Source organism: Nyctibius grandis, chromosome 1 (assembly GCF_013368605.1).
Source record: "Nyctibius grandis isolate bNycGra1 chromosome 1, bNycGra1.pri, whole genome shotgun sequence".
Classification (NCBI taxonomy): domain Eukaryota; kingdom Metazoa; phylum Chordata; class Aves; order Nyctibiiformes; family Nyctibiidae; genus Nyctibius; species Nyctibius grandis.
This window is the reverse complement of record NC_090658.1, coordinates 43,472,120-44,017,035: the sequence shown is the minus strand read 5'-3', so window position 1 is coordinate 44,017,035 and position 544,916 is coordinate 43,472,120. Positions and strand designations below refer to the sequence as shown.

The 544,916-nt window shown below is 37.6% G+C and overlaps 1 protein-coding gene across 1 annotated transcript; it reads left to right on the top strand.

Moving 5' to 3' along the window:
* The first annotated feature begins 163,249 nt into the window (after positions 1-163,249).
* On the top strand, positions 163,250-495,492 carry RYR2 (ryanodine receptor 2). Its single transcript, XM_068395937.1, has 107 exons — positions 163,250-163,258; positions 163,333-163,452; positions 186,491-186,595; positions 209,250-209,270; positions 216,270-216,284; positions 226,516-226,590; positions 227,347-227,425; positions 228,590-228,702; positions 241,214-241,313; positions 243,072-243,168; positions 255,349-255,423; positions 258,691-258,847; positions 264,659-264,823; positions 266,419-266,540; positions 269,552-269,735; positions 270,455-270,590; positions 276,586-276,681; positions 287,384-287,502; positions 287,916-288,049; positions 292,646-292,887; positions 296,594-296,786; positions 298,519-298,735; positions 299,972-300,076; positions 304,246-304,349; positions 307,815-307,898; positions 313,017-313,176; positions 323,959-324,106; positions 331,081-331,289; positions 333,237-333,411; positions 338,812-339,020; positions 339,908-340,260; positions 341,302-341,416; positions 342,264-342,424; positions 343,837-343,996; positions 344,258-344,344; positions 345,159-345,385; positions 346,333-347,134; positions 348,099-348,299; positions 348,422-348,527; positions 352,821-352,964; positions 355,694-355,967; positions 358,819-358,933; positions 359,518-359,650; positions 360,858-360,961; positions 365,834-365,969; positions 366,641-366,827; positions 367,312-367,417; positions 368,668-368,788; positions 370,079-370,248; positions 371,260-371,480; positions 372,650-372,740; positions 380,737-380,877; positions 381,696-381,859; positions 384,799-384,877; positions 385,524-385,613; positions 386,751-386,888; positions 389,003-389,080; positions 393,436-393,511; positions 395,366-395,492; positions 398,871-398,986; positions 400,544-400,608; positions 402,526-402,647; positions 405,953-406,002; positions 411,097-411,157; positions 412,522-412,760; positions 416,093-416,174; positions 418,154-418,284; positions 420,052-420,372; positions 421,770-422,010; positions 422,423-422,510; positions 424,043-424,135; positions 424,409-424,579; positions 425,535-425,594; positions 429,805-429,939; positions 432,655-432,711; positions 434,202-434,314; positions 435,943-436,039; positions 439,309-439,412; positions 440,021-440,072; positions 440,223-440,276; positions 441,921-441,944; positions 446,719-446,818; positions 447,768-447,847; positions 449,767-449,843; positions 451,155-451,228; positions 452,820-452,837; positions 458,279-458,359; positions 459,357-459,445; positions 461,021-461,149; positions 462,552-462,656; positions 465,482-465,563; positions 466,159-467,462; positions 467,827-467,891; positions 470,682-470,829; positions 473,077-473,163; positions 473,993-474,211; positions 476,416-476,546; positions 477,181-477,223; positions 479,856-479,989; positions 483,232-483,292; positions 484,609-484,755; positions 486,630-486,764; positions 489,075-489,231; positions 491,086-491,150; positions 492,402-492,502; positions 494,055-494,106; positions 495,397-495,492. Exons 1-107 carry the CDS (start codon positions 163,250-163,252, stop codon positions 495,490-495,492), a joined length of 14,931 nt encoding a protein of 4,976 aa, XP_068252038.1.
* Positions 495,493-544,916: the final 49,424 nt, after the last annotated feature.

Sequence of the window (544,916 nt, the reverse complement as noted above, 5' to 3'; positions counted from 1 at the left end):
AAAGTATAAAGGCTGCTATGGGGTTTTTAAAGTAGTTGAGTAAGTGTGTTCTTAACTGAGTGTTTTAGAATGTCTCATCCTTTAATGACTTACAAAAATAATTTCTAAATGGATCTCTCTCCCCTCCCCCCATATGAAGGGACTTGAGACACGTCCTTGTTGATCAGCCGATTCTTGTTGCTGGAACCATTCCTCAGTAGAACGCTCTTTTAGATTGCCAAAAACCCAGTAAAAAATTCTTAACATAAGGGAAGATTTGTTCCTGAAATATGAAGCCTGTAAAAATTGGAATCGTCTTTGCTTTCTTTTTGTTACTTGCACTTTTGCAAAACAATGTAATGCTTGGGCTGTCTCCTCTCCACCACTCTTCCATGTTCATATATTTGGAAGCTGAGTGCCTTATTGCTCTGAAATTTTGATCGTGTGAATGAGGTCAAAGTTAGACTTGTATAGCTTGGTTTATTTATTTGTTTATTTTCCTGAAGTCAGTAGCACGTAGTTCAGCGAGTAAAGCTTTGGCAGAACGAGACTGACAGAGCGCAGGAGGTGCACTGCTATGTAATAGTGGTGGTGGTACCTTGTGTACAAACAAAGGGTTTCAAATGCTCTGCAATTACTTTACCCCTTTCCACATGGCATCCTACGCTGATAAAGAGAGTCATCTTTCCCTGCAAAACTTGTCATTGTGAGAACCTGTTGGGAAGAACTACTCATTGTTATTCTGCAAATGTTTTTACCAAGGACAATTTCTTTAGAAGTTTGTTACTTTAAGTTGTCAGTTGACACTTTGAATAAGACTTTGAGTAAGCTTCATTCTTCTCTCCGAACAAAAATAAATTGTGAAGGAAAAGGGTCTCAGTTCTACCAGGTAAGACTATTTCACTTCCATGAAACTATATTGAGAAGCCATGGTAAGAATATATCTCTTTGAAGTAATGAAATGGAGTGGATACTGTCCAGGAAAGACCAACAATTTTAGAATGTATAAAAGACATTTTGTGGTGCTTTTCTCAGTGCTACTAACAGAGTACAAGATGTAAGAGATGATGAAAAATTAAGAATGCTTTGTAAACAATTCTGTTTTAATTCTTGTGAATAATTTACTTTGGGTAGTGGTTTGTTTTTTGTTAGGTTGTTTGTTTTTTTTTTTTTCCCTGTAAGTCAGGCCAGGAGCCCAGAGATCAAGTTTTGAGGCACATATCTTTAATTTATAGGTGTCAGGAGGGAATACTATCCCTAAACCTGCCCCTTCACTCTGAGGTCTGTTTCAGTGCTGCTGCTACTCCTGGGAAGATTGTAGTGCAGTTTGTTTTAGGGTGGGGGTGCTACCATAGGTCAGGCCATTCCTCAAAAAAACCCCAAAACTCACATTTATTTTTTATGTGAATATTTGAGCATTTTCCACAGCTTTCTGATGAAACTTGAGGATCTTCTGCTTCCTTGTTTAACAACATGAACCTCAGTACACCCTTTCAGTTAATTTCTGCTCCTTGAAACACAAGTGATGTCCAGAAACTGAGGGGAATAGTGAGAGGCCTTTGAGGGTAGAATACTAACTTTTAAAAGTCTTGCTATTTAGAAAGGGGCTCGGTTACTAGTAACTGTGACTTGGTGTCATGAAATGCTCTTTGAAGTCTTTAGCTGATTTACCTGAGCATGCAATGAAAAAGTTGATTCCGTGTCTTAAAAGAGTTTGAAGAGCACGAAAAGAAATAACTTAATTAGTTCAGGAGGATGGTTCCATACAGAAACTGCAGCATGTGTTCTCAGTCACTGAAGAAATAATTTGTGTGCCCTCGATTACAGCCTTGTCATGGCAAAGCCTGTTCAGCCCCTTTCCAATGTCATTTCGTTTGATGGGCAGACGTCTGTAGGTGCCAGTTTTCAAATGAAGATACACTGTGAACAGAATAGAAACATGTTTATCCTGCTTTCACACATCATGTGTATACTGTCCAGCTAAAGGCAGAACCGAAGAACCAATGCAGTGAGCCTCCATGCTTTTTTGTTCTATTAATACCACCATGGCTGAGTATCCTGTGATTTTTTTCACCATGATATAAATAGCTGTGCAAGTAGAACTCAGCTGAGATTACCAAACTTGGCATTTTGGATTTGTGATTCAACGTGAACCAGGATGTTAAAAGCGAGCTGGTGATGATCCTTGCTGGCCTGAAGCTGCCGTGATGACAGAAATGAAAGGCGCTGTTTTCTGCATTGCTGCCGTAGCGTCGGTGTGGCCTGTGCCTAAAGCTCCTGGTCAGGCTAACAGGGAGTGTTCTCACGCCAGGGTGGTCTCTGCTCTTCCTTCCTACAGAAAGAGCATGAAATAAGTGGAGGGAGTGTGGAAAGTCAGGCTTACCCCGCCTTAGTTCTTGGCTCATGGTCTCTTCTACCCCATGTCCCTGTCAAATCGCTGCCTCTTCCTCCTTTTCCCTCCAGTAGTCCCCCTTGGCTGCATGTCAGGGTCCTCTGTATATTCTGCCAAAATGGAATTGTTGAAGGTTTTAAGTAAGTCTGTCTTAAAATCTGAACCAGTTAGCTGCTCCAGGAAGAGGAATTTTTGCCTGGCAAGTGTTGGACAGCATTAATAAGAAATGGTGCTAATAGCTCTGCCTGTAGGAGCCTTATGCTGTGTATGTTAGTCGTTCGTAACAGCTATCTTAAGATGCTTAACTAATGTAATTTTCAACTGAAATATTTTAATGGTATGAATTATTAAATGAAGTAGAGAATTTACCTGTGCCTTGCTGTTATAAACAAATGCTTTTAAAATTCTTTAGGTAGTTAATTATTTTATGATGAAAAATTTATCTTGAGTGCAAACTCAGGTTACAAAACACTAATCGTTTTATTCAAAAGGCTTTACCATTGCTGTCTAGAAATAGCTGATAAAATGATTTAGTTAGGAGACTGGAAAGTTTGCTGCACTACTTGAAGAAATTCCTATGTATGTAGGATTACCTATATGTAACAAAAGAAGGCAGAGTGGTGTGGGATTCACAAAGGGTAACAATTTCAGAAGAACAGGCAGCTCTTTAGAGAGGAGCTGGAAGATGAAGTCAGAGTTATGGCAAACATGTCTCTTAAAAACAGGTATTCTCAATATTAGTCTTGCAGTAAATGAAAAAAAAAAAAGGCTATAGCCTCTACCTTATGTATACCATCAGAGTATAAGAAATGCGATTTGAGAGCAATTTTTAAGGAGCTTTCATTAATCTAACACGTGCTTGGGATTAAGGAGTTTTATTTGCATGTTTATGAGTGAGAGGAGGAGGAAGAAATAATTAGGTTGTTAACTTATTCCTAGGGTTAAGTAACCAGCTGTTGAAAAAAGGAAAAAAAATACTCTCCTTCTTGGGAATTGTTGGGATCATTACTTAGATGGAAGTTTTTGACAGAATTTTCAGTTGACAGGGTGGTCCCCAACTCTGGCAGAACATTGTGATACATGAAAATAAAACATCCTTCTTCTTCCAGGACTTCTAAAGATGTTAAAACTCTGCATCAGCTCTGTGTCTGCACGTAGACATTATGCAATTTTAACCTGAGAATTACTTCAGTCCGGTAGATAAAATAGCACTGGGTGTGTAGATACCACGCATTTTTTTTTTCCTTACTCAAGGTGTTTAAAAGATCAAGTTTTTCTGTATGTGGGAGTGCAACTTCCATTGAATGTTTTGTTCTTACTTTACTTCTTTCATACACTTGATCTGTATTCTTTTCCCCTCTTCCCGCTCCACAGTATGGGTGTGGAGATGTAGCTCAGAGCTCTCTAATGGTCTGTGAGCGCTGCATCTTGTTTGTTTGTTTGTTTTTAATAAAAAAATACATATTATTTTGGGTTTTGTTGCATTTTGGCAAGATTCTTGGCAAATGTCCTCTTCCCAGGAAGTGGACAACTTTTATTCCTTTTAGTCTGGCCATCAATTGGAAATCTAGGTTGAGCTTCAGAAGTGGAGTGCAAATATGAGGTCTAAAAAGGTGTCAGTTCTCTGTGGTTGGTGGACTCCTTCCATGCTTCTGTTTCTGTTACGACCTTGTGAGAACAAATATGTACGTGTCTTTCTGTCAATTAGGGCAGCAGTGGTACAGGAAGTAAGAGAGAGAGATAGCTGCTCTGTATGGCCAGAAGACTTATTTAGCAAACTTCTTTAGAGATGCATTGGCACAACGTGTACTCGCGCTATTGTCGTTGATCAGGGTGCGTTTTCAACTGCTGTCTCAGTCTTGTCTGTACTCTGCTGCTTTTATTTTGGGAAATGGCAATTCGTGAGATCTCATGCTTTGCTAAATACTACATGAGGTCCTCTTCGCTTAACCAGGCATTTGTAATGAATGACTTTGCAGTAACTACCTGCCATTACATTTTTGGCTTTCATAAACCTTTCTGTAACCAAATAGAATCATAGAATCATAGAATGTTAGGGGTTGGAAAGGGCCTCTGGAGATCATCGAGTCCAACCCCCCTGCCAGAGCAGGACCAATCTAGGGCAGGTTACACAGGAACACATCCAGACGGGTCTTGAAAGTCTCCAGAGAAGGAGACTCCACAGCCTCTCTGGGGAGCTTGTTCCAGTGCTCTGTAACCCTTACAGTAAAGAAGTTCTTCCTCACGTTGAGATTGAACTTCCTGTGCTCTAGCTTGCATCCATTGCCCCTTGTCCTACCGCAGGGCACAAGTGAAAAGAGGTTGCCCCCTTGCTCCTGAGACCCAGCCCTCATATATTTATACACATTAATCAGATCCCCTCTCAGTCCTCTCTTCTCCAGACTAAAAAGCCCCAGGTCTCCCAACCTTCCCTCATCAGGCAGGTGTTCCAGTCCCTTAATCATCCTCATAGCCCTCCGTTGGACTCTCTCCAGTAGATCTCTGTCCCTCTTGAACTGGGGAGCCCAGGACTGAATGCAATACTCCAGGTGAGGTCTCACCAGGGTAGAGTAGAGGGGGAGGAGGACCTCCCTCGATCTGCTGGACACATTCTTCTTAAGGCACCCCAGGATCCCATTGGCCTTCTTGGCCACAAGGGCACATTGCTGTCCCATGGATAACTTGTTGTCCACCAGGACTCCAAGGTCCTTCTCCACAGAGCTGCTCTCTAGCAGATCACCTCCTAACCTGTACTGGTGCATTTTATTACTCCTTCCCAGGTGCAGGACTCTGCACTTATTCTTGTTGAACCTCATTAGGTTCCTCTTTGCCCAGCTCTCCAGTCTGTCCAAATCACACTGAACGGCCACACAGCCTTCAGGTGTATCAGCCAAACCTCCCAGCTTCGTATCATCAGCAAACTTGGTGAGAAGACACTGTCCCTTCATCAATAGATGGCTTTCTTCAGAATTCCACTATATAGCAAATAAATACATTGCTTCTCTAAGGCTCGTAAGATCAGATTTTATTATCAATACCTGATATAACAAGTTTACTCATGTGGTCAAGGGTTTGCAGACCAATCTCAGTAGTCAAGAAGTCTGCTACTTAGAAAAACATGGTCATGTTTTTGTGCTTTACTTAAGAAATAAATGTAAGCACTTAGTTTTCTTTCCTTTACTTTCTTCCAGATATTGTTCCTCACATGTCTGGGCAGCTAAAGGAATAAAAGTTTTGATTCAATTATTGTAATACCATCTATACACATATGGTGAGAAGCACTTAATCAATAGATTCAAAACTTTATATGATGTAAAAGTGTGCAAGGTACTTACTGAATATCATCTTGTCTCTTCAGATAAACATTAGGTGAAGATGCTGTGACACCGGAGTCAGCAGTCAGCTAAGGCTAACTGTAGATGTTGGTCTTTCAGATGTTGGATCAGCAGCATTTCATGTCATTTTAGACATTATACTGCATGCTTTGTCTCCTCCTTTTGTGTCAGTTTCTCCCACAACAGAATCCTGCTGCTGCATCAAAATCCCTGGTTACTCCACAAGAAGTGTTTGAGTTGGATTTTGTTGAAGATTTTGATGTTCATTTCCAGGATTATTTTTCCAAAAGAGTTTAAAGCACCACACTGTAGATGAGCATTTCAGATTCTTGAATTGTAAAATACTTGTTTTTCCTCAAGAAGTCTTCAAGTACTGATGCATTTTTTACCATTCAGTGAACTGACTCAAATAGCCTGCATTTCCTCACAGCTCCAAGTATGCTGGAGGAGGAGGTAAGAGTGAAAGGAGTTTTTACAGCGCTCTCTTATTCTCAGTTCTTGATTAGCAGGTCTGTCTGCTGTCATGTTCATTGTTCGGGAGCTCAAGTGAGCTAGAACACCTCTTAGCAGGTGTTCGAGTGTCTGATCCAGCTGCTATTAAAGTCTATGGAAAAATTACTACATACCTGAAACACAGCTTTGATCAGTCCTAATGCAATAATCTGGAAAGAAAATTCAGTGTTAAAGTCTTGTCAAAAACACTTGAGGGCTAACGGGATGTACTGTTAAACCTCCTTCGGTGGCTCAGCTGCATTGAAATAAATGGCTGGGACTATGAAGGTAACTTTTACTCTTATTCTGAAACCCTTACCTGACAGAAAGCGTCAGGTAAGGTCAAGCCAGGAAGAGACGAACTGTCCAGCTGTGGGTCCAGTGTGATCAATTGTACCCATCCGTCCCGGGGACGTTTGAGGGAGAGTGCTGAACAGAACCAGCAGCGTGGGTTTGCAGTCTGAGTGAGGGAACGTGTAAAGGCGCCTTGATTCAGCAGGTGAGGACTGGCAAAGGCTCCAAAAAGATTTTCATGTTTTCAAGCCTCTTGTGGTTTTAACACAAATACTGTTTAATGAGATTTTGAGCTTTACAGTCCTTGGCAGTCATGTGAATATACATTATGCTAAGTTTCTCTATACTGTTGGAGTTTCATTTGGACATTTTTAAAGAAGAGCTACCTTTTAGTTAAATGTCCTCCTTAAATATATGTTTTATGTTATGTAATTCTGCAAATACCAGCAAAATTGCAGTACCGTCATATCTTTCCTCCTGTTTGTGCTCACAAAGTGCTGAAAAATGACAAGGCAGCTGCTGCAGTATGGCTATTGCTAATCAATCTGAATAAATTTGAGAAGCGTGTTAGGGTTTCTCTCCAGAATATCAGCATGAAGTATACAAAAATCTCTTGCTTTTGTAGCTCAAATGAGGTCTGTAACAATGTGAAAGTCTTGATGTTATGTAAAACATCTTATCATGTGATCTCTTGATCTGTCAGTAAGATATGCTTTGGTTATAAGTAAACTGATAGTTTTTTCATTTTTTCATGGTACTTTTAATGGCTGTATACTTACTGCTTTGGAACTGGCAGGTTCATTCATCATTTTTTGCTGCTGTTGCTTCCATTCTTGCCACTGGAGTTTTTACTTAGCTTCTAGACTGTTACAGTTCTCTTCCACTCATGCTCGTTTGCCAAGCAGCTTGGAAGTCAGACTTACTATTTTGGTATCTTCTGTTGGAAATGCCACCAGCTGTGAAGAGGACTTGCTTTGCACTCAGCTTTATTGTTGGTGGGAATCTTCCTAAGTCATCTACCCATGGTATGTCTTGGCCTTTATTGGCAGCTGCATTTCTTCATGCAGTGCGAAGGTAAAGGATGGCAAAATGAATTGCTGTCTCTGGGCTACAGGTTGGTTTCACAGTTCAAATTTGTAGATTTGGGAATCTACAAATAATAAGAAACAACAATGCATTCCCCCCCGCCCCCGCCAGCAGTTGTAAGGCAGACTTCACCTCTGTAGCCTTTGGTATGGTGGCATGGAAAGCAGCAGTGCCCATGGAGCTTCTGCTGGAGTGGCTGGAAAAGTGACCTCTTGCACAGAGCTGGTATCCTCCCCTCCCCTGGCTGAGGAGTTGAGGGTGCTGGAAAATGAAAGAGACCAAGTAAGTGTGTGAAGGATGTCAATGTTTGTCTCTATTTGCCTGTGTGACAGGGCTCTTTTTCCAAAAGGAGCCTTAATATTCCAAAGCTTGTAACAGGGCAGTTGCTGATTGCTAAAAATGCATGGACCGTTTTTCTGTCCCTTTCCCAGGTAAGAATGGCTTTATTTACTACAAAGCTGATAACGATTACAGGATTGGAGGAAATTGAACATGAGACTGCAGAGCTAAATTTAAATGTAGCTCTTCACGTTAGTAAGTCTGAAAAGCCACAACAGTTAGTTTAAGAAGAAACACATGTGGTTTTAGTTTTGTCTCTGAAATAAGTTTTCCATAGGAATGTTTGTGGGTGCAGCAGCATGGCTATTTCCTCTGCAGCAGAAACTGAAGCACTTCGTATGTCTATGTCACAACCACCACAAGCTTTTTAGTGTTTGTGATGGAGGATTTTTTTTTCCTTGCTGTAAAGTGTACGCCTATTGCATTGATGGGTATTAGGCAAAAGCCATCATTAACACCTGCGGTTTGGGAAGAGGTGTGCGGCTTTCCAGAGTTCTTTCTGAGCTGTGACTGAAGGATAGTGGGTACCTGCCCGTGGGTTGCTGTTCAAAGCCTGGAAATCCCATGTTATCAAAAGTGAGATTTGTCCAAAACTGGTATTGAACTTTTAGGCACTTCGTTCAAGTATGCTCATTTTGGTCAGCTGCTAAGTTCTCCCCAGTACAGCTGACTGGTCCTCCAGTCATAATCTGCTTTCTCAGTCCCTGGAAGCAGCCACGTAAGTAGGGAAATGTTTCAGATTAAGAACAGTAATCTGCCACTGAATTCATGACTGGCAGATATGTTTCCATCTTTCAAAGCCTGAATTCTGATAGCCACAATGGCCACTTTCCAGTCATTAGGGCCTCTGCTTCTACATAGTTAAATGGTTATGAGTCTTGGATTTAAAAAAAAACAAAAAAAACCCCAAAAAACCAAAACGCACCAAAAAAACAACAGCAACCAACCATAACTTTAAATGCTAGTTTCCAGGCTAGTCTGAGATAGTTGAGTCCAGTTAGTATTTCCATGAACTGTTACACTCTTCACCTGCAGCTGTGTAATACACACGAAACTGCAACAGTTGTCTTTGCATGGGAATATTTTAAAGAAATTATTCCTAGTCTGCTAGTGGTAACGATGAGCCAGTATTTATCCATATAAAATACCTATCACCATATTGATAAACATTCTTTGGAACCACTCTAATGGCAGAGGTAAGAACAGGAGTCAGCCTGTAAGTACCTCAGCGCTTCCATTTCCAAACAATTTAGGGGAAAAAAAAAAAAAAAAAGCCTCCAGACTGCTGCCAGCCTGCCTGGCTGGCGTTTAATACTGCTACCCCATTAGGGTTGGAGGGAGACCTATTGTGAACGGCAACAGGTTGCACCATGACTTCTCCCAGCTGGGCTGCAGAACAGTGCAGACGTCGCAGAAGGGCAGTGGGACATGAAGGCTCAGACCTGTTACCAGTCATGGTGACGGTGTTTAAAGCACACCCGCACCCCAGCTGCAGAACTTGGCTGTTTCAATAGTGTATTGTTTGGTGTGGGTCAAGAGGTAGGTAAAAGCCTATGGTACCTGCTGAGCCAGGGCCATGTTGCTGGCTGCATCATGCGTGATGCCCACAGGGTCATGCTGCAGAGCCAGCTGAAGCCCAGCTGTCGTGGCTGAATCGGTCAGTGTTTGCCACGCAGCACTGCTGCAACGGGAAATGGGCTGAATGTTGACTGCAGAATGCACAGAGCTTCTGGTCCACTCAGCTTCAGCATGGCTTTATGCCCAGGCATGGGGAGGAGAGCCGAGGCTGCGCTTGGAGTACGATGCAGACTTACTTACCCTGTTTGATGGCTAGAGATCAGTGAAATCCAGTTCCATATGACCCCTTTTTTGATTTACTGTGAAGATACCATGCAAAATTGTCAGCACAAAAAGCAGATTGCTTTCTTCTAATAGCTTGCGTGAATTTTTTTCTTGATTCTTGGGATTCTGGACCAGCTGCTGCCACAGAGTAGCTGCAACAATCATGAAAGTTTTGCCTGCAGAAGCAACTAGTGTAGCACAGTGTGGAGAGACACCACTACTCAAAGGACTGGGGAATCGGCAGCTGGTAACCATGCAACAGAGCACTTGACATATGTCTTACCAGCCTGCAATTTGTGTTCCAATTTGAGCCCCAAAAAGGGCCTTTTAAAACCAATGAATAGGACTCATTAATGAAATACTCATGGCAAATGTAGTCTCTGTAATCTTTTGATCCTTTAATCGAAACTCGAACATTGGCTGAACTCCAATTTGTAATATAAACCTGATCCATCTTAGAGTGCAATTGGCCTGGCTTTAAAACACACTCTGTTGGTAGAGTAACCACACTGCGTTTTCACAGTAAAATGAAACCTTGCTTAACACAGGTACCCAGTTACTCTGCAGAAGCCAGATATCCTGTGCTGTAGGTTGTTTTATTAGCCAGAGAAATTCCTACTGATCCCTAAATTTGAAATCAGCTACATACTTTTTTTTAATTCTAGAATGCACGAACAGTGGATGTTAGATTACTAGACACAAAGCATAGCCGAGCGTGTTGTATTTCCAAAGGCATGGTAACTTTAAGAAGTAGCTTCTTGATGGAAAAAAATGATGTATAAGCATAAAATATTTCCTGCTTTCATCAAGATAACTGGACAGTATTTATGTGAGCAGATGAGGTAAGTACTATGTATGCACAGATTGGATTTTATGCCATGAATATGTATTCAGCAGGTGTGCCTTTCTACAAGCACAGCCTCATGCTCCATAAAGGAGGGCTAGACAAGCCAGTGTAAGTTAATCAGCAATGCTTGTGTGGATCAGCATGAATATTCTTTAGAAAGAGTGAGAATTCTATATTCAGCTTGAGAGTTTACAGATTTTATATACTATGCCTTTAGAGTATAGCTAAGCACAGTTTGTAAGTCTTCACATGCTTTGTGGGGGATTGTATTCTTTGTTGCTCATGAAATAGAGAATACCAGCCTCTCCTGCAACAGAAATGTTAATTAGGATGATTTATTTTTCTACTGGAGTGTGAACTTAGTCTCACCATATTTGATTACGTAAAGGATCCAAGTGCCATATAAGGAATAAATAATTAACAAGAGATGTCATTCATATGGGAAGAACAACCCAACCTTGTCGACACTTTATTATCAAGGTCCTTACTGAGGAATTCTTATCATCCATCAACCAAAAAGATTTGGTTTCTGCTGACAGAAACTCTGTTTTGTTTCCTTCATCAACCTTGATGTTGCAATAAGTACTGCAAATTTATAGGATGCACTACGTTGTCAGGTACACGTTTGAGAAACTGTTTAGCATCAGAGGGTAAGCAGACAAATAAATGCATATACCATGCATGTGGAAGTTGGATAAATAGTTTGAATCTTTTTCTAGCTCTCTAGAAATAAAGGTTTTGAGATATCCATAGACAAACTGTGAAGAGAGGCATCTTTTTAACACTCTTCCACAGATATCCTCTGAACGGTGTTATCCGCATCTCCTCACCTTTAGATTATTTTAGTAGTTATTTAAGAAAAATGCAATTTGAGTTCCTTTGTTTCCAAACATTCTTTTTGAGGTTGCATATTTTAATTTCCATGTGTGTCATTATCATAATAGTTTAGTAGGTCCTTTGCATAGTTTAAAATCACTTATATTTTCTGTGTTTCTTAAAATTGGGCATATAAATGTCTACTGCAACACCATGGCTTATAATGGAATTATGTGAAAGATTGCCCTGCGGTCTTATTGTTCAGTAATGAAGACAAACTCCTAGGAGTTTCAAGATGAACTGATTTACTTCTAATACCTAACATGGTACTGAGTTGGCTCAGATCATGTTCAGATTTGTATTCTTTTTTAATTACTTCTAATCCCACTTTTCTGATTTTCTGATTTTCACCGCATTGCAGCAATCCTGTTGAAAGCACTGGAATGTTGTTGGTAAGCTCTGTCCACTGGAAGCATAACTCTTGAGGCTACTCTGCACCGTTGCCTGCAGAATTTTGCCCTTCTTATTGTTTCCTACTTGAAATGAGATGTGTTTAGTACAGAATTAATGATGACATTAAAGAGGGAGATGCTCTTGTACGAGGTGATGCGGGGCTTGCCAAATGCCTGTTCAGGCTGCACTAATGGACAGCGGATTGTGCGAAGTGGAAGCCAGCCAGTGACCTGCTGGTGGTGTTTGTGCCTGGAAGCTGGTACTGTCGTTGCCTGGCCCTGTCCCCAGCCTCAGCGCTCATCCCTGCTGGCACTAGTGCTTGTGGCTGCAGGGAGGTGCCTCAGCAAACTAATGTGACCGCAGGACTAACCCTTTCCCCACCCTGCCTGGGAAGCCAACACAGCTAAAAAGTAACTCCGTCTTGTTTGACTATCCAGCTGCTTACTGTGGATTAAGAATGCCCAAGAGACATGCAGAGAGAAGGGTGGGCAAGATGTGAGGGCGATTTTTATTTGGTAGGAGTGAGTGTCAGCTTAAATACACGTTAAAGCGTAGCTCAAGTAGTTTGCTAAATGACAGTCGTGACTCCACAGTAGTTAAGGTTATGAACGTGGGAGATGACAGGGCAAAAGAAGCAGTCGTCTCTTAAACTGGAAGGTATAATGCTAGTGATAGGACACTCAACTCACCCTGCAAATGTTCGTATTCCTGTTTTGCTGGTAATGTTTAAACTATTCAGAAACACTTGCTTGAAAGGTGTGGTAATGACAGCTGGCAGAAAATGTACTGAGATGTACGTTTTTCTTTGACTAAAAGGGTAATTGACTTAAACTGATTCTTACTGCTTGAGTTTGTTTATTCAGTATTGGACCACTGACATTTAAGGACTCTGTTTCAAGTTATGGCATTGCAGTGAATTAAAAAGCATAGTAAAAATACCTGTGGGAGACATGAAGTATAACAGCAAGAAGTACTGTGTAAACAAATATTTTAGGCTCTCAAAGCTTCGTCGCATTCCACTTACTTATTCTAAGCACAGAAAAATTAAAGAATCGCTGAATTATTTGAAGTAGTAAACACAGAAAGAATATTCTTGAAAGTTTTGCAAAATCTTTTCTCGTGGGAGGAAGGACTTCTTGATAAGATCTAGAATGAAGTCCTGCCCAAATGTGGTCATAGAAGAGTGCATAAGCATAGTGATTTTCACAAAAGCAGAAATGTTAACAGCAACCATATTTCAGTGAGGACAGCTACACCCTTCCTGAATTCAGCACGCTAGTCCATAGCCCTTGTCAATCTTTTCATGTGCAAGAATCACATAGTGAAATCTCTATTGTGCTACAGGGAAGTCAGATAATATGGTCAAAATCTGAAACTTGTAACTGGGATGGTACATTGTGGTGACTCTGTCAACGCTTTGCCTAATGTTAGGCAAGAACTTGTTCCCTTTTTTGCTTATTTTATCTTAATAGTACTTATCTTTGGCCACGCTAAAGGACTACTACCCCAAAATATATCTCTGCTCACATGCCATAAGTGAACCAAAAGCTCCCTACCATGGAGACAAATCTCATGAGTTTATGCTGCAGAATAACTTGCTAGAAACAATGAGAATGAGCCCTAAATAGGGTACTTCAGAGCATAGTACATGCCAGGCATTTCATACAGCGTTACCCCACCCTCTCCTCCAGCAGCAGGAAAGGGAGATATGCTTAAGTGTTACTCTATTAGGGTCACAGAATCATAGAAACATTGTGGTCGGAAAAGACCTCTAAGATCATCAAGTCCAACTGTTAACCTAGCACTGCCAAGTCCACCAGGCATGTTTCTTCTGGAGCTGTGTGCGCTGGCATAAACGGGTAAGTGCAGACACATTCCTTTGACGCTCCTCGACCCTACTGCAGCACCTGGGCACTGTATTAGCATGAGAGAGAGCATGACTCTTTTTGCCCCCCAGCTGGCCGTGTAAGGCAACAGCCATACAGCACTTTCTGGCAGATCCATGTTTGTTCATGCAGGATTCAACTGAATGCAAAACACTGCCACTGCGTGAAATAAGCCTGCCTGGGAGAGTGTGCTCTGCTGTTTGCTTCAAATGGCAAAAAGGCTGCCTTGGTTATGGGTGTAAGTGTGTGCTATTCTACACGCAAGAGTAGTCACGTTGCATAAGTTCGAGCGCCTCATGAATGTAGCTGTGCTAGGTTCCCTGTATGGGATGGGGAAAGAAAAATCCTTCCTTGGAGAGAGATTCAGGGCAGCAGCTGAACTACTCTTCCATTCAGCGTAATAAAAATGACACACTAAAAGCTCTAAGCAAATAATTGTTATAAAAGGTCTACACAACATTAACTGGTCTGGTAAATACCTACATTTGCTCTCATATACACACAGCTGTAAAGTCTTGTGTTCCTTTACGGCTTCTTCAGTCTGTTTTGAATCTTCTAGTGGACTGCGGCATATAGAATGGAAAATTAAAACTTTTGATTTATGTGTTGCTGCTCTGCCACTTTTGGCCACAGTAGAATACTTATGAATGTGAGATGACAACAAATATTTAGTCGTACAAGTAACTGAGATGATTATATCTGGGAGCAGAGGGAATGGATCATTCTAATAGTTTCTATGTGCTGGAAGAGACATTGTGGTTTTGTAGCAGAGAAGTAAATAGAGAAGCACTCCTAGTCCCCCGAGCTGCAAAGACCAGATAAAAACTGAGCTGCTGCAAAACAAGTTTACATGAGCATTGCCAGTGTGATGGACACACTGGGATTAGCAAAATAGCAAGTGCAGTAAAAACAAACTTGTGTGCATGAAAAATCTTGGTAATACACACATCCCTTTCCCTCAACTTTGTGTGGGGCCAGTTTTTCAGCGTTTTCTTTTTTCTAAAGTTTGATCAAATGTTCTAAGTTTTGAAAATCTGTGCAGTATCTATATTAGCTTAGGACTTGTCAAAAGACACTGCAGTCTTAATGATCAACTTTGGGAGAAAATCAGAGCAAGGCTTTCATGGTTTTTAAGCTCAGAAGAGACTATGAAAATCATCACCTACTCTAATCTCTTCTACAGGCTGTAGAACCTTATCAGTTAATTCTGCATAATACTTTTACCTCCTATTTAAATTACAACATCTTTCTTCGAAAGCCATGTAGGCTGTAGGATTAAAATCTCTGTCTTCAGTTGGTGCTTGATTTTGTTTCAGAAATACAGAGTATAGATAATATGATTCCCCTTATGTGCTTGCAGACAATGATACAGCTGAAAAGCTCCAGCTAAACTTTTCCCCTCCCTCAATCTTGCAATTCAGCTCTGCAATTTATTCTTCGTGAGTTGTGCTCTGATAATAAGGCAGGACCAGGGGAAAACACTAGGGGCATTTCTTGCTAGCTTTCTCAGTCATCAGAATTTGTTCAGCGTCACTTTGAGACCTCTGAATAATATTTATAAAGATACAAGAGGAGAAAAAGCACTTATAAAGAGACTTCACTTAAATAAGTTTGCTGGGAGGGAAAACTTAATATGCTTAAGTTAACTTTTGAGAACTAAAGTAATCAGATTTTCCTTTAAGAATTTAGATTTGCAAGGGCTTTCCACTACGCAATTATTCATCAGTAGTTGGAAAGGCAAAGATATGGTATAAAATCTGAGCAAATCTAAAGTTCCGTCTTGGTGAGTGCATTGCCATAATTGTATTGTCTTTAGCACATTTTGAAGGCTAGGCATTGTTAGTGTTCAAGCCTATTTCTATAGTACTATGTATTTAAACTGGCTAACAGTAAATCAAACACAGAGCCCTCACCTTGACCAGTTATTCATGAAAAAATAATCTTGTAAAAATCACTAGTTTGTTTCTACCTGTACTGTCAGAACAGATAAAGTTGCAATATTCTGTCTGCAGAATTTATTATCTTAAAAACATATTATTCATCTGTTTTATTTACTTATCTATAATACAGTAGGTCTTCTGGCTTCCTATGATGTTTCTGATTTTAGTGTTTGGTTGGTTTTTTTTAATGCAGAAAATGAGAGGCTAAAAGTGCTGAATATTCTGCCTGGGAACCTTGGCATCCCTCTTCTCATATACCCCTTCAGAAAACTTGTGGAGTATGATTTTGCAATTGATCAAGCTTCACTTTCTGTGGTATTCAAGTGGTTTGGGAAAATTACTCTGAAGTTTCCCTAGAGTGGATATAATATCAAAGCTGGATGTATAGCCAGCCACCTTCTCAATTTTAGAGAAACACGGTTGTTGATTCAGTATGTGACAAGTTCCTATTTCTAATCAAAATGATATCTAGTGTGATTTTGAAACCAGTCACCAAAAATACCTGTTCAACTAGAAGCGATTCTTACTATAAGCAAAGTATAATAATGCGTTTTTCAGCATGTAGTAATATATATGTGTACAGCTGACCATTCAGAAACAAAATTAAAGATGGTAAAAACTAAAAATCAATAGGCTTTGCAGGTAGAATTTAAACTGGGATAATGAATAAGTATTTATATTGAGTGGGAGAACAAAACAGGCAATCTGAAAGAGTAATTGGTATAAAAATACTAAAGATATATAAGCAAAAATTTTATGCAAGTATATGAAATTTCAGTGTCACATCCCTAGAAGGTACGTTTTGAAAGTGGAAAGGTACACTTGGAAAGTCCTATTACCTAGACAGAATCACTGAGATATTATGGGGCTATTAAAAAGTCCAAGAAGGAAAGAAACAGGACAGTCAAACAGCTTAATCACAACAGTCCTTTAAACAGGCTCAGACTTTAATTCCCTTTAGGCTGTTAATTGCATATCCACCTGATATCCAGTTCTGAAATTAGGCCTTTGTGTTCTTGATAAACTGGTTATTTAAATACTGAATAATATTACTGAAGGAACTAGGGCTGCTTTGCATCCAAAGGTTTCTTTTAACTGGATTAAATTTTCTGCCATTAAAGTGAAATAAAAGAGTACATCCCCAATAAATGAAAATTTTCTCTTTGTCAGTATTCATCCTTTCTCAGGCTAGAAACAAAAGACCAAAAGATGTTGTCATTCACCTGATTCTGAGGAGCTCTTACACAGAAAGGATCTTTTTATCTGCTGCAGGTTGTTCTCAGGGTGCTGCTCTGCCCTGGGTGGCTGCAGAGCTCCCTCCGAGCCCTGCACTGGTAGGGCAGCATGCACAGCCAGCGCTGTGAGGGGAGATGTAGAATTAAAGTTGGTTTTCTACATGGCTTAATTTTTATCACAAATTCAAGTGTTTGTGTAGGCCATCACTGTTACACAGGATGTAGCTATCTGCGTTCCAGCATCTTCATAAAGGTTGCCAAAATCTAAATAGCATTAGTGTATTTATTGTGATTCTTTTAAATGCGTCTTTCCATTGTTACAGGGTCAATGTGAAATAATGTATTTTCTTATAACAAAAGTTAGCAAATTGCATGTGAACATGAGAAAAAGAAGAATGCTACTTGAGACAAACACAGAGCAGTCATGGACAAGGACATAATTTAGTGTATCTGTTTCCAAGTCTGTATTTCTTAAAAACGTTGAAGAAACCTGTCATCTGTCATCTCTACAGTGGATTCTGTTCTCCGATAATTACCCAGGGACAGTATTTGTATACTCGAAGATATTTACTGAATTTCTTTCCTCTTGAAAGTTTTAGTTTGAAAACACAGATACAGCAGGAAAGATCGATAGTTTCCGTATCTATATTGTTTAGAAAAACAGAGTCAAGTTACACTTGTTCATATCACTGTCTGTCCTTAGCTTAACACTGTTTCAAGATAGTGTTGAAATTTTTGGACTAAAAATATCCACTAGAGCTGACAGCTAAATGGAATCAAACCTGTAAGATTTTTTTATGTGACACTGAAAGGGAAAGAAAAGCCAACAGACCCAGACCAAGAAGGAAACTTTCCATCGGTTAGCATAGCAGATTTTTAGATTTCAGCTCTTGAGTTTTATGTTTACTGCTGTCCCTAAATACATGCATGAGTGTCTGGACAATATTACCAGTCAGGAGGCACAGAAATATACAAGCCTTCTGGTCACCTAAATGAAATTTTATAGCTCTTTACCTAGCCAGAGCTCTCTCCGGGGGAGGGCGAGAGCACAGCTCAGAGCTACATTTCAGCTGCAGTTTTTGGATCTGTGACTGGGCTATGTAAGCTCAAACGTCTTAAAATTCATATTAAAGAAAAGTGGGATATTCATGGGGGTAGGAAGGAAACAGAACGTATTTGTTGAGCAGAAGGCAGCATGTACAGTGTAATGGTCTTTATTTTGAGACAAAAATGTAGTAACCATCTGTACAATGAAACTCATTCTGCAAGCAAAATGTGCATTCAGATCTAAGCTTCTGTGATTTCCTTGTTCATTGATATTATCTAACCTTTTTTAATGCACATTTATTTCTCCTACCATTTTGGTGTCTCTCTAGCCCTGCTGTTTCTCACTGTTTTGGTATGTGGTGTAGGACTCGATGGTCAAACAGGACATGGTATCATGATTTCCCATTGTCAAACACCTTTTGCTTCAAGGACTACTTAGGCATCAAGCCCTACTGTTGCTTCTTATGATGCAAACTCTAAAAGCATAAGAGTTTTTCGGGTCAAGGAACTTCCTCCTGGCTTGGCTGTTCAGCATTATTACATAGTTTCATCACTTACATGAACTGTTTTTTCAAATTTGAAAATCTTATCTAACTCATACAAATGTTTTGTTCTTTGCGGTGGTTTTCCCTAGGATATCACCTTAAAAGATTAGTGTTATTGTCAAATGCTCTGATATTCTCGGCTCACATCTGATCCTCTGAAATTAATTTTCCAGGAGGCAGGGGCTGAAATAAAAGGAACAATTTCTCACTCCAAGTGCATGGCACACTCACTCCCTTAAATCAATGCTTCTATTTAAAAAGTGTTAAACCCATTCAGAGCAATTGCATGTGCTATTCATCCTACAGAGAGAGGAGAGTTAATTCTCTCAAATGAACTGAATATGACAAATATTAGTCAGGAGCTTATTGCTTTATCTCGGAGATGCTTGGATACTACAGTGTTAAGGGGAAATACTATGTAAAATAGGAGAGGTTACTCAGAACTTGCAAGGCAGCACTGAAGTATCTGAATTAGCTCTTCCAGAGAACAGTGTTTTCCTAGAATTAGGCCTTGGTGCATTAGATTCTATAACACACAAAGCTAAGGCATTTATTCCTGTGCCTATTGTTATTAAATATGACCACATGACAGTATTGATATTTTGCATTCAGTTGGCACTTATGTGTAAGAACATAAGCACAAGGCACAAACATGAAGCGATTTCTTACAACGTTCTTTTATATGCGTTTTTTTACAATGATTTTCTTGTTACAAGACAGTTTTTCCTCTCTGACAAATCAAGCAATGAGAGAACATGATGGCTGACACCAAGAGGACTTACTGTTTATATTCCAGCCCATGGATACACTCTAGAAACTGTAAGTTGAACAGCAAATCATAACTCACAATGAAAACCATGGTTCAAACCCATGGAACACAAACCTCTTTTTTTTTGTGTGGTTTTCTTAAAATCATTTTTTGTCTTTCTGCAAAACAGTATAATAGAAAGTGTGATATTTTTTCTGTGCTCTAAGGAAAATCAAGGATAGAATAAACAGCAAATGGGAGTAAGATGACAGTTCATTGACCGAGATGAGCCGTTCCCTCCAGATGAAATAATAATCATAGTAGAAGGTGTTGCTATCTTCTTATAGGGAGCACATATCTCACTAGGGCATCTCAGGAGACATTTATTGTATTGGAATTATGCCATAATGGTATAACAGGGTTGTACCTGATCTTGCTTGGAGCTATTGCTCCCCACTGGAAGTGCATGTGGTGCTGTACAAACCTAGGGATTGGTACTTTCCTGATACATGTTCCTGGATGTTGCACTGACGTCTCTTCCTATAATGAGGAAAACATTTCCCTCTCACTCCCCTACTTTAATTCTATCATTTCCTTCCTATAAAGCATTAAATGAGATATATATCTATAATGAGATATATATCTATATCTATATATATATATATATCTCTATATCTATATATCTATCTATAATGAGATATATATGAGATAAATGAGAGATGTGTAGCTGGCCAAGGTTGAATTGCTACCCATGGTGATATCAAGAAACATCACATGTTTGGAGAGTGAGTTTTCTACGGCTGTTTAGGATCAAACTGAAAAAACACCACAGCCTGGATCAGAAAGGAAATCTGCACCTTCTCTCACCTTACCAGGGCCTGATTGGCAAGGAGATGGGGCTTTTTTTTTTTTTTTTTTTTGCAGTTCTTGAAAGTCCAAGGTGTATCTCACTTTCTTCAGTCCCGTGAGCATTTTCATTAATAAACTCCCTGCTTTTTTAAGGGAGTAATGCATTGCTGATATCCTCCTGGGTCTCTTGGTCTTCCCCCCATCACAGTGCAATGTCTGAAATACTCAACTTGTACTGAAAGTCTTGTTTGTTATAATGGGCTTAGATACGGTTATGTAACAGTGTTCTCATGGATGCTCCTGTACTAACTGTTCCCCTTGTGGCATTGGCTATCTTCAGTGACAGTGGTTCTGTTACAGTCCTGTGTATCTATATACTTCCAACTTACACTCAATGCGTAATTAAATTACCTGAAACGTAATTTTGCAGTCTGAGCACTGTATATTTGGGATGGTATGCAAAAACAAATCCCAGCCATACTGGGTATCCAGGGCCAGTATCACTTTCCTTGTCACTGTACATTTCTCTGTGAAAAAGACCTCTGTGAAAGCACTGTTGCAGGAACTTCTTGCTGCCATGCTGCGCACCCCAGGAGATACAGACCTGGCAGACACGGTGCTCCTGGCCAGTATGGTTCCCAAGTGGCTCAGAGCAGGCCCCATTGCTTCATTTCCCCACAGAGCACATCGCTTCACCCCATAGATGTGACCTGCTGCACCACACCTGTGGGTAGCTGTTGCGTTGCCTTTTTGCTAGCAGCCTTGCTTTTCTTTTCCGGGTCATACACTAAGTTTTGTTTCATTTTAGAAAATGGGCAGCAAGCATATGAATAGGTATTTTTTTACTGCTAACGTCACCACAGATGGGAGCACAGTCTCCCTGAGAAATCTACTTTGGATGTATCCCACTAAATGTAGTGACAGAGGACTTTTTTCAGGAGTATGTAGTTTGTGTGATTCATACTCCGATCAAAAAGGTGGGGCTCATGTATTGATATAGTTTTTTCAAAGGAGAATGACTTGTCTATTCTAGGCACATACTCAGTGAGGCCAGCCAGTTGCTGAGCCGTGGTCTGTGCATGTGAATCAATCCTTGTATATTTTGCCAGTTGCATAAGAGTCAAAAACTGGTCCACAAATCTTTTGATTTGTCATGTTACAAAGGTCCCACTTTTGCAGTGTTATCATAACAAAGCCACCCAGAAGAATAAGAGTTGTAGGAGCAGGCCCTTTGTATGAAAACAAAATTCTGATATGTATTCTGCAAAATCTTTAGTAATAATATCCTGAATAATGCATGGTTAAAAGGAATTTTTTTTAGCATGCTAAGAACTAATAGCAAGAAATTGATAAAGCAAAATCATTTCAGCTTGATAATCGGTTTTAAAAATTTTCAAGACACACAGTTTCTGTGCATCAAGTAATATCCCAAAGGAAGCTGATAGATACAAATAAATCTCAGTAAAATAGTAAGGAGGCTGCAACTGGTAATAATACTGGGGTGACTGAAAATCTTTATTATCTCTAGATCTAATCTTTATTACATCAAGATTCTGTGGGATCAAGAACAAATCAAGGGTAAATCCAAATGGACTTTAAACTAGTGGCTTTTGTGTGCTACAAGGTAAACTGATAATCTAAGAAAGCTGAGAAAAATAGGCTTTTTGTACTTTGAAAAATGCAGTTACTGACTGTTGCAAGGTTGAAGGAAATGACATGGTTATCTCTGCTTGTGCTGAAATCTTTAGTGAAATTCCAATGATCTTTTTGCTTTTGCTGTGTCTGAATAAGACTGATTTTTTTCTTCTTTTTAATAATGAAGCAGCAGAATATGTAAAATATTCCATTGTGTAAAAACAAATCAAAATACATTACTGACTGTTTGATCTTTCTAAAACCACTAAATGTGGTGAGTAAATCCACTGTCTTTCCCCCTGTTGTTGATTCTTTGGGCCTACAAATGTTGAAATGAAGGGAAGGCACAGATGAGCCTGATGGGCAGTTATCATCTGACATCTTGACAGATGTCCTGTCCAAGCTCCACTGAGGAGAGACCAAAGGGTGTTATCATTCCCCTGAGCTAAGCTAAATCCATGATGCCAAATGGAATATATATAATGTACAACAGTTGGGTTTCACCATCACCTCCTATCTCATGTGTCCCTTTTCTTTTCTACCCTCCTCTCAGGTCTTTTTCTGACCTTTGTGTGTGTGTGTTTTTCTAGGAGGTGTGACTTAGCTGATTAAGGCTGTGGCATATCTTGTTCACTGCTATGAACCCATGACTAAAAGGGCAGTTAAAAGCAGCATTGTAATCATCAGATGCTGCTAGGAGTTTGCCAGGTTTTGGAGTGGTTGATAAGACCGTGTGCTGGATCTGTCTTTTTCCAGGTGCATGCAAGTCAGTTGAAAGTAAGAGACACACCAGAATAGAAGCTGTTTTTCTTTCTAATTCCTGTTCTTTTTTCCCCTTCGCTGTGTGGGCTTGGTTTGCTTTAAAGAAGTAGTACTGATTTCAACGAACTATAGCTTTTTGTCCCAAAGGGACACTTATTGCCCTCTTTAACACAAAGTAGAAGGGGCTTTCCCTTATGAAAACTTTCTCTAAAGACTGTAGGTAAAGGCAATGGAAAACAAAAATTGTTTACTCTTCTGCTTAACGTGTTTTATTTTTTCCCCCTTTTTCCTAGTTATTTAAGAAAAAAGTTAAAGCATTTTAATTTTCACTGTGAAACGAAGTGGACATTTTGAAACTCTTAATCCAGGTGTTATACACTGCCATACTCAAATAAACACTTTTGACTCACTTTTTCTACCAAAATTAATATACTTCCCTGGTCATTTGACAGAAAAAATTATCTTGAGTGTTTGGGGAATGACCCAGCTACCTGGACCTCTGCCTGATTGGTGTCCCACCTTGGATTCTTCATAAAACTTAGTATGAAAATCAGCTGTTAACATTGTACCTCTGACTAGCAAGAACAATTTTCTTGAATCCCAGCAAATGTTACATAATCATCTCAGACAGAAGTCAAATGTGCTTATAACAACTTTCTCCCATCCCTAATCACAGACCAAAATGTTCTCCATCTGCAGGAAGCTCCTCTAATACACGTTTTTTAAATGGAGCAGACATAAAGCATGATCGAAGACTTTGCTCTCCACTATTTGGAGCATGGTCATAAGCATGCTACATAAATTTGAGGGATTCTGCTTTTACTTTGGCAAAAATTAGCTGTGCATCATGCCTTATGTGACGAAACAAATAAACTCAGCTCTATGGATAAAGCTAGTTTTCTGTGCCACTTCAAGTGGACTAAATAGTACTTTTCAGCTGTACTTGCACTTAAAATGGGCAGAGCTCAGAGGGGGTGGTTATGCAAGCATTACAAGGGAAAACAAATGCATGGAAATATCACTACAAATAGCTACCTCCTTGAACTTCATTATGTACTTAGTTCCTGGTTATTTCTTTCTTTCACCACTAATGAAGGATAATGAGCTTCATGGACTGTGGGAACCTGCAATTGAAGCAGAACTGAGGTATCTTACAGAAACATTAAACAGACAGTGGAGGATCACACTTGAGGGGAGAGGAAGTGTAGAACTACCGATGTGACTACCTGAATGACAAAGCTTTATGTCAAGACTTATTAAGTGCCTTCCTTTGTGCTGCTTTTCCTTGGCTACGACTAATGTGTCATTTGAATGTTTTATCTTGCCTGTAAAAATTATATTTATGAATTCTGAAGGCAGATCCAAAGTGCAGGGGCTGCTGCATGCAAAAGTCACAGTTGTTTCCCCTGTAGTTGAATGACATTGAAATACAGCTGAAGATCCCAACAACCAACTGTTGCTCATACAAACTGGGGCTGGGCGGGAGGATAAGCAATAGCAATATCACTGCAGAGAATAGTTATCCTAGAGCTAGTATTACCTGATGTGGGCAAAAATTGTTGAACAGTTCACTCCCTTAGGGTCTTGCTTGGCTTTAACTAAAAATAAACTCAGCTGTCAGTAGAAAATATCTGCTATGTGGCCTAAATGGGAGCTTTTCTTCATGACCAGTAATAAAAGCACATTTCTGGAACAGGAGAAAAGCAGCCTTACTTCTGTCATTCTTGAAGTCTAATTCAGAATGGATATTGCAGTTGGTGCTGCCATATTTGCAATGACAGTTCCATCCTCACTTAATGCTAGCGTGTATACGTATAGTGTCATGTATTTATCTATAATCTCTTTATACCTGTCCTGTGAGGTAAGACAGGTGAGGAATGTTAACATTATGCTCTAGGATCACTAGGTAGGGACTGAAACGGATTAGCAAATTATGTATTCTTGTTAGCAGGATAAGCAGTGAATCACAAACAAATTGTTGCCTTCTGCTAAATCAGCACAAACCTGAATGTCCCATTGCTAATTGTTTATGAGCTTGTTTTAATAGTTTCCTATAGCAGTCAGCCAAAATCTACTAATATTGTTCCAAAACATAAAATCCTTATCCTCTGCTGCTTTGTAGTGATATACATCTGGATAATGTGGGTGTAAAGTGTAATCATTCTGTTGTGGGAGAGCTTTACACCCACATGTTGCTGGTGTCAATGACTACACATGCTAAGAAGCAAGCATAGAATTAAGCCTTTAAAATAAAGTTCAATAAGCAGATTAGGCAGAGTTGTCAGAGAAATCTGAGATGCAGACCTGCTGTTAGTGCCAGAAATCATGATGTATTGTTAAAAAAGCAAATGTTAATTGGACAATTAAAATCCCCATCTACAATATGCAGAAAAGCCTAGGGGTTCTGCTTTAATGTAAAGCTGAGTATTTCAACTGAAACCATACCTGCCTTGAAACGAAATGTAGAAATTTTAAAAACCTCTGATTTCTAAGTGGGTGACGCTGCAGTGCAGTTTCCCTTCCTTGCGTAGGAATATGCTGGCCTGTTAGAAATGTTGAAGCTGGATGGTGCTTCAGTCTTCCCGTGGTTTGAGAACAAATGCCTTACCCAGGCTGAAACATCCTGCCCTGAGCTGGCCTTTCCACGCTGTTATTACTAGGAGGTTAGCCCTACTGAATTAGAGTAATAAAATCTCCAAAGCTGTTGAAATGACCTTGGAAATGAAAGGAGCGAAAAGAAAGATACTGCAATATTGTGATTGATTTTAAAAATCGAATAAAGAAAAGCAAAAATAAAGATGGGAAATACTTGATATATTAACTGATATTCACTTACTGTTTCAGTGACTATGAAATTAGTCTCTGCTGTCAAATGAGTCTGGAAAGCAGGAGCACCTTAGTTGAGGTCTTGGATGATGCAAAGAGAAAACAGTTCAGCTTATCTGCACTGATCACTTGTTGAAATGCCCCTGCATGTGAGCAGAATGGATCAGAATGTTAGAACTTTTTTAAAATCCCATATTCTGGGAAATGTAAAGGAACTTTGCCTATGGAATCAGTCTGAGCCACATGAACTAGAGCAGAATCCATGAACTGGGAAGGGGAAATGAACAGGAAGAATAAGGTCTGGAGGGACCTAGTACTCCTGAAAATTATGTGAACAGTTCTACAAAATACTGAATAGACACAACTAAGTTCTTAGTGATGGTACAAAACAATCCAGTTAAGAGGTGGAAAATATTTCTGAAACAATGACTGATTAGTATATTGTTGAGCCTAACAAGAGTAACTGGGTTTTAAGCAAGATTAAAATAGAATTTTGTACATAATAGGAATACCCATTGTTATTACAAACCAAATATAACAAAGATTTTGAAACAGATATTCAACCACAATCTGACTGGAAAGAAGAGAAGAACTAGAGAGTTCCTGTTTGCATCAGTTCTTTGCTTGCCACAGAAGGTGACCAGAAACTGGACTTCACAGACTTCAGGTCCAGTTTACGTAGCAAACTGTATGTGTCTCTAAAATAACAACAGATACCCCCAAATCCTTCCTTTTCAGAATTCAGAGTGTTATGCTCTACAGATTTTGATTCAGATGCATTGCAGCATTTCCCCTTATTTTGTTCAGTGAGCAGTCACAAAAAGATGCAGTTTCCAGTTTCTAGAGGTGAGGTGTTTTATTAGTGCTATGGGTTGAGACAGTAAGTACCTAAACAAAATATTTATCTAATATAGTTTCCTCACAGAGCTTCAGAAAGCAGTTTTCTTTTTCATTACAGAAGTAACTGAACCATAGTAAATATAAATCTTGTGCTCAAGCAAGAATGTCTTAAGTACTGCTAATGTCTGTCTTTATTCTTAGTGTGTGACACAAGACTGAAATTAAGGAATTCTGCTACTGCTTTATATTAACTATTGTTTTTCTATAAATGAATCTATTTGTTTCTGTTTTACAATTGTGTTAATGAATATTTTCTTAAAATCATATTAGTGAAATGGACAACTGAATGTTGGTTATTTACTATACATATCATTGTCCAGATACTGTATCTACAACAGTTAAGTGCTTGCTGTGACTGAAATGTAATCTCAGTGGTTTTGGTTCTGTTACCTCCATGGAGCTTTCACTTCTTAATGGCTACAGAGACTAATGTTGAGTTAAGAGCCAAACATTTTTTCCTCTGCATTACTGCAGTGGTGTTTAGATTTGTGGCTTTTAATGTCAAAAGGAAATTATAGCTCATGCATGCCTTTCCAGGCAGAGTAGCTCATGTAGAGGACATTAGAGTGGCTTAGAGGAAGTCTGGAATCAACTCATCATAATTACAAAGAAAAACAAATCCTTTACCGTGCGTAATTATCCTATATTTAAGAAATTAATAATTAACTGTGAAATCTGAGGGCCTGTGTTTTTACTGATCTGTGAAATAATGGTGGGGAAAAGTAGCCTCATTACAGATTTTTCCTACGAGTCTGTAGGGAATGTCTATTTTTTTCCCCAGTTATCTGCACTGACATGTGCACAAGGTTATTTGTGCTTACATACAGTATGTAATGCTCATCCTTCTGACATTGTCACCCAGTGAGGGAGCAGAAACTATACTCTGACACTTACATGACACCACAGACATCACAAAAGCTAGTAAGAAGTATCTAAGGCAAAAGCCAAATGCGTAACACTCAAAACTATGGCCTGAAATTTTTTTAACAATTATGGATAACAAATATATTAGTAAACCACTTTGTACACAATTTTTGACTCAAAAAAGCTGAATTACTCATTTGTTCACAGTGAACAGTTTGCCTACTAATAGTTGTAATCCTGTACTTGTGTTGTCACAGTCACAATTAAATTGAGATGTTTGCATTATGCCTAGCTATGGATCCAAGTTTTAAGTTTCAGTTCCTGACGGTGTTTTGTGTCTTGTGTGAATATTCAAGTCTTGGACTTTATGTTATGATACACTTGAAAAAGTGTACTAGAAATGGCAGATGAAAGGTAAAAATTAGAATATTAATCTAATGACATTGTGGTTCACAGGTTTAATATCTACAATTGAAAGACCTTAAAAGTTTCCTCCTTCCCTTCCTCCACTTCCTCCTTTTTCTTTCCTTTTATTCTGGCAGCTGCTTCAGGCTATTACATCATCACCTCACATAATACCTACGAGAAAAATACATTTCATCTGCTGGCATAAAGGATATTAAATTGGAGAATGGTCAATCCAGCTGAGTTTTGCATTGATTGCCAATTTCTTTTATCACTAATTTATAACCATTTTAAGTAATGTAAATATTTCCCCATGGAAGTAGTATTCTCTGACAACACAAGAATTATTGGTTACTTCTCCAGAACTTGCCAACAACTTTCACCTTTGCTAGCTAGTATCTTATTAATACTTGTAATGCAGAGAGTTCATTTTCTCCTAGCAGAAATTTCATGCTGTTCTCAGTGTTTGTGCCATCTACCCTTGTCCTTCTTCCTTCTGCTTACAATTGGTTGTCTCAGCAGCCATGAAAAAAACTGTTCTTTATCTCCTCAGAACAAAATGCAAGTCTGCTGTATCACTGACATTTCATTTTTTTGAAAATGAAAGTGTGAAAAAACTACCTTCTCAAACAAGTTTATTATGAGATAGTCAAATATCTTTAACAGTCATTTGCATTCTTCAAGTTACAGAGTAGCACTATGGCTACTAAAACTCCTTCCAGAAAACTGCCTGTTTCTTTAGAAACATGAACTGGAGTTGTTAAATATCGCACAACTGGACTTTGTAGCAAAGATTGTCATCTTAGGGACAGGGGATGAAGTTTTCCTGGTTTTATATAGGTCTTTACTGGAAAGCTATACAGCAGATTGCTGGGTATCAATAATACTTTCTTTGTTCCAGGGAGTTATTTAGGTACTCAGATATTAACTCGTTCAGAATAAATCAGGAACGCTGAATATCTAGATGCTTACTTGAAAAGATTTTGAAACACCATGAAAATCTGATTATCTCCAACTATTTGCAACTGCATTTATTTTTGAGATTGACATGTGATTAACATAAATTATTAATAAAATTAGAATTACCTTCCTATTGCTTCCTTATTATTGGCTAAACACAGATGGAATTTCAGTTTCAATGATGCAAGCTGAAGAAAGCACCAACACATCTCCATTTGTCAATAAAAGTGACAGAGTTGGATATATCCTTATATACATCATAACCATGTAGTACTAATACATAGTTACATAATGACATAACCTGTTACAAGACCTAGGAAACCAGGAAATTGTTTTGAGGATGGTATTCCATGTGTCCTTTTAATGTATACCAACAATATTTAGAAACATAACATATTAATGCCCCTAAACAGACCAAAGCAAAAAACAAAAAAAAAAAAGAAAAGAAATACTTTCAAAAAACTATTTCTTCTGGGTTTGTGCCTCCCAACAGCTTTCAGTGAATTTATCAGAAAGTACACTAGAAAAAGATTAAAAGAGCAATAAAAACTCCAAGGAGACAGCAACATAAAAACCCAAGCAAACTATTATTCCCCCAAATCTAAAACACAAGATCCATAGCTCCTCATTAATGTTAATAGTCCCACACACAATAATGAAAAGAGAAATTAAAAGCTTTGAGTTTTGCCAGGAAGGATGCTTCAGATAGTGACAGTTACTTGGTCTAGGGCAAGAAGTGTAGGTTTCCAGACTCTGCCACAGCCACGTTCCAGAGTACACCTAGGCACGAGCTCACTAGCTGCAGCTGACAACAGAAAGTGAAGTAACAGAAAAGGTCTTAGAAAATGACTGTATATGTCCAAATGCGAAATGCAATTTTTTGGAAGACTTTTCCTGTATTTAAGCAAGATGTAATGGGCTTGCCTTTGCTTTTGCTTAAAACCAGAGTTCTCATAAAAGAGGAAAAGCTTCGCTGCCTGAATTTTATTGTAACACTGTATTCCTATGTAAAGTCTTACATACATGCTATATAGAGAGTACAGAACATATACTTAATGACAGACATGCAATTAACATTTATACTGTAGATTATGTGTTCAGGATAAGCACTAACTAAAGAAAATGCAGTATATTATTGAATTCTGGGGTGATCATGATAAGCATGTAACTACATGGTCTTAGGTATAATTATGCTTCCTTAAACTCTGCTAATCTTCAGTAAAATCTCATTTTAAATTCAATGTGGAATTGGGTCTACTAATTTTATTCTTTTTTCCAAGTCACAGTTGGGACCTAAACTGGCATAGATTTTACACTGCTTCCATTTCATTGACCACAGTGGTTCTGATTTATGACATGTCATAGGAGATGATGCAATCTCTTTAGTTTTACACCATTTGGAATAACATGTTTTCAAGATTGATATCTGGCTGAAAAGTCTGGCATGCTGTAAGAAAGAACAGTGTGAGGAAGAAAGGATAGTCTCTGCCCCATTTCATTCCTATGGGCATTATCTCATTCTGTGCTTCTAAGAAAAAAACAGTGTGGTAGTATATTCTGCTAGATGAAAACAAAGAAACACCCAGGAGTTCCCTTCATGTTATTGAATACTGAATGTTCACAATACTTGTTATTATAGACAGCAGACATTGTTTGTTCTACAGAGGTTATTACTTTGAGTGTGTACATACGAACATACCTATGCATCTTCTAACATCATAATAAGTTTCCTAATTTAGGTGATTAAAGTTTATGAAATTAAAGTGCTAAAATTCTTATAATAGTGTCAATTTATGTTCAGTTCAGAATCCTGCTGGGGTACCTCAGAAGCACTGTTGCACTGGTGCCACTGTACTGCTTCTGCATCACACCAAGAAACCTGTTTTTGGTGAAAACTGGTAGGGGTATACTACAGATCCTCACAGTGCTGCTGCCTTGATGAACTAGGGTCGCAGGAGGAAGAAGCCCTTGCTGTACAAAGGCAAAATGCACTAAGTAAAGAATCTGTCATAATGACAATTACAAATGTGCATGGAGAGGGGCAGATTTCAAATGGGATTTTGAGAAGAACATAGCAAGAAGCCTTCTTCTTCAAAAGGAAAAGGACACAGCAGCATGTCACATAATGTAGGAGAAATCCTGGACTGAACATTTGAGAGACTGCTTCTAAGTCAGATGAAAAAGAAGCAGACATACTACATTCATGTCATAAGACAACTAGTTAGCTAACAAAACATAAATTAGAGCTGCAAGGGAATGACAATTTTCTTACTAAAACTTTGTGTTAAACTTCAGAGGCTGTGTTAAAAACTCTAACTTCCCAAATTGGTATGGGATTATTTTGGCAGAAATAGAATTTTTTTTTCCCTACATTTTTTTTCTGTGGAAAGTACAGTTGTCAGTTGGTGATAAAAATGTGGAAAACAGTGGGCGTAATCAGATGTAATGTAGGTTGACAATGCGCAAATAAGAGGGGGGAACAGAAAGTTAACTGCTATGGGGTTGACTGGCATCTTGAACTTTCAGACTGGCAGTCCTGTAGCAAAGTGCCCTATTCTTCCACATCCACACAAAAAAATGCAATTCCACTGAATTCCACCTGCAAATAGCAGCCATGGAGGACATTTATTCTTTTAGTTTTCCCACTAGTTCATCTAAGCAACAATTCTGCGAACTTTACATTACTTCCTGTTATGATAGAAACTATTATGTTATCTCCACTTAAAAACAACCAGTTGTTTTTAATTATTCAATGCAATTAGCATAACTACTGATTAAAACCTCACATCAGCCAAAGTGCATTCCGTTTAAAACACAAAACCAGTCCAGTGTCCTGAACGCTTTGAAAACATTCCTGATCTTTTCATGCAGGTAGAGTAAGCCTGATTGTTCTGAGTGGAAAGGGGAGAGACACATGCACTGTAGCTGATTGGTGTGAGCAGGTAAAGCAGAGGAAGTCAAAGCTATGTCCATCAGGAATTTACTTAGCTTGTTCAGGTGTTTTGTGCATGTGCTGACTTTATATCAGCACAGCTGTATATTTTACAACTATATTTAATATGCATTTTGCACATATGTACATATAATATTCTATGTGTATGGTGTATGCACATATGAATATGATCTAGTGCAATTACAGAGACTTGGTGGGACACCTCGCATGACTGAAATGTGGTCATGGATGGCTATGTCCTGTTCAGGAAAGACAGGCCGCTAAGGAGACGTGGTGGAGTTGTTCTTTATGTGAGTGAGCAGCTAGAATGTATTGAGTTCTGTCCAGGGGCGGATCAGGAGCGAGTTGAGAGTTTGTGGGTGCAAATTAAGGGGCAGGCTGGCAGGGGTGATACTGTTGTGGGTGTCTATTACAGGCCACCAGATCAGGATGAGGAGGGTGATGAGGCCTTCTACAGGCAGCTGAGAGCAGTCTCTCAATTACAGGGCCTGGTTGTCATGGGGGATTTCAACTACCCTGATATTTGCTGGGAGGCCTACTCAGCCAGCCATCCTCAGATCAGCCATCCTCAAGATCAGAGCATCCCAGCAGGTAGGAAGTCAAGGAAGGGTACCAGGAGACCTGCATGGTTAAACAGGGAACTGCTGGGCAAACTCAAGTGGAAGAAGAGGGTGTACAGATCATGGAAGGAGGGGCTGGCCACTTGGGAGGAATATAAGTCTGTTGTCAGAGGATGTAGGGAGGCAACTAGGAAAGCTAAGGCCTCCTTGGAATTAAACCTTGCAAGAGAGGTCAAGGACAACAGAAAGGGCTTCTTCAAATACATTGCAGGTAAAGCCAACACTAGAGGCAATGTAGGCCCACTGATGAATGAGGTGGGGGTCCTGGAGACAGAGGATAAAAAGAAGGCGGAGTTACTGAATGCCTTCTTTGCCTCTGTCTATACTGCTGGAGGCTGTCCTGAGGAGCCCCGGACCCCTGAGGCCCCAGAAGAAGTCAGGATAGAGGAGGAATCTGTCTTGGTTGATGAGGGCTGGGTCAGGGACCAGTTAAGCAATCTGGACGTCCATAAATCCATGGGCCCTGATGGGATGCACCCGCGGGTGCTGAGGGAGCTGGCGGAAGTCATTGCTAGGCCACTCTCCATCATCTTTGCTAAGTCGTGGGCAACGGGAGAGGTGCCTGAGGACTGGAGGAAAGCGAATGTCACTCCAGTCTTCAAAAAGGGCAAGAAGGAGTACCCGGGTAACTATAGACCGGTCAGCCTCACCTCCATCCCTGGAAAGGTGATGGAACAACTTGTCCTTGGTGCTGTCTCTAGACACATCAAGGATAGGGGGATCATTAGGGGCACTCAGCATGGCTTCACCAAGGGGAAGTCATGCTTAACCAACTTGATAGCCTTTTATGAGGACATAACCCGGTGGATAGATGATGGTAAAGCTGTGGATGTGGTCTATCTCGATTTCAGTAAAGCGTTTGACACGGTCTCCCACAGCATCCTCGCAGCTAAACTGAGGAAGTGTGGTCTGGATGATCGGGTAGTGAGGTGGATTGTGAACTGGCTGAAGGAAAGAAGCCAGAGAGTGGTGGTCAATGGGACAGAGTCCAGTTGGAGGTCTGTGTCTAGCGGAGTCCCTCAAGGGTCGGTACGGGGACCAGTTCTGTTCAATATATTCCTTAATGACTTGGATGAGGGAATAGAGTGCACTGTCAGCAAGTTCGCTGATGACACAAAACTGGGAGGAGTGGCCGACGCGCCGGAAGGCTGCGCAGCCATTCAGAGGGACCTGGACAGGCTGGAGAGTTGGGCGGGGAGAAACTTAATGAAATATAACAAGGGCAAGTGTAGAGTCCTGCATCTGGGCAAGAACAACCCCAGGTATGAGTACAAGTTGGGGACAGACCTGTTGGAGAGCAGCGTAGGGGAAAGGGACCTGGGGGTCCTAGTGGACAGCAGGATGACCATGAGCCAGCAATGTGCCCTTGTGGCCAAGAAGGCCAATGGCATCCTGGGGTGTATTAGAAGGGGTGTGGTTAGCAGGTCGAGAGAGGTTCTCCTCCCCCTCTACTCTGCCCTGGTGAGGCCACATCTGGAATATTGTGTCCAGTTCTGGGCCCCTCAGTTCAAGAAGGACAGGGAACTGCTAGAGAGAGTCCAGCGCAGAGCCACGAAGATGATTAAGGGAGTGGAACATCTCCCTTATGAGGAGAGGCTGAGGGAGCTGGGTCTCTTTAGCTTAGAGAAGAGGAGACTGAGGGGTCACCTCATTAATGTTTATAAATATGTAAAGGGCAAGTGTCATGAGGATGGAGCCAGGCTCTTCTCAGTGACATCCCTTGACAGGACAAGGGGCAATGGGTGCAAGCTGGAGCACAGGAGGTTCCACATAAATATGAGGAAAAACTTCTTTACGGTGAGGGTGACCGAACACTGGGACAGGCTGCCCAGAGAGGTTGTGGAGTCTCCTTCTCTGGAGACATTCAAAACCCGCCTGGACGCGTTCCTGTGTGATATGGTCTAGGTAATCCTGCTCCGGCAGGGGGATTGGACTAGATGATCTTTCGAGGTCCCTTCCAATCCCTAACATTCTGTGATTCTGTGATTCTGTGATTTGTCCTTGATGAGTAATTTAACAAGAAGCTGTGCTTCCAACTACATTTGATCTTTATCACCCTGCTCAGAAAGTTTCCAGAAGAATCCTTTATCTTACTACTTTTAACTTTGTTTCCTAAGCAAATTAAACTACATAGCCAGGTGTGGTGTCTGTCCCTCTGTTACTGCATAATATCTTCTGAACTAGCTAATAGTATCATACATGCTCCTAGCCATTTCATGAGAATGGATGCATGGGTAAAGAAGACACCAAAGAGTATTATCTGTTGTCTGGAAAACTGCGGCATACATTTCACTAAGTCATCAACAAATCTGCGTGTTAGAGAAATATTACTGCCCTAGCACGGAGAAGCTTCAGCTGGAGTTTGCATCTTGCTAAACATCAAGGAGTGTAATTATGAGCTCCAAATCTGTAAAAAAACAGGTATCAGCAGTTCCACAGTTCTTGGAACGACTTTAATTATGTCATCATGTTGTACTGAAAACTGTACAAAATGTTTCAGCCACTGATGTTATAGTGGACTATTTATAGTTTTTTTCCTTTCTTTTCTTTATAATGTCCTTGCCTTACATGCAGCAAATAAAGCAGGCATCTAATCTACTACTCACCTTCAAACCATGATGGAAAATATCCTGGATGTTCTATGATCTAACCAAGACCTTGGTCCTGTAAATCCATGTGAACTGAGCTTTATACCCATATGAACTGCATTCGCATACTGTTGTGTTGGAACTGACCTGTCCTGTAAGTGGGATAAAGTGCAAATATATTTGTTCAGTGCACCTTCATGAAACCTAATTTTTAAAATTTATCCAGACTCAGGACTTTTCCTCATAATAGGGGTCTGTTTCAAGAACTATCTCCCAATTTAAATAATTTGGAGGAAAGGATATTTAAGATGTCTGAATATTGCAACAATATGAAAAAGTATCTTTCACTATTTTATCATAGGTAGGAAAAAAATAATTTTCAGTCAGAAGTAAGTTGGAGAGGTAAAAATCTCTTGAAGTCAGCAGCAACTGAAAAAAAAAAGGAAATTATAAAGGAAATGCGTAAGCTGTCACAACTCCGGACTTCATCTGTAGAACCTCTGTATTAAATACTCATACATTACTTGCACTAGAGACCTTATGGGTCTTGGCTGCCTTTGCAACTTCCAATCTGTCAGAAGAACAGGTTTTCTGCCGCTGGAAGTAATGATAAAAATCTCAGAAGTGTTTAATATTACTTTTTCATAACGTCCTTGAACAGTGTAAAGTTACAGACTAGGGTTATGGCTTCTCAAAAAACACTTACCATGTCTTGTGTTACGCTAGCCACACAGTCTGTTTTCCAAAATTATTGTGATTTCATTCTGTTTACTGGTTTTGGTCCTTCAAAAGCCTTCTGCAGTCACACCTCTCTCACACAGTTTACTCTGTCAATGATCCAATGTTAATTTTACTATTTTTTAAGATACTCTACTGTCCTCACCTCATGACCATTGCATGACATCAGCAGAGCCTTCTCTGTTTTATATTTATTCCAGAGCGCTGTTGATGTTAGAAGTCCTGCAGCTCTTGTGGGTTGCCAAACTTCTTTCTGCTGGAGGCCTGGCTTCCTCGCTGCTAGATCTAATGTGTCCTTTGTAAGGTGCAGACTGCACGAATGCTCTTGAAAGATGAGCTATTCCATGGCAACCCTCTGCTTTGCCCCATGGTAAACGGATGGGTGCTACCCTTCACGGAAATTATATTTTAAAGCCTTTAATTCACCCTGGATTAAGCTCGCTCACACGATGGTTAGAGCCCAATACCCGGTGAAGCCGTGTTGTACCTTCCACCTCTTCTCCCCGAGAGCGCTGCTGGCTGGCACAAAACTCGTGCAAAGCCGTGTAAATCCTCCCTCTCCTGAGGCACCTCTCAGTGCAGCGCATCACGCCTGACTCCGTAGGAACAGACTGCCCCAGGCAGACACGGCGCCGGCCCACCCGCTGGCTCCCGCAGGGGCTGAGGCAGACCCAGGCCCCATCGCCCCGCCTCGGGCCGGCGGGTCGGGCAACAGCCTGAGGCGAGCCCCCCGCGGCGGGCGGGCCGTGCGAGCCGCCAGCCGCCTTTCCGCGGAGCAGCCGGTAAGGGGCGCTGGGCGGCGGGTTTGGTGTGCGGAGGGAGCGGGTTGCGGATCACCTGCAGCACTGGGGGGGTCGGGGAGCTCCGCCTCCCCCTCCTCCCCCTGTTAATCGCATCCCCCTCGCCCGTAGCAGGCACTGGCAGCGAGGCGGCCGGGTAAAGCTGTCAGCCCGCTGCAGGCGCACGGGCACCGGCACTCCGCTCGCAGCAAGGGCCGGGCTGGGGCTGCCGGCTTCGCCGCCCTCGCACTTGCCCCAGCCCGGTGCGGCGCGGCTGTGAGCCGCGTGTCGCCGCCGCCTCCCCGCGGGGAGCCACCGCCCGCCCGGGCACCGGGAGCAGCGCCCGGGAGAAGGAGAGAGAGGGGGAGCCATGGCCGAGGGGGGCGAGGGCGAGGACGAGATCCAGTTCCTGCGAACTGTAAGCGCCGGGCTTGCCTCCCCCACCTCCGCGCTGGCGTGGGGCAGCGGGCCGGGGCCGTGCGGGCAAAGGGCTGCGGGGGCGACGACCGGACCTTGCCCTGAGGAGAGCGGTGGGGCGGGGGGCACCGAGACTCCGTGTGCAGGGGAGGGGGCGGGGGGCTCCTGCTCGTGCGGGGGCGGGAGCCGGGAGGGGGCAGCGGGAGGCGGGTGCGCTTTGCCCCCGCCGGCCCGGGGGAGTCCTGTCAGGGAGGGCTCCGGAGCCCCAGCCCCTTCCCTCTGCACCCGGCAGCGCGTGCCCCCCGCACGGCCGGGCGGAGGGGCGATCACTGACCGCTCGCTCTGCTGGCGATGCCGAGGGGCGGGGGGCAGGAGGCGGCGGTGCCTGCCCCGGGCGGGGGGACCCCGGGGCAGGGTGAGGTGCGGGCAGCGGGCGAGAGGCGCGGGCAGGGCGGCCCCGCCGCCGCCCCACAAGTGCCTCTCCGCGCTGCCTTCCCGCCCGCCGATGTGTTCGCGTACTGCAGATACTAACCGAGCAGCCCTCCCCAGCTTAAAAGCCGCAATCGCACTCCTGCAAAAATAGCATTGAAAAAAAAAAATCCCCTCTCCCACCTTCCCCCCCGCTCCCCTCCGAGGTTCCCGCTAACTTGTAGGCGTTCTCCTCGCTGAGCACGGACTAATACGGTGTTTTTTATTTTGATGTGAACATCCTTTCTTTACTTCTCTTTTATTCGGTCCAAAGCACGTTAAGGCGCTAGAGCATTTCTACCCCCAGTTTGACAAATGCATCAGGGCTGCTGCGTTTTGTGCTTATCTGGTTTATTTTTCTTCAAGCAATGCTTTTATTTAGTTTCTGGGCTGTCTCCCAAGTGCTGTTTATATGCACAATCCTAGCAAGTTTTGCAGATGGGCATATTTGAATGGTGGTGTACACAAGCCCTGTCACAGTTTGAGGAAAAATTGCTGAAACGTTTGATAAGTAGAGCTAAAACCACGGAGACTGTAGGGTAAAGCTTATCTTCCTTTTTATTTAGTACAGTCCGATTTAGAAAATGTTCATGATCAATGTCTTGTAAGAAAATACATTAAAAAAAGAGGGGAAAGCAAGCACCATAATGTATGTGAAGCATATTCATATGCTGTTTGCAGCATTATGAATCCTGGATATCAGTCATCTTAGATTTACTTCAATCAGAAACCGTAAAATAACAGATACACATCCTACTATTCTTTTTGTTTGTTTGTTTGTTTGAGAATTCTTAGAAAATGTGGTTTTACAGGGAATACAGCTGTTACGCAACACTGGCATGAAGACTGTCAACTTTTTTTCTTCTCAGCGTTATGTGACTTCTGTTGTGGTGTTGTCTAACACCTAATACAAAACAGAATAATACTTCTTTGAAAGGTAATTTGTCATCTCAATTTATGAGAGTTTTATTATTAGTACTTCTCACTGGTAAACATGTTTGGAAGACTCGTGCAGTGGCAGTCTTACTGCAGGTTTGAATGTTAAGCTTAGCTCATGGAAGGGCTGTTATCTGAATGCTTAATAGGGAAAGAGAAGCAGAGAACTTGCTAATACTGCTCTGCACATACACAGTAATGTTAAACTACAGCACCTGACAGCAGCAGTGTGTTATGTAAATCAGCACTCCTGATAATGTGTGTCAGGCTTAATACAGATTTGGCAAACCCAGCCTTAGACAATACTTTAAAAATTTTTAGAATGTTGTACTGGTGGTAAAATGACCTTGAATATGGTAAATTGAGGCACGGGGGAGGCTTTTTGTGTAGTGAAATAGAAAAGGCCTGAGAAGTATCATTTTCATGTGAAGTTTTGAATATCTAATGTGTAGTTATAGGTAAGTAGTGATTTTTTTTTTAATTCCTCTTTTCCTTCCACTTCGTCAAAGTTATGAACATTATTTGGAAAAGCAGTTGTTTCAAGACATATTCTCAATGTAGTCTTCCTTCTATCTATTCTTAGAAAGTTTGGATTAGTATTCTCTAAAGCTGTTGGATGTGCATAACTTTCTGAATGGCATTGACAGAAAGCCCTGGAAATTGGATATTGCCTGGTAATTGTTGCAGTTTCTATTTTTAGTTGTTTATTTTTAAAACGGTAATTAGGGACAGGCGGATTCATAAATGGTTTGGTAGATAAAATAGAACTTTTTGAAGAACACCTTATGCAAGCAAAAAAGCTTTCTGTGCTTTGAATACCTTAATGATGACATCTGTAGGCCTACTACATGTAAACAGTGCTTTTCATATTTTTTCCTTTGATAGGACCTTGATAAACTTTCTAAAATTGATACATCTCTTTCTGATGTATCAAAATTACTGTAGCATCTTTAGAGTTTACCCTGGAATGTAAACACAATATATTATTTCTAATGTTTAAAGAGAAATATGAGGTTTTATTCAATTAAAAATTCCTTTATTTGCATTAAGCTACTAAACTGAGTTGTATTTGCCATCTACATGTTGATTTGTAATTTCTTTTTCCTCTCCTCTTTGCACACTCCTATTTGCCTAATGATTCCTTTTCTTTGTTCACTGCTTTTATTTTATTCTTATTTTTTGATAAAGTGGCATCATGCGTTTCCTCCTACAAATTTGCTGCTAGGGTGAATTTCTGTTTCTTTTGGGAGCAATTTGAATTTGATACGTCACTTCTGAGAAGTGAATGTAACCTGTTAATGCCCTGGATTTCTGGAAGCATCAGTCCTTATGTTGTTTGAGGTAACTTCGGACCCCGACTGGAATTTGGCTCTGTGCTGTTCAGTTCTCCTCAACGAAATCTTCTATAGTCCTGTGAATTACATGCTTTTCCACAGACAGGGATGTCTCTCATTACTTTGCTGAATACTCCAGGTGGAGATGACCTTGTATTATGTGTAGCCTTTTTTAGACTTGGACGTACATTCTCCTGACTTCTCCCACTGAATGCACGCATGCTGTGCAAGAGGAGTGAAGAGGAGCAAGTATCCTGCTCTTGCTTTTATTAGTTGTGTGTCTGGAGAGGACTTCTTCCCTGTAGAAGAATTTTTTTTTTGTTAAATATTAGGAAGGAGAAAGATGTGTACAAAATAAACTTGTGGTGTTTAGTCTTTACATTCAAGAATCTAAAAGTTTATAGTTAATAGGAAATGACCTGGGTTTTGTGTGGTTTTTTTTGTTTGTTTGTTTTTTTGTTTGTTTGTTTGGTTTGTTTTGTTTTTTTTTTTTTGCATGTGTAGTTTGACCAGAGTGGAAATAATTCAGAGTTCCAGGAGAGAAAAGAAAATGTTTTTGCCTAAATGCATAGGCTCCTTCCGTAATCCACACATGCAAGGACTGTTGTTTTGTGGTGCAGAACCCATGTAAGGGAAGGCCTTTGTGTGCAGTGGGGTGGTAAGCTGATGATAGGACAATAACAATTGCAGTATTTCAACAAAATACTGCCTATGAGTATCCCTTGTATTGGTTAAAGGAGCAGTGTCTACCTAGGAGTGATGAGAAATGTGTAATTTAGCTATTTGATCTTGGGCTGTTCCTGATGCCAGCGTATGGTTTTCTGGAGTTGTGGAGTTTCGTAAATTAGAGGCAGGTTTTCTTTTAGATGGTTAGGGTGGAAGAAACCACCAGGACACACTAAAGTAAGGCTGACAGGGTTATGGTCTTTCTCACTGTCCTCTGAGACAGTGAAGACCACCATGCCTGTCAGAAATCAGAAGCATAATCAGTGTGAGCAGCACATTTTCCCCAGGTCCATTGGAGCCTTTGTCTCCTTTTCGTCTCTTTGTTTTTTTTTTTTTTTTTAAAAAACTGGAATGCTGATGTTCCACTGTGTGCTCTCTTGTAATCCTTTCCTCATTTGGTTAATTAGCAACTTGCAGTAAAATAGGATCTTCAGCTTGTGTGAACGTACTCTCTGCTGCCTTATTTTCTACATGGACTTGATTTTTCTGAGTGTGACTGTCAGAGAAAAGTATAAGGGTACTTTCTAACACTGGAAAAGTGCTTTTAAATGAAGTTAATTTAGGATTCATGTTTAACATGCAAAAAATTTTATTCACTCAGTTCTGGGATTTAATGCTTTAGATAATAAAAGAATGGAGTTGATGGCAGAGAATTTTTCTTCATTCTGAAATGAAGAATGTAATATGGTCACGTTTCAAGGACAGGAATTCTGTGATTCCAGAGTCACTTCTGTTCCAGCTGTTCTCATTATGACAGCGTTTGAACAATGAATGTCACTTTAAATCTGATGAAAAACCATGTGTTTAGATGCCATCCTGAATGAAGATTCTGTGGAATTAGAAGAATTGTCATGTGAATCTCTCAGTGATATAGGATAGAAAACAAAGTTTTCTTTTTCATATGCTGTTTATCTTTAAAGGGGTTTATCCAAATATTTTAGATTCTGGTAGCTGCAATCGTCAAAACATACAAACACAGCTGCCAGAATGCACTAAAGAAAATGCTTAAAAGCCATCTTGGATATTAGGAGCAATTTTAGAAGGAAAGAACACTGAAAAACACTTTGGCTATCCTTTGTTTATTTTAAAAAGTATATCTTGTACCTGTCAGTATGTGACTTCTGAAGATTCACCAGGGACTGGCACAAGAGACCACTGTTTAACAGCTCATGTGAGGGCTGGCGTGGCTGAGATTGCAGCATTTGTACCTTCCTCTCTAAGGCAAGGCACTGCACTGCACTGCAGTACAGATACTGAATATGATCTCAAATTCTATTTTGGAATTGAGCTGGACAGGCTGTTTGTTGTGAAAGGGTTTTAGCTAGGACACGTAGTCCATTTCTTATTTGGGAATTACGTGTGAACATTTTATATATAAATTTTTTGATTCCAAAATTGTTTGACAAACATTTTATACCACCGTTAAAATGATATTACTGGATAAAATCAGTTGTCTAGTTTGTGTACTATCTTGTCCAGTGTTCTGCATCTGGAAGTTGTCTTTATTGGATGTGTGAGAAGGAGGCTGAGGAAGCTCTGTAGCAAATAGTTGGTCTACCAGGGAAGTTTCTTGCTATTCCTGTGGGTTGGTTGACTAATGTTGTGAGAGACAGAGAGCTGCTCTTCCTTTCAGTGTCTGAAGATGTTTTGATGCATGATGCTGTTGGGCATTGTGAAAGCCTGAGGAAAATCTGTTGCAGGAACTTAAGCTGTGGACAGACTGGAAAGAGAGAATTCCAGTTATTTCTTACCTAAGACGTAGCATGGTCTCAAGGGCTATGTCTGCCTTTGACTTCTCTATTTGAATGCTACATTATTGCAGGCATATTGTAAAGGTGGTTTTCTTCTCATATAGCTGTGTGGAAAGTGGACAGGATGATGCTAGTTCAGGAACGTTCTTTCTTGCACAGGGATAAGGATGTGTTGAAGTATTTGAATCATAGAATGGTTTGGGTTGGAAGGGACCTTAAAGATCATCTAGTTCCAACCCCCCTGCTATGGGCAGGGACACCTTTCCACTAGACCAGGTTGCTCAAAGCCCCATCCAACCTGGCCTTGAACACTGCCAGGGAGGGGGCAGCCACAGCTTCTTTGGGCAACCTGTTCCAGTGTCTCACTACCCTCACAGTGAAGAGTTTCTTCCTAAAATCTAATCTAAATCTATCTTCTTTCAGTTTAAAACCATTACCCCTCGTCCTGTCACTACATGCCCTTGTAAAAAACCCCTCTCCTTCTTTCCTTACGCCCCCTTCAGGTACTGGAAGGCTGCTATAAGGTCTCCCTGGAGCCTTCCCTTCTCCAGGCTGAACAGCCCCAACTCTCTCAGCCTGTCTTCAGGCTTCATATTCTCTGAATCAAAGTAAAAGACTGGAAACTGACTGGGGAAATACTGACAGTGGGCCGCATCCAGGAAGTACATGAATTAAACTGAAAATACAGAGATCTTTTTCTTCTGACTTTTATACTTATGAGTGCTTCATGTTAAAATTCTGAGTTTTGGCTTTGTTTTTTAAATTACACCTAGACTGTTTTTTAAAATTTCCTGAATTGACTGAAAAAGTAGACTTGGCTTTTCGTGGATGACAAAAGAAAAGTCAGAAACTGCATATGTATTCCTATACTTCATAAAAAATTTAAGTGACATAAATTTATTTTGTTTGGTATCACGGTACTAGTACATAAATAACCTTTGATGAAGTGTGAAATAAACACATTTTATGAGGGTGAATGAAAGAATTTTAACTTTCTGTAGTGGTTGTGATATTAATTGTGATTGATGGAAGAGGTCAGGAATGTATTTTCCATGTTGTGGCTATCTAAATATTTTTTCTTAAATTGCGCACAAAAAGAGTAATATCTCTTCACTTATTAGCAAATACTTACTTGCAAATGCTATACAGAAGTGTCATAGAATGGAGCTCTGCTTAATGGTCATAAATATGTACTACACATTTACTGCTATATATTGTTTGTATGAATAGCCAAAATAAATATGCTAGTGAAATGAACAAAATATTTTTTTATAGCACCACTTTAAAAAATATTTATTTTTGGCATATGTCACTTTTAATGGGTCTCATGGTCAGTACTGTGAAGTGCCGTTCAAGGTCGTTAAGAGCGAAACTCTGATCCCTATGAAGGCAGAACTATTGATTTCAGTGTAACCAGGATTTCATATCCAGACCTTGTTTGCAGGCAGAATGGCTAGAAATGTGCACATAATAGTTGGTCCTGTGTAAATGCAGGTTCGTTTCTGAAAACTACTACAAAACTCTATGGGAAGATTCAGTCTCCTGGTTGGAATTGCTCCTAGCTATGACGCTGTTAGGAGATTTTCTTTACGGCTTATGTGATGATTTCCTTAGTGCATCATTTCTGGGAAATTAAGTTCTATGAATTTCTGGAGATGGCTGTCCCATTGGTACTAATGTACAAATAAAATCACAGCAATTTTCTGTTGATATTTTATATTGGTGAGGGGCTTGCTCTTTTATCCCTTGTCAAGAATTTGCTATTGATTGCAAGTGCAGTGCCTCAAAAGAATAAATTCTCAAGACAAGTAATTTCTAAGGCTGAATGGGTGATGTTTTCCTGTTAATACCATTCTAGACTTCATCTCTGAACAAAAGGAGTTTCCTCTTTTGTAAAGAAAGTTTTATACCTCTTATGTGGGAACTTCTTATTGACATATAAAACTACCAGAAGCTGAGTTCTGTCTTGGTTGAGCTACTTGATTTGAATTTTCTGCAGAGCATTGAGCACAGGGGAATAGAGGCAGTAGCTAATGAAGTACAGAATCTGACCACCCTAATTTTCCTATATTTTGTCCAAATTAATGCATATGCACTATATAATATATGCATATACATATATTCATGGTTGAAGCGGTAAAGGTTGAGGGCAGCCTTGGTTGTAGTGACCATGAGATGGTAGAGTTCAGGATCTCATGTGGCAGGAACAGAATAGCTAACAGAATTACAACCCTGGACTTCAGTAGGGCCAACTTTGGCCTTTTCAAGCAATTGCTAGGGGAAATCCCATGGGACAGGATTCTAGAAGGTAAGGGGGCTCAAGATAGTTGGTTAGCATTCAAGGACTGCTTCTTCCGAGCTCAAGATCAGAGCATCCCAGCAGGTAGGAAGTCAAGGAAGGGTACCAGGAGACCTGCATGGTTAAACAGGGAACTGCTGGGCAAACTCAAGTGGAAGAAGAGGGTGTACAGATCATGGAAGGAGGGGCTGGCCACTTGGGAGGAATATAAGTCTGTTGTCAGAGGATGTAGGGAGGCAACTAGGAAAGCTAAGGCCTCCTTGGAATTAAACCTTGCAAGAGAGGTCAAGGACAACAGAAAGGGCTTCTTCAAATACATTGCAGGTAAAGCCAACACTAGAGGCAATGTAGGCCCACTGATGAATGAGGTGGGGGTCCTGGAGACAGAGGATAAAAAGAAGGCGGAGTTACTGAATGCCTTCTTTGCCTCTGTCTATACTGCTGGAGGCTGTCCTGAGGAGCCCCGGACCCCTGAGGCCCCAGAAGAAGTCAGGATAGAGGAGGAATCTGTCTTGGTTGATGAGGGCTGGGTCAGGGACCAGTTAAGCAATCTGGACGTCCATAAATCCATGGGCCCTGATGGGATGCACCCGCGGGTGCTGAGGGAGCTGGCGGAAGTCATTGCTAGGCCACTCTCCATCATCTTTGCTAAAGCGTGGGCAACGGGAGAGGTGCCTGAGGACTGGAGGAAAGCGAATGTCACTCCAGTCTTCAAAAAGGGCAAGAAGGAGTACCCGGGTAACTATAGACCGGTCAGCCTCACCTCCATCCCTGGAAAGGTGATGGAACAACTTGTCCTTGGTGCTGTCTCTAGACACATCAAGGATAGGGGGATCATTAGGGGCACTCAGCATGGCTTCACCAAGGGGAAGTCATGCTTAACCAACTTGATAGCCTTTTATGAGGACGTAACCCGGTGGATAGATGATGGTAAAGCTGTGGATGTGGTCTATCTCGATTTCAGTAAAGGGTTTGACACGGTCTCCCACAGCATCCTCGCAGCTAAACTGAGGAAGTGTGGTCTGGATGATCGGGTAGTGAGGTGGATTGTGAACTGGCTGAAGGAAAGAAGCCAGAGAGTGGTGGTCAATGGGACAGAGTCCAGTTGGAGGCCTGTGTCTAGCGGAGTCCCTCAAGGGTCGGTACGGGGACCAGTTCTATTCAATATATTCCTTAATGACTTGGATGAGGGAATAGAGTGCACTGTCAGCAAGTTCGCTGATGACACAAAACTGGGAGGAGTGGCTGACGCGCCGGAAGGCTGCGCAGCCATTCAGAGGGACCTGGACAGGCTGGAGAGTTGGGTGGGGAGAAATTTAATGAAATGTAACAAGGGCAAGTGTAGAGTCCTGCATCTGGGCAAGAACAACCCCAGGTATGAGTACAAGTTGGGGACAGACCTGTTGGAGAGCAGCGTAGGGGAAAGGGACCTGGGGGTCCTAGTGGACAGCAGGATGACCATGAGCCAGCAATGTGCCCTTGTGGCCAAGAAGGCCAATGGCATCCTGGGGTGTCTTAGAAGGGGTGTGGTTAGCAGGTCACGAGATGTTCTCCTCCCCCTCTACTCTGCCCTGGTGAGGCTGCATCTGGAATATTGTGTCCAGTTCTGGGCCCCTCAGTTCAAGAAGGACAGGGAACTGCTAGAGAGAGTCCAGCGCAGAGCCACCAAGATGATTAAGGGAGTGGAACATCTCCCTTATGAGGAGAGGCTGAGGGAGCTGGGTCTCTTTAGCTTAGAGAAGAGGAGACTGAGGGGTCACCTCATTAATGTTTATAAATATGTAAAGGGCGAGTGTCATGAGGATGGAGCCAGGCTCTTCTCAGTGACATCCCTTGACAGGACAAGGGGCAATGGGTGCAAGCTGGAGCACAGGAGGTTCCACTTAAATGTGAGGAAAAACTTCTTTACGGGGAGGGTGACCGAACACTGGAACAGGCTGCCCAGAGAGGTTGTGGAGTCTCCTTCTCTGGAGACATTCAAAACCCGCCTGGACGCGTTCCTGTGTGATATGGTCTAGGTAATCCTGCTCTGGCAGGGGGATTGGACTAGATGATCTTTCGAGGTCCCTTCCAATCCCTAACGTTCTGTGATTCTGTGATACAGATAGCTATTTCATTTGGTCTAACTTTTCTCTTGTTGGTATGTACTTGCATTCATAACATGAATTCTTGAAGTAGTATTACTGTTATTCTGAAGTAGGAGGAAGATGGTATGATTTTCCTGAAGAACAAGAAGTAAAAAAAAAAAAAAATAAAAAAACCAAAACACAAACTAGTAAAATGACTAGAAAAGTAAAAGCCAATGCAGACTTTTAGTCCTAGAATCTTGTCAATGCTTTTTCTTATTTAGATTAAAAAGCTTTAATAGACATTTCCATAAAATGTGGCAAATAAAATGATAAAAACTAATGCATTTTCTTTTAATAAAAGCTAAAATGTTAATCCTGTTACTTTATCCTTCATACAGCTTGAAAACACCCATTTTAAACCTTAAGTGTGGTCATGTGGAAGTGAGAACAGGGCACTTCAGCTATTGGCACAGTTACATCCTGGAATTTCTCCCAATAGCAAAGTAAGAATAGCCTGGCATAATTTTCTGTCTCTAATCTGTATTAAGACCTGTACCATGTTTTGCCAGTGTATGGCATTTAAGCCATGTCTGGCTGTGTTGCCTATACCACTCTGGGAATGGAAGGGCTCTTGAAGAGGCTGCCTGTTGTCTGTTGCATCTCAGTAAATGAGAAAAGGCATGAAGGAACTAGTTTAGATAAGTTTCAGCCCTTTAAAGGCAACCACACCAACGCAGAGCGTACTGCAACATTCTGTGCCCATCAGGGGCACAGCAGTGGTATTTCTTTCTGTAACAAATAGAGCAACTTAAGGGCAGCCACTGCCTGCACATCATCACTGAAAAGGTCACCCCAGTTTCCTAAGGAGGACTAGCGGGAGCTCCCACGTGCGTTTAGTGCAGTGTAGTTTTATGCTGTGCTCCCTTGTTAATAAGCATGAGATTCGTTAACTAATTGTGTATTCACTCATGAAAGAACTCCTTCTTTTCTTTGTAATTTTTTACATAATAACATTGGTGTAACTTGTCAGGTGAAGGGTTTAAACTATTCAAATACGTTGCTACTTCTAGAGCCCAATGATATATTACTAATCTATAGATTTGAACAGAGGTATGTTTGAGGCATGTACTGTAATTTAGTAGAAGCTTTGCTTAGCTTCTCAGAATTGCTTAATAAAAACAAACTTGTATCTATGTGCCTACAGTTTGGAAAGTGAAAGATATGACAGGTAAGGTGTCATAACATGAGCTGTATTAACTTATTTGACCGTTGCAATTTCTGTTTAAATGTAATGATATAAGGGTCAGTTTTACAGTAATATTAATGTATTTATAGGAGCACTCACACTAGCAGCTATATTAAATTTTAAATAAGAAGGTGGGTTCACTCTTTCAGTCTTGTGGCATACTTTAATGTTTGTCATAGTCAGGAATTACTTCCTTATAATTACCATGTGCTTGAAGAATATTGGAAATATAGTAAGTTAGCTAGTAGTGCAGTAGACTTCCCAGGGAGTCTTTGGCAAAAGTTGACAAGGTATCATTCTGTAAGATGTATGGATCAGTTAATTTTTAACATGCAAGACATTTTAGTGCAGGACAACATTTTTGTTTGATTTTGTTCATATTCTGAACACTGTAGGACCACAGAGAAGGAGTAACAAGATCATTACATTTTGTGAGCCAGCTTCCCAGAGGATTTCAGAGTATTAATGCTGAGTAACAACATACTTTTATCATCTGATTGTTTTTTACTTGACTGTAAGAAATAATATCTGATGGTTATTAGCTGGCAGAACCAAATGCCGAACACTGGCATGTCCTGTCTCTCTACCTCTGTGAAAACTTCTTTGTAATCCTGCTGTGAAAACTGAGTGCACTGGATTTGAAGAATGTCCCTGCTTAAATCCTTCCTTCAAAGGAATGACGGAAGGAAGCAACACAAAATTTGCATTGGCTGTCTGTGAGTTGTCCTGGGGTTTGCCAGAAAGTGGAATTATATTCGTGGAGTCAAGCCAGAAATGGCTGTCTCTTACAGCTACATTTCTTCCTTCCGAACCAGGCAAAGCTGGAAAAAACGACTGCCTGGGCTTTGTGTGGGATGCATTCTTTGGTTTCGTAAGAGGAAAAAGGGGAAAGAGGAAAGTATCTTCCTTTGCTGACTATGCCAGATAATTTCCCTTGGTGTATGAGCATCTTCCCTTGCTGTGATGGCCAAGTAGAATTCCTTATATAGGAATTTAAGGGGAGGAATGAAAAGAATTTGAAGAGTGTCCAAAGTAAGCCTAGGTAATTGGATAGATCTGCTTAAGACTCAGTAAACTACTGGATAGAGGGATTCGTTCACTGATAACTGATCCTCATTGTACATCAGGAATGTAGCCATGCTGATAAACACTTGAAAATCACTTATGATGTGTTTATTTTCTAGTTGCAAAGTGGAATAATTTAATTAGAATTAGCAGAGGCATGCTAAGCACAAGCTAGATGATTAAACCTCTCTGTATGGACACATGACCTTCATCCCAAAGCAGTCTTTGATAACGCATTTGGTTCCAATGGTGATAGCAGCCACCTAAATACCGATACAGATGGATAAGAAACCTTTAGCCCTACAACAGTCATGAGAATGCTGTGTTGTTCTAACACTGAGGGTTAGACTGGAAATAAGCACCCATCATGTGACTTCATTTTTTTGACTATTTTCTGCACGTTTATGAAGTAGATTTGGCAATGCTAATGCCTAGACTGTTATGTGCATTTACATAGCCTTGTTGCGAGTACCAGGAAGATGGAATGCACATCCCCTTTTCCAGAAGAGTAAAAAAAATTCACAATATATGGTGCAGGGAAATGCTCAGTGAGAATGAAACGGGAATGGAGAGAACCTTTCTTCTGGTATTACAGGTAATTTAATAGTCCTTCATTGCTAAAGAGTTGGATTAATCTTCTTTTAAAAGCTTGTATTAAATAAATGTGGGTTTTGGGTTGTTTTTTTTTCCTGCCCCAGCTGACATTTATGGAAAGCGAAGGCTTGCCTCATGATTTGACATGTACTAGCCAATCCAGCAGACAGCTGAAGGAACTGCAGTATTGCGTTCATGCAGACACGAAACAGTTTATTCCTGAGAACTGTCATAGCAAGTGTGGCTGAAGAGATCTAACTCTTCTAATGAAGGAACTGATAGAGATCAAAGTCTGTGCAGATAACACTGTATGAATTTTCAGGGCCAAAAATGTTAGGTAATATTGCTGAAGAGTGGCTGTTGAGGCAAAGAATCTGTGAAGCAGTACCATTGCAGATCTAAATGTGATGCTGGAATAGTAAGGATAACATGGATAAGAGTTGTATTTATTGGTGTGTATGTAAGAAGTCTGCCTAATTCCTTGTAGTCTTAGAATTATGTAGCAAGTCCTTTAGAAAAGCTTGTGAGCAAAAAAGCACTAGACTAGTATTCAGTAATTGCAGGAGGGTGATAGCTACACAGAGAAATCCAGAAAACTTCTCAAATGCCATAGGTGTTCCATCACTGTTGACTGAATTTCTGTAGGGTAAGCTTGTGAGTTAATGATTCGCATACTGAGATGTTTTTGAATAGGTCTTAGCATAATAGTCTGACTGCTTGGTCAGGGATGTCAGCTATTATTTATTCTTTAATCACTTTTAATATATCTAATGTAGTGAATATGCACTTTAAAAGTTACTACCTTTGATGCTGGTATTTTGGTGGAAGATGAATCTAAAGCTCACAAAAAGAAAGGATTGCAAAACAAGTCGTCGTTAAAGGCCTCATCTCCATTTTGAGCTGACGAGAGTTCTTGTAGAAACGTCATGTAAATTTTGTTTTGATATGAGAAGGTTCTTGAAATCCTGTAGAAGAAACGCTGTTGCCTGTTGGGTAGTTCAGAATATCACTTGCAATGTTATGCCTCCAAGTCCATTTCTGAAATCTGTTAGCCATATTTCATACAAGAAGGGTACTGTATTTGTTCTGAATGCGATCTGCTGGTTCACTGGAAGTTGCTTTTCTTGGGTCTTTCAGCCTCTGAGTCCAAAACTTTTTGTTTAATCTCTCTCACTCTTCCTTTTTATTGTCACAGCCATTGAGATCCCTGTCTTTTGGTATTGGGTTTGATTGCTCTTCCTGATTTAAAGTTTTGACATAGCTTCAACCTAAGCCTGTGGCAGAACTTGCTGTTGTATTTAGTTATGAAGTTAAGCATTCATTCAAATTGGATATTTTCCTGAAGTGGAGGGTCTTAAATTTGGAATTTCTTTCTTTCTTTTTTCTTTTTAATTGCTCTCTTGATCTGACAAAGGGCAAGGTCAAGGTCTTTTTCTTTTTTCCTCTCTCAGAACAAGAAAATAAGTGTATTTAAAATGTCACATCAAGTTTACTGAGTAGGAGAGAGGTTATCATGAGAACTTCAGTAATATATGTTTCTTCACATTGTTTGTATTGATGTATGATTTGTCTGCATTTTCTTTTTCCTTTTCCTTTGCATGCTTGACCTCTGTAAAGTTTCAGCTCATTGAGCTGAAGGACTCAAAAATCCTTAATTTCACAGAATCACAGAATGTTAGGGATTGGAAGGGACCTCGAAAGATCATCTAGTCCAATCCCCCTGCTGGAGCAGGATTGCCTAGACCATATCACACAGGAACGCATCCAGGCGGGTTTTGAATGTCTCCAGAGAAGGAGACTCCACAACCTCTCTGGGCAGCCTGTTCCAGTGTTCGGTCACCCTCACCGTAAAGAAGTTTTTCCTCATATTTATGCGGAACCTCCTGTGTTCCAGCTTGCACCCATTGCCCCTTGTCCTGTCAAGGGATGTCACTGAGAAGAGCCTGGCTCCATCCTCATGACACTCGTCCTTTACATATTTATAAACATTAATGAGGTGACCCCTCAGTCTCCTCTAAGCTAAAGAGACCCAGCTCCCTCAGCCTCTCCTCATAAGGGAGATGTTCCACTCCCTTAATCATCTTGGTGGCTCTGCGCTGGACTCTCTCTAGCAGTTCCCTGTCCTTCTTGAACTGAGGGGCCCAGAACTGGACACAATATTCCAGATGCAGCCTCACCAGGGCAGAGTAGAGGGGGAGGAGAACCTCCCTCGACCTGCTAACCACATCCCTTCTAATACAGCCCAGGATGCCATTGGCCTTCTTGGCCACAAGGGCACATTGCTGGCTCATGGTCATCCTGTTGTCCACTAGGACCCCCAGGTCCCTTGTGGACCTGGGGGTCCAATTTCAAATGAACAGAATTTTTCTAGAAAGGGAGAGGGATGGAATGTAAGAGGGAGCGATGTCAAATCTCATAGGTGAGCTTTGTCATCCTCTTGAGAGGCATAGCTTGTTGCTTGGCTTGTCTCCAAAATAAAATAGACACTTTTGCATAGAAAGTGTAATATAACTCTGAGTTTAGACACAGAAAGAAACACTTTCATATTCCGTGGAGTGGGAGGAGAAAAATGAGTAACTAGGTAGTGAGAATTAGATTTTCATGTTCCTAAGGGTGAATGGAGGTATCTCTTTCTAGGTGAAATATGTGGCTCGATTCAATAGAAACTGTATACCTGCATTTTTAAATACTGAAATATTGATACATATTTATTGACTACAGCCAACTGAGAATGTAGGTATTATTTTTTTTTTCAGATTTAGGAATTTTCGTACCTGTTTTAATCTACTGAAAATTAAATGAATGTGGCTTAAAGATATATCAAGCTGCAATGTTGATATTTTTTATTGATAATGTTACAGGCATCACTTTATTACGATTATGTCAGGAGTAATGTAGTGCTCTTTTTTTATTTTGAGATTTCTAGTTGAATTCTAGTTTATAATTTGTATGTCAGCTGCAATTGCAGCTGAAGCCTCTGAATTTCTTCTTTCCTTATACTATAAATCTGTTAGTGAAGCAGAATTATGCACTTTCTGTTTTATCCCCATTTTTTATTCTGCTTTCTGTTCTACAGTTTATTTTTTACTTGGCAGCTGCAAAGTTAAAAGAGCATCAGGGACAATATTCTTCCCTTCCAAACCAATTTGTTTTGGGGGTTGCCCCTCAGGCTCGGTAAATCACCTCTCTGCAGAAGTCCTGTGCCTGGCTTAAGGAGTTGTTTACTCTGGTCCTCTGCACAGAGGTACCTTGTACTGACTCTGAGAAAAACTCTGGGTGAGAGTTAATATATCAGTTTTCTGGAGCTGTAATCCTGTAAAGTAATCCAGTTAATATAGTGTGTGAGAAATCCTCAGCCTTCAGAACTTGATGGGGAGATTTGTTTCCATGCATGGCATTTGCACTCCTGTTTACATAGGAAGGCCTTGCTGCACTTTTTTGGTTTACTAACAGAATAAACTAACATGGGTCAGAACACACACTCAATGAAGGAACGAATGTAATTGGGTAGTGAACTGTGTGGGAGCGCGAATGCTAACAAAATTACTCCTTCTTTATGTACCTATGTGACTTCCTATTGGTGAGTGAGGTTTTTTATGATGATTTATGTCTGTTACAGAATTACAGTTTGACAATTGGAACCACATCTAGAGCTTGGGAAGCGCACTTTGTTGTAGTAAGTTCTTATTCAAAAGTTACAGTTTGCTGTTAGTAGTTGTGCCCTAGTAATTCTTTTTATTGGGAGAGGCGGAGAAATGAGGTGTTCTGTGAGTTAAATGGGTTTGTAGCCTTGTTCTATACCTTTAAACAGAGTAATCAGCTGAAGAAAATCCTTATATTCCTTTCAAAATTTCTAGCTGGATCTCATTTTCCCTGCCTGAGGAATAAATTGTTTAAATGAAAGAAATACATAAAACAGGCAGGGCAGTATAACAGATTGTTAAGGGTTATTTTATTAGCAAACGGCTAGAAGAAAATGTTTATGGTACAAATATATTTTCTTTTTTGGTCAGAAGCCTAAAAACAGATCCTGTATTACAAAGGCGGCTTCAAGTAAAAAACCTGGCTCTCTTACCTCTTGCTTAAATTATATTGCAATCTGCATGTAAATGAATTGATTTTAGTATAATATCTAGCAGAATAATCTACTCTGCATCCGTTAAACATTTTATGAATCAATTTGCTTGTCCATGACTGCAAGGGTCTCTATATGGCTATGTATGTTTTTTATAAGTCTAGTTCTGTTCTCACTGACATTAATGTCAAACCCCCTCTAGATTTTAACCAGAGCTGAATCCTGCACTAATAGCATTGTGGGCTGTTGTATATAATGGCCTAAATGTGTTGAATGCATATCCTTTTCTGTGCTCTTTGTCTGCCATTTTAAGCACAATTAATATTTATCTTGCTTATGCACCAAAAGTTTGTGACCTGGCTTTTACACAATTAGTATAATAATATCTGCGCATTTCTAACTGTCCTTCAAAATATTTACGTCTAATTATTGGTAAACTGTTCCAACTTTGCTGCACAGACATACCATCTTGTCCAATTCGGCAAAGGTAATAATCTGTCGTAATATTCCTCTTTTCTGAGAAGAAAGCTAGATTTTCCTTTTTCTACAAATCTCCTTGAAGTCTTTGTTAAGAAGCTGGATGTCGTTCTTGCAGAGTGGCATTTGTAATTTGTGTTAACAGTGTGCTTTTGCTGTGTCCAGCATAAATTTTATTATGTCAACCATGGAACCCAAGTCAGCTCTAATTTGGATTTGGGATTACGTACACTGTTTAATTTATTCAGGAGGTCATATATGCTGTGGGAGAGTACTGCTTTTTAGGTGCTTGATACATACAAACCACTTATTTTTCCTATTTATTTCTTTTACTCTTTTAGTGTCATATTTTTCTTTATATCTTTTTTTTTTTTTTAAAAAAAAGTCTTTTTCTTGTCTGTATTATAAGATTGCAGTTCTTTCTTGTCTTGAAGCTTTTACTTTTAGGTGAGTATAATTGGTTTGGTTTAGTTATTGAAGAAAGTTTCAATTATATTTCAAGGTAAGATATTATCTTGTCACCAAGTTTCTGAAACATCTTAAGCTCTCCTGTGATTTTATTTGGTGTCTGCAAGCCTAAGTAAAGCTTATTTTAGGAATATCAGAACTTCATGGAACTGAGCTCTCACCATGCTCTTTCAGACTCCTTTGTTAACTATGGCAATGGTGAAATAGTGAAAATCATGCACACTTTCAGGTTCATTGCAGAGAGCAGGCAAATAGTAAAATACATCTGCTAGTTTTCTGAGTTTATCAGAATAATTTACCTTGCACTTGGAATGCAGTAGAATATATAATGAGAAAATATATAGGCATAGGACTATTCAGGTCTTTACCTTCTACTCACATTTTTCTACTCTGCCTAGTCTAGCACTTCAACTCCTGGCTTACAGTAAAACTGAAAGACTTAAATGGAAAGATCTTTAACCAGTTTTTGGTTACATATGATTTGCATGGCAGTATCTGGTACCAGTCCTTTTCCAGCTTATTTCCTGCTGAAATAGTCTGTAAGTTTCTCTCTATACTTACTGAATTTTTCCATACATGGAACCAAACCTTCTGTGCACCCTTGCATATGTTTTATTCTACAGTAGTCATTGTTTTCCAGTTGTCTTGTCCAGAGACTTCTCTATTATCAGAAATGAACTATTTCAAACGATGGTGTGGTCTCATGACTGTGTTTACCTAAAATGTTGTGTAGCACTTACTTGTTTTACTTAAACACAGGAGTTAATTTGGATCAGAGAGAAGAAAGAAAGCCACAGATACTGATACTTGCTTGAAAATATACATTATTTGCTTTTCTCTCTGTTTTTCCTGTTGCTGATTCGTGGTTGTTCTTGACCTTGTAGGGATTTATGTATGGGGTTTTTTTTTTTTGTGTCTAAACTAACCCATATTTGGAATTGCAACAAATTTTGAAACTTTAAATTCTTTCAAGAACACATCTATCTATCTTTATGAAGAGCTGGAGGGGTGAGCCCTAAATGGTAGTCTTTTGTCTTGAAGAAGATGATGTTGAGAAAAATGGAAGAATATATAAACCACCTCTTGCCCTCTTTTAAAACTGACCTACTGGTAAACATTGTTTTGTTCCCTTGGTCCAACTTTTGCTGAAGCAAAGGTTTAATATATTTCTTGATTCGGATTTAGTATTCTTTTAAAATAGAATATATTTTCATGTAAAAGATTTTATACCCTAAAGAGATAAGAACGTTGTAAAAGTCTTAAACTCATTGTAGTTTTATGATTTAAAAAAATATAGTTTATCACACTTTTTTTGTTTGGCTACAGATAAAGCATTATTTTGAAATATTTTAACATTGTAATATTTATTATAGGGGAGATGGAAACTGTTTTTATGTATTGCTTAATAGTTTCTGTTTTCTAAGATTCTTGTGACTTTTTGGTTTGTTTTTTTTTGCAGTCAACCTTTGCTTTTTTTTTTTGTTCAGGCAAGCAGGAGCCATACCTTTTCTTTGCCCTGTGAAATTCTGTTTGGTTTTCTTTTTTTTCCTCAAGGTGGAAAGCAAGCTCTAGTCTGTAATTTGTGTTCCTCAGTAAGGAGGTACAGTATAGTAAAATCATAAATAAATACTTTTTTAAAGACTGGACCTGTGTTGCTGAAAGCTGTAGTAATGTTTGGGTCAGAGAACAGAAAGCAATTTGGATAGTTCTGATCTGGAAGGTACCCCAAAATGTCTATTTCTTTCACTCCTTATGAGGTGAGGGAAACCATGTTGCAGAAGAGATTTCCATCACTCCACTCAGTCTTGCAAGATAGAAAACAGATCAGAATTGGGCTACTCAGGTTTGGTGTTGACTTCCAGGAGAAATTCATTCCCCATTGGCTTTTCATTGTACTAGCTTCAAATTTCTCAGCATCAAGAGAAAGCTGGTCTGGAATGGATTGTGTTTCTTCCATCTCAAACCCTCTGATCTTTGGAAAGCAGTTCTCTCATTGCACCTGACAATTTTTTAGCAGGTTCAGCTGGAAATGTGAACCTTTTACTTCAGGGCTACCAGAAGATTCTGAGTTCAGACCTCTTGGTGGCCAGGGACTATCTTGTTCACTGGTTGTGCAAGAGAATTCAAATGAGAAAGCGCGGTCAGTCAGCAACATTAGAATTCGCTAGGTTTTTCAGTCTACAACTACCTGAAGGGAGGTTGTAGTGAAGTGGGAGTCGGCCTCTTCTCCCAGGCAACTAGCGATAGGACAAGAGGACACAGCCTCAAGCTTTGCCAGGGGAGGTTCAGGTTGGACACTAGGAAGAATTTCTTTTCAGAAAGGGTTATTAGACATTGGAATGGGCTGCCCAGGGAGGTGGTGGAGTCACCATCTGTGGATGTGTTTAAGAAAAGACTGGACATGGCACTTAGTGCCACGGTCTAGTTGACATGGTGGTGTCAGGGCAATGGTTGGACTCGATGATCCCAGAGGTCTCTTCCAACCTGGTTGATTCTGTGATTCTGTGATTCTGTTTTGGTTGTGTAACTTATGGATTTTAAATAGTGTTCTTTTAATATCCTAACTAGAGATGATAGCTATCTCTCTTAGCTGTTGTTTTCATGTTATATTTTCAGATTCAGTCATTTGTGCCAAGGATTGGATTTTTACATGGTGTATGTTCAGAAAGTATTTAACAAGTAATAGAGGCGAAACGAATACAAAAACTAGTGCATCATGATGAGCCCAGTGCTGCAGAACATTAATAACTGCAGAGAGGAAGCCTTTGGAACTGAAATGTGCACAAAGTCCATTGTGATCTTTTGACATTCAGGGGTGTGCCAATTGAAAGTATCATTGTAATTGATACATCACAATGTGATGCTCATGAACTGACTCTGGAGGTTGAGAGAAGCTGCTGTTATGAGATCTGGAGATGATCCAGGGGACAAATGGAGTATTATTAAGTATTAGCTGATAGAAGTATAATTCCTTCCTGATTAGTCAGCATGACATCTATGAAAGTGTGGTACAGCTTGCCGTGTGGAACCCTCCTCTCCAGTATTGTTTTAAATTGAAGACTTGGAGAAGGATTATTTTTAGATTGGGGGGGGGTTGGTTTTGGTTTTTTTGGTTTTTTCTCTTTTTTTTTTTTCTTTCCTTTTTTCCATTCTTCAGACTTTGGGCATTAGGAATTCTGTTGCATTGTTCTGGTACCTTTCAGTGCATTAGCTGCACAGCTCAGCTCCCATGGCTTTGTTGGCAAACCAAACTAAACGGAGGAGATGAATCATGCAATTTTTTAGTCTTGGAGATTGCAAGATCAAGAATGAAAAGCAATTTTTTTTTTTTCCTGGAAGAGAATTGTAAAACAGGAGAAATGTAATGATTTATGACTGCTCCTAACTATTTCACTTGAATATGGATTTATTTTTAAACAACAAATATTCTGGTATTCATTTTTCTCTCTGGTTTAGCTTTTTCTTTGAATCAGGTGGAGGGAAATCTGATGGGGAGGGCTTGCAACATAGCGGAGTCCCTGCAACTGTGAAAAATTAAGTGCCACTTTGTTTAGCTACAGAGAGGTTGTAAAGATTAACCACGGAACAAGTATTAAGGATTCAGGCTTGTATTGGGTTTGTGTGGCAAGGTTTTGGTAGCAGGGGTCTACAGGGGTGGCTTCTGTGAGAGGCTGCTAGAAGCTTCCGAGCTCCAAGATGGACCCCGTGGAAGGGACCCATGCTGGAGCAGTTTGTGAAGAACTGCAGCCTGTGGGAAGGACTCACGTTGGAGAAGTTCATGGAGGACTGTCTCCTGTGGGAGGGACCCATGCTGGAGCAGGGTAAGAGTGTGAGGAGTCCTTCCTCTGAGGAGGAAGGAGCGGCAGAGACAACGTGTGATGAACTCCCTGCAACCCCCCTTCCCCATCGCCTTGTGCCACTTACGGAGAGGAGGTAGAGAATTCAGGAGCAAAGCTGAGCCTGGGAAGAAGAGAGGGGTGGGAGGGAAGGTGTTTTTAAGATTTGGTTTTATTTCTCATTATCCTACTCTGATTTGATTGGTAATAAATTAAACTAATTTCCTCAAGTTGAATCTGTTTTGCCCGTGATGGTAGTTGGTGAGTGATCCCTCCCTGTCCTTATCTCCACCCATGAACCTCTTGTATTTTGTATCCCCTACCCGGTTGAGGAGGGGGAGTGACAGAGCAGCTTTGGTGGGCACCTGGCATCCATCCAGGGTCTACCTACCACAAGGCTACTTGTTGCTTAAGGAATTTGAGATATTTGAAATATTTAATCAGTTTAATCTTTGGTTAACTCTTGCCGCTCTATCCTGATCTTCAGTTAAGAATCTCTGTAGAAAGCATCTCCTTAAGTATTGATGATTATGGGTGAAGATAATGAGAGTCCTATGCTAGAATATGTTTTTATTACTAGAGAAAGTGTGTGGTCTAGTTGACAGCATGTTGGCTAAGGAGATGTGGCTTCTGTTTTCTGGAAGTTCACCCTCTGAAGAGGAAGCTTAAGTACAATGTTGTTGGAAAATAAAACAACCCTCAGATCCCTCTTTAGGTATAAAAAATGTCAGCTAAACTGAAGACACATAATCACTGTATCTTCTAGTTCTGCTGCTAAAACTGGGTTTGTTAAAATGTGAATCAGTGTGTATTCATACCCAGATTTCCATCTATAATTTGAAGGTGAAGTTGCATTCTTCTCACCATAAATTGCCTGGAGACTGATTGATCGAAAATGTAAATTCCAAATAAATTATAACCATAATTGTTTTCATGCTGATTTTGGCTGCTTCTGGGTCCTGAGCAGGTGTTTTAATTGAACCAGGGTTTTCTTGATGATTAATGCAGTCTGAATAGTTAAAATTATTATTAATGCAACACTTAGCACTTTTTTTGATTTCTCACAGAATCATTGAGGTTGGAAGGGACCTCTTGAGATCATCTAATCCATCTAGCTTTTGAACATCTCCACAGATGCAGAGTCTACAGTGTCTCAGGGCAACTTATTCCAGTGTTTGTCCACCTAGAGAGAAAAAAGTGATTTCTTGAGTTCAGCCTGTCTCACCTCTGGGCTTGTCAATAGTTTTAGCACTTATATTGGTCCAGGCAAGATGGCATGAACTGTCTATGACAGCATGAACTGAACTGTGTACCATGACTGCAGGATTTTGCCATAACAAATAAAACTACCCTTTAGAAGAACTTAATAAAGAAAAGTTGTTCACATTCAGATTCAAAATAGTCAGTGATTAGAGTACTCTTGCAGGATCTGAATTAAAATTCAGTCAAAGTCTCCCTTATTCCAACTCTGGACATTGGGCAGTGAATTACAAGACCTTTTGACACATGCTTTTTTTTATTTTCCAGAAACAACAGAAAGCTTAGGAAGCTGCCTTCAGACCTCTTTGGGAACTCTAATGTTAAAAGGATACTTTTTTCACTAATGTTTCTCTCTTTTTTTTTTTTTTTTTTTTTTTTTTTTTTTGGTGGTTTGGTTTTGTTGGGTTTTTGTTTGTTTGTTTTTGTGTCTCTTCTAGTCTGGTTGTGCTCATTACTCGTAGGGAATGTAAAGCTGTGTTATGCTCTTTGAAATTTAAAGAAAATAACTTTTTAAGAACAGTATCTGACTGCTATATAAATCACTTCAGAGGAGAGTTCAATGTGAGAGGAAAAATATATGAAAGATCCTTTAGATTGTATTACATGTAAAATCTTTTATCACTATCAGAGTGATTAAAAAGCACAATTAATTTGATGGCCACAATTAAAAAGAAGAATTTCTGCAGATCTCTGTAAATAAGAAGACATAAAACTCAGAATGTTAAAGTCAGCTTTGATTTGAGAGAAATAAATTTTGAAGAGCTTTTTGCAAAGAAATATTTGGAGTTTTTAGATAGTTGCACAGAAATATTGCATCACTTTGCATTTGCAAAGCTGAATTTTCCTCTGCTATGTGAATGGTGTAAGTCCAGCTCATGAGCTGTCACAATCTGATTTTTGACCTGCAGATAGGAAAGTTTTACAGTTTGTTCTCTAAACCAAAGCCAACATCCACTCAATTCTTCCGTCAGTTTCCTGATTAAGGATGGGGTCCCTAAACTGTCAGTTATAACAAATCTGGCCATATTTGGCACTGTTTCAGTGCTAGACATGATAGTAAGACATTAACATATTGATAAGATGTTTTAATGTTTCTTATGTGGTGCTCCCTCCGTGACAGCAACCAAGTGGTAGTGATGTGATGTGACAGTGTAGATAACCTGCCTGTGGTTTAACCCACATTTTACTTAGTTTTGCTCCAAGTGTAGTGTCTGTACTCACTTAAAATGGCACAAGTTGCCTGTGATTTCTCCACCTTCACATCTCAGCTCTGTGAGAAGCATCCATAATGGCAGATCTTAAAAAGTCATGTTAGGGATGGTTACATGGTGGAGACCTGTGTTTTCCATCTAGCAACAGGTGCTGCAGTATTTAAGTGACTGACACAAAGAAACTGCTGATGACTGATGCTGGCAGAAAATGCTAGTTTTGATTTGAGGTCTATCTCGCCAAAAGAGCTCTGGCTTTGTTGGACTCTTGACTGCTTGTGTGGGTGTTTGTGTATGAGTATGGATGAAAGTACATGAATGTTTTTTCATAGCATTTTCCTATGTTTAATGTCAATAGGAATCTACTGAAATAATTTAAACTGTTGTCAGAGGTCCCAATCTGTAGTGAAGGATCTGCCCTGTGTACAGAGTGGTACCTCTTGTCACACTTTAGTTTGATAAGAGATAATATTTACATATGGAAAACACAATTTTCCATGTAACATTTGTATTTTAATTCTGAAACATTTTTGTATTTACCCCTTACTTCCTTAACCTATGGGTTTGAAATAGCGTAAGATGCCTTAGATTAGTAGTGAAAGTATACCTGAAGGAAATGAATTTCAGGACAGAATTTGAAGAAAGAGAACAAATAACTATGTCTTTCTTGAAGAACTGGGTAACATATTCTAGGTAGGTCTGAGGAGAGGGGAAGAATGGATGTCTTTCTTTGCTATTGAGACAAAACCTGAGGAGCTACAATATGTATTCAGCTATCAGAGGAAAGATCACTGCTGCTGGATACAAGAGGAAACAAGGGACAAAATTAATTATTACTATTGATTGTATTACATAGTGCCCAGAGGGCTCAGCTGAGGCAAGGATGCCACTGTGCTTCTGTAAAAAAGCACAATGAGTCACAGTTCGTGCCTGAAAGAGCATAGATTCTATGTAGGCGAGATGGAGAAATACTGAGATGAGATGAAGGGACAAGGAAATGTCCTGAAGTGACAGAAGATATGCACAGGGACACAGAGGAGGTCTTGGGGTCCGTTCTGGGCTCCTCTGGACTCACGATGACTTAAGATATAGAGACTTGGAGAACTGTGCCATTGAAGATCAGGACATACAATATGGACATTATGTGGGAGGATACTGGAAGTCAGTGGATAGATTCAAGGCCTAATGGACAGAAGACTGGACAAAAAAAGGTGACTTTATTTGCAACTTATTCGAGGGTCGTTATCAGAAATATGTGAAAAAGTCTCTGTACAAAATGTATAAAACATAATAATAGCACAGTTGGAAAAAAAACATTGCAGTTATTGAACTGGAAGTTCTAAATTGTGGTTGCCTGGTTGGTTTGAAATAGTGCCTGGTCTGTACTGGTAATATTTAATTTAAAGTTATGGTTACGTTACGGTTGGTTCCTGTGTTCCTGGCATATCAGAATAAAAAGACTGGAAGGAAGTTATTTTTGAGAAGGCATTCTTAAAGGAGAAAATGGCAGGGGGGAACGCAACAATTATTCTGAGTAACTGTATAGCCAAGTAAGAGCTATAAAACATACATCCTGGAGACTTGAAAGCGTTGAGTCTTCTTTTACTGAGTGGTATGGGAGCATACACATCCTCACGGAAAATAATATTTGAGTAGAATGTTTTGTTAAAAGTGAGCAGAGAAAGCACTAATTTGTCCATTGAACTGTCCCAAGTTCCAAGTGTTAATGGATAAACTGTAAGTCTGTTCCGGCCATGTATTGTAAAATCTGAAGGGAAGTTTGGCATCTGTATAATCTTTATGGATGTACGTGCTACATTATTTGTTTTGCTTCCAAATGGTTCTCAATGTCAATTAGAAGAAAGAAGCTAGGCTAATAAGGTGTGTGGGTGGTTCTTTCGGGTTTTTTTTGTTTGTTTGTTTTTTGTTTTTATTCTGGTAAAGCACTGAATTTCACAGAATCACAGAATGGTTAGGATTGGAAGGGACCTCTAGAGATCATCTAGTCCAACCCCCTGCCAAAGCAGGTTCCCTGAGAGCACGTTGCACAGGATCGTGTCCAGGTGGGTTTTGAATATCTCCAGAGAAGGAGACTCCACAACCTCCCTGGGCAGCCTGTTCCAGTGCTCTGTCACCCTCAAATTAAAGAAGTGTTTCCTCATACTCAGATGGAAATTCCCATGTTTCAGTTTGTGCCCATTGCCCCTTGTCCTGTCACTGGGCACTGCTGAGAATAGTCTGGCCCCATCCTCTTGACACCCGCCCTTAGGGTGTTAGTAAGTGTTGATAAGATCCCCCCTCAGTCCTCTCTTCTCCAGACTAAACAGACCCAGCTCTCTTAGCCTCTCCTCATAAGGGAGATGCTCCAGTCCTCTAATCATCTTTGTAGCCCTCCACTGGACTCTCTCCAGTAGTTCCTTATCTTTCTTGAACTGGGGGGCCCAGAATTGCACACAGTACTCCAGGTGTGGCCTCACTAGGACTAGATGGGGAGGATAACCTCCCTTGACCTGCTGGCCACACTCTTCCTAATGCACTCCAGGATACCATTGGCCTTCTTGGCCACAAGGGCACATTGTTTGCTCATGGTGAACTTGTTGTCCACCAGAACTCCCAGGTCTTTCTCCACAGAGCTGCTTTCCAGCAGGTCAACCCCCAGCCTGTACTGATGCATGGGGTTATTCCTCCCTAGGTGCAGGACTCTACACTTGCCTTTGTTGAACTTCATGAGGCTTCTCTCCGCCCAGCCCTCTAGCCTGTCCAGGTCATGCTGAATTGCAGCACAGGCTTCTGGTGTATCAGCCACACCTCCCAGTTTTGTGTCATCAGCAAACTTGCTGAGTGTACACTCTGTCCCTTCATCCAGATCATTGATGAATAAGTTAAACAGGACTGGACCCAGTACTGACCCCTGGGGAACACCACTAGCTACAGGCCTCCAACTAGATTCAGCACCACTGACCACAACCCTCTGAGCTCTGCCATTCGGCCAGTTCTCAATCCACCTCACTGTCTACTCATCTAACCCACACTTCCTGAGCTTCCCTATGAGGATGTTGTGGGATACAATGTCAAAAGACTTGCTGAAGTCAAGGTAGACAACATCCACTGCTCTCCCCTCATCTACCCAGCCAGTCATGTCCTCATAGAAGGCCATCAGATTAGTCAAGCATGATTTCCCCTTGGTGAATCCATGTTGACTACTCCTGATAACTTTCTTTTCCTCCACATGCTTAGAGATGGCATCCAGGATGAGCTTTTCCATCACCTTTCCAGGGATGGAGGTGAGGCTGACTGGCCTGTAGTTGCCTGGGTCCTCCTTCTTGCCCTTTTTGAACACTGGAGTGCATTGGTGCATTGGCTTTCCTCCAATTTGTAGTTGGAAACTTCAGTAAGAAAAACATTTGATGGTTTGGAATATTTTATTTGTGGAAGGTACGTTTAGTAAGCTTTGCATAGGTCAAGATTTTCCATTTTTGTTTCAGTACAGTGAAAGAAGGCTATTCTAGCTATATCTTCTGTCTTTTCCTAGTCAAGTTAGTACACAGGTGTCTTGTCAGGTATTACTAGGTTGGAAGAAGAATGAAAGATTATTTTATGGTTGTTGATAAATCCCAGTGAGAACCAAGACTGGCGTTTTCCCTGGATTTAATGACTCACCTGGAATTTGAATGCAGATCAGTACTGGTGAATAAAAAAGGCAAACAGAAGCACAGATATGCAACCTGTAACACACTGCTTCTAAAATGAGCAGAAATACCATGCGAAGATGGAATCTGAAGATTTAAGCAAAACAGGGGTGTCGCTCAGCATGAAGTACCAACTGTTTTCAGCTTATTCTGTATGCAAAAGCATACTTACAGATGACTCACAGTTAAAATGCCTTACATAAGGTTGCCCAAGTATTTAGTTCACTTCAGGTGATGGAAAGACTCTGTAAAAATAGTAATAAAAACTGTATCCAGTTGCTGTTACTAGTTTATAGGTTTTGGTGTTTTTTTTTTTTTTGGGTCAGGCCCTGTATTACATTCATGGATATATGCCCCCCCCACCCTGTGGTCTTAAAATATGCAAATAATGCCTTAAAAGGAATAGTAAAAAGAAATTATGTGAGGCTACACTTTTAATTTATGATTTAGTGTCAGAGGTTTACCTTACTCAGGAAATACAAATTCCAGGCTAAAGCAGTGCTTGCTGTCTCAAAAGAAAGTCTATTCTAAGACTTCAGCTCTTGCTAACGTAATGTGTTTTAAAAATCTGTATATCTTCTGCTGTATTCTGCATCAGTGCTCCCAGTGAAGTAAGCTAGACTACTTTATCCTTAATTGCAGTGCTTTTATGTGTTGTATTTGTTCATTTACTGTAGATTGCATAAGAACATAAAAATAACTGAAGAAATAACTGACGACCAAGGGGTCCATTCAGCTCAGTATTGCGTCTCCAGTAGCAGTCAATAACAACAAGGGAGGAGGACAAGAATATACTTTCTCTGTCTCTGCTGTGTGCTGTCAGCCTGTAGTGATTTGTGACTTGGGGGAATTAGACTCAGGCCTGGTTACACTGAATTTGGTAGCAAATTGAGTTCTGCAGCTGAAGTGGATGCTGCATGGGGAAGTGTTGCCTTTTGCTGCTGTGTGCGACTTTTAATTGATGATCCCTAGTTCTGATATTGGAAAGGGCAGTGAATAATAACTGAAAATATTACTGCAAGTATTTGCAACTATTATAATATTTTTTATTTGTAGGCTTATACAAAAGGTTCAGTATTAAAAGAAGGAAGTGTTTTTGATTAAAATTTTTTTCTTTTTTTCTTTTTCTTTTTTAAAATGTGTTACCCAGCTTTACAACAGAGGCAACTTCTGGAAAAAAAAGGTTTCTGAGAAGTAACTGGAGTTCTTTGTGTATCTTTTCTACAATTTCACATTCCTCATCCACTTTTCCCTTTTTGTAGTTCTTAATTTGCAATTTTGTGGAAGGATTTGCAATTGAGGATTTCCTGACTTATAATCACGGGTCCAAACAGTTGCACCTGCATGCAGCCTGCTTTCTGGAGCCTTCCTGACCCTGTATAGCAGCAGCAGCCTGTTTGTCTCTAGTTGTGGCTATTGGGGAAGGCATTTGGGCATTAGAAATATTGTCAAATGTGCTTATGATTTTCACCTGAAAAGGAACCATTGCTCATTGCTTATTGTGTTTTCATCACTATATGGCATCTTTTTCCTCATTAGAAGTGGAAAATATTTTTTTTTTATTCCAGTAGTTGCAATTTTTTTTTTAAAAAAGCAGTATGGGTATTTTAAATTTGATTTTTATTGTGAAGAATTAGTTGAACTGTAAAGTGGATTGAGTATGAAAGGCTACTGAGTTGATTAATATTAAAAGTGGGCTGCTGTCTTGAATTTGACAATAATAAGAAATAAGAATTCCATTAAAAGTAAAAATTAATAGTTGTTGCTGCTCCATATGCTTAAAATTAATTATGATAATAAGCTAACTGCCTCCCAGTCAATATTCAAATGCAGACTCCTCTTGAAACTCCCAGTCTGAGGTTAGAAAGACAATGAGATGAAGGGAATTTCTTTAGGCAGCAAAGAACCACCACTGCACCTGCTACTGCTCACTTCCCAGCCAGGCCACAGACAAGGTTTGTTACACCCCGGTAAAGATTTAGGGAAGAGAGAAAACAACAGCTGCTTTTGTTGGTAGCTCTGCACTGCAAATGACAGTGTCTGTAAGTATGAGGATGCACTGCGTGGTAGCCAAGCAGTGAGCATCTCTGGGCTTCTGATGTTCTGAAATGGAGGTCGCTAATTCCCACCTTTCAGCGGTGGCACTTAATGGTTGGAGATCCTGAGGGAGAGAATTGAAAAATGCAAAGTTGGCTAAAAATACTTTTAATTTCAAGAGGAAAAATGCTAAGCTTTTAGGTTTTCTTTTAATTGTGGCTTTAAGAAAGGCATGCTTTTAAAATTTGGTAATAGATCCTTTTTCTTATATAAGATTTAAGATTAAAATTATTCAGAGCACTTCCATTTTCAAAAGCAGTATATACTGAAAAGAACATAATATTTCATTGAAATTTAGGGGCAAGGAAAAGCATACGTTATTTTTAATTTTTAAGATATAAGTATGTGGGCAGAAAAATCTTCGCCTTGAGGGTGATATTGTCATTTTGAACTTTGGGGTTTAAAAAAAAAATAATTAAAAAATAATTAAATGCTGCTTCCTGGCCTGACAACAAAATGGAGAATTATCATTATCTTTGTCATTATTATATGTGGAAGTTCACACTACATATAGGTCTAATAATAACATTTACACACACATATCTGAGAGTCCCCCACTTTTGATCATGGTTTTTTGTTTTTTTTTTTTTTTTTTTGAGCCATTCGGCTGTGTATTTATTTTAAATGGGAAGCACGTGTCCTTGAGGTGTCATGAGTACTTCCCTCCACCCCGCCCCTAGATGCACTTCTCACATCCTTAGGCTGATATGGAGAATGATGCATTTACATTACTGCTCCATTTAAACAATAACTGTTGATAAGAAATAGATACTTGGTTCCCAAATGGTGTCTGCAGTTTTTAAAGGTTTGGCAAGTTTTCAAGAGGATAGGCATGAATTCAACACTAAATTGCTGCTGCTTCTGTGGAAAATAATGAGCTGTGTCATTTGATCAGGGACAAAGTGATTATCGAGCAGGGGTGATTTCGAGGAAGTAGCTTTTAATAATAAAGAAAAAATACCATTCCTCATGTGAAACCGTCCCCATGGCTTGTTTGTAAAGTAAATCATGTAGTTCACATAGCAGGCTGAACCTATAGAAATGTGGGTTGTAACAAACTCAGTCAGTTTTCCCTAGAAATCCTCATGAGTTGTTTTTTTGCGCTGCTGCTGCTATCCTTGCCCACCAGTTCGTCTTGTGGAAACACCTCCCTGTATTCCCTTGCGGCAGTGCCCCTTGCATAAGAAGCAGAGAAACAACCTTCCTGATGAGTTCACTGGCTTTTTTCTTTTTTTTTTTTTTCCCCCTCCCCCTTTTTCCTCCTCAAAGAAACCACAAAGTATTGATTGCATTGTCCGTATTGGACTGATGGGAAGATTGTCGCATGAATGAATGAAGGTCAGTTGCTACTTAGTACAAAATCACAATCTTTAATGATCTGTTATTTTGATTTAATCAAGCTTGTACTATTCGGTACAGTTCAATTTTGCGTTATACTAGCACAATATAATAGCTCGGGCAGATTTTGACATACTACTCTGAACCGAGCTAAGTATCTCCAGGTTGCTCAGCCAGAAGCCTGTGAGACTTGCATTTTGTACCTTTGAGAGAAACAGTTTTGCACTGAGAAGGCTTTTGCTGTGGTATCTGCTCCAAGATGAAGATATTCTCGGAACTGCTTGATGGTTAGGGCTGTCACTGATTTTTACTGGCAGCTGTACCTACCGTTTTTTAAAGTAAAATCCTGAATATGTGAGAGCTGTCTAAAAGTGGTGATGGTAGACCCAGTTTGCCATTTCTGCACTCCCTAAACTATACAAGTTTTCTCTTGACACGAGTGTTTCCTGTCTTGTTTTTCACTCTCTCTGGAAGTGCCATAGCACCTGTCTTTGAACTGAGACTCGTCACAGATTTAGCTGTGGTTACTGGGGCTCAAAGGGCCCACTGCTGCTCTTTGGCCTCACTTCTCATGCTATCTAACCTGCTACAAGCCCAGATTTTGCCCAGTGATTCCACTATTCCGTGAGACATTCTTGCATGTCTAAGGTCGAATATTTGGTGACTTTGGAGGATATTTGTTGTGAATGTAAATCGAGTACACCAAGTCCACTAACATACAGTTAAGCTAAGTCATGTCTCTTTGAAAGCAAAGCCAAAACCCCTAAGCAGCTAATATTCCGTTATGAATTGGTAATTTCCTTTGACAATATATTCTTGTAGCTATTTACTCTCGCAATTAAAACCCATGGTTTCTTTTCCTGTGACTTTTTTCCCTAATTTGTCCTCTAGTGATATCTAATTACCAAAAGGTAAATTTAGAATGCATTCATAACCTACAACAGTATAAATGCTCACAGTCCTTCTGTGAGATAGGACAGCAGTCGTCTAGTTTGTACCTTTATCAGGTTTAATTTTGTCTGTGTGCAGGTGATTTTTCCTATGCAGTGGCTTCACCATAGATTACCTTCAAATAGACACAGTCATTTCCCATATCCTTTATTGTATGTTTATCTCAGCTGCTTTCAGTAAATATTTTCTACCTCAGGCTTTTTTTGTAGAAGTAGTTTCTCCTTTATAACTGTCTCTGGTTTTGATCTAGTTATAAATCATATTTTGGGTTTGGAGTATGGGTTTTTTCTGTAATTTCTTCTTTTATTGTGTCAAGTAACTTTTCAGTTTCCTCAGATAATTCAGTAATGATTTATTTCTGATTTTATTGCATTTTAATTTTTTTTTTCTCAAATAAGGATCACTGATGTATTCTTTTAATTTGTTTTAGATCTTTAATTACTGACAAGTGATTAAATAACAAATCTATTTCAACTTGTAGTCAATGGGAATACTGTTGTGTTTCTTTTTTCTGGTTTACATCTCAGGTTGTTTACATTTTCTGTTTACCTGGGATGAGTAAGTTATTATTTACGATTTCAGAAAAATCCAGTATGAGCTTTTTATCTTAACAAAGTCATGTGATCTTTCCAGTGTAGGGTGTGTGGGTGTTTTTGCAGGTGTCTGAATGTTTAAACACAGCAGCTTGGGTTATGTAGCATAATAAAAAAATAAACTGTAGATTTTAAAAAAAATATTGTTTTTTTTTAGTTGCGTGACTAAATGAATTTTATTTCATTCACATGACTTTGCAGTGTACTGGAACAAACAAGTCAAAAGATTTTTGGCCTACAAATCAATGGAACAATAGATATCTACCATAAAAGCCTCTGGTATTGATCTTGATTTGTGATATCACAAACAAGCCTGAACGCAGTCTGGTTGTTACACGACGTGCAGAATGTCCCTCAGCAGTGCAAGATAATGGCGGAAAGCACAGAGGAAGAGTGGAAACTGGCTCAGTTTTCAATTTTTAGGGGAGCAAATAGAAAGTGAGTGTGCTTATCAGAGTCTGTCTTGCACTGTATATTTGGGCTGTTAAGACTTTTTTACGTGAATGACTCCATAAATTCATTTACAGTGGATTTGTGTTCTGCTGTTGCTTACGTGATGATGACCTCACATAGTTCATCTCAATGTGAAGATACCTGGAGTGCATGAGTAATTCTTGCTTGCATCAGTTGGGAAGAAAAATATATTGTGTATATTGGAGTGGGGTGTTTATGCAATCTTTTTTTATGGACCAACTTAAAATAAGGTGCCTGCACATAGAATCATAGAATGGTTTGGGTTGGAAGGGACCTTAAAGACCATCTAGTTCCAACCCCCCTGCCACAGGCAGGGACACCTTTCCTCTAGACCAGGTTGCTCAAAGCCTCATCCAGCCTGGCTTTAAACACTGCCAGGGAGGGAGCAGCCACAACCTCTCTGGGCAACCTGTTATGCAAAATTGTTGTGGTTTAAAAATATGCCCTTCAATACAGTCTTTGGGTTTTCATTGATCAATTAAGCTAAGTTAGGGCTCAAGAAGTGGGTTGAAATTACAATAATGTAAAGGCATCTCTTTTCAGAAATTAGACCCTTTGGTGTGGTCATCTTTGTAGGTGTACTGTGCTTGGTTTATCCTTAATTTTTCAGTTTCTTTCATTTTCCTGTGCAATCAGAACACACAGTGGGGCTTGAGAGCATAGTGCCAACAGTACTCCATAGTCATAGGTAGTATCAATAATGCAGTAATTTATGCTTTGTAAAATCCTACAAAAGAGAGATTGAAGTAGAGAATTCTGAGCCTGTTAGTTAAGTTTTAAAACCAACAATACATTCATAAACAAGTTCAAATTTGAAAAAGTGTCAGTGTTAACACAGCACCCCTTTGCTATTTCTCAAGATCCTAAGTCTTCACCATGCTTGAAGTGATTTGTATCTCTTTGCTGCCTGTGTTGTCAACAACTGTTGTACTGAGGCTTCTAGGTTAAACTTAAATGTGCGATGGTAAGTGCTGCTTCTGTCTGAGGAAACAAAGATCTGTCTCTTCATTGGAAAGAGCCTTTGTTTGCCTAAGTGACAAGCCAGTGCTGTCTAGCACTGTTTGCAGAGGGTTTCAGCGAAGGATAAGCTTGGTGTGGCTTCTTCCTACCCAGGCTGGATAAAAATCTAGACCTATTTTCCTTCTGAATTCAGGTCTTTGTTTGCAGTGCAGTTAGCTTTATTATGGTTTGCTGGGTCAGGTACTGACATAAATGAGGTTCGTGTTTTTTCTCCCTCTGTCAATAAATACTAAACCAGGAACACTGAGATTACTTTCCAAGCATATGTGTGTGCACCTTGGGCTGCCTTTGCTTTGGTTCCAGGCATTATTGTTGCATATGATGTTGAACTATACCCTGTTCTGAGACTGGGTTTTCCACTGTTGAGTCCCGTAATGACAAGAATGGAGGAGGCAGATATACCACAGCAAAGGCTGATATTGCTCAGATTTGATTCCAAAGTTTTACTCATTCTTAGATCTACCAAATTTCTCAGAAAACCACTTGAAAATATCAAATTGTCAATGTCATTATGGCCCCAAACTGCTAAAATATTCTCTGAAATACTCTGTATAAATTAACATGGGTGCCACTGATAACTTCACTGGCATTTTGAGAGATTTATTCTTCTCTTCATAATGAAAACCATTATCTGTTTAAATGGATGTTAGGTGTTTATTATGATTTGTCTTATTAATACCTGGCTGTAAGAAATGAAGAATAATAAAATGAGGAAATTTTTATTAATTCCTGACCCACCATGATTAAAGGCCCTCAGTTGAGCACTTTTCTTTTAATTATCTGTCTTCAGTATTGACTTCAAGTCTGACTGATTAATTGAAAAGGAAGATTTTCAAATATTTAATTTCAGGACCCTGAATCTGTTTGGAAAGTTTATTGATGTTCTCAGTTGTGACCGCTGTGGGTGCAATTTCAACGTGTAGGCTATGTTGTCTGGACTTGGTCTCTATAGTATTTGAGCATGCTGTGTTTGCTAAGACACCACAGAATTCAAAAGCAGCAATATTGATTTGAGTTCTCTCTGCCTTTAAACCCGCAACTTCCAAAGTTGTAAATTTCTATTTATCAGCCCTCAGCTGTCCAAAATCCACAGTGCAAACAAGAAAAATTCGGTGTTTCCATTATGTGCAAAATTGATGCATGGTGATTTTTGTTCAGTTTTAAAACCGCCAGTGAATGCGTGAACAAGGACAGTGATAAACTTGGCTTTCTCTCTGCATGTCTATGAAGCTTTCCTGGGAGCTCTTATAATTTTTCTTTTAAATTCTTCTGTCAGTGTTAGAATAGATTGATCCATAATTCAGATTATTTTAAAAATCAAGTAAGCGTGTGTAAAAATTTTTAAGGAATTTTTTTCTTTTTTTTTTTTCCCATATAGCCAAAATGAAAATGCATAGCAGATATGTAACTTAAATTTCACATCCCTGGTAGCAGAAGCTACATTTACATATGCTCAAAAAATAAAATTACTTACCTAAGCAAAATCAAATCGTTTGCTTTGACATGAGACCAACTCATAGCTTGCTTGGTAAAATAAATTTATTGCTAGCCTTTTTTTTTTCAAAAACAAAACTTTGGACTCAGTCTTTTCAACTTGGAATTTTAGGTTTTATTCTTTGCTTTAAAAAATCAGATTGTACCAGATTGTGTCTTAAACTGCTGTTTCTAGGATGTCCAAGAGCTTGACTGATTGCTCTGATTGAAGGGCTGGTCTGGATAGTGGGATTTTCAAAACCATGCACCCTTAGGGCTTGGTGTCTGTAGCTGCTGCTCTTCCACTACTTTGGTGTAACACTGAGGAACTTTGGACCAGCTTTTCATAGATGGTCCTGTTTTCTTGACTATCTGATGTGAAATACCTGGACCTGATCTGGGCAAGTGCCAAGTGCTCGCAGGTGCATCAGAAACCACTATTGGGTGTGTTTAGAACATGTAAATTGTTATTTAATTGTAAGTGTTCCAAAAGCACTGCTCCCAGGCAATGTGTGTTGGGCACTCAAAATTAGTTGGTCCTTTTTACCTTCAGTTGGTCCTGAGTACTTTTCCCCGTTTGTAAATTAAGGTGATGACGTTTTACCTCGGAAGGCTTCTGCATGGGATCCTTCAGTGCCTGAGAAGCTGTGAGGTGCTGGAGTGCTGTGTCCTATAGAGAGAGCACCTCGCAGGGTATGAAATCTGCTGGTGGATGGAATGAAATGGTGTGCCATAAAGATGACAAGACATTGGGGCATGTACTGAACAAAAGACGTAAAACAAACTATTGAACATCTTTCATTCTGTGCACTGTTACAAGGCTTCATTCTGTGGGGGGAAAAAAGATATTTGCTCATAAAATTATTAACAGCTACTTTGTAATCCATGTCTATATGAGACAAAGGATGCAATGATATTAATCAGGGAAAATCCAGAGGGAGTTATCTAACGCTATGGTAATTGTACGCATATAGAGCGGTCCATTGGAGCAATTAGAGCTATTATGCACAGCTTGGCCCTCTGAGAAGTCTGTTTCCTGAACAAGATCAGAAGCTATTTGCCCTTTCTCTTTTCCTTCAGTTAATTCAGTGCTAATGCATTGATCTGGTGCTTTCCTTCTTGCTGTCTTATCTGCAGTCTTTTTCTTCACACCTTTTTAAGTTGTGTGTTCAATTGCAGGTAGGTTCCATATCTTGTTTACAATGGCTAAAATATAAAGTGTACAGTAGCTCAAATTAACTTTGAAGAATAAAGAAACTTACTGGAATTGCAGCTCCACGTACATTTGGCAATGTAAGTGTGATTTTTATTTCTGCCACCCCCTTTCACATTGCTGCAGGCATTAGCACATACAAGAAGTAAGTACAGAATAAGTGTAATGTAGAGTTTCTGCTTATTTTTCACAAGTGTAAATTACATAATACAGGCTGCAAGAAAACAGAGATTCAAGATTTGTATCTCTTTTTATACAAGTAGCTACACTTTCTTACATCTGATCAGGAAAGTGTGCCTTATATTTCACATTCCCTGTACTAGAAAATCGTGGAGTAACTTGTCCAATGTTTTCTAATATTATCGGGTATGCATCCAGCATTTACGTTTATAGCCCTCACAGAAAACAAAAAGTTCCAATATGTTATACCTGTGCTATGTCAGAGAAGATAAACTTTTTTTTCATTTTAAAATTGTGGTCGGTTTTGTACTAACTAAAGCAAATTATACATTTGCTGCAAATAAATATGCAAACCCTCTGCCATTTTCAGAAGCAGACTTTGTTCTAATGTTTTCTAAGAAGTGGTATAATGGATGAATAAAATGAACATTTCAAAACTTTTTGTTGGTATCTGGCATTACTAACATCCATAAAGAAAATGATCAATTTTATTTCTAACACAGACTGAGATTAAAAACTCCATAAAGGATATAGAAGAGTATAATACATTTGCTGGTTTATAGAGCAACAGATCTCCAGAGATGGGTGCAAATCTGTAATATGTGCTAAGTGAGATTTTGGGTGTGGAAAAATGGAAACATTAGGTGAACTCTTCAAGCCTTTGGGTGGGGCTCCTCTGCACTGTGTTATAATAATGCTTACTGTCTTTATCTTCAGGAACACGTGGCTCAGGTTTGTGTAAGGGGAGGCTAGGTAAGCGAGATGGAATTGAAGGCTTTACTTCTTGGATCCATGATGTACTTTTTTGTCTTCTAGGTGACCGCCTAAGAAATAATAGTTTTTTTTAAGAATAGTTTCTCTGTTTTCTATTCACAACATTCTAGTGCAGGCAAGTATCTTTTTATATTGTAGCAACATTTATGCTGAATGACAGATTGATAGGTTAAACAGTAAGTCTTAAAGGTATTCTTTCTATACAGTTATCTTAGGTCTTCCTCCTAGGTGTGTAAAATAAAACTCTCAAATTTAAAAACTGTTGTTCTGTTTACCCTGTAACAGTACCGGGGGTGGGGGGGAGGGGCAGAAAAAAAGCAAGGGCAATGTAGGAGAAGGTATAGGTTCATTGAATTTTTTTCCCCGCAGAGTCCTGGCTACTTTGACTGTCTCTTGGAAGGGGTCTTTAGAAATTCTATGCCTCCAGAGAGCTTGCTTTCATAGCAGCTATAATGCTTCCAAATTGACTCATGGCAAAAAGTTAGTCTTAAAATCTTCTGTCCCATCTGCCAACTTCTCAACGTTTTACAGGAAACTTTTCCCAAGAGTGTCATTACATTCACCCTAGTGTGCTGGTTATAAAAGGACTCTGGCTGTCATTGGGACACTTGCCATCTGGAATGTGGAGACAATTGTTGTCTCTTAATACGGTAACTGCTGGGAACTTCAGTGGAAGATGTGGGCCCCCTTTGTGCTAGGTGATTCATTTAAAAGAAAAAAAAAAGCCTATTTTTTGGTCTTTAAAGCATGCAATTCACATTTTAGAATAAAATGGATTAAAGATATTAAGGGTAAGGATGAGATAATAATAATAATAATAATAATAAAAAAAGCAGAACTAAGGAGAAGTTACAGTTTACCACAGAGTAAGCTGGAGTTAAGAGCAGTGAAATGACTTGTGAGATTGACAGCTGAGGTAGGTTACTTTGTTCAAGAAATAATGGGGCAAACCCCCTCCAAATCAAGTAGCTTTTGAATTAATGTTATTTTACTTATTCAGATGGTGTTTTTACACTGTAAAAAAAACCTCCTAGTTTCTGGTGGGTTTGAGTTGACCCTGGAGGAATTGTAAAAGCAAAACTCCCTTCCTGTGATCTGTGCTAGTGTTTTATGGAGAGAATGAGATTCTATACTTTCCATCTGTTCTTTAGCATTGTCAACTGCTAGACACCAACTCATACTTCTGTTAAGAGTAGCAAACCCCTTTATGTACTGCCCATTTCTGTCTGGGGTTTGAGTCCAGCTGGCTACCCAGGCTGCAAGAGAAGACTGAAGGAGAAAAGCTGCTGCTGCTGCTAGCAGCAGAAAGATCTACAGGATGTCCTGTGAGAATGGGTACTTAAACAAGCTGGTGTTATTTTTCTCGTCAGAATTTTCAGATAGCTTCTGCTTCACCTGACTTCTGTGCTGCCAAAGTTGTAAAAAAATTAGGTAATTGCATGATCTATCTCGTTAAACTAGAACTTGAATTCTATCCTATATGTAGGATGGTTAGGATTAATATTAATACAGATACCATCCCTATCAGAATTTTTTTTCAGAATATGTAGGAAATTGTTATTCTACTATGTTTTTCCTGGACAACATTATATTTCCAGGTTTAGAATGATCGAGCAGGTGAACAGACTACCGGGACAGTAAGATGGTCTTCTTGTTACTGAACTTTTGTGTTGCCTGGATACTGATTTCAGCTAAAGCATTTGGTTTGTACTTATGATTTTTAAAGAGATTTAATCAGAAACAAAGACACTTGTATAATATTCCGTAGCATTGCATCGAAAAACGGTCACCAACTTTAAACGATAAACTGGATGTTGAATTTTTACTGCTTGTTAAAAATCGTTCTGAGATTCTCACAGTAGAAATAGTTACTTTTTTACTTAGGAATAAATATTTTGACAAAATGTAACAAACTTTGTTTGAAAATTGTTTCAGAGTGAGAAAGCTGACTTAACTGGTATCTGTGGTTCTCTGAAATTATTTTACTTATTATTTTGTTTTTGATGTAGAAACATGAGTAAATTTTCTTCCAGACACCTGGTGACTTCTTGAAGTATTTACACCATAAATTAGGAAATACAGCTGAGTTTGTGTTTTGATTGCATGACTGGATTGAGGCAAATCTTACCATATATCCATGGTATCTCTCATACATGGGTTTGTCAGGAGTCTGTTCACTGATCCAGCTGTTCAGTGGAGAGGGTTATCATATGATGCCTTTTCCGTAGTTAATATTCTAGGCATTGTGGTGAACTAATGTAATTCATTATTGGTGAAAATTCTGAAAGATAATATTCCTTACAAAACCAGTGTAACCTCTTCATTTGCTTGTATTGATTTCCTGTCTTTTAAAAAGGACAGAAAGGAAGAGAAACGCTGCTGCTTCCAGTACTATGGAGGAAATATATAACATAGATAATAAATGTGTATTGACAGCAGAAGCACAGATGTATATTGTAGTGGGTGCTGAGAGGGAAATTGAAGCAACTCTTATATTCTGGGAGTCAGATAGTATGTTATTTGCCTGCATTTCACTTCACCTGGAGGACATAAATTTTTATCCCAACTCCTTCCATGTCTTTTCCAAATCTGTGCAGAAAGATTGAATAAAATCATTATCCAGAAAAAAGACTTTATATGAAAATAAGTACAGAGTGAAAAGAAGCAAAAACTCCTTTGTGTTTAAAATCATTTGGAAGGTAGAGATGAGAATAGGCACAGATTTAAAATCTGCAAAATGTCAAAATATCAGATTTTCTTAGATGATACTGTTATTATGGGGGTGGGTTAAAGTATTTATTTGCATAGTGATGCGAAAGTCAATCCTGTATATAGTCATCTACTTTTTAAAAAATTGTATCTCGCCCATTGCATCACATTATTTTTGAAGTATGTTAGTCTAAAATTGCATACCACTTGAGAGTAAATAGCAGGAACATGAACAGGTTTGCAAAACTGGGAACGGAAGCCTACAATTAATATCGATCATTTTAATGTCTGCCATGTCTCCAAAATGAATTGAACAAAAACATACTTTTGCCCCTCACATTCCTTGCTGATGGGACGGTGATTTTAGTTTTGTACAATGTTGCCATTTTTTCCATGCTACGTTTGTTTGTCTGATGTAACAGATCAGGCTTATCATTAATTACTTTCTCCCTGGTATGTTCCCAAAGAAATTTAACATCACAGGCTCATCAGTAAGTTATATCTGGGATGTACAGTATTTTGAATTGGTGCTTATAACAAGTAACAATTTATTGGAGAATAGTATTAGCAAAAAAAATTAGTTCCTTAATGTTTGTTTAGTAATGGGAAGTGAATTATGAAGATGTGAGGGACAAATGGAATGCCATAAGTTATTTAATTCAGCTGTAATAAATTTTAGTGTGTCTTTTTACATGGAAAGTAAACCATGCCTTCTAATTTACTAACCCTCTTTATTTAGTAACTTGGATTATGTTGTGCAAAGTAGTGTTCTTGTGAAATGTTTATTTCATGAAAAAAATGTAATTAATGAAGTGACACAGTGCATTTATGTAACTTCTGTAGACTTCAGTAATGGACATGAAGACTATACATCATCTGTTCTTAGGGGCCTTGTGAAAAAGTTTTCCCCATTTCTAAGAGTACATTTCCAGTAATGTCAGTAACATTCTGAAAGTGACCTGCAATATAGCATTACAGACAGTATACACAAACTAATGTAAGACTGTCTTTAGATTGATGAAGCCACCCAGGATGAATAAACATGCAATGTATGCATGTGCTCACGTGAGAGTTTCATCAGAGGGTTGTGTCAAGATGACTGTGGATCAACTAATATTACTTATTAATCACCTGGAAGAATTAATTCCACTACTCAAGGTATTAAGAAAGGCTGCTCTAGCATTTTCTTATGCCATAAATACAGCCTCTTGCTTAAATAATGTTTAAATTCTGATAATTAACTATTTTTTTAAATAAGCGTATGTTAAGTGAAGAAAATCAAGTGAATGTTACATTGTAATTGTGTTAATGAATAGAAATCTAACACATTATTTATTAAGAGATAAGGAGGTGTATTTTATGTGTCTAACTCTTCTTCCTCTGAGAACTTTTTCTTCATCATTCCTTTGTTAAAGCTTCACTTGGCACGTAAGTTCCAGTGGTGCTTTAACAAAACTGCGGTACAGAAGTTAGTATGCTTTAGAAAAATTGCACTGTTTTTCTGTCAGTTCGCAGGGGTTGAGGACGAAAGATCATTATATTCTCATTAAATTACTTAATTTCTAAGTTCCAGATTTAACTTATTGTTAGATGTCTAAAAAGCAAATTACTGGTCAGTGTGTTACACTGTTAGCATTAAATGAAATGAGACAATGTGATCACATATATATGATATAAGAAAATACAGCAAAAAAATGAATAAAAAAAGCTCTGTTGGAGCTTTGATGAAAGCGTATAAAACCAGATAGTCATGAGGAAAAAAACAGGAGAGTTTCAGGTAAGACCTTTATTTGGCTTTGGAAGCTTTGCTTTACTGAATATTTGGTGGTACAGACTGCAGATCTCTGCAGTACAAGTCTAGTCAAATCCCTGTTGGCAGTTAAGAGTTAGTTGTCCTTTCTGGGATTTGCAGTGGTTGAATCGCCCCGACATCCCTGTCTAATAGAGAGAAGAGATGGGGAAGCAGAGACAGTGGCGAACATAATGAACAATTAACTTCAACAGCGCTGTTTGGACTTGGGGTGCTTTCAGAATGCTGATGCCTCACCAGCAAAGTAACCCAAGACAAAGTTCTGCTAGTGAAACAAGATATTTTAATCAACATTCACTAAGGAGGAGTAGCACGGTGTATAACAATATGACTCAAACTTTGAATGCAATAAAACTCCCTTTTAAACAACTATTGGAACATAAGGGAGTAAGGTCTAAAGTATAACATCATTACATCTGTGCCCTTGCTGTTTGGAATAACTTAATGCTGAAAAGGATTTGACAACATTAGCCTCCTTGCACTTCTTACAAGGGATGCAGTTAACCTGTGGATGAGATTTAACTACCACTGTTATCTGCAGAGAAGAAAATACAAGCATGTATGGCCTAGACTTTGGGAAGAATAGAAAACACTAAGAACTTAAAGGCCACTTGAAAATCTTGAATGTTTTCATATTGCATGTAACAGCCAACTGAGATAGGGGGCAAAAAGAGTGGAAGAAGAATCCACAGTTCCATTTACACACCAAGGATTTTGTACAGGGCTGATGGGTGCCGGATTGGAAAAAATTGAAAGGATGAAAAAATAATGACCAAGAAAGCAGATGGGTGCTGGGGCAGGAAAGGGAATGAGAAACAACTTAGAGAAGAATAACAGAGTTAAGAGATAGGAGAGGGCAAAAGGAATGAAGAGAGAACTACTGTGTGAAAGGAGCAGGGAAGAGCTAAGGCAGCTTTTGGAAAGAAAAATGAATAAAGAAGACATGGAGGACAAAGATGTAAGCAGACACAGGAAAAATAAAAAGGGAGGGAGAGGGAGGAACAAAAAGAATGAATATAAGGAGGAAGGTTGGATAAAATCAGTCTTGCCAAAAACAGTGCGCTCCCCCTCTCTCTGTCTTTTTAAAATGCATATCAAAGCTATTCTAGATGTATGCTGTGTACCACAGAATCACAGAATGGCTGGGGTTAGAAGGGACCTCTGGAGATCAACTAGTCCAACCCCCTGCCAAAGCAGGTTCACCTGGAGCACATCGCACAGGGTCACGTCCAGGCGGGTTTTGTCTATTGATCTGAGGAAAGGATGATTGGGCTGTCAAACAATAGTGCATGCAAACTTACATACTTAAAAAAATGGAGAAATATCACCCTAATGATAATAGAAAAAGACTCAAATTATGCTCTTAATTTTAGTGTGAAGATTTCAAGTACTATAGCATATCTCTTGGTAAAATCACAGAATCACAGGATGTTAGGGATTGGAAGGGACCTCAAAAGATATCTAGTCCAATCCCCCTGCCGGAGCAGGATTACCTAAATCATGTTACATAGGAACACGTCCAGGCGGGTTTTGAATGTCTCCAAAGAACAAGACTCCACAACCTCTCTGGGCAGCCTGTTCCAGTGTTCAGTGACCCTCACTGTAAAGAAGTTTTTTCCTCATATTTATGTGGAACCTTCTGTGTTCCAGCTTGCACCCATTGCCCCTTGTCCTGTCAAGGGATGTCACTGAGAAGAGCCTGGCTCCATCCTCATGACACTTGCCCTTTACATATTTATAAACATGAATGAGGTCACCCCTCAGTCTCCTTTTCTCCAAGCTAAAGAGACCCAGCTCCCTCAGCCTCTCCTCATAAGGGAGATGTTCCACTCCCTTAATCATCTTGGTGGCTCTGCGCTGGACTCTCTCTAGCAGTTCCCTGTCCTTCTTGAACTGAGGGGCCCAGAACTGGACACAATATTCCAGATGCGGCCTCACCAGGGCAGAGTAGAGGGGGAGGAAAACCTCTCTTGACCTGCTAACCACACCCCTTCAAATACAGCCCAGGATGCCACTGGCCTTCTTGGCCACAAGGGCACACTGCTGGCTCATGGTCATCCTGCTGTCCACTAGGACCCCCAGGTCCCTTTCCCCTACGCTGCTCTCCAACAGGTCTGTCCCCAACTTGTACTCATACCTGGGGTTGTTCTTGCCCAGGTGCAGGACTCTACACTTGCCCTTGTTATATTTCATTAAATTTCTCCCCGCCCAACTCTCCAGCCTGTCTAGGTCTCTCTGAATGGCAGCACAGCCTTCTGTTGTGTCAGCCACTCCTCCCAGTTTTGTGTCATCAGCGAACTTGCTGACAGTGCACTCTATTCATGAAAGGCAGGTCCTGCTTGACCAGCCTGGTCTCCTTCTATGACAAAGTGACCCGCTTAGTAGATGAGGGCAGGGCGGTGGATGTAGTCTGTCTAGACTTCAGTAAGGCATTCGACACTGTTTCCCACAGTAACCCCCTAGACAGACTGGCTGCCCGGGGCTTGGATGGGTGGACTCTTCAATGCGTTAGAAACTGGCTGGATGGCCGAGCCCAGAGAGTGGTGGTGAATGGGGCAAAGTCAAACTGGTGGCCGGTCACTAGTGGTGTTCCTCAGGACTCAGTTCTGGGGCTGGTGCTGTTCAATATCTTTATAGATGATCTAGACGTAGGGATTGAGTGCACCCTCAGTAAATTTGCAGATGGCACCAAGCTGCGTGGCAGTGTCAATCTGCTGGAGGGTAGGAAGGCCCTACAGAGGGATCTGGACAGGTTAGATAGATGGACCGAGACCAACGGCATGAGGTTCAACAAGAACAAGTGTCCGGTCTTACACTTCGGCCACAACAACCCCGTGCAGCGCTACAGGCTGGGGGAAGAGTGGTTAGAAAGCGGCCCGGCGGAAAGAGACCTGGGAGTGCTGATCGACAGCCGGCTAAACATGAGCCAGCAGTGTGCCCAGGTGGCCAAGAAGGCCAATGGCATCCTGGCCTCTATTAGGAATAGTGTAGCCAGCCGGTCTAGGAAAGTGATCATCCCTCTCTACTCGGCACTGGTGAGGCCGCACCGTGAGTACCGTGTCCCGTTCTGGGCCCTGCACTTCAAGAAAGATTTTGAGGTGTTGGAGCGAGACCAGAGGAGGGCGACCAAGCTGGTGAAGGGTCTGGAGGGTCTGACCTACGAGGAATGGCTGAGGGAGCTGGGGTTGTTTAGCCTGGAGAAGGGGAGGCTCAGAGGTGACCTTATTGCAGTCTACAACTACCTGAAGGGAGGTTGTAGTGGAGTGGGAGTTGGCCTCTTCTCCCGGGCAACTAGCGATAGGAGAAGAGGACACAGCCTCAAGCTTCACCAGGGGAGGTTCAGGTTGGACATTAGGAAGAATTTCTTTTCAGAAAGGGTTATTAGACATTGGAATGGGCTGCCCAGGGAGGTGGTGGAGTCATCATCTGTGGATGTGTTTAAGAAAAGACTGGACATGGCACTTAGTGCCATGGTCTAGTTGACATGGTGGTGTCAGGGCAATGGTTGGACTCGATGATCCCTGAGGTCTCTTCCAACCTGGTTGATTCTGTGATTCTGTGATTCTGTGATTCCCTCATCCGAGTCGTTAATGAATATATTGAATAGTACTGGTCCCAGTACCGACCCTTGAGGGACTCCACTAGATACAGGCCTCCAACTGGACTCTGTCCCATTGACCACCACTCTCTGGCTTCTTCCCTTCAGCCAGTTCACAATCCACCTCACTACCCGATCATGCAGACCACACTTCCTCAGTTTAACTGCGAGGATGCTGTGGGAGACTGTGTCAAACGCTTTACTGAAATCGAGATAGACCACATCCACAGCTTTACCATCATCTGTCCACCGGGTTATGTCCCTATAAAAGGCTATCAAGTTGGTTAAGCATGACTTCCCCTTGGTGAAGCCATGTTGACTGCCCCTAATGATCCTCCTATCCTCAGCGTGCCTAGAGACAGCACCAAGGACAAGTTGTTCCATTATGAGCGTATTATTTTGATGACATTATGAATTGCATTTATAATGGTCATAGCTAACGTGAGATTTTGCTAATATTCTGTCTCTGGTGGTTTTAGAATATACACTTTGTATAAGTGCATGAAGAGACCACATGCATGTATTGTAATTATATGTGGTAGAGATGCAAAGATTTCTCTGTTTTGAGAAGTGATTATAGAAACTGGGAAATTCTGTAGCCCATCTTTACTTGAGAACGAGAGGCTGAATAAAACATATATTTTATATAAAATATAAACTTGCAAGAACTTTACAGGGTTACCTTTAAGTTTGTAGGAATATAGCTATATACAAGTTGCCATATTTCTCCTAAGTAAGTGTTTTATTTCAAGCTGCAAATAGTCTTTTAAAACATATATTTGTGCATAAACTTGTACAAAGTATTAATGTCAGAGTTATGAGGCTAATAATAATGATGGGGATATAAACATGATTTAGTTTGCCTTTTCTGCTCTGTATGTTTCCCCTCTTCTGGAAAAATTGATACTAAATAGATCCGCATTTCTGCATGTGGAACTGTCCAACAAAAAAGAAACTACTGGAGGGTTTCTTAATTTTTAATCAAGCATATGTGTTTTAGCCTTCCAAAGTACTATGGCAAGAAGAAACATTTGCACTTACATTTTTTTTTTTTTTTATTTGTGTGTGTGAATACTCTGGGTATTAAACAGAAAGTTAAGCTTAAATATGAAAACTTCCTTCATCCTTTACAGAAGTGGCAGTAGGGGCTGGAAAAAACTCACAGGGTCGTCCAATATAAATACCCTGAGCAAGAACAAGACCATAGCAAACAGCTGTTACTTCTGAGCATTCTAGCACATACATAAAATATTTCAGATCATGTATATTTCTGAGATGAGGAAAATACCTGTGGTGTTACATGGTAACAGAGTTATCTCCTCTTTCTCTGCTGTTTTGAAAATTTAAGAAAACTAGGTGGCCTTCCATTGATATAATACAATTTAGGTGGTCTTTCAGATATAAAGGTTAATTATGTTTTTTTTTGTCATTTAAAAAAAGTTGTTCTTGCAGCTGGTCAAATTGGAAGGAAAATATGAAAAGCATTATGCAACAGAGCTAGTTCATTTATTTAGATACATAGTCGCAGGACATGAGCTTGATTTTTATAATAATTGATATGTTGCTATCTAGTACACTGAGAATGATATCAAACAATTATTGAAAAGGTCTTCAAATTAATGTGTAATTGTGATACCTAAAAAAAAAAATCTGATATAATTTATTGTGCAAGAGTATTTTTGGAATCGAAAGCACTCTGGTCTGTTCACTATCGATATTGATGCAGCTTATTATTAAGATTGTGAACCAAAATTTTCCAAAATGGGATATAGAGAGAAAATTCCTAGCTTCATATTTGGTGTCTGATTTTCAAAAGAACTTGAGTAGGCCAATGGTTCTCTGAAGGATTTACAGCAGGTGTTGTGCTTTTTCTGTCATCTAAATCCGTTTTTTTTTTTAAACTGATGCTTTCTTTATGAGCCTTGGTTCTTGATTCAGACAAGCACTTAGAATCTTACTCCAGGACCAGTAGGTTCAAGGTACATGCTTGAAGCCAGGATGTGCTTCAGTGCTTTCTTGAATCGAGGTATCCAGAAAGTAGTGTTTTCCCCTTAAAAAATCTCATTGTGACTGCGAAAGAACATCTTTGCAGAGACTAAAAGACAGCTCTGTTCTAAGAGAAAGCTGCTTGCTGATTCGCAAAAGGCAAATGTTAATGGATTTAAACCCTTAATAACATGTACAATAGGGATAACAAATGAGAAGAGAAATGCTGAAGTGATTCCAGTGTGATTACATCCAAATTATATTGCTCGTTTCTTTCAGAACAGAAAAAAATGGCAGGCTAATGAGAGCTCTACTTTTTCTTAACACAATAAAGCTATTAACCAACTGGATCTGCAAACTTTTGTTTTTGCAGTTTGCATCTGTTCAAATGGCATTATAGAGATAAACCAGTTCATTTCTATTAGCTCCTGAAGTCACATAAAAGCCTAGAAAACTACTGTGGATGCAGTTATATTTTCAGTGATGCATTATTTCATCCAGCCTTGGATCTAAAATAATAGTGTAAAGTCACTCTCTGGCCATTATCTCCTTTCAGCAATATGCTGCTTTTTCAAATCCCATCATAAAATTATTTATGGATGATTTGCAGAATTCATTCCCTTCTTTATATCAGGTTTCAATAAAGATAATAGCAGTCAGGGACAAGACAACACTAAATGTCTTCATGCAACACTGCTTTTGTGCAGTGAAATAATCTTATCCCTTCTGGGAATGACACTGAGCAGGTTAAATTATGGGTAGGCAAGCTTGAAGCAGAATGCAGGGTTTGACATGTGTAAGATTAGTGGTGATTAAAATATTTAAGTCAGCCAGGGCTGTAATCTGAGACGGGTGTTTCCTGATTAATATTTGCTGGAGTTGGGAGCGGCGGGTAGGGACAGGGACCAAGAGGTATCTTTTTTCCCAAGCTGGAAAATGTCAGCATCTCATTTTGAAATGTTTAATTTTTGTGTGTCTTTTGTTACAATAAACTATTTCAAAGGCCTCCAAAATTAGAAGATAACTTTTGATAGAAGCAAAGACTGCATCTTCAGGTGTTTTCCTTTCAATTCAGCTCTGACTGTACGTAGTGCTGTCCTGCAAATCCCAGTGAAACCCAAATTCAGTACCTCATTGCTACCTTCCTGCTCTGGTTATCATAAGTGTGGGGGACAGTAATGAAAATCTTCTGTCAATCTTTACATATTCATACTGTCCACTTCTAGTGTGGGTGTGTGTCTTGTGCTGATGAGAGATTTAGGAAGCAGATGCAATGCAGTGCTTGTGACACTGTTGTGGTGTAGCCAGATCAGTCAGTAAAATTGTTGCATGTTGGATGAGACTTGCATGCAGATGCGAGTGAGTTGGATCAAAGCTGAGGAACTCAGAGAAGACATTAGTTGGCAGAGGGAATCGACCAAGATCTGTTAGTATCAGATGCTGTGGCCAAGTACTGAGTGCTCTCTCTCTCGACTGTGTTCTGAATCTGGGCATATGGTGACTCCTACCTGCTGCTGGATTGCAGCAATAGCAGCCACCACTGTTTGTTTGGCCAGCTGGCCTGTGTTACTGTACTTTGTGAGATCTGCATCTTTCCAACATGGTACAAGGTCTTGCAGTTCTTTTTTTTTTTTTTTTTATGTGGTTTGCTTCTACATGAATTAATTAGCTTTAATCTACAATGTAATTACTCTTCTTCAAATGGACAGGATCTACAACCTGAGTACTGATACTATGGGGCTAAAAGAATATGATTTACTCATTGTTATCTAAATACCTATGAAGAAGCTATAGTCAAGAACTAATGCTGGTAGAGTTTGAGTCTCTTCAGGAGTTCAGTGTTCAAGTTCTTATTAGTTTTTCTTCTAAGTATAACACTGTGTTGGATTTGTTCAGTCATTCTCCCTAGCCTCTTGCCAACAGCTATATATAACCTATGCACTATATTCCACGACCGCGTTGTCACAAAGGAACAATTCATGTGTGTTCTTGACAGTCAGAATGTGTTGGATACCGCCTTTCATTAGGGAGAAAATTACAGCATGCCAGTACTTTCCATCTAAAGAATGTGTTTAAAAATAGAAAGTGGTTCTAGAGAATTTCCAGGCTCACAAATAGCAGACATGCTACAGTTTATCTCCATTTCCTAAAGGAACACCAACTGAGTGATGAACTGAACTTTGGTCAAGATAGGAGGGTGTTAGGATTCAGAACAAATAATGACGAGCCAGAAACACCAGGAAAGGTTATGGTTATTTTGTGTTAAGGATCCTCCCAAATGTGGTGGTGGGATTTGTTTTGTTTGTTTTTAAAGACCATCATTGCCATTACAGTAAGTCCAAAAGCAGTATTCAGGTATTCCTGAATTTATTCTAAGCCATAAAATATCTTGGTGATACAAACATTGCAAAATAAGAGTGGTTTGTTTTCCAGACCTAGTCAGTAATTCAGACCTTGATTATAGTTCTTCTAGTTTTTGTGTAAGAAAATGGGAAGAGGTATGGAGATTAAGAATAGTTCTTTCATTTTTATAGATTAATTTTAAACTGTTAGGTAATATTTTGACTGCAAATTTCACTGATTTCTTCCATTTTTATGGATTATGCAGGTTGAAAATATAAGGTCCTCACAATAAATATACTGAGTCAATACATGTATTTACTGTGTGTGTGCTATGTCAGAACTTTATTACTTTAGTGATATAAAGGCACTGCATATTTTTTTTTGAATTGCATCCATTGCAACCATGGTGATGGCAGATTGATATATTGTTAGCTGTTTGATGGTGGGAAGCACAATATAGTAGAAAAGTGGAAGAAAGTGTCTCTTAGAAATGTGTCTATCTGTTGAATAGTTCAGACTCTTTTGTGCCTTGTACTTCCACTGTCTTTTGCAGTCTGATGTAAGCATTTCTCTTACAAGAGTTTTTTCTCTGGCAGCAACTAAGACCTCATGCATTTGGTGAGATGAGAACAGGTATATATGATCAGGAGGTCACATGGTCTGAAGCGCTGGGCTACATTATTAGGCTAGGAAATATATGTTACATTCCTTGGCTTCTGTAAATGCAAGTCCTCTATCAGGTAGCATACTCTTAGCTGCAGCACAGCAGCCATTTCACTGCTTTCTAATCCTCGTGATAGATCTGTATTCCACTTTAATTAGATAAACATAAATTGAACTTAATCGTAAGATTTATCTGATGTTTGTGTCAGCATACTCCCATGGCAGTTTCATGTTTTCTGGCCAGACAGGCAGTAGAAATGGAAAGAGGGGCCTGTGTGAAACCAGTGGAAGAATAACTGTGGCTAGTGGTGACAGAGAGGGAGGTATGTGGCCTTGGTGCAGCTCTGGGACGTGCTCAGCCATTGGGATGTTTTGTGAAAATTTTGTCATGAAGCTCCTCAGCCCTAGTAGGTATGTCAAAAGGGAAAAGCTGCTGTGACAGTAACCACACTCTCTCCTCCCTCTCTGGGTCTATGAAGGCTTAAATTATTTCTTCTTTTATCCGTTTCTGTGAATTCAGCAATTGTACTAGAGGTTTATTCTATGCAATTTCTGTTCATATGAATTATTCTACTATTATTCAAAGTTTCCTGAAAGTTTTTTTTTCTGTCACTTTTGTGTAAAAACTTTGTATTGCATGAAAACCTTGCTAGTAGAAATGCACAATTACGTATATTAATAATTCCATCTGTTAGCTAGGTTGTGTATAGTCTTAATTAAGGCAATTTCATCTGGCAGAGGGCCTTGTCCTTCTTTATTATTCTCAGACAGATTGAATTTGCATTCAGCTGACTACAATCAAAGATTTCTTACGAAAATGAAAGTCCCACAACAGAATCTTCTCTGTCCTTTTACTTAAACATGAAACTAGCTGTTTCTGCTCCCTCCATGTAGACTTAAGATATATAGGCAAGAACATTGTAACTTTAAGCCTCACAAGCAACATTTTACTCTGACATTCAGTGTACACTGGGTCTCTGAAGCTGAAGAATGTCCAAGAAGCAAAGTGTTGCTTTTGAAAAAGGCAACGTCTCTTGGGAGTTATGTATATGGTACTTCTGGGATGAGAAATCTTGACTGAAATGCTTATACTTAGTAGTCAAAGTGTTTGTTCAGTTAAACAGTTTCATATTCTGCATAGTGTATGGTAGGTTCACATATATCTGCCACGTAAATATGGCATATATTTACATATTAAATTTCTTAGGCTTAGCTGGTTTAAGTATCTTAATGAGGTGGAGGAACGATTGTCTTGCCTCTTTCCTTTTTGCCACTTCCTGTGATTAAAACTTGCCTTCTGGCATGAGTTTTACTACTTGGTGCTATTGTACCACAGGCACAGTTCTGTCCAGCAGGGAGAGCCACTCCATGACCTGAAGAGTCTAAACCTGAAAAGAGAATCAAGCTCAGAGCTTGTTCAGCTCCTGTTCACTGGACCAGTCTGATTCTTTTTCTTTCCAACCTACCTGTTTTTCTATTGCAGACAAGAAGACTGTTGACTTAGACGATCACATACCTTCCTTGTGCCCCTCTTTTAAATTGTCACATAGGACTAAATTCATTGCTGTCTCTTCTTGCATTTATATTGACAACTACTGTCAGTGTCTTCCACCTTGCTGCACGCCTCCTGGGAGAGGCAAGGCTCCTTGTGAGTGTTAAGACAGCCTAGTTCGAGATTGTCTCCCTTAAAAGTCTTCCCAGTCACTCTCTGTCCTCATAAGGGACCCCTGCTTCTCTTTTATTTGTAATATTCAGGAGCTCCACTGAAATCAGAGAGATATGCCAATGCACAGATGAATGTATACCATATGCTTTGTGAAGTTATTAGCATGGAGGGCCTTTGCTCAGCTTTAGCCACACTCGACACTCTAAAATCAATACAGCTAGATGGAAAAGGACATTTGCATCTTCCTTTTTCTTGTTAAAAATTTTGCATTAGTATATTCCACTTTCTCAAAAGGTATTAAACAATGGCAAGCGAAAGACATCAGAGAAAAGAGATGAATCTCCTGAAATGATATATTGCGATGCCGTTTAAAAATGCTGAAGCTATAGCATGTGCTTTATCTAACAAGTACAGGAAATTGAGATAAGTCTCATTTCTACAGAGCCTACCTGTCACGGTTTAAAGCTGGGCCAGTTATTAAACCTGTGGCAGATGCCCTCTGTTATCCCCCCCCCCCTCCCCCCAAAGGGAAAGGGAAAGGGAAAAGGGAGAGAGGCTTCCGGGTTGGAAAGTTAAAACAGTTTTAATAAACTATAATAATGAAAAAAAAAAAAAAAAAAAAAAAAAAATAATAATAGAAATAATCAAATATATACAAATATATATACAAAACCAAGATTGAGCTCCCCTGAAGTCAGCCACGTCACCACCGGCACTGCAGGGCAGGCTCCGGGAAGGCCCAGGCTGGGCCTAGCAACGGTCGAGAGCTGTATTCAGGGATGCACGGATCGGGATCGGGGGCAGCAGGAAAACAGACGGAGTCCTCCTTGGACACCGGCCATAGCAGAAAAAGGGCGCGACCCTCGTGATCCCCCCCCTTTATACTGAGAATGACGTGTGTGGAATGGAATACCCTCGTTGGTCAATTTTGGGTCACCTGCCCTGTCTGCTCCCCACTGCAGCTGCAACCCCCCTTCGGCTCTTCACTTGTAAGCAGTGAGGAATTCATCAGTGACCTTGGTTTCTCTAAGAATAAGTACAGCAAGAGCCTTACTGCACAACATCCCTACCGGTGCCTCAGCGATAACTACAAACTTCGGGCGTTATCAGTCTTGGAGGCAGACACTGTCTGCAAACATGCAGTTACTTAGAGGAGACTTAGCTGAAAGCAAAAATCACTGAAAGGAAAAATCGGCCTGGTTTAGGCCAAACCAGGACATTCCACCCCTTATTCCATACCATTCACGTCATACTCAGATCACCACTAACTTTTCATTTTAAAATATATACAGATAACATTAGTTTATGATTCATCTCTATACAGAAGAAAAAAGTTCATCAAGTTCATTTAGTTCAGGATTGTGGGTTTCCATCTGGCTAGGAGTCTCCCAGGGTAGGAAAGATGGTATGAGCTTTGTCACAGTTCGTGCCCACGGGTTGCAGGTTAAAGATGTCAGTCTCGAGGAGGTTACTGGACGCCACTTGCAGCTAGCTCCGGTCTCATCACCACTGCTTCAACCTGAAAGACACTTATGAACACTGTTAGTATTATGCAGCAATTAACATCATGCAGTTCAGAATTAAGTATTCTCACCCAAGATCAGATCACCTTCAGGGACACATGGGACTCCACCATCCTGCAGCATCACCCACCAAGTACATCCAGGTCCTTGAGCAAAAGCAATCCCATGAATGGGTTTACCTTTGCCCATAGCAGGAAGAACCCAGACAGTTTTTCCCAACAGATTCCTTTCATGCACCACAGGGACTTTATCCCCTTCTACTGTATGTAAAAGGTCTGACTGAGCAGGGCCAGCTCGGTTGATAGATCCTCTGGTGTTGACTAGCCAGGTAGCTTGTGCCAAATGCTTATCCCAGTTTTTAAAGGTTCCACCCCCCATTGCTTTCAGGGTAGTTTTTAACAGCCCATTATATCGTTCAACTTTCCCAGATGCTGGTGCATGATAGGGGATGTGATATACCCATTCGATGCCATGCTCTTTGGCCCAGTTATCTATGAGACTGTTTTTGAAATGAGTACCATTGTCCGACTCAATTCTCTCTGGTGTGCCATGTCGCCACAAAATTTGCTTTTCAAGGCCCAGAATAGTGTTCCGGGCAGTGGCATGGGGCACAGAGTATGTTTCCAGCCATCCGGTGGTCGCCTCCACCATGGTAAGCACATAACGTTTACCCTGGCGGGTTTGAGGGAGTGTGATGTAGTCAATTTGCCAGGCCTCCCCATATTTATATTTCAACCACCGTCCCCCATACCACAAAGGTTTTAACCGTTTGGCTTGCTTAATTGCAGCGCATGTTTCACAGTCATGGATAACCTGTGCAATAGAGTCCATAGTTAAGTCCACCCCTCGGTCACGAGCCCATCTGTATGTTGCGTCTCTCCCTTGATGACCTGAAGTGTCATGAGCCCACCGAGCTAAAAATAGTTCACCTTTATGTTCCCAGTCCAAATTTATTTGGAACACTTTAGCAGCCTGATCTGCTTGTTGGTTGTTTTGATGTTCCTCAGTTGCCCGACTTTTAGGTACGTGAGCATCTACATGACGTACCTTCACGACTAGTTTCTCTAGCCGAGCAGCAATATCTTGCCACAGTTCAACAGCCCAAATAGGTTTACCTTTACGCTGCCAGTTGCTTTGCTTCCACTGTTTTAACCACCCCCACAAGGCATTTGCCACCATCCATGAGTCAGTATAAAGATACAGCCTTGGCCACTTTTCTCGTTCAGCAATGTCTAAAGCCAGCTGGATGGCTTTTACCTCTGCGAATTGACTTGATTCACCTTGTCCTTCTGTGGCTTCTGTGATTCGTCGTATGGGACTCCATACAGCAGCTTTCCACTTCCGATGCTTTCCTACAAGACGGCAGGATCCATCGGTGAACAGGACATACTGCTTCTCATCCTCTGGTAGTTCATTATATGGTGGGGCTTCTTCAGCACGTGTCACCTCCTTTCCTGGTGGCCTTCCGAAGTCTTTGCCTTCTGGCCAGTCCATAATCACTTCTAAGATTCCTGGGCGATTAGGGTTTCCTATTCGAGCCCTCTGTGTAATTAATGCAATCCATTTACTCCATGTAGCATCAGTTGCATGATGAGTAGTAGGAACCTTACCCTTGAACATCCAGCCTAGTACTGGTAATCGGGGTGCCAGGAGAAGCTGTGCTTCAGTACCAATTACCTCTGAGGCAGCTCTAACTCCTTCATATGCTGCCAGTATCTCTTTTTCAGTTGGGGTGTAATTGGCCTCAGAGCCCTTGTATCCTCGACTCCAAAATCCTAGGGGTCGACCTCGAGTCTCCCCTGGCACTTTCTGCCAGAGGCTCCAGGTAGGACCATTGTCCCCAGCTGCGGTGTAGAGCACATTTTTAACATCTTGTCCCATACGGACTGGCCCAAGGGCTACTGCATGCACAATCTCTTGTTTAATCTGTTCAAAAGCCTGTTGTTGTTCAGGACCCCACTGAAAATCATTTTTATTTCTGGTCACCTGATAAAGAGGGCGTACAATCTGGCTGTAATCTGGAATATGCATTCTCCAGAAACCCACAACGCCTAAGAAGGCTTGTGTTTCCTTTTTGTTAGTTGGTGGGGACATAGCTGTTATTTTGTTGATCACCTCTATCGGGATCTGGCGACGCCCATCTTGCCATTTAATCCCTAAAAACTGGATCTCCCGGGCAGGCCCCTTGACCTTGCCTCTTTTTATGGCAAAACCAGCTTGCAGGAGAATTTGGATGATTTTCTCCCCTTTGTCAAAAACTTCTGCTGCTGTATCACCCCACACAATGATGTCATCAATATATTGCAAATGTTCTGGAGCTCCACCCTTTTCTAGTGCAGTCTGGATCAGTCCATGGCAAATAGTAGGACTGTGTTTCCACCCCTGGGGCAGTCGATTCCAGGTGTACTGGATACCTCTCCAGGTAAAAGCAAACTGTGGCCTGCACTTTGGTGCCAAGGGAATAGAGAAAAATGCATTAGCAATGTCTATAGTGGCGTACCACTTGGCTGCCTTTGACTCCAGTTCGTATTGAAGTTCTAGCATGTCTGGCACAGCAGCACTCAGAGGTGGTGTAACTTCATTTAGGCCACGATAGTCCACAGTTAATCTCCATTCTCCATTAGACTTTTGCACTGGCCATATAGGACTATTAAAGGGTGAGCGAGTCTTGCTAATCACTCCTTGATTTTCTAATTGTCTAATCAGTTTATGAATGGGGATCAGGGAGTCTCGATTGGTGCGATATTGTTGTCGGTGCACCGTGGCAGTAGCAATTGGCACCTGTTGTTCTTCAACCTTCAGCAACCCCACAACAGAAGGATCCTCTGAGAGGCCAGGCAAGGTAGACAGCTGTTTAATGTCCTCAGTCTCTACAGCTGCTACACCAAAGGCCCATCTATATCCTTTTGGGTCCTTAAAATACCCTTTCTTAAGGTAGTCTATGCCAAGGATGCACGGAGCATCTGGACCAGTCACAATGGGGTGCTTTTTCCATTCATTTTCAGTTAAGCTCACTTCGGCCTCCAATACAGGTAACTCTTGAGATCCCCCTGTTATTCCCGAGATACTGACAGATTCTGTCCCTTTATGATTCGATGGCATGAGGGTGCACTGTGCACCAGTGTCTACCAGGGCTCGATACTTTTGTGGTTCTAATGTGCCAGGCCATCGAATCCACACAGTCCAATAAACTCGGTTGTCCCTCTCCTCCTCCTGGCTGGAGGCAGGGCCCCTCTAATTAAAGACTGGATTCGTGCAGCTCACGGGGACTGGACCTTCATTTCCCCTATTCACTCTTGGAAAAAAAGGATTTGAGGCCCATCTACCCTGACTGTGGTCCTGCTCATTGGTAACTGGAGCAGCCATCCTCCTAGGAAAATTCTCACTGGTATTTCTGTTAGCTTGCAACTCACGTACTCGTGCCTGTAGGGTACTGGTAGGTTGTCCATGCCATCTGTTCATGTCCTCCCCATAATCACGCAGGGTAAACCACAGGATACCTCGTGACGTGTCCCGTTTCCTTTGAGCTGGTCCAGTAGGAGGGCGTTTCCTCCTAAAGGCTGCAACACGGGCCTGTGTAGGTAGAGAGTCAAGTTTATTCTCGATCCTGGACAGTTTGTCTGACAGTTGTTTAAATGAGTCCTTGTTTTCCTTAGTCAGTTTTTCCACAGCCGAGACACGGGCCTGCAGTGGGGAAGAAATACTATCTTCATACTGTCGCATATAGTTAGCCATTTCGCCCACGTTAGGTCGTGCCATAGGATCTTCTCCCCAGACTAATATTGACAATGTATGGGTATGTGTTGGTGGAGCACTCTTCACAACCTTCCGGAACATGGATCGGTTGCATTCCACTTCATCAGGATTTACAGGATCTACAATGTCCTGAGGGTGTTTATAAATGATCTCTTGCACAGCCAGTTCTCTAAGGTAGTTAATACCTTTTTCTATAGTGGTCCATTTGCTTAGGTGGCTCATAACATCATCTTTATAGGGATACCTGCTCTTTACAGCTGACAAGAGTCGCCTCCAGAGGCTGATAGTGTTCGACCTTCTTGGAAGCATCTTATCAATACCACCATCTCTGGACAGGGATCCCAACTGTCTGGCTTCTCTACCATCCAATTCTATGCTATCTGCCCCATTATCCCAGCATCGGAGCAACCAGGTAATAATTGGCTCACCGTCATAACGACTAAAATCTTTTCTTATATTTCGCAGTTCTTTCAGGGATAAGGAGTGGTAGGTTATTTCTACTTCCGAGTCCGAGTCCTCCTGTGATTGTTCTGCTTTAGAAGGACCTTTCTTGTCCTTCTTGTGTAATGGGTCTGCTTTAAAAAGACGATCAAGGAAACCCCCCTCTGTGTCAGGCCCTGACTCTGCCTGAGAAGGGCCCTCACCTGGGTCCTGTGCTGGCTCTGCCTTAGAAGGCTCTGAGTCATCATCCTTCACTTTACTAGCTGATTTCTTTCTGTGTTTTCTCCTGGTTACAGGGGCAGCGTGATACCTACCGCTGTTGCTGCACTGACATCTAATCACATACCACACCAGAAACACATTCAGGACAAACGAAAATAAAACCATGCCACCTAGACAGCACCATCCTAATTTCGCAAAATCTAGTGGAATCACCTTGGCAGAAAAGGAGAAGGTACTATTTCCCAAAGTAAAATTGGAAGTATAATCATTAACAGAATCAGCTAAAGGACTCCCAGAGTGCGCAGATAAAATCTCTGCTACCGAGGTCAGAGCAGTAACAACCCAGTTTATCACGACATAAATCCGTACGAAACGCCATAACAAAACAATGCATGTTGACCAGTACCCAGCAATGATAAACTGCACATAAACACTAACAAACAACGGCAAGTAAGGTATTATTACACTTAACTCTGTAAAAGGCTTAATAAAGAGACGAGATAGCACAGCGATCAAAAATGACATTACCATCTTCGCTATCTGTTTTAATTTCCAACCCCTCGTAAATCTCAAAGGAAGAGCTCCGATACTCTCTCAGCTGAGCTCTCCGGGTCTCCTCCCACTGGAGCTGGGATTCGACTTATCAGAGCAACCTGTCGGAGCTTCTTTCGTGCCCCACGTTGGGCGCCAATAAATCTGTCACGGTTTAAAGCTGGGCCAGTTATTAAACCTGTGGCAGATGCCCTCTGTTATCCCCCCCCCCCTCCCCCCAAAGGGAAAGGGAAAGGGAAAAGGGAGAGAGGCTTCCGGGTTGGAAAGTTAAAACAGTTTTAATAAACTATAATAATGAAAAAAAAAAAAAAAAAAAAAAAAATAATAGAAATAATCAAATATATACAAATATATATACAAAACCAAGATTGAGCTCCCCTGAAGTCAGCCACGTCACCACCGGCACTGCAGGGCAGGCTCCGGGAAGGCCCAGGCTGGGCCTAGCAACGGTCGAGAGCTGTATTCAGGGATGCACGGATCGGGATCGGGGGCAGCAGGAAAACAGACGGAGTCCTCCTTGGACACCGGCCATAGCAGAAAAAGGGCGCGACCCTCGTGATCCCCCCCCTTTATACTGAGAATGACGTGTGTGGAATGGAATACCCTCGTTGGTCAATTTTGGGTCACCTGCCCTGTCTGCTCCCCACTGCAGCTGCAACCCCCCTTCTGCTCTTCACTTGTAAGCAGTGAGGAATTCATCAGTGACCTTGGTTTCTCTAAGAATAAGTACAGCAAGAGCCTTACTGCACAACATCCCTACCGGTGCCTCAGCGATAACTACAAACTTCGGGCGTTATCAGTCTTGGAGGCAGACACTGTCTGCAAACATGCAGTTACTTAGAGGAGACTTAGCTGAAAGCAAAAATCACTGAAAGGAAAAATCGGCCTGGTTTAGACCAAACCAGGACACTACCTCTCTAGGCTCAGTGGGTTGTGTCCAAGATCCTTCAAAGAAGGGTCTCATTTTGTATTAAAAAAATCTCTGTAAAATAATCTAATTGGAATATATTACGTTTTTACTTTCTTTGCTCTAAAGAATGGGCAGTGAGGGATTTGGTATTCATAGCTTCTATAGCTTTGGAAAACTATGTAGCATTCTACATAACGTGGCTTTTGTAAATGTGTTACAAAACTTCAACAGAAAGATACTTGCACAGCATATAGACTTACATTTGGCAAATTAGGATCTTGTAGTTTGTCGCCATTAATTAGAGGGATGTATATATTAACAAATTATAAGAATAAGCTTAACCTTTGATCATTGAGCACTTGACTCACAAGGAATTTTTTTTCTCCGCAGACCAGAATGATGCAACTATTTTAAAGATCTTCCTGAGAGTGATTTCTTACCCTAAATTACCATCAGAATTGCTGTATCTTCCAGACAAAAGTTGCTTAACTTCACTGTGGGACATTAGGAGAGGTTTGGCTCAGTGTAATGTCACATGGCGCTTGAAAAAGTGTCAGGTGAAGCTGTAAAGCTATCAGGTCATTTGAAGATTATGAAATTACTACTTGAATAAGAGAGAGCCTTGGATTAGTCCCTTTAAAATATAAAGGGAGAAGTGAGCATCCCCTTGGCCACATTTGAATTCAGTAATAAAATGCAGCTTGAATTAAAGCCCCACAGCATACATATACACAACTACTGTGAACGCAGTAGCAAACAGGTCATGCATGTGACAGTGCTTATGCAGCTGCTTTTATGATACATAGTGAGGTGTGTCCTAAATTCTTGAAGGCAGCAAAAACTTTGGAAGAAAGGAAAGAAGCAGCCAATCACTTGGTCTGATGTTCTTTTCCTTACTGAAATCTTGCCATCCTTCAGAGACTGTTCCCCCCCCTGCCCCACTCACTCCCCTGATGGATGTGTGTAATAGTATAGTGTGGAGATCTAGAGAATGGCATAATGTAAGTCTACCCTTAGTGAAATTTATAGTGTTTGAGAACTAAATGGTTACTTGCCTAGCATGAGAGAACTTGCTGAGTATCCCAGGAAAATGAGACGACTTGTGACAAAGATGCAGGTAACTATACAGTGGCCTCTACTTAGTAGCTGCAATGGGTAGAAGATCACTGGGTTATGTATGGAGGCATAACATAGTAAAAATAGCGTAGTGGTGATACAAAGGAACTTACTTTGTTGAGATGTGTGTTTTTGGCATTTGCTTGATTTGTGGTAAGTTCTTTTTTTAAAATCTAAATCCTTGTTTAGTTGCAAGTTTTATTGGGGGAGAGGGGGGAGAATTGATCCCTTTGTTTCTAAAATACGTTTGTCTTTCCTGTCCTTTAAAATCAACAAAATACAAACCACAAAACCGTGCAGATTAATTCACTTGAAAAAAAACATTAGAAAATTTAGTGATTCAATCCATTTAGGATCGAAGCTGAGGAACTTGCTTTTCATTCTACTTCTGTCTGACTCTCCCTGCAGACTGGGAATAAAAGAGCTAGAAGAGCACATCATGGGGACTCAGACATTCAGACTTCTTGTGTCTTTATGCTCCCTGAATTTTGGGCACCATTGGAATGCATGATATCATCAATGGATAGTAAAATAAAAGGGAAAAGAGTCAAAAATAAGATGGTAAAGATCATTGGTGAGACAGAGATGAGAAGCAGGGTCAAGGCTGAGAAGAGCAGGAGAATGTTGAGGAGACTGGAGAAAAGGAAAATTCTTTGGATGAGGTGCAGGTGAAAAAAGGAAGCAATAGGAAGATAAAGAAAGTGAAATAAACGTGAAAATAAAAGTTGGAAGAAACCATTCCAGGACAAGAAGTGAGGAAGGCTTCTGAGGATGAAGAGTTAGAGCATAATAGAAAGAAGACAAGGTGTCAGGGCTTTCTATCCTGTGAAGAAATGGATGAAAAGGATAAAGAAACTCCACCCTAACATAGAGTGAACTATTGTTCAGTGATTCCACAGCCAGTGTTGTGTAGGGGCTACGTGAATGGGAAAGAGACATCACTAAATTGGAGGGGAATCAGCACTGCAAAAGTAAGAAGAGAGCCTTACAAAGAAGAGAAGATTGGGAAGAGTTTATGTTCATGAAAAAACCCCACCACAAATCCATTCTTTCATCCCTTTCCACACTGTAAGGACCCTGAGGGCACTCGTAGACATTACTGTCCCTGCACAACCCCTCCCAGGGCTCCTCCCAACATGACCATGGCCCAGGACCCCATTTCAGCCCCCTGGGGCCATCAGCCCCTGCCCCAGCAACACTGCAGCAGGTCTGATCTCCAGCTCCCCACAGCCCTGCCCTGCCTAGCCATGGGCCTTGCTGAGCTGTGCCCACTTGTGGACCCACATTGCAGCCTGGCTTTGGCCCATCCCCACGGAGGTGCCCAGTGCCTGGGGCTGGGGCAGCTCCTGGCTGGGAGTGGGATGGGCCTTGGCTGCCAGGCCCTGCCCCAACAGCCCCCATGGGGAGCTCCCGCTGCTCCTGGTGCCTGGCCCCCATGGAGCTGTGCCTTGGCACACACATGGCTGGCCCTTGATTACCTGACAACTTTTTCTCCTACTTTAAAACACTGGGAGGTCAAGCAATACCGATGTCAGCATTCAGGAATTATTGGGAAAATACTGATTGAGTTGTGTGGAGCATGCAAGTTAAAGGAGCATAGTTTGTAGAGCATTGGTACTGTGCTTTTATTAGACTAACTAAAAATCCCAAATGTCTGGATATACAGTAGCTTTCCTGGGTCTGAGCTTGTCTCTCAATGATCTTAAGACTGTTCTTGTGATCCCAAAGCTACTGTATATTCTAAAGGAGAATACAGTCTACTAAAGAGCTGAAGGTTTTTTTCCTGGAGGGAGGTAACTGGAATCAGTGTTGCTTATACCTTTGCTGGTGAGTTGGAGTGAGAAAGTGGAAGGTTTGCTGATCATGCTGAGTTGCTTTAGTTTGTAGACTAGAAGTCTGAAATTTAAGTGCATGACTGAAATGAGTGGAAAATTGTATAAGAAATATATTTTGGATGAATGTGATGTTATCTAAACCTTATATAAGCTTAATATTCTTTTCTCAGATTGCAGGCTTTGAAACAACGAGAGAGGAATATTTGTCCTATTAGGGAAAAGCAGTTAGGCTAGTGAAGATGCTTGACTAGGGCATAGTAGAATAAAAAGAATGTAAAGCCTATTTGTTTAATAGTAGTCCTCAAGTGACTGTGTACTCTTTGTTGCCTTGTCTTCAGAAATGTAAATCAAAACTTGAAACTGGCTAGAGAAGAACAGTAAAACTAAGGAAAAGTAGGAATGGCAATACAACACTAACAAATATAGATTTTCTTTTTATAGATATTTTCTTTTTATAGACTTGAAGGAGTCAAAATTCTAAAGATTACAGTGAAAAATGGTTATCTTCTAGTTTGTACAATAATGTGAGAAAAAAGGAATGCTCTTGGAACTGAACTTTTGGAAGTGCACCAAAAAGGCAGTAACGCTTCAGTGAAGTTCCCAGTTTCATTAATACCAATTTCAAGGAGCTGGGTTTGAAATCACTGCACGGATCATACAAGAGAATTCTCAAGAGTGGACTCTTCCCCAGGCTCCCATTTGCCTCGCTGAGCATTCTAGTCGAGGTAATGATAAAAACAATAATTAAAAAGTCATTTGTTCCGTACGATTGGGAGAATTGAGCTGATCCCTTGTGGGGTCAGGAGGATTGTTTTGCCTCAATATGTTATGCTGCACAATTGATTTAAGCCCATAGTTTTTATTACTTTTTCGTTACGTTTCATTCTAAAGCTGTTAATCAGTGTGGTTGCTCTAATACAATAAAAATTGACTTACATGATAGATGTTAGCTTTCATTTAATTGCTGTTTTTCCTTTTTTTCCTTTATACTTTTTTTCTCTCCAAATAGTTAATTTGTTTGAAACTTTTAGTCTTGAAGTTGTTTCTTGCTAATTGATCTGGCAATTTCTTAACTGTACTTCCAGTAATATTCAATTTATCAGTGTATTCAAGATGCTAATTTCAATTATTATCCTTTTGCACCAGATCAGAGTGTAAATGGTGTTGCACAGTTGAAAGTTTAATAGTTGAAGAAAATGGAAGTACTTATTTGAAGTGGGGAAAAATACTTTGCTGCATATACAGAAAAAATTACATCTCTTTTTTTAATAATGACAAAAGTAAGAAGAATAAATCTTGAACTACTTTTACATACTTGCACATGCAGTGTAGATACAGAAGAAATATTTCAAATTGGATGATTTATTTTTTGCAAAACCAGCACAAGGCATCAAAATCACCTATTTAGTGGGTCTCAGTATGAACCAGTAATGGGATATAGCTATGAAGAAGGGAAATGAAAGCGTAGGACATGTCAGGCAATGTATTTCCAGTAGACATAAAATTATTAATACCATTGTATTAAATCACTGATGAGAATTATTCTGTAATTTTGCCTGTAGTTCTTGCCCCTGTTGTTCAAGAAGCGTGAATTTAAACTGGCATAAGTAAAAGTAGAGGCTGTGGGCTGATTATAGCAAAGGAGAGACTGTTTTATGAGAGATTTGGAAGAGCTTGGCTTGTTTAGCCTAGGACAATAAAAACTTAGATTATGGCCTTTAAAAAATATTGAGGGAAGGATGAGAATTAGTTAAGCTTAAAGACAATGCTGGCACTAAAACAAAAGAGTATAAACTGTCCCTGAATAAGCTTAGCCTGGAAATTAGGAGAGGATTTCTAATTCTCAGGGGAGCAGGACTTCAGGCTTCTACTAGGTACAAAGATGAGGGACAAAAAAGAACTATGGTAAAAGTGGACCTTAGTAGGTTGGTGGATAGTCTGAGATGACATCTGTGATGATGGAACCAAGGGTGGAAGCAAAGGCCCAGGAGCTTTACTGCAGCTTTGTTTTTCTTCCTGTGCACGTATTCAGATTGTTATTTAACTGGAGAGAACCAAAAGTGTTATCTGGAGTACTTTGGTTATCATCCTGGAGACAGTTTTCATATAAGATCCCTATTTGTTGTATTTCTGTTCCAAGCCATTGAGGAAATAACGAGTTGATAGTTCCTTTTCTTAAATTACTGTGATCAGTATTTTTTCAGTTGGTGAGTTATGCCTCATTGGTGTGCCAACATATAAAGTGAACTTTAGCAAGCTGAAATACTCAAGCTAGTGCAAGCTCTTCCAGACAGATGAGTTGTGACTCTGCTCTGGCATTGCCACCAACAGCGGTGACAGTAAAGAAGTATGGGAAGATGCAAGAAGCAGTAGCAGCCTAGGAGGAGAGGCAAGGGTGCAGCACTAAGTGATGATAAGCAGCTGAGGAGGCATCCCTAGCCATCCTGGGCAAGGACAGACGAGATGTGCAGTATCAGCAGGCAAAGATGCAGCGTTATGTGTCCAGGAGGGGCAACAGGGAAGGTCAAGAGTGGGAGGTGAGAAAAAAGGGAAGAGAAAAGCTGAGAAACCAGGGCTGGTAAGACATCCCTGTGAGAGGTATAAAGAAGTACACAGGAAGAAGAGAAAGTAGTAGCAGTGAGTCACATCCCAAAAAGCAAAGTGAATGGTAAAATGCATTTGCTTCCTAGTGTGCTTGAAGTTAACTCTTCAGTTGGCTGAGGATGATATTGCAGATAACAGAAAAGTTGTTCTGTGCTGGTGTAGATTTGTTCCATCTCTGCTGAAAAGGTGAGAAGTAGGTGTGGATTTCTGGCTGTTAAACTGTCTTTCTTGAATGCTTTCTTTGGATCATTTTTCCTAAACTCTTTTTCTTACTGGGTTCTACCTCATGTCTTGGTTGGGCTCCCTCATTTAGTAGGGGAATAATTGACTTGCTTATCATATAAGCCTTATAATGAGAAACTCTTTGCTATCAACTCTGTAGTAGAGGAAGGAAGTTCTCTCTGTGATCTTGTGTTCTTTAGAAAATCTCTTTTTAATATTTTTTCTTCTTTTTTGTTCTTTTTAAGTTCTGTCTCTGTGCCATGGACACAGTGCTCATGCATTCATAGTTGTTTGAAATGTCTGTGCTGGGAGCAGTAAAAACTTCACATGAGTATGTGCATGCCCAAAATCACACAAGTTGCCTCTGGGCAGTCTAGGAAGCCCATTTCCAGTTGCCACAGGCTCCCAAACCTCTATAAAAACTACCAGATATGGCTGGTTCTGACAGCTGTAATATATTGATTACTTTCAACAAGTAATTATATCAGGGGAAAAAGAAATCCCAGACTGACTGGTATATGTAGTCCAAAACAAATTCACAGTTTTAAGTATTATAGTCACATCTTTCCCTTTTTTCTGTTCTTGAATGCCTTGCTTGATTTGCCTTAGCATCTCTAGGAAAAAAACAACTTTTGTGTAAGATAAGCCACTGAGCAAACAAGAACCATTTAAGCCTTTCCTTTTCTTTGGGTTCCACAGCTGTCTTCTTCCCGTCTCACCCCAGTGTGGAGAGTTTGAGAAACCAAAATATAATGCAGAATTCATAGCAATTCTATTTGTTGGCAGGAAATAGTGCCAGAAAAACAGTGCATTGTGTCATGGCTCCTAATGGATGCTGTAAAGTCCTTGAAGAAACCCCATAGAATATAAGGATGTGTATGTACATGTATCTATGTATATGGAAAACTTCTGAAAGGGACCTACTGAAAAAGAATGTTGATTTTTCAATCCACCCTTCACATTTAGGTGTAAGGTTCTGTGCTCCTTTGATAGAATTTGCTGAATTAATTTTTGAAGCTTCCTGTGTATTAGTTGTTCTGCCTCTCACTAACGAGTAACGATCTTCTGTTTAATAATAATGAAAAAGTGACAATAGTTGGCAAAGGATTTGGTACGTTTATGAAAGTACTACACTAGTCTTTCAGACACTGATACATAAATTAGGATGTACCTTGGTAATTTATTAGTGATGAAATGCCAGAAAGATTCAACTGCTTTTAAATACACAAAAGTGAAGAGGAAAGGAGAAAGAGAAATACAGTGGTAGTCTGTACAAATTTCTTTTGAATGTATGAGGTTAAATCAGGAGTAAATATTAAGATTATGTTCTGTATTCTTTTGCAGATCAGCTGAGCAATGTGGTGCCTTATCTGTGGATCTCCACAGATTTTATTGTCAGCCTTATGTGTGTGAGCTTTTTATATGGATGGGGTTATCTAGGATTATTACCTTATTTAAACAAGTAAACTGTCAAGTTTGAAGATAAGAGTATTTTTTAAATTTTATTTTTAATTCTGTGACACTTTCACATCACTTTGATTACTTAAGCTTGTATAAGAATGTAAATGAATTATATAATATCATGATTTTCCAGCTTTACAGTGCAGAGGTTATTACTCTTCCTACCAGAAGAGTAGAGTATTCCTCTGCCATATTGCTCTTCAGGAGTTACATTAAAGCAAGGCTTTAGGACAGACCCTGGGAAATAACAGAACAATAATTGACTCTCAGTGTGTTGGAAGCAATTGGCAGCTGAATGCAACTCTTCTCAGCCTATTAACAAGGATGCCATTTAGTAGTCCTTGAAAGGTGATGGAATTTTGTTTGCTGCTGCCTTTGTATCTATAACTATTAGCTGTGGCTAGAGGTTTGTCTAGCCATATGAGTGCAAAAAATTGCTGTATAAATATCTATTGAACAGTGTACAGTTATGTAACTTGGCACTTAAGGGTTGTGATAGAAGAGAGTGGTGATAACCTAAGGAATTTGTGAAGGGAGAGTTTAGTGTTATCCAAATGTTAATTAAGAGTGACACCACTTCTCTGATGAAGGGTAGCATATGATGCCTATCAAGAGTTGACGGAACTCTTTTTTTTTTTTTTTTTTTTTTTTTAATGTTTCGTTAAAAAATGACACTGCTAAGAGCTCAGAAAGTTTATTCTGGGGCATTATGTCTGTTTTGATTTGGGAGAAGAGTGCCATCTGCAGAATCCTTAATCTTGCCTGTTACAACAACTCCCCTATCTCCCTCATGCCAGCAGTGCTCAGACATTGGTGGGCAGGCTTTACTCTTAGCCTGTGAGATCTGATGTACTCAGCCTTTTCTAAGGAAATTGCCTAAAACCTGCTTCAGAGCAGACTGCTTTTCCATTGTGGTGCTAAGAAAACTTCATCTATAAGCTCCTTTCCCCAATATTGTCCAGAAAAGATTAAGATGCACAACCTTGTCTTTATGTTGCTTTTATAATCTTCTCTAGATTAACTATAAGGGAGTGGGGAAAAAGAGAAATAAAAAGGATGTAGCATGGAGATGAGTATTAGGTCAAAGCGTTGTAGGGGGGATCAAAAGAGCAACTGCTGCAAAGCAAAAAAACCACGTGATCCCACCCAAACAACCAACAACCAAAAATACCCCACCAAAAAACCCCACCATAAAAAAAGGCAGGAGGCTTTTATTTCTTTATGGTTCGCCCCCCCCCCCTGCCCCGGAGATTGAACTCAGTTACTCTACACTATGTACTGACTGTGGCTCTCATCACTGTTTCTTACGGTAGGAGGGGGGCGTTCTTTTTGCTTCCATGAATAATGGATATCGAAAGTCTCCTTTTGAAGATGTGTCATTTAGCATTCTTTCTTCCATGTGGGACAATCATCTAGATGTGTGGGCAGGTTCTAACAAATTTCTGTAGGCTTGTATTTAATGTCTAATCTTCAACTGATGAGCTGTGTTTTCAGAATGCAATTAGAAAAGTTAAATGAAAGAATGAAAGAGATGTTAAATGAAATAGAATTAGACAACTTTGAACTGGTAAAGCAAAACAGGAAAACTGTTTTCCACTAGAAAAACAGACAAAATCAAGATACAGAGAAGGAGAAGGATCAGGGGTGCCAGGAAACAAGGCTATTTCTGACCACAGTGGCCAGTGATGTTACACAAGATAGCTCTTCACCTAGCATAAGGTCACGTTGGCAAGATGCAGAGACCCTGTGCATCTTGCCAGTGCTCACATGGTGCTCACAAGCACACTGCAGACTAGGAGACAGCAGTGACTATCAGTGGCAGATGCCTGGAACCTGAGAATTAGAGCACTGTTTCTGTTTTTATATAAATGCTGCTCCTCCAGTGTTTCTGAAGCATGTAAGAAAGGAAAGGTGTCTGAACATTGTCTTTACATTTCAGCAAGAGAGGCAGAGCCATGTAGGAACTGGGATTTTCCTTCATAAGGAAAAGAGATATTGCTGAAATTTTGTAGCTTTCATTGTGACTTGAAATTTGAATTCTAGTTGGATTCAGAGGAACCAAAGACAGAATCCCAGAGAGTCTGCGCACGTTGCTGTAAAGCCAGGCAGTTGGCAGAACAAGTCCACGTGGCACTATGCTTGGTTGGTGGTCTGGCAAATCTGGCAGCCCAGTAGACAGAAAAAGGCAGAGAATGCCAGGAAGCAGGAAGGCTGCCAGCCCGGCATCTTAGCCTGCAAAGTGGGGAACAAGGGATTTGGCAAGTCTGGGAGTCCATCAGGTCTGGTGAAGGGGTGGGGCAATTCAGCTGGTGTCCAGTTGGGAACAACCCCCCTGGGTGTCTCTAGGCAGAGAGGGTGGGAAGTATCTTCAGCTTTCCTAAGGGAAATGGAGAGTTTCTCAAGTAAAATAAAAGTTTTCATGTGCTGTGATTATTTATTATTATTGTTGTTAAGGCAAGAAGGAAGGATTTTTTTACGATGAAGCTGGTGAAACACTGGAAGGGGTTGCCCAGAGAGGTGGTAGATACCCCATCCCTGGAAACATGCAAGGTCGGATTGGACGGGGCTCTGAGCAACCTGATCTAGTTGAAGATGCCCCTGCTTATTGCAGGGACATTATTGTTGTTATTATTATTATTATTATAGGACCCTATTTCCCCCCCCCCAAAAAAAGTAAAATTGGATTTTAGTGGAAAAATCCTGACCTGGTAGTTGCATGTTTTGACAGTTTGAAAGAGAGTTGTGCGTGTTTATCCTTGAGCTTTGGGAGGGGGTGGATATGCAATGAAAGTGTTTTTCTTTTATGCATCCCTTTGATCTGTTCATCTTTCTGGCCCACCTCACCTCCATCTGTATGTTTGTTCCATCTGATATGCAGATTTGAGCCTTCTGGGATTGAGTTGCTTCTCTGCTGTGCCTTAGTGCAGTGAGATTTTGAGCCAGAATCCCTAATTATTGAACAATATAATCTTTGACAGTATTTCAGGTAACTTCTGAAAAGTAAATATGTGAGAGGCTTTTTAGTTTTTTAGGAAACATCTGAGAACTTGATCACAGGATGCAATGTATTGAGGCTTTTCTTTTTTCATCATAGGAAATCTTGTCAAGGATTTCAGGAGATTTCAGTGGTCACGAAAAAGCCCCCAAAAGGCAGTTTTCCAAGCTGACCTTTGCTGCTTTATCAGAAATAGTTTCAGTAGTTCCAGTGATGTATTGATGAGAACATGGGGGAGGCAGAAGAGTAATGATGAGACAGGACTTTTTCAGAATATTACTAGAACTAGATATGAATTCTGGAGCAAAATCATTTAGGAAGTCAGAGGTTAAGTAAAATCTGTATGCGTAAAGAGATTCTTATTAAAGCACAGAAGATCTGGTTTGTATGCTCAGGTATGCATTTGACTTGTGTCAATTTTGTGCCTTTTAAATTCACAATTAAAATAAGGAATACCTTAGGAGTGGCATGATTCTCCAACAAATAGCTGCCACATCTTGAGCCTGGAGATTTTTACTGCCTGAGCTCACTTGGATGAGAAGTCTGTATCCTTTAGATACTTTGTGTGCTACACATTGTCCATTAAGTGATTTTCTTTATACTTCTATTTTTTTTTTAAGTTGGATGTACAACACAGTGAATGCGTGTGTGTGAAAATTAGGGCATGTATAAATAAGAAAGCGTCTGGTCTAACTGGCAAGACTCTGCCTAATGACTTTCAATAGTGCAAGAGACATTTCCAAATGGTCAAATTAACCTATAAAAATTTTTGAAATAAGGATTGATGGATTCCTGGAAAGAACTCAGTTGCTAGATTATTTTTAACAGCTTTTCTTACAGTTGTGCAGTTTAATTTAGCTAGTAGAAGAAGATTTTTCAGTTATTTCTTCCTAAGTGTAATTTTATTTTCTGTGAAAGTATAATTGGAAATGGATGATTTTTGCAAAGCTGTTGACAAAGTAACTGATGTTTTAGCAAAGTATGCAGATGTTCCTGTTCTCACTATAAAATGTAAAAGACCTAGCTACACTGCAGTAAACAAAATGAACATTAACTAAACTACAGCTGTAGACAAAAACTATTGTGTAATGTAAAAAAAATTATATGCAGCTTGCGAATATTTTATATAGCATGTAAGTTCATCAAGGTAGAGAGGAGATATGAAGTCTTATATTAGTCCTACTAAAGTAAATGGGAGGGGGGGGAAGATGAGATTTTATGTATACGAGGCTTTTTTGTTTGCCTGTTTTCTTTCATCCTATATGTGCACCTTACCTTATGTTCTTAGCCATTCATAGCTACATCACTGTACAGTTGTGTAACATGTATGTATGTTGGTTGTTTTTTTCAGGGTGTTCAACTGCCAGCAAATGCTCTTTCGGGTGTATTTAAAAAAATATTTCCTAAAATACTTCAACTATATTGGTTAATCATTTTGCAGAGGAGTTTTTTGTTTGTTTGTTTGGGTTTTTTTTTTAATTCTTCTCTTACTTTATGCTTGTGTAGGAGCTAAGCTATTCTGGAGATCTGTTAAAATGACAAGTTTGAAGTCTTCTTGAAGACTCCGTCCCATTTCAGTTTGAAAGGTCAGACACTGTGCCTGTCCTAAAAAAGTTGGCCTTCAGAAAAATTAACAAGGTTAAGTTATAAATGGCGTGAATAATAGAAATCATTTTTACATGTCTTCTTTCACAATCTATGTAATAACTCAGAAATAAAGCTTAAATGCTCTTAAAATCCTCTAAGAGAGTTTCCCTCAGCATTATTTTGGCTCTTTAATTGGAAAAATTGGTATAGGATTTTTAGTCTGTAATTTTAGTGGTACCTTTTCAAAAAACTGCATTTATTTTCATTTTGGTAGTTGGCATTTGGCAAAAGCTTTTCAGCTCTCATCACTTAAAAAAAAAACAAACCCAAATAATTGAAGCAGTTAGCAGGAAACAAAAGTTCAAAGAGTTGTACATCTTGTTTCGTACTTTATGGGTTCTAAAGCTTTGTATGAATGCGCTGATTTGGAGGGAAGTTTGCCTGTGACCTTTACTTGGATTTCAGATGGTAACACGTGGACTGAAGTAAACTTTATTTTCCAAAGGGGTGAGAATTTTACCTTTTTTAGTTCTTGTTTCTCTTTCTATAGACTTCTTACAGTTATCAGCATCAACACTCTCAAATGCTTACCTCAGCGTGCAGTGGATATGAAGTTAGCTGTACATCTGCCTTCTTGTTGTTAAAGCATCTTATCAATGGCAGTGCGCACGCAAGAGCAGCTGGGAGTCGAGCCTAGGATATTGATCTGGCAGACGTCTGGAACTCCTTGGCTCTTGTGTCGTATTATGTGGCTCTTGTCCAACTCAAATGCCACGTATTTATGATGATGACAACTTTTATGGTATGGTTTTCCTGAATGTATGACCACAGTAAGACTGTACAATTTTTTTTGTATTTTGACAAATTACAGTGTAGTCCAGTAAAGTTTGTACTATTCAAGGACAATCTTTGACTTATTTTAGAAGTCCTTTTAAAAATGATTGTACTACTGTTATAAAACTTTATAATTTAATTAGTAAAGATGTTGATATAAATCTGTGAAAGCACATAAATCCATGTAGGGTTCACACTGAAAATCTAGGGAGTTTTGCGTGGCAATTGTTTTCTGCTCCTCTATCAGTAGCAGATGTTAAGTCTGGGTGGAGCAGGCCATTTTTAGCCTTAGCTCTTAATTTGTGGTAGAGATTTTTAGAATGATACTCTAAAATCAGTATCTATTTTTAATATGACTGGTCATGAAACTTCGTCTTGTAGCATTATTTCATAAGACAAATGATATTTCTAAACCAAAATAATTCAATAGGAATTTCAATTAATTCTTTATATGTATAACCAACTAAGTCAAAACTTTAATACAGCCTTTGTCTCTTCCAATATTTTATTACATTCCATATTTTTAAGACTAATCACCTTGAGAAAGAAACAGTCTTTTTCATTGGAAGTTAAAGAGCCATTAAATATATGCTCCTTTAGCTTCCTGTGTTGTATGTGTGCTTTTCTGGGTATACAATTATGCTGATGGTAAGGTGCTTATTGCAGTATAATTTTTTCCTAAAGTACCAGAGATAAATGACATTTTTATAATTTTATATAATTTTCTTACTGTAGATAATTACATTGAAGTAATTACATTACCTTAGTGACATGAGTAGAGTTGTACTATTTCATGTGAAACCCACAACCCTTATGGCAGCGGTGTAAGTTATGTATAGTTATGTATGGTTAATCAGGATAAAAGGAGTGAGTTCGTCATACAAAATAAACAGTCATTCTAATCTCCAGTCCTTTAATTTTGTTCTTCTTGATCCTCTGGTTACTTCATTCCTACATCCTTGCCTTGGGACCATCTTGAGCCTGCAGAGATTTAAGGGTGCTTAACTTTATGCACGAGGGACTTCTGTCGTGCTGCTCCAACTTCATACATGTACGTGCCTTTTTAAACCTTTGCAGGAACCTTTATTGGAGGTTGCTGCAGTACTCCTTTATCTTCTTTCAGCATTCCTGATTAAAGCTATACAGTTCCACTCACCGCAAGATATGAGTCATTAGAAGTTAATAATTAAAATAGCTTTTTATTGAGCCATCTAAGTTATGCAGGCCTAATAGGAGTAACCATGCGATTGTCAGTCTTGTTCTTGTCCTGCGGCATGGTCTGTAGTCTCCTTACTGTTTTGTATATGATTGTGGAATGGCACCTAAGTTAGACAACCAGCCTGTCTAAGAGGGTATCTTGTTCTGTTTCACTGTCAGAAGGAAATAATGTGTTGCTCAGCACTGTGCATATTGCTGCTTTACTGAAGGTCATTATTTAGGTGGAAAAAGTGTTCCTAAATTAAAGATATGTTTGTAGTATATGTTTGGGATGCCCTGGGTATAGCATTATCTGATAGTGACTTCTTCCAGTATGTGAATCTGATTCTGTGACATAAAATTATATTAGTATTACATAATTCTCTTATTTCCCCCTCTCTTTCCTTTCCTTTTCTTTTTCCTTTAAATAGACTTCTAACTTCAAATTCCTGCTTTAAATTTTGTTGCAGTTCATGAGGAAATCTTTCAGCTGACTTCTAAGCAAAAAGGTTTTTGGCAAGTAGTGTTTGATAGGATCAGATATCTGTAGTATTTAGTAATATTCGCTGAAAGACTTTTTAATTGTTCAGAGGAAAAATAACACCACACAACAGTAACCTGAATGCAAATACAGTGAAAACCTAGTTAAATTCTTTACATACACTGAGTTATTAATTGCATTGTTACTTTTAATTGCTGCTTGTGTCCAGTTTAGTTCCTAGAAACTACTTTCCTTGTCCAAATCTGCAGATGAGCAGCAGAGCTAGTGAGGGTAATGCTGAAATGTTTTTCTTAACTATATCTAATTGCAATAAGGCTGCACCTACATAATTCTTCTGTTCATCAATATTCAGTTATAACATTTTGCAATAAGTATATGAATGTTTGTCACTGGAAGCTGTCTACCTTTCCTTTATTCTTAAGGTGAACATCTAAGGAAAGCCTGTGTTTTGTCTTGTTTTCTTCCCATTGTGCCTTGTAGAGGGCCTATGACTGTATCCAAACCCTGCAGTGAGTGCTCAGCATCTGAATGTATTTGTGTCAAGCGGCTGCAGTCATAATAGGCTGCGGATGATGCAGTCTGCATTAAGTCTTCAGGGAGCCTTGCTCTGATAAACCAAGCTTCATTCCACTGCCGCATTTCAAAGACTAAAGGCAACAGAAATGAGCAATGTTATAAGTCCCAGATTAAGTTAGACAGATACACAAGGTATGAAAGAGCTTTTTGGTCCGTGACTAAACACACAATTTCTCATGCATGTTGACTGTGTAAGAAAATAAATGTTAATATTTTTGAAAGTCTCTTTACCTCCCCCAACTCCTTGCAACTTTAATCTGGGTTCAGTGGCAAGGCTGTCAACAAAACTTCTTGCATTTTCACAGTGCTTCCCACCTTTACAAAATATTTGTTGCCATAAAATAATTAACATTTTTACATGATTGCAGTGATCTGGAAAGATGTACAAGGAAGAAATCCAATTAAGTAGATTCTTACATGATGTTTCTCAGCAATGTTTTAATAGCCCAATTACTATTACAAGGCTTGACAAATAGTTTTAACAGTAATTATTTAGGTAAACTAAAAGATAGTCTTCAATCTTTGAAATATTTAAGTGATCTCATACAATTTTAACTTGTTCAATGTGATACTTAACTCTTTCCTTACTGCAGTGAAATCAACAATTTTCTGGTGTGAGTGTCAGGGCTGAGGGCATTAAAGATGTAGTGTTGCCACAGTACCGCTTTATTTGTTAGTGAAACTGAAAGAAGTGAAGCCATTATCCTGCTTTCCTTTTCTTCTTGTGTTTTGAATGTGCTATGACTTCCCATTGCTTTGCGTCATTTCCTACCAAGGAGCTGATACAACTTGTATAATAAAGAAACAGAAGGCAAATGTCTCTATCTCTAAATAACTAGCTGCTAGAATATGGATGGCATTGGATCTGCAGTTAATTTGTTTGTTTGTTCCTTTGCTTCTCTGCTGAGTAATTGCCTATAATTGCTGCCAGCAAAGCTTTGCCTTAGCTTCTGGGTGTAGCTGTGTAGGATATGTGGTTTGCTAGAGTACGAGTACAGTCGGTATGTTAAGCACTAAGAGATTTTGACCTTTTCTGGATGTTCCCTATTTGAATAAAGTTTGATGGCGTGCAGGCAGAGAGATATTTTCTTTCTGTAGTCTTATTTATAAAAACTGTCTCGGTATCTGAATGAGGGATGGTAACACAAAGCACTAATTGGCACTGCTACAAACTTTGCCTCAGCACTTCTATCCTGTTCCAAAGAAGCATCTCTTCTTTCCTCTTCTAGCTCTCCCAAAAGATGCAGACAAGTTTAGAGGCCAAAACTGCCTGCTTGCAATTTAGTGTAATATATAGCTTGTCATCAGGAGCTGGGTGGGGGTAGCTTAGGTGCCTTTAACAAATGCTATCTTGTTTCAGCCTGAACTCCTTGACTGTGTGGTTTGCCAGGCGTATGAAGACATCAGTGTTGCTTTTATGTAGTTCTTGGCAGCATGAAGAAGCTTAGAGCTGCTTAAGAACCTCTGTAGACTTAGCCCTTTGTTAGCAGGGTGTTTTGTTGCTTCAGCAGAAAATATGAATTTAAAAGACTTAATTTCCGAACAGGTGTTAAGAAAATACAATTTTTTGAAACCTTGGTCCTTGTGCTTTTGTTGGAAGAAGAAGAGAAATGAAACAGCAATTTTTTTTTTTTTTCCTTCTTTATCTCATGGTGTTGTAAACAATTTTATTTTCCTAGCAGAATCAGATCAAGCAAACTGTACGTGTGGTAAAAGCTGTAGCAACCGTAGACTTTCAGAGCTGTATTTCAGTTTCAGGAAATAAACCTTGAAACAGTAGCTATAAAACTCCTTGCTGAATATTTGGGTTTTTCATGGTTGCCCTTGAACATTGTTCAATTGCTGTTTTATTCTAAGTCTGATTTTATTTTGCTTGTGTTTTTCTTTATATGGAGACTATGAAAATTATGAATAGAATTTATATAAATTAAAAAAGTATTGTTTTTCGTGTGTATAATATCTAGAAATTGATTTTGTTTGATACAATTACGTTCACCAGCCTTTTACCGTAATTGTTACACAACTGGTGTATCAACTTAGCAAACTAGCAAACTTGGCAAAGTCTACTGTTAGGTTGGTTTAGTAAAAATGTTACACAAACACTGGTTGCTATTAAACTGATTGGGGTGCAGAGTTCCATTAAATACTTAATAAGATTCTGTTGTATGGTCAAAAAATGTAGCACAGATAATGAACAGAGGACTATTTTGGTAGACTTTATACTCTTTAAAAATCTCTCCATAACTTTAATATCTATGAGATGAAACTTTGTTGCAATCTTCACTCTGTCATCTCCTAAAGGTAATTCCAAGTGTCAACATGACCAACTATATGCTTACAGCACATCCCTTGCATAAGAAACAAGGGAGTTCTGTTCTTGTACTGGTTTTGTGAAATTGCCAAGGTAATACAATGGAGATGGATAAGAGCAGTGGAATCCAAACACATTTGTATATGTATGTATTGGGGAAAAAGGAGTATGTGGGCTGTTAGTCATGCAGAGTCTCTGAATACACATTCACAATGATCAACACAATGCAGTGAGTTAGGTGGTAGTTCTCATTGCTAACAGATCAAATCTGTTACATTTAGGTCTATGTTTCTTGAAGAATTAAAAAATATAGCCAGTAAATGGAAGAAGATTGTGCTAGTTACCTCTGATTTGGACCATGGTTTTCTACATGGTGTTCTGCTTACCTTGTTTTGTTCAGTGTGCCAGGGGGTGGAGTATGGAAAGTCTACAGGGTTGCATTCATCTAGGTGAAACTTCGAAAAATTGATAATGAGAACTTGATAGCTTTTTTAAAAAAAAAAAAAAAAGAAACATAATGAGATGCAGATGCCCTGGGTATATCCCTTTTTGCAATACTTATCTTCAAAAAGAATACTATTCCTTTCTGAAGAAATAGTAATACAAATTCTTATAAGGGTATTTGATCAAAAGTGCAATATATGAAAAAAAGCAGAGATCAGTAATCATCAAATTATGCAGTAAATAAAACTCAGATTTTTTGTGTCATAGTTTTTAAAGAATGTTAGCGATGTAACAGATATTTGGTTGCCACTTCAGGGGTTGTATTTTTAGTTATTAGCTGACACTCTCTGTTCAGTTGCTCTTTCTGTGCTTTTTGGCTTCTGATATTTGTTGCTCGATCAACATATTGTTGATATGATGAACAATAACAGAGCAAAAGGTAGTATAACGTATTTTGGGGTGTCATAGACTATATGGCCAGGAACAACTATTGTAATTTTGTTGTCTAACCTTCAGGTTAGCACAGAACATAAAACATTACTGACTAAACTCCATCCCATATTGCCTCTAATCTTTGAAGCGAACAGCAAGAAAATCTCTGATCTGAGTATTTTGCCCTAATTCTGATAGCTGAGCCTATATAAGGTTATATATACATATCAAACATGGATAAACATTTAGAGTGAAATTGTTCTTAATGGTATTTAATATATGTGCTCTTTACTTCAGAAGCTCTGAACAATGAAGCCTTATGGAAGTCATTTGCACGTTAATGAACTCTATTTTTCCTTTCTTTGTATTTAATCTGAACAGCTTTTGTGATTGTTTAGCGCTTTTAGTGTTTTTTTGTTTGTGTTTGTTGTTTTTTTTTTTTAAGGCATGGTATGCTATTTTGAGAGTCATCTGATTGCGTAGCATAGGAGATTAGAAACTCTCAGTGGGGATTTTGGACTGTTCTGATACGTTTATTTTTTTAATGATAAGGAAACTGGAAGGATGACATTTTTTTTGATTCTTGAAGGCAGCTGTAACCTTTTCTCACCTTTCCTTGTAAGCAACATCTCTGTTGTGGAGAAAGTGAAATTCAGAGTAGAAGAAGTGGTGGCAATGTGGATTTGAGTGAATCAAGCTTTGAAGGATGGGAGACACTAAGGATCAGTGCAGAGGGGGAGGAGCTGACATCTGAATTCTCTTTGGATTGTTAGGTCCTGCATGTTATATAGCATGTTTTTCCTGCTTCTTAGTGCTGCCAAATGCTTTTTGCCTTCTCTTTCTAATCCAGAATTCTCTGAAGTAAAGCTCAGGCTTTTTCAATGGTATGGATTCTGCACATCACTTATCCAAACTGTAAAGGTACCACTGATATGTTCCCAGATTAAACAATAGATAAAGTGCAAGAATAAGTCTAGGATTTTGAATTAGATATGTAGACACTGTATTAAACATAAAATATTTAATTTATATTTCATATCTAAATCTTACACATCAAGTCACTTAGAAATTCAGAAGTGAAGAAGAGAGAATTGTTCAAGTACTCAGTATGGTGCTTTTCAAATTGGAAGTGGTAGAATCCATATTAGAAACATTTCATTAATAAGCTTTAAAGGCACGCTAATAATTGATTCTGTGCCAAGTCATGCGAGAAAGAGTCGTTTAAAATTGATTGCAGTGGATTCAGTGTTTACTCATGATTTGATGAAGGTTAATCCACATAAAGGTTCTATCTTCTGCAACAAAATCTAATCTTTATTAAAAATAAATTAGCCGTCATATGACTAACACTGTGAGATGAAGGATAAATGCAAACTGGATACAGCATTTCCTTTGCTATCTGTTGTGAATCCTCTGTGAAAAGTATATGAAGTTCAAGTACAAAGATTGTCTTATTATGGCCATCTTGATTTTAATTTTTTTTTTCTTCCCCTTGGAATGAGGTAAATGCATAACCTCCATGGGAAGACAAACTGAATAAGATGCTGTGTATCATTTATGAACGCCTACATATTTCAGATTTTAGTTTAATTTAGATGAATCAAAACAGAGCTTGTGTGGGTCTCCAGAAGGGTTAAACCAGCCTGAGGGACTTAGTAGTGTGATGGCAGATGAAAGTTAACACAGACACAAGTGAGAGACTGTTTGTGATTCAGAGCATGTACTTTTATGTGTAAGGACTCCTAATTGGGAAGGTTTTGTCAGGAAACAGTCTTTAGATTTTCCTAGTTAGCTTAGTAAAGAAGACTAGTACACAGAAACCAATAAAAGAACAAATAAGAAATATTAGAAAAGGAGTGGAAAACTATACAGAAAAAGTTATTGTAGTAAGACTGTTTTGCTGTTATTACCACTTCAGTATGGTGTTAATGAAAGAAGTTCATGTAAGGATATGAAACAACCGTTGTATTGACAGAACTTCAAATGGAGACAAAATGCCTGATATATAAAAGACAATTTGACAAGGTTTTAAGGACCATTCTCCCTTGATAACTATATTATTGAAGTTAAAATGCTTTGCATGAACATCCCTTAGCATGATTGCATTCTAGAAAAGGGCTTGGATGAATTATGCAAAATAATTAAACATATGGTGAAGGCTGGTCAGATACTACCCTTGATATGTTGCTTAATGTAAGGTGAAGATGCTTGGACTGTTACTGCATTGTAAATTTAAAAATAGTAATCCTTGCTGCAGATGCAATAGAACTGGAGGTGTCTAGAATGTAAGGAAAAATTAGAGAGTTTCATGAACCCAAAATCTCACTGTGGTGGCTTGGTTGCTGGCCAGCACCAACCCAGTCGCTTGCTCACTCCCCGCCCTGAATGCGATGGTGGAGAGAATTGGAAAAGAAAATCCAAGAAAAAACTTGTGAGTTGAAATAAAAGGGGTTTAACTAAAGTGAAGGAAAGAGGTGGGACACTCCCAGCTAAGTGATGCACAGGCAATCAAACCACCTCCCAGAAGCAGACTGATGCCCAGCGAGTCTCCAGGCAATGGCTGCTTTGGAAAGATTGTCCCTCAGTTTTTATGGCTGAGCCTGACGTTACATGGTATGGAATGTTCCTTTGGTCAATTCAGTTCAGCCGTCCTGGCTGTGTCCCCTCCCAACCGCTTGGCCATCCCTAGCCTGTTCGCTGGGATGTCAGAGTGAGAAATGGAGATACCTTGACACTGTGCAAGCACTGTTCAGCAATAGCTAAAACACTGGGGTATTACCCGCACTGTTTTAGTCACAAATCCAGAACAGAGCGCCTAATGAGCTACTAGGAAGAGAATTAACTCTATGCCAGCAAGACCCACTCTCCTCACTGATCCGTCTTAGACAGTTCTGAAGCACACTCTGTAGTACATAAATGCTGATAGTAGTGTGTATAGACTTGTTAACTAAGGTCTCAGTTCTTTATCTGTGGTCATGAAGAGTAGCACATTCATCTTGTGCAGATTCTGCATAGGTTGGGACTGCTTATAGGAAAAGTGTTAGAATCAGCTTTACACTATAAAATCAGTGATAATCAATATCTCTTGTTTCCTTTTCTGCTGCGTTACTGTCTACAAGATGGTGTAACTGGACAGATGTCACTGTTACATAACCTTCAAAGCACTGATTTTACTAAGTATTTTGAAATTGAATTCATTCTTGGATGGAAAAAAGTTTTACAATTTGAGAAACTGTGAACCTCAAGCAAACTGTCTGAAGTTTTATTTCATATCTGCTCAAGTTCTGTCATATGTTTTTAAAAGCTACAAGAGGCTGAATTATCTGGGGAAGTAAAATTTTATAGTGAAACCATTACAGTCAAACCTATTGCAAATCTCTGTTAGGGGTTAATTGTCCATTGTTTCCAATTCCAGTTCTCAAATATTTTGATCTTATTCAGAAAAGACATCGTAGAGTAATACCTTGTCTCTTAATACTATTTCCCATTTTTTTTTACCCTCTTAGGATGGCATTTTTTGCTATTGAGTTCTCACCTTCTGAAACTTTAAATAGATATATGTGAAATGAACCTGATATTCCCATGCATCAAACTAGTTCCAAACGAACATACCTACAACTGGAGTAACATGATGGTAAATCAAGGTGGATGTTTGCAGTGTTCAGATTAATAAAAGAATTTGGAATCCTTCTACTAAACCTGAACTTGCCTTTTGATTTGCTGCATATTTCTGCTCCAATTTTAGTGATATTTGATCAACCTAATTAAGTTCCGTTTTGTGCTGAAAGAGGATAAAAAGAGAATTTTTTAAAAGGTTACCATTCCTTGTCACACTTGAATTTTACTTTTGACGTGCTTAAGGTTAACTTATACCTAGACATGAAATTTCCAATGCTAAGACCTTCAGAAGTTAAAAATTGGTTTGGGTTCAATGTCTTGATGGAGCAAAGCTTCAGACAGTAACAGGATTTTGCTCCAGGTGTCGTGGGCCTGAGTGAGCCTTTGATTCCAGTGCTGTAACAAGGATGCCAGGTGAATAAACACACTGTGGGGCACCATAAGTGTGTGAATTTCCCCCTGAGACTGAGAAAGATCCTCTAGCATGATCCTCATATCTAGATCTAGATAGCATGTCCTGCTAAAGACTTTTTTGGCTTTTTAGCAGATATGGCTGGTTAGAGTTAGTTGCTGGCTGTGGAAGGGACATGACATTTCACAGTGAGCAGTTACACAGGCCCAACTACTTGGAGTAAAATTTAGCTTCCTCTTCTTGGACTGTGATTTATCCAGAAATTAGTAGGGAAAAGCAGCTTTTTTTTTTTATTTTAAACTGTTTATGTTACAGTAAATACAGTATAGTAAGATGATATGTGGCAGTTGTAAAGTCAGGGAAAATCCCCTTTAGTTAATGGTATTATCTCCGGAATTTGCAGGAAGTACAGTCAGGAACAAACTTTAAACCTTATTTTTCTTCTTTTTTTTTTTTTTTTAAAAAAAAAAAAAGTCATGTTATTAGAATTTCTTGAACTTCCCTTTCTCATTTTTGTTTGTGATTTCCAAGCCTGGCTTGGAACCAACATTTTATGCTAGGTTACCCTGGCATGATGCTCTGTATTCTTAATATCTTTTCTTCATTACCTATTTCTCAAATGACTACGAGACAAAGTAATCTTTGCAGAAAGATACACTGCTTTGTATTTGCAAAGCTGTTATGAGTAGCTGCTGACATAAATGTTGACATTGACAATGTTTAGAAGAAAAAAATTGCTTCCCATATCCTGAATTCTGACTGCTACCCACATGTCTCTTGTCAGGGGACATGGTGTCTGATTAAAACAAAGGAGGTTTTCTCTTCTCTTTGGAGATTTACTAAGAGCCACAGCTGAAATATCCGAAAGAATTTTCCAGGGATAAATTGCTTATTCATGTTTTAAACTTAGTTGTTGTGTAAGACTTCTATAATAGAACATAATTATTAAATAAGTATGGTTTAGAAATACTAAGAATACTTAGATAAACTTAGAATATCCGTTAGATATATCCTAAAGGTCATCAGAAAGGATTCAATTTATGAGAATGAAATGAGTATGTGGGAGAAATGCTGTTTTTTTTTAATGAGTCAGCATATCAGTTTCTAGGCTTGTTCTTAATTGTAATAGCTTCCACTTGGAGACTATGGTTTGTGGAATTATACGAATGTGCTGAACATGACCCTCTTGAAAGTCACATTCTTTGTCAAATGATGAGAAATAAAGCAACTGATTTATTTCATACATGAATTTTGCGAAGTTTTCACTGAAACAGATTCTTGATTACTCCATTTTCATTCCAGAGCTGAAGAGCTAGGAGGCTCTCCCATAACAGCTGAGGATATAGTGTGCATTTGACATGCATGTATATGACTTTTGTGCAGCTACCTATATAGAAAATATATAATCTTTTGGGGGGAGGAGGAGCAGTAGGAAGCAAGGGATTTTTCCAAAATGATTGGTGGATTTAGGAGCACAAAATCAAGTCATTTAGGTGCTTATGAAAATCCTACTCTTCAGTGCCAATGCCAGACTTCGATTGAGATTTAGAAAAAGCTGGGAGGGTGGGGAGTGGGTAATGCTTTCAACCTTCTGTTCTTGGAAATAACAATCTATTGCAGTAATCATAGGGGAAGGAGAGGAAAGAAACTGTAAATCCCTTACAACTGCTATTCCTGTCATTGTTAAATTTATATTAAATGCCTGTAGAATCTTAAGACTGAGTTTTACCATGTGCCATTTGGAAGACCAAATGTTAATTCCAATCAGTCTTTTTTTTAGGGAGAGGCATATGTATTAATGTTAAGGCATATGACATTAAATGCATAGCCACTTCTGTTTAGTCAAAATGCTTTGGCAGAGTCAGTCTGAAATTCCTAATTCTTTGTGCTAGCAAAGAAAAATTGCTTTTGTTGTCTCTTGTATAGATAGATTCTTGTGCCTCTTTGCGCTTGAGAAAGGAGGCCAAAAGAAAGGGATGGTGAAGATCAATTGTCTACACAAATTCTCATTTTAGAGAGAAGAGCGAGCCTTAACAAAATGCCTTTGTTACTCTTATTCTAATATTTAGACCAAATAGTACCAAATAGTACCCTAATTCAGCTTTAATTAGTGTTGATGAATTTCTTCAGTCCTGAGCATGTGGAATGTTAGAAAAATTGTTTGCCTGAAGCACCTTTGTTAAATAAGCAGAGATGTATATATTGACCTTAATCTTGACCTTAACTGAAGGTAATAGCATTTTGCCCTGTTTTGGGGCCAGTTTGTGGTAGCATTGGAGGTTGCAGGCTACAAAGGAATTAAAGATTTTATTTTCCAGATATTATTCACTTTAATGAGGAATCAAAATTATTCTTAGCCTGCTAACTACTTTTTGGCTATTTTTATTAAGATTTTCCCTTTGCATGTGTCAATAGTACCTTTAAGTCCTCTCGGTCCCAAAGAGCTTTACAGATTTATATTTCTGATATGTGTTACAAATGAAAAACGGATTGTTTTACGTATTAACAAGTGCACACTCTTCTTTAGGGAGAGTTTATATGCTAAAATGAAATTTTGTAGTCTACCTACTAAGTGTTGCTATAATTTCCCTAAAAAGTTGCCAGTCGCACTGTGTGGAATTAATCTTATCTTGATGTGATAAGAAAATAGAAAACAGATTGAAATAGAAAATAGATTTGATAAATTGCACTTTACAAGGGTCTGTTTTCCTTGTTCTGATCTGAAGATGAGCTGCATGTAACTAACTCAGACGTCAGTATCTACATCGCAGTTGTCTGCAAGATGAATTTCATCCATTTTGATTAAATTGGGGTAGGGGAGATATCTTTCACAGTTCTTATCCCAGTGCTCATTGTTTTTTTATTTAAAACCCTCAATCTTCTTTTTAGAGGGGACCATTTATAGAAAGTTTTACTTCGAGACATGTGTGTGCACTTGTCCTGCTACTTCTTGTATTAAGCCTTTTTTTTCTAGTGGCTCTTGTTATGAGCGAGGACTATAATGCTTCAGGAGTAATACATACAGAGAACATGAAGATAGTTCCTTCACCAAAGAGACCTAAGTTTAAAAATGGGAAAAGAAACAATGGAACAGTAAAGAAGGAGATGTTCTTGTTGAATAATGTTAGCATCTTAATGATCTTATTGCACCAACAGCCTAATATTGTTAAATTTTGTTACAGACTTTTACGTTTTGTGTCGGAAAGAGATTTTGCTGAAAGTTGGGCTGCGTGCCTAATTGTAACATAGCCGTTATTACCAGACGATAAAAAAAAATTAATTAAGGTCAAAAAACTGTAGCTTGTTTTGGAGTGGAAAGCCTGGAGTTTTGGAGTGGAAGCCTGGTGGTTGTGTGAGTAGTGGTGGTGTTGAGTCTTGTCTCAAATGTCCAGTTTTGGGTGATCCGATGGGGTGCCTTGTTGAATACTTGCCTGAATACTGTCTTGTTGCAAGTCAAGCCAAAGGATGTACTGTTTGACACTTTTTTTAGTGATTGTCATGAAGGGGCACGGATAGCAAAGCAAGTGTGTTACAGATTAGATGACTTTGTAAGGTCTTGACATGCTTTCAGGGATAGTTCAGGGATGTGCCAGAAGCTAGAAAAAGTCTAATGCAGCAGAGAGTTTTGTTAGAAAAGAAGATAGTTATAGCTTTTTAGCATGCTATTTCTTTTTCTTCTTGAGCTTTCATGAGGATTCCTTTATTTCAAGCTGTCATTGCATGAGGAAGCGAATAAGAGTGTGTTTTATGGAAGCCTCTGTGTTTAGGTTTCAGAGCGAGCTGCCTGCCTACAACTTCCACTGACATTAGCTGCACGTACAGGTGCCCAGTACTTCTGAAAACCAGACCTTATGTCTTTTTTTCCCTGAGTTTTTCTTTATCAAACTTAAAAATTAACCGTGTGCCATGACTGACTTCTACTTTACTGAAAGCAGACAAGACAGAAAAATACAAAGTTGCCTTTAGACTGGGGGGGGAAGAGTTGGTGGACAGTGTTTTTATGCTGATTTTGTATCTCTGTGGTAGCAGACACTAGAAACTCTGCCTGAAGTGTGGAGATTTGGAAATATGTATGTGGATATCTTGAGGTTCAGTGGACTAGCATAAAAAAAAAAACAACAGAGGAAAAAACCCCACCTACCTGTAGTAGTGTCCCCTGAATACACACTTCACTGATGTTAGAGGGCATTAATAGACTCTTGTCATTCTGGTGTAGGGCAGAAAAAATGTCCACTTTATGTCAGTGCTCCCTACCTGAACAGAGCACAGCTGAGAAGCCAGCGCAGGCCCTGAAGGTGACAGTCCTGCTCTCCCTGCTGCCGTAACTGCTGTCTCCTGCCCTCCTTCCAGGTGCTGCTGTGAGGATTCAAACACCCACGTTGTGAAGCAGATGAAAGTAACTACTGTCCCTTAAAACTTGCAGCTGTTTTCCTTTTGTCACTGGGTTGTTTCTGCCCTGTTTGGAGGGGCAGCATGGGTGGGGGTGAGGAGGGATGGCTGGGGAGATGGAGGAGGGGTGCCAAGGGATGGGATGACAAGGAGGGAGAGCCCACACAGAGGAATGGGGCTGCTGGAGGAATTGATGCCCCTGTGTCTTTTAATGGCACCAATTTAATGTGAAATCATGTCTTTTCATGCCTATTCTAACAGACAGGTCTGCTTCTGATATGACCTCTTAATCCTCAATCATACCACCAATTCTTGAAGAATCATGTGAAAGATATTCTGATATTATGTTACTTTCCAGTAAACTGTTTATTTTGCCGTTATAACTAAGGGGCGAAAGTCAGAGCATGGCTATGACCCTGCGCTGCCAGCGGGGTTGGTTACCCTCTGGTCCTGGCATGCTGTGTAGATTTACTCCCACAGGTATAGAAGCACTCAGGTAATTGAATGTTGCAGCATTCACTTCCTGCCTGTGATTAACTAGATCGCAATCTGATTATTTCATTATTTGTTAATATGATCTATGCTATTCCATTGCATGGTAGCTAGTTTTCATATTAAAAATAGCAAAGTCAGCCATGAAATCTTAGAACAGCTGTGTGGTTGATATTTTAGCTAGACAAAGGCCATTTCTTTAACATTTGCAAATTAAAGTTATCTCATATGTAGCCCTACTGAAGTCAATGCAGGATATATATCATATAAATTTATCTCAGTTTTGCAACACCCCTATCCCAGGTAGTTTGCAAAAGTATAATAAGAAAATATTACCACAGCTCAACCTATTTGTATGTAAACGTGAGGGCTCCAATTTCAAGCTTTTTAATTTATTTTTGAGTTTTCATCAATAATTAAACAAATAGAAATGGAATTCTTGGAATTCAGTAAAACTGTTGGTCCCTTAGTTTTTGTATCAGCTACCTCACTTTTATTTTTCTGCTGAGTGTGGGCATATATTTGCAAAGTAATTTACATTTTGCTGTGTCATCTTGTTTTGAAGAGCAAGACTGGCAATGTAAAAAGAGTAGATTTTCTGTCTGCCTTAGTCTTGAAGAGGAAAGAATCCTGATTCTCTTCCTGTGCTAGTGTGATAAGCTCAAAGAACTGAAGTGTATACTTGCTAGCATAAGGTGAGTTTAAAATGCACAGCACTGCACACTAGTATCAGAATTTTATAACATTTTCAGAGGCTGTTCAGTCATGGCCTTTTATGAAAGATATTTAGGTTTTTTAATTGCATAGCTTACATTTCAGCAGTTTATGTTGTGGGACCACTTCCCTTCCCTTTCAGTTGCAAACAAGACTTCTGGCAATTCTAGCAATTATGTACACGAGAAATTTATATGCAATATATGTATTCTTTAATAAGCTTTTACCTTCTTTGGAAGGAGTCATTTCAGAGACTTAAAGCGATTCTCAGGGGTACTAGCTGAGGTTCTCCAGTGGTCCCTTTATGGTTCCTAGGAACATCTGGTTAAGGCTGTTAGAGAGTAAGCAGGGACTAAGAGTGAGAAATAATTTTGTTGGTGGGGTTTTTTTGTTGTTGTATCTTGTTATTTGTTTTGGAGGGGGTGTGGGTGTTTGTTTTGTTGTGTTTTTTATTTTTTTCCTGTTTTTTTTTCTTTTCCTGTTTGTTTTTTGTCTGCTTGAGACATTGGCATCTCAGCTAAGGTTGCTATCAGGAGTACTAATTGAATTTAATGATAGTTATTTTTAAGTTGTCCTCAGCAATGAGAAGGAATAAAGGCAAGATTTCATCAGAGTCCTTCCTTGGATTTGTTCGCTGAATCCAGGTTTCAAATGAAATGTTTTAGCCTTAATGAACCCACTTCTGAAGAAACTGATGTCATCAGGAAATGTAAACCTTATGAGGTCCTTGAGTTGCTTAGACCTTCTAACAGTCAAATAGCAACTCAAAACAGAATAAATGTGTCAATATTATGTTGATATTTTAGGTAGATATTTGAAATGTTTTACAGTCCTGAAGTCTGCCTTGCAGAGCTAAAATACCCTCTGAGGGAAGGATGCTGAGGGCATCGTGCCCAGAGGCAGGATGGCAGCCTCCAGAAGCAAGCAGAGGGAGGCAGCAGAGCTGTCCTCTGACTGAAGAGGGTCTGCTGTCCGTCGTCTGTCTGGATGTTGTGTGACTGTTCCATGAAAGTCTACCTTGGGATAACCAAATGTCGCTGTCGCACATAGAGGTGCTTTTCCTTTGCCTTTAGTGGCATATGTTTAATCTAGTGCTGTAAGTACTATATAAACTGATTTAGTCAGTCAGTAACCCAGTGAGGCCTATGTAAGATGCCCTGAAGGTAAAAGCTATAGAGACATTTGTATATTTGGGATTACATTCTCAAAAATCTGCATTCTTATAGCTCCTGTGCATTTGGGTAGCTGAGTTTGCTCTTGTCGGTGGAAGGAGCCCTAAAGGTTTCCTAGAGAACGAGATAGATCAATGCTTTTCAGCTCAGATCAGAGGTCTAAGTTCCTGTTTTGCTACTAAGCAGAGTATTTTAAAATTGTACTCTCAAATTTTGTGTGCTCGATTGTACTTTGCACTGATCTTCAATAGTAGTGAATGTATGCACTACCAGTGGCTGTCATTTTGTACCTGGTATTGTGGAAAGCCACGATGTCTGAAGTTGTGCGCTTCTACCTTCCCACATGGACTAATACATCCATAACTGTACTGGAGTTAGAAGTTTGAAAGTATTTTAAAAAATACTACCCTTCATTTCTGACTGATATTCATCACATGAACACAGCTGTAATACATCACTGTAGAAATAGAACAACTTCATACATTATTATTTGCGTGTAACTTCATGCAAAAACATAGTTACTTTTTAAAATATCAGCTGTTTAAAGTTATTTTATTAACGACTATTTTCTAGGTATCTATTGGAATCTTAGTTATCCCTGTTGTTGTGTTTGTCTTTTTACAAAAAGGAACTTTGATAAATGTGGCCCAGTATATAAAAATGCTCCTTCATTTTAAAAACAAAAGAACCCTGCCCCCTCCCAGCCCCAACCTCTGAAACTTATTGCAGCATATTTTTATGTGCTGTTGTATGCTACTATTTACTGTTGTTATCTATGGAGTTAAATATTTACTTTAAATCTTCTTGGAAGACACTGTGAGTTCCTTGCAGTCAACACACGTCTCTACCAAATATAAGATCGCATTTTGATTTGCTAAGTAGAGCCTGCACAGTGTTAGTTTTCCTTGTAATGTCTAGTGAAAGGAAAACTTTGCACTCTCTCTCAAAGTTCGGCACTGAAATGAAATAAATAATTTACGAACTGACAAACAAGCTTATAATATCTAATAGAATTTTACTTCTTATTTGTTTGCCTTACAGAGGACAGAGACTGTACTATTTGTTGGCATTTTATATAGATGCTGCTTTTCCATGAGACTAATAATAATTTTGTACTTCAGCGTTCTGGTATCATCTTTGAAATCTTTTCTACATATTAATGAAGTAAAGATTCCTGTGAAGAATCATAATATTGAGAAAGAAATGGGATATTTTGAATCCAGCTTTTACCCTGCCTTTTTTTTTTTTTTTTTTCAGTGAATTGGTTTTGTTTCTATGGAGCCATAGCGTATGTCATACTTGCTGATATTATCTGTTCCCACCACTGTTTGTTTGAAAAAATGACTGTGGGGAGCTTTAAGCAAATGCTGTTCTGCAGTCACTGCTCTAATTAGATTCAATGTGCAGGATTTATGCATTATGCTCTCAAGGTTTATTTGCATATACTGTATGGGTGTCTTTTCCCTAGCCTTGGAAAACATGTAATATTATACCAAGGTAGGGAGCCAAAAAAAATGAACGATAAGGATTCATGGAGCCTTTCATGCCAGACAGAAGAGATTCAGAATTTTGTCCCTAGATAAGCTGAAAAAATATTCCTGTAATATAGTCAAGTCTGGTTTCCTCCAGAAGCTCGTACATCAGTATCATGTTATATGAGATAACCTTTAGTATAAACTGAGATGATGTCAGAAGACCATTTATTGAAAAATGTACTGCTCAGCATTGTAACTGGTGCTAGAAACTATGTGTTAAGGAGATAATTTTTTTCCCAGAAATATTGCGAAGGAGGAATTGAAGAAATGAAGCATCCTGCGAGCTAAGCTTCTGGATTTTTTTTTTATATGTGGTGAAGAAATAGACAAAAATAAAATGTTCAAGCTAGCAATCAGGCAGTTTGAAGACTCTAAGAAAAAGTTTGACATGATGAAAAGTGTTATTTTTAGGGATATTGATAAAAAAAAATTCTCATGTTATTGATATGCAAGTAGTGCTGAAAGAAGTTTTTCTGATTGCAGTTTGTAGCAGAGGAAAAGCAGCACTTGCAGTTATTCAGTAAACAAATTCAGGGATTTGAGAAGAGAAGGAAAAAAGCTATGCTAAATACTTCTACCTCAAAACAGTGGGTGTATCGTTTTGTTACTAATCTTGCCACCAAAGTCGATCTCTTACCCCAGGTTTGCAAAACCTGATTACAGACTCAGCCAAGTATCCCAAAGCAAAGAAGCGTTAATAGTGACATGAAAGTTATTCATGCAGCTTTTTAACTGTAGAGTAATATGCAATATTAAGATACGGATTTAATCTCTTCAATAAATTAAAAGATAGAAATCTCAAAGATCATTTGCAATTAAAACTGATTTATTTTGTAGTTTTAAAGTTGTAAATCATGTGTTGTATATGTTCCATTCAGACTATTAATCTACCAATAGAGGAATATTAATGCTGTTGTGCAAATTGGTAGCAAGACTCAATCTGTTCAGGGAAACTGAAACCAAAATGAAGGAGAGGCAGAGGAAAGTATGATAGAGAACTTATTTTATGAGGTAAATGGGAAGATAGTGTCTTTTTAGTGTAGGAAAGTTTAAGACCAAAAGGAAAGTTAATTGCTCTGAGAGGAATAATATGTCAGGGAGGAAAAAGTAGAATTAGAGAGGCTCGGGAACTTTTTATTATGTGAACATATATATTGGATAAAAAGAAAATGTAGGGTGGAAATCAAAATAAATTTCCTAACCATTTTAATGATTACTCTCCCTGTTCAGATATGTGTAAGAGAAAACAAGTACATTTAAGATGGAGGGAATTGAAGGGAATAATATGACGTGATATCTTCAAGAGCAGGGGATTTATTCATTGACCCAGGAAATCCCTTGTAGTGTCTTTTCCTATATCATAAACTTCTCCATTCTAGGACCTACTTTTTTTTTTTTAATGTTGCATGGTAGATAGTATGCTTTAGGGTCTAGATATGATTTCTGAAAAACTTCTGTTAGATTATTGGCTTTGTCATAGATTTTCAAGGCTTCATGCAGGTCTTTTGATTCCCCATGCTGAATGCTACTACTACTACTAGTTTTGCTTCACAGCTGTGTTTTAAAGGTGGTATTTCAACAGTAGTTGTGAGGCATTCGGGTAATTAATCATTTAGGAACTTACTGTCACACAAGATTTTGCTACCAGCTGTCTCTTTGAGGCAATGACTTTTACTCTGACGAAAAGTGGATGAGTGACTTCTGAGTGGTGCTGACCATTGCTTCTCTGCAAGTTCACAAGGAGAAGGGTTTAGGACTCTCTTTATAAAACCCAAGAGGCAGGTCGTGGTGCTTCTGCTGTCAGGTAGGCAATCCACGTGGGGACTTTTACAAATCTAGGGCAGCTCTACTCTGCACTAGATTGTCACTGAAAGCTGCCAGAACAGCCGAAAAGCCTCTGATAAAAGCATAAAATAACACCAATAAAAGCAATGGAACCTCTTAAGAGATGGCTCACTGGGTCTGAGCCAAGCAGGGTGCTATGGATAGTCTTAGTTCCTGGAATTTGCAAATAGACCCAGCATTGAATGGTGACCGAAACCTGACAGATTTATGTGCTTCTAAACAGACTTAGTAATAGATCTGCATTCAAGTGTCATTATTTTAATGTAATTCCCTGTACAGAATGATTGAGAGCCTTTATTAGCTTTGTATCACAAAGTCCCAAAGCTAAAGATTGTCAGAATGAAGGAAAAGAATGAGTTTAATTACACCATATCCTTTGTATACCTCATTGTGCTTTCTTCTATCACTTTCTTTTCCAAGTTGAGAGATACGAAATATAATCCTGACTTTTGAGGTTTTGTTAAGTTATGGATAGCCTTGTTGGCCCTGTTGTGGCCTTGTTTACAGTAGTGTCAGCTTTTCAAAATGTTTTATGAATTTACACAGACAGCAGTGTTAGTGTGTGGAAATACCATATTCTTATCCCCATGTTAGGAATAAGGAACTGAGACAGAGTATTTACTGTCATCAGAAAGGAGAAAATATTTTGTCCGTTGCCTTAGCCAGAAAGCCATCGCTGCTTTGTATGTGCATTTTCTGTTTCAGCTAATTATAATATTTGAAGAGTTGATGGGCATTTTCCTGTGATACAGCATGTGTAAAATAGAACAAATTCAATTTTTCCTGTTACTTTGTCTCAGTAGCGAATGAAAACAGTACGAAGCTGATTAAGGATAGCTGTTGCTTCCGTATGGATGGCAGCTGTGCTTCTTGTCTGCTGGAGAAGTTGTTTGTTGCTTGGTCAGGACTGAAAGGCAGCATTTCTTAGCTTCTCCTGGGGAAGTGACAAGTTTTTTTTTTTCTCCCTTCTGGCTATAGGACAAGTTTATACTGTGAGCTTATACTTCATGCTTAATTTTGAGGGGTAGAGTGAGTGGAATTACTATTCTGATTTTCCATGGATTTGCTCACAGAGGGAAGAAAAGTTAGGGTGGCAAAATAGGAAAAGTTAGACTGAATATCTCTACTTGTTTTTGGGTGAATAAAGGCTGTGATAATTTAGTCCTAAAAAAAGCCCCCCCCTTTTTTTTTTCCCCTCCCCAGTACCATGAAACATTTCAATTACTATTAGTGTTATAAAAGCTCTTAGTGTATGTGCATGTGTATTTGTATACAGTGTGTTTATAGAGTGGTAGCCCTTAGAGACATTTATCATACCTCACGCTGCACAGATGCATAACAAAAATCCAGCTCTTGCTATGTGTTTATATCCCAAGCATAAGGCAAGATGGATTCTAGAGGCAGATGAGATGTAGACTAGCACACAGCAAAGGGAGACGCACACACACTTGCAAAACTATCTTTGTGATCCCCTCACTGATTGCTGTGGCTGTCCAAAGAAGGAGCAAACGCTACAGTGGGAGATTAATTTTTTTGTCATGAGTGTCTGTCACCTTTCAAGAGCAGAATGATCAAAGCTAATTTTGAAGCAATGCAGCATTTACAGGAGTCTGTTTTCATTGAACTGGGCCATCTGATTTTGCATTTGTTACATAAGGGTAATGTTAACTTTATGAGAATAGTTCTAATGCTTGTCGCTGAAATAGTTACTTGCTCTCTGGGAGAAATCCTTTATGTCCAGGAACACAACTGCCCTTCTAAGAGAAACTGTCAATTTGAAAATCATATATAATACAAGCAAACAAATATCATTAGTTTTATTAGTAATGATGACTTAGCCTTCAAATATGTTCCTAGTGTCAGATCAGTCTTTATTTAGAAGTTGCCTTGGGGACTACTATTCTTTCCTCAAACACAATTGCATAGCAAACCTCTAGAAACAATTGCTTACTCACAGAAAAATTAATGTTACATAATGCATATATTCATTTCTAGTTGTATATGATATTTTTGTAAATATAATTTATATTGCTTTTATTTTTCATGATATCATTTCCCTGTTCAGTTTATTCTGTTCTTTAAATGAAATTTGAGCTGACAATGATCTCCCACAGTTTGTCTGCCACCTTAGAGTAGAAAAGTACATGCAGCTGATTTTTCTCTTCATTCAGTCATCTAACCCCCCCAAAAATGCTAGAGTTGAGAAGGAATGTTTTTGGAGCCATTTTGAAAAGCTAGGTGATACAGTCCCTTTGTACCAGAGGCTGGCTTCTGGTTAACATCATACTCTGCTTAACATTATACCCTGAACAGAGTAACTATGTCCTCTTAGCTTTCACTCTTCTGTTTTTAAAATTTGCTTAGATTTTTTTGTTTTACTTTATTATATTCTTATGAACACATAAAAATTAAGAAATGCCCTACCGGGTCAGACCACTGGTCCCTCCAGCTCTGTATTCTGACAGTGGCAGTAGAAGGTGCTATTTCAGCAGTACGTGAGCCTGGGCCTCTTTCTACATTCTGTTCGCCTCGTGTCTCCAGCATCTATAGTTGTTGCATTGAGGCTGTTAGAGGGGACATCAGTGCATGTTCTCTTTAGTGTCTGTCCATGGAGAAATTATTGACCACCAGTTTTTGTAATCCTCTTTTGTTCCTGCTGATACTATCTACCTATACATCACCCTGTGAGAAATTCCAGAAGTTAACTATAGACTCTGTGTTTAAAAACAAACAACCCCGCCAAAATACTAATGAAAAAAACCCACAAACCAAGCAAAACCCCCAAACAGGTAAGGGTGGGAGAATTTCGTTCTGTTGTAAACTTTGCAAGGATTTCTCCAAATTCTTCCCCCTCCTTCCTTTATTTCCAGTACATTTGATCTGTCATGGTCTATGTGCTTTCCTCTCCCTATTTGGGCAGGTTTCCATTTTTTTTTTTAACAGTTGACCTTCTGTCTGAGATTATCTCCTTTACTTTTCTGTTGAGCTAAGAAATTTTCTATCTGTTCGTTTGGTTTTCTTTTAGAATTGTGGTAGACAGTTTTATCTGGTCATCTAGTACAGTGGTTTTTGAACAGCCTGTGGGCTGTTTGCAATCTTACTTTTTGGACCACTCCTTTTGGGTTTTACTCATTTATTTTGACTGTTTGTACCATTTCTACATCGTATCCTTTCTTGAAATTGAGTATCATTATGCTAGATTTACTGGCATCCTCCATCATTTTTTTCAGTGTTAATTCTAGTTGTGTTGTGATTACTCTTAAAAGTCAGTTCTTCCACTTGATCCAAGTCCTCAGCTCTTCCAAAAGCCTGAAGACCATCTCTTCTTGAGGGTTCTAAGATTAGTTTTTTAGGAACCAGTCACTGCATCCAAAAATTGTATTTCTGCATCTTGTCCTGATGTGACATTAGTCCAGATTGCATATGGGTAGTTGAAATTTGCTACTTCTGCATGTCTTGAGTTTGTTGTGTCTCAAATAACATCTCCTGATCAAAATTATTTTTCTTATCAGGGAGTTTGTGTTACTGTCCCAGTACTGCATTTTCATTACTTGAATAAGGAATCTACAAGGTTTCTCACTCCTCCAACTGCAGATACAGTTCTGTCATCCCTGATAGGCTGGTTGATTGTCAATCTCATATCTCACTGGTGATATGACTTTCACCATGTTTCTTTGACACCTGCTGTGTTGGGGTTGTCATCTAATGCCTGGCATTCCAGTTCTCTTATCTAACATTTTTAGGCTTCTAATACCATTGTAGAAGCATTTCTAAGTTCTGCTCATGCTTCGTTGTTCACTATTGCATGCGCTAGTCAGCTGGCATTGCAGGTGGTCTTGACTTGCCTTTCCCGTTTATTCCTTATTTCCCCAGTTCCTAACATAACTCCTCTCGTAACCATTGTCTTGTGGTTGCATTGAGACTCATCCCGTTTCTCGTGCCTCACACATGGATTTAGAAGTGTTTCAGTTTCCTACCTAATAAACTGAACATAACCATCAGAACATCCCTCCTACACTCCCCTTCTTCCTAGAGTACCAACAGGGATAGTGACCATGAACACTTCTCTTTCATGCCCAATTATAACTCATCTAACTTTCTGGCAAGTTCTGCAGTCTTTGGATTTGGTGGATGAGTTATGGGCCAGTCCCCTTGGACTTTGCAAACCCTCTCACTGAATCTCCCATTGACACCACTGGTTTTTGCCTATTATGGCAGATTCCCACAGCTGCAGGAGCCTCCACAGTACAAGAGAATGCTTCAATACTGGCTCTCAGTCCAGCATGAGCACCACTACTGCTGCAGCATTCTGCTACGTCTCATATATGGACTTCTTTATGAAGGGTGCTGAAGGGTGCTAAAGGGTGCTAAAGTAAAATATGCAAGAGACAGGATGGGTATCACTTATTAGTTCAAAATGTGATCAACGCTTCTTTCAGAGAACCTATACGAACAGAATTTTTTTGTTGTTTCACAATAAACTAAATTGGAACAATGACAAATGAAAGTGATCATGGTGTAAAAGATGCCTGTGCTCTGAGGATGTTTCTCACATCATTCTTTTGCATTAACTATTCTTACAAAATAAGGTGAAGTAGCTCTGTGATTGTGCTGAAAGATAGGTTTGGCCTAATATTAACAGTTTGTAATAAATCTGAACTTTTGAATATTTAAAACTTATTATTTTTTAATAATTCTTGAAACTTTGATGAATTCAAGTAGTGTCTTTTAACCTATGCCAACATCCCTTGTTCTGATTCAATATATTTGCATTTTTTTAAAAAACCCTATAATTGCTTCTGTTTGCTATAGCTGCCATATGCTAATATCTTCTGATACTGCAGTAGTGATTGTTTCTTTTCCATATCACTAATTCCAGCATTTTAGTTAATGCTTTGTGTTATTAGTGGAAATAGCAAAGGAATATAATTTTTTATTTGTTTGTTCTAAGTTATATAATGAAAGTCTTGTATATTTCTATTAAGTGAAATCATTATTGTTCTTAAGCAGAAAAATCATCCAGAAGACAAAGGAAGTATCCCTCAGAAAGTGTTATTCATTCTGAGCATACATTAGGGTTAAATCTAAAAAACAGAAATATGAATGTGTAGGAATATAAGTGTTAAAATATTTATCCTTTTCAGATTAGCTAAGGGGTGAGGGAGTTATATATCTTCTGTATAGTTTTTATTTTAACTCGTAATGGTTATGAGTTGGTTATGGTTTCTTGAGGAGACTAGAGGGGAAAAAAAAATGTGGGTTGTTATAGTAAAAATAGATTGCTTTTTTTTTCCTTCATATACCTAGGAAAAAAAATCTGACACAGTTCAGAATATTCAAAACTATCAGAGATTTTTTTGTCTATAGTAAATATTACAAATAATTGATTAAGCACTGTCCTGTTTTACAAGTGAGCTCTAACTATTTCAATATATCTATGCTTCACAGTATTTAAGATACAGCATTAAATTTTAGTTCAGTGTGTTTATTACTTGGAAATTATACTTAATATAGAGGACTTACAACTGGGCTATCTTGAAGAGTGAAAATTTTATTTCCAGTAATAATGCCTTGGAAATTACATTATGAATCAGAGCATTTTATTAAGATGGCTTTGCCAGCTTAAGTAAGAGATTTGGTTTTGCTATGCTGTGTCTGAAATCACATACAGAAACCACTTAAGGCCTAGATTAACTCTGTTCATAGAACAGCACTCTCATAATAAATGTTTCTTATTTATTCTTTGATCTCAAATTGCTTCACGGAAGAGAGGAAGAACCCCTGTAATGTGAATGGGAAAACAGAGATGCGGCGAAGTGGCATGATCTTGTGAGGATGTAGGACTGAGTGTGTATTTTAATAGAGTTAAAGTTTATGTATTGACTCGTCTGTCCATTGTCTCCCATCAGACCGGTTCTGTTTCCATCTGTGGCTAGACACAGCTCAGGCTCAGCAAAACTTTTCGTCTAACTTCCCATTTATTTGAAGTAAAGTAAACACTGAAGAGCTAAATGCTTTTTTGAATCCGGGCCTCTGGAGGTAGCTTCTTTTCTTTATTTCAGAGTCCTTCGAAAGAACTCTGTATGTTACAAGCAGATTATTCTCTGGAATGATCTGTTGAGTCGCTGAAGACAAATTAGCTGTCTGGGCTGTGGGCTGGGCTGTTTGGTTGGCATATTGAACTCCTGCAGATTTGTTACACATGTATTAGAAGAGAGAAATTATTTTTGTGTTGTTATTATTGCTCAGTTTGTTGCTTAACTAACACAGACTTTTGTCTAAACAATTATTTTTAATAGATTTTAACTGTGTTCAATTATCTAAGCGTAGTCTACATAACTCCACAGGCAGTGCACTGTCTTGTAAGGAGCAGGGACCATGTAAAAGAGGTTTTAGTCTCCTAACAACTTTTAAATTAATGAATCTGCTAATCAAGAGAAGAGAGATGCCCACATTTTAATGTTGAAGTCCAGGACCCAACCATCAGCCATCCTCCATCCAGGTGACATAACTTTCTTGTAAGTCGGTCTGCTGGATGTCAGGGCTTTTCCCCTTGGATCTGTAGATGAGGAACCACTGTTGTACTGTCTTCTGAAGAACCAGAATTATTTCCTCTCCAAGTCTGCCTCAGTTCTTTTATCTGTACTGTTTTAAAAATCGTGTTTATAATATGCTTCATTTTTTCAGATACTCGCAGTTTTAAGCCATATTTGGCCTCTGTGTTTATATGTTCTTATTTCTCTTTGCCAGTTTTTTGGCTTATGAATACTATTTTGATTTCTAAGAGTTGTCTGTTGTTTGGCAGTTAAGTATTAACAGTTTAATGTTAAATTTGCATAATAGCACAAGTGACTTAAGCACTTTCATTTCAAGAAGGAGGAGATCTGATCTCTTCTGTGAGTGGAAGGATGGAAAAGGAAATGGTCCACCATGTTTATATTGGTTCAGCCTCATTTTTTTTCCATTAGTAAGAGTTTACCTATAACTGTGCATTTTCTAGAACAGAAAAGACAGTTTTCCGTTAAAATATAACCATGCTTAAAAGTCTGGAGGCATTACTCTAATCTCCTTTTTGCTGCAAGAGAGCAATGATCAAAAAAAAAAACCAAACCCTTTCAAAATTAAAATTTCATCTTTTTAGCTTGAGGTTTTTTTACCCTAACAAATCAATAAGCCTTTTCGTGAGTTTCAGCAACTCTCGAGTGCTAAATTTATTAAAAGACTGTTCTGATAATTTCCTCCTTTTGTGCTTTCTGCAAAGAAGGTATAAATTATTTCTCCATAATCTTTTATTATGCTGAGCCTTTGGAGTTGTTACTAAGGATGCTTGAAAGTCTTCTATAAGTTGCTTAATTCGGTGTATCCCCTATTTTGTGATCAGATTGGACAAGACTAGACAGCAAACAAAAAAATATTCTTTCTTCCTGTGTTTTCTTGTTCTGCTGCCCTCACTTCAGGTATTCATAGTATTTCAGTGTTTTCTTCCTTCTGTGCTTTGTAAAAGTGTCTTGATAGTGTTGTCTTGGAGGATCCTTGATTGTAGGTGGGTCTACAGCATCCTTCCGTTCAATAGCTTCCAGCTATTGTGGGTTTTTTTGTGCCATTGGATATACTATCCTTCTGTTTCTTTCTGCCGTATTCTTTGTCTCATAGTCCTCTAGTCTGAAGAATATTTTTCTCCTTCATATCCTCTTCAATCAGTAAGTAGTTTGTTAATCTTCCACCTGTTTCCCATGTTAGTGAGTCAACAAGGGATGTTTTATGGATTTTTCTTTATACATGTTTTCCTCATGGACTACTTTATTTTGGTTAAAATATAAAAGGGGTTCTTTGAACTAGGGCAGTCTGAAATATAACACACTCTAAGGAAAGTACCGTGATTCTGATGAATTGCTGTCATTTTTGTGACCGTTTTGGCTTCCATCTAAATAAATGGTTGTAGAATCAGATTTGTAAAGGGGCAAGTTTGGAACTTGCAGATACTGTTTGAGCTTTAAATAGCAAGTGCTGTAGGAAAGGAGTTGGAAGGAGGTTGGAACAGTGCTCTCTGTATGTCTGGATGTTAGTTCCTTTAATGTTAAAAGTCCATCCATTATTCTAGCAGTATACAACAAAAAAAGGAGAATCAGAAAATTAATATGGAGGAATTGTTCTTTATGTATGTGGATTATTTGTTACAGTAATATAGCTGATGTTCATATTAGAACTAATGTATAAAATGCTAGGGAGAGGCAATTGACTCACAGAACCAGGACTGGAAAAACTGGAGATGTTTGTGCCAGCTTTGCCATGGCATTCCTGCCCACACACAGCCTCACCCCTGACTGACAATGCCTGTTTTGCAAGTATCAAAGGAATTGAGTGTCAGTGTGAATTTGGTCACTGGACTCCCTGTAGGGACTGTAGAGCGTTTCCAATAATGTAGACAGCTGTAGTGCCATTGTTTTAAGATGTGAGCATTATCTCTGTGGAGAGCAGTTCCCTTGACTTTGTTTTTGTGTGTGTGTGTGGCCCATAAGACAGCTATCAGAAGACAGGTATCAATTACTGTCCCCAGTGTCTGGTTTAGATAGGACTGAACATCTACGGTTTTGTTTTTCCCAAAGCACTCTGTATTCTTAATGCCTTCTCTTTTGGTCAGGAAGAAAGGAGACCTGTCATTAATGGGTTGTTACCATGAAGCTGGCTTCAGGAATGATTGTCACCAGGCTGGTCTCTGATGCACTGTGGCAGAGGCATGTGTATCTTAATGAAATGGAAATGTGGATTTGGCTTTGTGCTCTTTGTAAAGAGTGTCTTTGGGATGACCTAAGGATTTTGTTATAAGCATTTTGTTAGAGAGAGGAAGGTACATCAATAGATTAAGTGACCCTTTGGGACTTGTATCTTGCCACTTGTCATTCAGTGTGGAAGGATCTTCGTGCCTCTTAATTTCTCAGTCGGTCCATGTCTCTTCAAGCAGTTACAAAAAAAAAGGCTCATCTGTACTTGCCTTTCGATGTTTACAGCAGTTTATAACACAACATGAAGGAGAACATTTGCAAAGCTGGATTTTGAAGTCCAGTGGTATTCATAAGATTTGGGTTTTTGAAATAAACACGGTAAGAGGCAGGCAACTGTAAGCTGGGGTGTTTGGAGGCGAATAGTACAAGCATGTCGGGGTACTTGCCCAGAAGATTCAGCTGCCAGCAGTTTGCAGCCTGTGGAATCAGAGGTGATGTCCTTCTGTTTAACACAGCGTGTGTAATAACATAAGTCGTGCAGCTGCCTGCTGGAAGTAGTGTCAGTGTGTGGAAGGACAAGCCCATTAGCATTTTGCAGTAGATGGAGCTGCTGACAGAGTTGAATCACAGAATCACAGAATGTTAGGGATTGGAAGGGACCTCAAATTGAAGTCCAATGTCTGTTCACAGAATTGACTTGCCACTCACTTGTATAGTACACACAGCAACAGTGAGACTCAATGTCTTCCCCTTCTGAAAATGCTGCATTTCCACTTTGGAAGTGGTCATGTGAAGATGATGGTCCTCCTTTAACTTACTAATGGACTACTGCTGTGAAAGGTAGTCTGTTATTTTTGCTGATATCAGCTCAAGTCTTTTTCTTGGGCTTTTCTTCTATGTGGTTTCATTGCATCCCTGCATAGTTACAGCACATTGCCAACCCAGATGTAGGATTCTTGGACAGGGTTTCCTAACAGCTAGTAAAGTCATTTCTAGTAATTACCTGATCTCTTTTTAGAAAGATTTGAAAAGACACAAGCTATATAACTGCTGATTTATATTATTACCTCCACTTATGTACTAGCTTAAAGTATAGACAATTTGCTTCAAACTCGTGGACAGACTCAACAGAACACTAAGGATCTTGTTACTGTGCAATGATTTAAGTGATTTAATTATAGTTTGCCACATTCTTTATTACTGATGGAAGCAAATTTCTCAGGGGCCGAACTTTGAGAGCTGCATGATTATGGATCAATAATATTTTTATTTTCTTGAGAGTCTGTGCAACTTTCTTTTCACCCCATTAATTTCTTTATTCCAGTAATTTTACTAATTGTTTATGTACTGCTTCAGATTTCAGCTGTCGTATTAAAGCATTACTTTCATTAGTATGATAAAGTGCTTTCTTTCATATCATAGCTCACCACTGATGCAGCTTTTCTCTATATTCCCATTTTTAATGACTTTGAATAAAAGCAAATAAGCTTACCCTAGTTTAGTAACGTAAGAAATCTGAGATCTCAGCAGATCCTCAGTGCCAATAAGGAAAGACTTTACCCTAAGTTTTACACTTAAATCATTTTGTGCCATGGAAGTTTGTAGTTTTTTTAGTTAGAGAATCACATGTAAATGGAAGTAGCTATTTGATGTATAAGATCGTAACATTTAGGCCATATTGCCATTAGTGCCTAGTATGTAGCTTAATTAAGTTAATTTTTTTTGATACACAGCTAAGTGACAAGGTGATTGGCTTGAGTTCACCTGCCTGTAGCTCTGAGCAGAGATGCCCAGTGCAGCTGCTTGAATTCAGTGTGGTTGTTTCTCCGAGATCTGTCAGGTGTGTTTAACTGTGTGCTTGCCAGCAGTGCTGGTCTCAACTGAAGCGTCCGCACTGTGCTGGAGAAAGGCCTATGTTTGAATAACTGCTGGCAGAGCTGTCTGTTGCGTGCATGGGTATTCATGTGCTCAATCCAGGAAGGTTGCAAAACTGAGGCATTGAATATACTTGTGTTCACACTTAACCTGGCATGAACTCAAACTCACACTGAAGTGTTTTCTTTACAGATTTAACTGTGAATAAGGGGAAACCTGGTACTCTTTCCAATTATTATTTGATAATGCTAAGATGTGTGATAATAGGGTATAGTCCACTAAGGCTGTTTGAGAGGGCTGCCTGATCCTCAGCAAGGAAAAGGTTCCCCCATCCTGGTTCACAGTATGAACAGTGCGGGATTTGGATCTTGAATTTGAACCTGACCTTAGGTGGCAATGTGATGGATTCAGTGTCCCCATATGAGTAGAAACACGGAGAAGGGAGGTAGAACTACAGCAGCTTGTCTGTCTTCTCTCGTACGTGATGGCTATTCACCCTGTCAAGGATTGCAATAGTTAACAGAGCTCCTGGAAATGTTTTCTTAAAAAAAAAAAAAGAAGCAAGCAACATCTAAAAGGTGTATTTGCGGGACAGTCAGCCAATGGACCACAGCAATGGTAAAAATGATGTTCTGGTGTTGTTTGTAGCTGTGAATTAAATGCTCCAATTAATTATATACACTTTTACTAAATGTCTCTATTCTACAAGTTAAAAAACTGAAGCAGGTAAAAATTTGGCAAAACCCAAATGTCTAAATGCAATCGGACTCATTTTCTGTAGCTGGAGATCAGAGAAATTTGCTAAATTTGGCATGTGTATAGGAAAATATGCCAAAAGATAGCAGCAGTGGTGAGGCAAAAATGAGTCATCTCCAGTTCTTGAGAACCAGATGGAAAGTTTTCTTTTTTTTCCTTTTAAATGGAGGTCAATTTTATAGCTATAATAATTTCAGAGCTCATTGAAAATATCTGTGAAGACTTTTTTTACCCAAAATGATTTCTGATAAAAGGATTTTTTTTTTTTTGTGTCAAATGTTTCTATTTCCATTAAAAATTACAACTTTTATGCAAGTCAGAAAATGATGTATAGGTTTTTGAAAGGCAAGTATTTTTTAATAGATGCAGACTGCAAAAGCAAGGAATGTCAGGCTGGATTTTAATATCTGTTTTTCTTTAATGACCTTCAGGAAATGTTACACCCAGTTAATTTGCTTCCATGGAATTTTGTAAATTTGTTTTAGGGAACTCTAGGATTAAAAATAAGCAAAACAAGCTCAACAATGCCATTACTGAAAAGAACAGAAGGAGAACACTCTCCTTGCCCTTCAAGGAAGAAATTTGTGGTTTTACGATTATTTTTATGTACTCTTATAGAGAAGATTTTGTGGTAATTACACTTTTGAGAGCTTCTGGCTGTGGGATTCAGCAGTAGATAAGACAGAGCTGTCTTGTTTTCAGAATAAACAGTAAGTCCCGTTTTTGTGTGTCATTTAAAAGAAATATTTATAGATGACTAAAGGAATTTTGCATAACAATAGGTGAATCATCTACGTTTTATCCTGGGAATGTCAGCTTGTTAAAAATGGGAAAATATGATCCTAAGTAAATTGTATGAAACCAGAGACAGCATTTATCCAATTATCCTAAAACCAAACAAAACCAATCAAACAAAAAGCCATATACAACAAAACAAACATCCATTCCCCACCAATCCTGTCTTAAGGCAGGGAAAGTAACAAACACTGGTTAAATTCAAATTAAATTACTCTTTATCTTTGTCAGTTTATTTGTCTCCCATTCCAGGAATACCTGGCCAAAGTGGTTACTGTGTTTTTGACTGAGAAACCTTTTACAATCATAAATTGTGACAGGATTTCAATATCACACTATATTCATTACATGGGAAAAATAGATGTAGTTTGTTAGCCCGTCTTCCAGATGACTTCCTCTCACCTGTGGTGTGGAAGCAACAAGGATCTTCCTAAGCTCTGTTGCTGACGCTTTGCGGTGCAGCACATCTTCCTCTCTCCTTGTGTACTTGCATGTGCTCGCTGCCTTAAAGAGGTGAGAGAAACAATCTGAGATGAAAGCAGGATTTGGAGCAAGACATGTCTCTGGAGCCAAAAGCTGCAGGCGTAGCACTTGTGTAGCTTCCTTGTGTGTCCTTTAGAAACATCTGAGGGCTTGCCTAGGTTTAAATGTTAGTAGCGTGTACTCGTCTGTTGGCCCAAGTTCTTTAATGACTTCAGGAATCATCTTCTGCTTCTGAATGCACGCTGCTAATTTGTGTGCAAAAAGGTGATGAATATGTTCGTGTGGAAAGGACTACCAAAATACCCCAGCAAATTAGAGTTTTAGATTTTTTTCTCCATTTTTGGATCTGTTTCTCCATGTTTGATTAGAGATTTAATAGGAATTTCACATAAGCACAAACCACCCTCTTTTTATGTAAATATTTACTTTCACATTCAAATATCTATTTAAAACTTGCATGATTCTTAAGGATGTTAATTCCCCCAAAAGGCATGTCACTTGTGCGTAGTTTTTCTTGGAGAAGTAGCTTGTTTTCTGGCTTTGCTGGGGAGATTGCTTAAACACTCTTAGAAAATTAATATAAATGTTCTAAACTGTAAAAGAAGCTTCTTAGGCAGCAACCAGCAATAACATCACATAAAATGCTTGTGCTATATTTGCACATAAACTCTTCTTTTTACATAGGAATTAGGCATTTATATTTGCTTTTTAATACAAAATGTTTCCAATAAATGTTAAGGATGTGAGTAACAGATAAAGCTTTGCTACAAGGGATTTTTGTATGGAGTTTTCCTAAAAATTACATGAAGGCAGTAAAGTATGAAATTACATAAACTTTCCTTGAATGTAAAAGTGATTTTCCTGTCATTTGCTGTTCAGCCGTTAAAGCCTCCCGCAGCCCTCCAATAATTTTCCTTTTTAACCAAGTACTACATTTCTTGACCATTTCTAATTAATAATAGAATTAGGATATACATACAAATGGGCATAATGTGGAATCTTCCTCTGGTCTCTCTGTTCGTAAGTATGTTACTGTTGCTAGATAAGGAACTGTTAGTTGTTGCATATCTTACACAACTGAGCAGCTGTGTGACAAATTTAGGTGAGGATTTGACACATCTGGTGAAGCTGCATGGCAGGGTTGCCTGTTGACTGTGGCTGGCCACTTTGGGTCACTTGCTTATGTATGGAGCAAACAGCTAGGCAGTCTCTCTCTCTGTCTCTGCTCCATGAGCTGTGTCCAAAGGGAAGGGGGAGTAAGAGACATTTGCAATGTCTGGGGAAGTACAAGGAAAAGCAAGAAGGCAATGAGGAAGGTGAACAATAGGTTCAAAGCAAAAGTTTAGGGAAATTGTTCTTATATTTGCATTTCAACAAGATAGGAGTTGGAGGAGAAGGTATTAGTTAAGGCAAGAGAAGTGAGTGGTTTGGTAATTAATATGCAAAGGAACAAGAGCTTGGAGAAACTGGTGCAGAAAAAGATGCAGTGGCAGAGAGATGTTACTGAGAGAGTCAGGACTGAGCGTCAGCTGGGATAGTTGGGGAGCAGGTGAGAGATCCGAGCCTGACACACAAGTTAAAAGCCAAAGAGAATCATGGCATTGCCTGCTCTGACTGTGCTGGAGACATGAAGATTTTGGCATTTTCTTGCATGGATTGACATCTGCTCATTCTTACTTGTTTTCGAGAGAGGAACACACCTGATGCAGTGAGTTCTATCTGTTTTGAAATGGCAATTGAATTGATGCTTATATACAGTTTCTTAACAATTACAGAAGCGTATCAATCAAGTTAACAGAGGACAAAACAAAAGGAAGGTACCTTTTGCATCATTAAGCTTTGCAGCAGGTGCTGTACAGTGCCAGTCCTTTTCAGGGAAGAATGTTCAGCACTAATTCATTGTGTTATTTCTTAGCATATGCTTTATAGAAACCTTTATTCTTATTGCCCTTGTGCTTCCACGTGGGTTTGTAAGATCTATTTGTTTTTAGATCAGCATGCTACAATTAAACGTAGCTTTAATTAAGAATTGCAGATACTTAGCTCTGTTTCTGGGAAATGTTGCTGATCTGATTATAATTCTCCTCACCAACCTCAGCTTAACTGGAACACGTCAAAACCAACGAAGTCAAATGAAAACTCCATCTTCTTTGAAGTAATTGAAAAAGCTGTGTTGTTTGTGCATGATTTTATTTCGTTTCGACAGAACCAACTTTTAGTCACAAATAATGAACAGTTCTACATGCACAAAATCCCCGCTGATTTCTGGTGCAATTTGATACCTCCAATGTATGTCGGCATTTCCTTCACAAACGATTGAATGATATTTGGCAAAATAAAGTCTAACGCTGAAAAGCAAGCTAAGATAGTTTGGCTGTGTACAGGCCATGAGTCATGGAGACACCCCTGAAACTCTTCAAATTTTGCTTTTATCGTTGACTTTGCTCCTTTTTTTTCAAGCTGCTAAATGGAACTGAACAGATGTGTAGGCCCATCTGGGTAAATGGAACAGATGCAGTCACCAGGAGAGATCTTCTAGGTTGCTAAAATAAACATATTACTGTAATATATATTTTTTTTTTTGAGTAAAATGTGTCTTGTTAAGACACACCTTGATTACTTTCAATTTAGTGTTACCTATTTTAGTAATGACTTAAGTCTGGTTTTGCTAGGTTCTGTCTACCATTAGCAATATGATATAGTGTGTTTCTGCCCAAAGCAACACCTTCCAGAAAGCTCTCAGCATGTCATAAATATAATCAGTCTTAACAATGATATATTATTAATGTAAGAATTTCCCGGCAAACCCAAAAATGAGAGCCGGAACATCTGTGCACTTTTTATTTTTGCAGTTTGTGATTCTGCCTCTGTGTTCATATCACTGCATCTGTATAGGCTTTAATTTCCTAGTTAAGTGCGTGTGAAAGATTTCAGGCTTTCAGGTCTTAAAAAGTCATCTTAAAAACATCCTTACAAGTTTGTGTTTGAGTAAAGACTGACCCTGAGCATTTCAGCTCAAAAATGACTCATTTCGGAACAATTTAAATGCAAATACTGCAGGTTTGCATCCTCGACTGCAATAATCGATGTGAAAAGCGACACAAACTTTTAATTCAGTTTATGATTATGGAAATGGTGAAGTGACCAACCAGGAATCTGTAATGATATCAGAGAGGCAAGTACAGAAGAATTTACTCTTTCAAAGCTGGGGAAGCTGAAGTAGAGGGGACAACAGCATAGCAAGTATTCAAGTGTTGTAGATCCCTTTTTGTTTAATTTGGCAGTTATGATTTAAAGACCCCCTCAGGATTGTTTAAAAGACTTTATTCTTAGCAGGTAATCTAGTCCTCCACTATATGCTTAAATGAGTAAGTGGGAAGTCTCTGCTGTGCTGAACTCTCTACTAACATTTTTACTACCAGACATTCCTACTGATGACAATTGCTAAACTTCTTTCGACTTCTATGCTGGTGCCCTGGACATAAATCCTTCTGGTTTTCTTTATGTATTTTAGCAGAGATTTTTAGAAGAGATAAATGTTTATTTTGGAAGAAAAAAAAAAGTTATTAGGTGATGTGAAATTTTCCTTCCATACTTCGTGGCTTTGTGTTAACCATAGCAGGAAAGTATCTTGTCACTTGCAATTTCTCACACAACTGTTGCAGCATTTCCTTTCTGAAGCACTAAGGCCAGTGGTGTCTATACGGTTGTCTATACTATGCTAGCGACCTTCAGCTTTCAAGTGGTTTAACTCCTGTGTGCTGTAGTGTTTTCAAGTGGTAAGGCACAAAGAGGTCTCTATCATTTCATTCTGTAGGCTTCACTCTCCTTTAATTTTCTCCATCTTTCTAGTTTAGTAGTAAATATGAGCTTTAGGATGAACATAAAATGACGTCAGTATTGAAGTAGAGAATATGCTATATTTATGTAAGCAAAGTTCGTGGTTAAAGTTATCTGCCTTTATCTATATATCTTGCTTTTCACAGAGATTTTTTTCATTTTGTTTTACATCTGCAATATTGAGATCAATGGCCTGCTCAACAAGGGTCATGAAAATCTCTACTTAGCCATAAATATTCTTAAAATTTATGACAGCATGTGGGGAAAAGACAAAATTTTTATGTCTAATTGCTAATTAAGATGAATTATTGGGGGCTGGAGACCAAGTAAAACCAGCAACCTTGAATTTTAACTTTTAACTACCAGTAATACTGATTTGATGCACACACGTATAAGTATCTCTGTGTGTGTGTGTGTGTATGTATGTATGCATAAATCTTGTTCAATGGTCTGTGTGCTGTAATCCTAACAGTATGCTCTATCATGCCTCAGGTTTACCAGCTTCTTCTTTTATTAAATATCCCTTTCTGCTGTGGTAGTTACTGTAACAATTAGTGATTTCTGATCTGTACTTTGGTTCTGTTATCTCAGGTCTATTGTCTTATGCCTGCCCACAAAATTTGGACATGAAAACAACTGATAATGCTCACCTAAAATGAGAAGTATAGCAGGATTTATGCCAGCTCCTCAGTTTGTTATTTTTTGGTTCTTGATATTAGTCTGTTGCTTAGGACATGATTCATCTGATCTAGAAGTCTATGTCTGAGGTACTCATCTAGTTTCCCTTTTTAGTCAAGAGAGTACCTGAAAACACCCTTTTCCCTTTTTTTTTTGACTGTTAAAGAGACCCTAATGGCACTAGGTTGGACATAGATGCCTAAAGCTTGACTGCAGCAATCCCACTCCTCTTCCTGGGACAGCCAGCCATGTGGAAGCTGGCCTGCCAAAGCCTCACCAATTTATACTTTCAAGAATTTTCATTAGCTTTTCCTGCTCCATCTAAAAATTTCAGAGCAGCTGGCAGAGCAGTGGAGAGATGGCTGTCTCACAACTCATGCTAGCCGAGGTCTCTATAAATCCTGGATTGCCTCAAGATTTGTTCGTGTTGTCATCATAGTGACTGTCTGCTACCCCTCAGCTGTTTGGGGCTGAAGGTGCTGCATGCAGACACTTGTAAATTAATACCGGAAGTGGGGAGCAACTTGATCTTGTCACTGAGGACTCAGGGGTTGTGAGTAGAGCTGGAACGACTGGTTGACAGTTTGTTTTGAATACGTGATTCAGGTTGAAATTAGTATGCTGAGGTTTCCTCAGTTTTTATCTAGTTTGGCTAAGGCAATGAACAGTGAAAGAATGTGAAGCCCCAGTCCACAGTGTGCTATTTGTTGTTATTTAGGACATAGCTGTAATTTCAATAGTCATGCAAAGCTTGCCTAAACTTCTTTAAATTTGATGTCTTGGACTATTGTGAGTCAGTTTTCATACTGCCGCTTCACTGAAAACATGAGACCGTTCTGTAGAGAATGAATGTTTCTCTGTTGCATCTTTACCATTGTACAAGGTGCTGTGAGCGTGCTGAGGCCGGGGTTCATCTCGCCTAAACTAGGACACCTAAGCGTTGGTCACCCCAGTCTAAGCCGATTATTGCAGAGTCCAAGGACAGGAGGAGATACCTGCAGAGGGCAGTTCCTCACGGCCGTCTTAAATTCCAGCTTCGCAAGAAGGTGCCTCTCTTTCTGGAAAACCAATCCCCTGCCGTTCGCTGTAAAGGGAGCTGAGGCTGAGTAGATGTAAATAGCTAAATGACTTAGATGGTAGCTAAATAGACTTAGGTGAGTGAATTTTAGGTGCCTTATGTTAGGTGTGATGCGCTCTAGTCTAAATGGTTTGCAGGAGCTCAATGAGCCGAAGGGACTCAGTAGAGCCAAAAGAAACATGTAAAAGCTCATGGTTCTCAGCCTCTTTTATATACAAGTGGTTATCAGCCTAGCTTTGCTGCTGTACTTAAAAGTTGTTTCAATAAACACTAAAATTAGTGAATTTAGAGGGCAAGCACTGAAATATAATCGTGACCCAAAATGAAGTTATGTGCGTGTACTGTGTTTGAGGCAATGTGAAAACTTCCATGGGGCTGTGAATTACACCTGTGTTTTAACAGTAGATGTTAACCATCAGCTGACATGTACAAAGGAATGAAAAATGGTAATGCAAAGTGATATTCTTTGTAATAAGTAGACAAGTTAATATATTATGTTCTGTGATTTAGACATACCTTACATTAAGTATTAAATCTAAAAGGTATTCTTAAAATACAGCTCTTTAGTCATGTAACATAGGCAGAAAACCAGCAAACCCTGCCCCAACATTAAAAATTCCAGCCTTGATTTTCTTTGGCTCAGATGAAACCATTATTCTGAATCCACTTTCCTGGTTAAAATGTTCTGTTCTTTTTCTCAGACTTCTCCGATTTACAGTTAATGTAATAGTGCAATTTTTAGTGAGGGTGGCACTTGATAAATAGCAGCCTGTGAAAAACAGGCTATACATACAGCTTCATACTGGAAATAAAAATGCTAATTTTGCTCTCTTTTTCAGTAGAAATTCCGACAGATTTCTGGGAGGCCTTCTAGTATCAGATGCAGCTCATATGATAATATGATACTTTTTACTGTCTCAGTACTCTCAAAGTACAGTGCAATGACATAATTTCTTACTGTAAATAAGAGTGGGAAAAATGGAGTTCAGCATATGATCATGAAATCAGTATTAGAGAATTTGTATTTTCAGCTGTGATGAACCTACTTTTGACATCTGTTTGTTTGAGAAAATGTACTTTTAAAATATAATACAGAACCATTAATTCCACTGTATAAACAAACATGGCAGGATTTTGATGATTTTTTTTTTTTTTGCCCGTTTTCGTAGTTGGGAGTAGAGTGAAGTATACCTTTTATGCCATGTCATGTTAAATATATATACAGAAGAACAAAAAATGAGTATACAAATATAAATTTGTGGTTTATAATGTTTAAGTTTGCGCTTGTGCGTAATTTTGAGTGTTGAAACATTTACTGATGGAAGTTAGAGTAGAAGTAGTTGAAACATACTCCTGCTGTTTCAATATTCTTGGTGATAATTTTCCATTTCACTGGCTCATTTGTGATAGCTGGTGAGTTTGTTTGGGGGAAGAAAGAGAAAATAAAAATCAGACTGTCTCTGAACATTACATTGCAACATGTACATAAGCTTGAAAGATATTTTTGCACCTGCTTAGTAACATATTTTTGGGACTTACAGTTCACTGCAGCCTTCTGTTGTTGCACCCGATGGAAATCTGTGAAGAATTACCTGCTGGCATGAGAACCTGCTGATAGAAAGCCATTCTCCTGTGTATCTGAAGATTCCTTAATTTTTCTTAGCTAACAGTTGTTGCAATATACAGTGTGCTAGTTGAACCTCACAGCTTTTCCATGAACTGTTCATCTCCGCAGTGAGGCTATGAAGGACTTGAGAGAAATGATTAAAAATTGAGTGCCCTGTGAGCTGTGGTAAAGAAAAATTCTTTTAGGAACCCATGAATTTTTATTATTTCAAAAGACAGGCTTAGCACAGAATGCATTGGGATCTACTTACTGTTCTGTTAATACCTGCACAGAGTCTTTAATAACCAAATCTTCTACTGCAGTGTGCTTTGATTTCTTATGCAGTATTTGTCAATCCAGCATATACTGCTATTGTGCTGAATATTTCATTTTTTTATACTAATATTATTTTTCAGTCTATGAAAAAGAATGCAAACGGAATGACAGTTGCTACAAAATTTATAGTATATTTTTCCCTGGGGGAGGCATTCTTCGCTATTGTCAAGTACTGATTGAGTAGTAGCAAGCTGCAGCACTTGGTATAGTACAGAGGAATATCCCATGCTCACTAAAGCCCGTGGATATGTGGCTGCTTGATGATCTGGACCTAAATTCTGCAGCAGAAATCTGACCGATGGCAGACCCTGCATGGCAGCTTCGGTGTAAAATACAAAATTCAGTGTTCCATATGTTCTGTTTCAGGAGGAAATAATGCAGTCAGGATGAGAACTGTTCAGGTGTTTTGATATTCAGTGCACTGATGCTTGTTTTGTGATGTGTCTCTATTTCAGGATGCCACAGATCCACCCCCCCGCCCCATCCCCCATTCAACAGCATTTTAGGATTTGCCAAGCAGTAACCTACTGATTTCAGAAGCAGCGAGCACAGGGGCCAGCTAGAACACTTGAGTCCTCGCAAAATATTTTGGGATTATTGTAACACCTTGTCTAGATGCATCTACTACATTTAGGAAAGACTCCTGTAGCTTTACACTCTCTGTACGTGTTCTTTTTTAAATTATATGAAGTAAATGACACGTCCTGGTTTCATGGGGATAAAATTGATATAATCAAGACTCTATTACATTTTGTTTCACTTTGTGGCCAGCTGTGGTGTGGTGATCAAGGCCATTAGCAGTTAAATGCAGGGCAGCTGACCCAGGCTGGCCCACAGGTGTATTCTATATCATTAAGCAATCTGGACGTCCATAAATCCATGGGCCCTGATGGGATGCATCCGCGGGTGCTGAGGGAGCTGGCAGAAGTCATTGCTAGGCCACTCTCCATCATCTTTGCTAAGTCGTGGGCAACGGGAGAGGTGCCTGAGGACTGGAGGAAAGCAAATGTCACTCCAGTCTTCAAAAAGGGCAAGAAGGAGGACCCGGGTAACTATAGACCAGTCAGCCTCACCTCCATCCCAGGAAAGGTGATGGAACAACTTGTCCTTGGTGCTGTCCCTAGGCATATTAAGGATAAGAGGATCATTAGGGGCAGTCAACATGGCTTCACCAAGGGGAAGTCATGCTTAACCAACTTGATAGCCTTTTATGAGGACGTAACCCGGTGGATAGATGATGGTAAAGCTGTGGATGTGGTCTATCTCGATTTCAGTAAAGCGTTTGACACGGTCTCCCACAGCATCCTCGCAGCTAAACTGAGAAGTGTGGTCTGGATGATCGGGTAGTGAGGTGGATTGTGAACTGGCTGAAGGAAAGAAGCCAGAGAGTGGTGGTCAATGGGACAGAGTCCAGTTGGAGGCCTGTGTCTAGTGGAGTCCTCAAGGGTCGGTACTGGGACCAGTTCTATTCAATATATTCCTTAATGACTTGGATGAGGGAATAGAGTGCACTGTCAGCAAGTTCGCTGATGACACAAAACTGGGAGGAGTGGCTGACACACCAGAAGGCTGCGCAGCCATTCAGAGGGACCTGGACAGGCTGGAGAGTTGGGCGGGGAGAAATTTAATGAAATATAACAAGGGCAAGTGTAGTGTCCTGCATCTGGGCAGGAACAACCCCATGTACCAGTACAAGTTGGGGACAGATCTGTTGGAGAGCAGCGTAGGAGAAAGGGACCTGGGGGTCCTAGTGGACAGCAGGATGACCATGAGCCAGCAATGTGCCCTTGTGGCCAAGAAGGCCAATGGCATCCTGGGGTGTATTAGAAGGGGTGTGATTAGTAGGTCAAGAGAGGTTCTCCTCCCCCTCTACTCTGCCCTGGTGAGGCCGCATCTGGAATATTGTGTCCAGTTCTGGGCCCCTCAGTTCAAGAAGGACAGGGAACTGCTAGAGAGAGTCCAGCGCAGAGCCACGAAGATGATTAAGGGAGTGGAACATCTCCCTTATGAGGAGAGGCTGAGGGAGCTGGGTCTCTTTAGCTTGGAGAAAAGGAGACTGAGGGGTGACCTCATTAATGTTTATAAATATGTAAAGGGCAAGTGTCATGAGGATGGAGCCAGGCTCTTCTCAGTGACATCCCTTGACAGGACAAGGGGCAATGGGTGCAAGCTGGAACACAGGAGGTTCCACATAAATATGAGGAAAAACTTCTTTACAGTGAGGGTCACTGAACACTGGAACAGGCTGCCCAGAGAGGTTGTGGAGTCTCCTTCTCTGGAGACATTCAAAACCCGCCTGGACGCGTTCCTGTGTGACATGATCTAGGTAATCCTGCTCCGGCAGGGGGATTGGACTAGATGATCTTTCGAGGTCCCTTCCAATCCCTAACATTCTGTGATTCACATCAAGTTCACTACAAAAGGGAGGGCTTGGTGGGGAGGGTGCTCTTTTTGCTCTGCTCTCTTATCTGCTGTCTCTTTCTCCTTCTTCTCAATGATTGCTATCTCTGGTGCAACTTGCCACCACTCTGTGGGCTAAGTATAATTTTGTGTCTTTTGTATTAGCATTGATATTGGTTTCCTTATTTTATTAAATGTTTAAATTTTACCCCACGAGTCTCCCTCCTTTTCCCCATTCCCTTTTTTGGTCCGGGAAGGGACACTGGGTGATAGAACAACTGCTTATTGTTTAGCCATGGGTGCGGGCTAAACAAAGACAACACCTTGTTAGTTTAGGGAGTGCTTCTGGGGGGCAGCTGTTGCCAAGTAAGTCCTGTGATCATGGTATGTCTTGTGATGTGTCAGATGAAATGAAGATTTGTTAGTTAATGGCATTATACTTTTCCTAGGACATATCAGGGCAGTTTTATGGATTACATAACAGTGGTTTGAAACCTAATTTTAAAAACAGAATAATATTTTTCAAGTTTTCTTTTATCATAAAAGTGAGGTAAAAGTAGAGCTGACAAGTTAAATAAAATGCACAGTTGCTATTCTCTAGAACATCTTTCTCATGAAGCAGGATTCAGTAAAAAAAGGACTCTAATAGTGTGGTTTGTCATACCATGACTTGATGAAAGGTGTAGAATAAATATGGCTTAACTACTACAATTCTAAATTTGGGTAAAGTTAACAAGAATTGTCAATGCAATCTGTGGTTCCTTGCTTGAGGAATGTTTTCCTCATAACACTTTTCTTGTAAAGCTGAGTACCATTACTAGGACTGAACCTGTCTGGCAACAAAAAAATTATCCTCTCAACCTCCCCAGGATTAGCTGAGTCTTAACATCCTTGGCTACCCCAGTGCTGCTGCCTTGAGTGGCAGCTGGTAGTATGGGTAGAATACCCTCCCTAAAAATAGAAATTATTTTATTTTTGTCACACCAGATGTGTATGAACTGCAGCGTGTTAGGTATAATGATTTATTCTTAAATGCGATCAAGATCAGGCCGCTTCTCATCTTCTGTTTGGCGTTTTGACTTTCTTGTGGTGTTGGTACACTAAAGTCTGGCGCTTAATGGGAAAGGACTTGGTCGTTCTTTTTCTTTGCTTTCTTTTTCTTTCTTGAATGTGGTGGGGGTTTTTTTTTGAACATACCCTTGTAAAAATCTTCAAATGTCTGTTTCCCTGACATCCCTGGGTATGTGGAAAGAGCTACCAAGCGTCCCTTACTTTCTTCCTACTGCTCAGTGTGGCCAAGTATTTGCATCCTGAGAACTGAAGTAGAGGAGAGGTCAGAGAGGCTGATGTTACATGTTACAGTATGTATGTAATCTTGCACTTATTAGTGGTATGATTTATCCCGAAACTGCAGTTGGAATAGTCGTGCCTGGGAGAATTTAGAGTCTAAATGAATACAGCCAAAGAGGTGTGGAAAAGGGCTTGAGCACTTGACTAATAAATTATGAAAGTTTGGTGGGAGATCTGGGAACAAAATCCATCTGCCACATCTCTCAATTTAGTGTTCTTCCTCTCAACTGCACTGTCCTTATAGAATGAATTATTTCCTGATACCTAGGTACTGTAGTTGTTTAGATAGAAACTTTGCAGTTTAGTGTTTTAAGACTGCTGCAGTCTTTATTTTGTACATTGATATTTTCAGAAATAGGTATGTTGGGGCAGGTTAAGAAGAAATAAATTTAGAACTGCAGCACTGTTTGGAGACAGTGTGGTAGATTGGATATTGGTCCCTTTTTTGAAGGGACAACCAGTCTCTTTAATGGGAGGCTGAAAATCTACTTTACACTTGCTTATGTAGTGAAGGTGTCTAGGAACTGGGTTTTCAGTGTTATGATTGCTTGAGGTTTCATAATATGATACAGCTCCAGCTGTGTGATGGCCCTTTTGTGGCATTTTAAGCTGAGTAGAAATTGAGTGTTCGTTATAGCCCTTTTGAGGTTATTCATGGGAAGGTACCACATCTAAACTTAATAATTTCATATTAAGGAAGGAATAGATCATAAATCAAAGATGCTCAGAAGAGAAGTTGTGAACAGCAGTCAGAGAGTTTGTTGAAATGGAATTAGTCTAAGAAGGAAGAATTTAGAAAGGTGGTAGACTTCTCATGGTGACAAGAAAGCATTGCATGGGAAGTGTGTTAAGTGAAAGGGTGAATCTTGTAAATTAGAGCAGCTTCAGAATGAAAGCAGGGAGAAATATATTGACAGAGCATTACATGGCTGAAACGGACAAAGATTAGAATGAATCTTTAACCTTGCTCCAAAAATAAAAAACCCCACAGTGCCAGGTGAGCCTTTGGGAATTAGAGAGGAAAGGTTGCATGATTGATCGGGCAGCCGTGAAATATCAGTCTGGTGGAGCGCTGAAGTGAAATGATTCAAGAAATACTGCTGAAAAAAGATTAAGGGAAGAGAAAGTGATCTAGGATTGAATATGCAAACTCAGGCACATGGTCATATTACTGACTTAGCCTGCTGAGTCTGCTCGCAAGATACGGGACTGAGGGCTGGTGAGTTTTCTCATGTATTCTTGCGTGAAACAGATGATGCAGAGGGGAGGTTTTCACAGTCTGAGTTGGAGTGAGAGGGCCTTGTTCATGAGAGAGGCGTGTTGTCAGAGCCTTCTTGCTCTGTGGAACCTGTTAGTGGGGTAGGAGAAATACACAAAGAGGAATGTGTTCAGTTTGAGTCTAAGTATTGTGTGACCTTGAACAAATTATTTATTTCAATGTGTGCCCTGTTCTGCAGCTGAGATTAATGAACTCTTTCTCAGAAAAGGGTTGTAAAACTAAAACCCTTCACTGATTATTTTCAGATACAGCATTTTCAGGTACTACTGAGCGTCTGGATTTATTAGCTTGAACTGAGCACCATGGAGTTATAAGATACTTGGCATTTGTTTAGAGGCGGCTTGTTAACTGCCCGACTCAGAGTATAGATATAATCTTGTGTTTGCCTGCAGAATCTTGTGGACAACTTTTCTAGCGTGCTTTCTCCTCTGCCTTTACTGGTACTGTTATTCATACCAGCAAGATCAAATACAGCATAGATATGTCCTATGCTATAATCACACCTTTGATTGCAGAAGAGACGTAGCATGGAACTAGTAAGTGAGTACGTAATGCAATAGAATTCTTATCAAATTCCTAAAATAAGTGGCATTACATCAGAGATAAATTTGGCATACTGGGGCTGTTAAGAAGCTGAAATCAGCCCACTAGCTGTTTTCTCTTTAATTTGGTATTCATACTTTATTGCAGATGTTTTTCACCACTCCTCTGTCAATTGTGTCAGATGCAGAGTTAGCCATTGCTAACTATGGTTACAGACAGATAGATTTATTATTAGACACTGACAGCTGACGTTGGCATTTTTGAGGATTGTAGGACCACAGGAGCTAAGTGGTGAGAAATAATAAAGTGAGTCATCTCAATTGGAAATATGTTCATTGCAGACATATTTTTAGTAGAACTCAATCAAGAGCATACTAGCACATGCGTACACAAGGCCATTGAGTGCTGAAACCAAATTTGACATTGTTTCATGCTGACTCAGTGGAATAGAGAGCCAGAAGAGGAAGCTTTGAGATTATATGTAGGCAGTACATCTGTTTTCAGTGTTGTGTGCATGTTTGATATCACTAGTGAATAGTATATTTGAGGAGGTGGTTAGCACATGCAATTGAAGGGTACAGACACCTATGGCACCACTGCAGTGCCCAGTCAGATCAAACTCAGTCGTACCTTTGTTTCTTCATGAAGCACTTCACAGAGCACAGAAGGTGCTCTTTTTACGTGGATATGCTGGAGCCACTCATTCAGGTTTGTTTGTTTCCTTCTGATCGTGTGCTTCGTTTCCCTCTGGTGGCTGTGGAACCCGTAGACTGGGATACGCGCTGTGCTGAGACACTGTGCTGTGTTGATGCACAAGTCCTAGATAAGCTCTGCTCTGCCATATAGCATCACTCTATTCAAGTGGTGCGTAACAAGTTTTTTGCCTTGTACATAGTGATTGCTTTCTGACAGGCTCTTTGTATCATTGTTCTTTAGTGAAGACTTTTTCTGACAAGTGCTGAATATAAATCTACATGACTCAAGATGTTTGTTTTTTTTTTTTTTTTTAATACTACCATGTGTCTTTAGTACTGCAGATCACTGTGACTTTGCTGTAGTCATGCAAAGTTGTTTTGATGACCAAGTTAGAGCTTTTTGGGGAAGGAGGAGGAGATAACGAGGCTATTGTACTAGCAGCCTGCTTCATAGTACTGTATCGAGAACTACCAGCTATCCTGGCCTTGGGGAATTCGATCTGTTCTGCATGAGGTTTTCTGTCTTGAAGGATAGTTCCATTGGAATAATGTTGAGTTCTTATGAAATTACTCCTCCTACAGGGTAAAACTAAAACATGTACAGTAAAATGTGTCCAGACTATTTAGAATCATGTGACCAGAAAAGTCATCTCTCTTCCTTCTCATCCAAAGGCAAGTTCAGCTATGCATAAATCCTCCTGAATAAGGTTTTCTTGAGAAGTTTTTACAGTCTTGTAATGATGAAGTTTCTAAACTGGTCTGTGAACATGCTCTGCTGTCCTCAGAAAAGTTCTTTCCAACTGTCTAATACTAAGTTGCTCAATGCAATGAGGAACAGTATTGTCCTCTATGCCATGTTTTACTGACAACCCTTTACGTACTTGACATTGTTGCCATGTTTCCCCACAATCTAAGCAGACTACCTCCCAACAGTTTTTCTGGATCTTTCCTATATTTTTTTTTCTAGTATCATGATCTTGTTGCTTTCTGTCCATTCTCTTTTTGAAACGAAGGGTCAAAATGGCCATTTAACTTCAGCTGAAGCCTTACCAGCGTTGAGTGTGAAGTCACAGAATCATTGCTCATGTAGTCACGTGCACTTCCTTCCTATTTAGCCTAGCGTTTTGGCTTCTGTACAGCTGCCTGGTGGTGCTGCCTCACGATCAGCATTTGATTTGCCATAACCAGCAGATCCTTCTCTAGAGCACCATTCTCTCTTCATTGCTTTTTATCCTGTGTCCCTACCTAAAGGGAAGTGCACTGTGCTAAGTTTGTTTTCAGTTACTAAGGTTTGCTCTCCCTTAAGAGAGCCTAAGCACTAATTCCTCCCAGCCAAGGCAATGACTATTATTATTTTTACTATTACGATGCTTGGTCATCTGTTACCGAGATGATTACCAAGGAGTTGTGGCTCAAGCTCAGATACCGTAATCAGAAACTTGGGCCCTTTTCTTACCTCTGTCACAGGCTTCCTTTGTGTTCAGACGTCAGAAGCTCTAGAGTCTCCACCCATAATAGGGTGGTATTTAAAAATAGAGCTTGGTAGTTTGTTGAAAACACTGGTTGATCAGACAAGAATAGAATTTGTGATTAAAGTAAGTAATGCTACACTCTGAGCATTTGTTTTGTTGGTATGTTCCATAGGATTGTTGAAAATCTATTTAATCGCTGCTGATCATAGTTCTTGTGTGTTATATACATGGTGTTTAACGAAGTCTGTGTGCCAAGGTTTCTGTTTGTTGTCAGCAGGGATTTGGAGAAGGAAAACCACCATCTTAACTTGTTACTTGACTTGTGTATTGTTGCTTTTTACTTTCTTCCAAAGCACAGAGAGAAAGAGAGCGTCTTGGGCAATTAGTAATAGCGCTTCCATCGACACTGAAAGTTGTCTTGGGTGCCTGGTTGGTGTGTGTTATTCAGATGCCTAGCATTTAAAAAAAAAAAGTCACATTTACTATCTTTACTTTTTCTTTTTTGTTTTTTTTTCTTTTTCTTTTTTTCTTCCTGCAGGATAGATCACTAGGGTCACTTTAGGGGATTGATTTGTGGATCCTATTAGTATATGGTTGCCAGTAATTGTGGAAGTCTTGTACTTGATGGCCCATAGGACTTAAAAATTTTTATTCTACACTTTAATCTAGTGTTTATTACAGCAAGGCAAAGAGAAGTTGAAGTAAAGTTTGTAAGTCAAGAAGTATTCTACAGTTTCCTTAGGTAGAAAGCAGTGTGTGCAGGCTAAATTTGTATTTGTAAATCTGCTTTTAAAGTATGTGCGGCACCTGTACTCATTGCACAGTTCAATTGCACAGCTGAACAGTAAATGGGATGCAGTGGAGCAGAACTGTGCATATGTGGAGTTTGAGGAAGCTATTAAAGATGGAGCTATTAAAGTCTGTGCTGAGATCCTGATTTATAGCGTATGGCAGTTGATGGAAACATTCCACTACCTGCAGTATTTGCCTTTTAAAACAGCAGTAGAAGTGAGTTTGAATGTACAGGCATAACTTACCAGTTTTAACCTTTGAATGCTTAATTTTGCAAATGTGACATTCTCTGTTCCGTACGCAGTTTCAGAATCGGTATACTGTCAGCATTAGACCTTTAAGGGAGGTAATTATGTATAATGGGTCAGATTAGGAAGAGTACAACAAATCATACAAATTAGTAATAGTTCATGTTTTATTTGCTGCATTCTCTGCAAAGGAGTAAAATATAAAGTATAAAATATAAAATCAAGGAAAATACCTGAAAAGTGTTGCCTATTTTTGTACTGAGATTGAAGCAACATGCAAATGTCAAGGACATGACATAATGAGTTGAAGCACCTTGGACTGAAGCGCATACAGTGTTTATAAGTAAATGTATTACTTGGAGTGTGTTGCTACTTTATTTATTATCAACTTTTCCTGCAGAGATTTTTAGCAATACTAGAAGCTCCAGTATTGCGCTTTTCTTGCATGGTTAAAATAAAATACTTGGAGGTAGTAATGGCATAGAGTGTAAAACAGGGGTAGACATACAGTAGAAAATTATATTTTGCATTCTCAAATAGTGCAGATAAAGAAATTATTCAATCTTGTTCTATCCTTTGACTCCCTACTAAACTAGTACCAGATATGAATTCAGGAGTTTTAAAAGTATATGTAATTATTAACAGTTTAAGGTACTACAATGTGCAGAATATTCACGAAGAATATTAAAAACACCCAAACAAACTAGCAGATTTCCAGAAAAATGCCACAATGCAAATATTCCGCCCTCAAAATCAGCTATGTCCACATTGAAGAGGTGCTAACAGCTATAGCACTGTAGATGATGCCTACCTGCGGCAATTCAGCCAGCCAGTTTTAGTCCTTTAATAGAATTGACATATTGAGAAGGTTTAGGATTAGTCCAAACTGACTTCACACAGGAGGTGTCAGTTTTCAGGGTTTAATAGGACAGAGTAACACTGTCTGTTACAAGGAAATATATATGTATGTGTGTGTGTGTGTTCACGTATGTGTGCGTATATATACATATATATGTTCAGTCATAACTTGAAATTGCTGATCTTGGGAAAATATGCCTAGTCAAACCATTCATGTTGGAACATAACATGCCCACGTCTTTACATGAGAAGCTAACCTTTTTCTTGACTGGGTAGTATGTATTTCATGTAATCTTAGGAGATTTGAGTGGATATCACAGAAAAGTCAAATAATCAATGAAGATGAAAGTAAGTGCTATTAAGGAGCTTTGAGAATGTGCTATTTTAATATTGTACCTTGACAGTAAACCCATGCTCTTTCCTCATTAATCTGGTCTTCTGGAATGCAGTTCTGAGCATGCAGTTTGCCAGTTTATGCCTATTGCTGGCAGCATTGTGGTTTTAGGCATAATTTTTAGCAGCAGAAGCTGTTATGGTCCTGTTAAACGTCTTTCTTTTTTCCCTTCCCTAGTTACTGAGTCCTCTGATAAATCATTTAGTTATTTGTTTAGTTTCTGTTAGTATAAAGATTTCATAAAAATAATCAAGTAGTCCATAATGAATAGATATAATTAAGAATCTGCTGTGTGCTGCTCTTTGTTCAGTAACTGTCCTTGCTTTTCAAAATTGGGTGTTTAAAAAATAAATAGGCATAGATAACAACTACCTGTTTTTTTTTTTCAGAATGCTTCTTGAAGAATCAGAATGATAAATGCAGTAGTGTGCCTATTAAAAGCTCATGCTGTTTGAGTCAGTGCAGGTATCTGACATAACACAAAGCAGAATGTCTTTTTGCTGGGAGATAACAGTATCTTTAAAACTATGAACTCGTGTACTGGCTGACACATAAGGATTTATCTGGATTAATGGATTTCTCCAGGATGGTACTAGGTCTTAATCTTAAAGCACTGAATACGGCTGGTTACATTAGCCTTAGCTGCATATTGCCTTCAGCAAGTTCATTTGCAAACTTGGGAAGGAGAATAGCTTTCTGACTCAGGTTATTGGTTTAGCAATCTGAGTACCATTTCTGCTATCCCGTAGGCATACTCTGTCATTGTAGATAGGCGATATCATCTTTGCTCCTTACCTCCCCATTTGTGGGATGGAAATAACCATACTTTCAAATTCCCAAGAGTGTTATGAAGCAGATCAGACTGTGAATTGAAGGATGAATGAGAACGGATGGAAGAACCATCCATTAAAGTATCTAAACTAAATGGACAGCTTCTGAAGTTGGATTCACTCTTACTTGCAGTAAGTGCAGATACATCTGTGCCCGTGCTCCGTTGTTATGCCATTTGCCTTGTGCATTTGATAATAAGCTGCAGCACCACTCTGTGCACAGAATTTGTGTGGTTATTGGCACCTACTTTCCCTTACTCTTGATACCTTTTTTCTGTATCCAAAAACTGGAATAGAAGACAAGGCAGCATCTTTGAGCTTAGTAATGAAGGCTGCTATAGTGATAACGAATTGGGATGGAAATACTAAAATTTTCCAATTTCCACAAAGGAAACTGGCAGATGTGTATCAAAGCAATGAATATTCAGCAAAACAAGAATAACAGAAATATCTGGCAGTGGAAATGTCTGCAGGGATTTTTAGGTCTTTTTATTGCCCTTTCTTCCAAACTGTGCTGGAGTTTTTTCAAGACTGTACTGTATTCTGTGTAATCTATGTCTGTTGTGGTTGTTTTGAATATGAAGTTTAAATCAAATACTTTTGTTAGTTACAGCAGAATACAGATACTGTCTTTTTTTATCAGATTTTAATTAGATCAAGTATATGCTAAACTTGTTTCATTGAATATGACAGACCCACACTATAGTTTATTAATACATGTGTTACCTTGATCAGTTACAAAGACCTATAACTGTGTTGTGGAAGACTAGGTTTTTGTCTTTTGGCTATGCACTTAATACTGTCAATGCATAGATGAGTATTTCCACATGTCTTAAAACACAGTTTGTCCACGAGTTTAGATTCCAAGTGGATCAAAAGTTCCTACAAGTGATTACATTTTAGCATTAAACATCTGTGCTTGAAGTTGACTTTTTTGGAATCTTTAATTTTTGTCTCTGTTTATTTTACTGTGAGACTAAGTAACTCACCTTTTGACAGATATGTTTAAAAGACTGATATTCTTGTCAGCACCTTTGTGTTGCCTCTAACTCTGAATTTTCAGTCTCATCTGAGGAGAGTTAGGAAAGAGGTGGATAGGAGTGTATCTGGATACATAATGATGTATTTGCTGAGATGCTTACCAACTTACCAGTCTTCTCTAAAGGAATGGAATATCTTAATATAATTCTGCAACACAATCAAATTGCATATCTATAGGAATCTTCTGAACACGTAGTCAGTAAATGTTGGATGACTGAATCCAGAGTAGAGTTTATGTTAGATTCTTCTCTAATGATGTGCACAGAAATGCAAACTAACTTAGAGCTTGGTGTATATAACACATCGTTATCTGTAATCACCTTTCACTTGATCTAACAATGACATTGCGCCTTTCTTACCAGTTCTGTGCCAATTTCATCAATCCTACCTTGACTAGCACAAGAAGTTTCACAACACTATGACTTAGTGTCCTGAATCGAAAGAAGATTTATTACATCCATCTACACCCAAATGAAAGACAATGTAGCAAATCAGAGTTATTTGCTTTGTTGTTTCAGTGAGCATGCCCTGACAACCCAGGAATTCACTTTTGAGAAGGGAATGGGAGGGTGATTGGTTGTTTTTCATTAATAAGTAAGCATTTTTTTAAATAAATCAGTCTTTATTTGTGAGCTGTGTATTTAACAAAATAAGCTGTGTACGCTGTACAGCAAAAGAAGAGAAAATGTTTGCAAAATGAATTGAGAAAGTTTGTATGTCACGAAATTTAGCGGTTGCTATATTCCCGTTCTTAATCCTCCATCAATCAGCACCTACATTATATGTGTATGCTTGGTAGTTGTGTACAACTGGTTTGCGGGGAAGGATGTGATGCATTACATCATTAACTAAAATTAAGTATGTCAGGGATTTGTCCAAACCCAACTTATATTTTTGCTGCTGTCAGCATAGAGTGATTTTTGTAGATGGGCTATGTAGAATACTTTTCAGACTTTCTCTAAAAGCCCAGCGTGCAATGGTAGGGGAAGACGTAGGACAAAAATAAATCGGTGATTCATTTCAGTAGAAAGTAGCCTTACTATGTTGTCTGCCACTGGCTATGGGGGTATGATATTGGCATCTTCTCTAGTGACCCTTTTTGGAGACAACTCTAGCACAATGTATGATGGCAACAGAGTTACTGGAGTTTCCGATCTGCTGGTGTGGTTATTTAAGAAGGGATAGGAAGAAAAGGAGGAAGGAGAATGTGTTCATATAGCTGCAATCTAACATCACTATTTTCAACCTGAAAATAAACTTTTCTTTGAATCAAGTATAATAAAGATTAGAAAATACTAATTTTGCACTTTAAAAAACAAACACCCCCTTCTCCCCCCACCCCCAAATCACTCTGGGTTTTAATAGATGCTACTTTTACAAAGAGTACACAACAAAGCTCTTAGCTCTTCATATTTGGTCTTCTAGATCCTTGATTTGGGGATTTTCCTTTATTAATCACAATTGTACATTGTGAACTGCACATATAACATATGCAAATATTACATTTTCTGGATCTAATGTCTGCCTGGAAGCAGTTACTACTTTTTGCCTCTACAATTGACCGTGGATCATAAGCGCCATGCAGCTTGGGTGCTCTTGCTGGTATACAAGGAAAATTGGTTTACTTACACTTAGGGCTAGGGTTTGGTACATGGGGACAATTAAAAAAAGGTAACATGAATCAATTTTTAAAGTGTCTGATTAAACTCTATCTCTTTTCACTAAATACAAATTAATTTAGTTTAATTACTAGAGTGAAGTAAATTAAACCGAATAAAAGGCCAGCTTAATTCAGGATAGGTGTTTACAAGTGGCTTCAAATGACTCGGTTCAATTTAAATTCAGACATTTATTTAATTTGAACTTTTCTGAATGTCCCTATGTAAAAAGCTGCCTCTAAGAACAACTTTTTTTGGTGAACACGCCTGCCTTAATGCGTGCATTTTTGTAGCCTCATTCTGTTCTGCTTCCAGTTGCATGCTTCATTCTGTAGTTTTATTGTTGTATTACATTTTATTTACTGTGTTAAATATGAACTCTTCATAATCATTCATGTAAAATTTACTATTGGAAACTAATTTTGCTTCATAAATGAATGTGCAGAATGCACAAGATGATACTATTTTTTCTATTCTTAAACAGAAAACCTTTACTAGAAAATAGACTCGTTACAACAAAGTTTTCTTTCTTTTTAACTTAAATGATATTTCTGCAAAGGGATTCCCCAGTTCATAGTTATGTTATTTGAAGAACTGGGATTTAAATAAGGGTCTGCTTCTGTTCTTTCACGTTTGTTGACAAGATCTCCTTAGACTATATTAATACAAAGATTTAGTCCCATAACATTTGTATTTCATACATACCGGCTTTTGTTACAAGGATAGGCAAACAGGAGAAGCACATATGTAGTTATTATAATTATTTTAATTGATTTGCTCTCATTCAGAACTCTGAGAATAAAAATTATGCTAAAATTCGATTCTGCCTGTGTTCAAGGATAACTGTTTCTGAGTTTAGCAATGATATTTGTAAATGCTTCTTCAGATCTTGTTGGGTCAGAAGCATAACCACTCTTCTGTTTTTGTTTGTTTTTTTTTGGTAGGATGATGAAGTGGTTCTGCAGTGCACTGCAACTGTTCACAAGGAGCAACAGAAATTGTGTCTTGCTGCAGAAGGATTTGGCAACAGGCTTTGCTTTTTGGAATCCACGTCGAATTCGAAGGTACTGCTGAGTGTTTTAAGTGTCATGTATGAAGCAAGGATATAGTTATAATGTTGCTTGCTTTGGTGCCCCTTCGAAGTTTAATTGTTCCTTTGTGAAGGCCCTTTGGCTGGACTCTAATGCTGTGCTGTCTGTTTTGGGCTCACTTTAAAACTAGCTGGCTGCAGAAGTTCATCTCAGTAATCTGCTTGTTATTTCGGTTGTCTGAACTCAGTGGTAGTAAGCCGCAGTGCTATTTTTGTGTACTGCAATTCAGAGACACATTGGATTACTCTGATTTTAAGTCCACAGGAAAGAGAGCAATTATTCTGTTTGTGATAAGTTTTTATTCTGTGACATTCACGTTGAGCTGATTATTACTTTAAGTCCTCCTAATTCCCTAACCAAGCAGAGTAATAGTGCAAGTATCAAAATTATCTTGTCTAATCAGTTATGTAAGCCTACTATAACTCTGCTATGTATGCAGTAGATACAGTAGTTTGAAAAATTAACTTTGCTATTTGTTGCAAAGGAGAGGTTTTGTTTCACGATCACATGCTCAAATAAGTGTTTTGAAGACAAAAATGTGCCTTCTGAGGGCAGAACTGGTTTTGTGGCTAAAGTAATGGGTATATTTGGACATTTTATTTATACGAAAGGAAGAATGTTGCTTAACATACTTGTTTTTTCTTCAGCTAAAATATAAATGTTTGATGAGAAAATAAAATAAAGGTGAAGCATCTGGAAAGACATCTAGAAAGATTTAGAACAAAAATGGTGGTTTTTATCTTGCCAACTTCCATAACATCACTGTGATTCTCTCTAATACATTGTAAAGTAATGCTTCATTTTCTGTCTCATCATTTTGAATGTATTATTCATAATAATAAATTTTTCACTAGGATATTAATGATTCATTATAATAGCAGTGATCTTGATGAATTCATTCATGCCGCTCTGTTTTAAGTGAATCTTCTTAATAAAAATATGCTGGGATGGAAGTGGTTGCAGTGCTAGTTGCCTGTAAGGCCAGAAAAATCTCTTTAATGAATTTATTATCATTCAGTAAGTTTGGATATTAAATCTACAGTTTCTCTCTCGCTATATAAAAACTTCTGAACTTTCTTGTCTTTAAGGAATACAGCGTGAATTTCGTGTCAGTTTCCTATGCTTGCTTGTTGATGCTGCTTTTCCTCCATGTTTTGTGAACCAATATTTATTCTGCTCATTCTCCATGAGCTTGGGGAAAAAAAAAACAAACAAAAGAAAACCCATGCAGCTCATCCTTGTTTTAATTTTTAAGGGCTGATAGTTTCTAGAATAAGCTCATTTGAAGTCATTTGGAGGTATAAATACTGAGGGAGCCATAAAATTACCAAATCCTTAAAGCAAAGTTGACTGTAAATAAGAGTAAATAAAAATGTTTTTCTTCATAATATCTGTGTCCATACAATGTTACTATTGCATTATATAAGGAAGAGCATAGAAAATATTATAAGAGGCTTATGATAATTTGAAATCAGAGTTCTTGAGCCAGTTAAAAAATTTCCCTGCATGTCTTTAAGACTTCTTTCCGGTTGTAATGGGATTGTGATGCACGTTTATGCTAACAGTAGTATGGCATCTGAATTACAGCCAGGTATCAAGGACAAGGTACCAAACCAAGCACCAGTAATAGGCCAAACACAAGTAACAGACCTCAGCTATTGTCCTGGACTTGCATTCTTGAAAATGCCTGATACAACCCCTTGCTTTTCTGCAATGTCCTTCAAGATGTGGCTCCTGGTGGTATAGCTGCTGTTTTATTATGACAGCTTATGTGCATGCACTTTCTTGCTCTGGGATCATTGAATAATTCACACTACAAAAATGATGGTCAAATTGAAGATATATATTGATAGAATACTGTGGCAACTACTGACTGTTAATACTTATTCCATTACAACAATAACACTGGCAGACCCATTATGAAAATTGTTTAATGAATTTTATTCTCTTCTGTTCAAGTTTGTAACACAAGTGTTTCTTTGGAGGGTTGTGTAGGTTCCTGCAGTATCAGTGGAGAACAGCAGATTTTGAAAACATCACACTAACAAAAGATGGATGATGATAGTTGGGCTAAATTAGCAAACACTTTAATAAGCATTATCAGTTCACATGTGTTCACATTTCAAAACTGTTTCCAAATTCCACTTTCTTAACTTCTTTTTGGAAGAAATCCGTGCTTGTCCAATCACTTTACTGAGCAAAAATATCCTCTTTACTTCTTAGGTCTGCAAGTCTATTTTTTTTCTGTATATCTTGTAAGGTGTTTGAATTTTAAATATGGAATTCATTCATATTTGGAGCTACATTACAGCTTGTTTTTGGGCTTGAGGTTGGTTTCTTTGTAGGAAATGGAGGGACATCTTTTGCTATTGAATTTGATATGGGACTCTTCCTGAGAAGAAATGCATCTCATCACAAAATGGCATTTTATGGAATCAAATTTCAAAGTACAGTTATATTTCTAAGTCTGTGAATGTTTTTGTGCATTGGTTTGATCGTTCTTACAGGAAGACAGCTGAGAGTTGGAGTTGTTTAGCCTAGAGAAGGGAAGGCTCCACAGAGACCTTATAGCAGCCTTCCAGTACTTAAAGAGGGCCTACAGGAAAGCTAGAGAGGGACTTATTGCAAGGGCACGTAGTGACAGGACGAAGGGGAATGGTTTTAAACTGAAAGAGGGTAGATTTAGATTAGATATTAGGAAGAAATTCTTTACTGTGAGGGTGGTGAGACACTGGAACAGGTTGCCCAGAGAAGCTGTGGATGCCCCCTCTCTGGCAGTGTTCAAGGCCAGGTTGGATGAGGCTTTGAGCAACCTGGTCTAGTAGAAGGTGTCCCTGCCCATGGCAGGGGGGTTGGAACTAGATGATCTTTAAGGTCCCTTCCAACCCAAACCATTATATGATTCTGTATAGTCTAGCAAGTGCTGAGTAAAGGGGAAAAGCACAGGAGGCTATTGTACAGCACGGGAGGCTATTGCCCTTCTTTGCTGCCAGAGTACACTGCGGGCTTATGCCCACCTTACTGCCCCCAGGCCCTTTTCTGCAAAGCTGCCTCCTAGGCAGTCAGACCCCAGACTGGGTCAGAGGGTACTCAGTCTTTGTACAGCAAATGTGTTCTTGATTTGAAATGAGTTATTAGAGCCAGTGGACGGGATTACAGTCATGAAGGACACACAGAGGGACTAGATTTTGTATTAGTGATAGCCTTGGAGAAATCAGGGATGTGTCTTTGTAACAGTTCTGTGAGTTCTACCAGGGACTGTTCTCTAGCTTTGACTGATAATGGGATAAAAGCTATTTTGTACTTTATGCTATCTTTATTTCATTTATTATCTTAACTTGGGAAGGCAAGTAAGATTAGTTGCTACACTTACTCTGTAAACACAGTTTATCTGCTACTTTCAGGAGTATAGCAGCTTCCTGATTGTTGCTCAGAGCACGTCACCGAATTCCTTGAAATGATCCCATATCTTCAATAGAAAAATAATAGATAAACAACATGTCAGGTCTAAATTACGTGTAATTTTATTAATAGGAGACAGTTTTGAGTATAAAACAATCAGGTTGGTACAAGATAAACACGACTACCTCATCTATAGAGGTGCAGTAGCTCAAGTGAAAAGTAATTATGTTTCAATCACTACTAATTTCAAAGCAGATCTATCTCAAAATAGATGTTGTTCCAGGAATAGGTTACACATTCCAAATGTATAAGAATATAAAATATATAAACCATCACAAATTTTTAACATTCAAAAAGTTGCAACAGCAAGAACAAAACCCACAGAAGACATGCTGAAGACAAAATTTAAAATGATTAGTTTCCTTATTTGATCCCATTATTTCTCCAGCAGATCTTGCTGAATCTAGAGCACAAATTTTAATTTCTTAAGTAAAAAGAAGAAATAAGGGATGGGTGTCAGAAAAAAAGCAAAAAAGAACATAAACTTTTTTGACAATAATCTAGAGGTAATTTTGTTTCATCAATGTTTGTAGTACTTTTAAATCTATTTCTTGTGTGGAAGACCATCCCTTTTATTAAAACAAGAATTATGGATAGTTAACTTATCTCAATGACTAGTGAGATCTATTTACATCTGAAAATTAGATTGTTAATTTTTATATATAAACAGGTTGCTAATATGAGGAATTCCATTCATTAAAAGATTATGCTGTCTGCAACTGAAGTAATTTTTCTTTAGACCTAAATAACACATGGACTGTTGAAAAGCAAATGAACTGGAGCTGTGTTTTAACAGCTCCTGAAAGCTATACTGTTCCATGGTGCAGAATGAAAAATACTCAGCTTTGGACCAGCCACAAATGGGGTTTTGATGCCTTGTGAACCACTGTACAGCAGAATACTGAGAGTGAGTTATGCTTTTCTAATGGCATAGCGTGTTTTTTCTCGTTTTCATGGCAGGTAATAAACCCACATACTTTTATTCTGTGATGCTCTGAGTTATAGAACTGCTTTACATCATTAAAAGGATGGATAAAAATGTTTTGTTGTAGTTTTCTTTTTTTTCCTCTTGAGCTCTCAGCAATTTGGACTTGAGAGAGAGAAGGATACCATAGTGAGGGTATTTGAAGATCTAAAAAAACTCCCTTTTTTTTTTTTCCTATTTTTTTAAGGCGGCAGTGTAATGTGTGATCCTATGGTTTGAATCTTCCAGTGAGCTGTGAATTACATTATAGATCATATGTTGCAATGCTGAGAGAAGAGTCCAAAAGCTTATTATGCCCCTAATAATTCTATTTGTAAAGTGAGGAAGGGCTTCACATGAGGGTAGGGCTTCGATAACTTTTTTCCATTTTTGCTTTTGAAGAATCCCTTTTCTCCTGTGGCAGAGCATGACTGCAACACCAGGAAAGGTTCTGCAGATTTGGTGCTGGACTGGCGTAGGCCAGTCAGCTGGGGCTGTCTGCTTCATGACCCAGAGCTACACATACCAGTGATACTCCATTCTTTGTTGGTCCCTAGATGCTACTGTTGTGTGAGGGGGTAGAAAATAAAGCCTGATGGTAAAACAGGCACACTGTTACTTGTGCTGCCAAATGCCAATTCTTTGAGGCTTTTCTTTGCCCTTTTTTTGGTCTGTTTTCAACAAGTAGGTGAATCAGCAGGAGCTGGATAGGTCGCTGTGCTGGAAGGGAAGAGGGGAATGGGGGAGAGGGAGGGTAGAGAAGGGTGGTCACCTGGCACAGGCAAGGTTGCAAGTATGATTCTCCAGTATTTACACAAGAAATTTCCACGCCAACAGTCAAATTCTGTATGGATGTGTCTAGAGAAGGGTGTCATCCTGAACTGTCCGCAGGGACACTGGCTTGAACTCCTGTACTCTGATTGCCTCTGGGAGAAAAACTCTTTTCTCCATTTGTCTTCCAGAGTGTAAGGTTTGAAGGCTTGTTTTGGCTTGTACAGCAAACACTTGAGCATGTTCTCAGTGGCCAAGGCAAATGATGTTTCTGACTCCAGAGAAACTGAGTCTGAAACTCTTTCTGACTGTCACGGTTTAAAGCTGGGCCAGTTATTAAACCTGTGGCAGATGCCCTCTGTTATCCCCCCCTCCTCCCCCCGCCCCCTCCTCCCCCCAAAGGGAAAGGGAAAGGGAAAAGGGAGAGAGACTTCCGGGTTGGAAAGTTAAAACAGTTTTAATAAACTATAATAATGAAAAAGAGTATAATAATAATAATAGAAATAATCAAATATATACAAATATATATACAAAACCAAGATTGAGCTCCCCTGAAGTCAGCCACGTCACCACCGGCACTGCAGGGCAGGCTCCGGGAAGGCCCAGGCTGGGCCTAGCAACGGTCGAGAGCTGGATTCAGGGATGCACGGATCGGGACCGGGGGCAGCAGGAAAACAGACGGAGTCCTCCTTGGACACCGGCCATAGCAGAAAGGGGCGAGACCCTCGTGATCCCCCCGCTTTATACTGAGAATGACGTGTGTGGGATGGAATACCCTCGATGGTCAATTTTGGGTCACCTGCCCTGTCTGCTCCCCACTGCAGCTGCAACCCCCCTTCGGCTCTTCACTCGTAAGCAGTGAGGAATTCAGCAGTGACCTTGGTTTCTCTAAGAATAAGTACAGCAAGAGCCTTACTGCACAACATCCCTACCGGTGCCTCAGCAATAAATACAAACTTCGGGCGTTATCAGTCTTGGAGGCAGACACTGTCTGCAAACATGCAGTTAGTTTCAGAAAGTGCAGTTACTTAGAGGAGACTTAGCTGAAAGCAAAAATCACTGAAAGGAAAATCGGCCTGGTTTAGGCCAAACCAGGACATTGACAGCTGAGGAACAGTACCTGTGCTGTGCACAGTTTTTGATTGCATAAATCCAAATGTATAAAAAAGCACATAGTGTCCATTAGTGTATGGATGCAAATAGATGCTTTTCGAGCAGTTACTGACATAATAAAATATGAAGTTTTAAAAATTTGATTCACACTGATGAATCGGATCAGCGTTGTCTGCTTGTGCTTGAAGTGGATCATTCTGGGAATTTGCCATATGGTAAGGTGGTGGGTTTTTTTTCTATTTTTGATAGCTGATCTGGTTCCATTCTGTGCTTATGTTTCCTTTGCATCCTTCTAAAAAAGTCAAAAAAGACTGTTGGGGCTTTGACAAGGCTTTGTAGCTGCACCTCCAAGGCCATCTTAATTGCTTTTGTGCCATGTTGCCAAAATGAATCTTCATATTTAATGGCAAAGATGACACTTAATCTTATGTAATCTCATGTTCAGAGGACTCCATTTAGCAGACATTCACTAAGATCATTGATTTTAATAATTTAAATGAAGAGTTGGTAATAAATTTATGTGTAGTTACACATTGCTTGCCCTACTTTACATACATAATTTAAACATCGGTGGAAGAAGTCTTCACAGGCATAGATCAGACAGGATTTTGTTCAAGGAATCATTCTTTCCCAGTAAAATGTTCCTTCATAGAAGCAATGTAAATAAGAACATAGTATGTTTCACTACATTATCATGTAGTTTTATGTAATACATAATTTATATAATTGTAAAGATTTTATTTATTATTTATGTATATCAGATTCAATTTTTATTCCTTTTAAATCTTGTGTAAATCCTGAGCCTAAATGCAGATTTTTGGCCATATCCATCAGACCTGATTGTGATCCTTGTATGTAATCCCAGCAACCAACAGAATTATGTTTTGAGATGGAAAGTGAATAATTTAAAATGAATGTGAAACATTCAGACTATGAAAGACACTGGGTCAGATCTCCATGGATGTAAAACAGCAAGCAATGGAAATATGGCTTCATATCAGCTGAAAATTGTGTGTAGTATTAGTAGGCATTATAATACAACTTAGCACGTTTGTACTGCCATCTGTAACACAGGTAGTTTTTAAAAAAAGTAAACAAAATGTATGATATCTTGCAAGGTATTACAAACTGAATAGTGTAATCATAATATATCTGATCTAGGAAATCTATTATTCTCATTGTTCAGATTATATCTCCTGTTGCAGCAGATACTTAGAATTTGAAATACATACAGGAATGGATTATTCTGACCTTACAGAAATGTTCATTATCAAATCTAGTGTTGTCAGAGATATACATTGAGTTTTAGCTTAATGAGGCACCATTTACTACCAAAAGGGAGGTTAAAACTCTTCCTATCTACAAAATGTACCTTCATAAATGTGAGAGTTTCTTTTTCAATCACACCCACTTATTTAATATCTAAAAGTAGGATATTACTATAGGCCAGTTCTCTGGATACCTCTACCAATAATTCTACTTGTTTGTTGGGGATGACTTTGCATTCTTATTATTAGTGATTTAGAACCCACGGGGTTTTATTATATGGCTTAAAATGTATTGAGTACTTGGGATTTTTTTTTTCCAAAATATATTTTAGAAATGTTAAAGACTGTTAGCAATAAAGCACTTAAAAAACAACCTCCAAAGGAAAGTCCCAAATATCTAAATATACTAGTAGACTGCATGACATGTAACCTGAAAATGTAGCACCATAAGCTGAAAGATAAAATCAAAATAATTTTTAATTAAGAGGAATTAATTAGGTGATCATAATACTCCAAGTGATGGCACTGGATGAAAGAGTAGTACGTATGATACGTATGCATACATGATGTCTGTTACCAACTAACCAGTTCAAGGCAAATTTCAAAATGCTCATTTTTTAGAAAGTGTTATTTTTTTCATACTTAGTAACATAGGCCATCCAATCAAGAAACTTAACCCAAAGCTGTATAATTTGTGTAATTTAACAAGAAAACCCATGAGGTATAATTTCTTCAGTCAAATATGTAGTTTGCAACTTTCGTCTTTATCTACATGTCTGTTAAAAGCAAACCAACCCTAATTGTTTACAGAAACACATATGATGGTGGTTGTTGGTGGAGGGTTTTTTTTTGTTTGGTTGTTTTTTTTTAATTGTAGTGGAACAGAAGTAGGAATTCAACTTCTGGTATAAAATTAGTGAAGAAGACGTGAAAAATCCCATTAAATCAGTTTTCCTTTATAACTCTATATCCCAGTAACTGTTTAGGTCTCTCATTATTTAAAGATTAAAATACAAGAAGGAGCAGATATTATGCTGGAAAATCTTGTCTGAGATACAGCTGTGACACAAGCACAGTTCTATAATTTGGTGAATTTTCTGCAGGCTTCTGAAAACCTGCCAGTTTGCTGGGATTTAGTTTCCGGGTCCTACCCCTTTTAGTACTGTTCCTATTAAAAAGGAGACTTGCTATTGCACGATACGCTTGTCTATTCGCATTTTGAACATTGTGTTCAAAGCAATGCCCTCACACAATTCCATAGTTGATAGGATTTGGTGGTTGGGTTTTTTTTTTTCCCCATTTAGCATAGAAGTCTTGGGACTTAATAATCTTGGGACTAGGTGTTAAGGACTGGAAGCAGATTCTTTGCCTTCACCAAATACACTAACTGTACTAACATACCATAAGAAAGTCATTGAAAGATAAATGAAGTGATACATAGAGCAAAGCCAGAATATTTTGAGGTGGGAGTTGTACATTCATGTCTGATGAAAGTTACAACCGATCGCTACTCACTGCAAGCACGGCCCTGGCAGCTTTGGGCTTGCTGCATTACCCTGGGTAAACATCATGAGGTTACACAATGGCATGTTCTGCTAAATCCTCCAGAGCTCAGCATTTACAATATTTTCTCTGATGAGTTTATAGCAGAATGTGTTTCATTAATATGCACAGAGTAGTTACAAAGCAGTTGTTTGAATTTTAATTAGGCTGATATGTAGCTGCAAATCTGAAAACCTGAAAAAACAGATTCATAAATCTGTGTGTTTCAAGCTAAGAACGTGAAAGTACAAATGCTTATTTTAAGCACTTTAGACAAATGTATAAAGTAGCAGTGTCAAACTGGCTCTGCAGCCCTGCTGAACACTTGAAATCATGGTATTATTACTTTGTACTCAGTATTTTTAAGCACTGTTGGGCTGAATCTGGCTCAGCAGACTCCTGTGAATAGTCCTAGCCCAATGGGCTCTCAGAAATCAGGACAAAGGAAAGAGGCCGCTTAATGAGTAGATCTATGTGCTTCTTTGAGGTCAGTAGTATCAATTATATCTGGAAAAAAAAGAATAGCAATGAACTTTTTTTATTGCTGTTGTTTCTTAAGACTTTTTGAAACTTTTATCTTTTGGGTGATGATTTTCAGGATTCTAGACTTTTCCTCCTGGTTACCTCCCCAAGAAAAGTGAGGAAGAAGATTTGTGCTTTTTCAATAACAGAGGACATGCCTTAACTTGCTATCATAACAAGAGTAATTGCAACATTAAATTGAGGGTGTTATTTTATAAATAGTGTGGATCGGAAGGGGGAAATTGGGCAAGGGGAAATAGTTTGGAGGTTGAAAGTGTATGTTTTGTGTCTCTGTGCTTGAAACGCAAATGCAAGTTGTTTTTAGTAAACTTTCCTAATGCTGGGAGGGGGGTTGCTGTATATAAATACAAGCATAACCTTTTCTGGTTTCACAAGCAAAAAACCAGTTGCTTTGTTTTGCATTAAAAAACAGAGGTCAGATGGTAAAAAAAGTGATAATGTTCTTAAAGAGTATTCATAAATGCAGAGGGTCAGAGTTCGGGCTGCTTTTCCTGAGTGTTTCATTATTTTTGAATAATTGCTGGAAGTTTGCTGTTTGTTTGAAAACCTGTAGATCTGAGTGAGGGGGACACAGCTGATACATGAACAATGAACCACACTGACATTTCCAGTCTGTTTTTTCTTACCGAATCAGCGTGTCTGCAATAGCTGCAGGATGGGAGTAATACTGTGGTTACCCACACTACAATTAGTAGCTTAAGATGTCCTTCCTCTCTGTCTTTCTTGACTTGGCCTTTTCAAATATCATTCATAAGGCAAAAGGAGTTTTACATTTCTCAGTGCAAGGGTCTTGTAAAGTAGTGATTGTGTGCAGTTGACTTTTGTGCTGCCTTCTATTTGGTAGTTGGGGAATTATGTGAGCTAGAAGGGATTGAAGCTAATGTTCTGCGTAATTGAGCATGAGACAATTTTTCCTTGTCTTACAGAAAGTGATAATCTTGTAAATATAGTGAGCCCTGTAAATAATACTAATCAATGTTTTTGAACTCCTCAGAAGTTCTCTCTTCCCTCCCTACAGGATATAAAGAATGTATTTAGGAGTGGGAAGCTTGTTCCATCTTTGAGGTATTTGTACTCTTTTCTTGACATGTTTACAAATATACCATCCACAAAAACGTTGCCTTTCCATGAGAGGTGGCTTTTACATGCCATTAAAAAAAGCATAGGAAACTAATGTCACTGGGCTGGTTTCTAAAGACTGATACCGTCTTCCCATAACAATCCTGCAAACTCTACCTCTATCCCACATCTAAATGTCTTTTAATGGTAACAGGGAGTTAGGAATTTCAGGTTTTCTTGGTGTTTCTCTGAATATTGACCAGTTCTAGTTGCACAATACAGTGTTCACCGCTGGTGATAAGGCAATAATTGAGGGAAATGTGAATCAAAATCAGTAACAGCCATTGTTCCAATGGCTTTAGAATAATAGAGGATGAATTAGTTTAGATAGTTTTGGATGCTTTCAATGGCTAAGGTGTGTATTGATCAGTAAAAGACACAGCAGGGACAAGTTATTTCTGTATGAAGGAAAATGCCAAAGCTCTGTGACATTTTGAGTACTGTGAAAGAAAAAGAAATGGGCACAGCACGGGACTTGCAGAAGATTGGACAGAGGCCCTAGAAAGCAAGCAAACATTCCGCTCAGTGCAATGTGAAGTATGAACGGACTTGCTAAGGAGCCATTTGAGTGTCCTTACTCAATAAATTGGAAGGTCCAGTAATACAGAATTTCTTCTTCCAGTGTGTATAAATTAATTGAGTATTAGACAATACAGAAAGGTCCATAGAAATGAAGTACAATTGCAATGAGGTCTTATTTTGAATATGAAACGTGCCTAGTGTGTTTGACTGTTGTAAGAATAAAGCTCAATATGCTTTGAGTGCCATATTTGATATGTGATTTGGTCAGTAGTACACTAACGATTTGACCTCTTTTGGCTGATATGGTTGCAAGTATGTACAGATTAATGACTATAAAAGTCTCACTTTATAAACTCAAAATGGCAAAAGAATCCTTTCCCGTTGTGTATGTTTCCAGCTTATTTATCATGGAGGTTAGCTGTATCTATAGTTTCCATTAAAGTTCTTATTTTCACATACGCATAACTGTCCATATAATTCTTATTAGAATTGTTTTATTTCTGTAGAAAAGGTGGATTACTTAGGAGAATTAATTAAGGAGAGTTCTGGTTATTTTTTTAGAAAATAAAGCAATACCAAACAAAGGCATTTGAAAGATTGTGTTAAATCCCCAGCATAAACATGCACCTTAGTAGAGGAGTGGAACATCTTTGCTTGGTAAGGTGAAAGTTGAGATATAGGTAAAATAAAATTAAAAGCATCTAGAAAATAATACGTGGTTGTGCATAACAGGTATCTGCAAAGGTCTTGATACTGTAGTTAACATCTTATGTGATGTCGAAATATGAAATTTTGAAAAGGAAGAACTTGAAAACTGTCATTATTTAAGGTCAAGGAGGAAACTCCAGGTTGGTGAATGATCTAAGTGAATGCGATAGTCGCACGTACGGGTGATATCTGTGAGCTTCTTGTTATACTTCCTCGAATGTGTATTCAAGAATAGCAGGAAAAGAGTAAAAGTCCACATATTTTGCCAGCTCCTTAAGACTGTCTTTACTGTTCTCTGCCTCTTGCTTTATTACCTCTTGCATAATTCACTTCTGAGGCAGGTGGGTTTTTTCCTGGGAAATGCGTGTGGGTATTTCTGTCTAGACGGAACTTTGTGGCAGCTTTTTGTGCTGGTATGTTACTGAATGATAAGCAGAGAGTCCTTTAAGGCATCTATTTGCTTAACAGCTTAGTAACACCTTAAACCAAAAGGGACAAAATTAGAATCTGTAAGAAGCTGAACAAATTATCACTAATTAGTCTTCCAAGCTTTCTGATTTTGTAGTTAATAAAGGTGCATAGTAAAATAAGTGCTTATTTTTTACGTTATGCAGCCTATGCTCAAATGCAGTGCCACGCACAGGGGCTTCATACATTTACGCATTTACAGATAAACCACAATTCAGAGTATACATGGTGAGATTTTTTTTTAAATAGATATTGATGTTTGAAAATATTGTTGCACTTTTTATGAGCAGTGAAACTCTCACAGTGTGTCCCTAAATCCATGAAGGATGTCCTGGCAGATAGTCTTTACTCTTAGGACTCCTCAAGTCTTTCTGTTCCTGACCCAAATATCTGCTGGAGTTTCTGTAAGACTACAAGAATTTCATTATTAAGGATGTATTTTTTTGAGTGAACAACTTTCTATATATCATTCTAATTGATTTGCTTTACAATACAGAGGCAAATGTGTATACCTTTTAAGATAAATGTGTAATTTTTGATGTAAATCAGATTAAAACAGTCTGGGATGCAAAATAATCTCGGGAACATTACACCCAGCTTGAATCAGAATGGACATAATACCTTTAAAAGACATCCAACAAGAGGGAGAAAATGAATTAAAGAACTGAGGTATGGTACACTATTCATCTTCATAAACTGGCTTTCTAATTTATTAATTTTTTGCCAGCCAGTAGGGGCTGGCACACCTGAATTTGAATGAAGCACATCTAGCTGCTGTAATGCTGGTGAGACAGACTGAAAATTCTGAGGGCGGTTGCATTTCATTTGTTTTGAATAATTTTTTTAATTGAATTAAGCACACGAACGAGTATTGACTCAAAACAGAATGTATGCATTATTCATTTTTGTTATAAAAACTGATTTTACATATGTGTAAAGAAAATATTGACTGTTAATATGCAATTTAGTACGTAAGTGCCTAAGTTTATTGTTGCATCTTGCCACAAAGGATTTTGATAGCTGTGTGCTTTGCTACTTTGAAACTGTGTTGCCCAGGAGAGAGCTGATAATGCATCTCTTTTCCTTCATTTAAGGGCAAGTCAGAGGTGACTCAGAGCATAAATTTCCAGTCCCCCATTGCAGCAATATTTGATAGGCACCTAGTTACACAAGTTGACTATTGGTTTCAGCAACATAAAATGGAAAGCGCTAATAGTTGAAAACTTACAATAAAATTCTTAGAAGTTAAAATTTGGTGTCCATTATTATGTTTTATAATTGATAGCTTATGAGATAAATAAGCAGGTTTTGCTTCTCTTAGGCATATTGTTTCACGTTCACTGCAAAGTGAATGAATTGCTTATTAGAGTTGGTGTAGGGTATTCTGAAAGGGTTACTATTTGTATTTACTTGGACTTCATATTTATGTGTTATAATTCCACTGTGAAGGCTTCAGCTATGGGACAAATTTAACATTAAGAGAATCTCTGCAAATAATGTCCTATTGGTTATTATACAGAGGTGAGATTTCTACTGAGACAGATCAGACCATGTCAGTTATTACAGCCACAAAAGTTGTGCACATTTGCCCTACTTGTTTGATCCTGAAAGATTACAGGATTCCTACTTTGAAATATGATTGTTGTAATGTGCATGGTTTATAATAAATCCGGTCAGAGATTAGGAAGATTTTCCTGTTGGGTGTCTGCTGTGCTTTCCAGAAAGGGGCAAAATAGTGTTTTATAAAGATCATCTTTCTGATGCTGCAAGAATCAAGGGTCAGCTGCTGCCTTCCACGTTCTAAAGCAATAGTGCCCTCTCAGAATTACAGAATCAATCAGATTGGAAGAGATCTCTGCGATTATCGAGTCCAACCTTTGACCTAACTCCACTGTGTCAACTAGACCATGGCACTAAGTTGCCACATCCAGTCTTCTCTTAAACACCTCCAGGGATGGTGACTCCATGACCTCCCTGGGCAGCCCATTCCTATGCCTAATAACCCTTTCTGTGAAGAAATTTTTCCTATGTCTAACCTGAACCTCCCCTGGTGCAGCTTGAGGCTATGCCCTCTAGTCCTGTTGCTGGTTGCCTGGGAGAAGAGGCCGACCTCCACCTCACTACAACCTCCCTTCAGGTAGTTGTAGAGAGCGATAAGGTCTCCCCTCAGCCTCCTTTTCTCCAGGCTAAACAATCCCAGTTCCCCCAGCCACTCCTCATAGGACATACCCTCCAGACCCTTCACCAGCTTTGTTGCCCTCCTCTGGACTCGCTCCAGAACCTCAATGTCTTTCTTGAAGTGTGGGGCCCAGAACTGGACACAGTACTCGAGGTGCGGCCTCACTGGTGCTGAGTATAGGGCGACAATTACTTCCATTGTCCTGCTGGCCACACTACTCCTAATACACGCCAAGATGCTGTTGGCCTTCTTGCCACCTGGGCACACTGCTGACTCATGCTCAGCCGGCTGTCCACCAATACCCCCAGGTCCTTTTCCGCCGGGCTGCTTTCCATCCACTCTTCCCCCAGCCTGTAGCGCTGTATGGGGTTGTCGTGGCCAAAGTGTAGGACCTTCTACTTGGTCTTGTTGAACTTCATGCCGTTGGTCTCAGCCCATCTCTCTAACCTGTCTAGATCCCTCTGCAGAGTCTTCCTACCCTCAGGCAGATCAACTCTCCCACCCAAAAACTGGTAATATCCTAGATTTTCCCATTAATTGTTGCAGTAGCTACAAATACAACATAATCTCTAAGAATAAAAGGGAACTGTAAAGTTTTTAATAACTCACATAAGATTAGCATAATAAGGTAGGATTTGCAGGATCAGCATGAAGTTAAACAAAAAATGTTTTCTTAATTTGGATGTGTGCCTAGAAGTTCTGTAGCACTGTTGATCCTATGAGATTTTTTTTTTATTAATTAGCATGGCATTTTCCTAATTACCTTAAAAATTAACACATTTACACTGCATTAGGGTGATATACTATTAGCTAATGTTCATCTATGCTTCTGGCTACAGCAGCATGTGGTGGACAAGCAGCTCACCATGAGCCAGCAATACACCCTTGTGACCAAGAAGGCCAATAGTATCCTGGGGTGCATTAGGATAAGTGTGGCCAGCAGGTTGAGGGAAGTTATCCTCCCCCTCTACACTGCCCTAGTGAGGCCACACCTGGAGTACTGTGTCCAGTTCTGGGCCCCCCAGTTCAAGAAAGATAAGGAACTACTGGAGAGAGTCCAGTGGAGGGCTACAAAGATGATGACAGAACTGGAACATCTGTCTTATGAGTAGAGGCTGAGGGAGCTCGATCTGTTTAGCCTGGAGAAGAGAAGACTGAGGGGGGATCTTGTCAATACTTAGAAATACCTTAAGGGTGGGTGTCAAAGGGATGGGGCCAGACTATTCTCAGTGGTACCCAGCGACAGGATGAGGTGAATGGGCACAAACTGAAACATGGGAAGTTCAATCTGAGTATGAGGAAAAACTTCTTTAGTTTGAGGGTGACAGAGCACTGGAACAGGCTGCCTAGGGAGGTTGTGGAGTCTCCTTCTCTGGAGATATTCAAAACCCGCCTGGACATCACCCTGTGCAACATGCTCTAGGGGAACCTGCTTTGGCAGGGGGTTGGACTAGATGATCTCTAGAGGTCCCTTCCAACCCCAACCATTCTGTGATTCTGTGATGTGTTGTAATGACTGTTCAGTTGACTGACCTGGTTTATACATCGAGGCTGAAATGTAGTTGTATGGCTCCTTACTCAATGACACTTTTTTCTATTGCTGAGTTTTAGATTTGTAAAGAACAGATGAAAAAGAGAAACAGCTCTCAGTAACGTAGATATATTGGACTTATGTGTAGTTAGAAAAGAGACCAGAGGGACAGGTGGAGGATAAGAGAAAAAACCTGTACTTATCCTTTATAGAGATGGAATGTATGTGGCCCTAAATCCATAAATAAAGTAAATATCATGCTGGGAATTACAACTTCCAAGCAGCTAAGACAATCTGCTCTGTTAATGATAGCCTCATCACCCTTGAGAACTCTGAGGATCCAAGTTGTTTCCTAATACCAAAACCTGAAAAATTATAATGTAAAACTTTGATGCTGTTTACAAGCAAAAAAAGAAAAGAATATAATTGTACTTATGTAACAACAGCATAAGAAGAAATAGATTTCTTGTGAATTTTTAAAGGAGATTGTGAGAGAGGGAAAACCCAAGAAACAGTTTCCTTCTGAATGTTGTTATACCTTCAGTTTGTACAACTTGCCAATGAACTGTCCCACTGTGACCAGCAGATGACATTCGCTATCTGGAAATAAGAGTAGGAAAGGATTTTGGTCTTCACTGTAGTGCGAACTCATATGTTGATGAAAACTAGTAACTCCTTGCAATAAGACATAGACTACTGTAGGTGAGTGTTTATCTTTGATATATCAACAGAAAGCATGCTCAGTATATCAAGATTTTTTCACTGCTGGGTCTGTCAAATCTAACACTTCATTAATGAGACAATACTGCACTTGGAAATGTGGATAACATAGAGAAACTTTCTCTTCTTATGGTCATTATACAATCTTTTTAAAAAATTAAAGCTATCAGTTGTTTAGGTCATATTAACAAGATATGATAAATACAGGTGATAAGCATGTAGTGGCATAGGCAACCAACATGACTCAACCACTGAGGACTTGAAGCTGGATTGTGTTCTAGGCTTTGAAAATGAATTGATGGCAGTGTATTTGGATTTGACCTCAGTTCCACCACTAGCTCTTTTTCCCTGTGTTGGTCTCCTTTTCCCTTGCTTTTTTATTCCAGACTCTATTCTGGTTTCATCCACCTGATATTCCTGTGAGTTCTCCAGTTTTATCCCCTGAAGCAGCTGTCCTGTGAACAAGGAGTCTTTAGAGCTTTCAATTGTTAACAAGAAACTTTTCACTAAGTCAAAAAAGACATTTTTCAGGGAAGTAGAACTTGACCGAATTTTCAAAGTTTTTCCTAGAAAAAGTGAAAAGCATACTTGTGACAAAAGGCCACTCACTCCTTTGTCAAACCGCTCTTCCAAAAACATGAGTGCATTACAGTTTTTAGATATAGTATCATAAAAATTTTTGAATGTTGAAAACTTCACTGCTTTTGATGGGAACAACTGTTTCAGATGGAATATCCTATAAATTCTCAGTCTTTTGCAGATGCCTTGTACAGAAAGTGATGATTTCAGACTGAAATAGTTATAAGCAACTGTTATAAGCAATAGTTATAGGGAAGTTTTTTGTAGGAGCTGGCCGGGCAACCTTCACGGTCTGCTAACGATAAACACGCAGGAGCTTGACACTGTTATTGAAAGGTCCTCTCTTCTGGAACTGAAACCATAAGACTCATAATTCATTCTCTGTCGTTCCTGTTTTGGGATTTGGTGAATATGATTTATCCTGTTTGGCTGACGGGATTTGTCAGAGCCATCTATTTCTGTACTGGGTCCATCTTCTTGATGACAAGCTGGAAAACATGGAAAGCTATGCCTCCTATGTAGAGTCGTAGAAATGGATGTTTTTACTTGGCAGTATTGAGTGTGTTTTATCACAATCACCAGACAGAATCTCATTTAGGTAGAAAGGACTGCCAAAAAGACTGAGATGTGTAATTTGAAAATAGATGATGAGTTCAGTTTCTTTCAGGCTACTCCCACAAACAGGACTACAGATGTTTTGCTTAAATTCTGTACTAAAGTTCATTTTCTGAATCCTCCTACTTGGATTCTCAAAGTTAGGCATCTAATAAATGTGCTAGTTTTAAAAAAGTTATGAACACCCACATCTTATTTTTTGACAATGATGCAAACTGTGGATGCTTTGTAAATCAGGCTGCTTAGTTAGGTGGCTTTTTAGGCACTGATGTGTGAATATTTAGTATACAGTTAGAGATTAAATACTTTGAAGTCCATTTCATTGGGAATTTGGTTAGAAGAGAAATACAAATAACCATGAGCCTAGGAAAACAACTAGGAAGCTTGCAAGTAACTAGGAAGACTAATAAAACTGAGGTAAATCTGCTTATTCTTAGAGAATTGTGTTGGCTGATGCGATTTATTATTCTTCAGTTTTGTACTACTATTTATGAGAAGTTCAGTTTACATTCACAGGATTATATTCATCATATCATATGAGCAGGTCATACATTATTGTGGCTTGTTAGTGTTGTGTGATCATCCAGAGGGACCTTGAGAAGCTTGAGAAGTGGGCCTGTGCGAACCGCATGAAATTCAACAAGGCCAAGTGCAAGGTCCTGCACATCTGTTGGGGCAATCCCAAGCACGAATACAGGCTGGGAGGAGAACAGATTGAGAGCAGCCCTGAGGAGAAGAACTTGGGGGTGATGGTTGATGAGAAGCAGGTTGAGGGAGGTGATTCTGCCCCTCTACTACACTTTCGTGAGACCCCCACCTGGAGTACTGGGTCCAGCTCTGGGGCCCCCAACATAAGAAGGACATGGAGCTGTTGGAGCGAGTCCAGAGGAGGGCCGTGAAGATGGTCAGAAGGATGGAGCACCTTTCCTATGAAGACAGGCTGAGAGAATTGGGGCTGTTCAGCCTGGAGAAGAGAAGGATCCGGGGAGACCTTATAGCAGCCTTCCAGTACCTGAAGGGGGCCTACAGGAAAGCAGGAGAGGGGCTTTTTACAAAGGAAGTAGTGACAGAACGAGGGGGAATGGTTTTAAACTGAAAGAGGGTAGATTTAGATTAGATATTAGGAAGAAATTCTTTACTGTGAGGGTGGTGAGACACTGGAACAGGTTACCCAGAGAAGTTGTGGATACCCCCTCCCTGGTAGTGTTTAAGGCCAGGTTGGATGAGGCTTTGAGCAACCTGGTCTAGTAGAAGGTGTCTCTGCCCATGGCAGGGGGGTTGGAACTAGGTGATCTTTAAGGTTCCTTCCAACCCAAACCATTCTATGATTCTGTGATCATCAGAGTAATGAGAGTGGGACTGAGTTTTGCATCTCTGCCTCTTGCTTTCATTGTCGTCATACTGGAGTATGGTAAGCTTCTAAATAATAATTCACTAAAAACTGACATAGTGGGTAATGAATACATCCAGTATCTGTGATTCAGTTGTGGGTTGGACTAGAGTTAGAGGTATTTTGAAATAGCATTTCAAAAGCTTTGCTCAAAACACCTTTTTAATAAAGGGTATAATTATCTAATTTGCAAATCTGCCTCCCACAGAGTAAAGCATAATTTACTACGCAAATATTACTACAGGAAATTAGTGTACACAATAAATATACTTTAAAATGACAGGAAGAAGAAAGAATTCTCAGTTTTCTAAATAATCCAGCAATGACTCCAGTATATATATGTTTTAAAAATTGTGGATGAGCTTATTTTAATTTTTCTAATTTTGCTGACTGTAGGTGCTATTACAAACAATGATGATGGATCAATAGAAAAAGCTAATTGTAATTTATTATTTTTCTCCTGGCAGTATCTATCTCCTTTTGAAATTTAATGTACAATTTCTGGTTTATTTGTGTTATAACTTATTTTTTTTAAATAAGCTACTTGCATATTAGCTTGTAATTATGACTGGCTAGATTGTCTAGACAAATAATTGACAATAAGACAAATCTTGTAAACAAGAACTAGCAGAGAAAATCAGTAATGCTTTGAGAAATACTGGAGCTGGTACTTTTTACTTTTTAAGTCACCAGGTGTATTTTATGTTAAAAACCATTAAAATATAATTGATTTTTCAAATGTGTCAAAAATAAATTGAAAATAAATTGATTTGAATATTACCATTGCTTAACAGAATTTTCCACTGATTTTTTTGGATCAAAGATAAGTGATGCAGATACCCTGCACTGTCCAAGGACCTCATTACGTATTTTGTCACAAAACAAAACCTTTCGGAATACAAACTATTTTTGTATGCTTTCATTTAGAAAGTTACTGCAGCAAAGATGAATACAATAAAAATTGGTGGAAAAGAAGGCTGAAGATTACCAATATGGGTATTTATGTGTGTTGAGACATCTGCTTTCGAGCACTGATCATTTTTGGGGTGGTATAAATTGTGCTCTGCTCTCAGATTAAGGATTTATTATTACCATTAAACTGTTAAAAATTTCCAGCTAGTTACAGGTTGTTTTGGTATTTATTAAAAGTGCATTGGTGGGTGGTTGTTAGACATGTAGCAAAATATTTTCTTTAAAATTCATTATTATGTAGTAGTGTATTCGTAGTTTAGCAAAGCAATAACAAAAATACCTGCCTGTACATTTGATCTGTGATCAAAAAAGCCTTATACTGCAAACTGATTGCTACAGATTCTCGTTTTAGCCCCTAGAACATGCAGTCACTTTCCAGACTGGGAACTAAAAGCTACTATGTAATTTGTATGAAGGTACCTTTTGATAGGGAGAGTTAGGCTGCCATGTAACACAGAATACCTTCACTTTTCATATTCCTTCCTCTGTCTGTATGTGAAGTAATATGAGAGATAAGGTAAATAATCAGAGGACTGTTATCGAACAGTGGGAACGTTGTTATGGAGACTTTGTTTGCTTATGTATGTTTGCTTATAACCAAACAGATGTAGAAAATGTAGCCTTGGCTCATTTCTGAGCACTGTGTAAGGAGCGTCTTTTTCCATTTTGTTCAGACTTCTGTTTGTCAGTCAGTCTTCACTGGGGACGATTGAGGGTGACCTGGACCGCCAGGCAATTAATTTCTGTGAGGCTTTCTAGAATGGAAAATTGTACTCGTGTTTACTGAGCAGAAACGACACCTTGCAACCCGCCATTTTTTGAGTGCTGTCTTTCCTGCTTTGTAAAATAAGGGCTTATGATAGTACTTACATTATAAGGATGTTTTGAAGAGAATCTGATCAGTTGGCCTAATGCTAGCATGAAAAGGAGTGTTGTAGTGTCTGAGTAACTACAAAAGAAAAATGGTAATGAGAACACTGACAAGTAAGTAGAGGCCTGATTCTAGAAGACTTGGCTTAAAAATGTTTCATGCCGAAGTATCATTGCATAAATAAGTCAAAATCCCATGCAAAAGAGAATGCTATTTAATGCTTTTTGATCTGGCTAAAAATTTAATTTAAAATAAAAAATTTAAAATTAATTTTATTGAAATATAAATAGTGGAAGGTAATGGAAGATCTCTTAGTTAATAAACAGAGTAGAATTACTGTAAAGTTAGGAGTCATGAACAGCAATTTAATATGCTATTAAGAGTGTGAGGTATTCTGAGTAAACTAACTTTTGAAAAAGGGATAAAATGGTTTTGCAACTACCTTTTACAATTTAATGTTTGAGGCCTTGGAAGAGGCCTCTTCAAAATGTACACAGTTTGAATAAATGTGCAGTTTTACAGCTTTAGCAATAAAAGCATTCATGGTATAAAAAAGATTTCCAATAGTCAGTAAACTAAACTAAAATATGCAACTAACATGAAAAGAGAAGGAACATGAATGAAGTTCTGGAGGTAAAAAAAGATGTGTAGGAGTTGCATATTTTTCTATTAACAGAAGAAAAGATCTCCATATAACATCTAATTTTACTTTGTTACTTTGTAAATTAGACAAAGGCTATTACAAACTTGTTTCAATTTTATTACGAATTTTTGTGATAGTCTGGAAAATTAGTTTTTCGATAGCTCAATGATTTTTTAAGTCCTAACAAGTTTTATAAGACTCTCTAGTTTTATCCCACTTAGAGCAGAATATGGTGAAGCATACTGCCCTGCGAGGCTGAGAAGCTACTGGCTTGGCCTTGACCCTTAGTGCCTTATGTTTATGCTATAGAAAATTCATCTTGACCTGCAGACCATCATAAGGATGAGGTCTGGCTACTACGAGTAGCATAAAGACTGAATTTTTTTTCCCCCACAATATACTCATCATGTCTAAGACATATGTTCCATATGCTAATGTCCAAGCAGAGATTTCACCGCTTTGCTTGGCAGCCTTTGAAAGGGTTTTCTACTCCCAGGCTGAATTTTTCTCCCTAATATGTAGTTGTAATTTTCTTTGGTACAACTTGTATTGCTGCTCCTGTTCCTTTCAAGGAGCACCTCCAAGAGGAGTCTGGCTCTATTTTCCCTGTAATCACCACCAGACTGGAAAAGAGAACCGTGAGATCTCCCTCTCCTCATGCTCCTCCATCCAGGCTGATAGAGCTCAGCTCCCCCAGCCACAGAGGATGAGTGCACCAGCCTTGACAATCACGGTGATCCTCTGCTGAACTTGATGCAGCTTATTGGTTTATTTCCTTTATTGAGAGGCCCTGAGTGGGACCCCCAGTACCCTAGATGTGTCGGCTTGCAAATGCTGAGCAGAGGGGAAGAATCGCTTCCCTTTGCTTGCTGGCTAAGCCTTAACTGTTGCAGCCCAGTATGTGACTGGCTTTCGTCGCCTCAAGGGTATAGTAGACCTTTCAGATTCAGGGAAAGTGAGGGAATATAGAAGCATTGGAAACATTTAGCAAATCTGTCACTAATGTGATATCGTGTTTTTCTTTCACCTAGAATGTTCCACCTGATTTGTCCATCTGCACCTTTGTACTGGAGCAGTCTCTGTCAGTACGGGCCCTCCAGGAAATGCTGGCTAACACAGAAGAAAAGGCAGAAGGGGTAAGTTATTAAATATTCATTTTTTTTTCATCTTGCAACATACAACATTTTTTTTCCCACTGTACCACAGATTTCATGACTGGCACAAGCTTTAATAGCATCATGAATTCCGTATGTTTAATTTTCCTCCTTTGCTACAGGAATGGTCTGATTTTTGAGAAATTCTAAATGCTTGCAGCTTTCACTGAAGCTTGCCAGAGTTGTAAGTTCCCGGCCATCTTGATGTGCTGCGGGTCAGCATAGAGCTACAAGAGTGTTTCAATTTGAGATCTCATAATGTGAAATATAAAGCTTAATCACTTCTTTGGAACAGCTAAGCTTTCTGAGGATTTCTGACTGTATCAAGTGAGGCTGTCAAGTAATCTTAAAATGATTTGGATGTGTGCTGTTTTTCTCTGGAAATAATGAAATTGTTCTGTGTGGCCCAAGCTAAAATGTCCTATAACTCACCTTTAGGGCTGGAAATAGAATGTTATTGAGTCTCGGTGGACAGGAAATATGGAAACTAATACATTTTTGCAGTTGGGAAGAATATAGGAAGATGAAGGGTATAGGAATAATGTTAATTGTTTGACTAGCAAATAGGTATTTACAAATAAATCATAGTAGTGTAATTTATGTTCTCTGCTGTGTAATTAATTTGATTTATTATGAGGTAGTTGAGTGTTCCATATACATCCTTTAGGGTTAACTTGAATGCCATACTCCAGCTCAAATCCTATAAACTATGAAAAGGAGTGACTGTAGGCCTAGGAGTTATACAGATAAGAGAAGCAGATGTTAACTAACATAGAGTAGTCAATCCCGTAAAATGCCAGGCACTGAGACTGAAAATGATATTTGGGAAATGAAGTCCAGGAGCAGTCCATGAATGATCCAAAGTGTGTGCTGTCAGTGAGAATTTGTTCCAAGGACTAACTCCAAGAGCAAAAGAATGAAAAGCATATCTGAGAGAAGAGGTGGTACCAAAGTAAGCAGATCCAAGCTTCTAAACAGGGACCCCTCTTCCCTTAGTTTGTAAATACTGAAACCAAGGGCAAGCAAATCCACAGGGAAAAAAATCCAAAAGAACAGGCACATATGGCATAATGTCAAAAATCAGTCCAAACCCATGGATGTGCAGCGATTACTCTGTACGGCCATATGTGTGAAGCAAAGCAACAGTTTTCTTGCTGTTTATTCCCAACAGATGTGGGCAGCAGCAGGAACTAAAGAAAGTGTAGGGCAGTGTGTGTTAAAGTAGTGCTAAAGCGCACTACAATGAAAAACACGTTCGATTTTTGAATAAAAAGTATCGAAACCTTTTTAAAAATCATAACATTAACTGGCAAATTTTCTGTTGGGCTGTCTTCAGCAGAGTCTTGGGGCCAACTGTTAAGGGAATATTTACTTTTAATAGAGAGATCACATCCAGAGAACATGGGATAAAGAATCAAGTTCTCTGCAGAATGGTTAGAAAATGTGAGCTCGTGGATTCTTCTGGGAAGAGGGTAGGCTAAAGAGAACTTTGTAGAGGTCTCAGGTGGAACATTTGCACTAGTTCTGGACTATTTTCTGCTCTAGATGTGAGCAGAAAAAGAGAAAGACTTTTGTAGGGCACAGCAACTGATGGGACCTACATACTCCAAGCTGGAAGAACCATGTTTGATGGTAATCTGGTATTTCCTGGAAACGATTATTGATTTTTTTTTTTCTGCGCATAACCGTGAAGGTCAGAGGTCTGGGCATTCATATCCATGCCTAAAGAAAAGTGATGACGGTTGTACTGATGTACAGTGCTCTGTACTTACTGCTCTTTGGAGATGTGCACAAGAAAGATAGAGCAAAATCTCTGAGTGTGGTCATTATGTGGTTGTTACCTGTTTACAGAGTAGTTTACTGTGCTGTCAACACCTATTAAATCCCAACACTAGCAGAAGATACAGAGCTGCAGCTATACCAACCCAGATAGCTGGTGTTCACTGAGTAATGCATGTATTTCTACTGCAGATTTTGCCTGGATTCTGTGCAAATGCATTAGGAATCTGCCTGTGTGTCTCTTGCATACTGATATATTGATATTAGAAGAGAATAATCTTGAAAATAATAGCTTGTAAAATAACAAGGTCATATTGTTGTTGGTGTCATCATTTTTCTTTCTACTAAGTCTCTGGAAACCAAGAATAATGATAATACTAAAATGACTGAATATGTACTTTCTGATAAATTAACAGAACTGACATTTGGTATCTCTATGTAGTTTCTATGAAAAATATATGTTTTTCTTTGTGTTTATAGGTAGGTACTTATGTAGGCAACTTCATATTTGTTTGAAGTAACTGTTAGAACGTGAGCTTTGCATTTGATGACTGATGTGGTTACTTTAAGCTTTATGAGAAGAGGTTATTTTGTGCGTGCATCTGAAGCCACTATATCTTCCTGGAACAGCATCAATTTTTTGTTTAGAATAACAGAGTTTTCTTTAATTTAGGAGAAGAAAGTATAGTGATTTCTTGAGAGGTTGTTGTTACTGTAAACTGGATTCAGTATGACCTCAGTTTTCTAATGGAAAGAATCCTGCAAAGAGAGGTCTTTTCAGTCCTCAATTACGTTTCATTGCATTAGAAATCATTAAGGCTGCTGTGTTTAAAAGTGGTCTCCTTGTGCTTCTTTACTTTTTGTGGTGTGTAATCCCTTGAATGCTGTGTTTATATAATAGGTATGCTTATTATATGACAGGTAAGTCAGCAATAATGAAATGGTTGAGTAATATGAACAAAATCTCATGCTGATTTGATTCAGAACAATAAACAGCTTACCTTGTGCTTAAGAAAGGATAACTATGGGCACTAACTGGATTTAAGTTTAATTCACAATTAGTATGTATTAAATGTGCAAGATTACCTCTGCAATAAATACCTACCTTTTTAGTGCAAGAATCCCAAAATGAGAATTTCCATACTTCATGAGGTTAGTGATCCATCTATCTGACTATACTTACTTCTCTCTCCTGAATCAGCTAAATGCGAGTATCAAAGGCAACAGTGGAAAATGAGTGAAATTTCATAAGAAAGAATGTGTCTAGTGCTCTATTTCTTCTAGCCCTAAGCACTGAGTAGTTACTTTGTGCTCTGAGGTTTTATAATTTCCCTTTAAAATACTATGCTTAACTCTGGCAGTTTATTAAAACATTGGAATTCATAGCTTGATCGTATGCTTTTGGTTTAAAAAATAAAACCACAACCTGTTTTGTTTGTTCAGGCAGCATTATTTACACTTTTTATTTTAAACACAGAAATCTGTGTTTTGCTGGGGACTTGAGTGTTATATGCATGTACTACTTTTATTGTTAGTTCACCCACAGAAAGGAACCATCCTGTGTGTAGAAAAAGGGACAATCCTGTGGAAAGAGAACAGTAAACAATCAGATAAATGAAGACTTCTGTTACATGTGTGCCCAGAGTCTGGGCTCCAGTCTCTCAGGCAAGCAGAATTATAGCTGCTCTGACCTAGAAGGGCCTACAGCCTAGGTATTTTGTAATCATTTTGACTTGGTTTTTGAGTGCAAGTTTTTATTATTAGAAGAGCAAGTGAAATATGACAGTGGAAATCAGATTTTTATAAGGAATTTAAGACCAGAGAAAGCTTTCAGGTCATCTGTTCTCAGCTTGGCCATTACATTTTTCCAGTGAGCCCTCTTTGGAGCCTTGTTTTTCACTAAAGTTTATCTGACTGTATTATCCTGAGAAAGCAAATCCACAGCTTTCCAGAATAATTTAGAAATGGTCACCACAAGATGTTGTATCTGTGTTTTGCTTCTGGTTCTTTTTACTCTGATTATTCGTCATTTTGTTTTGTGATTTTTTTTTTTTTTTTTTTTTAATCAGGTCTTCCTTTACTAGATTCAAGAGCTTAAACATTTAGTACTTTCTGCTTGTGAAAGTACTGAAATGCCATAACCAAATCCGTTCTTGGAAATTTTCCCTAATATTCTTAGGAAATGAAGCCTGGCTATCTATCCATTAGTACTCTGAGATTTCTGGACAATATAAACAGTATTAGAAACAGGGGTAGACAGTTATGTTCTTCCAGATGTGATGGATATTGGGTAGGAGAAAGGAGAAAGAGACCTAACTTTATGTCCCTATAAGAGGACAGGAAGGCAAAAAGCTGACTGTTTTGTATTACCATCCACTGCTCTTGTGCTGATGTACCTTCTGCACTGCTGTCTTTTGCTCAGAAGAGGTGCCACAGGTATGTGGGAAGGAAGTTGCCAGCTTTCAGGTGTGAGGAAGGGATTTATAAATTTGTGGTTTCTTTCAGTTTTGAGTTTTAAACATCTTTTTCATGAAAGTTAGACAACAGGCCTGTACATAGTATGCTTTTACCAATCTCACCTTTTATGACAAGGAAAATTATTTCCATATGTCCTACTTGGACTATCCTGCCTGTATATCCAGGGATTGCCAATGACTAGTACCTTTAGATCCAGCATGCAGATTTCAGCCATGATATATAGCAGGCAAAGTGAGTGATGACGCTGGTTATTATGAGTTTCTTGGACAAAATCAGGGCCAGCATGCATACTCTTTATCAAGCTTACCTACTTTAAGTCTCTACTGATGACACACAGGTGAATTTTACAGATTCTACAAAATTCTCCACCAAGCCACTTTTCTATTGTGTGACAGTTCTAGAGCTGCCAAAAGAAAAGGTATCTAGATGTATTTGACGTGGAAAAACATCAGGTGTTTTCTTAGCCTCAATTGCCTCAACAAATGGTTTAGACTTTTGTCTGAAAGTTATTTGAAATTATCCTCAAGCAAACACACTGCGTAAAAAATAGCTATTAAAATAAAAATTTGCCTTAAATATATTTCAAAAGTTATTTTTAAAAAAAATACTTCAGTATAAATGCTTTTTTTCTAAAGGGAGAATGTGAGGATTCAAAACACTGCTACAATCTGTATTTATATAATAAGTGGTTAGTTTGAACTTTCATTCTATTCTAATGCATTTATTACTTCAAAGAGATCAAAAAAAGTTTTGGGTACAGTGACTAGGTACAGGAAATTAAATTAGCTTGGCATTTAAAGGACATTTTACTGTAAGTGAACAAGCACAAAGTCACCTATCTTTTATATTGGCTAGAACAAAAACCTGCTTTTCCTTTGAAACCAAAAAGAGCTTGTGATTCCTCGAGTTACACTTGCTTTGCTTGGATTTTCTGAAATACATCCAGTAGTCTCATGATTTAAATACCGTACTACTCTTTTGCCTTGTGATGTCTTTTGTAGTCCTTCATGATAATTATCATAAATGAGGCCACTGAAATTTGAAGACTCCAGGTTGTACGTTACATGCCATACTCTGGTGAATAGATATGAGAGAGAGAGATATGACACATATAAATACATGTGGTACGTGACTTGCTTTCACCTGCCAGTAATGGTGTGCATCTTTGTGTGGATGAGGGATGTTATATCCCATGCAGAGGACTGTCGTTAACTGCACCTCTTCATTGGAGTGATTGAGAACTCTTGGTAGACTGTTTTTTTACCGTTTGCCTTAATTTTGTTAACTTATTTTTTGTAAAAATTAGCATAATTCTTTTGAAAAAGCAAAAACTTGGTATTTTAGCTTAGTAAAAAGTTTTTGAAATATCACAGAATCACAGAATGTTAGGGATTGGAAGGGACCTCGAAAGATCATCTAGTCCAATCTCCCTGCCGGAGCAGGATTACCTAGACCATATCACACAGGAACGCGTCCAGGCGGGTTTTGAATGTCTCCAGAGAAGGAAACTCCACAACCTCTCTGGGCAGCCTGTTCCAGTGTTCGGTCACCCTCCCCGTAAAGAAGTTTTTCCTCATATTTATGCGGAACCTCCTGTGTTCCAGCTTGCACCCATTGCCCCTTGTCCTGTCAAGGGATGTCACTGAGAAGAGCCTGGCTCCATCCTCATGACACTTGCCCTTTACATATTTATAAACATTAATGAGGTCACCCCTCAGTCTCCTCTTCTCCAAGCTAAAGAGACCCAGCTCCCTCAGCCTCTCCTCATAAGGGAGATGTTCCACTCCCTTAATCATCTTGGTGGCTCTGCGCTGGACTCTCTCTCGCAGTTCCCTGTCCTTCTTGAACTGAGGTGCCCAGAACTGGACACAATATTCCAGATGCGGCCTCACCAGGGCAGAGTAGAGGGGGAGGAGAACCTCTCTCGACCTGCTAACCACACCCCTTCTAATACACCCCAGGATGCCATTGGCCTTCTTGGCCACAAGGGCACATTGCTGGCTCATGGTCATCCTGCTGTCCACTAGGACCCCCAGGTCCCTTTCCCCTACGCTGCTCTCCAACAGGTCTGCCCCCAACTTGTACTGGTACATGGGGTTATTCTTGCCCAGATGCAGGACTCTACACTTGCCCTTGTTACATTTCATTAAATTTCTCCCCACCCAACTCTCCAGCCTGTCTAGGTCTCTCTGAATGGCTGCGCAGCCTTCCTGTGTGTCAGCCACTCCTCCCAGTTTTGTGTCATCAGCGAACTTGCTGACAGTGCACTCTAATCCCTCATCCAAGTCATTAATGAATATATTGAATAGTACTGGTCCCAGTAACGACCCTTGAGGGACTCCGCTAGACACAGGCCTCCAACTGGTCTCAGTCCCATTGACCACCACTCTCTGGCTTCTTTCCTTCAGCCAGTTCACAATCCACCTCATTACCCAATCATCCAGATCACACTTCCTCAGTTTAGCTGCGAGGATGCTGTGGGAGACCGTGTCAAACGCTTTACTGAAATCGAGATAGACCACATCCACAGCTTTACCATCATCTATCCGCCGGGTTACATCCTCATAAAAGGCTATCAGGTTGGTTGAGCATGACTTCCCCTTGGTGAAGCCATGCTGAGTGCCCCTAATGATTCCCCTATCCTTGATGTGCCTAGAGACAGCACCAAGGACAAGTTGTTCCATCACCTTTCCGGGGATGGAGGTGAGGCTGACCGGTCTATAGTTACCCGGGTTCTCCTTCTTGCCCTTTTTGAAGACTGGAGTGACATTCGCTTTCCTCCAGTCCTCAGGCACCTCTCCCATTGCCCACGACTTAGCAAAGATGATGGAGAGTGGCCTAGCAATGACTTCCGCCAGCTCCCTCAGCACCCGCGGGTGCATCCCATCAGGGCCCATGGATTTATGGACGTCCGGATTGCTTAATTGGTCCCTGACCCAGCCCTCATCAACCAAGACAGATTCCTCCTCTATCCTGACTTCTTCTGAGGCCTCAGGGGTCCGGGGCTCCTCAGGACAGCCTCCAACAGTATAGACAGAGGCAAAGAAGGCATTCAGTAACTCCACCTTCTTTTTATCCTCTGTCTCCAGGGCCCCCACCTCATTCATCAGTGGGCCTACATTGCCTCTAGTGTTGGCTTTACCTGCAATGTATTTGAAGAAGCCCTTTCTGTTGTCCTTGACCTCTCTTGCAAGGTTTAATTCCAAGGAGGCCTTAGCTTTCCTAGTTGCCTCCCTACATCCTCTGACAACAGACTTATATTCCTCCCAAGTGGCCAGCCCCTCCTTCCATGATCTGTACACCCTCTTCTTCCACTTGAGTTTGCCCAGCAGTTCCGTGTTTAACCATGCAGGTCTCCTGGTACCATTCCTTGACTTCCTACCTGTTGGCATGCTCTGATCTTGAGCTCGGAAGAAGCAGTCCTTGAATGCTAACCAACTATCTTGAGCCCCCTTACCTTCTAGTACCCTGTCCCATGGGATTTCCCCTAGCAATTGCTTGAAAAGGCCAAAGTTGGCCCTCCTGAAGTCCAGGGTTGCAATTCTGCTAGCTATTCTGTTCCTGCCACATGAGATCCTGAACTCTACCATCTCATGGTCGCTACAACCAAGGCTGCCCTCAACCTTTACCTCTTCAACCAGACCCTCCTTGTTAGTGAGGATAAGATCCAGCAGCGCTCCTCTCCTAGTTGGCTCATCCACCATTTGCATCAGAAAGTTATCATCAATACACTGGAGGAACCTCCTGGACTGAGGATGGCTGGCTGAGTAGGCCTCCCAGCAAATATCAGGGTAGTTGAAATCCCCCATGACAACCAGGCCCTCTAATTGCGAGACTGCTCTCAGCTGCCTGTAGAAGGCCTCATCACCCTCCTCATCCTGATCTGGTGGCCTGTAATAGACACCCACAACAGTATCACCCCTGCCAGCCTGCCCCTTAATTTGCACCCACAAACTCTCAACTCGCTCCTGATCCGCCCCTGGACAGAACTCAATACATTCTAGCTGCTCACTCACATAAAGAGCAACTCCACCACCTCTCCTTAGCGGCCTGTCTTTCCTGAACACGACATAGCCATCCATGACCACATTCCAGTCATGCGAGGCGTCCCACCAAGTCTCTGTGATTGCCACTAAATCATAGCCCCCCGACCGAACACGGATTTCTAACTCCTCCTGTTTATTCCCCATGCTGCACGCATTGGTGTACAGGCATTGCAGGGAGCGAGCTGAGCACACCGATTTCACCCCAGGGGGATGGGAGGCCTCCTGGTCTACCTCAACACTAGAGTGTTGCCCCAGTGGTGCAAGCCCAGCTACTACCCCATCTCCCTTCGAATCTAGTTTAAAACTCTCCGAATGAGCCCTGCTAATTCCTGTCCCAGAACCCTTTTGCCCCTACGACATAAGCCTTTCCCATGTATTACCGTCACGCCTGGTGTCTTATAAAACCAGCCATTATCAAAGAACCCAAAGCCCTGCCTGTAGCACCAGTCTCGTAGCCAGGCATTAATAGAGAGAATCCTATTATTCCATCCCACGTCATCACCTGAAAATGGAAGGAGGGAGGAGAAAACAACTTGTGCCCCAGACTCTTTCACCAACCGACCTAGGGCCTTGTAGTCTTTCTTCATCCCCCTCAGACTACGGGATGCAGCTTCTTCCCCGCCTGTCTGGAAGATCAGCAGGGGGTAGTAGTCTGTGGCCTTCACCAGGTTGGGGAGTTTCCTGGTGATATCCCTGATTCGGGCTCCAGGCAGGCTGCAGACCTCCCTGTGATGGGGGTCAGCTCTGCAATATAAATTGTTCATGATTGTATATAATTCTTGTCTGTTACAGCTCTCCTATTACTGACTGTACAAAGTACAACTTTGCATTAATCTCGCAGCTGAGGCAAGGCCTGGGTTGTGTGATACTCAAACATTGTATTTTACTCTTCTTTTGCAATGCACACAGATGTAATCTGAATTATTTGTAAAGCCCAAGACATTAAATAAACTATAACTTTTATTTTTTCCAAGTTATACAATTATATTGAGAATGGAAATGATAGAATCATAGAATCATGGAATGGTTTTGGTTGGAAGGGATCTTAAAGATTATCTAATTCCAACCCCCTTGCCACAGGCAGGGATACCTTCCACTAGACCATGTTGCTCAAAGTCCCATCCAACCTGGCCTTAAACACTGCTAGGGAGTGGCATCCCTGGAATTTTATGCAGTATTTTTAAAGAGATTGTTTATAAATGGACTGTTAATAACACTATGTAAACATCTCATAATATATATGAAAATTCTCCAAATCTACATTTGTGTTGTAATGATTTCTTGCAGGGATAACTTTCTGCAATATTTGTCTAGGTGGATGTAAAATTTCAGAAATGGAGGGATCCTTTGTCTCATCTTAGTGGCTTATAATAGCAAGTTTAAAGAATATTTAGATCGCTGATGCAATCACTGTAGAAAACGCATAGCAGTGCTATACAGGCTGGGTGTGTGGAAAATCTTAACGATGTCTGCAGTACTGTGTAACAAGAAAGTAGTCTCCTATTAGGCAGCTGTGTAGGACCTCAAAGCAACTGCAGCTGCAAGATTACACAGGGGATTCTTCCTCTTGAAATGTGTGCTGATCTTCCAGGAGGTACCGTACCAATACCTTCTGTGGTAATTAAATAAAAAAACCCCAACCTAATCTTCAAATTCAGTCAAGATTTTCTCAATGCAGTTTTGTTTCTAGCTCTCCTTATCTTGCAGGGTTCAACACCGTGGGGTGCTTTTGATGCTAATGATGCTGTATATGCATCATTGACTTCTGTATTGTTCAAGTCTCGATGTGAATAGTCCTCCCCAAAGGGGTAACATTTGAACAGCAGCGACATGGGTAGCATTTAAAAGAGATAGAGCTAGGATTGTGAGACGGAGTAGGACTGAATAGACTGGATTCCTGTCCTGAATAGGAACTAGGAAGGAAATGAGTTTGGGGAGGAGCAGGATTCATCTCTGTATTGCTTTTGTGGTTTGTCACAGTTGGTGATAAACATGCGTGGTTTCCTGACTGTTGTCACTGTGCATTGTTGCTGAACAGGTCTGGATAGGTACCATAAGCATGAGGATACATCTGCATGTATGTACCTGCATCTCCCCATGGCAATAAGAAATTTGAATCCAGGGTAGCTACCTCATGGACTGAATCTACAATATCTTAGCAAAAATTATAGGTCCAGTGAGAACAGGTGTTATTTCACAAATAACAACTATTTGTCTGTGGAAAAATGATTTCTTTTAATGCCCAGCCATTCATTAGTGACTGTGGTAGTGTTGATTCACTGAGAAGGTATGGTTTATGGTTTTGGAAGGTTGTGCTGGAGAGCCATCGAATGTTTTGTTTCAATAACAATAGCAAAACCAAAGCCTTCCAAGCAGGTGAGTGTATTGGTCTATTTTAAGTATTTAAGTACTACTGTAGTGTGAGAGTTACACTACTCTAGGTCTAAAGTTAATGGGCAGATTTGGTTTTGTTTCTCTCTTATCACAGAGAATTACCATTTTTGATTTACTTACAAAGATGGCAACAACTCTTGAGTTGAGGATGGAAGGAAGGAAAGTGAAAGAAATGAAGGGGTTTAGGACCAGGGGTGTAAGTGAACAGAGAAAGGCTGAGAACAGGGAGCAGGTCTGTTTGCAGAGGTGAGATTCTGCCTCTGGGCTCCCAGTGCCTGATTTATAGCCTAGGCTGGGACCTGAGCACAGCAGAGGCTATGAACCCCTGCTCTTCACAGGGGCTCTGTCTTGTCTTTTTGAAGGGCAGGATCATCCACCTCGGCTAAGCTCCCCTCAGAGCAGCAGGGTTGCAGGGCTTGGGATGAGCTCAAAACTCAGCGGGAACTATAAACCAAGATCTTGCCTCAGTGTGCATCAGGATCACCCAGCCTTTCCTTAAACCTGGATTTTAGTTCTGAGCATTTGAGCTGCCACTCTGCGGGCAGGGCCTTGTCCCAGCGAGGGGCAGGACTGCGGGCTCCTGGGCAGCCCTGGCTGGGAAGGGAACTGCCGCCTGCAGTGCCGCCAGCCTGCTGAGCCGCGGTTTGTCTCTGCGATGGGTAGCGGGTCCCGTGCCAGCAGGCTCCCTTTTGGAGTGTCTGCAGGATCTCAGCTGCGGCAGAGGCTCCTGCTGAGTTCCTGCAGGGAATCTGGATTGAGTCCTTCCCCTTCAAAAACTTGCCTGTAAAATAGACATATATGTACACACACACATACATAGGTTAAAATTTAGGTTAAAAAAAAAGGAGTATGCTCTTTTTGACTCTTCCTGAGGTCTTTGTAGGTATCTGTCCTTTAGTTTTCAAATTAAAATTGAAAGCTGTGCTTTTAGAGTACTGTCAACATAGTGAGAAGGGGAGGTATTATCCCCTCATTCACTGCTTTTGTAACGCCTTTGATCTTGATCCAAAAACGTCTTTTTGATAAAAATGTGAAAGTTGCTGAGCTCTGAAGGTTGTCCTCCCTTTCCTTAGCACTCTCCTCTTTCTCCCTAGGCTGCAGCCTTTTCCAGTGTTTGCTGTTTAGATAGTTAGTTGCCCTTTAGTCCTCCAAATAATTGTCATTCTCTTTGTGCTTAAATAAATAAGACTTTGTTTTCCTTTTTCATGTAATGGTAGTGAAAGCTCACTGCTTACTTTTCTTTGTGGAAACAGCATACTTTGAAATAGGCAGGGCAAAGCAGAGAAACTTGAAAAGAGCAGGGGGCACTCAGGCTGCTAGCAGTAAACCTGGCTTCTGTTTGATTGGGTGTAGTCATCTGCTTTAGACCTAATTCATTTGGGCTATGAAGTCCTTTTTGTAGTTTTTTTGTAGTGAAGTGATTTTTGTAGTTAATGCTTGTTTGTGCAGATATTGCTGATGCTGTGGAATGTGCTTGTAATTACGACAGTACCCGCAGCTTCCACTCCTGAAGCAGCCTTTGGGAGCTGACAGCTTATTGATAAATAGGCAGAACACTTACTTTTCTTGAAAGAAGCTTCTATTTAAAAAATATCGGGATGAGTCACGGAATATGACAGTACATACAGAGCAGAACGAAAGGGACAAATTTGGAAATCCTGTTTTTTAACAATTTTTTTAGTGACGATTATTTAATATGGTAAATTAATGTAACCTAGTGTATATGTAGGTCATTTAGCAGCAGACTATTTTAGTTAACTGGGTATTTGTGCATTTTTGCTCTTCTCATAAAATTCCATTTCCAGGTGGTGTGTGTTTGTTAGCTTATAAAGTTTACTGTGTAGAGCTCTACTTGTTCAAATTAACTTGTGTATTTGTCCAAATTATAATAATGTCAGTAACTGATAAATCCTTTGGCTTTTCCAAGGAATTTCAGGTGAGGTTTCTTATTCTCTCTCCTCAGCCGTGTGTCACTACTTCTTAGGTACATTACTTAGTGAAATATAAAGCTTTCATTTTAAAGGAAGAACTTCTTGGTGGGTTTGGAGATCTTTAGAGGACCATATTAGGTAGCCAGTATTTGTCTCTGCCTAGAAGAAAGACCACAGTTCTCTTTCTGTAGTGATCCCACAGAGTGCAAAATGCTGAGTCCTTTCCCAGTTTGGCTTGAAACGGGAGTCAACAACTCTTGCACTGTATGTTTAGCGGATCGTTTTTGCCTAATGTTCCTGGAAGTATCTGAAGTATATAGGTGAGAGACTTTACTGTTTGTTATTTTTCTAGGAATGGTGCTTGGTAGGTTTTCAAAATTCTGCCATTGAAGTTTCCTGGTGAAAATTTGAGGCAAATTGACTTAATGTTTAAATGCTTCATTCACAGTGAATTTACTTTTTTCTTTTTTTTCCCCCCCTCTCCTATATTTGTAAATGCAATGTTTTGGATAGCTTAATAAATTCTAAAATATTTTTAGAGCTTTTTACACAGAAATCAAGAATTTAAACACAATAATCTGAGTATCTTGGTATTGGGAATCATTCATTTCAGATCAGAATTGTTCTTGTCTCTGATTACTTTTTTAGTTCACTAAATTTTGTGAAATATGTTGCTGAATATTTTATTTTCTTCTTCAAGTAACTTATTCTGTTGTTGGGGAGTGATGAACATTCTGTAGTTTCATTCAAATTTCGTAGTCAAGGAAAAAGTTCTCAATGTTTCTGTTAGTTTGGGAGGAATATGCCGTGAACCAAACTTATAAAACTTGGTGTGAACTTTTTATTTGCACTTATGTTCAGATAGGAAAAATAGTCCTGTTGTTTCACAGCTAAGCGTGTAAGACCTGTCAATTGATTTTATCATAATTGTATACTAGAACGTGCTAACACACTTTGAATCTTTTGGTACATATTTCAGACAGTGAGTGCTAAAACTAACCCACTCATTTGGCTTGATGTTGTAGCCCTACATTCTCCATATCCAGACTTGACATTGCACAGTGTCTTTACAATGTTTCTCCATTGAGGAAAATAACATATGGGAAACATCTTCGTATGCTATTACTGCAGGAAGTACGAGACTCCAGTGTGTCTCCTGTCTCTCTGACTATTGTGAGAAGCTGCAGAGTAGAAAATAAAACTTTATTAGAGAACTGAGAGCTTTGTGTGGAAATTACAGTTAAAACATGGACTTGCTCCAATTCAATATTGCACACTGTTTAGCCTTTTTGTAGCTCAGATCTCTGCACTTATCCAGCTTGCCTAGTCCATTCTCAACTTATGAATATGGTGGCATGTGTTGAGAGGAGAAAGAGCACATACAATAGACTTTCTACTGAGATTTCTTCTGAAATCCCAGTGGCTTTTCCTACTTTTTCCAGGGAAATCCTAATCACTTTCATAGATGATTTCAGGGTTTTTATGGCTTCATGTACAGCAGTAGAGAAAATAATACCTTAGCATAGAGACCTCTTTAGGACATTTAAAAGCTCAAGCAAGGGATTAATGGAATAAACTGATTTGTTGATCTTTGCAGGAAACTTTGATCATTTCTGCTTGATACAGTTTATCAGAGAAGTAAAACAATCATCTTGTTATGTGCTAAAACATTTAGGAAAGCATTTCTGACTTTTCTTTTTTCTTTAAAAATTTTTTTTTTCCTTCTTGTTTCTTTTTTCTTTTAATTTTTTTTTTTCCTTCGTCTTTCTTTTTTTCCCCTAGCATTGACTGTCTTGTTCAGATTGTCTTTTACTACAGGCCACTCTTTGAAATCTCTTGTGGGTAGGACTGTGTTTAGGGGCTTTCATTATAACTTGAAATGCAAATCTCTTGAGGATTTGGAGGGTACAAATACAGCTGGTGGTTTGAGTACAATACAGTAGGAAGCATTTTCTAAATTCTTTATTTCATACTTATTCTGCATGTATTTAAAGCAGTTAGGAATTTTTGGTTCATAGCCATCTCCTTTTTATATTCTAACTGCATTTCATGAAGGGAAATTTCAGTCCTTTTGCTTCTTAATTCTGAGCAGATTTTTCATTTCCATCAGTTTCCTGTTTTCTTTTGGCATATTGGATCAGTTCAGACTGTGGGCAAGATTAGACTTATCAAGAAGTCAGATTCAGAGAGCCAAGTATGAAGGAACCCTACTGTAGCTGGGACTTGGAAAGAGCTTGCTGAAAATGAGATCAGGAAGGTGGTGATTAAAGAGAGGTATACAAACACATAGCATTCAAGACTTCAGTCTGTGAGGAAATGCTTAGCTAAAGGTTTCATTTGTTTTACAGCTTGGTGTAACCAACTTCTGTTGCCCCAATGCATAGTTCAGTGGGCTTTTAATAAATAGAGTGATATGCATTGAATTCATTATCTTTCTATTATAAACCTGACACTGATTTTTGCACTGATTTCAGAGTACAGCAGTGAAAGACAGGTATCTGTTTTTTATTGCATTGGAATAACTTTTTTCCTATTTTTTTTAAAATTTAATTTGATACCCTCTATTTCCTTCATTTATGCTGTTATTTTTATTCTGCTGTGTATTTTTCCACATCTGTGGGATTGATAGTTTTTATACGTTGTTGTTTCATTCCTGTAACTGACAGAAGATCTTAACTTTGGAGCAGAACTGATTGATCAGTATACAGCCTGATTACTGACACTAATATCTGACTTTTCTTTCCTCCATTAGTAACGTTAGTTCCAGAATGTCCTTGTTTTCCTCTAGTTGTCACAGACTCACAGGCTCCCCCCTACCCTCGGGATCCAATTACATTAGAAGAGCACTGAAATACAGACAGAAATAATTCCTGGACAGCATAAGAAAAGAGCCATAAAACAAATATCTCCATTAACTTTTATTTAAAAGTCTCAGTTATGTTGTGGTAAAGAATTGTAATTAATGCTAGGAGTTTTTCAGATTTGAGCACTCATAAATCCATGTCAGACCTTATTAACAGAATGAAACCATTTGATTGCACACATTGCGTATGTCTCCTAAGCTTCTGTAATATGAAAAATTTTAATTTCACAACCTCTACTCCAATATTTGACAACTTCATTTTTCAGGAAAATGCTGTTTGTGGTTACCCATTAGTTAGGCAGAGTTCCAGCTAAATTGCATCATGAGCTTATTAACTTCCATCTAATCATCCAGTCATGGCTGATTAATCACTTCTCCTGGTGCCTTGTTTTAATAAAATCTGTTTTCTGTGCCACTGACCAGCAAACTGCTGTCTAATTTTATGTGTGGGCTAGTCTTTGCTGAAGGGAGCAAAATACAGCCCTCCTCCACTGATCTGAAGGGCCTTGTGTGAAGGAATCATCACAGGCAAGTGTCTCGCATGTATAGTTCTCCTTCTGTGTTTTAAGGGATGGGGAAAACTTGTGTTTCCTCGCAGAGCTAAAAAGGTTTCCCATGCTGCAGGGAAGGAATGGAGGCATTTTGGGACAGGAATGCAACTGTAGCTAGTGGATTTTTGAATATTCAAATCATCTGTCTCCAACTGTGGAACTCTGAATTCGTTAATTACTTTGTATTAGTAAGCAGCAAGATAACATGGAGAGCTGGCAGCTTTATCATTTTCTCAGCATGAGGGGAGGGGGAAAGTAATTTCGTCCCTCATGCAAATGGAAAAAAGTAACACTCCCTATTTCTTTTAATATGTGTTCTGTATATTAATGAATAAGCCAAGTTATCAAGGTACTTCCTTAAAAAGATATGAAGACTGGCAGTTAAATGCACTCTTGACAATTTAAGCTCTCTGATTTACACTACAGTAGCCTAGTTAATAACATATCTGAAAGGTAAGAGCAGTTGTAAATATGATGGGCTGAAAATGATTTCAAGTTTGCTAGGAGAACCCCCACATGTAGAAAGAGTCAGAAATGAACCAGAGGTCTCGCAATATAACGAACCAGAGCTCTTTTAATTTCCTAACACTGACCAGAAAGTTTTCTATTTTGACAAGTCATAGATGCAGTAAGGCAAGAAGTATTTTTTAATCAAACTTTTGAGCAAAAAGTCCAAACTATAGCTTCTCACTTCTATAGTTTGAGTGTTTTCATTAGTCTAAGGGTTGTCTACAGGTGCCAGGCCTAACTCGCTGAAGTAACAAAATATTGAAGCAGTAATTTTCATCAGAAATTCTTTGGATAAGTCTTCATCAGGTAGTGGTGTGTCATGAAGAGAGATATGAGAGCTTTTATGTCCAGCAATGTTAGCTTGTACTTATTACAATGTCTGCCCTTCCAAACTTTGAATTTGCATAACCGAAATGCTTCTAACTGCAAAGAAAGAAAGTGAGAGATAGAAGAGAAAGGAGGAGAAACGAGAGAAAGAAGTGGAGCTCAAAGCATTTCATGCAGTGTGGGCTTTTGTATCGTGCAGATGGACTTATTGGCTACCAGTGGAAAGCTTCATGAAAAAATGAGGTAGTTTAGAGGCTTATTCTACTTAAAATCCTGAGTATTCTCAGCTATTTTAAAGACGCCACACTGCTAACAGAACAGGAAATACAATAGGGAAAAAAAAGTGCAAAACTTTTTCAGATAAAACAAATACTGTCATTTTCTGCTCAGTGCACCTTATTTAGCATCAGAAATGATTGTTAGCAGGCCATTCAAGTAAGGCACAAAGAATACAACTTGGCTTTGATCAACTACACTTTGATCAAATGTAAGTACTGGGAAAAATCAAGAAGTGCAGGCGCAGTATTTTTGCATTCTGCTTATCCTCACTGAGCAGCAAAGACAGGAATAAAATCGTTATCTATTTCAAATCACAGATTCATGAGAAGCAAATATTTCTAGCCTGGCACAAATATGAGTGTGCCATATTTGGAATGAGGATGTATGAGGACGTATGGCGTAAAAGCAAACATTTTTATCATCCCAGACAGGTTTCCTATTTTGGAGGTAGATGGAAGGCCTTTTTCCAGCCTAATCACGATCATTGGATCTCTAATGTGCTCAAAGTTTTCTTTCCAGGATGATGGTCAGTAAAAACTGACTTTGAGAGAAAGATAAATTAGTTTATTTTTTCTCAGTTAAGTTTTCTGTTCTATGTTGCATATAAAGAAGGAGCTAAACCAAGCAGACATGAAAGCACAGCTCTTGAAGCATCTTGAAGACAAAAGTCTGCAATAGAAGACAGCCCTGGGCTGGAAGAGAAGACATATCATAAATTAACTTCTTGAATAATAAATTCAGGAAAGCAAGGTGTACATGAAGACTATTAAGTGTTGTAACAGAAACAAAAATACAATTCAATTTTCAATCTATGTAGTTCAGTTCTAGTTATTCTCATCTTGATCTCTACTAGAGAGTTTTAGACAGAGGTTTTGCTATGTGGTCTCAGTTTCTCCAACTGAGAAATGGAAACAAAATTATTATTTTTCTAATAAGATTTTCTTGCTCCAGTTCAGAAAAATGAATATAAGCGTAGAGGAAGATATAACATCCACTGGCTAGAACTTGCTTCATTGAGATTTCAGGTCACAGTCCCATCTGTGGATCATGGCAGTATACCTGTTGGAGTTTTCATAAATAGTTGTAGAGAATGTGATTAGCCATAGTCAGCTAAGATTCTCCTATACTGTGTGGAATAAAGTTCCTTGGTGTTTTTGTATGCTGTTTAAGCACATGAAAGAAAACAGAATACAGAAGCCAGAGTTAAGAATGGTAGGCTGTTTTGTACAGCTTGAAGTAGCTTACTTTCCAGATTCGTGCACTGGCAATTAATGTTGCTGTATTAGTGAGTGTTCAGCACGTGTTCTGTGAGCTTGCTTTATGTCAAGATTTAAAGAGTGAGTTTGTGAATGATTCCTCATAATGGTGAAAAGGTCCCTCTTTATTTCTCTTCATCTAGTTCATGACTCCTTATGACAAGAGGAAAGAAGGGTAACAGAACCACATTCCTGCTGTTCTAACTGGCTTTTATGTCTGGTTAATGCAGTGCTGGACATCTGCAGCACTTAGAAAAATTGTTGGAAAACCAGCCCTCCAGTTTGGATTAAATGCATTTAAAATGAAAGCTTGGTTGAAAAGACTGGAGCTCTTACATGCCTCTGAAGAGAAGTCAGCAAATGCAGATCACTCTGCAGTTTCTGGATTAGCATTGCAGTAAATGATTAAATCATGGCTTGTGTGTTCTTCATGGAGGACTTCTTACTGCAGTTATATGAAATTCTAAGGGAAGTATTAAAACTCCATAGTAGAGTGTTCTCACCTAGTTCAAGAAGGGAAATTTTGTAATTCTAAATGCAATCTTTGATCTTTTGCTTGATTCTTAGAATACAATTTTGCATCCGTGTTTTTTTATAGCACTACCTGTATTCCTTAGATATATAGATATATGGGTGCTATACCAGTTTAGTATCCATGAAGCACTACACTGAAGTGTCATATTTTCTACTCATTAGATTAGTTACGTCAATGGCTACTTGCTGACAGTAGGCAGTGAAATAATTATTTTAAGTTGAAGTTAATAGCTTTCTGTAAAATGATAAATTATTGTACTATAAGTAGCCCACAATCACTAAGTAAATTCTAGAGATGTTGTATCCTTCACCTGTTTGGTAACTCTGGTGTTCTTATGGCAAGATAAGAATTTCCCATATTCAGAACTGTCAGATGGCAATGAACTTACTAAATTTTGATATCTAATGTTAGCCAGTGTCATGTTCTTTTCTTCTGGGAAAGTCTTTCGAGTACCCTGATACATGTGGAAGGAATATTTCTAAGTAGCACTGCATTTGAAGTATATGTGTTTCAAGATGGATTCTGCTTCCTCTACTGGAGGAAATACTGTAAAGGTAAATAGTCTTTGGATAAAGAAAAAGAAAAAAGTTAATATATATCTGCGTAATCTTTTTCTTTTTCCAAACAATATGACTTAGTGATCAGGAGAGAAGATGAGCCAGAAGAGGAATAGTGATTGAATTCCACGGGTTTGCATTTATTGTGACAAGGCAAAATTTGCTCTGCTTTAGAAAACAAATGATTGTACTGTTCTTTCAGACCATGGTTAACATAATGTATGATTGAAATAAAATAGTTTACAGTGTAAGGTACCACAGTAAACAGCATCAAGCACTCCAAAGAAGGAGGTGACACGATGTGGTCTGGTAGAAGGGAAGGTTAGACTTTTTGTTTGTTTGTTTGTGTGGTGTTTCTTGTGGTTTATTTTTTTTTTTGTTGTTTTTGTTCTCCTGCTGGATTAATGACTAAGGCGTACATAGCAAAAGGAGCTTTGAATATTAGTGTTTCCTGAATTTGGATGTATACTGGGAAATCCATGGGAGAAGGGGTTCCTGTGGATTCTAATCTGTGAAGGCATTCAAAAGATGGCTTTGTCAGCAGAATCTGTATTTAGATGTGCTGTGAAACGTCTGCTTGCTTGTTATCTGAATCGTAGCTTAGATCTTAGATACAAGCACTAGGCTGAGATATCCATTGTTTCCTTTCGTGTCTGTTTATGTGAGCTTTACATCTATTTTGTCTACATTAGGACAATTACTCTTGGATATGAGTAGTCTTATTTACTTTGAGGTTTACCTAATCTGCATTACTAGGAATTTCAGGCTAGTAAATATATTATTAGGTCATGCTTATGCTGCTTTTTCCCCAAAAGGGGATACTAAATGTCTTGAAGGTCATAAGTCTTCCAGGATAGGTTCTATAGGGTAAGAGCTAACAAAATTTTATCTCCGTACGTTGCACAGGCAAGCTTTAGAACTTGGGACAAAATGGTCTCTAAGAAAGAAATGTCTTCTTGTGAATTCAGTAGGTGGAACAGCTCTCCCACAGATGGCAAGAGAAAAGGAAGCACACTGGATCCGGGAGGGCTCTGAAGAGGCACACAGCAGAAGGCCTATAGAATATGGCTGTAATTGAAAATGCAAGATTTTATTGTGGCATGCACTGTACCATGCTTTCAGTAGCAGATCTCTTTGGATGCATTCATAGTCTTTCCTGTATGACCATCATGTAGGTGTCAAACTGTAGGGTTTGACAAGTGTACATTCACAGTTCAAGTGGTTGTCCTGAGAGACTGCTGAATAAAGGTGCCTTTGGCATATGCCAAAGCCTATTGACAATTTTATTTAAAGATGGGTATACAAATGCAGTTTTAGTGTGTACAGTTTATGAATACTTGTCAAATACTGCACTTGACTCTTGAAGCTAACTGGTGTCCATTAAAATAAAGTAAAAGGACAATTCAGCAATTGTAAGGCTATTGATTGTATGACTGATAATGTACATTGAGCTTTGAGTGGATTTTTTCTGACTCCAATTGTGGCTGCCCAGTTCACTTAAATTTTGGGACAGTGAGAACTTCTCAAAGCAAGGCAATAAAGTGTGAATCAATTCAGCTCTTTCTAGCATTGTCACACAGTCAAATTGCTTGTGATGCTGTGTTCTCAGTGGATATACAATTTTAACAAAACAAAAGATATATCGAAAGTGAAGTAATAAATGAAAGACTTGTGCGTGAATCTAACTTGGCTATTCCTTACTCCTTTTTTTAAGACATCGTAGTTATATTGTTTGCATTTAGGTTTAAACCATAGTCTGTTTTCCTAACTTATCAACATCTTATTGTGTCTTTTCTTATACTGCATCTATTTTAGAACACTAGGTGGTTTTTTTTAGGAAGGATTTCTGCAACTGCGCTTGATAACAAAAGTCACAGTAAAGATTATATAAACAAATAAAATAGAGGCAAATCACAGAAATTCTAGTATAAATTTAAATGCTGTCCAAATCTCAGGAGAGAGGTAGGAATTGTCAAATTAAACTTACAAGCATTTGTTATCATGTTAATTAGTTGGCAGGTCAGATGATGTTTCCTAACCTTTGTGTGCTAGCAGGACTGAACAATATTGAAAATATAGAACTCCATTTTAATTGAAATGTATATTAAAAAAAGTGAGAAAATTTACTTTGAATAAAACTTTCTGTAGGACAAGAACTAAATACATTGCCTTTTATTACAGTAATTTCACAAGTAAGCTGGAATCCAAATACTGCTTGTTTTGAAAATTGCTCATGGTTTGCACTAAGCTATCTTAAATTATTGCTAAACTTGTAAGTGACATCTGCTAACAAAAGGTCAATGTGTATCTGCAGTAAACCACAGAAGGCTTGATATGCTGCAGTGTTTTCTGTTCGAAGTCCAGAGATAAATCTGCTTCAGATATACTACTGTTGGTGCCAACTAAGTTTTTAATAGTTAGTGCCATACTAATCTTTCTAGTAGCTGAAATATGTTCTAGTAAATATTCTCAATCCTTTCTGAGACTATAAGATGGTCCAAAGACTTTTTAGAGTAATTTAAAATCTGTTTCCTTAATGAACCTTGAAACAGTTAATATAAAACCTTAAGCTTTCAGAGTGATTCTCTCTCATTCCCCATAGGAAAAATGAATGACCTTTTGGTGTTAGAGTTCTCTCTTATGCTGAAGGTTGTAGGGTCAGGGTTTGACAGTTACCCCCTACTTTTACCATTCATATTTATGCATTCATTAAAATGGCAAACCTTGAATAGCACCCACTAAACCTTTTCAAGTGAATAATGTTCACTTATGACAGAGCTTTACTCAAGAGAAAAAGTTTTGTGGAAAACTGTGTTCTGTATTTTTGACTGGTTGGTACTGAATACAATGTTGAATTAATTCAGCATCAGTCTTCATTTGCTGCCTATTATCTGATATTTAGATGGACATTTTAGGCTTCCAGAACTTGAAGTGTTTCCCATTAAATAAAGACAAAAAGTGAAATATTGGCATTTTAAAGAGGAGATGCCAGGAGAATAGCTTCTACTCATACATTTTCTTTCATGCTAGATACATTTCTGAAACTGTGAAAAGTTAACTTCAAAATAGACTTTGATATGCTGTATTTAAGGAAAGAGATTTACTGATTTCTTGCTTTTTCTTTCTACAGCTAGTTGATGTGGAAAAATGGGTATGTGATTCTGTCTTTTATTCACTTGATCCCAATGTTTCATGTTGCCACTGAGTCTAACCTGTCTGACACCCTCTGTGTTCATGACCCTTCAAATTGCATGGCTCAAAAAAAAGAGGTGAATACATGGTCATGTAGGATCTGGTCATTCCTGAATTGTCATACCAAATTTTGTGCTACCACAATGACTTTTCTCTCTTTTAATTTGATCGTAGCATTGTGTAATATAAACGTACGACTATTGCCTGTCAGTTTTGAGCCTTGCTGTCTAATGTTATAACTCCATTCTGTAACCCACCCTGTCTTCTCCAGTATAGACACTGTGATCCTAAAATGCATGACAGTAAGATAATTAATACTGATAAATAATGTGTGACACTGCATCTAGCTGCAAATAATATATATGAAATATTTAATGATGGAGAACAGCTGCTACAGAATAAAAAAATCTTTCATAGATCTTAGCAAATAAATAAAGTCAAAGTACTGTTCTCTGCTGAATGTGTTGTTAAGGCCTTTCCTAATGTGTCTGTGTATACCATGCATATTTGTTTGGGCATCTGATATAACTCCCCTATATGGGACGTATTTACGTATGTTTTTCTCCAATGTAATCTCTAACATCTGCATATGTATGAGTTAGTGGTCATAAAAATGTGTGTAGAATTGTTTGTTCACATTTAAAATGTTAGAAGCCTCTCTGAAAGCTTGGACCATAATAGGCCTCCTTGATTTCTTAATACTTTATTTGAGTTGCACATGACCAGAAACAACCTCAGACATCCTTTGACGTATGGCCAATAACATAGCAAGAGCACTGGTCTCACTTTATTTCAGCCAGACATTACAGAATTTTAATCTGTGATTATTACATGTTTATAGTAAGTAGTGACTCAAGTTATAGCTTACTTCAGACTCCTGTAGGTAAGTACATAGTTTAAATGGTGGCTTAGGCTTTTCAGCACCCTTTCTACTCTTGTATTCCCAACTATCTGTGTCATGTGACATATACATGTAGGTGTTTGTAATATTTATTAAACAGTAACTGTAGTTAAGTATTAATTTTAGCTAATTGTATCAGTATGACAGCATTATCCATATTCTGTGAATCTGATATTTGTGACAACCAGCAAATTTTTATATGGATTGATTTGGAATGTTTTTAAGCCATAATGATGATCAGGTTGTCTTCTCATTTTGTTTACCTTTTTAGTTATAAGTGAGAGGGCTTGTTTCTAAATCTTTAGATTCTGTGTTTTTATTCCTGTGAAGAATTTTGCTATAAAGAGAAAAGCAGCAATAAAAGGGAAGTTCAGTAGTATACAGGCACCTGGCCTCATACTTCAAGATGCATGAAAAATTGTAAGCCAGAAGTTTACTGGTTACACTCTGACATGGCTTGTTTTTGACTGAAGTATTCAAAGATTGTGTTCTTGGAAAATATAGTATTACCTGCATAAATACAAGTCACCAGATCTGCCTTTTTTTTTAAAAATATTAGAATTTAGTAACATCAAAATCGTACACTTTGGAAAGACTGCTTCACAGAAATGTGTCCGTAAACCATTAAAAAAAGAAATAGTTCCCATGACAGCAGAGCTATATGTTTCATTCTGAGTTACATCGGCTAAAGACTTTTCCTAATAGACCAATTCTGTAGTCCAGACGACTCTCCAATTCTGTAATCCAGACAATCCCCTCATGGATGGGGATGGAGTGGGTGCTGGCTTTACTTCAAATATGAAATGATTCTATCTCAGATAGGCCCCAGTTTACCTTGTAAAGCAGCCTTTAACCCCTTCTATAATTTTAGAGTTTTACCAGAGGTCTTGTGGGTGGACTGCAGTTGTACATACTGTCTTAATGCAGCAGAAGCCTGGCTGTTGCACAGCTGCATGGTCACTGAGGCAAGGCACCTCATTCTAACACATATATTTCTTCATAAGCCATTTTCCAATGTAGAACACACAAGATTAATGCAAGTGTGTTCAGTTATGTCTATGTATCAGTGAACACCTTGAAGCCCAAGCCCAGACCTTGAGTTAGACAAACTTCATGTCAAATTAATGGCCAAACTGGTAACTGAACTTTGCTGCAAGCAGTTTCATGCCATTCAAAGGATAAGCTGAAGTCATCCACTTCTGAGCTGTTCTAGCCTATAAAGTGTGCTAATGAAAATTTTGGAAGGAATTACTCCAGTTCTGTTGTGCTTCTCCTGTTGAATCACTATCATTCCTCTGGTGATTTCATTATGAAATCTTTATTATACTGTAAGGTGCGTGCTGGCAGTTGAAGTTAGGTGAGAATTCAGTGGGCATAAGATATTCCTTGAACCTTTGGCTTTTTCCTTTTGTCTCTCAGCAGGTGTGACTGTGAGGGCTTGTAGGTCTGCTTCAGTGCAGAATCAGATTAAAGACGTCTTGCCGAATGTAAAAACTAATGGAAGTAAGGCTTACCTTTTCCATTCTGGCCCCCATTTCATATTTGAAAATGGCTTTTCTGCTTTTAATTAAACTACCAAGGGGGGAAAACCCCAACATTTGATCAGAGGGATTTACTAAATTTCAAATGAAAGTTAGAAGACACTGAATATACAGAGAAAATAACAGTAATGAAATACGCTGAAGTTGAATAATGCATAGTGAAAGGAAATTCTTTCAATCTGCCTGTCTTTTTTTTTTCTCTTTTAATATATTTATGAAATTAAGGAAATAATTTTAAAGTGTCTGTTGCTGTGAATTAGCAACTATGGTGTTTGTTTGCAAATTTGAGATTTCAAGGTGGATGTTGTATACTTTAAGGGTTTGATTAAAGGACTTCTGTTCTCATAAAAGCACCTGAATGTCTGTCTTGACTTTGAAAACAACTTCTTAGCACTGTAACAGAATTCAGTGTAAGGAGAAGGAATTTTCTAGGGCACCTATGGTTTCCAAAACGTGGCCTTTTTTACACATTTGCCCACATATGGTTGGTGAATTATTTTGAAAATTTGGCATTAAGAGCCATCAGGAATGATTATTTTTAAGACAGGTTGCTCTGAAGAGCTTCTTACATTAAGGGAAACCAAGTACATTGGCTCTTAAATTTAGAGTGCAAGGGACAAGGATTTTTGTCCTTACACTGGCTAATGGCAGAGCTGTGCTAACTATAAGACTGTAGGATTGTCTGCAACTTTTAAATAGACAGAGGAACCTCTTCTGCTGAAGGTAATGATAAATCTTTTTCTCTTCCCCTCAAATAGTTATTGTGTTAGCTCAGTTTTATGCCACTAGTAAAACTAATTTTCAGTTTCTTTGGAGAAAATAAACTTGCAGAGTAAGGACACATACTTTAGACACTTTTCAAAAGAATTTCTTTCATTACAGAGACTTCTGAGTTGAGAAGAAGTGAATAAGTTCTGATTTTGACGATAGTGTGGACTGGATAAATATAACAAGTGGATTTTGACTAGAGGAAACAATCTAGGATTGTTATGGAGTTTGGAGTGAGCCACAAAACAAAGCTTCATCAAGACAAGTGGTTGCAGTAATATGTCTTCAATGCCATTAAAGTAATTAATTGCACACCCATGCTTTATAATGAGTGAACCAGTGTGATTTTCAATTATTAAATTATCTAAGGACTTGATTTTTTTTTTTGAGAATTTTTTATTCACACTAAGTTCATTTACTTAAATACACATTTTTTTTTTCAGATTACTGTGGTGGGAAAATATGCTAATTGTGCACAAAAGTATTTTGTGCACAAAATTCTTTAAAATTTAAATTCTTTAAATTCTTTAAACTGATCCCCCAGTTTAAAGAATTTGCATTCAAATTTTGAATATAACATAGACTGCAGAGATGACTCAAAGTACTATCAGCAGTGTTAACATAGGATCACTCACTTATTCTCATAAAGATCTTGATGGAAAATGGGAGGAGATAGCACTGTGTAACGTTAAAATGAACAGACATATTGAAGTGGAGCGACTATGGAAATACTGCTTGAAATGCCGCACCTATGGCTGTAGTTTCAACCACATCTGCAGTTCCATCCTTAGTGTACTGTATATTGCACGGGATGCTAATTGCAGCCAAAGTCTAATTCACATCATCAAGAGAAAGTAATACAAACATTTTCTAAGTACACTTTTTCTTTCTGGAAGAAATCTGTATGCAAATTTGACTGAAACTTATTTCGATAGAATAGTAGCCTTCCCACCTGTATACTAGTGTTCCTTTGGTATTTCTCCTTCGGTCCATATTATAGGTCTGAGAACTTCAAGCTGTGTTCTGTGTATCAATAGTCATTATGGTGAATTGCAGCAAACTGTCTACTTTCAGTTTACTTGTTTTCAATACTTCTTGATTAGGTTAGTGTAAAGATCGGATATTTCTATATAAGCAAATACAATACTACAAGAATAATAAGAATTACACTCTACTATCATCAGCGTAACTCTACTGATGGAGTAGGAGAATTGCGTATAACTAAAATAACATCATAACAATTTCATCTCTTCTTTTACTTTTAGCTGAGTTAGTGTTGAAGTGTTCAACAATTATTTGTTGTGCTTAGTGATTGTATTGGTCTGTCTTTTTATCACTTTAACACTTTGGTGTTAGTGTTTGGCAAACAATACCTTTCAAGAGCAATGGATGTTAGAATGACATTAAGAACAGACGTGTAACTTGAAATTTCTGTCTGTTTAATTTTCAAATATACATTCTAAATTGCTAATGTTAGTCCAGAAACTCATGTGCACTGTTGTTCTGAGACACAGAGAGTAAGTGTGAAGGAGCAGAAAGTTCTTCCCTCTACAGAGGATGAGTTGGAGAAATTTCTTGTGTATACCTGAAGTGTATAATTTCTGTTTTTTGTTTTTTTTTTGCTTCAGGGTTTTTTGTTTGTTCGTTTTCCAAGCTGAAAGTTAATCTTTTTCAAAGTAAGCGTTCTCCTCTAGTTAAGAAGGAATTTAGTCTAAAAACCTTGGAGAAAGTTCTTGCAGAAGGGTGTGACGGGAGTACCTGGAACCCTGTCCATTTGCCGGTAGCTGGGCAGCTGAGGCCATCATAGTTCATGGCAGGTAACTTCTCAGGCTTAGCCTGAAGTTTCACAGGGCCTTTCTCTTCACATTCGTGGACATAATGTGCATTTAAGTGTTTGCCATGAAGAGAAAGCATTTTTACAACAATAAACTTTCAGAGTATTTCTTCCCCTGGTGGTTTTGAAGCAGTAGGTGGATGTATGAGTTCAGACTTCCCTCACCCACTGTTGTCTTTCAGGTTTGCTAGCTTGAGGGGGACTGTTCATGGCACATTCTGTCTCTAAGAATGACGTGTAAATCATCTTCAAAATTATTAAGGACCCAGAGTAACTCTAAAGAACATGATATGACAGATGATAATTGTTTCTTTCTCATTTGTTACAGTTCATTTAATATGTCAGCTGAAGAGGATAAATTGTTAAATCTGGTCTTCCAAAAAATCCAGCACAAGAAGCTGCTGTATCATTTTAATAATCAAGAGAAAATATGAACTACTCACTTTAATTTGAAGCTAGTTAAGAGATTACAATCAAACAGTTAAAATAAATTATCAAAAAGAGAACCAGAAGGTTTCACAAAAAGACTGTTGTCTAATGTACTTGTAATATGGAAAAAGCAGTAGAGTTGAGTAGTTCTTGGAATAAAATTTCATAGATGAATGACAGCTGAAGAGACTGAGGTCTTTGATTGATCTAATCTCCTTGATAAACTGATGGCATGATGGCAAATGAAATTTGTTATTGACAAATATAGGAAAGGTTATATTAGAATTAATCATGTAATTAACTTGTGTCTATATTAATGAATTTACCCACACACCCCACTGCAGACAGCTCAGCAAAGACTTCTGGTTAGTTAAAAACAAACAAAATATTGACGTGACAAGAAATGGGATGTGAATAACAGTGCCAAAATGATCATACTGTATTTTAAATCCTTGCTTTATGGGTTGGTGAACAGGGTGCATGATCTTTAGTTTTGGTCAATTTTTTTCCAAATATCTAACTACCAAACAGACCTAGAAGACTTTTAAGGAGAGAAGTCTGTGAACATTTTGAGATCATTAGATTATACTTTTTATTTTTGTTTGTTTGTTTTGGTGGTTTTGTTTTGTTTTTTTTTAGTAGCTAGAACATCTTGTACGTCTTTGAGAACAGATACTTCTGTTTTAAAAACATGTATGGAATGAAAGCACCAGTCTTGCTTTGGAAGTTCTCCAGTTAGACTCTCTTTTCATGTGGGATAGAGATTTGCTGCCAAACTTCAGTTCTCGGCTTCAAAGTTTGTGATATCAAAACATGAACTGGTGACATCAAAAGAGGAAAAGGTGGCCATAGAAGTCTTGCAAAGAAAACCAAATCACTGCATGTAACAGCATATCACTTTCCTTTTATTCTTGAGCACCTCCATGAAAATTAACTAAAAAATTTCCATAATCTTCTGACATCAGTCATGTGGCACTGAATTTTTTTTAATCAGTGCATGAAATGTTAGTAATGTTTAATTTTCTTAATTTATTGTGCATTCACATGTGATACGTTACTACAATAGTGGTGTTGCTCTCTGGCACTGCACTTTGAATGCAGGACTTACAGCTCGCATTGTACTTAGTTGGAAACTATTTGCAGAGCAAGTTGTTTAAGATGATCAGGCATGGTGCCTGTTTTATTTGTACTGTGTTTTATCTTTAAGCAATAAGTATTTAATGTGCTATATTATTTAAAGTTAAAAAAATCTGAGAAAACCGTTGCATAAAAAAATGGTGAAGCCTTGTTCTGAGCAGCTGTTTTGCTTTCTAGCACGAGCTATAATTACACTAATTGCAATGATAAATGTTCTTTTTAAATGTGGTTTGTAGTTCTGTGTATCCCACTAACTTTTTCAGGGAAAGCAAATCCCATTCTTAAGCACCAGAAGGCAAATATTCATTTTACATTTTCTCTTTTTTTTCCCTTCTCATGGCTCTACAGAAATTTATGATGAAGGTAAGCAAGTTAAACATTTAGTACGATATTTTCTGTGAATCCTACGATTTAATTTAATTCATTCTTTTTCTTTATTTTTAACATTAGCATCAAACTTGCCTTCACTAAAATAGCACATACTTAACTTTGTAAAAATTTGGTTTTAGAAACCACAGTGACTCTAGTTTGTGTTGGGATTATGGTTTACTTAGATCATGAAGGATGAAAGGCAGGCACCTTTGTGGAAAGAGGACTCTGGGCTGGCTTCTCTAATTCTCAATTCATCCTTATCATTTCAGTGAGAATGCAACACTATCGGGTAAACAAGAAATCTTGAGACAATGAATAAATAACAAAAGTCACAGTAAAACATTAGGGGATTTTGGAAAACGGGGAGAGTACACTGTTTCTTCTGTTGCAAAAATGCTGTTGTGACAGTATGGCGTCTCAGTGGGGTGACTGGGGGTCACTGACCCTTCACTGCCTCACGTCAGTAAGCAAGTGCAGGAGCTCTGCTTCTTGGTGCTTTTTAAAAAAATTTTTAAAAGTTTATTAAGACTACAACAAGGCACTTAGTGAACCTCCAAACATTTTGAATAACAACATTCGAATAATTGGCTGTGATTTTAGCCAAGATGTGTTGGTTATCTGTGTTCTACTTTTTCCTTTAATTATCAACGTATATTCCCAGTTCATATTGTCAAATGATTTGTTTACTGATTTTCATCCCTTAAGAGTTCGCTGTTCTATGGTATGGTCTTGCTTCATTGTCACTCTCCAAAAGGGAGGAATTCTGGGTTAGATAAACAGTGCTATTTTAAGGGCTGGGTTTAATGATGTCAGAGAAATTTTCTTAGCATGACTCCTCTGCTGATCCATCTTTTCTTCCCACTTGGGTGTCTGTCTTATTCTTTATCTGCGAGTTTCTTTCTCAAGTGACAAGAATGATTCACATTCCTTGTATCATACAGCAACAGAAAAAGCTTAGGCACAATCTCTAACCTGTGAAAAATGCTTCCCTCCTCCACTTATTTAGCTCTAAAATAACCAGGAAGATTTTTATTAATACATTCTATCTCCTGTGCAGTGAAAGAGGAGGAGTACAGGGGAAGAGACATCTTCACTAGGCTAACGGAGAAATCAATAAATTTTATCCTCTTGGGCAATTTTTTTCCAAACCGCTGAAAGTGCTTGAAAGTGGGATTTTTTTAATGGAAGTATTGCCTCAGCCATAAATATAAATGTTTGTTTTACATAGAAGGCTGGAAACAGATGATCAATATTATTTATTTTTGATTCATTTTCACCACTGTATCTGCTTTTCATTGATGTGAAGTTTCCCATTGCTGGGAAAGTGATAACATAAATGTAGTGTTGGAAATATTAATCACGAGGTATATTTGAAGTGTTTCTAATTATGTGGCTGTTTATTCTGCCTTCGGACAGGTCAATATTAACAAAATTGGGATCATTTAGCATGGTGCTGGCACAAATGCTTATCATCATTACCAATGGTTCCAATCTTTTTAATATAGATAGTAAAATACCTCTGTTCTTAACTGAATAAGACATGCTTATGATTTTATTGGCCAGTTGATTTATTCAGGTTGATATTTTTATGTGATATTTATATAAAGCATATTTACATATTGTAATACAGCTTTTAAAGCAAGACATCCTTAGGAAACCTATAGTTTAGCTAACCGCTTTTTTTTTTCTGTTCTTTGGCTTGGCATGACACATAAAATAGAATCATAGAATGTCCTGAGTTGGAAGGGACCCACAAGGATCATAGAGTCCAACTCCTGTCCCAGCACAGGACAACCCCAGTATTCACACCATGTGTCTGAGGGCATTGTCCAAATGCTTCTTGAATGCTGTCAGGCTTGGTGCCATGACTACTTCCCTGGGGAGCCTGTTCCAGTGTTCCACCACCCTCTGGGTGAAGAACCTTTTTCTAATATCCAACCTAAACCTCCCCCGGCATATGTTCCTGCCATTCCCTCGAGTTCTGTCACTGGTCGCCAGGGTGAAGAGGTCAACGCCTACTCCTCCGCTTCCCCTTACGAGGAAGTTATAGACCACAATGAGGTCTCCCCTCAGTCTTCTCCAAGCTGAACAGACCTAGTGACTTCAGCCGCTCCTCGTACGGCTTCCCTTCTAAACCCTTCACCATCTTTGTGGCTGTCCTCTGGACACTCTCTAGTATCTTCATATCCTTTTTATACTGTGGTGCACAAAACTGCACACAGTTCTCAAGGTGAGGTCGCACCAGTGCGGAGTAGAGCGGGACAATCACCTCCCTCGACCGGCTAGCAATAGAAGGTAAATGCTGATCACATCAATGCAAGAAGTTTCTTTTGTTTCTTTTTTTTTCTTTTTTTTTTTTTTTTGTCACAGTGGGCATCATTATCTAAGAGTAGGTACCAGCAGAGTCATCAGTCCTACTAATCTCCATACCTGAATTTTTGCAGCACTTGCTGTTTTGTACTGAATTCCATGAATAAAAGTTAATTGACTAAATAGTGATTTAAATGTATGGTGTAAAGACTAGAATATGTAGAACATATATAATGTCTTTATAGGTTCAACTTCCTGTTATTCCATTGTAACGTGGTGTATAAGCTACAGTGAGACAAACAAAGAGGTTTTAGACTGGTTTGAATTTGCCCTATGGTGTTGCTGTTATTTGATACAATCAGGGTGAAAGACTATATTACCACAATGCTGCATGTCAGTGAATTGATTTACTTTGCATTTTTAAATTCTAAGCAACTAAATGCTGTGGGTTTGGTGCCAACCACTGGAAATGGGAGCCCAAGAGCATAGTAAATGCAGAAGAGTCTCATTAACAGTTTTGGTTTTTGGTAGAAGAATTTAAGGCTTCTGAGCCTGGATGCTGTTACTTTGGAAAAAAAATTCTGTCTTTTTTTGTGTCAAGATTTTTAAAGAAAATAGATACTTCTGTGAGGAAGAAGAACATGTAAAACTGCTTGGCTCGCTCTCTGTAGCTTTGTTTGTTGTCTTTACTGCTTGCAGCGTTTTCAAGTTCTCTGATGCTGCTGGAGATGTAATTTCCCAGTGTTGCTATTCCAAGAGTGAATTGTTTAGTTTTGCCTGACTAATCTTGTCTCACAAGCCTTCTAGCTCTGTTCCAGAGTTACTTCACAAGTTCTGCAGTGACTCAGCCTGTTTCCGCACATTCTGTTTTCACCACTGCTTGGGGTTTTCTGGACTCTTTGGCCGGCATTCATGCCACAAAACTGAACTGCCTGAGTTACAGCTGTGGATATCCTAAGCTCCCTGTGTAACCACAAGCAGAAACATAGGTATCATCAAAGAGCTGGTCAGATTTTAGGTGGGCTGAATTACTGTCCAGAAGTGCCTTTTTCTCTCCACTGGCTGTTTAGTTGCCTTAGGCTAAATGAATCTGAGTTTGTGTTTTGTCGTCAAGAAATTCTTTTAGGTTTTCATAAGCTGTTACTGATCATGCTGGTATTGAGAGAACGAGCCTTCCTCTGTTTTCCAGCTGGCTGTTGCCTAGTATTAGAAAGAAGCTCTCATTAGTCACTTGAAGTGTTCAGCGTGAAAGAATTTAGACAGTGATATAATTGTGAGGAGTAAGAGGTCTCATTGAACACTTACCTGTGGTGGTCTCCAATTCTTGTCAATTTATAGGATTGCATCATCACTGCTGGTTTTAGATAAATACTGTCCTCCATCAGCATTGATCTAGAACAGATTAAAAGATTGCATAATAATAATGAAGTGAATAGATGAGTAGTTTTTACATTGCTATGGCAATGTCATTTTGAGCATCCTCTCATCTACAGAAATGGTTGTAGCATTGTGCAAATATTCATGTGTAGAACCATAGTGAGATGGTTTTAGACTGTGGGACATCCTTCTCTCCTGTTCCTCCCAGTTCCTTTTAGTCTTTTTCCGGTTTCTTTCACTTCATTGCTAATTCTGCCATCATGGAGTTTTCCTTCTCATGATTGAGGACTCAAAAGCTTTCAAGTTCTATGTTTATTTCACATCCTTTCAGTACTTTTCTTTCTGTCTTGCAGATTACTAAATGGGAGCCTTTAATTTGGTTAAATGCAGGAGGCTCTAAAGAATTACATATAAACAAAGCACAAGTTCCTAGCTGTGCACTCACAGTTTTCTTTCTAAAGCACCAGTTTGGGTTAAATATTTGTATTAGCCTGCTGGTTTAAAAACTTTCATCAGCCTCTTGGAAAAAGGCAATGACGCCAACAGCTTTACATTTCTGGTCTTGACACAGGTGGTTTCTGACTGGGAACAGCATAGTTCAGGGCCTAAATATACTTTTACTCAGAATGCATGATAGTTGATTTTTTTCAAGCCAATGCTTGTGATCAGACCCATGTTTCCTATTTGATTTCTCTTTCTAATGGATCAAAACACAATTTCAGAATGTAATGGCTGCTCCTGAATGGGAAATTTGACAGCCCCAGCATGAGTTCCAGGGAAGGGACTTTGAGACGGTTCCATCACTGGTGGGTGCAATTTCCTGCTTGGTTTATTTTTGTGGTGGTGACGGTTTTTAATTTAAAAGGACTCCAAACAGGTAACTGTAGGATGTTGTGTGTTTAATTATATACTACTTCTTATACATTTGAACTAAGTAGATGTCTAGATTTAGAGATAGGATTTTTTTTTCCTCATTCTGTAGTTTTCTAACAGTATAAGTGTTAGAAATAAACTACAGAGCTTCATGAAGCTTAGAACACACTCATGATGGAGAAAATAATGGTTTCACATTTATGTTTGAAAGTGTTTTTATGGAAGTATAGGTGTCCTCTGTTTGCTGTTGTTTCCAGCATCTATTTTAAGTGTAAGATAGCTGTCATTAATAGAAACAATTAGCTTTTCACCTAATCCACATGTGTCACATTGATGTTTAAATATGAAAGTCAGCAATATTTTTATTTTAAATACCAAGCTGGTGTGTTTTGAAATCACTGTTCCATTATTAAATGTTGCAGTTTTAAGCTGCTATTAGCATTTTAAGTCTCTGACAACAATTCAGTAAGCATTGATTTCTCAGTTGGCTTTGGCAATAAAGTGTTAACTTAGGCTTTGTTTCAGAGGCTTGCTCCATTTTAATGACGTGTAAGTACTCAGTGCTTTAAAGTACATTATTTTACTCGAGTGTGCATATGAAATAGCCACTAAAAGTCGTATTTGAAACTTTTAACGTTTTCTTGCAATATGTGCCTTGGAAGACATTTATGAAGAAAATCAGGGAGCACATTTCTTCTTTTACTGTACAGCTTCTCTCGCATGTTAAAAATTTTCAGTGCCATGAAAATAGTTGTGTAGTATTTTTTTAGAAACCCATTCGGAGCAATATTGCGTGGTTCTAAGTTCCATCTAGACCGTTTGGGCTGGTGTTTCCTGTGGCTGGGTCTGGGGCACAGAGGAAATACCAGGCTAAGCAGCTGGTTGCAATTAGGTTGTAATGTACCATTACTCTAAATTATATGGATTGCATTTTTGAAGGATTTACTACTGACGTCTTGTAGCTTATTGTTTCACTTGATTTTTTTTTTTTATTTTTTAAGTCCATCAAAACTATACTTCCTTACAATCTAGTCTTTGTACTGTCATCTTCCCTATAGCATGTGCCACTAATTCCATTCTGCTGTTATGAATTCATCATGGAATGAGGCAGGAAATGCCATTACAACATTCTTAAAAACTCACTGTGTTATCTTGTGTGATTTTCTAGAGAGTGTGCTTCAGTTCCTGTGTTCTCGTAACACATTCAGTATTTTTAAATTGCTTTCGTGGGTGACTAGAATTGTCTGAATAGCCACGTGCTAAATGCAGTTGCTCTTGGGCTTTCTCAGGCATTAGATTTCTGAATAATGACAATGTTACGAAAGCTTTGTCTGTACACGCACAAAACACTGAAATAACTATCCTGTTTGGTTACATGCTTTCACATGTTTGTCTTTTTCTGGTACCTCCCTGAAGCTCGTAGCATTTTCCGTTTTCATACATTTGGAGATTGTGTAGACCTGTGAAGAAAAGTCAGCAAAGAAATGTCAGCATTTGCTTGCAGTAGAGCACTCGTTGGTCTAAGAAATGTTTTCTCCAGTAGAAATAAGTCTGTTCTCTTCAAAAGAATGGAAAGGTAATGGCTATTTGACTAAAAATCTCCTTGGATGCCACTGGGTATTCACTAGTCTCTAAAAATTCTCATTGTAAGTGAAGTTCCCAGAAGAACAAGTAGCTCCAAAATACTTGTTCAATGTCACCATGATTAATTTCCTGCAGCTTCTCATGTATGGCCTTAAGTGTAGCAATGCAGCCATAGGCACAGCGATGCAACTGCTACTGTCTGAATTAACGTCAATGAAATATTTGTTTTAATGTGAGGTGATTGCATGTCTGTACATATAGCAGATGTGTATACAGAAAATTGTACAGATATAAAGAGTTTGTTGGGTCATATATAACATATCTTACTGTCGGATTGGTATTTGCAGTAAAATATATACACTTTTGTTCAATCTAATGATAAATGTTTTGTGTGATGCTGATTCCACCATTTGTGCATTTTACTAGATAGTTTGAAGGTTGTAATTTTAAAGTTCTTTTTGGCGTTTTAATCCTATTTCTTTTAAGAAAACAAGGAAAAAATATTTCCCAATTTTAACGTATTTTTCTTCTTATTTTTGTGTCAAGATAACACTCTACATCAGATTAAGCATCTCAGATCTTAGTAGTCTATTCTCATTGCCTGGCCTAACAATGCATTGAACTTGAAAGCTGTTTATGTATTTTGAATGCTAATTTCTTCAGCTCTGATTGTTGTTGTTGTATTCTAAATTGCCTTTGCTTTGACAATGGCTTTTGGATAATGAGATGACTCCAAATTAATCTTGTATTCCAGCTGCAGAAATATTAGACTAAAGATGGGCAGTTTATATGAAGTTTTCACAAGCAGTGTGGATTTGCTGTATATGCTTTCAATCTCAATTTATTGACTGTAGTGTTTACCAGTTCTGAAGGCTTTTCAAGTCTTATTCTAAATCCCAAATTCTTGGAGGATAAAATGAGGAGAAGAATTTTACGTTCATATAATTGATACTCCTGAATGGCTGAGCTTGTAGAACTTCAATGGATAAATTCTTCTTTGAACACAAATGTATATTTCTCCAGCCTGGTTTTGTTCAGGGAACGTATTGTGCAACTTAGAAATTACTCTGAAAATTTGAAATTAAAAACATAAAGCAAATAAAGCTCACGATAAATAATGCGGTTGTTAGAAACTTGCTTGCATTATAATACCTTTCATATATTTGTGCAAAAATCTGTTAATTATGGATTGAATTAGTCAGGATTCTGACTTCTAAGCCTTACTTGTAGTGTCTTCTGAAATATTACTATTTGAATATTACTATCAATATAACTTGATAAAACTTCAGTGGCGCACCTCGTCTTGGAAAGTTGCATCTTTGCCATAAAAGTCCAATTTTTAACTTTTAAATTTATTTTATTTTAATTTTTTTTTACATGTGGAAAATGTACAGTTCTCTGCAGCATTCTAGGTAGGAATGGTAGATTATTTTGAAAATCAAAGACTCTTTCAGTAGACAATCATGGCCCAACAGCTACTTACTATGCAGTTTCTGGCATAAAGATAAATGCTGAGTATTTAGTTATGAAATGAGCCTTTAAAGTAGGAAATTAACTTATAGGTATGTACATACCCTGGAAGGCAGGGTATGGAAGGCAGTTTCGTAGTACCAGCTTTCTCTTCCAGTGTCTCCTGTATTTTTCTGTTTCATCTTTTCACTTTGCCTCCATGTGGATGTCTTGGTTATAATTGCCACTCAGAAACCCTTTAAGTGGGAAATGCTTAAAATGTTTTTTGCAACTCTTTGTTTTCTGTCTAAGAAACATAAATAGCAATCTTGCTTGCTTTTTTTTAGTGGACAAAATAATTTTTGATAAAAAGAATTACTTTAATCCCCCTTGGAAAAATGATCTAAAAACCCACTCCCCCATTTTGCACAACAGTGATCAAATTTTTTTTGAGCCAACCTTTCTCCTGTTTGGCTACAAACGGGCATTTAACAAAATAGGTGCTAGACAGACAAATCCATATAGCCAAAACAAGGACAAGCTAACATAGCTGTGATTTTGTTGATCGCACTACTCCTCTCATATTTTGTACAACCAAATCTATGTGTTAGATATAAAATTTATGGCTAGTAACATAGAATAATTTTGATAAAAATATCAGTGAAATTTCAAACTTTTGTCCATGTTAGTGACTTTGTTGGTTGGGTAACTATGCCTGCTGTTGATAAAGCTTCAGGGCAAATCTGAAATGTTGGTAAGGCATAAGTTCACAGCTGTTTTTCCCCTCTTCCCCAATGTGGTGAGCAGCGGACTTTCAGCATTCATCTTTTGCACAATGGGCCTGGCATTATCAAATGTCTTGTTCTTTCCATGTGCCTTGGAAAAAGTAGTGGTAGTAATGGTAGTTCAAAGCTAAATCTTCATGTCTTACTGTCAAGACTGTGTCTGTGACAAAGACCATGACTTTTATTCTTTCTTAATAAAAATTCATGTCATTCAGTCTTCCAGAAAGGTTATTGAATGTGCCTCCCTTCATTTTGACTGCTACACAGTTTGTTGAAAGTAAAAATATACCTTGTGTCCGTCATGATAAAAGCTAGAAATTCCTGATAGTTTCTTAAAAGTGCTAAAAGCTAGAAATTCCTGACAGTTTCTTAAAAGTGCTAAAATTCTTATTTTTTGAAGTGCTTGCTTTTTCACCACTTATTCCTTTTTTTTTTTTTTTCCCTTGACCAAGTAAGTCAAAGATCAACAAATATTATGCTAGAGGAGGGGAAATAATTGTGTGTTGCCACCATAGCCATTCATTTAAATTGATCTTCAGCACTGAAATGAAGCTGCCAGAGAGATAATATAGCATGATTGTTTCAAATTTATTCTGTAATGAATCTGATGCTCCAGTCAAACAGAAAGTCAATCTACTGTGATTTAAAAAAAGGCTATAAATGCTGTATATAAGAAATTAAATTAGGAGTCCTATATGAAAGAATAATGATGCTTATGGAGTTGTCACATTTATAGACTCAAAAATAGGTATTTATCAATATTGATTGAAGCGTGTGATGTGCGTAATGTTACACAAGATGTTCTGTCAGAGGAATACGGACTTACTCTCTTGACAATGTCTTGTCTCTGCTCCTGACCAAGGTCAGTCAGCTGCGTCTCAGTCTACGGAATTCATAAATCTTCAGCAGAAGTTGAAAGGTTGCTCATACTTCAACAAGATTTATTTATTCTTTCATGAGGGGTTATACATTATGGATAAATAGACACCATAATGAAAATACTGTGAAAAAAATGGTTGTAGTTTCTCGGGATAAAAGTGAATTTTATTACTTTAATTTTCTTTCACTCAAGATTTGTGCTGCATTTCTCAAGAGGAACATTTACTTGGGCATGATTTCTGAATTTTCAGAACCCTCAAATCCTGTTGAGTTAGCCTGGATGTCTTTGAGCGATTACCTGGCCTAGCAGATAAAAGAATTCTGTCTGATAGTATTTCAACACTGTGGGGCAAGCAGTCTGGAGGTTGATGATCTTCAGTGTGGTTGATTTTTCATTAATACTTTCTGGTAAAGCAGAGACAGTACTCCAGAAACTCCCTTGGCATACCTGCTGTACAGAAAAGTATATCACTTTGAGGGAAAATGGGTGAATATGGAGAGATTTAACAATACATAAGGGTGTAGAGGGTAGTGTGACACGCATCAAAGCTGCTTTTCTCTAGAGGCCTCCTGCTTTCAGCCTAAGGAAGAAGGATTCAAGCTTCTAGCATATATTTTATACCAAATGGGTGACAGTACAAAGTACACTATTTCCCCTCATCAGTGAATTGTGCACATCTAGTAGAAAAAGTCAGTAGCTTCTAGATTTGTCTGTCCAAATTCTACCTTAGATCTGGACTTGGAAGGTCAATATATTAAGGGGAAATCAAAACTAAAAAGAACACATTCATAAAACCACCTTCTTGAACTAATCCCTGAATAGCGGTTTATGAAGAAACAGACTTCTCTGTCACAGGGCAAATACAGATTGTCCAGAGATTTATATTTCTTTTTTTCTTTTTTCTTTCTCAAAAGGCCTGATTTTATTACAACATACCAGTATATCACTTCTCTTTATCTTTCAGTCTGCACAAGGTGGCGGCCATCGAACACTACTCTATGGGCATGCAATCCTGCTGCGCCATTCCTACAGCGGTATGGTATGTAACAGGAGTTGATAGCAGCAATGATTTCTTTTTTGCATGAAAGTTATGTTTGAAAGTGCCCAGACTATTGCCATTTACTGAGCTCTGGAGAATTATTCATATCAAAGAGGCATTTTATCCATGGTTACTGGAAACATTTGTGAAGGGTAGATGCTTGGAAATATGAAACCAAGCAGGTCATATCTGGGTAAGTGCTAAAACTAAGTCTGGCTCCATAACGATGAGTTCTCTGTTTGTCAGTCTATTTTGAGTTGGTGATTTCTCATTTCTTTTCCCTTGGGTATTGCATATTGCATAAGCAGTGACTGAATCCACAGCTGGCATCTGGCTGGCAACCTGAACATATGTTGAAGACTGAGTGGAAAAGGAAATCCATTCTTGCACATATTTTGGACAGAAGCCTTACTCTTCAATTCCCTGATGAATTATACAGGTTCCAAAGTCCTTAACTACAAGTGAGGCTTCATGGAGCTCAGTTTCGATGCAACCACCTCCTTTATTTCCACTTTCAGTATTCCCATCTCAGTGGAAAGATAACCTGGATAGACTGAGAGGTTATTTTAGAACATATAACTTTGTCAAGTCTCCTTGAGTGCCATTCAGTTTATCAAGCATATATGTTCATGATAGTAACTAGTGGGGATAATTTAAGAATAGTTAGTCCTGTGTTAGTAGGTTGATGGCTTTTATATTTCGGTGGATTATTAGGCGTGAGCAGAACTAGTAATGCATGCTTTTTTCTTTTGATAGTATCTGTGCTGCCTCTCTACATCTCGATCTTCAATGGATAAGCTGGCATTTGATGTAGGATTGCAAGAGGACACAACAGGTAAACACTAGTTTAAAAGACTATGTAATGAAGAATATTTTCAGTCTAAAAATCAGAATAAAGACTTATAAATACATATAAATAACATAAAAATTAAGACTATTTTAAGGACTAGAGAAACAAAACATTTCCATGTTTACACATGTAGTATCTTATCTTTAAATTTTCTAATACATTATGTAATTTCTTCTCTATGAGATATAAGCAGGTATATTGATATTTAGATATAAGCAGGTGTATTATTAATATTTAAATATAGGTTTCTAATATTGAATATAAGTAAAGGACTATTCCCAAGTTGTTATTCCTGTATAAGCCGTCTACTGATTTTTTTTTTTTATACTTGTATTATTTTAAATAAAGATTCTGTTAAAGTTTTAAAACTGCTGGTGACTTGGATTTATTTGTATTTTTACGACTGATATAGCTTCTTACAAGCCATCGGTTTGGTGTAATTGTTTACTTAGAAATAAGTTTGCTTGTTTTTCAAAGCCTTGCTCTAGCTAGGAGTAATAACAGTAATAACACCAACAATTGAGCAGTTTCAAGATCAAAAAGATCTTTTCTGAAAAGCGTGCTTTTCATTCAAGAAGTGTATCTGAAAGCAAGGTTTATCATGGGAACAAAATTTGTGACTTTAACACTTATAAATATTCTGGGGAATTAGAGACACAAACAGTAGAAGTGGAAGAACATAACTGAATTTGGATTTAGGAGATCTTTCAAATATTATTTTAAGCGATATTGTAGATGCTTATTATTTGCCTTAGTGATGGGTTGCTCCACTTCTTTGTCCTAATTCTCGGCGGAATATTCTTTGATGTCTTTCCCAGAACTTGAAACAAAGGTGACAGGGAAGCTCTGCAGCAAAAGCAGCCTGGGCCAGGTTGCCTAGACAACAGAGAGAGCTGCCTCCTTACTCAACTCTGGAATCACTGTTCCAGAGGTCTTGCTATCTTCTGCATATGTGTATTATTTCCAGCTGAGTTTCTGACAAGGTGGTACAGGACCAACACTAGTTATTGAAAACACACGGACACTTGGTTTACCCAACTGAAAACTGGGTCAGAACTTTAGGATTGAGATAAATGTGAAAGTAATGGCAATAATGTTGGGCATTTTCTTTCTAATTTCTTTCTCTGCTGTTACTCAATAATGATACAGGGGAGGCATGCTGGTGGACCATCCATCCTGCTTCCAAGCAACGATCAGAAGGAGAAAAAGTGCGTGTTGGAGATGATCTTATTTTAGTCAGTGTCTCTTCAGAAAGATATTTGGTAAGTTCTGTAAGAATATCTGTACAGTCCTTCCTCTACAGAAAAAAAAACAACTTATACTAAAGTCTGGTTTGCATTTCCACCTCCACGAAAGTATAGCTGAAGGTGTTTAAACCGGTATTTGATACCATTTTGCAAACCAAGACACTGAAGGTCTTGAAAGTGTGACATTGATATGTGACTAATCTAATTTGTGTTCATTTCAATAATGGACTAGAAGTTGAAAAATTTACTAATTAAGAAGAAAAGAAAATAGAGAAAAAAGAGATCTGTCCAAATTGCATAATGAAGGTGTTTAGAGTCCCTGTGAGAGTTCAGAGGTTAACAGCACTATGAACTGACAAATGACATGAATTTTAACTTTATACCAAAATTCTGGAATGTTTACCTTAGGTACATAGCATTTTGTGGGCTTTAAAAAGTATGTATTTTCTTAGGGTTATGTACATTGTAATATATACAGCTACTGACATGTCATAATTAATAATTGAAATATTTAATAATTAAACATAATTGAAATATTTTAAAACTTTCTGTGGTAGCTACTTTTTATCACTGATTTAAATAACTTTCTTCCTCATCAAAGTATCTCCCATTTGTTCTGTAATGAAACTCTTCAACACTTTAAGATTAATTTCTTTTTGTATACTTGGTGGTGCATGCACCTGAAATATTCTATCTGGAAAAAAAAAAAGATGAAAATAAGAAGAAAATCAGTCTGCTGGAAGCTTCTGTAAAAATCAGCCCCAGTGATTTGGCAAATGTAGCTACAACTGAAAAAAGAATCTTTAAAGAGGAAGTGTTTTTAGCTTTGTCAAGAGGACTGTCTCAGATCTGCATATAACATTAAAGTTTATTCTATATTATTAACTTTTTTTTATGCTATGAAACATTTCTGGAAGTTTTTTACAGTATATAGAAAAAGAAATGAAGAGTTTAATAAGACTTAAAAATATTTTTTTTCTTTTTGATAAAATTGAAAATATTCTCCCTTCTTTTGGAAACACATGAAAAACGAGAATATAATTATTAGAATATAACTGTAACTTCTAATTAGAAGCTCAGTAACTCATTTAATGAGTTATTTTTTGTAAGTAGACATCCTGATAACTTTCCGATCATCTTTACGTTTTAAAATTATTTTTAATAACTACTTTGATGAGAATTGTAATTAGAAGTACTGGAAAAGCAACTTATTGTGGACAAAATGAACGAGAAATGTAATTCATGAAAAGGTTTTATTGAAGACATGGAATTTCTTTGAAATTCGTTGAATTGTTGAATTGGGTTGCTGAAGTTGAATTTTGCTCCAGATTGTGTCTCTCTGTTTGACATGCCTGGACTCATACTTTCTGCCCTCTAATTAGTAAATCAGCTCTGCCTTTTATATTATGTAGGGTTTGTGCCTCAACAGTTGATTCTCCACGCTGTCATATGTACTTTTATATGGAAAGAGACATGATGCTGACTGCAGAGACTGATTTCCCTCAACATGTGTTAATGCATATACTGCATCTTCCATGCAAAATATCAATATACTCAAAATAAACTGTATTTTCAGTGTAGGGAGAAACAACACGAATCTATGTTCTTGATATTTTAATCTCTGTATTATAGTCTTAAAGTGGTTTAGAGCTAGTTTTAATGAATAGTTATTAAACCTATTTCAGTTATTCAGCTCTGGTTTGATAGTAAGAAGGAGTAAGGATTCAGCAAATTAATTTTGCTCTTACATGCATTCATCCCCAAGCTTTTACGAACAGATGTTTTTCCAGACTAAATTAAGAGCTGGTGAACTACGTAGCTTCACAATCATAAAAATATTTGTGTTTTTGCTACCTACTCAGTAGTTATATTAGCACTGTAAATAAAGCAATTATTCTTTTATGAAAATTCAAACAGTTCATAAAGACTGAATTAGCCAGTTACCAAAGAGTGAATACTTTTCGTGAAAGCTGTCTTTCCATCTTAAACTGTTAGTCTTAATCCATTAGGCCATCTACAAAATAACTTCAAAGGATGTACCTCTGAAAATAATAACAGTAATTTCATTTATGGTGCAATGTCATGTTGTAGTCTGTATTTTCTACAATACTTAAAGGAATGTAGCAACTGATACTTTTTGCAATAGTTAGGGCTGTGGAGAGATGAAGTTACTTTTTTGAAACCACTTGGATAGTGAGACTGAATAGGCCCTGTTGAATCCAGTCAAGGAATGCTTTTTCTAAGGGTGAGGAGTTCCTCAGATAGATCCCTTGACAGAGCGCGATGTTCAGCAGGATGCTGAGAGCTAGATTTATGCACAATGTGCACTTACAGCTAAAACCTTAGGAAAAGGTAAGTTTTCTATCAAACGTTCTATGTCTAGATGCTGTTAGGATTAGGGTTGGAATGTCACCTTTTTATATTGCAATACTGCTCTACATTTTCAAACAACTTGCTAATTATCTCCAAATTAAGACAAACAGGTTAACAGTCCTGGGGCAAAGATGTGTATGTAAAAAAAACAGATGAGTATAGTTGATTCACAGAGCATGGCTTTTGCAAAATGTAGACAGAACTTAGTTTAATTTGTGTAATACAAGGGGAGAGCAGAACTATGTCAGCTTCATAGGTTAGTCTTCCAGTTTTCTGAGTGCAGCTTAATTACTTAATTTTTTTTCTCATTGACTTTGTGGCTTTATGATCTCAGTATAGTCAGCAGATTACTGTTCAGTCCAAATTAGGACTAAACAGAAAAGAAGAAAATGTCAGGACTTCCCTATAGTTCCCCTTCCCTGCTTTTCATCAAGAAAAGATTTTGGGACAATTGACTTTATTTTTTTTCCCTGAAGAGTGATCTTTTTAATTGCAGTGAACAAGTGCTAAACTGATAGGATTAGTGTTAAAATAGTAAGCTAAAGGTCTGGAAATATGGAGTTTGGCTATTTGTTGACTCATGACAATGTCCCTGGGCAAGTCATTCAGTTTCTCTGACTCTCACTATCCCTACCTACACAGCAGGATTTTAGATGCTTGTTTTTCTGTGTAGCATTTCTAAAGAAAAGCACTTACATAAGTGCTTGCGGCATTATATAAGGCGAGAGCTGTGCTATTGCCAGATCCTTCAGAGAGGAAACTTGGCTCTGCTGAACCCTGTTAGCACAGAGCAAAAAAGTGTTCTGCTGTAGATATTGGCATCATTTAAGTTCAAGCCAGAGTTGCTCTATTTCCTTTCTTGAGGCAGTGCAGGCCGAAGAACAGATGTAATATTTCCTGCATGTTTCCCCATCTTGTACGTAATAGTATGTACCCCTGCACTGAGGTTTGCCTGTGCGTATTGTTAATTATATACCATAATTGCTTTCAAAATTGCCCATTTTCAATAGTTTAGATATTCAATAACTGTAATTTATTTCAAATTAATGAAGCTTCTGGATAACTTAGTCTTTTAAACATAATTCAAGAAAAATTCCTTAGACGTGAAGTTGAGATACAAAATTAAGATAAAAATATAAATGAAAATAAAAATTAAAATTAGTATCAATGAGGTCAGTGTTATTCTGTCTAAGAAGTCAGGAAAGAGGAAGAAAGCCCCAGCGCTGAATCTACAGTGCACAGATTTCAGTATAATGCAACAATTTCTGCACTGTGATATATGTGTATTTGCTGAGTTGATGTCCTGACTGTAAGGCTGATCTGCAGCTGTGAACAAGCCTTGAGGTTTATTTCTTTGACTTAAATACTGGAAACTAATACGGAACTAATTGGAAACTTTCCTTTGAAGTGTAAGCTTTTCCTTGAAGATTTTATCATGGTTAACTGATGACAGAGTTCCCTTTCAAAAATAATGTTGTCCAAATTAGATTAAATTATTTGAAGGGTGGAGCTGGTATATGTCATTTGTCCTGGACGGGAGGACAGGTTCCTGAGTCTTGGAAAGGCACTCCCTCTGCATCTTCTTGCATTAAATACATTGTTTATTTTCAGCTCTCAGTTTTAATTCTCTTACTTATTATCAGACTTGGGATAGCTTCTGAATATCTGTAGCATTTGTTGGTGCAATAGTTCCATGGAACACAGCAGTGTGTGATTTTTGTTTTTTTAATTTTTAAAATTTTATTCTCCCCCACCTCCCTTTCATTTTTTTTCTAAGAGTATGAAACTCAGCAGCTGGACTTTGCTTTCTTCTGTGTAAGTTCACGATTCAGTCATTAAATTTTTGTTGAAAAATAGTAAAAAAGTTTTTTCTTAAAAAGAATTTGAATCTGCATAAACAAACCTGAAATTAGTGAAACAAGGTAATGTTGAGCTGCTCTGTTACAGTGATCATAATGAGGTTCCCACAGAGTCTTTATACAGTTTGAAATGTTATTGTGGAGGCTGATAGATCTTCCCAATAATTAAGGTTGTCAAGCTGCTCTGCCTTATTAAATCCTGCCTTCAAGTGCTCATAATCAAGTGCTTGTAATGTAAAAAATTACTTGTTAGAAATAGTAGCATCCATTTCTGTTTGTTTTTTTTGTTTGTTTTTTTATTTTATCTGAGATAATTGTTTTTAGTTCATCCAGAAGAGGTCAGACATCACTGAGCTTGAAGACAGGGAAAAAAAAAAATTTCACATCATTAAGAAAATTCATGTCGTTTTCTTGAAAATGTTGAGCATCCCATGCTTTATAGCAAACACAGGACATTAGAAGAAGTGTGCTTGATATCACAGGTGTACTTTTTGCCAACTAAAAAAAAAAAAAAAGTAAAAGAAAAAGAAAAAAAAAAAAGGCAACAAGCCTCTCTTTGCTTAAACTTAGTGAAGAAACATTCTCCTGAAATAATGCAGCTTGGTCATGCCCAGGGAAGATTTTTTAAGTTTCCTTTTAGTAGCCAAAAGTCTGGTGACTTTGTCTATTTTGCATAAGCTAGACCTCTTGCACCTCATGTGTGTTAATGTACTGTTTAAACTCCCTCTACAGCGATTAATTAAATACACCCCAACCCTGGTGAAACCAGATATTCCTTGTAATGGATGGCTCAAGGCAGAGATGAAATCAGGCACTGTATTGACAGCTGAGAACTCGGTACTTTATGTGCTGCCGGTGATCTGCTGTCATTTAAGATATGTGGAGGAGGAAGCTATGAGAAAGTAGGAGGAACAAAAGGCAGGTGATGTAGCAGGGACAGGAACCTGGGACTGAAGTGGGAAGGAGGGAAACTGAGTGGGACTTGATGACTGGCTGAAAAGACTGGCTGCTGAAGGCAGACAGGCAGTAAGGGACTAGCAAATCATCTGGGACAAGAAGGTGGTGACAAGGGAGGAGTGGGCACCTGCTGGTTAAAGTTGTGTTAGAAATTTGGGGCAGAAAACCTGTGCCGTTTTGGGAGGGGGAATTGTTAGAAGAACTGGTGGAGTGGGACAGGGAATGAAGGACAACAAGAGAGATCTGTAGAGAAGGAGTGGGCTGGCTGGGGAGGACCGAACTGCTGCACCAGATCCAGAGAGGAGAAAGTCTGGGGCCAAGAAATGAGATAGGTATTGCGGGGCAGGAGTTGTGGTGAGTTTCTAGAAAGAAGTCGAATGCTGGCTGACTTGGGAAGGAAGAGGTTGAGCAAGAAAAAAGCCAAAAGGCAATTCTGAGGCTTTGTAGGTTTGAGGAGAACCTTTTGAAGCAGAAGGAGGTCCTAATTCTGGGTTATAAGGTAGGCTGTAACTGGGTTGGGAAGCTGGATTGGCTAGGTGAGAGATATGGGACTGGGATAAAAATTTGGAGAGGAAAAGAGAGTGGGAGAGGCCTGGAGCAGTTAGACTAGATAACTGCTATCAGCAACTATCTAGGAAACCCATTGTATCAAGGCACAGCAGTCAACTGTGATATGCTGACAGCCTACTACTGTCAGTGATTTGGTTAGTTTAGGTGGCAGATGTCTAAAAAGTGGTTCTAAAGGTGTGATGCCACCTACTGTAACTCTGGGATTTTTTTTCCCGTTTTTTTTTAAATATAGGAAAATTACATGTAAATTATACCATAAAAAATAATTTTCTTAATTTTTTAAAAAACATAGGATTAGAAAATGCAACAATTATGGCACTGATATATTGTGAAATCTCTTAAATATACAATCACACTGGCTTTTTATGGAACGCTATCTCAGTTCTGATAAAAGTTCAATAGATGTGTTAGGGCTGAGTAGCAGAGAGGCTGTGGAATGAAGCAACTTTGAAGACGAAACTTCAAGCTGGGAATTGCAGGTGGAAGATTGGTGGTACGATGCTTAGTTAATTGTTTTCCTGGAGAATTCGATTTTGTACCAGACTCTGCTGTGGAATTTGCTGAACTGATTCTCTCTTATACCAGGCTTGCTTTCAAGAGGTCACTAACTCTTAATTCCTTACTGGGAATATTCCTTACCTGAGTTGTGGCTCTCAGGTTTCCTCCTTCTGATAGAGATTGAGATCCCAGAGTTGCTCAGTCTTGACACCTGCAACTGAGGTGAATGGAAGATGTGCCTTGAACGTTAAAATGGCGTATAATGCAGTCTACAGTGGGAATTAAACAGGTCCTTGTCACCTTAACTTTAGGCATCCTAGATTAATGAAGATTTCTTAGTGTAATCTATGTACCTCCACTCCCCATTGAAAATGTGCTATAATGCCACTCCTTTGGGGTTTTGAGAAAATGAATTCATTAATATTTGTTGTGTTTTGTGAAATGCTGTAATTGTTGGTAGCAAGAGAAAAGACCGTGAGTAAATTAATAATTCTCTTTCAAAGCTTTGAAGAATTGAGTATATTGAATAAAGCATGAGGCTGCAGACTGAAGATTGAGGAGACAACAAAGCACTGAGCAGCTGTTCATGAAGTGAGCTGCTTTGTCCTGCATATACAATGAGGCAGCACTTGTGGAAAGAATTGTACAGGATCATGCCATTGAAGACTGTAATATGATGCATTCAACAGAAGCCATTCTTTTTCCATAGCCTACTTTGTCTGACATTTCCTAACTTTTGATGCTTGCTTCTGTAAAATTGGTATTTTGTTAATGAAAGCCCTTGTGTCTAATCATACTAAATGGTAATCATTTGGAAGCATAGTACCTGTTGTGCTTCAGGCTTTTCGTGGTCATAGCGCAGAAGGAGAGCTAATATAGAGGGAGAATGCAGACTACCCCCACCTACCCTCTGTGGGATTCTTATGCTTTCCTGCCATACATCTGCAGTTGCCTGCTGTCAGCTATGTGAGTGTGGACTAGATGATCCTCGATGGTTGATCTGTAATTTCTGTGTATCTGTGGGTTTCATCTACTACTCTCCCTTTGCTGATGGTACATTTATGCTCAGTGGAGAGGCTGGAATTGGTTAGTATAGTGCTAGTGATTCTCTATCAATGGAAAAGTTTTCTTTGCTGGCCAACTGTTTAAACCACTTCAGAGAAATGCAAAGAAACAAGGATTTTGTAGAGCTTTAAACCCATGTGAAATTTCCTGGGCTTTGCCTGTTTTGCATCAAAACTTAGAAGATAATTTTTTGTTCTGCAGTGTAAGTTTACCCATATTTATTCAAACTTTTTCAAAGTATTCATAGATGTTTTAATGCATATGAACGTCTTACCAGTTTTAGACATAAACACAAAAACTAATTATATAAAAACTTTACACAGATGCATTTATTACTTCTAGTTCTTTCCAATATCTCCCTTCCTTGTGACTGAATATTTTCATTTATTTTGACAGTGTCAATATAATACTCGGTGTTACAGAATACTTTTTCACTGACTCAGGTAATAAATTTTAATAGAAATGACACCCAATAAGTAGGAAGATAAAAAGTGGTTATCTTTTGGTTCTAGAGACAGTGCACCTTTAGATTTTTGCTGAAGCTTGCTAATTCATAATTTTTTTTGATGCAAAATGTTTTTCACTTCCTAGTTAAAAAAAAAAAAAAGGGAGTATAGTTTGATTTGTTTTGTTCTTTAGATATAGATACAGGTATGTACTTTTTGACTTCTTTCCCAAGATAGGAATATCTCCAGCGTGGACATATTCTGGTTTTGCTTTGCCTGGTCTCACACTGACTAAGGAAAAGCAGAGAAACATGTGAAGTGCTCCCCCTCCCTCTGATGCATGCATTCTCACTTGTGTTCCTGTCTTGGCTATGGTGTCTGTTCAAGACTTGGAACATCTCAGAGGTTCTTGGGTCATTGAGGATAGCTGCCTAAATGGTTTAAAACTGCTGCTTTGTCCTGATCATTGTAATCATTTTAAGACAGAGAGAAGGGAGAAGCAGCAAGGGCTGTAAGAGTCTCTGTGTGCAGAAGAGAAAAAGATTGAATTGGACCATGTCTGTAGCCTCCACCTCTTCACCAGCTGGTATTAACTTTTGAAGCAGTGTGGTTGATTCTGCTGTTGTGTGCGGTACTTAAACATTTTGGGAAGTGCTCTGCTTTGTACACAGTTCTCAAAATGTACCAGAAAATAAACTTACTTTATTATTTTTCTTTTGCTATTCGGAAGGGCCTGAGATTGAAGACAGAGACATCATAATGTAAAGTGCAGATAGAAATAGATACTGCTAGATGAGATGTCAGTATTGACACACCTTAGCCAAGAGGAAGCCTGAAGCAAAAGTTTCGCTTTATGTTTTTTTCTTTGCACACATGCATGTTTTGGAGAACAGAAACATTGATGCAGACTGATTGTGAAATTTAAAATACATCATCTAGTTATTTAGAGCTATTGTAAATGCAGCTATGCTTCTGCAATCACTGCTGAAGGGTTCTTGTGGAAATTACCATCTGTTTCCTAACCTCTCCACTGAGCTTGAAGACATTGTGTGTTTCTTGAAGACTAGGAACAGAGACGTGATTGTGTTACTTTTCTGCAGAGCAGCATAGTGTTTATAACATCATGGTAGGTTCAATTAGGAAACCTAGTGTTCTGGGAGATTTGAGTCTTTGAGTTTATCCTTGAGAAGCTGCATCTAGACTATAGTGTAACCCTGTATTAATAAAATACCATAATTTAATTCTGAAAAGTGGTTAAAAACATATGGCAGGTTAAATTCTGGCTTAAAAAATTATTAGACTATCAGTAGGGAAGATAAATCTAGATTTTTGGTTGAGCCGACACCGGTGCAGAAAAGATATTATTTGGGTGAGGCAGAAGGCAGTGAAGGACCTGCCTGTAATAGTGAAGACCCATACTAGGATTAGAATAGATAGCAGGATTCCTTAACCCAACATATTTCTACTTTGCAAATGTTGTTACTGCATACCAGAAAGGAATGTGCTACACATGTGGTCCTCATAGATGATGGCAACCTGCTACTTCTGCCAGATACTCTGTTATGCCAGCTAGCAAAGATCTGTGTAGTAGGTACAGAGACTGCTCAGCATCAGTGTGAGTGTCATGTCCACATCCTGTACATTGCATTATGGAATTTCTGTTTCATGTTGATAGTTTTATGGTGCTGAAAGTACCGAGCCAAGCAGATAAGCTCCAAATGAGTTACAGACAGGCAGCAGATTGCTTTAAAACATCACTGAGATTGTAGAGTATAGCACTGAAAAATTAGGCAATTCCAGGATTAAGACTGGTATCTCTGATCTGTTGGGTTTTTTTCTATACATTTGATGTAATTGAATACTTGAATATCCATTGACGGGCTACCTCCTCTGTATGGTCAAAGCTTCATTTTATTGTTTGCTATGGATAGTGTTCAGGGGATGAACAGCATAGCATATGGAATTGTAGTTGTCAAGACCCCTGCCTTCAATTGTAAATTGAGGAAAGCAGCAAGCAATCTAGGGAGGTGAAGGAAAGAAGAGATTTGCAGAGATATACTCTCAATTTCTCTGCTTTAGTGGTGATGTACTAGGTCATTTAAACCATAATTTTAAAGATATAATTCTCTGATGACTCAGCTTGAGACATCTGGGTTATAATCAGAGCTGCAACTGGAGTCAAATGAATCTGAAGAGAGATGTCAGCGCTGTATTTTTGTTCAGTGTCCTATCTATAAAATGGAACACTAATTCAGTTGATAGCATTGTGTGTGAAAATAAGTTAATTAACATGTACAAAGCACATGGTTACAAGCAGTGCCCTGGTGATGGCAGATCTAAATGACAGAGTTATTATCCTCTTCCTCTTCTGCCCACCCTGAATGATGTGTTTTCCACAAAAAGTAATATTCCTGCTTCTTTGTGCTGGTTGAATTGCTCATTGTCCCTAACTGGAATCTGTGTAGTGATCTCAGAGAAAACCTAACAATATAATTAAGGCCAAGAGGGCAGGAACGGGACTGGAGGTGTGCTTGGGATTGTAATCTCTCAACCTGATCTGCCATTGACTAAATTATATAATTGCAGTAAGGGGAAAGTAAGAGGTGAAGTGGTGGTTTGTTCATTGAACATCCTCCATTGTGTGTGCTAATGACACTGGTGCTGTGGAAAAAAATGGCTTTTGTGAGATGTCTTACTTTGCATGTTACTAGCTGTTATGGGAGCCATCTCAATGAGCTGATGTGCTGTTTCTTCTACCTGCTGTGCAGCTACAAAATGTGCAGGCAGGAAGACAGAAAGAGACTGCAGATGGCATTGGGAATCTACCCCCTTCTGACCTCCATTGGCATTTTTGTCCTCTGTATGGTTAAGCATTTTACCCAAAAGGTGTTAATGTTGGTCACAACATACAGAAACATCGACCAATACTACTGTGTAAACACAGTTACTGTCCAGTAGTTTAAAATAAATTTTTGATAAAAGTGTCTAAACCTTACTGCACTTGAAAAGCTGTCACCTGATAGAATAACCAGTATACTTCAAAGCAAAGGACCTTTACAATCATCAAGACCAACCATTAACCTAGCACTGCTGTGTAATCTTACATTGTTTGGCACTTAATGGTATATCAATGGAACTGACATGGTGTGGGACAAATGCTTTTGCATGGATGTGATATATAATATGCCTTGAGGTTAGAATTTCTGAGGCAGTAATGTCACTGAACTAGTTGGAAAACACATGTGCATGTGCACACACACGCAAAGAATTCTGAGAAGAGAAAGCATCTGCGGCACTCACCAGGAAGACCTGCCACTATGGCAGAAAATAGGCAATAACTCGGTAAAAGAAGAGCACCCATTGAATGCTTAGGCAGGAAGTGAGTCTTTCAGGGAAAGACAGTTTCAGATTTGCTTGGATCATGAAAACTTTGTGCAAGAATATAGTTTTGGAACTCCCTCACATGCCTTACAAAGTCAATTACTTGATTTCTTTGATCTGATGGCAATTTTAGGAAGCCGGTGCCCCACAAGAAGTAATTAGGTGGTGAATTACACATGAAATACAGATTAATGTCCCATCCCAGTATTCAAACTTTGTGGAAAATCCCATTGCATATAGAAGGAAGAACACCAGTGTAAGACCCACGCAGCATTTAATAATCAGTTCTTCGGAGTGTTTGCTATGGTCTAAGACCCCGAACAGCTGACTATTCTGTGCCATTTATGTATGTCTCTTTGAGGCAAATATGCTGTTATTATTCTAGCTTCATTTCACAGAATCACACAGAATCACAGAATCAATCAGCTTGGAAGAGACCTCTGGGATCACTGAGTCCAACCATTGCACTGACACCACCACGTCAACTAGACCATGGCACTAAGTGCCATGTCCAGTCTTTTCTTAAACACATCCAGAGATGGTGACTCCACCACCTCCCTGGGCAGCCCATTCCAATGTCTAATAACCCTTTCTGTAAAGAAATTCTTCCTAATGTCCAACCTGAACCTCCCCTGGCAAAGCTTGAGGCTATGTCCTCTTGTCCTATCGCTAGTTGCCTGGGAAAAGAGGCCGACTCCCACGCCGCTACAGCCTCCCTTCAGGTAGTTGTAGACTGCAATGAGGTCACCTCTGAGCCTCCTCTTCTCCAGGCTAAACAACCCCAGCTCCCTCAGCCGTTCCTCGTAGGACAGACCCTCCAGACCCTTCACCAGCTTGGTCGCCCTCCTCTGGACTCGCTCCAACACCTCAACATCTTTCTTGAAGTGCGGGGCCCAGAACTGGACACAGTATTCAAGGTGCGGCCTCACCAGTGCCGAGTAGAGAGGGACGATCACTTCCCTAGACCGGCTGGCTACACTATTCCTGATAGAGGCCAGGATGCCATTGGCCTTCTTGGCCACCTGGGCACACTGCTGGCTCATGTTTAGCCGGCTGTCGATCAGCACCCCCAGGTCTCTTTCTGCCGGACCGCTTTCTAACCACTCTTCCCCCAGCCTGTAGCGCTGCATGGGGTTGTTGTGGCTGAAGTGTAGGACCCGGCACTTGTTCTTGTTGAACCTCATGCTGTTGGTCTCAGCCCATCAATTTCCAATGTCGCTTGAAGAGTATGAAGGTCTGATTTTGTGTTTACATGTACAGTCAATATGAACAACTTATGTACGAAAGAACCAAGAGCATGTTTGATATTATTATTGTATACTGTAATGAGACTTTTAATTAATCCCAAATAAAAGCCCCTCTCTTTCCTGGTTTTAGCATCTCTCTTATGGCAATGGTAGCTTACATGTTGATGCAGCCTTCCAGCAGACGCTCTGGAGTGTAGCACCAATCAGTTCAGGAAGTGAAGCTGCCCAAGGTAAGATTGACTCAACTTTAATTATTGAAAGACTGATTGTAAATGAAATATCTGAAAAATCAAATTATTCCGCCAAGTGTGGCTGAAGTATGGGAGTGGGATTCTCTTATGTAAACATTCAGTCCAGTAAATATATAAATGTTCTGAAAAGAGAGAGGGAAAATTATGCTGAAAGGGATACTGATGGTTTCACAGAATCACAGAATCAGCTAGGTTGGAAGAGACCTCTGGGATCATCGAGTCCAACCTTTGACCTAACACTACCATATCAACTAGACCATGGCACTAAGTGCCACATCTAGTCTTCTCTTAAACACCTCCAGGGATGGTGACTCCTCCACCTCCCTGAGTAGCCCATTCCAATGCCTAATAACCCTTTCTGTGAAGAAATTTTTCCTAAGTCCACAACGATATAGTGTCATGGTATACCCCCAGGAAATCATGTGAAAATGAAGTAACGTGATTTTAGCAGCTGTGCATTTCTCTGCGATTTGCTTGTTCTTTGTTGCTATACCTTTCCATTTTCACTTTTCTCAGGTATAGACATTAATTATCTTTAAGCAGCATCTTTTTCTAGAGAAGATCAGCTGGATGGTGTCAGAAAGAATTAGAGCAAAGGCCTTATTCTAGCAAAACCACCAAATGCTCCTGTAATCAAAGCTGTCTTGTTGTGAAGGGAGAGTGAATCCGACACAGTATGTAAGACCTTACCCTATATGCCTCAGTAAAACTGTAGCCAAACTGGAGAAAATTACCTCAAAAGGGGGAAGAGGAAAGCAAAGCTAATTTTGTTAGTATCTGCAAAATGCTTTGTCGTCTTCATAAACAAAATATTAGTGTTTAGGAATAACTACACTACAATACCCTCTCTTAATCAAAACTTCCCATTAAAAACAGATTAATAAGTGAAACACTTCAGTTAAATGAAATTACTTTGAAGTGAAGATAATGGATAAATAGTCCATAAAATGAATTGGGGTATTGGAGGTAGTTAGTTAAAAGAAAATGATTTCTTTTTACACGTATTTCTGCAAAACTAGCTTGTGCAGAAGGCAGTTTATTGCTTAAGTCAAAACAGAGCTTTAGACTCAGATCAAGTAATTCTGCTAATTCTGTACTGTGAAGTGGATGAAGGGCACTTTAAAAACAAACAAAAAACAAAAACAAAAACAAAAAGCTACTCAGGGCAGAACATTTCCAGAAGCATATTGACATAGGTGAAGTTTGGGAATCTTAAGTCAAGCAGAACTTTGAGTGGATCTTCACAGAAGTTTTTCCTCACAGAAAACTTCCAAAGACACCAAAAAGGATTTTAAAGTTAACTAACTAAACCTTTGTTTTGTTACTATGTAAACTGGAATCCTTAACTTAAATCAAACCCAAAAGTGAGTAAGCAAAATAGAAGACTCTCCCACTTTATCTGTTGTAATCTGGGAAGGAAGTACTTGCTTCCCTGTTTCTGTTGGATCAGTCTTTTTCTGAGTTGCACTAACTCTGTACAGTCCCCTGTCTGTGGCTCTCTCTCCTGGTCCATCCTTTCCTACTTGCTGACTTGGAGCTTTTCTCACTTGGCAATGTTCAGCTGGCTCCCCAGGGTATGAGATGTCTTCCCCTGCTTCTGATTCCCTTTTTAAAGTAACATAAAATACAAACAGAAAGAAAGGAAATAAAAGTGATAGTATTTATTACAGTTTGAACTATAGTTTTATGTGTTGCTGCATTCAGACAAATGCCCTTGATTTTCTCCCTTTGTTCAAGGATATCTGATAGGAGGGGATGTTCTGAGGTTATTGCATGGTCACATGGACGAATGTTTGACAGTCCCTTCGGGTGAACATGGAGAAGAACAAAGAAGGTAGGTTTCCAGCTTATAATAGGATAACAATGATAGTTGCTGAATCAATATTAAGTGTCACTGATAGTACAGATTTTTGAAGGATATTGTGATGAGATGGATTACTCATAAGAAAGAATATTGTTGAGATGAACTTTGGACATGAGCCTCTTGCGTTTTCTTTTCAATATTGTTCAAGTCTGATTTCACTTACCAGATGTAAAAACTATAGTGATTTTTGATAACTTATGGTTGTCTTTACTGACTTTAAAACACTGGGAATGAAATGTGTTGGTTTCTTTACTGCTGTTTCTTTCTGTAATCACAAAAAATTTCTCAGGACAGGGTATGCTAAGATTACTGCCCAGTCCTTCAAGGCTACTAATCTGGGTATTGATCTCAGGTGTACCTGTCATGGTAGTCTAGAACTTAATTTATGGTTATTTTCTTGATAAAAGGAATCCTAGAATGGAAGTAGAGAAGTGATGACAGCTTAGTATGTGTCTCTCTCAGTTAACTAATAAATCCAAGTGGTGAAAAGACCAGCACTGAAAGTGGCATGTCCCAGTGGAGTAATTACATGGGTGAATCAAAGTCCTATTTATTTGCTTTAATAAAATATTCCCTAAGCTTTTTTTCAGCAGAGCAATGTTGTATGATGTATTCCTACCTTTGGCCTGAAGATTGCTAAAGGATAATGTCGATTTTGGAATAGTTTGTTTAATGCAGCATATTGGGTAGCTTTGTTTCCATGACAAAGAAAGTGCTATTCATTCATTTCCAAATGAGTTTTCTTGGTTTGCAAACAGAAATGTATTTTTTATTCTATTTTATTCTTATTTGTAAAGATAAGAACAGGACACTGGAAGCTCTCATAAAATATAGCAAAAATCTTCTATGAATTTTTAAATATTAATGAGAAAAACTTCAGAGTTTTCTTATACAGCTGCTAACCAACCTTTCCTGGCTATTTCTTATTTTTAGACAAGGGAATAATTTTTGAACACAGAAGATACTTCAAAATGCTGAGACGCAAAATGTGATCAGTTCATGTTTTAAGTTTAGTTACTATGTAATAGATCCATTCCAGCTTGGAGTTTATTGCTGCTACTATTATCCCCACTCTGAAAGTGATGAAAAGATAGAATGATAAATAAATAGGATCCTATAGTGTTTTCTTCTATTTCAGTTTAAATCCTGCAAAATTACTTTTAAAAGCTGTAGTTGCAGTGTTAATTGCAGATTTATAGGATGACCAAGCACTTCAGTAATGAACTTTAATGCTTAAGAACACATTAAAAATCTGTCTCTTTACAACAAGAGTAACATTATATATAAACCGCAATAAAGGAGCGTGAAGTTGCAATTTAAGAAAAAATTCATTTGATCTGCTTGTGCATTCACAAAATGCATCTTTGTGTCCTATGACAGGGCAAGAATAAGGTTAATTTCTTAAGCTGCAGACCAGTGCTGCAAACAGACCAAATTGTTATTATTCTTTCTGCAGTGTCTACCTTTTCCCCTATCTGTCTAATACTCCAAAAGAAGCAGAGCTAGTAGACAACAAATAGTGCCTGTGTCTTTGTCTTTGTATTTCCTGAGAGCAATACTGAGAAACACTGCTTCTGAGTGCTTCATAAAAACGAGATTTGATCTGAAATGTTATTGTTGTTCAAGAACTTTCTTTAATAAACAAACAGAACAAAAATAAGTTTAATTTTTTTCATATTCTTCTTTTCTGAAGTTCCTCTATTGCTTTTCTGAAAATTTGTCAAATGATTTTTACTTATAAGCCTGGAATATCATCTATGATTACTTTTAATTTTATTGAGTTAGGTATAATTGCTCTGTGCCCCACAATTTCTGCTCTTAAACTATTAGTAAATTTAGTTGTTGCTTAAAACATCTATACTTCTTTTCCTAATTAGGACTCTTGCCTATTCAAAATAATATCTAAAAGGTTAATTTGTGGTTTCTCCTTTCAGTTTTCAATGTCGTAGAATCATAGAATAGTTCGGGTTGGAAGGGACCTTTAAAGGTCATCTAGTCCAACACCCCTTCAATGAGCAGGGACATCTTCAACTAGATCAGGTTGCTCAGAACTCCGTCCAACCTGACCTTGAATGTTTCCAGGGATGGGGCATCTGCCACCTCTCTTGGCAAGCCGTTCCAGTGTTTCCCCACCCTCAGTGTAAAAAATTTCTTCCTTATATCTAGTCTAAATCTACCCTCTTTTAGTTTGAAACCATTACCTCTTGTCCTGTCGCAACAGGCACTGTGAAAAAGTTTGTCCCCATCTTTCTTATAAGCCCCCTTTAAGTACTGAAAGGCTACAATAAGGTCTTCCCAGAGCCTTCTCTTCTCCAGCTGAACAATCCCAACTCTCTCAGCCTGTCTTCATAGGAGAGGTGCTCCAGCCCTCTGATCATTTTTGTGGCCTTCCTCTGGACCCGCTGCAACAGGTCCATGTCTTTCCTGTGCTGAGAACTCCAGAGCTGGATGGAGTATGCCAGATGGGGTTTCACCAGAGTGGAGTAGAGGGGCAGAATCACCTCCCTCGACCTGCTGGCCACGCTTCTTTTGATGTAGCCCAGGATATGGTTGGCCTTCTGGGCTGCGAGTGCACGTTGCCGGCTCATGTCCAGCTTTTCATCCACCAGTACCCACAAGTCCTTCTCTGCAGGGCTGTTCTCAATCCCATCATCCCTCAGCCTGTATTGATACTGGGGGTTGTCCCGACCCATGTGCAGGACCTTGCACTTGGCCTTGTGGAACCTCCAGAGGTTCACATGGGCACACTTCTTGAGCTTGTCCAGGTCCATCTGGATGGTGTCCTGTCCCTCAGGTGTGTCAACCGCATCACTCAGCTTGTTGTCATCTGCAGACTTGCTGAGGGTGCACTTGATCCCACTGTCTATGTCATTGATGAAGATATTAAACAATACTGGTCCCATTAAGGATCTCTGAGGGGCACCACTTGTCACCAGTCTCCATCTGGACATTGAGCCGTTGATCACTACCCTCTGGATGTGACCATCCAACCAATTCCTCATCCGCTGAACAGTCCACCCACCAAATCCATATTTCTCCAATTTAGAGAGAAGGATGTTGAAGAGGACTGTGTCAAAGGCCTTACAGAAGTCCAGATAGATGACGTCGGTAGCTCTTCCCTTGTCCACTGATGTAGTCACTTCATCATAGAAGGCCACTAGATTAGTCAGGCAGGACTTGCCCTTAGTGAAGCCATGCTGGCTGTCTTGAATCACTTCTCTGTCCTTCATGTGCCATAGCATAGCTTCTAGGAGGATCTGTTCCATGATCTTCCCAGGCACAGAGGTGAGGCTGACAGGTCAGTAGTTCCCAGAGTCCTCCTTTCTACCCTTTTTAAAAATAGGTGCAATGTTTCCCTTTTTCCAGTCACCAGGGACTTCACCTGACTGCCATGACTTTTCAGATATGGAGAGTGGCTCCATGTATGTATGCATACCTTATTTTGATGGGTGGTATTTAACTGCTGGTAGAATTATATTAAAAAATATGGTGGGTAATTTTGGCAGGTAGGAAATTATAAGATAAATTACTTTATCTTTCATTTTAATTTAGGTTCTGTAACATTTGCACATAAGGCATGGTAAAGTATGATATATTTGGAGTATAATAATTCCATATTATCCTTTCATTGCCTTTTGAAATAGTCTGGTGATAGATTATTGTGATTGCGCTTGGTTTGTTTTGTTCCAGCAGACTTCTGAGGAGCAGCTCTGCTCTGCAGAATGGCAGTGTGAAGGAACACTGAGAAGTTCCATCTCTGTTGTGACTCACTAATTCCTCCATCTGATTTCTATTTTTCTGCAAAGGCCTCCTCTTTATGCCTTTTCAAATAAAAAGATCAGAGAGTCCTAAAATAACAATTTTATTCTGTAATGTCACCTGGTATCTAATCTTGGGAATGAATAAATAAATTGTTTTGATGTGAAGGATCCTCGTAGGCAGTTCCTAAAAATAACTGCTGTTTTTCTCTATTCTTAGGACATTGATACAGTTACGTAAATTTGAGTGTAAAAGTGGTTTCAAAGATTACCAGAAGTCCAAAATAAAACACATACTCTCAAGCTGTTTATATTGTTGTGGAATAGCATTAGCACAGTGGAGACCTATGATACAGTGACAGTGCAGATACTGTATTCATGATTACAATACTTAACAAAGCTTCCTCTGAAGGCAAGGTCATCCAGATCTGCACTGGAAGAAGCCTAGTACAGTGGCAGAAATAGTAATCTAAAAAGCTTATAAAATTCTCTCCTGTGTCTCCCAATTTGTTCTGAACGTATATTGGTTTCCTCACTTAGTTGTTGAGCTTGTGTGTCCCTCCACGTGGTCCTTAAATTGTGCTACTGTGATTACTAGGAAGTGGGGTGGAATCACTGTGGCTTTCGAAGAGGGACTTTGGTATTAAGTGAGGAGATGCGATTGCACAATGAGCAGTGGAAAAAGGGCAATGTTCAGGGCCAACTTCTGACACAGGCAAAGCAGGTATTTGCCCAAGGTCAGAGACTGGTTAGGAGGATGATTTTGTTCCCTCCCTCCAAGAACTGAGATTCAGAAAGCTCCTTTGGCCGGTAACGGATAGCCATAGCGTTGGTTCTTGCACGCACAGCCCACGCTGTACTGTCTTCTGTCCATGGATCCTCAATTCTGGAAGGAGGGGGAGCTGTCAGAGGGCTGTAGGCTGCTAGAGCAGTGGCTCCTCCCTTGCTTCCTCCCTCCTGTGGGCAGTGGTGTTGTGCTGTCTCAGTAGCACATAACCTTATGCCCTGGCAGCAGCAGACACAGGCGTACAATGGGGGTAAGCACAGAGGCAAAGTGCCTGGGCTACCTACTGCCAAGGCTGTTGTGTCTTGGTGCATTTAAATTCCCAGTGAAGATGATACCTGGAAGAACTGGTCTGCTGCTGCTATCCAGCTGAATTTGATAAAAATTGCTGAGAAATCGAATTATCTCTGATAATGCTGCCTTTTATGTAGTGATACTTGGCTCTTGATGTAATGCCAATGAGACATTATTCAAAGATTACATCTCTGAACTATAAGTAGTTGAAGACTACTTAAGAGTATTTGTGTAGTGGGAGACTCAGAGAACTGATTTAAACAGATTCTTGCACTAGTAACTCAAGAAAAATAGTAAAATAGGATTTTATTGTCTGAACTATTTTTTTTCCAAAAAAATCTAGCTGGAATCAGAAACTTTAAAACAAGTTTTAATAATTGTAGTGGCTTATTCACCACACACAAGTCTCTAGGCTGGGGAGCTCCTGTCCACTCAGAAATGTACTTTTCCTTGGGAAGCAGTTTCAAGTAGGTTCTCCCTGAAGTTGCTAGACTTAGTTTGCTTTGTAATTAAAAAGCATTCCAGTTGGAAGCAGTGCAAATAGAGATATTTGTGGTTATATGGTGGTTTACTTGATATTACACTAGGAAAAAAATAATGGTATTGTTTTTAAAACACCACAGGCAGAGTGGGCCTGACTCTGGTAGTTTTCACTCACTCTGACTCAGATAAAGAACAAAAAAGGAACAGGCAAAAGGTTAAGTATGTTCAATTCCACTGAATCAAATATAATTTACTGCACATGCTAGTTAGGTATGTTGCTGGTTTAAGGACGGTGTTTAAAGGCTTGTGCATAGAATCCTTAACCTGTGTTTTTATTATTTAAAATGCCTTAGTTATCTATACCCAGCTAGACCTAAATCTGCAGTGTTGTTTCTGTAGCTCTTCAGTTCAAATTTTGGAAGCATTTCCAGATAGATTAAAAGATAAATATAGGTATAGATATACAAGAGAAGGCATAGTGTAATCAGCTTGGTGCTCTTGTGGTGGTTACTTTAATTCTATTTATCTTCAAAGCCAGCACAGTAGCTGGGAGTCTGTGTTTATCCTGAATAAGTTTATTCTTATACTTTCTGCCCACATGGTTTGTGTCCTGGCTCCCATCATATGAGCTGGTAGAAGGAGTCTGTCAGTTGTTCATGTGGGAATGAGGCAGACCCAGAAGGGTTTCCTTGATTTATATTTTTTTTTTTCTTGAAATAAAAGATGGCATAGTCTCCTTTCCCACCCTTTTCCTCCTGTTTCATACATGAGAAATTTGTTAATAATTTTTAAAACTTCTTTTTTGGACAGGAGGTTGTATAAAACTATCCAGCAGAATCACTGTTCATATTACAGGGACCTTGAAATGGTCTTTGCTTTCATTTGGCATTCTTTCCTGTTGAAACTGTGACACTTTTTTTTCCCCCCCTTTTTTTTTTTTAAACACTTATTTGGTAATTACATTATTGAGTCTTCACTTGTGAATTTATAATATCAAAGGAAAGAATATATTTATTCTAATTATGGTGGAAGTTGGTATTTAGAGCAGGTATACACTGAAGTGCTTCTGTGAAATTGTTTACAATTGTTTCACTCTTTTAATTAAGGTTGTGCAGCAAAGATTTTAAAAGTATTGTAATAAGCTGATTTTTTTCCCCATCACAACTGACTCAGTCAACATCCCCTTTTTTTACTGTTCGATTAAGAGGAATTATTTTACATTTTTGATGTTGTTGTATTGTGCATGTAAATAAGCTAGTTATTAATACAGTACTTTGCATGACTGTAGAGTTTTGGATTACTTTGTGGTTTTGTTTTATTTGGATTTTGTTCTTGTTTTTGTTTTTTTTTTTCCCCTCACTGTAAGTCCCCAAAAACTAATGGCAGATAGCAGTGGAAGTATGTAATCAAAATTATTTGGTTTTTTTTTTTTTTGGTTGGATTGTGATGCTTGCTCTTTATTACACCACAAAGTCCACATAGAAGTAGGGCTGTGAGTATTCGTAGTTCCAAGTGTAGAAGGGGGCCATGAATGTTCCCTTTGCAACTAATTTGCATTTTGATTTGCAATATCTATTTTAAAGTGATGACTGCACCGCAATTTGGACCCTTCAGAAATATGTCATTACAGAAAGAAATTACCTGCGAGAGACAGCGAAGTGCTGCTGGCTTTTGCAAAGTGTCATTTGAGGTGGAACAGACTCCAGTTTTTCAAACCATCCACTTAGAATAGGCCTTCATGAGGGAACGTATATGCGTAGCCTAATTCTGGAAGCATTGTCATTCCTGCCTTTGAGACTTTCTTTGGGTTAAACGTATTATGTTGTCTTTTGTAAATTGTATTGAACATTTTGTGTTAGTCTCAGAAATGGATAGACAGGGTTGTAAAGTGATGAAAGTCAAAATCAGTATGACTTAGCCAATGCCAGCTCCTTTTCACTTTCCTTTCCATGCTATTTTCTTTTGACAGGTAAAATACACTGTTTGATATGGCATTACAAACTAGTGAGGCCTGTTGTAGCCCAGAAAGACCAGGATCTGGTGTGTGTGAAGGATTATTTATGACTGAAATGTGAACTTGGAAAGTTTTCACCCAGCATGAATCAATAACCTTTTCCCCATGCCCAAAACAACTCACGAGCCTTGAATAGTAATGGTTGTGCTGTTATAAATTAATTTGAAAAAATCCATAGAGCTCTTTAGTGATTGATTTTTCAAATTAAAAACAGAACAGCCTTGTCTGTCATTGGAGGGAGTGGAACAATTTCTTTAATTTGAACTTTGACATCTTATTTGGATTTATTAATTTGTGTATGATCCAGGTACAATATCGTTATATTATTTATGCCATATTTATGGTGCCCTGATTCATTCCAAGTTATTGAGTTTTACTCCATTATTTCCTTGCGATGGAACTCAGGATTTACAGGTTCTTGAACCAAGGCTACTTCAGCAGTATCGAAACACTGTCATTTAATGTAATTTATTTTAACCTCATTTAATGCCCATTTGTAGACAGGGAATTTCACTGAAATGATTGCCCTCTCTGCTCAACAATACTTTAATAAGAATCTGAATTCAATAATGATTCTCCAGGGGTTTTGATATATGGTAGCGTAGTTTAAACCTATATGATTAATTCATTATTGTAATTGGAGATGAGAGATTCAGCTATCAGCCTTTCTTTTTGATGTTTACCGTCGCTTTGCCTCTGCATCACATCTCAGAAAGCTGGAGGAGAGTGCTCGGAATAAGCAGGTCAGCAATGGCACCATCAGATCCCAGCTCGCTTCTCCTGCCGCAGGCACCGGGCGGGGCGCGGGGGAGGGGCTGCGCTGTCCGTGGTGCTGCATTCACAGCCGGGGCGCTAGTTCCTGCTCCAGTGACTGTTTTTATTGAGGGAATTACATAGATTAACGACATAGTCAGGAAAAAAAAAGTGCTTTAAATTTGTCTGACCTACAACTGTAAGTTAAAAAATGGCTTCGTTACACCAACTAATTAACTAGATTAAGTTTTATAATAAAGGTGAACTGAAAATTCTCAAAGGTCCTGAATTCCTTATGGATATTTTCATTTGAAATAAAAGTGGTTAATAGCCTTACTCTATAGATGTAGACTATGCAAATAACGTGTTTTGGAAAGAACAGAAAAAAAAAAGTCAGGAATTAGTGTTATGAGTATGACTCAGAAGGTATAAGGTATCCTGAGCTTTCTAGGGCAAGACTAACACTCATTGTAGCACTTGTTGCCCTCTCTTCTTCTGCTGTTATTTGTACTTTCCTCGTGCATTTACATTTTTTAGAATTTCACAATAATTTTTTGTAATTTGCAGGTTTTCTCTACTGTTTGGCAAGTAATGTGCATCTTCTGTGCACTTCACAACTTGAAATCTAATTTTTCCATCCTGTCAATGTAAATCTGTAGTAACTCTTTGATAGAGAATTTTTGCAGGTTGTTCACGTGACATTAAAAGCAATGTTTCATTTAACCTAGTAGTATCAGTATCTGCTATGGCTTACCAGTGTCAGTTTCAGGAAGGATTAAAATGTTATGAATCATACTTCCTTTTCAGCACTGAACTGTTGTCAAGAGTACATAAAAAGAAATGGGGTGCATCCTATCAAATAATATTTTTATATAGAGCAAGTTCTAAGGAAGTTGGTTTGAGCAATCTCAGAGCAGTTTACTACATTTATTTTAATGAAAGGAGTTAAAAATGAACTTTGGATTTCTTAGAATAAAAAAGAATGAAGTGGTCTAGGTTATGAATTTATTCAGCTGCTCTGGGGCAATGGTTAGTATGCGTGCTGTTACAGTAAACGCAAAATGACTTGCCCTTCAACGAAGAAGAAATATCTTTTATTCAAAGCCACCTTTTCTTTACCACCTTTTCTGTAGATAAGACAATATCTAGCTAAAGACACAAGAGCTTACACCCTGTTCTAGTGCTTTGTGCCAACTTGTTTTTTTTTTTTTTTTTTAGCATATATCTTCTTTCTTGCCCATACAAAGTCTTCCTGCTCCATCCTTGACCCCGATCTCTGGGCTTCTCCTTTTGCTTCCCTGTAGGGATCCTTGATCCCTGGCTCTCCAGTCCCCAGTTCTTTCGCAGTCCCCCTCCAGGTTGCTGTCACTTATTCTTTTGCTGAGGCTTTGCTGACTTGTTGACTTTTATCCCTCAAGTGCTATCACTGTCTTTCTGCCTTCACTCCTTCTGTTGCTACTGTACCCATTCATTCATATGGAAATGAGAGACAATCCCAGGATTCTTTTTATTTCCTTTGGTAAACAAATTGCATGTTTTTATTTAGGATTTCTTCCCTTATATTTCTTTCCTGTTTTCTCATCTTACATGACCATTCCAAGACTGATACTTCCCCTTCGAAAGAACAAAGGAAATAATGGATAGACAGTCACATAACAGACAACTACTTCACCCATGAGAAGCCATTCTTTTAAGTTCACAATGCGAGGCTTTTTAGATGTTTAAAATTGCACTGGTCCAACTGCTATGTGTAATCCAAAGCTAGCTTCAAAAGAGTACTCAGACTGAGAAACTGGTGACAGCTTCTCTGTTTCCCGTGTGAGAAAGAACTTCATCCCTGAAAAGTAAGAAGGTAGTAACTTGAAAATCAAATATTCTGGTTAATTTAAGCCTTTGCTTCGACTTGATTTCTCGTATATTTAATGACTTGAAAACTGCTGAATAAAATTGTTAGATTTTGTATTATGTAAGTGCAAGAATTCCAAATGCATTTTTGTCAGTGAGGTTCATATTGAAATAAGTCAGGATGTATCAGAATGTTTCAACTTTAAAAAAAACCCAACAACACACCCGCCAAACAAACAACGCCCCTCACCGTCCAGCAACACAGACAAACCAACCAGGGTGACATCTGATCTGTTATTGTTTAGATGTTGCAACATAAACCCAGTCTGTTACTCGCTGAACAAAAATTTGAACAAATGCCTGAAGAGAAGAGAGAGTGTCTGAACAGAAAAGCAGCTGAGTGCAAGATTGTTTAGCATTTGCATTTTACTATGCTAACGAAGGTCAATTTAAATAAAAAATAAGATTGACTCTGAATTTCATTCCCTTCTGTGAGAGAGACATGAGAGACTTAGTAATACCTGTCAGCTGCTTCTAGCACCAGAACCACGGCAGCAAATGACTAAGATAATATGTGGAGAAAATACTGGATGTAAGGTCAAGGGGTTTCGTACATATGTAAGGTTTCATATATGTTTATATATGCACCTATAACTACTTTTTGGTACATGGAGCATGTGCCAGAGTTTCTGTTTATACATAGGTCTTGAATATTCAGTGTGAGTAGTTCTATAATTGTAGTGAGGAATAGTTATTTTGTATTTTGCCTCATTTTTCCCCTGTATAACTTGTCTTCATTCATTTGCAATGTCCTTTATTTCCTTAATACCTTTTAGCATATTCCAAGATGAATTTTAGCACATCTGTAGTTTCATGTATTGCTAACAGTACTGAGAAGTATATTCTAACTCACTATTTCTTTTGCTTTGAACCCTCTCTTTCAATGCTGGGTTTTTCTCTGTGCTACGCATTCAGTCCCTCTGTATTATATCCACAGGAGGACTTTGGAAGCTGAAGCCTTCAGTACTAGATACATGATTCCAAAATTGTGGTCTTCAAAAAATTGCTTCTAACAAATAATGGGAAATGCCTACAATTTCAATATTAGTATTGCCTAAAGTTATGCCTCTGGCCTTTTTTGGCAGTGCCTGATCTTGGCTGAAGACCACAATATTTACTCAGTCCATAAGCTCTTCCAGGATCCATAAAACTAGGCCATTCTTTGGCGGTGTTCCCTGACTTACTTTATCTGATACGCATAGCGACAGCATTCCTTTGCATAAGTGACTCCTTTATTCATTTTCCCAAAGGAAAGGCGTAGATTTTAAAATTCTGGCAGTGTCTTAGGGCAGAAATAAAGGTGCAGGCAGGAAGCAGTCCAAAGGATGGCTGCCTAAATCTAGAGTGGCAGTGCTTAATACTCACCACATTCCTCAGGGTTTACTTAGGGGTTTTTGGTGACCATAAAATCTAAACCATTTTGTGGATCCAATATATGTCACTTATCTGTGCTTAGAATAATGGAGGAAAAAAACCCAACCTTTTTTTTAGGCTCAACTGACAGGTTTTTTAGAAGCATTCAGATTTCTGGATATATGCAGGAACTAGAGGGGTCGCTACATGTTAAAATTTGGAAACAGGAAGCTGTTATCATCTGAGCTGTGTGAAGACACTTATCAGTGTGATTGTGAAACCTCAGGTGCTATGATAATAAAATACAATGTCAAATACGTGACTCTTCATAATCCAATGTATTAAGTTATTTTAATAGTATAACCTCTGAGAAAACACTACCTTTCTTGTGAGATGTATGCAGTGATGAGAAATCTTTATCATCATTTGATACTTGTTTCTTGTTAGAACCTAGAAATATTGTAGTTATCAGGTTATCACCTTCCCCACCCCCCCCGGCCCCGCCCCGATTCTCTACCCTTAAAACACTCAGAAAGGTGTCTAAGCAAACACTGTGTAAATCTCGTTGTTATGGATATCACAATAATGGATGTTAAAGACAATGAAAATAAAATTTGTTTGAGTAACTAGGTCTGAAGGTTTAATTGGTAAGAGCTGGTTTTGAATATGATAAGCTTTGAATCTGACAGTTGCAATAATTGTTTTGGCAGTCTTAAAATGAGAGATGTATTTAAACGAACAAATAAATATTATGAATCCTTACAACAGAGCTGAGCATTTAGTCTGTGCCTTTGCTTGGTTTTCAGGACTGTCCACTATGAAGGCGGTGCTGTGTCAATTCATGCTCGTTCCCTTTGGCGACTGGAGACTCTAAGAGTTGCGTAAGTAAAATCTCTATCAGAAAACGAAGTCAGTTTGGCAGGGCGCTATTTCTATAGTAAGAGTATTCCTATAAAATCAGATTGATGATAACTACAAAACCAGACAGATAATACTAAAATAATCTTCAAAAAGATGTGTGTGTTTTGATTATTTTTTTGAAGTTGTTGTAGCTGTCAGTGAAGTCACAATTTACCTTTTGTACACGTATATGTGACATTTTTAAGGAAAACAGTTCTGATTATAATAATTCATGTGCGCCACCCCCTAACTTGTTTAAGCCATTTGGATGTCCTTAAAGGCAAAAATTTACAGAAAAAATGCTACCTTGCATGAATGTTGGAATTATAGTAAGGAATTGTGCCTTGTTTGTTAAGGTAATTGCACTGTAAAATTTCACTTAACACTATGTACTTGTGATAGCATTTCTAGTGACTAATCAATGATTGTTTTTTAGAGATTAAATCAGAGCATCTTAGGGAAGTGTTGTGCTCTAATGATGCTGTTGTCTGTTGGTGCATTTTATTTAATAGGGTGATGTCATTGATAGGGCAGTGAGATTGTTGCTTTGGGCTAACATTGACCTTGAGAGTGTTTAAGTGACAACAGTGAAACTGTAGAAGGATCTCTGGCTTTTTATTTTCCTCATTGCATGTACTTCCCTAAAAAGGAGTGGTACTGGAACAACGTGGGAATTTGAGAAATTACAGGTTTCTGTTACAACTGTCATATGTCTCACTTTGACAGGCATTGTATACAAACTTTTGAAGTGTAAACATTTGAACAGATATGACTGAGAGAAATTGTGAGAACTGTCAAAACAACTAAGCAAGGGCAGTGGTAATCTTTCTTGTTAAGGAACATGACTTCCTTATCAGGAAAAAAACCCCAAATAAAATCCCAAGAATAACACTCTCTCCTGCAAGTCCCTCACCTCCCTGTTTTCCTGTATGATATTCTAACAGCTATATACATTCATTGCTGAATTGCAGGCACATTGCTATTCATGCAAATACTTTGATTTGTAACTTAGTATATGCATGCCCAAAGTCCTCCATCAGTTCTAGTCCTTCCCAGAATGACTGCAGATACAATATTAATTCTGTTAATTTTATATGATTCTGGAGGAATCATTGTTTCTGAACTTTCCTCATTAGTGGAGAACTCTCATAAAAATTGCATGGGATGCCCTGCCATGGGATGCCAAATACTATTGCTCAGCGTTGCTTTCTTTCCCAAAAGGTGACAGGGATCATATTCTCACATTGCAGAAAAGAATTTTTAGTAGTCAGAAATGGCTTCACAAGATACTTTCTGCTCAAAAGGCTTTTCTTGTAAGTGCACCTGAATTGTCCTTTTTTCCTATCCTGCAGGCATGAACTAGGGGCATGGCTGAATTGCACTACATTTGTTATTTTCTTTTTCTTATGGTCCATAGCTATTGGGTCCAAGAGAAAATTGAATCAGACTGGAGAAAAGGCAGCTCCCCAGCATGGCCCATAATACCAAAGGTGCAGAGCTGATGTGTTTTACCAGACCCAGCAATACAATAGCTGAGATTCATGGCCTGTCATTTTACTTAGTTGAGAAGCAGTAGTTATGCTAGAACATTGTTATTTAGATGTGCTTTTGTGGAGGGTACTGCCTTTGCTGTGTAGAAGATAGAAAAAAAGAAATGCATTTCTGAGGTATAAAGCTTCCATATTTCCTCCCTCCCTGAAGTCCTCTCCCCTCAACTTAAACAGAAGAGACTATTTAGTTTACAAAAGAAAGTAATTGAGGGGAAAACCTCTTCATTTTTTTTGGCCTCTTTAAAACCAATAACTAAAAAGGTTTAGAAGTTTAATTAGTGAAGTGTAATAAATCCTGTTACAAAACAGAAGCCAGGCATTGCTCTTGCATTTTAAAAACTCCTGCACTTTAAAAATGTCTGCCAAATCAGTTTTGCATACTTTGCATACAGTATGGCCAATTGTTATGAAGACATGCTTAAACAAATGGATATTTGTATTGAATAGGTAAGTGCTTTAATCTGCTACATGTATGCATAAGGGAAGACAAAAATGACTTGTGTAAGTGCTAGCTTAAGGGATTTTCAGACTAGTACATGAATTTATACAAAACATATGCATAAAACCTTTTTGTTTTTAAATACTGTACCTGGAATTACTTTAAATGCAAGTGAGAAGATGCAGTAATAAAAAATTCTGATATGGGAGTAAGTTTATAATCAGATTAAGTTCATAAGGATGTGCTTGTGTATTTCATTGATATTATGTGAACATTTGTTGATAATCTTAAGCTATTTCAAGCCACAGTCAGCATAGAGAATTACTAGTATTTGTGGAAGCACACCAGAACCTTGGCAGTTTGTCAAAACTCTATTATGACGGGCATTTTGCAAACACAAAATAAGTACATGATTTCCTCTGCAAAAATCAATGTGCACATACATCTGAAGTGTAAACTTTTGAAGATGTAAGACTGAAGAAAGTTTTGTGAAGATCCAGGAAAACATCCTAGCAGTGGCAATTTTCCAATCTGAGGAATATTCAAGAAGCCTTCTGAAAAGGCGTTGTGAAATGCATCCTGCTTAGTAACTCCTACACAAGTTTGTCTTCAGGAGTTAATCAGGAAGAAAGCTGACTTTTCAGTTTAAGGCAAGAAGTTAGAAACATGCAACCTATATTTCAACTTGAGGAGTTCTTGGGGAGCTCAGAAAGAAAATCTTTGCCTTTCTTCCTTCATTTTCTCCTCTAGAATATGAAGAATCTGGGCCAGTCTTTGCTTAATAATTTTAAAAATGTATTTTATGAGGATTTTTATTTATATATTTATTTATTTATTTTGCTGTTTTATTTTTTGCACACTATTCAAAGTGTGCTGAAATTGTGCTGACTGCTGAGAATGCTCTGGGAGTGAACAAACCCAGCTGCTGGTACATGAAATGTTGGAGAGGGAACTGGCAGATCTAAACTCTGTGTACAGCAGAAGCCTCCTTTTCTGTAGGCGGTCTGTATCTTCTCTCAAGAGGCATTCAGTCTGAACCAAGGCAGCCTGTGCAAAGGAAGAGGTTAAGATTATTTATTAGAACGGTTTTATAGGCGATAACCACAAAGTAGCCATTTTCTTGCTGATAATCCAACATTTAGAATTTTTTCTTTTTACCAACTAGTTGGCAATATAATGTACTTTAAAATGTTTTTGCCAGTAGTTAAACTCTATGTTTTGTTTTAAAAAACCCAAACATTTCCTATGAACTTTCTTAGGTGGAGTGGCAGCCACATTAGATGGGGACAGCCGTTCAGACTAAGACACATAACAACAGGAAAATATTTGAGTCTCCTGGATGACAAGAGTCTTCTTCTTACAGACAAAGAGAAAGCGGATGTAAAATCTACGGCATTCTGTTTTCGGTCTTCCAAGGTATGGAGTCAATGCAGCATTAATATAACTAGTAGTAGTTCCAATCTCTTTAGTAAGCAAGATTTAGATATTTCCTATTGCATGAATTATTGGAATCTTCTACCTTTTCACTGATTTAAAAAGAGAAACCCTCAGTATAATTAATATCTAGAAAGCTTCTTTTATCGTACTTTCATTGGGTAATGCTGCAGGGCTGTTTGTGTGTTTTTTTGGTTTATTTTACTTCTTACCCCCTTTTGAACAGTTCCCTCATTTCTTATTTGTTTTTCTGATGAACTTCACTGCTTTTATCTGTTGACTGACATAGGAAAAATTTATAACATTGTGGGTTATTTAAATGAAATTGGAAAATCAGGATTTCTTTTATCAGACAGTTTACTGTAGTCTGATTTAAAGTTACCATAGTTTAAATTTTCCTTTGACACCTTCAATAAGCATTTCAAGTTCAGAACAGTACATTGTACAGTGGGTAAACGGTTTAAAATGATACTATGATAAATTCTTTAATATCCTTTGATTTCTTGTACTTTTCACCTGCAGCATGTTGTTGCTGAAAATTTTCCAACAATAATGTTGATTTTTAAAACATTTATCTTCTAAAATATATAGTAATCATAAACAGAATTATTCAATAGCTTCTCTGCAGCAATTACTTTATATATTTTCAATTATTTGTATGCTTGGGAAGATAAGAAATTAATATATACCTGAAAGCAGGTATATAGACTTTTGCACTCTGATAACAAAGACTTTCGTTCAGGTGATTGTTTTGAGACCCAGACAATGTCTTTTCTTTAAACCAGTTAGAAAAGCCATAGAAATACTTAAATATTTTAGGACAATGCAGTACAACTATGTTGGGGAGTTCCTGTTGCAGTTACTGTAGATCTCAACAGTTACTCTCCTTTGAAGGAAGAGGGATAAAATAATTCATTCACTGATTCTCAAGATGGAGTCTTCAGTCAGGGTTACTCCAAGAAGAGTGAAACAATATACTGCGCTCTACTGTTACATGGATTATCTAGTCCAAAAAATACTTGAAGGCAAGAATTGTTAGCAATGCAGAGAGTATCTTTTGTTGATATGGAGAAGGTGGTTTGTCTCTATTTTCTAGGTGGCATATGCACATGTGTTTTGGAGATTAGAAAATGTTATATTTGAAGTTTCTTAACTTTTTTTTTTTTCAAATTGAGTTTGGAAGTCTTATTTGGAAGTATGTTGGAAGATTTATATTTTGAAGTGGTTTTGTTCTACCATGTTCAAAATAAAAAGTTAACATTTTTTGATTTAGTAGTTGTTACGTGACCAAATCTATGCTATGCTGAGCAGAGCAGAGATAAAAGGCTTTGGGGCATGTAGAAACATGTTCTGGTAGTCAATTCGTGAAGTAACACTAATTAGCATGTGACAGATATAATCTTATTGATATTTAAATATGGATTTTCAAAGAAATTGGAAGTTTGGAAGATCATACTTGATGTTAATTTTGTGGATATCGGCATTCATTTTAACTGAAGACTTATTTGGAAGGAATTATGGAGATGCCACAGGGGAGGAGTATATGGTTTACTCTTCATTGCTGAGGATGAATCCAGTCTTCTGATTAGGATTTATTAATGGAGTGTCATGTTTCACTTTATTAGGATGCAGGCATTCAAAATTTTTAGGTGCCTTCACTTTCTGGAAAAGAGCATTAAATAAATATTTCAAAATTATAACAGTCCTGGAAAGGCTTCTGTAGAGAAGATAAGCAGCTGAAGGATCTCTTTTTCCCCTGAGCATGTGTGGATGCCAACCTTTCACTTGTGTTGGTGCATATAGTTAGCCCAAAATAATTATTCCTAGATAAGACGCAGCCTCTAATCTTCTCTATTGAATACAGAGCACTAATAGTGGGAGTATGTCAAGCGGCTAGGTCTGTCTTTAGCAATTTCAGTCCTTTTTTTTCCACAGTCATAATTCTTCCTTCCACTCACTAACTGAAAAATAGTGGAAGGAAGAATTATGAAGATCTCACTTGTTGTGCTATAGTTAATTTAGCTCTAAATAGGCAAAACCAGATATGGAGGAAGAATACCCTTATTTGCAGTGTTAAAGACTCAGTTCCTTCAGGCATGAGTAGATGACAATTTCAATTTCCAAATGAAAAGCAGCTTTCAGGTTTGCAGAGAAAATATTGAAAATGTATCCCCTGTAAATCTGAAGATTCAAATGCAAATATAAATGCACAACATTTATTGTTTTTTTTTTTTAACCTTATTATTTACAAGGGCCTTACTCATACTTTTAAACACATTAGCTTGCCAGTACTGCATTTAAAAAATAAGCTGAAGAGAAGCAGAAAGCTGAAGTTTTTTATAAGATGTTGAAAAATTGGATCAGAATCTTATGTGTTAAAACTTTTTAAATATCTCAGTAAAATAATGTGAAAGCTTAAAAACGTCACAAGCCAAACAGCACTCAGAAGATATGGATATTCTGAAGAGCTAACAGTCTCTGCATTTTTTTTTTTCTGGGAATTGGGCGGTATGCTCTGGTTTTTATATTTTACCCTAATAATTATCATTAAATGAGAATTATATGAATTCTTTTTTTCTGTCTTGTAGTCCCACTTCACTTAGCACAGGATGTCCATAGATTTCTAGAATTTATTCCCCAAATGTATGGCTTTTTTATAGACTTGACTTTGTACTGATTAAGGTCTATGGATTTTTTTTCCTCTCATATTTGCTAAATATTGATTCTTTTTGATAAAAAATATTAGCCTGATATCACTTTTCCACTGAAATAAGGTAATTATCCTAATTTAGAAATGTTTATACATTCTGTATAGTCTACTTTTCCTGTCCAGTCTTTTCCAGTGGACAGAAATATATCAATTTTAATAAAATTTTATGCCCTATATTTTTATATCTTCACCTGTTTCTTAATAAAATTTAACAGGAAATTTATTAATGTCAGCTTAAAAAGCAGTCATGAATTAGCTTCTTCCAGTCAGTGAGATCTGCTAGAATGTCAGTCCTGAAAGCGTGCCCAAGGTTGGGTCAGATGACAAGAGAGAAAATTGAATGGACAAGCCTTTAATCATGGGAATCCTTTTTGGAATGTTATAAGGAACTAAACAGAAGCATTAGAGTGAAATAAAACATTTAAGGCTAGACTTAATAGAATAATTTTTTTCAAGTTTAAGATAAAACCATTTAAAATTATATTGTCTATTTAGCCCACAAAAAAGGTGGGAAGATTGGCTTGTATTCTTGTGTGCATGAAATAAAAACTGCTTATAAAGAGCACATCCTTCTGGAGAAAATCTGGCATATTTTTCAATAAACCTGTTCATTTCCAATGCATTCTTGTTGCTTTGCATTACTGAGGTGGTTTACAGACTGTTGTAAAAACCAATTGTTTCTGTTTTTTCCAGTGTAATGAATCAAGACTTTTGATCTTTGTTTAGAAAAAGTTGTTGGTCTGAGAATGGGCCTAGACTGCAAATAAAACTGAAGCTTTTCTTTGTAAATATGCTGTAGGAAGAAGCAGCAGATGGTTATGTAATGACAGGTTACGGCCAGAGTGTAGTGGGCTGGAAACTTGCATCATGCAATGTCTATACCAATATGCAATTATTAAATGGTGACATGGTGATTTCTGATGGTTTTCAGATCCTGATTTTCACTGATGAACTATTTTACAGTAGATAATGAGATTAATTCCTTATATGTACTTTCTCAACTACCTGCTGTTTATTGGCATGAATCCAGCACTCCATTCAAATCTTCCCCTTTATAAACAGTTTGTGGTTCCTGTTCACTCCCCCAGAAAGCTCAATGTCTTGAAGTTCCCAAATGAATGCTCTAATGCCTGCTGCCCCCTCACCATCCCCTAGCTTTCCATCTTCTCTCCTATATTCAATCCAACTTTTACTGCATGCTTTCCTGGCTGCTGCGTTTATTTGCAGGGAAGGGCATAATTGAATGTGATTGAATTCAGTCTGGGCTCTAAACTTACATGCAGAGTTGTCAGTGTACTTACATAGGTGAGAACAGAAATCTTGTTTGGCAAATTGCTGGCACTGCAATTTTTATGCTAAGTAAATTTAATGTTAATTCTAATTGGAATGAAGATTGCAATATCAAACTGCTTCAATTTCTGTTATAATCAGTAGATTTTAAAGAAAGTGTGGAATAATATTTTAAATTAATAATGCCTTATTTTATTGACAGTGCTTTATGAGAAAATTTGTGAATTCATATATTTGTATCTTAAGAAGTTGGTTGCGAGGAGAAAGACTTGGAAAAAAATAATCTTACAGTGTAGAAGAAGAGTATGTTCACACAGGTTCACACTCTCTTCTAGTTATGCAGATAATTCAAAAGATTAGAGCTTGAAATCAGGCTGTCAATTCTTCGTATGATAGCAGGACCTAATTTATTTTTTCCTGAATCTTCATTTGTGTGCAATGTCCTATTATAAGTAGCTTTCCAATTTCCAACTATTATTACATTCAGGTTATTTGTGCTATCGTTTGAATTGAATACACAAATTGAATACAACATTTAGACAAATGATATGAACAAAAGAATGAATTTATAATGAAATAGAAGCACTCAATAACTCACTAATTGACATCAGATGTATTAATAAATCAATTATTACCATGTATCAATGAACAAGATTTTAATAAGAATTTCAGCACTTAAGGAATCAGACATTTACAGGATAGTGGAATTAACATTGTATTTGGAAACAGTTTAATAATCTGAATTGATGAATATATTATATCTGGAAGCTTAACATTATGAAAAGTAGTAATAAGAATTCCACCTGAGTATTAATTTATCTTTTTTTTTTAAGTGCTTCAATATGCATTCATAATTGCAGGGTGAAAAGCTAGTTACATGACATCTCCATTTACTTAATAAATGCTTTTTAAAATCCTTTAATAAATTAGATATTGTTTTCTGTTCATTTCAAAACCCAGTTCTTTGTCTTTTATTGTGAAGCTGTCTCCCCAAATTGTCAAGGCACATGTGTGTAGTGTAATCATTCTTCTACTCTTTCCTGATTGTAGTAGGATAGAACATTTAGAACTTTTTGTCTCATTAATTGTAACATTATTCTGAGGAACTGAAGGAAGTGGCTTGTCCTCTACTGCTGATCAGGAGAAGCAGAGAAGGTTGAAGCTGTATTTTGTTAAGGGGATCATCTTGCACCCTGAAAGTACGACCTAAAATAGGCCTGCAATTTACACAGATAATTTTTTGAACAGTGGTAAAAATTAAGCAGCTTCTTTCCTGGGCATGTGTGAGCCTGTATAGAAGCAGAATACAGGGAGTTACTGCACTGATGAACCTGCCTGCACTCTTGAAGTTGTGAAAGGGAGAGCAAAACAGCAACTGCAGTATTACAGCAGACTCAGCTTCAACTGCAACAATTGTGATGTATTCCCAGGTTAATGCCTGGTTCAGCTAGGGAATTCAATGTACTTGGTGTTGTTTTCTAAGCTTTTATGTTTTAATAATGACATGTACAGTCAATTATGATCCTAGTTCTTTCCTAGGCAGGTGAAATGAATACACCCTGCTTTCCTAGTGTAATAAGCTAGGTTTTTGTGTGGATGGGATCTCTCTCTGCATCTTTATCCTAAATATTTAACTAGAGGTTACACTTTTGCCAGTTTTTGTTTCATTAAAGAAGGATCTCAAATATTCTTTTATGTCCTGCTCTAGACAATTGCCTAGTATTCAAGATTTTATGCAAATATTAACATGTTGGTTATTGTTCTTGTACACATTTTTTTTTCTTCTCCTTCAGGAAAAGTTGGACATAGGGACAAGAAAAGAGGTGGATGGAATGGGAGCACCTGAAATAAAATATGGGGATTCAATATGCTTCATACAACATGTAGATACAGGCTTATGGCTCACGTACCAGTCTGCCGATGCAAAGTCTGTAAGAATGGGTTCTGTGCAGCGGAAGGTAAGACTGTAAATAGGAATGCATTTCATTCAGTCACAGTCTCATGCGGGGGGTGGGGGGGAGAAATGAAGGGAATTACAGGAGACAGCTAATTTCTAGGTTTCAAATGTTTTATACATGTCTTTGTTTCATTGTGAAAGGTTTTTTTTCAGTCACATATTGAAAAGTTAGGTGATGTACTGAATTGTTAAACTGAAAGCCAAACAAAGTGCACGTTAGCCTGTAGATGTTAACCCCCAAACAATGATAACTCTGAATATACTTGATGTCAAACTAAAATATTAGTAATAGCCTATAGAATATGCTAAAATTCCTTTCTTTAATGTGCTGTAGTTTGGGTTGAGGAAGCTTTTATTTCAAAGTCTTTTCTTTCCACATTGTGAGTGTATTACCTTTTGGGCTGGAATGTTCAAGTCTTGAGCCCTGAAGGATTTCTTCTTTTAAAGAATAACCATGGCCAAGCAGAATGCTAGCTCAGCATAATAAAGTAGGAAAAAGATTCTTTTACAATTTAACACATCTTCCAGAAGCTACATTTGTGTTAGTGTTTATTGTAAATGTTTAACTTTGCAGGAAATTATTTCTCATCAAGGAAAAAATGTTCGAGTCTTCTTTTAAAAAATAAAATAAAATGAAATGTGGTGTTTATCCACACTGTAGTATTTTCTGCATGAAAACAGTTCTGCCTGAACTACAAAGCTAGAGCAACATCTGATATACTTGGAAGGTCATGCCTTATAATTTTATATATATATATATATATATATATAAAATTTGTCTGTATCATATATGTGTGTATACACACACATGTGTATGTATACATTCTATAAATATTTTATATAAAAATAATATATATTTAGGAAACTGTTTATATACATGTAAAATTTTAGTGATTATAATACTAACATACTTAATAATTATAATAATTGTAATACTTAAATAATTCTAAAATCATTGAAAATAAGATACATTATTGAATAATTCAGTAATGTAAGTAATATAAATAGTAATATAAATAGTTTGTGTGTGTGTGTGTGTATACGTGTGTGTATGAAAAAAAAATTGTTACCTAAAATAGTTTAAAATATTTATGTAGATTGGATTGAATACCTTCAGAGCCATGATAACTAAACATAAAAAACTGTAAGTTATCGGTTGTGACTGAAGGCATAGTCAGAAAAGAAGGCCAGTTACATCCCTGGAAATCAGGACCAGTAAAGAATACCTGTTTTGACCTTGTCTGTATCTTAGATATCTGCTGCTGTGTAAAGGAGCTATTTTTAAGGTTGTCAAAAACAAACAACAAACAAAAACTCTTAGAATTTTGATTTTTTTTTTTTTTTTTTTAATAAAGCATATTGTTTACAGAAGCTGTGACTTTGAGATTATTATGGTGCTGAATCTGCTGGCTCAGTACAAGTGTGTCCTTGGACATGAGGAAGTAAAATATGGGATTATCTGTTTTTAACTAAATCCTTCTTTTTTGTATGTGACTTCATCGGTTCCTAGCCTGCCTTACCATGTGAGTTTTCATACTTCTTGTGTGTGAATAATGCTTCATTTTGCAGTGGCTGCTTTTTATTGTTGTATTGCAGGCAATAATGCACCATGAAGGTCACATGGATGATGGTTTAACATTGTCCAGATCTCAGAATGAAGAATCACGTACAGCACGTGTCATCCGTAGTACAGTCTTCCTTTTCAACAGGTTTATAAGGTGTGCCTTTAAAATCATCTTTTAATCCCTTTTCTTTTTCTTTCTCTTTTATTTTATTAAAAGTGGCCATTAACACAACAGTGAACAATTTAGCCCTCTGAAAAAACAGATGAATACTTCTCAAACCAGTCTTTATGCCAATTCTTTATGTGTTAACAGCAGAGATGTACCTTGAGAGGTTTCTTTTCTCTATCTTCTAATATTACTTTATTGTTCAACCTTGATTTGAATGCATAAACATACTGAAGATGCAAACAAACTATAAAAGAGAGATTTCTCCTTGCCAAAATTTGCTGTAAGTCATGTGGTGCATCATTTAGCTCTTTCTTTTCTAAGTATGGTTTTTAAAAGTGCTCTTTCTTGAAAAACCTGGAGGAAAGAGATAACTGTATAGCTACAAACTTGTACAAGACACAAATATACTAAAGTTCATAGTCTCAAGAAAAAGATTTTCTTAAAAGTAGGAAATTACACCTTCCTTCTACCCTTCCATTACACTTGCCTTATTTGTTCCGTTTTAATGCTACTTGTTTCTTTAATATTTTGAAACATATAAAATGTTTTATTTTATAGTATTTTAGCCATTTAAAAATACTGCAAGATTTATGCAACTTGCATTTATCTTCTTACTCCGAATGTCCTCCTAAATAACACTGATAAAAAGCTAATTCTCAAATGTTTGTGACTTCAGTAATTGATGAAAGGCCCCTCTCGTCAGTGTAGCTGGCATTAGAAAAAGGATGATATGCAATAAGACTATACGGAATGATAAGAATTTCATAGGAACTCATTTTTCACAAGAGAAGACAATGTGGGAGATGGTGACCTGAAGCAACCACGTCCTAAATCAGTGCACAGCCGAAGACATACACATGTCAATTTGTTGAAATACATTTACCTAGGTACTTAAATAACAAAGAAAAAAGCCTGTCAGGAGAATTGCCTACTGTACGACATTTAAAAGGCAAAAGAAATCCAACCCCTAGGTCACTTTGTAAATGATACATTTTCTTAGAAGCTTGTAAGAATGCCATAAAAGATAAGGACAGAGAGAGGCAATTTAATGATAAGGTTTCACAAATCAAGGTACTGCTAAATTACAGTAGAGATTTTTGCAGAGTGCACAGGGAGTCCAAGGTAGTGTTTAACAATTTAGTTTTGGCAGGATGTTACTCCAAGAAGAAAAAGCTGAATTGGAGAGGATCAAAATTATTCTCATAAGCCTGTGCTCCAGTTCTTTCCCACAAAGTCAGTAGAAAAATTGCACTTCAGATAATGTGCCCACAATAAAAATTGTTTTAAAGATAACTTCTGTAGCTAATTTTCTGAAACATTGCGTTATTTATTCTAACAGATTTTAATTCTTCAGCAGTAAATATTCCTACTGAACTCATAGTGTTTCCTAAATTTAGAATTTTTCTAGCCATAGTTCACCATTTGAGATGAAAATACAGAGTGACGTGCCAGTTAAAAAAAAACAAACCAAACCAACCACCAACCATCCCCACCTCCCTGCCACAATACTTATTAGTGTCATCTTAATCCAGCAAAAAGCAGAGTATAAAATGGGCTTCTGCTGCATATTGTAGCCTGGAGAGGAATCCTGGGAGTGAGCAGGGTGCAATGCACCTCGTGAGAGAGGACTGGTGAGGATGGTTGTGGGTTGGGTTGCTGGAGACCTTCGGTGTCTCTAACGGAAGAAAAGAAGGGCGATAAGCGCGGGACTGGGAGTGTGCCTGTGTGGACATGGCGGGCTCCTCTGCCAGCTGAAGTTTTGTGGTCTTTAGGTCAGCATAAATGGAGCACTGGTGAACACAAAAAGGACCTCTTTGCTACATAGCTGGGTTTTTACTTGAAAATATGCTGGCAAAAAAATCCCTTTTTAGAATGGCAGAATTGAGAATGAGTCAAAAGAGAAATCATGAGTGTCAAATAAGCCCCCTCCTCCTGCTCTCCCCCGCTGCGTGCCACCAGGGTGGGCCCTTCCCTTCAGGGCTGCTCCTCTCCCAGCGCTTCAGGGCCCTGGCTGGCTCCTGCAGAGTTTCAGGATCCTCTGGATCTTTCCCTCCTCCCTGAGGACAGGCGCTGTGTTTGCAGGCCCTCAGCACCCCTGGTTTCTCTGCCCCTCATGGCCCCTCCTGCTCCTTCTGGAAAGTTCTGGTGGGCTCCCTGTAGCCCCTGGCTGGGGCAGCCCCCTGCCCAGTCCCTGCCCGCCACCGCCTTCCTGAGGGGAGCCAGGGAGATGCAAGCGAAAGCCATCACCTTCCGCTTGCTGTGGGGTGCTGGTGAGGTCTCAGCTTTCAAGAAAGATGAGTTTTAAATGGAGGAGAAATGTGTATCAGGGGTCCAGAAAGCACAGTGCTGAGGAAAAATTGGATTATGGGGTTTGTTGGGGATTCAGCTAAGCCAGGGACAGGTGCAACATGGATGAGAATAGTCTGTTCCCCACTTCTAGGAGATGATGGTCATAGCCTACAGCAAGACCAAGCTTGAACTGTGTATCAGGGAAACAAAAAGGCTAATGAAGTGCTGGGACAGAGTGTGTGGAAGAGCTGCATCTTCCAGCACTGGAGATGGCTTAAAGAACAGGTTAGAGACATGCTTGAGAGACTCTATGGACTAGCTGGGCCCTCTTGGGCACCGTAGGACTGGTTCTTTGACTTCTGTCTGTTCCAGCCTCATGATGCTTTGAACAGGTTTGCAATAACTTTTTTTCACCTTTTGGTTTGCCTCTGATAGTGCTAAATGCGTAGATAGAATATTAAAATGTGTTTTCTGGATTTAAAAAAAATTTGAGAGAAACATTTTTGATGCTTCCAGTTTATGTTTGGGAAGGGAGGGGTGGATCATTATGTGGAGAATGGGGCATACAGAAATCATTTTTGTGAACTTATGCAGCTGTCAGAAAATGAATTGAGCTTTGGCATCTAAACAAACTTTGCTTTTCAATCAATAAAGAGTTTAAACAATAAAATAATTTCCGATACTCAGGAGACTGCATCTTCTTGTAGGGGCCTTGATGCTCTCAGCAAGAAAGTGAAGTCTTCCACCATTGATTTGCCTATTGAGTCAGTCAGTCTGAGCCTTCAGGACTTGATTGGCTACTTTCACCCACCTGATGAACATTTGGAGCATGAAGACAAACAAAACAGACTCCGAGCACTGAAGAATCGCCAGAACCTCTTCCAGGAAGAGGTACTTCTCTCAGTTTTACTCCTGGTTTTCCACCATGTTGCCTGCATGTATTCTTTTGCAGTGTCTGTACTGTTGATGTCGAATCTAGAGTGTGTTTGCAGTGGGTTTTTTGTCCTGTAAGAGTCAAACTATTTGCTACATTTATAATTTTTTTAGATCCGTTGATTTTCCTGTATATTTAAAGAAATACATTTAAGGCCTTACTTCCTTTGCCTTTTTAAAAAAAATTAGGTAATAATATGACCTTGTACCCTGAATTCTAACCATAATTTACTCCTTATGTGTGAATTAGTTTCTTCTGTTATAGTTTAATCTCTTGATGCAGAAGGATGTTTTGGTTTAATAAGCATGCTTTAAATATTTTGTTTAATATTTTCTGTTATTTCTCTGGTAGTGATAGTTGCCTATACTTAGTCAGATGCCTAAATATCTTCCCGAATAGAAAATTGCCTAAAATTATGTCTGGAATACTGTTTATTTTTTGTTTTATTTTGACCATCCTAAATGGTAAATTTTTATTATCACAGTCAAGGAAAACTTTTCCACAGGGATTGCTTGTTTGACTCCACTTGTCTGACTCCATGTATACATTCTTGTGTTTTGCATATTCTGCCTTTCATGTTTTGTTTTCTTAAATTTCTGAAAATCTTATGCGTTTGCACCTAAACAATACTTTTTTTTTTTTTTCCCTCTGACAATCTGAGCCTTTCTATTTTTAGGGTATGATCAACCTTGTTCTTGAATGTATTGATCGTTTGAATGTATACAGCAGTGCAGCTCATTTTGCAGATGTAGCTGGGAAGGAAGCTGGAGAATCATGGAAATCTATTCTGAATTCTTTGTATGAATTACTAGGTAAGACACATTATGGATTACTTGGATTGGTTTAGCTCAAAATAAAACTCACGTGAAAAGAAACATGTACCTGTTTTAGTATAGAAGAATTTCCACTGTGTAGAAATTTAGGATACAAACCAAACAAGTTTTTTGCATTTTCAGGCCCTTGCCTGTGCATAAGAATAAAATACACTGAAAACACTCAAATAATGTGATTTTTCTAATAATATTTATTATGATAAATAACATGTTTCTGACTTCAATTAAATGATTGATTGCTTTTTCATATCATCATATTACTGATGTATCTTGTACACTGCCCAAAAATGTGTGAACGAAATATATGTGAATATCATTCTTGTGTTAAGGAGCCATGACACTGTGGTCAGTTTTGTAGAAGTCTACGATTTTTCACATGTCTGGCTGCAGAACTGCAGCATAAATCTAAAGCTTCTATAACCATGATGCCTCTTATTAGTCAGTAATGACAGGTGACTCCAGCATTATACTAGGATACAGCGTGCCATGGAAAGGTACGCTCTTTTAGATGCAGTATATCATGAAAGCCTTGTCCACCTGCAGTCACTGAAAATCTCATAATACCTTCTGTAAGTATCTAAATGTTAATTGGTGTCCTGGTCAAATTTCTATTTAGGTAGTAGCATTTAATCACCTGATTTGTTTGCTCACTAATTTGAATTGCATATGTAATTTATGTTCTACTATGACTCATATAGGGTTATTAATCCGCTACTCATATTCACTCCTGCTGAGTTGTTAATTGTCTACAAAAGGAAATTTTACTGCCTAAGAGACCATTTTGTCAGTTCCTTACTCCTCTGTCATCAGGTTTTCTTAGTGCTGTAAGAAAGCCTAAATAATATTAACATTGACCTTAAGTGGCTGAGGACAGTAATGTGTCCCTGTCATTGAGCAGTCCTTTGTGCAGGCTGCATATGTGTGCCTGTGCTGCTTGCTTTCTGTAACACACCAGCTCTAATGTGAGGGCCTGCTTGCCTTTAAACTTGCACGTGTTCTGGCAAAAGTTTGAGTTTGGACAAAATCCTCATGCAGGATTGTTATCTTACTTTCCAGTAAAACATAAAGCATTTTATGTATCATTTATACTAAATCTCACTCCTGAAAAATTTGGTATTGAAAAGGTATACAAATAGTGTTATGTTACACATCAATTCCATTAAAAACTCCCCAACTGAATATTGAGTTTGTAAAATGAGTCAAATGGTTAGGAAGTGCTTAGGTGAATGTAGTGTGTATATTATTAATTGGCTCTTTTATGGATATGCATTATGAAACATGATCATGTACTAGTTTTTCTGTAGGAGCCATTCCTTGTTTAGTGCTCATTTATTATTGGTTCTTAAAATACTGAGTTTTCTCTCTGCTGTTCAGTGTGTGGCATTGAACCTTATTTATTGTGAGCCTTTTAATTCATGTTTGGAAAACAAAGCTGTTATCTTGGAGTTCTTCTCTTCCATTTATGATTAGTAATCTGAATAATTAGAACTATTAATAAGTGTTCTGTTGGAAACTTCTGTAATAAGGCAAATCGAGGGTATTATCTCCCATTCACTCAGAGGAACAGATACAGAGAGAAATTTAGGTAAAAAGACTCTAGCAATGCTAGTTCCCAAATTAAGAGCTGTGGGATCTGACCTTTTTTTCAGAATATGCAGCAGTATTTCATGTGTGCAAGGCATACTGAAAACTTGCATTCCTCCAAATTCAGAGGCACAGAAAATGAAATTTTAATGGCATGCCTCACTTCACGTAAACTCTCCTTAATACCCAACAGCAAAGTGAGGCAACTGAGGCAGGAGTTCTGTATATAGTTCTGTTACAAAGCTTTTTCATAGTCAAAATGGGTTCATCGTCTTGTGCTCTTGAAGAAGAAAATAATCTTTGGGGAAAAAAGATTATTTGTATGGTGCACAGCCCTTGATAAAACCAATGAGGTGCTTCTGTCTGGCCCACTACTTTTTCTGTCAGAGGAAATAGAAGTTGACACAGTAAATATCAATGAGACATCTAGAAGCCCTCTCTCGTGATCTCTCAGAGCAAAGAAAGAAAGAGCTAGCTGAACAGTGGCTGCTGTCGCCTACCCACAGGCTGTTAGCATAGAAAGTGGTTCCTGTGGCTGATTCTGATTGAGGAGTTGCTGAGATCTACCACCTCTATGTAGCTCTCTATGTAGCTGAAGCTTGCAGCATGATGCATATGCACAGGTTGCAAGGGTGACCAAAAGCGGCATTTCCTAACATTAGGTCGGTAGATATTATGAACATTATAAGGTAATTTTAATGGTTTTGGTTTTGTTTTCCACGGTTTTTATAGTTGTAAGATAAATACACTCTCTATGCACCTCTCTCCAGTTCTGTAACTTGCAGCGTAGTGACAAGTGAGTCAGCCAGCATGTGAGTCAAAAGCAGGACTGAAACTTCAGATACATCCGACTGCTTTGATTTCAGCTAAAATAATTTGTAACAGTGGCACACTGTTGTCCTTTGTATTGTAATCCTGTATGAACTGTTTCAGAGTTAGATGGGAGTTTTTGCTGGGGGATTTATATTTGATGATTGAGAAATTTTATGACTTGGCAACATGAATTATATTGTAGTTTCTTGAGTGTTGTGTCCAGATCCTTTCCATCTTTTTTTTTTTTTTCCCCTCATGTCTTATGTTTTTGAAACTAGTATAGGCCTTTCTCATGTTTGTTTGCATGTCATAGCTCCATTCTTTGCTTATCTTTGCCAATGTCTGTCTTCCTTCAGAACGCTATGGGCTGTTATAGAAAATGAAGAAAATGTTTCTTGCTGTTTTCATTATATTTCAACAAAACAAAACAACCACATATGGCTTTGGCTATCTTCATGCTTGTAAGCAACCAGATTGTTTAGTCTGAATTTTTTGAAGGTAGCTAAACCATTGGCAGGCAGAAAGGGTAGCAAATTTTGTCTTTAATATTAAACTTTGGAAAAGATGAGTGAAACTAAACTAAGATTTCACAATGAAAATTATACTAAATCTTAGTGTGAGCTTCTCATCACAGCAGTACCACTGTTACGTGTTCCCTCTCTCTGCTTCTCTCTTTACTCTTTGCTCACCTTAATGCCTGTATGAACGCTTGAAAATGTGACATTACGTAATGTGGTTTTGGGGATGCCTGCTTGCCCAACCCTGAGATAAAAAGATCATCAAGAAAGAACATTGGTAAAAATTTTACATCTTAATCTCTTTCAGCTCATATATTCCCACTAAGTAAAGCGAATCTACTTTAGCCTTTTTTTTTTTTTGAGAGGTGATTATTTCGTGTATACTCATGGTAGTTATTTGATTTATTAAGAATCAATTAAAGAAGTTACGGCAGGAATTATAAACACTTAAAAGTGTCTAGACAAGATTCAGAGTGTTAATGTCTCAATGAAATAAACTGATGATGTTTTAGAGTGTAGATGATGGAGTATAGAAGTTTGTGGTTGGGTTATTCATAGATGTAGGGGAGTGTTGAAGTTTTTGTAACAGTTTAGTTTGTTTTATCTCTTGCTACATTAAGCACAGCTCAGACTGGAGGAAGTAGTGGCTTGATGCTGAATCATTTCTCTGAGTCTGAAATTCCCAGTTGACAAGGCTGGAAAATTCTGTCTGAAAGATTCTGCTTGTCCTGTGCCAAGTATTATTTCCATGGACTTGTAGTGAGAACAGTGCACAAGCTTTTGTTGACTTCCCTGTCTTTGTGCCCCTCCACCCCCTTATGTTACTTCCCTAACTGTATTATCTTCTGGCAGCTAATGCTTAAGAAGCCTGGCTTTGATCTGGCTATAATGAATTTGTGTGTTGCTCTGTTCCGAATAATGCTGGAGCTTTACAGTAATTGCATGGATGACAAATGGATATTGCTTACTCCATCTTGCTTCAGCAAACAGTACTTTGTTTTTGAGTATGTACGTAAATAAAAGTAAACTGTGATGCCAGAATTCATGGATTTTATAATGTCATTGAGATTGTGATATAGTTCACTGTGACAAGACTGGGGGCATTTACAGACTGAGTTGAGACTGGATACTATCACGTATAAAAATCATAGAATCATAGAATGGTTTGAGTCTCAAGGGGACCCTCAAAGATCATCTAGTCCAACCACCCTCATAGTAAAAAATCCCTTCCTTATATTCAGTCTAAATCTACCCTCTTTCAATTTAAGATGATTGCCATGTATCTACTAAGGCATCTGTCCTTCTTCTCTTACAAATACATACAATCACTCTGAACTTGTATTTGATCATTTTGTATCACCAAAGGATGTGCAGGAGTATATGTAATGATGTGACTTTAATGTCTGACTGACCACATCCTGTTGGTTTTTTTTTTACTTCTTTAGAACTGGATGCTAGTCTTGTTCAGAGCAGTGGGCAATAAAAGAAGCAACTGTTGGATATTATTTTCTGTTTTCGATGTTAAGTGGCTGTGTGCCTCATTTAATGCACAGCTTTAACCACTGAATACTAACCTTTCACAAACTTCTGCTGAGCTGCATTTATAGAACCATCTGTGTCTTATTACTGTTAATGAAGTTAAATTTATTGATGTCGTGTTAAGCAATGAACTATTGCTGCCTTAATTTTCTGTTCGTACATGAAGCACAGTGAGATTATGTGGCTTGCCTATAATCAATAAAAAAGTCACTTATAGAATCAAGTCTTCCTTAGTTCTAATCTGTGTCTTTTAACAGGATGCTCCTCCTTTTATGATTCCCAAGTATTTTCAAATAACTATGGTCATGATTAATTAACTATGTAAGATTTCAGGGTATAGATTTTTTTAATCATATAATGCAGCAAAATAAAGGCCTTATTTTGTTTGGTTTGCTTGTTAGGGTTGGTTTTTGTTTATGTGTGTTTATTTTTTGGGGATGATTTTTTGTTTGGGCTATGAAGCAATTGGATTGTGATCTCTCTCCTCATGATACAGAACTGTCAGTGCAGTGACTTGTTTGCAACTAACTCCAAGATTGCTTTTCCCCTTTGCAGATACAGCTATATATCATATTTATATCACAAGTCTGTAAGTTTAACCTTTTACAAATGAAACAGCATAAAAAGAGAGTTGCAATATAATATAGTGAATTTCTGCAGTAATAAAACATAGATTTTAAGAGACCATTGCCTCTTAGCAGGACCAGCAGTGTCTGCTACTGAAAATAACCATAGAAATTTCAAGTTGAAATAATTTGTTGGCAGAATTGGAAAAGAATCTTAAGAAAAGCAGTTTTCACTGTTCCACATATCAAATAGAAATGTTACTGCCTCACTCTTTTTTTCAGAGTAGAACAGATGCTTCTCTGAGGGCTTGTGTGTATGCACATACGTGGAAACGCACGTATTCCAGGACAGGGCAGGCTTGTGGATGCCTGCAGCGTTCAGTGAGGTTTCTAGTTGGTTATACCCACCAAGTCACTGCATGCATTTAGTCTACTTCAGTCTTCAGCTTAAACCATGAGAGTGAAACAGTTTCAAACCAGTTACTTCCTCCCTATAGCCCTGTCAAAATTATGACAAACAGTTCCTGGACATCTGTCTTGTTATAGTACTTCTTAATCTTGAACAAATGTATCAGTAGAAAATAATTTACATTCATCACCTGTGCTTTTGGCTTCACACTGTTTTACAGAAATTTGTTTCTTCAGTAGCAGCTGACTTCTTGGTGTCAATAGTGGTTCCTCCGTGTAAAGCATTTTGCAGGGATTATTAAGATGATTGTAGAGCCAAAATAATTCAAATACCTTAAAAGCTGATTTGATACCAACAGTAATTTTTATGCTTGAATCTAACCATAACTCATGTTACTTAAATTTAAATCAAGAATATAAATAATTAAAGATTAAGAATTGATCTTACTGGATCCTTCCTAGAAAGACAAGACAAGGATTCTTTTAAATGAACTTATAATTGTGATTTCTTTTAAAATATTTTTTTCGTCTTTCTTTTTCCAATAGCGGCTCTGATTCGAGGGAATCGTAAAAACTGTGCTCAATTTTCTGGATCTCTTGACTGGTTGATCAGCAGATTAGAAAGACTGGAAGCCTCTTCTGGTATGCTTTTTAGTATTTTAACTTCCCTATTTGACCAGTTTTTCATTCTTTAAAATTGGCGATATACTTGTTCAGTCTAATTGTCATGAAGTTCTTCCTATGAGAGAGTAAATTATATTAATAAAGTGAGATTTATATTTGTAACATTTTTACATTTTGATTTCTGTTGTAGTTTTACCTTAAGTTCTGTCAGTCTTTCCTTTTCCTTGGCCAGTTGGTTGTAATGCCATCTTTTAATTCAGGCAAACAAACCATTCAGTGAAACAGTTGTTCTACAGTTTCAGTTGTATTAAGTTGCTTTTTCTTTTCTGGTACCTTCCCTTCCCTTCTCTTTGGAAGTTTGCATGTTTTTCAGGATTTGCATCAAACTAAATGCAATAATAACCATATGGAATGGATATTATTTGTGTTTTCTTGAAGGACTGTAGTGGTGATTTGGGGAAGTTCATGTATTCTACTTGAGTATGTGTAATAGATGGGTATTCAGAAAATAACTATGTGCTTGCATATAACAGAGTTACCTCCATAATACATACATTCCCATTTTAATCACCTCTCTCACTCCTGAGCTCTGAACTTCTCTTTGAAGTTAACAAGAAAGAGCATGCCTGAAACACATTTATGATTTCAGAATCTGGGAATTCTGTCTCACTTTAGACACAAATTCTTTAAGCTAATTTATTTATTTTCCTTGCCATTACTGAATGTCTTCTCTTCCTCCTGAACCACTGTTAACCCCTTAGTGTCTAGGAGTTGCAATTAGTGTCTGTGTTGCTCGAAGTGAAAGTAAATGAAGTTATGCTGAGCTGTACTCTAGTTCTGACTGAAATGGTGATTCTGGCTTCTGTTTCCTTGGAAGTAATCAGTTCTTTGTAAACCTACTCTGCCAACCAAATACATTGTATTTTTTTAAAAAAATATTGCAACTAAACTTGATCAAAAATCCACTTTGGACTGTATTGGAAAAATATACTTTTTGAGCAGAATAAGAAATAAGTAGTGTGAACACTGCACATTAGGTGAATGTAAATAATATCTTAAGAATTTATTTTGGTGATATATAATACCTATTGGTATTCACAGCTTGCTACTGTGTACCTCTTTACCGTCTTAAATGTAGTTGTTAAGATGATTGTAGTCTATAACGGGACCTGAAAGATGATTATCGGTATTACCACATTTGGCACGTGCTTATTTAAAAAAAATGGTCTTCAATACTTATTAGAATAATTATTTTGTGGAATTTTTTTAACAATACTACTCTGTTTTCTTTTAAAGTATGTGTTCGTACATGACACTTCAGTTTGATTTTGTAAACAGATGGTAGACAAATTTCATTGCATTAAAGCAGCTCTGCTAAGCGTATCTCAAAGTTACTGAGGAGATACTAGGGCTATGTTTCTGCAATTAATAGTGTTGATTTCATGGCTGATACTTGAGTCTCTTGCCCCATTTTGCTGATATAAATACAAACTTTTAATTTTTTTTCATACATGGTGATATAATTACTGTTCTTTTTGACATGAAAATATGTCAAAATTATGGTGTCTAGGCATCTGAACAGTAGACGGTAGTCAAACTTGGACCCAGCAGCTAAGAAATGAGATTCAAATAGAGTGACTAGCTCTGGACTCTTAAGACTGATTTTTGACTCTTTTCAAAGAGTCAAAGCATGGTTTTCATGCTGATGATTACATAAAGATCAGAAAGCAAAGTAATACTGCTGGTAAGAAATGTCATTGCAACCTGTTTCTCCCAACTCCCTTGTTTTTCAAGATTAGTCCAGTGTTCTAAATTTTATTCTTACCATTTTAATACTTACTGGAGTTCTACAGGTTACAGCAGTAACTGAAAACATGGATCTGACATGGTGAGATCTTTTAACGTATGATTTGCCAATAAAGTGAATCACAGGACGTAAGAATAAAGAAACTATGAAACAGGTGAAATAAGAAAATGTTAACAGCTCCTTACAGAAAGCTTCATTTCTCACGTGCACTAGACAGAAAAGTTAAACACCAAGCAGGAGCTTGAAGTCTTGTTTAAGCTCTTATACCTGATAAGGAATTTGCCTTGCAAATTATTCCTCCCTGTCACTAAAAGTGAAGAGGGAAATATAGAAATATGAATAATAAAAATTGGAGAAGTTGTACATGTAATGCTTAGTAATGTTAACATATGGAATAATAACATAGTAAAAGCAATTTTGGTTTGAGACATTTCAACTTTTTATATAAGTCATTATGTAATATAGAAGTTTTTTTTTTTTTCTCATTATACAAATCTTAAGTTGCAATACTAGGAGAAGCCACTAAATGTTCATAAGAGATGTATTTGGAATATATGTTCTAGTATGGAAGTTGAGAAAATTCTGTTTTAAGTCCATAATGAGTAAAAAGGAGACCTGCAGGGAAAAGAATAGGAAGCAATCAAGAAGCTAAAGACAATTTATTAATGACTTGGATGAGGGAATAAGAGTGCACTGTCAGCAAGTTCGCTGATGACACCAAACTGGGAGGAGTGGCTGACACACTGGAAGGCTGCGCAGCCATTCAGAGAGACCTGGACAGGCTGGAGAGTTGGGTGGGGAGAAATTTAATGAAATATAACAAGGGCAAGTGTAGAGTCCTGCATCTGGGCAAGAACAACCCCAGGTATGAGTACAAGTTGGGGACAGACCTGTTGGAGAGCAGCGTAGGGGAAAGGGACCTGGGGGTCCTAGTGGACAGCAGGATGTTGTCCAGCAATGTGCCAGCAGTGTGCCCTTGTGGCCAAGAAGGCCAATGGCATCCTGGGGTGTATTAGAAGGGGTGTGGTTAGCAGGTCAAGAGAGGTTCTCCTCCCCCTCTACTCTGCCCTGGTGAGGCCACATCTGGAATATTGTGTCCAGTTCTGGGCCCCTCAGTTCAAGAAGGACAGGGAACTGCTAGAGAGAGTCCAGTGCAGAGCCACGAAGATGATTAAGGGAGTGGAACATCTCCCTTATGAGGAGAGGCTGAGGGAGCTGGGTCTCTTTAGCTTGGAGAAGAGGAGACTGAGGGGTGACCTCATTAATGTTTATAAATATGTAAAGGGCAAGTGTCACGAGGATGGAGCCAGGCTCTTCTCAGTGACATCCCTTGACAGGATAAGGGGCAATGGGTGCAAGCTGGAACACAGGAGGTTCCGCATAAATATGAGGAAAAACTTCTTTATGGTGAGGGTGACCGAACACTGGAACAGGCTGCCCAGAGAGGTTGTGGAGTCTCCTTCTCTGGAGACATTCAAAACCCGCCTGGACGCATTCCTGTGTGATATGGTCTAGGCAATCCTGCCCCGGCAGGGGGATTGGACTAGATGATCTTTCGAGGTCCCTTCCAATCCCTAACATTCTGTGATTCTGTAATTTTGTAATGCTTGTGCTACCACAGGCAATCTCAATTTCAATAGTTTGTTTCATTTTTTTAATGAATGTTAGTGTTAATATATTTCTAATTTATATTTTTTCTTTGTAATTTGACTATAAGAACATTGCAGTATAAATATTTGTGATGCTCAGAATTGTAGTCTAACAAATTTAACAGAAACTCTTGTATTAAATGTAATAATAGTTTTACTGCAATGCCAGATAGAGACTTGTCTTAACCTGTCTCTTTTCTGTTGCCCAGTTCTAGCTACTGTAATTGATATCCCTTGTCTGATATTATTTTATCTTCTATTTCTGGTTCATGTTTATCTTTTCACAGTAAGATTTCCCCTCCCTCCCCTCTTCTGTTCTCTGCTGTCACCCAGCTCGAGCCATTTCAGAGTTGCAGACTTTAAGAAATGTTTTCCAGTTGCAGTTGTGACTGTTTTGCGTTATAGTTAATTGTTATTGTTTTGTTGGAAGATGACCTCTTCAGGTCTTTCAAGCCTTATTTTCTGCAATTATGCTGCACTAAGTTCAAAAGGCAGGAAGGTTTGTAGTCTGACCAATGGACAGGGTTCTTACAACAACAGTGAGAACAATGTAATACACCTTTCCGGTTATACGTTTGCAGTTTATTCCCATCGTCTTGTTATTTTAGTGTTGTGTGTTGTTTCATGAGCTGGAAGGAACATAATCATCTTCCTTTCAATAGTAATTTTTTGTTGATTACAGAGTTGTCCTCGAGAATTAAAATTTCCTTCCCTATCCTGTTCTTCCTACTGCTGAATCATACTTCTGCCACAGATAGCTGTGTCCTTGGATTCATTGGCATCTTAAGGGAGGAATGCCAGGAAGCAAAGATGTTCCCCATTGTAAAAGTTCTTTGATTTATATTAGACTGGTAGACATTTGAAAGGAAATGTCACAGGCATAACACAGTTGTTCTCATTAGCCTTTTACTGTGGCATTAATGTATGAGAAATATCCTGCTATTGCTGAGTTTCCCAAGCAAAAATTGGGGTTGTCTCAGATTTAGATCATCATTTGTCATATCAAATTTCTTAGTAGTCTTTGAAGGATCAGCAGCAGCCATGAGAACAGGTGTGTCTTATAGTAAACAAGGTGAATAAGGTGTTTCACTAGCTGATTGACAAGATCTGCAGTGGGTAACTGCAGTTGCAAACAGCAGTTATACATTGATGCTTCTCCTCTTGAAAGTTTTTTTCTTTGTCAACTCTTGGGGCAAGTGGAGAGTTTAGAAGCCAGTTATTCTTCTCTTGGAGTGGAGGCTGGTATAGAGACTTTGAGGCATTTGCCTATGCAAGCCCCTCTAGTCAGCAATGTTTCATAGAAGTATTTTTGCAGCATTTTGTTTCATTTTTTTTGCTGCAGAACTGTGGCTTTAGGATGGGGAACCTGTTTTACTATGCTATTTCTTCCTACTCCTGGCATTCACCTAATTTCTTTCAGCCATGGTATGTTTATGTGCTGAATCCTTGAGCTGATCAAGATATGAGGCAACAGGAGCACACGAGGCTAAATCTGTATCACTGCTTTAGTTCTCAGCTGCTGTTATAGACAGTTAGCTGCTCATAGCACTGGTGTCTAGTTAGAGATTTGCTGATCATCCTGTCACTGTAACTAGGATATTATCTGTAGAGATCCTAACCAAATAGATGTCATAACTGAACATTCATGTTGGTTTACATTCTTGTTAGGGTAACTTGCTGTGCAGATGCTGTGATCTTCTTGTTTTCACGAACATTTGAGTAAGGTGTTACATTTGGTGTGAGGGCACCCATCTAAGGAGAACATTCCCACAATTATGCAGCTGCATTTCCCCAGTTGTTCATGGTGAAATTATTTCCTAAGAGACCTAATTTTATATCTGAAGGTCTTAGGGCTAGGATTTTCAGAAATAATTAAAAACTTTGTGCTCAACTTCTGGAGGTTCAATATGAAATCTGTTACAACAGCTCTAAAAATGCTGTGTTACATGGTTTCTGTTGTGTATGTATTTTTAAAAATTAATCTCAAAGTAAAAATAAGGTTTGAAAATTAGAAGCTAAATGTTTATGATATTATAGTATGGTATGAGATGAATTCTGTAAACTGCAAAGTAATCTGACATTGTCGTACTGCATAATGAGCCTCATGACATGCTGCAAAAATTCTGAAGGTACTAATATTTGCAATGCTTGTTTGTCCTGAGTTCCCTGCTGGGAACTAGGCTATTTGAACTCTTTCCCCATATGTTCTGGTAGTATAACTTCCACGTTGCCTCCAAAACTGATTTTCTAATTAAGACTTTTTCTGGTTTTGAGGGAGTCAGTTATACAAGATGCTAATTATGCTGGGCTTTAGTTGTCTCAAGAGGCACAGTAGGTTTAGCCTTTTAGTATGTAAATGTGCTTTGGTGATTTTATGTGGGATTCTTGCTTGCCAGATTTTAAGCTTTATATGGCTTGATTGGGGTGAGGATATTCACTGTTTTAATTTACAGTGCTGAATCTATGATAGGGAGAACTGCTGGGTTATATTACACCTTTTAAAAAGGAATACCTACCTGCATATATTCACCTAAAATAACTATTTTCTAAGGTAGAGTGTTTGTGAGGAAGAAACATCACGCACTGTCAATCAGACCAAACTTAAGTTCACCTTCAACATTGAAGTTGTTAGCCACATCTCCTGCAGGTGTTTTCTGAATGTGTTGCAGATTTGATGCCATAAACAATTACCAATAAAATTCCTATTTTGCCTTTTTTGTTATCCTTGACCTAAAAATGTTATGAACACAGAATAAAGGCATTAAATATATAAACAGCAATTGTGAGTCAATTGTACAGGTTAGGTTATAAATTGATTCTGTTCCTGGTCTTCGCTGGAGCAAAAGAAAGAAAATGAATATTTGTCCAACTATAACTGTGTCTGAGAGTAGACGATGTTAGAAGTGAGATATCACAGGAGCTGAGTGAATAATGTAATGCAAATGCTTCAGCTGTCTCTTCAATGCATAAATTAAGATTAGATTAGTCTTTCACTCTGAAATATCATAGAATCATAGAATGGTTTCAGTTGGAAGGGATATATTCCAGATGGGGTTAACTAGTCCTAAAATTTTAAAGGCATTAGAACATAGGTAATAAAAAATAGAATAGGGCAGGTTAGTAATCTAATATACTCCAAGTGAAGATTTGTGTAACCAGATAATATCACTTTTTGAGTATTTTTTTTTTGAAGGGCATGCGTTTTATTCTAGTATTCTACAGTATGACATTAGAGTAGTCAACATGTTGTCCTGAAAATATATGCTTCCTTTAATCTGTTAGTCATTAAGAAAGACTTTTTTACTCATCTTTGTCATAAATTCTGCATATCATACTGTCTATAATATTTATATTAAATTTGAACACTTCCTGCTTTACTGCCTTGAGCAACTTCAGTGAAATTGGAACAGATCCAGCTGTCTTTAATGTAGACAATCTAAAAGTGGATCAGTCCAAACAGACATTGTGCCTTCATATGAGATTTTTTCTGAAATAGAGGGAATTTGCCCTTAGAACAAAATGTGTTTGATAATTAGCATTCAGTTGCTGCAGTAATTGAAGAACTTGCTGTGGCAGCTGGGTCTAATTGATAACATTCATTTATTATAGAATGTTTACATCTTCGAAGTATTTTTACTTCTGTTATTGAAAAGGTTAAGACTAGAAAATGAACCTTGTATACTATTTTAAGACAAAATTAAGATTATGAATTTACTTACACAAATCTGGAAATTCCAAGGTTATGGTTCCCACACATTATGTGGTATCATTTCATGTTAGTTTACTGTTTATACTGTTAAAAGTGTATTTCAGTGCTACAATGAGAGGTGGCAAATTTTAAATTATCGGGTTTTGAATGTAGTGATTTCCCTTTATTCCGGACTACTGTGGGACACAAGAAAGTTGCTGATCTTGTTGCAGATTACCCCTCTAGATGGAGGATCCTTTTGTAAGACTTTTCTTACCTCCCTAGGTACTTCTACCGTGTTCAAGTGACCCCTGCCTGTCTAGTTGGCAGGTTGGGTGGATTGTGTTCCTGCTATGTTGCTGCAGGGCATCTGCTCCTTTAGCTTGCTCTCATGACTCTTAGGTTTTTATCCTTTTTATCAATGTTGTTACTGTCAATATTGGAAGAATACGTCTATTGCAGCCCAGATCATACCACTGCCAACTTCAGGTTAAATATGTTCTCTTATTTGTAGTTGAGACTTTCTGCTTATACCTTCAGGGCTACAGAATCACTTTGGGAGTTCATTTCTAGCTCATTATATTGTGATTGTGACTTTTTTTGGAGCCACTGCACAGAACGGGAAAATTGTCTACAATATCTGTACAGGGTCACCTGTATTTTCTGTTTACATATGTATGATTCCATCTTCAAACATATTAAAACACACACTTTGAAACATGTTTACCAGATAAATCAAGCTGTCACTGTATCTGTTGCCTTCCACCTTTACTACCTTTCAGTCCTTGAGTAATCTGTACACTTCACTAGTGATGACAGCATATCTTCTTCCAGATCCCTGGAAAAAACATTAAATACTATTGGGATAAAAGTTGATGGTGCTATAGGTTGTCTGAGATTAAAACGAGAGATCTGAATGAAGTCAGGTGACTGCAGCCATGACTGAAGTCACTGGAAATTCCAATCCTCATTTTAATACAGATTTTCTTGGGAAATAAAAAATAAAACTGCCTTTCAAACAGCAAGTAATTTAAAAGTACCTATTGTCTCTTTTGGCAGAGTAACTTGGTCTTAACAAGGATGGGAATCTAAAATCTAAGTTTAGAGAAAACAAAAATCTTTGTTGACATCTGACTGTTCATAACATTTTTCATATCTTTTTATCCCTCTGTAAGAAGTCTGCACAGCCCAATTTCTGTCCTTTATAAGATAATTTTTTGTTGGTTTTTCTTTATGAGGAGGACTACAGTTTCTTTGGTTGTGTTGGTCTTTTTACTTTTGTTTTTAATAGAACTATACCTTGGTCCAAATGCAAGTAAGCATAATACAAGTTGGTCTGAAAATAACAATAAAAAAAAATTCATGAACTGAAGGTGCTTTAGTCCTTTTTTCCTTTCCTCAATAAGATACTTGGGATATTTTCCAGATGGGATTTTCTGCTGAAAAGACAATAGGTTGGACTTGGAACTCCTGGCCATTTATATTCCTCATAAATAATGATTTCAATACCAGTCTATAATTTTTTTCATAGTTATTACTTATTTTGTTGCATTTCATTATTCACTGCATAAGCATGCATTTCATACTTAGCAGGAACATATATTGGTTCTGACGTTTTTTTATACTCATTACTTTAAATTCTGTTCAGAGTTTCTGGTCTTCAGCTTTTCTTTTAATTTTTGCTTTGTTGTCTCTAAAATGCTTCCTCAATTAACTTTTAATTTTTAATTTTTGATTTGTGAGATGCTTTATGATCAGTTAGTTATAATGTTCCAGACTATATTGTATTGTTACTCAGGAATTAATTAAAAAAACAAAAGTGGATGTGTGTGTGTAGAAATTCCGCCGATAAATCAAAATACAGATTCTTTTTCCTTAAATTAACATTTCTGTTTTTTTTTTATTGTTTGCAAATTGAAAAGCTTGGTTTTATTGTTTACAAGTTCAGAAAACCTCAGATGCATGCTGAGGGCAGTTATGTGGATGAACCACAATCTTTAAATTCTTAGATATTAGCTGTCCTTTATTTATGATACACATTTTTTTCAGTGGTTTATTCAAAAGCAGCGGAAGTCTAACAGAAAAGCACTTGCTCCCCTCTGTAAGCTTTAGATCTAATCTGGAACTTTAAGATGAGAAGGAGGCAGCTGATCAGCATAAAGACTGTTTCAAATCTATTATTTCTGTGTCCTAGAATCATAGGATCGTTTTGGTTGGAAAGGACCTTTAAGATCAAGTCCAACTACTAACCTAGCACTGCCAAGTCCACCACTAAACTATGTCCCTTAGCACCACAGCTACACGGCTTTTAAACACCTCTGGGGATGGTGACTCCACCGCTTCCCTGGGCAGCCTGTTCCAATGAAATATGTGTTCAGTTAGTAGCTGTTTGGAATGTTTTTTCTTAGCTGACCCTAGTCTTACTCAATTGTAGTGGCTGATGATCTCTTCCTCACTAGGATCAAGGAAGGACTGGAGTACTCTTACTGAGATAGCATTTTTGTCTGATGAATTTTTTTTCCGATAAGAAGGGGAGTTTACAGTGCTACATGGTTCTTTCAAGAAAAGAGAGCATGGCTAAGAACAGAAGACTCATGCTATGAATCTTGCTTTGCAAGGGTTAAGATGAGTGTTCGGAGTCATGGCTTGAATGCAGGGATGAAGACAGAATGAAGAGAAGTGTACAGGGCAAATAGGAATTGCATATCTCTAGGTTTAAGACTACTTCTCAGCTTTCCCTCAGTGCTCTGACTTTTCTTATTGTGGCAACAACTGTTGCAAGAGATAATGATGAACCACATGTGTAATATTTGTCTTTGCCAAATGTGGAAGATCCCAAAGCAAGTGGTGACTTGATCCAGTACACATGGGAGCCTGTTTTACTGCCCTGTTGCAGGGAACCATTTTAAGGCTAATGATTCTTGATGGCAATGACTGCTGCTTTATTGGGATTGGAATTGCATTTAATTGAGGGGCCCCTGGAGATTTAGTGGCTCTTAGTTCCTTGCACATCTTAGTTTCATGCTAATTTCTATTTGTTTGCTCTTTTAAGAACATTACTGTGGCTCCCAGTATAGCTGTTATGTACACAAAGAAAATTATGCACAGTAGGCCAATAGACTGGGAATTTACCTCTGCTCTCTAATTCAGAGATATATGATTCCATTAGTGGTTCATATGGTTTTCTAAGGGAAGAAACAGAAAACTGTAAATATGGAGAGCATATTTTGTGTATATAATACTTATATAGTGTGAAGTCTTCACCTTTTGGAGCCACTGAAAACCAATATTTTACCCAGTTTGTTTGAATTTGTGAGTGTTGATCATCACATATTTATTATTAAAATTTCAAATTAATTTACAGTTTTTTTCCTGTCCTTTCTGATTTTTACTACATTTGCTTATTTTGGGAAATCTAGAAGTACATCGTCAATTCTGGTTTGGTTTTGTTTATCATATACAATGATTTTTCAAACTATTCCATGTTGCTGAGCAGTATATTAGGAAGTACTATATGCAGTTATGATTTTATATGCACTTTGAATAAATAATTTTTCTTTTTTTTTTTTTTCACAGGAATTCTAGAGGTTTTGCACTGTGTGTTGGTGGAAAGCCCAGAAGCTCTAAACATTATTAAAGAAGGACATATTAAATCAATCATCTGTCTTTTGGACAAACATGGAAGAAACCATAAGGTAGGCAAAGAATAGACAAGTATATTTAGGTGAATGTTTGTGAACAAAGCAAGTATGTTGTTCTGTGTAGAAGTTAGATTTCAAATACTTTAATACTGTATTCATAATTCGTAATGAAACTTTTCCTGAAAGGCATATGAGCAATTTGAAGAAGCAGAGGGTAACGTTGTCTTCTTTTTGATTAAAACATTGATACCCACTTAATCTCAAGGGAAACAGGAAGAATATATCTTATATCTTAGGAGAATTTCAGAACTGTTGTAAAATAAAACTATATTGGATGAGTTACATACACTTACATGTCTTCCAATAATAAGGTATATAGCATTATATTGCCTGAAGTAACTCACAGTGATTATGAACTCTTTAGCGTGAAAAAATATTTAAGATGAAAGGAATCTATTTTTTTCCAGGTTTTGGATGTTTTGTGTTCTCTCTGTGTTTGTCATGGAGTAGCTGTGCGGTCTAATCAACATCTAATCTGTGATAATCTCCTGCCAGGAAGAGATCTGCTCTTACAGACACGCCTTGTCAACCATGTGAGCAGGTAAAAAGAAAAAATTTGTATCTATGAACAAAGCAGAATAAAACTTATGGCTAAAAGAAATAGTCCCTACAGAAAAAAACTGTATTATTTCCAAAACTTGTGTTAAGATATTTTATTCTTACTAGGATTTTAAATACTCTCTGCAATATTGATTAGAATCAAAACATGGGTCAGGGAGAGCTGCTGCAAGCTAAAGCTGCTCCCAACTGCTTTAAGTCTGTGAAACTGTATAGTCTCTTCTAAAGATTCTTGTCTAGCTCTAGCTGTGCTTTCAAAGTACTGTCAGCCAGTGTCCTGTGATTGCCTTTATGTTTGTGAACTTGTGAAGATTTTCCAATCACCTTTGGTCAAAATCAAAAACTTTGTGACAAATACATTCATCAGTTTCTTAAAGTAAAATTGCTGATTTTGCCTGGGATATTTAGGGAATGCCCTCACCCTTCCTTCCACTGACAGAGTTGTAGAAGCTACCTTCCAGCATTAATAACAAGATGAAGCTAGTAACATCTTAAACTAGCAGAGTAATATTTGCAAAGTAAATGTTTATCCAGAGTTTGAATTTATACTGAGGGAGAAGAATCTGGCTTTATGTGAAGATCTGTGGGACCTTCCTCTGTCTCAAACTTATTCTATTTTAAAAAGTCTCAATCTCTAAGTGAGGATGAAAGTTGAAACATAGAAATAGTACTTATAATTCAGAGTTCATAGGATTTATTAGATGTGGAAAAACATAAAAATTCCACAACGGTATATTATAAGGATACCTTTTCAAGTAAAAATAAATTCAAGTCTAAAGATGAAATGAACTTGACAATTTTGTAGCTAATACATTCACTCATATTTTTCATAACTGCATATAACTTGACTTGCCCCAACACATCCAATAACACACCAACATTTATAACACATGGAAAGATGGTGTAATGGGAATCATTCCATGTCAGCAATAAATTTGAACAACTGATAAGCTAAAATAACTAATGAAAACTTCTGTTGTTAATGCATGAGAAGAAATTATAAATGTGTGGGTACTGATTGAGCTTCTGAGCTGACTTTGGATCTCACACAGGGAAGGTAGAGCTGTATTTCCCAAAGCAAATGTAGTTAATAAACCTGTTTTCTCTGCATTAGAAAGTTGTGAATGAGAATGTTCATATTCTTGCAGTTATAAGGAAAAAAAAGGTTAGGAAAGCTAAGGCCTCCTTGGAATTAAACCTTGCAAGAGAGGTCAAGGACAACAGAAAGGGCTTCTTCAAATACATTGCAGGTAAAGCCAACACTAGAGGCAATATAGACCCACTGATGAATGAGGTGGGGGTCCTGGAGACAGAGGATAAAAAGAAGGCGGAGTTACTGAATGCCTTCTTTGCCTCTGTCTATACTGTTGGAGGCTGTCCTGAGGAGCCCCGGACCCCTGAGGCCTCAGAAGAAGTCAGGATAGAGGAGGAATCTGTCTTGGTTGATGAGGGCTGGGTCAGGGACCAATTAAGCAACCTGGACGTCCATAAATCCATGGGCCCTGATGGGATGCACCCACGGGTGCTGAGGGAGCTGGCGGAAGTCATTGCTAGGCCACTCTCCATCATCTTTGCTAAGTCGTGGGCAACGGGAGAGGTGCCTGAGGACTGGAGGAAAGCGAATGTCACTCCAGTCTTCAAAAAGGGCAAGAAGGAGTACCCGGGTAACTATAGACCAGTCAGCCTCACCTCCATCCCCGGAAAGGTGATGGAACAACTTGTTCTTGGTGCTGTCTCTAGGCACATCAAGGATAGGGGGGATCATTAGGGGCACTCAGCATGGCTGCACCAAGGGGAAGTCATGCTCAACCAACTTGATAGCCTTTTATGAGGATGTAACCCGGTGGATAGATGATGGTAAAGCTGTGGATGTGGTCTATCTCGATTTCAGTAAAGGGTTTGACACGGTCTCCCACAGCATCCTCGCAGCTAAACTGAGGAAGTGTGGTCTGGATGATCGGGTAGTGAGGTGGATTGTGAACTGGCTGAAGGGAAGAAGCCAGAGAGTGGTGGTCAATGGGACAGAGTCCAGTTGGAGGCCTGTGTCTAGCGGAGTCCCTCAAGGGTCGGTACTGGGACCAGTACTATTCAATATATTCATTAATGACTTGGATGAGGGAATAGAGTGCACTGTCAGCAAGTTCGCTGATGACACAAAACTGGGAGAAGTGGCTGACACACCGGAAGGCTGCGCAGCCATTCAGAGAGACCTGGACAGGCTGGAGAGTTGGGCGGGGAGAAATTTAATGAAATATAACAAGGGCAAGTGTAGAGTCCTGCATCTGGGTAAGAACAACCCCATGTACCAGTACAAGTTGGGGACAGAGCTGTTGGAGAGCAGCGTAGGGGAAAGGGACCTGGGGGTCCTAGTGGACAACAGGATGACCATGAGCCAGCAATGTGCCCTTGTGGCCAAGAAGGCCAATGGCATCCTGGGGTGTATTAGAAGGGGTGTGGTTAGTGGGTCGAGAGAGGTTCTCCTCCCCCTCTACTCTGCCCTGGTGAGGCCGCATCTGGAATATTGTGTCCAGTTCTGGGCCCCTCAGTTCAAGAAGGACAGGGAACTGCTAGAGAGAGTCCAGCGCAGAGCCACGAAGATGATTAAGGGAGTGGAACATCTCCCTTATGAGGAGAGGCTGAGGGAGCTGGGTCTCTTTAGCTTGGAGAAGAGGAGACTGAGGGGTGACCTCATTAATGTTTATAAATATGTAAAGGGCAAGTGTCATGAGGATGGAGCCAGGCTCTTCTCAGTGACATCCCTTGACAGGATAAGGGGCAATGGGTGCAAGCTAGAACACAGGAGGTTCCACTTAAATATGAGGAAAAACTTCTCTATGGTGAGGGTGACCGAACACTGGAACAGGCTGCCCAGAGAGGTTGTGGAGTTTCCTTCTCTGGAGACATTCAAAACCCGCCTGGACGCGTTCCTGTGTGATATGGTCTAGGCAATCCTGCCCCGGCAGGGGGATTGGACTAGATGATCTTTCAAGGTCCCTTCCAATCCCTAACATTCTGTGATTCTGTGATATTTTTTCAAAAGTCAGAAAGACCAATGAAACACTGAAAACATTTGGTGCTAGATTGAGACTTGCATACCTTGCACCAAAAATAATTGGCAAAGGAACTTTCTAATATATTGCTGTTTAACATACTTTTCCAGGGGACTGGAAAATTCTATTCAAAAAAAGTAAGTTGGACAATTATGTAGGTTAAATTGTGGAGTCTGGACAAAGGCATACTAAAGCTGATACTGTGTCCAGGCAGAAAAGATTCAGTTGGTGATCTTACCAATAACTTACAAATGATTTGACTTTTCTGGAATATAGCTTCTGTCAAACAGATTTTGTTTGTATTTTTAATGAGATTAAATGTTTGACTTGTAACAAAGTGAAGAGTATCTGTACTTAAATTTGTGGCAAAAGACACCCCATATACTTCTAGAAGGAAAGTGTATTAGTCTTACACGATAAAAGAAGTTATTCTATAAGCAAACAGATCAGTAAAGTCTCATTTACACTGACTTGTATTTAACAGCTCACATCAACCCTTTTTCCTCCCCCTGCATTCCCTACACCAGAAGGCATACTGTGAGCTGTGGCTGGCTTAGAGCTACGTTTTTGTTAATTAGGCAGCTTGTATGTAGAAAGAAAATATTTATAGAAGTTATAACCCAATCCAGTGGAGGGATGTGAAAACTAGATACATTCAGCCTAAAAGTCTAAAAGATGTTTCACAATATGGGTAACCAACTATTAAGGAAATATACCTAGCATTGATTTTGTATACTTCTGTACTCTACAGCTTTAATTCAAGATTGGATGGCTCTCTTAATACAAAGTTGACACAGTAATGATTGGAAACAGATTTTTTTGGGATGAGATTCTAGATTCAGTCTCATCCCAAAAATCAGGCTAGAAAAGCATAGCTTTCTTTCCTTTTTTTCCCTCATGACCTTTAGGTGTATGACTTTACATATTGCTAGTTAGCTAGATATTGAATAAGAACAGTAATAGTTTTGCCTTTCAAGTATGCTTGTGAAGTACTTTAAAATCAGCAGCAGTAGGAACATCAAATTGATATTAAGGATTGGTACAACTACTGCACACTACTGAGTTACACAAAACTTGGAATAAGGAAGGAACAGGTACAAGAGAATTTTGAAACAGATTAACACTTTACTTTTATATCTTTGTAAATGTTATTCTCTTGAATGGATAATCGGTGTTACAGGATGCAGTTTGCTATGTAAATTAAACATGCAGTGTGTACTTACTACATTTCTATTGATAACTGGTGAATAGCTGTCAGTCTTGTAGGATTTAACATCTATTAAGTGTTCAAGCCCATAGAATATTATTGGTATCTGAGTGAGGATACTGTTTCAGTTACTGAAACAAAAACTTTTTTACTTTAACTGTATAGAGCATTTTTTCACCAGAATAAATAAATAAATAAATAACTTTTGTTGTTTTAATCACACAAAACAATCATGACATTTGAGTTTAATGAAAAGTCTGCAGTAGTTCATCATGTTCTTGAGATCAGTTTTTAATAACCACTTTTATTCTTTCTGTTTAAGCATGCAACCCAACATCTTCTTGGGGATTAGTGAAGGCTCTGCCCAATACAGAAAATGGTACTATGAACTTATGGTGGACCATCTAGAGCCTTTTGTCACCGCAGAATCAACTCATCTCCGAGTGGGCTGGGCTTCAACAGAGGGCTACTCACCGTATCCAGGGGGAGGAGCAGAATGGGGAGGAAATGGTGTTGGTGATGACTTGTATTCCTATGGCTTCGATGGTCTGCATCTGTGGTCAGGTATTCTTCTTTTTTTTGTTTGTTTGTTTTTTGTTGTGTGGGTTTTTTTTTAAATGCTAGAATGCTGTTTGCAATTTCAGTGAATTTGTTTTCAACAGCAGCAAAGTGAATGAGATACTTCAGTTGACGCTAGGAATATACAGTACACTATATCTGAAAATGTTTTAAGTTGACATTGCATATTGAAAAAATTGTTTTATACAAAGTAATGGAGATAGAATAATAATTTATGTTTCAGCCTGGGAATTATTTTTGGTTTTTTTTCATAGTAACTATAAAGATTTTATTCAAAACTTCAAAGGTGCAAAAAATGAAGTCTGACGGTCGTATGGATTTGTAATTCCTGTGTGATAGTGTAAGAACAGCCTGACAGATTTAATTCACAGGACTGACTCTCTCTTTTTTTTTTTTTTTTAATAGATTTTGAATATGGATCTTTAGTTTAGAAGTTTAGAAATACTTTAGAGGTGAAGCAAATTTTTAAGTGTGCTTTTACCATACATTTTAAAACCAGATATTTTTCTGTAGTGATGTTTTATTTACATACATTGAGACTGACTATTGTAAGACTTGCAGAATTATATTCATTGCTTGCCTGTGTTTGGTCATCAGGTATTCATCTTTAAAATGTTACTGTCCCAGCTTGGATCTATTAGTTAATAGTGATTTCTGTATGCAAATTCTAGTGTTAAAGGAAGCGAAACTGAGTATCCAAAGTACTTGTATTTACTGTTGATTCTGCAAATATCTTATTCTCTCTTCAAACTGGGTTAACCCAGCAAAATCAGAGTAATAAGAAAGAAAGCTTGTTCTTTTTTTCTTAATCTTTTTCACATAATTTAACTTTTGTGAAAAGACTTCTAGATGTCATTTGGAATGGGTAGTCCTACACATGGACAGTCCTAAAAGTCTTGAAAAAAAGTTTCTACTATGGTTTTAACTTGTTGAGGAAAAACTTTTCCTTTGATTTTGAGAGGTTATTGAGCAGTGATGAGCTATAGAAGTGACTGGAGACTGGGTTAGGCTCATTGGACTGGCAATTCTTGCCACTATGAAGATATGAGCAAGTTTTCTAAAGCTTCTTAGCATACAGGAGAGACATTTTAGTGAGTCAGCTGTATGTATCGTTCAAGGTCTTTGACATTTTGAGGCATTGTGGCTTGGTACTTGGAAAATAATACAGTTTTATATTTCAAAAGACTTTTCCAATCAAAATAGCAATGGATTGTATTATTAAGTAATAACATATCAACTGGAGTGGCATCTTAGGAAAGTAGCTGCCACTTTGCCTCTCATGTATAGTGAGAATTACTTTGGAACAATCATGCATAATTAATGGTGTCATTAAAGCTGTGTCATAACTGAGTTTGTCAGATAAAGTATTATTACAGAAGAACCAGAAAACAATGAGCCAACTAAAATAATAACTTCTGTAGTAAGGAGGAAACAAAAGATTACTGAAAATTAAAATGATTTTTCTGCCCACCAGAAACTTTTTAATCAGGAATGTCACAAAAGAATAAATGAACAATTGTTTGTCGTTCTCGAGTCAATAATCCAGCCTAGTTAAAAAGTCAGACCACCTTTGTATATGTAATTTTTGTATATTAATCTCTGTTATGGATGTGGCTGGTATATTTGAAAAGATTTCTGTCTTCATTGACGTTCTCACGTAGCACATACCTCTGAAACTGGGAAGGTCTTTAAGTAGTTGAATGTTGAACATCATGGCCTTTCTTCTTCCACAATCCCAGGCTGCAACTTGGTAAGTCTCTGCAATGGCATTTTAAAAACAATCTTCTGAGCATGAAGCATTTTTACTGCATTAATGAATAGCAACAATAATTTCTACCCCTGAGTTTCTGTTCTGGACCAAACCTTTACCAGAATCACATTTAATTTATATTTGTTTCTTCAGTCCTGCAATTACTTCTCTAATATGGAGAAGTGAAACTCATAGATTTTTAAAGCCTAAGGCCAGCAAAGGCACTTAGAACATTTGGTCTGACTGTGTGTTAATCAAAGACCAATACGTATTTCTGTTAACAGTCAGCCCTGCATTGATCCCAATAACCTATATCTGGCTAAATTTTAACATCTAAAAAGGCATCTAGTCTCATGTAGTATGCTTTAAGGAGATGAAGTATCCAGTCTTCATTGATAGCTCTTTTAGAGTTTAGTTATCCCTGCCATTAAGTAATTGTCCCTTTCTGTGTTTAATTTGAAACTAACTCTCAGCTGTTGTGATGTTTTTCTCCGCTATTCTGTACTGTGCTTGTGAGTTTTGGGATGTAGAGCTGGTAGAAGGTAGTTTCCTTGCAGGCCATTCCTTATGCTGTGACTGCTACTCTTGTTTCTCGGCAGTGTTTCCTATAGATTTCTCAATTTGTGAGGGGCCCTTAGGATTGCTCCATGTCATCCCCTGTCTTTGCTCAGGGAACTGACTTATTCTTACAGCAACTGAGCTAAGGACATCCTGTCTTGAAAGGGTGTAGGGGAGCATCAAGAACATCAGAAAAATTTTTTTTCCCCACTATACTGCTGACTGCCCTATCAAGAGGGGCAGATGGCACAAGAGCGTCTGTCCTAGAGACTGCAGATTATGTGGCAGTAACAGGAAGTAATTTTCTGTATGTAGAGTGTCAGAAGTGTTGGGTTTTATTTTCCCTTGTTGGGGGGGGGTATGTGATAGTGATGTGTGCATGAAAATTTACCTGTAGAAGAATTATTGAGATTTTTCTTTTATTATTTTTGCTGCTGTTAAAAACATATGCCATCTTCATTTTCTTCTTGGAAATATAGTGCTTTTAGTTAAGTCCTTCATGTTTACAGAAGTTGGACAGCACAGTTAAAAAGTTAGTACTCTGATCTTAATATGCAATATGGTTTATCTCTTGAAGACATTGCATATCTAATTTTTGGAAAACATGTCTAGAGATGTTTTAGTACAACTGTCATGCTTTTCCATAAATTTTCTGTTGTAGATGGCAGTAAATTTCAGAAACAGTCATTTCCTTTTTCTGTACTCTATAGGTTTTTTTCTCCTGGGAAGCAGGTGTGCTTGTGTAAATGTAATTTTATGCAAGAGAGAATGAGCCTTCAGAATTCATACAAAACTTATTAAAGAAAAATACATATATTGCTGAATATATATGCCTCAAAATTGCTGCTGTCTTTGTATATACCAGAAAAATGCTGGTTTGCAATTTGATTATGAAACTGAGTAGTATCATCTTATACAAGTTTGCAAGGGTACCATGATGTGGCCCTTAATAACAGGAAGTACCTTACTTTTCCGAAATAATTTAAAGTACGATACTTGTCCTTATCTTGAATAATGAAGCATTCTTTAGTAAAGTATACTACGTTTCATATTAGATACTAACGGTTGTTTTTCAATTTGCACTTCTACTACTGTGAGGAATAAAACTTGATTTTGACTGTTTATATGAGTAATTATTTTCATTTACATTAAATGTAATTTAATTGTATTATTTATGATTAAAATAGCTTTGTAGATACAACTACATGCTTCTATTCACTATGTTGCAAGCTTAAAATAGGTCTTGGATGTTATAGGTTAGATATTTGTGTATTAACGTGTTTGTACTCTATTGCGATGTCTTCTTTCTCTTTTTTTAGGCTGCAGTGAAAACCTGTACGATTTTCAGAAGTTTTGCTAAATGTAGCTCCTTTACTTCCACAGGTTGTGTAGCACGAACAGTAAATTCTCCCAACCAACATCTGTTAAGAACTGACGATGTTATTAGCTGCTGTTTGGACCTGAGTGCCCCCAGCATCTCTTTCCGGATAAATGGTCAGCCAGTTCAAGGAATGTTTGAGAATTTCAACATAGATGGCCTCTTCTTCCCAGTTGTCAGCTTCTCTGCAGGAATAAAGTTAGCATCCCATGTAGTTTTTTTTTTTCCCAGTCTGTTTTTTTTCTGTATATGTGAATATGCTGAATATTCGCATGACCGTCTTTGCTCTCATTTCCTTTTATAACATCTGCTTTTATGGCACAGTTCCAGTTTTTGGATAGTGAGAGCTACAAAGGAGTCCTGAAGAGATAGTGCATCTGTTGTTTTTCAGCACACCAGTGTATTCAGGTGGTTTGCAGATAGACCTTAGAAACAGCTGCTTTATCATTTCTTAGCTGAAACGTTGCTACACATTCACTCCAGGACAGCATTTTACCTATACGGGAAGAAAAACATCAGTGTCTGATATTAAAAATATATTTGCCATAACTCACTTGCTATGAGGTAGTAACTGTTATTTGAAGATGCATTATCTGCACTTAAGAAGTGGTGGTGGTACACTTTCTTTTTAGCAGGATGAGTTAATATGAGTTCAGTCAATCTGTATTCTGGTTGCTGTCCTGTTTTTGTATTAAATTTCAAGTCATACCTGAGGTACCAGACTTCTGCTTCCAAGTATTGAATAATTTGAGACTATAATATTAAAAAAGATTGTTTTACGTTCCAGCAGGGGGACCAACTTTAGCAAAACTGGCAAAGGTAAAGGCTGAAAGCTGACTTCTGTTGGAGACAGAGCAATGCTCTGTGAGGGATCATTCAAAGACTGTGGTGAATACTACAGAAGCTAAAAGCTATCACACAGTGGGCATACTGGCCTCTCATTCCAGGTGCAAAATGCACTTCTTTAGACTTTACCTTGGATAATACAGGAGATACAATGTGGTAAAACTGTAGACATGCATGCTATGAAATGCAAAACTATAAACCTGCATGCTTTATCTCTGTCATGAGAGAAATATTTGACAGATATTATTCATGTGCTGAGTGTGTTTTTGGAGAGTGTTCTGGTATGGCATTGACAAAAATCTTATATGATACTCAGTAAATAGAAAAGAGGGAAAATGATTCTGTTGTAAGGCTAGTTTTTTGGGTGTTTTTGATTCGTTCTGGATGGCAATGTTCATAGAGGGTTTTTCAGTATTATTGCTGAATTGAAGTCATTGCTACTTCATGATCACCTCATTCATTGAATTTTTCAGTAACAAAAGACCATGACAAATTCATCATTTTTTAATTAATAAAAGAATGCTTTCCCCTAGGTTTCTACTAGCATGACAAGTGTATGTTTTGGGAAAGAAAATATGGGAGCTTTTTGTATTGTGTCCTAAGGATTTAGTGTTCTGTGAGAGAAAATAAAGAACCGTATTCGTGGAGTTTTCAGGCTCATTTCTCAAATGAGAGAGAAAAGAGAACTCCTCAATGGAGAGAGTTCAGAGGTGGTTTATTGATTACTGTGGGTTATAATCTCTGCCTTCTGAGACTCAAAAGGCTGCTGCTTACTTCATAGGTGTGCTAAGTAAACTGATTATTCTGTGCCTTCTCTTTTGGTCTCATGATTTATAATACTTTTATGGAAGTGGAAATTAACAAAAAGAAAGAATTGTTTACTTTTCCCCATGTTTTTTGCACCTCCTGCTTCATAAACTCCAGCACTAGCTAGAGAAATTTGAACTGTAAACAATTCAAATAAGCTGCAACATTTTTTTTTCCTTTTAAAAAAAATATCATTCAATAGTTGTTAGGATTACAAACTGATTAGGTTTGACACTGGAGGTGTCCCAGTTATCTAAAGTAACTCTGATGTTTACAGGGTACGTTTCTTGCTTGGAGGTCGCCATGGAGAGTTCAAGTTCCTTCCTCCACCTGGATATGCCCCTTGCTTTGAAGCTGTCCTACCAAAAGAGAAACTGAAAGTGGAGCATAGCCGAGAGTACAAGCAGGATCGTAGCTATACAAGAGACCTGCTGGGTCCCACTATCTCTCTGTCACAAGCAGCTTTCACTCCAGTTCCAGTAGATACTAGCCAGGTACGGAAACCAGAAGATTGCACTTTCATATGTTGTTTCACATTTGATTGAATTTGCAGCTTGTCTCAAACTTGTTTTTTCTTGGGATTTGCTTGGTACATTCCATTGCGAGAAGCTGAAAATGGTGCGTAAAGTCCTTATAGTGCTCACTAGAAATTTCATATATTGCAGTTCACCAACACTATAATAATCTTTTACCCTTAATATTAGAGTAGACAAAAAGAGTATTTGAACTTCTTGTTCTGTTACTATATGTTCTCATTACGTTTAATTAAAATTACTGAAGACTTTGCGTTATGATAAGACTTTTAGACCAGCTTCAGCTCTAGTTCTTTACTGGACTTGCAGGTTACTGAGAGTGGCATTTGACTCACTGTGGGCACTAAATGGCATGTATTGAAGTTATAGTTTTCATTTTTTTTTTTTTACATAGTTGCAAAAAGCAGTAATTCTTTGATACCAAAGAGCTCCATCTGTAATCACAGATAACAAGAGTTCATTTTACACTTGACCAGAGTTTGAGATGATACAAATTTTTGTACACTATGTGATCATATTTTACCATATTTAGGTACTGGTTCCTGAAAAAAAACCATGTAAAAAAGAACAAACTTGCTATTTTGTTGCCATTATGTGCTAAATACAGCATTCTATGTGTCGTGTAGTTATTGTTCTGTAACACCAACAATTAGGGTAACATTATCATGATTCACAGTACCGTATATTTGAGGTCTATGTTTTTTGAGGTAAAGCAGACTGGATTTCAAGTTTTGGAGGTAGAGTGGCGTGCTGTCCTGATTTCACTTGTCACCTGTCATCATCATCTAATTGTTTGTTTGTTTTTTTTTATGGGGTTCAGTTCTCAAATGTTTATATTTGTCTGAAGTGTTTTTCACAACATTACCTTGGTTGATGAGATTTTTAGCATTTTTTAAGCTGAGAAATAGTATTGGTTTGAGTAGTTTCTAGACAGCTGCCGGGAATGTATTCCATGTCATTTGGAGGTGTTGGATTTAAAACTGTTTTCCCTTGCTGGTCAAACCCTAGAACTTTGTAAGTGCATAGGTTAAAGTATTTCTGCTGATCTAAGAATTCTTGCTCAATTTAGTCAGTAAGAACTGAATGATAATTTAGGTTTAGTTGAGAGATCTGGTTTGTACAAAGTTTGTTATAAAGCTTGGGAGGCACTGTCAAGCAGCTTATTTGTAACGGCCTCTTTCTCTCTTCTCTCTTTAGATTGTTTTGCCTCCCCACCTGGAAAGGATTAGAGAAAAATTAGCAGAGAACATCCATGAGCTTTGGGTTATGAATAAAATTGAACTTGGCTGGCAGTATGGACCAGTATGTACCTTCCAATTTAATTTTCTGTTAATTACGTAGTATTATTCAGTGTGTTGGTTTCAATGTGCTAATGGGACTGTATTTTTTTTCCATCCTTCCAAAATTAGTAAGATTTTAGACCCTTTCCACCAGAAGCAGATGGAAACCAACAGTGCTTGTGTATTTCTGAACCAAAATTTTGGTATTAAAGCTGTTTGGTGCTGAAATTTTCAGCCAAACTGCCAGCACAGAAAGCACATAGTGGGTTTTTCACCTGTTTGTTCTTGGGGCAAGAAGTTTAGTTTCCTGGTGAAGTAAGCCAGTAAAAGCAGTTATTCTTGGTTCTCTTCACATGTACTGACTGACATAACTCTTTCAGAAGTCCCAAACTTATTTTTCATGAAAAATAAGCGTTGCCTATAGGAAATTCCAATAAATCTGCTTTTCTCCTTCTTTCTCTCCACTTCTTCAGGTTCATGTCTTTATTAGGTGCTCCACATAGCTATTTTCTTATTTCTTTCCTACTTTTCATGGAGTATGACAGAAAAAAAAAATGTGGCTTCTGACTTTGATGCAAAATGCAGTCTATTTTGTTGATTAGATTTTTTTTTTTAAATCAATCATAAAAAAATTATACAAGCTACTTATTTGGATCCCAAGTGGTGGTGTTTATGAAGAACTATTGCTGTGAAGAGTATATATGTGAACATACAGTAGATACTAGCTGTAAATGTAAAAACGTGTGCATGTATAGAAACATATATTTATTCTATTTTTGTTAATAAAAAGATTTTGGTCTTCTGAGGAGTTCAGATTACAGACTTAATGTAACTGGGCGTAGGTATTATATTTGGTGTAGCATACGGCAGTACTTAAAAAGATTTGATTAACAGAGAAGATCTCTAAATTTTTGTTGTTGCTTTCCCCACCAAATCAAACACAAACTCCCGGTTAAATTAATGTGTTGAAACATTTTAATTGTGGTATAATCACACCAGCTGTGAAGCAATCTGCAGGAACTTCTACTGTACCATTACTTAGCATCAAGAATCTAATTGTACAGTTGAACACTATTTTAATTTAAACAATATATAGTAAGTATCAAGTTGAGCAGCGATAAATGTTGTAGTTATATTCAGAGTGAAACTAGGTGCTAAATCTTTTAAGTTACTCAGCTTTCTCTCTCTAGCTTTAGTGTTCTATGGTTGGATGTGCTCACTTTGGGAATGTGGCAAATTATATGCTGATCATGTTCTAGAGATGGAGTCCTTTATCATATTGGTTTCTCACAGGTTATTTCATCAGTTTAAGCCACTGTTGCCAATTCTAGTTATCTGAATTGATGCACTGCAGTTACTGGGTACTGAGGGAAGGCAAGAAACAGAAATCAGCTGGTTTAGATGCACACATATGAGTGCTCTAATCTTGGTTAGATTTGGTCTTTTTAATTCAGAGCAAGATGCATTATATATAGTAGCTAGCTTTTCTGAAAAAGTGGTGTTTTTTCACCAAGTCAAAAAGGTTAAAGACTAAAAGACAGAGAATCTGTAGATATAAATGTCTCTCTAGATTATTAAAAAAAATCTGCTGTAGATTGCATTTTGTTTTCTCTCCTACATAGCTATTTCATCCGATCTGCGTGTAGTATCACCAAAGCGATTCCAGTATTGCATGCGGTATTACTACTCCATTTTATATGTATAACAAAATAAAATAACAAGCTAATGTAGCAAAATTAAGGATTTCTGTTAGCTGGCTTCACTGTATGTATGATTATGAGTGGTCTTTAGGTGTCCAACTTGAAATCATGAGATGCATCTGCATATCTTCGTTTCTATTAAACTTCGCTGTACATTTAAAATCAGCCACAAAAAATAAGAATTGACAGGTGTCACGAGTTCTGCCACTTATATAAGGTATATAAGGCAGTAGATTTTTATACTGTGCTCAGAAAAATAAAAGCGGGGGCAGGAAGGCAACCTACAATATATGTTGAATATATAATAGAAGTATTATATATTGTAGCTGTAGAATGAAGAGTGTCACTAGGGGAAATTAACTTAACATTGGAATTCTGAGGAAAACTCCTGATGTCCAAGATTTAAATTAGCTGTACACTTCTAAAGTAGTCCTTATTGGAGACTATACTGAATCTTTATTAATGCAGATTACCGTAGGTCTTAGAAAGAAATCTGCAAATAAACATTTTCAGTGTCTGCTAAAAGATGTTTCTCATTTCAGCTGCTAATGATTTTGATCAAGTAGCTTGACAGTTGAATTGCTTGTATTGCCTGTCCAAAGAACATTAATCCCACCAAATGAAGATAAATATCCCTTGGAGATTGTAAATGTTTTTCAATCCAAAACATAAACAAATGACTGCTGTTCAATTTGATAATTATTATGTGCTTAGATCAAAATGTAAAAGTATATTATTCAGAAATGTTAGAGAAATGTGAGGTTTTTTTCATGAGATTACCCTGCTCAATCTATTTACTGTTTAGTTATTGTTATAGAAAAACACAGAACTAGCAAAAATAGAAGATGATAAATGAAAAATAAATTTCACCTATCAGTGATCCATGTTCATATTCATTCTGTGGATACTCATGTATAATTAACACTCAGGACTTGAAATTAGAGAAACTTTATAAATAGGTTACAGTTTGCAGATGATTGTTTTTCCTTCCCTTACTCTAACATACAATGTTTATGTCCCAATATTATGATTTTATTTAAGTTTAATCTTAGAAACTGCATATGAATATATTGCCATGATGCTAGAGTTTTTTCATTTTAAGACACGTACCTTAAAATATCCAAAGAAAAGCTCTTTTATTTGAAGCAATATGCACGGGAAACAATCAGTTTAATTGTGATAGCTTATTTTTCTGAAAATCAGAAATTTTGTGCCAGTTTATGCTACTCACTTTCTTATCCTTCTTAAATATCAAATCTGATTCTGTATACGAACAACAAATCAAGCTGTTGATTATACCCAGTTCAATGTTACCACTTCACTGAGAATTCCCGCCTTGGTCTTTTTTTTCGCTAAAATAATTTAAAAGCCATCCTATATTCACCAAATGAGTCAAGATCAATTTGGAAAAAGTATAACAATTAGACTTCTTAACTTCAACTGTTAAGATTCCATTTCCCAGCAGAATTATCTGATTGATCAAACAAAAGTTGTCAATAATGTTATTTTTCAGTAACGTTCACTTTGCAGCTTTAAAGATTAATATAAATGGTGAGCTCGTGGTCCATGAAAGATGGACACAAAAATGTTTTAATACGTGGGTAAAAATGTAGTCTCAACTGAGCAGATGTTAACACTATCATTGGGATCTTTTAGCTAATATTTGCAAACTAATGTTTTTTATCAAGACTTCTAGCAAGACGTAATCTTTGTAAATTTTGTTGACTGAGCTCTAGCATGATAAAGATGCAAAGCTGAGAGCAGGAGAATGCTCAGTTATCCCAGCTTCTCAGGTTGCCCTTCTTAGTTATGACCAGTATTAGACTAAAACTGTATAGAAGTAGTGCAGGTTAAAAATGTTTTTGATCAAGTTTTTAAGTTTATAAAATGTAGGATTTTGTAAATTATAGTCTTCATGACTCCACTGTCACTACAGTAAAAGTAAATGAATGTCCCAATCACTTGTGACTGCTAAACAGTTGCATTCTGCTTGTATACTACTGGACATAACTAAGAAACATTTTCTGAATTAAGAGATAGGGTAGATTTATCCTTTACGTCATTACTGTCGTAGGGTAAGGACTTTAGTACTATTCATGTCAACATATTCATACAAACTGGATGCATAATTTTTCAACCATGGTGCTGAAGATGAGTTGCTATTTCATGGCTATATGTCAAAACACAACATAGATTGCACTATTCTTGAACTTTGCATATTTGTTGTGAACTTCTGTATAATGAAATGCATAAGTTAGCATTTATTCCACTTGAGATCTGCAAATCTGAAGGTTATTTGCAAATGCAAATTCTGCCTGCCATGAACAGAGTGATCACGCTCTGAGAATGCAGAATACTTTCTAGTTTGAAGTGTTGTTCAGTTTGAGTAATTCTGACAGGATCAGCTTTAAGTACTTTGTATTTTGGACTGTTTTTAAATTTCTTCTAGTTTTTAAGACACATTAAACTTATTTCTTTACTGTCTTTTCAGGTTAGAGATGACAACAAAAGACAACACCCATGCTTAGTGGAGTTCTCAAAATTGCCGGAGCAGGAAAGAAATTATAACTTGCAAATGTCACTTGAAACACTGAAGTAAGTTGCTGCAACTTTTGAAGCTTATAGTGAGAGTTTCGTAAGGAGTAGCAGTTTCTAGAATTATAATTTGACACGTGAATTACAATTTGACGTGTAGGTGAGGGTAATCATATGAAAATGAGGTAGTGAGATACATTAATGAATAATGTATTTGGCATTGAAAATGCAATATAGTGTTTACACTCATAAGGACTTTATGTTCTCATGGTAGAAAGCTAGGTAGAACAATCCTCCTAGAATTTCTGGTAGTGTCCTTCTCTGGTCAGCTTCTCTGTGCTATTTACTGATCCACCATTCCCACGGTAAGTAAATTACTCGACGGAGAACATATTTGTGACCCTGAGTGTTAAACAGTTTCTGGAGGGATATTTTGGCATTATTCAGAGATAAAGCATTCAGAGATAAACGGAACTCCATTGGAGGCAAGAAAATATGTTCATATTTGTCTTCAGCTAGGTATTAGAATTTCAAGGAAAGCTTTTGAGACACCTGTCAACACAGCAATGTGCTAGGAATCCAGAATAGCTTCTTCCTTTCCATTTTATGAAACTACAAAAAAGAATGTCATTAACTTTCCCTACAGTTTGATCTTTTGCTAGAATAATCTATATAATATGACTCAGGCATCATAAAAGTCATATTCTCAGAATTAAATGCACACTTCTAATGTTTCACTAAATATTAAACAAATTTCAGTAGTCCTTACACGATTACTGGTTCAGGACCCAATGCTTTCCTAAATCTAACCCTGACAAAACAAAAAATAATTTGGTTTTATAAACATATAAATTATGGATTACTTTTATTTTAGTAATTTTATTACTTACCGAGAGAGAGCCTTTTCATTAAACAGGTAGTATCCAAAACATAAAGCATTCAGTCTTTCTATGGATTTCAAAATTTGTATGCTTACTGAGCTCAGTCTTCATTTCGTCCTTGTATTAGTCCTTGTTTTCTGAAGTATACAGTTCTAATTTTGCAATATCATGTTGTATTTATCATGTAGACATCTGTTGTTCAGGGGCTAGAATATGAGTGTCTCAGTTCATTTCTGCAAGCTTGCAAATTTGAAAAGTTAGTGCACTAATCCATTCTAGATGATCCATACTGTGATGACTTGAATTGTAAGCTACTTTGACTAGTTCTTTACTAGATGTTTCTGATTTACTACCAGTCAACCTCAATGGGGGAAAAAGAGGAAGAGGGAAAGAAAATGTTCTTTTAAAACTTCCTCTAGTCAGCTATATGCTATATTCTTTCCAATTTGTGTCAAGCTGCGTACTGCATACTTAAAGTAGTTGCAAGACATCAAGAATAACTCACTGTAATTATTTTTCTTGTTGGTTTGTTGCCAGTTTTTCTGCTGGCTCTACTAGATGAGAGTGGCAGAAAACAAGGAAGTTCTGAGTCATATTATCTGACTCAACATTTCAATATATTGGGATCAATGTATATTCTTCAATATGATTGAAAACTTTTGTGAACTATAAAAATGATATACTATATGAAATATCAAGGTTCAAGAATGAGTTACCTCTGAAAATGTTATGGGATTAAAATATGGTTGCTCATACTGTTTCTGCACATTCATATATATATTTTGTAGTTTGATCTTGTATTTTTTTTTGATGCTTACTATTTTGTGACTTGACTTTACCATTTCTACTTATTTACTCAGCTGTGTGTGATGATTATATGTATCAATATTATACCAAGGGCTGCATTCAGCCACTTCTGGTTTTCTTGTTTAGCTTTGAAGTGCTTTAGGGGTCTTTCAGGTTCTACCAGTATGGTACACTTTTTATCCTGCTGTGGCTCTCTGATTTGAATTTCCTGTGTCTCAGTAGAGATGACGTACGGTTCAAATTCCTGTCTTACATTACAAGGAAATTAGGGTTACCAGGCGTTATCTCCTCTGCACTGCTTTCCACTGTTAGCTATGTTCTCTTACTTACACTGGTGATAGCTGCATAGCAATGAGGTAAGATTTATGCCAGTTGAAATTTAGCTGCATGGAACATTCTTAGCAGGTAGTGTGTTTTGCAGGAGGTGGCCACTGAATGTTGATTTCCTCATATCTGATTTTATTGTCTAATTTTAAATCAGGGTTCACAGACCATAACAGTAAGATTTACTTCATGTAGCTAGCACTAAAAATTTGCTGCAAGGATCTCCTTGAAACATACGATTCATCTGCCAAGAAAAATACTGATAGAGCAATATTTATGGGTTTTTTTCCCCAGTCAGTTCAAGAGCAGTAAATATAGTTAAAGCAAGACTAGAAAATATTGTTTTAGCTAGAGACAAGAACAAATAAAAACGTTGTTTTCCAGCTTTCTTCTGTGTTGGGAAAATTGGGAATGCAGTCCAAGGTTTACACTTGTGATTTCTTCTGCATAATCAGTTTCAATCAGATGTCACCCTCAGATTTTGAGAAACTTCTGATCTGACTTCAGTGTGGTCTCTGACTTTTGTCAGGGGTTTCTTTTCATTTCAATAGCTATGTTTTAGTAATGCACTTAGGCTAAAAAAACCTAAGACTTGATAACCCAGTACTGAATGTAAATACAAGGACAAATAATTGATGAGTTACAGATCAAATCCTGGAGATGAATGAGAATTAAGATTTATACTGCTGGATAGTGTGACTGTAAGGAAAGGAAGAGGTCTGAGGTAATCAGAAACCCAATTAATACTGTCGACCCTATTGTAAGCTTATGTAGAGAGTGTTTCTTTTCTGAGATGAGCTGCACCTTGCAGAGTCAGGCCAGAATCGGCTGCCTGGGTCAGTGGCTCTGTGGTAGAAGCCTTGTGGTACGCGACACGCTGTCTCTAGTTTGAATCCTTTTCTGTGAAGTGGATTAACATGCAACATCCATACTGAGCATTAAGATGGCAGTTTTGGCCTAATGATTATAATGCATTCTGCTGTCAGTCCTCTCTTCAGTAGCATGTCCTAACAAAATCCAGATCCAATTAAAATCTCTGAATAACAGCCTCTCTTTGTAAAGACACATTCTAAGGATAACAAGTGACATTTCCTGCCTTTTCTCCTTTCATCAGCTTTGAAGTAAATAACATAACATAAAAAGATTTTGATATAAAGTAGTATGAATGAGTACATAAGCAATATGAATAAATATATAAAGCAGAAATATATATTTCAAAGGCAGGGAATCTTTCAACTGATGCTTCATATAGATGAAATAGACTGTATGACAGTTCCATTTTGGAGTAGTCCACTCATACTTTTACTGAAATTTTTAGGAACATCTTGTGGCATTTTCTTAACACTATCAGACAGCTTATTACATATACAAAAAGGCTGATGTTGATCTTTCCGTGTTATATTGTTGTCATTCCCATAGGTATCATTTGTTATATAGTGCCATTTATATCCACAGCAGCAACTCTGAATATAGAAACATTGGCAGTAATTTATCTCTGATTTCTGTGTCCTAGAACCCTGCTGGCATTAGGCTGCCATGTTGGAATTGCTGATGAACATGCTGAAGAAAAAGTGAAAAAAATGAAACTTCCAAAGAAGTAAGTTGAAATTCAAATGCATCTTTTTGTTAGGCAATGTGAGTTGAGCGAACTGTATTTTAACAATTTTATATTTATATTGCTAGTTTGAATGGTACTTGGGTATGCATATGAATTTTCAGAAATGTACACACACCTTCATCCACACCTTTTCTTTTAGATGTTTATGATCTGATGCATAGACAAAAGTTTAAGTTTTCCATGATTCATTGAAATCTCTGGCATTCATTGTTACATAGTTCTTATATATATGGAGTGTACTGCAGAAACTTAATAAAGAATTTTTACAGCAAACTTGTCAATATATTTTGCTGTCCTGCAAATATTTAAAGGTAACCCCTTTGAAAGTCCTAGAATGGCCATCTAGTGACTTGAAGTGGAGAGAACTGGTATAGCTGCCTTTTTCCTGAGTGATTGATTGGCAACAGCATTGTAGGGTTGGCCTCAGCCTGGTGTGGTATAGTAGCCTTGACTACCACAGCTCTGAAACCAGCTCTCATGGCCCAGCCAAAGTGCTCTGGCTTCTTCCTTAAGACCAGTGTGCCTGCAGTTTGGGAATGAAGAATTTCGGAACTTTAACACAGTTGAAAGTAGTGGAACTGTACTTGGTGATCAGCGTATGACAGCCCAACGGCCCAACATACATTTGAGCCCATGGTTTATATGTTTGTCTAGATCAGTATAATATTCAGTGGGATAAAGGAGGATTATAATGCATATAAAACCAGAAAGATGAAGGTCGCAGTTTCAGTATGAGAGAACTTCCATGTGTTCTGTTATTCCTGAATTTAAATTAGTAACTTAGTTTCCTTGGTTATGACTTAAGAGCAATGGTAAGTGCTAGTACCACCAGTAGCAACTCATAGCTCTTTGCAGGGATGTGCTCTGTGCAGACATAGATGTTCCTCTGCTATTGCTTATCTCCATTATTCACAGTAGCCTTTCTCTGACCCACACCTTCCTATTCCATACATTGTGTCCCTAAGGCCAGTATAATAACCCCAAGCCTGTGTTTAACTAAACATACCTTCCTTTTTCCTTTTGTGAGCCAGAAGCATAGGCCCCATTCTGGCAAGGTTCCTGCAGGCTCATGGGTAATACTTCACTAGAAGGTAGTTATGAGAACCTGGACCCTCAAGTCTTTGATATATACCACACTGCTGATTTACATACCATTGATATCACAGTTTCAGAATCCCTGATGTGGTCACTTCACAAGAATGAAAAAGAATAAAAGCAAGGGATTAGTTTAAATTCCCCAAAACTGTTCTTCAGTTTTGGTATCCCAAAATAACTGCATATGAGACTAAAAAGAAGAGCTGTCTAAGGGCTTCTGTATTTTTGTTCTGAATTTCCTGGGCAGAAATGTATATGCATTTGCAAGATTGTGCAAGTGGATTAGATTTGATGCTTTTGAAAAACTACAGCTAAATCTCAAGACTGAAGAAATTATACTTCCTAATTTAAGAAGAGTGATAATGCTGAGTCTTTTTCATGTCATTAACAGTCATAACTTTAGAAACCTGAGGTCCTACCATACATACCAAGTCAGAATTTTGATATCTCGCATACAATGGATAGAAAAAATGAGTAAAAAGGAAAGAAAAAAAAATTGTGGCTACATTCTCAATAGCATCAGATATTTGCTGAGCAAAAATGGAGCAAAGACTTCATGATCTAGATACAGTTGTGCAGCGATAAGGCTGTATCACACTTTTTTGTGGGATACGATCCGGGAGAGGACAAGGGTTGCTCTTTCACAGTTAGACTAGATTTAACCATAACAAAAAGTTACAGGAGGTAGTATGTGAAAAGCTAAATTTTTGACGGGAGAAGAGATGTCACTTTCTGTGTTTGCTAGTTATTTCTGTTCCTGTAGATGATACAAATGTGTTATCCCAATACTTTGTTAATTTTTGCATAATTTATTAAGTTCTCATACCTGCCTGACACAAAAACTTTATGATATTATGAAAAACAAAAGCAACAGCCATCACTTGAATGTAATTAGGTCATCTGCTCTACTTTCTAAGAAATCTTTCAACCTTACTTCATACGTTCATGTCTGTCTTCTTAACCCTTTGCTTTTTTCTTTTCTGCCATCCTTTTGTAACAATGGAGATTGTAAAATGCTAAGAGCAAGTTTATATTTGTGTCAGTCCTACAGAATTTTGGCATCACATCCACACTGGTTACAAGTTGGGGAAAATCACATTTTTCACTGACAGTTGTGCTAGAAATTAGCCTGTTCTAATACAGCATCACTCACAAAAGAGCTTTTTTTGGACCATCTCGAACAATTAGCTGAAGTGTACTGCAGACAAGTTTTTCAGATGGAAATTCTCTTTCTGTTAGGAAGTTTTTTCCTGGTATAACTTTACTTTAGGTTTTTGAATAAAGCATCCTTCAATAACCTTTTATTTTAAAATACCTCCCTGAAATATTCAAACTCTTTATTTTAAAAAATTCTAAATATTTAGTGTTTCTATGTGTTAAAAAAAAAAGCCTAGATGAAATGAGAAAGGAAAAAAGAATTGTCAGAATGAAAAGAAAAAAAGTTTTTAAAAAAATTTTTGCTATGTTTGATTTTCTCTTGCAAAACAACTCACGTAGACTGCTGAAAATCTTTAATCAAGAGAGTGTAGTATGGACTAAGATCACTTGAAAACCTATCTACCACTGTTTCTGTAACTTTAGGTGGTGGCACGTATAAAAATTCCGTAATGCTTGTTATAAATCAGGGGCAGATCAGTATGGTAATGTGCTGCTGAAGCAGTTAAATTTTCACCTTGAAAATTATTCCACATTGCTTTACCTACTTCTTAAAAAAAATTGTTAATATAAGGCCAGCAGAGATACTGAGCAAGATAAGACCAGTAAAATACTGATGAGCAGATGACTGGGCAGGAGCTGGGATTTTAGCTACCAGTTTCAACTAGTAACATCAGTCTGCAGCTAAAGACAATTCTCCAACATGAATTTGTACACACAATATGCTTTTGTTATTTTCCTTAGTAGCCACTGATACTTATCCTTGATGAGTATTCATTTGCATCCTGAAATGAGGTATACACATCCTCTGTGACAAAACTGTGAGCATCCTTTGAGACCCATGTTTTTTTGACCCTGCTCTTATATTGAAATAGCTGTGGCTATCGTAGCCTTTATATGCACAATGTAACACTTGTGCAGGGGAGTGTGACAGGAAAGAACGCAGTAATTGCCAGCCTGACAAACGTGTTAATTCTGTATGATTCACTGTTTCCATTACTGACTGGTTTTACTCATCTCACTGGAGCGGCTTCACAGCTGCCTGAGGAAATGTAACTGTGAGGGCACATAGCTAGTATGTGGGAGATAGCAACACAACGGCCAACTGCTCGCTTAATTCTGTAATAGAAATTTGCTGATTGGTAACTCTGTGAATGGTTGGTTTTCGATTGATGTTCTTGAATTGTTGTTTTCAGACGTAAACTTTTTTTTTAATGTGGTAATTTTGAAGGATGGTCCAACCTCGTGTTTATAGATGATAATTTTATTTAAATTCTTTCTTGTTTTCAATTATTGTTTTCAACCAATAATTTGTTTAAATGGGTTTTAGGATAGTTATCACAGAAGAGAATTAATTAAGATTTGTAAAGTATTTGAATATTTTAGAATATAAATAAGAATAAATACTGTTTCTTTTTCTGTATTTCTCATTGTCAGTCCAAATAAGGAAAATACAAGAAAATGACAAAGTTGTTTAGAAAGCAATAATTTAAAAAATAATTTAAACTAGCCATTCTTTAAACACCCCAGCGCATATAATTTCAGTGAGAGAATGTTGTTTGTTTTCCAGAGCCCCCTTTTGTTATGACCAAAATAGCGCTTTGTTTTGTCACTATGCTGGAGGAGAAATAGTCAGGAATATTCAGGGCACATCCACCAGCTCTGGCCTGGTCTCTCCTGGGGCCACAGGGAAGGACCAGCTCTGGTGCCTGGAGTGCCTCTTCCTTCTCCCCTGCTTCCTCCTCCAGCCTTGTTTTCTGCAAGCCTGTTTTCCACACCTTTTTCCTCACTCCTCTCTGCCTGTGCAGTGTTTTACCCTTTCTTAAAAATATTTTCCCAGAGGCTTCATCAGCTTGGCTGAGGTGCTCAGCTTTGGCCAGTGGCGGGTCCCTTTTGGAGCTGGCTGTGCCCCCGGGCAGCTCCGGCCTCTCCTCACAGCATCCGTTCTGCAGCCCCTGCCCCGCCATCACCTGGGCACGGACACCCAGTACAGCCCCTGTCTGCCTGCCCCCTGCTTTGCTCTTCCTGCTCCCCTTCACCTGCACATTCCCTCATCAGCTGTGGTGAGGGAGGCAACGTCCACTACCATGGGGATGCTGCGTAGTGTCGTAGGTTTTTGTTGTAAATTTAGTAAGTCCTGATGTGCTACATCCATCACCATACACGTTACGTCCTCTATTGAAGAAGGTTTTGTCATAAGTAAAGTGGGAGATGACTATAATTAATTTGATGTGAACAACTTCATAAAAGTAAACAACACTTTGTTCTTAGGAGCGTGAAAAATAGTGAGGAAGGTGTCTGTTCTGAAGTCATGCTTAAGTTTTAAACATTTGCTCCTATGATTTGAAGGATAGATAAGGAATGAAGTATTACAAAGGCAAACTTTTATTAGACAGACTTCATGTATGATCTTGAGAAAGCTATTTCACCTGCTCTGTCTCTCACATCCCTATATGTAATAGGAAGAATAAATTTTCTTGCTTCAGTAGGAGGTAGATAGAAATTAATAAGTATTGTGAAGTGCTCAGAGGTAACAATACTAGTGTTCATATAAGTATTTAGATAAGCAACACCTTACTCTACTACTTTAAATATTTGCAAGTACTAAAATACTTTAAAAACATTTTTAGTTCAGACCATTTTGGGTAGCTTTCATTACCAACTACTTCATCCCATCGAGATGCAGTTAGCTTGAAACAAAATCAAATGTCAGTGCATTATTATTCTTTATGTTCAAAGACAGATTATTTATATAGTTATATTGCATACATGTCACTTCTTCCCTTTGCAGTTTCTATTATTTTTTTCTTAATGAAAAGTAACTGCAAGTTCTGTGTTTTTTGACAGCTACCAGTTGTTGAGTGGATATAAGCCTGCTCCCATGGATCTGAGTTTTATCAAACTGACCCCCTCTCAAGAAGCTATGGTGGATAAACTAGCAGAGAATGCTCATAACGTGTGGGCAAGGGACCGTATAAGGCAAGGCTGGACATATGGTATCCAGCAGGTAAGTGCTAACTTCAGTCACTTGAAAAAGCACTTACCTATTGAGATGTTTCACAGTTAAATGGGAATAAAGGCGATACAAAAGCAGGAAGAAGCAGCTAATGAATGCAAGTCTGTCAGTCAAAGAAAGCAAAAATACATAATTCAAGCAGTCCTGCTAAATCTTCTAGCAGTATGAGAGTCTTTTTCAAGGAGTATTAAAAAATTGATGGTATATTCTTGTATGCTATCTAGATCTCAGGATGAGAAAATTGCATGCAGGAAGCTAATATGCTCTAGTATTTCAGGAAGTGTAAACATTGACTTTCAGTAGGGGAATAGTTTAAATGTTTGCAGTCCTGGGAATTGAATAATTTTGTTTATCCAGGAAAATCAGAATGTAAACTCCTAGTAATCACTTTGCTAATATATTGTATTTCTGGAAGAGGCCATATTTAACTGAGAATAATTAAGTCAGTCTCCAAGTTCCAGTCGTAGTTTAGTGGTTTTATTTCAGTGGATAGGAATGCTACATGGTAGATATCACAATGTGTTATAAGGGAGGGGAGTAACGATTAAGCATGGTGGATTGTTAACAGCAAAACTCAGGGTCCTTGTTTTCTTTTTAAAAAAAATTGATGAGGTATACAATGAGCCTAATTTATTATTTTTCAAGACAGCTACTATATCAGTTTTCCCTTAGGAGTCATATTTTCTATTCTTTTTGTGATTATTTGTCAATTTTTTATAGAGAAAGGTGTCTTCACTTCTGTTAATCAATGCGTGGTAGCATATCACAGTGAAATTTTAGGAAAATTCACCCCTTGGGGAAAAAAAAAGTTTTAATGGTTTTGCACTGGGCATAAAAGATCACTATTTTTGCAAAAATGTGAAACAGCTGTTTTGTAGGTACATACTCTTTCCTGCCTACAAACAGTGGGTTTGTTTTTGACAAAAATTCAAGTTATGCATTTCAGTTCAGCACATTTCAAATTTTGTTTTTCTACAAGAACAGAACTCATCCTATTTGCAAAGCTTTTGTATAGTAAAAAAAAGTCTGTTTTTATATATATATATATATAAAGTTAGGCACTTAAATCCACCTCATCACATACTGACAAAGTACATTTATATGACAAAATGTATGCCGCATAGCATTTCAGCATTGTCCATTATAGTATTATACTATAAAGCTCTCATTCCGGTACTTGGTAAACTATTTAGGAAATCTATGTTCTGTATTTGGGTCTAGGCAGACAATGAGCCAATTCTTGTGTTTGCAGACTAGAATGTATACCATCTTCTACTAGATAGACACTGAAGATAATTCAGTGTTGGTGCAACTCCCCTGCTTTATAACAGGATTAAATTTTCCCTTAATCTTTGAATAAAGGAAGGTGGCCCTTCGAAGTGCTGTTGACATTTCTGATAGAATATTAATCATGAGAAGTGTTGGAAGTGATGATTCTCTGTTGTCAGGTAGGAGGGGCAGATGAATTCATTTGAGCCCACTATTTCAATCCTGTGTTTATGAAGGAAGTGCACAATTCATTTCTAGAATGAGAATCTATATGTCTCTAGGTGCTCACGAGAAATATTTCTGATATATTAAAGAATGCACTCAATAATTTACACCATGCCTCCCATATTTTTATTCTTCCAGAAGCCAGACATTTTCAATAGAGGGCCTTGACAATCAGGAGATTTGAAATTAATGAAAGTTGGGAAATAGTTACAGCTTTGATAGAACCCTGACATATCCCAAAATTAAATTTAGTTTTGCAACAGAATTTATCGGTAAGATGAAGTTAAGAAGTTTCTGGAATCAAATGCATCTCTCGGCTAATTATATTTCTAACTAGCACTGGGAAAATTTAAACTCACAACTCATATGTAGTAAATAAAGTTTCTTAGATCTTGAAGACAATTTAACCTACCCTGTGTATCTGTATATCTTTGAAAAAAACCACAAATCATTTTGCCATATTTATTGGAGTGGATTTGCAGTTAAATTACATGTTTTCTGAATTAGTGAGGGATTAAGAAAGGCAGTTAAATGATGCTGCCAAAGGCTTTTTCAGTGTTACTGGGTTGGGAATGATAAGCAAAAGATGTAGTGGGAGTGTGTGGTGATAAAAAGACGTTTCTCTTTACAGCTACACAATGTGTTTATACACTGTCTTTATGTATGTTTTGATATGCCTGTTGATATAGAAGGCTCTGCTTTTGAAGAGGCATTATGTGGTAGTAATCAATCATTAGTTTTATTATGGTTCCCAAAAGGCAGTGGAGTTGCCCCAGGCCACAAATTCGGTTTAAAAAAATAAAATAAAAACATTGAATAGACAAATCTAGTACAGGATGTAACCTAAAATTAAACACTTCAACTTAATGTCAGAAGAATCGTGAAGCCTGTCTTAGGTTCTCAGTTCTGTACCTGGGGAAAGAGACTGACCTTACTGTTGAACCTAAAACATTGTGGCCCTGTGAAGAGACGTTTTTGAGGCTCACCAGGAGAGAGCAGAGGGAAAGAGGAGGACTGTGTGATCTACTGCTCACTGAACAGCTCTTTGTTTTATCTACTGACTCTTAAAACACTGTCCTGAGGGCCTTGGAACTCAGACTTCCCCTAGACTCCCTTCCTAATAAATGCCCTGCTCACTTGATGACAAACCTCAATATGCAAATTAAATCTACACTCACGTATTACAATTTATAGTCTGGTGTGAGAAAACTTGTGGAAGATGGAGGTATATTTTTGAACTCCTTAGTCTTGTAATTACTGAACTCTGCATTACCCATTTTCCGTGAGTACTTTAAAAATTGACACCTATATCCTCAAAGATATCTAAGTGGAATAGATATTAGGAAATATCTATTCAAATAGATATTAGGAAATATCTATTCAAATATCAAATAGGAATCAGGTATCTAAATCCCCTTTGATGGCCAAGGACAAGTTGTTATGCGAAGAGGTTATCACTATCACTTAGACCTGCTAAATTTTAAAATAAAATGATAGCCCCTAGTTAGGTTTTAGGAGACGTTTTAAGCAGCCAGTGTGAATCAGGCTCAGTTTTTGAGTACCAGGTTGTGCTCTGAAAGAGATTTAGAGAAATGCTTCTACTCTAAATTTTGACTGGCCTTAGGTATATGATCAGTATTGAACTGTTCTTCCTTACCAAGACAAAGACAATTATGGGCATGCAAAGAAGAACATGGAGAATTTAAACGTAAAAACCTTAAGTGCGTATGAAGCTGATCACATTCAGGGTTGGAAAGCCACTTAATTGGGTGCTTCTGCTTTAAACATCCAAATATTTTGTTGGGTCTGATTTATTCAAACTGACTGTGTGTGCTGAGTGGGGCACTGTTGTTGAGAATATAATGCATGCAGTGAACAGTGTCATAGTTATGCTTTCAACAGAGGATGGATGTTAAACATCATCAAGAGCTCAGGAATATTCATGACCTTCAGGAATCAGATCAACAAGATCAGCAGTATACTTTACTCCTTTGTTCTTGGCAGACAAATTACAGTAGTCTCATGTACGCTTAAGCAGGTAGATGATGTCCTTGAAAACTTTCCCACCAATAGCATGTCCTGTAGAAGCTGCCATGCTTGGGGTGTTGATGTTGATTTCCTCTTAATTCAATTATTTTCCTCTTTTCAAATAATTAAGTTTATTTTCTTCAGGAAAGAAGATAGTCAACTGAGTTCCAAGAGTGCTTACAATGTGCAGATAACAAATACCATTCATTAAAAGTCAAAAGAAGAGAGCAGAATAGCAAGGTGCTTCTTTCTGGGTGTAGTGCAAAAATGCTTCTCATTTAGCTGACATACGTATCACATGGCAAGCTGCTAGCTGTTGTCCACACTGCTATGTGCTTCTGCTTGACTCCAACAATGTGTTTGTTTCATGGCCTACATTTTATCATCCCATCATACTACTGTGACATGTTACAGTACTGTAATAAAGTGACATGATATTGTGCTGTATAATACTGTAAACTGATCTTACAGAGCTATGAAATAGTTTCCTAAGAAAGAAGCTTACAGAGGTTTTAAAGTAGATGAACTAATCACTGGGAAATATGCTATAAACAGCAATCATTCTGTGGCTCTCAGATGGATTAGATGATCTTGTAGGTCTGTTCCATCATGAGTGCCTCATCATTTTGGGTTTATATAATATGAAAAATTAAAGGGATACTGTCAAGTAGTTAATGTATAAACCATTTCTTTCCTGTTATAATCTAGTGGGGAAAATGCCTTCCAAGTTCCAGATTTTTTCTTCTTCTAAATCCACCACTGCTTGTCAGGACTTTTTCTTAACAAAAGATAGCTGCTCTTCCTGCATGATTATACACAGTATTTTTGTTCTGCTGCTGCAGAGCCAACCAGCCAGCCAGCAGAGGGAGCACAAGTTAACTAATAAATCCTGTTCCCAGAACTGTGCTGACAGCTGTGATGACACTGATCACAAACAAGTAAGTATTTTTTGGTAGGACAGACTCACAGTAGCTTATTGCTCCATGAAAGGGCCAGAAGAAACAAAACAGGTAGGAAAAATACATATTTCTGCTTAAAAGAACGTATTAAATAACAGGGGTAAGTGGAAAACCAAGCACAAAATCAGTATGAAAATACTTGACAGTGTCCCTTTAAGGGAGAACGTGGTTGCCTGCAGGCTGGTCTTCTCTGAACTGGGGAAATGGTAAATGTTCAAAGACAGATAATGAAGATATATCCAGGCAAAGGAGCAATATAGCCTTGGTGTAAATTAATTAAAATAATCACATTTGTGCTATGAGAGAGGGCTTTTTTTTTTAACATGTATGGATTTTGGCATTATGTCGTATCATAATTACCTGAGTGTTTTGCATGGGTGTTTTTAAGGAATTTTTCATAACAAGCTGATTGAAAAATAGCACTGAAGTATAAAAGGACGGATTTGTGACTAAGTCTTCACAATCAAACGGAAAATATTCAGAAGTCACATAGTTTATCTATGAACTTACAGTATCGATTGACATTCATGAAACTGTGATGTCATGTATGCAGGAGAATCACAAGTTTTATATAAGTGAGGAAAAGACAGAAAGGGAAAGAAGAGAGTCAAGCTTAGAGATCAGAAAGCAAATGAAAATAATTTCAAGTACATTAGCTAACCTCTCCCCCTTCCTGAATACATGACTTTCAGGTCTCCGCACTGATTGTGAGGGTCACAGCCAAAGATTCTGACTTTCAAATTTTGCTTATATGTATTGCCACATATGCAGATAGCTTACTCAAAGGGTGTCTATCTTTTTCTTCATATTGTATTGTGTGTGTTGTGGCTGAAGAACCTAACAATCCAAAACCTCATTTATATTGGGAAAAAAAAAAATTAAAACCCCACAGCTTTAACAATTGGTTATAAAAATCAGCAACCTAAAAAAGTAGTTCGCACTGTGTGAAGAGCATCTTAAAAAAGATGCTCTGTACTTCCTGTCCTAGGATAATTAGTCAGGACTGTGAAGCAAATATCAAGTCTGATTTTTCTTTGGCCCAAAATGCAAGAGTTTGGTCTTTTTAAGTCAGGATCTTTCTTAGATTTTTTGTAGAAAGCATATGGAATCAGTATTTGATCAGGAGCTGGTCTTCTCAGACTGCTTAGTGCTGCAATGCAAGAGAGGCACTGTTCTGGAAATTCTGACTAAGGAAATACGGACATAGGTGAAAAATCATAAGTTGAAAGCTTGTCACTTATTTTGTCTTTATATACACATAAAAAGGTGTCTTGTCCTTGTAAAAACTGCTTATGTTACCTCACTTTCACATTTTACATTATCTATACTGATATATTCATTCCTTCCATTTATAGTCAGGGCACGTTCTTCCAGGCTTTCCATATGGGTACGGTCCTCTGTGAAGATGGTAGAAGCTGTACACGTATTTCTAAGGATACAGACGCTTCTAAGGACAGAATTCAGCTGCTAGTATGCATACGGTTGTTAACATTGCCAAGACTATGGCTTCATGGGACTTTGTTGTGCTTTCTAGTTCTAATGACTCTGGAATCTTGAAATGACTTACTTAGTAAATAACAATTTAGAACTATATTTTTCCTTTTTCCCCTATAAAATAATTCTGAATTGTAGTGGTTTATGGTTAAACATGAGCTACCATGATAAATGCAGAAAAGCTACACCTCTGGATAACAAGATATGAAATGTACGGCGTAGGTAAATGATCCTGTTCACAGTGTATGTGCCGCACACTCACGTAGTAGCTCTCTGAGCTGGGTTTCTGATACTGTTGCTGGCAAGCTCACCAGTAGAGTTTGTTGTGGCAATTGCTCAGAAATCTTTGTGGAAGTGCAAGAGCCACAGACATGGCAGCAAGCAGAATCAATTCACAGCTGTGGAATGAGTGTTTTCTAATGGTGTAAATGAAGCTAGGAAAACAACAGCACAGTTTGTATTGCTGAGTATGTGCTGAAATACATTTGCTTTGTGCTTGTCATTGAACAGCCTCGGTTATGAGAACAAAATCATTTTAGTATCACACAGAACATGTATCTGTACAGCTCTAACACTTTAAATCACAGAACTTAAGATCCCATTAAATTATTATCGTGCTTTTCCTGCACTATTCCTAGTCTGTGTTTTCATTTTTCAGTCTTTTCCTCTCTTTCTTTTTGGTAGGCATTACTTATGTATGTTTCTGGTGTCTTTTTGTTCCTTTTAGTGTAGTGATCTGTGCTGCTCCTGAACTTCTCAAAGCTTTGGGAAGGCCCAGGAGTCCATACATTTGCAGTATCACATTTATAGCTCTGAAAACTAAATGATTCTTTGGCATTTCAGATGTCTTTTTGAGATTTATATGAGGCTTTGTTTTTTGTTACTGAATTACTTCTGAAGAGTACAACTTTATTACACACACTGTATCTCTTAATAGGTTCTTATTTTAGAGCTGCTTATAGAATTTGACTGTGGTTTTCTGTGCTGCTGTAGACAGTATGGACACTCTTGTTTCGTTCTTACTCTTACATGACGTTTGTCTATTTAAGTTGCAAAACCAGTTGCTAGAGTGCACTAGATCAGGTATCTACTCGTCACATACTCACTGAACGAATGAATGCAGTTCCGCACCTCTCAGCTTCCAGTGTGTTTCTGCTGTGAGTTATTTTGCAGCAGTGTTCGTCACCTGTAATGGAAGTTTTAAAAGGCTTGTTGATATTTGTTGGTGTATGTGTTTAGGTATTCTGTGGTTCTTTTCTATTACTTTTAAGAGCTATATTGATTTAGTGCCCTTCTTGACCAATTATTGCATATTTCAAATCCATTTATACCCTACACATAAGTATGTGTGTGCTGATTCAAATAATCCTTTGCTTACTGTTTGCTGGAGGTAGCAAAATCCGTAGTGTACACTGTATAAGTAATACTGACTTTTCATGGTCAGCGTTACATCGCTCAAGTTTAACGTTATTTATTATTAGTTCCTTCCATTTATAGTCAGGGCACATTCTGCCAGGCATTCCAACTTTTCATGGTTGCAATGCTTTCTTTTACTTAAGTAACTCCAAATTAAATTCTAAATGACTAATACTATGTTTGTGTTACATTAAATGAAGACGAAGTTACGTAATAAGATACATAGGCTTTTCTTTTTGTGATATGCTAGGTTCTGAATTCAAAACCAAAGAATGATATAAACTTCATGTGTACTACCCAGCTCAAACCATTTGAAACAGAATCTTGTCAACAAGCTTAAGTTTCGGGTTTTTTGTCTTCTGGAGGAGATCTGCTTTTCTTTTTCTTTCAAATGTCTCTGTGAACACGTGGTTGCCAGACAAACTCTATATAAAACACAGTCTTCCGATGAAGCATTAGACTGACAAACATGGAAAATTCTGGCAAAAAAAATAAAAACTTAGACTGAATTTCTCTTCTTTTAACAGTCTACAATACAAACCAATAAGTTTTCTGTAGTGAATAGGATGAGTTAAGTCTACATACAAATTGCAAATGTACTCAGTAAAAATTACCACTCTTAGCTAATCAGTTTTCTTGTTTACTTGATTGTGACTGTTCAAAACTCAATCACTATATAGAAGCATTCTTTTGATTAGCTACACTTAAATCACAGAGGTGCAAAAGATCGTTAGTACAAAAACTTGTGATGAGTATAACAATAACAGTTCTTAATTCAGCACTAAGTACAACATTCAAAATTTAGATAGACATATCCTAGGAAAAAAAAGAGCAAAATTATTAAAAGAAAAATCCCTTCTCATATTCATATTTAAAGAAGTAGCCAAAGTCTTGAATGTGTGAAAAAGGTCACAATATTAAATAAAATTAGACCCAAGGGAAAAAATCTGTAAAATTGAGTTTGTTTAATACTTATGATTTCTTTACGCCACCCCTCCCCCTCTGATTTTGTGCTTAGGCATTTTTAAAAGTACGTATACTGTATTTCATTGTCATACATTATTATCAGCTGATTGCCAGTATGTTAATGTGTGTTAATGGTTGCTATGGCAATTACCAGTGCATTAGTCTAACTGTATGTCATGTATAAGAAGTTACATAATTGTTATTCCAAACTTCTGATTCAGATTTTTAAAGACAGTATTTCATAATATCTTTTGGACATACAGTGTTTCAGAGGAAATTATTTCTCTATGTCCTTTTCAAGACAAATAATTAAACCCATGGTGTTTCATCTCTAATGTTAATGTGAATATTCTTGTATCAAATGATAATTCCTTATAACATTTACTTCAACATTTGTTTGTTTTTTTCTGTTCTGGAAGCAGCCCTTCTCCACATCTACCAAATTAAATATTGAAAAAAGGGGGATGTCAACTTAAGTGTTTGGCATAAATAAAGGAACGGCTGAGGGAGCTGGGGTTGTTTAGCCTGGAGAAGAGGAGGCTCAGAGATGACCTTATTGCCGTCTACAACTACCTGAAGGGAGGTTGTAGTGAAGTGGGAGTTGGCCTCTTCTCCTGGGCAGCTAGCGATAGGACAAGAGGACACAGCCTCAAGCTTTGCCAGGGGAGGTTCAGGTTGGACATTAGGAAGAATTTCTTTTCAGAAAGGGTTATTAGACATTGGAACAGGCTGCCCAGGGAGGTGGTGGAGTCACCATCTCTGGATGTTTTTGAGAAAAGACTGGACATGGCACTTAGTGCCATGGTCTAGTTGACAGGGTGGTGTCAGGGCAACGGTTGGACTCGATGATCCCAGAGGTCTCTTCCAACCTGGTTGATTCTGTGATTCTGTAAATATGGAAAGTAGTCCCCTCAAATGGTCCTTGTGTTGCCCTGTCACTGTCCTTCCCACTGAATATAACTGGAGCTGATACAGTGTAGTAATTTGTGTCCCCAGGAATGCATTATCTTTATCTTTCTGTTAGCCCTTTTAGCATATTGGTAATGCTTGTCCCATAATATTTCTTCTCCTGGAAGGATCACTGGTAGGACTAGATTTCATCAAGCACTAGTTAATAACTGCACTTTAATGTTTACTCACCATGATAAGGCAAAAAGCAGATAGCCTTGTATCTAAGAATTTAAAGGACAAGAAAAGATGCCTGTATTTGTCAGAATGGATGGCATTTCTGTTCTGCTTGCAAAGATGGAATGAAAACCACATACATTCTTAAAAGAACTGTAATGCTATAAAAGACGTAAGATACTTTCACTGTAGGCACGGTTCTCTAAAATGATAGGCACTATTTTTGCACTTCTTAATAAGTCTGATCAATAAGTCTGATCATAAAAGCCTCTCAATATCTTTGGTATTTGTACCCAAGAGAACAATCAGCAAGTATTTTTTTTATTTGTCCAGTCTTTAATTTTTAAGGTATTAGGAAGAACATGGAGAATTCTTTGTATGGTTTCTCTCACTGCCAACAAATGCTGACAGGATGTGAGAAGAAAATGTAGACAAGAAAAGAATTCTGTTAGTCACTAAAAGTTATGTTAGCCATATAAATAATCCAGTTAAACAATGCTTTCAAATAAGATAACTTTGCATTAGAGGAAAACCTAATCAATGTTGTGTTAATAACCTAAAATACAGAGATTAAACCATGCTAGTACATTAATTTCAGCTGAAGGAGCGGTTACGTTAAATTACCTATTACAAAAATTCTGCATGTTAAGCACATTAATATTCTTACAAGATCCTTTATTTTGGAACAATACATGGTTTAAGTATTTGACACAGTAAGGCACAGGTTTATTATCTATTTTATTATTTATTAATTACTATTGCACCTATTTATTGATATTTTTAAATTAGTAGTCTTTTGTTCTTTTGTTTATATCTTTTTTATTCTTTGTGGGTTTTTTTAGTATATCTTGTTTAGTGCTATAATTAAAAAAAGCCTTTATCTTTGTGGTACATAATGTGTCTGAGCTTTAGTTATGTACTAGCTTCTTGTTATGGTAGCTGCTTCATAAACAGTGTACAAAATACAGTCCCTTTGACTTTTCAGTCAAACTCTTCACATTTATCCCTGTTCTTGTTTGTATTGTTATCCTATTAAGTAAATTTGACGTAAAATGAAAGCAGGTATAAGCCATGCAGTTTCATTTATTTGTGTATTACTTGCTTTTTTAGTAAATTCAGCATTGTTACTAGTTTCTAGACTATTGCAACTTCTTTGAATTGTTGCTGTATTTGCAGTTCCATTATTTCAGTTGGTGTAAATAGTGATTTTTATACTACTGTTATAGCACAATTTTCTCTCTGAGACAAAGCACAGTTTTTGAAATTGAATTGATTTTTCATACTTATGCAGGATGTGAAGAATCGACGAAATCCTCGTCTTGTACCCTATGCTCTTTTGGATGATCGGACAAAGAAGTCAAACAAAGACAGTCTTCGAGAAGCAGTCCGCACCCTTCTAGGCTATGGTTACAACCTGGAAGCTCCTGATCAAGACCATGGTAATTAATTTTGTTGTTTTGTTCTTCTCTCCAAAAAAAAATTTAGAATCTTCCACTCCACTACTGGATTTGTTGGGCCAATAAAACAATCTGAACAGGTACGGTGTCTCCAAAGCTAATAGGTGCGTTTCTCCATCTTCTGTTGTTTGTATTTCCTTTTAATCTTACTTTTCTTGTTGTTTCCTTTTCTTGTCCCGTGGCCTCAAATGAAGACTTACAAAAATGAAACTTTTTTACATTTTAAATAATTTCTCTGTGTTTCACACACTTCCTTTCACTGTTCATTTTGTAGATTTGATAGTTCAGATGAATCAAAATTAAAATCTCAAGCAATTTAAATCAAGATTGTGAATACTACAAGACACAACCCTAAAATACAGAAAATCAGGAAAACATGTTTATCATCTAGCTCAGTATATGGTCTTATGCCAGGGAATAAAATGTATGGCTACATTTTAAATATGTGCATAAATACGTGAAGTTCCCCAATCTAGAATTAAGCTTTTAATTTAAAACTTTTAAATTAGTACTATATTTGTTATTTCAAGACAGAACAGCAAAATTGTAAGAAAAAGGTTATCTGTAAATACAGTAGATGTCAATTTTATATTCCTACAATTTTAACTCTAAATAATGACGAATTCTACAGTTCATGTACAATCTTGTATTTAAACACTTAAGCTACAAGATGACATTTTTGAAGACAAATGCCTACAAACCAAATTTCTGTGAATGTCAAACTGCAAGTCAAGAATTAGATAGTCTGTTAGAGCATTTAAGAGCATTCCCGGACTTTCTCAGGTCTTTGAAGTTGAATAGACTATAAGTAAATTTTAACTCACTACTTACAGATGTTTTCTTTGAATTTGCATCATTGCCAGATCAAATATGTTATTGATACTGTGGGCAGTATTTTCAGCATATATAGTTTAAGACACCCTAAACAGAAAAAAATGTAAAACTATTTGGAAAACTAATGGAAAACACAGGGAACCTGCTATTTTCAATTTCTTTTCCAACCCACATACATGCTCTGATCCTCAGCTTTTGTGAGAGACTGCTATTAAATTACACTTTTAAATATGGGGCATCACTGATAGCAGGAGTGTGTAACAAGAGTGGATTGCTGAATGGGCAAAACAATGTTTCCTAGTGGAGCAGATTGTGTTGGTGGCAAAATGCCATGATCACACTGTTAAACCTGCCTATGCCTAGTCTGGAGAGTTTAAGGCTGCTGCATAATCTTTTAAGTTCTTCCCCTCCCACTGTGGGAAGGAGATGCTGCATAGAGAAAGCAAGCATGGCTTCTGCTTGGTTCTGAGAAGGTGGGTTGGCTGGTATAGGAGGCTTTTGCATCTTGTGAAGGTAAAGGGGCTGCCTGGTGGTGTAGGGTGAGAGGGAGAGAGCGCACACTCATTTTCCACAATCTCTTCCAAATCCCACTGAACAATATTAATCCCCTTTCCTCATTTACAGCTTGGAGAACCATGTGCCCCTGCTTTTCCTTGGGAATTAACTGCTAGAAAATATTTTTTTCGTTATGATGCAGAGATCCTTGGGCTAGTTCTGTGCATGGAGTTACTAATGAAATGTAAAGAACACAGTTGCAATCCTCGCATCTGAAAGGTGTCCTCAATCCTGTTGCAAAATTCCCAGAGGAAAGGACCTGCAGAACTGTGTCCCACAAACTGGTCTTTCTTAAACAAAGACCGGAATTGCATTCAGCAAAAGATTTTTATACTCATTTTGGAGATTTAGATTTTACAGTTTATAAGCCTCTCAAGTCTTTGAGATGCGTAAAACATGTCAATAGGGACGCCCTTTCTCAGCCAAAATCCTTACTGTTATTAAAGGATTTAGAGCCCTCTAGTGGTGTTCTGCATCTCCATTCATTAATTTTATTTTAAACATTGATTTACAAAGCTCTACAGTGTCATTTTTTATGTCTTTTTTAATTATTATTATTATTACTTACTGGTTTCCCACAGCAGCTGTGTTTTTGGGGTTGCTTAGAATCTAGAATGCATTAGATTATTTAGAATCTAAAAAGACAACAAATTCTCAGTTCCTGTGCTTTGTGGTAGTTCATCTCCTGTATAGGTGAGGTACTGAGGGTCTTCAAAAGTGTTTTTAAGGCCTTAATTGTGTAGACCATCAAAGAGAAAATTTTACTGATAAAGAATTATGTGGCAGAGAGTTCAGAGTTACTTACAGGAAACTTTATGAGCCTGACCTAACTGGAGTCAGGCATTTGGTGGCACGAGAAGTGATAGCAAGTTCCGAGGGATGTGATTTTATAGGGTATTCAGTATAATATTGCAAATGTGGACCTTGACGTGGCTGAGAAAACAGAAGAGAAAGGAGAGAGGTTCTTAACATAGTCTAACAAACAGACAGGTAGGTGCAGACATATTTGAGTTTATAACACACTCAGGAAGAGGAGGAATTATGGTGATTAGACTGGAATGCTGAATTTTCAAAGGCTGCACAGGCTGTAATACCTTGCAAATTTGTGAAAAAAGATCCAGAATGCTTTAGGCATTCTTTTTCCTAATTTGAGAAAAAGAGTCAGAGTGATCCCTGAGTCGAGTGATTTGATTAATGGAAAGAAAACTGTATAAAATACCAGAGAATAGAGTAGTTGAGAAAAATTAGGGAAGAAAGATCAAGGGTTTGATTCAGCATTACTTCTTGTGCTCTGTGAAATCATTTTCATCTTTTTAAAGTGTCATTTTTGTCATTTCAAGCTACCTTATATTTTGAATTGATAGGAAGGTCTTGGAAAGAAGTGTCAGAAACAGGCTGTAGTACTGTGTAATAAGAAAGAATCAGTGAGGGAGGTTTGTATGTACTCACCATACAAGGTTGTACTTGAAGCTATTTTAGCAGAACATACTACATTAAGAAAATGTGTAGAGTGGTGAAAGGCAGCTCAGTGAAGGAAAACTCACTATATACTGATATAAAATATTGAAGGAAAGCAGAAAGAAGATAGGATTAAAAGCATTTCAAAGGATGTTAGGAATGCCCATCTCCAAGGCACCAAGTAGGCTCATGAGTAGTAGCATTCAAGTAATACTCATGAGTAAACGTTCTTATGCAATTTTTGAGAACATTTTCCATAGGTAGTAGGTCGATGCCACATAGCTGTAGACGAATCAATAAAGACATTTTTTCAAGACAGTATTTTCAGTGCAGTGAGGGAAAGAAGAAAATTGGAGAAGTAGGTGAGTCTAAGATTTGTGTTTTTGTGAGTGACAGAAACAAAAGTACATTTCTATTGGAACAGATTGATCTGGAACGGATGGTGGCTTAACACAGGAAAAGAGTGGAAGTGGGAGCAAAGGAGCAGGATAACCCACAAGAGAACTGGGATGGATAAATGAAGAATTGGATCAGAGCTTAGAGATCCAAGTCCAAAACTTTATTGTTTGTTAGTTGTCAAGAAAAAAGGAGAAAATAGATTTATTATATGTCTCAAAGCAGTAACTGTACCAGCATACTTTTTCTCCCTTTAAAAATTCTTGATTATAGATTCCACAAATGTTATAAAGCATAAATGTAAGGCATAAATTAATCTTGTTTCTACTGCTGTTACGGATTAGACAGAATAACTTGTTTGCATTTTTATCCTTCCCATGAGGTTTCTTTTCTCCTCTTTCTCTGAAGCAGCCCAATAACAACCCAGATTACATTTTTTCAGTATTTTTTATGCCATTATTCTTTCATGGAGTAAGAGAATCAGTGAACACATTTGGAAGGAATAAGTTGAGTGTGACAAAGTTTAACTTTAGCCTTCTTTGAAACTCTTCATGTAGCCAATTTGATCTTTGAGAAAATATAATTACTTGACAAAGAGTGAATTTTAACTTAAAACACTCTTAAGCTAGCTTGTTATGAATCACTTGCAATTAAGAGAATTTTGGAATGAAGCATAGTAAGCTATAAGATAAATGCGTGTGATCATGCTACAGATACCTAACCAAATGAATCAGTGTCTGTGAAAGCTTTTGCTTTCACACAGCTCTTAATGTTAATTTATTTTACACTCTATTGCACCAGACAAAAAATGTGAACAAGCTCTTTTTCTTCATCTGAGCTTGACAATTGACAAACAGTAACTTTGAAGAGAGAAGTGGCAGTTTTTAAGGCAGTCTGTGAAATCTTGTAGTCATCTGACTCTCTTCAAAAGTTTGAGAGAGAATAAAGGAGAATAGTCAACACAATTCAAACTTGACATCTTCTTAGTTCTGTTATTTCACTAACTAAATAATGTCTTCTAAATAGTACCTTGGCTGTGACTAGGTTTTCCTTTGTTCTTGAATAGTAACTTGCCTTGCCTTGAACAGGAGTTGCCTTTAATACTACTTTTATGTCCTTCTTAAGGGCATCTTAACTCTTGCCAGACTTGCTGCCCTTTATCTTGACAGAAGTTAAGATATTTTTTTGTGAAGCAGAGGCATAATTACTTTGGGATTTTTATTGTTGTTGTTGTTAAAGCCTCGTGGAAGGCTTCCTTTTATGATTCCTATCCTCCATTTTCCATTGCTTCTGCAAAAACATCTAAATTGCAACCTTTATTCTATTATTAATTATAATAACTAAGAAATACAGTAATAAATTTTTTATAACAATGACATACTTAAGATATCTGACTTTTAGAATGGAAATGAGAAGATTAGGTGAATTGATCACAGTCTCTAAGTAAAGATGTCTCAGTTGAGGAATCTTGTCTCAAAGACAAACGCTTGTCTTTTATGGTGACTGGAAGATTAATTTAGTCTGTATTTTGTTGGGGTTTATATGTTTGGTGTTTTTGTTTTGTTTAAAATAACTGAGAGCCCAGTTCACAGAATCACAGAATTGTTGAGGTTGGGAGGGACCTCTTGAGGTCACCTGGTCAAGCAGGGTCAGCTAAAGCAGGTTGTCCCAGGACCATATCCAGATGGGTTTTGATTATCTCCAAGGATGGAGTCTCCACAGCTTCTCTGGCAACCCGTTCCAGTGTTTGACCACCCTCACAGTAAAAAGTGTTTTGTGTGCAGATGGAATTTCATGGTTTTTAACTTGTGTCCATTGCCTCTTGTCCTGTCACTGGGCACCACTGGGAAGAGTCTGGCTCCCTCTTCTTCATTCCCTCCCACCAGGTATTTATGAGCTTCCTTCGTGAGCCTTCTCTTCTCCAGGTTGAATAGTCTCAGCTCTCTCTGCCTCTCCTCATAAGAAAGATGCTCCAGCCCCTTACTCATCTTTATGACCCTGTGCTGTACTTGTTCCAGTAAATGGTGTCTTTCTTGCACTGGGGAGCCCAGAACTGGACCCAACACTCCAGATGTGGCATCACTAGTTCCAAGTTGAGGGGAAGGATCACCTCCTTGGACCTGCTGGCAAGGCTGTTCCTCATGCAGTCCAGAATACTTCTTACCATGAGCCAGCAATGTGCCCTTGTGGCCAAGAAGGCCAATGGTATCCTGGGGTGCATTAGGAAGAGTGTGAACAGCAGGTTGAGGGAGGTTATCCTCCTCCTCTACACTGCCCTAGTGAGGCCACACCTGGAGTACTGTGTCCTGTTCTGGTCTTCCCCATTACAAGAAAGACAAGGAACTACTGGAGAGAGTCCAGTGGAGGGCTACAAAGATGATTAGAGGACTGGAACATCTCTCTTATGAGGAAAGGCTGAGAGAGCTGGGTCTGTTTAGCCTGGAGAAGAGAAGACTGAGAGGGGATCAATGCTTACAAATACCTTAAGGGTGGGTGTCAAGAGGATGAAGCCAGACTCTTTTCAGTGGTGCCCAGCAACAGGACAGGGGGCAACAGGCACAAACTGAAACACTGGAAGTTCCATCTGAATATGAGGAAAAACTTCTTTACTTTGAGGGTGATAGAACACTGGAACAGGCTGCCCAGGGAGGTTGTGGAATCTCCTTCTCTGGAGGTATTCAAAACCCACCTGGACGCAACCCTGTGTAAAGTGCTCTAGGGGAACTTGCTTTGGCAGGGAGTTGGACTAGGTGATCTCCAGAGGTCCCTTCCAACCCCAACCATTCTGTGATACTTCTGTCATTCTTTTATGTGAGGCTACATTACTGGCTTATGTTCCATTTGTCTATCATGATCCCAAGGTCATTCTCTGCTGAGCTGGTTTCCATCTGCTCAGCCCCCAGTGTATTCTGTTGCCTGGGGTTATTCCTCCCCAGTCCTTTCCCCTTGTTGAACTTCATGAGATTACTCTCAGCCCAGTTCTCCAGCCTGTTGAGGTCCCTCTGAATGGCAGCACAACTTTCTGGTGCACCAGCTGCTCTTTCCAGTTTTGTGTCATCTGCAGACTTGCTGTGGATGTACTCTGTTCCATTATCCATGTCATAAATGAAGATGTTAAACACCATTGGCTCCAATACCCCTCTAGACCCCAATACCCCTGGGGTATTCCACTGCAGCACCCATATTGGTCTGCCTGCATATCTTGACCCGTAAGTTCTGAACTGGCTCCTGAACCATCCCAAACCAGCTCTCCATGCATGCCAGCCTTCACATGAAGGGCAGCTCCTCCTCATAACCTTCCCAGCCTGTCCTTCCTAAAAAACAAGTATCCATCCATCGCAATACTCCAGTCATGTGGCTTATCACACCATGTTTCTGTGATCCCAGTGAGGATCGTAGCCCTGTAACTGCACTCAGACTGCTTAAGTTCTCCTTCCCTACCTGTGCCCCCCCTGCCCCCCGGCCCGCTCATGTTGGATGAATTAGTGTAGAGTCATTTCAGAGAGGTACCCAAGCCTGCTGATTCCCCAGAATGGGCAAGGGCACTTTCCCCATAAGGCTGTTCTGCAGGCACTTTCTTCTTTGCACGCCTATGCTCAAAGGGACTCCTTTGCCTTTTGTTTTCACTGCCTTCATTTTGTCAGTAGTTGAATACAGTACTCTCTGCGTTGGGTGTTTTTCTTTACTTTTTTTTAATTTTTTGAATCTTACAGCGATGAGACTGGATGTGTGCAGTGGGATAATGGAAAAATTCAGGATCTTCCGCACAGAAAAGACTTACGCAGTGAAGGCTGGGAAGTGGTACTTTGAGTTTGAGGCAGTTACTGCAGGAGACATGAGAGTTGGCTGGACCAGACCGGGTTGTCTGCCAGATCAGGAACTTGGCTCAGATGAGGAAGCTTTTGTTTTTGATGGCTTTAAGGTTTGTATATGTTTATCTGTGATAATGTAAGTGATTGCAAAACGTTTAATTTTGTGTCTTATTCCATATGTCATTGCCTCAACTTAATTGCTCTCTCTTCTTTCATTTGTGTTTTATGAAATTATTTCTCTCTCGCTTTGAGGGCCTAAGTGGAATAAGGAGGATCAGCATCACCTGAAAAATTGATTAGCAGAGTTTGGCATTTCTATTTTTTTTTTCACAGCTTCACAGTATTTGTACAGTATATATAAAGCATTGAAAATCTGACTTACTCAAATTCAAAATACTGGCAGAGCTGCAATTAACTATGAATAATTCCTTTAAATTCTTATTCTGTTCTCTCAATAGGAAGTGCTATTAGGGAATAAATATTAAGATTAATAGGGAATAAATGTTAAGATTATTAGCAGTCAGTATTTGAGGCAAACTTTGATACAAGTTTTTTATAAGAATGTGAAAGTTACAAAGGGAGTATACCTAGGTTTTCATGGAAATCCTTACAGTTTAGAGTAAATGAGGTATGATAGAACCACTAATTTTTGCTCAAGTTTAACTCTGCGTGAGACAATGACAGACTGAAATCTAGTAGTGAAAATACATAGGAAAACAAACTATTTTATATGTTACTGATTTTCATCAGAGTAGATTAAATGATTCATTAAAACTTTTTATTTCAGTATGAAGGCAAGTGCAACCACTATCCAAACCATAATTGCTATTAAGGCTACTGATGACTCATGTCAAAATGTTTCTTGTTTCTGATGTTGGAATTAATTTCTTTTATTACTATTACAATATGTAACAGAAATCAACAGTATCCATGGCTGTTCCTGGTCTGATCAAGCTCTCGAGCTGTATTTTATTCATGTTGGTGGAATTGAATTTTTTCCCCAGTCTTCTATTACATGAGAAGATGCCTTAAAAACAGAAGTGAAAAGTTGTTTTTGTAAAATATCTGATTGGCTTAAGTAAACTTTTCAAGTCCTCTGTCTTTATTAGAATAGCTGTGCAATAGTTTGCCTTCTGAATCTTAGGTTTTGACCTTTAGGTCTCAATCCACAAAGCTATTTTGTTGTCTTTAATTTTGTTGGGTTCTCTCCTTGGTTGGAGAAAAGCTTTTGATCTTCAGGATACACAGAAAAGCTCATTTGTTTTGTAGGATTTTCAGGATGTATGCAGAGAATAAAAATCTGCTTCTGATGGAATATATGAGTAGGGAACCTATTTGTTATTAACACTGCCTTATGCGTGTTTGTTACACTAGTTCTTAATAGATGTTAATTTATTTGAATTCCAGTCCAAGACCCCATCCAAAGCCTTTGCTGTCTTTGACTTGAAGGTCAGTCATAAGAATCAGTAAACATGCCCTCAGCTACTCTGGAATTTGTCGGAAGCTCAGAGTGCTTGTCCCATCCACAGACAATTCTGTTCCTTCCAAAATCTGAGATGACAGGAAGTTTAATTTTTTTTGTACACAACATTTTTAGAATTACACTTAAGGAAACAATAGTTTGTTTGGAAGCAATGAATTTATAGGCTACTAGATTAAACAAAAGCAATTGCTTAAAAAAGTTTGTGAAGCAGCTATTTAACTTTGTAATTGATAGCATATTATATCACTGGTCTTTCATGGGGCTTCTGCAGAAAAATAAAGCATGCTCTTACTTGTTACTAAAATGTTGAAGTAGCAATTTTCCCTGTCAGCTCACTTAGCAACGTTTTACAGTACTGATGTGAGGGGTTCTTGCAGGAAGTTAATTGTTGGATTTCCATTTTCAAAGTCAACTTGGAGTACTCACAGGCTTTGTTTTGGAATGATATGCTGTGAAAGTGTTAATTTTAGTGCTGTCTTAATTGAGAGGGCTAATTATTAGTTGTACCACTAAGGGAGAGAGGAATACATGCATTGCTCTACTACTCTTTGAAATTCTTTTAAATCCTTTTCAGGCACAGCGGTGGCATCAAGGTAATGAGCACTTTGGCCGCTCTTGGTTGGCAGGAGATATTGTTGGATGTATGGTTGACATGAATGAGCACACTATGATGTTCACCTTAAATGGTGAAATCCTGCTTGATGACTCAGGTTCAGAACTTGCATTCAAGGACTTTGAGGCTGGTGATGGTAAGTAAGTACCGTAATACATTGTGCTGTTAACTTGCTGTTGTTACCCAATTTTCGCTCTGGCTTCCCTTTAATGTGGTGTGCTTTTTGTCGCAGCCCCCCGCCCCTTCCCCTCTCTAGGGAACTACCCCTTGTCCTTTTCTCTATTTGATTAGTATCAAGCCTTTGGAAAGGAGGCATGCTAGGTGTGAGGATGAGGCAAGGCCTTTTTCTGTGGTGAACTTCGCAGCCGTCTTTTGCGATCAGACCTTTTGACTGTTTTGCAGGGATGTGTCTGGAGTTGCAAATTCATGACTTTTAACATTTCATCTGCACTGCCGCAGGTAACGGTATGATATAACAGAATCATAGAATGAATCATAGAATGGTTTGAGTTGGAAGGGGCCTTTGAAGATCATCTAGTTCAACCCCCCTGCCATGGGCAGGAACATCAAATTTTATCTAGATCAAGTACTGAAATACTACCAAATTTCTGTCAAATTAATGAGAATGTATGGTAGGGAGTTTAAGCCAGCTTTAAGGTTTTGCTTTAGCTCTGAGAGGAGAAATGGCACCTGATCCAGGATAAAGCCAGCTGGTACAAAGCTACCCTCCAAAATTTTTTACTTAATTCTAATCTAGCAGATTGAGTCTTGTGCCTGTTATTGTAGTGTTCTTGGTGCAGCTTTCAGAGTCCACAAGCAGGTTTTAGTTTACCATGAAGCCGGAGCTTATGAGATTGAAAAGATGGCAAAGATAGATTGTGAGGTTGTGTAAAGTGCCAGATTGATTCTATACCACAAAAGTATTTTTGTTTATAAATGTAATTACATACTTGTGTGTGACTAGGTACAATAAAAGGGTGAGAAATTACATCAATGGTTCTGAATTGATGTAGTTTCTGAACTATGGTAATGTAAAAAAAAATATTTTAAGCTTTAATCTTTCCCTTTCATTTTTTGTAGGTACATATATTCTGTCATATATATTATACATCTGTCAAATAATACCTCTGTGTTTGAGAGATAAAGTTAAATTTTTTGAACGGTAACAGCTGCAAATGATACTTTTTGGTTACTGAACCCCTATTCCCAGGGGAAATATGAATCTTGTATGTAATAATTAGGCAGTTCCCTGCTTGAGTTTTAACCACTTTAATTTTCATCTGGATTTCAGAGTATTTTACTTTCAGGAGTGCTTTGGGAGAAGAAATTTTTTTTTCATTCTTCTGCCATACCATAGGAATTAGGAATAATTTGAAATCATTTAAAATGAAGTAATTGCCAGCAATGTTCTAGGCTCATGCTTGTTACTTTGCTGCCTTCAAATTTCCTCAGATACTGTCATGACATGATGAGGGGAAGGGATGAATGAATTGTCTTACTGTTAGTGGCATAAATCATCCTGATGCCATTAAACTATAATGGTTTTCCAGTTATTAGGCAGTGTAATCCCTTTGAGGAGTGACGGATTCTGAAAGAAACTGGAATTCCATGAAATTCTGAGGGTAGCCTGTTTGACCACTATTTTGATTTCAAAGTTGATGAAATCACAGTGGTGTAGTTTTCATGGTACTTGTTCCTAGCTGCAGGTTCAGATTTAAACAGGGACTCTGTTGAGTTTGAAACTGCTAAAGTAGTTCCCGGTTTGACATGGAGCCTGAAGGCCTTGGTAACCATGTCAAAGACTTACAAGCCTCTCGGATTTTTCACAATATCCTTGTAATTCACATTAAGTTCCTCTAGTGTCATGTCTGTAGAAAAGAGCTTGCCTTTGTAATAAGGTCTCTATTCTGTTTTCAAAGGAATGTGCTGATTGATCTCAGATTTAATAAGTCCAGAACAATATTTGTAATTATTATGGATATTTGATACACAATTTGTGGGGGGGAAGGGCATCTATATGTATGTGTGTGTATATACAAACATATGTATGATGTACCCAAATTAAATATGACTTTTATAGGGCTTTCATTTTTTTGTAGGCTGCCTTTAGTTTGGTTTTGTTAATGGCTCTTGTTTAAGAGCATTGAGACCTTTCTGCAGGTCACTTCTATGAGTGAATCATGTGCATGCCATGTGCTGCTGCAGAAAGAGACCTTTCACTTTAGAAAAAAGAATTTCTGGTCAGAGTCCAGTGTCCTGCTTTGAAGGATGCAGTCTGTCTATAAATCAGTCCTGTAGTTTTAATTTACTTAGGAACAGTGAAAAGGGAATATGGTGCTCTGCCAGCTTACTAATGAGGCTCATGTGCTGCGTCTTAGGTTGTACTGCCAACAAGAGGAGCTCCTTGGGATTAAGGCAGACTAATTTGTTTGTGAAGCACCATCTCAGTAGTATGGGCTACAGTGACAGAGTAGACGGAAAATACTAGATTGGTATATTTCATTTGTATGTGCGTGTAAAATATTTGCTTCATGTCTAAGAATGAATCTATCTGTGAGATCTTCTTTTCTGAGCCCACAGAAAAATGCATATGTAGGAAAATTAACAGTTTATGTGCATTCTATTTAGGAAGGGTAAATATGAGTAATATTTTAAATGTTTTATGTATTTTAAATACTCCTGTTTGATTTCATTTTGTGTCATGTATACATCTCAGTCTTCATAAATAGAGTTGATTGTCCTTTCATGAGTTTTGGACTACATCTAATTATCTAATTAGCTTTTCTATAATGTATGCTTACTGAATTCTGCTGATAACATCAGCTGCTGTTGCTTTTTTTGTTTTGTAAAACAATTATTTCCCATTTGATTTGAGTGCTGTATCAAAGAGGAACTGACTATGTGTTAATTCTCAAGGTGCTGGAGATAGAACTTGCTACTTCCTTTCATGAAATACTGGACCTGTGCAGAAACATTAAACAATTGTTCATATATATAAATATAAAAATAATATATAAATATAGACATATATATAGATATGGCATGTTCACAACTGATCAAGTTACACCTCCTTGTCTTTTAATGTTTTTTTTTTTAAGCTTTTGTTTGCCTGTGTTTTCTGTGAAAATATAACAGTGTTTGTACCAAAAGTCTAGTTAGGTCACTATTTTGTTTTCAACAGCAGTGGATAGCAAATGGCTGTGGATAACTGTCAGAACAGGATAAGCAGATAGTGATACAATCACCCAGCCTCCAGTAATTTCTCGTTCAGGAGCTTTCTGAGGCAGACATGATATGTTTGTGTTGAATAGCCCTGATGGTTTGTGTGGGTTTTTTTTCTCCTTTCTCCCATGAAGGTCTCTAAACACATTTTGAATCAATGCGAGATTTTAGCATCCACGATGCTATGTGACAGAATTCCACAGCATTACGGTGAGATGTATAAGGAAGTTCCTGCCTTTGTTTTGAAGCTTGCTACCAAACAGTTCTTTGATCATAATTTTTGTTAGCGATTGAAAAATCATTTACTGTTCATCTTCTCTATGCCACTCATAATGCGGGTATGTATCATACCCCCTTAATATTTTTATTGAGGCTGAAGCATCCTAATTTCTTTAATTGTTGCTGATAAGAAAGCAGTTTCATTCATATTGGCCATTTTCAGGTCTATTATATCCTGAGATGTGGAAAGCAAAACTCTTCATAAGATTCTAAGTGTGGGTGCCATGCAACCTGGAAACATCTGAGAATGTTTTACATCAATAAAAATTGGAAATTAAATGGTGAGGCGATTCAGACAGACAAAGCACTTGCTTTAGGCTGCATATACCTATGTTGTTTATAGCAAATGTTATGTCATTTCTGGTTAATATTGTGAAGATTCATGCTGTCACAACTGTTTCTGTGAAAACCCATTCCCAAGCAACTTGATGTCTGTAGAAGGTTGTTACTGTTCTTGAGTGATGAGCTGAGATTTGTAAGGTTATTGAAAATAGAATTCTGATTTTTGGCTTTGCTTAAAAACTTTTGCAGTAGCTTATGGATTCCTTTAACTCAACAGGGAGCCTAGTAAATTCTTGCTATTAGAGGTGCTGGGCTTTGCTACAGCATATATCTATATATGCAAATATAACTTTCCTAGTTATGTGTCGTACAATATGATTTTGTTTCATTTAGTGCTGGAAAATACTCTTTATTATTGTCTGTCATTGGATTTGCACTAGCAGAATGGACATAAATTGTTATCTGAGAAGTTGATGCCTTGTGATTTAAGAGCCTTGATGTGAAGATAAAAATCTGAACTTGAACTTACGACTAATAGTATATGCCCTTAAATTTATCGTGCCTAATACACATAGACATGATAACCAATCTTGTGTGTCTGTAATAAAATCTTCAAAAGGTGGTACTGAAGGCCGATCTTTTATCTGGTGAGTCATTCCTGTAGATGGTGCTCTGGAGTTTGCTTTTGTCTCTAAAGAACATACATAACAGATATTCTGCCCCTTTTTTATCTGGGCAACCTAAAGAAAAGTGAGGAACTAGTTGCATTTTTTCCTTATACCCTTCAATACCTGGTACACGCAGTTGAACCAGAATCATTGAACAGAGCTTCACGTGTCTTGTTGATACAAAAGAAAACATTTTGTTAATAGCTAGGTCAAATGAATTGTCCAAGTGGCTTGTAGCTGTGGAAATTCAAAATCAGGATGAAAAGAAACAGAAGAAATAAGAGATTTTCTTAGGTTGTGAGGCTGTGGTGCTGAACCTGAGAAAAAAAAAAAAACACAAAACGTTTTTTTAAAAAGTGCAAAGGAGTCACAAGTGAATTCCCTGTGCTAGTGAAACTGTAAGAGAGCAGATGCATAAAAATGTGAAGTTGATTCAAGAGCAAAAATGAAAAACCCAGCCCAAAACCAAGCTACTGTAACTTTTGTGAAGCTACAGTATCATATTGTCAGTTCTCATTATCCAGAACCACAAAATGTTTTGAAATTTTTTAATTAATTAATTTTAATTTTTTTTAATCTACAGCATGCACTTGGTGCATAATTGTAATTTTTTTCACTACTATAGCTGCATGGACAAGCACTATATTACTTTTAAAGTAATTTTTGAGGTTTTCTCAAAATACCATGACTAATGGAATTTTATGAGGTACATCAAAAATAGTAAGACTTGGAGTAAAATTGGCAACACTCTGCCAGTTTAGCAGAGAGATTAACCAAGAGCTGATAGACTCCCTGAAGTACTCTTAGATTTTTGTAAAGTAAATTGAGTGATGCATGAAGAGATCCATGGCTATTAGAGAGCTTTTTTTCAGAATGATATTTGAGATACAGTACTCGGTGACATGCAAGAGGTGATGTGCTGTCGATGACTGCTTGCATTTATACTGTTTGCTTTTTGTGTTGGTTTTTTTTTTTTATTATTTTTTAAATTTTTTTTCCAAATGGTTTTTAGTTGGATTATGGAAGAGAGCAGTTCTCTGATGCTCATGACATACAACCCACGTGTTCTTTCATTTTGTTTTAAGGATTTCTACCTGTGTGCAGCCTGGGCCCATCTCAAGTGGGAAGAATGAACTTTGGAAAAGATGTCAGCACTCTAAAATATTTCACTATCTGTGGCTTACAGGAAGGGTATGAACCCTTTGCTGTTAATACAAACAGAGACATCACCATTTGGCTAAGTAAAAGGCTCCCTCAGTTTCTACCAGTGCCACACAATCATGAACATATTGAGGTTTGTGATCCTATTAAAATGTTTGTAGATGTTTCTTCCATTAATGTGTTTGAATTTTGTTTCTGCTTTCGCACTTCTAGACAAGATTTTTAATGTGATATGTTGACCCAGTTCTGGGTGAACCTTGCACCTGTTACAAATTTCTTACGTTCAGTGGAGTTGCAAATAACGTAATTATTTGGTTGATAGTATTTCTTTATCTGTGAAATCTGTCATGTCTCAGAGACAAATTCTACGAGATGTCCTCATTAAGAACTCCTTGTGCAGTGAGAGCTATGTTTGTAAACAGCTTCCAGAAATTGGGCATTTCTACATAACAGATACCATGTGTTCTGGTGCACACACTTTGTGAAGTGATTTTTCTGTAACTAATTGGTTTTGATTTTAGTAAATATTTATTAGCCAATTGTGTCAATACTTATGTCGCAATCAGTTGTACATCTTGATGGAAGTGAATTCATGCCTTGTAAGTCTACCATGAAATCCTTATGAAATTGAAACAAGAATTCTTTTTCAGCTTATATGTATCATACTGTAGTATTTAAGAAATAATTTGTGTTCTTGCATATGTACATGTATGATTTATATTAGTTGGTTTGTGTTGTTCTGGACAGGGCTGGATTTATGTTGCAAAGAGTTATGATGAGAAAGGTCATTCCTTTATGAGTGTTTTTTTTATTTAACAATGGAACAACAAAAACCTCCACTCCTTATAGTATTTATTTCCCCTTAAAATGGCAGCACATGATTACAATACATTTGACTGTTGACAGAATACTGTTGCAAGTTTTGCAAGTCATGGATGCTTATTCTAGAAATATAAGTTAAATATTTACAAGGGGGGAAAAGCATCAGCTTCAAAACAACTACATCTTTACATTTGGTAGGTGATGAGAATTGATGGCACCGTAGACAACTGCCCCTGCCTGAAGGTCACACAGAAGTCCTTTGGTTCACAGAACAGTAAAACAGACATCATGTTTTTTCGATTAAGCATGCCCATTGAATGTGCTGAGGTGTTCTCCAGATCAGCTGCAGGAGGATTACCAGGCTCTGGTCTTTTTGGCCCGAAGAATGACTTGGAGGATTATGATGCTGATTCTGATTTTGAGGTTCTAATGAAAACTGCTCATGGTCATCTAGTTCCTGACCGGACAGAAAGAGAAAAAGATGCCACAAAACCAGAGTTAAACAACCATAAAGATTATGTTCAAGAAAAGCCTTCACGTCTTAAACAAAGGTTAGTAGCACATTTGGCTTACCTTTCTTTTTTTCTTTTTTCTTTTTCTTTTTTCCCCTGTTTCTTGAATAATAGAGGAGAATGCCAGTCAGGTCTGCAGAGATTTTTCCCTAATTCTGCCCTAAATTTGGATATAACACAGTAGATGGGACAGTTAACCTTCATGTGACTAAATTACATCATATGCAATAGATAGATTAAAATTAAGCAGGAAACTGAAAACATTTTTCAAGCTGTTAGAAACCTATCATTTGGTTTATTGTGAAGGCTTTTGTGGTCATCACGTGAAATGCACTCTAAAACCATGGAGATCCATTCTGACAGAACTAGGAGGTCTTCAAAGTGACATGGAACATGTTTTCATGTCTTTCAAAAAGCTGAAGGTGTTAGATAATCTTTATCTAGAAATGTATATTAGCTTCTTATCTCACTCAATGAACCAAATAATCAGAAGAATATTCTCTAGTTGACACATTCATTCTCCCTGATTTTTCTTATGGAATGAGGAGTAGAACACCTAACTTGATGATGCTGTGGAGATGCAAAGACAGTGTCAGTGTAATAATGTTACTGCAGTTTTCCATTCCTTTTCTGCTCTTCCTTACCAAACTTGGTTTGATAAATATTTCTATCGCAGAATAAAACAGGGCATATGGATGGTATTTTTAAATGCATGAAGGTCATTTAAGGTTCCACATTCTTCTGAAGTGACATAGGTGTTTAACAGCCTGATAATTTTTTAAGTTATATGAGTTTAGTTTCCAAGTAACTCCTGAATATATAGTTTAAGCTCAGAATTCATTGAAGTGCTTTTAAAAAAGAGCTTCTTTCTCTTTTCTGAAGAATTTGTTTTAATCGACATAGAAGTAATAAACTAACTAGTGTTATGTATTAATAATGTAATAAACACTATGTATTTAGGGCTCACATAATAAATATCATGTATTTAGGGATAATGTATCAATGTAAAATTCCATTGTGTATATATATTGATATATTGAGCTTTTCATATAGATTTTGATTTTACTTATGTTATTACAGATTTATGCTCAGGAGGACAAAGCCAGATTATAGCACGAGTCACTCTGCACGGCTTACTGAGGATGTGCTAGCAGATGATAGGGATGACTATGATTATTTGATGCAAACTTCCACGGTATCGTAACATAGGATTGGTATTTTAGCTGTTTGCCTTTTCTTTTCTTTTTTTTTTTTTTTAATAACTACATGTTTTTACTTTTAAGACTTTCAGACACAGTGTAATTTTCAGGCAAAATTTTTAATTTAAATGTCTGTGGTAGTCTTGTACTATTGAAGTTGAGACTGCTATGTTCCTTTTGTTTTGATGTGATTGTCAGTCTAAAACACTTTCCACATAGAAATCCATAAATTAATTGAATCCATTTTTGAAACTACTATTGATAACACCAAACATGAAAGAGGAAGAATAAATAGTTCTAGAATAATAGAATAAATAGGAAAAAGTGCATTAAACTAATAGGTCAATATTCAGGACCATTTGAAAATATCTATACTAATTTTACTCAGTGTTTATTTCATGGAATTACCAGTGAAAGTTTTGTGCGTCTTTCTCTGACAAGATCAGCTCCATAAGCACTCACTCTTCAATATTCAAAGGAAAAAAATACTTCTGTCTTGGATGTATTCTCCTCTTTCTAAAAGATATTAGATGCTAGAAACTGAGTCACCTACAGTACAAAAATAACCTACAATGGTATGATGCAGAAACCTACAATACAAGCACATAAACTGCATCTTTAATCTTTTCCATTTTTAACATACATATTTTGTTGGCTGTATTTTGATTTATGTTTATATTTGCTTGTTGCTTTGCTTATGAATTGCACTTGAACAAGCCTATGCTACTTTTGAAGAGATGACATATTTTTGGATTTTAGAGCTACAAATTAATTCTGAATCAAACTGATACAGTGGAAACCAAATACTAACATTTACTAGCATTATTTTTTTTTTGTTGACAGTACTATTATTCAGTGAGGATATTTCCTGGTCAAGAACCTGCTAATGTCTGGGTGGGCTGGATTACATCTGACTTTCACCAGTATGACACAAGCTTTGACTTGGACAGAGTGCGTACTGTCACAGTTACATTGGGAGATGAAAAAGGGAAGGTTCATGAAAGGTTGGTTAAAATTTTCTTAAGAAGATACATATTTTGTATCCATAAAAGCAACTAACAATTTATAAACTGTAAATCCACCCCATTTAATGTAATCAGGTTGATGTAAAAAAAAAAAAGTAGTAGGAAAAACTGTAACTTTACTTGTTCTCTCTTGCTTGTGAAAAAACTGTGGAGTAATGATCTAACCAAATCAATAGGCACTGAAAAGTAAAATAGTGCATCTTTTCTATGTAGTTTCAGACTATGATCCTGTAAATACTGACTTCTGAACTGGTACAAAGTAGATCAAAAAACCTTGTAGTATTTTTGGACCTTTTTGGTTTTGAGCAGGCCAAAATCAGTACAACAGCACTCCTCTCAGCACTTCAGCTTGTGGTCTATGCCAGAAACTTTGTGTTATGCTTAACATTAAATGACTTAAAACATTAACTTGCAAAGTCAGTTTTGTCTCTTGGAATTTTACAGAATATTTGAGCTTGATCATATTTTGTCATCTTCAGTTTTTATTTTTTCAATTATGAAGTCTAGGTTTCATTGAATTTTGGCATTGGTTATTGTACTCATACGCCATGTATGAGTACAAGTTGGGGACAGACCTGTTGGAGAGCAGCGTAGGGGAAAGGGACCTGGGGGTCCTAGTGGACAGCAGGATGACCATGAGCCAGCAGTGTGCCCTTGTGGCCAAGAAGGCCAGTGGCATCCTGGGGTGTATTAGAAGGGGCGTGGTTAGCAGGTCGAGAGAGGTTCTCCTCCCCCTCTACTCTGCCCTGGTGAGGCCGCATCTGGAATATTGTGTCCAGTTCTGGGCCCCTCAGTTCAAGAAGGACAGGGAACTGCTAGAGAGAGTCCAGCGCAGAGCCACGAAGATGATTAAGGGAGTGGAACATCTCCCTTATGAGGAGAGGCTGAGGGAGCTGGGTCTCTTTAGCTTAGAGAAGAGGAGACTGAGGGGTGACCTCATTAGTGTTTATAAATATGTAAAGGGCAAGTGTCACGAGGATGGAGCCAGGCTCTTCTCAGTGACATCCCTTGACAGGACAAGGGGCAATGGGTGCAAGCTGGAGCACAGGAGGTTCCACTTAAATATGAGGAAAAACTTCTTTACGGTGAGGGTGACCGAACACTGGAACAGGCTGCCCAGAGAGGTTGTGGAGTCTCCTTCTCTGGAGACATTCAAAACCCGCCTGGACGCGTTCCTGTGTGATATGGCCTAGGCAATCCTGCTCCGGCAGGGGGATTGGACTAGATGATCTTTCGAGGTCCCTTCCAATCCCTAGCATTCTGTGATTCTGTGATTGTGGGATCTGCTGTTTTCAGCTACAAGGCCCTGTTGGTTGCAGCCATACAAAGTTTTTCTTAGTCCACTACATAAAGTTTACACACCATCCATAAATTTGTCTTTTGACATTCAGTATAAAACGCAGCAACTGCTATATGGTGTGCGCAGGAGAGAGCATGAGCCCTGGACAAGGACGTAACAATAATGGTCTGGAGATTGGTTGCTTGGTTGATGCTGCCAGTGGCCTGCTGACCTTCACAGCTAACGGCAAGGAACTAGGCACGTACTATCAGGTGGGTATTTTTTTGATGATGTCTTCCAGTGGGAAGGGGGAAAAACAAATCCTCAGACTGCATCTGATTAGAAACTTCTGTACAAGATTGGAAGAAAAAGTAATTGTCGCTGTTATGATAGTGATTGTTCCCTCCTATTTTCTGGGGTTTTTTCAAAGACTTGCACTTATTGACTGTCAATACAGGTATTAGGGTTTTTTAAAATATGTAATGGTGTTTTGCTGTCTTCAGTGGTTAAATATTTGTGCATCTTTGATTTAGGTTGAACCGAGTACAAAGTTATTTCCTGCTGTATTTGCTCAAGCTACAAGCCCCAATGTTTTCCAGTTTGAACTGGGAAGAATAAAGGTAAACAATGCTTGGTTTTGTGGAGGTTTAGGACTAATATATCATATCATATTATCTTTTTTTGCCCCATTTTTTGCCTGCAATGTGTTCTTCGTATTGGGCACATTTTTATGATTCCAAGTGTTTGCACTATTGCAATTTTTATTCTGAACTCAGTTTCAAATCCTTCATGTATTTAAAACACAGTACATTGAATGAGAAGCGTTGCAACTGATTAGAATTGGCAGAGGATATTGCAAAGTCCCATTGAATTTTCTGAATCTCATACTTCATGATAAAATTAAATCACTGGGGTCAGTAAGGCAAATCTCTTATTCTACAAACAGAGCGTGGATGACCAGCGTATCTGCAGATTAGGTTAGGGTTTTAAAGTACATTCAAACAGTGCACTCAAGAAACTAAACTGAAATTCGCTTCCTTGCTTGGGACACATGGATGTCTAAGAAATCAGAAGAGGTAAAAGAAGAGTGGAGTTCAGATATCTGGGCCAAGGAAGTGACCACACATTCCATTCATGTTTCTGTTTCAAATTTAGCTATTTTAAAAAATTTGTTATGGACAATGCTCTCTTGCTGCTAATCTGCCAACAGTTCCCAGCTGGTTTTACAAAGTACTGAAAATGTTAATTTCCTGTTGCACTGTATTTTACTGTACTATATATTGAGCATATTTCTTGAAAAGTATCATATGTTCATTGTTTGGTAAAGATGATTGATTAATGTTGGGACTTGGTGATCTTAAAGGTCCTTTCCAACCAAAACGATTCTGTGATTCTATGATGAAACCGATTGTCTCTTCTGTTGGAATTTTCCAGAACGTAATGCCATTATCTGCTGGCTTGTTCAAAAGCGAACACAAAAACCCAGTTTCTCAATGTCCTCCACGTCTCCATGTCCAATTTCTGACTCATGTGCTTTGGAGCAGAGTGCCAAACCACTTCTTGAAGGTTGATGTCTCTCGGATCAGTGAACGTCAAGGCTGGATGATACAGTGCCTGAATCCTTTGCAGTTCATGGCCCTTCATATTCCTGAAGAAAACAGGTTGATGTTTGTTTGTTGAAGTATATCAGAGCTAGGTTGGGATTCTGAAGGTAGACATGTAGTAAAATTTGTATAAGAAAAGCCCAAGGTCTTCTCTGTGTTTGTAACACATGTAAATAAAGGCAGTGTGTTTTGATTTAGATAATATTAAAAATTAATCTTATTTTTCAGTGTTTTAAAATCTGCCTCCTTTTGTTGTTTTTCCAACCTCTCCTAGTTTCTCTCCAAACTCTTCAATAGTATAGATAGGTTTTGAATAAAAATGAAAGGAACTCTGTTTATAAATTATTAAAGATAATACGTAAGATAGGTAAAGATCTGTTTTTGTGGAGATTTTTTAAGATTTGTGAGTAATTTAATTATTCAATTACTTTAATTTTCCTAAATTTAGTTTAAACAATTGAAGAAATTTAACTTTGTGATTTCCTTGTTACCCAAATATCTCAGCATTTTGCTAGTGCCAAAACTGAAAATAAAATCGCTAAAAAATTAGGTAAGAATTCTAAACAAACAACCTCGCCCTGGAACCCTCTGCAAATGAACTGGTTAGTCTTGTTGTTTTGCAACCCCAGATCTAAAACCAATAAATGATACAAATATCTCAACCTATAGTAGTTTTAAAACCTTCATTTTCAGTTATCCAAATTCTTATTTGTAGTATGAAGAAGTATTCTGTGTTAAGTAAATCATTTTGATCTTTCCCCACTGAAAGTAATTGAAGTTGCACTTCAGGAGCAACTTGAATGAATTCCTGATTGGACTTTGTCCTTAGTTCTTGATTCTTAGGTTGACAGTGTTTCTCACATGAAAGCTGAAACGTGGAAAAAGTTCATCCTTAGAACTGATACTGTGCCAATGTTATCCTTAGGGAGAATTTTGAATTCCTTCACTTAAGTAAGTTCTTGCACTGATATGGAATTTACTGTATTGTTTTTTTTTCTCTGCAGAACAATTGATATTTTAGAGCTGACAGAACAAGAAGAGTTGCTGAAATTTCACTACCATACCCTCCGATTATATTCAGCTGTTTGTGCTTTAGGCAACAACCGAGTGGCCCATGCTATGTGTAGCCATGTGGATGAATCTCAGCTCCTGTATGCTATTGAGAATAAATATATGCCAGGATTATTACGTGCAGGATATTATGACTTGCTCATTGACATCCATCTCAATACCTATGCAACTGCCAGGTTAATGATGAATAATGAATTTATAGTTCCAATGACAGATGAGACCAAGAGTATTACTTTGTTTCCTGATGAAAACAAAAAGCATGGCCTCCCTGGTATAGGACTTAGCACTTCATTAAGGCCGAGAATGCAGTTCTCCTCTCCGAGTTTTGTAAGCATTAGCAGTGAATGCTTTCAGTTCAGTCCTGAATTCCCTCTGGAAATCTTAAAGGCCAAAACCATAGAGATGCTGACTGAAGCTGTTCAGGAGGGCAGCCTCCATGTCAGAGATCCAGTTGGAGGTTCTACAGAATTTCTGTTTGTTCCTCTCATCAAGCTCTTTTATACCCTCCTAATTATGGGTATCTTCCACAATGGGGATCTGAAACATATCTTGCAGTTGATTGAGCCCCGGGTTTTCAAAGAAGCAATAAGCCAGGAGGATGAAATTGATTTCTCAGAGAAGGAGCTGTGTTCAGATGAGCTCAAGTCAGAAGAAGGAGAGGAAGAAACCAGAGGGGAGCAAGTGCCAAAGGAAGGACTCCTTCAGATGAAACTTCCAGAACCTGTTAAATTACAGGTAACTGTCCCAGTTTCATTGGGATTTTGTTTCAGTTTGTGGCCATCCATGGTGATCAAGGCCCTTAGCAGTTAAATCCAGGGCAGCTGATCCAGGCTGGCCCACACGTGTATTCTATGTCATGGACATCAAGTTCACTATAAAAGGGAGGGCTTGCTGGAGAGAGGTGGGGCTCTTTTTGATCTCCTCTCTTCTCCCCTCCCTCTTCCTTATTCCCAGTGATTACTATTCTTGGATGACTTGCCAGTGCTCTGTAGATAAGTATAATTTTGTGTGTTTTGAGTTGTTATTGATATTGGTTTCTTTATTTTATTAAAGCTGTTTAACTTCAAACCCATGAGTCTCCCTCCTTTTCCCAATTCCATTCCTCAGTCAGGGAAGGGACGTTGAGTGAGAGAAAAACTGTTTATTGTTTAGCCCTGAGTGCGGGCTAAACAAAGACAGTAACAATATTGCTGTGATAGTGGTTGTTTTCATTTCTTCACAGATCCTTTTTTCTTCACTTGGTAATTTCTCTTTCAAGGAATGCAGCATTTTGATGTTAGTTAAATAGAGAAGTAATTTCCTTACAGGAAACAAGAAGATTTAGTATCTTCCTGGTAATATAAACTTGTTCACCATAGATCAAACAGCTGTTGTTTCATTAAATAGAATTACTTTCTCAATGACATTAACAGGGAATTCATCATTTCTATAGATCCAGACAGAAAGAAATTCCTTGGAAGCAAGGAGTAAATCCATTCTCTTATAACTTTTATTAAAGTCTTACTTTTTATATGTCTGAGGCACATAAATCTCTTGCAGATGCCACATATTCCTAGTGTAGGATGACTTCACATGTAGTAAATGACAGCATTAAAGATTTCAGTCGCTGCTGTAAGGATTCTATCCTTATTTGCATAATATACAGAAGATATTTCTTAGATTGCCAACTCTGCTTTCTCTTACGATACTGTTTTCTCAGATGTGTCATCTACTGCAGTACCTGTGTGATTGCCAAGTACGACACCGAATAGAAGCCATTGTAGCATTTTCGGATGATTTTGTGGCCAAGCTGCAAGAGAATCAACGCTTCCGGTACAATGAAGTGATGCAGGCCTTGAACATGTCTGCAGCCCTGACAGCTAGAAAAACAAAAGAATTTCGATCCCCACCTCAGGAGCAGGTACAGCTTACAATGGATAATTTATTTTTTGTTGTGTGCTATGTGTGGCAGAGTTCTGTTTGATTTCAGAGGTTTTCCTTTTGGAGATCAGTATCATTTGCCTTTCCTTTTTATTCTTTAAGATTAACATGCTGCTGAACTTTAAAGATGATAAAAATGATTGTCCTTGCCCTGAAGAAATTCGGGATCAACTCTTGGATTTCCATGAAGACCTAATGACACACTGTGGTAAGTCTTATTACCGAATATTTTTACTTTTTAAATAACATTAGCTTTAGAAGCATTTTTTCTAAATAATTTTACATAAGAAACACCAACTAAGTAGTCTATAGATTACACTGTATCAATATAAATACTATCAAATAAAGATACTCAGCTTGTAGTCAAAACCAAGGAAATGTTCTTATCCTCATATCTGGTCAGACTAGAAGGGAGTGCAGTATGTTTTACTTCATGAGGGAAAAGGGTTTTTTTTCACCCATACAACTCTGTGGGAATTTCTTTGGGCTTGATGTATTGGATAATGCTGTAGCTCACTTATTTTTCAAGGGCTTCCTCTGCCCTATTCCCACTGCCTTGCATAGGTTAGTATAGGTCATCTTTGCTGTATCAAGTTGACTATGGCGATGTTAACCACAATATACCATAATATTATTTGCTGATTCGTCTCAGACATGAATGAAGATCTAGAAGTTTATTATCTATTGAAATAGACTAAAAGGAGCAGTTAAATTTCTGTGGTTTTGATTTCTTCATTTTAGTTAATAAAAAACAATTAAATTCTATGTCATACTAAAATGTGAAATATAGTAACAATTTAAGTACAAAAATACCAATATAAAAATGAAGCGCCAAAATGTGTATTTTAAATGTCAAGCTCGTATCCATGAATTCTGCAAATTCAGTTATAGAGTAGTTTTGTTTGGAATGCATGCTTACTTACATGCGTTGAGGACTTTGTTGTTTTCCTGTTTGGAGGATACTCATCCCTCCATTTTGCTTCAGTACGCTGTTTTTAAAAAATAATTAAAAGATACATTTAGCAGACAGCATGAGCAGACAAGCAGCTGAACTTTCACATCGTGTCCCATTAGCTAGAAGAAACTAATGCAGGGATGTGTCATAATATTTTTTAAACTAATACTCTGGTCAAGGAAGGAGCTTTGGACGTGAGGATCTCTGCGCTTTTTGTCCTGAATTGCATTCCTTGTTGATCCCAGTTTAACTGGAAGTAACATGTTTAATTATTTAATTCACTACCTTAAAATATTCAAGTAAATAAAAACATGCCAACAATATCTGACTTCATAATAACATGAATTTTCTTTCTTGGCAGAGCAAGCACAGTTGATATCTTTGTGTATCACAAGACAATTTGGTTAGATTGGTCCATCTCAAAAATATTTCTGTTACCAAAATAATCACAGATTTATTAAGTTATCAAATATCATGTAAGGTCTTTAATGCAGCCTCCTACTCAAAGCAGAGTCAACGCTGAACTCAGACCTGGTTGCTTAGTGATTTTTGCACTTGGGTCTTAAAAGCTTCTAAGCACAACAATTACACAGTGTCTTTGGGCAATGTGTCACAGGGCTTGGTGTCCTAATGATGATTTTTTCTTTTTTCCTTATGTCAGTTTGGAACCCTGCCTGTTTTAGTTTGATAATTGTGTCTTTTTTGACCTCAGAAAAGAACATGGCTGCATTTTCTTGCTAACTTCCTTGTAGGTTTTGGTGGACTGCTATTAGGCCCACCATAAAGCTTCTGTTCTGTAGGCTGACAAACCCAGTTCCTTCATCCTCTCCTTATAGGACAAGTGGTGCAGCCACCAATCATCTTGATGGGCCATTGTTGAATGCTCTCCAGCTTTTCAATGTTTTTCTTGTATTGGGTAACCCAAAACTGGATGTAGTATTCCAGATGTCATCTCATGAGTGCCAAGTACGGGGGAATAATCACTTGCATTGAGCTAGTGATTATGTTTTTGCTAATATGGGATATGTTTAGCTCTCCTTGCTGTTAGAGTGCACTGCTTACTGGTGTCTAGCTTGCTGTCCAACAGGACCCCCAATGTTCTTTTTGCAAAGATGTTTTTTTAACCAGTTTATGCTTACCCTATATTGACACATGGGGCAGGTCTGTCCAAGTTGCAAAACTTTGCCTTTGTCCTTGCTGAACTTCGAGTATCCTGTCAGCCTGTTCCTCTACCCTGGTGAGCTTCCTGCCCTTGAGTGTGTTTTCTGCTCCCCCATCACAAACTTGATGAAGGTGCATTATGACCACTTCAAATAAAATATTTTTATTTTAAATGAAAAAAAAAAAGGAAAATTCAAATTAAACTGCCAGTTGACAGAAAACAAAGGTGAAATAAATAATTTAGAAATAACATTTGAAAGGAGAAGAGGCTTTATCTTTGTTTTTTCTATTTTTCTTTAGTCTTTTTACCATCATTCTCCTCTGTTCAAATTACTTGGTCTAATTTTGTCATTATTTTTCTTTTCTTTATGGGGAAATAGTAATTTGCATAATCTACAAGTAGAAAATTAATTTTGTGGGTCAGAGGATGCATTACAGTAGAGCAGAATTAATTACTCTGTGTATTCAAAATATGGCTATTGCAAAATACATAAAACAACTACATATCCAGAGTCCTATATTTGGTTGATTAGCCAGCGACCATTTGAGGATTCACATTTTGTGAAATGATTGAGAGACAATTATATTGAGAATTTGCAAATCAGGAGAGTACAACTAGAGCTCAGGGAACAGCATAACTGGGAAAACAGACATTTCATTTGAGTAATTTCAGAGCATCTCTGGACATTTCGATGTCTTTACTGTTAATTAGTTTGGTTGAAGAGACTGACATCCAAACCATTTTGTAATATGATTGTGTCAAATATGAAGTTACTGATGATCCTTGTTTAGTTTGGCATCAACTGCTCTCTTAGGGACAAAATATAACAAAATAACTTTTACTGGAAATGAAACTGTACTTAATGCAAAATATCAGACGAATCAAAACAGATGCAGTAAATTAAGAAGAATGACGTAATGTCGTGAAGAAACATCCTGTAAAATTCAAGACTGCTATAAAGCTCCCCACAAAACCCGTAACTTTAGAACTTACATTGGAAACGAAAAAATCTAGAAAAAATAGTTGAATGACCTTTTTACATGGAGCTTATTTTAGTGTGAGTGATAGGTATAGGTCAAGATTTTAAATTCTTTTACAATGTATGCATGAATGAATAAAGTTGAAAATCCCATGCAGTTCATCAATGGGAAGTGCAAAGTCCTGCACCTGGGGAGGAGTAACTCCAGGCATCAAGGACAAGCTAGGGACAAAACTGGAAAGTAGCTGGAAAATAGCTTTGCAGAAAAGGACCTGGGGATCCTGGTGGACAAGGTGAGCATGAGCAGCAATGGGCCCTTGTGGCAAAGAAAGCCAACAGCTGGGCTCCCCAGTGAGAGAGAGACATGGACACACTGGAATGAGTCCAGGGAGGGGCCATCGAAGATGATTAAATTCTTGGCGCATCTTTTGTACAAGGAGAGGCTGAAAAGTCTGGGGTTGTTTAACCTGAAGAGAAAGCTCATGGGGGGATTGTATCAATGCATATAAATACCTGTTGGGCAGGGGAAGTAAAGAAGGCTGAACCAGACTTTCCTCAGTGGTGCCTAGTGACAGCACAAGAGACAATGGGCACAAATTGAAATACAGGAAATTCTACTTAATTCTTTTTTTTTTCCTGTAGGGGTGATGTAACTCAAGAACATGTTGCCCAGAGAGGTTGCTAAGTCTCCACCTTAGGAGATACTCAAAACCTGACCGGACGTAGTCCTGAGCAGCCTGCTCTAGTTCAACCTGCTTTGAGCAGGGAGGCTGGACTAGGTGATCTCTAAAGGCTCATTCCAGCCTCAGCTGTTCTGTGATTCTGTAAAGCCTCACATGTATCTTTTTTACATTTTTATAGCTTGTTACAGTAATATGAAATAGCCACTGTATTGTGAAGGTGGCTACTTACTTCTGGCTGGTCACTAGAAAGTATATTTATTGTAACTTCAGTTCATCACTTCTATGATATGTTTTACCTAAAAATCTCCTAGTCTTTACTAGTATCAGTTGAACCATACTGTGTCAGTAGGGACTATATCTACACTTCTGAGCTACATATGTCCAAAACACAGACATCAACATTAGAATGGAAACATGCATACTGCAGAAGTTGACCACAGGAATATATTTACTGTATATTTTCTGTATGATAACACACAATTTATACAATAAATTAACAAGATTACATGCTATTATCTGCAGTTTCCTGCCTTGCACATATATCTGATCTATAATTGTTCCAAACTGCTGGTTAAGCATATCCCATATCAAACTCTTGTAGTTCTAACGGAGCAGAACAACATCATTCAGTTTGATTATGTTTGTACATACAAGATACAAAACATGTCTGTAACTTGTTTAGTTTTATTCTTTTACTATTTAGTGTATATTTTTTATTTCAGGAATTGAACTAGATGAAGATGGAACCTTGGATGGAAACAGTGATTTAACCATTAGGGGTCGCCTCCTATACCTTATGGAAAAAGTTACATATCTGAAGAAGAAGCAAGCTGAGAAGCCAGTTGATGATGATGCTAAGCCATCCTGTAAGCAAAATTAAATCAGTTTATTGTATCCTAATTTAAATGGCAAAAGAAGCAGAGGAGAAAGTTCTTTATACATTTTTCAGCCAAAACAAGGTGGATTTTTAGTGAAACATCTGTGTACCTTGAAGTTTGTACCTCTCACTCAAAACAAGCTCAGATGAAATTTTTATAATAGACAGATTTGTTTCCCAATGGGATGTAGTGGAAAATTTCTTCTACTGGCTTTTTTGCCCTTGATCCTTTTCAAAGTCATAATTTTTCCAGAATGTGTCTTGCTTTTTGCAGAATTAGTGCAGACTTAATAATTGCAGTAAGGTCCTGATTATGAGAACTTCTTCATAAAATCAGCTGCTGCAGCTTCAAATCAGTATTTGCATGAAGATTATGAAATTAAAGAAGACTCTGCAATTAGACTGTAATTTACAAAGCTGTACTTAGGAGAAACCTCCCCACCCAACCTAAAATTCAAGATTTGCTGATTGTGATCATTGCTCTGTCACTTTTCTGGCACTTTCTGCCTTTCCATTGATAAGAATCATTGCCAGTGACATCCAAGTTCTGCACTTGGTGCCAACTGATTGTGGAATTTTATTTGTTTTTTTATTTGTTAATGCTGATTTTATTTTTATGTACTTTTTTTCCTTTATTATGGTGGGTGGCACTTTCAAATGTCCTAATTTTTTATGCTGCTACCCTGCTAGCAGGTTTGAATTTCTGGGCATGCAGTTTAGGTGTTCTGACTTTGGTAAAAAACTTGGTTTCCATCATTGACTACACAGAATTCCTAGGGAGACTGGCCTTTTAACTTGGTTGCTTAATATCCTAAAGTTATGGGATGAGAATATTTCCCCAGGGTACTTATAATGAGATGGTTTCTTAGCTGCCAGTTATTAGTGTTAGCTTAGTGTTCTTTAAGTAGAAATATTTTTCTCCTCCTAAAAGCGTGCCTTCTAGCTTTGCAGTTTATAACTGTTATTTCAGTTATCAGGTAGTGATAATTATAGAGGCTAGGTCTATGCAGAATGTGGTGATGAATCCTACAGTTTCCTATTTTTTTTTTTTTGTAGTAAGCTTAAGCTCTACAAAATCTAATTCTGTCTCTCTCATGTTAGTAGAAAGACAGTATTATATTAAACTAGTTCCATATATCCCTTGAGAGCAAATAAGCATCCACACAACTCAGTATTGTGATGGCTAGGTTGCTTGGGTTCTTCATTGCAAGCAAGATAACAGCCAGATCCACAGGTGGGTGGGATGCAGTATTACAGTTATCAAAACAGGACGAAATGACAGCCTGCTCATGGGATTCTTCACAAAGAAACAAAGGAAACTTATTATTGTGTCCCTTCTTGTCATTATTTATTTCAGTCCTTCTGAAATATCGGTTCAAACACATTTCATACTTTTACTTATTTTTAATGTGTTTTTATTCTAAAAATGCTATGCTGTGTGACAATGGAAACACCTATAGGACAGTGTTAGGACAGTAACAATAAAATACAGTACTATTGCTCTTTGTTTCTCTTACCCTGTATTAGCATATCTTAGCACAAATTCTCTTCTTTGTTAAATATTCTCTTTTCTGTAAACTCCTGTCCCTTCAATATCTTTCTTTAAGTACTTTTACTTTTTTTTTTTTGAGTTTAGCCTGAAATTGCATCTGGTTTACTCCAAAATCATGTTGCTATCTCAACCCATAGATTTCTAATTTGAAAATATTTTTGATGTTTGGTCTGCATCAGCCACCTTCTTCAAGATCAGGATATTGATTAGGCAGTTTATTGAACTTCAGGAGGGTTTATCAAATTGCCCTTGTCAAACTTTCGCTGTTATCCACTTGACATGAAAATAAATTGATGAGTTGGGTAAGTATTAAAGGTGCAATTCTTTAGTGTGTAACTATCAGGATATCTCAAGAGGATCCTGAATTGATTTTATGAAGTCTTGCAAACCTGGAGGGAAGTTAACCTGAGATGGGAAAAAGAATATTATTCAATTGTCTTTACCAAATACTTTGTCTTGACTTCATGAGTAATTTTTCTAAACACTACTCTCAAATCTTAACTGACATTATATAGCTTGTCTATTTTAACATATGACTTTCCAAAATATAAATATATACGTATATATCCCAACTAATAAAAATTGTCAGTGAGAATACCAGGTACGAGTTTCTTGCTTCATTAGAGACTGAATTCAAAGTATGCAAATAATGATTTGCCATTTATTTGATTGGACTGTCTTAATTTCTATTTCTTTTGAAGGGCCATTGGTTTTGGCAGAGGACTAAGTTAAATTATTCTGGTTTGTATGTTATAAAATTTTGAGTGAATACAGAGCTTAGACATATAAATAAATAATACAGCATTTACATGTGCTAGCAGTATGTTTTTTCCAGTCTTAGTTCATAATATGTAAGAAAAACTCTCGGACCTGAATTCCTGGAAAAATCCTGAAAGCAACATGTAGAAATAAATGTGATCACTTTGTGAGCATCTTGTATATTTTCATAATTTTGTTAGTTATCAGATTTATTTCCTGTATTTTAATTTTAAATATAGGCTTTTGGTTTTGAGATGTTTCCGATTCTCTTGTGTGATTTTATTTTCCTTTGATAGTCTGCTAAAGAAATACCAAGAAAAAGGTGTTGCATACTGGGTTCTGAGGGACTACCAGTAGAGAGATGAGCAATTAATGGTAATTTTGTGATTTATGTATTTTCTTCACAGCTACTCTGCAGCAATTGATTTCGGACACAATGGTACGCTGGGCCCAGGAATCAGTGATAGAAGACCCGGAGTTAGTGAGGGCCATGTTTGTATTACTCCATCGCCAATATGATGGTATTGGTGGCCTGGTTCGAGCCCTACCAAAAACCTACACCATAAACAGTGTGTCTGTGGAAGACACAATCAATCTTCTGGCATCCCTCGGCCAAATCCGTTCCTTGCTTAGTGTCAGAATGGGGAAGGAGGAAGAGAAACTTATGATTCGTGGATTAGGGTAAATAACTGGAGTGTAACATCTCTTTATTTACAGATATTTGTTATGGCCAAGGTTATATATGAAATTTGAATGTGAGTAGTCTATATGGGTTTAAATGCAGACACTGGTATCAGTTCTGTAGTATCTTCAGTCGTAAGACAGAGCCTTTGCAGCATTATATGCATCATTTTTGGAGAGAAGCAAATGACATCTGTAAGACTTCTTGTGAGAAAAGTTGAAAACATTTATGTAATGTTTTATGATATTACAAAATATATGTTGTTACCATATTTTAAATAGTATGGCTGTGAAGAATACTATCAAGAATACTGTCCATTTTATATGAATGCAGTGCCTGGTAGCTCTTGAGACATCCAATTTCCCCTAGCAGTCAGCTAATGGAGTTGTGTCTACATGTGCCTGTACATATGCCATCTTTTTAATTGCACTGAATGTGGTTGGTACTATTTGAACTATGAAGTAGTTCACCCAGTCTTATTTTTCCTAATTATGATTAATAATAGTGAAATATAGCCTAATAAAGACTACAATTGGAGAAAACAGTAAGGAAAACATGATCATCTCTACTAGCAAAGAATTGGGGTTTTTTTTTTCCTCTCACTTTTTTCAAAGAAATTTTACAATCTGAGATGTCTGGTGAGATTAAACATCAGCTGTTATCTATTACAAATCCCTGATCATCAGCAATGACAACCAAAGATAGCATTATGTAAAGAATGCCAGGAATGCAAGGAGAAGAGAAGCTTTTTTTGCACAAAATACCTTTTTTTTTTTTTTTTTTGAGCTTACTGAAAACCTCAAATATCCAGACAATGTCTATACATAATTTTGTTGTGTTATTATGAACAATGCCTACTTCTTAGCTTGCCAGCAGGTCCTATCAATGTTCCCCAGTTGTTGCAATGTTCAATGTACTCATGCTAAGGCTTTGGCAAAGGGAAAGTCCATCACCTGTTGAGAGACACAAAATACTGGTATTTCTACATCCACCTTTGTACTTCAAATTTGATCTGTTACATTTCACTTAACCTAACAAAGTCTAAAATGAGTGAGCGATTACTAGATTCTGGCATTGTTGTGCCTGGGAAAAAAACAATCTTGGGGGTTTTCATTTCATGTTCTGCTTTCTTTTTGTTCTTTTACATTTTTTTCCTCAACGTTTTCTGCTACAAATTAAAAGCTAAGATTTTGTGAATCTGATTTAATTTTAATGGTTTTGGTGATATATGAAAGTCTGGTGTAAGGAAGAAAGAGTACTTCCTGTTAAGCTAGTGTTCTCACTGCCTGTTCCTGTCACCCTTCTTGGTAGCCTCTATCATATTCTTGCTTATCTGGTAGATTACCCAGCTGTGCCATTTGTAGCTTTTATAACCTAATCTGGGCTCCAGCACCTATTTAGAAATGCCAAGTTTTTTGCTGCAAGTGAGAAGTATTCCTTTCTTTCAGCTGAGAAATGGAAACATCACTCATTCCTGCTTAAAAACTCAGTTTCCTCAGAAATACTGTTAAGATTTTTTTTCTGAAGTGTGACATTTCATAATGCAGTCCACAGTTAACAGGACACTGAAAGTGGATGTACTTTGCAAAGTAGTGTAATATTGCTGGCCAGCCCCTGACGTGACGTTTTGACTTTCTGTACTGTATTTCTGTGAAAGAAAACTGCTGTAGACAAATAAGACTTCAGAATGACCTGGCAGATTGGTACCATCGAGGTCTTTTTCCACAGCATGAAGCATTAATGCAGAAAGGAGATGTGGTATGGATAGCTTTTGGAGGCAGGGCCTATTCTCTGTCATCTCTGATACGAAGTCCGGTGGTAGGCTTTGGGGGAGAAAGATCAGCTACTCTTTCTGTGAGTTACTGGGAGTCAAAAACTCTGATAGTGCTGCCTATGTCAGACATACTACATGTGTTCTGTTGCATGACTGATAGATTTGTAGTTTTTAGAGTGATGGAACAGTCCTCTTCACGTCTCATACTTTGTAAGGCTGAAATTTGCCTTGCCTGATCGCAGGAGTTTTAGGTCAGAAAAAAAAAAGACTGCCATAAAACATACAATGAAATTTGAACAGTTGTCAACAGTATTTTCTATAGTGACTTGCTATGCTTTTCTCGCATGGCCTGATTGGTTTCATTTCATTTATGCGTTGTGTGTGATTTCAAGACTAATTACAGTTTTTAGAAATTTAATTACTTTTTAAACCAGACATTTTTATTGGACATAACAGGTCTGCATAAAATATTGACATTATAATCTTCAGGACTGATTTTAAAGTATGTAAATCTGTTCTGCAGAAATATGTAGGAGAGAAGAGTTCTTTTGAGCAGTAATGCATGAACTAAGGTTAATATTTATGCAGCTTCTGTTTCTGATGCTTGTAGGGTAGCTGCATCTACATTCTTTCCCCTAAAATTGTTTTTTCTTTGTTTTTATGGCAGACTTCAAATGTCTCAAGGTTGAAATATTCTGAAAAGAGTGCTTTGTCAAAAATATGGAGTAGTTGAATTTAAAATTTAAGCTAATATAGCAGTTTCGATCACGCTTTTGTCAGAAAATATTTTTAGATCTGGAATGGAATTTCTAATGAAAACAGAAGAGCATTCTACTCTGGTGTAATCAAGTGGTGATTAGGGCAATAATACGGGAAGAGACAAGTCAGATTCTTCCACAATGTGCATAGAAAAATAGACTATCAGGAGAGATTGAGACTCAACCTGAAAAAGTCCCTGAGGTTATTTCACCTTACGTGGTGAAGAATTGCACAGTACATCAGCTTTGCAAATGACATAATAGGTAAACTATTGGTCCATAACATATTAATCCAATTTTTATTTTGTTTTCCTGTAGAGACATCATGAATAATAAAGTATTTTACCAACACCCAAATCTCATGAGAGCTTTAGGCATGCATGAAACTGTCATGGAAGTGATGGTAAATGTGCTTGGTGGAGGAGAATCCAAGGTAAAGCAATTCACTGTCAGAAGACAGAGAGTTTAGAATATAGCTGTTCAAAGCTTTATCCTGTAAGGTGCTGAGCAGTCACTGGAGGTACTGAGACCATAACCTCATACTAATTTCTATTAGCACAATGGTTGACTAACTTTTTAGACAAAAATCTATCCTTCCATTCTGGAGGAAGATATACTTAGCATTGTGATTTCAGATGCTTTAAAGAAAAAACTGCAAATAGCACTTTATGTGCTTACTGGGTTGTGAAGGGGAGATCTTTTTAAAACTAATTAAAAATTGATGCAGTATTAGTCTGTGAATGTGAGCATTCACATTCTTTCCTGTTCGAATCTGGAATTTATGAGTGAACCAAGCTTTTGTTTTTCAAGGTTGTATCTTGATCTTTGGGGCTTAAGGAGTTATTTACTTGCTGAGAAAGCCCTGTTGATTCCACGGTGAAACCTAAACAGTTAACTTCACTGAGGTGCAATGAATACAATGCATAAATATTAGTGTGTTAAAAGGCTGTTACATAAATGATCTTTTGCAAGTTTTATGCCTGTCTTTGAGTTTGTCTGGTTTTATTTGCTTCTTAGGAAATCACTTTCCCAAAGATGGTGGCAAACTGCTGTCGTTTTCTATGTTATTTTTGCCGCATCAGCAGGCAAAATCAAAAAGCTATGTTTGATCATCTTAGCTATTTATTGGAAAACAGCAGTGTTGGCCTTGGTAAGTAAGAAGTGTGTGGCTTTTGAGATTCTAAACCAAAACCGAAATCTTAAAACTTAAACTCTGCTGATTTTTATATATATATGTGTAAAACCGCCTGTGTTTTTCTGCATCCCTCTGTTTGTGTCTTCTGTTTGTGCTAAAGTTTCTCCTTTACCCAGTGCTTCATTAACTGTATTGCTAACTCTAAATGAACCCCTGACAGTAGCATTAAGTTGAGGTAATTAGTATATGCTTTTTTTGTATGTGTCTGGAATTTAAGAGAGAGTCAGTGTTTAGTTGCACATTTTGAGGAACAGAATAAAATTTGATTTTGATGAAGAGAATAATAGATAGGTGTTGGCAGCATTTAATTAGGGCTTACTTCTTACTGCTCAAGTTTGCTCCCCTGCATTTTCTTCTGTAGACTGTTCAGTATACACCTCTGGCAGTGGGAGAAATACAGAGCTCATTTGCTTGGGTATGCATATACAGATGCCCAGAAATGAACCTTGAAATTTTCTTAAAATGTTAGCCTTTCTTTTCTAGGCTGAAGTATTTTAGAGGAGATACATTTATCTTTTATTTAATTTAGTACTTGTAATTGAGAATATATAATTATTTAGAATCATCAAGCTAATTTCTTTAAATGATCACAAATTCCATATTAATGTACAGGTACAGGACAGAAGCACAAACTAAAAATCTTTTTGGACAGAAAGTGCCCAAATCAAAAGCATTTGGAGTGTTAATATGAAAACCTTAGCTTTTTCTAATGCTATGATGACTGCCATTTTTAAAAGAAATATATGACACATAATCTTGTATTTTAAAGCTTAAAGATATTTTCTATTTCAATACATTTGATAAAACGTCAGTGTTCTAGACATAAAATCCCTGCTACATTTCCTCAAAACAAAGTTGTGTGAGTTAGGAAAATTAGAAAGAATGAGATCTTAAAACAAAGTATGTGATGAGAATAAGAATGTGTAGGAAAAGTTGTTTCTAGCTTGAATATCTACATTGTATTTTGATTTCATATCAATGTCAAATTTCAAGCGAGTGCATGATGATTTATTATAAAATGAGTGGTATAAATGATATGCTTATAATCATGTCCTAACTAATCACAAATTTTTTTTAATTAAAAAAAATTTTTTTGTTAATATATTTCCTATGAACTTGTTGGTCTTTAAGGTGGTATTGAAACTAAATGTTATCTTAACAGCCTCTCCTTCTATGCGAGGATCAACTCCTTTAGATGTTGCAGCAGCCTCTGTGATGGATAACAATGAACTTGCACTAGCTTTACGGGAGCCTGATCTGGAGAAGGTTGGTAGCTTCTTTATCAAGCATTTTTTTCCCCTGTAGAGAGGGAAAGATCCCTGTTTTCTGGAGTAATCAAAATCTAAGATTGTAAGAATAATATGGGAGTTTTAGGTACCTTTCAGAGGAAGACTATCAGGATCTGATTGTTTGTTCTTTCTGCTGGTGGTCTGGATAGTTGAACTGAGATTATGGTTATTACATACACAGGTGTAACCAAAAGGAATTGCCTCAAGGGCAGCTCTTACTTTGGGAATAGTGGAGTCCACACCCAACAAAACTTCATTGCTAAAATCTTTCTTTATTCTGTCTTGATCATGACATGCAGTGGTGGCATAATGCAATAGGGGTTCCTAGAAGCCTTGTGACAACTTGTTACAATATACGACAATTTTTAGTAGAGATATCTATCTATATCTATCTGTATTTTTCCCTAACATTTAAACCTGCTTCAGAAAAGATTGAAGGAATTGGGATTACTTAGACTAAAGAGTAAAAAATCTCAAAAGAGCATGTGACAATTGTGTAGAATATGTAAATTGCTGCTGCAAGAAGGAATAGAATAATGGTTAATATGTCAGTGGTGGATAAGAAAAGAGGCTTAAGTAATGGAAAGACAGATTCAAGACAGACATTAAAAAACACTTTCTAATGGAAGGTAAGACAGTGGAATACATTGTCCAATTTGTTTGTGAAGACCTCCCAGTTCTGGAGATCATAGAATCATAGAATGTTAGAGGTTGGAAGGGACCTCTGGAGATCATAGAGTCCAACCCCCCTGCCAGAGCAGGACCAGTCTAGGGCAGGTTACACAGGAACGCATCCAGATGGGTCTTGAAAGTCTCCAGAGAAGGAGACTCCACAACCTCTCTGGGGAGCTCGTTCCAGTGCTCTGTAACCCTTACAGTGAAGGGTTACAGTGAACCCTTACCCTTACCCTTCTTCCTCATGTTGAGGTTGAACTTCCTGTGCTCTAGCTTGCATCCATTGCCCCTTGTCCTATCGCAGGGCACAAGTGAAAAGAGGTTGCCCCTTTCCTCTTGACACCCAGCCCTCATATATTTATACATGTTAATCAGATCCCCTCTCAGTCTTCTCTTCTCCAGACTAAAAAGCCCCAGGTGTCTCAACCTTTCCTCATCAGGCAGGTGTTCCAGTCCCTTAATCATCCTCGTAGCCCTCCATTGGACTCTCTCCAGTAGATCTCTGTCCCTCTTTGACCTGCTGTGCCAGCTGGACACCCACAAGGCTATGGGCCCGGATGGGATTCACCCGAGAGTAATGAAGGAACTGGCAGATGAACTTGCCAAACCACTCCCGATTATCTACCGGCAGTCCTGGTTAACTGGAGAAGTTCCAGCTGACTGGAAATTAGCAAATGTAACGCCCATCTACAAGAAGGGCCGGAAGGATGATCCAGGGAACTATAGGCCTGTCAGCCTGACCTCGGTGCCAGGCAAGGTGATGGAACAGATCATCCTGAGTGCCATTACATGGCACATGCAGGACAATCGGGGCATTGGGGCCAGACAACATGGATTCATGAAAGGCAGGTCCTGCTTGACCAACCTGGTCTCCTTCTATGACCAAGTGACCTGCTTAGTAGATGAGGGCAGGGCTGTGGATGTAGTCTATCTAGACTTCAGTAAGGCATTTGACACTGTCTCCCACACCATCCTCCTAGACAAACTGGCTGCCTGGGGCTTGGATGGGTGGACTCTTTGATGGGTTAAAAACTGGTTGGGTGGCCGAGCCCAGAGAGTGGTGGTGAACAGGGCAAAGTCCAACTGGTGGCCGGTCACTGGCGGTGTTCCCCAGGGCTCAGTTCTGGGGCTGGTGCTGTTCAATATCTTTATAGATGATCTAGACGTAGGGATGAGTGCACCCTCAGCAAATTTGCAGATGACACCAAGCTGGGTGGGAGTGTCGATCTGCTGGAGAGTAGGAAGGCCCTACAGAGGGATCTGGACAGGTTAGATAGATGGGCCGAGACCAACGGCATGAGGTTCAACAAGAACAAGTGCCGGGTCTTACACTTTGGCCACAACAACCCCATGCAGCGCTACAGGCTGGGGGAAGAGTGGTTAGAAAGCGGCCCGGCAGAAAGAGACCTGGGGGTGCTGATCGACAGCTGGCTAAACATGAGCCAGCAGTGTGCCCAGGTGGCCAAGAAGGCCAGTGGCATCCTGGCCTCTATTAGGAATAGTGTCGCCAGCCGGTCTAGGGAAGTGATCGTCCCTCTGTACTCGGCACTGGTGAGGCCGCACCTTGAATACTGTGTCCAGTTCTGGGCCCCACACTTCAAGAAAGATTTTGAGGTGTTGGAGTGAGTCCAGAGGAGGGCGACCAAGCTGGTAAAGGGTCTGGAGGGTCTGACCTATGAGGAACGGCTGAGGGAGCTGGGGTTGTTTAGCCTGGAGAAGAGGAGGCTCAGAGGTGACCTTATTGCAGTCTACAACTACCTGAAGGGAGGTTGTAGTGGAGTGGGAGTCGGCCTCTTCTCCCAGGCAACTAGCGATAGGACAAGAGGACAAAACATCTCACCAGCTTCTATCTGACTAAATGGACACGAAGACCAGCAACCTGTTTCCAGAGTGAATTGCCTCCATAACTGGATGCTTAGGGAAAAATAAGAACACATTTGATGTCTCCCTCTAACAGAATCAAAGAAATCTTGCTTGCATAGGACTTTTGGATGTCATTTAAGTCCAGCCTCCCACTCAGAGATGAACTTTGGAAACCTCCAAGGATGGGGGTTCCTGGATAACCTGTTCCAGTGCTGCACCCCCTCCTAGTGAAAAGGCTTTCCTTATGTCCAGACTAAACCTTAAAACCCACTATTGTGGGTACCCCAAAACATCTATTTCTTTCACTCCTTATGAGGCGAGGGAAACCATGTTGCAGAAGAGATTTCCATCACTCCACTCAATCTTGCAAGATAGAAAACAGATCAGAATTGGACTACTCAGGTTTGGTGCTGACTTCCAGGAGAAATTCATTCCATATTGGCTTTTCATTGTACTAGCTTCAAATTTCTCAGCATCAAGAGAAAGCTGGTCTGGAATGGATTGTGTTTCTTCCATCAAACCCTCTGATCTATGGAAAGCAGTTCTCTCATTGCACCTGACAATTTTTTAGCAGGTTCAGCTGGAAATGCGAACCTTTTACTTCAGTGCTACCAGAAGATTCTGAGTTCAGACCTCTTGGTGGCCAGGGACTATCTTGTTCACTGGTTGTGCAAGAGAATTCAAATGAGAAAGTGCGGTCGGTCAGCAACGTTAGAATTCACTAGGTTTTTCAGTCTACAACTACCTGAAGGGAGGTTGTAGAGAAGTGGGAGTCGGCCTCTTCTCCTGGGCAACTAGCGATAGGACAAGAGGACACAGCCTCAAGCTTTGCCAGGGGAGGTTCAGGTTGGACATCAGGAAGAATTTCTTCACAGAAAGGGTCATTAGACATTGGAATGGGCTGCCCAGGGAGGTGGTGGAGTCACCATCTCTGGATGTGTTTAAGAAAGGACTGGACATGGCACTTAGTGCCATGGTCTAGTTGACAGGGTGGTGTCAGGGCAACAGTTGGACTCGATGATCCCAGAGGTCTCTTCTAACCTGGTTGATTCTGTGATTCTTGAACTGGGGAGCCCAGAACTGAATGCAGTACTCCAGGTGAGGTCTCACCAGGGTAGAGTAGAGGGGAGGAGGACCTCCCTCGATCTGCTGGACACACTCTTCTTAATGCACCCCAGGATCCCATTGGCCTTCTTGGCCACAAGGGCACATTGCTGTCCCATGGATAACTTGTTGTCCACCAGGACTCCAAGGTCCTTCTCCACGGAGCTGCTCTCTAGCAGATCGCCTCCTAACCTGTACTGGTGCATTTTATTACTCCTTCCCAGGTGCAGGACTCTGCACTTATTCTTGTTGAACCTCATTAGGTTCCCCTTTGCCCAGCTCTCCAGTCTGTCCAAATCATGCTGAATGGCCGCAGAGCCTTCAGGTGTATCAGCCAAACCTCCCAGCTTCGTATCATCAGCAAACTTGCTGAGAAGACACTCTGTCCCTTCACCAAGGTCGTTGATGAAGATGTTGAACAGGACTGGATCCAGCACTGATCCTTGGGGGACTCCACTGGTTACAGGTCTCCAGCTGGACTTGGCACCATTGATTACCACTCTTTGGGCTCTATTGTGTAGCCAGTTCTTAATCCATCTCACTGTCTGTTCTTCTACCTCACACTTCCTGACCTATAACCTGATGCTATAACCTTCGTAGGAAACCATCTGTCAGGAGTAATATAAGTGTGGATGATCCTTTCTTGGAACAGGAAGATGGACCGTGTGTGCTTAAAAGGACATTTTCAGACTTACTGTTCTTATAAATGGTCAGCAAAACGAAGCTATCTGAACTGGTTAAGGACTATGCTTACAGTTCTTACAGGGAGTGTTACTGCACTGCAAGAAAGGAAGAAAAAAGTGAAAACAAAAGGTTAAAATAAAAGAGTAGACCTGTGTGTTTTATTAGAAGACGTTTTCAAATATGGACAGTGTGTAGTTGGGAATATTACAAAACTGACTAATTTGTAATGCTCAGGTTTGCAAGAGAAATGGCATATAGATAGCAAAGCAGTGATTTAGAGAGAGGAAAAATGGTATTGAGATAAGTAAGGTCTTGCAGTTCATGGCAGAAGTAGGAGAAGACTGGGAAAATGAACTAAAAAAGAGGCTGCTCTTCTGATATGCCCAAAATATGATATGGTTTTGTCGGGGATAATAGAATGTGGACACCGTATCTGAAACAATGTATAAGGATGCTTCCCTTTGAAACCGCACTTCTCTTCTTTTTCACAATTGACATCTTTTTCATCTTACCTTGCTTTTAGGTGGTTCGCTACTTGGCTGGATGTGGATTGCAGAGTTGTTCTTTGTTGATTTCTAAAGGCTACCCAGACATCGGATGGAATCCAGTTGAAGGAGAGCGATATTTGGATTTTCTTCGTTTTGCTGTTTTTTGCAACGGTATAGTAGAAGCCTATATATTTTTTTACTTCCTTTAATGTTCAAATAAGTTTGTCATTTAAAATAGTAATACAAGCCAACGTGATAGTTTACCATAAATTTAAAGGACAATTTGCAGAAAGAGTAGAATTATTCAAGACACAGTAACTTAGATGCCCATTTCACAAGTCCTATGAGCCTATGTCCCATTTCTTAGATCCATCGTTAGTCTCTGAAATGCCCACATCTCCTTTGGAAGTAGAGCAGAGAGTCTTAAATCTTTTTATGATTAAACTCATGCTAGACGTAAAGCCAAACCTCCGTCTTTTGATGAAGATTTAGATAGTCCAATTTTAATGTTTAGCAGCTATATTGGTCCCTTCTTTAACACTCTCACTTGACTGAGTCTTTGCTACAAATCAGTAGCTTTAGTGATGCTTTAAACATCCTTTATTACATACTTACTATTTTGGCTCTATTTAATTTTGAATTAAATCACATGTCTTATTTCATAGCTTTTATTACAATAATAGAGGAGTATGTTTTCATGTAACTTTGTCATGATACTTAAACTGTTTTGTAGTTAAAAGTATCTACTGGTGCATACATTCTGCACTTTCCTGCACCTTTGATTATATTTCAGAAGTCTTTTTGATATAATCTTAAATCTTGATATTTGTTCTATGTGGTAGGAGAGAGTGTGGAGGAGAATGCTAATGTTGTAGTCAGACTGCTTATCCGTCGACCTGAATGTTTTGGTCCAGCTCTAAGAGGAGAAGGAGGCAATGGGTTGCTTGCTGCCATGGAGGAAGCAATACAAATATCAGAAGATTCAACAAGAGATGGACCTTCCCCAAGTAATGGATCTAGTAAAACCCTGTAGGTGCAGCAGCAGCAGTGGAATTGCTTACATTACCATAATTTTTATTTATTTGTTGTATAATCTTAGGCATAAAATGACTTGTTTGTTTTAACATGTGAATTATCAGCTGGATTCTTCCTTGGATTCTACGAAGGATAGAGATTTGTCTTCTGCCAATTAGTGCTTCCTCTGCACTGTTAAGTAACTCTCTCTAAATATTAAATACTCTTTAGAATTCTGTTTGTTTTTTGTCAGTCAGTTAAGAATCAATCCCCTGATGCAAAAATGAGACAGGTAAATGGTAACGATGCAGATGTCACTACAATCTTTTAGGGACAAATTCCATTCTGTGTTAGGCTGCTAAAAGTCCACTAGTTAACAGGAAGCCACTATGTGTAAGCTGTTACACCTGTGAGCAGATTTTCTTTATGTATTGCTGATGTAAAAACTTTCGTGTATTTTTTTAATCTTTTAATTGTTTTAATATTTAACTAATTACAGTGAAATGGAAGAACAAGAAGATGACACTATTCACATGGGCAATGCAATCATGACCTTTTATGCTGCTTTGATTGATCTCTTAGGACGTTGTGCCCCTGAAATGCATGTAAGTTTTATGTTTTCATGCATTGGAAAGTAAAGGCATAGTTGTATTATTGATTATTTGGTGGTTTGCTGTTTGGCTTTTTCACAATAACACATTATCAGGTATTAAAGCAGTGCTATGGCTACATAGTGTCTTGATGTACATAATGTGTTCATCTACTAATTTGCAGGGAATTTCTGTGAATTATTCAGAAGCTGTTCTTTTTAAAGGAATTATTCCATTACTTTTCTTATTACTGTTCCCTGTGATTGGTCTTCAACAACATTCTGTCATGAATATTGTTTGTTTGTCCATTGTGACAATCAAACTCCTCAAATTTCCCTATTTATTGTGATGGTGTAGAGTGATTTATTTTTTTAAACCATGATTTCGCTCTCTTCATTTACTTATTTAAACAGATGGATTGCATGTTGCATATAAAAGAGTAAATATTATAGGGCACTTTTAAAACGTAGGAATAAGCATTGTCCTTGGACATACACATTGATATCTCATAACCTGTATTCACAGTGACAAACCTCAAAGGTAAGATGTCACTATTTCAGGCATTAGATACGAAGAATTAGACACTATAAAAACCAAGGCCTTACCACTTAGTTCCTAAGAGCTTGAAACTATTTGAAAATATTTGTTGTTTACGATTCAAAATACCTTCCTCTTCTTCAGAACTTGTACTTAATTATGCATAGTTTCTCATTTCACCCTGAAATGGCCCTGATTCATATAGATCAGTATAGATCAGTATCAGATTTGTACAGAGATCAGTAACTTGAGAAGGAGAGAGATATGCATATAATAAGATCAGTGTATGAATATCTGTTTTGTTTGAATAAAAAAATTGTCTTGTTTTCTCGCTGTCTTGCTGCCTTTTTTAAAACAAAACCAAAACAACTGGGATACCTGGAAGTGTTTTTATTTGGCAAGGACAGAAAAACTGGCTTTTTAAATCTGAAAATCTGCTTTTGCTTCCCTGCTTCCCCGCCCCCCATGTGCTACATTTTAATGCTTTGTTCACCTTATTTTACCTGACATTCCATTCTCAAAATGGGCTTAGTCTTATTTAATAACCAAACATCTAGACTTTGCACATTTGCATCCAAAATACAGCAAATAAATACAGATCGAGTGAAATTTACATTATTAATTGTAATGTGATTTTGAGAGCAATCATTCTTGTGTATCTATGGTTCAGGAAGCTTCCAGAAGATAAAAAGAAGACCTTGTTAATTTTTTGTTTGTCTTTTCCTTAGCTAATCCATGCTGGTAAAGGGGAAGCCATTAGAATCAGATCAATTCTACGGTCTTTGATTCCACTGGAAGATTTGGTGGGAGTAATTAGTATTCCTTTCCACATGCCAACCATATCTAAAGGTAAGATGCTGCTTCTACTATTTTTCCTCACATTCCGTTCTTATGTTTTGTAATTTAATGACATATTGATACTCATAATTCTCTTAGTATTTAAAAATATTATAGAAATCAAACTATTTATTATGTGAATTAGAAGAGAAATCGTGTATTTCAAACATGTTTCAAGAATTTTTCTGCATGCTGTAGGCAATAATTCTGTGTACACTTAAATTACTGGTGTAAGTCCCATTCATTTAAATTGAATCATAAAAATCTATTACAACTTTAAAAAGAAAATTAAAAATGCATATTTTCTATTTTTCTAAAATATTTTTTTAAATTACAGTCTCTTTTCTTGATAACATAATCCTTAGCTTTTGCTGTTCTAACCCTGTCAATTATTTCTAGCAGATCTTACTAAGACACCAGAGTTGTTCTTCAGCAACTATGGTGAAGTTATAGGTGTGACATACATATGCAAATACATTTCTTTGTGTTTTCTGCCTACATAGAACCGATTGCAATAGTGGGAGCTATGTGAGCATCAATATAAAAGGGAAAGGAAAGGAATTACATCTGCTTTTTTGGGTATCTGGAGAGAGAACATTATAATTGCAACATGGATTGTCTAGGGACTCACAGCACAAGAATACCCAATAGGTTACAGTAGAAGAGAGAAAAAGATCAATCATTCTTTTACACCATTATTTATTTATATTCCAAATAGTGATAGATCTATAGGTGATATCTCAGTAGCATAGAGTATAGCTCATAGATACAGAATTGGTTTTTTTATTTTGAAAATAAAAATATCAAATTTAAAAATATTTCAATGAATTCCTTTCAGATATTTCAGAGGTTTTCAGATACGGAGGACTTTTTAGCACGATCTTAATTCATTGTCATACATTACAGATATGCTCACCAGTGCTGCATTCCTGGGGTGTTTGATGTAGTATTGTTGTATTTTTTTATTTTCTGTCTGCTGCTTCTAAGAACTAAGTAGTTCTGTATGTGAACTAGTGTGTTTTGAGTACTTAACTATATTAGAATATCAACTGATAAGAATCCCTTAATACACAAAGCATGAACACAAAAGCATGTATGGACTTTGAGGTCTATCTGGGTAGAGTTTGCCTTATGCATTCTTTTTCAGTTAACTACAAATATGTTGCCTTTGTGTAACAAAACCATGGGGAAGATGCTTAGATATTAACAGAGACTCAAAACCTCTGACAAGTTGTAGCATGACTGCCTATTCTGCTGGTGAAGGATGATCCTTGTCATTGAAGTCTTATTTCTTCCTTTTAGATGGTACTGTGGTGGAACCTGACATGTCTGCGGGGTTTTGCCCAGATCACAAGGCAGCCATGGTTTTGTTCCTTGACAGGGTCTATGGAATTGAGGACCAGGATTTTCTTCTACACCTTCTTGAAGTTGGCTTTCTGCCAGATCTTCGTGCTGCTGCTTCTTTAGATACGGTAAGGGTTTAAGTCTGTTGTTATTTCGCTTCTGTTATCTTACTGAACACCGCAGCATTTTTCGTCCCTCAAAAAACATGTTTTATGTCTTCATGTTGTCTTCTGTGTTTCTCAAATGCTGGATGAGCTGCCTGTTGCTGCTGAGCTTTGAGAATACTTGAAGAACAGTGAAGAAGCATTCTCCAGAATGAAGCTCACTTTATAAAGAGCCCCCATTGATACCCATATCCATAAGAGATGCAATACCTTTCCCCAGGAGACTTTCTGAGCTTGTGCTATGGAATCAAAATCAGATAAGCTGCCAACGAAGCATGTAACTGAGAGCCTCTTTCCAGAGATATACAAAAAGTGTTCATCTCCATGCATTTGTTAGGGACACCTACATTGTTATTTGGGAAATCACCAAATTTTTGTTTTAGTTCCTCCTCAAAATTGCTGCCTTTTTTCCTGTGAGTCTTATTTCCATCTATTTTTTCTTAACTGGCTTGGTCCAGAAAGATCAGATTGAGAGAGCTTATTTGAGGGCTAAGGCATGGACTTTGATTTCCCTATTTGACCTTTTATGTCAACATTTTTCTGAAAATAATCATTTTGTTATTTAAGAAAGAGCAAGTGAGGATTTTTGCCTCACTTAGAACTTGGGCTTGATCATAACACAGAAACATACTGAGTTTTGTAAATGCAGACTTGACTGGTATTACCTGATTTCGTAGTGTTCTGTTAAGCAACTATGACATTCTTTAATGTAGTCTTGAAAATTGTTTGGTTTTTGAATGGCTACCTTTAGTGTTTAAGCCTTCATTTGTTAAAAACAAAACAAAAGCCATCTGTGAGACTTAAGCAGGAAAAGAAGCTAGGCATCCAACTTCCAGTGTGTATCAAATCCTCATTTGTGTGTTTTGGAAGTTTCTCTCTTTATAACTACTACAAAAGGAAAACAAACAAGAAGTTCTTTTCATTTGTAACAACGTTGATGAGACAAATCTAATTTCTGTCCCATTTAATTCATAGGCTGCTTTAAGTGCTACAGATATGGCTTTGGCTCTGAATCGATACCTTTGCACAGCAGTCTTGCCTCTGTTGACCAGATGTGCTCCTCTTTTTGCTGGCACAGAGCACCATGCTTCCCTCATCGATTCCTTATTACATACTGTGTACAGACTCTCAAAGGGATGCTCTCTTACCAAAGCTCAGCGAGATTCTATTGAAGAGTGTTTGCTGTCTATCTGTGGGTAAGAAAATACTCCTGGCTGTACAGGAATGCTGATTCATAAAGTAACCTAGGATATTTATAATACAGGAATGTAGATCTATGCCACCAGTAGTATCATTAAGATTTTTTTTTTTTCTGGCAGATGATTGTGATTTTTTTAAATACACTGTACTCAATTTGCAACTTTATTAATCACTTGTATGCAGTCCTCAGTTATTTTGCTATTACCAAGTTTTTTAAATTAAAAACCTTGGCAATTATCTAAGAGGACATACTGCAAAAAGACAAAGCTCTGGAAACATGGAATTGTGCACACACTGAGGTGCCATTTATTCAAATATTTTTAACTGTACAGATTGGCAATATGGTTGATGATCAGTAGATTATACAGTTCTATGGAGATGTTTATTTATGTTGTGTTACATTTGAAATCCTAATTAATGACTAGTATTGTTATACCTCATTATTGACACCTACGGGACAATTTTTTTTGTTATTATTTCACCATAATTTTTTTTTGCATAATGTGGAAATGTGTTTGGAAATGACAGACATAGTACTGTAAAAAAGTACTGTATAGCATTTCTTTATAAAATGTATCACATTGACCATTTTATATATATATATATATTACCTTGATAAGAACCAATAAAATGGACCAGTGTTTGCTATTTATCTGGAAAGGTTTAACATCCATGCTGTTCTAACACACATGCTATACCTATTACTTATCTCCCTCCAGTTGGTGCCCACTGCTGCTTGTCTTGTTTAGTTCATCTAGAGTTAGTGCTCTTATGTCTTTATTAGTTTCTACGATGTTTTTAAGAGGCATTGAGATATTTTACAAGAAATTAATATTATAGTCTTTTCTCACGGGCAGGGTGATCATGATACACAATATCAAAATTTAGTATTTTTTTTTCCTGATTTTCTCTCTCTGTAGATCAGATATTTTCTCTGCTTCTTTAAAGCATTTGATTTGCAGCTTGTTCAGAAGGTTTTATTTGATATGCACTTGTTTGCTTGCTTTTGGACACATATTTTTAGTGCTGCAAGCAAAATCCTATTACTTTAAGAATTTGAAGAAATTTAATGGCATAGAACTGACAGGGTGTTTTAAGGTATTTATTAATTATTTACATGAAAGTATGCTGGTACCCCCTTTTGAAATGGTTTATCTGCTTTTAGGCAGTTGCGGCCTTCCATGATGCAGCATTTGCTGAGAAGATTAGTATTTGACGTTCCTCTACTAAATGAACATGCAAAGATGCCTCTCAAGGTAAAAGTATATTTTAATATTCAACAGCATTCCTTGTAACAAAATGCAACAGAAAATACTTGCATGGAGCATATTCTTTAACTTCTTTGTTACCTTATCTCCACTCTGCAATAATCTAAGACCATAGTTCTTAAAGATAAGTTGCTGCTTCGGCAGGAATTCAGTCGAATTTACATCCATCCATATGGAATTATGAACTCTGTGTCTAATGTTTGCTTCTCCTTTATCTCCTTTTTTTTTAAACCCATATGGACACAGAATAGAAAAACCCTTGGGGGTGGGGGGTGGAATCCAGTGCACAAAGGAAGATAGCAACTGATAGTCTGCATGTACCCTTCTGCCCTCTGTGTTGGTTTTCCATGCTCTTGGAAAATGGACTCATTTTCTGTGGTTTGTGCTTGGAAATCTTAGCAATATGTGTTTTTTAATAATCTTCTATTTTATTTTTAGCCCCCAAAAGTTTCTCCATATCTTTTGATTCTGATTCCTAATGCACAAGAAAAATGTGGTTTTTCCTTTGTGAGATGACACATTCCTTAAAGATTCCTGAGATTTCATCAGTAGTTCTAAGAAACGTATCATATCCCACCTTACCTACTACTGTTTTTCAGCAGTCCTTTTTAATACTTTCCCACCACAACTTTGAATTGAGATATTTAATCTTATTTACTATTTTTTTTTATGCTTTAAAAGTCACATATTGCATTTTACTCTGATTTCTTTACCGAAATACCCCTCAGAATTACACAGACTTCTACTAGCCAGAATATGGTCTCTGACCTCAGAGGAAGAATTTAAATCATTAGCCTCCAAACCAGAACCTGCTGCATGGTCTTTCCCCTGCCAAGGACTTCATAGTTTGGTTGTGTCCCCCAGGAAGTGCTCAATAAAACTAAAGATGCTGAAGCAGCCATTCTTCAGTGCTTATGTGTTAGTGCCTATGTGTGAGAAAAGCAGTTGATAATTTAGTATACCCTGAAGGGGACCTTTCTAATGCATTATGACATTTTATGTGCTGCAAGAGCCAAATAGTAGCTTGGCGCTCCCTGCATTGCGTGGCTCTCGTTCTTCAGGGTTTTTTTGGGGGGGAAAGAATAACCCCAGGTCCCTGAGATATCACAGAATCACAGAATCACAGAATCACAGAATCACAGAATCACAGAATCACAGAATCACAGAATCACAGAATCACAGAATCACAGAATCACAGAATCACAGAATCACAGAATCACAGAATCACAGAATCACAGAATCACAGAATCACAGAATCACAGAATCACAGAATCACAGAATCACAGAATCACAGAATCACAGAATGTTAGGGATTGGAAGGGACCTCGAAAGATCATCTAGTCCAATCCCCCTGCCGGAGCAGGATTGCCTAGACCATATCACACAGGAACGCGTCCAGGCGGGTTTTGAATGTCTCCAGAGAAGGAGACTCCACAACCTCTCTGTGCAGCCTGTTCCAGTGTTCAGTTACCCTCACCGTAAAGAAGTTTTTCCTCATATTTATGCGGAACCTCCTGTGTTCCAGCTTGCACCCATTGCCCCTTATCCTGTCAAGGGATGTCACTGAGAAGAGCCTGGCTCCATCCTCATGACACTTGCCCTTTACATATTTATAAACATTAATGAGGTCACCCCTCAGTCTCCTCTTCTCTAAACTAAAGAGACCCAGCTCCCTCAGCCTCTCCTCATAAGGGAGATGTTCCACTCCCTTAATCATCTTCGTGGCTCTGCGCTGGACTCTCTCTAGCAGTTCCCTGTCCTTCTTGAACTGAGGGGCCCAGAACTGGACACAATATTCCAGATGCGGCCTCACCAGGGCAGAGTAGAGGGGGAGGAGAACCTCTCTCGACCTGCTAACCACACCCCTTCTAATACACCCCAGGATGCCATTGGCCTTCTTGGCCACAAGGGCACACTGCTGGCTCATGGTCATCCTGTTGTCCACTAGGACCCCCAGGTCCCTTTCCCCTACGCTGCTCTCCAACAGGTCTGCCCCCAACTTGTACTGGTACATGGGGTTGTTCTTGCCCAGATGCAGGACTCTACACTTGCCCTTGTTATATTTCATTAAATTACTCCCCGCCCAACTCTCCAGCCTGTCCAGGTCTCTCTGAATGGCTGCGCAGCCTTCCCGTGTGTCAGCCACTCCTCCCAGTTTTGTGTCATCAGCAAGCTTGCTGACAGTGCACTCTATTCCCTCATCCAAGTCATTAATGAATATATTGAATAGTACTGGTCCCAGTACCGACCCTTGAGGGACTCCGCTAGACACAGACCTCCAACTGGACTCTGTCCCATTAACCACCACTCTCTGGCTTCTTTCCTTCAGCCAGTTCACAATCCACCTCACTACCCGATCATCCAGACCACACTTCCTCAGTTTAGCTGCGAGGATGCTGTGGGAGACCGTGTCAAACGCTTTACTGAAATCGAGATAGACCACATCCACAGCTTTACCATCATCTATCCACCGGGTTACATCCTCATAAAAGGCTATCAAGTTGGTTGAGCATGACTTCCCATTGGTGAAGCCATGCTGAGTGCCCCTAATGATCCCCCTATCCTTGATGTGTCTAGAGACAGCACCAAGGACAAGTTGTTCCATCACCTTTCCGGGGATGGAGGTGAGGCTGACCGGTCTATAGTTACCCGGGTCCTCCTTCTTGCCCTTTTTGAAGACTGGAGTGACATTCGCTTTCCTCCAGTCCTCAGGCACCTCTCCCGTTGCCCACGACTTAGCAAAGATGATGGAGAGTGGCCTAGCAATGACTTCCGCCAGCTCCCTCAGCACCCGCGGATGCATCCCATCAGGGCCCATGGATTTATGGACGTCCAGATTGCTTAATTGGTCCCTGACCCAGCCCTCATCTACCAAGACAGATTCCTCCTCTATCCTGACTTCTTCTGAGGCCGCAGGGGTCCAGGACTCCTCAGGACAGCCTCCAGCAGTATAGACAGAGGCAAAGAAGGCATTCAGTAACTCCACCTTCTTTTTATCCTCTGTCTCCAGGGCCCCCACCTCATTCATCAGTGGGCCTACATTGCCTCTAGTGTTGGCTTTACCTGCAATGTATTCGAAGAAGCCCTTTCTGTTGTCCTGGACCTCTCTTGCAAGGTTTAATTCCATGGAGGCCTTCGCTTTCCTAGTTGCCTCCCTACATCCTCTGACAACAGACTTATATTCCTCCCAAGTGGCCAGCCCCTCCTTCCATGATCTGTACACCCTCTTCTTCCACTTGAGTTTGCCCAGCAGTTCCCTGTTTAACCATGCAGGTCTCCTGGTACCCTTCCTTGACTTCCTACCTGCTGGGATGCTCTGATCTTGAGCTCGGAAGAAGCAGTCCTTGAATGCTAACCAACTATCTTGAGCCCCCTTACCTTCTAGTACCCTGTCCCATGGGATTTCCCCTAGCAATTGCTTGAAAAGGCCAAAGTTGGCCCTCCTGAAGTTCAGGGTTGTGATTCTGCTAGCTATTCTGTTCCTGCCACATGAGATCCTGAACTCTACCATCTCATGGTCACTACAACCAAGGCTGCCCTCAACCTTCACCTCTTCAACCAGACCCTCCTTGTTAGTGAGGATAAGATCCAGCAGCGCTCCTCTCCTAGTTGGCTCATCCACCATTTGCATCAGAAAGTTATCATCAATGCACTGGAGGAACCTCCTGGACTGAGGATGGCTGGCTGAGTAGGCCTCCCAGCAAATATCAGGGTAGTTGAAATCCCCCATGACAACCAGGCCCTCTAATTGCGAGACTGCTCTCAGCTGCCTGTAGAAGGCCTCATCACCCTCCTCATCCTGATCTGGTGGCCTGTAATAGACACCCACAACAGTATCACCCCTGCCAGCCTGCCCCTTAATTCGCACCCACAAACTCTCAACTCGCTCCTGATCCGCCCCTGGACAGAACTCAATACATTCTAGCTGCTCACTCACATAAAGAACAACTCCACCACCTCTCCTTAGCAGCCTGTCTTTCCTGAACACGACATAGCCATCCATGACCACATTCCAGTCATGCGAGGCGTCCCACCAAGTCTCTGTAATTGCCACTAAATCATAGCCCCCCGACCGAACACGGATTTCTAACTCCTCCTGTTTCTTCCCCATGCTGCACGCATTGGTGTACAGGCATTTCAGGGAGCGAGCTGAGCACACCGATTTCACCCCAGGGGGATGGGAGGCCTCCTGGTCTACCTCAACACTAGAGTGTTGCCCCAGTGGTGCAAGCCCAGCTACTACCCCATCCCCCTTCGAATCTAGTTTAAAGCTCTCTGAATGAGCCCTGCTAATTCCTGTCCCAGAACCCTTTTGCCCCTACGACATAAGCCTTTCCCATGTATTACCGTCACGCCTGGTGTCTTATAAAACCAGCCATTATCAAAGAACCCAAAGCCCTGCCTGTAGCACCAGTCTCGTAGCCAGGCATTAATAGAGAGAATCCTACTATTCCATCCCACGTCATCACCTGAAAATGGAAGGAGGGAGGAGAAAACAACTTGTGCCCCAGACTCTTTCACCAACCGACCTAGGGCCTTGTAGTCTTTCTTCATCCCCCTCAGACTACGGGATGCAGCTTCTTCCCCACCTGTCTGGAAAATCAGCAGGGGGTAGTAGTCTGTGGCCTTCACCAGGTTGGGGAGTTTCCTGGTGATATCCCTGATTCGGGCTCCAGGCAGGCTGCAGACCTCCCTGTGATGGGTGTCAGCTCTGCATATTGGGCCCTCAGATCCCTTTAGGAAGGAGTCTCCAACCACTAAAACTCTTCTCTTCTTCCTTGTGGAGGAGGTAGCTATACACCTGTCAGGTTTTTCTGACTGTGGTGGGACCTCTGATATAGGTTGCCTCTCCACCACATCCCCATTGGACCGGCTGTATTCCACTAGGGCTTCATATCTATTGCTCAGAGGCACCTGTGGAGGCAAAGTAGGCGAGGAGGGCACTCGCCTTTTGCCACGGCCATAGACTTGCCTCCACTCACTCTTCTCCTCTAGGTTATTGTTTTCCACCTGAGAGGGGCAGAGTACAGTTGTCCCTCGATCCTGGGAGCTCTCTGGCAGGTGCTCCCATTTTTGTTACAGGGAGGGCAAAGCCTGGCTCCACCAGTCTATCTCCATTTCAGCCTCCCGAATGCTCCTAAGCCTTTCTACTTCGGCTTGAAGCCTTTCAACCTGGCTTTGTAGCTGTGCTGCTCGGCCGAGCAGATCATCTACCTGCTCACAGCACACACAGCCCCCTGTCACCACAGAGACGCTGTAGCATTCCCTGCAGCCAGCAACCTGCACCATCGCCTCCTTCCGTGGGAGCTCTGTCTGGGTTCCCACATCCATTTTGGTCTTCTTCTGCCGGGTAGATACCATTGTTCTTTCACTGAGCTGGGACATACCTGTTGGTGCCACCCCTGGTTCACAGCTCCTTGGCACCTTCCTCACCTTGTGCACTGGGAGGGAGTCAGCGCCCTCCCCAACGTGCTGCAAACAACTGCAGCCTCTCCTGCCCTGGGACACACCCAGTCACAGCTGACTCACACAGTCACTGCTGAGTCTCTCTCCTCTGGGCAGGGACTAGTCCTTGTCCTCCAGGAGGCTCTTTATCACCCGATCAATCAATCAATCAATCAATCACCCAATCAACAGGGGGTGGTGCGTTTAAATCGCTTAAATTGCCCGCGGTGCCTCTGGCTATGCCCCCTCCTCTCCTGATTTGTTGCTGGGAACCTCCGGGTCCGGGGTGGCGGGGAAGCAGCTCGGGGTTGCTGCTCCACGGGGGTCATGAGTACAAAAACCGCCCGGTTACAGCCCGATGCCGCCCTCACCCCCGCACTAACCTCAAGTCGCTGTCGCTGCTGCCGCCGCTGTCAGCTCAGTCAGATTTGTTCATCTAGGACTGTAGGTGTTTTTATCCTGAGGGTCATGACTGCAGTGACTTTCCCATATTGTTGAACTGAACAGGGAGGAAATAATAATTAGATCCTTTTGGCAAGTCAGGCTTCAGGAGAATATAGATATGAAGAGAACCATGGTGTCAGCGTGGGCAAATGATTTTGTCCATTGACACCTAAACAAGTAATAGGAGCTTCTGAGGAAAGTGAACTCTTTATCTGAAGGCAGAACTAGAACTTTTCAAAGGTTTCACTGACAGTAAACTGATTTTCAGTGATTTAACAAGGGACTTCTACTTTATATCTACTAATTTGTTTCTGATTTGAAAGTACCAGGCATATTCCTTATGGGCTTGTGCTAGCAAACAGGTTATAGTAGTCTAAAGAGACAGCTTTTAATCATGCATCTCAAAATGTAATTTTGAATGGGAAGAGAGGAGGAAATAATGAAAGATAAATCAGAATAGAGTGCTATCTACTGTGAATACCTTTGCTGGTTTCTACAATTAAAAATTACCTCAGTTTAGGCGGCATGTGAATTCAAATCTGTGATGCTTTTCCTGTATAATTTGGTGTGAACTTTCTCGAATACGGCTGCCTTGTTTTTATTTCCTCTTAAATCATATTCAGTGCTTTGTCAGGGACTTCTCTAAGAGTAAACCTGCCCTTAGTCTTGGCTAGGTTTAAAAATGTATACGTATATATTAGCACTCACATGTTGTCCAAAAGCAAAACTGAAGTCTGGACATTGTGTAATAGAATTTATTTTGGCAAAAACCATTTTCAAATACATGTTAGACTCTCAGAGTCCATATTTCTGAGACCCCTGTGGTTCTACATGAAGGATAAAACTCCTGTCTTTTTACCTTATATACGCATGTAAGTTCTTCTCTCCCTTTTTTTCTTTAATCATCTAACAATTTAAATAGTAAATAGATAATAATAGATTATTTAAATCTGAAGATACACAAATGTATTATATGGCTTGTTTATTTTTTCTGATCCATGAAAATTATAACAGAACTGCACAGTATTGAGGTTATATTTTTGATTATCAAAATCCTCATTTCTACACATCAAGACTTTTTTTTTAATGCCTATCTTTATTTCTGCACATTTATGTTATTAATATCTGCATTTTTCCATCTTAACATTTGTTCTGACTAGTAAAAAGGGAATCCTGTCAGCTCTTTACTGACTGCGACTTGTAGTATTTTGCCAACATGCTTTGCAAAATGATGTTGAAACAATTCTCTTTTTCTCTGAGGAACTGTTAAAATACACTCTGAATTTAAATTCCAGCTAAATTTTTAGAAAGGTCATTCTAGGCCTTAGGAAAATCTCCCCCTGAGTAGGACTAGGTTTTCATACTTTGCTATTGCCAGAGATTTGTTGTTTGGGATTGCCTTCACTGGTAGATGTAGAACTAATTTTTCCTCTTCTTGTCTGTGACTCAGGGACACAGAGGACACATTAAGTGCAAAATTTGTGATGTTTTAGTTTGGCAAATACCCAGTAGTAGGTCCTTGCACCATTTGTGTCCCTGATAATCTGGAATCTTGTAGCCACTTAAGAAGAAAGTATCTCTGAAATATGTTTTAATGGAAGAGAGGGAGAGGATAAAGCTTCTCTGCCAATTGTAATAGAGGGCAGGAGGATAGACTGTAGAGGTTTTACAATGCATGGAAGAGATGAGTCACACTGGGAGTTATTGCTGAATAGCTCTCAGACATGTAAATAGTAATTGGGAATTAGGTGAAATCATGGTTCTACTATCTTACCCACCAAGCAGCAGTGTTTGGAATAGCGGCACACAGATGATGGAGGTGAATTCTTGTCTTCGGCTGAGCTGTCAGAGTTCTTGTGGTGTTGGGGAAAATTATCCTCTGTCACATGCTTTTTGCATATGCCACTAATGTTAAAAGACAGAACTGTTCATTCTGTGTGTATATCCACCAGTGATTTAAAGAATAGATACACAACATGGCTTCTTGATAAAAGTTAGAAATTTTTCTGTCAGTATCTGTGTAATGGTCGAGTGCCAGAATGGAAGAACTTCAACAGTTACATTTTATTTGCTTTCAAAATATGTTCTGTTTTAGTTGCTGACAAATCATTATGAAAGATGCTGGAAGTATTATTGTTTGCCAAGTGGATGGGGTAGCTTTGGTACTGCCTCAGAAGAAGAACTTCATTTATCCAGAAAGTTGTTCTGGGGTATTTTTGATGCTTTATCTCAAAAGGTAATACATTTTAATATCCATCAGTAAAAGCATTACTGTGCAACCTTTTTTCTTTAATCTGTCATTTTTACCCAGCTTTTATCAACACTGTATTATCCACTTTACAGGGAAAAATATAGGCTTTAGTAAATTTAAATCTTCCTCTCATAGCTTCTGCTTTAACATAAGTATACCATTTTGTCTGCTCATTTAAAAAAATTATATAGCTAATGAAGTAATCTTGAGATGTATCTGTACAGGTCAACTACACTTCAGAGCCCTAAAAGCAAATTCAGGCATCTGCAGGTGACTGAAAGCTGCACTTTTCTACCTCACACACTATCCTTCCTTAAACCAAGAGCATAGTCCTTTGCTTAGTAGTTGTAGTTTCATCACCCTTGACTCAGTCCTGTGTTGGACAAAAGTTTAATAATACACCTTGGTATGTATTTATTGTTCATTCTGTGAGTATTTTTAACCAACCTGCTTAAAATTTCATGAGTTTAATTTCAAATCTAGGTATTTAGAAATGCTATGCATATTCCTGTGCTATGTTCTCTTCCCAGACATCTGAAAAGTGCCTAGTGTTGCTCCCAGTGAAGTCAATACTTTTCCCATTTACTTCAGCAATAGCAAGACTTGATCCTAGCTTTATCTATAGTGTATAACATGCTTTGGACAGTCAGTTTCCTTTATTTTCAGAACAAAAATTCAATTTCACACTGAGTAAGAAAGCCATTCTGTGGCTGCTTTGTTTCACATGTAGCTATATCAGTTTCAACAGTGATGCTGGTAGCTTCCATTCACTACTCACATTGTATCCCCTGTGTGTCCCACAGAAGTATGAACAAGAACTGTTCAAATTGGCTTTGCCTTGTTTGAGCGCAGTTGCAGGGGCCTTACCTCCAGACTATATGGAATCAAATTATGTCAATATGATGGAAAAACAGTCTTCAATGGATTCAGATGGGAACTTTAATCCCCAACCTGTTGATACATCAAAGTAAGGAATTATTTTGTTGCAACTAGTTTTTTATCATGAATGTGTAAAAGAGGGGTGGAGTCTGTTGTTGGGTATGATGTTAACTTACAGAGTTTGCTCTCTTCTGAACATTCATCTTTTAGATAAAATGGAGACCTTAACTTTATATTTGTATTTTTCATCTATGTATTTATTTTAAATCATATAAAGCAATAAATATCCAGTTACAGAACTAATTTCCTAGTCCACCTAGAATACTTTTAAAGCATTTTCAGCCTGAAGGTAGAACCGTCCAGTTACCCCTCTCTGTCCGCTGCAAACAAACCAGCATGTTTTTAGGAATAGAAAAAGTAGACTAGTCTATATCATCCCTGTCATTATTAACACGTGCCAAGATGCTAATTCCAGTGTGTGTGAATGCAAGTGTACTTACAGTACTATGGGGAATTGGGCAGAAAGATCTTCATTCTCTCTAGGCAGATTCTGACTATGCTGTTTTAAGTACATTAGCCAGACAAAACACATATCTGAATGGGATTTTTGTGCCCTGATTTTTGGCTGCAGCCAGCACCTCATTCTCTTTTGTATAGAATAGTCTTACAGCAGTGTGGTTATGCATTATATCTGGAAAAATGCCACTTGTAAGACATTTGCCTCAGTGCCTCTGTGAGCTTTCTGTCTGTGTTAACATTCAGAACACAGAATGCCATCAGTAGATTGATACATTTGTCACAGCATGCTTGTGCATGTATGCACATCGAAATATGGTAGTAAAAGCCATAATCTAGACTAGAATATAGAAATCACATCAGTGACCATTAAATTCATTTGTCTAAGATGTATTTAAGATATATGAAGATTTAACAAAATTTAATAAGGATATTATACTGTCATTTAACTAATCAAAGATGATCTGGTGTCATTTCAGAGGAAAACTGTAGATAGACGGAATATATTTGAAAAACTCAGAAAATGTTACTTAACATTACCTAAATCATCAGTCACCTCATTGCCACAGGAGTCAACAGTTCTGTGATGATTTAGGACAAAGATAGTACTACTTTTATCACTACTTCTCTTCTTTTAACCTGCAAATCCTGCATTGTATTGCTTACTAGTCCTAGACCTATTTGTCATAGAATCATAGAATGGTTTCAGTTGGAAGGGACCTTAAAGATCATGTAGTTCCAACCCCCCTGCCACAGGCAGAGACACCTTTCCACTAGACCAGGTTGCTCAAAGCCCCATCCAACCTGGCCTTGAACACGGCCAGGGAGGGGGCATCCACAACTTCTCTGGGTAACCTGTTCCAGTGTCTGACCACCCTCACAGTAAAGAATTTCTTCCTAATATCTAATCTAAATCTACCCTCTTCCAGTTTAAAACCATTCCCCCTCATCCTATCACTACATGCCCTTGCAAAAAGTCCCTCTCCCGCTTTCCTGTAGGCCCCCTTCAGGTACTGGAAGGCTGCTATAAGGTCTTCCCGGAGCCTTCTCTTCTCCAGGCTGAACAGCCCCAATTCTCTCAGCATGTCTTCATAGGAGAGGTGCTCCAGCCCTCTGATCAACTTCGTGGCCCTCCTCTGGACTTGCTCCAACAGCTCCATGTCCTTCTTATGTTGGGGGCCCCAGAGCTGGATGCAGTACTCCAGGTGGGGTCTCACGAGAGCAGAGTAAAGGGGCAGAATCACCTCCCTCAACCTGCTGGCCACACTTCTTTTGATGCAGCCCAGGATATGAGAGGCCTTCTGGCTGCAAGTGCACATTGCCGGCTCATGTTGAGCTTCTCGTCAACTGTCACCCCCCAGTCCTTCTCCTCAGGGACTATATATGAAGCTGTAGATAATATGACCTTATTGTACTTGTCAATTTATTGCACTTCTGAAATTATTCAAAGTAGTATACCATTAGTAGAGTTCCCCTCGAAATACGTGCTTCCAAACAATAAAACAACCTGATGACCATGCTGGATGAATATTTTCTGGGCATTGTGTGTGGTTAGGCTCTTACAAACTGTTACTCTGACATAATTTTGTTTTACATTTCTGCTTTTTTCCACCCTATGACTGATGACTAAAACCCAGACTCTTCTACTTTGCAGTAGATGGCACTGTAACACTTCAGCTACCAAAATTCTTTGTCTTAGGCGGGAAGATTTTGCTATTTCATAAGTGATCAAGAAGCAATTATTGCCTTTCATTTCTAGGAATGTGGATGCAGAAAAATACTGATATTTGATAAATTACTTTTGGAAGGAGGATTCTGTCTCTAGTGCTTGCTTGACAGTTAAGGATTGCTGCTTTTCCTTTACTGCTTAAGAAACCTTAACTTCTGCACTGTCTTGTACTACACCTATTGAAAGGCTAGTGTATTTATTTGTGGGGGGTTTTTTTTAATTTTTAATAAGGATTTTAATATTTTTAATATTCACTGGGGTGTTTGACAATAAAGCCTTGAGCATATAACTTTTGAGTTGTCATAAGTTATAGTGCTTCAAGCATATAATAAAATTTATTGGAATATGTAAAATAGATGATGTATTTCTAAAAGAACTGTTAGCACACTTAGTTTATAATGGATATGTACAATAAGTTACCACCATATTTCTGAAAATATGGGTCATAGTTAGATCTTTAATCTTAAGAAAATGAATGTTAGTAATAGAAATACGTGACAAAAAGCATGAGTGCTCAGTATCATTATTGATTTTTCCCTTCACGTGTGTGTCAAAGAAGTAAAATTCCTACAACAGCTGTGGTTCTCATTCAGTGCCCATTAAATAACTTAGACTTTTTCCTTGGTTTAACTGGGGCTTGGAGCAAACTGTGAGGAAACAGCACAGTAAGATGCTTTGAATGGATGTATGCACTACTAATTATTTATTTGAAAGTTTTCTTCAAAACAAAATACACATTTTAGCATGTATGATATAATAGTTATTTTTCTCTTCACTTGCAGCATTACAATCCCTGAAAAGCTAGAATATTTTGTTAACAAATATGCAGAGCACACTCATGACAAATGGTCAATGGAAAAGGTAAAATCTATATTCCTGTTAAAGCAAAATCAGAATTTTTATTTGAATCCATTTCATCTTTAAAATATTTTACTCTGGTTATTATTGTCTTTCATAATTCTACAAGTTGATATGTAGGTAAGGTATAAACTTATATTTTCTTGAAATGCATTTGGGGGCAAATTCTGTAAGTGCACATGAGTATTTCAAAATAGCATTTCATCATTTCATTATTTTTGTTCTTGACTTTTGAGTAAATATACTTGCTAATTGTTTAAGAGTTTTATTGACTTTAAATTTCAATTTTTAACCAAAAAACCTCTTTAGGGTTTTTATTCCTTTGTGCTGTTTGTGTGTCCAGTATTAAAAATAGTTCCTCAACTGTAGCACAGTATTCTGCTCTATATAAATATTTAAAAGAAAAATGTATTGAAATGTTAGCTTTGTGTAATCATTCATTTTCAAAAAGATGGCATTCTACATAATTCATTTCATTATGTGCAGATAATATAAATATTGGTTGAGAAAATATCGAGCAAATAGTAGAAAGGAAATTTTAAGAGAACAGCCCTGCAGAGCATTGTTCCGTTCCTTTATACCGATAAAAGTAGGATTTTTCATAATTTTTTGCTTTCCCCATTATTTCCTCTCTTATTACTATTTTCAGTTTGCCAATGGATGGACGTATGGTGAAACGTATTCTGAATCTGCAAAAGTGCAACCATTAATGAAACAATATAAGTTACTATCTGAAAAGGTAAGGAATTTTTTCATTCTTGATCCAATTGGGTGATTGAAAGATTGTTTCATTCATTGTGAAAATATGACCTTGTGTTTACATCACTTTTTAAAACTTTATTTACAGCAGCTAATATGTGATTGTTTCCTTCCTCAAAATCTCAAAAAGAGATAGAAGGGTTTTATTGTACAATAAACAGGCCACTCAACCTATTTTTCTCATGGCTGAATTTTCATGGACATAACTTCTGGTGAAACTGAAGTGTCATATTGCCAGTATATTTTTACAGCAAGGTCATACAGGAATGCCTACTTGCTTAGTGAAGACTTAGGTTTAGGTTTTGGCTGGTCTCCAGCAGAGGGCCATGAAGATGAGTAGAAGGCTGGAGAACTTGATAAATGAAGCAAGGCTGAAGGAACTGCATTTGTTCAACTTGAAGAAGAGAAAGCTGACAGGGGTATGATCTCAGTTTCCCAGTACCTAAATGCTAATTATGGAGAAGATGGATGTATTTTCTTCACAGGAATGCATAGTGACAGGACAAGAAGCAATGGGTGTAAGCTACTTCAGCAGAAATGCTTTCTGGAAATCGCTCTTATCTTGACAACTTAAACACTGGAATAGGTTGTCCACAGAAGTGGTGAAATCATCTGCACTGCAAATATTCAAGGCATGACATGGCAAGCCCTAGCTAACCTAATCTTGATAACCATTGGTAGCCCAAGTAGGTTAGCTTATCTGACCTCAACAGAAGGTTGAGCCAGATGATGTCCAGAGGTCCATTCCAACATTGACTTTTTTTATGATCCTATGATAATGTTTTTTTTTGTTTCATGTAGCAGACAAAACACTGATTACTCCTGATAATTACTGCTCCACCTTTGAGTTCATATCTGAGCGTGCCATTAACACGGTTATCCCTGTGATCATCAGCTTTCTGCAGGGCCACAGTTCTGCCCACGTCTGAAATGATAGATAAACTTTTTAACATCTTATATGATCTATTTGCTTCTTTGCAGCATCCCTGGGCCATAAGGGCTGATTTCAGTACGTTTCTTTGTATCTCAGTATAACCAGGCAAAAGCCCAATAGTTATTTTTTGCTCTGTATGGCTACATAATAAACAAGGCAATTATTGCATGTGCATTCTTCTAGGAGAAAGAAATTTATCGATGGCCAATCAAAGAATCACTAAAAACTATGCTGGCATGGGGATGGCGAATTGAAAGAACACGGGAGGGAGATTCCATGGCACTGTATAATCGGACGCGTCGCATATCTCAAACCAGTCAAGTGAGCCATCTTATTAAAAACTTATTTTAAAAAAAGCATGCAAAATCTGCTCTCCAGTCGTTGATTTTTACAAGCGATGAAATAAACCGGTAGCATAAAAATATGTGAAAGCATTTTTCACGAGCGATTGTACAACTCTGAAGATTGGTTTGGATTTCTATTCACTGAAGCTGGAACTTTCTTCCCCTGTGCCAAAGTAGTATGTTAATAAACATTTTCAAAAAAACTGAACAAAACTGAAATAGGAATGTATTTGTTCACTTGATGTAAAGTTAACTATATTATTTAGGGGAATTATTTACATCAGTAGATGATTATGTATTAATAGTGAGTATTAATATTTTAGTCTGTTAGTTTGGGGAATTTGGTGGGCATGGATGCCTTTAGGCTTATAAAGCAATAAGTAAAGGTACATATATAAATTATTTTTGTTTCTTTTTTTGAAGAAAATTAATACAAATATCAATGTTAATACAGCATAAAGTTTACATCTATAGACAGCCAAAATTCTGAAAATGTTAAAGATAGATGGGTTTTTATCCTTTAGAATAGCCTTCTTAAATCAAAATGCTGTAAGGATAAAATGGAAAAATACTGGCACTATATTCTCTTAGAACTCCATATAATTTGCAATTAAACTGGGGAGGTGAGAAAAATCTTTCTCTCTCATTCTCACAGACACACATGGAGCCAAACCAAATGGGGAAATAAAATGGAGGGGAAAAATCTTTCCCTCTTCTCTCCACTCAGCTCTGCACTATTAACATGCGTGAGTGGTGACATCCCTGTGAAAAATGAGCAGTTGAACCTGCCTCTCCACTCTCCATAGACACCAGAAAGTGTATATCAAGTGATTTGATTTAGCACTTGGGCTAAACTACACATTGTAGTTTGCACACTATAATTGCTTTCCAAAATTCTGGACTTCCAAATTTCCCCGCTTTTAGATGTTTATAATACCAGCCCCAAAGACTATACTGACAGAGATATTTGTATATACTTTAAGCTTAAGGAGCTCATTAGAATGAATAGCTTTACAGTTGAGATTCAAATTATATCAACATATGAAAACAGCTTTTGTAGCTAAGTTACAGTCTTCCCTTACTAGGATGGAATTACATAACTTCTCTAGAAGAGTTTCTGAAGCCTAAAATATTTCTGTATTTCAGAGTACACTACCATATTAATACTCAACCTGTGTTTAAAATGTGTTGTGCTGTCATCACACACACACAAAATAGCATTTTCCTGTGTTCAGCTGAGAAATTTTACGTATATTTACAGTATCTTCATGTTAATGTAACAATGCTTGCATTGTTTGCTTTAGAAAACAATACTTTGTCAGTATGTATTTACTGTGTGCTGCTTGTATGTCCTTTGTGTTATTCTTTATTAAAAATAACTGCCTTTTGAAAGGAGGCCTTTGAACTTCTAGGCCTTGTGTATGCTTATATGCATGCATATGAAAATAATATCAGAAATAGGAACAAAATTCTGGACACTTCTTTCTAAAGGAAGATGTGTCTCTAGGGGACATAAGTTTATCTGTTACAGCAGAATCCATAGAGGAAAGCCCAGCAATGCCCCTTTTCTAGCCACGTTTCTTGCATCAGTGGCTTGCCATCCAGGTGTAGTCTCCATCATTGTTTGTTCTTCTTTGAACATTTATGTCAATGTAACAAGCAAACCTGTAACAAATTTAGGCAGTAGAAAGAAAGAATGAGTGGGGACGAGGGACAGAAGGAAAAAGATATGTATTTAGTAGATGCTATAATCTCTAGAAAATGCAGAGATATAATCGTAACTTTAGTACAGCACTATTCACAATGAGTTCAAATCTTAAATTCAAGTGAAATTTACATTTGAATGAGGGGGATTTGTGTCTGATGGCTGTCTGTCTTTGGGAACAAATAATAGACCTTTGCCTAAATCTCACTTAAGTTTACCACCCTTGATATATTTTCAGTTGGGCTACATAGGATCCTTTTGCTCTCTAGAGATATACAAGTGACTTTTTCCTTAAGTTCTTTCATTACTTTCAGTATCTTGTTAATGTTTACTTCTTCATATCAAATGCTTGTATAACTCCACTGTTTTACACGTTTGTCATTCAGATATCTGTAGATACAGCCCATGGTTACACTCCTCGAGCAATTGACATGAGCAATGTCACCCTCTCCAGAGACTTGCATGTAAGTCAGAAACACTTAATGTGCCTACCCTTTTTTTTGCAATTTAATTTTTTCTTTTCTGCTGGTTTATTTTAAACAAATTTAGTGCTTTATGTTACTTTCTTTGATATGCTTTGATTTTGATTTGTTGTTTGTTTGGGGGTTTTTTTCCCCCATCATTGCTCTTTGATCCTCTGTTGCTTTACAAACCATGGTTCATGTTGAAAAGCTTCAAAATTTATTTCAATCCTGGACTGATTTTTCCAGCTTTCTTTGCAAACATCTGTCATTTTGAAGAGAATCTTGTTTAGAAGAGCTTGCAGCGTCAGCTTTTTTCTGATTATCACTCATTTTTCCACCATCTTTCAAAAAAACTTAGTCATTACTCTTTTTTTCTAAACTGAAGAAATAAGAATCAAATATTACGAGAACAAAAAATGAAGAAGTTGGGGGTAGGATTTTGACAGATCTATCAGTAGACTGCTGTTATTTGGAACAATATTTTTTAGTTGATAAATGATATTTCTGTCTTTAGAAAGTTGGAGTTTTTTTCATGGTGTTTGATGGAGTATGGTGCTAGTTTTTACAGTCTACTGATTTACTGTGAGTATGGTTACAATATTATGTAGGCATAAACTAGATAGATAGTTTTAAATTAGCATGAGTGGTTGTACCAGTCTAGTGATGGCAACATGGCATTCAAAGCCGGCTACAAAAAAAACTCCTGAAACACAGGCTTACAGATCTTTGTCATAGTGCAGTGAAGCAAGCAGCAGTAGTAAAGTAATGGGCTAACTGTACAGTATATATACTGTGCTTCTGATCAAATTCTCACACTGGATTTCCTCTCCTTGATTCCTATCTTGTAGTTTCCAGTTTTATATTTCTAACCATTGTAGATTGCTGACTAGCTTTACAATAATAAGAATTTGCTGCCAATTAACTATCATACTTGAGTTAAAACATTCAGTAGATTGCTGATCATTCCAAAGAGTTAGTAAAATTGATAATTGAATAACACTACTTCTATCATTACACTCTTACCTTAAACTGATGGATTAGCTTTATTATATCATTTAACATTTGTGTAGACTCAGCATAGTCAAAAGACTGTGAAGATTTTGTTTAATGCTCATGAAACAACTGTTGATGTGAACATCATCATAGTATTATGATGCAGTAGACCAAACCCAGAGAAAAGTAACCATCCTGTCACAAACCACAAAAGAAATGGCATTAGAACTTCTGTTACTCCCTTGTTTACTCTTTTATGCTATACCCTCTAACATTTGTCATTAATTTATATCCTTTGTAGCCCTCAGCTATAAAGCAGAGCTAGTTGGCTTTGTGGTTCAGTTGTCCTTAATTATGAAGAGAGATCTTCTTTGAAACCAGCTTCAAAATCTGTTATTTAAAAGCTAAGCAAATTTAATTAAAATGCAATTTCAGGTATCAATTGTCCTGATACTGTCGTTCAGGAAATATCCAAACATGTTAGGTATTAATGAGATCTGAGTTTTAAAAATGAACTGTATGTAATTTTGATTTTTTTTTTCATGTTTAATATCTTTAAAGTTGGAGTTCAGGGTTAGATTCTTCAACTTTGTTTTAAATTGCTCGGAAAAGTTAGTCTTGAACAAAGTTTGTTGTTCATTTTTTTTTAACTAGTACATAAGAGTTGGTGCTATTTAGTGTTTACATCATCCTATTCATATACTGTGCTAGCGGGGATCATGACCATGTCTAAAACTGTACGTCTGGGAAATACTTCTCATTTTGGTCTTAAGTGGTCACCTGATCACACCCTGGCCCCTCAGTTCAAGAAGGACAGGGAACTGCTAGAGAGAGTCCAGCGCAGAGCCACGAAGATGATTAAGGGAGTGGAACATCTCCCTTATGAGGAGAGGCTGAGGGAGCTGGGTCTCTTTAGTTTAGAGAAGAGGAGACTGAGGGGTGACCTCATTAATGTTTATAAATATGTAAAGGGCAAGTGTCAAGAGGATGGAGCCATGCTCTTCTCAGTGACATCCCTTGACAGGACAAGGGGCAATGGGTGCAAGCTGGAACACAGGAGGTTCCGCATAAATATGAGGAAAAACTTCTTTACGGTGAGGGTGACCGAACACTGGAACAGGCTGCACAGAGAGGTTGTGGAGTCTCCTTCTCTGGAGACATTCAAAACCCGCCTGGACGCGTTCCTGTGTGATATGGTCTAGGCAATCCTGCTCCGGCAGGGGGATTGGACTAGATGATCTTTCGAGGTCCCTTCCAATCCCTAACATTCTGTGATTCTGTGATTCTGTAATATCTAGGTCTTGCTATGAGACCATCTTCAGAGCACTCTGCTTTCCAAGGAAAGAAAACCCAGACTACACTACATTCTTCCAAGGTCCTGATCTGGATTATTAAAACACCAGGATCAGAGTGTGCATGATAGATGGCATTTACCACACAGGAGAGATATGTGTAATAATGTATCCACTGAAGAAAAGCTTATGAAACAAATTGTCCTATAGACAAACAAGATATGGCCAAAAGGTTTCAGGTTGTTATCTGAATTCATGAGTATTCTCCCAAATAAAGAAGTTGGTATTCAGAAATACTGGCTACCCAAAACCCATATTGAAGACGAGAAGAATGTTTCTGTAGGTTCATAAAAGAAGTGAAAAGTGAAATCTACAGAAAATCCCACCACTGCTTTCAACTAAAGGGTGGTATAAAATCAGCGGGACAGGAGAGGTGGGTTTAAAAAGTTGTTTAATGTTGAAATAGTGGTTCCTACTAGCTAGAGACTGGAGAGCTTGTCTGTGTTTTCCTTAGTTTGGGGTCTAGCTTCTAGTTTACTAGTCTGAAAGAGTTTTGTTTTATAGGAAGAATTTACTTATCTGTTGTGCACACTGGAGGAGAATTTCATGCTGAATAAAAAACTGTGGTTGTGGGAGTGGAGTTAAATCCAGTTGGCAGCCAGTCACAAGTGGTGTTCCCTAGGGCTCAGTATTGGGGCCAGTTCTCTTTAATATCTTTACTGACGATCTGGATGAAGGGATCAAGTTTCACCCCCAGTAAGTTTGCGGATGACACCAAGTTGGGTGGGAATGTTGATCTGCTGGAGGGTAGGAAGCTTCTGCAGAGGGGTCTGGACAGGTTGGATTGATGGGCCGAGGCCAACTGTATGAGACTGAACAAGGCTAAATGTCGGGTCCTGCACTTGGTTCACAACAACCCCATGCACTGCTACAGGCTTGGGGAAGAGTGGCTGGAAAACTGCCTGGTGGAAAAGGACTTGGGGGTGTTGATCAGTGGCCGGCTGAATATGAGCCAGCAGTGTGCCCAGGTGGCCAAAGTGGCCAACAGCATCCTGGCTTGTATCAGAAGTAGTGTGGCCAGCAAGACTAGGGAAGTGATCGTCCCCCTGTACTCGGCACTGGTGAGGCCACACCTCGAATACTGTGTTCAGTTTTGAGCCCCTTACTGCAAAAAAGACATTGAGGTGCTGGAGCGAGTCCAAAGAAGGGCAACAAAGCTGATGAAGAGTCTAGAGCACAAGTCTTATGAGGAGCGGCTGAGGGAACTGGGGTCGTTTAGTCTGGAAAAAAGACATCTCACGGGAGACCTTGTCGCTGTCTACAACTACGTGAAAGGAGGTTGTAGCAAGGTAGGCATTGGTCTCTTCTCCCAAGTAACAAGTGATAGGATGAGAGGAAATGGCCTCAAGTTGCGCCAGGGGATGTTTCGATTGGATATCAGGAAAAATTTCTTCACGGAAAGAGTTCTCGAACACTGGAACAGGCTGCCCAGGGAAGTGGTGGAGTCACCATCCCTGGAGGTATTTATCCTTTCCAACCAAAATGATTCTGTGATTCTGTCTATGGAGTCCCTGGTAAAGTGGTTGGTGCCTTTAACAGTGTGCTGACACAAATGAGTATCACCTTGACCAGGCTATTTCCATGACTTTATACTCAGTCTGCCGCAGCCAGCAGAAACAATCTTCATTCAGTCCTCTGGCTTGCTGTTCTTTGTTTCCCTTACCAGGGCCTTCAGGGGGTTCTTGCAGGCATTGTTTTGAGAATCAAGTCCCTCGTCTGACACCCCAGTACTCTTCCAGACTATACTCCTCTTTGTGGTTCCTCCTTTTTCATATTAAGAGTTTTCTCTTCAGCATCAGGTTCCGAATTCCTATACATATACCTATCCTACCCAAATTCTATATCCTAATTTTTCAATAAAAACTCTTGTTTTCAGTGAACCGTTACAGTGTAAGTGTAATTGTATTGAACCTCCCAGAGAACAAAACTTGTTATTTAATATCAACCAGAAAATTGTCCTTGGGGGTTAACCATTGCAACACACAACACTAAGCTCTCCATTTTCCTAAGGCTATGGCTGAGATGATGGCCGAAAACTACCATAACATATGGGCAAAGAAAAAGAAAATGGAGCTTGAAGCAAAAGGTAATATTAACTATAGGTATTTACAGTATTTTAAGTTCTCTATGATTATCTTAGGTCATGAATTTGAGAAAACAGATTGAAAAAAAAAAAAGGAACAGCAAATTTAAATTGGCAAAGAAGGAAACAACATAGTATCTATTCTTATTGAAATATTTTGTGATTTTTAGTGCCTGGAAGTTTTTATAGTACTGAGTGTAACAGTTCTTGTTGAAGTAGTTGACCAATTCAAATATATCAAAGGAAGAGAAGTCAAAACTTGTAAATAAATTTAAGCTACATTAATACATTATCCTTCTAGTATTAATCTTTCAGACTATTGCCCAGTGGGCTCTGATTTCATTTGAATTACTTCTTTTATTGCAGGTATATCTAAAAAGGCATTTACTAAGAACTGCATCTATCATGTATTGAATTGACAAGTGGATAAACCTAGAGCAGATTCTTGATTCCACATAAAAATTGCATGTGCTCCATGATCTCTGCTTACCTAAATGACAAATTTTGTCATGTATTGTGTAACTTACTGTTTTTCCTGTGTTCATTTCTTTATTTGTGTTAAAGGTAAATTTTTTTTTAGGCAGATAACATTATATCTGCACATGGAGGAAATAGTATTTGGAAAAACAGCAAGTTCTCATTTGCAAATGACTAAAGCTAGGGTTTTGTCTTATCTGAAGGTGTCAAGTCTAACTGTATGCACCAAACTTGGCCTTGTTTTTTTTATTTTAATTGTATGCTTGCTCTTTTTGTTAGTTGTAAGCTTCCAGCAAAGGTACAGTAGTTAAGGTTTTATGAAAAAGTAAAGTTTCACCTGAAGTGCGTTTGATAAATCACAATGAATTTCCACGTCTTTAATTGTATTTCCCCTTAATGTAGCTTTTATTTTAATTTTTATAGCCTCTTTTTAAAAACTCTCTTCAGGATAAGTAGCCACAGGATGGACTAAGTCCGGGAAATTGTAGGCTACAGGAAGACTAGATATTTAAATAGATCTACTGTATTTGGCAGCTTTGAAAGCATTACCCTTACAATTTCCTGGGGTTTTGTAGCAGTTATCATAGGAATTTATTGTGTTCTGCTATATGATGATGATTTTAGAAGTTGAAATCCTGAGAATGCTGCTTTTTATGCAGATATTTATATTAACAATAGCAACTTTACTTTCCTGCTAAATTAACTATCTGCATTCAGAGAGGTATCAATACATCAGCTATTTGTAAGCAATACAAATGCAGTTTATTCTGTTTGCCTGTGTGTTTTGGCAGCATTATTTTGATCAGATTGGACAATTGCCTGAACCACATTTGATTAATCTACTCTAATTTTCTGTCTTTAATTTTTTACTATAATGTAGAACTGTATCACTTGCATATATTTTAGATATGCATATATCTTGCTAAACTCCATGAACCATTTTTTCTGTCATCAGAATGTTTAAAAGCAGGACTCTGTATATGTTTATATATTTGTTTATATCTTGGTTTTCTTATGAAATTATTTGTTATTTATTGAAATATTTTCAGTTCCATTAAATGAAGTTGTAATTATAATACATGTTCATAACAGTTAAGCACTTTTTTCTTTAAGAGTTTTTTCAGTAGGTTCAACATATTTACCTGGTACTTGCAGCAGTTGATTATGTTAGAACTATGTTTGCAGCCACGTCTAAAGTTTCTATCTGAATATTTTTTAGGTTTGGGTAAAGAAAAAGAAAAGTGCATTTGTTGTTATTTCAGACTAGATTTTACTGTAATGTGCTATGTATTATTATGACAGTGCTTTTACATACTGGGAACTTACCATGTCAACAAATAACTCTTTAACTGCTTTTTTAATTCTATTGATGTTCCATAGTAGGAGGAGGCAACCATCCTCTTCTTGTTCCTTATGATACACTCACAGCCAAAGAAAAAGCCAAGGACAGAGAAAAAGCACAGGATATTCTGAAATTTCTACAGATTAATGGATATGTTGTCTCCAGGTAATTCTCTGTTCAGTATTAGTGCCACAGAAGGTATCTAATACTCCTCAGTGGCCTTTTTTTTTTTTTTTTTTTATTAAGTATCATTAAAAGAAATATCTATTGTCATTTTTAGGTTTCAGCACCTGGGAGTAAGGATTAACTCCTCCATATAGAACACTGTAAGGAAGAAATGGATTGGAGAGTCAGTAGCAGGGTTTTTAGAAGGCACAAGCAGAGTTCACTAGAATCTCTGTGTGTCTTCTGCCTCTCCTCTCAACATTTCAGCATGCATTTTTCTTTCTGGTGTGTCTCAATACATCCTACTGTTACTAAACTTGTTATTTTTCTACAAGTGGTAGAATTATTAAGCCTTCATTACAGGTCAGGCACATGCACCTCTCTATAGGAATTTCTAGGCAATTGCTTTGATAAGACAGTTTTATTTCTAAAATTTACTACTCATTTCTTTCAACTGACTTAATTTGTTGTGTTATTAAAATATCTTAAAAGTGAACAGTGATGTTTTTAAAAAGTTTTTTTTAAACAATCCACAGTGTAAATGTAATAATAGTGAATAAATCAACAGAACCTTCATAATTCAGTATGCATAGATGCTATTCTCTGCAGAATAACATGCATAATTCCTTTTGGTTTTAGTATGACATATTTATTTACTAAATGCAGTGTGAATAAAATTTTAATTAAATTGGAGGCTTGTCTGCCTCATCAGCATGGCTTAGGAAATGTGAGTCACTGGGAAAGGCTGAAAGCATATCTGAGATTTGTATGACTTGAACATTAGTAAGTGAATGAAACAGTCACAGAGATGGATTTAAGTAATCATTGTGAATTAATTACCCTAGGACAGCTACTTAAAATCTGCCTGCTTCCTTTCTTTTATATCACATATGAAATTCAGCCCATTTATAGAGTCCCACAGCTAATCTAATAATTCTAGGAAAAATCTTTCAGGGTAGCTGTAATGGTTCAATTTACTTCCCTTCAATGGCATAGGATTTACAAAGAAGGATGTCAGCCAGCAAAGGTTTCTTTTCTCATCCCCTGTCAAAATAACAAAAGACTCCTCAGCTGTATTCAAGGTTACACATTCCTTTATGACTAATCCTTTTTATTTCTGTCTAACTTAAACACAAGTGAAAAGTGGCTTTTGGTTTTTGGAGGAGTGGAAGGCTAAGAGGGATCATAAGATAATTGTTAACTTGGACACACTGATCATCTAGTAAATAGTTCCTGCCGCATCTACATCCTGTGCTAGTCAAATGCATGTCTTTCTATCAAGTTAAACTCAATGTACCTGCTGCTTCTGTGACCACTGCACTGTCTAAACAAACAAGCATCTGATTCATGTTTTTCTTTGATCTGCTTACCACTTGACTTTCTGCCATGTATGCATTGCACACATTTCTTTCCAGTCTTTTATTTGACAGTGACCATTCTAGTTTAGTACACCCTCATGCAGACTGGGTTTATGGAAGACACAAATGCTTGGCCCCTACCAAGTGCATGGCACTGGCCTGTGACCCATGGTCCCACTCCAGCTGCTGTCACTGAGCACCTCACTCTCTTACTGGCACTGCCTCCCCACAGTGGCTGTTTTTTGGGACATACAGCATTCCCATCCCAGTGGCTGGCAACTGGGACTCCCACTTGCTCCAGCTGCAGACACCACAGACCAGGGGTGCCTTACTGCCACCACTGTCTGACTCCAATTCTGAGCACCAAATCCAGTCATGCCAATCCCCTGCAGTAGCTGGCACTCTGGGCTCAAAGTCTGTAGGACCCATAGAGACGTTACCAAAAGCTATGGCCTACCCAATTACTGATGCTGAGACCCGCATTCACTCCTGTTGCTGGCACCACAGGCCTGGGGGCACCTAAACCCCAAGTTTGACTCCAGTTGCTGGCCCAGTGTCCACTCTTGCTGGTCTTGCCAGTAGCTGGCACTTACTTCTCACAGCACACACATACACATGGGATAGTGAGTGAGATTACACAGAGAGATAGTTAAGGAAGGATTTGATAAGAAGATAGGACAGACTCTAGTGATGAGGTGCAGGGCTCAATGAGACAACTACATTGACAGGCCGCAGTTTACATGTGACTGGCCCCTTTTATACCGCTTTTTGTCTTTTTTCCCCTTTGCTCTTCCTTGATCCTCCTCCCTTGCACATTCCATCATTATTTTGTGTAGTTCCACTGACCTGCCTCCAATATTCCAAATCCTCATGTTCTTCATGTCCCCTCCTCTTAAGAGTTACAAAATCCAGGTGGCCCTCTCCAAAGCTGTGTCTGAAGTTTCTTAATAGCCCATTAATTAGTAACTGGAGACTTTTGGTCTCCAGCATTGTCTCCTTTATTGCTTGTCTACCAGGTTTGTGTCTCTATGTGTTCTTGTTTATGGCTTCCCTCATATTACCCCATTTTGCATGGAGAAGGTCCTTCATCAGATAACCTTCATGAAGCAGACACTAGTGTACCCTTACAAGTATTAGCTGACAAAGCTGGTTTAGTTCCAGAATATCTTTTTCTGAATCTGAACCCTACCATCATCAATGTTCCAATTTAAAGCAGAAATGTGCACTACACAAGCGGTTATATTCAGTAGGTATGCTTTTTAAATTTGCAAAATAACTGAGTACTAATGTACTTGGTGCCTCAGACAGTGGGCTGACTGACTCCCCTTAAACGTAACTTCTTTGTGTGCCATCATTAAAGTCCTGATCCTGCAGAATCAAGGCTTATGTCATTGCCAACTTGTTGCTAGCATACATCAGCCCGCATCATGGAAACACTCTCTTCAGATTCATACTTGTGGAAAGAAGACACACTGTTCATATCAGACTAGTAACTATGATGGAACATGCTGGAAAAGGTAAACTGCAAACATCACTTTGTTTTGGTTTTCCCCTGATTTTTTTGCAAATGCTACATAGCTATTCAAAGTTTTTCTGTTACAAAGAGACTTTCGGGGAAAAGTCATGATGAGGGAGACTAGTTTTACTTCTGGTTTGATTGTTTAAATCAAAGTATTTTGGCAGTTTCAAAACTCTGTCACCCAAGGATCAGTCCATGGAGGAAATTATGAGACAGTAAGGCCTTACAAGTAAGGGAAAGAAATTACAGGGATACTGGATTAATCTGATTGACGAGTCTCATTTTTCTGTGACCTTCTACTTGGGAAATCTGGGTTGTATCTTAACAAACTGCTCAAAACCTAAATAAGTGTAAGAGTACTGTTTACTTCAAAGACAGAACAATTCTTATGTTAATAAGCAGTTAATCATTACTAAAGAAAATGGCGTCAGACTACATGGAGAGGTAAGACTGCTTTGAGTCCTTCTGCATGTGTGAAAATTGACTTGCTTCTTTTTGCAGAGGACTTAAGGACCTGGAATTAGACACACCTTCCATTGAGAAACGCTTTGCCTACAGTTTCCTTCAGCAACTTATAAGATATGTGGATGAAGCCCATCAGTACATTCTGGAGTTTGGTATAGTACTCCTTGTGAATTTTCTTAAGAATTATTAACTAAGACGTTTGATGTTAGAAAAACAACTAGAAAATTTCAAAAAAAAATTAATGTTCTTGGCCTAGGAGTTTTCCCTCTAGTTTCCTGTAGTTGATGAAGCTGATGAATTTTGGAAAGTTATGTAGTTCCCATATTCATTCCAATTTCCCATATTCATTCATCAGATGAAAAGTGTTCAGCCAAAATTATAATGACTTTCATTCCTTGAAAAAGAAAACTAGCTTCCCCCTTGTATTTATGAACAGATTGGTAATCTCTCACATGTACACATTAATATTTACTATTCATATGTAATCCCTTTTTCACAGAGCAAATTAAACCAGTCATTTGCACCATTCTGAAATATTCTCTGGAGGAGGAAGTTGAGTAAATAAACCTCTTTAACAAACTCCCGCAATGGGAAGCTTCTTTCACAAACACCCAGCATGTGTTTTGTCAACCGTGCTATGAAGGAAAGGATTTAACTTGATCTGCTTCTGTTAAAGATTAAAAAAAAAAGAAGTTTGGTGATCCAAGTCAGCTGCTTACATGAGCAGTAAAAGCCAAAAAATGTGGCCAGATGCAGCTTCTGGTGACCATGGGAGTTGCAATGCCACATAACATATACTGTGCCTCATGTCTAGGCATAGATGCTGTAATTGACAGCATTAATGGCAGGAACTGCAGGGAGGTTGAATAAATCAACACTCATGCAAAAGCTGATCTAGTTTTAAAGTGGAAATTATCAAATATATGAAGTATTATATGCCATGGTTACGTACAGTAGCAAAAATCTGGCTTTGATAACTCATTGGGTTACTTCTGCTGCTAATGCCTGATTATCATGGCTTCGTTCTACTTAATTATATAGATTTGATGTAACTGCAAGAATGATAATCAACAAATACTGAAACACTAGACACACTGGTGGAACAAATGCCATTCATGTCCCTCAATGGATTAGTAAAAAGAAGATAATAAATAAAGGATAAATAGTCTGGGAGCTGTACCAGTTTATGTCTGTAAAGATTATTTGAGTTTTATAGTAATGGGGGAAGTGAAGCATTTTTAATTTCAGTTGGGTAGTTCTAACCGTTAATTTTGTTCTTTAGACAAAGTCCACAAATAAGTAGTAAAAATTTGTTAATTCTATTTCTCCTGGGAACAGCTGGAGAAAGGTGTTCCATTAGAATCTGAATTCAGGCTTACAAATTGTCACCAATAACTAGAAAAATACAAACATAGGACCATATTTTCATCTCACAGAAATATCCATGTCTCTTTGAACTATGAGTTGTCTACACTTTTATGAATATTTGGACAATTGTTCTTTACACATTTTACTTGCTGTAACTTTTCTTCTCATGAGGTAGTCGTAAAATGCCACTTTAACTAGTGTGTGTATACTGTTTGTGGTATCAAATCTACATCTAAAGATGACCAGTATTATTTGTTTATAGTGTACACTTTCTAAGAAAAGCGCAGACTAGACTGTAAGTAGGATATGTGACAGGGAGCTTAATTTTCTTCTCTCTGCAGATGGTGGCAGCAGAGGCAAAGGAGAGCACTTCCCATATGAACAAGAAATCAAGTTTTTTGCCAAAGTACAGTATATCTTTGCTTATTCTTTGTCAATGTAGTAAGTAGTTGACGTGAGAAAGTATTTGTTAGAGAACATGATTATTGTTGTTATAGTTGCACTTTTCTGTATTAAATTCCTTATTTTATTAATTAAAAACAGTAGCAATAAAAATAGCTCGAAAATACTGTAGGATGAAGTGTAGATGTGAAAAAATTACAGGACTATATACTTATTCTCATAATTTCCTTGCACCATGATATGCAACTACTCATATGATGTTACTCATAACCTCCCTACTTTTTCTTGTTACTGCCTTAATCTAATTCTGAAGATTTTTCTCTTTTACAGTCTTCAGGCAGATAAATGTGAGCTATAGTTATTGGAATTAACACAGCTATGTATCTGTTAGTGTCACCTTCCTTATTTCTTTCCTTGTTTTAAAACCATGCTGATGTTTCCATCACGGAATCACAGAATGGCTGATGTGGGAAGGACCCGCTGGAAGTCATCTAGTCGAACTTCACTGCTCAAGCAGTGTCACCTAGAGCAAGTTGCCCAGGACCATATCCAGACAGCTTTTGAATATCTCCAAGGGTGGAGACTCTGTAAACTCTCTGGGCAACCTGTGCCAGTGCTCAGTCACTCTCACAGTAAAAAAGTGTTTCCTGATGGTGAGAGGGAACCTACTGTGTTTCAGTTTGTGCCGATTGCCTCTGGTCCTGTCACAGAGCACAATTAAAAAGAGCCTGGCTTCATCTTCTTTACACCCTCCCTTCAGATATTTATACACATAGATGAGATCTTCACTGACCCTTCTCTCTACTCCAGTGCTGAGTAGAGAGAAAGAATCACCTGCCTGGACCTGCTCTCTATCTAGTGCAACCCAGGATGCTGTTGGGTGCCTTTGCAGTGAGGTTGCGTTGTTGGCTCGTGGTCAGTTTGCTGTCCATTGAGACCCCCTGGTTCTCTGTAAAGCTGCTTTCCAGCTGGTCAGCCCTCAGTGTGTACTGGTACCTGGGGTTATTCCTCTCCAGGTGCAGGAGTTTGCACTTTCCCTTCCTGAAAGTCATGACTTTCCTGTCAGGCCAATTCTTTTTGTGACAAGAAGGTTTTACATGTTATGAATTAAGAAAATCTGCTTACACCTTTCGCACATAAAAGTTTCTATGGTGTTTGCATAGTCAAAGTGCCTTTTGAATTCGTTAGTGAATAAGAAAAGGCAGCTGTTTGCAGCTTTTTCTACCCCTGATATCCTTGCAGTAAATTGTAATCTTGATACCTTAAAGTACTTCCATGTGGTACTATTTACCAAGTTCATTAACTTAGAAGCTAGCATTCCACCTTCTTTTGAACCATGCTCCAAAAAGAAAGCAATTTCAGATTTTCTTATTGGCTCTTTATTTTGGATTTCCTCCTGCCTCACACCTTCAGTGGTCACTGAGTAATGGTCACCACATGAATTAAACAGGAAAACTTGTATGGACAAGCCCTTAATGAGTGAGGATGTTTTGGGAGTTTTATTTGATAACATCTAGAATTAAGTGTCATTAGTGCACTGACAGTTGTAGGTGAGTTTCTTAAACCTACATTAAAAGGCATGAACATCAATAGTTGTGTCTGGGTATGTGGTACTGGAAAAATCTTAAACTGTGAGATAAAAAGAAATTATACTTCCTGCTTTGTGTTCCTCCTAAAAAAAACACAGATCAAGACCTAGAGATAATGCAAAATTTTTCTGCTGCCTTTCCTGATGGTATTTTAAGTGCCTTGAATACTAAATAAATTCAAAGAGGCATAGATGTTAAAGAAAAAATACATAGAGATTTTAAAGCAGAAAGCATATTTGAAATCTCCTGTCTTTAGTTGTGACTTAGAAAGAGTAATACAGAACATAGTAAGAAAGCCCTGAGATAACCACTTCTTTCTGATGTAATTTCAGGTTGTGCTTCCTTTGATTGATCAGTATTTTAAAAATCATCGCCTGTATTTCTTATCTGCAGCAAGTAGGCCTCTCAGCAGTGGAGGTCATGCCTCTAATAAAGAGAAAGAAATGGTGACAAGGTAAAACTTATACATACACATTAATATTATTTTATGTGCTTTTGTATTTAAACAGCAGCAGTTGATTGTGGGAAAGTAAGAAGTGGGAGGCAGAGAAATATTTTTATGAGCACTCAAACTTTTTTCACTTTCTTTTCCTATTAGGAAAATTCATGTATAAAATGGAGAGGAGTACAGAGTTATGATTATATGGTGTTTTAAAGGTAGTGCTGTTGATATTAGCATGCAAGGAACTTAAATTTAGCATTATGTGTAACAATGTGTCAGTTGCACAGTCTGTGGCACAGGCTATACAATTGTGTATCAGTTTTCACTGTTAGAAGTAGGTATATACTGAAATAATTATTCCTGCAAAATTTTGTGGTGGATTTAAAAGCCAAACTTATTAACTGTGTTTCAGTGAGTATCATTATTACTACCCACCATAAAAAGCAAAAATGAGAGTTGCATTCTTTCTGCTCTTTGGTTTTCTAAATAGTAATAACAGTAGTAATATGACAGAAATATCCATTTGATCCTTTCTCTAAAGTTATCCATTTTTTTAGACAACCTCTTTAAGACATGGTTTCACTTAATTTCACTTCTGATTGATTGAATTGAAACCCATATTTCCCATTCAGTAAGGTGGACTACAAGCTTCACACAGGACGTACTGCATACCTGTAACGTACAGGTATCATGGTTGCCTTCTTGGCTGTTATTGGGTATTGAACCATGCAAAACTGAATTGCTGTTCTTTGAGGCTGACAACCAACTGATGGTCATACAGACATGCAGGGTTTGCAAGATTGTGTGAATACTGAGTGAAGTTTCTAGCAAAAATACTAAGCATAAGTAAGTAATGACTGTCGACCATGTGTCATCTCATGGACTAATTTGATCTGGCAGCTTGGCTGAATGGCATTCTTCAAAGAATTAAAAACCTCTATCAAAATGCATGCGTCTAGATAATTTTCCACTCTATGAGCTGCTGTTTTTCTGTCTGTAATGTCCTGGATAACAGTATTTTCACAGTTGTTAAGTCATGCCAATAAACCCCAAACTTCTGGAATATCTCAAACATGGATATATCAGTATACACGCTGCATAGATTCAAGACTTCTGCACATTTCCTGACCAGCTGTGTGAGATTCCTGAACATGTAATCGAGCAAAAGGATCAGAGCTGCTGCCATACTTGAGTTACCTGCCATCCAGAAGTGTCAGCCAGAGAAGAAAACACATGCAAGGAAACCTTGGATGAATGATAGCTATAACCAGTGCTACTGAGCAATTTATTTCTTAATTATCAAGATGCAAAGATTATAGAAACTACATTATGTGATCCATTTCCTGAAGGGCAGTTTTGGGACATTTTAATAGATTCCCAACATTTTTTGTGGTGTTTTTGGTTTTTTTGGGGGCGGGGGGGGGGGGGGGGGGGGTTCTTTTTGGTTTTATTATTTTTATTTCCCTCCCTACAGTATTGTAAGGAGTTTGCCAAAGCTGAATTTTGGGACTTTCTGTTGAGTTTTCTCTTTAGATTTGAATGCCAACTCATATGTAGGATTTTCTTCAGCTAAAGGCAGTTCCCTGGCTGCTTTCTTTTTCCAATGAAGTTACGCTTGCATTCATTAAGCTGTGGAAGAGTATAATTTTGGGTTTGATAATGCAGTGACAGTATTAACAAGTGCAATAACCATTCCATGTTCAGCAAATATATTAAATCCAGGTCTATTTTGTGGGCAAATATGGGTCAGATCTCTTCCTGAAATATGGTGGCATTATATTCCATCTTATTTGTAACCAGCCTCTTCAAGACGGGGCTTTTTGCATTTCTCATCCATTTGAGCATCTTACAAGTCCTTGTACTACTGCAGTTGCATAAAATTAGTTCTGGACATCAATCTAAGTACTGGCCATTTGGACTGTTTAATTTATTTATTTATTTAACCTAAACTAATTACATTGGAGATAATAGGTTCAGTCTGACTTTGTGAAAACATAACATCTGAATGCTACAGTCAGTTGAGTAACGTGTTTGTTAGAAAATAAGGTTGTGAGCTATTTAATGTCTTTGTTAGAATGCACACAAAATTTATATGATGCTAACATGCTTCTGTACATCTTTTCCTGTTGGACTGGGTGAACCTGGATCCTCATAAAAGAATATATAGTATATGTCTGCCTCATGGAATAAAAAGTGAACAGAGATCCCTGAACATGCACCAACCAGACTGATTTCTAAACAGAGCAGTTGCTGTTGCTATAGTGGATCACTGTGCACTGGATAATTAGCTAGATTCAACACCACATTAACCTGGCTGTTCTGATTCTGGACATAAATGTTTCCATTTTGCACCATGCTCTTATCTGTCAATGGAACAACATGTTCAGATCTCATCCATAAACTGTGCAGACATGCTTATGGTATCTTTTGCTTTTAAATCAGAGGTTGATAACTAGCCTGTGTGCCCTAATAATTAAATAGCTTAATAGAATGACATGATTCCTGTTCATGTCATTTATAGCAGATGAGGGGTTTTGCAGCATAAAAAAATAACACCAAAATTGATGTTGCTCTCAGAGAAAATTCTCAGACTGAACTGGATGATGAAGACTGAGCTAACCCCTCCTAAGCTGAAGACCATGTCAATTTTGGTGTAGGGCAGTGTGCTCCTGCTTCTATAAATTAACACAAAACTTCATTCTCCATTGTTCTAAACAGGGCACTGCTCATCAGCATAGGAAGTAATTCAAATGTGAAATGAAATCATTGACCATATCCATTTTTGTTGTTTTTTAACCATGTAAGAGGCTATTTCTCATACGTATGTTTAAAAAGCAACGTGTTTGAGAAGAAATTCTCACTTTGTTCAAGATGACAAGATCTGAATTGGACTAGTTAAACATTTGCCATCAAACACTTCAATTAATCTGATTTCCTTACCCTTTGTTTTCAAATTGTCAGTGGTATTCTGAATAGCACACTGACCACATTTTACTTCTTAAATCTTTGATGGTTATTTCCTTGTGGGTTATCATATAGGACGCTTTTATATTAATTAGCTTTGCTTTTAATTTTTTTTTGTTTCTTTAATTATAATATGTGCTTATTTAACCATGTTTGTTAAGGATGTGCACTTAAAAATTCTTTCTTTAGTACTCTGTCCCACATTCTGCTCAGATAATTGATTCTTTCTGCGTGACATCATGTTGCTTTTCCTGCTCATATATCAGCTGTTATTTTTTCTTTCTTCTCCCCCCCCACCCCCTTATTTTTTTCCTTTTCCCTTCTCTTCTCTTTTATTTTTCTTTTGTCTTCAGCCTGTTCTGCAAACTTGGAGTTCTTGTCAGGCATAGGATTTCACTGTTTGGTAAGGAGACCCTTGACAAATACTAGCATGGCCATCACTTGATTTTCTTTGCCATTTTTGCATTGTGTTATGTGCTGCTTTGTTGTATGCTGCATGGCTGAAATGCACGGTCTTCACAGATCACTAATCGTTTAGACTGGTAGATCACAGAATTTATCAGATGGAATAAAAAGCTTTTGTAGTTATCAGTTTGGGGGTTTTTGTTTAGTTTTCTGTGTGTCTTAACTAATATCTGGATTTCATTATCCTACCAAAGAATTTTGCTGAGTTCATTATAATTACTAATTTATTATTTTATTCTAAATTGCTTGGGAAAAACAGAGCATCAGAACTGCACATTTGTGTTGGAAAGTCATTAAAGAACATTTGTAGTGGGCTGAAATGCTTAGTTATGTTCTGTGAGATCCTTAAATATTCCCAGATGTGCTTGACTCTACATACGCATGTGTACTATCTTTCTGGCATTACGTCAATCTAGCAGCAGCTCGGTGTTTGTCTTATGCCATGTGAAAATCACTTAATTGAAGTAAATTTGAAGTCTGTATCAAGTGCATACATCATATGCAATGTGTGGCACAGTCAGTTACTCTGAAATTTTTTCTTATGCCATGATGATAGGATAGTTGAAATAGAAGCTATATATGCATAGGATGTACTACGATGGATGCATTGCAAACTTCAGCATCCGTGAACATACCTAATTGGGTTATTACCTAGCAAATTAGAATTTGATGAAGATAACATGCATCTAACTCAATTCCTACATATTTCATTCAATTTGAAGGGAAGGAGCTCACTTGCTGCAGCAGTGTGGTGTTTAAAAAGCTTACAGACCGTTATGAAAACCATTAAACTGAGAAGAAAGAGCAGAAGTTATTTTGGGATATCGCTTTTAAATATGTTTTGGGATGAGCTGAGTGGATTTGCCTGTAAAGCCAAAAGATCATAGGAGGAATGGAGTTATTTCTGCAGCTGTGTGGCATTGTTGCAGCTTTTTCTGAAGGGTGGAGTATGTCACAAACGTACCCATAAGCTCTGGTTTATACCCTAGGTTGTTTCTTCAAAGAATGAACTAGCTCAGGTATACTATTAAAATTTTGCAAATCTTTTTCGTTATTGTGTGAATTTGTTTTTCTGACTTTTTTTTTCTAAAATGAGTAACAGTTGAAGTTCAAAATCTAAGTCAATGTAACTTTCTTTAGTACTAAAGAAAAGATCTTTTCCATTCCATGTCTCAGCTTGCTTATTTTCTGTTGCTTGGCTGGGTTCAAGTGGTAGAAGGAGATAAATCAGATGGGATCAGATGAGTATTCACTATGGCTACAGTCTGTTTTTTAAGTCTTTTCCTAGTGTAACTAACAATACAAAATCTTTATGCCAACACAGAAGTGTACTGTAATTTTTCTATGAGTTATGACAAGGTCATCATAAGACTCTGGAGCATGGTCATTTACTGTGGACCTACTAACTCAAGTCAAAGTCACCTTACAGTTTGCCTTACCTTGACAGTGAATTCCATCATGTTAAAAAACCTGATCAAAAGAACTGCACTTAGTCCAGCAAAGACAAGGCCTGTTTAGAAGAGGGGAAAATGCTCATGAGGACAGCCTCTGAGCACAGCTGGGGCCTAGAAAGTTATTCGTGCGTTTTGGAGGCATCTTGAATGAGCAAGAGTTGCTCAATAATAACCTTTATGGATAGTGGGGAGTTTGCTATAACAAATAGCAAAATGCTATCTAGTTTTGCTATATAGGTGTTTTATATTGGGAGTTTGTATGGTACTTCTGAAGATACACCTGCATGTATGAAAGTCATTAGTAAAAAGTCATGTAGCTTAAGCTGTGTATACAAGTCCTGATAAAATGGGAAATTAAGCATGCAAGTCTTTCAGAGTGAACCTAAACAGTTAATTGCATTTGATATCTAAGAGTGTCACTGAGATTATGGAATTGTAATTCAGCATGGAATTATTATTTTTTTACACTGTGAAAGTAGATTTTGACCCCAATAGTTTACTGTTTGAGAGCTGTAGCTGAGCATTAGTAAGACTATATTGATTTACTTTCATTATTATTATTGGGCTGAATTTGAAAGTTTTTAGTGAATAATTTTGGTGAATTGAGCATGTGAGTTTATATTTTCTCAATTAAACAAACAAATTTATATTACTAGTTTGATTCACTTTTTATGTTGTTTAAATCTCCAGTAAGGCATTCTTTCTATATAAGTATGTAAGTAATTTTTGAAAAAAACATTCATATTGTTAATACAGACCCATGTAATCTGAAATAAAAATTAGCTGAATAAGACATCAGATAAGAAATGGCCGGTTTCGCTCACTCGTTTTTGGAAACTTAGAGAAATTAATCAGAGGAGTTCCTAAAAAGAAACAGAAGGCTTTCTCTGTCTAATGACATCCTGAATTTCTAAGTGTCCTTCCAGTGAGGCATCCTGGAATCAATATCCATAGCACATTTGCAATACAGCAACAGTTCTTCCCTCCTCATATAATAATACAGCTTTCTAAATTATGTAGGACTACACCTCAGATTATTAAAGAAACTCAGTTGTGCAGTTCATGGGATCAACTGCATTTGTAATACATGCTGAATGGTGATCCAACCATCAACCTAACATTTATACTAGGTCCTGGGATACTTTTAGCCTTAAAACCTCTTGAACCCATGTGGTTTAGTATTTGCATATGTCCAGCCTCTATTATTCTGAGTTGTGTGAAGAGTTCCTTTAAGGAACAGCTCTTGTTTCAGTTTTTGTCCTATTGAATTGTACTTATCACCTGCTCCCCTTTCATGATGTAATGGAATTTTATATACTGCATGTTCATTTCTACATCAGAGTGTTTTGTATCTAGTTTTCAGGCTTCTGAAAACCAAGAACATTTTTAATAAAAAAAAAAATTTTTAATTCAATGAAGGTACCTATATACACTGTGAAATAATGGCAATAGTAATAAAACTAGTTTCATTGGGAACACCTCATTTTAGGTTTCATAACTCAGTTAAAAAAAAAGATGGCCTTCTGAAATTGACTTTTGACCTCAGGTTGGAAGCAAACTGATTCTTGAAATGTTCAATTTAAAAGGATTCTTTTTGAGTTTTGACTGTGCCATTTTAAGGTAAAATATTAAAAAAATACTCTTTTTTTGTGGGTTTTTGTTTTAGAAACACAGTGAAAACAACTAAATTCATGACATTGAACAAAAGCAAGTCACAGAATTTCCACTGAACCTAAACCTGTCTTTCATAGCAAGTTACATTTTCTAAGATTCTGTAACAAATCCTGCCTGAAGGACACATTCCAGACAAGAAGTTTCATGATAATTTTGAAAGTCTGTTTTTAGTGTTACATGGATAAAAGTGGCCAAACTCTAATATGTCAACCAGTTTAGATTGAAGGAGGCTGCATTTATCATGGTCACTGAATTCTGCTCTGATATCCCAGTCTGTGGAAACTACCACACTGTAGTATCTGCTACAGGGATATGCCTAATCTTGTCTGGTTTTCAGAATAACTAGATGAATTTCTGACCCTTCCATCTGGTTGCAGCATATGAAGTACCTGATTCCTGGTATTGGCTCTTGAAATGTGTCTACATGGTATAAGTAGATTGCCAATGTAAATTTTCAGGGAACTGAAGTGGGCATCTCTATACTGCATTGTAGCATGCAGCATATACACACCTGCACAATGAATGTTAAGATACTGTTTCATGACAGTTTAATCCACAGACTAAGTCTGGGTTGCTTTGAGTACTTCCCTCCATCCCTGCTGTCATTAGCACAGTCCTGCACTCTCTTCTTCATCAGCACTGGCATTCATATCACCAGAGCAGTAAAAGTGTAAGGAAAAAAATAGGAGCTGACAAAAAACTTAATCTTTTGGGGTGGTTCTTTTTGATAGGATTTTTTTAGGCCACCTCAGCTTTCTCATCTGCTCACTATATCATTGCATGACCGCCAGTGGAAAGAGGGTGGGGCTAGGGGCAGCTGCGGCAGCTGTTGTTCAGGTTTGTTTAATGTACTGCAGATGAGCACCACAATACCTCCTAATTTGATAGCATAGAACAACATTCTCAATGCTGCAATAAACCTCCCACTCCTTCCTTGCAATTTATATTTTAAAATCTCTATTTCACTGAAACAGTTACTAATTTTAGTTGTATGTTTTTCAAGCAAAATAACCACCAGTGAGAAAGTATAGTACACTGTATTCACATGACAGTATTTTCAGAAATCTATCTTACCTTAAACATTCAATTTGTTTCTTCTTTTTTTTTTTCATTGACAAACTTTAAATATATAGAGAAGCAAGAAAAAGTACTTTCATTTTTGCAGAGATTTAGATTTTTTTAGAAAAATATATATATATATTAAATAAGCTGTGGGTCAAATTTGTGTAGCCTAAATCTGTCCTGGATTTAAAAAGTGAACTTAGAGGTGTCTTGTACATGGCAACACCTTGGGATGTAATGATGCATACAAGGCATGTTGTGTGTGAGTTCTCTTTTTACATACATAAGTGTGAAAAAAATAATTGATTATGGGAGATGCATATTATGTCAGAGACTGTTACTCATGTGGGCCACACCTGATGCTGCTATGAATGGCTGCAGCCTATTAGTAACACCAGGGAGCTAACCTTTTTGATGATATTTTATATATATGTTCTTTTCCTGCAATAGCAGCTTACGAAAGTTAACAGCTTTTAAGATACTGAGAGGGGGAAGATAAATGCTCAGATAAACTTGAATCAACTAAAGCAAAATTTATAGAACTTAAAACCAGACAATACACTGCAGCTCTAATTAACCCCACATTTAAGTGCTTCCATCTTGACTGCCTCAGCTATTTGATGAGAGATGCTTTACTGCCTTTAGTTACTGCATTTGTATAAACAAGGCTAAGACAACAAACTGCATGTTTTTTAACTTGAATGTTAAAATTATGCAGAAGTTCAGTTGTTCTTCTGCTGTGTCATTTACTCTCATTAAAAGCAGAGATACAGTTAGCAGAGTGTAGGTATGCTATACGGTGTGCTCAGCTTAATTGGTGGATAATTTTCCTCTCTGTTTAGGAAATGATGCAACATCAATAGTCAACTGTCTTCACATACTGGGCCAGACCTTGGATGCGAGGTAATACTGAATGTATTTTCTAAAGTACAAAGAAAATCACTTAAGAAAATAATGTGCAGTCACATTTGGGCTACCTGTGTAAGGCTACAGAATTTTAAAACTCAAGAAGTTATAGTACTGAAGAATTTCCTTTGCAAAGTAGGTTAATTACTAGGTAATTACTAAGGGTTGGCAAGACAATATTTGTAGGTTACACTTTCAACTTCAGTTCAGATCAATGGTGTCCAGGAACTGCTGGCTGTTAGTTCATCTGGTTTTAATCATGTGACTGTCCCAAAAACACAATAACATTAGAAATGTTTTATTCTTTTGCTCACACTGTTTAATCAAAAAATTCAGGAGTTAAATGCACATGGAGTGCAATAAATCTGTCTCATAGAGTGTCTTCATTGCAAAGTTAATTCAGGGTCTACTTTGAACAAAAAACTCCCTTTACATCCAATTCAGTGGTACTTTTAAGTTAAATTGAGCTGCTTGAGCCCCTGTGAGGTTTATGGATGAGACAGTCTTGAAATATCACGTTGCAGTATCTTGGGTTTTTGTCATAAATTGTCCATGCTCTATGCAATCATACAGATAGAGTGCAGATACAGGTGGAGGTCACCGATTCAGCTCTTGGTAGAGACGTAAAAATAGATCCAGACAGGGATTAGGGGATTCATGGAGGTTACATGAATGTTTGAAAATACTGCCATTGAAACTGTATGTGTTCACTCTGTAAAACAAACAAACTGAACTGTTACACAATTTATGAAGAACTTCACCTGGATTTATTTCACGCATGCTTAAATGGACACTTTCCTTAAACAAAGGATCTCTGTAATTGAGCTAGTTAAAGCAAATAATTCTCCTGGATTATATCATTACATAACTGATAATGGTGTTATGTAATCAGTGCATTTATTTATTGAATTTTAAACAGATCTGGTTGTTTTTACTCATTCCTTTCCGATGCCCCCCTTCTGGAGGCAGAAATAAGACTGTCATGGTTAGGAAGACTTTCTGAGTTCTATCTTGAGATAGTTCTTCTCTTCCTAGAGTCATAAACTGCAGACTTACTCATTCTTCTTTTTTGATAGGTGTTTTTTTCCCCTCTGAAGGCAAATGAATTACTTAATTTATAAATTTAAAAGGACTTTATTTTCTCAACAGGAAAACAGATAAAATATCCTTGTGTTCTGCAGGATACCTATGAAATGTTTTTTCAGTAGGTTGTTCTGCTATGAGAAGATTTTACAATATCAAAAGATGAAAGATTTTTCTTTGAGTCTTTACTGTCTATTTCATATAAGCCAAGACTAGGCTTTATTCCATGCTTGTCTAATAGAATATTCTTTTTCAATCTCTTCGCATTCTATATACAGGACTGTGATGAAAACTGGTCTGGAATCTGTTAAGATGGCATTGAGAGCATTTTTGGACAATGCTGCTGAGGATCTGGAGAAAACAATGGAAAATCTTAAGCAAGGCCAGTTTACACACAGCAGAAACCAACCAAAGGGAGTTACACAAATCATTAATTATACCACAGTTGCTCTCCTGCCAGTGCTATCTTCATTATTTGAGCATATTGGACAGCACCAGTTTGGGGAAGATTTGATATGTATGTATTATTTAGAAGTGTCATGCTACTAAAATATCTGTAGTGTCATGTAGCAAACATTTTACTAGACTCTCAGTTCTATTAGAGAAGGACAAATCCTATGTCATTTTGACAAAATTGTCATTGATTTAATCAAACATTTCCTGTAATTGACCTAGAACAGTCTGCAGGTTTTAGTGCACTTTGTGTAAATATTAAAGCAGATGTGGCTGTGATTAGACAGTCAGAAGGCTTGATTTTGTTTATAACACTGCCATAGATTTACTGTGAATTTTTTCTTGTGTGAAAAGTTACTTTGTATAAGTTAATTTGTCTTTGCTCTGTCTGTAAATGAGGTTATACTGTGAGAATGTTGTTATTCTTTCTACATGCACCTTGACTCAGTTTCAGTTAGCGGGGAATTTGGGTAGGTGCATCTTAGATCCTAAGGAAAAGCAGAAGGAGCTCCTGAAGAATTCAGGCACCGGAGAAGGGAGTGTGTATGAGACTGTATAGGAGGTTTCTGTAGAGATTCTGATTATGTCAGATTCAGTGTTGTTTATTGTCCCAAACAGTCTCTGCAAGACAAAATTTTTCAGTCTGCAACACAAAACTTTAATTTTATATATTTTAGGAACTCCACAGGAATTCTGCTGTCCAGACTGCACTAAAGGACGCAATTCTGCTCTGTATAGCTAACAGTTATAGAAATAACTGAGAGAAGGACCTGGAAGAAAAAAATACCGAATTACATTTTTTTCTCTTTTTAGAATCTGGAAAGTATTACTTAAAATAGCATTAAGAGAACTGGTTTTGAAAATTTGGAGTTGTATTGATGGATTTGAATGTGATGAGATGTAAACATCCACTTTTCTCATTAAATTATTTCTGTAAAATTCAGGAGTCTGTGACAATGTCCAGAAAAAGTAATCTGTGGGGTTCACATACATCACTTGTTCATCATAAACCACTTTTCCAGGCATCAGCATGTTCATGCCTTGTATAATTTTTGATCTCTGGTATTCCAGGTTTTGGAACTTAATAATTATCCTTTGATACTTTATTACTTAAGTTTGTATTCTTAATCAGCTATTCTACATACATCACACTAGTGTCAAACACCCAATTTAGAATTCATAAGCTGAGAAAGAATATTTAATTTCAATTGTACCTACTTATTTTGTCTAGAGCATAGTTGGAAAGGCTGATTTTTCTTACACACAACTTCTCTTTACATCTTGTTAAGAATAAGATTATCTTATTTGTGCTACTCTGATGACAAGCATCTTGATCTGGTGCTTGAACCTAAGAGTATTACTACATTGAGTATTACTACTCAACTCCAAGGTGATCTGAAATAAAATCACAGTATAGTAAAGAGCCAGGCTGTGTACCTTTGATGCACTATTTTGTAGGCTCTTACAGCCCATTAACTGGATTGTGAACTGGCTGAAGGGAAGAAGCCAGAGAGTAGTGGTCAGCGGGACAGAGTCCAGTTGGAGGTCTGTGTCTAGCGGAGTTCCGCAAGGGTCGGTTCTGGGACCAGTTCTATTCAATATATTCATTAATGACTTGGATGAGGGATTAGAGTGCGCTGTCAGCAAGTTCGCTGATGACACAAAACTGGGAGAAGTGGCTGACACACCAGAAGGCTGCGCAGCCATTCAGAGAGACCTGGACAGGCTGGAGAGTTGGGCGGGGAGAAATTTAATGAAATATAACAAGGGCAAGTGTAGAGTCCTGCATCTGGGCAAGAACAACCCCATGTACCAGTACAAGTTGGGGACAGAGCTGTTGGAGAGCAGCGTAGGGGAAAGGGACCTGGGGGTCCTAGTGGACAACAGGATGACCATGAGCCAGCAGTGTGCCCTTGTGGCCAAGAAGGCCAATGGCATCCTGGGGTGTATTAGAAGGGGTGTGGTCAGCAGGTCGAGAGAGGTTCTCCTCCCCCTCTACTCTGCCCTGGTGAGGCCGCATCTGGAGTATTCTGTCCAGTTCTGGGCCCCTCAGTTCAAGAAGGACAGGGAACTGCTAGAGAGAGTCCAGCGCAGAGCCACAAAGATGATTAAGGGAGTGGAACATCTCCCTTATGAGGAGAGGCTGAGGGAGCTGGGTCTCTTTAGCTTAGAGAAGAGGAGACTGAGGGGTGACCTCATTAATGTTTATAAATATGTAAAGGGCAAGTGTCACGAGGATGGAGCCAGGCTCTTCTCAGTGACATCCCTTGACAGGCCAAGGGGCAATGGGTGCAAGCTGGAGCACAGGAGGTTCCACTTAAATTTGAGGAAAAACTTCTTTACGGTAAGGGTGACTGAACACTGGAACAGGCTGCCCAGAGGGGTTGTGGAGTCTCCTTCTCTGGAGACATTCAAAACCCGCCTGGACGCGTTCCTGTGTGATATGGTCTAGGCAATCCTGCTCCGGCAGGGGGATTGGACTAGATGATCTTTCGAGGTCCCTTCCAATCCCTAACATTCTGTGATTCTGTGATTCTGTGATTAAGTCTTAGTTCTATTTTACTCCCAACATTTCATTGCGTATTAGCACTGTGGAAGAAACTAGAAAAAAATATATGTGGAAAGAATGGGAGTACTTACACTGTTGTTACACTATTACTGCAGATTACATTGGAAATGTATTTTTCAAACAGATGTTAAGATTATTCTCACATTTTTGTGACTGAAACATTTGATAATTTCAAAGCATATTTTGGTGAAGTATTCATAAGGACTAAAGGATTTTTTAAATTCTTTTGTCAGTCTGAAGTGTAAATTAAGTACATGCTATTAACTGGTATCTGTGTCTAAATTTTAAAAAAATATAAACTGTGATTAAAAGAATTAAATATGTGTTTTAACATGATTGTCTTTCTTTTGTAATGTATTTTATACAGTGGTGTTACATTTATAAATCGATTTGTTCCCTAATAATATTTTTCACTTTCAGCGCTTTATTTGATTTGCCATGAAACTTTCTTAAATGCTACAGACAAACTGGAAACGATTCATTTACACATTTTTTGTAGCTATTAAATTAGTAAGTTCTCAGATTATGCAATTAGATGTTATCCTTAAAGAGTTGGTATGCCATTAATATCAGAAAGTTAGTGCACTAGTGAAATGTGTTTACTGTCTTAGCTGGTAACTTGGTATTGAAGTAAGTGGAAGTTTTTACTCAGAACTATGGCGCTCAGTGGTCAGAAGACTTTTTGTATTTAGACAGTTATTTCTGTGGATTGCCTTTGATAGCTTAATATTAATTCAGTTATTGTCAAAAGAAATGTATTTTAATTCTACAAAAATGTATTGCAAAGAAAAATCTCTTCATACTTGTCATTTCTTTCTTCTCTTTAGTGGAAGATGTTCAGGTCTCCTGTTACAGAATATTGGCCAGTTTATATGCTCTGGGAACCAGCAAGAGTATCTATGTAGAGCGGTAAGAAGAAAAAAGTGTTCCTCTATTTTTAATATTTGTGTTTATATTTAGTTTCATGAATATTCAGTCCAGAAATGAATATAGGAAGAGACTGTTGTTGGAAAGATATTTTGAGAGAAAAATGGTGCTCAGATATTAAGTGGAATGCAGCTGCATTTATTATAATACACTTAAAATGTTGCATTATATGTTTGTCAAAATATATTTCGTAATTAAAACAAAAATTACAAATAAAATTATCTGACTTTACAATAAATATCACTTGATTTGAAGTTTGACTGGGGAATTGTAAAAATGTCATTCATCTCAGCTATTTTTATAATTTTTCCTTATATATTGTTTAATTCTGATGTGTATTTCTTTCTCATTACCTTAATTTAATTTGTCACTCATACAACACTACTTCTTTTCTAGCTCAATTACACAGGGAAATGAGGCTTTATAATTGCTTTTTTGTGCATCTGTGTATTTGGTAACCTTCTTCCAAGTTGCATTTGGTCTGTGTAAACCATATTCAGCCAAAAATAGAGGTACCTAGATAATTCAGTTCTTAAAACTGAATAGTTGCCCTGTAGTGACTAGCACTGTTCGGAGCAAAGGCTAAACAGAACTTACACATTTCAGATATTGGCAACAGTAATCTAGGAAGTTCATGTATCTGTACACTGTCTAGCAAATCAACCTGTGCATAACTCCAGACCAGCCCCATGACATACTCTTGCTTACTTGGTGGCAGTATCATAGAAAACATTATGAAGAAAGGTGGGGAACAATATTTGTAAGTAACAAAATACACATCTGTGGAAAACCAGGTCTCAGTAATTTCATAAGGGTTATAAAATTAATTGGTTTTGGTATTTGGCAAATAAAAGATGTGGGGTTTGTAGTTAAGATGAAATATGTCAGTCTAAGTGATAATTTTTGTGTATGGTTGTCTACAACCATTATCACACGTGAAAAGCACGTACCATGCTCTTTGTAGGTATACGTGATGGATGTATGTTTTGCTTATGAAGACCTAATGAAAAGGAAGAAAAGGAAGAAGGAGCAAACAGAATAAATAATAATGGGAATGAAGATAGATTTAACAAAATCAAGTTTAAGGAGTTAGATGTAGAAAGAATATAAGTTCATAAAATGAGACAAACTATAGACTGAAGATGAATCTTGTTGAATGACAAGATCAGTTTGGAGGCCTTTTTTTTTCGTACTTGGAAGTTCATGGGAATACTAGATTTCTGTCATGTGTGTGGCTCAGCTTCAGCAGCTGAGAATTTCTTATGTATCTAAAATCCGCTCTGATCAACTCAATTGGAAATCAGAAAGAATAGTTTTAAATGTCCCCTAAAGGACCCAAGTGAAGTAACAGGGGATCAGTTACTCCTTCCTAGAGACAGACTTTTTCCAGTTTTGACACACCTAAGGAATTTTGATTATCAAATAAATGTTGTCATGTATTTTAAGAGATTAGAGCAATTTTTTTGTGCAAAACTTTCAGAGTTATTGATCAGTAGAAGCAATTTTCCACTCTCTGAAAAACTTGACTTTCATGCTAGACCGAGGTCTGATTATTACTCTTTCTCAGAAAAAGGAAATTATATCACTCAAATAAAATGATAGTTGTATTTAGTCTCTTGATCTATTCAGTAGCTTTTTCTTAATAGTAGAGATTATAAAGTCAGTAAAGCTGAAAGTAATAGAACAGAAGGCATTCTTATGATGACTTTGGGTCATTTGCTTTCAACTAAGTAGGCCACCTTTGATGTTTTATGTCTTAACATTTCATTCATATATTAGCAGAGGGTTGCTGGACTTCAGTTTCTATTACCTGTTCTTGTGTTGATGATCCTAATAATGTAGTGGCTTATCTCTTTGAGGTGAACTCATCTTAGAATAAAAATAAGACTGGTATACAACTACCCTGAGGTGTAGTCAGTCATCAAAGATGTGTATACTTAACAATGTTTGTTAATTCACAGGCAACGATCAGCACTAGGAGAATGCTTGGCTGCTTTCTCGGGTGCCTTTCCAGTGGCTTTTTTGGAAACTCATTTGAACAAACATAATATCTACTCAATTTACAATACCAAGAATGTGAGAGACAGAGCAGGTATTTCCAGAAACTCACGTGATGATTATGAAAACACAGTTTCACTATAAATGCTGCTTGCCTTAATACATGTATTTTTGCATACATTTTATAGTGCAAGAATTTTCTTGTAATCTCTTGGTTGTATTTCTTTCCTAAATCAATGGGCTAAGTCTGGCAAACCCGATTATTCTACTTTTCTAAAGATACCGACGTTTTAATTTTGGGATACCATTCTTAAAATACCACTTTGGAATCAATTTATTGAAGGGACTTCACACATTTTTAGTATCTCAGATATTATATATCTGATGATAAAATTATGCGTTCTAAGCGTAACTTTAGTTCCTCAGTTTTCATATGCAATATTGGGTCCCTAAAACATACATACTTGCAATTGAAGCAAAATACCTTTGCCTGTATTAAGTACATAATACACCCTTAGAAAGTAAATACACTGCAGAGTAGTATGTACATTGTTTTTTCTTTGTTTGAAATACAGGACAGTACAGATGCTTTCCAGTAATATTATGTATGTTTATTTTGCATTTACCTTTTTGTTCCATTCTGAAACTCTTGATGTTTCTTATGCTAAAACATAGTTGTTGAATAAGGTTATACGCACTACTTATTCTTATGGTAAACAGAACAGAAGTTACAGCAGAACTGTACAAACTCTGCATATATGATGAGTGTGAATAATGTACAGATATGTATAGATGACAGTGTATAAGATGCCAGTTTATAATGGCATCCATTTTATAACTTCACCTTTTTTTTTTTTAAAAAAAGGGAGCATACCAGATTTATTCTTCAAAGAGCTGTAGTATCTTATCTTGAAAATGACAAAAGCCGTGCTTACTTACCATATATATTCTAGCTATTTTAGTACATCTAGAAAGACAATCAGCTGTATTTTCATTAATTTTTAACAGAAATTTGAATTCATTGTTCAAAATTGCATTAAGCTTTAAGGAGACTGTGATGGCTGTGTAAAATGTATTTGGGTCTAAATAGGAGAAGAGACTGGTTTTGGAAAAAGAGTAGCCTTAGGCTATGTTGGTACAAACATTTGGATTCACAAATTGCAGGCTAAATTTTCAATATATAGATATCTGTATATCTCATGGTATGTGTATGTCAGGATGTTAGACATTCAAGAGCTAATAGTTGTGCTTACAGATATTTATTTGCAGATGAAAAAAAGTGCCTCCAAAAATAAAGGCAACTGCAGTGCCTTTTCAAAGGAAGGAACTGATAATTCAAATAACTTGAAAAATAAACATTTACAATCAGAAATTCATCTCCAGAAGTCAGTTTCTTAGAATCTGCTCTACTCATTATGTCAGGCAATGATTTTTTTCTTCTATTAACATTACAGGTCTCATCTGATGTGTTGTGGAGAGATGTTTCATTGTATCAATTTGTTTCCTTAACTGGAAAGCTTATGTTGGAAGAAATTCTGAAATTTAAGTTTTATTTTGAATATAGCAAACTGCATCTGATGTCTCTGAATTCATTCCATAATAATTACATTGTTGAAGCTTCCATATAGGAATTATTTTTATTATAGAAAATTTTATTAATGAGTCTTATTTTGTTATTGAAACATTTTATTGCTCAATGGTATAAAAGTACCTGTTTTTATTTTGTGTTTGGTTTTTTTTTTCCTTAGATCAGAAGGGCATAAATGTAAATAGAAAACAAAACTTGTGCAGAATACAAATTGAAAAGAATTATTTTCCCCCTTGTGACTTGTTTATTGATTTTTGGATTTTTTTTCAATAGTTCTCAATTTGCCTACTAGTGTAGAAGAAGTTTGCCCAAATATACCTTCTTTGGTGAAGCTAATGGAAGAAATTGTGGAACTGGCAGAGTCTGGTATTCGTTACACACAAATGCCACATATCATGGAAGTAATACTGCCTATGCTGTGTAGTTACATGTCACACTGGTGGGAGCATGGGCCAGAAAACAACCCTGACAAGGCTGAAATGTGTTGCACAGCCTTGACATCAGAGCACATGAACACTCTGTTGGGTAACATATTGAAAATCATCTATAACAACCTTGGTATTGATGAAGGAGCCTGGATGAAGAGATTAGCAGGTAAGATATAAAAATAAATAAACAGACAAACAAGCATGTGTGTGTATATTCAGAATGTGTGTGTGTATGTATACACACATACACACTCTGAATTACTCTGTATTTACCCTGTTAAAGCTGGAGTAGAACAACACTCATATTTTTTGTACACAATACAGATCTTGATCAACCAGAAATGTTAAGTATAAAGAAAGAGCAGTGTAAGCAGTATGTTTTAATCTCTTAATAAGTAATGTAAGAAGTGCATTAGACTATTTATTTTTCCCCAGAATATGCACATATGCATTTTGCAGTATATTGAATTAAAGGACTATAGTTACCTGGCTCTTTTTCATTATATAGCAGTTTTCCATTTGCAGGCATTACACAGTTCCTTGCTATTCTGTATGAGTGCTGGATCCTTAAGATACTGCTTTGAAGCTGTATATCTAACATATCTATTACAATGAAATGTGGAAATGCATATGTCATTTTAGTAATCTTTACATTAACTTCATTGTGATAACACCTTAAAATTTATTTAAAACCAGTTTATTTCTGAATGTTACAATCTGTAAGGTCACTTCAGTGTTGTGAATTCAGTTTTTCAGTTAGGCTTTCTTGTGACTTTTCAGTATTTATTGTAGTAGTAATTTCATTCATGATAGCAGTCTGGATTCCTAGTCTTTTGGGGGTTAGTAATGTAATGCACTCTGAGGTTAAGTGGTAACTGCCTAAAATTCTTTGTAATCTAATGGATATGTTACAAATGGTTTTGCACTAATGGGCTCAGATGAAGTGCGAATTTACATATTCATTTTTATGAGTAGATTTGCAAAAAGCATGTGCTAACAAGTCTCAAATGGCTGGTTGATGGATGGTTGAATCAGTCTCATTTCTGTCTACATGCAAGCCTTCCAGTGTCTTAATGTGCGTAAGAAATGCAGGCTGTTTCAGTAGGTTTGCAAATAACTAGAGCTACTCCAGTTCTACTTCACTCAAGCTAAAAAGTGAGGTTCAAAAGAGGAGCCAGTGGCTGAGAAACCTTGAGTGTGCACTATGTAACTATATATGTATCCACCCATACGTACCATTAAACAACTTCTACATTACTTAATAAAATTATGCAGGCAAATAGGAATATCTTGACAAAATGCCAGTAAAGAGGCATTTCAAGTTTTATGATCTTGCAAGCTTAGTCTGTGAAGTTTTGATTTCTGCCGTCATAGTGACAAAGTGAAATGACTACGCCAAATCCTGACCACATTTAATTCTTGGCAAAATTTCTGCTGATTTCAATGGGGGCAGGATTTTACCCTGTAGCCCAGAAATAACATCCAAGAAAGAGGTGAAAGGTAAAAGTTTTTATTTATATTTTGTGGCCAGGTATATATTATGATATTCATTGCCTTAAATAGTGTTTTCCCAGCCCATCATAAGCAAAGCGAAGCCACAGCTCTTAAAGACACACTTCCTGCCACTGATGGATAAGCTAAAGAAAAAAGCAGCAGTGGTTGTATCGGATGAAGAACATCTAAGAGCAGAAGGCAGAGGTGACATGTCGGAGGCTGAACTGCTCATCCTAGATGAGTTCACCACTTTGGCACGGGACCTCTATGCCTTCTACCCTTTGTTGATTAGATTTGTGGACTATAACAGGTATGTGGAGAGGAATAGGTCAATGAATCTCGTAAAATCTTCCTGTTTGTTGGTACCGTCTCTCAGCCCTTGATATGCCTAGCACTGAATTAAAGTAGCTTTTACTCAGCCTGCCAATCTTGAAGTTGCTCAAGCTGATGCTTTATGACTTTTAGGAGGAGCTGGTGTCTTTTTCAGAAGAAAACCAAAGAAAAAGATGCAATCCAAATCTGTTGGATTAGACCTAGGATTAATGTAAAAGGATTTTAAGGGTTTGGAAATAGGACATCAAAAAGCCACTGCTACCAGAAAGGATTAAAAGCATGCATGCTTGGTTTTGTTGGCTTGTATCCTTGTAAAATGTTGAAAACTGATTTCAAAGCATAAAGCCAGTGAGGATCATCTGCATTTCCACCCTTTTACCAAATTTTAGGGCAAAATGGCTGAAAGAGCCCAACCCTGAAGCAGAAGAATTGTTCCGCATGGTGGCTGAGGTCTTCATTTACTGGTCAAAGTCTCATGTAAGTAATTCCTCACAAATATTTGTTTTAATTAGGTTTCTTTGAAGGCAGATCAATTATTTAATGGTTGTGTTTGGGAAAACACATTTAATGACAGAAGTGAAACTGCAGATGGGAAGGAATTAATGACTTGCAGTTTTCTGACACTTTTGAAATGCTGGAGTAGCTAGCGGAGTTGATGGGTGTTTTGTAGCAAAGTAACACTGACTGTAGATATTTTTCATATAAATTCTGGTTCTTTGTTGTGGTTGGGTTTTTTGTTTGTTTGTTTTTTAATATACATTAAGCTCACTGAGATCTGTGACCTTACCCTTTTTTTTTTTTTCAATCTGTTATTTTCACCCCCAAAGACTTTTTATAACCAGGATTAGTAGTAGTTGTCTCTAAATTGGTAGTAGTTGTCTCATTGAAATCCATTTTCCTAAATTGTGCAGTCTGTCTACTTGAGCCTCTTGGCAGAGTTATGATAAAAATCATGCGGAAAGGTCCTCAACACAACTAGTGGAACAAGGGTTTCCTGAAAGAAATGTGCACCTCTATTCACAGTCATTTAGTTTGTGTTGCAGTGTAGATTTGTATCTCTTTAATAAAAGTTAAAAGTATATAATTCAATTAAGCCTAGGACTGTAGCTGGATTGAATGAAGGAAAGTCAGTAAGTGTTCTAAGAGCAAGGAAGTAGCAAATATATCTTACAAGTAATTCTCATATTCCATAAATTTTACCAGTTAAGGATTTCTTAATTCCACTACTACAAAATTTACCCTTAGTTCTCAAGTCTGATTCCTCTGGCTCATATGCAAGAACCAAGGGGTCTGCATTACGACCTAATCAGGCACCATCACTGATAGTGCTTAAAAATAAAACATGATTTATGTGAATACTGGAACAAAAAGAAGAAAAAAACCAAAAAAGACTAAATACTTTCAGGCACTGGATCTCTGTATGGACTGTTGTCTATACTAAATTTCTTTTCTGCCATAACTTCAATTCTCTCAAGTTTGGCAAACAAGATGCCTTATTATTTGTGTACCTGTTCCTGAATTTGACTGTAAGATTTATTATAAACATTGCTGTGCACAGAAACTGGTTGCATAGTAGATAGATACTGGATCATCAAATTACTTGTGTATTCATAAGTTCAGTCTTCTATTTAAAGTTTCTTATGTATCTGAATATAGTGGGATTTATAATGGGGATAAAAATGGATTATTTACGAGCAAGGGAAAACCCAGACAATATTTTTATATTTAATAAGAGGAGGAGTGAGATTTTTATCATAGCTGTTTCATAGTGAGAGAAACATTTCGTTCTTGGGAAAAAACCCAAAACACACAACTCCCTGAGCTATGTCATGTAAATAAAGCTAGAATTCAAGGCCATTATTGATTATCCATTAATTTCTTCTGTCCTCTTATCTTTTTATCTTGTGGATTTTACAAATTTACAGTTAATTTATATTTTTATTTAAGGTTGTTTAGATAGATTCCTCATGTATCATAAGTGCTTCTAACTGAGATCTATATATTTCCAGAATTTCAAAAGGGAAGAGCAGAACTTTGTGGTACAAAATGAAATCAACAACATGTCTTTCCTTATCAGTGACACCAAATCTAAGATGTCCAAGGTATTGTAAGGTTTTTATATTTACTTTTTTTTTTTTTTGTAACGATAGCTGTTGAAAACACTGGGTTGAGAATCAAAATGTAGTTGAGAAACACAGAGGACTTTCAAGATATTGGTATAAAGTATTAGCAATGACATAATGGTAATTCCATTGGCTAGGGTCGCAGCTGTATGGGTAGTCAGGAAATTGTCAAGCCAGAGACAAGTACAAAGTTGCTAATACAATTATTTTATTTAATATTGGATTTTTTTTCACCTTTGCTTTATGCTGCAGGCAGCAGTTTCTGACCAGGAGAGGAAGAAGATGAAGCGAAAAGGTGACCGGTACTCTATGCAGACCTCTCTCATTGTGGCAGCACTGAAGAGATTACTTCCCATTGGCCTAAACATTTGTGCTCCTGGAGACCAAGAGCTAATTGCACTGGCCAAAAATCGATTCAGTATGGTAGGTGCTCTTTTTGCACTTCTAAAAGGTAGAAATAGAAATAATAAAATGCTTTGAATATTTCCCCACATGCTCATTTTTACAGCATGACACAAATAATCAAGACTATAATTCTGTTATATAAAGGCACAATGGGTGACTATGCTAGATAGTAATCTACATATTGTTCTCATTTTCAGGGCATGAAGCATTTCAGTTTGGACATACTTATTTTCTAAATGATAAGTATATGAATAGAGATGACATTCTTAAATTAAAACAGTTATTTCTCTCTCTTGAATTTTAATGCTAAATTGTGTTTATTATATTTTATGAAGCTTGAATTTGGAAATGCAATTACGAACTGGATGTTTCCTAACTTCTATGCCCAATATCATAACTAATTCGTTTTTATCACTCTCATGTGAATGCAAGAATTTCTGTAGGGATAGACTGTTTCAAAAGTGATTCTTCTAGGAGTAAACCCACAGTGCAATAATGTGAGCGTAAGTTGGAATATACTGCTTTCTCAAGCTACGATACTTTATATACCCTGGTGGGTTATATGACCTTCAGACAGCTGAACTGAATGTTTATAAAGGATAAAAGTTCTCCAAAATAAACACAAATCAAATCAGAGAAGGCTGTGTTCATGAAATTGGTTTCATTTGGTCAAACTTTGATTAAAGTATGTATATATGTATATACTAGTAATTTTAATTCAGACTTGCATTTAGTGTGATACTGTGGACAGATATGAATAATGCCCTCCAGAACTTGTTCCTGTAAGCTTGGTTATGGCTAGCTCTGGCCTGATACAAAAAAAAAAATATTGCTGCTGGGATTTTCCTCAGTCTTCCACATTGTCAGTTTTATTCATCATCTGAACTAAGCCCAAGGTTGACATTTATATGAACAATATCTTTTCTTAATTACCTTCTATTCCTAATTTCTATGATTTGTAATTTATTAACAGAAAGATACTGAAGATGAAGTACGAGATATCATCCACAGTAATCTTCATCTCCAGGGCAAGGTAATCTATATACAGTTGTTAAACATGATTTTTCTTCCTTTGAATTCATTTGTTGTTGCCATATAATTACAACCTGCCTTGGTTCCTTAGGATAACTTGTAGTCTCTTATTCTCTTCTGTCAAGTAACTTGTTCATGTCAATTGTTAAATGTTAGGTTTTTAATGTGTTTATATATGCATTATATACAATAATTTGAGTCTTCAAACCCCTGCCTATGCACACCATTAATATGAAATTGGAGACAGAAGCAAGGTCTATCACTGTTTCAACTCCACCTTCTATTATTCGGGATAGAATCTGCAAAATGCTCAAAGTACTGTATATCAGTTTGAAGTGTAAAGGGAAAGGAAGCTGCCACTTTGGCATACTCTGTGAAGTGAAAAGTCTCCACTTTGCTCAGATTTGTTCCTGTTTTTCAGCCCAGGAAAAATAAAGTATCTTGGAAAAAGTGTAGATTTTTGTTATCAAATTGCAATTAGTGCCAGATGAATAGCCCTAGGGAAAAAGTCCTGAACTGGCCTAGTGTAGCTAAACTTTTTTTATTAATGCTTCAAGTAATGGCAAAGCAGCAGCCATAAAATGGAAGTGTAATAAAATGGTGTACGTTTCATCTCTGTTGAAGGAAGATTGAATTGGACCTGTGAATGGTGCTTTATTTAGGATTGTCCTTTACCTCCTCCTCCTGCCCCAGGTTTATTCACCTCAAGGGAAAAACTAACTAGTATTTCCTGTGCTCATTAAACAGTTAGAAGAGAATAAACACGTGAGTTGGAAATCTGACTTTTTTTTTTCTGAAATGGTTTTTAAGAATCATCCAGAAGTCTAGATTTCACTGCAATTCAGTGCATAGCAATAAATGTTATTTTTTCTTAAAATGACTTTGTAATGGAATGGTTCTTTCTGAATAATATCTGAAGATTAATTTTCTCCCATCTTATGTTTTCTGTATATTGCTGCAATGTCAAGCAAGATTATGTGGATGTTGGGTTTTCTGGGACCTCACAAGAAGATGCATCATTTCACAAAGCTAACAATTAAGAGTTTTTCATAAAATATTACAAATGAATGTCCAATAGCTTTGAATTATAGGTATTGCACATAGAAAAGTTTACCACTGAAAACAAAAGCTTTGGTTAAATCCTAAAAAAAAATGGAAATACTTATCCTTATATAGCAAATATTGTTACATACTGAGAAGCAGAAGAAACCACACAGGCCAAGTACTAGGAAGAAAAGAGCATTTATGAAGATCTTAATGAGCAACAGTACTTAAGCAATGTGCGTGCCGTGAACATACAAACCTTAAATGTGTTGTGATTTTGTGTGTGAACTTCAGTAATGTTTTCTTAATGACGAAGATAGGTATTTCTGTTCTGACCTTTTCAGTATGTGTATATTGTCATTTTATGAGCCATGCAGTTGTAAGTCTTGCCTGGCATTTCATGCTGCTTCTTAGCACTTGTCCTCCTGTTTTAAATACTTCAGTTTCTATTTTGTTTCTTTAGGGTGACATTCTGCTATTAAGGAATTTCTATCTGTTACTGCTTTGTTGCCTTGGAGTAATGAAACTTCTTAATACCTTGATCTGTGCTTTCTCTTCAGAAACTTCCTTTGCTTCAATGAAAAGTTTGCTGCTGTTCAGCAACATATCACCTCCTTTGTTTATAACACATGAGAATAAAAGTACTTTTAAATTTCTTATATTGATGAAATTTCGTAGTGCCTTGATAATTAAGAAGGAAGTAATCTTAGCTAATCCAAAGTACACATTGACAGATTTTCCAGTTGTAAACATTTCAGCTGTGATTTTGGATTTTCGTAAAATGAATTCCCAGTTGAAGATGACATTCTGAAAGAGAGCCACGTAATACATAGCTAACAAAGCAAAATAGCTATTGTAGCTAGCTGTATTTTATAGCTTTACAGCTTTGAAAAGCTCTGATTTTGTCGTGTATGTGAAAAGTAGTCAACTACAGAAAAAATATGGCATTTCTAGACTTCAAAATGTCAATTTATTATTGTACTTATTAGCAATAGATAACAAATCATAATAAAGATAAGTAGTTTGTTCTCAGTGGCTTGAAATATATCTTTTCATGAATCATTTAGCACTAACACATTCTACAGTTCACATTAAACCTAAGTGTATAACTTAATTATTTAAAAGTATAATGTATAAAGTTAAATTCAGTAGTTATTTACAAAGTACAATATAATTTATTCTCTAATTCTCTGATGTCATTAGTATTCAGTCACTATTGTGACTGAATCAAGTACATGTCAGATACGGTCAAGTATGATGTTTCTTTTTAAGAAAAATTATGCCATTGTGCTATATGCATATACTACCCTTTTGTCATCTGACTGAGTCAGACATAAAAGGAATGTAGGCCAAATGGTCTTATAAATTTTAATTGTTATTTATTCTTATTAATTAATATGCAGCTTAGTTATAATGGTGTGTGTGTAAGGTGGCTTTCAAAACAGAGCAAAAATACCACTTTTTGGAAAGGCTGGTTTTCTTCTAACCATAGAAATATTCTTTCTTCAAATGGTGTTTTCCGTTAACTACTTTTTCTTCTCACAGACACCATGGTCTGTCTTGTTAGAGCTAAAATGTAATTTATCTTGATTTCTTTTTGGAAAACTGCAATGTTTGAGAATCATCCTTCTGAATCTTTAGCTATTAATGTTGTGGAGTCTGTTTCATGCATTTGTCTACCTTTGTCTACATCTGTCTTCACCCTGTTTCTGTCTTTCCTTTCCTTGCATGCCTGCATGCTGTTACTCAGTACCGAGCCTTTTATTTCAAGAAATTGATGACGAAACTTGCATTCATTTTGACATGGATGAAGCTCAAGTCACCAAAATCTTCTTCCAACCATGCTAATTCACACCTTGAAATGTCAACTACTCATACCCTTAGAAAACTACCTATACAAAAAAGCTGTACCTTGGTAGAATGTGAGGAGTCCTCAGATCAAAAGACATCTCCACCTGTGATTAAAAATTCTTTTGTGGACTATCCATTCATGATGATCCAGTCAAATGCTCACACAAAGACTGTGGATGTGACAGTTGTTAAGAAATGGAAAAGCCGAAAGGTGGAAGAAATGCCTGCCAATTGTGGCTTTCTAGGTTGTAATAAGCTATTATTGAGCGACTGTGTAAGTTTATAATCATTCCTGGAACTTCAGTAAACTGTATCATAAGATGTTTTGTTGAGGTGAATTAGCATTATTGTCTCATCTTAGGCACAAATTGAAATCTGGATCCACAAAGATGTTTTAGAAAGTAAGTGCTGAGTTTAAGCCCTATTCAAATCTGTAGGGTTTAGGCTCCTAAATCCTTTAGGAATCCAGGCCAGTGTGATTTAAACCTAAACTGCACAATCAGGAATGATCACTGGCCACAGCTCTCAGTAAAATGGGTTACGCATTGCATTTGTCTTCAGTGTCAATGGCACAAAAAATGGTTGCAAAGTGTGTTGCATCAGTGTTCAATAGCAGAACCACTGGGGAAACAAAATGAACCAAATAAGAGATTGCTAATGGTAAAACAGAGAATCACAGATCACTGAAATGGAAAAAATGAAGTGTAAAGAGAAAAATAAGAAAAAACTTTTTGCTTCATACAGTTCTTGATAATTTGTAGGCTAATAAGCAAATGCATCTTGAATTCATTTTTCATAAATTAACATTTCATTTTTTAGCTAGTAGTCCGTAAAATTAGGATTTTCTAACAATTGAAAAAAATTAGACATAAATAAGACCAATGTTACTGATTTCCATGACTGAAAACTGAGTAATCCCAACGAGTAGAGCAACAATTTCACTGTTGCCTGGTTTAATAACGGCAAAGTCAGTGTACAAAGTTATGTCTGTCTACCTCGTATTCATTACTTTTCCTCAAATAATTTATTCATTGCTGGTGCCAGTGCTGTTTGTTGGCCCATGATCATTTGCTCTTTGTATGATTATTAGACTTTTTAGTCCTCTGGAAGCTCTCAAGAAGCATTGCACAAATCAGTCTTTAGTTTTGTTCTACCAGTCAGTGTAGTGGACACTATGGGTTAGCCATGTAAAGGCATGGGTTAGCCATATAAAGTGCTTCTGTTGTCCTTTGAAGCAGTTTCTGTACTAATTAAACAGTTTGACCCTACGTTTGGAACATTTTGCCTTGGTGACATGTGAAATCTTTCTCCTCCAGCTTGAGGATCCTGCCATTAGGTGGCAGATGGCACTTTACAAAGATTTACCAAACAGGACTGAAGATTCCTCAGATCCGGAGAAGACTGTGGAAAGGGTCCTTGATATAGCTAATGTACTGTTTCACCTGGAACAGGTGAGATGCATTTTCCCAATTCCATTGCTTCTTAATCTAAACAAAAGGATTCAGCCTTTCATTTATACTTTTACCTGCTGTATTTAATGTTTTATTCTTTTTTCTATATTTTGATGACTACTGTTTACATATTTTGCTTTGTGTTTTGTAATCCAGTATCGTGGTCATATTGATCACACAATGCGTTTGCAGCAGCTCCCACAATCATTTATTTGGAAAAGGACTAAGAAAGTGATATCTATGTTTTAGCTTCCTTCTGGTGCATTTCAGCTAATAGGAAGTAATCACTAAATTGTCTATGGACCATGAAATGTGAATGAAAAACAACTTAATCATTGAAAAAATGCCTTTTTTTCAAGGTATTTTTCCTCAATTGAGATTCTTGAGTTATTGAAGTAGCAAGAAACTTAAAGCTGCCTACATAAATATCTGATTAGAAGCTGCCTATTATAGCTGTATGGAGTAGGACAGTCAGATGATTTGATACACAGCTTCTCTAGTGATAGCTTTAGAAAGTTGTTTGCTATGTACTCCGTAAAAAAATTATAAGAAGAATGTCCACTTGACAAAATCTGTATGGAAGTTTTTGTGAATGTGGACAAGAATATATGCATTTAGAAAATTAAACTGGCATTGAAATTCAGAAAAATCTTGATAATCTGGAAGTTTTAGCAAGACTGCTCTTTGGTGGTCCAGCAAACTGCTTGCATATGTGAACTCAGACTCGTTCATGCTGCTGCCAACAGTGAATACAAACCAAGGTTAACCTGGCCAGCTCAAATATTACTTGCTGCATTCAAGAAATCGTAGAAGCAGGGTTGAGGAATGATTTTGCTGAGAATGTTCTGGCAGAATCGTATAACTTGTTTCAGAATCTGTCATGAAGCTCTATTGTTTTGTCTAGTATTTTTTGCATAAATACATGAGCTTCCCATATGAGCTTTTACCTGGACTACAGTAACTTTCATTTAAAAAAATCTGTAATTTATTTTGTGTCCTTCTTCCTACTAGCACTGATAGAATTTTGTGTTTTGTCTCTCTGATTAAACTTGTCCCCAGAAATAGGTCAACCAAGAATAAATGTTGGAAGTTAGGTGTTGGTTGGTTTTGATTTTGAGTTTTTCCTCCCCTTGGGACAAGAGTCCATTACTTATCTTTGTTTTTAATTCTTTAAATTTTGCAGTAAAAAAATCCCCGATGTTGGTACATTTTACAAGTCAAAGGCTACTTGATAAAATTTAGTTTTCCCATTTTACTAAGTGAATTGTTAGCTATTTTGCACTAAACTTGTTGTGTGTTTTCTAGGCTTTCTTTTTTAAAATGCGCTGAAGAAACAGCATGTTAACTTCAAGAATGTTCCTAGTGGCAGAGATGAATGCTGTGGGTTACAACATAGACTATAAACTGACTGCATATAAAATTGGCTCAGGGTTGCTTTTTTTTTCTTTTCAAAGAACATTTGAGAATTCAAGGCTCTCTTGCCTTCTCATTAGTTAGTTTTTCACTCAGAAGCTTGGCACAGGTTTTCAGACCCCATGTCAGACCCCATGAAGGAAGTTTCCATATTGTGATGAGATCACTTGTTCAGTCAAGTAGGGATCTGAGAGATATGTGAAAGTGCTTGTATATACACTGTGCAGCACTTGATTGCTAGAAGAGATTTTCAGAGATCTTGGAATGCACAAAGTGTGTTGATATGAGTACCTGTGTCCTGGCTGTTTCATCACACAACTCTTCTTCATATCATTTGCCAGCTTTAATATGGACTTCCTTCAAGTTCAGTGTCCTTACACAGTTTGATAGAAGATGATGCAGAGGAGTCACTAAATTTTACCTATTATTGAATATGTGTGGAGCAAGCAAAAAGCGATAGGACGTGGAAGTAAATTCATGGCGATCACAGTTAGCCTGCTAGAGAGAAAGAGAGAGACAGGAGAAAGAGTGTTGATTTGAAAGGATATAGGGTGGCTGTGAGGAAGAAGGAAGAGTAGAGGAAAGCTAGAAACATGGGAGGCAAAAGGTCTTTTTTACCCTGGTTCTATCAAAGTCAACCAAGCTGAAAGGAAATTCATTAGCATGTACAGGGTTGCATAATTCAGCATTAGACTCTTGTATTTGAGTTCAAACAGCATATGCAATCTCTTGATTTCTGGCATTTTAGCTATACCATCATGTATATAAATTGGTTAAGCTTGTGTAGTTTGGAGAAATTGTTCAAGGGAGTGAAAGGTATGATCCTTGCTTGTGTTTTCCATGTTCTGTCATAGGATCAGTCTTACAGGTTATAGAATCCAGCGGCAGTACAGAACAGGAAGGATTCCTGCTGTAATAACAGATGGACATTTTGGATCAGTCCTTCTGATCAGACTTAAAGGATGACTTGTAGTGAAGTAAATGCTGACTGCTTTGATTCTGGGTACTTTGCACCTATTTATTTAAAGATTTGGCCCTACAGCTTTACTTATCTGTTGACAAGTGCTCGGGTGCTTTTGTTACTGAAATGAGTAATTCAGTGTCTTTAGAAATAACGAATATCAGAGCACTGGGTCTGTTTTTATAACAGTCTTGAGTAATCCTTTGCTCTCCATACACAAATACTCTGTTCTCCATATATACACACTCTGAATGCTTTCCTTATTGCACTGCCAAAGATCAGTTCATTCTGTGTATTTTCTTTCCATGCACAGCTAACTTATTTCTTTTTATTATTTTCAGAGAACTGCTTGTGTAGGCCGAGGCTATTTCTTTTGGGAAAGTATAGAGAGTTTGATAGTTGTTTGTGAAGATATTACTAATTACCTAACTTTCACGTTTGGGTTTCTCTGACTTCTAAATTATTAGCGCTGACTTTGCTTTGTGACTGTAAATATGTTTGCAGTGAACGCTTTTCTATCCTTTCTCTTAACAAATATTTTTCATTTGTATTTTAACTTTTGGAAGGAACTTGTTTTAGAGTGTCACCATTTAATCTTACAAGTGTAATTATCCATTTCACTGAATGCTTGGCAATATTTTAGCTTGTTTAATTAAATATTTATCATTTAACTAGGAATAATTTTTTCATATTTCATTAAATTAGAAATGTTCTCATGGATAACTATGTTTGGATTGAATATTGAGTCTACATGAACATCATCATCACTATATATTTTAAATAAAATGCTTTATTTTATTACAAGGAGAATCACCAAGTCTTTCAGTGAAGAGGTGCTAACTTCCATTGACTTCTTTGGTGATGTTGGGAGACAGAGGAGCTATTATTCTACTAGCACAGTTGTCCATAAAAGAAACAAACAAAATCCCCACAAACAACCAACAAACCCCACACAAAAGACATCCCCTGCCTTAGAGTTGTGTAGGTTAAATCAAATGATATAATTTTTATGGAGCAGTTGTGAAGTAAATCAGAAAAACCGTGGGAAAGGAGTGATCTGTAGTACAGCCTGCATAGTTCCCAGTTATTCCGTCAGGCTATATACAGTTGCATGCAGTTGCTCTTCTGAACTACAGTGGTCATTTTCTTCTGATGGAAGGTGGAACAAAAGAAACTGAAAGAGCAAAAGATGAGGATGGAGCACACCCAATTTCATCTCATGCTACTGTAGAGCTAGGATACAGAAAGAGAACATATCTGAAGACAGAGCTGCAATATTATGAAATGTAGCTGAAGTGTTTTGGAATATCTTATGTTCATTCTAGCTATGCAGATTCATGGAAGGGATTTAGTCCTAACTAAGTCTTCATGCCTGTCTTTCATTTTTAAAGTTAATTCCTTTCCATTGTAGCTGGTCATGGTAAATATTACAAATAAAAGATTAATTGTATTTCAGACAATTCCTTTAAAAATATTGTCTGAGGCAATGTGAAGGTGTACAATTTACCTGTACATATGTAAAAAGTTACATATAAAAGACAGAGTGAAGCTTCTTTGTATTAAAAGTTAAGGTTTCCTGAGAGATGGCCTCAAAGATGATAATATTCTACCTAAAAGATATAAGAAGTAGGATGAAGTAAAAAAGGAAAACATCTGTACCATACAAAGAAAGGGAAATTTTTGCTTTTAAGTTTATTTTCTAAATTTTGATTCTACAATTTGGCTGATCACTTGAACTCTGTCTAGAGCACTTTGTCCCATCTATTATTCTTCTGTTCTCTTTCCACTTGATTTATCTGTTATCTCACATTATTATTATTATTACTATGCCCACACAGGAGGGAAATTGTCACATTGTTTATTCTTCCACGTGTATTTTATGTAACAGGTTGAGCACCCTCAGCGGTCCAAAAAAGCAGTGTGGCATAAGCTGCTGTCTAAACAGAGGAAAAGAGCAGTGGTTGCCTGCTTTAGAATGGCACCATTGTATAATCTGCCAAGGTAAGAGCTACATTTGTTCTCTGTTTTTCACAAATGCATTTATGTTCATACAGTGCTATTTAATGAGATCAAAAGGAAGAAAAACATGTAAATCAGTAATTGATAAACTGTGTGGTAATATACCTTGTATATTACTTTTAATAGATCTAATTACTTTCTTCTAATATGTCTTCTGAAAAGAATAACAAAAAGTATGATTTTAAATTTCTGGTTCTCTCCTCCTGCTGTTATTCCACCTGTTCCTCCTGGTCTGTTTTCTTTTCTGAAAAGCAGATAAAAGAGATAAATGCAGAAACAGACATATTGGTGTCACTGCAATATCATCTTGGGAGATAAATTTCCTCCTAAGCCATGGTATAGCTCTGGAGATATGGAGTTACCTTCATTATTAGATGCTAAATGTTCTATATGCGGGAAATAAAATGATACTATTTATCTGAAAACTTGTCTATTTATGACTTTTGGGAAGAGCATTCCACTTTTGGGAAGAGCATTCTATTAGACAAGAAGTATATGCACAGACTCTAGGCGTTTCACACCTTTTCCTGTGGCTCCTATTCCTCTTCTTTCTTGTTCAATAGAGAATAGGATCTATGGCCAAGTTTCAGAATCCTGAGATTCTGAAAGGAATGAATGTTCAGAAGAAGTAGAGGCATCTGTTTTTTCATGCAATTGCTAAAAAGAACACTTGTATCGGATCTTTTCAACATAATAATGTTCTCATTTTTTTCCCAAAAGTATGCATATTATTACTATTACCATACTTAGTAGCATGAATCTACGGACTTTAGTCTGTCCTAGGAAGCACAAGGGCATGAGAATCATACTAGCTTGAAATGAGGCTGCCATGACAGTTGAAAATAGAACAAAGATATTTCCATCTTTAGCTGTTCTTACTTTAACAAGAAGGTCATCTCCACATAACTAGCATTCCTGTATATTTCAATTATACTTCTTCCTTTTCCGTATATGAGTCTGGCAGTCGTTTAAAAAAATTAAGATGATTGATAAAATTCTTCATGGGGAATTGGTTATCACGCATTCCGTTTTGCATTGAATTCTCAAGAAAAAAACAAAAACCAGAGAACGTCATCATTGGCTTACCCTCTTTCCCCTAGCCTCATCATCCATTTAATTTCATGGTGTTAGGAAAGAAAAGGTTTACTATTTTACATATGCAAGTCTAATCCTGAACATTAAAAAAAAAAAGCAATTATTTGAGCACAATCCAAAGCTATCTATTGCTGTTATCTTAATATTTAAATTAAAATAATATAAAAATATTTTCTCTTAAAAATAAAACTCACTAATGTGGCAAAGTAATTAATTTTATTTCTTACTTGTGTTTAAATTTCTTTAAAGTTCTATTTACTATCTGTTCCTAAAATCATTATTATTACATTTTAGTATCAATTTTACAAGTTAATGGGACACAGTTTTGAATAGAGCATTTTAATGTAAACAATTTTTAAAACAGATGCTTTCAGCAGGTTTTACCACAGCAATTTTGGTTTCCTTTTAAATGGTAGTTGTAATGACTGGACAGTTCTTCAAGCTAGATGAAATTCATATTGACCAAATCTTCTCTTTAAAAGTTTACAACTTTTGTTTTAAATGTCCCTTTTTAGGCACCGAGCAGTCAATCTCTTTCTTCAAGGCTATGATAAATCTTGGATTGAAACAGAAGAACACTATTTTGAAGACAAACTGATAGAAGACTTAGCAGTATGTCTGGGTGCAGAGGGTCGTGGGAATGTATTATGGATTAACATTCATCTTGTATAATAATTATAAGTCTGTGAGGTACATAAGATATCATCTAAGCTATCTCTCTACCCAAAGGGGTGAGCTATAATCAAGTCACTCTGACAGGTGTTAAAAATTACAAGTGATGGAGATTCCAGAATCCCCTCAGGCAGTCTGCTTCAGGGCTTCAGTAACCTTTTATAAAGCTTTTTAAACCTTTGTGTAAATTATGTGCCAGTTGCTGTCATTCCCCTATCTCATCTTCTGCCCTGTGGAGAAGGGGAACAGTCTTTTCGCTTCTTTCTTTGCAGTTAACCTTTATGTATTTGAAGACTTCATAACCCACATTAGAGCCATTTAGAATATGAAACTAGAGGAATTCTAGTCTTAAATTAATCAGTCCCTCAGAAGCAGACAGAGTCTGCTGCCTCTTTGCAGAAGAATCTTCTTGTCAGAGAGGTGAGGATTTTTCCCAACAGTAAAGTTTTAGAACCATGTCTTTAGCCTGGTGAATCCCAGGGGTGTTTTTCAGTAAAGCCTTGTGTCCTCATCCCTTACAATTATCTCTCAGAAAGCCAGTTCTTTCAAGGGCTGGATAAGAACTAATATTGGGAAATTATTCAGTCCCTGGGAGGTCCAACAGAACACAGTCTGAGATCAGTCTTTTTATTGTGAGGAGAGCCTGCTCTGTGCAATAGAAAGAGGAAGCTAACTGGAAAATTGCTATTAGAAAAGAACAATAATTTGCTTTTACTGTTTAAAGCTTATGCTTAAAACTAGCTACACAAGTTGTGAACAGTTTTGAAAATAAGGATCAAAATAGTGAAATTGTGTTGAGCAATGAGTTCAACACAATCAGAATATGGAAGTTCATTTTTGCCTGCACACATGCAGAATTCATTTCTTGTGGCATCCTTATTGTATGATCAAGCATTGTGAAAAAGCAGGAGACTTCTGCAAATACTTTGTATACAGCCTTTTAAACTGATATCTTCATGTGTCCCAACACACTGCAAGTGTTTTAAATAATGTTTTAAAAATGTTTTAAATACTTCTTTTGCTTCTGTATATTAAAAGAAAAAAGTATACACAAGTCCTCTCTTTGAGGAGCTTAATTCTGCTGATTCTTAATGCTGATTCAACAGATCAAGTCTCTAAGGGAACTACATTTTTAATATTTGATATTAAAGTCATAGGATACTCAACACTGTCCTTATTAATAGTTAAAATGCTTCTGCTTTAATTAAAATAGGCTATATGAACACTTAAGCTTATGTGATAAAATTATTGATTAGTTTTATTGGTAGGCATTACTGGACGTAATAATTTATAAGAACAATATGTTTAATGGATGTTTAATAATTAGATTATATAATATTAAATCTTTTAAATCTTCAACATTTAGAAATGGCAACTAAAACTCACCCAAATTATATGTTTTATCCTCTTATGTTACATTCAGTTAAAACTTTTTATTTTACATTTAAATACCTGTAGGGCAAATGTCTCAAAACATTGAAAATTACTTGAATACTTATTTCCCAGAAATGTCAAAAAATCATTTGGTTCTAGTGTTCATGCTATATTAATGAGTTCTACTTAACTCAGTCATTGCTGAATTTGATCGTCCATTTAATTTGAATTAAATCTATGAAAACTAATAACTTATATTAAACATTAACACAACTTCTGCCCTTTTGCTTCATCAGTTTTGATAACATTAGAGAGATATTCTGGTTGATAACATTACCAAATATAGAATGCTGCCATGTAATTAAAGAGAAAGATCAGCATCCTAAATGAGACTGAAATAAAGAGCAGGGGAAGACCTCCATAATGGTGAGATATAACTAGAGTTATAATTTTCATTGTTCAGATCTTGTTATTGATACTGAAAATATTGTCACATATTGCAAAATGTGAAATGAACCTTGCATGGGCATCATAGACTAGCATGTGAAACAACCATTGTGCATATATGTCAACTCAAGTGAATTCTTAGCTGCAACCAGTCATGTTTGGTACAGCTGAGTGGAAAAGGTGGACTTCACAGGCACATATAAAGTATAGTACTACACATAGAGATCTATAAGTATTTCCACAGGAATGTATTTGACACTAGCTCCCACAACTTTTTTCTTAATAGTCCATTTTCCTCGTATCTATTATGTGGCCAACCCTTCCTTATTGCTAACAGATAACATCTGAAATTACAATATATAATTTCTTACTTGTGTAGTCTTATCAATGCATGGAATCCTTTTTATCTGTATTTTAATGTATACTGCTAGGTGAAAACAAGGAGGAAGAGTGGGCATGACTTATGCAACCAATTTTCTTTGAGCTACCAGATGCTTTGTAGAAAAATGTCTGGACGAAGCAATTTTGTTAATAATTTGGTATGCAAAACTTAGTTTCTGAAATGTCTTTTGGCAAAAGACAAGAAGTCAGAGGACAGATTTTGTATAGATTCTTTTCAAAACACTGCTTTGGTGGTTGCCATTATAGTATTTAGGACTACATTTTTCTTTTAGAGTGAACTAACTAGAGCTGTCTGAACCTGAAAGCAAAATAACCAAATGAAAAAAACTATTTGTGTGTGTGCATATATATATATATTATTGAATGATATAGAATATTTTTTATACATTATTGGTTTGTCATCTTCTAAAATTTTACATCCTGCCAGCGTTACTATTGTTCATAGTCTTTCTGTCTTTAGTTGTATTTCTGTCCGTAGTTGTAACCTATAGGTAGTATTTCTGTCTAAAACTGTTGGTGAGCTTCAACTTTAGGTTTCTTCTCCCTTGAAGCCTCTCAGAGTTCCTCAGCAAACATTATACTTGGCATAAGACTTGGAACAGAGGATTCTAACTTTTAGCTGATGAAGCTTGTTAACATAGAGAGGAGCAGATAATATAACAGCAAATGATGGCATCTGGTTACCACTCATTCTGGATAACAGCAGTAAAAGATTGAAGTTACTTGCAGAATCTAGGGAAGAAGGTTAATTTTTATGAGGAGAGGAAATCCAAAGCTTTGCAAATGGTATCATCTTTGTAAGTCTTCATAGTCATAAACACAGTCAGGATTCAGGCTTTTCATACTTTGCTTAGAACTTGTTTCCTCCTGATTGTCCAAATCAAAATTACATATGTGAGTATTTAATGTTTAATAAATTGCCCAGAGTAAAACATTTTTCACTATAGATAATTGAATATACTTTTAAAATCTTTTTTTCCCTGAAGAAACCTGGAGAGGAACCATCAGAAGAAGATGAAAGCCTTAAAAGAGTTGATCCTTTACATCAACTTATTCTGCTATTCAGTCGAACAGCCTTGACTGAAAAATGGTAGGAATGGTGTGAGAGACTGCAGAGTGTATGCAGATTTTCAGATTACTTCTGTGTTTGAAGTTATGCATGTCTCTGTTCAAGTGAGATGGCATCAGCTAGGCCAAAACATGTGCGTACGTACATATGGTGAGTTTGATTTACACTGAAACCTCTCCTGCCTGTGGTATGTAAAGAGATTTCAACATGACTGATAATGAGATGTAAGGAGTTTTCTAGAGACAAATAGATGCCCTTATACACTTTTTCACAGTTGTGGCTGCTGTGTTCAGGACTTACTACACCTCTCTCTTCTGTCTGTGTTCCCTATTCACAGTTATAGTCTGAATGTGAAATATGAGTATATTCTATGTATAATTGAAAAATTAACTATCCTCTTTTTATTGGAAGGTGTTCATGAATTTCAGAGCACTGTGTTTGTAGCTGGCTTTACTTTTCAGTTTGTATTAGTTAATCAAATCCTCATTTTCCAAAAAGACTTTTGTAATTAGTTATGAGCATAGAAATCCTTTAAAAACATTAAGATACTTAAAAATATTTTGGTGCTCCAATTCTACTATAATGGCTCTAATCTTCCTCATTTTCCCTTTCTTCTCTCTGTTAACCAGCAAATTGGAAGAAGATTTCCTGTATATGGCTTATGCTGACATTATGGCAAAGGTAACTTCTTTGCTGTCTTTTGCATCTTTTCTGTTTTAATAAAATTAATAAAGAAGATCAAGAGAAATTATGTGTAAAGTGAAGGAAGGCTTAGACCTCCCCATCCCTCCCTGACTTATCAGCAAATGTTTTCTTTCTACATGGTATCAGAGCTGCCATGATGAAGAAGATGATGATGGTGAAGAAGAAGTCAAGAGTTTTGAAGTAAGATTATACTTCTGTTTTGTTTTTCTTGTCATGTTAGACATTATTTCATAGCTTCCAACTGACACTTACGTTTCTTGGTTCATGGCTTACTGCAGCTTATTATGACAGTGAACTGCATGTCAGAAGCTGGATTGGCAGATATGAGTCACTAGATTCATAGTAATAAAAACATAGGTAGTATCACATAAGATTATATAGAGAATAGTTTAATGTATCTTACATGTTTATGTGACTGACTTTTAACTTTTTAGTTGTTGAAGAGAAATATTACGGGTAGTAACTTATTCTGGAAGTCTGATAACAGGCTGTGTCTTGTAAAGTATCATGTCCTACTTTTAGTTTGGATGGTTAAAATACTGAAATAATACTGCTTTTTTGAGTAGTCGTTTACATTCAGTACCTTTAATTTATACAGTATTTTTATGTTCAAATATATATTAGTGCTTCTTAGTAAAAAGTGAATTTTATTTATTAATACTGCTAAGCTTTTTCTTATGTTGAGAATAGGAAATCTGTATTTATTGTTGTTTATTGTTGAGTTTTTAGTGATCATCACTGTGTAAGGAAACACATGAGTTGATGATTACAACAGTAAGAGATGAATCCTTGACATGTGTTTGCTCTGGGATCTGTCTCTTTTTCCATTAATAAAATGGAGTTTACAAGAAATTTGCGTGTTCTGAGGGGCACTGAGAGAATTAGCTTGTTAATATTTTTAATATTTTAAAATATTGTAGCATAATTCTGACATTAAAAGTTGTCCTGTATTTTTCAAATCAACTAATACTTATATTTAATATCTTTACTAAAACACAGAAACATTAAATGCATGCTTTTATTATTTCTTTAAAATATTTCTAAATATACTGATTGATTTGGTATAAAAATACCTGTTTTGAATTTTGAGGAGTGGTTTGGGGCATATTTAATTTTACTCCCATTGTTTTGTACACACCAGATGTTCTGTATGTTTTCTACATGCTGCTGCATGAGATAGCACTGAACTATTTAAGTACATATTCTCTATTTGCCTGTGTATAGAAATTAGAAAGAATACCAATACCAAATTCTTTTCACTCACTCAGAAGTTCTAGTTGAGTTGAGTTACAATTAAAATACCTAATATATAAATTTTTGTTTCTTGGTAAATATCTAAGTATGAATACAAATTTAAGTGGGTTTTTTTTTGGGTTTGTTTGTTTGTTTTTTTTTTTCTTGGAAATGCAATGTATGAGGTATCATTGACTAAACAAAGAATATTTATTTCTGTAAGCTTTTTTCAGTTAGCCCATGCATGCTTGTTAGATATCAAAGTCTTGTGCTTATAAATGTGAGAATTTATAAATAGGAAGTCATTGAGGTGAATGAACGAATTTATCAGTAAGGGATTTATTAGTGGTCCTTACCTAAATTATAATGGGTTCCTTGTTCAGCATTCAACTTTATCTTTTGAGAGAAGATCCTATTAATTTGTTTCTCATTATTATTTTTTCTGTAGCTATGAAAGTTATGTTTAAATTATGTATTAATCTGTTCAAAAGACAATTTTGTGTATGTATTTGGTCAGTCACCTGCAGAAAAAAAATTTTGGACTTCTTTTTCTTATTACTGTTTCGCTTCTTGTCCTTGCCCTTCGTTAAGGTGACAGGATCACAACGCAGCAAGGTAAAACAGAAAAATATGTGTGTATTTGTCTGGGTCTAATTTTGTGATTTTTTTTTAGGCCCAACATCTTGGATAAGTTCAACTAAAGGGTCTTGAAAATGTTTTTAACATTTCAGTTCCAGCATGACATCTCTACCAAACCCTTCTTGTGCACAAACTCTTTTTAAAGACTCCAAGAATTATTTATGCAAAATATATCATATAAAATTATGTTGCCATTTTGGGGAAAACAGTGTGTCATTTGGCTTGTTCTAATTCTTTTGCTTTTCTTGCCTTTTGTGCATCAGTTATCTTCTTTCTGGTTATAATTTAATTTGAATGATTAAAATCGTTTATTTGGCTCTTAAGGGAAAGCAGTTGGACTTTTCTTTTGTATCTTAGCAGACATGCATTTCTGATATAGTAGTAAAATTCTGTTTCCAATGTTTGTCACAGGGAGAGCACAGTTTACCTGTGATTCAGATCCTTTGGAATAAACTGAGTCCTTAGCCTTCACTGTGATAGTATTTGATAGAAGCTCCATAGCTACTCCATATCTGAAGTGATTCCTAGTTGTTCGATGGTTTCTCTAAAAACATAGAGGCAATAGCTCTGAAATGTCATACTGTTGATTTTTTTAATTGACTCAATTTCTTACACAGTCTTTTGTGTCTCATCATGAAAGTCTCACCATTTGTTTCTAAAAGGTGGCCCATGGCTTAAGCACCAGCCTGCTTGCCTAATTCATGCAAGCAGAAGCCTCAGTTCCCACTGTTGACTCAGACTGCTTGCTGATAATGCTGCAAGGTTGATGTTCTGAGAGGAGATATGGTGTGTGGTGTAGCTGGTTTTTGGTTCTGAGGTATTTAGATACAGTTATTTGTGCTGTGGCTAATGGCAGCTAGACTAAGTAGAGGTGACTTGCTTGAGATTGGGAATGCACAGATTTAGCTGATGGTCAGACTCCAGTCAGTAGCTTCAGAGTTCCTTGCCCATGGCAGGCAATAGGGGGAACAATTGTAACCTTCTCCATTGAAAAGAGCAAGGTGATTTTGGTGTTTTGTTTGCTAGTGCTTCTATTAACATTCAATTCACAAAAGAAAGAGGTTCCAATACAGCTGTGGAAAGAGAAGATGTATTCCAGGATCAACTTCACTCTTACTCCTTCAAAAGTTTTCACAGATCTGTTCTACCTTCATACGATAAAGGCATTACCCTGGAAGATGAATGCGCTCATACAGACTCACAAAAAGGTGTTTAAAAGGTATTGTAATTGCCACAAACACAAAGTACATATTGCAAAACCCCAAAGGAAGTATATAAGCAATCTAATAGTATAATTTCTTCTTTGTTTCTTCTATTAATTTAGCTATTCAAATATTACATGTCTATCACTCTGCCTACCTGGTTGCTGTACACTAAATGCTATATGCTCCACAGAAAGTTTTCTGTCTGGCTGATTGCAAAGTGTTTTAAGAGGGGAAAAAACCCCAAGAATAAGTAATTCTTGCTTCCTTCATACATGACAGGAAACAATTGTAAAGATATGAGACCTCTAAACTATAAAAATGTGTGATGTTTGAAGTCCTGAATCTTTTCATTGTCAGAGCAACAGAGACCTTTGGGCAAGTTTAGAATGCGATAAAAACGATGAGTGTATTTTTTCGGCAATTTTCATGCACATATCTCATGCAGTGTAGTCTCATTTTTGTACAAATAATCTGTATTGGGATCACTGTGTGGGCAGTAGGGAGCTCACAATATAAACCCGTAATAAAGTTGTCTGTGCGTTACTATATGCCTGTCTGCATTTGCCTGCTAGTATTTGCTTTGAATTATTATGATTATCTTTGCTCCTTGACCTTTGTCTCTAAGTTAACTTTCTATCATATTGAACAGACACTCAATTGACTCCCTGTAGAGTGTCACTGTCCCCGTTTAGCTATTTCATAATTTCATGAAAAAAAAATCAAACGCTCTGTAGAAGTAGGATTATACATTTGCACTCTATGGCTGCGAGCTTAGTGGTAGCAGCAAACAAATCTCTCCTTATGGCTTAGCTCCAAGGGAGAGTCCAAGAATCATTCTTCATATGGATTATGAAAAAATAAACCATTTCAGTGGTGCACTTGTCAGTTAAAACTCCGATTTAGTTTTTGCAAGTTTGTTGCCTACGAATTCAAGCTACAACTTGTGGGTTTGCCCGTGTTTTTTGGCATATGGTTGCTTGTAACGATTTAAAAACCAAAAAAATAGAAGTAGAAAATCTTTGAGTCTCTGCTTTCAAAGAGTATAATGAAAAAGTTTTCTTGGTTTGGTAGGTTGCTGCAGAAAGTCTATAATGTGGGAATACTTGCACGTACATTTCTAAGTGGTCAGCTTTTTCCCATATAAATGGAAAACACCCAAGATAAAATACACTTGGTTTTCTTTGAGGTTTTTTTTTTTTTTAAATTCTAGTGGATTACTTTAAATGTTTCATTTAGTATGAAGTATTTTTGCTACTGTTGTGACGGTTTTGTGAATTACAGAAAATTCAAACCACTGGCTAATTATTTTGGTAGTTTTCTCGACATCAACTGGCAAGCACAGTAAAGTGCAAAAAACTCTGCTGGTAGCACAGTTAACAGCGATAGCAGTAAGCGCATCTTAGATAATTGGGGATGGCACATCTTAGATAATTGGGGATGCCTTGACCAGGCAGCAGCTCTATTAATTTAGTATACTTTGTATGCAATGGGTGGCCCACTTCATATCAGTGCTGCCGTCACATATATATACATGTATTAACATTGCATGGAGAAAGCAACAGTAAAAAAGCATTGTCAGGCTGAAGAAGGAACCATGATCTTTGGGGGTTATCGTCAAAGGAATGGATGCTTTTAGAAGAAATGTTTGTGGTGGTTTTTTGTTACTGGAGTTTTATTTTTGGTCTGCTTTGTTACTGGTTACCTGGACGGCTTGCTTTCCATGGAAAATGCCGCTCTCCTCACTTTAAGCTGTTTGGCAATGCCTATTTCTACTGGTCTTCTATAGTGCCATTGCAAGAAGTGTGCATACCCGTTCTTTTCGTCTGTAAATTACGCAGATGCATCCTCACTATGAGCATTCTTATCAACTTATGAAAAAAATATTGTATAATGAAAGTAGTATAGCTGATGTTAGGCTTGTGAACAAAAGTGAATAATAAATCTTGCAATGGAAGAAAAATGAAAGATTATTGGTCTAAACCTAAAAGTAACTAGAAATATGAAACAGTTTTTTAAAAAAAAGAAACACTGATCCATTTTCAGTGGCATCTGAAGCAAATGAAAATATTTTATTGTAGCTACATTAAACCTGTGATGTCATGATTTTCTGGTAGCTTGTGCGTGTGGTGTGTGTGTGTGTATGTGTGTATGTTTCTGTTTTGTTTTTGTTGAACTCCCAGGAAGAGGTTTAAACATGAAGGCAAAACTTTCAAACCTTAGCATGGCTACATATGAAGCAAAGCTGCCATTTTTTTTTTTCCTTTTTGTGCCTCCATCTAGATTTGTCACATAATTTAAAGAAAAAAGAAAGATACAATTTAACCACAGGAGAGCTAATAGTGTGAAAAAAAAAAACCCACCCTGATGAATTTTGTTTCCGCAGCACGATATTATCAAAGATTTAAGAAACAAATTTGCCAGCCTCGGCGAGAACTCTCTGGTAACAGCATAAATGTCTGTGTTGGTTTGCTTTTGAGTTAAAGGTTTCTTTTTCATTCATTTGAACATATTTCTCCTTTTTATCTCTTCTTTTTTTAATTTATTATTCATACCCTCTATTTAGCAAGCCTTCATTTTTTAAACCTCTTCCATCTTCCAATGTCTTTTTTTCCGTAACTTGGATGGAAAGTTTATGGCAGCAAAGCTGTCATTCTGGCTACTTCTGCTGCAGCTGTTCCTGCTTTTAGGTCATACATGTTTTGGGCGTTGTGTTTTTGGACATGATACTAACTGATTGTGTCATGTTCCTTTTCAGTAAGCTTTTTACCACGCCATCTGATGGACTCACTGTCATAGGGCTCTATGCAACTTCCATTTTGCAACTTATACTGCTTAGTCATCCTCAATTCTCCAGGAAGCTTCGATTAACTTGGTGAAAGTTCAAACTCATCTGGAATTAACTGTGCCTTTATGTTTGCTTTTAATGTTCTTCTTTATGTTTTCGGTAGCAGTTTAAATTATAAAAAACAAACTTCACCATTGCTCAAGCAACGCCATGCAGTATTGTTTGTTGCCGCTAAAGAATGCAAAATATAAAAGCACAGTGTATTCTATCAAATATTCTGTTGGTAGAGTGGGCAATCTATATTGTAATATAATGATATGTTTTGAAAAAATTCTGAGATGCTTCTGTTACTCTGGTATTCAGCAACAACTTGCAAGTCAAGAGCCGCATACTGAGCAGTATGAAGTTATGGTCACACTATAGAAGATTTTTAAGAATATGAACTGTTGCACAAAAACACAGCACAAAAGTGCAAGTTTGATATATGCATTATATATATAATGAACATGGGCTTAGAACTAACCTAATGATTTACAATTGAGATGACTCTTTTCAGCTAAACTGCTAAAAGCATATTAAAGAAAAATACCAAGAGGAGAATATTACTTGAACATGTTAAATATCTGTTCAGTAGCATTGTATGTATTAAAATGGTCCATGATGTTGCCATAGAGCCCATATACTAAGAGAAAACCAAAAACCTTTGGAGAACTGATAGTAACTGAAGTCCTCATCTTAAATGACTGGAATTTTTATTCAGGAAAAAGAAATGGAAAAGCAAAAACTTCTATATCAACAAGCCAGACTGCATGACCGGGGTGCTGCTGAGATGGTTCTGCAGACAATCAGTGCTAGTAAAGGTAATGTTTTGTTGTGTAGATTACATATTAAATCTTATTTCTAATGATCTTTAAAATGATTGTAATTCTTACTGGGCAACACCTGCAGGTGTTTGGCACTAAAGTTTGCTTTCAAAATGTACCCAAAGTTTCAAAAATTATTGACAGCTAATCCAGAAAAGTATAATGAAGAATTCTCATGAGGTTATTGTTGTTGTTGTTACTATTATTATTATTTTTTCTAGTGATAATTGAGAGGAATTGTGAAAAAGTTTGAGCTATAGCAGTATGCAATGACAAAAAGCCCCCCAAATTCTGGGTTGTGTACAGTTCTGAAGTAGGTGTAGACTTTGGTCCTTTCCCCCCCCACCCCACTCCCAAAATATCTACTTTATTGCTGTGCTTTGAGAAAACATTTCAGAAGCGTAAATGATGATTTTGTCCGTTAGACACCATCTTACTCTAAGGTTTGATGCTTTCATTGTCTGTTCTGTGATTTGTTTCTACAGTAGTGATGTTTTAAAAATTCCTATTTACAAATTTCATTTACTGTAACTAAATGCTTTGGATCACTGTCATTTTCTGAAGAAACGGGAAAAAAATATCTAGACTGCCATGCAGAGGAGACACATTGTTAAACTTGAAAGCTAGCTTAAAATTATGCACCCAGCCTTAAATTGACTGTTGGATGCTCTAGCGAATGAAACATGATTTATATTCATTGATCTCAGTTCTTCCTGTCTTATGTCTTACTTCTTTTGTGTGCTGTGTACGCATTACACTACGTCTGCAGGCACTCAGGAAGATGTTAAGACACACTAGAGATCATGAAAGAAAAGTAGGTCTGTTTTACAAGAGAAACAAAAAGGCCTCTCCTCGTAAACTACCATTCAAGTCATTGTACGATAAGTTAATAGAACATTCTTATTTTTATATATGATTTAAAAGTATATTTTAAAATAATTTTAAGGTGAGATGGGGCCAATGGTTGCAGCTACCCTAAAGCTAGGGATTGCCATCTTAAATGGAGGAAATTCTACCGTTCAACAGGTAAAGTAGTAATTTTTTTTTCACCCATTCTAGTCAATGTAGATCTTTATACCATTGTCATTATTATTGCAGTAGTGCATTATGTAATGTGACTATTTGTCAAATGCTGATTATCCGCTTACTCTTTTTCCCAGAAGAAAATAGTGTACAAAAGTACCTTATTTGCTAGGTGTATATTTCTTATTCGTATAAATGCAATTAATCTACAGAATACAAGGCTAAAAGAAATTTGTTTTGCACTTTAGCTGGAAGGGGGAAATTTTATGTTAAATCATTAAGTTATAGAGGAATTCTGTGGGAGGGAAGGATTTCTTGGGAGATTGCCATTGCCCTGTAGCCAGTAGAGCAAAATTGCTGACCCCAGTCTTCAGCAAAAAAAATACTACACAAATTCAGAAGTCTTTAGCTTATGCCCTGGAGAGTACAGAGTACATTCAGTGTTCTGTACTAGTTGAAGATTCCTGAGTCCAGAAGGCTTCATACCTGCCATTAGTACATTGCTGTAGGACAATTTAAAGAATACAGACAACTGGCAACAGTTAAGGTCCCAAGTTAAGCAACCACTGAAGTAGCTGAATGCAGCCAAAAATAATGTTCTTTTCAGGGGCTATCGTTACCAGGAATTGACCAGAAAGACCACAAATTGTGCAGAAAAGTATCTTCTTGAACTATTGCCAGTTCTTTGTGATGTCATGATGTTAAATTACTTAGGAAAATCATTACATTTGTACATAGTTGCTTAATCTGAATTTGTAGTGCTACAATCTTTTTTTTTTTTATTATTTGATAAAGTTTTAACTGATCAGAATGCAAGAAACAGTTATTAGTGTGGTTACAATAATACTAACACTATTAGTCTAAATTACATACTTATAAAAGTATCAGCAATACAGTTAGAATTGCTGTTTTTTCAGTTGCCTCATTTCTACCCATTTTCTCTGGTGTTATGCTCCCCTTCTGATTTTCCTTTAGGCCCTAAGATCAACCCTTCAGTCTTCCTTGGGAAGAATGGTATGGGTGGGGGGAGACGTACACAAGTGGTTTTGAAAAGTCATCATCATCATCCTCTGGAGTTCTTTGCTTTGATTAGTACGGTGGTGTTGATGGGGGTGTTCTTTTTCTGTGATCTTGGGTCTACTTGGGGTTGTGATGATAAGTTTTGTTGACACTGTCTGCTTATGTGCTCTTTCATTTTGGATGTTACTTATTATCCATTTTTCCTATTATTTTTGTTATTTGCAAAAAGAGTTTTACCTCATTCACAACTTGAATTCTTGTAGCATTCCTACTGAGACTGATCTTTGAGCTTTATGATTTTTGTTCACAACTGGGACCTCTGGTATCATCCTATATCTTCACTCAGCAACACATTGCATTCTAGAATCAGAGTTCACTCCACTGAATAATTTTTTGTTATTGCAATCGATTATCAGATAGGTATTACACATTACAATAAAGCTAAAACAAATTTAAAAAATACTCACATGACTACTAACATGCTGTTGCAGCTAAAATAATCTAAACCAAACTGAGGTTATGACAAGCCCAGTTTGGTGCTGAAACGGTAGTGTCAATTTAAATTTGTGGCCTAGTAGTGGCAAGATTGTATTTATATTAAACACTAAATTCTGCTGGCTGTGTTGACTTTAGTTGCTATCTTTATGTTCCTTGATTTAGGAAGGAATATCCAAAATGGATGATCTTCTTTTCTGTAAAGGACATGAGCATTAAATGTTCTTTTTATTTTTGATACCTGGATTTTTTCTCTGCAAGACTCTTTTATCTAATCTGTAAATTTTAGAGATATTTCAAAACACCAACCTCATTAGTAATCTAGAATCCACGTACTATTAAGTTAACTAGATTAACACATAGTATAAATGTTAATTCTCTGTGTAAATTATTTGTGTTCACTGCAGAAAATGCTTGACTACCTCAAGGATAAAAAGGATGTGGGATTCTTTCAGAGCCTTGCTGGTCTTATGCAGTCCTGCAGGTAAGAAAACATCTACTTTAAAAGTTTATTATTTTGCTTTTAGGCTTTATTCCACAGGATTTATAGTTTTGGAAAGATCCTTTACATACTTTTCGCAAATAGCACCTGGGGACTGCAATGTGCTAGATTTACGGTAAAGGGCAAGGTGGTGCTCATGATAAGAAAATCTTCATGTGATATGGATCTTGATAAAAGAGCTCTTTTCACAAATGTTTGCAGCATTTGTGTCTACTTAAGATATGCCAGAAAACAACTCAAGAGTTAGGAGCATTCCTCAGGGGCAAATTCTTAACTCTGGAGGTATCCTGTAATCCTGCAGAGACCAGGTTAAGGATCAGTGTTAAGTAATCATAAAGATTTTGGGAAAACCCAACTTTGTTAGAAATATTAATAGGACTTTTTAGAAGGCAGAAAAAGGAATGGAATATTGTGACATTTTTGTCCATTCATGTTTCTTGACAGTTTATATTGATTTTATATATATAAATATATATATTTAAATGTTTTATATATAATTCCTAAGAATAAACTATATCAATAAATAATGTATTAATGAACATAAACCATAGGACTAAGAGGCTTCCTGGATCAAGCGGTTCAGTCTTCTGTTATGTCAAGGGTCCCATGTTATATACTTTTATCTTAACACTGTCTTTGTCCAAGTTTCATTTTGAGATCAGTGAGGTTTCTTGCCAGCAGAACTACTGCTGTAGTTCATCTACATTCATCTGACTTGCATAAACATTCTTGCTTATGAGCAAAAGTTATCCATGGCTAGCTGACATGCTAAGCCATGAAAGTCAGGACTTTGCAGATTCAGAAATGGAAATATGTAAGAGTATATGTTCCTTCGGTCTGGTTAGTTGAATACATATTCCCCTTTGGCAGCTTCAGTTTTCCAGAACAGGGAGGGAGAGGAACACCGAGTGGAACTAATGATGACGTAGTTTCTTAACGGACCTTGCTGCTTGGGATGAACTGGGCTATAATATAGAAGTAGTTAATAATATGGCTTCTTTGTAATTCCTAAAATGAGAATATATATCATAAACACATATGTTCCCTTTTTTTGGTAAATGATAAAGAGCCAAATTCTATTGTCATTTGCAGGGTAAAAGCAGATTAAGTCTGTAGAGCTGAGTTTCATAATCTTGTAGCAGACACATACATTAAGCCACTGAAATGTATCTTCTTGACACTAGTATGATTATATACTTAAATGAAATCACAAATCCTTTTCTGTCTTTCACAGAATGAAATATTACATATATTTAATTAATCACAGGACAAATGTCATTTTTCTCATTGCAGTGTGCTTGACCTGAATGCATTTGAACGACAGAACAAAGCAGAAGGCCTTGGCATGGTGACTGAAGAGGGATCAGGTACTATTGATTTAACAGAAATGATCCATGAACTTTTCTCTTTTACATTTTGCAGAAGCAAGCTGACTTTGAAAGAACCCTGTAAATATATATCTAGAGGCTGAAGCTAAAATATGTTTCCTAAGAGCGGTTTATATTTAATTGGCCTACCTAAGCCCCTGCTTGTCAACAGTAAATCACTAGCATGTGTGCTGAGTTTCAGAATGGTTTTGGAGGATTCTTACCCATCATTCTGAAGAAGTGAAGACATTAAATGTAAAATTGAAAACAGATTCTAGTTACAAACACCCATGTTTATGCATGTAAAACATTTCAGAAGTCTATAACCAGTTGCAGCATAAAATGAAATTAGGAGTTCCCACCTGATTTCTTGAACTGTCTTGACTGGAATGAAAAACAGACAATTTAGTTAAGCTGTAAATTAAATATTAGAGGTCAAGGGAACTGTATCTGCTGTTTGGAAAAAAGTCTGCTGGGAAAGCTTTTTCTTTGAAGTAATTATTTTCTGTTTGTCTTTGGGGAAATATTACACAATTTTCACTTTACTTTTGACTTTGAACCAATTTGGCTTTCTACCCTCTGTGTTGTCAGTTCACTGTCAATTTCTTTCTTCTGTCTGACAGTACGTTCTACTACTCCCTTACTGTGATTGTCTGGCAACATCAGGTTCATTCTTATGTGACTTAATAGAGCTACCAAAGCACATTTTCTCCCCTTGTCTTCAGTATTTTTTACAGTGCATTTTTATGTTTAAAGCCTACAGTGATGTAATCTTTTAACATGTTTTTATCTTAAAAACAAGGTAAAAAAGCTTGACTGTATAATCATTATTGCATTTGGGGTTTCATAATTCATACCTGCAACACTGCATATCTCATTGGCTATTGTGCCTGTAGCTCTTTTATGCGGCATATTTCTTGAATATTCAACTGCTAATCTCAAATCAAAATCATGAACTATTAAATTTGGCTGAATGACTTCAAGACCAATCATAAACGCTGCTTCTCCGAAAGTGCTCCCACAGTTTAAATTATAGATCAAATCCTGCTAGACTTATATGAGTTAACAAAATTAAGTGAATGCATGTGGATAAAATTTGGTCACAAGATTGTGAATCGAGCACTGATGCAGCTATCTGGCATATAAGGTTTCGGCCATTACTTTCATGTTTTATTGAAGATTATTCTGCACAATGTTATGCTCTTTTGGACAACATTTCTACTACTAAATAATTAAATTTATTATTTATAAAGTTGGATTTTGAAATAGACTGTCAAGATACCAGCTCATATTTCTTTTAACCTCTGCCTCTATTTCTAGAAATGACTGATATTGCATGCAAATATAAATAAATCTTTAAACGCTGCATAATTGACTCTACCTGTATTAGAGTATTTTTGTTCTTCCTCATTTGAGGGATTTTTTTTTTATTTTCTATTTATTTGATCTTTCTCTTTTAGTGCAGAACTAATTTTGCCAAAACCAATGCTAACTATATTTTGTATTTGCTAAAAACAATTTCTCAACTTTTTTTTTCTTTTTTCCTTGTTTCTTTTTCTTTGAACTAATTGTCCTGTCCTCCCTTCCTCAGTCATCACTCATGAGCGTGGTAATTATTAAAAACAACTGCCTATTCTTTATTTTTCCTGCTCTTAGCTTTGTGTCAGCACTGTACAGCTCCTGAACACCATTAGATTTTTTTGTTCCTGTAAGACTGTTAAACTAGTGGGTTCTTTTGTATTATTATTAAACTGTGTATTCCAAAATTCTTGGGTTTTGTGTCAACTCTCCCCACTTTGTTCTTCCTCCCTTTCTCAGGATTTGCACAGTAACTGGCACACTAGATGTAAGAGCAGCAAGCTTTTTAAAACTCTTTTTCTGTTATTTTTTATTTCTTTTCATTTTAGTGAGCCCAGTATTTGCAATGGATGAATGTTAAAAAAAAAAAAAAGTATACCTATACATACACAAAGCCTTGTGCTATAGTCCTTCTGTAGTATTTATGTTGTGTATTGAATGTGGCTTTATTGCTGCATTAATTTGTGCAAGCACAGGAAATCAGTGGTGGATCCAGTGAGGATTTGAGGGTGGTTAGTAAGGAGGGGACTTGCCACTGGCTAGGTTTATCTAATGCAGTCAGGTGTTGATACAGGAAAGAGGTGGTGCATTGCTAATTTAGAGGAATCAATAATGTTTACAGGTCGTTCTTCCTTGCTCTGAAAGCTACTTGATTTGTTAAGGTTCCTATACGTCAAAGGTTCCTTACTCCAAGTAAAGGAAGAGCTTTGTAGAAGCAGTCGCCATGAGATGTTCTGTCCCCCTGAGAAATGAGAATTTAAAATACAAAATGTGTATACCATTCAGCATAAACAATAAGCTCAAACACAGCAGATGTCTTTTCATTAGCCAAATGTTGAGGAGGGGATGATCTGGATTTTTGTTTGTTTTCTCAGTGGAATTTTTTTATTTGGCAGATTAACAAAAAATTCAATACTTAGGATGATGTGTTTTTCTTTTCTTTATTACTGAGCAGCAGCAATGTCAAGATACAGCAATCACACTATGTCAAAGATTTCTTGGCACAAAGGGATAATATTTGCCAACAGCATCTTTTTTTATGTATTAATATCCAGCTACTGAAAATTCAAGAAAACAGAACAAAGCAAAGCCAAGACAAAAAAGAGTGTAGTTTTCCTTTTCAGGGTTACATTATATGTAATATTATGCTACCTTTAAATAATATTTTTTTTTATATTATGAAGCACACCTTTTTCAATTCATTGAAAAGTAGTTTACGTAAGAGCTGTACAGGTACTGGTATTAATACCTGATAGCGTTATGAAAGCCCAGCCAGTGTGTCTGTGGGGAAACTCCTGCAGTGAACAGTTTTGAAGTATCCTAGATTTTGTGGGATACCTGAGATCATATGTCTGTTTGCAATCCTACGAATAACCATCTGTAAATACTACAAAGGAAGTTCCAAAGATGTGGAAATGTTTCCTCCCATTCCATTTTTTGAGGGAGATAGATACTTACTCTTTCAGTAATTAATTGCTTCTCAATTAAAGACAATTTTATTGATTCCCAAGGGAATGATGGGATGTAAAATGTGCACTGTAGCCTGTTTCTCATGTCATCTGAATCTGATGCAGAAGAATATTAATGATCAATTGTCACTGAGTTTACAACCTATAAACCTGAAACTATTGCCAAAGTCACAGAAAAACTGCTGTTGACACTTATGGGAATAGTCACAACTTTTCCTCAACAGTGCTTGTTTCTGGTCCCATGTCAACCTTGGCAATACGTAGAAAGCCATGTACGTCAACATGGATGTGAGATTTATTGCTCTATTCCAACGTTTCTTTGTGCTGTCTGCATCGTAAGCTATTTGTCCTGATATTCCTCTGACTGGTACTACCTTCCTTTTCCAAACCCTGGAACCCCCACTGGTAACAACATTGATGGTTCTTTAGCAAATGTGTTTCTTACTTGTTTTTGTGATGTACTCAATGTTGTTTCTTCTGTATGTATTTTGTTTTGATTGTTCCGTTTCCTTTTCAAAAAAGGGGGGTTCAAAACCAAAGACATGTAGAAATGCTTATTATCTTGCAATGGTTTTTCATTTTTCATTTAACACTCGTACTCTGTGCTATTTCACTGTGACTCTCAAAAATCCTGAAAGTGCAATGTTTTTCTCCTTTGGAGAGACTTGTTTTACTTATCATATGAAGTAAAAAATTAAGATGTTAAGTTTACACCTAGATTATTTTACCTTTTTTTTTCCTTTTTGTCAGAAAAGCTCTATTTTTATTTTTAATCTTTTAATATTGTATCATGGCATTATTTTTTTTCTCCATAAGTTCTCAGAAGGCTTATCTTAGAAAAATATAATTTTAGAATGAAATTTCATCTGATAGTAGGTCTTAAAGGGCTTTCTGCTAAACTGACTGAGTGGTACACGTGCCATTTAATAAATAACTATAATGAAGATACACATCAGGGCTATTTTCAGCCATTAATAATGTGAAATCAGTAGATATGCTTTTGTCCTTCACCAACCTAGTCACACTTAAAGTGGATGTTTAAACTCTGTATGATCCTCTGTAGCCTGCATTGGATGGGTGTTTTCCACCTTTATATCACTGTGTTTGAATCAGTGTTTGCATTTAAAAGGGAACTTAAGTAGCTTCAGTTCAGAGAAATTGTTATGTGTTGCTCACTGAGAAAACAAGTGCTTTTCTTATTTGAATCAGATCATTGAGAAGTCAAAGGCATGCAGCACTCACAATGCAACCCAGTATTGCCCAGGTCTTGTGATAAGAATAAATTCACTTGGTTTATCATGGGAGAGCTTTGCTTTTGCTTAACAGCCATCAAAAAGGAGCCCTGTTCCTTTTTGAAAGCTGGAAGTATTTGTATATTTCTGTAAAATGTAGCATCAGACCAATGTTTCTGAGTAGTAATAGAAGTCAGGTCTTTTCCATTGAGGATTAAAAAAAAAAAGAGAGAATTATTAAAGTTGGACATATGCACTTTCAAGGAAAAAAACCCATTTATTTAATTTTTCATTCAATCTTATTTTAATTTCCTACACATATTACCTCTGTTCCTATATATCACAAACACAAGCTACGAGTTTTGCAAAAACTATAGGCTTAAAGCCTTCGTGTGTGTATCCATATCATTATATACAGCATGAGCAATGGCAGCATTTTAACATCTAAGCAAATATATGCCAGAATATACATCATATCAACAGAAATTAAAGAACATGGTTTTGTGACAACCTAAGTCATACTATATGCAGTGTGTATGTTTGTAAGTACATTATCTTTACAAATCTTTGTGTGTACTGGCATGAACTTGTATGCACAGCCGCAAAGGTTGTTCTCTTAGATTTTATAGAAAGAAATGGATCTGCACTTCAGTTCTGTAGTTGCCAGTGAGACACCTCTTGCAGTTACATCTGAAAATTTAAATTCCTGTCAGTAGCAACATTGGTTTTAGTCAGATTTTGATCAGCTGTAGAAATTGAAAACCAGGATTATTTTAAATCTTAGTGTGGCCAAGCTGTTTGATATAGGTGGGTTTTGCTTCATTTTGAAATATGTAAAAATATTTCCAAAAGAAACAGACCTTTCAGCTTATGTGAAATGATGTACCTAAACACTTTCTGATTTTGCAGAATTTTGCAATAACATGTATTCATTTCATGATTTCTTTATAGTGGAGCTAATTAAAAGACCTTTGCAAACCCTTCCAATATTAAAATTAGAATTTATTTTATAAAAATTCCTAAATTCCAGTGTGTGTACTAAAAGCCAGAAGATTACTTCATAAATTAATCTATATAATAATTTTAACTTGAGAGTTGTTTTCCTTCTTGTTCTGAAAAATCTTTCTTGATAAGAGGGCAAGAAAAATAGAGATGGAAAAATACTAAACTATAACTTATTCTGCAGTGTTGTTCATACAAATGGCTTCGATTCAGTGATATCTTGATATGCAAGAAATACACGACTGGGCCCTTTTTAGGCTTGATTTTTCCAGCCGTAATATATCAGCAATTTTCCTTGTGGATTAATAAGTCCATTAGCTTGAACTTGTAATTGTTCATGACTTTATGTAAAGTGAAACTTCTGATCATGTTAGTGTTTGTATATCTTCCAAATTGTACTAAATACTTTTTACAATTCAGCTGTAATAATGTAATTATAATAATATAATAATTTATAAATGTAAACATTATAATTAGAGTTATCCACCAATATAACAGTATGTCAGTAATTGTTGATGTAATTATTGTCTATAACCTTTTTGAAGAAAGCTTTTTTTCCTATTAAATTTTAATTCATTTCCTCACTCTACTGGTTAGCTTCTGTTCATACACTAAAAATATTGTCTTTGTAGACATGGGATTTTGAAGTTTAGATAAAAGCCTAAAATATCTCCCCATTAAAAAAAAATCTTCCAAATTCTTTTGCTGTTTGCTTACATTTTTATCTCCAATTGTATGTGGCAATTAGCCACATACTCAAATGATGTATATTCTTAAAAAGTAGACATTTTTATGGCTTCCAGTTTTGTTGCCGTACACATTCCAAATACTTTTCCTAAGTCCTAAATGGGAATTTCCTTACTTTCAATAGGTGGCCTTTATTGTTTTGAACACCTATGTTTTTGTCCTCCTGTGTCATTTTATTAGTTCTACATTTTCCTCAGTCATGCTTGTTTTCCTGGGTGAATGGTTGTTTCTCCTCTTCACATGTCAGTGTACAAAGTTAATTGTATGTATTGATGTAATTGAAACAATGGTATGTTAATTGAGGGCTTTTTAGTATAGGTTTCCTGTGAAGAATCAAGAAAATAATTTGAATCTTTATAAATTTTGGATATTAGCTGTTTAGCAAAAAATGAACTGAAGGGCCTAATTCAGTAAAGCACATTGACATTTGTTCTAGTTCATCATAAGTTTATTGCTTTATTTTGTCAAGGGAGACAAATGCCCAACATCCATTTTGTGTCAGCAACAGACAGGTACTAAATGCTCAAATATTTCAGCCTAAATGATTCCTGAGAATCCACACAGCTGTAAATTTTATGGGTTATTTTAGAGTATTTTAAAACCTAATAGTTTGTTTGAGGAATGATTTTCATTACTGCTTGATTAAATCTTTTTCTGTATTTTTAAGTACCTTGTTTTGTGATGAATGGGAACCAAATAAATCCAATCCTAACCTTTGTATGTAATGCAGCATTCATGCCCAGGAAAGTCAAACAAGAATGTAAATCATGGATTATTTGTAAAATGTTGCCAAGCTCATGCTGCCATATTTATAAATCAAAAGTTAAGTTTCATAATTTATTTTTTTTAACCAAATAACTATCTGCCAAGCACAAATCGTATGTGCTTCAGATAGATTGGTGGTTATAAATTTTCTCTCCCCTTCCCTCTTTCTTAAAATTAAATATGGAGATTTTCTTCAGGGGCTGTGGAGTGTTACTTGACAGCCTCTGATAATCTGCTTCCATCTGGCCTTTCTACAGGAGAAAAGGTGATGCAGGATGATGAATTCACCTGTGACCTCTTCCGCTTCCTTCAATTGCTTTGTGAAGGGCATAATTCAGGTTTGTGGGCAGGCTGCCAGTCAGCTAAGCCAAGGTGATGGTAACTAAAGATAAAAGTTTGGCAGCCTTCATAAAAATGTTATGAAAGGTGGAGTAGCTGCTAGGCTGTACATGAAAGGAAAATATTTATGTGGAATTAAATTGCCAGTTTTTTTAATCAGCTTTAACTTTGTAGGAAATATAATGATTTGCAAAATTATGAGTTTTGGATCTTGACCTACTAGAAAAGGTAAATTTATGTAGGAAAATGTACATGGTTTATAACTTCTAGTCAGTGAAGATTCAGAGGAAAAACGTAAAAGGAGGTTATATTTATTGTTCTTTGGCATTTGTATGCTTTCTGATGTGCACTATTTGGCACTAATGTCAGTTAGAATTGTATATGAAATTACAACAATATACACAATATCTTTCTTGAAGAAGTGGCATCTATTTTAAAAATACAAAACCAAATTAAACAAATACATTATATTAAGTGTATTTTTATTATTAAGTACATTTCCCTGTGTTCTCTATGTCATTATTAGGGAAGAAAAAGAAGAAGAAGAGAAAAAGCGATAATTTTTTTTTAGCTGTTGGACATATTTATGACTTTGTAATCAGGAATTTTATAATTATGTGATTTAATTTTGCTTTTGTTTAACAAAATGTATACTAGGTGTAATTATGTTGATATTGATGGAGTTCTAGAGATGTAAAATTAGTCATAAATGAGATGAAAATAAGCCAAAGTTAAAGTTCTACAGCTGAAACAGATAATCAAGCTTCTGGCTTCAGAAGTTCACTGTTATGTGATCTCTGCAATAAAACCCTGAAACTCTTGAAATGGTTTGTTGCAAAAAAAAAAAAAAAAAAAAAAAGAGTTTAAAAAAAAAAGTTAAAAAAAAAATTCATTCCTTTAAGCTATACTTTGCTAGATCGTGTTAAATCAGAGTTAATTTGCAGGAATAGTTTTCTAAGTCTTAACACTAAATTAAACTCTTATTTGAATTTTTAGATTTTCAGAATTACCTGAGAACTCAGACTGGTAACAACACAACTGTTAATATTATCATTTCCACTGTGGATTACTTATTAAGAGTTCAGGTAGGTAAATTTATATACGAATTAACTAGATTACAATAATGGCTTGCATCTATAAAATATTTACCATTTAAAAAAAAATAGTTCATTTATTTTGATCATAAGGCAGAAGTTTTTATGTGGAGACTCTAAATTTCTTAATTTCTCTGGAATTTCCTTCAGCAACACATGGTTTGCTGCCAAAAAAGTTCTGTTTACAGCAAAATCAAACTTCATCCTTATCACAAAATGTTCAGTTTTATTAAAGGAGCACATTTATTTGTCGTGACATTTATTCTGGTCACTGTAGCGCATGTTCATGAGAAAGGCTGTAATTCTCTGCTGGTTACAGTTGTTATTTTCTACTGTGAGAATCGGAGGTGACAAAAGTGTGAAAGACTGATTCCAGCCATCATATGCAAGAATGCAATGGGAGTCTGTTAACCAACAAGAGCAGGCTAGATACATGCTATCAGTGAATGTCATTAACCAGTTGTTGATTGAGACCACTCTGTGACTGAAAGTGTTTTGTATTGTTCAAGTTAAGCTTCAGCCAGCTGCCTTTTCATCCATGTTCTGATTTAGTCTGAACACTGGGCTGCTGTATGGATAGTCATGGGATGGCATGGAGTGTAGCGTAAGAACAGCACATCATTTTCTAAGGAGGAAAAAAAAAAGCAAAAAGAAAAAACAAAAGCAGAAGGCTAGATTAAAAACCCTTCAACCCCCTAGTTTGAATTATCTCCCTAATCTTTAAACATCAAAACATTACATTCTCACAACCCAGTAGAAAATAATGGAAAAAAATGTAATTTTTTTCCAGATTGGAGCACGTGAAAGACATGAAAACATATTTTGTGATAAATGTTATTAATTTTTACCTGTTATTCCCATCTTTCTGAAAATCACTGTGCATGATAATATATTTTATTGTGGGTTTTAAATTCATCTAGTTAAGTTCTCCCTTTACCCATTTATTTATTGGGTCTGAGAATTCCAGGCTTTGAAAATTAGTGGGTTTTAAGTTGCTGCTGTTACCGACGTTGCTTTTTAGCCTTATGCATTTTGTAGAAGTTGTAGGGACAATACAATTAATTTAATTCCATTGCTTACTCTGTTGAAACTTTAATAAGCTCTCCTTTGGGGAAGGTGGAAAGAGGAATCATGCACACAAAGCAACATTTGCTCCCACCATTGACTAGATGTCAAGCATGCAGTATAAAGAGAGATTGTTTAATGAACAGCATGCAGTATGGTAGTACGACTGAATGCTCCTTTTCAGAATTCAGGCAGTTGTAATTCTAAGAGTAGATACTAACAGATCTAATTTTTAAAAATTATTTTATTTTGAGGTTTGCTGTGGGGTTTTTTAATTATTTATTTCAGTTTATTTGTTTTCCTATTGATTCCCTTGAGACGAAACTACAATTCTTGAAGTAATACTTGAGAATCGTTGGGGGGTCATTTAAAACTTTTATAAACTAAGTACTTTTCAGAACTAGAATGGTATCTAATGTTATTCTTCTTATCTTGATGAATAACCGATTAGAGGCAGTTTGATTACATAATTTCTTTGCGCTTCTCACAACTGTTCTGTAGGAATCCATTAGTGATTTCTATTGGTATTATTCTGGGAAGGATGTTATTGATGAGCAAGGACAACGAAATTTCTCGAAAGCCATCCAGGTTGCAAAACAAGTTTTTAATACTCTTACGGAGTATATCCAGGTAAATTAGTTTCACTGGAATTTTATGGATTTGAAAGAAAATTAATCATACTTTTGGCATGGAGACATAATGTATCTAGATATAACATAGATAGAAATATAATATAGATGCATTTATGCTTCAACATTATTTTAGTGCATTTATTTAAGTAGGAGTTGAAGTTTTGAAATATATATATATAGCTGTCACTACTTTTTTGGAATCTTAGCAATTTAGTCAAATTTACAGTTATTAGTAAATAATCGTCCTTTGCTTGGATGCAAGGTAGTAGAGTTCTTTTGTTTTGTTTTGTTTTAATTTGACCTAGACTGCAGCAGTGTTATCCGCTTTAAAATCTTCACTTTTAATCCATTGAGAAACTAAGGTCAATGCAAAACATAGTTGCTAATTTAGCCAGCAGAACATTAGATTATATTTTCTGTCAGGAATAAGGCTGTTTTAAGGCATCAATGCTGTGTTTGAAATACTGAAGTCACACATTACATTTAAGAATTGTAGAGATGTACTTGAGCTGAACTCTGCAATAAATGAGATTCTGTCAAAACCACAATATAACAGTTCTCCCATGATATGTTAGCAATTCAGTGTAATTTAGTTCTTAATTAATTCCTCACATAAATCAGTCAACAGTATTACAGTTTGTTTCTTCATATAATAAGCAGCTTAAAAAGGATCTCATTAGACTACTAGGTGTCTATTATATTGTTTTCATTCAAATGAAAATCCGTATAAGAAAACAGTATAGTTCATGAGGATGAAATGTGATAGAATAGGACTGAATAAATATGAGTTGAGGCAGTTTATATACATGTGCATACATGTATTTAATGTATACGTACAAGTAGCATTGTTAGCTGGTAAAGATTTTATTTGTTATCCTTTGAGGCTTCAAAAGATTTTGTATTCCTGCTTTTCAGAAGTTGGAATTTTTGGAAGAATATTCTTTAGCACTGTGTTCTACAACAACTAGAATATGCTGGCAGAAAAAAAAAATCAGGAGTCTGATTCTCTAATCCCTTATGCCAATTCTGCACTAATCTTCTATAAAGTTATTCCTGATTTACAAAACTACATAGGGAGGAATCAGCTTCAAGATTTGTACCCTTTTAGCATTTGCAGTTTAAAGTTGCAAGCAGATATACTTTTTGTGGTTCTGAATTTGTAAATTGGGACTTGGCTAAAACAGAGGAAGAATGTTTATTAGGAATAGGGATTGCTTACACAGTCAGTGGTGCTATTAAAGAGATAATTCTATATATGTTTAATTTTTCATAGCAGTTTCTAAAGGATAGCCCCAAGCTATGCACTGCCTGTATATCTTCCTTCCTGTTTTTGTTGACTTTATTGCAAATAAACTCTGCTTTTCTTTCTTTTTTTTTTTTTTTTGTTGCCTGAACAATAGGGGCCATGTACTGGGAATCAGCAAAGTCTGGCACACAGCAGGCTATGGGATGCCGTAGTTGGTTTTCTTCATGTGTTTGCCCACATGCAGATGAAGCTGTCTCAGGTATGTTTTTGTTTTACTTTTTCCTTTTTAAGTTACTACCGTTTTTGTAAAAGATAAGCAGACTTGTTAACATGTTTGATTCATTAATAACAATAGTTAACAGAGGAAATACGAGGAAAAAATAAGAGACAGAGGTGATGATAGAATACAATAGAGTTGAGGGAGTAAGTTACAAAATTGAAGTGGGTGTGAATAGCAGGCCTGTAATTGGATTACTGGCCACAGGCACAAAGCTGATTAGATCGAGCTGCAAATGAAGCATATCACTGATATTCAGAAAGAACTAGCCAGTTCCCGTATTTCATGCCAAACTTCTGCCGCAGTGTTTTCTGCAATTTTGCACGAGCCTTTTATGCTGGACTTGTCTTCATTGATGTGTCCTGCATTGAACCCTAGTTCATCATTATTGAACCCCAGTTCAACACATGTCTGCATCTAAGCCTTTTCTACTCTTAGGAGAGAAAGAAAGTAATCACCTTAGAATGGGTGAATTGCTTCTGGATGTGAGTACTCATTTCATAAACTACAGAAATAGTGTAGGGGACTGGCACAGACAGCTCTTTAGGGGGTTAAAATTAGGTGAGAAGAAACCTATCCTTAAGCAGGGCATTTTTCAGCTTCTTACCTTTTTAAAAGTATTACACATCTTAATTGAATATAGTGATTCTAAATTTTTTACATAATTTGACATTCTCAGAGAAAAGTGTCATAAGCTTGTAATGGTTTTAGTTGTTGTTAAGGAATACAGCTGTGAGAGCTCTGAGGTTTTAGATTTCATTATTTGGCTCCAAATGTATGTATGTATCTTTGCATAAATTAAAGTAGTCTTGCTCAAATTATTTTCCTCCCTGTCCTTGGGACTTTATGGCTGAATGTAGGCTAATTGCTTAGATTTGTGGACTTTGTGCTACAGCTATGCTTCTCAGTCTTTATGGCTAAATAGAGGTCCTCTTCCAGCAAATGGCATCACAGTGAAACCTCTTTTTCAAGTGATGCATTGAATTTCTACTGAACTGTATTTATAAGTACCTGCAGATACTGCCCTGGTTTTGGAACATCATTTTTATTTTAAGACTTGAAAAAATACTGAATGTTTTGGTAGGTCATGGTGGCGGCTATTGTGCTTTCTTCCTGTACCACTAAAGCAACACGGAAAGTGGTATCTAAGTAGTAACTGACAGCGAGTCAAACACATGGTAGTTATGTGTTGCTTGAGAAATATGATGTGGCTATTGGCAAGATTTGTTTTTACAGTAATGACAAGTTTATAGTCTCACCTGTGCCTGGAGTGGCTTCATGGCATCTCTTAATTACTGCATCTAGAAAATAATGATATTCATCCTGCCACTTCAGAGAGAGCCAAGAAGCTTTGTACAACGAGATCCATCGTAGTGTGTGGAGTTACTCATGCTGTTCTGTGGAATGATAGAATGACAGTTTACTCCATATCCATGATAAATAGTGATGGTGTCTTTCTCTTGTGTGGAGCTCAAGCTTTTGGCTTTTGGGTGCTTTAGGGGGCCAGCAGAGCCTTGGGAAAGACCAGAATAGAAGTGAGTTCTTTTGTTCATTTATATTTATTGTGAGAATATATTACTAAGCTTTTCAGATTCTATTGAAATACCAGTTTTCAAAGGTGTAGAGTGTGGCTAAATGGATTTATAAGGAGTTGCCATATGGCTTTTGTCTGTAAGAGGGGCCTGCCAGGCTAAGTATTTGTTTGTTTGTTTGTTTTAAATTGGGAGCTTCCAGAGCACTTTTGGAGAATATTTGAAACAAGATTTAAATAAGAACAAAACTAAATCACTGATTTGTTTGTGGTAGTGGGTTTTTGTTTGTTTGGTTTTTTTTGCATTTTCATTCTCTAGTCTTGTACTAGGAAGCAACAAGGTGATATCGGTAATACTTAAGAAATCTCTGTAAGGCACAAAATGAAACTGAAATTTTCAATCTAAATGAACAAAGATCATCCAGGTTGTAAGCAACTTTTGAAGTAAGAAGATTTATAATGAAACCTTACAAGACATCAATTAGAAATCTTCATTATTTACAGCTTGTGCTGTTTTCGATACAAGGTCCAAATTGCCATTTGACTTATTATTACATCATTATCACTGAAGTCCAGCAATGCTCAAGTATGCCTTACCAATGGCATGATGCAACAATGTATCACTGAGGAAGAAATTAAGTAGTTGAATAAATCTATTCGGATAGATTCCGGGTTGAAATCATTGGCAAGCAAAATAGTAAACTTGATAAGCTGAATGAGATAAAATATGGCTAAAAGAATCAATGTCATGTATATTTAAGAATATACTAATGTAACTTTATTAATAAATATTTCAAAATTTTATTTCAACTTTTCTGTCACCCAAAAAAAGTTCAGTGGCCTATAATGGAATCACTCCCTTTGAATCATGTTACACTTTGAGCTCTGTGTGCTGCTGTCGTTGTTTTTACAAGTCTTCATAGCTGTAAACTTGATCACTCCAACAGTGACAATATTTTAGCTGACATGAAACATTAGAGGCATCATCTGTGAGCTTGACATACCTAGTTATTGCTTTAAATTTTTTCATCACCTTCAATTTTCACTTTGTCTTTATTAAATTACTGTCTTCTAAACAGATGATCATGTAAATGTTTGATCCTGTAAATGTACTGTAAGGAATCAAGCAATTAAATGTATTTTCACTGTATTACCAGCTTTGATACTACTAGCTTCTTGATTTCTAAGTCTCATTTTTACAAGGTGAAATATACATGCACATATATAAATGTCAAAGAAGTCAATAGATATTATATATATTGTGTTCATTATTTAGGATTCCAGTCAAATTGAATTACTGAAGGAATTAATGGATCTTCAAAAGGATATGGTTGTCATGTTGCTGTCTATGCTGGAAGGTAACAAAAATTTAATTTGAAATTCTCTTCACAGTTAGGTTAATGGTTGGACTTGATGATCTTAACGGTCCTTTCCAACCAAAATGGTTCTATGATTCTATCACATTTATTTTCCTGAGAGAACTGGGAGGGAAGTAAATGCAGCATAGATTGCAGTGTAGCATGCATTGATACTGCTACTGCCTTGCACATAGAAGGTCACTGAGAAGCAAAATAAATTCTTAGTATTGTAAGCTGTGCTTCATGAGTAACCTACTGAGCTACACGTACTAACTAATGTGACACTAGTTCTGTCTATGTTGCACTATGGTAAAATTCATAGTATGCTGTCTCATGTTTAGTGCTATATTAAAAGTAACAGATGTGTCTCTGTAGGGCTTGTTAGTTATTCCTTACTTTAATGGCAAATACTTAGTCACTTATGTTTTTTCCAAGTCTTTGGGTAGTGTTATTAGTAAAAGATTTCTGATTTACAGCTAGCGTTCTCATGTGAGTGTGTTAGCCAATATTTTATCATTGTTACTGTTTGATTATTTCACTAGTCATTATACACATTTGCTGCCATTGGTATCTAACTTCATGTCATCACATCTAGGTAATGTTGTTAATGGAACTATTGGCAAGCAGATGGTTGATATGCTTGTGGAATCGTCCAACAACGTGGAGATGATTCTGAAGTTTTTTGATATGTTCTTAAAATTGAAGGATTTGACTTCCTCTGATGCATTCAAAGAATATGACCCTGATGGTAAAGGGATAATTTCAAAGAGGGATTTTCACAAGGCAATGGAAAGCCATAAGCATTACACCCAGTCTGAAACTGAGTTTCTGCTATCATGTGCGGAAACAGATGAGAATGAGACTCTGGACTATGAAGAGTTTGTGAAACGATTCCATGAACCTGCCAAAGACATTGGTTTCAATGTTGCTGTTCTCCTGACCAACCTGTCAGAACACATGCCTCATGATACGCGCTTGCAAACTTTTCTTGAACTGTCAGAGAGTGTGCTGAATTACTTTCAGCCTTTCCTTGGACGCATAGAAATCATGGGCAGTGCGAAGCGCATTGAACGAGTTTATTTTGAAATAAGTGAGTCAAGTCGGACTCAGTGGGAGAAACCTCAGGTAAAAGAGTCAAAGAGACAATTTATATTTGATGTTGTAAATGAAGGCGGGGAGAAAGAAAAGATGGAGCTTTTTGTTAACTTCTGTGAGGATACCATCTTTGAAATGCAACTGGCTGCTCAGATCTCTGAATCAGATCTGAATGAAAGGTCGGCAAATAAAGAGGAGAATGAGAAAGATAAACCTGAGGAACAGGATCCTAGAATGGGTTTCTTCTCTCTCATGACCATGAAGTCATCATTAGTAGCTCTCAAGTATAATTTAATGGCTCTTATGAAAATGCTCAGCATGAAGAGCCTAAAGAAACAGATGAAAAAAGTGAAGAAAATGACCATGAAGGACATAGTCATGGCTTTGTTTTTTTCCTATTGGAGCATTTTGATGGGCTTGCTACATTTTGCTTGTAGTGTCATCCGGGGCTTCTTTCGCATCATATGCAGTTTGCTGCTTGGAGGAAGCCTAGTAGAAGGAGCAAAGAAAATCAAGGTGGCTGAACTATTAGCTAATATGCCAGATCCCACTCAGGATGAGGTACGTGGGGAAGGAGAAGAGGGGGAAGGGAAGCCAACAGAAGCTGCATTACCTACAGAAGACTTGACAGATCTGAGAACTTTATCAGATGAGAGTGATCTGCTCTCAGATATATTTGGTTTGGATTTGAAACGAGAAGGTGGACAGTATAAATTGATCCCTCACAATCCAAATGCTGGTTTGAGTGATTTACTGAGCACTCCCTCCTTAGCTCCAATGCCTGAGGTGCAGGAAAAAATGCAGGTAACTATCTTTTATTTCTGCTGTATGTTTCTCTCTTTCATACATTAAGTATAGTCTTGAAACAAAACTTGCATCTCTGTTTTTCTGGATTTTGTGACGATTTTTAAGGAATCATATATAATTACTCTTGTTTACCCTTTCTGGTGTCATAAACTTTAATTCCCACAGCCTTCTCTAAGTGCATGGTGTTTTGGTTTGCTTTTAATTCAATGTTAAAATATCTTGTCATCAATGTAAATTGAAGGATCATCATCTCTCGGGGTTTCAATTGCTTAAAAAAAAAGCTATGCACTCTATGTATCCTTTTAACTAACTGTACTGTATAATAGTGTTTAGACACTTTTTTTAATTGGACTTTCTGTAGGAGCAGGTGAAAGAAGATGAAAAGGAAGAGAAGGAGGAAACAAAATCTGAACCTGAAAAAGCAGAGTATGTATTACTTTAACCTCTGATCCTACGAAATGTGGTTTGTTTCACTGAAAAAACAGCTTGATTTGTACTACTTTGCCTTTAATTTTGTGTCCATTCATGTTCCACAGTTAGGATTTTTTTAACCATCCTCCACATCCGTGCACATTTTCAAGGAAATGCCATGTAAATAGCATCACTCTGAGACTTTACGAATTTCCCTCTTCCAGCAGCATCCTTTGTAATGTCAATTTGGTTTCTTTTAGAATGTGTTTGAAGAAGTTTTTCTTGGCAAATCTGAAAGCTAGAAGAAAATCTTTTGGAAAAACTATAAGAGCACCTGGGTTCCAGACACTTGTTATCCATCAGTGGTAGAAATTAAATCTGTTTTGCCCCTCCCATTTGCTATGACCTGTTTTGAGTTATTTGGATTTTGCAAAACCTTAATATTCCACTGTGATTTTAATGAATTACTGAGCACTCTCACCTCTTTATGAAGAACAAGCGTTAGCACTCGATAAATGATCATTTTAATCTTCTTAGGATATGTTAAAATCTAATGTTAATGAGATTAGCTCAGGACAAAAATAGTGGAAAGCAAAACACAGTGCTTGGTTTTAACCAGTAAAGTATGGCAGTCCATCCCTGTATTTTATGGTTCCTGATACATGTACAATTCTGCTATGTGTACAGTTCCTGTCGCTGATATGTCACTGACAAAATTCTAAGTGGGTCCCTTAGTCTCAGGCTGTATCCTTGTTGCTCTCCTGGGATGGCAAACACTTGCCAGTAACAAAAACTTTTCTTCCTAGTCAGTACGGCAAGTTTCTAACTCAGCCAGTATAACTTAGTGAAGGAGAGTCTTTCTGACTTTTGAAGGTCACTTCACTGTTGATTGCTCTGCTTCACTGTGTGAGTTGCAGTGATACCTGTATTCTCTGTGAGGAGTGCAGTGCCTGGCACTATTAGCTGCCCTGAAGCCACTCCTAACAAGACAAACTTGTGTTCGAGTGTGTTCTAGTAAGAGAAGCAGCTTAGGACATCAGTTATTCTGTTTGTAGATTGTCCTGGTTTTGCTGGGATAGAATCCTAGAATTAATTTTCCGTTCAGAAAAGCTGCATTTTTGAGAACCCTGCAGCACCCGATACGGTGGGAAGAAAGTTGATAAGACACTTTGTTTTAGTTCATGGCCACCCATGGTGTGTGGGTTTCCATAGTGATCAAGGCTATTAGTAGTTTCGAGTTAGCCAGGTGCTAAAGCTAGGAGGAGTGAAAACCAGGGCAGCTGACCCAGACTGGCCAACAGAAGTATTCCATACCATAAATGTCATGCTCACTAAATTGCAAAGTTTGCCGGGGAAGGTTCTCTCTTCCCCAACGGTCGCCATCCCTGGGGACTCTTGCCTGTCATTCTGCTCCCGAGGCCTGCTTTCCCGTTCGTTGTGACCGTCGTGTTTTTGCTGGAGCTGTGGTGCTCGCAGTGTTTGACGTCTCACATTCACTGCTGGGAGTGCACAGCTTGTGACCACTATATGGGCTGAGTATACTTTGTGTACTTTATACTAGAATGAGTATTAATATTAGTTCTTTTTTAATCCTTTTATTAAATCTGTTTTCATTTCAACCCACGGGTCTTCTTTCCTTTTCCTGATTCCCCTTCTCGGCTAGGGAGGGGTCACTGGGTGATAGAACAGCTGGTTATTGTTTAGCCCTGGATGCGGGATGAACGGAGACAGTTATTTTGGTGCCCAGCATGGGGTGCAAAAAAGGACTGTTGTGGTTTAACCCCAGCCGGCAACCAAGCCCCACACAACCCCTCACTCCCTGTCCTGGTGGGATGGGACAGAGAATTGGAAGAGTGAAAGTGAGAAAGCTCATGAGTTGAGATAGGTAAAGCAAAAGCCATGCACACAAGCAAAGCAAAAGAAGGAATTATCTGATTATCAGCAGTGTTTTCAGCACAAATTGAAACCATAGCCCTATACTAGCTAGTAGAAAGAAAATTAACTCTATCCCAGTCAAAAACAGCATTTAGATAGGTACAGAGAAATTAATGTAACTTGTAAGTTGCCTCTCACTCTGGTTTGGCTTCAAAGGGACTTCTGTGATCCTTTCATCTGTCATGCTGCCAGGTGAAATTAACTTCTAAGATAATTCACAGTTCCTTAGATCATGTGTTTGGAGAAGGCAGCCCACTAACTATGACTTTCTGTAATCGGACAGCATGGTGATAATCACACATTGAATGCTGTCAAGCTTTCTTATTCCTGTCTCCTCCTGAAGTGGGTACTTACGAATTCCTCAGGTGGGCAGAAATGCAGAATTTAAAACTCGAGGTTTGGCTTGTAAATGCAAGAAAGTTTTCTGCAACCTTTGTGGGAACCAGATAGTTCAAGTGCATGAGGTTGGAGGGGAGCGCTTAGACAAATAGGCACTCATACAGACATACAGCTATCAGCTTACAGACGTTTGTCAGCGCAAGTATTAGCTCCACAGTTATGAAGCAGACCCTCCGGTAATAAGGTTGGCAGATTCTTGATTATCTGCCTCTACCAGTTAGCATCCTCACTTCAAGGAGCCAGACCAGTAAGTTTAATTATCCGTAGACTTAACCAGGCTATCACCCTTGCCAGCACTTTGGGCTGAAGAGGGATATGTCTCCTCATTATTCGTGTGTGTGAACTGCATGAGTTGTGACTACTTGAGCCTCGTGAAAAGGTGCAATGGCCTTTTTCAGGGTGTGGTTTTAGTTTTTTGTTCAGCAATTTTATTAACTTGACATACTATTTTGGCTTCATTTGTGTCCTAAGAGGAGAAGATGGAGAAAAAGAAGAGAAAGCCAAGGAAGACAAAGGGAAACAGAAATTAAGACAACTTCATACTCACAGATATGGAGAACCAGAAGTTCAGGAATCAGCTTTCTGGAAGAAAATCATTGCATACCAACAGAAACTTCTTGTAAGCTGTTCTCTAGCCTATGTGATTAGCTGTTGGCAGGGATGTGTACCACATTATTCTAACAATGTAAAGACAAATTTGCATCTGATGAGCCTCGTTTTTCTGTCCACCATCATCCATAAAAAGGACGTAAAGGCAAAGGTTTAACTGGAATGTTAGAGACAAGAAGCACACAAATAACTTAGTAGACAAGAATTAATTCTTAGGAAGACAATTATTATCCAAAACCCAGACCTTCAGAGATGCCTGTCCATCATTGGAAAACAGCCATGCATTTTTATGTGAATAAAATGCCCCAAATTTTCACAGCAGCTTGTAAGCCTGTGAGATTTGTCTTTCCCTGAGAGATAACTTTGGGAAATAACAAGCTCTCCTATAAAAAGAATTTATTAAGATACAATGCTTAGCCTAAAACTCATAAGGAAAGATGTTACAGATTTTTTTTTGTGAAATAGCAAGTTAATATTTGCGAAACTTCTCAAAACCTGTGGAAAATAAGACTAATTAGAATAGTATAACTGTATATGAGAATGTTTCAGTAAAATACGATATCCCTGAGTTTGCTGTAGAACTATTTAAAATCCATGCTTTTATTAGCTAGGACATTCCACATATATTCTGTGAGGCTAGTGTGAAATGCAAAGCAAAAAAAAAAAATACACTTTTGCTATATATATATATATACCCCATGCACCCCTACAGGTTGGGGGTTGACCTGCTGGAAAGCAGCTCTGAGGAGAAGGACCTGGGAGTCCTGGTGGACAGCAAGTTCACCATGAGCCAACAATGTGCCCTTGTGGCCAGGAAGGCCAATGGTATCCTGGGGTGCATTAGGAAGAGTGTGGCCAGCAGGTCAAGGGAAGTTATCCTCCCCCTCTACACTGCCCTGGTGAGGCCACACCTGGAGTACTGTGTCTGTTTCTGGGCCCTCCAGTGCAAAAAAGACGAGGAACTACTGGAGAGCGTCCAGTGGAGGGCTACAAAGATGGTGATAGGACCAGAGCATCTCTCTTGTGAGGAGAGGCTGAGAGAGCTGGGCCTGTTTAGCCTGGAGAAAAGAAGACTGAGGGGGGATCTTATCAAGACTTACAAATACCTTAAGGGCGGGTGTCAAGAGGATGGGGCCAGACTGTTCTCAGTGGTGCCCAGCAAAAGGACAAGGGGCACAAACTGAAACATGGGAAGTTCCATCTGAATATGAGGAAAAACTTCTTTACTTTGAGGGTGATAGAACACTGGAACAGGCTGCCCAGGGAGGTTGTGGAGTCTCCTTCTCTGGAGATATTCAAAACCCACCTGGACCGACCCTGTGCAATGTGCTCTAGGGGAACCTGCTTTGTCAGGGGGTTGGACTAGATGATCTCCAAAGGCCCCTTCCAACCCCAACAATTCTGTGATATATCTAGTAGATACAATTGTGTAGGGACAGCCCACTTCTAACATGAGTAACATGGCAAAACTACAAAACTGCAGTCACAATCTTAATAAGGAATTAGATGTTTAAGTTTTGCTTTTGAACTCAGATTCATTTTTTAGGCTAATGTAGCAGTCATGCGAATTTAAGTTTTCTTCTAGTAGTCTCATTTAATAACTCACTAATAGTCATCTATGGTTAGGGCTGAAAATGGAGGAATTCCCATGTGAGAGTTAAAGCATTCAAAATGTGTGCTAGAAAGGTTTGTGAATTGTCAGGAAGGGAAAAGGTACATTTCTGCAATCATTTTGATAGCATCATAATGTGAGAGAAGCTTTCTACTCATGGTACTTAAGTCACAAATGAACTTTTTTCTGATCTGGTAAAAAAGCAATTGATTTTGGAATAGAAAAAGATTTAAAATAAACTTATATGCAGACATTTTTATTTCTTGGTAAAAGTGACAATTTGCTATATGCAAGAATATTGAGGTACAGGGAAGACAGAGATTTCAGTATTACTATTACATTGTGATGTCTCTGTGTTGTCTCTAAGTGTATTGAGAGAATAATGAAAAAGATGTAAGAGGCAATTAGAAATCCATCATCCCTTTCTGCATGGAGTGAAACAAAAGGTCCTTTATCCATTATTGCACATATGGAGTAGGACAGAATTTGTACAATATATCATTCAAAACATTTGGGTTTTTTTTCTATTTATAATTCTATCAAAAAGCTCCATAGGGGAAACAAACAACCCCCTTGCAACAACCTAATAATGATTGTGGTATCATTATTAGGCAAAGTGTATTTATGTTCTGTTTCTATTTTCAGAATTACTTTGCGCGAAACTTTTACAACATGAGGATGTTGGCATTGTTTGTTGCTTTTGCCATCAACTTCATCCTGCTTTTCTATAAGGTAAACTTGTCAAAATGTTACTTTTCAAGTTGTATACTGAAAAACATTCAGGTGTTGTAGACAGTATACTATGGTAAAACTGCTCAGCCTAACAGATTTAAGTACCTGCTTCGTACTGCCACTTCAGAAATCTAACACAGTGGAGTTAAAGTGTTTGTCTGAAGTAATGATAGACTTCCAGTACACAAATAGCTATTTACAAAGTTCTGTGCTGCAACAGAGGCAGCAGACTGAAGGTGACCAATGCACATTTCACAGTACAGTGACTCAGCTGAGCCCAGCCTTCCCTGGCAACTTAAACTGATATATGTCAGCTGAGATGTTTTCTTGTGCCATTATGCTTACCTGAGAGGGTGTGTACAGCAAGGAGAAGTCACATCATCTTAAGATGCCTAGAATATCACTGATCTTCTTTGTCAAGACTTTTAGTATCATTAATACAACTCTAGCTAGTCTTCAGACTTGAATCAGCTTCTGGCAGAGCCCTGCTGATAAAGACTACATGTGGGAATGTCAGGAGTTGACCGCATTTCTTCCGAGAGGTCTGTGCCCTTTCTTGAATTTGAGGGGATAAAATTCAGCATGGCCCAAATTTGAGACCATGGACAGAGAGTGGAAAAAAAAAGAAAATGCACACTGTCACAGATTGGTGTAACAAGATGAAAGGGTCTCTGTGAGATATGTGGACATTTTTATGCAAAAAATTCTTTCCTCATAATTATATTGTCCTTTGTATCATTGTTTTCAGTTATACTGCTTAGCTTGTAGTAGTGTAAAGCTCCTGTCAAATGAATACAGCTGCAGTATTAAGATCAAGTGATTTAAACAGGTCTCCACCTCTGCTGTGACAGAAGAAAAGGAAGTTCCTGTGGTATCTGCTGGTGAAAGTACCAAGTTGAACAGCCTGGAAAGTGACAATCAGAGGGTCATTGCAGTGCATTATGTCCTGGAAGAAAGCAGTGGCTACATGGAACCCACGCTGCGGATTTTGGCCATCCTACACACAGTCATCTCATTCTTCTGCATCATAGGGTATTACTGTTTGAAAGTAAGAAAAACTGAACATTGTTTATTCTTCTAGCTCCCAACTTTTTTATCCATTGAGTGGTATAAATTGGAATGAAGTCATAGCAACTTTGCTTAAGTGGGTTGAGGGACCATGTAAAGAAATACTATTCTGTTAGTGTAACCTACACAGAAACTGTGTGTTAGTTGATGTGTGGATTCACGAAGTTACAGGCCAGAGACCGATTTGCTGGGCTGACACTGGATCATAGGAGCAGCATTTGCACCATTACTGTGTCAGTCAGACAATTACAGCAGTAACCTGTATCAGAAGCTGCTTCTGACTGTCAAAGACAAGCTGTGGACAGACATGGCTAGAGGAAGCTAGATGACAGTGTGTGTGTTACTAGTCTGTCAGCTGGGTCATGTGAAAAGCATGCAGCATTTTGGACTACTGCTACTGCATGTTGTGGCTGTAGACAATGCCTTCTTTTCATACACACTCTGGTGGTAGGGTTTTGGCAGGAACTTAAGCCTCTTTTAAAGGAGTATCTTGCAGATGACGTCTGTTGGGGATGTAAGAAATAAAGATGCCGCCTTTATTGGCAAAATGCTCCTTCTGGTTTAGGAAGACCAAATGCCATAAGTCTCTGGAGCTGGGAGGAGTATATCTGGGATGTACTTCCCCCATTTTTATGCTCTTCCTGAGGCAAAAGCTGTAGGTCAAAGTGCAAGATAGTACTAAATTAAACGGACCTTTGCTATGACCCAGTATGGCTGCTCATTTGTCCTTATAATTTCTTTATTAAGATTTATGTGGTCCTTGATATTTTTCTTTTCCTCTTTTAATGATAACACTTTTTCTATGCTAAAAAGACATGATCTGCATTTGTAGTTGAAGCAAATGGTCATCATATGACTGCATTAAGTGGTTGATTTTCATCTCTACCTTAAGTGTCTCTGCAGGTTAATAAATACTAAAACACGTTTTCCTATTTCACTGGTTGGCATGCAGCGTGACAGCTTAGATTTCTGGCTTTTGAGATGTCCTCTTCTCCCACCTCATAGTTTTGGTTTTTTTTTTTTCACTATGACTTTTTATGCTGCTTTCCCACATTGTTTTTTTCAAACTACATTTATTCTCTGACTAGAAAGGGAAGACATTATTGTCATTATTTGCCATAATGAATAGCCTCCTTTCCAATTCTGAAATCCTGAAGAAAATACCAAATATGGTTTCATTCTCTGTCTTTCGAGATATACTACTTTCAGAATTAAAAATCTTCATAACTGCAGGTCTGTGTATGATATGTTTGCTTCTGGAGATTGCTCTGCATGAAATCCACTAAATTTTTCCCAATTAGCTGTCTGAAAATAAGACTGGAACTATTGTTATTGTATCTAAGGCAATCACTGTGTTGCTTGAGCAGTCTAATTTTTATTATTACTATTTCAGCATACTCATGTCCAGTCTTGACTAGTAATACAGTCAAGGTGGGTAATGCAGGGTGGGTGAATTTTGGAGACCTATGAAATAATTCCAGGGAACGGTAGGGTTTATTTTTTGTTGGTAACGGATTTCGAAGAAAAATTCACTCCACTGGGACCACTAGTTTCATCTGCATTCTCAGAATGTACTTTTGAATGCCATCCAGCTGATGAAAGAGAGTTGATCCTTGCTGCTCAGGTGTCTCAGCTGCTGGCAAAGAACCACTGGGCACAAATCAAGTATATGGAATGTGAATGTGATTTTAAGGATTTTTCTTTTTTACTGCTTCCAGTCTTTCTTTGCTCCGTGCTGTGAAACCACTTTGCTTCCCACTGTGAAACCTTAAGAATTCTTTAACAGATGAAAGCCAACCTCTAACACCTCTGGGTATCAAAATGCAATCCAAAAGTGTGGCCCCAAATTAATATTTTGGAACTAGAATTTCTAAGCATTTAAAAATTATTTTTATTATAGCTCTCTTTCACTTGACTAGCTCTAATAGCTACATAGCACTGAAGAACTATTTTTATTTGAAGGAACCCTTTTCAGGGTTTTTGGCCATCTTTTTACAACAGTGTGGTACACTGTAGTTATATGATTTTGAATGACCTGGTCCTGGTGCATCCATACCTTTGCAGTGTTCTGGCAATTGTCAAGTCTTTTAATTTTTTTAAACACTGTTTTTGCTTTGTTCAGTTTTCATACTTAATTTTTCATAACAACCAGGTTTTCTTAAATATTTGCATTTTCAACCACAGGTTCCACTGGTTATTTTTAAGAGAGAGAAGGAAGTGGCAAGGAAATTGGAATTTGATGGGCTGTATATAACTGAACAGCCATCAGAAGACGACATTAAGGGACAGTGGGATAGACTTGTAATCAACACACAGTGAGTTTTTACCTACTCTGTCTCTTTATAGCTTTGCAAAGAATTGTTCTTCAATCTCCACAGTTGTATAGTTGATCATCCACCTTGTCTGAAATAAACAGTTGAGGGTTATATTTCTATTAAGGATGTACAATATATTTCAGACACCCGTTCTGCTAATGTTTACTATTACTTTTTAATCTTATTCATTCCCAGGTTTTTGCTTTAAAATTATTTCTATTCCACAAAAGAAAAAAAAACTGCAATGAATTTCTTTTGGCAAGCACAGTAATGATTGTATTGCTGTCAGTTTGAGAGTGAACTGTGCTTTGCATCCTTTTAGTGTCTCTTGAAGAGTCTCCTTTAAGAACGTATTTAAAGTCTTGACCCTCTGCCTGGTGGGACTGTGTGATCCGACTGCTTTAGAAGCTGCAGGCATTGGCTCTGCTGCTCTTTCCCAGCCACATTAACATGGTAGGCTGAATGACATTTGGCAACTTTGATTCCAGTGACTTCACAGATGACTGGCTGGCGATAGCAACAACAAAGAGCCTCTCAGAAACAAAATCAGTATGAAATTTTTATGATGTCTTAGTAACTACTCTATCTTCTCATGATTGTCTAAAATGTAATCTTGTTTATCTGTGTTTTTTAGGTCTTTTCCAAATAACTATTGGGACAAATTTGTGAAAAGAAAGGTAAAGCTTAGTTAAAAGAAAATACATGAAGTTAAAATAAAGTTTTAATGCATGTTTATTTTCATGTTTGAAGAAATGTGGACTACACCTCTTTGAAATGTAACTTTGATTCAGTGTAGATTTCTGTATTTACCATTTTAAAATACCCTTAATTCCTTACTCAACTCACACTTACAGCTACTTTTGTATGGTTATTCTTTCAAGTTTTTTCTACATACAGCTTGTTTTATAAAACAAGAATTCAAATGCATTCATGAAATTCTGTGGAGAATTTCTGTGTACACTTGTATGTATCTTGCAACATATGTAAATTGCTTTGTCTGTGTATATTTATGTATTCATCTCCATGTACACAGAAGAGAGAGTCCCTCACCTAGGAGAGAGTTAGGAAGGAATTTAATAAGAAGCTAGGAGAAATTGAGATGTTTAGGCACAGGGCATAGTCAGACAACTGTACTGACCAGCAAACTATATACATGCATCTGGCCCTTTTTGTCCCTTACCACTCTATTTTCCCACACTTGTTCCTCCCTGAATCAACCTAAATGCATCCCTTTTCCGACCTTTGCTTCCTCCCTATAAGATCCAATAAGTTCTGTGCAATCTCCAAATGCTCTTTCTTGGCAGTAACCCTTTTAGACTGATAGGTGATCTGGAGAGCTACTCCCAATGTCTCATCTTGGTGGGTTTCACACCTGGATACTGGGGCTGAGGCTCTACTGGGACAGCCCTGGGAGGGACCAGGCAGAGTGTCCATTCACTGGGAGTCTGTAATTTGGGTTCCTGCCTGCCATTGTGCCCTTGTGCTCCTCTAAGACTTGAGGAGATGGACCTTTAATGGGCTGATGGCTCCGGTGACGGGCCTGGGAGTAGCTGGTCAGGGTATTCCTTGGACTGTCCCCCAACCATTGTCTCTGTGTGGTCCTTTGCGGGTGTGCAGATGAGCTTAACAATCTCTCTCTCAAAAACAGTCCTCTGTAAGCAGAAACGGTTGAAATTGATTTCTTATGAATGTTATGTTGAATGTTTTCTCAGCTTGGTCTTAGAAAATAAATGTTATGTATGTACCATAGCTTACAATAAGAATAATCTTCCTAGTGTGTTTGGTCACAGTTGAAAAAGAGGGTATTTATGTTGTTGGATTAGATTTACCCCTCCTTCATACCATTTAATGCCAATCTTGAATCACACTTTTGGAAACATGTCTTTTTAAATACTAATAGCTCTTCTGCTTCATAAGAGTTTTAGGTCAACCTGTCTAAAAAATACTTTGAGTTGTTTATTCTTTTTGCCGTTGGGAGTATTTTTTTGGCATATTTGAAGTTGTTAGATGCATATTTCTATCTGTCTATCTAAGCGAAGGGGAGGGAGTAGCTTGCACAGAGTACTCAAGAAAGGAAATTCTACATTGCTTCTGTCAATGTAGTAGGTCAAGGAAGGTTCCTATTAAAAGGAAAGGAGTATGGTTTTAAATTGCGTGGGAGGTTTGGTACTTTATCTTTGGCTGAGGAACTGCTCTGCATAGATTTAGGTGCCTTCAAATACAGTATTTTGCAAAGAATGTTTTCTTTTATATATATTTATAAATAAATATACTTAAATCCCCAGCCTAGTAAATGATCCACAGTCATGAAGCACTGTTTTCAGGCATGTGACAAAGGAGGTTTGTCTCTAAAAATCTGCAAAAATATCAATACAGATTTAAAGCATTACTTATTAGAAACCTGGTAAAATACCACCTCACCTGCAGGAGTCTTTAAGTTATGATCTTGTTATCCAAAATTTTGTATTTCTTTGAGTATTCTTTTGAAAATGAGAAGAGAGAGAATGCTTAGGAAGGAGCTGTGTGTTCAGTGAGAATGAGAGCAAGTAAATGTTAATTTCCAGAAAAGTTTCTTATGAAACACCTTAAATTCTGTAAGAAAGAGATGGGGGATAGTTTGAATTCACTGAAAATCACTTTTGGCTGTAACTCTCTGTTCAAGATCTTTTGATTTCCACATATTCTATGTGTATTATAGTTTCATTGCATTATTAACAAAAATAAGATCATAAAATTATGCAATGGAGCTAGTTAATAAGTGAGGACATTTTTCACAACAATTTCAATGTGAAATACTTCTCGTTAAAAGAAAAAAAAATCCAAAATTCTGAATCAAGACGTTCAGGTTGTTTAAAAAAACCTTTTTAAACAGAATAAATATGTATTTTATTTTTTCTCAAAAGGAATAACTAGTAAGGGTCAAATACTGTCTTTGAGAAATCTTATTTTAATAAGAGCTTATCATGTAGCTAGGATATTCAAAACATCTCTTTCCTGTGTGACCTCACAATGTATTTTTTTTTCTGCCAATGCTGATATTGATTTAGTTATTTTCCTTCTGCTGGGTTGCTTTCCTCTTCCTGTTTTCATTAAATGAGTAGGAACATCTTGTCTTTGACACCCACCTCTTGCCTCTATTGAACTGATTGCAACTGAGCAGAAAAGAAATATTACTGACTGGTATGATAGACAAATGGAAACAAACAGATGAAAAAGATCATGTATGTTAAACATCTTGTCTTCAGAAACCATTCTAAAAACGAGCTGGTCTACCCAACTGATTCTCTTGAATATTCCTTCCAATTTTAGGTCATGGATAAATATGGTGAGTTCTATGGCCGTGACAGGATCAGTGAGTTACTAGGAATGGACAAAGCTGCTCTCGATTTTAGTGATGCTCGAGAAAAGAAGAAACCAAAGAAGGATAGCTCCTTATCTGCTGTGTAAGTATTTGCTTCTTGTTTCTTTGTGTGATTGGTGGTGGGGTGTTTTTTTTTTTGTTTCAGGGTTTTTTGTAAGTTAAAATCAAGCATCTAAGGTTTGTCATTCAGCTTTAAGTTTTCTTGTTGCACTTTTATGTATAGCTATATAAGATAAATCAATTCTTAAGTTGAACAATATAGTGAATTTATTTCATTATAGACAACATATGTGCAGGACGCCACTGTTTTTTATGTATGAAGACTTAGTTTAGTGCACAGCTGCTTGAATGCATCACATTCCTGCTGTTTTGATAGTGTCATTACAACCGGGCTGGAAACTCCTTTTCATTATTCTCTCAGTTCAGTTCAGCTCAGCTGGAAAGAATGGGCAAATTGGCACTGTGTGTTCTGATTATAAAGAAATGATGGAATAAATTTAAGTGATAGTGACCAGTAAAATCCAAGAAGTAGGATGATTAGTCTTCACATCTTTTTAAAATTTGTTTTCCCTAAACTGTTTCTTTGCCTATCATCTGAGAGACAGACCTAGAAAAAAGCCCCTAGACATTCAGAGTAATTGCATTCATTTTCCTTCTTAGGGAAGGGACATCCTCAGTTTTTGTAAAGCACTGCAAAAATGTTTTTTCCAGTTCTGTGGTATAAAAAAAGATTCAAATAGAATATATTTTAACAGATGGACTCTTAATGCTATGGAGATTCTAATGTAAGGGTTTATTTATAGCTTTCTTTAAAAGCAACATTTTATCAATGGTTTGCAAAGATTATATGAGATAGACAGTGGGACCACTAGTAGATTAGAATTGCAGTGAAGCAAGGGCTGATTTTGTAAAGATGGATCTTTAATATCCATCTTTTGTAAAGATGGATAAATAAACCCTGGAGTCCATCTAAACAATTAATCAGGTGCAGTATTAAGGTCCAAGGACTCTATGGCATTGGAAGACTAAATCAAATTTAATAGCAGAAATACTTTCCAGAACACTTTCTTAGCTGCTGTTTTTCTGCTGGATTATAGTAGGACCCATGCTTGAGTTTAGAAAAAAAAAATTTTTTTATTACTTTTATTATTGGTAGAAAAAGAACATGAAACTCCTTTCCCTTCCCTGTGTGCTCATGACTCATATTTGGGAAGAAATTTGAAATAAAGTTTCTGTGAACACTCTTGAAAAGACAGACCAGAATGAAGCAGTTGGAGAAGGCTGATGAAATACTTAATTTAAGAATCAGGCCTGAAGGATGCCAGTTTTTTGTTACGTCTCTAACATCTACTCCATGTTATATATGCCTAAAAAACCACCAAAAAACAACCCTATCCATCTTTCATGTTATTCCTGGAGAAATCATTCTGTACTTATAACAGATGAATATGCTGTGGGAAAATAAATAACTATGACAGAAATTTACAGAACCATTTGCATAAAATTCCTGTGCTTCAGGAAGGTACATGTATCCACTTTTTACCAGTTTCAGAATGAACACTAATGAAGCTACTAAAACTACACATATTCCAGATTGAACATTTGTAATATGTTTACAGTGCAATGGAGTGAGAGGTGGGAAAAGCACTGGAGTTGAACCCTTACTACACCACTTTTGCGCAAAAAAAATGGAGAATGGTATGACCTGGTGCAGATCCCAGCTCTAGTGCCTCTGCTTCTGCATGTGCCAGCAGGAGGTGGCGCAGACTGAGGCCAGAGCAGATACTTACGTCTCTCTCAGAAGGGAAATTCCTTGGGAGTGTAATATTTGACTAAAACTATTACTTTTATGTGGTTAGTTGCTCTGGCTATACAAGTAAGAATTTTGGAAATCAGACCTTGATAGACCAGGGTTTAACTCTTGGTATTCCATCCAAGGCCTCAGGTAATTCCATATAAACATCTGGCACAGGAGTACTACGTGCTTTCGTATATGGCAGGTGTGTGACATCTGCCAGTATTACTTCTACTTGTTCAGTCATTGTCAGCAGCTCTTCTCTTTCAGGAACACTGAATTCACTCACATTTTAAGGATAAAAATAGTACAGATGACATTTTTCATGCTATTATTTATATTTGTTCCTGAATTGTGATCCAGGTTTAGATTTTTTTGTGTGTGTGTCAATATGATCCAAACGTTTCCAAAAAGAAAAAGTCAAAAACTAGAGAGGGCAAGATACAGTTAAAAGCAAAAATGGTATGTATCTTGTTTGATGAGTTAGTTGTATTGCTCCTCAATAGAGGAAGAAAAAAGGCTTCAAGAAAATGAATGGGTTTAATTCTAGTGCAAGAAATGTAGCCTAGAGTTGAGACATTTATTTGTGTTGATAGAGTAAGAGGAGAATTAATACCTAAAGGTATTAATTAAAGAAATATAAGGGAAGAATTTGGAGAGAATAGTTTACAATATCAGTCTGTACAACATAAGTTTGTCAAAGAGAAGAGAGCAGTAGGAGAGGCTAATTGGTTAACATAACAAAGCAACAAACAATGTGGAAGAAGCTGGGAGACCAGACCTGGACCCAGCACTCCAGGTGTGGCCTTACCAGTGCTGAGTTAGAGGAGAAGGATCACTTCCCTCAACCTGCTGGCAGCACTACTCCTCATGGAGCGCAGGGTACCATTAGCCTTCTTTGCAGTGAGGGTGCCTTGCATGCTCAACTTGCAGTCCACCAAGAACCTCAGGTCCTTTTCTGCAAAAGCTTTTAATATACATTTATGTTTCATTCACATTTATTCCTGATATCAATGGGAAAAGCAAAGGACACAAGCTCTGAGATTCATTTCACCTCACTTTGTCTGTCTTTGATGCCATCTAATTGTATCACCCAAGGTATGTTATCCCAACTAATGGTAAAGAATTGGCATTTTAGGTTGCAAATTCCGTGACCTTTTTTAACAGCTAATTTAGGCTTAGATGGGTCACTTAAAAAAAAAAAAAAATTATCTTCTTTTCCATGGATTATAAAGACAGTTCATTTCACTTGTATGAATATAGCATTGTAGACATTGATCAGCATTACATATGATGAATCCAAAACAGTATTTATTAATTTGTTTTTCTGCCTTTTTTTTTTTTTGGACAGGTCCATTCCAGAGTAAAAGTGTGAATTAGAACAAGGTTCTGATGTATTTCAGCTTTTGGAGAAATAGATCAGCTGTTGTCTCCCATGTTTATGTGACAATACACTTCCTACAGATTGTGTTGCATATTTTCCTATTCTGTTTTAATGTAAAATGCAGTTAATTTATTTATTTTTACAGGCTAAATTCCATTGATGTTAAGTATCAGATGTGGAAATTAGGAGTTGTTTTCACTGATAATGTAAGTTTACCAGTATATATAAATATAAAAATATATGTATATATTCACTTTCTAAAAAGCAATATACACTTGTTAACCCAAAGTGCTTCAAAGGGAGGTATGAAATACTCTGGATTGTATTTAATTTACTACATAGATGAAGAAAATTTTGGAAGCTTAAAAAGACACAGACAGAACCTCAGTAAATTCTCACCCCCTTTCTGATATGCTTTATTCAGGAGCAATAAGCAAGCACTGTGCTGTCGAATTAGAAAACTGACTATATAAATTCTAATTGCCATTTTTCATATTGTTCATAAACTTTATGAATTCTTGAGTATTCCTGGAGTACAGTCAGATCAGTATAATTAATGTATGTGGAATTGCTAAAATTTGTATCACTGGTAGTAGGATGTGACACAGAATGACGTTGACTATTTTAATAATTTGAAAAAATTAGTCTTTAAAAACAACAAAAAATGAATGATACACAAGTCTGTTAAAATACTTTGACGTTTAAGAAGTCACTCATTATATGATTATTAAGAGTCTTATGATTATCACTTGCCTAACTCAGCTTGTTTTACTGATGGAAAAAATGGTTGGGGAACAAATGATTTTGGAACTAGGAGTGCTGCAGAATGGAAGTGTGTACTCCAACTTTAGTCAGGAAGAGTAGAACAATAAGATGCCAGGTCTACAGACAGCGTGATCTGTAAAGAGTTAGAGTTTGTTCCTGATTAGGTTTTTTCTAACGGAGGGTCTGTAATTTCTCTTATAAATATGTACTTGTCTTTAAGTCCAATAAAAATTAAGTGATAGAGGAAAAGAATAAATTAACATTTGTCGTAATAGTTAGTAAACTACTTAAATAATACTTCTATGTTTCAGTAGTAGTTTTAGTAGTTTGGATTAATTATAAAATTCCTTTTGTTGCTTACAGAGTCCTTTCATTTGTCATAAACCACCTTAGGGCTTTAATATTTTAATCTAATTATTTAGAAATTAATAAACAAAAAATCATTTAAATCAGAAAAACTTTTTACATTAGAAATGTTAACAAGTAAGGATTTAACAATTTCAAAATTAGTTTTTACAAATTAAAATTTAGAATGTCAATATTTACCATGTCTTGTGAACTGTATTTGCTGATTTCATATTTTTGCACAAAGAGAAAATTCTCAAAGATCTCTAGCAAATTCTATGTTAAAAAATAACTGTTTTCTATTTAAAGAAAAGCATATTCAAGCAATTTCGACCTCTTCTTAGAGTTTTGAATTAAGTTAAAGATAATAGCCATGAGTTTTATTTTGTGATGCACTTGTTTTTTCTGTTAGTCTTTCCTTTACCTAGCGTGGTACATGACCATGTCAGTCCTTGGCCATTACAACAATTTTTTCTTTGCTGCTCATCTCCTTGACATTGCAATGGGATTCAAGACATTACGAACTATCCTGTCATCAGTGACCCACAATGGCAAACAGGTATCAACTGTCATCTCTTTTCAGCTTTTTTCCTTGGGTACACAGGAAAGATCACTTCATGACTTAATTCAGCTGCTTTGCAGATTGACAACAGAATTGTTCTTTCATCATGAAGTTTAGAACTTGGGTCAGTGGGGAAACTAGCCAATGGGATTTATAAGCATAAGAAAATGAGACTAGGATGTATCACTGTCTCTAGGTGTATGAGCAACTGTGTCATAAAGCTGGTGTTAAAAATTTTTTCAAGGTTCATCTAAAGAAAGGTCCAGTTGAGACCCAGTTGCTCTTTCTGTTACAGGACTGTTTGAGAAACTCAGCTCTGACAATAAGAAATCTCTTCTTAAGCTATAAAATCTGAAATTGCATTTCTGATATAAGTAAAGAAAAGGCTTTTAATCTGCCGAGATCTGTTGTAGGAATTGCGTTTAATGTAACCTGAGGCAGCGTTCCTCAAGTCCGATGGCCTTCCTAGTTCAAGGAACTTATAAACAGTTTTTAATAATAAAAAAGCCATCCTTGGTCTGCTTAGAAGACCTTCCAGCAAGGCAGCTAATATAATTATTATTCAAGTGGGCTGGGAATGGTAACATAAAGGTCTTCTCTGTTGTGTATACTTATGTGCTGTTGTAGTAAGATGAAGCTTCAGTTCTGACCTTATACAATGTAAGTGCTTTAGAAGTCTGGTGGAAAGTGGCATTTCAAAATTTATCAGTAGTAAGTTATTTTTCAGGGTTTTTGTTTTTATTCTCTTTTGTTTTAAGCAAGTTTGATACTAGAGAAATATAAAATCATTAGGAATGAGTTTTTATAAATGCAAAGGGTGATTGATTTAATTCTGCCTTCAAATGCACTGTCCTTGTCAACATTTTTTGAGAAGTAATATGCATTTAAATGGACACAGTTTATATTTCAAAATAGCTAGTGAAGCCCATGACATATAGAAGACTTAAGGTATGAACTCACCTTGACAAACTGTTATTTATTTTAATTTATGTAGTAAACTTGTTTCATTTTTGGAACAAAAGTTGGCTCTTGAAAAGTTACAGAAATCTACATACTGCATTCTTTGCCCTTTAAAGAAAAGAATTTCTTAAATTCTTAATTCTGGTTTCTTAAAAGAACAAAAAAGTGAAAAAAATCAGTCTGCACCCAAAACAAAGTGTTCTACCTTTTAAAAATAGTCCTGAAGTTTTGGCAAGTTATCTATGAAGTGTAAGGGGGTGTTATTTATGATAAGGAGCTTTTTCGGTCTGGCAGCTATGCAAGTGAAATATCAATTTGCAGGATATTGCAGTTCACTTCCAGCTGCTTTCCATAAAGCTCAAGGCAAAATTTTAATGATGCTGCAGTTGAGCAGTGAGGTATTTGTTGCTGCTTCTGTGAGGTAGATATTAAAATATTTGGAACAGTTTCTTTTATATGTGATTCCATAGATCTAAACAAAGTTGTTTCAGCATTAAATTAGTAGAAATACTATTTACAATTATATAATAGATGATATTAAGTAGTACTACTACCATTAGGTAGTAAACTTTCAGGTGTTTTTGTCTGATTGTGTGGGTTTTATATGATTCTAATGGCTTGTTTGATTATGTACGTAACTACTAGATTTTGCAAGATTTTTCTTTGTAATTATGTTTCTGAAGCATAATTTTCCTTCAAAATAAAACAGGTGTAATGCACAATCTTTGCATAAAATTATGCAGATATATTATGCCAAATATTACAAAGATATGCAAAGAGACAAAGTAAAGAAAGTTTTCCTTCTGCTAGTACATATAGATTATTGTTACTTTCCTTCTCTTTTTGTAAAGAAAGTTGTATAGCATAATTCCATGGTGGTGTTATATCTACTCTATAATTTTGTCTTCCAGCTTGTCCTAACTGTGGGATTACTGGCAGTAGTAGTATACTTGTATACAGTAGTGGCATTCAATTTTTTTCGCAAATTCTACAACAAGAGTGAAGATGGTGATATGCCAGACATGAAATGTGATGATATGCTAACAGTAAGTCTTATTTTGCTTTCTGGATTTTTTTCTTAAACTGTTATGTTTTTGTCCTGACCTTCTTGTAATTCCTATTCATACAGTCATATCATTATCCAGCAATAAGAAAGACTGTAGTTGAATATTACATAATATAATGAACACCCCTAACAGCTAGATATAGCTTGTATATGTTAAACAAACACATCTATAAATGAATAGAAGAAATGTAATGGTATTCTTTGCTATAGTTTCTCAAAAAATGAAAAACTACAATCTGTGAAGCTGAGCCGAGTCAGTTAAAGGGCAGTACTTCTGAATCTTGAGGTTCTACAGGCCATTCAGGAGGAGGATCAGTTTTAGGCAGAGACTTTCATAAGTAATTTAGGTACTGAAATGCTTGTTTAAGCTTGGAAATCCATCAGTTTCCCTTAGCATGAATTGCCATTATTATCTTCAACTGGCAAGTCTGTTACTGAAATCTCTCCTGTGCTCAGAGTCACTGACGCTTATTTTGTACTTACTGAGACAGTGTCAGGCTTTGCAGTTGTGTATAGTAGGTAGAGCTTAAATCATGAAGAATTTCTAAGGTGCATTGTCGTTAATATCTTTCTAAAAGCAATCATGTACAACAAAGTTAAATATATTTCAGTATGCTATACAATATGAATCACTTCCAGGGAACTGACACCATTTAAAATCCCAATAATTAGATAAACTGTGGAAGCACACTAGTATGTCTGTATTTTAGTTCAGTTTGGGACATTCAGTACAAGAAAGACACAGATAAACTGGAGTATAAATCAGTGGAGGGCCGCTAAATTGTCAGGTGCTGGAGCACTTGCCCTGGGAGGAGAGGCTGAGGGAATAGGGCTTGTTTGGCCTGGAGAAGAGAAAACTTTGGGGTGGAGGGGAGTGTAAGAGCAGCTCCTCAGTGCCTGCAGAGAGGTTACTGGGGAAACAAATCCAGGCTCTTTACAGCACTGCATGGCAGAAGACCATGGACTGAGGAGAGCCAAGCAGTGGATCAGGTTCTCAGAGAGATTGTGCAGTCTCCATCCTTAAGAGGTTGTAATGACCTGACTGGATAAAGCCCAGAGCAACTTTGTCTGAGCTTATAGTGGACCCTTGCTTGGTGCAGGATTTGGACCGGAGACCTCCCGAGGTCCCTCCTGACCTGACCTGCTCTGTAATTCTCTGAAAATACACTTACAAAAAGGCTATAATATTGTACAGGAATGAGTTAGAATAACACGTGATATGCTATGAAATCAGGGTTGTCTTTTGTAAAAGAGGTAAGACTGGCCATATGATGTTAAAAAAAAAAAAAAGGAAAAAGAAAAGTACAGAGAATATATTTTTCTTTTTAGAAATAGAAAAATAACTTTTAAAACTTTTTAGATAACTAACACTACATTCACTCATTAAGTTAATCATTCACTTTCAATGGTGAAATAAAAACTGTCTCTAAAAACTGCTATATTTTTCAGCCATTCGTCACTCAGCATTGTATGTTACTATATCAATTTCTTACATAACGGATTTTGGGGGTAAGTGTGGCATAGAAATAAAAGAATGGATTTTTTTGTATGGTTAGGCTTTAGGAGTTAGTTATTGTCGTAACTACTTTTTGATAGGGAGTGAGAACCCTGGACCTGTAGTTTGCAAAGCTACTTAAAGAAAAAGAACCAATACCCTTCTCCAGACCTCTGAGAGTTATATCATCATTTTCTGTTAAATTATAGCATGATAAACTGGAAATTTTGCATTGCCAGCATCCCATATAACTATACCAAGAGACCTATTATACCACTTTTCAGATCATAGTTTCACGGTATTAGTCTCAGACTTTTTCCATCATTAGCCTGTCCTCTGCACAAACATTCTCAAAGTTTTTTTGTGTGTTTTGGTTTTTTTTGTTTGTTTGTTTTTTAAATTTTTGTTTGAAATACCAAAGATAAAGTCATTCAGTTTTGAGCTAGGAAAATTGAAAAGGAGATGGCTGTAGTGGTAATGGTATTTCCTGTTTGCACATTACTGAAAGGATTGTACGTGAATCATGGTGTACTCCTGGGCTTAAGGTAGTTGAACCTTTGATCTTTTTGAACTGCTACATAATGACAGAACATGAAATACTGCAGTTTCAGCTGCACAGCAGCATTTCACCTCCCTCAGAAATATACATAACCTTAAAGGGGAGAAAAAGATGACTTGACATAGTATGGTTGCTAGACCATAAACCAGTTCTGCCAATTACTGAATTTGCAACAATGGGTATTTTTACTTTTAGCTGCAGACAAACTTTGTATCCCTTTGTTTTGTGTTTTCTAGTGCTACATGTTTCACATGTATGTTGGAGTACGTGCAGGTGGAGGCATTGGTGACGAAATAGAGGATCCAGCAGGAGATGAATACGAAATCTATCGGATTATCTTTGACATCACTTTCTTTTTCTTTGTGATTGTCATTCTGCTTGCAATTATTCAAGGTATATGTTTGTAACCCATGGTGAGACTGAAAGTGTTATTTAGCAGTACAAAGATCTTACTGCTACAGTAACCACACACCTATGATACAACCAGGACACCAGGGCAGATCATGAAGCACAGATTTATATAGTGGCTTTTATCCATACGCTGTTTTTCCTAGTCTCTGTAAAATCAACAGGCTCTAACTGGATCAGTGGAAACAAATAAATCTCTTTGCTGTGAGAATACTGGTGTCGCTACGGTTTCTATCTTCTCATTGCCCTTTCTAAAAGCCTCCTGTAAATGATCAGCAAGAGAAGTGGTTAGAAATCTTGTGGTATACCTTAAAATTCTTTCAGCATAACCCACCCTTTGTGAGCTTATGTGGACAAAATCAGTAGCAGGTGCTGTCAGTATTCCCTCTGCCAGCATCTAATGTTCTTGACTGTCTGGCAAATCTTCAAATTGGTGGCAGTGGTGTGAAAATTGGAACATAGCTTTAAGAGGTTTAATCTTTTCTTACGTAATAACTTCAGTTTGGTGTGATGCCTGCTTACTTGAACAATTTCAAAGGGTAAAGAAAGGTGCTTGATATGAAACAGCTTTAGTATGTCCTGGTTAATGACAATGGAAAGTCAGCTGCCATCAGGTTAGCTTCTGAATTTGAGTGAAACCATTTGACTGATAGTGTAGCTCACTGTTGTAATCTGGATAGTGGATTCTGAATTTTGGGAAGTCAGGGTGTTCTCTGTTACATTTGTATTAATGATGTTTAATGTTATTACCTAAAGTACTTAAAACCCCCATCTGTCTACATATTATGCCTTCAAAAGATTGTCAAGAATGCCCAGAAGATCATCTTTTATTAAAGTTTGCACAAATTAAAAGTAGTATATTCTTGATTTTGGAAAAACATGTAATGCTTTTTGCTAGGTCGAGTTGTTGTTATAAATAGTGATCCCTTATTGCTGTCAGCTAACAGTTAACTAACTTATGATGATTTTGACAGCAATAAGGATGCTTTCTCGCTTCCTATGAGGAAGTTTAGAAGGTGACTCTGAGCTTGAGGTAAATTGTTTATAACTTTTAGTCAAGCAACAAGTTTTTTAAAGGGCTTGGGGAGGGTGCAAAAATTTTTATAGCCTGAAGTGATATATTTCATACTGTTTGTTTCTTCATTTTGTGCATGGCTGAAGAGTAGAGGCCTTAGCTGTCAAGCTTTGAGTATAATTTTCATCTGGTATTCATCAGTTTTACAGCACAGTAGTGTCAATAAGGATTGTGGAGTTAGTCCTTATTTGTATTGGTGTAAATGAAGGGAGAATCATAAAGAATTTATAGTCTGAGCCATAGAGCCTGTGGTGGTTTTTCTTCTCTCTGTATCTCCCTGAAATGATGCCTTACTTCTGTAGAGCTCTGACAGTGGAACCTTGTACTACATGACAACCATAATGAGAGAGGATGCACAGAGCTCTGGGCCTCTCTTCATCTGCCATGTAATAAATCCCTGAACTCTGTTAAACGTACAGTAATATTCTTTCTATAGTAAAGCCTTCATCACTGTAAAACCAAATGCGTCTTCATGTACTGAGTCAAGATCAGAGCACTGTGAAGAAAACAGAAGTCCGCTTTTCCCATTTTATAATTCCAAATGGTACTGCCAGCCATGTTACTGGTAGCCATTTTCTTTGACTTGCTCATTTTTCCTCATGTATTTATTGTTTTTGTGGTCTTTGGAATGTATATTGGCTTCTATTATTTCTGCACAAGATTCTCATTTAATATTCTTTGTCAGAATTATCCCTGGATTTCCAAATATTCTTTGTCACAGTTCTGTTCTTGAACATTAATTGTCATTTTAACTTAAACCCTAGGTTTAATTATTGATGCTTTTGGTGAGTTAAGAGATCAGCAAGAGCAAGTTAAGGAAGACATGGAGGTAAGAACATCCAATTGCTGAACTATACCCTATTTTCAGGTTTCATGAATAGTGGATAGTTTTTTAAACTAAGAGGAAAATACAGTTCTGTACACAGTCCAATATCATACAATGTCCTGGATGAGATTCTGCTCTCACATCTCAGTTCATTAGATGGAAATAATAACAGATTTTTTTTAATTTACTTTTTTGCTATCTATTAAAATATAAGAAATTACATAAGTAGTTCTGTTAGTACACAATAATATTCTTTTTAGACAATTTTATGAAGAGAAAACTCCGCTAGCATCCAGGTTCTGAATAGCATTTACCACTCTGCAGCCTCCTGTGAAAGAGGTATGCTGTGCTTTGACAGGTGCTAGCTGCTACCTTGCATGTCTCTTTGCATGGGACACAAACGCAGGTTGTCTAAACTGATATTCTGCTTTAAGCGTATTTTGGATTTGTTTGCCAATTCTTAGTATGGATTTTTTTAATATCTCTAGATCAAGAATGGCCAGTTTTTTGCTGTCAGTGATAAGTTAACAAAAACTCAGACAAAAGGCCTAATAGCTTATTTTCTCATGACTTTTTAAAGTTTAGACTAATCCCTGTATCTTCATTTTTGTAAACAAGAAAAATCTGTATATTATAATGAATTACATGTCTGTGGCTATTTAAGCCTTTTTGATCTTCAGACTAGAGGTTTCTAATGAAGGGTGTTGACACTATCATGTTACAGTTTATCTCAGATGTAGGTTTTTTTGGTTAATCTACATGTGAAAGTATCCTGTACTCGGTGGTTTTCTATTCTGTCATTTAAGTATGACTATAAGAACTCAGAAAAGTGTTGCAAACCTACTGTGTTTTGTAATCTAAACTGAGCATATTCAGTTTCAGCTGGACAAGCAAAACAGGCATTGAGGTAAATATTGCCATATGTTACAGTGAGTGATACTTACAGTGTTAAAGAAAAAAAAACAGCTTTGACCATTGTATGCCATTCTTTTTCCTGATACCTATTCACTTAGAGCTAGCAAAGACTTTTTTTTTTTAAACAGTAAGAAGCTATTCTGATGGCAGTTAAACTTCTATTCAAGTGTTTTGGCTGAGGTATCCAGTACCAATCATTAAAAGAAAAGCCTTTTTGTTCAGCACATATTATACATGATGCATGGCCATTTTCAAGAAAACTGTTACTTTTTTTTGACCTTTTCTCAAAAGGGGCAGGATTATATAGAGTGTTGAAGTGCTCTGTATTCTTTCTTTTAGACAAAGTGCTTTATCTGTGGAATAGGAAATGACTACTTTGATACAGTGCCCCACGGCTTTGAAACACACACACTACAGGAGCACAACTTGGCCAATTATTTGTGAGTACAGTAAAAATGAACTCCTCGCTAACTCATGACCCTTGCAGCCTCTGCAAGTACCTGATTAGCTCTCTTGCATAAGTAAGAGCCGGTACTGTTTGGCTTTGATGTGCACTCATGCTGTCTGAATATATAATTCTGTAGTGATGGGAGCAAGGGATGAACGGACTTCATTACCTTGTTTCCAGCTTGGTTGTGACACACCAAGTTTGTGTGAGCTAGGAGATGGAAACTGGGAACTTAGTATGTGGCTGTGGAAGCGTTGTAAAATTTGAATGTATTGTGTAAAGTACAGAGCAACAGTATGACATTGCCTGGAGACTGATGGACAGAGTGCACAAGCAAAGGAGTAAGGCAAAAGAAGGAAAAAACTTATATTGGACAAGATATTTTGAGTGGAGTGCTGAGGCTGACTAAGAGCACCTGGGACAAAGGGAGGTAGGGGAACTGGAACAAGAAGTTAGAGAGGGGAGGAATCAGACCAAGGTCACCAGGTCCACCTTTGGAAAATCCAAGCAGAGCATCAGTGACCACTAAACTCAGTCTTTTTAAATCTGGAAGTAAAACCATTTATTAGGTACACAATCACTGTATCATATTGTTCCTCTCATGTCAAATACATATGAAAATCTAGTGCCAAAGTGTATTTTATACTAGTGCTGTCATTATGAAGCAATGGTTGGATTGTGACTTTGTGTCTATAAACTAGCACTATATGTGCACAAAATAATGAGACTGTACAGTCACACATACCTATAAAGAACTTCCACCTGTAAAACAGGTTGTACAAACAAAATACATTAAAAGCACCGTCATGTGGGATTTTGTTCCTGCTTACAAAGTACCACACAAATATCATACTACAGCTTGCTTACTCTAAGTGCATCATCCTAAGGAAATAGTTTTTGATATTTTTGTGCATGATCATATTTTATATTTTTACAGATGTTTGGAGAAAATGTCTTACTATGAATGAAATTTTGAAACCATCTAGTGTCTGTCAGATATCTCAAAACCTCAAGACTAACGTATTTTTAAAATTACAAGTTCTTTTCTGCTCATGTTGGTCTTGAGTTACATACACTAGTAAAATATCCTCAACCTATAATTTCAATAAGAGAAATCTCTTAATCATCTTCAGCATTTCTTATTCATTTTGAAGAGAGGAAAAAAAAAGTTCCAGTGACTATTTTCTGTCTAATTCCAAGTTGGTGTTTATGGGAAGAAAATGTCTATTATAATTTTCAGATTAGAAAGCTTAGAAAATCTTCATGTAAACAGAGTTACTATTTACTGTAAATCAGACTGAATCTCTTGCATTTTAGCATGCTATTCATTGAACAATGAGTGAATGTCAACAGTGTCAGGAAAGTATATTGAATGTGTATATTTTAATAATATTTAATATTTAATATTATAATAAATAGAACTGTGGAACTTGTACATCCATAAACAGCATTATCACTGTACATGCTGAAAAATATCCATACCTCTGCGGGTTGCCTAATGTTTCCAAATATTGTGTTCATAATATTTGTTTCTTTGCTTGTAGGTTTTTTCTGATGTATCTTATTAACAAAGATGAAACAGAACATACAGGACAGGTAGGTTGAACAACTCTATGAATGTCAACAGTTATTAAATAAGACTAATTCTAAAATAAAACTCATTCAGGCTTGGCAAAACTAAGAGTATTCTAATGAATAGCTCCCTGTATGGTATGTCACTTAATTCTCATTCTTCTAAACAATTCTTAGGACTTTGGTTCCTTAATGTTAGATTGAGTATCAATTCTGTAGTACTTTCTATTCCTATTTTGTTATCTGACCTGTTATTCTTAAACTGTTACTTCCACAAAAATGAAATACAGACTATAAACAAAAATAATGAGAAACAGAACATTTAAGCATCCATTAAGCAACATTAAGCACTCTTCATTTCTCCCTGTTGATTCTTTTTTAATAGTCTTTGTGCTTTATTATTATCTGTATATAATCTTCTGTATCTACATTCCTGGATAAGCCCATATGAAAGAGTTTGTGTGTATATTTAAAATTAAACCTGTGAGAGACGTTTTCCCTGGAGGTTTCTTCTTTGCTGTTATTCTTTCAAACTTCTGGTGCTTCCTTCAACTTCCTTTAAGCATACTCAAAGTCAGTAAAAAAATGTATCAAATTTACAGACTACTGTTTTTTTGTAGTGGTAGTCTTGCAGCTGACTAAGCAAATGTTTCCATGTTGCAGATTAGAAAACACAAAACCTGCAGAGTATCATACACATAGCCCTACAGATTTGGGTGACAGGGATGATTTGCTATAAATCTATAAATAAATGCACAGAAAGAACATTTAAGTGGTGTGATTAAAATAGAAATAAACTAACATATACTTTACTATTCTCTGGACTGCCTAGAGACAGAGCCTTACCTGAACAAATAACCAGAAAAAAAAAAGCTATCATTGATTCAGAAAATACTGCTCTTCTAACAAATACCTTTAAAGGCCATTTTGTTTATGTATTGTGTGTAGGCATGTTTTGAAATAACTGCTGCAGAAATTCAGTCAAATTTCTATGACAGAAAATATTCTACTTACCCTGGTATTTGTCTTGTGACCAGCTTTAATTGAGCTTCGCAGAGCTCCTGGATGTGCAATAAGAACTACCTGGTCATCTTCTATGTGTTTCTCTAGTGCTTTTTGACTAAGTGACAAAAATCTAAAAGCTACCTAAACTGATCAAAATCATTAACATGATTTTGTAGATTGATATACAGCAACCTGATAATGCACAGGATCAAAAAAGTGAAACAGTATGTAAACAAAAGAGAAAAAAAAGTCATGGTTGGTGCTTTCTCATTGAATCAAGTTGAATTATTTAAATTGTGTTTCTTTCAGGAATCCTATGTATGGAAAATGTATCAAGAACGGTGCTGGGAGTTCTTCCCTGCTGGTGATTGCTTCCGAAAACAATATGAAGACCAGCTCAACTAAGCAGAGATGAGGATTTCCAGATGAGAATATGTCCATGTATTTCCCAACTCTTTTGGGAATGCCTAACAGATTTCTTAAATCCCTAAAGCTGTGTGCTTTTTGGAGCACCAAAGCTCTGTTTTTAATGATCCAACTGCGCTTTTATTTTCTTATGTATTTGCTTTGAGAACACTGGAGTAAAGAACAATGAAAAATAACAGCAACTCTGGAAAACAAACCAACCACTTGCACACACAAAAGATATCCCTATACATAACATGCACACATAAGAACAGACTTGAGACAGCTTATTTCTGAAACTGCCAGATGATGCCCTTGTCTGTAAGATCACACATAGGGTGACATGGTAGCAACACTCATTCAATCCGTTTATTTCATCACCTTGGAAGGAACTTTATGTAGTTCGCAGAGCACTGTAAAAGGTTGTTGTGGACACTAAGTTGTGGGGAAATAGTGCCTTACTATATGTGGGTTGAGCTATGCAGAAGATGAGTGCATGATGACGTCATTTTTTTTTTTTCTTTATGTCTTCCCTTTCTTCCAAGTTAATATTTATTTTGTGGTTTTGGTGGGTTTGAGAGGAAGGGATTTGATTGTGCACATCTTTTTAACAAGACTGGAGTGTCTCAGGACAAGATTAGGTTATTCTCATTGAGTTCATTTCACATTTACCTTCCTCTCTAGCTTTTGCTCTTATTTTGGTAATGCTCTGATACAACACTGCAACTCTATGAAATCTTTGTATGAAAACAAGACAACTGCAAAAAACACTTTAACAAGAAATGTTTCATTGCATGTTTATTATGCAAGTTTAAAACAATCAAAAAAAAACCAACCTTCAGAAGCAAGGTGATCAACATGAAAAAACATTCACAATAATTATATCCATAGTAATAAAGTGTTGTGGGCTTTATTGTACATCTGGAACAAGTGTCATCAGCCAACAATGTATATGTTATGAATTTGACAGTAGTTTTGATTTCTTTTCTTTTTCTTTCTTTCATTTCTGCCACCTGTGATCGATAGTGGAGTTGAAGATTTTCTTGTTAAATTATTTTTTAAAAGCAAAGCTGAAGCAATATCCATTCAGGGACTCCTTTAGTTGCATCATGAAACACCAATGATGTGTACATCCACTCCATTTTGAGTCCTTTTCAATTGTAATGCCAGTCTTTACAAATAAAAACAGAGATTCAGAATGGAAACAAGCTGGTCTTGGTAGCATTTGAGGTCTTTGTTATGGAGTCTTTTTATTAATCCCTGAATTAATTGCACCCACATCAAAACAGGATTAAGGTGCTGTTTCCTTAATTAAAGTTTTTGGTTTTGGTTTTGTTTTTCTCCTGCACTTCTTGCTGTTCTGTTGCTCCACCTCATTTCTTTACAGGCCACAGTTTTATCATAAAATAAATTGGCTGTATCAATATTCAGTTATAACTAAGAAAAATTATAACTAAAGAAATAATCGTTTAAAAATACTAATTCTGTATTCTTAAAAGCCAGGCTTTCAGTTCAGCAGATGGTGAATATTGCTACTCTGAAATTGGGATCCTGATCAGGATTCTGGTAAAATTCTCCCAAATTCTACAATATTTGAGGCCAGAGGCTGGGCAGGCTGGTGATGGTGGGAGGGGCAGGCACAGCAGCTACAATTTGTATTCAGGTTTTAAACTGCTATCACCCAGTTTGGAGTATTCATTCCAGCTTTGTTTCCTCCCTATTTGGCACAACTCCATAAAACACTTTTAATCAGCCTTTCTGGGATTTGCGTATAAGATTTAGAAATGGGGGATTACAATGATGTTCCTTTTTGGGTGTACAACATGAGAATAGTTGTTGTTTGACACGCAGGCACACACACTATTTTGGTTTTGCACATTTTGTTGAGAAATGTGTAGCTAATGATTCTGACTGATATTTCAAGATCCCTTTGTCTTGAAAACAAATTCAAATGGACTTTGTAGGCAAATACCAGAATAAAAGTGACATGTTTCTTTAACCTCAACTTCCATGTTACAAAGCTTCTGGGGCATCCTTGCTATTGAATCCAGTATGCTGTTTAACGAATATACATGAAGCCATGCTTAAACACCAGAGTCTTTCAGGATGAGATCTGATTATATGGTGATAGAAAAAGTTTCTTTTTAAGTATGAAAAATCTTCAGTTATTAAATTAATTATAGCTTTGACAGAAGCAAATTCCTACATGTAGAACTGGTTCATGAGAATTTGCAAGATTAGTGTTTACTGCTGAAAAAGGATGTGAACTGGCTTTGGCAGATCTTCAGAGCCTGGTTCATTCTGTCCCATCTGCAATGGCTACAGACTTCCTGTGAGTCCCTGAAACGTGGCATTTACTGTTTCGTTCGGTGCACAAAATTTGCCACTAAGAGCCTTTTTCTTAACACTTAACACATCTAATTCAAGAAAATAAACTCACTTTGAAATTAAAAATAAGAGTACATGTCATAGGACACTGGTTTATTTTAAAAGTATGTGTTTCCTGTGACTTATACTGTTTCTGACACTAATGTGCACTTTTAACAGGATAATATTATTCAGGCAGGCCACATACTACATGATATAGACTGTGGTGTCCAAGTTAATACCGTTTAATTTGTTTTAGACTTAGACAAAGTTGAAGCAAATTCTTAGATTTTATTATAAATTACTAAACTTACTGTGACAAATGCAACTTCTTCAAATTTTTGTGTTGTAAAAGTCAGTAAAATAAGCATTGTGATCATATGAACATAGCCAACCAATACAGACACTTCACTGCTTTGACAGTTGTATCAAAAGAAATTAACATTGACATATGTGTTCTATATACTAGCAGAACGTACAAGAGCAGGTAATAATATGTCACTTTAAAACTGCAGTTTTCAATCCAAGAAATTCAGTTATAGTGCTTATGCATGTGATATTTAAGATAAAGTTATACTTACACACATATTTGTGTATGCTAATTTTTTTTTTCAGCTGTTATCTGAATTTACTGATTGTGTCAGTAAAACTGTAATTTTCAGGAGGAACTTTTGCCCTTTATTGAAGATAGGAGAGAGAGAATTGTTGCTGTTTACCTCTGAATGCCAAGAGAATTGAGAAGAGATCTATGCACTGATCATCCTAGTGCATACATGTTGATTTCAGCAAAGAAACAAAGGAAAGAATGGCAATGGAAAAGCAAAGTAAGATGGAAGAGTAGTTGAGGTGTGATTCATTTATGGAAGTTGTTACCTGTTTATATATTGTTCCACTTAGAATTGAGTTACCTGACGTTTGTTACACATTCTTTCAATACTCTGTTCTTATGTCTGTCCTTTCCCTAAAACTGTGTTTTTTACTGAGACAATCATAGAAAATAGAAGACAAGAAAAGGATGCTATAATATCCTTGGCCCGTGCATTACTACAAGACTAATCCATGCATCTTGGCCACTAATGTGCTATTTAAGTTGTTGATTATTTTCATTTGTAGTATCTTCATATTGTTACAGGACTCTTACTAATGAATAATAGCATTTCGCTTATGAATTTCTTGAATGTTTCTTTCTATAACTCTTTTGATAACATTCCTACCATCTTCAGAAGCACTGAATAATTCCCTTTACTTACACAATCGCCTGTAAAGTATTCATAGGATGTAATATTTTCCAGGTTTTTTTATTTTCCAAAGTAGAGTGTGTATTGATTTTTTTTTGTTCATTAGCCAAAACAAATATAACTGTGGTATTCAGAACAGTCTCTGTCAAAGGATAAGACATCTGTCACAGAGAGCATGGGTGGGTATGTTCTTTGGTTAAATCTTTCTAATACTCATGCTTATAAATGTAGCTCTTTCAATCTCTCTTCTTAAGTCATAGCCACTTTTTTTTTGTATATTTATTTGCTTTTTCAGTTTTCTTCAGCTTTTCTAAAGCCATGCTAAACCATAGAGGCTTGGTTGCAAATAGAATTTCAAATTATATCATTTTACAGTCAGTTCTTACTCAAGATTTGCAAGCTGTTTAAATACAAATATCCATTTATAGGTGAGCTTTTTTTTTTTGCAGCTGCAAAAAGCTGCAAAAGCCTTTTTTTGAAGGCCCTTTTTATGTTTTCTGGATTAGGGTTTTCTCTGTCATCTGCATAGTGTTTTAACTGTGCCTATGCAATTTCTTCTATCTAGCTTTCTTCACAATTATCTTTTTATTTGTTTGGGTATTTTTTTGGGTATTTGTTTAGGCAAAAGGATGTGTCTCTCTTAGGTGGTAAAGACGACCTTTCTCAGCAGTTGTTGAAGAACTCTGGCAGCCAAGCAGCATCATTCTGCCATGACAATGGAGATCAAGAGTTGAGGCAGTTTTTGATATGAACAGTTTGCTTTTGTAATAACATAGCCATGGGCTGATCTGCAGTTACAAAGGTTTGACCTATACATTTTGGTGCTGGATGGGAAGATCTGAGCTAAGTTCTCCTGGAAAAAAGTTGAAATTTCTGAAATGTAAGGGGAAAAATCTCAAAAATCCACAATTACAACAAACTGAAGGATTTTGCTATCATTCCACTGTGTAAATGGTCCAAGTTTGCATGCAAGAAGTAGTTGCTGTGTTGCTTAGTAGAAAATGCAGTTATATAGACTAAATATCTCTCTCTTAGCTATATGTTAAATAAGGACCTTTGGAACACTGAAAGGTGGCTAAATAATGCTGGATCATGCAATCTGAGATTTGAAATAAATCAAAAGTTTTTGATTAATTGTTCTTTACGTAGTACTAGTAGGACAGAAGAAACTGCATGAGTTGAATGCATTGAAAAAAATAGAACCACCCAGGGAGAATTAGAGCATGGAAAATCCTGAAGTAAAAGGAAAAATGACTAGATGAAAAAACATACTATGACAAATAAAGAATATGAAAAAAAGGTATTTCTTTCATCTATTGAGAAGTGGGATTTTTGTCATGAAACCTTTGATGAGCTCTGCTTCTGCACTAACTGTTGTGATGGAACTTCTGTATTTTCTGTTAAACTCTTACGAACTGTAAGAATTTTTCTCTGATACTAGATGATGTCTAGAAAATACACAGATAACAAGCTTTTCTAAAAATAGTTTTTTAAATGAAAAGGGTTGAAAACCAGAATTTTTATGAAGAAGTTTTTTTTGTTTTTTTTAGGTAGATATAGATTCTTTTTTAAGGTGTTCATTATTTATTTAAAAATTTGTTTTTGTGCTATAAGTGAGCTTCAGGATCCAAACCAGGAATTAACGTCTTATGGTGTCAGCTGCCATACCTATTTGTAACAAAACTATAACCTCCAGCCTTAAAGATCTGGAAGCCTGAGCAAAGGACAAGAGACAATACATAGATTCAGTATATGGATAGGAAAGGTCAAGTTTATGGTAGGATAATATCAGGAACAGAATAGGTAATGGTGAAAAGTTCATCAGCTGCCTACTTACTAGGTTATCTGCAAGTAACATAACTGAAAAGAAAAAAAATTTCTAGAAGTCAGTTGGCCTTATGCATAGCAAGCTCTTTTTTGAAGTATATACTTTTTTCTGTTTTTTTTTTCCCTCCAGTAAATTACTGCTGCATAAAATCCCTCAAGCTGTTTCATGACAATTTTTTTTTTCATTTTCAATTAATATTCACTTAGTGTATGAGATTTAGAAAATATGCTTCCTTTTAATCTTTGGAAAACATTAGCATTTTTGTACCTTGCTGTGTTTGAATTCAGACAAAGATGCATGTTTCAGCTGTTTCTCCACTATGTGTCTTTGAAGGAAAAATATCTTGCTATTTAACCAATCTGCATTCATGAGCAAAAGAAGTACCTGACTAGTGCTAGCATCTTTTCTCCTTCCTGCTCAGCTTTTGAGATATGTTAGAACAACACTATGAATTGCTTTAAAAGTAGGTATTGGTCATTAACCCAGATCTGTCACGCTCCCTGCGCTCTCAACAATTACTGTGCTAAAGTCTTGTGATTCCTGCAGCTTCGTCTTCTGTAACACATGGTGGCAGAAGGTAGAATTCAGCAAAGTAAGAGGGTTTCTTTCCTTTAGCACGTGATAATAATGTCAATAGGCCTGAAGGTTTTGTAAAGAAAAGGCAGCAAGGTGAAAGTAACTTGAATTGACTGGGAAAAGCTGCTGAGAACTGACTTCACTGTGTTACACTTAAGTATGCGTTGCAATAAAAGGTGCATAATTTGATTTTTTTAGTGTTTATAAAATGTTACTAAGATAAAGTAGATAGTGAAGTTAGGTAATATCCAGGAATATCAAACTCCTTAAGGAGCTCATAGTAAGTGGACAACCTGTATCCTACGAAGACACCACAGTTGTTTTGTTTCCTGCAGTTTAAGGAGTGGAAAAATAAAATGAAAAGGCTTGAAATTATTTTAAATCTTGCAAAAACTACTGGTGAATAAAACATGATGTGATCAAAATGGAAGAAGTAAAGGTTCATGAACTGTTGTTATATTTCTTTGGAGATTAATAAATTGCAGTAATTGTGAAGAAAGTGTTATTCTCAGCTTTGAGCCATACTGTGCCCATCATGCAGATCAGCAGGAGGGTGGCAGAATGGATGACATCTGGCTTAAACAGCAGCGTCCAGTGAGGCTGCTGATCCATCCTGTGGTAGCGTGCCCAATCTAGGCTAAGTGCATCCGATTCAAAGGAGTCCCTTCCCTCTCTACCTCAGTGCCAGGGAAAGGACGACAACTGACCATCTGTGTTTTCTCAGCTGCATTATTGGCTCTGTCCTCTGGCAGCAGACTGCATACTGCTGTAACTGCTGATACACAGACACTTGCAGACACTTCCTCATAAGAAGAAATTAAATTAATTAGGCAACTGCTCAGTGCTGACAACAAGGCAAATCCTTTTATCATGTGGTCCATCCTAATGGAAGGAAAGAAGTATATCCACTAACTAGGAAATTGACTAGTAGCGTGACTGGAGTATATAGCACACAGTTGATTTTTGGCTCTGTCCGAAGAAGATAACATTTCAGGCACTGAGTAAAATATTGTGGACATTTTAGGTATCTACAATCTATACTAGAATAAGTGGCCTCATAGATTTGATGTAACTACTGAGCTGTTTTTAAGTGCTTCACAATGTTACCCTGAGGTGTTAATAAACCAAGTTGTTGGTATTGAATATTAATATAATGTTAAAGCACAAAACTCAGTATAGTTCCTAGCTGTTTAAAAATATTATTATCCTCGATGCTTATCTACGTGCCCTCCTTTAAGCCGATTCAAGTGATAGGTAAAATGATTATTTATCTTTCTCTGGAGAACAATGTTTTAGAAAAGAGTGGTTTATAGTGTTCTATGCACATCTGGAAAACTGTGCAGTATTTAAATAGATGTGGCAGAATGGAATGAGCTTGGGAGAGGAAATATAGACACTGAAATTCTTCTCTTCACTGCTTCTTTATGCTTGGACAAGTGCGGAATTAATAATAATTTAAATATAAGAATGTAAAGAGAGACCCATCATCTCAGTATTTGCCTGTCCCTGGCTCAGCCTTCATTATTCTTGACAGTAATGAGGCAAGTTTGCTTTCTATTTGCTCAGACTTCTGCCCCATATCAAGAGGTTAATATTAAATACTTTGCAGTACTTGGAAGTGATTATACAAAAAAGACAAAATAATCCTGGATTACTTCAGACAAAAATGTAATATAATTTTCTTAGCTGTTAGTCTTTTGCAATTTAAGAAGCCTATTTCTTGTTTAAATTTTGCTTCTACAAATGATTTCAGATTCTCTCTAGAGAGTCACAGACTGTGATGGTTAATATCCAGATGGAAATCATTCTTTTTGTCTTTTTCCAAATCTTTACCTATCTGGATGACCCTTAACATCTAAATAGTATGCAAATATAAGATGGAGACTTTCCAGTACTGAGAGCTCATGACCATCTCCAGAGTATATAATTTATGGTCTACAAAAATGTTGCTTGTATATCCTTCATGGAACTGATGTATTATTAATTACTTTTTTTGTCATAAATATGAGGTTTTTGTAAGGAATCTTTGTGCAGTCTGCAATTGCAGTAGCCTCTTATCTGGAGTTATTTAATTTTTTAAAAAGTCAAGGTAATTAACATGCTTTCAAGACTAATATGCACATTTCATCCAGATCATTTTTATGCAGACTATGAATTCCCTGTCACAGGAATCCAACAGAGTTAAAAAAGGCTAGTTAAAATAAGCTTCTGAGGGGCTAATCTAAATAACACTGCTCAAAATGTGCTTCTGCCTTGGAGAACTGTTAGAAAATAATTTACATTAAGATTTCCTCCTATTGTTTGCTGCTTAATTTGTCAACTGGGGCAATGTAAGCTACAAAAACTAGAGCTGTGAAAGGAACTTACTGTACAAGGCTGTTTTATAGTTAACATTTTGCATATATGATCAACTCTTGATAAACTGTGGTCCAATTATCCAGCTTGCAGATTAACCATGATTTGCATGTAGAAACACCTATGCTGACATTGTTTTGACCAACTTGGACCTAGAACCAGTAGGCAAACTTATTTGTTGTGCTTGTGCTCTTACCACTGTAGACTGATGAAACTTGGATGTCCCTGAGCCCTAGTCACACTGCCTAATCACTCTTTTTGCCTTTGCATGCTCACTGTATCTTTCTGTGGCATAATTTGCATCCCCAGGATTTGGATTATTTTTGTTACCCGAGATCCCTGTTTCTTTACTATATATAAATTGTTACATGCTCCAGAAATGTACAAGATTATAGCCAGTGGGGCCTAACTGATGCACCAGAATTAACCTAACATGGAGAACATGTTGGGGCAAGATGAGTTCTGGCTCAGGCAGCTGCATCTAGGATGCTGTATTTCTAGGTTACATGTTCCCTTCTTCTCATCTGTGGACACGACATGCACAGAGAGATGATATCTACCTGTCCAGTTGCATGGGAGCAATGAAGGGTTCCAAACAAATACAGTAGGCAGGAGGTGGCAATCCTGAACAAATAAATGAATCAACCCACAGAACTTTTACATGATCCTGACTGGTCCTCAGGGAAGTAAATGGCCAGGAGCAGGCAAAATGAATTGTTCTGACGAAATGAACGTTGTTCCAGTAACATGCTTACCCAAGGACAACTGTGAGAAACATATAAGTAATGTGTGTGATGAGGTTTAGGGAAGTCTCAAACCTACTGTATGTATTCTGACTATCTGTGCTATACATATATGGCAGAGTTGGTTACATGGCAGTGAAAACACTCCTACCTGTGCAATAGTCTGTGTGGCCTGTCCAACTGGAAAAGGGAAATTCTGGCATAAATGCTGATTAGAGAAGAATTAATGCTTTTTGTAATGGAAAAGGAGCCTGTTTGATGCATACAGTTACCATTAGATACTTTATTAATGCTATTACATGGTGAAATTATACAGTACCCTCTTAAATGAATGTTCAAAATAAAATTAACTTACTCAAAATTGGACCTGGAAAAGTTGATGTTTCTGTATACTGCTTTTGCAATTCACCTGTATTCTTAATGTGGTATGAATTAACCAAGCTGGTCTACTTTGGAGGCATAAAACAAGCTTGGGGATAATGTTAGGAAGAAAGGTTTATTTTATTTTGGGTCTTGTAAAACCCATACCTCTTTACAGTTTAAGTGAAACTGAATCTCCCAGATTTTCTTATGAGTAATGGTTACAACAATGTATTACAGCCCTAAAAGTTAATCAATTTATAAGGAAAACAGTGTCTTCAATTCTAAAAATTAATGAAGACAGTATTGGTCTGATAAATATTTCTTCTTTTCTCCAAAGAGAATAGCCTTTGAAAAATGTCAATTTTTGTGTTTTTAAAGACAATTTCTTTTGTGGGGAAGTCAACAGTGCAAAATACAAAGCTTAATTTCATTGCAGAGAGAATAATATAATTGTAAATAATAATCCCTTTTCATACTTAGTTTTGTTAAAAGTTTGAATAACCATCTTTTAACGTGAAAATTCATTTGCTATTTCAAGTTTTGTTGCATTTGTTGTAACTGCTCATCATTTGTTCGCCTTTCCTGTATAAGGTGGGTTTATTTGTTCTTCTGCTTCAGCATATTAGCATTTGGAGCATTTAAAAGAAAGCATGTCCATGACTGGCTTTCTTATTTTGAAAATGCGTTTTCTGAAGGGAAGACTGTTTAATTTCTCCCAATGAATTTCAGATTCTGTGTCTGGTTGAACCTCTGTAGAAGCTTGATCTGCAGTCATTTGTGTGACAGAAACATCTTAACAGTTCTCCATGTTTGTATGTAGATTACTGACACTGGCTTCCATTCTGTGGGAGGTATTCAATGAAGTTTAACTAAAAATACCTCTTTTTGGAAGGTGTTAGTGTTTTTTAAATGTTCTTTTTTTTTAGTGATTACTTTTCCTGGTAACAATTCTACATTTCACTAAGACCAAATGAATTTCTTTCTCCTACAAAAGTGGAAATAAAATAGAGAACACAACAGAGAACATTGTTATACTACTGTGTAAATCCGTAGTTTGTCTACATCTTGAATGCTGTGTGCAGTTCTGGTCCTCTTGTCTTGAAAAGAATGTAGTAGAATTTGAAAAGGTCCATGAAAGAGCAACAAGGTTGACTGAAGGTGTGAAATGTCTTCTGAGCCATTTACAATAGGTTTATACAAAGGACAGTTGCATTGGATACGATTCGCCAGTCTATAAAAGAGATTATTTGGTAAGAATATGATACAGATATAACAGAAGTCTAGAAAATCATGTGTCCTGGTGAGAGTGGATGGAGATTGGTTGTGCTAGACTATGTAAAGGGAGAAAGGGACTAAATAGTGGGTTTTAAGGTTTAGTCTGGACATAAGGAAAGCCTTTTCACTAGGAGGGGGTGCAGCACTGGAATAGGTTATCCAGGAACCCCCATCCTTGGAGGTTTCCAAAGTTCATCTCTTGAATGGGAGGCTGGACTTAAATGACATCCAAAAGTCCTATGCAAGCAAGATTTCGTTGATCTGTTAGAGGGAGACATCAAATGTGTTCTTATTCTCCCTAAGCATCCAGTTATGGAGGCAATTCACTCTGGAAACAGGTTGCTGCCACTCCACTGTTGTGTGTTAATATCTGTCCTAAAAGTCTGTATAGGCTTTTTTTTTTCAGAAGTACGCTGTGATTTAGAAAGGTAATGGAAATAAATTTTAATTTTTTTTACATGGAATCACTTTCTAAGTTCTCAAAAATTTTGAAAATAGTTCCAAGATTTAAATTGTATTACTTTCATCCATGAAAAGGAATAGGACAGATCCCCTTGAAAGGTAATAATCTGTGTATATCCTTTGTACATGACAAAGCCATGGTTGTGGTTCTGTGCCTGTTTTAAAGAGATTGTAGTGCTGTCTAACAGAAGTGTTAGTGCTTCTAACAGAAGGATGTTATGAAACAAATTTGACAATTTACTTCCATTTCTGTTTTCTTCTGCTCCCTGTCAGTTGTCATGGCCTTTACATTTCTGTTGACCAAAAGATCCTTCTGTAATCTACCACATATACTATCACAGTATAACCCTGTTTATACTTATATCTGGAAAGAACAGCCAGCTAAAATGTCCAGGATTCTTTTAAGAAATGCAAATTGTCACCTTGTCAAGATTCATTGCAAAGAACACCGTTAGACGTTGATCTTGCAAAGTACATTTATGGGAGTCCTGCAGTGAAAACAAGTTTTACAGGATAGAAAACCTTTGTTTTAGACAAGAATTAATTTCAAAATTTATTGTTAGTATTTCCTGAAGGTATAAGACTAGAAAATAAATAAATAGAATTTCACTATAATTTGACATCAGTACATATTTATTCTCTGTATATTTAAGCTACTCTTCATTAGACAACTTAGAAACAGAATCAGCATCATGTATTTCCTTAAAATAATTATATGTGTACACTAATAGAAAGTATAGTTTCCATATTAAAAACAGAGAGAAATAATTATTTTTTCTTGCTAATTCCAAGGATGCCCCCTTATTCTGAAGAAAAATATCAGAGAAATTGACATTTTAATGTTAAGCAATTCAGATGTACTTTTTTTTTTTTCTGTCTGCATTCATTTATTGCTTATTAGATCAGCAATTTTGGTTTTCCTTTTCCTCGTTAATGAAAAGCATGTCACTCAAAAGATCAGTGAGGGCTGCCAAATACATACATAATTTTCTAAATTATTTCAGTGCTCTAATTCTTTTCTTCTTTCCTGTTTAATGTTTGTAGATGACACATTAAAAACATTAAAAAGCTAATAAGGCCATCGTGTCTGTAAGCTGCCAAGTGATTCTGTGATGGAAGATTAGAAAACATGTTCATACAAAAAATCCACTTAAAATTATTTTTGCATATTTAAAACACTAATTTATTTTATATTCACTTGTATTTTACCTCCAGTAAAACTAACTTATATAAGAAGATCAAAAAATGTTTTGAGAAGTGACAGACTTTCTACATGGGGAAGGGCATATGGAGACACTGACAGCATAGTCCTCAGCAACACTGAAGACTTCGTTGAGTGCTGTACAGATTCTGTCAAATCACTCCTTGGACTTTCATGAGGTTGTTCTGGAAATGTTTGGGATGTGACAAAGCTGCTGTAAGGGCTATAACACCACTCCTTAGAAAGCAGATGTGCAATTTATTTTGCCTTATGCATATCTCTCACTTGTCATAGCATGAAAGAGTAGACACAATACTACTCTGGTACAATCACTGTATTGGCATGCAGCAAAGTGTTATGGGTATATTCTACAGGAATTTAACATAAGGTGAATGCTTATCCTCATCTGAGTGGAAACCTCTGGTATATAGGGTTCTAATTAAAACTAACAAAAAAATCCTGCTTTTATTCTGGTTTTGCTGATCTTCTTAGCGTAAGCTGTGGTCCTATAAACAACTTGGGTTGCTTTTTGTGCCACAGTGCCCATACATCTTTCCTTCTGAGGAAAGAAGCATGGGCACTGTGGCACAAAAAGCAACCCAAGTTGTGTCTTTTGTCATGTGACTCACAGCTGGCTCTTGCATCTCTTTAGAAACCAAAAATCTGATCTCCTTATTAATACTTATAAATTAAATATAAGCTTGTTAATTATAAATACCTCAGAATATTATAAATGTCTCAGAATCTCTTCTTGGTCAGTCAACGCTGTGGATACTTCAGCATTCAGTGTTCTTTGGTTTGAGCACTCATGAGAAATGCAAATACCTCCAGTACTGAAACTGTGAGCGTTAGGTGTAAGGTACTGTCAGGACCATTGATGGTCAGTAAGCAGAGAGAGAAAATGCCTGGAAACACTGAAGCTGTTGAAGCCAAGGTGACTCCTGTTACCTTGAGCTGTGGTGTCCCTCCCTATGGTGCTAAGGGGAGGAGAATGCCTGGGGTGTGGGATACCCCTGACACTTCCCTAACACAACTGGAAGCAAATACATTTAACGCTGCTCAGTTTCTGTTGTCAAGGGATGTGTCTCCTCAGGTTTACTGAAGGAAAATTGCAGGAATTTTCCAGGGGGCAGGAAGAAGTTTGTGTGCCCCTTTTTGGTGTTGTAAAGGTGTGACTAAAAACATCGTATTTTCTGTTATTCATTCCAGTTCAGGACTTGTGAATTAAAGGAATTTTAGACATTTGTAATGTGAAGATTTGGTTATCTTAAAATTGTTTAAAGTAAGCCATATGAATTTATGTGGCGTGCAACAGAATCATTCTCTGGTACATTTAAAGGCATGCAATATCTCTTTAACATGGTGCAGCATTTTAATGATTTTCCATAGTAATTTCTCCTTTTGTCTGTGTTGTAATCAGCACCATTTTAATTGGTCTGAATGCTCCATTATTGATGTCTTACTTTTTATTGATTCCTTGCAGTGTTATGTTTTCAAAAAGTGAAAATACTACTACAGTAGCATCCTCATTTGTCACATTTCGTAGCAACTCAGATTTCCTTTTCATTAAAAATCACAGAATCACAGAATCACAGAATGTTAGGGATTGGAAGGGACCTCGAAAGATCATCTAGTCCAATCTCCCTGCCGGAGCAGGATTACCTAGACCATATCAAACAGGAACGCATCCAGGCGGGTTTTGAGTGTCTCCAGAGAAGGAAACTCCACAACCTCTCTGGGCAGCCTGTTCCAGTGTTCGGTCACCCTCACCGTAAAGAAGTTTTTCCTCATATTTATGCGGAACCTCCTGTGTTCCAGCTTGCACTCACTGCCCCTTGTCCTGTCAAGGGATGTCACTGAGAAGAGCCTGGCTCCATCCTCATGACACTTGCCCTTTACATATTTATAAACATTAATGAGGTCACCCCTCAGTCTCCTCTTCTCTAAGCTAAAGAGACCCAGCTCCCTCAGCCTCTCCTCATAAGGGAGATGTTCCACTCCCTTAATCATCTTGGTGGCTCTGCGCTGGACTCTCTCTAGCAGTTCCCTGTCCTTCTTGAACTGAGGGGCCCAGAACTGGACACAATATTCCAGATGCGGCCTCACCAGGGCAGAGTAGAGGGGGAGGAGAACATCTCGTGACCTGCTGACCACACCCCTTCTAATACACCCCAGGATGCCATTGGCCTTCTTGGCCACAAGGGCACACTGCTGGCTCATGGTCATCCTGTTGTCCACTAGGACCCCCAGGTCCCTTTCCCCTACGCTGCTTTCCAACAGGTCTGCCCCCAACTTGTACTGGTACATGGGGTTGTTCTTGCCCAGATGCAGGACTCTACACTTGCCCTTGTTATATTTCATTAAATTTCTCCCCGCCCAACTCTCCAGCCTGTCCAGGTCTCTCTGAATGGCTGCGCAGCCTTCTGGTGTGTCAGCCACTCCTCCCAGTTTTGTGTCATCAGCGAACTTGCTGACAGTGCACTCTATTCCCTCATCCAAGTCATTAATGAATATATTGAATAGAACTGGTCCCAGTACCGACCCTTGAGGGACTCCGCTAGACACAGGCCTCCAACTGGACTCTGTCCCATTAACCACCACTCTCTGGCTTCTTTCCTTCAGCCAGTTCACAATCCACCTCACTACCCGATCATCCAGACCACACTTCCTCAGTTTAGCTGCGAGGATGCTGTGGGAGACCGTGTCAAACGCTTTACTGAAATCGAGATAGACCACATCCACAGCTTTACCATACCTATCCACCGGGTTATGTCCTCATAAAAGACTATCAAGTTGGTAAAGGCTATCAAGTTGGTAGCCTTTGAAGGCTTTGGTTTTGGTTATTTTGTAACCAAAATACTTTGGTTTTCCTTCTAAGGTCAAGTTAATGAATAACAATTCTAGAAAATACCCGTTATTACATCTAGTTTATCTGGCTATTCTGCAATTTCAAGATGTTAGCACTTTAAGAAGCTGTTAGAGAAGTATTTTATACTGGTGCTAATTCAGAGCTTGGTTTGTTGCATTGAGCAATCATGAATGATGAGTGTTCACATTATAAGAATAGATTGTCTTGGGAGGCAGTCTTAAGCATTCATGGGGTCACAGAAATAAGCAGATGAATTCACTAAGACAAGATCCACAAACTAATCATAATCAATGAAAGAAAGACGATCAGTAAGTATAATCAAAACTTTTTCTGGGAAAAGGGAATGACTTAGAAAATGTATATTTAATGACTTAGACAATTAGATGTCTTCTACAGAAGTGTAGAAAAGCAATCAAAACTGAAAGCTCATTTATCAAGTAGTAAAGTTTCTGAAATGTAATTGTTGCCTTAAGGAAAACCATTTAAAATACAGGGTTTGTGTTACACTTATTTAGAATGGATCTTTTTAAGCAGAAGAGGGAGCAACCTCTAGCTAAATGGGACTTTCAAAATAAAACTAGAATACAAAGAGAAAATGGTTGTGCTGCAACAATTTTAGAAATGGCAGAAGTTGGTAACGGGCAGATAGATCCCTGAGCGCTGTTTGTGTGGCAGTATTCTAGCATGCATTCTGGCTGTGGCTGAAGCAAGTCAAAGGCTGGGTAGTAGCTGGCCTGCCTGCTGAGAAACACTTAGCCTCTTTTATATGCTTGAGTGTATGCAATCACCAGGCATGCAGCAAAGACTGACTGGTGGGGAATTAGAGACATAAACATGATCTTCTCAGCTCCTCTGGCTTGTTGCAGACACAGGAAGAACACAATTATTACTGGGATTTACCCACCGGGAACTCTGGAGGCTTTGTAACCAAAATGAAGCTCTGAAATAATTGAACCACTGCAGCCCCACTGTTAGAGTTCTGGAAGAAAGCTGAAAAAGCAGAAGGCTTCCGTACGTCTTACAGATTTTTGGACAGACCTCTAGCTTTTAAGACAGTGAGAAGTATGTGGAGACACTTTTCTTTTCTGAAAGGACAATGAAGGCTTTTCTCTATTAATCTGGTGAATGCTTCTTACCAAAATCTTCCTCCTTTACACTATAATACAAGATAATAGAATATAAATGTGGCCTGGCATCTCTGATTCATAAGGATATTGAAAAAATGAATAATTTGTGTATAGAATTTGAATTTGGATATTTGTTAGTAACCTCAGTCCTTTTAGTAGCATAATTATTGCTTTAGGAATGAGATAGAAACAATAATTTTTTTAAGAAAAAGAAATCACCATAAAATCAACAGGTATTTAACATTTCCATTAAAAGAAAGAAAATATAACAGGTTGCATCAATTCCTGTATTTCCATCACATCCATGTGAAGTCAATGCTGGTTAATATCAAGGCAGACCTAAAGCAAAGCATAGCAGTGTTTTTTAAAAAACAGTAGAGTTTAACCTGCAAAGGCACAGTCTAGACAATACAGCATTTAAGACAAAATATTAATCAAAATATTAAAATTGGGGAAATGTGATTTAGGCAGTGCCACGGGACATTGGAGATTTACACTTTCTGATTCTTCTATGCACTTCCCATAAACTTGTCATTTTTCCATTCAGTCTATATCTAGTCCATTTGGCTCATAGCATGTCTGATTCCCAGAGTAAGGTGAGTGCCCAGCTGAATGTGAACTTCTGGTCAGGCTGAGACCCAGGTGTGCACCATTGCCTGGTATCTGTGGACAGTAATCAAAGGCCCTTGGGTAGAGTCTGCTAGGGCCCCTGATGTGTAGGTGTTGCACAACTCAGTGAGATGAATGTGACACACTAAATGAGGAACACCTTGGTACACTGGAGCAGAGTGCGGCACAGTTATTCAGCTTTTAGTTTTTCCTTCATCATTTAATAAATAAATTAATTTTGAAAAAGATCATAGATTCTTGCAAGTTGGACAAGAGGACAATCAGAGTGGATGGTATTGTTACTTTTTACCTCCCAAGTGCTTTACAAGTGAAGCAGACTTTATGCTTACTTGGTTGCTGAAGAAAACAGCTCTTTGGTGAAAAATGGCAAGCATGTAACAGTATTCAAAAATACCTAGCCAAAGATGTAGTCAAAGGTAAATGAAGTACGTCGTGTTTGCCCCTTTCTTGTTTGGTTGCCGTTAGGTTTACTAGTGCAGTATTGCTTTAACCAACTAACTTGTTGAATCCCAGATCCTAATCTGAAATTGCAAAGGAGTCAAGAATTGAATTCATTTAAGAGTCCTGGGTTGGCTTATTTGTTAGTTGTCTGTCTCAGAACAGAAGGGTACAATTCCTAATTTTTTAGTTTGAATTTGAAGAGTAAGAGGGTATAATGCAGCCTGATGATGTACCACTAACGATAAGCAAGTTTTTTGGCACTGTTCTAAAAACCCCCTTTCTTCCTCTTATATCATACAGATGGCTGCGGGAGAAAAATGTGAAGTAAAAATGAGATAGGGAAGAGAGAAACTGAAATTAAAATATGAGGGTTATAGGAAAAGATTTCAAGACGTTAAGAAAAAGGAGAAACGTATAAGATAATGAGGAGAGACAAAACCATAAACGGACAAAAGAAATTCCCTCTCCCCTGCCTCCCCAGTTTACTGATTGCCAGAAGCTCCTGGTCAGGTGTCTCTCTACTTGATCAGAATTAATGATAAGTGCATGCCTGTGTGCTTTCTGTGTTCACAGTACTGGTTTTAGCTGTTGGCATTCTTGTACAGTACCTCTTGAGCAACCAATTTTACTTTCCTCCCATGACTAATTGTAGTGCTGACTACTTACAAGGTTCTTTGTCTTTCTGATCTTTGGGGACAGAATGGATTTACACAGTAAAGCGTTCAGCTGTGTTATATGACAGCACTATTATACCTATTGTGGTAATTTTAAAGTAGTGTACTTATGAATCCCATGTGGATCATTCTACAAAGGCAGCTCTTGTGCTGCAGGCCAAATGAACGCTACCTAAAGCTTGATTAAAAGGAGGCAGCATTTAAATATGTATGAAGCCATTACAATATATGGCTGTGTTGTCTAAGTAGCTACACAATACTTACTTTCTCTCCATTCTTTGACTAGAAAGCTTTTCCCACTATTTACAAGCTCTGCAAAGATATTGATTTTTTTCTTGTTTACTGATTTTCAATGTGTGAAAACTGCTGTAAGAATTTTGCTAAATAACTTCTGACTGTCAAAAGGGGAAAAGGTTTCTGTTCAGAACTACCTACCTTTTCTTGAAACTCCGTAGCAAATTTCTGTGAATTTGCTTCAAATGCTTTCGTTTCCTATCCTTTTTCATTGTTTCAAATGCTAACTCTTTTTCCTTCATCATATGTTTTTGCTTGGTTAGTGGTTAACCATTTTCCTACAAGGGTTCTGCCAGTCACAAGGCTGTTCAGCTGACTTTTGGAAACACAGAATTCTGTCTTTTTCACCTGAAATTTTTTTTTTTCTCATTTTTGTATTGTATTTTTTGTATTTCTGTTAAATTTTGGATTATTTGATAATCTCTAAAGTCTCTGTGGATACTAAAGTTTTCTAAAAAAAAATTCAGAATAACATACACACCACTTTAATGAATGTAATGTGTACCAGTCATGAAGGAAGAGAATGCAACTAAAAATAAATAATCCAATGCCATTCCCAATTCTTTATTATCTCCAGCAACCACTAAAGTTTGAATATTATCACATACTTACAGCTGCAATAAAAACACATCTTTGGCAGAGTAGGGTATAGTGTTCCTGCTCTGTTAATGTTAGCTCTGTGTAGGGTTATTTGTCCAACACTTTCACTTAAAGCTTCAAATATAAACCAATTAAACATATTTACCTCTCTAAGATTCCTTTTATGCTTCAGAAAAAACAATAGAGAAGAACAAAGGAGTGAGAAATTTGCTTATTTTGCTTAGTATCTTTTCATGGTTCATTTAACTCACTAATATTGATTGTTATGTATAAAAGCAATAAAATCTTATTAAATGTTAATTTAATATTATTGGAAAAAATCCAGATGTGTTGATGTGGGGTGGGTTTTCTCTTATGCATGGAACTGAGATCCCAGTTCTTGATATGAAAATACTTTAGATATCATAAAAGAAATCATAAAGCTTGAACATCAAAATAATAAAATTAAGTTTTTGTGCTTTATATTTCATATGCTGTCCTTATCAAATATTTTTAAATATCCTTAAACATTGTGAATATTTTATTCATTCACAGTAGTTGGCTTCTGCAATTGCTTGTTTTGGTTCAAGCAGGACTGCAGGTACATAAGCCTTCTGTAGTCTTTTATAGCAGTGACAGCTTTAAAGGAGGACAGGTTGTGAGACAGAGCAGCCTTGGAAATTTGTATGATTGCTCTGACTTCAGTCCTTGAGCACAAGGACTTCCTGATAATGTTGAATTCACTTTCATTTATGTATTTTTAAAAGCAGGGGAAAGGATAAACCAAATACTTTTGTCTAGTTTCTGTATAGCATAAACTCTTATATTTTATACAGTTGTGCATAAGAAATTATATTTGAAGAAGGCATATCTCTCAGAAACCCTACTTTTCTGATCTGAAGGTAGCAGACTACACAGAAACAGACTTTGCCTTATTTATTCCAATGCTTGATTGGCCTCAATTATAAAAATTAAAACCTTATTTATAACGTTACTTCATCAGGTACAGCAAAAAGTATTTTTTCTGTGCTTAGCTAAACCATTTTTTCATACCCTATTTTTCATGCCCACAAAGATGCTTATTCTCTATTGAGTCACATCTCCATTTTCTTTTGATAAACTAAACGCGCTGAATTCTTTACATCTTTCTCTGTTAGATGATTTCTTCAGACCTCATTAACTGTGTGTTTTGAAAAGCATATTTTTTCAAGCATGGGCAGCAGAATCATATGCATTGTAGAAGTGCTGTGGTATATCTCATCTAGTCTCATATACAGAGAGAATCAAGTGAGCACTCATATGACTTATTTATGCTGCTAGGGTTTGTTTAAATCCTTTTCAAAGAAGCATCATGCTGAAAACATGAATATATTTGCTTGAACAATATGACATTTGCATCGTTTCCAAACCCACTGCTTTCCAGGATAAGGTAAGATTGTATTCCTTATTCATGAATCTGTGACTTAAAACTATTCAAAACAACCAAACAGTCAAAATCCAAAACCTTATATGACTGTCCTGTCCTCATTACTGTGCTGATCTCATCATGGAAGTTATTGAGCTGTGTGGCCTTTGCATTGGTAACAATATTTAAACTAATTTCCAGTGAAAGTACTGCTGGCTACCAAATGCTGATCCCTGTGGAATGCCTTACAGAAGCTTTCACTTCTGGGTCTTCTGAATGTTGCAAGAAAATGTTCTAGGTCAATTTATGAAAGGAAAATAATTAACAATTTATACTCTCTCTTTATTGAAGTAATCAATCTTTTACAGAGATCCAAAAAACCTTTGGATATCAACATCCAGTCCAACAGCTCCCCACCTTGCCTGGCCCAACTATCCCAGGATCTTTAGTCACCATGATCCTGCCCACTGGCTCCTCCATGCCCCATCCCAGCAGTCATGGGAGTCCTTGGAAACCCACATTTCCTTTCTTTTCCCTTTGCTCTTCTCTTCTTTTATTTTTTTTTTCTTGAGAAGCCTAAACAACAGGGTGAAGGACCACCAGTGACCTTTCTGGGTTGCTTGAGGCGCTACCTCTGTGAAGAGACAGCACTTGCAAGGGAGTGTCTCTCAGACAAAGAAAACTTTCTCTTCCTTACTGCATGGGCTCTATACGGTTCCTTTACCTTTGGAGGACATTTTGGTAATGACTTCTAGATGTTGGGAGCCCCAGGAACTTCATTAGCATGGAAAGGGTGCTTCACTTAGCATTAGTTGAGTTTCCTCAAAGGGACTGATTATGCATTTTCAAAAATTATTTTATGAATAGGAGCCACACTTCACCTCTTTTGATGACACTTTCTCTTCAAATGATCTGATCTTTCCATTGACATCTGTTATTGTCCCCTTCTGAATTCCTCTTACAATGTTTAAGGGGCTCAGAGGAAAAGACATTTTAGCTGACATTTGGAAGGCAGGTGTTTTTACTTGTTTAATTTCTTCTTCAGTTTTGGATGCCCATCATTCTTATTTCCATTCCAATTAATTCCTGCGTATTTAGCTGCACTGATATTTTGGCTGATATTTTGTGGCACCAGATGAATTCCCTCTTGAAGTGTGGCAGCCACAGCAGCCTGTTCAGGAGATGCAGTACTGTCTGTGGGATAAAGCATATGGACAAGTGCCAGGCCTGCCTGCCCCCTCCAGGCTGTCTAATTGGTAGCGCATCTAAGTTATAATGTCCATGTGTAAGTTATAACAGAACCATCTTCTGCCAAATTTGCCCCGTGGTGGAGCATAGCAGGAAGACACAGAGGTCAACATCTAAAGTAGCCTGTTCAGGACTGCAAAAGTGCCATCAATATCCTTGCCAGCAGTGTTCTCTCCTCCATGCTCTGTCCTTACTCTCCCTCTCCTCAAATACTTATTTACTCTTTGCAGTTTAAAACTCCCTCATCAGGCTGGAGTGAGAGTAGCCTTCGCCCCTGTTTCCCTTCACAGCAGTTTATGATTGCACGCAGAGTGGTGCTGTGGGAAGCGTGAGATGGAGCATGTCCTTGGCAGATGGCCACAAGGACTCCAACCCTCTGGCCAGGGGAAAACCAGGTTACACCACCTTCAGCTGGTTTCAGAACAACCAAACTACTCTTGCATTTCGGAATGAGGAGTTTCACTTCCTTGTGCCAAAGGAAAATTCCAGATGTGAATCTTGACTAAAGGAAAATTATCCAACTAAACCCCCCAATATTAGTGAGATTACTATTTAACAACATTAGAATGAAAAAATGATTATGGGGAGAGAGTTTTTGCTGTAACTTAAAAAATTGCGTGAGGATAAAAGATAAAAGTTTGTGAGCGTAGTTGGTATGAGTATTTATACTCTTAGTCACTGACTGAAATAAGCATATAAACCAAAACACTGTCGTGCTACATATAGTGGTTAGAAAACCAAAGTGCCTGTATCCTTTTGTCATTTCAAACAGTAAGATATATGGTATCTCACTTATTGTCCCAACTTTTTCACAGTTGCTACCAACTGTAGCCATATTGTTACCTGAGGTTTCTTGTTTTCAACACTAAGAAGTCAAAATCATTGACAAAGTAATTTTTAAAGACCCAAAAGTGGAGCACTGTTAGTTTTTTTGACAATTTGCTAATTAAAGCAAATCGGCAAAAAAATCTAATGAAGTTGAAAAGCGTGCACGGGGAAAGGAAATGGAGTGATGAACCTCACATTTTGCTCTGAGACTGTTCATCCCAGGATATTAGTCTGTGAACCCATGCAATTAATAATCCTCCAGCCTGATTGGTACAAAGTGGCGTCTTTATCATCCTGACAGAAACAGTGTGTTGACCCAGCATGAAAATGAGACTGTTTTTAGAGAATGTACAGGAAGCTTTGTCATAGGTTTGGAAGAAGCCTCTGCAATGGTGCACTCGTTGTACCGCCTGTGTGAAGTGCGTGCTTTGGTCTTGTTTAGACAAGACCAAATAGCTGATAGAGTGCTGATGGAAATGAAAATGTTTTTATGTGAGTCTGGCTGAAGTACATTAATGAAGTGACTGCAAATGTTTGTTGTGGCCACTCTTCCCCTAAGCATCTGATTCTTCAGCTTCGTTGATTGCCCATCTTAGGTTTCAATTAACCCAGAACTCCAAAACCAGTAACAAAAATCAGCATATTGTTTTTAAATTTTTGCTGTGTTTTCTTAAATTTAAGATGCAGACAGTTGTAAAAAAATCACTAGAAGGTTCTGAAGAAAAAACTTCAGGTTTCTCCTTAGAAATACTCAGATGGAAGACATTTTCCTCAGCACTTTTCACATTTCTTAGCATTTTAAAATATGAATATGTACCAGAAAGTATTCTAATATTTTTATTACTAGAAAAATTTTGTCATTAAAAGTCCTAGACAATTCAAAAAGCAATGTAAGAAGTAATATGTAGAGTGCACCATCAATACACACTTTCTAGATCCTGTGTTTATGAACACTTGTATTTTGCATCAGCAACATTAACAACTGAACTCACGTGCTAGTAACGCTAATAAGGAGATGTCTGTTTTTCACCTGCACTTGAAAATAATGAGTGACAACATTCATTCCTGAGAATATATTGCAGTAATCATTCAGATTTTAAAGCAGACAACTGGAAAAAAAAACCCAACAGGCTTTCTTTATCTTTTAATATTGTTGTTTATGATGTCTTGAAAGAGTTTGTCTTTTAAAAGTTGCTATGAATATTATTTTCTTCCACAAACGTCAAGATTTTTAAACATTTTCTTTATTCTTATTTGAAATATATAATGATTTATTTGTCATATTTTTGTCTTTGTTCAGTTCCTTTGCTGTACTGTATTGTTCAATTATGTGCTAAGGTAATGCATATATTTGCAGATCTGTAATTAGAAAGAAATTGTCATTTCTCACAGAGCACCTTTTGATTTATGTGAAATAAGAGCTGCTTTGGACCTGCAGTATTTAAGAGGAGACCAGAAATTTTATGTGTATAATCTGCTGTAGGGACCCAGGATTCATTTAAGAGTATCCTTAATGAATTGTAAGGTTAAATGTTATCTAACTACTGATATCATTAATCCAAGTGAAAACTGCTTGTTCAGACCTCCTTTGTAAGTACCTGCAGCAATGACAATAGCCCCTAAAAGTATTCTTTTCAATGTTTTGGGGCTATTTTACTGGACATTTTATACCTATCTATTCCATGAACTTTGGCTACCAACTTTAGATGTTACTTGTTTGATTTCTGTTATTTTTCTTTGTGTTAGAAATGTGGTATCCATCTCCTGACCTCTTGATGTAAATACTTCACCATAATTCTAAAACCAGCATGTCATGGTCATATGGTGTTTTCTCTACAGATGCAGAAACCATTTTTAAAATGTACTTTATAAGGTGAACGTGATTCTAAGGGTCATCCAGAGCTTGAAACAGAGCAATTTCATATGTGAAAATAATTCAATAACACATTGGTTCTTAAAAATAAAAAACTGCATAATAATTAAAGAGCTTAGGCCTAATATCATTTAATGGTTCTGACAGAGCTGCTTGATTAAAGATGCCCAGAGAAGATTAATGACTGCAGTAAGTATACGACCTTATGGCATCTATAAAATTGTTCCCTGAAAAGTTTAACGTAGACTTAATAAACAGTAATTATTCCTTCCTACCATATGGTTGATACTAGGTAGGTGAGGGTGGAACCCACTTGAAATACTATTCACAGGCTTGGGTAAGTTGAATAAAAATATTAATTACTTGTATCATGAAACATAAGAGGTGATTGCTCCTAGGGGATACGTCATGCTAATAAATATACTTGCTTTCTATGGCAAGAGAGTTGAGAAATGTTAAGAATTTTTATTTCCATAGAGGTTTCTTTGTGAGAATATCAAAGCATTTGAAAGACCGGTAATTATTATTCCAATTTCAAACTAATTAATATGAGAAATCGAGAAAATAAGGGCCAGAATTTAGAAGTTATTTTTGTATGTAAAGATAGACATAAGCATGTGAAAGATGCTGATTTCCCTAAAGTATGCCTTAAGATTTTGGGTGCTTATTCCTCTGGGCATGCATTGATTTCATTAGGAGCTGATCAAAACCTAACTTAGTGGCAAGCTAAAGACCAGAACATATTAACAGAACAATAACTCAAGTCTTTCAGACTCTTCTGGAATCAGATTACAATATTCCCCACCAAAACTAGGAGTCCAAGCCCTGTAAATTAACTGAATTTTTCTAAAGTTCTGCATTATTCAGGTTGAAAGTAGCATTTCAGATTGCTTAACTTTTAGTCATTAGCTGAGGTGATAGGAGCCAGGTGGTCTCTGGAGGCCGCATCTGTGGAGTTTCCTTTAGATTATCTGGTCCATTCTCTGGAGAAGGCTACTTTTCTCTGGTTGTGGTTTTACACTCACTTCAGTCCATGTAGTTCTCCATGAATTGCTTGTACTTTCAGCACAGGTTTTTAACTCGGTGGAAAATAATAGTTCAAAACAGGAAAAAGAATTACAGAAAATACAATACCTTACTTTATTATACTTTATTATATGTGTGCAGTAATGGTATGTTTTGAGTCGATAGCACAATAATATAACAGTAGAGCTCAAACAATGCTCATTCTCTTCTATGTTTTTTTTTGTTGTGTTACTCTGTTTTAAGATGCTCTTGCACTGTTTGCATTCCCCGCGCTTTACTTACTTATTCAGAATCTCAGAAGGGTGAATGTTTGTCAAGTCATACTCATCCACGTCTGTCAAATTTATTTATCCTCATCTTCTCTCTTCAACCAGAAGCTTGTTTTCCCCGTCTTGTTATTGTTTTCTTTCTTCTATGAAAGTATGTCAGGTTTCTCCTGTAATAAAATGGGTCAACAAATAATTTAAAATGAGAGTTTGACATAGTGCCCTTTAGATAAATGCTCTTTCAGTGAGTTTATAAATATAAATATACCAGTAGAGTTCTAGTTTTTTGGTCAGAGGTAATATATCATGGGTTTGTACTAACTGAAGACAAATTGGACTCCACTTTAATTCAGTAGGAGCTGAGTTAGTCTGCATGTCTTGGAGTCATTTATTGCCCTTAAATGGAGATGGATTTAGCTAGATTAGCTGGTTATATTCAGGTATTTCAAAGTAATTTTTACATATGTAAAATTTATATGCTGTTATCTTGGCTTTACAGATCAGATGTGCTCATTCTAGTGGCGTCCTGGGCAAACTTGTCCCTATTGCTGTTATGTTAAAGTTGGAAATTAATTTATTGTAAAAGTTAATCTTACTGTAGTGGTTTCTCACTGCAAATCAGACAGACAAAGTGAACTATCTTGCAAGTCCTGCTTTCCTGCTTGCTTCTGTACCAGCTGAGGTCTCACTGAGATTAGTCTTTCTGCTCTCCATTCCGTGTGGCTGGAGTAGAGGGTAGGACACGCAGTAATGCTGGACTTCAAGGCAGGCCAGATAGAAAAAGCCATGGTGTTGTTCAACAACCTGCCCAAGGACTTTCCCCTCTCAGTGGAACAGCCTTCCAGTTGTAACCAATTTACTCCAGCTCAGTGAGAAGACCGTTACTCATAATACTAGTCCCAAACCTATTTGTCACTTCAATTTCACATAATCATCAGTGTGGAAGTTTAAGTGTCTTTTAAGTAGTCTTCATCCTGTTATTCTGCACTACAGGAAATCACACTGCCCCATAACTGAGTTACCAACCAAGAAATTAACATCCGTGAAAATATTCACTGAAAGTATTGCAACATTTTTAACAGCAGGAGAAGAAGTTGGGTTAAGGTGAATGTTTAATAATCACTGTTATTAAAGCCTTGCTTAATAAGTAGTTATTTACTCATTTATACAGACACATGGATCCTACAGTGATGGATAGAGTGTGGGAACGTGTACAGGAAAGAAAAGATATTTAATAACAACATGAGAAACTGAAAAGTGTTGCAAGTGAAATCTCTGAAACATGCAAGAAGAGATGTTCAAATGGGAAGAGGAAGGAGCGTGATGCCTGCTGTGCTGCTTCTGATATGCGGATTCATTTACTTCAACACATTGTTGCGTCTACTTTTTCCAAGTGGTGTTGTGTTACGCAATTCTGTATGTCAGTAATGTCAGAGAGATGTAGGGGACAGTTCATTAGCCTCATTAGACGAGGCAGCTGCAGCCCAGGATAATAGTGAATGAATGACTCACGCTGGCAAAACAGAAGACAGGCAGCGTTTCTTCACTGGCTTCATTACACTTTTCTGTCACTTGTGGGGGTTGCTAAAATTGATAGTTGGTTAGAAATTGCTCTTGTTAGCAAAAACAACTATTTGCCTTTTCCTTCTTCACCTCCTAACAAGTGTTCCGCTTTGTAGTGGTCTAAAATTTGAGGGTGGCGGACAGCCATGGACCATGTTCCAGGTGCCTGCTACTGACAGCTACACAGGCCTCATAATAAAACTCCCGTTAGAATGCAAATCAATTTATAAACTAACAACTCCTCTCTGTAAATTCCCCATTGGCTCTATAATTATCTTTGCTACTTAATTATTGATTATAAGTGTGCCAAATCCTGGCTTAATTTGGGTGAGGAGTATAGCCACTGGCAAGATAAGGATATAATTTGGAGATACAAATGCACATTCCTTTTTAAAAAGCAATCTTTGCTTAAATGGACCAAAAAGAGATATTTATGTTGTCTCTCTCTCTTCAGTTGTATATTTTGCAGTAGCTGCTGACAGACATGCATTGGCTTGCAACAACCAGATGAAAGAGGTACAGGCTGTGGAAGGTATGGTTCAGTTTGTATGCAGCTTTGTATTACTTCTGTGAGATTGAGATTACTTTTTACTCAAACTTCCTGCTTAACATTCATAAAAATCTTTTAAATAGACCTTCCAAGATTCCTTCTAAATTTAAGTAACTGTAATTGTTTTCAGCCTGTACCTGAGAAACTATGGTACATGTTGGCAGAGTGAATTGTCCAACCTTATACAATAAATCAGCAGAGGAGACACAAGTAAAATCCATTTGTCTTTTATTACCAACCCTGCATTTCATTGCCAGCCCTGTGGTGTGTTTGTTTCTGGGAAGTACTTGCAGCATCCTTGGTCTGTTGCATGGATGCCTATTGCTATTTGCCAAAAGCTGCCCACTACATGACCAAGTATGTAAACCAAACCCATGAGTTCTGTCTCTGTCCCTGACTCCAATAATATGAGCAACTATACTGAAACACTTGCCTAAGTTCTTTTGCTGAATTGGAGACTGGTTCTTTGGAATTTGGTCTGTCTGACAAAGGGGGATGGTCCTCTAGATTGATGTCAAAATGAGTAGTCATGGGGGGCTCTTTTTTTTCAGCACAGTGAAGCCTAAGCACAAGATGGGGTGCCCAGGGCTTGATGTTAATTGCTGTGCTGAATATTAAGCCCAAGATATTATACAGCTTTTGGAAATGTTAGGGTGTGCTTGGAACAGCTCTGGAACACTTGGGTTTTGTCCCTGGCTTAGAGATACATGGCATCCCATACCTTAAACTGGAATCAGCCTGCCTTCCAGTTTCTAGGAACTGTCACTATCTGTGAACTGTTCTGTCACTATCAGCTCATATTGTTGCTGCTCTGAGAGCTGACAGAAAAAGAGATTAGTTTTGTTTTGGTGCAGAATAAATGCATGCTTTATATTTGGCATTTCTGAATCTGATCTTGATATATAATCATTCCAGTTTTAATTCTTTGCTTGTAAGTGTATTTAATGTAAGTCTAAATGAAAAGAGATCATTGACTGTGATATTTGAGAACACAATCCAGAAGCACCTGGGAGAGAACTGACAAGGAATGAAAGAGGAAGAGTACACAATTGAAAATGCCATCTATCAAGCTAAGAGCGCTAAATGCACTTCTAAACCTCTTGTCTTATAAAGCACATAGCAAAGTTAGGAAGGGACAGAGAGGGCCTACAGAAATGGTCAGAAGGAACAACAGAATTGGGGCACTTCAGTTTGCGAGAAAGGTAAATGGGAAGTGATATTCCAGTATTTCTCAAAACATGAATCGTTCTCAGATAACAAGGTTTATTCTCTTTCCTCTCCCCTCCCCAAACAAGAACCAGTGATTACCCACTTTAATTATCTGACTGTATTTTTAAAACACACAAAATAACACAATTCAGAATCACATCATGATATCCTTTTGGTTTCCATAGCATAACGTAGGGACCAGAAGGATAAAGAGTCTGGGAAGGGCAAGCGCTGGGAAAATTTCATTTTTACATTGCTAAACTGTAAAGGCACTATGGTAGAAAAAGTAAATGTGATCTCAGTTGCATAAACTTAAAAAGGGATCTGATCTGTTCATTGATTTTGGTCTAAACTTCTCTAAAGCATGGATTTCTTCATGGTCAAATTAGCTATTTTGCTTTTTCCTTTATGATTACTGTTTCACTCAGAGTTTTGATGGTTTTGCAATAACATTTAAACATAAGCAAAAAGAAACTCAATGTGTGCTTACACAAAGACAAAGAGAAAAGCAGGATGAGATCTTGTGGAGTGTATTAAACCTAAGGTTGGCCAGAGTAGTATTTTGTCTCTGGAAAATGACAACAAAAGTATTATTGTTATTCCAGAAAAGAACAAATAAATAAATTCCCCTGAAAACTGATTGTTTTGAAAAAGAGTAGTCTCATTTTTCTTACTTAGAATTTTAATTTTTAACAGAGAGAAGAAATTTGAGAAGTTATTTGGAACCAAGGAAATGCTCTGTATTTAAGTTTATTCAAACATACATGGCAGGATAAGAGGCCATTGGAACAGCTTCAAATTATCTTTTCAAAGACAGAACACTGAAAAGTGGCTTTTTTGCAAACAAGAATCAGACTTTTTGCGCCTTTCTCACTAGAGGAAGTTGTATAATTACTGGGGTGTGTGGCTCTTTTTGTTCTCTGTAATTAGCACTAAGAAAATGTATTACTATAGCAGGTGGTTTTCCATCTTCTTGAAGTATTTTGGAAATGGAAAATAGACAGTTTTTTCCATGTAACAGTTCTCATTTAACGTTTTAATGTATATGCATGTGAAATTCAATTGATATGTATTTTCTCGTGTGGAGAATGACTGTTCAGCCTTAGTAGTGTTATTTGTGCTACAGGTAAATCTCATTTGTTTCACAGCAAAAAGTGGTTTTGTAATGTCTCTAAAATTATCATACCTGTCTGTAACAATCATTTATTACCAGTACTTTCCTGCAAATAAAACAGTTGTTCAATAAACGCAAGCTTATCTGCAGGATTTGTTCAGCGGATAATTGTATTCTTGGTGTGATTCTTGATGTTAGCCTGTTATTTACTGCTTTGTTTCATTTAAAATAAATGATGCTAGTAGTTGTATAAAGTACTACTGATCAAAGAAAGTAGTATCTTATTCTGTGCTTCTTGACATCAATTATTTTTTATTTGATAAGTAATAGTAATTTTGCAGTATTTTTCTGCATGAATAAAGCATTACCTTCCTTACTTCTAAGTCTCAAATGAAAAATAACTTGGTGTTAAAGATTGCACTCAAGTGCAAGTTGGACCTACCCTCTTTAATCCTGTGAGACAGCACCAGCTCCACTCTCCCAAGCTTGCACTGGTTGCTGTGGAGACTGGTTTCTGCAAAGTCCATGACAAGGATGCAGCCACTCACTCCAGATGGGCTCTATACTGGGAGAGCCACTGTGGTGCTCAAAAGCTGACAGCGGAGCAGAACCGCCTGTGCTGCAGCTGTGCAAGGAGAGAAAGGCACGTGTGGGTGTTAATACCATGGTTTACGTTCACATCAGATGCGAGAAAAAAACATGCAGAAACCAGACTGGCTGCTTGACTGACCTAAGGGGATACCCCTTGTCTGTGCCCCAGCTCCACCAAATTCATCCTCCAACTCTGTCCTCTGCTCTTGACACTTCTGCAACACTTAATTTGTGATATTTTATCCTCAGGTGACTTTGGTCAGCTGTCTTCCTCACTGATGACTTGATGATGTCTATCCAGCACTACCTCATCTACCTCTGCTCAGTCCTGCAGCCCAGCCTGTCTTTTGGCTGTCCGTTCTTGAGCATGTTTTGTGAACTTCAGTGTAACTTGAGCAAACCAGAATATCCTTAGCTTCATTGAGGACAATACAAGCAGTTTTCCAGATCCCCCTGCTTGTGACCTTTGTATCTTTCCTCTCCTTTATCCGTATTAGCTACTACCCATAGTAACTATAAAACCATGTTCTACCTACATGTAACTTAACCTTTTCACTTTGTTCTTTTTTTGGTCTTTACAGTCCTTTGTGTAGATTTCACCTCCATTTCCATTCTATCAATATCCTTCCACCAGAAAATTTGTTGTATTTTATTTGCAAGATGCCTCAGCTGTTTCTGTAAAATTACATTTTCATAACTGCCTTAGTTGTGCTGCTTTATGTGAATCAGGCAGACATATATGAATTACATATTATTTTCCCCTTTACTCACATCTGTCTACTTGTCTTTTTGCCCTTGTTTTATTTTGTGCATCCATCAATGTAAGGATAATGATTTTCTGAATGTTCAAAATATGCTTAGCACATAAATCTCAGTTCCTGATGATGCCTCTGGAATGAGGATGCTGATTAGGTGACACAGTGCTAAGCATTGGCCTATTGGATCGGCTTTCATATATACAGTTGTAAATGAGGGCAGAGGGCTTATTGATCTATTTGTTGAACAAGAGCTCACCTAGCTTGGCTGTATCTCAGATCTGAAAAACTTGCCCAAGAGACTTCAAGGTTTTCTCTCTTATTTTATTTTTTTTTTTTGACATGCAGCCTTTTGTACTGTACGTGTTTCACTGTGTGAAACTGTCTGTGAAACTTCAGGTCATTAATCTACCTGTTTTCTTATTCTTGCTAGTGCACGTGATCCTTTTCATTAACCAGCTCCATGCTTCTGGTTTGTGGTGTCACATCTCCAGAACAGTTAAGTCTCTCTGTTTGGCTTTTTAATTATCTTTTCCATTTCTGTCTTGTAAATCTTTAACATTATTCTGTCATGCTCAGAAACTTTGTTCCTGTCAGCAGCAGTGAAATTAGATCTCAAAATTTTCTGATATGTATTAGTAAAATCACAGTATCTAAACAGATAGAAGTAAACAAACTAGCCATGTCTTGCAGGGACCTGGGTAGAATGGGATTCAGACGTGGTAATGTGTAATAATGGTGTATTGTAAAACCATGGGATTTGGGAATAATGTAAGATTTTCTGGGGTTCCATGCTGTCCTTCACCACTGTATATCTGATACATGTCAACTACTTTCATCCCGTCTGATACTCGCTAGTTAAATTTCATCTAGTTCTTGCAAGGTAACCAGCAGGTATTTCAAAAAATAAAGCAAGCTAAACTTAAGGGGGAACTTGCTCTTATAGAAATAATACCAGACCTCTTACAGGCACATATTCTTTTTTATGGAACCACAGAATTCTGCTAACTTGGTTTTGTTTTCAAGCTGATTTTGAATAAGAAATGGACTTCAGGTCTCTTTATAATAAAGTTAACAGTTTTTTCTAAATTTGTTATAACTTATCCTGAAATTATTCTTGAAGAGTTCCACTACATCCACCTGCCCAGTACAGAATCCTGCTTAGGACACCTTGGTGAGCATGGAAGGTCGCATTCATTTTTCTCATGTCTGATTAAACCCCAAAGAATCAGGAATATATCTTTCTTTTCTCCAGCTCAGGGTATGATGACTAATTGTACAGAGTGCTTTGTTACTGATCAAATATCTTGAGGTACATAGGTACCAGAATGAGATAGAAATCTCAGCATTTCAGAGATCATGCTTTAGCCAAGTATAAAAATCTGCAGCATTTCAAGGAGTTTGAAAGTAAATAGAATGCAGTATCTCTTCTTAATAGTGAGCCTCATTAGATTCTTATTCTTTACAAGTTAGATAATGAGTTGCAGTGATTTTAACAAAGTCTGCTTGAATGCATAAAGGTGCACAGTGGACTCTGGGATTTATTCTGACTTCACTATAACTGAAAAGATTTCTGTTGCTGCTAATTTCACAAAATAGTAGCTCTGCCATTTAAAGGAAACACTTTTGCTAAAGGAAAAACGCTAAAATATTCTAACACTTTCCTTTTGAAGCTACATTATGTGATGGGCTGTAATGTTTAAGACTACAGTAAGAAATTGTCAAAGACAGAAGGATATATGGTCCTTACAGTAAGAAGTGATTAAACACAGAAGGATATGTTGAAATCACTGCTTTATTTCCTTTGCCTACAAAATGCTGCTTTTCTCTCAGCAGTGATGGCTCTATGGCTGGGTGATGCCTGATTTCCTCCACCCATGTCAGAGGTTTCTTATTAAAGCTCTTATATCTTACTGGCCCTCAGCTTGCTCTCCAGTCAAGCATACTTCAGCACCTTTCCTCCAAAGGTCACCCAAAGGGCCATGTGCAGGCAATTCCACAAAATCAGTCTGATAGTAGAAACTGAGACTGGGAAAAAAATATACTGACACTACAGGAATCACTAGCTGTAAATGAAAAAAAGCACCATTATTTGGAGTTAGAGACAACATTTGAATTACAGCTCCAGCTAAAAGAGCTGTGAAGACAAGCCATCTTGTTGACTAATGATCTGCAAAGGATGTTTTTCAGTATGCCGGGGCTACTCTGAGACAATCAATGCAATGTTGCTCTTCTCCAGATGTATCTATTCATCTGCAAAACTTTTAGCACGGATTGTTCTCCTATTTGTAAACAAATTATTCAACAATTCCAGTGAATCACCAGAATGACAGACAAACAGATGTGATGTGCTATCAGAAGTGGCTAATTTGAGATTCAATAATTCTTCTGTGCATGCTGCCAATTAGCCTTAAAGCGTAGAGGAATGCCTGATGGAAAAACGCTCCATTTTAAAACCAGCTCGTCTGTTACTGGGCTTTGGGAATCTTGTATATCTTGATAATAAAATCAGAGAAGCAGTTTTAATACCTTTCTTTCTTTTTCTTCCATTCCTGTCAATGTAATTTTAAAGAGAAGTGATTTATGCTGGGCCTTCTGGTCTTACCACAAATTTGCCCCAAAGTTACATTGTTAAGGGAAAAATTGGAAAAGAAATGAATGATAGAAGCTGACATTCTTCACCACTTGCTATTGCTTATAAACTGTCATTTTCTTTTAGAAAAAACAAAGCTAAAATCGGTATTATTTTGTGGTCTGTTCTCAGGCATCTTTTGCTGTGTGTAAAAACTAGTGTTACAGCTGAACTAGGTTTCTCCCTAGAAGACAGCAAAAGGCTAGATTTTATGAAATACATATTTGTGTGTATGCTTCTGGAAAAGATTGTGTTTCCACATTTTACTTCTAAATATTCCTCTTTCTCTGATTCTGAGGAGATTTAAAGTAATATGCTTTAGATCTTCTTTGTTGTCTTTCATTTTGCCTCGATAATAGATGTCCATATGTGATCTAATAGCTTAAAACATATTATTCTCCATTTTAATGAATTTTAGCCTCGCTCCAGATGGTTAGATATTAATTTGAGCAGGGCAAAGCTGTCTAGCTTAATGGTTAAAGTCCATGGCTGATAGAAAAGAAGAGTCTGGGGGCTCTGTTTCCTATGCTTTTAATGAGTTACACATTGCATTAAAAACTCATCTGGAAGATGATTTCACCACCCCTTGCTCTCTCTCTGGCTATTTGCTGTTTTATTCTCAGCTGCATGTCCCGGTGGAACCCCTCTGGGTTGAGAAAGGGCCTTAAAGGTGGTCTCTCTCTGGCTGGGGAGAGTGGGATTTCATGCAAAAGGTGAGCAGCGTTTTTTAATGAAAGTGGCTAAACAACCTCACTTCCTATCAGTAGGTGGTGTAACTCCAAATTTCAGTTGCTAAGTCCAGTACCTGCTCGGGTCTGCGCTGTCTGGAAGATGGTTCTGACTGGGAACCAGACGTCTCACCAACTCACTATTCAGCCTGTGACATTTGCTTGTTTGCACAGGAGTCTCATGTCAAGGAAAATGTCACAATCTGGTACGCAAATGCCCAATCTACGTAAGCCTCTTAAGTTTTCTGGCTTCTGAAGCCTGGAATTTGAAGATCACAATCTTGCATTTAGGATATGAATTGCACAAAGTCCTGTGTTAGCAGCTTGTAAAGTCTTTCTGGATTACTTTCTAAAAGCTAAATGCATTAAGGACACTTAGGCTCTGCTTTGTAACTTTTAACTTCAGGCGGTCAGGGTCCAGATCCCCAAAATAAATACCCAAGATCTCTGTGTAACAGCTGAGTTAGGCTACTAAACACAGCTACATAAAAGCCATTAAGAGATTTGAACAGAGCAGAGATTGGGACCTGGTTGGAACCCAACCACTGAGTGCGGTGAAGGGGTAGATATGGCTCTTTAAAGCTGTTTATTTTGCATAAGAAACATATTTAATGGAACTGGACCCAATGACATTTTTCTTGCACAGTAGTACTAGTCATGAGGCTGAGTTACTTGCTTAGCTCTGACCTTGCAAATAATTGCTTGTACGTAATACAATAGCCTCATATAGGGAAATGCCTCACCTCTAGCTTTAGTTGGTTTTCTGAGAAGTGCTTTCATCCTCAAACAATTTGTAGACCAGGACCCCTTTTCCTCAAATACTAGACTGTGCCTTGGAGGAGAGAGAGACCAGGAAAGTGCCTGGTCTGAATTTTTTTTCTGTGATGAAAGTGGTAGGCATTAAGTTGTTTAGTAATGTCATATGATTGTGTTTACTGGCAGGCACATAATTAACTCCAGGAGCCAAAGAGTGGCTGTTTTGGGCATATAAACATCAGGCTTAGGCTTTAGTGCCCATTATTTTAGATACTTAAATCTCTTTGTTGATCTAGCTCTCAAAGAACTATCTTGTTCTACCAAGTGAGAAAACAAGAAAAAGTCTTCTTACAGGCCCAGTTTTGTTTCATTTAACTTAAAAAGGTGTGAATGAGCCACTGAAGTTGATGAAGTCACAAATCTAGATCCCTATTTGAAATAAGCTGATATAACTTTGTTGAAAACAATGTTTTTTCATCACATTATGTTAGATGAGATTTTATTTTAGCATTGCAAACCAGTGTGAGTCACAATCATTCCTACAGTGCTTGAGAAAATAAAGGAAGCAGTGCAACAATGAAGATAACAAATGCAACCTTAAGATGCAAAGTAGGCATAAAATAGTAATAAGTACTTGATTCTCTTTTCAACCGGAGTGCATCCTGTCTTATTTCTGATATGTACTTTTTATCAATGGCAAGAAATACATAAAGCCTCTGACTGATTCTTTTTACTATTTTTGTACTTACGCAAGGCGTTAAAAACAAATTTAGGCTGATTCTGTCTTCAGTGAGACCAAGGTAACTCAAGCGTAACATAGAGGAGGAAGCAGAGATGTACTGTAATAAATTCCTTGCCAAGGAGTGAACCCAGCCGTCGGTTCACAGGTACACTCAGCATTGATTCCTGCTATTTATTCTGTCAAAAAAGCAAAATAAATTCCATGCAGCTTGCTGACTGCTAAATTTAGTTTTAACAGTTCTACAGACAGTGAATGAGTAATGAGGGAGGGATGTGGATCTTTTCCAAAGACTTGCTTTTGAGTTTTGCCTTTAGTGGACTTACAGAGATTTCCTGAGAGCCGTTGGAAGTACAGTTAGTCATGATCCACCCTCTTGAGATGGACTTAAGAGATTGCTTCACCAGAAGGGATTTTTCCTGAATGGAATTTCTGCAAGCTTGAAAACCCACCAGTAATTTGTCTGGATGTTACACTGCCTCTGACTTTTATTTTCTGCATAATTTTCCTTGACATTTAAATGACCAAGAGATAAGATTTTGAAAGTTTATTTCTTTAAGCAGCAATTAGCAGAGAAAGGAAAAAAATAGCAGTCTCTGGTGACCATGTATAGCTTATTATGTATTTATCATCATTCATAAAAACAACACCTATCCTTTTGCTCTAGGTGCCCTTTACATTATCTTCAATACAGTCCTCAAAGCATCATTCACCAGTTCCATCTAATCACCAGAAAAATGCAGGACAGTGAAAGAAAGAAACATTTGTCACCATGTCCATCACTCACTTCTTTCATAATTCTCCTGTCTCTTTGAAACTTTTGGGAAGGGAGAAAGAGGATTCTGCACTATGTCCTGGACTATTCTGCAGCTGATGGAAATAAACCCTTTCCAGAGGTGGACTCACAGTCACTGCATGTTGCACAGTCATTTAGACTGCGTGGGCAGGGGTAAGGTGTGAGCAGGTGGGCAGTGGCCCCACAGGAGTGGGGATACAAGTAATGCACTTCAGAGCAGTAGAGAGACCATCATTTTACCACGCTGTCTTCCCAGACCAAGAGACAAAGCTGGTAAAGATTTACAATGACCGTCTGTGTGTTCAGGTTTGCCAGGTTTAATTTAGTCACTCCTAAAGGTTTATCATAATGATATCATATCATCTGGTGGTATAATCCCAGGGGATTATTACACTTTTTTTTCTGCTTGATAAGGGTGCAACTGCTCTCTGGCGCCAGTATTGTCTGTCATAGGCAGCCTGCACTGATCTGTAGGACTGATGATACTCCACCTTCTAGAAAAGTTATCACTACGAAGGTGGATAGGAGAGTTGGAAGGTGTCTTGCATGTCACACCATCCATGCTACTAACAGATGTGCACTAGAGGTTACTCTAAGCACTGAATATGTCTGAGATTTTTCCTCTGCAGGTACTAGTCAGTCCTGAGGATCAACATGGAAGCAATAGACTCAGGCACTTATTTTGGCCTGGGTCTGGCTTTACACAATGGAGTGGATGGAGCCACAGGGATCCAACATTGTTCTTGTCCTCATACTATTGACATTCTCATGGTTGTACATTAATCAACATTTTTACTTATGGACTTTTGTCTTTAATTGAGCCCATGGCCTTCTGAATTAATTGGTGATATGTGAATAGATGGCAGCCTAGATCCAAAATTCTATTTCACATTCATAACTCTTATTACCCTCAATTGAAGAAAAATGTGTGTTCCTGTTTTTGGCGTAATAAGATCCTTAGCCTGTTACTTGAAGAGTAGTCCTGAATCTAGCATTTAATTTCCTCACTAGCTAAACAGTATATAGCTTTAATGTGCAAAAAGACTTCCACATTAAGCATCTCAGTGTTAGAAATCCATGTTATTTCCCTTCGGATGATAGAGCATTAAAGGCATGATTGGAGTTAATGATTGTAGTCTGGGACAAAAGGAAATTCAGTCATTAAATTCTTAAAGCATCACCATGCAAGCATAGTAGTTATACAACTGACAAAACTACGTTGCAGGGGAAGCACTCTATAAAGCAATTTAGCTTGTATTTTTTTGCATAAATATTTGTACTGCACTAAGGGCTTTTGGGTAACACTTTTTTTTTCCAGATGCTTTGCTGTAAGTTTTAGCTTACTGTGAAATTTTTGCTTACTCTTTCTTTAAATAGCATTGGTATAATAAATGGAGAACTCTAATCTGAAGTACTTAATGTGCCAACACGAGTGGTGTGATCAAAACTTGTTAATGACCCTTAATATTTTATTTTGCTAAAAAGAGGCTACATGTGCTAAAAGATTCAACTCATTTTGGTTCATTTTTTTACTATGCAAACTTCTTAGAATTAGTCTTACAAGACAGATCTGATAAACAGATGTCTGGACTTCTGATTTCCCTTTTGTATCTCTTCTGTTTTGAATCATTATGTTATATACATATAGTACATTTTGTAACGTAACATAATGTAGCCATTACCTACTATGTTTGGTAGTCACACAATTTCTGAATATCCAGACGAGCTTTCTTTGGTGAAACATCATGCTCTCAATTACAATCTTTTCTGAGTGATGGAACTAATTATTCTTATGCCGTTTTCATTAGTTCTAGTGTGGAAAAATCTCTTATTCTGGTTTTGACTTTCTGTCTTCAGCCTTATAATAATTACAGACAACTGCCTTGTTATGCTTTGGATAACTTTCATTTCTTCATTCTAGTTCTTTATAGGATGAAACATTTCTTTCACCTTCCATTTCCTCAGTGGATGCATGGTATAGATGATGGTGCTCACACTTGCCATCTGCCTTTTCTCTTTCAGTAGCAGATTAATTTGCTGTTAGTTTTAAAGACCATAATTTGTGATAATGTAGTGCCATTTACTCTGAAACCTGTTCCAGGTGCATGTTTTTCAGAGACCCCTTTCTCAGGCATCTTATCACTTATGAAAAGGCAACGAACACGTGCTCTGCTAGCTTGTTTGGTTGCAGGAAGCTCTTGGTCTGCACCAGCTGCAAAAGTTCTCTTTCCATAATGGAGATAATTTAGTAATATTGCACACATCCCATTGTGGTCATACAATCACTAGGAAAGGTAGAAATGTTTTCTTGTGGAACAATGTAATACCTTAATGAATCTGGCATATAAATATTTACATATATATATCAAGGTACTACCTTTTGTTGCCACAGCCAGTCTCATTAATTATATTTTCGGTCTGATATCGGGGAAGAAAACCCAGTACATTTGTTTTCATTTTTCAAGATAGTTTATTCTTCAGAATTAGAGCTATTACAGTTTGTAATTGTCTGGTTGATTTTGGAAACAAGTTATGTTTACAGTACTGAAACTTGCATGTCGGAATCCCACTGAGGATAAAGAAATCTAAAATGTGAATTTAGGATTTGTATTTCAAACTTTCACCAAAAAAAAAATTCTGAAGAAAAGAAAAGCAGTATTCAGGCTGCAAGGGATTCCTTTCTACTCTCTGTTTTACTCCAAAGTTTCTGTGTACTCCATTTGATCTTACAGCGTATGACAACCGCTCTAACTGCAATTATTGTATTTCTTTCCCATAAGCAGGATGCTTCACCCTGAATGCAGAAAAATCAATATACTGTTACTGCAAGACTGTCTTCAAATTGTCATGAAACAGCTTATCCCTAAGCCTCAATACTAACTTCTCAGTTATGAGCATGTTTTCTCTTCACCCTGGTCCATTTATTGCAGACTTCACTTCTGCTAGCAGTGAATCACCTTTTTCCTTCAATATCACTCTGTGTAAGCTTTCTTTCTGCCTAGCTCACTATCCTCAGTCTGTCTGTCTGTCTGTCTCTCTCTCTCTTCAAGGAATTAATGGCTTTTTAAGGCACCAGGTGTTGACACAATCTATCAAAGCCCGGGTATCTGCAGGTCTCTAAATCTTGTCCCTCACACTGTGTGCTTCCCCTCCCTTCTATCCAGTTCTTATTTGAAAATGAGTTTCTGTTACGTGCCTTAGAAAATCTAGTCCATACTCTGATCACCTTTTTGGTATATAAGTTTCTTGTCCATTTTCCTAGGAGCTCAGTCTATCTTAATGTCAGTTCATGCTTTCTACTTTTTTCTGAACTTATCCAATTTTGTTATTTCCTGATAGCCTTCAGTCATGTCTCAAATTCTTCACTAATGAAATTGGTTAGAAGCATAGCTCTGATTCAAAATTTGCTACTGTTTTTCTGACAGAAGGATGTCAGGAGGCAGGTCTGAACTGGAGGCAGTTTGGTCTGGCTCAACAGAACTGGCTTTTAAAGACGATGAGCATCTTGCTCATCTCTTTGAAGCGATGCTGACTGCAACCATCAATCCCTGATTTCTTGCCTATCATAGAACATCGTGTAGGTGTTTCCACTCTTATATTTCTGCTCTGATGTTTTATACGAGGTGGGATTTACTCAGTACATGTCTGTGAGCCTATTTACGTGAGAACATCCAGGAAAATTAAGCCAAATTAATTTTCTAAGTGGTTTAGTTAAGCAATGTTGAATGCCTGTATAGATGCTCCAAGTCAGAATAGAAATGGTTGCAATGCTAGTCACTTGAATTTACTTTGGAAATAATAAAGCTAAATTTAATTAAGGCCACTTTAATTCTGAATTAGTCTTTAACATGGTATATAAAAACCACTACGAAAGAACACCTTTAGATAATTTGGATTAATTTTCCTCTGTGCCCCCATGTTGGCAAGTCTTTGTTTAAAAGATTCCATCAAGAAAAAGGCTCTTGATGTTTAAGTTTGTTAAATCACCCTCAGATTTTAGCAACACTTTTTCTTCCTTTTTTTTTTTTTTTCTTTTTTCTTTTATTTTTTGCATGATAACACAAAACTACTACATTTTTGAGAAGCACTATCTTGGAAGATATTGTAACTTTTTATTATTCAGATAGATTTTAAAGCTACAGATTGAATTTGATATAAAACTATTGTTATCCTAGACTTGTGAAAAATGCTACATGAAATTTGTTTTCTGGATTCCTCAAATTGAACTATCCTCCCCACTACTGGAGCAACCTCCTTCAGTGCCATTATGTTTCCACACAAAAGGAAGAAGAAAAATGCCTACTGAAAGCTATGATGACACTTGTTGGAAATTCCAGGTGAGGTTAAAGGTAAGAAATATATTTATTCAACAAGAACTGTATTAGCTGTCCTTTTGATTTCAATTAATTTAGCTCATTCTTCATCTAATTCTGCAGAATTTAGTGCAGTTAAATTAGGAGTAACCTTGGCCCTGTATGTTTGGAAACAGCTGTAAGTTCATTTTAAAATGTAACAAAAGCATGTTATAATTTATGTGTGATGGCTTGTGAGGTTAGAGGCTGATTATTTCTGCTGGGCCTTCGTTAATCAATATCCTACTGTAGTCAATGATCAAAGACAAAACATACGATTTTGTTTCAATCCTGTCTTTGTGTGTAAACTGTTTTGGATCTGTATTTTTCCTGGATTATTACAGTTCCATTAAGTAAATCCTAGTTCAGCAGCTATCATATCTTTCGTTAGATGCGATGGCCGTTTGCAGTGCTTGCTGTCATGATGGAAGTCAGGTTCAATGTGACCTTTTATGATTTTAAGACTGGCAAAGAATACAAGACTGGGCTATGATAATTGTACCTAGGTGATAACTATCTGAAAGGTATTTTGTAATGATTTATGAAATAAGCTCCCTTATTATTCAGGGGTACAATAGTGAGCTGTCAAATAGGAGTACCATAAAAAAAAATTGCTTGCAAAAGATGCTACTTGTCTTTGGCTGTTATTTTTGGATGGGTAGAATTTTTTTAGGTAGGTAGAATGGCAGAAAAAATCAGATCCATGCAGTATAGCAAATAAGCTCATAGATTGAAAATGCAATTTGAAGGAAAACACCACTGAAAAAGAAAATGTGAACACTTATCCAGTTAATAAAAGTCAGAAAAAGATCTGGGAAACTTGGGTGCCTCAGACTTATTTTATCAATAAGACGTAAGATCTGAAAGCTAGTTTTGAAATCACGTGAAGAAAAAGTGAAGAAATAATAAAATAGAAATTCTGAAAATGTAAGAGTTATAGATCTGACTTCTAGCCTCTCAAGCACAAGGGTATCAGCCCAGACTTACTGCAGATTGTTTTAAGTTATTCTAGGAGACTGGTCTCATATATATAGTGGTGGAAAAAACAGAAACATTTTCTTATCTTCTGCCAGCATGTATGCGCCCCAGTCACGGCTGAATATTTTCAACAGAAGACTGACCAAGAAAAATATCTCATAACACTTACTTTGCTGAACTGCAGAAATTATTTGCAAAAAGAAGGGACTTCACAATTCAGTTACCGTATTGTAGAGGAGAGAAGGGAGAGAGATTTGTATCAAGGAGTTACTAAACTGGCTTTTCCATCTCTTTCAATAAAGAGAAATAATGGCCCTATTTCAGTGGCCCACAAAACAATTTCTACATGGAATGTGTGTTAAGTAATATGAAATTTAAGTGGTTTGTGATTCACCTAGATGAAAGACGCCACAGAGATGTGAAATCATTGTCTTCATTATGAAAAATGATCATTGCATTGCAAACAGTATGAATCAAAAGAAAGGCTCTAAGGATTGCCTGTTGGCATCCAATAGAAATGCTTCGGGTAGTCCCACAGTAAATATGATGAATAGATCCACTATACTGTGGCAGAGGTTTGCTCCTCTGTGCTTAACATTTCCACTCGATGGTTACTTTCTGTCCAGGATGAGCCATCTGTCAATAAAGATGCTACTGTTATTTTTTGTTAACTTCTGCAGGTTTCAACATTTCTTTATACGTGTTGACCTAAACCAGCAGGGAAATATATGTGCCCATCTAGTCCATCCCTTACCATGGGGCAGCTTTCCATCCTTTTTTCAACAAATCTTCTCAACATTTAATCCCATCTATGTAACATAATCTTGGAGACCAGTGAAGGAAGACCCTGGTCTGTAAACCCTGAATGTCCAGAGACGACTCAGAAGTGCTGAGGACCATCAGGTGGCTCCAGAATACAGCCAAGATGTCTAATTTCACCTTGTTGTAAAAATGAACACAGTATCACCTTAGAACTAGACACATTGAGTATCATATATAGCTTAGGAGAAAGATACTGAGGGGAAGTCACAGTTTTCAAATCAGTTTAATCCATTTTCACCCCAAATTGATCAATTAGTGATGTATCTGGTCTCAGTCAAAAGGCAATAATGGACTATGAAAAATGTATCTCACTTAGAGGCTAGATAACAAGTGTACATGCTAATGTGCAGACTACAAAGCTCAGTAAACGACCAAGTGCACTATAAAGTGCAAGAGAAATTTCACATTGAAACATGAGTTACCAAAGAAGGGAAGGGAATCTTGCTACCTAGTTTCAACACAGAGACATTTCACATAATTGAAGGAATGAAATGATGCTTCTATTAATCAAAAGGGCTGGATGGATCATTTCCTGGACAAGGCTGGTCCAGTGTAAATTTCAGGGTGAAAGACTAATTCTTTCTGGTTCTTCTGGAAGACTGCAAAGGGGGAACTGCCTATAAATGGTAACTTGTTCCACCAAAACCACAGTCTAATGAAAGGCAGGCATAGAAATCCCTCTTGTGTTTTCTCTGGTATTCATAAAAATGTTAGATGTTATTGTAATTCTTGAAAACGGTAATTCATGGGTTATCAAGGAAGCAAGCCAGTGAGGCTTGCTGTTTCTTGAATCTTCTGCATGTCTCCAAGAGAACTGTCTTCCCCAGACTTGTCTCTTGTCTCACAACAGGACCCGAAAGTCTTCAGGGAAGGAGCGGACATGCTGCACTCCAACTTCTGTGCGTGCCTTTTACAATTCTGTATGTGCCATTGCATTTGCCTTATGGAGAAAGGGTTGTATCAGTTCCCAAGTTCTCAAAGGATATAGAAAAATATTTTTTCAATAGTCATATTTTTCTATTTTCATGCCTGAAGTAACAGTTTTAGTGGTCATCAGAAAATTATATTCTTTCTACAGAATAAATTATATAACCCAAATTCAGTGTTTTCCTTGATTTTTATTTTACCTAAATCAGCTTTCAAATATTGAATAGGTTAAAATATGTGAAACTAATATATTCCACATTCACCAAAGCAGTTAAGAATTTGCTTTAAATCTAACTTTTATAAATAAGGTTTACTTATGTTTAATACTAGGCACGTACACAGTCCCTGTCATCTAAACATAACGAGTGCCAAATATAAGTCCACTGAGGTCACAATGCAACATACCATATGAAATAAACAGAAAAACTAATCTGCGTAAGTGACTTTTCTGAATGTTCTTGGCTTTCATGTACTCAGAAAAAAACTGGATCCTCTGTGTACAACAGAAACACCTATCGATCAGCTGTAACAAAAAACCCCAATGGATTTATTCTTATTTTTACAATGTCCAAAAGCTTGCCAAAACCCAGTATTTTATAGAACAAACAGTAAGGCATACTCCATGTGTGGAAGACTTATGTTCCTCTTTTGTTATTGACTGGAGGGTTAGTTAATTTGGCTTATTTGAACTGTCTGTTTTTTTTTATAGTGCTTTTCAGAGGTTGCTGTTAAAAGAATATCTTTAGATTTGTATAAAATTGGAACAAAAAGGGATAAAGAAAGGAATCAAAGTAGTAATAGATTTTTCAAGAAGGGGTTAACAGTAGTGACCTTTTATAAAATCTAAAACCAGACGTTAGCCAAGGAAATTAAAAGGCAATGTCTTTCAAAATAACAAAAGAAGTTCTTCTTTGCAATAGGAAAAGGAATCTGAGAGCTCAGTTTAGAGATTAAGAGTTTAATATTATTTCAGAGGGTGAGATATTTGGATGGGCAATAGGAATACCATAGTAAATTTCTTAGTTAGATTGTAAAAGATATACTAATCAGTGCTTATATTCAGATGTACTCATTAGTGCTTATATTCATGTGCAGATTACCAAAGAATTAAAATTAGGAAGCATCTCTGCCCTGTGGATGTGACTTCATATCCTTTCCTCTGAAACATATTGGTAAGCTTCCTGCAAAGCAAATATCCTAATCAAGATCTAATTTAAGGCCAATTTTAGTAGAAAGTGCTAACATACATAGGCGAACAGGCATCTATCTTGGAAATCACTGTCAAAACAGAGCTATTAAGCTAAATAAATAACTGTTTTGATCCAGCATAGCCTTATGCTTATAATCTTTTGACTGTTACTGACATGATGATCACATTCCACAACATGACTGGATTTTACATTAGCTCACCTGTCACACATCTAATGCTGAGAAGTGCAGTTTTATTGGAACTCTACACCACAAGATTCAATTTTGTTTTAAGATACCAATATTAATTGTGCTGTTAATGATATGTTAATGTAATTTCAAGGATCAGCTGTTATGTAAAGGAGAATGATTAACTGAAGCAACAACAGTCCATAAATCATTTAGAAAATGTTTTGTACTCAAAGAGTAGAAAATCTTAAGTCCAAGTAATCTTGTTAAGAGAGAGAAAGGTTTTACAGTTAGCACCAACAATTAAATTCAATCTCTGAATATGTCCTGTAGCCATCCACTGTTACCTTTCCAGCCTGATCTTTACAAGTCAAACCGCTTTGCCTGTGTCCTCTATGAGGAGTCCTGTGGAAGGACGCAGGAAGCATCTTTTCGTATCTGTGCAATGGGTAAGCATGGTGCTTCTGCCTAGGGCCTCCTTACTGTTCCTGCTTAAAGCCTTGGGGGCCTGGCTGTCATCCTGTGCTGGCAATCTTAGGGAACCTCTGCTGCAACATGCTGGACAGATGGACAAGGACCAGGTGAGAACCTGAATTCAGACACGCTGAGAAGTGTGAAGAAGCGGAAGGTGAATGAAGAGAGGAAAAATGTGGTAATGGTGGAAGTAGGTTGGAGAAATGTTCAGGTAAGAATGCATGAGGTTTGGTCCAACTCCTGCTATGGCATGCCAAGGCTTGAACAGGTGGTAAGGGCAAAGGAGGCTGAAAAGGCATATGTTGTGCCCTCTCCTACTCAGCTTTCCTGAAATTACAGCTAAGAGCTGTGTCGTTCTCTGCTGCTTCAACGCTGGTACTATGCAGGTCTATGCAATCTTACCTGGGTCTGGCTGATTCAGAGTGACTCGATGATCCCTGAGGTCTCTTCCAACCTGGTTGATTCTGTGATTCTGTGATTCTGTGATTCTACTAATCCTGTCGCCTTCCCCTCATAAGCCGTTCATGAGTCCATCTCTTTTTAAGATGTGCTTGCTCTATGTACTCCCAGAGGTCAGTCCATGTCTGCTTCCATTTTGCAGGCATCTGTAGCAGATTCTTCTGACCTCTATGCGATGCTCAGATTGACTCACTCCTCATTTGGCCTCAGTGAAAAATTCAACTAATGTGCCAGTGCTGCAAAGTATAGAAAGAGATGTTTTATGGTCACCTGAAAAGTTCTTGTGTAGGGTGTGGGGAAAGAAGGAGCCGGTGGCTGGTAGCTGACAGGGCAGGCAAAGAGCCCTCTATTGCTGATTTTATATTACAGTATCTCTGATGTGGAGTAAGTTCAGCCTCTGGTGGTCTGTGTTCAACTTACGGCCATTTTTTCTCTTCCAGTGTAGTTGATAGCTGGGATAGAATAGAAGTGTGGCTGCAGTAATGCAGACATCAGAGGGATCCTCAGTCTTTTACTCTCTGTGCAGTTCTTTGGTGCTTCTTGGGGGAGTGAAAAATGTGTGACTTTTTTGCATGCTGTGTTTCTTGTCCCCCAGCTGGTGGAGGAATACCTGTCTTTTGAGGGGTGAGGGAAACTTGAGCAGCCTTGTCCGTAAGTGTCTGTGGAAGACCAGGCAGTGCCCCTTGCTACGAGCACCCCAAAGAGAAACTCATCTGCTGGGCCAAAGAGCAGTTTCCTTCGCAGCTTAAAGGGGTTTCAGCCCTCTGCCCAAACTGATGGGGATCCCCTCTGAAATGTGATGTCCTTGGAGCAGGCTGCTTGAAAAAGCATTTTGCTCTGCAGCCTCATCTGTATCTTCAAGAGTAAGAGTCTTCCTCTCATATGAGGAGAGCACAGGATTTGGGGAGAGACGGAGCTTGGACCAGCAACAGGGAATACGTTTTTTTGTTGAGTCTGAGCTCGTTTTGTTTGTGCAGAATGAGCAGACCAAGGGCCATGTGTGGGAAAACCATCTGTGCTCTAAATACAAACTCCGCTGTTCACATTCCCTGGACCTAAGGCTGCACAAAGCACGGGCAAGACAGCCCGTGCTTCTTCCTCACAAGCTGCGCAAAAGCAGAACCCTGTAGCAACATCTGGCTATGCAACGTGGTGACTGCCCCAGACGTGAGGGTAGTGCCTTGGTTCACTTGTAGCATATATCCTTCTTCATCTTGCACTCTGCCCATGTCTTGCAATATCCATGCTGCTTCAGTCTAGCTGTTGTGAAATTTTCTGGCCTACACCAATTTCTTGCTATGTTAGGGACCTTCCTCAGCTTGCTGGCTGTTGAACAAGTATGTAGTCATATATTTAATTTGTTGGTACTATTTGTCTGAAATTTGAGAAACTGACCCAATATATCTTTTTAACACTGACAAGCATGTGTTATGAGCTCCTGACTGTCTGATAGTACTGCAGATTGTGAGATATTAGAAACAGACCAACTCAAAATAGTATTATTTAAGCTCTAGAGATAAAATTGCACACATCAATTTCAGAAGCAAAAGTCTGTTATCTAAATACTGACTCTAAAACTACTTTAATGGGGATTCTATGGAAATTAAGGGATTGAAAAGGACTGCAGTAGGATAAAAGGCATATTTAGGTTGTTAATATTGCTCTAATATACATGTCATGAGGAAGAAAAAAAAGGAATCTGTATTAGTCACCACACACAACCAGGTAATTATCCTGAGAGGATGCTATCAGTTTGATTTTTGTGAGGCTTTTGCTAGGGGAATTTTTTTTCCTATAAGGATCACAACATCAATTTCATACCCATGCACTCTGGAGTGTTCTCTACAACTAAACAGAGGGCTCAGATTCAAATAAGTTATTGTCACAAAAGAAAATTTCTGAAAGTTACTTAAATAATAGTTTTCTAAGCATGAATGCCAAGTCATTTGTTTATTGCAACCCAGGTATACAATACAATATCAACTTTTTTCAGATAGGAAGAAATGGCACATGTTCAATAACTGGAAGTGACTATATGTTGTGAAGTTCAGAATTGACAAAAACAAAAGAATAGAAGTAGAATGGTTGTATGGATCATACCGTACTCATCTGGTTAGGAATGCAGATGAAGTGGTCACTGAGATTTGTTCAAAATCAAATACTAATTAACCATGGACTGTGAAAACAGAAGGCTTTTTTTTTCATTAGTTTCTTTGGCAGGCATGCTGTCTATGAAAATATATTTTTTTTTCTCAGGGTCTGAAGTCTCTACTCAATATTTACAGGGGTCAGAAAGTCTGTTCTTTATATCCGAGTAATCCTCATACTTTAAATATTTTCCTTCTACCACTGACTTTTCTCACTCCTGCTGTCTCCAATTAAATTTAGCTTCTTTTTCAATTATTATAGATATTTTATTTCTTTGGAAGGAACTAGCTGACATTGTCAGTAATTAAATGGCAGGACTCTAAAGGACTGATTTCCCCCCCTGTATGTAAATACGTTATTTGTATGCATGCACTCTGGCTATTCAGAGGTCCATGAAATATCAAGACCTTGGATCCTATTTAATAAGAATCTTTAATGATTCTACTAACACAAATAAGTACCTTGTTTCCCACACACACACATTCATGAATGCATGTTCATGTTTAGACTGTCAAAATGCTGTCTTAGTTCAGTTAAGTGTAAAAGAACCAGCAGTTATTCCACAGACATCCAGAAAACCTGAATTTTGTTAACTGCCTGATTGCACATATTCACTGGTTCCAAGCATGGACCACTTGCATGTAAGGGAGGACTTCGGCATTGATTTCAATAGGAAAAGATTTATAGCCTTTGCTGGAAAGCAGTAAACCACTTGATGGTAATTAACTACCATAGAGATGTGTTTAGATATAGAGACAAAAAAAAAAGTCTCCTACCTTCTCATTA

What these genes read in the sequence shown, in the direction of transcription:
- RYR2 (XM_068395937.1), top strand. An exon ending in AAACAGCAGTGTTGGCCTTG is followed by an intron (nt 359,651 to 360,857) that starts GTAAGTAAGAAG and finishes TTATCTTAACAG; the next exon opens with CCTCTCCTTCTATGCGAGGA. An exon ending in GACAATCAGTGCTAGTAAAG is followed by an intron (nt 446,819 to 447,767) that starts GTAATGTTTTGT and finishes AATAATTTTAAG; the next exon opens with GTGAGATGGGGCCAATGGTT.